This window comes from Schistocerca piceifrons, chromosome X, assembly GCF_021461385.2.
Source record: "Schistocerca piceifrons isolate TAMUIC-IGC-003096 chromosome X, iqSchPice1.1, whole genome shotgun sequence".
NCBI classification, from domain to species: domain Eukaryota; kingdom Metazoa; phylum Arthropoda; class Insecta; order Orthoptera; family Acrididae; genus Schistocerca; species Schistocerca piceifrons.
The window spans coordinates 712233110-712720696 of NC_060149.1; the positions used below are offsets into that span (position 1 = coordinate 712233110).

Below are 487587 nucleotides of genomic sequence, written 5' to 3' on the forward strand. Positions count from 1 at the left end.
TATTCGTATAAGAAGTTACATGGATTAGCGTCACACAGCTGCAATATTTCCTCTGCTGCTTCGGTTCATGCGGTTTTTTGAATGAGTCCGCGGAGTCTCAGAACTCAGCAGATTGCGACCCTTGTCATGTTAAAAATGTCGGCCAGGACGTTGAAAACTAATGCGTGACGAACTTCACTTTTTCCACTATCGCCTCGATTGTGATAGCTACCCTCTTAGCACGAAGACGTCCATTCATCTCGCCAATTCCGGTTGTTTACAGAGAGACGGTCTGATACTTCGTTCGGGAATTTGATTACTGATCAAATACGCTACTACAGCACGAACCTGGGGCGTTATATGCCTGGAGTCGTAAGCCATTTCTTGTACATATAATGGACAATCCTTGTTGATACACCAGTAAGTAGACCAATTTCATTTACGGTGAGGCCATTGGAAGGCCCAAACATGATATCTCCTGACTGAATTTTCACTCTGTAGCGAAGTGTGCAAAGATCTGAAACATTCTGGTTGATTGAAAATGTACGTCGAAGTGGAATTAGCACAATGGACTCGCATTCGGGCGTACGACGGTTAAAACCCGCGTCTGGCCATCCAGATTTGGGTTTTCGGTGATTTCTCTAAATCACTTAAGGCAAATGCCTACATGGCTCCTTTGCAAGGGCACAGCCGATTTCCCTCTCTGTCTTCCCTAATCCGAGCTTGTGCTCCGACTCTAATCACGTAGTTGTCGACGAGACGTTAAACGCTAATCTCCTCCTTCTCTTACTCCTCCTCAAGCGGTGATCGAACCTGGGGACTTTGCACTTGGAGGAAAAACATTAACTACATATATTTATATTGTCTTGCTTCACATGCCGCCATAAGAAAGAAATTTCTGAAGATCACGTCATTCAGTCTTGTTTGACGACAATGGAAACGTTTTCGCAACGTAGCCACTGCATTATACAGTGTAGTTACAAATAGTCCGGAAAGCTTGTAAACGTATTGCTGGCAGGTTGTGCTGAGAAATAAGTCTTAAGAAAAAAATTCGATACAGTGCAGCGTTTTCGAATTAATTAGCCTTTATGTTAGCTAGTCAGGCCGTGGCGCGCTTAAATTTAAGCAGCCCGTCAGAGATGGTGTCGCCAATCGTTTACTTCATTTGGTTTCCTATCGAACAAGACAGCGATGCAAAAACTGGGATGGTTGTAAAAATCGAACCCGAGCCAAAGTCTGGGCAGTCTCGTGCCTATCATCTACGCTATGAGAACAATTTTTGTACAACTCACACTAATTGTATCTAGTGGACCACTTTAATTTGCGCCCATAACGGCCTAATCGGCTAACTTCAATGCTAATTAACTCGAGAACGGGGCAATGCATCGCACTGTTTTCATATAAAAAATATTTCTCACCTCAGCTTACGCTACACCACCCTTACAAACTTTTCAGACAGTTTCTTACGACCCTGTATAATGGCACGCTGTTTGTATATACTCCTACCAACTCAGGATGGATTGTCACAGTATCGTTCCTCCTCAAATGCCTAAAGAGAATTACCGCATGACACTCTGAACAGAGTAAACTGGAAAGACCAATTCCCGAAATACCCGCTCGAAGAAGACACGATGCTCTTCCCGTAAGTAGGTGATCTACCCACGAAGAGGAAGTACTCAACTTTGTCTACTGTGTGCGCCATTTATTTCGCTCATCTAGCGGCGTGCTACGATAGCTTGTTGCTGAGATTGAAGTATTTTCCATGGTAGCAGACATATACACTCGACAGCAAAAAAAATGGGTCACGCCTGAATTCCAACGTGTAGGCTGCACCTGAATGTATGCAACCAACATAGCATATCTGTGTTTCACATCGTCGCAACCTTCCACAGTACAGCCATTGTAAGATACACAACGGGTACTGCTAGAGACTACCAGTGAACACCGGTATTTATGTCAGTCCGTCCGGATGTAAAGTAACAAAAAAAAAATAATGTTCAAATGTGTGTGAAATCTTATGGGACTTAACTGCTAAGGTAATCAGTCCCTAAGCTTACACACTACTTAACCTAAATTATCCTAAGGACAAATACACACCCATGCCTGAGGGAGGCCCGAATCTCTGCCGGAACCAGTCGCACAGTCCATGACTGCAGCGCCTCAGACCGCTCGGCTAATCCCGCGTGGCGTAAAGTAACACCACAATAGTACAGAAAGGATCAGACAGTCCTTAACGTTTCTAAACTAAACTTAATTACAATAAGTGACATTTCAAACGTTATCGGACAACTAATTTTGTCACATAAATCGTTCAGTAATACTTAGGTACAATTAAATATTTGAGACAGTATATGGATTTATAAAGTTGTATGGCAATTGGAAACAAGTTCTTTGCTGTCTAAAAGGTTTACCCAACACATGCTGAAGGTCGTTCAACGTTCAACGGGGAGTGGCTTCGCATCAACTTTATGTAATACTAATCAGTTAAAAGAAAACGTGATTAACGGCGGCAAGCACTCTACGGAAATCCCAACATTAACAGCGAATCACAAGTAATATCATTGTTCACATTACTCATCAACAGTTACTTGTACACAAAGTTGTACTTTAAATGACGTGACCAACGTCTTCGTTCTGGATCAGGATGCAAACCCAGAACGAAAAGCCATTGTTAACCAAGCAAAGCTTTGTGCCTTATCGAGACTCGATCACTAGGCATATAGAGACATCAAATATTGACGTTTGCACCAGTATCAGTTATCAATTCTCAACTTCAACGTAAATGACGATAATGTTTGTACGAAACCAGGAACCCTAACATGAGAATTACCTTCTTGGTAATTAACCTCGAAAGACGTTTATTGTTGCATTGTCAAGGAACAAAGGATGCAAATGTTTAAAATTGAAATGCCATCATGCAATGCTGGTGACAAGTATGCGAACCCAGCACATAATCGGATTGTAGAATAAGTACGTAAAATCAGAATGTAGATATCACAATTTGTCACCAGTTGCATTGCCTGACCAGGATTCGAACTCGGCGCCTACCACCGTCGTTGTCTAACCAGGAACAGACGAGAAATGTCCAATGTTGGTCCACCATTAGCGATATGTGCACACGTTTAACTAGAAATAAGACGACGAAAACGTCTATGCTGACTGAGAGTCGAACGCCGCACACATGGTTATGAAGACACGTTAATAATCAAATTCTTATTCAATAGTAGCTAGGAGTAGCATGTTTAGTTGCAAACCTTAAGGCCTTCCTCATTTCTAGTAACGTGTTGCCTAATATCTGCGATATCATGGTGTTAATTTACAAGTGGATTGACTGCCGTAAAGAGCAATGTTCTCTAGTATTCGTGTATCATTGAGATGTTAATGAAGTGCCTCAGCGGAAAGTAATTTCCGTCGTGCAGCACGTATTGTTTCAGAGACACTGAGTACATGTTATAAGTGCACAAAACGTGTATTACATACTACGGATATACTATTACTTGGAGAAGCTGCCGCCAAACCTGTTTACTTTTACATTCCGCTTAGTCGTCGTGGTTGAACACACGTTTTCTTAAGGCTACATCTAATGCAGAGCGCTTACAAGAAAGAATAGTTTCGTGCGTCATGCTATTGCCAGCTAGGTGAAATATTTTGTGGTAGCTATGTTTAAAATGAGTGTATTTTTGAACGTATTGTTCGTCAAATATTTGAATGAATCGTCAACCGTAGGTGTGCCTGCACATGTTATAGCATAATAGCTGTAGCTGCGTTAGTTTATACTGCAGACTTGGGTAGGTTAGGTGTAAGTTTTGATCCTTCAAGGGGTGATCGTGGCCTTGCGGCCCGGATCTGTACTAGCCGCGGCTCGCGAGCTGCGGACCAGCCAGGCTGGCCGAGGCGAGACGGAAGTGAGCGAGCTGGCGGTGGCATTGGTGGGCCAACAGCCCGGGACGAGGCAGCAGGGCTGCGCCGCATGCCTCTGCCTCTCTGTTTGACGTAAATATGTTTACCTCCTCTCCTGGCATCAGTATAAGAGCGGCAAGCAGAAATACAAATCAGGATGTCTGCCGTAATGGCTCACTGGGAGAGGTCTATTCAAGATAGAGTCGTCGTTCTCATTGAAGAAGGAGGATGTTCCATCAGAGAAGCTGGCAGACGGTATGGCGTTCCACATACCACTGCAACGAGATGATGGAGAATCTGCCTTGATAGAGGCACCACCAACAGGGCTCATGGCTCAGGCAGGAAGAGAGTGAGCTCACAACAGGAAGACAGGGACCTAGTGTCTAGGAGCAGAGAAATCCCTTTCTGAAGGCGAAGCAGTTGCGGCGGGAGACCAACTTTCCCAGGCTCCAGTGACATGATTCGCCGGAGGCTGAGGGACGCTGGACTGCATGCACGACGATCCGCACTGAAACAAGAGCTCAGCGAAGACAACGTTTTATACCGGCTAACATTTGCGGAGCTCCATCTGAGGGCGTCGTGGGACACCGTCATTCTCAATGATGAGAAGGTGTTTTCCACCAGTAACGACGGTCCACGAATCGTTTACAGGCCGCAAGGGACTCGCCATCGACGCCAATATGTAGCCACGACGAGAAGAAGTGGCCGGCTATCTGTTGCCTGCTGGGGTTGAATTTCTGCGAGAGGGGCGGGAATTCTTCACAGGATAGAAGGAAATCTGGACAGCGCGCAGTATGCCCACATACTGGAAAATATGATGCTTCCGTCAGTGCGAATGCTGTACGCAGAAGGTGACGTCACACTGCAAGAGGACCATTCTCCCATTCCCAAGTCTGCATTTGTTCAGCAGCGGCTCTCCACGATTGGCGTCAACGTCATGGACTGGCCGCCACTGGCGGCTGATATGAACCCCATGGAAAACACGTGGCCTGAGGTCGCCAGAACGTTAACAGAGAACTGGCCACGAAACCAACCAACTACTGCGGACGCTCTTTGGGACTGCGTCCTGGAAGCCTCGGAGGTAGTTGCTTCTTCAGGCTGTTACGTCCGACGGCTTATACATTCTATGCCAAGACGCATGATAGAAGTACAAAATAATGAAGGATTCTGGATAAAATATTAGAGTCCTTAAAATGTTTAGTTATGTCTTCTTTTTCGTCATTTTTCCTCACTGGGAGCTAGTGGAAGGTCGAGCGGCAACAGAAAAGATACAATACGGGTCAGTTTTCCTTTGAGTTGCCTTTTTAATTCAAGTGGGTTTCTTTTGAATATAGTTTGTTAAATATTCTATTTTGATTTCATTTATACTCCGTCTAGATACTTACAAACTAATCAGCGTAGATGGACTCTGTCGCAGTAGTTTTTGTTATTTCAAATACATCTCTATTTTCCCCTCCATCCATGAATACACCCTCCGTCCTCCACACAATACGCAAACGATTTCATATTGTGTTTACTCGTTGTTAATATCTCCTCTATTCTCTCTCACTCTCTCTCTCTCTCTCTCTCTCTCTCTGTCACTATCGGCGCAAGTGACCTTCTATTCCATTCCCCCAAAACGTTATAAACAAATCCAGCGGTTTCCATTGACGCTACATTTTCTCTTTTAATTGCTGCTGTCTTTACTCTCTATCATTCCTCTCAACACCTATGAAACCGTATTCTTTGATCTCCCCTTCCCTATAACTCATTCTTCGTTCTGAAAACAGTCCTTCCTTATCTGCCGGCCGGAGTGGCCGAGCGGTTAAAGGCGCTACAGTCTGGAACCGCACGACCGCTACGGTCGCAGGTTCGAATCCTGCCTCGGGCATGGATGTGTGTGATGTTCTTAGGTTAGTTAGGTTTAAGTAGTTCTAAGTTCTGGGGGACTTATGACCACAGCAGTTGAGTCCCATGGTGCTCAGGGCCTTCCTTATCTCTCGGTCCTAAGGTAAAACGAACTGTGGCACACATCTAAGTAAGCAATACTTCGCAAGCGTTTCACGCTTATATTTTGCGCTTCTGCACTTCCATCCATTCCCATATCCCGCTCTCCTTCCTGTTACCTGTCCCTTGGCATCTGCATCTACATGAAAATAAATGGCAGGCCGCGGTGGTCTAGCGGTTCTAGGCGCGCACTCCGGAACCGCGCGACTGCTGCGGTCGCAGGTTCGAATCCTGCCTCGGGCATGGATGTGTGTGATGTCCTTAGATTAGTTAGGTTTAAGTAGTTCTAGGTTCTAAGGGACTGATGATCTGAGAAGTTAAGTCCCATAGTGTTCAGAGGCTTTTTTTTTTCCTTCGTGACCAAGTGTGTGGGGGTTTGAATTCCATTCAACACAGAACTTTTCGTCGCCTGATGTCTAGCTAAACATGCGCACATCTCGCTACTGGTGCACCAACAATAGCTATTTATCGTCTGTTCCTGGCTAGAAAACGACGGCGCTACATGCTGGGTTCGAATCCCAGTCGGCAAAATCAGTTCTATCGTCATTTAAGGTTCCAACATCTCGCTATTGGTGAAAACATTTGACAATTTAACTTCTGATTTTACGTACTTCGTTAACAATCCGATTAGGTGCTGGGTTCGCATCCCTGTCACAAGCTTTACATGATAGCATTTCAATTTTAAACATGAGCATACCTTGTTCCTTATGAATGACACCATATTAAACGTCGTTGGGGGTAGTTCCCAGGAAGGTAACTGTTATGACAGGATTCCCAGTTCAGTACAAACATTTTCGTCATTTATTTTCAGGATCTGAATTGATAACTGATACTGGTGCAAACGTCTATACTTCACGTCTCTTTACGCCTAGCGATCGGGTCTCAATAAGGCACAAACAAAGCTTAGCTTAGTTAGCAATGGCTATAGGTGCTGGGTTTATCCAGAACGACGACGTTGGTCATGTCATTTAAAGTTCAAATTTGTGTACACGTAGCTGCTGATGTGTTACGAGAACAATGATATTACTGGTGATTCGCTGTTAATGTTGAGATTTCCGTAGAGTGCTTGTTGCCGTTAATTGCGTTTTTTTACTGGCTCGTCCAATATGCAGTTTCCAGAGCCACTCGCCGTTGAGCGATCTTCAGCACGTGGATGGAAAACCTTTTCGAGAGCGAAAAACTTTTTTCCAATTGCCGTACAGCTTTGTAAGTCCATATATTGTCTCAAGTATTTAATTTTGACTAAGGATTACTGTACGATATGTGTAAAATAATCCGTTTTCTCAGAACTTTTGGAATGTCACTTGTAGTTAAGGATAGTTTATGAGTGTTCATGAGTATGGCTAAGAACGTGTTTTCTAATATGTTTTGTATGACGATATTAGTTGACGCTTAGACTGGGTGCTATGAAGACCTTTGGTCTCTAGTATTCTCTTGCGGTACCTACGGTATGTAGTCAAACGACTGTACCCCAAGGTGTTTAGAGAACCTGCAACACAGTTATATTACGTTGGTTGTATTCGGCAGTGACTCACATTTTTTGCTGTCAAGTGTACCTGAAAACAGACAAAACATTAATTACGTATATTTATATTGTCCTGCTTCACATGCCGCCATAAGAAAGAAATTTCTGAAGATCACGTACTGGCCTGTGCCCCCCAGAGGCTGGGGTCATTTGTCACCACATACTGTATGATTTCCCCTCGGCCCATCTGCCGCAAGCGACGTTGCTCCCATAGCTATCGACCCAACAGCGCTGCAATTCCATAAGGCTCCACCAAGGCTAAAATGCTGGCGTTCGCGTGAAAAATACACAGACATGTTAGTTTACTTTGACTTTATCTGCCGGGAATAAAAGATTTCACGCAAATATCAAGAAGAAAAAACAAGAAATTGGAAATCAACAAGGCAACCATGAAGAAAAAAAATGAAATCGCTTACCCTCCCTCATTTGGCAATCACTGTAAGTTAAAGACCACTTCATCATGCATTGTGTGTTCGTCTAAATTCGTGTGTTACTACTGCATTTTTCTAATGGCATCTACTAGCCACACATTTGCTCATCATCTTTGGATTTTCTTTTTTTTCCGGTGGAAGTATACACCTAACATGTCACTGCATTCGTAAGATATAAAACATCTCGCTGAAAACAATGCCAGCCATGCTTTTGTTGCTGTAACATTAGAATACTGGTGAAAACGCGCTATTTCACGTTAAAAAGTGATTCTTTGACAAACAATGAAACAGAAAATATAAGATTATCACTCGGCATGGATTAGAGCGAAGAGTCGTCACTATCGCTCACGATGAAACCGGCAGACGACGAATCACCAGACGCTGTTGACGAAAACAACAGCGAGAAGTACTTCTACGAATTATTGTCAGTGAATGACTCAGATAAGATAAGTATATTGCACGTGATGTTTCTGTTCTTCTGCATGACATGTAATTCAGCGGCGTAGCCACGGCGCTTATCGCGTTATAAGCGCTTCACTTGCAGGAGTACTTGTGTGTTCTATTATTGCCTCCGCTCCCTATTGCTCGGGCGTAAACACGACGATGATGCATCCAGTGGCCGGGTCTTCAGTTCACTTTGCCGGGTAATACCTGCTGGATGACGTTTGCCGCGTGCCACTACAGCTTTGTTACAAAGGGCACCAGCTGCTCTCTGTTAATGCCCGGTTAAATAGGGAGTGGGCTGCCCTCGCGGACTGCGGAAGTCAAACAGACCTCATTGCATGCAGCACTGCGTTCCAATAGTTAAACGGCGCTTGTTCCGAGTGCTTCCGCCCAAGTGCAGTCCGAAGCTACGTTATACTGTGGCATATTGGCGACGTAGGACATGTCGCTGGTTTCGATGGCAGCTCTGATTGGAGGAATTCCATTGCCAACTGTATTTAGACGCATTGTCCAGCACAGAGGTGGCACACTGTGGAGATGTACTAGATGTGACTAACTACAGACAGGCTTGTGTTTGCCTTTACACATCATCATGAGGAAAAAAGTGTGTGACAGGTGAAGAGAACCAAGGTCTTGTACTCCACCTCAGAAGATGCATCGCAATGCGTAAAAGATGAGGATATTATGCGTAATTACACAACAGCAAAGGCTGCCATTCCCCTTCTCGTTTTTCATTCAGAAGTTCATGCATCAACGATAGGAATAATCATTGCCGGCGAAGATTAACACACTGTGGGCAATGAAAGTGACTGTTTAATAAGGCATTTCTCGTTCTGGTCACAACAGGTCCGTCCCTGTTTAGGGCATTATCCTCTAACTCTTGACTTCGTACCCCATCGATGAACCCCTCCCATCCTATTTGTTGTACGAAAGGCGTCGGTGATGCGACATGATGCATATTAAGAGAGTGCGCTTTTTGTATTCTAGCTAGTGACCCACCTCCACATCGCACGTGTAGCATTACACTATGTGATCAAAAGTATCCGGACACCCCTAAAAACATACGTTTCTCATATTAAGTGCATTGTCCTTACACCTACTGCCAGATACTCCATACCAGCGCGACCTCAGTAGTCATTAGACTTCGTGAGAGAGCAGAATGGGGCGCTCCGTGGAACTCATGGACTTCGAACGTGGTCAGGTGGTTGGTGGTCACATGTGTCATATGTCCGTACGCGAGATTTACACACTCCTAAACATCGCTAGGTCCATAAAAACATCACATCGCTAGGTCCACTGTTTCCGATGTGATAGTGAAGTGGAAACGTGAAGGGTCACGTGTAACACAAAAACGAACCGGCCGACCTCGTCTGTTGACTGACAGAGACCACCGACAGTTGAAGCGGGACGTAATGTGTCATACGCAAACGTCTATCTAGACCATCATACAGGAATTCCAAACTGCATCAGCATGGGCTGCAGGTAGTATGACAGTTAGGCTGGAGGTAGAAAACTTGGATTTCATGGTCGAAAAGCTGCTTATAAGCCAAACATCACGCCGGTAAATGCCAAACGACGCTTCGCTTAGTGTAAGGAGCGTAAACATTGGACGATTGAACAGTAGAAAACCGTTGTGTAGAGTGATGAATCACGGTACACATTGTGGCGATCCGATGGCATGGTGTGGGAATGGCGAATGCCCGCTGAACGTCATCTGCCAGCGTGTGTAGTGCCAATAGTAGAATTAGGATGCGGTGGTGCTATGGTGTGGTCGTGTTTTTCAAGGAGGGGGCTTGCACTCCGTGTTGTTATGCGTGACACTATCACAGCACAGGCCTACATTGATGGTTTAAGCACCTTCTTGCTTCCCACAGTTGAAGACCAATTTCGGGGATGGCGATTGCATCTTTCAATACTATCGAGCACCTGTTCATAATACACGGCCCGTGGTGGGGTGGTTACACGACAATAACATCCCTGTAATGGACTGGCGTGCAGAGTCCTGATCTGAATCCTACAGAACACCTTTGGGATGTTTTGGAACGGCGACTTGGTGCCAGGCCTCACCGACCGACATCGATACCTCTCCTCAGTGCAGCACTCCGTGAAGAATGCGCTGCCATTCTCCAAGAAACCTTCCAGCATCTGATTGAACGCATGCCTGCGAGAATGGAAGCTGTCATCAAGGCTAAGGGTAGGCCAACACCATATTGAATTCCAGCATTGCCGATGTAGGGCACCACGAACCTGTAAGTCATTTTCAGCCAGGTGTCCGGATACTTTTGATCACATAGTGTAAGTATCTACGGCCGGACGATATGTCTGGCGTAGCAGTAATAAATTACAAATCTTCCTCTTTATTATTGAACGTCGAATCGAAATTCCTGCAGTAGTTTCTGAGATAATACGTGTATGGAGGCGCCGAGGAGAACGAACATTAGTGTGTGGCATTGGTATCGTTATATAGGACCAGCATCAAAAGCGAAGATATTAAGTGCCTTTGGGTATACAACGCAACCACTTCTGGTTCGAAAAGGGAGCAATTTGGACAACATCCGCTGCGTTTCTGACATGTTAAGGTTGGTGACAGTGTCCTATCTTAGAGGGTCCCATGACGTTGTTTTTCAACAAGATAACACAAGACCATGTGTTGACCGTGTTACTCCGACATTCCTCGTTACGGAGGGTATTGTACTTGTAATGGGACGTGGGGCAACATATTGGTGTATGCAATGCCTTTTTTCAGTGGCGACGAAAGAGGTAAATTTCGTCACCATTACTGACAAGAAATTTTGTCGCAATTCATACGTAAACCGTCCAGTCGGTGACTAAAGCACTTACCTGCAGGCTTTTGTTATAATTCTAATATTTGTCATCGTCGTTGTTGGATTTGTCATGCTGCACTGTTCACTTAAATAAAAAACAAAATAAAATGTAACCCCCATACACTCCTTGTTCCAAACGTCCACACAAGCTTTCATATCCTGCTTCCCTGTCCAGTCACATTCTCCAAAGATACTGTTGTGAGTTCTTGACTCGGTGGGGTGGGAAGTATGATGAATGCTTAATTACTGTTGGCCTGGCAGCATTTTCACGGTATACGTCACCCAATGGAAAAATTCTGGTGGTGTGTCGCCGAGAGACTGATACGTCACCACTCGGCAGCCACTACGATTGATGAATTGAGGTAATTATCTGAAGTAGCATGGAATAACGTACCCATATCTGTCATCAGAGCTCAGTTCGACTCAATTCCCAGCCAGGTCAGAGCCATTATTTGTGCCAGACGTGACAGCTCTGTGTGCTAAATTTCACTACCTGTGTAGCCTCAGATCATTTACAGATGTAATCATCATGTATTCTTCTTGCTATCGTGGCCGTCCTGCTGTTGCGGGTAGAGCCATAGACTCCTGCCCTGGAAGCCCCGCGTTCGAGCCCAGATAAGGGCGGGAATATGTTCCCGTTCCTGTCCTTCCTGGACTGCCCGGGTCCACTCAGTATGCTACTAAACGAGTCCCGGGAGGCTTTCACCGGGGTAAGACGCAGCCAGGCGGGATACAATTTGAAGCGAGAGTCGTCCGACCAGGCAACATGTTTCCAGTCATCAAAATCTAATGTCGATGTTGACGGGCCCAGGGGAGGCGTAAAGCTTAGTGTCTTGCAGTCATAAAGGGCACACGAGTGGGCTTTTGGCTCTGAAAGCCAATCTCGATTATGTTTCGTTGAATGGTTCACACGCTGTCACTTGTTGATGGCCCAGCATTGAAATCTGCAGCAATTTGTGGAAGGATTGCAGGATTGCATTTCTGTCACGTTGATAGATTCTCTTCAGTCGTTGTTGGTCCCGTTCTTGCAGGATCTTCTTCCGGCCGCTGCGATATCAGAGATTTGTTGTTTTACCGGATTCCTTAATTCACGGTACACTCGTGAAATGGTCGAACCCGGTTCAAATGGTTCAAATGGCTCTGAGCACTATGGGACTTAACATCTGTGGTCATCAGTCCCCTAGAACTTAGAACTACTTAAACCTAACTAACCTAAGGACATCACACACATCCATGCCCGAGGCAGGATTCGAACCTGCGACCGTAGCAGTCGCGCGGTTCCGGACTGAGCGCTCCCGAACAGAAGCAACGACACGTGGTCGCCTGCTGCGACTTGATTGAAGTGCAAAACAGGGATAGTCATTTCTTGCAAAAATCATCACTCCTGACGCGAGTTTGCGTCATTAACGCGAACCTACCACAAAAAATTCACATGGGGAGCCGACTCTTTGACGACGTAACCGAAATTGAAGCCAATGTAACGCTAGTTGAACAACACCCGAAAGAAGGTCTTCTCTGACGATTCGTTAATACTCGTAGTTCTATGAACGTTCTGTGCGTTGTAATCAAGTTGCGGGAACCTATGTAGAACACCTGCAGCACAAAAACCACCATCTAAAGTTTTCTGTATTTTTTTATTAATCAAGTCTCGCAACATTTTTGACTGATGGGGTGTATATACTGCCCAGGCCGAGTGCGTGGCTGAGGGTACCCCCACTTTTATTTTATTCCACTCAGTCGTAAATCGACAACCCCTCATGCGTTTTCTTAATCTAAGGAATTTACAAAATACTAAAAAAGAAATTCAATTTCACCAAACTGTTGGACAGAATTAAAAAAAGGACAGCAACCCCAAGATCCTCGTACTAATGGTTATCCTTCTTTTTCTTGCGTCGACTCCGACAAACTGTGGACCACTTAAGACAGCTATTTTTGAGAAATTGTGCTTTCTATTAAGGATCTCCTTCTTGTCTTCCTAGTACTTTCTTATTCTCTCGCTCTATAGTTGCGTTCTTCCAGGGTGAATACTCTTCCACGTGTCTTCTCTTTTTCTTGAAAATCCTTGGTGTATTGTATTTTACTTCTGAGTTTTCATCTTCTTTGAATGTCTCCTTGAGTTATTTTCATCTCTCCTAAGTCTTTTTGGATATCTTTGATCCATGAATTTATAATCGTTTTGTTTCTGAATAATCGGAAGGTTCTTTTAGTTCATTTATTGTCATCCAGTCTTTTCACGTGTCCAATGAAATAGACTCGTCCGCTCCGGATTGTGTCTAATAGTAGCAGTAGTAGTAGTAGTAGTTGTTGTTGTTGTTGTGGTCGTCAGTCCTGAGACTGGTTTGATGCAGCTCTCCATGCTACTCTATCCTGAGCAAGCTTCTTCATCTCCCAGTACCTACTGCAGCCTACATCCTTCTGAATCTGCTTAGTGTATTCATCTCTTGGTCTCCCTCTGCGATTTTTACCCTCCACGCTGCCCTCCAGTACCAAATTGGTGATCCCTTGATGCCTCAGAACATGCCCTACCAACCGATCCCTTCTTCTAGTCAAGTTTGCCACAAGCTCCTCTTCTCCCCAAATCTATTCAATACCTCCTCATTAGTTATGTGATCTACCACCTAATCTTCAGCATTCTTCTGTAGCACCACATTTCGAAAGCTTCTATTCTCTTCTTGTCTAAACTATTTATCGTCCATGTTTCACTTCCATACATGGCTACACTCCATACGAATACTTTCAGAAATGACTTCCTGACACTTAAATCAATACTGGATGTTAACAAATTTCTCTTCTTCAGAAACGCTTTCCTTGCCATTGCCAGCCCACATTTTATATCCTCTCTACTTCGACCATCATCAGTTATTTTGCTCCCCAAATAGGAAAACTCCTGTACTACTTTAAGTATCTCATGTCCTAATCTAATTCCCTCAGCATCACCTGATTTAATTCGACTACATTCCATTATCCTCGTTTTGCTTTTGTTGATGTTCATCTTATACCCTCCTTTCAAGACACTGTCCATTCCGTTCAACTGCTCTTCCAAGTCCTTTGCTGTCTCTGACAGAATTACAATGTCATCGGCAAACCTCAAAGTTTTTATTTCTTCTCCATGGATTTTAATACCTACTCCGAACTTTTCTTTTGTTTCCTTTACTGCTTGCTCAATATACAGATTGAATAACATCGGGGAGAGGCTACAACCCAGTCTCACTCCTTTCCAAACCACTGCTTCACTTTCATGTCCCTCGACTCTTGTAACTGCCATCTGGTTTCTGTACAAATTGTAAATAGCTTTTCGCTCCCTGTATTTTACCCCTGCCACCTTCAGAATTTGAAAGAGAGTATTCCAGTCAACATTGTCAAAAGCCTTCTCTAAGTCTACAAATGCTAGAAACGTAGGTTTGCCTTTCCTTAATCTTTCTTCCAAGATAAGTCGTAGGGTCAGTATTGCCTCACGTGTTCCAACATTTCTGCGGAATCCAAACTGATCTTCCCCGAGGTCAGTTTCTACCTGATTTTCCATTCGTCTGTAAAGAATTCGCGTTAGTATTTTGCAGCTGTGACTTATGAAACTGATAGTTCGGTAATTTTCACATCTGTCAACACCTGCTCTCTTTGGGACTGGAATTACTATATTCTTCTTGAAGTCCGAGCGAATTTCGCCTGTCTCATACATCTTGCTCACCAGATGGTAGAGTTTTGTTAGGCCTGGCTCTCCAAAGGCTGTCAGTAGTTCTAATGGAATGTTGTCTACTCCCGGGGCCTTGTTTCTACTTAGGTCTTTCAGTGCTCTGTCAAACTCTTCACGCAGTATCATATCTCCCATTTCATCTTCATCTACCTCCTCTTCCATTTCCATAATATTGTCCTCAAGAATATCGCCCCTGTATAGACCCTCTATATACTCCTTCCACCTTTCTGCTTTCCCTTCTTTGCTTGGAACTGGGTTTCCATCTGAGCTCTTGATATTCATACAAGTGGTTCTCTTTTCTCCAAAGGTCTCTTTAATTTTCCTGTAGGCAGTATCTATCTTACCCCTCGTGAGATAAGCCTCTACATCCTTACATTTGTCCTCTAGCCATCCCTGCTTAGCGATTTTGCACTTCCTGTCGATGTCATTTTTGAGACGTTTGTATTCCTTTTTGCCTGTTTCACTTACTGCATTATTGTATTTTCTCCTTCCATCAATTAAATTCAGTATCTCTTCTGTTACCCAAGGATTTCTACTAGCCCTCATCTTTTTACCTACTTGATCCTCTGCTGCCTTCACTATTTCATTCCTCAAAGCTACCCATTCTTCTTCTACCGTATTTCTTTCCCCCATTCCTGTCAATTGTTCCCTTATGCTCTCCCTGAAACTCTGTACAACCTCTGGTTTAGTCAGTTTATCCAGGTCCCATCTCCTTAAATTCCCACCTTTTTGCAGTTTCTTCAGTTTTAATCTACAGTTCATAACCAATAGATTGTGGTCAGAGTCCACATCTGCCCCTGGAAATGTCTTACAATTTAAAATCTGGTTCCTAAATCTCTGTCTTACCATTATATAATCTATCTGAAACCTTTTAGTATCCCCAGGGTTCTTCCATGTGTACAACCTTCTTTCATGATTCTTGAACCAAGTGTTAGCTATGATTAAGTTATGCTCTGTGCAAAATTCTACCAGGCGGCTTCCTCTTTCATTTCTTAGCCCCAATCCATATTCACCTACTACGTTTCCTTCTCTTCCTTTTCCTACTGTCGAATTTCAGTCACCCATGACTATTAAATTTTCGTCTCCCTCCACTACCTGAATAATTTCTTTTATCTCATCATACATTTCATCAATTTCTTCATCATCTGCGGAGCTAGTTGGCATATAAACTTGTACTACTGTAGTAGGCGTGGGCTTCGTGTCTATCTTGGCCACAATAATGCGTTCACTATGCTGTTTGTAGTAGCTTACCTGCACTCCTATTTTTTTATTCATTATGAAACCTACTCCTGCATTACCCCTATTTGATTTTGTATTTATAACCCTGTATTCACCTGACCAAAAGTCTTGTTCCTCGTGCCACCGAACTTCACTAATTCCCACTATATCTAACTTTAACCTATCCATTTCCCTTTTTAAATTTTCTAACCTACCCGCCCCATTAAGGGATCTGACATTCCAGCCGGCCGCGGTGGTCTCGCGGTTCTAGGCGCTCAGTCCGGAACCGCGCGACTGCTACGGTCGCAGGTTCGAATCCTGCCTCGGGCGTGGATGTGTGTGATGTCCTTAGGTTCGTTAGGTTTAAGTAGTTCTAAGTTCTAGGGGACTGATGACCACAGATGTTAAGTCCCATAGTGCTCAGAGCCATTTTTTGACATTCCACGCTCCGACCCATTGAACGCCTGTTTTCTTTCTCTTGATAACGACGTCCTCCTGAGTTGTCCCCGCCCGGAGATCCGAATGGGGGACTATTTTCCCTCCGGAATATTTTACCCAAGAGGACGCCATCATCATTTAATCATACAGTAAAGCTGCATGCCCTCGGGAAAAATTACGGCTGTAGTTTCCCCTTGCTTTCAGCCGTTCGCAGTACCACAACAGCAAGGCCGTTTTGGTTAGTGGTGCAGGGCCAGATCAGTCAGTCATCCAGACTGTTGGCCCTGCAACTAGTGAAAAGGCTGCTGCCCCTCTTCAGGAACCACATGTTTGTCTGGCCTCTCAACAGATACCCCACCGTTGTGGCTATCTGTATCGTTGAGGCACGCAAGCCTCCCCACCAACGGCAAGGTCCATGGTTCATGGGGGGGGGGGGGGGGGGCCGGTGTCTAATAGTATGGGGAATTTTTTACTGAATTGTTGGTTGATTCTTAATGTGTATTTTCCATTATAGTCCATGTGGGGTACCAGAATTTTTCGAATGGTTTCTACTCCTTTCTTTCACTGGTTTTATGGGTGATTTGTAGTGCATAACTTTCGCGTTAATGGAGATTAATTTCTTTAGTCTAATATCCTTGGTGAGTTGTTAAGCCATCTCCATCTACTGGGATCTGGCATTGTTTGCTTCTTTGGTCAGTCCATTGGCTTGAAGAATGGTTATTCTTTAGATAAAATTTTGGGATTTTCGAGATGATTCTATCAGCAAGTCTCTCACGGAGATTGTGCCAGTGTACCTACATCACGAACAAAAAATATCAGCAGAATTCATAAATGTACATAACGTAAATTAAATAACAGAGGTAAGTTTTTAATCGGAGGTTATGAACATAGATTTACTATAAACAAATTAATACTTACCTTTATCTGCTTCAGTTAAGTGACACCATCCACTATCTTCCTCTTTTCGGTTTCTTCTTATTTCTTAACATACAGCTACACGTCAGCACAATACACTGAGGTGACAAAATTCATGGGATAGCAATAGACACACACGCAGATGGCGGGAGTATCGTGTACACAAGGCATGAAAGGGCAGTGGAGGTGATTCATTTGAAAAGGTTTCCGACGTGATTATGGTCACACGACGGAAATTATCAGACTTTGAACGCGGAATGGTAGTTGGAGCTAGATGCCTGGGACATTCGACTTCGGAAATCGTTAGAGATTCAATATTCCGAGATCCACAGTGTCAAGAGCGTACTGAGAATGCCAAATTTCAGGCATTGCCTATCACGGACAACGCCGTAGGCGAGTGGTTTCCTTAACGACCAAGAACAGTGGCGTTTGCGTAGAGAGTGCTAACAGACAAGCAACACTGCGTGAAAGAACAGCAGAAATCTGTGTGGGACGTATGACGAACGTGTACGTTAGGATAGTGCAGCGAAATTTATCGTCAATGGGCTACGGCAGCAGACGATGACGCGAGTGGCTTTGCTAACAGTAGGACATTGTCCGCAGCATCTCTCCTGAGCTCGTGACCATATCAGTTGGGTCCTAGACGACTAGAAAACAGTGGCCTGGTCAGATGAATCCCATTTCCTGCTGGTGAGAGTTGATGATTCGGTTGGAGTATGGCGCAGACGCCACGAAGTCATGGATCCAAGTTGTCAATAAGGCACTTTGCAAGCTAGTAGTGGCTCCATAATGGTGTGGGCAGTGTCTACATGGGATGCACTGGGTGCCCTGCTCCAACCGATCCGATCACTGATTGAAAATGTTTATGTTCGTTGACTTGGAGACCATTTACAGCCGTTCAACGATGGAATTTTTATGGGTGACAATGCGCCATGTTACTGGGTCACAGTTGGTAGCTTCTGGTATGAAGATCATTCTGAACAATTCGAGCGAAAGGTTTAGGCACCCAGATTGCTCGACATGAAGCCAATCGAATGTTTATGCGACATAATCGAGAGATCAGTTCATCCACAAAATCCTGCACCAACCCCACTTCCGCAATTATAGACGGCTATAGAGGCAACATGGCTCAATAATTCTGAAGGGGGCTTGTTGAGTCCATGCCTCGTCGTGTTGCTGGTCTAGGGCCAGCAAGAGGAGGTCCGACGCGGTATTAGGGGGCATCTCATGACTTTTGTCTCCGTACTGTATAAGCAACTACACTGATTACAACGTCCAATCGCCTTCCCTCCGCGGAGCTACCCAATGGCGAATATCCGTTGCTCCCAGAATGATCCGATGCAGAGCAGTGTGCGCATATCTGGTTCAAGGCGTTCGCCATATAGCCAGTATTCATCGACATCTCGATGATCACTCCACTTACTCGGCAGTTGGCGAGCACTTGATTGGAGCACCCCGACTGCCTCATTTCTGGCGTTGCCATAACGGCCGCTGTGGTCTCTGACGAACTATGGGCTGCGCTTGGGACCCTACAAAGAAATATTGCTCGAATAAAATGAACACTACTCATTCTGTCACACAATTACATGAGACAACTCAGTTTAGAGAAACCAAATTCGTCTCTGTAACATTATGGTGAATGTTGCAATGCGGACAAATGGTATGTAGACCCAAGTCGACCGTGAAGAATTTGCTCTATTTTACACTACTGGCCATTAAAATTGCTATACCAAGAAGTAATGCAGATGATAAACGGGTATTCATTGGACAAATATATTCTACTAGAACTGATAGGTGACTATTTTCACGCAATTTGGGTGCATAGATCCTGAGAAATCAGTACAGATGCAGCTGCCCATGCAGCTTCAACACGATACCACAGTTCATCAAGAGTAGTGACTGGAGTATTGTGACGAGCCAGTTGCTCGGCCACCATTGACCAGACGTTTTCAATTGGTGAGAGATCTGGAGAATGTGCTGGCCAGGGCAGCAGTCGAACATTTTCTGTATCCAGAAAGGCCCGTACAGAACTTGGAACATGCAGTCGTGCATTATCCTGCTGAAATGTTATGTTTCGCAGGGATCGAATGAAGGGTAGAGCCACGGGTCGTAACGCATCTGAAATGTAGCGTCCACTGTTCAAAGTGCCGTCAATGCGAACAACAGGTGACCGAGACGTGTAACCAATGGCACCCCATACCATCACGCCGGGTGATATGACAGCATGGTGATGACGAATACACGCTTCCAATGTGCGTTCACCGCGATGTCGCCAAACACGGATACGACCATCACGATGCTGTAAACAGAACCTGGATTTATCCGAAACATGACGTTTTGCCATTCGTGCACCCAGGTTCGTCGTTGAGTACACCATGACAGGCGCTCCTGTCTGTGATGCAGCGTCAAGGGTAACCGCAGCCATGGTCTCCGAGCTGATAGTCCATCCTGCTGAAAACGTCGTCGAACTGTTGGTGCAGATGGTTGTTGTCTTGTAAACGTCACCATCTGTTGGCTCAAGGATCGAGACGTGGCTGCACGTTCCGTTACAGCCATGCGGATAAGATGCCTGTCATCTCGACTGCTAGTGATACGAGGCCGTTGGGATCCAGCACGGCGTTCCGTATTACCCTCCTGAACCCACCGATTCCATATTCTGCTAACAGTCATTGGATCTCGCCCAACGCGAGCAGCAATGTCGCGATACGATAAACCGCAATCGCGATAGGCTACAATCCGACCTTTATCAAAGTCGGAAACGTGATGGTACGCATTTCTTCTCCTTACACGAGGCATCACAACAACGTTTCACCAGGCAACGCCGGTAAACTGCTGTTTGTGTATGAGAAAGCGGTTTGAAACTTTCCTTATGTCAGCACGTTGTAAGTGTCGCCATGGGATGCCAACCTTGTGTGAATGCTCTGAAAAGCTAATCATTTGCATATCATAGTATCTACTTCCTGTCGATTAAATTTCGTGTCCGTAGGACATCACCTTCGTGGTGTAGCAATTTTAATGGCCAGTAGTGTATTTTTAATTTCATCTCTGCCCGCCGCCCGTGGTGGCCGAGCGGCTCTAGGCGCTACTGTCTGGAACCGCGCGACCGCTACGTTCGCAGGTGCGAATCCTGCCTCGGGCATGGATGTGTGTGATGTCCTTAGGTTAGTTAGGTTTAAGTAGTTCTAAGTTATAGGGGACTGATGACCTCAGAAGTTAAGTTCCATAGTGCTCAGAGCCATTTGAACCATTTTCATATCTCCCCTTTTGCGTTTTGACGACGGCTAGCGTCCTGAGGTGAATTCTTATTTTACAGAACAGATGAAAATTGTCCTGTTTGATGAACCACGATGGAGGAGAAACTCTGTGCTGACGTTTCTGGAAAATCAGAAGGGATTGTGGCTAGGGACACGAGAGAAGTATCGACTCCTTTTCGTTTCGAGTACGTCCATGTCGGTAGCGACATCATCTTACTCTATACTTTTCAATTCATACTTTTACTCATATCAGTACTTTATAGCGTGTATCATTCCGTATTATCTTAGTACTGTCCACCTTCATAGCTGATTGGTCAGTCCGTTCCCAGTCGTCGTGGTGTGCTCTCGTGCTCTGCGACCTAGCATACGGATGGACCATGTTCATAGTGAGTGTGCACGTCGCTTGCTTTCATGGCATAGCTTTGTAATTGTAAGTACAGTGGAAAATGTCTTGTTCACAAAATTGTTGAGAGGAATAGTTCACGTCCATCTCCACTTTCCTGTTGGAACTGGCTGGTACTTGAATTAAAATGAATAATGAATTTTTCGCTGTTCAAATAATGTTATAAAAAGTGCATTCGTTATGTGTATCAATATTGAAGCTTGTGAAAGAATCCTACAAATTACGAACGGTACTGGTAAATTTAAGCAAGATGGTGGTTCATTTAAGGCCAGTGACCGCAGTGGTAACACCGAAGTTAAGCGCTGTCGGGCTTGGCCAGCATTTGGATGGGTGGCAACCCGTGTCTACTGAGCACTGTTGGCAAGCGCCGCTGATTGAAGAGTTACTCGACTGAGAAGTCGCGGCTCCGGGCACGAAAACTGATAACGGCCGGGAGAGCGGTGTGCTGATCACATGCACCTCCATACCTGCATCTGGTGACACCTATCGGCCCAGGATGACACGATGGTCGGTCGGTACCGTTGGGCCTTCCGAAGCCTGTTCCGACAGAGAGTAGTTTTAGACGGATGGTTCGTTAACTTCGGCTTCTATTACTTATGCTGGCTTAGGTTTAAGATCCATCAGAATTTAAATACATGAAACTGCAACCACTCATTGTTTGAGTAGATATTTACTATTCCATGAACCGGTTTTCTAACCTTTTCAGGTTCACCTTCAGATGGTTTTCTGGAAGTTACGTCACTATTTCTAGCACAATGCTAGGTGGTGCTGGCTCTGCGACAAGAAAATGGAACATACTTTACCGCCATGTGTATTGTTTATCTGTCGATATGGATACAAAATCTTATTTTTGTTCTTAATGCGACAGTATGGGTGGCTTTTTTCTGTTAGTGTCCATCTGTCTGCTTCCATTTAGATGGCCGGTTGGTACATCGCTTCACGCAGTTTCACACAATCTTTACGCATTTACACTGTGATAGCGAAACTTCGCCAGCATCCAGCATGTGCTATACACCCGTTGCTTGTTACAAAGATCTTGACAAAAAGATATGGCAAAGGCCTAATTTGCTCAGAGATGTTATTTGTTTTTTGTTTTCATGTATTTAATTCGATATATGGGCAAATACTTTAATCAGACTGGCGTTAACATGAGAGATCAAAATAAAATAAATAAATGAATGAATTACTAGAAGAACAAAGTTCTAGTTATGTGATGTCTTATTTCTATTCGTATATTAACGTATAATCTAGTCAATTTATGAGCAAATACTTTAATCAAGATTGGAATTATCATGAATTCCAAGGAATGAAATAATACAGAGTTATATTATTTGCAAGGAGATACGGCTGTTTGTATGACCATGAACCTTACATTTAAATTTAAAAGAGTAACAAAATTTTAAATTTAAATATAAAGTTAATGTTCATACAAACAGTTGCATCTCATTGCACCACCTAGGATACCTGGTCAGAGGAATGCTTCGTTGGTAAACTAAACCGAATCACGGTGGCTAGAGTGGATGTCCCGTCCTATCCTTTTATTTGTGGGCACAGAGCGTATGTAACATACGAAAATCAGCCCTGTACTTGTTCGGTCTGCAACTTCGGAGCGTTTGAGAGATTCTTATGATCGCAGAAGGCCTGTACAACTCCCTGGTGACACTGGCTTCTAGCAGATAAGCACGAATGTAGCCCCTTTGTCTAGGCGAAATGAAGTCACTGTTTGCAGTACCGTCAAGACAGTCATGTAGATCGGGTGGAAGAACAAATATTGCACTGAAAACAAATGAAGTGGAAATAGTGAGCACATCAGAGTCATGTGTACCACCAACTGACGAATTTGATATGGTCCAACAGAGCCCATAAAATTCGAATGAGTAGACGTAAACAGAACTGAAAGCGAGTAAGATGGAACAGACTGAAGAAACTCAGCTAAGCGTCGACGTGGACATGAGAGGTAACTCTGAACAAGAAATATGTGATTCGTCAATAACTATGGAAAAGGGCAAGGAAGTTATGGAAACTACGAGTGGGTTCAAAATGGTTCAAATGTCTCTGAGCACTATGAGACTGTAGTGCCTAGAACCGCTCGGCCACCCCGGCCGGCCTACGAGTGGGGAACAAATGATTAACAGACGAGTAAGTTACGAAGGAACTGGAGTGGCTGTCAGTCTACGGACTGCGAAATGAAGAAGCTCCCTGCGGATAGTGTTGCAGAAAACAACCGGAAAGGTCGGCCTCACCGCTCGCTAGCAGGGAAAGGGTCGGAAGCAGACAACAGCTACAGTCATCTCAGAAACAAGGAAAGCCCATGAGATAGGATACTGATACTCCATATTTTAGTAAAAAGAAACGTAAGGTTGAAAACAAAAATCGAGTAGATGTATCAGACGAAGTTGTGTACGCATAAGAGCATGATGGCGTGAGGCAAGTAAGTGGCATTCTGAAGTACGTATCCTGGGCAGATGAACCTCCAGACTCAGAGGGAGATTTTTAATTCTTCTTGTCTATCCATCCCAATCACGCTAGGATTTTACGGAGCAGAGTATGCCACTACCACAATACATGTGAATAAACCAACGAGAAAATTAAAAATATCTTTACTTGCTGATTTTCTTTATTGCTATGCTGTGAACGTTGGACTCATACAAGAAGTTTGTACAGAGGAAATCCATGTGACAGGCTATTAGCCTTTCTTGAATATCGCCAGAACTGATTTTCGTGGCACACGTGTACCAGTAAGAGAAGATATTTCATTTTCGGAAATAGAACAATTGGATTCAGACCGTGGAATATCTGGATTTCTTTTTGACACATTAGTAGTGAATATATTGTATCAGGTAACAAAACAGACAAAGCATTCTGTTTAAACGGAAGTAGAATCCACAGAAAATTACCGTAGGTGGTGATTTCAACTGCATATTAAATGTTATTGATCAATATCTAAATTTCAGTACTTCGGCAGGACTACAGACGCTCGTTGAAAGCCTTAGCTTTCAGAACACGATGAAACCAACAAATGCGGAAGTACCAACATACAAATACGTAACGAATACATCAGTGAGCAGGCTGGGTAGAGTATATATAACAGGGCCATTAACACAAATTTAGTTAATTCTGAAATAGCACTTTTTGCCTTCTTTGACCATTGTCAAATGGCATATATCAAGATGCAACCACAGCAAATCAAACTTGCGAGAGGAATATGGAGGCTTAATGTCAGTATCCTCTTGGACAGAGTATTAGAACACGAATTTCATGGCGTATGGTGGACCTGTACAAAGCAAGCGCAGATATGTCCTTACCCACTGGACTGGTGACTAAAACTGGCAAATCCAAGGATTATATAAATTTTAATACGCTTTTCAAACTGAAGAAGGAGAGAACAAGGAGACAACTTAACCTTCTACTACTCATGTCTCCGTTACTTACGTGGTAGACGTACGGACATAGAGTGGAATAGACATGGTATTAATAAAGTTAAGGCAAAAATTTTACGTACCAGATCGCAACTGCTTCAGGACTTGAAAGTGAGAGTCAAAGTCATCAATGAAGACAAGCGGTCTTGTACCATCTTCTAGACATGACAAAAGTAGGAGTCAACAAATAGTAAAGGAAATCCAAGCGGAGAAAAGCAATGTTGTGAAAGATCAGGAAGGCATTCTACAAGAAGTTCATAAATATTTTCAAAACCTCTATGGAGAAGGTATTACCGATGATACAGAAAGTCATGATCTTTAGAGACATACAACAGACAAGCTCGATGTACAAGGTAATCGATCATTACGCAGCCCTTTCATAGAGGAAGAAATTCTTGAATCGATAAGACAAATAGCAAAATGGATGTCATCAGGCTCAAATGGAATACCAGCTGAGTGTTATATGAAATTTTGGGAGATGATCAAGCAGCATATCACTAGTGTCATGATCTGTATTTGGACACACGTCTACATTTCGCGAGATTTTAAAGAAGCTCTAATCATGCTCCTTCCAAAAGAGATGCAGGTGAAACGTTTACCTAAGTTCAGGCCAATCTCTATGTTGAACTCTGACTAAAATCTTAAACAGAATATTGAAAATTAGATTTACACAGGTGATGAAGAAAATCATATCAGACAACCAGGCAAGCGCTGTTCGAGGTAAATCTATAGGAGGGGCCGTTACTGATTATAGAAACCTGATAGGGGCAACGTCAACAACAAAACCTAGTGCAGCCATATCATCAGTTGACGTCTTGAAAGAGTCTGACAGAATAAGTCACAAGTACCTTTACAGCGTAATGACATCAAAAGCATGTAGTCAAGAATTCGTTGAAGTTCAGTTCGGCAAGCTCAAGAATTGTGGTAAATGGGCAACTGAGGGATTTAATACGCACAAATCGATGCGTGAAGCAAGGATGTCTTTTATCCTTGATGGTGTTTGCAGTAGCGTTGGATCCTCTTTTGTTGCCGGTAGAATATCAACTTTTACCATTACATTGTGAATTCTGGATGTAAAGCTTATGATGACGATGTCGGAATAACAGTAGACACACATGTGCTGAAGTTAACATCCACAAGACCAACATTTTTATGTTAGGAAAGTGTGTACGATTAGCCAACAATCATGGATTTCAGGAGACAAAAATCCCTAAAATACTATGTATAGACATGTACACCAACCATCAAAAATGGCTGCACGTAACTGGAAAAAGATGTTGAACGTTGTTTGAAGGAAACTGAAAGAAAATACCTACAGAGGCCGTTCTATGTTCCAGACAGTAAATAATAAACACATAGTGGCTAAATTATAGTACATAACACAGATAATACAATCAACGAAACTAATCACATACTGGATCAAACCTGCAATAGCCCGGGTTTTTTTAGTGGCATAATATCTCCAAGGTAAAAATGTCGGCTTTAGCTCTACCGCACAGTGAAGGAGGATTGGAACTGTGGGATGCCTTACATTTGTATAAATCGCAAACGGGAGCAAAAGCGCTACCGATTGGTTTAACAGCTGGAATTCTGTAACAGATTCGACCACAAAGCCTTAGTCCACCGGTGAATGTATCTCACACCAGTCACGTCTTGGATTGGGTTAGGGTGTACTACCTATCATACAATTGCACACTAGACTGTATAAGACACAAGACTTCCATAAAATCAGCGGATGTATATATAGGGATGCTCCATAAATCCAACGTGAATTGAATGGATAGAAAATATACCAACAGAAGCTGGACAAAAATGTGGGCAAACGTATCCAACAAACATTTAAATATCCAAATGCAGTCAATGCCGTGTCGGGTATTAAATGAAACAATAGGAACAAATGAAAGGCTTAACTCAAGCATTGACAAACTATCAAATGTTCGAATTGTCAAGGAAAAAAATCTGGAGCACAGATTTCTGTGCATCAAATACCAGCAGATACGCCAATGGATAAAATTTAAACTTACTTTAGTGAGTAGAATAGACCAAAGACAAATACAGATAAGTGATGTTTCTAAACCAGAGAAGAGCCTCTATTCCCCAACAAAACAAAATGCTATACTGTGGACTTCCTTATTGAATGATAGTTATTTCCAGATTGAAGATATTATACTTTTTCCTTCCCACGTATTACTTTTTTCCATTTATTTATGTTTTTTCTTAAGACAAGAAGAAGCAATTTACATTCTTTATATGCTGAGTATTTATATGTAACTACAATTTTAAACTCTAACATTACGTGAAGAACCGAAAACGACGATGATAAGGTCAAAGAAGAACTTAGTTATGGGGCAAAAGTAAGAAGAAGGAATTCATTGTCGTGGCAGAAGCAGCCGACATCGAAGTAGGCGAAATTCCTGGGCGTAAGAAGGGGCTGTAGGAGAGGGTGGGGGTCCTATCGGAAAGTGGTCGACGCTGTAGAATGCAATTCGAGGGCCGCCAGCTTCGATTTTCATGCCATGCCACATGTTCCTTGCTCGTTTCTGTAGGCACTGTTATTAAAATAGCACTGATCCCTTTTTCCACTTTCTATAATAACGTAAATTTCAAACTAATGCAAATTTTACAAATAGGAATTACTCCTTTTTTAAAAAAGATTTTGCAAAAACGAGAAATTTTAGCTCTGCTGCTATTGTTAATTGATATTTCGGTTATCAGTAGAAAATAGAAAACACCTGTTATAACTGAGACCAAACAAATACCGAAAAATACCGGTTATTTAGAACTAAAATACAGGCATCGGTTTTAACTGGTCAGCTTTCCGTATCCCTACCCGTAAGTCGCCGAAGTGGCGTCAACTAACAAGATTTGCACCAGGCGACGAGAGGCCCTAGCCACGTGCAGAAAGAAAAAATCCTAGAATGATTCATTACACCTTTATTATTCACCCAAACTTTTGCACGTATGACTCAGTTCCAACACTTCCAAAAATTAAACTTAGGAGCACCTACAGGACGAGCGACAGAGTTACAGTACAAAAACATTTGCGACGCCTCGTCAAACTTGGGAACGTTTCGTTCGCAGTTCGTTCACTTTAAATCCCGTTGATTTCACGATTCGACATAGTGGTTGGGTTCAGTATTTCCGTTTGAAACAGTTTAAGCTCAATAATTCCTGAATCTTCCTGAATCCGTGGCAATAAAAAGACGTGAAACATTTTCCCCCCAGTTGTATTAGCTAGCCGATAAGTACCTGACATTATTCTAGCAATATCAGTGCCCTCTGAGCATTTATTTCATAAGGCAGACAGCATTTTGGTTATTTCATGTAACAGATTATCAGCGAAACGAATGGATAAAGAGTCTTCTAGTGACTGCTGTCTAGTGTGCTGCACCTTGGAACATTTTAAGAATTTCGCCTGTAATAGAGATTTAGAAAGTTCTTTTTTTGTTGTTGTTTTTTTTTTTAAACCTTTTGAGACTTAACTGCTAAGGTCATCAGTCCCTAAACTTACACACTACTTAACCTAAATTATCCTAAGGACAAACACACACACCCATGCCCGAGGGAGGACTCGAACCTCGTCCGGGACGAGCCGCACAGCCCAGGACTGCAGTGCCTGACCGCTCGGCTAATCCCACGCGGTTTTAGAGTATTTTCTTGTTACATTTTTAAATGATACCTTTCACTGTTTATGTGCTGCAGTCTTTTTCTCCGATCACAAAAAGTAATCCGGGAAAATCAGGTGTCTCCAAATGTGGAAAAAAAGATCCTAGGTACAGCATGGCTAGTGCCAAGGAATAAATATGCTATCAAAATTTTAAAGTGTTGCCATCGTGAAAATCTTGTCAATACTGTATTCAGTAGTCTATCCGCTACATTATTACTCTGCTACCCACCAGTAACCACCAAGTGATATCAAATTAAGTTGAAATATCATAGAAAAACACGATTACAAGTGAACTACTTTTAGAAATAGAAATGACTGGAGACTAGCACTCTCACGGCGTAAAGTCAAGCGCCGGCACGCCAGTCGGGAACGATAGAGAAGAGATGGCTGTGAGAAGACGTCAGCCAATCGCACGCTTCCCGACCCCTCTCCAGGACGACAACGCGCCAACAGCGGCCCCTATGTGAAGAGGACATAACCGCCGCAACCGACTGGCGACACCCCAATTGAGCAGCCGCTTCAAGACTAGCGACTTGGATAGAAGCGTCTACGCTCGTTACTTCACTTGTACACTCTATGTAACACATACTTGGAAATTGCTATACTGTAGAGATAGTTTATTTTGTATGTCGCCCTTTGCCTGCGACACATTTGAGTAATTGTCATAGTTAAGTATTGTCATTTACTTTTTTGTAATAAAACTCATTAATACGCCTTGTTTGAATTGTTTGTCTAACGAACCGAGTACGTAGGATTCATAGACTCCACATATTTGACGACGAGCATAGGCATAATACACACAAAATTTCTTTTTCAAGACAGGTAAAATTGCTAAGACATTAAAAAACTCAGTTTATTTGCTAAGATATTTCCCATTGTAGGAGATCTTCTTTCGTTTCTAGGCACCAAACAGCGTACGATCGACGAAGTATGGCTAACCGTCTACATGTTATATAACAAAATTGAAAAATGCGTGGAATTCCACTCACCATTAAGTTCTGTAAATGAAAAATTAAAATTATCTTCCAGATAACTTCAATAAATTACGCAGTACTTAAATGTACAAAAGTCAGTGTGTCTACGAGTGATGCACAAACACAAAGTTGTGTCTCACAATAACAATAAAAGTAGTAGGATATGTCGGAAACAGCTTATGGCGTGCTCTTTTGTGTATTCCCTCAAACGAATCTAAAATTGGTTACGTTATCATATGTACACTATCCCCATGGACCAACACCGTTCAAATGGTTCAAATGGCTCTGAGCACTATGCGACTTAACTTCTAAGGTCATCAGTCGCCTAGAACTTAGAACTAATTAAACCTAACCAACCTAAGGACATCACACACATCCATGCCCGAGGCAGGATTCGAACCTGCGACCGTAGCGGTCGCTCGGCTCCAGACTGTAGCGACCAACACCGTGCCCGACGGAGTAAGAATGGGAAGTTTAGGTAAGATTTAATTTATTTATGTTTCGAGACTGATCGGCTGTTTTTCTTCTCGTCTGTTGTGAAATTTCTATTCAAACACACAACGTTTTAAAATTTTAATCTTTAATGAAAATAAAATCAATGTAAATCAAAGTGAGACCTGGTAACTGTGGTGGTGAGGGAGACGCAATAATTCATGCTCGTGCTCACAAAATTAGACCTGGACAATGTGAGCTGTGTGAAGAGGAGCCAGTCGTCTTGGAACACAGCTTCACCATTGTTGTTTGGCGTTACTGCTAATGTCCTTGTGGCATCACAATGACTCTTAAAGAATTTCCCCCTTTTCGAGAGAAATAATTACTAAATCACAGCATCTAGCACTCTTAAGTGAAATAATGTTTAATTTTATTCTGCCGGCCGGTGCGGCCGTGCGGCTCTAGGCGCTTCAGTTTGGAACCGCGTGACCGCTACGGTCGCAGGTTCGAATCCTGCCTCGGACATGGATGTGTGTGATGTCCTTAGGTTAGTTAGGTTTAAGTAGTTCTAAGTTCTAGGGGACTGATGACCACAGATGTTAAGTCCCATAGTTCTCAGAGCCAAGCCAATTTTATTCTGACAAACATCTACTCGTATGTAATGAGACATGTATGAACTTTGTAACCATTACGAGGACAAAATATACCCAAAGATAACACTGATGAAATACTATAAAAGGATGTGTAATAATGTGGAAAGATCTCTTGTTATTGTCTCTTTTGCTCTTGGGTTCTGGTCTCTTTTGCTCACTTGCTGTTGTACACTATTGTCTCAGTTATCATTGTCGATACCAGTTTATCGCTATGCTGTTCGTTTTTTCTAAGTGTCGTAAAGCTGTTCCACATTAAGAAAAATATAAAAAAATTATTTTTGTGTGTAGACTCTCAGTAAAAAGCATAGTATAAGCATACCAATGGAAGAAAGTGAAACATTTAATTACGGAGACCTTTCGTTTGGTTCGCGTTCATTTTATGTGCCCTTTTATGCGTACTTACCATTTAATTGTTACACTTATTAGAACCTGCAGTCATATCTGTTTTTCGAAGGCCGATAATATTTCTGGATAATGATTTCCAAAGGGAAAGTGTTATCCTTGTCGCGGTCAAATAAATAAACTGCCAAACGAATCGTTCCCCAAGCAAACTGTGGGTCGTAGATAATTTCAGAAATCTCGCCAAGAAAGTGATAATGGTGGTAATTATTCTTGCCTGTCATACAAATTAATTACTATTAATCAAAAGGACGCAAATTTATTGTTTGTTCCCAGTCCTTTTTATAATGTCGCCGCCGAATATAGGTTTCACATAACTTCAAGTTTGTCTGTTATTGGATTTGATAGTTAAATTCAAATTTACTTCGAAATATAGGCGGTAACTTCATAGGCTCGCGAACGATGTCGGCTTTGTTGTCGGTAACAGACACAGTCAGCATGTGAATGGGCGTCCTTAACCGGCTAGAATGTTTTCTGCAACCAGTCAGGCGGCAGGCCCTAGGTAAGTAACTAAAATGCCGAATTCCTTGACATTTCTAAGACCTTTAGTGTTTCTGCTACGTCATTTTCCAAGAGATGGTCAAACATTCTGTAGATTAGTGCATGTAGAAATATAAACTGCTATAGCAAATTGTTCTTTGTAGGAGGTCATAAACTCGTTGACCTTCCCTTGGATCCTCATCGGGGCATTGCCAGAAATGTAAGATAACGACTTGAAGATCGTGATAAAGACTTTAACGAAAATCGCCGCAAGACGATATCGATGGGAGTGACGTAGACTGTGTGGTTCTCGTGCCAGCCGTTAATGGCCCCTGGAGGGCGATTTAACTTCTCGAGGGGCAGTTGAATTAAAACGTTCCAGAAAAACAGGAGGCAGGAAAACAGGAGGCATGAATTTCCGATATGTGTTTCCTTTTTCCATTGTTCTTTTAGCTACTAAGAGACAAAACTTCCAGTTAATGTAATTTCATATATGTGTGGAATCAGATCCCTTGAATAATGGCAGTTTCGAGAAGAATCGACGCGATTGACTATGGTGTGGAATAAAAGATTTTAGTTGTAATGAATACGAAATCTATAATGTAAACTGACCAGTCAGTATCTACATACAATGAAACATTGCTGCTAACTTACATTTGGTTCATAAATTGAAGTTACAAGGTAAAGTAAGATATGTTTGGCAAATATTTGACCAACGGCGCGAAAGGCTCTTCTGTGTAAAGGAAAATTCAGTATCTTCAAAATAAAACAAAGAAACTTTCCATTTGCAACTGAACTCATGGTTAGTATATATATCGAATCTTTAACCCATTTAAAATCCATTATAACTCGTGATATTTCAGTCCTATGTGTAATCCGTAGGTAGCAATTAGTATACAAGATGACAAGAATACAACTGATTTAGACAGTTGAGCGGATACACTATACATAAAACAAACATTATAGTGAAACAGTCAAAGAACGATTTAACAGCGTGGGCGCTCCATCAATATTCTGATAGGCCACGGTACCGCAATTGTGTCGACATAACTGTAGATGGCACACACATTCATTTTATTTTCTACTTATTGCAAATGCTATATTCAGACAATTGACATCTAGATATTTAGTATGATAAATGTCTCTCTGCCAAATTAACTTTCAAAGAGTGGCGCTAACGAATTGATCACTGCGTGAAAAGCTTCCCGCTTTGCGGCTAGTGACAAAATTTCGTATTGTTACGAACTGGTCCTAATGCTCAGTAGCTACGACATTAATTGTGCTTTTTTTCATTTTGTTTCAGGTAAGTCCACGTGACTACGTCCACTGTGTGGGTAAGTGAAGGTGTCAATTTAAAGTTTAGTATGGTTACTAAAACAAGAACGTCATCTTTGTGTGTGCGTGGAAGAGAAAATTATTCTGTATTTCTGCTGCCGGCCGGAGTGGCCAAGCGGTTCTAGGCGCTACAGTCTGGAGCTGCGCGACCGCTACGGTTGCAGGTTCGAATCCTGCCTCGGCCATCGATGTGTGTGATGTCCTTAGGTTAGTTAAGTTTAAGTAGTTCTAAGTTCCAGGGGATTGATGACCTCAGCAGCTAAGTCCCATAGCGCTCAGAGCCATTTGAACTATTTTTATATTATCTGCTCAAGTTTAGTTTAACGCTATCAGAACCAGTATTAGCGAACTACCTAGAAGGACCGCTACCGATCATTTGTACCGGTGAAGTTTTTCTTCTTTGTTTTTAATTTTAATTCTTAAGATGTTTCCGTACGGTGTCTTTGTAGGTCAGTAGTGCATAATGCTTATCATACAAATGTGTTAGGCATAAAAATTTTTATACTAATTATATTTAATTAAATAAAAAATTTCGAGGTAAAGAACACATTGCAAATACAATATCAATTTAAACTTAACTTACAAATGAAAATAAATATATAATTTCACAGTAATACTTTTATCTCTGACTTCTATCGAGTCAAAGCCCCAAACATGTCATAAACATATGTTGTTGTTGTGGTCCTCAGTCCAGAGACTGGTTTGATGCAGCTCTCCATGCTACTCTATCCTGCCCAGGCTTCTTCCTCTCCCAGTAACTACTGCAACCTACATCCTTCTGAATTTGCTCTTGGTCTCCCTCTACGATTTTTACCCTCCACGCTGCCCTCCAATACAAAACTGGTGATCCCTTGATGTCTCAGAACATATCCTACCAACCGATCCCTTCTTCTAGTCAAGTTGTGCCACAAACTCTGCTTTTCCCCAATTTTCTTTAGTACCTCCTCATTAGTTACATGATCTACCCATCTAATCGTCAGCATTCTTCTGTAGCACCACATTTCGAAAGCTTCTACTCTGTTGTGATCCAAACTATTTGTCGTCCATTTTTCACTTCCATACATCTCTACACTTCATACAAATACTTTCAAAAACGACTTCCTGACACTTAAATCTATACTGGATGTTAACAAATTTCTTTTCTTCAGAAACGCTTTCCATGGCATTGGCAGTCTACATTTTATATCCTCTCTACTTCGACCATCATCAGTTATTTTGCTCCCCACATAGCAAAACTCATCTACTACATTAAATGTCTCATTTCCTAATCTAATTCCCTCAACATCACCTGAATTCTACAACATTCCATTATCCTCGTTTTGCTTTTGTTGTTTATTTTAAATTCTTCTTTCAAGACACTGCCATTCCGTTCAACTGCTCTTCCAGGTCCTTTGCTGTCTCTGACAAAATTAAAATGTCATCGGCAAACCTTAAAGTTTTTATTTCTTCTCCATGGATTTTAATTCCTACTCCGAATTTTTCTTTTGTTTCCTGTGCTGCTTGCACAATATACAAATTGTCCAAAATCGTGGATAGGCTACAACCATGTCTCACTCCCTTCCCAACCACTGCTTCCCTTTCATGCCCTCGTCTCTTATAACTGCCATCTGGTTTCTGTACAAATTGTAAATAGCTTTTCGCTCCCTGTATTTTACCCCTGCCACCTTCAGAATTTGAAAGAGAGTATTCCAGTCAACATTGTCAAAAGCTTTCTCTAAGTCTACAAATGCTAGAAACGTAGGTTTTACTTTCCTGTCTTCTACGATAAGTCGTAGGGTTAGTATTGCCTCACGTATTCAAACATTTCTACGGAATCCAAACTGATCTTCCCAGAGGTCGGCTTCTACCAGTTTTTCCATTCATCTCTAAAGAATTCGCGTTAGTATTTTGCAGCCGTGACTTATTAAACTGATACTGCCGGCCGCGGTGGTCTAGCGGTTCTAGGCGCTCAGTCCCGAACCGCGCGACTGCTACGGTCGCAGGTTCGAATCCTGCCTCGGGCATGGATGTGTGTGATGTCCTTAAGTTAGTTAGGTTTAAGTAGTTCTAAGTTCTAGGGGACTGATGACCACAGATGTTAAGTCCCATAGTGCCCAGAGCCATTTGAACCATTTTTTTTTATTAAACTGATAGTTTGGTAATTTTCACATTTGTCAGTACCTGCTTTCTTTGTGATTGGAATTATTATATTCTTCTTGAAGTCTGAGGGTATTACGCCTGTCTCATACATTTTGCTCACCAGATGGTAGAAATTTATCAGGACTGGCTCTCCCAAGGCTGTCAGTAGTTCTAATGGAATGTTGTCTACTCCCGGGGCCTTGTTTCGACTCAGGTCTTTGAGTGTTCTGTCAAACTCTTCACGCAGTATCGTATCTCCCATTTCATCTTCATCTACATCCTCTTCCATTTCCATAATATTGTCTTCAAGTACATCGCTCTTGTATAGACCCTCTATATACTCCTTCCACCTTTCTGCTTTCCCTTCTTTGCTTAGAACTGGGTTTCCATATGAGCTCTTGATATTCATACAAGTGGTTCTCTTTTCTCCAAAGGTCTCTTTAATTTTCCTGTAGGCAGTACCTATCTTCCCCCTAGTGAGATAAGCATTTGTCCTCTAGCCATCCCTGCTTAGCGATTTTGCACTTCCTGTCGATGTCATTTTTGAGACGTTTGTATTCCTTTTTGTCTGCTTCATTTAATGCATTTTTATATTTTCTCCGTTCATCAATTAATGCAATATATCTTCTGTTACCCAAGGATTTCTAATAGCCCTCGTCTTTTTACCTACTTGATGCTCTGCTGCCTTCACTTATTTTCTCTCTCAAAGCTACCCATTCTTCTTCTACTGTATTTCCTTCCCCCATTCCTGTAAATCGTTCCCTAATGCTATCCCTGAAACACTCTACAACCTTTGGTTCTGTTAGTTTGTCCAGGTCCCATCTCCTCAAATTCCCACGTTTTTGCAGTTTCTTCAGTTTTAATCTACAGTTCATAACCAGTAGATGGTGGTCAGAGTCCACATACATTTAGTACGAAAAATAAAGAAAAATTAACACAAATTTCTGTAGCAATTACGAGAAAATAACATTTTTTTATGTCTGCAACGTACTTTTAATCAAAACCACCATCATTGTCAAGACTTCGCATACACGTACTGAACACTTCCAGCACATGGATCACATACGAATTTCTTGCACTACACACACTGATTTTTAGTTTTGTTCGAGCTTTAGCATCCTCCTATCTGGCAGATCTTCCGCACTGGTATCTTATGTATATCAGTGTTTGCAGTGAATGTAAGACTAGGTCCTTCCCTTGATCATATAGACACAGAGGAGAGATCTTCTGCTAATTTGAGAAAAAGGAAGTGTTCTCTGACTAAACGTTTCCCCTGTTGTCTCTTTGTAAAGGATCCAGGCGTTGATTCCAGCAAGGTTTAGGACGTTGAAAAACATGAGCATAGGTCATCTAAGGCAGCCAAATTCCACAGTGTACAGACGAGACATCTGGTCCAGAATATCAATTCCAAATTTAGTGGAATTGTAGAAGCTCACAGTTTCAGGGAGTTTCTTCTGATGTTTTTTTTTTCGTCCACTGCAGCTGAGTGGCACTTTGTGCTCAATAGAAGAAGATTTTTGCTTATAGGAAGTAATTGTTGTGTCTCCAGATTTGTATAAAATAGTATCGTACAAAGATCCGGCAATATACTTCGTTGATGGGGGTACTTCTCTTCGGGTTTTCTTCAGTGTACCCACCATGGTTGTGTTCTCCCACTTCAGCTGCTATGCAAGATATGTGAGTGTGAAGAAATTTTAACATATTAAATTTCTTCCTTTCGAAGTATAAGGTTGCATGAGACGTGTAACAACATGCCCTGCAACAGGTATGTTAGTGTGTCTTTCAGAAATTCAAACCAAATTTGTCGGGTTTATTACTCATGTATTGTACATAACGGCACCGAGCATTGTATGGATGTAACTGCTCACTTACGGTTATAAATGCACTTGGTTTACAGTTCTGGATACAGTTAGCTACAAATGAATTCCAGACCGGGGTAGCTGCTGCGAAGCCATCGGTCTTGAGTCTTCCGGCACGAGTGTGCTTGTCATCAAATCTTAAAAATCGCTGGACTTTTATAGACTTATTTCTTCCCATAGTGCGAGAAAAAAATACCGGCCCCCTCACTTGAGCCCACAGAAGTTTCAGGAGAAATTCTTTCCACGATACACTCTACGTGCATACATTATAGCTATGGCAGCTTCTAATTGGGCAATATGAAGTACCCATGTGTCATGCTGGAAAAGTTCTAGGGCTCTAATTTCTGTAAAGTGTTTCATGTTGTGTAGAATATTACCCTCTGCCAACGCTCGCAGTACACACAAGAAACTGCCTGGGGCTGTAAGTTTCCTATCGTTACACGTTGGCCCAGGAATTTTTACCAACACGTTGTGACTTCTTAATCTTCCAGGTGTATGCCCTGGTGCAATTCGAGTCCACACTGTTCCGTCGGCTGCACTTCCATCTTCGGATGCTGAGATGGATGCGACTTTTTCCGCCCCTCCCCCCCTCCCCCTCGGGTCCGAGTAGGAATTTGTGGTGTCACTGGAGTCGAACGTGTAAGCACTGGGTTATTTGTATGATGTACGTGTTCTGAATATTCCTCTTCCGACTCTGATGAGTCGTCTTGTTCTGTTTCGTGGGGATGATATTCCGTGTCATCTTTATAATCTTTGTCACCTTTATCATCCAACTCATCACATTCAGCAATATCTTCATCTTCGCCTTCAGAATCTTCTTCTGGTAAACTGTTCAGATAATTCAGTAATTCTTCATCCGAACGCAAACACTGGCGCGCCATAGCAATGAGGAGGAGCGCTAAACTTCTGCAGAGCACAACAGCGTATTTACAGAGAATAGCAGCTAAAGTATGTCGCTCTTGCTCAAAGTAAAGTAAAACGAAAAGAGAGAGAGGGAACGAGAATACAATAATGAAATAAAATAAGCTAATCGGATGAAAAAATCAATTGTGGCGTCTCACAAGTCAGAATGAGCGGCTGCGGTCCTTTAAGGCAAAAATGTTTATAATTCGTTCAGTTTTTGTAATAGACGTTTGTCTTTTTCAAAGATTATAAACCACCAAGGTGCATTATAAGTTATGAAAAATAAGACTCATAAGTTAAAACATACGCCATTTTTTTAAATGTTAAACAATGTTCGCTGGTCAGATTGCCCGGTATGGTCCTTCTAGTGTTAAAAGTCACATTTCTATACGGCGCGCACCTATCCTTCGAGTCACAGCGTCAGCTTTAAAGTGCTGCATTTCCGCTCTCTCAGAACGGCACTTTTGTTTCGTTTTAATTTGATCACAATAACATAGACCACTGAATAAACAAATGTGCAAATACCACTCTGGAAGGTAGGTCAGACTTTCCAGAACGATGTCATAACGAAAACTCGGTACCTACGAAGATTACGCCATGATAAATTGCAGACACAGTAAAAAATATGATGAAAATTGTCACATTTCTTTGTAGAATCGATTCTTTCTTTCTTTCGCGTGCGCCTTTGTCCCGCAGGTACGCAGGGTCAGCATGGTTAATCGGATTTGGCAATGTTAGATTTAGGGGTGGCCGCATGCTCTTCCTGCCGCCACCCCGTACCCCTCAGGACGGAATTAGTGTACCCCAACTGTCTGCGACTGGTGGAATCCATGGAATAATACGAAAGTGTTCAGATGTCTGCGAGGCATGTAACTGAGGCGGGACGTGGGGACCAGCCCGGTATTCACCTAGGGGATGTGGAAAACCACCTAAAAACCACATCCAGGCTGGCCGGCACACCGACCGCCGTCGTTAATCCGCTGGGCGGATTCGATCTGGGGCCGGCGCACCTAAGCGAGTCCACGAAGCAGCGCATTAGCGCTCTCGGCTAACGTGGTGGGTTTTCTTTGTAGAATCGATAGGGAGCTGTAAAGTTAGTTACGGTCATATACAGAGTGTTTCACAATTCATGTTACACACTTCTAGAGGCTATAGAGGGGACTCAGTGGAGCATGTTTTACATAGGAATCCATGTCGGAAACGTCATCCAACGACGGTACAAAGCGCGAAAAATAGAGACACCGGAGCCGGTAAATGTATGTTTATAAAGGGTGATTCCGTGATGATGTCACAAACCTTCAAGGATAATGGAGAACGAAAAATGTTTTTGAGTTTGAGGTAAGAATTCCTGGTTCGGAAACGAATGAATCGAAAGTTGCAAGTGAAGCTCATTCTGTTTTCTCTGACAGTGGAATACATGTGCCGGTACTGTTGTTGCTAAGAATGTAGTGTATGCAAATTTTACATGTGGTAGCATGAACCAAGACGAGGAAAAAAATGTCTTTTAAACGTAGGCTCTGAAATGCATACCTTAGGAGCTATTAGCACTTGTTAATCTTCGCTAGTGTGAAACACATCTACTCTATTGACGAAGTGCTCATAGCTCCTAATGTGTGCATTTTAGAGCCCATGTTTACTGGACATTTCTTCTTATTTTGGTCCATAATACCACTTCTGAAAGTTACCTACCCTACAGTCTTAGCAACAACAGAACCGGTACATGTATACCACTGGCAGACGTGTCAGGAGGATTTTCGTTTATAACCTTGGGACTCGTTCGGTTCCGGTACGGGGACCCTTACGTCAAACTGATACATTTATCCTTCCCCATCATTCTCGAAGATTTGTAACATCATCGCGGAATCACCCCTTATATACATACATTTACAGGCGACCATGCCTATAACACTGAAGCTCTGTAGCGTCGTTAGATGACACTTCCGAACATGGGCTCATCTGTAAAACGTGATCTAACAAGCCTCTCTGCAAACTCTAGAAATGCATGACTTGAATTGTGAAACAACCTGTACATGGAATGTTCCCGAATTCTCCCTGCACTCTTCTAGTTCGTTATCAGGCCTTTGGCCGGAAATTTGGGCCTTCCTAGCTATAGGTGCGGGCAACGGCCTTGCCGCAGTGGATACACCGGTTCCCGTCATATCACCGAAGTTAAGCGCTGTCGGGCATGGCCGGTACTTGGATGGGTGACCATCCGGGGCGCCATGTGCTGCTGCCTTTTCTCGGGGTGCACTCAGCCTCGTGAAGCCAATTCAGGAGCTACTCGACCGAATAGTAGCGGCTCCGGTCACAGAAAACAATGGTAACGACCGGGAGAGCGGTGTGCTGACCACACGCCCCTCCTATCCGCGTCCTCAAATAAGGATGACACGGCGGTTGAATGGTCCCGATGGGTCACTTGTGGCCTGAAGACGGAGTGAGTGCTAGCTATAGGTACAAATAGTAGTTACGTCAATCTCAGAATTAACGTTAATATCCTGATAAGTGTAACAGTTTATGTTTATAATTAAAGCGGCTCCCCACATCGGAGGTTCGAGTCCTCTGTCGGGTATGGGTGTGTGTGTGTGTGTGTGTGTGTGTGTGTGTGTGTGTGTGTGTGTGTTGTCCTTAGCGTAAGTTAGTTTAAGTTAGATTAAGTAGTGTGTAAGCTTAGGTACCGATTACCTCAGCAGTTTGGTCCCATAAGACCTTACCATAAATTTCCAAATTTCCAATTAAACTTGAATATGAAACTGTTCCATATTGTGAAAACTGTGCGCAGACAAAATAAAACATTACGAGGCACTTTCCCCAGCTGTGAGTTATAAACACACTCTGAGGAGCCAAACCATTATTACCACTCACATCGACGCCTGAATGACGCTTGGTGGCGTCGCAGTATGTGACGCCATAAGGAAAGTATACAATCGGAGCAGAGAAAAATGAGGAATTATCCTAACGATGATACGGGTTACAAATGGTCAAAGCCCCTGGCATAAGCGACTTGGACAAAGTGCATACTGTTATACTGCGGAGCCTGGGAACGAGAATCTCGAAAACGGGATAGCTGGTCGGCTCTTCGCGTGATACTATCGTGAGCATCTATGGTTTAAGGACGGGAAAACCACGATTAGGTGAAGTGGTGTTGAGTGTCGCACTACGGAACGTGAATTTCAGAGGGTTGTGGCAGATAAGATGACAGAGTGAAAAAGTTGTGAGGGCAGAAGTTTTTTGGAGCACATTGCTCAGCGCACGCTGTTGAACATGGGGTTCAGCAGCAGACGGCCCCTATACAGGGTGTTACAAAAATGTACGGCCAAACTTTCAGGAAACATTCCTCACACACAAATAAAGAAAATATGTTATGTGGACGTGTGTCCGGAAACGCTTAATTTCCATGTTAGAGCTCATTTTAGTTTCGTCAGTATGTACTGTACTTCCTCGATTCACCGCCAGTTGGCCCGATTGAAGGAAGGTAATGTTGACTTCGGTGCTTGTGTTGACATGCGACTCATTGCTCTACAGTACTAGCATCAAGCACATCAGTACGTAGCATCAACAGGTTAGTGTTCATCATGAACGTGGTTTTGCAGTCAGTGCAATGTTTACAAATGCGGAGTTGGCAGATGCCCATATGATGTATGGATTAGCACGGGGCAATAGCCATGGCGCGGTACGATTGTATCGAGACAGATTTCCAGAACGAAGGTGTCCCGACAGGAAGACGTTCGAAGCAATTGATCGGCGTCTTAGAGAGCACGGAACATTCCAGCCTATGACTCGCGACTGGGGAAGACCTAGAACGACGAGGACACCTGCAATGGACGAGGCAATTCTTCGTGCAGTTGACGATAATCCTAATGTCAGCGTCAGAGAAGTTGCTGCTGTCCAAGGTAGCGTTGACCACGTCACTGTATGGAGAGTGCTAAGGGAGAACCAGTTGTTTCCGTACCATGTACAGCGTGTGCAGGCACTATCAGCAGCTGATTGGCCTCCACGGGTACACTTCTGCGAATGGTTCATCCAACAATGTGTTAATCCTCATTTCAGTGCAAATGTTCTCTTTACGGATGAGGCTTCATTCCAACGTGATCAAATTGTAAATTTTCACAATCGACATATGTGGGCTGACGAGAATCCGCACGCAATTGTGCAATCACGTCATCAACACAGATTTTCTGTGAACGTTTGGGCAGGCATTGTTGGTGATGTCTTGATTGGGCCCCATGTCCTTCCACCTACGCTCATTGGAGCACGTTATCATGTTTTCATTCGGGATACTCTACCTGTGCTGCTAGAACATGTGCCTTTACAAGTACGACACAACATGTGGTTCATGCACGATGGAGCTCCTGCACATTTCAGCCGAAGTGTTCGTACGCTTCTCGACAACAGATTCGGTGACCGATGGATTGGTAGAAGCGGACCAATTCCATGGCCCCCACGCGCTCCTGACCTCAACCCTCTTGACTTTCATTTATGGGAGCATTTGAAAGCGACTGGTACTGGTACGGCCACGTAGGGCTGAAACAGGAACATCGGTGCAGATAGTCAACAAGGATCTGGACAAGGCGATCAGGGTTCAAATGGTTCTGAGAACTATGGGACTTAACATCTGGGTCATCAGTCCCCTAGAACTTAGAACTACTTAAACCTAACTAACCTAAGGACATCACACACATCCATGCCCGAGGCAGGATTCGAACCTGCGACCGTAGCCTAGAACCGCTCGGCCACACCGGCGATCAGGGCTTCACTTAAGCTCTTCGCAAGTATAGGCGCATTAAAGAAATACGGAGATATCCTCTTTCCGCACCGAGGTTGAAGAGCATGATTCGGAAGTTCGAATTAACTGATGATTCGATAATTAGTCCTGAAAGAGGACGGCGGTGAACTGCGCCACAAATTGTTGAAGAAATTATGTTGCTGCGGCTGAGAATGCTGGATGTATTGTGCGATCATCAAGCAGTGTACGAGCTGTGTCACTATCTGTGAACATTCCATGGTCAACATTTCGAAAAGTGTTGCTAATAACTGTGAAATGGTATCCGTGGTTGTCGTGCATGCAGACGTTTGCCTCAGTGAACAACATTTGTAACCTGGAACGCACATGTAGCATGTTATTAACAAACATGACCCCCTGTATTGGAAATGAAAATGTGTTTGTTTCAATGGTTTATTCGTTATTTCTCTTTCGCAAGTCATTACAAAGATTTCCACGAAGTTTTATTGCACTACAACCACTGGTTTTTTTCATAGGGTGCCTCGTAAGTACAGACAGTTTTATTATAACCACCGTGTATCTCGTTGTTAAAAGAACAGTTACGCGGTAGTTCTCAGTCCATCTCCATCGATGCCGCTCCGCCGACGTGTGAGCAGTATTTCATTACCTGAGCAAGTCTCGTCATTACTTTCCTTTGCTGCGTGCTCCTTGATTTGCATTCTCGTTATACCTTCGATAAAGTGCTCCTTGGGGCAGTAGAGCAATGTGGTGTTTCTAAGTAATTTGAATAATGTACGTGTGTGCGTGCGCACTCGACTTTATTGCTTCACTTAATTTCAGTGCACGTCAGCAAATACGAAATCCACTATTAGCGAAAATACAGTACACGAACTTCTCCTGAAAGTAGACAGACAAGTCCGGATCGCTTGTGCAACGGATGAATTATATAAGCATCCTCGTTGCGTGTGAGTTCATTTTACAAGCACGGAAACATCTCCCGGAAAGACTGTTATCCCCACGCCTCCTCCCGCCTTACTTCAACTGTCAGAAGACTTTAAGTGGAATGGAACAGGGGCGTCGTCGATTTATCGAGGGGCCACTTATTTTAACGGCGTCGGCAGCATTATATTATGACGAAAAGATACACCACAGTAACACAGTCAAACTTCTTCCCTAAGCCTCTGTGACTACAACGGAGCTCGCTTCAATACTGGAGAGAACAAAATATGCTCTTAACTTAGATGAAGACACAGGTATTGATCGGACAGAGTCGTGGTACAATCAGTTACATCAACAATTGCTTGGTGTACCAGATAATAGAAAGTATTACACAACTACACCGCCACTTTAAATGGGTTACCATGTTATGCGTGGAGGGGCTCTTTGTGTCACTGGAAATGATTTTGTCGACGCTGTCGCTATACTACACACTATGGCCCAAAGATGTATGACCGTGTTACTTACACAGACCTTCTGCAAGATGTGCAGCAGTATGTCAGAGCTTATGGAATAACAAGTGGCACCTGTCATACCGACACAGGGGAAAACTGCAGATATTTGAAACGTCCCCTTAGAAAAATTATTGAATTACTGTGCTGATAAATCTCTTACGTTATTTGATTTTCAAACAGCTGAGCAGAACTGAACGTACTCAGACATTTCGCTCTTTACCTATTCTGATCAACACTAAACTGACACACAATGTTTTTAGCACAACGCAATCTGACTTTCAATAATCCCTACAAAAGAATGGCCCTGACTAACATTAACCTATACCCTTCACAAATCACTTACTTCACAAAAATCTTCGTTACTCGAACTACTGTAATACAGCGAGCGCTACTACTGCCAGCTAAATAAAAGATTCAAACTACTGAAGGCACTAACTACTGATAGGCATAATTAGCAAATGAAAGATTTCGATCGAGAACAAACAATGTATTTACCTTAATAGTGTTCAAAAGTCATAATATATATAGCAGTTCATGACATCCATTCTTAAAAATGTACTGTTTCTGATGGACACACGTCCAGATCACCCGGTCTAAAAAATCCGCCATCTCACTTCCCCACATCCACCACTGCTGGCGGCTCACCTCCAACTGCCAACTGCCCAATACTACAATGGTGAATATTACAACAATGCTAACCAGCCACAGACTGCACACAGCACAGCCAGTGATTTTCATACAGAGCGCTACGTGGCGTTATCAATATAAAAACCTAAACAGCCTACTTACATATTGAGCAGTACGACCGTGAGGCTCGTTTGTGATTTATCACAGGAAGTTGGTCGTCAAATTGTTTCGTCTCCGCTTTAATTACGAAAGATTCAGTTACAGGACTGCATGGCTGCGGTTATATCCTGAAATATCTGCAGAAGTAAATAGTTTGCCGATAAATTCCTGTCCCACGCTGATATCCGATGCTATTTCTACGGTTATCCAGACTTATAATTGGTTTGTAGTCAGAGCGTAAAGGAAAGTGTCATTACTGCGAATTTCATCTCTTTGCATTATATGCAATCGATAATAATAATAATTATTGTTTGTCATTTATTAATTAAGGTTTCCTTCAGAGCTACATAGAAAGTCTTTATTAATTACTAGTTTCGAACATTTTCGTTCATACTAAACCATTACCTACATTAGGAGGTACAGTTTTATTAACAAAACAATAAATACAAAATGTTTGTATGCACATATTACATTTGTACAACAAATATTTTGTGATGCAATGCATTTGTAATATTTGACTGTGCATAAGAGATCTGTTTTCAAGTCAGATAACTATACGAAATATTATTTAACTATATTTTTGTTGTTTTGGTGCACTAGAAGTTCGATAGACGTCTTTAGTTAGTTAAATTTTGACAGGCGGCTTCAGTTGCTTATTAGGTGTTCATATGCTCTGTCTCTCCAGAAATCATGATGTTAATACTAAATACAAAGATACTGTATTTATAAAGGTTCCATCAGGTTAAGACTAAGAACATAGATACTGTATTGATAAAGCTTTCAGACATTGTCGCATTATTTTATAAATTACAGATAGGTATGGTCATCAGCTAACTGCTTGACACTCATAAATCATTTTTAAAAAGAGTTAAAAAATTAGTGTGCTTAAATTCGGACTGTTCGTTCATCAATTTATCAGGCTCCATAATCTTCTGTTTATATATTTCACATTCTTCACTTCATTCCCTTAGATACTACGCGTAAAATTTACATACTATTTTCAGTAGTGTCTTCTGTATGTTTTGTGCTTCGCAAATGATAGCGAAAAGTAGTCTTGTCTCTTGGGCTGATATTTCCCTTGAGCCAGTTATAAAATTCCGACCAGAGCATATTAACACACAATAAACAACTGAAGGCGTCTCTCAAATTTTGATGTATAAACAACTAAAGACGCATACCGAATTATGAATATACCAGAACAATCATAATACAGTCAGATAATATTTGTTAGATTAATATGACGTGACAACAAATCTATTATGCACAGTCAAACATTACAAATGCAGTTATGTCATAAAATATTTATTGAACTACTGTAATCTGTGCTCATAAAATGTTTGAAAATTATTTGTATGACTTAACATTTTGTATTTCATGTTTTGTTAACAACATTGTACCTCCTAATGTAGGTGATGGTTTGAGACTGAATGAATATGTTCGAAACTAGTAAGTAACACAAATATTTTATGCAATTCTGACAGAAATCTTAATCAATAAACTAAAAATATATTCAGGTCCTGATCCTGGAATGCAACTATATTGGCATGACTGCAGTGTCCTGGAGGAAGTCGATGCTGCAAGAGCTAAACGTGGAGTCTTCTTAGTTTTTCACACAATTTGGCACACTTTCTGTTACCGTCGTACGAGCCTTGTCTGCATAATAGCGTGATGATCCACCTACATCAGCGATTCTGCGTAGCATGGAATCGACAAGTCTGTGGTAGGTTTCTGGAAGTAGAAGTATGTGGCACCAGACGTCTACGGATAGCTCACGCAATTGCTGTTACCTCCGGGCTACTGACACGTGGACGCGGAGCTAGCGATCGATAGCATACCGGCTATGTTACATCGGGGTCAGATCAGGGGAATTCGGTACCAAAGACATCAAGATCGCTATCACGCTCCTCGAACCGCTGTAGCACGATTACGGTGTTGTGATAGGAATAGCTGTTATGCTGCAAGATGCTCTCGCCCCCGGGAAAGACATACCCGTGGTGGGATGCAGGTGTAGCTCACAGCTATCATGGTGTATCATATTACTACCACAAGGCCCTCAGGAGAATGTCCCCTACTGCCCCCATCGCCCTTCGTCCTTGGCGTGGTGCGTTCTTTCGAGCATCTGCTCGCCTGGATGCCTGCATGTAGTGATACGATCATCGACCTGGCGCAATAAGACATGCGATTCATCGGAATAGATGACACGATTCCGTTGATCCATGAGCCAGTGTCAATGATCCCGTGTCCACTCTAATAGTAAATCACGAATTCGTTGGTTCAGTATGGGAATACTCCGAATCCCATGTTCAACAATTTGCTCTGAGCAGTGTGTTTCGAAATATCCGTACTTGCACCGGCATTGTACTCTGTCATCAGATCTGCGACAGATCACCGTCTGTCCTACTTTACATGATCGCGAAGGCCTCCCACTTCCAAGTTTTGTGATGAGACGTGGACGTTCGAATCCTTGTCACCTACTCGTTGTTTCACAGTCCTTCAGTCACCTACCATAGATGCTCCCGGCAGTAGTCCGCGAACAGCCGACTAGGTTCGTCGTTTCCAAGATGTTAGTTCCAAGCCACAAAGTCGTAACTATGTACCGTCTGTTCTGGTAGCTTATGCCAGTGGATCTGCCCATTTGTGGCCCGTTTCATTGCTAGAACGGTTCCGCTATCATCTCTGCTCCGCTTATGTATTTTCTTCGCTCCTTCACGTGCCCGCAGCTCCGCCAGGTGGCACTGAATCTTGCGTTTGGCAATGGTCATAATCTGTAATCTCATCAACGTATCCCAGGTACACAATGCATTGCTTGCTACTTTCAATGATTTCGACACTTACTTGTAACTTACGGAAGTGAGCAAGAATTTTTCAGACAACGCTGCTTTAAAAAATGACAATGGTGTCCTCTGCCTTCTTAGTGAATGAAATGTAAGTTTCGAGGTCCGACTTCGGCAGACGAAAATTTAGGCCCGGAGCAATATAACGTTCAGAATTTGGGCTACAGAACGAGTTAAAATGGTTCACAAAATTTTAATATTCACTGGTGAAGATTGGCGGATTCATGTGAACACCGGGGGGTTGCGGATGCGAATTGTGTTTCACTTAGCTAGGTATCGCCTAGTACGGAGTGGCACACTTCTGTCTGGAGGTGAACACTGACCACATCATATTCGGTTGACCAACGCGATAGCGTGCTGCAACCGATATGCTGCAGTATCGATAGGTCCTAGCCAGGATGAACGAGTATGGTAGCATCTGCCTGGTTTTGTTTGTTAAATGACGGAGCCACTTAAAATAAATTTCATGTATTGTGGTGTATGGAATACAACTGGGCGCACCCGAGTCCGAAGGTCAATCAAGATATTCACGTAAGGTTTTAGATTTAAACTCGGAACAAAGTCCAATATAATCAGGAGGGAGAGGACATAGTGCACGTCGTGTCTTGCTGGCGGTCGGAACTAGGAAGAGTGTTCTAACTTGGATCGATGCTGCAGCAGCCCCAGGCAGCCAGAACGTGATTTCCCTCCCACACTCCTCGTAGTCTGTTCAGAAGTGTCACGTAGGGGTCAGACTGCGTGTTTAACGGGAAAAAGCAACCTCTGCTGAGGCGACAGTCCTACTCGTCATGTCGTCCACCATAAATCGTACTTGAACATTGCAGACGAAAGTTTAAGGTAAAAATTGTAGAAATAACTATAAATATTGGCAATATCCCCTAGACTGGCTAGGCGACTTTTTGTGGACGAAAACTAACAGGATGAACAAGCTACATGTAACAAATTATGCATTTATATGCACTACACGTACACAAGCAGAAGAATTAAAAGGCCTTTTTTTAAAAAAAACCTCGTCTTTTCCGTCATTGTGATGCTGAAGTTTCAATTCTAGTGGCATAGTGACCAAATGTAATATCGCATCCAGCTGTAGTGAAATGGTGCCAATAATTTGACCAAGGCCACAGAGAAGTGGCTGATGCTGACAGGAAAGGAAGGCCATTGACATCGACCACAGACGTAAATGTCCAGGAAATCGGGGAACTGATTCGCTGCAAACGCAGACTTTCAGACCGTGAGGAGGTTCACACAACATTTTTCGTTTCGAATGGCTGTGTGACCAAGGAGCGCATTTACATCGTCGGGGAACTGAACGATTGATAGAATGTTTCGACCTTTGTTTACACAGGCTTAATGAATGTGCTGAAATATAGTGTCTTGTATCTGTGTGACTTTAAAGTGTAGTGCAGCATTCAACAGAAGTTGGGCTGCCATAGTAATGTGTAACTTACCTTTTGAAGTCCCCTCGTACACGTACACAAGCAGAAGAATTAAAAGGCCTTTTTTTTAAAAAAGGCCTTTTTTTAAAAAAAACCTCGTCTTTTCCGTCATTGTGATGCTGAAGTTTCAATTCTAGTGGTATAGTGACCAAATGTAATATCGCATCCAGCTGTAGTGAAATGGTGCCAATAATTTGACCAAGGCCACAGAGAAGTGGCCGCGTTGGCCGAGTGGTTCTAGGCGCTCAGTCTGGAACCGTGCGACTGCTACGGTCGCAGGTGCGAATCCTGCCTTTGGCATGGATGTGTGTGATGTCCTGAGGTTAGTTAGGTTTAAGTTGTTCTACGTTCTATGGGACTGATGACCACAGATGTTAAGTCCCATAGTGTTCAGATCCATTGAACCACTTTTTTGAACTTGTCCGGCGAAAACCAATATCATTTCCTCCAGAGAGTGTATCAGCCGAAATGGATTTCTGCGTTCAAACCCAGGCTGCCCGAAAAATTTTCTCACCTCGATGCAAATATACATGCCCGGATGTCTGGCACCAGCCATCATATCGAAATCTCACCGTCTTGCTGCTGAGTCTTGCTTCTCTGACCAGGTGATGATATTTGATGGAAAAATGTTGAAAATGGCAGAAACACCAAGGATGCCAACGTGGACACCCTTCATTATATCTGGGCCTGGCTGAATAGATAATGTACGAAGGCCATCAGCATATAAAAGAAAATCGTATTCGAGGAGATTGCTTTAATTATCACCTCGGAAAAGTCAAGCTGCGACCATGAAATCTAGTGATGGTGTTATTGCTTCTTCATATTCACCCTCCTATGTGACACGTTTTTCCCAACGATGGATGGTTTGGCCGAGAACCTTACGTATAGAAGTCCTACATTTTGACTCTTTAGGAAACGTTCAACCTCGAAAATTAGCACGTCTTCATTTTGATATTGTCTGCAACGCAGTGGTTTCTTCATTCGAGGAAAGAGGAAGAAGCTCCTGAGCGACATATCAGGAGAACATGCGGGAATGATGCAAAATATAACAACGCTAATGATAGTAACTTGGCCAGGAGGTTTCAGTAGTATGCTCCTGTGATGGTTTGCTCCTTACGAGCATAATGCGTTAGCACCACAGCACGGCAGACCCGAAAAGACACTCAGCTTTACCTTGCTCGACAATGACTGGGCCTACGCCCCTTCCAGCGGTGGTTAACCCTCTCGTGCTTGCTTTACTCCTTTGCTCCTTCGCGGTCACAGTGATACGGTCAGCTCTCCCTACTGCGATTAGGCGGCTAACCAATAAATCTGAGTTAATCTGACACAGCTGCAACACTTCCGCTGCTATCTCGGGTCGGCGGGATTTTTGAATGGAAGAGAGCAGTCGTGAACTCTAGCGGGTAGTGACGTTTGTCATGTTCAAAATGCCGTACAAGATATTGAAAACTAATTCTTCACTGAGTTTCACTTTTACCATTATCGCCTCGACTGTGATACGCCTGTGTGGAGCACCATGGCCGCCATTTCTTTTGCGATTTCCGTTTCTTCTCAGACAGAAGGTCTACTCATTGTTCTTCGCCATTAAAATTTGTATATGTGCGATTTGGTGCAGCGTTGTTGCTGTATACTTTCACCAACTCGAGATGAATTGTTGCAACATTATTCTCTTTAAATGCAGAAAGTTAGTGCGCTATACTCCAATTCATAAATGAACTGCGACACTTTATTTTGATATCTATTACGGCTTGGTACGGTACTGTGTCCTGCGCATTTCAGCGCAGATTTTTTTAGATGGTAATAAAAATCTCATGCCTTGTACTGCACTACTGGCCATTAAAATTGCTACACCAAGAAGAAATGCAGGTGATGAACGGGTGCTCATTGGACAAATATATTGTACTAGAACTGACATGTGTTTACATTTTCACGCAATTTGGGTGCATAGATCCTGAGAAATCAGTACCCAAAACAACTACCTCTGTCCGTAATAACGGCCTTGATACGTCTGGGCATTGAGTCAAACAGAGCTTGGATGGCGTGTAAGCTTCAACACGATACCACAGTTCCTCGAGAGTAGTGACTGGCGTATTGTGACGAGCCAGTTGCTGGGCCACCATTGACCATATGTTTTCAATTGGTGAGAGATCTGGAGAATGTGCTGGTCAGGGCAGCAGTCGAACATTTTCTGTATCCATAAAGGCCCGTACAGGACCTGAAACATGCGGTCGTGCATTATCCTGCTGAAATGTAGGGTTTCGCAGGGATCGAATGAAGGGTAGAGCCACGGGTCGTAACACATCTAAATGTAACGTCCACTGTTCGAAGTGCCGTGAATGCGAACAAGACGTGACCGAGACGTGTAACCAATGGCACCCCATAACATCACGCCGGGTGATACGACAGTATGGCGATGACGAATACACGCTTCCAATGTGCGTTCACCGCGATGTCGCCAAACGCGAATGCGACCATCATGATGCTGTAAATAGAACCTGGAATCATCCGGAAAAATGACGTTTTGTCATTCGTGCACCCAGGTTCGTCGTTGAGTACACCATCGCAGGCGCTCTTGTATGTGATGCAGCGTCAAGGGTAACCGCAGCCATGGTCTCCGAGCTGATAGTACATGCTGCTGCAAACGTCGTCGAAATGTTCATGCAGATGGCTGTTGTCTTGCAAACGTCCCCGTCTGTTGACTCAGGGATGGAGACGTGGCTGCACGATTCGTTACAGCCATGCGGATAAGATGCCTGTCGTCTCGATTGCTAGTGATACGTGGCCGTTGGGATCCAGCGCGGCGTTTCGTATTACCCTCCTGAACCCACCGATTCCATATTCTGCTAACAGTCATTGGATCTCGACAAACGCGAGCAGCAATGTTGCGATACGTTAAACCGCAATCGCGATAGGCTACAATCCGACCTTTATCAAAGTCGGAAACGTGATGGTAGGCATTTATCCTCTTTACACGAGGCATCACAACAACGTTTCACCAGGTAACGCCGGTCAACTGCTGTTAGTGTATGAGAAATCAGTTGTCAGCATGTTGTAGGTGTCGCCACCGGCGCCAACCTTGTGTGAATGCTGTGAAAAGCTAATCATTTGCATATTACAGCATTTTCTTCCTGTCGGTTAAATTTCGCGTCCGTAGCACGTCATCTTCGTGGAGTAGCAATTTTAATGGGCAGTAATGTAGTTGAATTTGGTGTCTGTTTAAACTCTGAAGATTTGTAACTTGTAGGCTGTGCGCGTTGGCCAACATTCCATTACAGCAATGGGGCGCCAAGTTGAAAAACGCCGAGAAGCACTGAGTTAAGGGGCAGACGCACAGCATTAACATGCCAGCTGCTCAGGGGGTCGTGGCAAATACGTTCGATGAGCGAGGCCAGAGGCTCGTCGGCTGATTAAACACGAGCGCCAGCCAGTTCGCGTCCTCTTTGTCGCGCGCCGTACTAGTCTGCCGCTCGCGATCCTGCTCTGTTCGCTGGACTAGCTTCGGTTACGTTTTGGACTGGCTATACCTGACTTGGAACATCAGTTAAACAGAATGGACAGTGTCATGAAAAGACTTGATCAGGTGAATATCAACAATAGTAAATAACAGTTAATTGAAAAGTAGAGTATAATCACTTGTTGCAGTGGGAACTAGATTAGGAAAATCAGACACCAAAAGTCGTCGATGAATTTTACAATTTGAACAGAAAGATAACTGACCATGTCTCCTGTAGAGAGTATATAATATGTAGACTTTCAATGACAAGAAAACATTTCGGAACAAGAACTATAAATTTAAATGTTAAAAGTGATTTGCGAAGGTATATTATGGAGTGTAATCTTATACAAGTGTGAAACCTAGCTATAAACATTTAAGAAAAGAAGAGAATAGAAGCATTTGAATGTGGTGTTACAAACATATGCTGAAGATTTTTGAAGGCACATTTTGGAGTGTAACCTTGTACAAATGTGAAACGTGGACTATAAACAGTTCAGAGGAGAAGAGAATAGAAGCATTTGAATGTGATGTCACAGAAATATGCTGAAGATCACTTGAGTGTATCAGATAAGTAATGAAGAGGTACCATCGAACTGCTATCTGCCTCTGTAGCTGAGTGGCCAGCAAATCTGATTACCTTGCAGAGGATCCGGGTTCAGTTTCTAGTACTGCAGGATTTTTACTTGCCGTGAGAATTGGGACAGGGTCCATTCAGTCTCATGATGCCAACTGAGGAGTTACATGTTTGAGAATTAGAGGCTACAAGGTTTGGAGAGACGACAACGGCCGAGAGAGTGATATGCTGGCTCCATGCTCCTCCATACCGCATCCGCATGACGCTATATGGCAGTCGGCATTGTGTGGTTCTATACGTCTGATAGCACAGTTACGTACTGAATTGGTGAAGAAAGAAATTTATACACAACTTGACTAAAAGAAGATATTGGTTGACAGAATGCATTCTGCGACATCGACGACTCGCCAATGGAGGGAAGTGTGAAGGGTAAAAATTGTAGGAGGACGTAAAGCTAAACCATAGTATGGAGATTCAAATGGATTCAGTTTACAGTAGTCATGCAGAAATGAACGGGTTTGTCGAGGATAGACTTGAGTAGGGAGCCACATCAAACCACTATTCTAAGTGATGACCGCAACGACAACAACAAGAACAGTAATATAAGCAGCCCATGAGAACTTCGTCTCGTGAATTCGGATATGATTACCCTCTCAACTTGGACAAAGAAGTTGCCCGCACTTTCTATCTGGTGACATTCGGGCCCGGGATCTCCACCAGATCGCAATTTCGTTGCATCCAACATTAAGTTAGCAACGATATGTACTTTTATGTACCTAGTGGCACATGAAATCCGTTCTCCAAATTCACTAGATCTTAACCCAATATGATCTCCTTCAGATTATCTCGCTACGTAAGTATTCTTATAAATATTCGCTCCTCTCTGAAGGTGTATCGCAGAACTTTTGCGTCTGTGGAAAGGCTCCTACAAGAAAAAGGTGACTGGCATGTTGAAATGGAAGATGCCGGCGGTGTGTGGTACGCCGGAACACCCGATCTGGAAGAGAATGTGTTGCACGCGATTTGTGACAATCCTACCACCAATAGCGGGCGCGTTGCACGATCTCTGAACAAGCCAAACAGCTGTTTTCAGAATCTTACATGAGCAACAACGGCAACCATTTCGTCCATAGAAGATGCAGGTATTGCAGACAGCAGACATGCCATGTCCAGTGGTGTATACATGTTGGCTCTTACAGTAACGTGCAGAAAACCACAATTTCCAACCTTTCGTGTTGTTTACATAGGCCGCCATGCTTGCGAGAGAGGGGATGTCAAATATTATGAGTAGTCATGTACGGGATGACGAAAACCCATACGCAGTAGCTGAAGTCGCTGTGAATGTAAGGGGATGGCACTGTCAACGTCTATGTGACTAAACGTTAAGTACTTCGGTTAACTGAACGGAGTCGGGTATAAAGCATTCCGTTTATTATTAGTTGTAGTAGCAGCTTTATTCATCCGTGGATCTCTTTTTACAAGGACATTGTACATGTCAAATTATTTACAAGTTTAGACCCATTTATAATAAGCTAATTCGTATACGCATACATTTACAGATTTCTAGTTAGAGACAATCATTAGATCTACTCCTGGTATACAATACTTTTTTTTACAAATAGTACTGCCACACTGTTCACTCATATCTTACTATCAGTCACTGCACTCACTATACACACATTGTTCATAACACTTCACTCACTACACGCGCAAACAGATACACGCTGGTAATCTCTGGGCCATTTTCTGTACCACAACTTCCCATTTGCTATCCTGAAAAACTGAGTCAGCATCCCTCTATAATGAGTGAGATGTTCAGGTCAGAAAGAGGAAGAGGTGTTAATATTGCAGAATGCATAGCATGGGGGTAAGTTTTTCTAGAAAAAGAAAAAAAACGTAGTGTGAAGGAGTTATGTGGAATGTTGGATGTTTTACAATCATTATTATTACTTATTTGTATAACATTTTTTACCAAACCCCTACTCTGTTTTACCGAGTGAGGTGGCGCAGCACACTGGACTCGCATTCGGGAGAACGACGGTTCAATCCCGCGTCCGGCCATCCTGATTTAGGTTTTCCGTGCTTTCCCTATATCGCTCCAGGCAAATGCCGGGATGGTTCCTTTGAAAGGGCACGGCCGACTTCCTTCCCCGTCCTTTCCTAATCCGATGAGACCGATGACCTCGCTGTCTGGACTCCTCCCGCGCCGACCGGGTGGCCGAGCGGTTCTAGGCGCTATGGTCTGGAACCGCGCGACCGCTACGGTCGCAGGTTCGAATCCTGCCTCGGGCTTGAATGTGTGTGATATCCTTAGGTTAGTTAGGTTTAAGTAGTTCTAAGTTCTAGGGGACTGATGACCACAGCAGTCAAGTCCCATAGTGCTCAGAGCCATTTGCTCCTCCCCTAAACAACCCCAACTCTACTCTGTTTTATCTAAGTAATTTATTGTACAGTATTATTCCTTGGTAAAATGCTGTTTTGACTTTTATGTTTATATTTTCGTGGCCAATGTGAGTCTAGGTCTTGTTCCATGGTCATGGACAGAAATGTTGGTGCAGTAATTACCAGTGCTATTTTTGATGTGTACAACTAACTGGTAAATATATTCACACGGAGCAGTTAAAATCCCGTGTTTTGAACAGATCTTTATAATGAGCTCGACTACCATTTTTGGTTAAGATTATCATGGCTCTTTTCTGGAGTCTGAAAATTGTGTTCATGTTTTGTTCATTTGTCCCCCAAAAAGAATGCCATAGCTAAGAACTGAGTGTACATATGAATAGTATGTAACTAAAAGACACTGCATGTTACACACTGATGATAGGGTTCTAAGGGCATAACATGCTGATGAGATTCTGTTTGCAAGTACCTTTGTGTGTTCACACCACTTCAACTGAGAATCAATATTTATGTTGTGGATTGGCAAGACAGCCAACCCACTATGAGAGGAAGCCGAAAGGCACGCGTTTTAGCTCACGCAGGCTGGCGTGAGGTCTGGAACAGGTCAAGGAGATGAGACTAACAAAAAACGTACGTAGCTGCTGGAATACTTAACTTTAATCCGTAATTGGTGAACATCGCTCTTGACGGTACATGTTTTACAGCATCAATAGTAACTGGTAATGGCGCCTTGCTAGGTCGTAGCAAATGACGTAGCTGAAGGCTATGCTACCTATCGTCTCGGCAAATGAGAGCGCATTTTGTCAGTGAACCATCGCTAGCAAAGTCGGCTGTACAACTGGGCGAGTGCTAGGAAGTCTCTAGACCTGCCGTGTGGCGGCGCTCGGTCTGCAATCACTGATAGTGGCGACACGCGGGTCCGACGTATACTAACGGACCGCGGTCGATTTAAAGGCTACCACCTAGCAAGTGTGGTGTCTGGCGGTGACACCACATCACACAGTCTATAGACGTGCCATCTACATTTATTTTAACATTGTCATTTTCCCTCTTCAAACTGAAATTCATGGCATTAATTTTCTTTATGTACAATGTCACTTTATAGCTTACTGACCAATCGTAAACTTCCTTGAGAGCTTCATTTGCTTTTTCTGCAAGGAGTTGTCTTGTTTATTCAGTGATTATAATATTGCTGTCATCAGCGAAGTGAATTTTTTCATCGTGAGTAACAGTACTGGGAAAGGCATTGATGTATATCAGGAATAGTATTGGTCCTAATGTGCTACCTTGCAGAACCCATAAATTAATTTGTTTAGGCTCTGGTAAGTGTTTTACTAAATGTTTGGATCTATTTGAAGCGTGTGTTATCACTATTCTTTGTACCCTATCTGCTAGGTATGATTGAAAACAGTCATTAGCTACCCCTCTTATTCCTAATGCTTCTAATTTATTTAATAGAATCTTGTGGTCATCTGTATCAAAGGCCTTAGAAAGAGCCAAAAATATGCCTGTGACATAGTTATCTTTGTCAAGAGCATCAAGTACAACCTTTGTGAATTCTACTATGGCCGACTCCATATTTTTGCCACTTCGGAAACCAAACTGTGATTCGCTTATAAGATTGTATTTATTCAGGTAATTCATTAATCTGTATTTCATAATTGCTTCTATTATTTTTGGAGATGATGACAGCAGGGAAATGGGCCGGTAATTTTCTAAGTCTTCTGCATTACCTCTCTTAAGCAAAGGTACAACTCTTGCCTGTTTTAACTGCTCTGGAAATGTCCCTGATGTGAAGTATTCTTTAAGCGGCTTTGTATAATCTCTATGCATTGTTTCAGTACACACATTGGACTTTATCTAAGCCAACTGACGTTTTATTTTTTATTTTTTGAACAGTTTTATTTACTTCATTCTCTGTGGTTGGAAGTAACATCATTATATTTAGTGCAACATTATTGACAGGTGTTACATTTGTTTTCGGGAATTTTTGCTGTAGCTTCTCTGCAATACTTGAAAAATGCTCATTTACATAGTTTGCTAAGTGTTGTGGATCATTTATTACCTTATGCCCCTCCCTTTGCAGTATGTTATTCTGCATTTGTTTGCCTATATTTTCTTTAGGCAGGGGAACCTGTTGTCTGGATGTATCCTAAAAAAGACTTACTTTTCCTACCCATGACAACAGGTATTTGACCATGTGTGGCCCGAGATTCACCCCTTATACTTTCATCTTAGGAACCACATTTATGTACAGCTTGGACAGCAATGAATTGTTCGCGGTGGTCATTTTCCATGGCCAGTTCGGTAACCCAACGTGACTGCAATGAATGACTCACATCGATACTCATTTTTACCTGATTCCAGGACTGTCGCAGATGTATGTGTCGCCTACACACTGCCGTGAACATGATTGCTGGCATTTGAACAATTCCTGTAAGGAAACAGATCTGCATTTGTTACTTCCTGTATTTTACGCTGAGAAGACAGATTGAACACACTTTGATAAAAGTGTATGTGTTTCGTCTAGGTTTTGTTTTGTATTGCACGGTTTGTTGGTTGCTTTTTACTGTTGTGAGGTATTTTCGCAGTAACAAAGTAAGTTGGGGTAACAAGCCGAATAAATAATAATTTCATGATTGTTCTTCGACTATTAGCTGACGACGGGGTCCTTTATTGCACAATAATTATAAAATTTCCTTCAACCATCTCCGTAATTTTGAGGTGGAGATCGTATTCACTTTATCTGAGCTTCGTCCATCACGATTCCGATAATGACCATTCTGTCCCAAGTTTCATACATGCAAGGTCAAATTTGCTTCTGAATATTTATCTTTTAATTGACAGATATGTGTAAAATTATGGGTTTAACGCGTTGGTATCCACTGCAAAAATTCCAGGCATTAAAATTCGTTCACGAAAAAATGGCTTTAAGAACAGATAGAGAAGATGCGTTATCAGTCTAGACACGGATTCGTTTCATTAAGCGCGAGAGCGTGAGGGAGGTGCTCATCCAACTCCAGCAGAAATGTTACGCATCCCCGAGAGGTTAACAGTTAAAATTCTGCCAGCGTGGGTTCCAAGAAGAGTCACGTAAAATATTACATCAGCCTATATTCATACCGAGAGAAAGAAATTCGAACTCATACGGAAACCTACCGACAGTCGTTCTTCCTACTCATAATTCAAGATTTGAAAGGGAAAGGAGGAAATGATAGTCGTCCGTGGTGTGGTAACAGTACATCACTTTGTCTCGCGCACTACCATTATAAGAGCGTCTTCTGCATTGACAATTATTACTACAAGGCAGCTGTAACCAAGCACTCTCCAGCGCTAGACCGCTGCGTCAGGGCGTGATGAAAAGAATGCGTCCAAATTTTTTATTGTGTTATCGATATCAGCTGAGGTTGTACATGTCACGACTATTACTCGGCCGGCTTTTTCCACTTCGCTGACGCAAGTTGAAATCCTCTGCGCTAGAGGGCTCCGAATTGTAGCGTGTGACATGATTGTGTGTAACGTAACTATGTCGATGTGTACGAAACAGTGTGCTATAATAGAGTTCCCAATCGCAGAAAGCGCGCCTCCAGCTGAAAACCATAGAAGATAAAATCTGTGTCCGCTGATGATCTTATCGACTTCAGTAATAAGACAGGTAATGGAAGCTGGGTTCACCATTTTGATCCTGAAAGCACGAAAGCAACAATGGAACTCCGTCAAAAAGGCTCACCGGAACCAAAGAAGTTCAAGACCATGTCATCAGCAGTCAAAGTCATGCTCACAGTGTTGAAGGTGCGGTGCATTTGGAATTCATGTCTAAAGGCACCACCATAAAGTCTGAAAGGTACTGCAAGACCCTTAGATGCCGGCCGATGTGGCCGAGTGGTTCTAGGCGCTACAGTCTGGAATCGCGCGACCGCTACGGTCGCAGGTTCGAATCCTGCCTCGGGCATGGATGTGTGATGTCCTTAGGTTAGTTAGGTTTTAGTAGTTCTAAGTTCTAGGGGACTGATGACCTCAGATGTTAAGTCCCATAGTGCTCAGAGCCATTTGAACCATTTTTGAAGACCCTTAGAAAACTGAAAGCACGGATTGGAAGAGTTCGTCCACACATGGTGCAACCTCTTCTTCAACACGACAGTACCAGACCTCATACGAGCTCTGCGACATCTGCAACAATCAGACTCCTTGGGTTCACTGTCATCGTTCGACTTGGCCCCATCCGATTGTCATTTGTTTTAAAAAAACTTAAAGGACAACTTCGAGGACTTCAATCGCAGTCCCTCCTCTGGAAGAAGACGCACTAAAACCTTTTCCTCTTCTTTTGAAGCCTCCATTTCTCTGCTTTCAGCACGAACGGAGTGAAGTGGACGCTCGAAGCGTGCACGTGATTGTTCTGTTGACACGCGGTTGTCCACCCACGCCCTTCCAGTATCAAATTTGGGGCCTCGGCGCTCTTATAGGGACGAGACCTTCTTCCGTAGGCAAAGGCATTACTATCCCTTAAGCAGTGTTCATCTTGTAGCCTCCGCCTTGTTTCTTTTTGAATGACCCTATTATAAAGGGGACCGCGAAAAGAACACTTGTTTGACCCATTCTTAAATACAACTCGGGTATTTGGGATCCCCACCAAACTGGATTAAAGAAAGACGTCCAAGCAATTCAGAGACGTATCGCTAGATTTGCTACCGGTGGGCTCGTTCAACCCACGAGTATTGCGTAAATGCTCCGAAACTCAAATGAGAATCCCTAGAAAGAAGACGACGTTGTTTTCGCGAAACGCTATTGAGGAAGTTAAGAGATTCGACATTTGCGACAGACTGTAGTACTATTCTACTGTCACCAACGATCATCTCGCGTAAGAACTAAAAGGATAGGTAAAGTAAATGAGGGCTCATACGGGGACACACAGACAGTTGTTGTTACCTCCCTGCATTTGCGAGTGGTACACAAAAGGAAGTTACTAGCTGCGATACATGCACTGTATGGTGGTTTGTTGCGGATTTGGATGTTGATGTAGATAAATTTAAATCGGGCCGATGGGATCGGAATTTGAACTCTTCCCCTCCCGAATAGGACAGTAATCTGTACTACTGTTACTGAAAGCAGCGTATATCGCTTAAACTTAATAAGGCCACAAGGATCGCCAGAGCCCCAGTCAAATTCTTTACACTCCGTCTTCAGGCCACGAGTGGCCTACCGGGACCATCCGACCGCCGGGTCATCTCCCGTGGAGGATGCGGATAGGAGGGGCGTAGGGTCAGCACACCGCTCTCCCGGTCGTTATGATGGCATTCTTGACCGAAGCCGCTACTAATCGGTCGAGCAGCTCCTCAATTGGCATCACGAGGCTGAGTGCACCCCGAAAAATGGCAACAGCGCATGGCGGCCTGGATGGTCACCCATCCAAGTGCCGACCACGCCCGACAGTGCTTAACTTCGGTGATCTCACGGGAACCGGTGTATCCACTGCGGCAAGGTTGTTGCTAGTCAAACTCTTTACAGAATTTATAACTGAATCAGCTCCTTTTGTTGATCACAATTTACCGCAGATTCTTTGAGAAGAAGTGAGTTCCCCTTCACTGCAATGGTACTGTACAGGCTAGTCCCATTTATTAAGAAAAAAGGAAAGTAGAATTCATTAGAACAGCTGCCGTCCTGTATAGCTCTTATCTGACTTCAAGAACATCATGCACCACCTAGAACAAAATGATTTTCTCCGTCGAAATCAGCTTGTGTTCTGAAAATACTGACAGCGCAAAATTTAACTTGCACTCATCACACATGATGTACTAACTGCCACGAGTTGGGGAAACCAAGGTGGCCGTAGCCAGCGGCTCAGAGAGCGTGACTGTTCACTCGTTCCCGCAACAGGTGGTGGCGCACACGCGTAATGCGCGCCGAGCACGGGCAGTAGCGCGCCCTCGTGCGCGACGTCATGTCACATGGCGTGATCCCGCGGTCTCCGGAGTGGGATTAAGCTGCCCGCACCACGACAGTGCACCCTGCCCTCCTTCGCCACGTCATGTCTCGTGGCGTAATCCCGTGATCTCTGCAGTGGGATTAAGCTGCCCGCACCACGACAGCAAGCCAGTGTCGTATTCAGTCTACATGCTTGCAACATGCGCGTCGGTTGCGAGCTAGAACTACGTATGGCGTTAACGCTGGCTGGATTTCTCATAGCAGAATGACGGACTCAGACTTCATTCACGGACTTCAGATGTTTTACAGTGTTCATGCCTTGCGTAACTGTAACCCTCCAGAAGTTTGCGTTGTGCATTGAACTCTCAACCTCTACGGAACTTGTGACTAGTACCTTTGTTCAAATAAAGGGAACGACTGTATCGTTCCAACAGAGCTGATTCATTGTTTCATTCGAAAAGCATTTGATTCGATACGAAAAGAAATTTAAATTTCCACGGGATATCCAACCAGATTTGCGACTGGGTTCAAATGGCTCTGAGCACTATGGGACTTAACTTCTGAGGTCATCCGTCCCCTAGAACTTAGAACTACTTAAACCTAACTAACCTAAGGACATCACACACATCCATGCCCGAGGCAGGATTGGAACCTGCGACCGTAGCGGTCGCGCGGTTCCAGACTGTAGCGCCTAGAACCGCTCGGCCACTTCGGCCGGCTTGCGATTGCGTCGAACGTTTCCTGGCACGTAGGAGGCAACACGCTAACCTGAATGGAAAGCTATATGCAGACGCTGAAGTAATATCTGATCTGGTGTATAAAAGCAATATCGTGTCCGACCGCAGTAAAATAGTACCAACAATCTAACCAAAGACACGAAGATGTAGGTGATGCCGAGCGGGAAGTCCACATCTTGTACCATGCAATTCCCATCTTTTTGCCTAGGAGAAACAACGTCTGAGGCATAGAGTTTTACCAACGATGAGGACGATAACAAAGCTGTTTTCGAATGGCTCCGTGACGAAGGAGCCGATTTCTGCTGTCGAGAAACTGAGGAATTGGTAGAATGTTCAGAATGTTCCGGCTGTTGTTCACAGAGACTTCGTGACTACCTTGAAAAACAGACCGAAGGAAGATAACTTTCCCCAGGACATTATGAGGGCGTGCTGAAAAGTAATGCATCGGATTTTTTTGTGTGAGAAAGGTTTGTAAATAAAACAAACTTTATTAAGATTATACATGTTTATTCTTTGTCTGTAGACTGATTTCTCAACATAGTCACCCTGGCGATCAAAACATTTCTCCCAACGAGACCAATTTGTTGAGACCGTCATTGTAAAAAATGGTTCAAATGGCTCTGAGCACTATGGGACTTAGCTTCTGAGGTCATCAGTCCCTAGAACTAGCTTCTGAGGTCATCAGTCCCTAGAACTCCCTTAACTAACCTAAGGACATCACACACATCCATGCCCGAGGCAGGATTCGAACCTGTGCCCGCAGCGGTCGCGCGATTCCAGGCTGAAGCGCCGTCACTGTAGATTGTTTGACTTCGTTAACGGAGCCATAACGTCTGCGGGCACCACTTCGTCACTATCAAATTAAGGTGCTCGAAGGAGCTGTTGAAGTTTCGGGAACAGATGAAAACCAAATGGAGTCACGTCGGGACTGCATGAAGGATGATCGATTACAGTGAACCCAATGCTGGATTGTTATAGACGTTGCAGCGTTCCTGTGTGTTCAGGCACTGTCATGCTCAAAGAGTGGGTGCTCCATTTGTGTGTGAACTCTTCGGATTCTATTTACCAAACGTGCACATTTCGATTTTATATGATGTAAATTATTGCAATGCCAAAGTTGTGACCGTTTGTGGGTAATATAGCTCTCAAATCAATATCATTACACATTAAATTTCAATTTTTCGGGTGCATGCGTTTCACATTACGTGTTTCTCTAAATTGCAAGTTTTTGTTAACCATGTTGAAGCAAATTGAAATATTTGAGAACGAAAAAGGCTTTTGCATGCTGCACATAAAGATTTTTCTTCTTTTTTATTATTTAACTTGTGCACGTACACGCTTCCCGCCTTAGTTACAAGACTTCTTCAGTAGTTGTTCTGAAATATTGGCCGGTTTTTTCATTTGCCCATATGCGTTATCGTCTGCCCACATAGGTTATTGATTTTAAACATTCGACTGAAGTTTTTGTAATAAAATGGAAACGATCTTACAGATCAGCGTTTGATTCGTTATTTGTGAGCCAGACAGCTTTCCATATTTTTACATTTTACTATAGGAACTTCAGTGAACTGTTTTAAATCTATAACCTATGTGTTCGATCGATAACCTATATGTGCAAACGTAAAAAATCGCGTAATATTTCAGGACACCCACTCAAGATGCCTTGTAACTAAGGCGAAACACGTCTGGATGCACAATTTAAGTAAAAAAAAAGTCTTTCTGTGCAGCGCGCAAAAGGCGTTTTTCTTTCAATCTACTGCGCCGGCCGTTGTGGCCGAGCGGTTCTAGGCACTTCAGTCAGAAACCGCGTTGCTGCTACGGACGCAGTTTAGAATCCTGCCTCGGGCATGGATGTGTGTGATGTCCTTAGGTTAGTTAGGTTTATTAGTTCTACGTCTAGGGGACTGATGACCTCAGATGTTAAGTCCCATAGTGTTTAGAGACATTTGAACCATTTTTTAAAACTATTGCAATCTACACACAGTTGCTGCGAAAACGGCCATCACGAGAAACATGTCATGTTAAAGCAATATACTAAGCAGTTATTGCGAACTGTGAGCTTTCTGACAAAAAATCACAAATCACGTCGCACAATTGCGATGTTAGTCCACACTCATGCAGCATGATTAGCAGCCGCTTGGGAGGAACGCTGTCAGAAGTCTTCTGGAAATCTAGAAACACTGAAATCGCGTTAGATCCCCTGTCGATAGCACTGTTTACCGCGTGTGAATAAACATCTAGTTGTGTTCCACAAGAACGACGTGTTCCGAATCCGTGCTGGTTGTGTCAGTACGGCTATTTTTTCGAGATAATTCATGTCTGTACACAATATATGTTCTAAAATCCTGCTACAAATCGACGTCAGTGATATAGATCTACAGTTCACACTGAGTTCTATTTCCTTTCTTGTGTATCGGTATTGACCCGTGCAATGTTCTAGTCTTTAGACAGGGATCTTCCGTCTAGCGAGTTGTTGCACGGTATTGCTAAAGGTGGAGCTATTTCGTCAGCATACTCCGAAAGGAACCTAATTGGTATGCAGTCTGCACCGGACGAATTAGGTTGCTTAGCTACACAGAGATTTGTAGCTGTACACGATCGTCGCTTCTGGCGGCGAAACAGCAGAGAGGGATTTGACTGGGCGGCAGAAGAATAGAGACGGGCACAGCGAGCGCTAAGTGCTAAAGTAGACGATTAGCCAGTTAGGTAGAGTGGATCGTATTTACTGTTGCGGCCGTGGCGCGTTCCTGCGTCTTGCCGCCTGCGAGATTCACATTCTGCCAACCCAGTGAATACACTTACTTCGCAGGAACCCCGCACTTACTTACAAACACTGAACACATATACCGTCAACTGGGACAACTTGGCCACTTGGGACAACTTCGCCGATTTTTGGAAATGAGTATGTTTGGTGCTCTTCCAAATTTCTTAACTAACCTACAGACACCACTCTTTGCATTGCGTACCGAGGACATTTTTCAATGGCGCTTTCCATGTATTCATCATTGTATACGTTTCGAGGTCTTTATGGATAGTTTTGCTTCTGTCGTAGATTTTTTGTAGTCTGCAAAATGTCTCGACCTGCTCATTCATTCACATTTGAGTAAAAACTACTTGTTTTGTTGAGTTCTTCACCTTCTTTCTCCTTCTCCTGATCTTTTTCTTCCTCAGCGTTTGTCAAGCAATGTAGCGGGGTACGCTCTTGGACTGTCTCCATTTGACACTATCTTGCGCTTGGTCACTGTGGAGACACGGTATCTTTAGATCTATATGATTGGCGTTTGACAGCATTGCCTCAGTCTCTCATAGGTCATTTACCATCGGCTTGCAGGGATTAACCACATTTTACTATTTATTCTTGATCTGTTCGAAGTATGTGTCCATATTATCTTCCCAACGATAGGTGCCACTCCGTACCGCTTGCGGATTTCGTCAATGGTCACATGACCATGTCGTTTCAGATCAGACGTCCATCACAGAAAATAGTTCCCCTTCTTTCTTTTGTTATGGTCCAACATTCTGCACCGTACAAGGAAACTGAGCGGAGTGTAGAGTGATATATTTTCGAGTGATCTGTTGGCAGTGATTTTTGAGCCAAGATACTTTAAGATATTTCGCAGTTGTATACTGCCGATTTTGATGGTACTCGTATTATTTGCATCTGTTGACAGATATTCTGTCTTCTTTATATTGTGGCGTAGTCCAAACTGTTAAAGGTGTTTCTTCTGTGCTCGGACAAGATCGTTCTTGTCTTCAGGAGCCAGTAGGCTATGTAATTGTCTTTCAGAATCACTTTTAGATGTAAAAGTTGGGTTGCATTTTGGTTTAATAATAGTACTTGATAATATTGCAACAAGAAAGTTTGTGGAAACTGTTCAACTTTGCCATACTAGAATATTGTGATTTTTGAAACTTTTTCAGCACTTCTTCTCAGATCCTGCGGTTTTATTTTTGTTTTACATGTTAAAATACCTATTTACGTTAGAACCAAGATGGAAGGCCGCAGTATTAAAATTATGAAATAACTGTGCAGCTAACTGTGTCTGCATTGGTTAGTAAAGAAAGGAACAGGGAAAAAAAGAAAACAGCTCAAAGATATAACATTCCACTTAGAACCCCTGAAAATAAAGTAAAGTGATCCCATTCAAAGATACCAGGGCGCCTGGCTACGTTGAGCAATGATGAGCAAGAAGAGAACTTCAAACATATCTTTGTTGAGTCTATTAAGATAGAGAGTTGGAGGTTTCATATCTTCGATAACTGAGAGAGGGACCAGTTTTTACTCCCCACAAGTGCCTGTTGGAAATTTATACAATGTGCAAGACACTATGTACGTACTCCACCTTCCTTACAATTAAATCGTGAATAAGAAACCTTTCCTCATAAAAAGTCCACAATTTTCTTTGAATTGCGAAGTGCATGAGTTAAAGCTGTCTATTTTAATGTTTGTATGTATACATTTTACAAAGCTGTCCATTTTTCAAGGTAACTCTGCGATCGCTTTATTTTAACTCGTAAATATTTTTTCTTTTGTCAGGTTACCACAAACTGTGAAACTAGAGATCAAGAGTTGTAGTAATTTTAAAGCATCTTCATACGTTTAGTTTACCACAATTGTTGAAAGAAGGAAAAAGAATTAGCAAAGCTCTCCATGTTGAAGGTACTTCTTTGTAATATACCGTATTTACGGGTTTTAAACAATTCGCTTGTCGCCTTTTCCATAGAATAAAGCAATTAATTGGTTTTCATGTCGTAACACATTTTCCGATTTTTCATTATCTGGCTACAGATTAAAAATCGCATTTAAGGTGGGAGGGGAGGAGGGAGAGTCACCTATATAACAGAAATGATAACTTTTATTAAAGGTATTTATTTACGATTGTCATCTCTGTTATACTGCCATTCTCAAGAAATAGATCAGCAAGAAGAGCATCAACGCATGGTAATTACTTTTAACAGAGAATCATCCTCGTATCAACTACATTTACATATTTCGTGTCATATGCATAATAAGAAACTATGCCTTGCCAACTATAAAAAATAATTAAAATTTCCATTGAATTCATGTCAAAATTTCACTGTTATTTGTCACTGTGCATACACCAAGTGTGATATTTCACAGCTAAACCTCTGTGAACGTACTTTTATAAAGTTGTCGAGGAATCAGGTCTAATTATGCATATGACATGAAATATGTAGATATGGCTGACAGGACAGTTTGCCCTTAAGATGAATCAATATGCAGCATTGTGGAAGCAACTAAACAGAAAATAGTCTGATCTTTACAAAATTAGGCGTAGTTACTACGATAAAAAGTGTCAACAGACATAGCAGCTACTACCAAAGATGCTGTTAGTAACGAAAAGAATTGTTCCCACCCGTTAAAGATAATAAAAAAAGCGGCTCCCACAGAGAAATACAGCCCTCACGATCGTATACTACAAGCCCTTCGGCCACACAAGATCCTTTGCAATTCAAATGGGCCTCACGTGTCTACAACCCATCACGTAACACCAAATTTTTCAAGTTTCTATGCCAATGGTTCATTGTTGCCACACTTTTAGGTGCCTATGTGAACAGAATGGTTTTCGGCGTGTTTTATTCGGAAAACTTGTTTGTACGTATTACACCAATTCTGTGGGCGAGCTTATTGAAGTATATATTGAAAACGACTCTTGTAGGGCAGGAAAAATAAGGCTCACAGTGTAGATGACATTCTTTCAAAATTAGATGTTTGAGAGAACCGAATACTAAGAAACTCTTCCCCTTCGTAGATATGACATGTGAGGCAGGGAAAAAAGCCCTCAGAATACAAGAAGAACGTAATAATCTCAGTATCAAAGAATACAGGTACTGACAGGTATGAGTGTTATCAAACCACCACTTTAATAAGTCATGGTTGCAAAATATTGACAATTATTACTTACAGAAGAGTGGAATGACTGGTGAAAGCCGCCCTGGGAAGATCAGTTTGGATTTCTGAGAAATGCAGGAGCACAGCAAACAATACTGGTCTTACGATTTAGAAATAAAGAGATTCACATTTGTAATATTAATTGCCGGTTGGTAGGACATGTTCTGAGGCATCAAGGGATCACAAATTTAGCACTGGAGGGCAGCCTGGAGGGTAAAAGTCGTAGAGGGAGACCAAGAGATGACTACACTAAACAGATGCAGAAGGATGTAGGTACTGGGAGATGAAGAAGCTTGCACCGGGTAGAGTAGCATGGAGATCTACATCAAACCAGTCTCTGGACTGAAGACCACAACAACAATATTAATTGGTTCAAAGGAAACTTTCGATGATGTTAAGTGGAACACCATATTCGAAATTCTTAAATTATCAAGGATAAAACGCATGGGGCAAACTGTTGCCAACAGCTTTCGCAATAAACTTTTTGCAGTTACTGTATAACAGTCGAAGGACTATCAGGGGGGGCAGTATTGAGAAGCGAGTGAGACAAGTTTGCAGCCTACACTCTTGTTTGCAGTCAGTACATAAAGAAAGCAGTAAAGGAAAACAAGAAAGAATTTAGAAAAGGAATTAGAAGTGCAGGAACAATAAACAAAAACTACACAGTTTCCTGATGACATTGTAATTCTGTCAGAAGCGATATAGTGTTTGGAAGTTAAGATATACAAAACAGATAATCTCTTTAAAATAGGATATGAGATAAAAATCAGCCAGAGCAAAACAAAGGTAATGGAGTGTAATAGAGCTAAATCAGCTAAATTACACTGGGAAACGACAGACTGAAATTAATAAACAAGTTATACTATATGAGAGACGAAATAACTGATTCTGGCAGATGAAAAGTAGACATAAAATGCAAAGTGGAAAGGATGGAAAAAGAGTTTCTGAAAATGATAGATTTGTTAACATAGACTAAAAAGTCAAATGTTACGTTTGGTGTAGAAAACAGCCAAAATTACAAGATTCGTTGTTTTTATTTAACTGATGACTAGTTTCGGCTTACTTAATCCATTTTTAAATTGGGTTAAATAAAAAGGCTGAGTCTTCAAACTTTGGCTGTTTTATACACCAAACTGGTTAACACAAGTTGCTGGAAATGCCTAATTTCATTTCTGAAATTATTTGTCTGGACTTTAGGGAAATGTAGCGCTACGTACAATAGAAACATGGCACCGTTACTGAGCAATTTTGGTAAAGAGTCCACAGTCCTCTCTCTGTCGTACAGCGTGTATCAGGCTGTACTTAGGGACCGTTCCATCAACGAGTACAAAATGAACATGGCTGCAGTATACATGCTCATGGGCCGTCCACAATTCCCAGAAGGATACCATCTTCCGCTGCTACAAGATGAATAGGCATATTCTTAGGTTTTTTTCCTTTAAAGATTAGCCAAACAATTACGGAACAATGCCCGTTGTGAGGCTGAATACTTCCTGGTGACATTGCGGTTACGTGGCATGGTAAGGGAAGTACATAAGCGGAGCAGCGACGAATGTGGAATCATTCTAGCGACGATACGGACCGCAAATGGGGAAATCCACCGACATGTGTGTCTCTGACAAAGGGCAGGTTGTTATGGCCCGGTGCCTGGAAGGGAGCAATCTCGGGAACGGTGAATCTGGTCATTTGTTCGCGTGCTAGGTTTGTGAGCATCTATGGAAAGTGGCTAAAGGACGGCGAAAGCACGAACAGGTGACAAGATGCTCACAGAACATGTGAGTCGCAGTTTTGACCGTACTGCAAATCAGAATACAGGGAGATCTGTGGCATATCTGAAGACACAGTACAAGGCTGATGCAGGAATAAGTGTCTGCGAGCACACTGTTCAGTGAACATTGTTGAAAATGGGGCTCCACAGCAGAAGATCCTCACGCGTTCTCATGTTGACCCAGCGCCATCGTCAATCACGAGATTACGACGGGGATCAGTGGAGATTTGCCACCGTGCCGGATGAATCACATTTTTTGTTGCACCAGGTCGATGGCGTGCCCGATTGCGCTACCATCTAGGCGAACGGCTGTTGGACTTTCATAACACCTGTGATAGTAATCGAAGGCACCATGACGGCTGTGGAATACATGAACATTATTGTGGACCACTTACATCCCTTCGTGCTTGATGTCTTCTCCGACGCAGCGGCATCGTCCAGAGGAATAACTGTCCGTTTTACGAGTTCAGAATCGTGATACTGTGGTTTGAGGAGCATAACAGTGATCTCGTGTCGATGTCTTCGCCACAAAAATCGCTTGCTCTGAATCCAGTGGAGCCTATCTGGAACGCAATCGAGCACCTACTGAGCGCACACAAAGCTCCTGGCCGTAATTTGCAAGAATTTTGTGACTTTTCCGCAGACATCTGGCGCCACGTACCTATTGGAGGGGCTCTGAGCACTATGGGACTTAACTTTTAAGGTCATCAGTCCCCTAGAACTTAGAACTACTTAAACCTAACTAACCTAAGGACATCACACACATCCATGCCCGAGGCAGGATTCGAACCTGCGACCGTAGCGGCCACGCGGTTCCAGACTGTAGCGCCTTTAACCGCTTGGCCGCACCGGCCGGCACGTACCTATTGGAACTTGCTGAGGACTTGTAGGATCCATACCTCGCATAATCGTTTTAGTATACCGTTCAGAAGGTGTATAAACACGCTATTAACCAGACTGCGTAATCTCTTTACCCATCTGCAGGAGTAATTCAGTCACAGTCGTGATTTTATTTCAATTGACGATGGTTGGGCGCTCATCTTCAAGTGCTTTGACAGTCTACATCGATTATTTTTCCAGATTTAGTTTAATTCTGGTCTGTTTCCAGTGCTGGATTGGAAAAATACTTGATGTAGACTGTAAAATCATCTGAAGATGAGCTCCCAGTCCTCGAAATGCGTCGTGTACTGAAATAATATCACGATTGTGACTGAAGGTGATTGTTCTTTATTTTACGAAAATAATTTAGGACTGAATAAAAATATGTATTATGAATATTTTATAGCGTTATTTCTTAATTCGTTGGATAGCCGGATTACCCGCCTGGGTAGCTGCGGATGTTAGCAAACCGCTTCCGGGATTCGGGAAGGCGCGCCGTCACCGTATCGAATCCGCCCGAGGATTAACGACGAGGGCCGGTGTGCGGCTAGTCTGGATGTGGTTTTTAGGCGGTTTTCCACATCCCACTGAGTGAATACCGGGCAGGTGCCCATGTACCGCCCCAGTTACACAATTCGAAAACTTATAGAAAACGTTCGAACACTTTCACAAGTACGACAGTAGACACAGTCAGTTGGGGTGCACAAATTCCGACCGGCCGTCCCGGAGGGTAAAGGTGTGGCGACAGGAAGGGATGCAAAATTCGTTAATTAACATGCACACCTCGTGTAGAGGTGGGATAAAAACACATGTAAACGGAGAAGGAGGTGGTGAATATTGTGATTTGAATGAGATTAGGATGTCGAAACAGAAAGCTAGTATCCGTATTCAGAGCAAAAATGTTGAAATGCCTACTTTGTATATAATAATGAAGTATGCTCTAGTTTTACGTATCACTGCAATCTACGTTCAAAAATATATTGAACGGATAAATATCAAACGTTCGGGGTGCAGTAAGTTTTATTTCTGTCAAATTTTGTTCTTAGGACACGAAACGCTTTCAGACTCAACGAATTATATGAAAAAAAGTGACACTTCCAAGATGTTGCCCCCTCCTGGAAGAATTTCTATAGACGCCCCCGATCATGATTATGTATATGGTGCGCTCGTGGTTCACATACCAGAGAGGGGCGGGATACAACCTTATTCCCGCTCCCTCTAGCCTTCAGAGCTCGAGTATTTGACTTATTGGAGCCGAGACGATATCCACGACGGGACGATTCCTGACTGCTGACGACAACATTGCCAGCTCCTAATCGTGAAGAGCAAACTACTCCAGGCAGTAACTAAGATATAAAACCTTCTACAAAGCTAGCACGATCTATAACGAATCGGCCGTCCTTCCATGTTGCCACACTCAAGTATGGACGAACATTATGTAACGCACGTTCTCTCGTGTTCCGTCAGCACATTTTATACTCTTCGGATTCACATCCCATGAAGGAATCCAATCTCCACAACTCAGCAACAGCACCCGGTTCGTGAGTCCCATTCCCCTCATTAATTTCTTGCCGAACCAATAACTGCCAGGAAACTGCTTTAGGATTGTAACGCAATCGCCTTTTTAACTGTGAAGAAATCCATACTGCTGCAAAACGCGTCTTTAGGATTGTAACGCAAGCAACTTTTTAACTGTCAAGAAATCCATACTGCTCCAAAACGAGTATATGTGCCTCGTAGTTGCTTCGAGGGTGTCAAAATCTGTCGCTCCACAGAATCTATTCCCTGTCTTTCCTGGCGTCACACGGTCTGGGGTTCGGCTGAATTGGCTGTCTCCTCATTTCCCTTTAAAAATAAACACGCAATCTATATGTAAATTCGCGAGCTTGACATTTCCACCTTATCTCCTCTCCAAAATCTCGTGATCCATACGCTGTGGTCTTGTTGTCTTCAGGCCGAAGTCTGGACTGATGCCGTCCTCTACGATATTCTATCCTGTGCAATCCTCTTTAGCTTTAGTCTTGGCATCACTCTACTACTTTCCTACAACTGCATCTACACTCCGCAAGCCACCTTACGGTGTTTGGCGATGGGTATTTCTGGTGAAACTATCATTTCTTCTCTTTCCTCTTCCATTCACAAACAGCACATGGGAAAAGTGACTGTCGATAAAACTGCATATGACATCTAATTTGTCTAATTTTCTCGTCGTGCTCATTTCACGATACATAGAATGAGGGGCAGAGTCATGGTATAGCGATATGCAAATATACAGATGGAGGTAATATCGCGTACACGAGGTATAAAAGGGCAGAGTATTAGGGGAGTTGTCATTTGTACTCAGGTGGTTCATGTGAAAATATTTCTGCCGTGATTATGGCCGCACGACGCGAATTAACAGACTTTGAACGCGGAATGGTAATTGTAGCTACACGAAAGGGACATTCCATTTCGGAAATGCTTAGGGAATTCGATATTCCGAGATCCACAGTCCCAAGAGTGTTTCGAGAGTTCCAAATTTCAGGCATTACCTCTCACCACGGAAAACGCAGTGGCCGACGGCCTTCACTTAACGACTGAGAGCAGCGGCAATTGCGAAGAGTTATCAGTGCTAACAGACAAGCAACACTACGTGAAATAGTGGCATAAAACAATGTGGGACGTACGAGGAACGTATCCGTTGCGACAGTGCGGCGAAATTTGGCGTTAACGGGCTTTAGCAGCCGATGACCGTCGCGAACACCTTTGCTAACAGCACGACATCACCTTTCCGGCTCGTTACGTGCGAAAGGTGGAAAGATTCCTTGGTAGTAGTCTCCAGACACAACTATGAAGACACTATGTGCAATGTCAATCTGTGCATCAAAGGCTACACAGGATGCATCCTCATACGCAAAGAATGTTCAAATGTGTGTGAAATCTTATGGGACTTAACTGCTAAGGTCATCAGTCCCTAAGCTTACACACTACATAACCTAAATCATCCTAAGGACAAACACACACCCCCATGCCCGAGGGAGGACTCGAACCTCCGCCGGGACCAGCCGCACAGTCCATGACTGCAGCGCCTCAGACCGCTCGGTTAGTCCCGCGCTGCAACAGATAACTAAAATGTTCGGAAACTGATGCATACAAAAACAGGAATGGTTTTAGTACATTGTTCGTCGGAGGGGCGTATGACTCTCTTGATCCTCCCGTCGGATTCGCGTCTGCAAAGAAAAGCGGCACGTTTTGTCACAGGTTCTTTTAGTAATACCGTAAACGCCACTGAGATGCTAACCCAACTCCAATAGCCGAATTTGACCCTCTTCCACCTGAATAGTTGATGTATTGTTGTATACTGCACTACTGACATCAAATGCGACACCATTTCACTGCATTTGTCAATTTACTGGTTCTCATAATATTGCATGTACACTGTACGCAACTACTCCAATCTACAACGTTAATTTTTCTACAAACATCCATGCCTTTATACAGGGTGTTACAAAAAGGTACGGCCAAACTTTCAGGAAACATTCCTCACACACAAATAAAGAAAAGATGTTATGTGGACATGTGTCCTGAACGCTTTATTTCCAGGTTAGAGTTAATTTTATTTTCGTCAGTATGTACTGTACTTCCTCGATTCACCGCCAGTTGGCCCAATTGAAGGAAGGTAATGTTGACTTAGGTGCTTGTGTTGACATGCGACTCATTGCTCTACAGTACCAGCATCAAGCACATCAGTACGTAGCATCAACAGGTTAGTGTTCATCACGAACGTGGTTTTGCAGTCAGTGCAATGTTTACAAATGCGGGGTTGGAGATGCCCATTTGATGTATGGATTAACACGGGGCAATAGCCACGGCGCGGTACGATTGTATCGAGACGGATTTCCAGAACGAAGGTGTCCCGACAGGAAGACTTTCGAAGCAATTGATCGGCGTCTTAGAGAGCACGGAACATTCCAGGCTATGGCTCGCGACTGGGGAAGACCTAGAACGACGAGGACACCTGCAATGAACGAGGCAATTCTTCGTGAAGTTGACGATAACCCTAATGTCAGCGTCAGAGAAGTTGCTGCTGTCCAAGGTAGCGTTGACCACGTCACTGTATGGAGAGTGCTACGGGAGAACCAGTTGTTTCCGTACCATGTACAGCGTGTGCAGGCACTATCAGCAGCTGATTGGCCTCCACGGGTACACTTCTGCTAATGGTTCATCCAACAATATGTCAATCCTCATTTCAGTGCAAATGTTCTCTTTACGGATGAGGCTTCATTCCAACGTGATCAAATTGTAAATTTTCACAATCAACATGTGTGGGCTGACGAGAATCCGAACGTAGTTGTGCAATTATGTCATCAACACAGATTTTCTGTGAACGTTTGGGCAGGCATTGTTGGTGATGTCTTGATTGGGCCCCATGTTCTTCCACCTACGCTCAATGGAGCACGTTATCATGATTTCATTCGGGATACTCTACCTGTGCTGCTAGAACATGTGCCTTTACAAGTACGACACAACATGTGGTTCATGCACGATGCATGCACATTTCTGTCGAAGTGTTCGTACGCTTCTCAACAACAGATTCGGTGACCGATGGATTGGTAGAGGCGGACCAATTCCATGGCCTCCACACTCTCCTGACCTCAGTCCTCTTGACTTTCATTTATGGGGGCATTTGAAAGCTCTTGTCTACGCAACCCCGATACCAAATCTAGAGAATCTTCGTGCTCGTATAGTGGACAGTTGTGATACAATACGCCATTCTCCAGGGCTGCATCAGCGCATCAGGGATTCCATGCGACGGAGGGTGAATGCATGTATCCTCGCTAACGGAGGACATTTTGAACATTTCCTGTAACAAAGTGTTTGAAGTCACGCTGGTACGTTCTGTTGCTGTGTGTTTCCATTCCATGATTAATGTGATTTGAAGAGAAGTAATAAAATGAGCTCTAACATGGAAAGTAAGCGTTTCCGGACACATGTCCACATAACATATTTTCTTTCTTTGTGTGTGAGGAATGTTTCCTGAAAGTTTGGCCGTACCATTTTGTTACACCCTGTATGTACACAATACGTATTGTTATTAATAGTATCTGTTTCCTGTCTGCAGGAAAGGCACGTACGTACGCACTAACACAGCACAGAGACGACTTCCCTTGTACCGATTTTCACCCTCCTCCATCTGAATCTTTTTGTTGTATACTGTACTACTGACATCAAATGCGACACCATTTGACTGCATTTGTCAATATGCTGGCTCTCATAATATTGCTGTGCGCTGTACACAACTATTCCAATCGACAACGTTAATTTTTCTACAAACATCGATGCCTTCATATTGATTTGCACTACTGTAGGGTGTGACTTTTAATATACTGATAGGACGGCTCTGATAGCTTGTTGTGGGTTAGCATTCTCTGCTGAGGGAGGATGTTGGGCAGCTGAAGAAGGCCCGATGATGGTTACAATGACTTCTTTATTGAGGCTTGATTACAGTCATTAGCGGGAAATATGACGGCGTCTCCCCAGAGGCGACGGCCTCGGGCTGCAACGGCGTGTTACGCTGCTAGGTTGTTGGCACTGCGTCGTCAGGTTCCAATGTTTCCTGGCCGTAGTGGGTGTGGCTGCATCGGTCTCCTGGGCTCTGGGCGTAGTGATCTTCTGTTGATACGCCGGCAAGGGCAGAGATGGCTGGAACGTCACGTCGTACTCCCGGGTCGGCGGCAAAGTGCGGAGCTGCCCCATACACCCAGAGGCTTACGCGGCAAATGGTTCAAATGGCTCTGAGCACTATATGACTTAACATCTATGGTCATCAGTCCCCTAGAACTTAGAACTACTTAAACCTAACTAACCTAAGGACAGCACACAACACCCAGCCATCACGAGGCAGAGAAAATCCCTGACCCCGCCGGGAATCGAACCCGGGAACCCGGGCGTGGGAAGCGAGAACGCTACCGCACGACCACGAGATGCGGGCGCTTACGCGGCAAACAGCGGTTAGTGTCCCTGCTGAGGCAGGTGCTTTATCGGAGCGGCGCCTAGTAGCACAGACTAGACGTCTCATTACTAGCCTGCTGTTCGACGTTGACGGGCTGGTTCGAGCGTCCTTCAAAACTGCTTTTCCGTGCTGACTTCTGCTGTTTACCTCGATTGGTGTATCGCGCCGAATCGTCCAGGACGTGTCGGTAGTTCCGGCTCTCGTAATTGAAATGCGATATTCCTGCTGGCACGTGTCGGCGGCAAGTGCCCTCGCCAGCTGTGATCGATGTGGTGGTTCCCTGGTTTCGTCATGACTTTCTTCTGCTGGTTCCAAGTCTCTTTTTACGAGGAGCATTCAATATATAACGCAGATCTTTTTTTCCTCGGCCAATTCGGTTGAAAAAATTACGAAGTTGTTGTGGGACATCATGGAATATTCCCGCATCAGCTCGTATAGTTTCGTGAAGTTCCGATAGGGGGCGGCACTAAATGCAGCCTTCACAATGGCGCCTGCAACTGAGTTGTGTTCTAAACAAAGAGCTGTCATTGAATTCCTTTTGGCGGAAAACTAGAGCACCACAGATATTCATAGGCACTTGCAGAATATCCACGGAGACCTGTCAATAAACAAAAGCATGGTAAGTCGTTGGGCGAGATGTTTGTCATATCGCAACAAGGTCGTGCAAACCCCATCCGATCTCCCGCGTTCCTGCTGGTCGCACACAGCTGTGACTTCTTCAATTTTGGGACGTGCGGACACTGTCATCCGACTGCTATCTGTTTGGTCCGATGAAGGATACACTCCGTGGGAAACAGTACTTGGATGTTGGGAAGGTTATTGATGCAGCATGACGTTGACTTCGACGTCGACCATTAGAGTGGTACCATGCGGGTATATAGGTAGCGTAAGGCCGTAGAATTGAACGGAGATTATATTGAAAAATAGGGTGTTATAGCCAGATGGGTGGGGAATAATATGCTGTACTGGAATCCTGAATGAAACCAACATGCTTTCAGAAAGGCCCTCGTATAATTTCATCCATTTACAATACAAAGCCGGCCGGGATGGCCGAGCGGTTCTGGATGCTACAGTCTGGAGCCGAGCGACCGCTACGGTCGCAGGTTAGAATCCTGCCTCGGGCATGGAGGTGTGCGATGTCCTTAGGTTAGTTAGGTTTAATTAGTTCTAAGTTCTAGGCGACTGATGACCTCAGAAGTTGAGTCGCATAGTGCTCAGAGCCATTTGAACCATTTTGAACCATTTGAACAATACAAAGCTGCTACCTGTGGCAGCTAAAATGGCTGCAACCCGGAGGAATCTGGTCGAATAGATCTTGGATGACAGATGCGAGTACGTCGTTCGACGCTGCCTCAGCTTTGTGCCACAGTTCGTCAATCGCAGTGGCTGCCAGTCTCTCGACAACACCAGATGCTGCAGTGGATGCTGGCCATGGCAACAGTCAAACTCCTTACGTATAGAGTTAGGTCTGCACAGCACAGGCAACATCTAGCGTTATCTTGTTACAAGATTATCTTGTTGCAAGATAACGCCACAGAGACTTATAAGACAGGGAGCAGCCACCGGCGCTAACACGTTAGAAACATAGCGCCGGCTGTCCTGATTATATTCATTCTCCTGGGAGCCTCCATACACACATACATCCATCGCGACGCAGTAAGCAGAGATGAGACGTACCAAAAAAGATGACGTGATGCCACTCCTGTGTCCAGCGTTGCCATTGGCACCACCAATGTAAGTTTTCCTGCGTCAAAGAAAGTAGCAACAATGGGCATCCTGTTGACAGTCTACAGTGTTCCATCTGTGTTCACACTGTCCTTGTGAGTAGCTGTCTTGCTACAACTGAATGCATTTCCAAACACTGGGTATGTTTTGTGGCTGTTCGATCCTGAATGGCTGAGCGGATAATAAGGTGGAAATTTGTGGTAAGGTCTTACGGGACCAAAGTGCTCAAGTCATCGGTCCCTAAGCCTACACACTACTTAATATAACTTAATATAACGGACATCACACACACTCATACCCGAGAGAGGATTGGAACCTCCGACGGGGGAGCCGCATGGACCGTGACAAGGTGCCTCAGACGACCTCCTGCTGAAATTTAAGGATTCGCAGGGATCGAATGAAGGGTAGAGCCACGGGTCGTAACACATCTGAAATGTAACGTCCACTGTTCAAAGTGCCGTCAATGCGAACAAGAGGTGACAGAGACGTATAACCAATGAAACCCCATACCATCACGCTGGGTGATACGCCAGTATGGCGATGACGAATACACGCTTCCAATGTGCGTTCACCGCGATGTAGCCAAACACGGATGCTACCATCATGATGCTGTAAACAGAACCTGGATTCATCCGAAAAAATGACATTTTGCCATTCGTTCACCCAGGTTCGTCGTTGAGTGCAGGCGCTCCTGTCTGTGATGCAGCGTACAGGGTAACCCAGCCATGGTCTCTGAGCTGATAGTCCATGCTGCTACAAACGTCGACGAACTGTTCGTGCAGATGGTTGTTGTCTTGCAAACGTCCCCATCTGTTGACTTAGGGATCGAGACGTGGCTGCACGATCCGTTAAAGTCATGCGGATAAGATGCCTGTCATCTCGACTGCTAGTGATACGGGGCCGTTGGGATCCTGCACGACGTTCCGTGTTATCCTCCTGAACCCACCGATTCCATATTCTGCTAACAGTCGACCAACGCGAGCAGCAGTGTCGCGATACGATAAACCGCAATCGCGATAGGCTACAATCCGACCTTTATCAAAGTCGGAAACGTGATGGTACGCATTTATCCTCCTTACACGAGGCATCACAATAACGTTTCACCAGGGAACGCCGGTCAACTGCTGTTTGTGTATGAGAAATCGATTGGAAACTTTCCTCATGTCAGCACGTTGTAGGTGTCGGCACCGGCGCTAACCTCGTGTGAATGCTCTGAAAAGCTAATCATTTGCGTACCACAGCATCTTCTTCCTGTCGGTTAAATTTCGCATCTGTAGCACGTCATCTTCGTGGTGTAGCAATTTTAATGGCCGGTAGTGTAAATAATACATGTATAAAGTTTGGATGAAATCGATACAGTGGCTTAGGAGGAGATGTAAAGCATAAACACATACATACGTACATATACTTTAATAACATGTATGGATTACACCTTATGCATTTCTGCATTTCCCCATATTCAGAGGATCTATAGTGAAATAGGTATCCATGAGAAATATGCAATAACAACCACAATCGTACGTACATAAGCGAATGAAACTTAACGCTTACTCAAAGATATAATACACTGTTTTATAAATAACAAACAGCAGAATGTATCCGTCTAACACTTAGGTATACGCAGTATCTAGTCATTTTTAATATCATGATGCGTAAGAGCAAACGGATTAGAACGTACTCACGAAAACTATAAGAAAAGAGGACCGTCAGGTGGTACTCCATGCATGGCAGCTGTGATATGTAATATTTTGGAAATAAAAATGTTATTTGCTTTGCATCACCACACAACAGAGAATGACAAATTTTCATGCGTAAACCTTTTAATAACATAAATTAAAAAACATTGCCTAAAGCTAACTATGAAAATTTAGGTGCATATGTTCAGAACTAGATGGTGTAGACGTATATGGATCCTTGCACTGTCAGTGAATACAGAGTTTGGGAAGTTTAGCCAGTTACGTATCATATATATACACACATCAAAAAAAGTTTTGCATCACCTCGGTTCCGAGAGTTCCAGAACCTGTACAGAAAATTGGAATAGAGATCAACATAAACATCATTCCCACCCTTTCTATTGCTCATGAAAACCACACATTGCATGTTGTACCACCATGCAGCGAAACCCTCAGAGGTGGTGGTCCAGATTGCTTTAATGCCCAGTAGGACGTCCTCTTGCGTTGATGCATAACTGTATTCGTCGTGGCATACTATCCACAAGTTCATCAAGGCACTGTTGGTCCAGATTGTCCCTCTTCTCAACGGTGATTCGATGTTGATCCCCCAAAGTGGTTAGTGGATTACGTCGTCCATAAACAGCCCTTTTCAATCTATCCCAGGCATGTTCGATAGGGTTCATGTGTTGAGAACATGCTGGCCACTTTAGTCGAGCGATGTCGTTATCCTGAAGGAAGTCATTCACAAGATGTGCACGAGGGGGGCGCGAATTGTCGTCCATGAAGACGAATGCCTCGCCAATATGTTGCGGGCAGAACCGCACAATAACCCTGGGTTCGGTGTGAGGTGGCGGTGGGGTGAGTATACTGCTGTAGCTTGTTGTGCGGTTGTGAACCAGTGAGGACTACGGTGGGAACGAAACCTCTCCGTTATTTCTAGGTCCCCAGTTCAATACAGTACAATATAAGGCTATAACTGAGCATTGTCAGTAGATCTGTAGGTGCTATCCAGAAGTGTTATACGAATTTTTTTTATGAAGTTAAAAATATTTCTGGCGTGCTATACCATAGATGCGATATGGAATTTGCAATAACAAAATCTGTATGTGAATAAGTGCACACTTTATTATAACAAAGATGGTACAATAGAGCTATATCTGCACTGGTTAAAGCCATTAGCCGCACTACCTGTCAGTGATTGCTAGCGCATAGTATGAGGCGACTACCATAGATATTGTTTACTGTCGCAGAGCCGCCAACCTCCTGCTCCTCCTCCCCCCCCCCCCCCCCACCAAATGATTCAAATGGCTTTGAGCACTATGGGACTTAACATCTAAGGTCATCAGTCCCCTAGAACTTAGAACTACTCAAGCTTAACTAGCCTAAGGACATCACACACATCCATGTCCGAGGCAGGATTCGAACCTGCGACTGTAGCGGTCGCGTGGTTCCAGACTGAAGCACCTAGAACCGTTCGGCCACAACGGCCGCTCCCCGCCCACCCATCCCCCGCGGCAGTGTAGGCTACTGTGTGAGTAGGTGTGTGGAGTGTGGAAGACTATGAGACAACGTGGAAGTCGAGATGTCTTCAGGGCACCACGTGGAAGTGCCAGGCGTGTTGTTATCTCTGGCAGAATCGACACGGGGTAGTGGTGTTCGCCGCACGGCGTGCAGGTCCATGAAGAGACACCGGCGCATGACGGCCGCAGCTGAAGCGTATCTGCACGTTGGCGATGGAGGTTGGACGGGTTGCGGAGAGGTCATTGGGGGCGGACGGCACCAGTGATGGTGCGTAATCCTAAGTGGGCAGCTACGATATTGGGGAGACCATCGGTAGGGAAGTGGGTGGTGAGAGCAGCAGTATCGGAGTCGTGTGGTGTGTTAAAGGTATTCTATAGGTGATGGGTGATAGAGTCATCCCGGTGTGGTGGTCTGAATGCTGCCCCACGACTAGGAAGTCATTGTCGGTCAACTTCGTGTTAAGGTCTTTACGAAGAAAATCGTTAACGTTAAGGAGCAACTCGATAGCCAGGGATACGCCACTAGGACCGGTGAGTTGTCCAACGGAGTAGTGGAGGACGGTTGGAAGAGGTCTTCGATTGGTAATGCTTCTTGCAGAGTCTACGCAAGCTTAGGGCGACTGGCAGGCACCTTGTAACAATATGTCAAAGGTATGGTCGTCCCATCGAATTACCTTTGGGAATCCAAGTATGGGGGTTGAAAGGCTGGTCAGATTGTTTCATAGCGTTACACCACAAACTCGCAATCTTTTAGACCCTTTTGGAGTAATACCTCACGTGCACAGTGAGGAGGAGGTGAAGGTATGTGGAGGCGGGTGATGTGGTATTTTAATCGCGATCCCAACTCGGTCAAGTCGGGAGCTGTAGTCTGCAGTTGTTGGAACACACAGTCAGTAGGCAAGAAGAGCACTTCGTCGTACAGAATTTCAGCAACCGAATCTCCATGGTCGAGTTTATAGGTCGTATGCACACCGAGAAGTACCTACGGTACTGCCACAGGTCCACATTCCGCCGTGGCACATGGGAGCTGCCTTTAAGGTGCGATGCCACCGCTAAACGAGCCTGTTGTTCTGGACGGTACGCTGCCTTTCTAAATTGACACGTACCTCTCATGTTGCACAACTCTAGCAAAACGGCCGATTCAAACTGCCGACCTTGGTCAGTCATTGTGTACATGGGACAACCAAAGCGTGAAATCCATATGTCGATAAAGGCTTTCGCGGGGGATTCGACCCTAAAGTCCATAAGCAGTACAGCGTGTACCCATTCTAATGACGCAGTTTATCACCGACAAGTTGTACCGATAGCCGTCATAAACGGGTAGTGGGCCCACGACATCGACATAAAAGTGCAGAAAATGTCCTTCTGGGACTTCAAAGCGACCTAGGGGTGGTTGAGCGTTGCGTGAAACCTTCCGCCTTTGCACAGAAAGCATATATGAGTCCAGTGCTTACAGTTTTTCTTCACATTAGGACACACAAAACTGTCCGTCACCAGGAGCATACTCGGATGTACGAGGGTAATCCCAAAAGTAAGGTCTCCTATTTTTTAATAAGTACGGAACTCTGTTTGGGGGGCAGTTGGTCACACTTATGAAGAGTGCTTCACGGGCTGTGTGTAAACATGCGCACGCCGCGCTGAGGCGCTCAGTCTTGGCTTGGCTGCCGTTGAGAATGGAGCTCCCGTTGGATGTTACCCCCAAGTGCGAATTGCGTGCAGTTATTCGGTTTGTGAACGCAAAGGGCACTGCGCCGATTGAAATCCATCGCCAATTGACGGAAGTGTATGGTTAGTCGTGCATGCATGTCAAAAATGTTCGTAAGTGGTGTAGAGAGTTTGCAGCTGATCGGACCGAAATTCACGACGAACAAAGGAGCGAGAAACCATCAATTTCTGATGAGACAGTGTTGAGGGTTGAGCAAAGCATTCGTGAAGATCGGCGGATCACTCTCAATGATCTCTTCCCGTTGGTTCCTGAGGTTTCCCGAAGCACCGCTCACAGAATTTTAACGGAAACATTGAACTACCGGAAGGTGTTCGCAAGATAGGTGCCACGCATGCTGACTGAGGACCACATGCGGCAAATGGTTCGTGGTTCCCACGCATTTCTTCACCTCCTTGCAGCCGAACGGGACAACTTTCTGAACTCAATTGTCACGGATGACGAAACCTGGGCATACCATTTTACACCTGAGACCAAGCAACAATCACGCCAGTGGCGGCATCCTTCTTCGCAAAAGCTGCGGAATTTCACACAAACACAGTCTGCCGATAAAGTCAAGACAACCGTTTTTTGTGATCGGAAAGGGGTATTGTTGGTCGACTTTATGCCCACTGGGACCACAGTTAACGCTGACAAGTACTGTGAGACTCTGAAAAAACTCAAACGGGCAATTCTGAATCGGAGAAGAGGAATGTTGAGCGTACACATTCTCCATGACAACGCTCACCCACACGTGGCTCGGCAAACCGTTGCTCTCTTGCAACAGTTTCAGTGGAACATAATCACTCACCCACCCTACTGTCCTGAGTTGGTGCCCAGTGACTATCACCTGTTCTATGAGTTAAAAGAACATTTGGCCGGAAAGCGATTCAGCTCCGACGACGAGTTGAAAGAAGAGGTTTATAATTTTCTGAACAGCATGGCGGCGAGCTGGTATGACATTGGCATACAAAAACTGCCACCGCGTCTACAAAAATGCATCGACAGAAATGGTGATTATATCGAAAAATAGCTAAATGTTCAAGCTGTAAACTGATGTAAACTATTGTAGAAATAAACAGGTCTATGTACTTATAAAAAAATAGGAGACCTTACTTTTGGGATTACCCTCGTAAGTCAGAGTGTGGGAAGTTAAGTAACTGGCCGAAGAACATGTGGCAAAATAGTTGAGGGACAAGGAGGCGTGTCTGTTTTTGCGAGACGCCGCAGAGGATGAGACGAGTCGCACCCGGAATAGGCTGAAGTGCGACCCGGAGGTTCGTAGAGGAACTGCGAAGAAGAGCCTTTATCTTATTGTCTTGCTATTGCTCTTCCGTGAACTAGTCACAGTCGAAGTGGGATGATACGGCTTTGATGCACAGTAGGTAATATGCCACGACGTTTTCCGCGCCTTTTATATGACGGACGTCGGTGGTGAACTGTGCGACGTAATCTAAGTGCCAAAACAGTCGGGGCAGGTGTCCTCGGACCAGTTACGGATAGAGCCGGTGAGCAGTCGGTGTTCCATGTAAATAACTACAAGAGGGCACCCCTTGATGTCGTGCCATGAGTAACATATCGCCTCATAAATTGCTAGTAGCTCTCGATCATACGCTGACCACTTACATTGCCATTGCGAAGGCGAGAGCTTACGCAAGAGATAAGAGGGGCTGTTGAACCCCCCACCCCCACCCCCAACCTCATATTGCAGGACAGTTCCAATAGCAAAGTCACTCACGTTTGCCTCTATGACACGCCGAACATCCTGGAGGGGGAACACCAGAGCAACGGCTCAGATGAGACAGTCTTTGATATATCTGAAAGCGGATTGCATCTCCGAAGTCCATAGTGGTATACGTCTGCCAGTAATGTTCTAGTCAATGAGGGTCTGAGTGAGTGGTGCCTGAAGGGAAACAGCCCGCGGCAAGTGCTGGCAGTAAAAATTAACGTGCCTAAAAATCAGCGCAGTTCATGGTAGTCCTGCGGCGGCGGCTGATCTCTGTGCTCTGTGATCTAGGGTTAATGCCGGAGGCTTTCACTACGTTGCCAAGCAGATGGACTTCGTTTTGTCACAGTTGACATTTTTCTTCATTGATCACCACTCTGCCGTCAGACAGCATGTCGTAAACTCCTTTGAGATGCATATAATGGAGAACTTCAATAGGGCCAGGTTTGAATGGCGTTCTATAGTCCGTATGGCATAAAAATAAATTCAAACAAGCCAAAAAGTATGATAATAACCGTTTTGTGGATATCCTCCTACCGATATAGGGATTTGCAGCTATGCTTTCTTGCAGCCAATTACACTAAACACAGAGGAGTCCGCCACATAATGAGTCCTAGATGTTCAGGACTGGGTATCTGTCCAGCAAAGAACAAGCATTGAGAACTCTGTAATGACCATAAACCCTGACAGACGTGTCTTTTTTAAAACATAATTTGAGGCGTGAAACTAAGGAACTGCTAGAGTTCCACATGATGCCAGCCTGTAGGAGTTCCCCAGTCGCTGCCTTAGCGACCCTGAGTGGATCTAGCGGTAGTGTGAGCTGTTTGTCTGTCTGTGACGTACTGGAGGGCGAGGGGGGGGGGATAGCGTAGCGAGCTTTGATCTCATGAACCATACCATTATTAATGCTGCACTGCACAAACCAGTCTTGTGGGGAAGAGCACGATGGCATGTCAAGAGGAGACGAGCGAAAATTGCGGTACTGACCTTTGTGTCAGCAGTTGATGATGAAGCTGCAGGTGTATCCACAGATGACGAAAAAGCTTTAAGGTCGGATCGATGCAGAGAGTATGTCGGAATCGGGTGGAGGCGGTCGATGAAGCTCATCGAGACAGCGCTATGCCACGTGGAGTTCTTCCTCAGCTTCATGAATTCTATAAAGATGGCATTATTGTCGTGTTGCAGATGTATGTTCATCGCGTGCAAGTCGAAATAGAGTTCCTGCAGTTTCTGAATGCGATCGATGGCGTGAAGGTAGTCTTGAAGGTACCGGTGGCTGTCAGGCGTTCGGGTAAGGGGTGGAAACTGTTACGCAAAGTGGCCGGCTCCATTTAACTTACATTAGCAGTGTGAGTTAAAACGCCCCATACAAGAACCAAGCGGAAGGTTGGAAGGAAGTCTGCACCGGATACTGGCTAACATCCACAAATTTCCTCTACAATGTCCAGACGAAAACGTCGTCACAACCAAGGTCCAGCGGGCAAGTCTGAGGTCCATACACTCTGATTAACGAGTCGTTTGCTGCGCGAAACTGGATGGCTGCGCCTGTAGGCGTCGGTAATGCAGAAGAGGGCACCGAAGTATTGACTCAGAAGCCAGAATCGACAACTAAGTGTTAGCGGCTGATGCGGTCGGGAATGAAGAGCCTGTGAGGGCAAGGTTGGAGCGAGCCAGTGTCATCGTTCCAAGAGTCTAGGTGACTTAGATGACCAGCACGGATCGGTGTACATGCTCAACCTGTGCAAGTTTAGGAGTGACATGGCGGACGACTGTTGCGATCAGAAACATCGAATCGTATGTGGTGTCAGCAGAAGTGGTTCTCTACAGGCGCAGGCGTAGCATGGTTGGTGGGTAGATGGAGGTTTATTGTGATGGAACATAGGTCATCGCTCCGCCGATGGCGATGACGTCAGAGCTGAGTTCGGGCATGGTCGACTCGGCTGGTGGCAGGTCCGAGGTTGGTTGCGCTCCTGCTATGGTTGCAAGACACGTCCGACGCCATTGTTGTCTGTGTTATTAGTACATTGCATATGTTGAATGATTGAAAATATCCCGTCCACAAGTTTGAGTAGTGCGTCTAGCGGATTTTGTTCATGAGCAAACATGTCCAATTGAACTTCCAGGGAAAGCTGGACGACTCACAAAGTTCGTAACATGTGGCAGGGCATGAGATGCAAATCTCTTCGTGTGCGTAATCGTTCAATAATTGCGAAGCAATCCTGTCCTTTAAATCTCCAGCATAGATGACTCGGTGTAACTGTTCTGCAGGAGGGTGTGAGAGGCAGTGAAGGAGTGTTGTTTTAGCAGCCTCGTACTTTTGCGTGAGGCTGGGGCGAGGATGATATCTCTGATCTCATCCACGTTTTCGCCAAGTCACTAAGTAGTGTGATGAATTTTGTGCTGCCATTGATAACGTCACTCGAAGCGAAAATACTTTCCACAGCGGCGAACCACAGGCTTGGTTGATCTGAGAAGTAGCAGCTTACAATGAGTCCCCAGTCCAGTAGATTGCCACTGTGACATCCGTAGTTGAACAGCTGTACAGTTTAGCTTCATACATGGTGCGATTTGATGCGTAGTACGTGAGTCGGAAGGCAATAGAGCCGGCTGCATGAAGCCCATGGCGAATGAATTCGTATGCTGTTCAGATGTCACCTTGGTCAAAGTGAGTGAATAGGAATCCGACTAGTCGGATCGGTGTGGCTCTAAAGTAGCCTGGTTTGCATACATTGTGAAATCACGGAGTATGTTGTGCGACGCATTCCATTACCCAGCACCACTGATCACTGTCGGAGCAATATCTTGAAGAGTGTCACGATCACTTTTGACAATTTGTGGTGCGTGGAGGCTGTTATCCATAACACTGGGTATCGTGCCACGAGAACCGTTCCCAGGTCACGAACGTAGTGCTCTGCTATATATAGTATGTAGACTGTACAGTTACACAACCAAGATCTGAATAAGCACTCACTTTATTATAAAAAATACTTGCGTCTGCACTGCTTAAAGTCACTATCCGCACTGTCTGTCAGAGATCGCTTGCGCATGATCTGAGTCGACTGCAAGGGATGTTGTTTACTGTCGTGGAGTTTCCCCATGTCCCTTATTAATGAATTACCTCATAAGATATCATCAGCATAAAACGTGTTGTTAGGACTCTCTGTATGATTTTCGTGAAATGCTGCAGACCTATTCAAATTTTGTACAGAGACCTCTGGAACTATAGAATATCTGCGAAGAAATCTACAAGAAAATGTATATTTCTCGAACGTCAGATGCCAACTTCACAAGTACACTACTGGCCATTAAAATTGCTACACCAAGAAGAAATGCAGATGATAAACGGGTATTCATTGGACAAATATATTATACTAGATCTAACGTGTGATTACATTTTCACGCTATTTCGGTGCATAGATCCTGAGAAATCAGTACCCAGAACAACCACGTCTGGCCGTAATAACGGCCTTGGTACGCCTGGGCATTGAGTCAAACAGAGCTTGGATGGCGTGTACAGGTACAGCTGCCCATGCAGCTTCAACACGATATCACAGTTCATCAAGAGTAGTGACTGGCGTATTGTGACGAGCCAGTTGCTCGGCCACCATTGACCAGACGTTTTCAATTGGTGAGAGATCTGGAGAATGTGCTGGCCAGGGTAGCAGTCGAACATTTTCTATATTTAGAAAGGCCCGTACAGGACGTGCAACATGCGTTTGTGTATTATCCTGCTGAAATTTAGGGTTTCGCAGGGATCGAATGACGGGTAGAGCCACTGGTCGTAACACATCTGAAATGTAACGTCCACTGTTCAAAGTGCCGTCAATGCGAACAAGAGGTGACCAAGACGTGTAACCAATGGCACCCCACACCATCACGCCGGGTGATACGCCAGTATGGCGATGACGAATACGCGCTTCCAATGTGCGTTCACCGCAAAGACGCCAAACACGGATGCGACCATCATGATGCTGTGAACAGAACTTGGATACATCCGAAAAATTGACGTTTTGCCATTCGGGCACCCAGGTTCGTCGATGGGTACACCATCGCAGGCGCTCCTGTCTGTGATGCAGCGTCAAGGGTAATCGCAGCCATGGTCTCCGAGCTGATAGTCCATGCCGCTGCAAACGTCGTCGAACTGTTCGTGCAGATGGTTGTTGTCTTGCAAACGTCACCATCTGTTGACTCAGGGATCGAGACATGGCTGCACAATCCGTTACAGCCATGCGGATAAGATGCCTGTCATCTCGACTGCTAGTGATACGAGACCGTTGGGATCCAGCACGGCGTTCCGTATTACCCTCCTGAACCCACCGATTCCATATTCTGCTAACAGTCATTGGATCTCGCCCAACGCGAGCAGCAATGTCGCGATACGATAAACCGCAATAGCGATAGGCTACAATCCGAACTTTATCAAAGTCGGAAACGTGATGGTAGGCATTTATCCTCCTTACTCGAAGTATCACAACAACGTTTCACCAGGCAACGCCGGTCAACTGCTGTTTGTGTATGAGAAATTGGTTGGAAACTTTCCTCATGTCAGCAAGTTGTAGGCATCGCCACCGGCGCCAACCTTGTGTGAATGCTCTGAAAAGCTAATCATTTGCATATCACAGCATCTTTTTCCTGTCGGTTAAATTTCACGTCTGTAGCACGTCATCTTTGTGGTGTAGCAATTTTAATGACCCGTAGTGTAGTGAAAATGGGTACCTCAGTATTCTAGTTATATCATAAACTATTATCTGCAGATGAAAATATAGCCGGCCGCCGTGGTCTAGCGGTTCTAGGCGCTCAGTCCGGAACCGCGGGACTGCTACGGTCGCAGGTTCGAATCCTGCCTCGGGCATGGATGTGTGTGATGTCCTTAGGTTAGTTAGGTTTAAGTAGTTCTAAGTTCTAGGGGACTGATGACCACAGATGTTAAGTCCAAACGTGCTCAGAGCCATTTGAACCATTTTTGATGAAAATATCAGTCGGGTTTCCTGTTTAACTCTTGGGGAGCTATTCAGACTTCTGGTCGTAATCTATTTCGCGAATTTGGAAAATAATTTTTTTACAAGATTAAAATTTTGTCGAGAACTATTGTTATCTTCGAAAAATTCTGCAGAATTATCAGATTTTATATCATGAACAGTAGAGCTATAGCATGTCTATGGAGAGCTGAAAAATGTATATATCGCGAAAATCTGGTGACAACTTCAGCAGACTGATATGAGGATGGCGGCGCGTACGTGGGTGCAGCGGTGCAGTGCTGCGATAGCATTTGTTCGTGCTAAAGCGGGACTGTTGTGGTGCGGCTGCGAGGATGGCACACGTCAAAGGGTCTGAAATTTCAGCAGCACGTCGGTCACCGGCTGACATGCGGCCGACGGCGAGTAGGTGAGTACTGTGACGCAGTGCCGCGGCAACATACTGCAACAAGTGGTTTCCTGTGGCAGGCTCGCACTGTCAAACTAATAGCAAAAAATACTGTAGATCCATTTTTAACAGCGACATTGACTCTAATAACTCTGTAATTAATATAGATACGGAAAGAGGTTATACGTTATTTCGTGAGGACTGATTTCAAGAATTACGGTATCCGTAACGGTTCGGGAAATTTCTGAGGTGAGCAGCTTACCTAAGTCACTCTCTACATTTCGAACGCCAGTGACAGTGAATGGTGGAAGGCACAACGTACCGTTGTTATTTTCTTTCCACAATTTCACTTGCGTATTGAGCGAGAGATAATGACAGTCCATAGGTCTCCGTACGCGCTCTACTCTCTCTTATTCTCATGATCCCTACGCGAGAAAGATTTCGGTGGCAGTATGTAGGTCGCAAAATCTTCTTCGAATACAGGTTTCATAAATTTACCTGACTGGTTTTCCCGGAGGGTCAGGTCGTCTTTCTTACACGGATTCTGATCTAAGGTCGCTGAGCATTTCTGCTGCAGGGTTATTACGATTCTTGCAGTGCATGTCTTAATTCGTTCCATGGTTGCTTTAATACCTACTTGATAGCAACACAACTCGCTGGAATATTACCCTATAAATTTCAGAGTAAAGCGAAATGAAAATGTATTTGCAACAGAAGACTGAATTTTATTCTGAAATATACACAACAGTTACTGGAAACTACAGCCATGAGTAAAATATTAACTTTAGAAGTTGTTACACTACCCTCTTGTATGTAACTTCCTTTACAGATGCAGTGCGCTTCTTCAGCACTCCCTTTCAATCAATCCATTTTTTCCACTGACAGTCTGTAATACTGATTTTACCTTATCTTGCCAGTTCATATCATATCACTTTTCAGTATGAATCCTAAATATTTTTATAGTATGACGCGCCCAAGTTGTTCACCGCTTACTGGCTACTGCATTCTTTCCCTTGCTTATACGTACTATGTCACATTTATTCCTCATTCAAACAGAGTTGCCATTTGTCACAAGTGATAATTTTTTTCAATTATTTATGAAATTCCTTACGATCGCCTAACGACGGATTTTATTGTACACGACGGCATCGTCAGCTAAACATCTTATACTACTACCGATCCTATCTGGTAAATCGTTAATCTATATTGAAAATATCAGAGATACTGGATTGGATTGGATTGCTTGAGGGAAGAGACCATACAGCAAGGTCATCGGTCTCATCGGATTAGGGAAGGAAGTCGGCCGTGCCCTTTCAAAGGAACCATCCCGGCATTTGCCTGGAGCGATTTTGGGAAATCACGGAAAACCTAAATCAGGATGGCCGGACGCGGGATTGAACCGTCGTCCTCCCGAATGCGAGTCCAGTGTGCTAACCACTGCGCCACCTCGCTCGGTATATCAGAGATACTATTACGCTTCTTTGGTGCATACCCGATGTTATTTTCGTTTCCGTGGGACATTTGCCCTCCAGTGTAACGTACTGGGTTCTGTTAATGAAATTTTCCTCAACCAAATCACATATTTGGGAAAATAATTCGCATTATCGTATCTTGCTTAGTAGATGAAGATGTGGAACAGCGACATTAGCCTGTAATTGCACGAGATACTTTACCCCTTTTGTAAACAGTTTTGCGGGGTTATACGCCTTGCAAGAGTGTCTCGACAAAATGTGCTAGGTAAGGAACTAATGTAAGCCAACTGAAATACCGTCAGGGTCTGGTGCCATGTTCGCTTTACGTTCTTGTAACTGAACTTTACCGCCAATCGGCTTGGCTACTGTGACTTCTGTACATTAACAACAGCGTACGAGGTGCCGCTGAAATGTCTGTCGAACACGGGCGCTGCCCCAAGAAACAGTATGAGACACAGATACGCGGAAATATTACAACTATTGGAAAAGGTACAAACGTTATGTCCCAAACACTGATTTATTCAGTAACACAAATACTCACCTGTCAAGCGATCATTGTACAGAAAGTTGTACCCTTTGCTAGTGCCCCATTCAGAGGCTTAGTCCAGATCAGTGAGTACTACCGTCTCCATCCCGGAAGAGTCACTGCCCTATGACAATGTGATGCGTTCGTTGGTCTGCTGTACCGTTGGACTCGTCGGCGTGCGTGCCGATTCCTTCGGCGAACAGATCGATGCTCCACGGGAGATGACCTGCGATGGAACTGGTGAGCTCGTTGGAACTTGAACTGTCTATTAAGGGGTAACGACGGGGTGACTGTCGAGAAAACTCGAATTTTTTATTGAGGAATTTTAATGTACGTATATTGAAGAATTATTCCCCAAAATATTATGCGTGAACTCCAAAAAGTTTGAAGCCGAGCGTGCACGACTCGCCTCGGCGTTAGAGAACCGGTTCCGCACCCACGCTCCCTGTTTATACCGATTTCATTAAACCTGATTTGCTGGGGCGTTGTTCGGGCGGTTTTGCCCAAAACGTGAACGAAACTTTCAATAGTGTCATTTGGAGACACGCTCCAAAAATAACATCCAGTCGAAGCGAAATTGTCAACATTGTTTCAAATTTGGCCGTATGTCTACTCAGCGTAGGTCATACTGCATTAATGCACGTGGCAAATGCCATTGAAATCAATATCAGCGATGAAATGCGCCGATTGTGTAAAGATGAAGACGCCAACGGCGATGGGCTCAGCGACGAAAAGGGCTTTGAGGACGAAGATGAGAGCTTATCAGGTCAAAGTAGCAGAAAGCGGCCATCCACTAGCCAGGGCGATAGTAATTATGGACCAGGTATCAATGACATCCCGTAAGTTTCAAACTTTGCTCAATCTTTGTATGATTAATACCTGTCAAAATTTAAACGCGTTTTTCTGAAAACCATGTTTTTCGGTATGGTTGTAGTCGCCCACGCTACACTTTTCATCCGATTTTAGTGATTTTTGGTCTCCCTTGAATCAAATTGAATTCTCTTCAGTTTATCGTAGAATATTTTTTTATGTTGATATTTAGTATTTTTTTCGTACAAAATAGAGGGGTACAGAAACGGCCATTTTTTCAAAGAAATGTAACTTTGCCAAAACATTTTTTTGCCAGTCCCTACGTTTTCTTTTTTTCGCTTGCGCCATAGTCCCGCAGAGATCGCAGGGTCGGCGTGGTTACAACGTATTTGGCAATGTTAGTGTTGGGGATGGCCAGATGCCCTTCCTGCCGCCACCCCGTACCCCCCAGGGCGGAATCAGTGTACCCCAACCGTCTGCGTCTGGTGTAAATCGTGAAATAGTGCAGACGCGTTTCAAATGTCTGCAACGCGTGTAACTGAGGCGGAACGTGGGGACCAGCCCAGTATTCACCTAATGTGATGTGAAAAACCGCCTCAAAACCATATCCAGGCTGGCCGGCACACCGGCCCTCGTAGTTAATCCGCCGGGCGGATTCGATCAAGGTTTTGCCAGTCCCTACGATGACCTAAAATTACATCTCTAAGGAGCACGGTGATAGATTAATTTCACGTTTCAGATAACCACAACTGGAGTAACAGCGACAATCTGTGATCTACCACCTGTCAGAGTTGCCTCGGGAAAATCCCAATTACACAGTGAAAATTTTAATTTTTTTCAGTAAAAAAACACAAATAAAAACTTCAATGTATGCTTTATTCATTGCAGCAAACCGCATTTGGCTACTACATTCCAGTACGGAGAAATATCCCGAATCTGAGCATTATTTTCGTCTGTCACCCTGTCGTTCCCCTGAAGCGACTTATTTCCCGAATTGCGCAGTGATATGAATATGCGCCTTCGTTCCACCTGGCGATTAAACTGCCCCGTGCAACCTGCAGTGCTAGACGAAGTTCTTGTTGGCAGCGGTGTTCCGACAATGCGACACTGGTCACAAAATACACCCCCTTAGCGCCCCCCGCCCCCAATCCCCCTCACACTTTTCAGAAGGGAGTGATGCAGAGCATCTTCTTCTTCTGCTACTACTGCTGTGGGCTGATGAAACCCATCCCCACGGTGACATCCGTGTGCCGCGCGGGATTAGCCGAGCTGTCTCAGGCGCTGCAGTCATGGACTGTGCGGCTGGTCACGGCGGAGGTTCGAGTCCTCCCTCGGGCATGGGTGTGTGTGTTTGTCCTTAGGATAATTTAGGTTAAGTAGTGTGTAAGTTTAGGGACTGATGACCTTAAGTCCCATAAGATTTCACACACATTTGAACATATTTTTGACATCCGTGCTGCAGCTGGTGGCCTCAACCTTCATGGGTTCTGGTTGCTGTGGGACTTCAGCACTGGTTGAAGTCTGTAATTCTGTGATTCCTTCGTCCCCGTACATGGTTGACACGTTGACCCTATCTGAAACTAAAGTAGGCTTGTAACTTATGGAATAGATAGGTTGAGCATATTGCGCTGTAGCTGATCTGCATACTTACGGCAGATAACACCGTCACTTTACATAATGCTGTCTCCAGGTGCCGTAGTTTTCCCTATGTGCGACTCCGAATACATTATTTTATCCTCAATGTTGAATTTTTGTTTCCTTATTTCTCTTCGGCGGCTACTTCGTACTTATGAGGTATTGTTATGGAAATGGATTTTCATCTTCCTTCACATGGAGCATAGCGACTGGGGACCTCTCCTTGTGAGCACTGCTGCTTTAAAAAATTAGAAACATCGTCAGTGTGTCTTCTCTGTTTTATTCGTAGCAGAGTTTCCTCATTTGTATTCAAAAGTCCTGACGAAACGCTGAGCATCACCATTTTATTCAGAGTGGAATAATGCGCTACTAAGCGTTTTTAATATAAATCTGTTCATGTTCTCCAGGGACAAATAGTGTGCCATTGTTACAATGGCTGTAGTTAAACCTTTTCTTGAGTGTATCTTCTTCAGTACTGTATTTAAACTGCTTTTCCCACGTCTGCGCTTGTCATTATTACAACGTATCGAAATCTGGTTCAGCTATCTACTCCTAAGAATTGTCTGACGTAGTCCAAGATTCTGACACCTTGTACCATGGGAAATATAATTTGGTTGGGGGCAGCTTGATTTTTCCTGCATAGCCCTCATGTTTGCAACATGTGACCTTACCTAAACCTTTCCAGTGGCCGTATTACTTTCGAAATAATAAACATTTTACTAATTCTTTTTCCATCTGTCTCTTTTTCATATGACTGCCGCTTCTAGATACGGTTATAGTGCTTCCAGAGTGACTTTCCCTTTTAGTGAGTGGGGAATGATGGTGCAGTTTCCAGAAGTGCACCAATTCAGGGAGAATTAGTTTCGAGTAAATGCTTCACTTTAGATGGAACTTCATCTTATCTTATTGCTTCCACTGTTACTTTTGCATCCGAAGGTAGACCTGCTACTACCTTGTTTGATAGGGTACTGATCCGAAAACATACGTCTGGTGAAGTGTGTAATTTATATACATACTGTGCACTGAAATTTTGATTCGATACCGTTCACCAAATAATCGAGTTCTCCAACCTCCTCGCGCTCAAACGTGCGTCTAAACTATCTCTTTATAATTGCACAGACCTTGTGCCAAAAAAATCTTTATGCGATGGAACAGCAAACAAACTACAATAAATCCTGAAATAAAACACTGCAAATTACCTCTCCAAATAATCTTATAATCTAAACACAGATACACTTATTTCTTAATCTACTTTCCCCTTCTCTTCCATCTCTAGAGCACACATATCCTGTTCGATCCACCCCTCAATTTCGTACTCGTCCCAAAATAATTCATTAAATGCTTCTTTCGCTCCAGTTTCATTTTTCTCCCTTCTAGATCTCTAGCAGTCTTAAACTTCTCTCGAGTTCACAAATGAGGCAATAACGATCGTAGTGTTCTACCGTACCATTGCCAATCAGATACAATAAAACCACATTCCTCCTTAAGATACCATTCTGTCCAAATGTCACATTCTATATTAGAATCAAACTCACTGTATTCTCCCTTAAAATTATCGACATTAGTAGCTACAGCATCATTGTCATGAAATAAAGCGTTACTTTTTACTTCCACGTCATTACAAACACCTTCACAAACAGCACTTTCAACAGCCGCTGATACATCATACAACTCGCTACATAAAACCTCATTAACCTTCATCGACAAATCACCAATATAAGAACCGTTCATAGTTTCACCATCCTCTGCCGTTACATCACGTAAATTATAGCTACAGCGTCGTGCAATTTCAGAACCAACAGTACCATTAAATTCCGCTGCGTTTTGATTTGAACCCGAGTATAATACATTTTCCTCTCCTACACGCTCCTGCGCCACATTAATTTCAGATCGCACATCGAATTCAGATCCACATTCATTCTCAAACAAATATTCAAGACCCACAGATCCATCCAGACAGCTTCAACTTTTGTAACTTCTGCACATAAAACATCATTACTAACTTCCTTCAAAAATAAATCACCAATATCCGCCGATACACACACAAATCCATCAACAACGTACGAGACTAATGCTACGCAGCGCTTATTAACCTCCTTAACAACTTTCGCCATAACAATATCACCTGAAACATCATCAACTTCATCACTATAATCGTTACCGCTGGTTAGTACCTACTTAGAATTTTCTGTACCATCCAGCCTCCTTTTGGCACATAGACTCTTTCATTGTGTTAACATTCACACACTCTTTCACATTCATAAAACAAATCATTTAGCCCTAAATCGTCATCATCGCCTTTATCGTTATCTTTCATTATGTTATGTTTATGTACGATCTGATTTGAAAATTTACCTATTTGATTCTCATCTCTTACTAATTTCATGTCATAATTCTGACGCCTTTCTGCCAGTTTATTAACACCCATCACATTTCCGTTTACTCGCGTCCTATTCACCGCTGGTTTATTTTGTAATCTCCGGACCTGAGATGCGGCGAGACCTAGTTTCCCGAACTCCCATTACGCTGGTTCATTTCTCCAGGTGCCGGTCCTCAAATCGAAGTACTTGGTGTCGGTCCCTGTCAGGAAAGTATCCATTCCCATTACCCCTTTGAAATTAATCATTGGATGTGCTACTGTTACCATTTCCCTTATCAGAACTGTTGTTTGCGTTCCGTTGATAACTTCCCGGATGTCTTTCGTAGTAGTTACTCGGAATGTAGTTATGATTTCCACTCTGAAAACTATTTGTCTGCTTACTTGGCGGTTTAAATTTCACCGTCCGTTCTAATTTTTCTACAAAGTCCAAAAATTCGTCTATTGAGTTGTTAGGGCTGTGCACTAGATCCCACTGCAAATTTTCCGGTAACCGCCTTTTCAGCGTAATTTCAGTAAGCACCCCCAATGGACGTTTCACATGCATTAATCTCTCAAGTTCACGTTTACAAAATCCTCGCATCGACCTGTTCCCGTATTTAAATGTTGGCCCATTCAGAAACTCATTTTGGAGTCGCGTTTGCTTCGCTTCACTCCAGAACTTGTTCAGGAAACTGTTTTCAAATATTTCGTAGGTAGTGAACGTATCACTTTGTATATTTGCCCATGATTGTGTCCAGCTCTTTTCACGAATTTTATCTACGCCTCGTCGGACATTCCCCTTATAAAACCATCCCTGCATGATCCTAGAAAATTTACTGGGTCATATTTCCCGTCGTCTGCAAAACATTTGACCGATCCCGAGTTCATCCACGGAACACTGTACAGGTTTGATGTGCAGCTAAAAAATTCAGTTCACTTTTTATTTCATTGATTTGCTTTTTAACTTCACTATTTTCAATTTTAATGCCAGATTCTACTTGTTCCTTTATTTTATCTACTTCTTTCTCCCCTTTACCTATTCGAACGGATAAGTTGTTAATAACCTCTGTCGTCTCAGCCATTAGAGCATCTTGCCTACTCATACAATTTCTTATGTTGCCTCCCAGATCTGCCTGCAACTTCTCCACCTTATCACTGAAATTTTTCTCCTCTTGATCTACCTTAGAGTCAAGTAACCCAACTTCATTAGAAATTTTGCCCATTTCGTCCTGAATGGCTTTTAATTTTCCGTCTAGCATTTCCTCGATTCCACCTGCCATTTTACCTACTTCCTCTTTCACAACCGAAGCTATTTGGGATTGAGCGGAATCAGTTTCTAAATTTACGTAAACCATATCGGTTTTAACAGAGTCAATTTTTATATTTACGTCACCCATGTCGGTTTTAACAGAATCAGTTTTGGATACCAATCCTCTTATCATTTGCGTTAATTGCGACTTCATGTCTCCCCCAAATTCATCTCTCTAGCCTGATTTCGGACTATTTGTCCTACTAAATTCATCACCGATCACGCTCTCCCGCTCCGACTTCGGGCTAAGCGGCTCGCTAGTTTCGGACCCACACAAACTGGCCGACTGCTTAAGATTAGCGACGTGTATTATTGGCAATTGAGCTACAGAACCATACATAATCTCGCTATCAGCGCAGGTACTTAGCTTTGTCGTGCTGGATCCTTCTGCCATGATGTTGCTGCCGATGTTGCAGTTGAAACCGACGCTGAAAATCTCGTAGCCTCTGCTGTGGTACTGCAACCACCGCTGCACGATGAATCACCGTTGAAGATGCCGCTGCTGGCTGGAACCACGTACTTTCGATGCCGCCTCTTGTTCCGCGTTACTTTTTTATCACTCATAACCACTGCTAAAACTCGGTGGACACAACCGTTGCAAAATTCGTAGCTCAGAGCCCCCACGCAAACTGCCTATACTGCCACAGACTTGGAACCTGTGTCACAGAATGTCGTTAACTGTGAGAATTACAGTTATACACTCCTGGAAATTGAAATAAGAACACCGTGAATTCATTGTCCCAGGAAGGAGAAACTTTATTGACACATTCCTGGGGTCAGATACATCACATGATCACACTGACAGAACCACAGGCACATAGACACAGGCAACAGAGCATGCACAATGTCGGCACTAGTACAGTGTATATCCACCTTTCGCAGCAATGCAGGCTGCTATTCTCCCATGGAGACGATCGTAGATATGCTGGATGTAGTCCTGTGGAACGGCTTGCCATGCCATTTCCACCTGGCGCCTCAGTTGGACCAGCGTTCGTGCTGGACGTGCAGACCGCGTGAGATGACGCTTCATCCAGTCCCAAACATGCTCAATGGGGGACAGATCCGGAGATCTTGCTGGCCAGGGTAGTTGACTTACACCTTCTAGAGCACGTTGGGTGGCACGGGATACATGCGGACGTGCATTGTCCTGTTGGAACAGCAAGTTCCCTTGCCGGTCTAGGAATGGTAGAACGATGGGTTCGATGACGGTTTGGATGTACCGTGCACTATTCAGTGTCCCCTCGACGATCACCAGTGGTGTACGGCCAGTGTAGGAGATCGCTCCCCACACCATGATGCCGGGTGTTGGTCCTGTGTGCCTCGGTCGTATGCAGTCCTGATTGTGGCGCTCACCTGCACGGCGCCAAACACGCATACGACCATCATTGGCACCAAGGCAGAAGCGACTCTCATCGCTGAAGACGACACGTCTCCATTCCCTCCATTCACGCCTGTCGCGACACCACTGGAGGCGGGCTGCACGATGTTGGGGCGTGAGCGGAAGACGGCCTAACGGTGTGCGGGACCGTAGCCCAGCTTCATGGAGACGGTTGCGAATGGTCCTCGCCGATACCCCAGGAGCAACAGTGTCCCTAATTTGCTGGGAAGAGGCGGTGCGGTCCCCTACGGCACTGCGTAGGATCCTACGGTCTTGGCGTGCATCCGTGCGTCGCTGCGGTCCGGTCCCAGGTCGACGGGCACGTGCACCTTCCGCCGACCACTGGCGACAACATCGATGTACTGTGGAGACCTCACGCCCCACGTGTTGAGCAATTCGGCGGTACGTCCACCCGGCCTTCTGCATGCCCACTATACGCCCTCGTTCAAAGTCCGTCACCTGCACATACGGTTCACGTCCACGCTGTCGCGGCATGCTACCAGTGTTAAAGACTGCGATGGAGCTCCGTATGCCACGGCAAACTGGCTGACACTGACGGCGGCGGTGCACAAATGCTGCGCAGCTAGCGCCATTCGACGGCCAACACCGCGGCTCCTGGTGTGTCCGCCGTGCCATGCGTGTGATCATTGCTTGTACAGCCCTCTCGCAGTGTCCGGAGCAAGTATGGTGGGTCTGACACACCGGTGTCAATGTGTTCTTTTTTCCATTTCCAGGAGTGTAATTTCCCAACTATTAAAGAAACCTAATATTCACTCCTGAACAGATCTCACATTTAATTTTTGCAAGAGGTCCTGCCTATCGAAGTTCAGATGATGGTTTTGGAAACACTTTGCAGAACGCAAATTCAATTCTAAAACTTTCCATAGTTCATATACCGCAACTAACACTTTCCAAAAACCAGTCCTACTCCAACACTTTGCAAGTTTCTTATTCCTCAACTAACACTTGCCAAGTTCCTATCCCGGACGAGCCCCCAGTTGCGAGATAACATCCCAGAGATGTTCGGGCTCACATGAGGTTCCTCTTTGTCGAAATGTCTTGGCTCAAACTCGTCTGGGTGTTGAACCGCACGTGTCGCATTACACGCCATAAATTAGACACTTGTGACCCTTTGCTTAAATTGTCTGGCTAATGGCAAGTTTGCGAAATACAAAGTTAACATAACATATAATAACAGTAATAATAATATTGGGAACTAAATTAAGGAACCATAAATGATGTAGGCCAGACAGTTGCGATTTGGTTGGAATAAGCTTTATTCAGACAGCAAACTAATAGCGAAAGTATTCGTATTTGGAGTTACTGTTACACTCGAGCGCATATCCATTTGATACAGTTCGATCATTTACAATGTCATCGCGTCACAAGTCCAATACTCCACCTCGTTAACTACGCGAAATATTGGAGTTCACACCAGGCGCGCGGCTGCTCACTGCTCAGAGACAAAGTTCCGCGATACCACACAACACGAAATTTTCTAAGTCGTTTCATTTCCTAGCTACCTAAAGACTGACCGTCCACTTTCGCGTCTCCACCAGCACTGTCCTTCTGCCCGTCCCCGGCCTCGTTTCCCGCGCGCCGAATATCCTCGCTCAACTGACTAGGGCAGTTCCCTTCCCTGAAGACATCCATCTGATTGATTACAGCTTATTCTACATTATTTTACATTTTAACACATTTAAATATTCAAAGCTTGACCACTTTCACGTTCTAAATAAAGTAACAATAATAACCATTGTTAAATTCTTTTGCATAAAGCCAATACAGTTTCCTTCTTTACTTTTAATATCCCGGCCGGTAGCCTTGCACCAGTGTGCTCTTTGATAAGTAAATAAGGAACCAAAGTAACTATTATGCACTAAACCTTACAACAAATACTCTATTACCTAATGATTCAATAAGGTGTCATGCTGTCATCGTTCAGTGTGTTTTGTGTGGAGGAAATGATGATCTGTGCTTAACTGAAAATACTGAAAATTTAAATTTACTATATTTTTAGACAAAGTCACGTAGTTCATATTTACTACGTTTGTCATTTTAATGATGCTCTTCTATATGAAATATCGATCGTTAAGATCGACCAACGCGTTCAGACTTTAGCATTCTCGTATTTGCTACAAAGCTTGTTAATTTCACTTTAACAGTAAATCCTAAACTATTATAGATATGATCACTATTCAATTTTTATAGGGATCACCATGAAAATTTATGGAGGATGGCAGATTAAAATTACTCTGGCTTCATTCCCTTCATTACTACAGAATTAAATAGTTTCCATAAATGTTTCCCTTTATAGCCTATCTTAGGACCGCCATATTTAACACTGTTGCGTCTCCTCGGCCACAAACGCCTTCTACTGGGTTTACCTATGACGTAGCTTCTCGTCTGTCCCACTCGCACACTACAGCGCTTAGGCCTCAATAGACAATAGACGCCTGTGACTTGCCCCATCTCGTGGTGACTCCGTGCCCTTTGTCGCATCCGCCCCTGGACGACGGGGTTCGTTTTACAATTCCTGAAGGCCGACTCTTTCAGCCATATACTTAAATGAGAGCGAAATGCTCGTTAACTCACAACCTACGTTCGACTGGAACTGTTTCACGTTCTTCAGTAATGGAAGTTTTTCGATTTCTTTCGAGTTTCTTCTGATAAGTTATTACCTTCACCAGATAGTATGTGTCTACTTTAGGTTTTGTTGAAAGCAGGAGAATTTTTCCTTATTTAATTCAGAGACCGACTTTAAGAGTGCTTCAAACAAGTTCCCTACATGTTCTTCTCTCGTACTTTCTGATGCTATTATAACATTTAAATAATTTGCTGCAAGCGGAATCTTTCTGCTTAATTACACGAGGTATCAATGGTATAACGCCGGAGCAGTATTGATTCCGAAAGGTAGTCTTACATATTTATAGAGGCCAAGTGATGTGTTAATGGCCTTGATCTTCTGGCTTTCTTCGTCGAGTGGTATTTGAAGATAAGCGCTTTTAAACTATGTGTGAATAGTATCTCCCTCTATCTAACTTTGGCATTATGTCTTCTGCTCTCGTGATTAGGTATATATCGATTACGAGCTGTGCATTCACGGTTGATCTGACTTCATTCCACACTCCTATCTGCCCATTCGATTTTTCTGCTGGTTATGAAGAGTTTGGCCCCTTCGATTCTTCGTAACTGCTCGAATTAACCCATTCCTTACTAATATATTTAATTCCTGTTTGACCATCTTATGGATTGATAGGGTATTGGTCTACCATTCCAAAACTTCGATATTTCCTTTTTAACCTGGTAATTTTTTAATCTTTCTAGCGTGGCAATAAAAATTCCTGTGTATTTTGTACATAGTTCTTCAGAGTGTTATATCTCATCCGTTACTTTCATCTGTTTTACTAAATCATGGACTGTAAACCTGAGTTTTCCAAAGAGGTTGAGTCTCTTCACGTTTGTAGCGATTTCAGACTGTGTCACTAGTAGTGTTGATTATAATACTGTATTCTTAAGCTTCGCATTTACTGCACATTGTATTTTTATTTTAATTGGTTGTGCTATAACTTGATAGTGCACCTTTAAATTTGCTTAACTTAGGTGATCAAATAAATTTATGAGTTATAGTATTTATTATAGCTTTGAAAGAACCCATATCTATTTGGAATACTTGGAATTGTATCCTATTCACATATGTTGCTACATTTACAATTACTGCTTTAGCATTGTTCCACATTAATATGAATATCTTACTCCCGAATTCTTCATCCGCTCTTCCATTTTCTTTATTGTAGGTATTACACGTTAGTTTCCTATTTCGTACATGTAGATGCACTTGTTTATTATGCCCTTTCTTAGTAATGTTAAAACTTTTCGCTACTTTGTAATAGCATCTTTCGCTATGCAATGTAATAAATATTGGCGCATGATTTTACTTTCCTTTGATGGTTATTATCCGTATTTTAAATTGATCTTGTATTTCCGCCATTTTAGGGGTGTATTTGTATCCTACTAACTTTTCTTGTCTTTAAAATTTCTGAAGCCCTGAAACCCTATTTTGAAAACTTGCTTTTCTACATTTTCCATGGTTTTTCCCCCTCTCAGATACCTGAATTACACTTGAACACTCTTCTAGTATTGGATTATTTTACCTAATTAGGTCGTTTTTGAAAGTGGCGTCAGGGCATGCACTACCAGCGTCTCCGTCAGTGCCTTAGCTGCGTATGGTAAGTCACATGCAGGATTCTCACATTTAAATTTACAGCTTTTGGTTAGACCCTAGAGTGCAACGAACCATCCCTTCAAGTTTGATGTGGTTTCTTGTAAGTTCTTTTAAATGTGTGTCATGATACACAGTTGTGCTATACTATAAATTTCTGCGCCACCTTGACATAGCGAAAACGTACGTTGCGTTACTTCACCTGTCGTTGTATGTGCCGTAAAATGCTGCTCCATCCGTGCGATGTAATTTGTCTATTTTTCCTTCTTCTGACCAAACAGACAGCATACCAGCGGTATTCTCCTTACTTCGTCTTGTCCGCATCCCTTTTCGCCCAGCTTTTTCAGTGGCGTTTGCTACAAGTTACCGACAGACTGCAGTAGGTGTAGTACTTGCATTATAATGTCGAGTTGTTGCGACATCTGAAAATATACTCGACGCAGATTACTGTATTTTATTTTTTATTCTTGGAAAAAATTGATTAGACAGTTCACTTTTCGTACAGGCGTGGCGTACAAGTTTTAAACTTTGTACAACTAACTCATTTAAAATATTATGCTCTGTTACATATTCTCGATAGTGCTGCGTTGTGATCCACTGAGTCCTTGAGTTCTTCTCACAGAGTTTTCTGATTTGCTCGAAGTGCTTTGTATTACTCCGTATAACTTCGTCGCCAGAGAAACGAGACTGTTGCAATTTCACTTCGTTGCCAGCAGATGCAGCTGCTGTCACTTTTGTACCACGGCAACAACCCACAAGAGGCAGCTGAAATGATAGTGCGGACAGCGGCGCTACACCAAACAAAGAGTATCATGCTCTGCTACACATAAATATTGCAGCTAATGAAACAACTAGAAATGTCTATGTCCCAAACACTGATTTATTCAGTGACACGGATACTTAACTCTTGCGATCGATGTACAAACAGCCCTAGCGTTTTTCACTGTTCCGTTCAGAGATACGATCCAAGTCGTTGAATATGACCATCTTCTTCCCGACGTATACATTACTTCCGTGGTGATGTCTAGTGTTGTCATTGGGCTGGTGATATCTCATCAGACTCCTCACTGGCTTGCGTCGCGATTCCTTCAGCGTACAGTTCTATTCTCGTCGGTAGTTGAGATGGGCAAACTCGTTCATCCTTGGGAACTAGTTCACTGGTGACCGCTCTTTTTCCGGAACCGTTCATTTTTACTCGCTCACCGTTCATTTGTGCTTTGTATACGGTTCTTATGATAAACTGAAAATTATTAGCATAGGTGACTGAAGATGGAAGGTGCCAAAAGGGGCACTTGTCTCCGCCCTGGAGTACAGAGTTTTTATTCATAATAGAATTCTCACACACTTGTAATTTTTGTGATTCTGCAAAACCTCTCGTTTAGCGAACTATAGCGTTATGTGGCTGATCGCAGTGAAATAATGTTAAGGTGGCACTTGTAAATCCGGCCCCGAGTACAGTTGCTCGCCAATTACGCAGGATTTGTTGGCCGCTACGAGCATAGTAGATAAGCATGTAACAATTAGGCAGTGAAGAAATAACAAATAAGCTAATGCAAACAACAACTTCGAAAAAATAGATGGTGATTGGTAGGCGACAATGAGCAGTCTAGTACTCGGGGACGATTTTTCGTGCGCCACCCTGCACCACTGAAATGATATTGTAGAAGTTATAATATTCTCTTTACAAAATGTGACACCAGACACTCGATTATGGAACGCGGACTTCATTCGGTTGTAAGTCGGTCTGCCTTCCATAACAATGGACATGCTCTTTTACCTTGGCTCAAAAAAAGACGAAAAATGTCCACTCGTGTGTGCCATGCCGACTTCCTTTGCATGTGTAATAACAAAAAAATCTTGCCTTTTTAGAAGTATTTCTTCTGCTGTGAAGATAAACAAGTGGTGAAGTAAGCTGATATTCCGTTTTGTTACCTGAACAGTTGTGTTACATACCATGTAATTTTATGTAATTTACGTAAGTATAAAATACATTTTAATTACCAGTCATGGCTGCTGGATAGAATACGAAAAGAACCAGAAGTTCAAAGTTCAAAATAGGTCTGAAACAGATCTATAATGGGCGTTCGCAGCGAACGAAACGAACGTCTCTATCCTGAACTAACTATGAGCAGTTGGCATTGGAACTGCGACGAGTGGCCACGCGAAGAAGGACGAGTCCGGCCAAGCGAGACCGAGACAGATGGGAACGGGACCGAGGCTGGAACGAGACCGGCTGACGTGCCGTTTCTCGTTCCCGGAAACTATAAGTAGAAAGCCGCGACCGAGACCGACGGGAACGGGAACGAGGCTGGAACGAGAGCGGCCGACGTGCCGTTGCAGGATCGAGACCGACCGTTTCCCGTTCCCGGGAAATATACGCAGAAACCTACTACCGAAGTGAACTATGAAAGACTGCTCCTTAGAATTTGTTCATCGCTCGTTCCGTTCATTTTGATGAACAGTTCCTCTGAACCCGTTAGTTCACGAACGACCCATCTCTAGTCGGTAGGCGTGCCCGGTTGGAACTGCTGATTTCGACGGAAGTGTAACTTCCTGTTAAGCCGTGGAAAGCGGCTGATATCCTCGTTTGCGCTAGGACATATAACTGCGCACTACATGTTCCACGTGTCTGCTTACTTGCAACATAGTTCCTGTTATGCTGGCGACCAGTGTTGTAGGCCGCTCGCCTTGGTAGCCGTCTTTCTTCGCCTAGCAAGTAGGCTGCTGCGTGCAACCTGCATTGCTAGAGGGAAGGCTATCATGCAGTGAAATTGCTACCATGTGATTCACGATAATACGAGGCCTGTTAAGAAAGTAAGCTCCGATTGATTGCCAAATTGAAACCACAGTGAACATCAGAAATGTTTTACTTGTAACAATTAGCTACACCTTTCAGCTACGTCTCTACGTAGTCGCCGTTCTGACTTAGACTTTTGTCATAGCGTTGTACCAACTTTTCAATAGCCTCATCATAGAAGGCAGCCGCCAGTGCTTTCCGCCAATTCTCCACGCTGGCCTACACCTCGTTGTCTGTGTCAAAATGTTGTCTTCAAAGACAGCGGTTCATGTGACCAAAGATGAAACTCAGGGGGAGACAATTGCGGACTGTATTGTGGGTAATCTAACATTTCCATTTGAAAACGATGCAGGAGCATCTTCATTGCCCCTGCAGAATGCGGCTGAGAATTGTCGTGAAGACGAAACAGCACGACAGTTATGTAATGTTAGCTGCATAGCTTCAGGCGAAATTTCTCACCAGGCCCTCGTACTTGGCGGCAGACACTATTTTCTAGACATCTTTACGCACTCACTGCGAGCTCAGAAATGAGAAGAGCGACGTGATGCTAACTGGGGTTATACTAGAGACACTACCCAACATATCTGTGCAAAGCTTTATCGGATTTTCATAGTCGTTTCCATTTCGCGACCGATCGGAGCTTACTTTCTGAACGCCCCTCGTAACATGAATCTCAGTTGCATTTCAACACTGGAAGGTACCAATATCGATATCCCTCATTTCTGTGACGGTGCAGAGGTCATAGTGTGGTACGGCAGTATTGTGTTGTGGGAATTCATTTTTATATGTGAAATTTAATATTCCTTCTTTCTGTCTGCTGTCATTAGTTTCAACACTAGACGGATCCACGAGATACTGAGTGGTAGGCTTACAAGTTCATTGACTTTATGTATGACCAGAGCTCTCTATGATTTTCTATAAATCTGTCTCCAAGATGAGGCTGTTAAAACTATTATATTCCTCTCACATTGCTCTTCTTATGAATGCACGTGCTGCTATTAACTTTTCTCTGTTAATATTTCAACAGTCTCTTTGTAGGAAGAATATAGTAGTTTTTGCATAGGTTCTAAAATGCGTACATTAAGCTTTTGTTCATCTTCGTTACTGTGAGAAACACCTCTTTCTACTTAAAGCTCTATGCTTTCCACATTTTGAGTGATGGTAGTAGGGATCAAAAAAGAAGGAAAATGTCCAGTAAGCATTGGGTCTTAATAGCTGTTAGCACTTGTTTATCTTCACTGCTGTAAAACCCGCCTCCTATACTGAACAAGTGCCCATAGCTCTTAAGGCATGTACATAAGAACCCAGGTTTTCTGGACGTTTCCATCTTTTACCGGTGGAGTTCTGGTAGGCTATCTTTCCTTCCCATGGAGAATCGAACCAATCCTTCCATTATACATTAGACGCTCCTAGTATGACGTGGAAACGACTGCTTTCTACGAGAGACAGGAGCTGTGGCACTTTGCTGCTAATACTCCGGCAGTTATTACTGCTAATACTCCGGCAGTTAACAAGTAATATTTTGAAATTCTCGCTCCAGATGGAATAACATGCGGAATATCCTGCGGACTCTTTCTGACTGCCTTCCCAATTAACGCCTCCTTTTCATGTTTTTTGACAGATGATTGCAGTCTCTTTTCTAGAAAAGTTGTAGATAACATTCCATTCGCTGTGTTACGTCCATAACAACTTTAGTATACAATTTCAAAGACATTATTTCAGCTTTCTCTATCTAAAAATGTTATAAATGTGGGTATTCCCATATTATAACATACGTCATAGGGTCGGTATTGTTTCCCGTGTTTCTACACTTCCCCAAAACTCAAACAGATCATCTCCGAGATCGGCTTCTAACAATCGTTACGGATAATTCGTATTATTATTATTGTAAAACCTGTCACCACCTACCTTGTTGGTATTAAGATAGTTGCAGTATTGCTGAAGTCTGAGAGTATTTCGCCTGTCCTGCATAATCTACATACTAATTGAAACTTATCTGTCTACTGGTTCTCACAATGACCTGAATAAATCTGAGGGAAATCGTTTGCTCCAAGCGTCATGTTTTGACTTACATCTTTCAGTGCTTTGTAAAAGTCTTGTCGCAATATAATATTCTCTATCTCATGTTCATATGCTTTCTCCTCCCTGTCCATAATGTCCATAATATTATCTTCACTTACCTTTATTATATACATAACCCTTCTTGATATGCCTTTCACCTTACAGCTTCCCCTTTTTGCTAAGTACTGACGTGTCATTCGACCTCTTGGTGTTCCTATAGCTGCTCCTCAGAATTTCTATAAACGGAATCCGTTTTCCTACATTCATGCATGCTTTTACAGCTCTATATTTCTCGTGTATCCGCTCCTGCTTTTCAGTTTTACACTTCGTGTCAATATAATTTTTAGACGTTTACACTCCCTTCTACTTCATTTGCTGCATTCATATATTTTCTCCTTTTGAAAATTAAATTTCCTATCTCGTATGGTAACCAAAGATTTCTACTGGGGCTTGTCATTTTGCCTATTTTAATTTCTGATACCTTCAATACTTCGTCTTTCAAAGCTACGGATTCATCGTGTACTCTATCTTCCTTTTATTTCAGTCAGTCGTTGCCTAATGTTCTCTTTGGCACTCTCAATCATCTGTGGTTGTTTCAAATTACCTGGGTCTTATGTCCTTAATTTCCTGTATCTCTGCGATTTCTTTAGATTTAATGTTCATTTAGGCGCCCGGAAAATATTTTGCAGCTTAGATCACATTCCCAAAAGTCCTCCTTACCTTTACGTAATCCATTTGAAACTGTCTGGTGGCTTTCGATCTCTTTCACGTACTTAGCCTTATTTTATGATGCATAAACCAAGCTCTAACAATGAATGCACTGTGATCTGTACGAAATTCCCTAACCTCGTTCCCTTGAAGTTGTAATGTTTTTCATTTTATTAATTTTTCTCCTGTCGAGTGATGATTGGTACATCGACCGGATTTTGACCCTGGACGCAAATAAATACGACGTAATTCACACAGAATGGCGAATGGATCTATTAGGGTTCGATTACGCTCTTGGTGATAATCCATTGGAAACAATAACAATCGTAAGATAGTCAGGAGTAACCGTGAGGAGCGGCCAAAACTGCCACGATCGCATAGAATTTGTTGTAGGAAATACAGATACCAGGCTGAGATTTACTGGAAGAAACTAGAGGAAATGTAATTCAGCTACAAAAATTGTAGCTTGAACGATACTTACAAGACCGACACCTGGGTATTGCTCATTAGTGCCGGATGCTTACTTGGTTGGATTAATACAGGGCTTCACAACATACGTGCTCGTGGAGCAAGCTGTGAGCAGCAAGGCGCGAGCACGGAGCAGCGCGAGCACGCTACCCCCACTACCACCGGACCAGAGCGGAGAGTGGGGAGAGTGACGTGGGGCACACAACAGCTGCCGCCAGTCAATGTAAATCCGCGGCCACCTGCAGGGATATCACTCACGAATTATTACTGCGACAAATGAAACAAATAAAGGAGAATGTACACGTGCCACATAATTTTATTAGCTTAGTGTATGCCTCTACATTCGTATTAATTTGTGAACTGTTACACAATAAAAGGTGTCACTGAAGTGTGGGGTTCTCGGTTATCTTGTACTTTTTGCCCTTTACAATTGCGTCTATGTTCGGAGTAATTGTTCTTGTGCATTGTAGGCGCAGCGTGCAGTTTAAATTTCGATCAGACAATGCGTTTCTCAGGCGCGTCTTGTTACATTTCATTGCAGAGAACAGTTGTTCACAAACATACGTGGAACCGAACATTGATATTATTGTAGCCGCCAGTTTGTGCAAACGAGGAAATCTATCCTGAGGGAAGCCTCTGTAGAATTCCAAAATGTTTTTCTTGTTCTGAAATGTCTCTCTGTATTCTCTGTCACACTGCAGGTCAATAATTTCTAGTTGCAGCTCAGGACGAATCTCTTCAATATTCGCTGGATATGGAGAGGAGAACAGATCAAAATCACTGTCTAATGCTGTCAGATCTTGAAAGTGTTGATCAAATTCTTCCTTAAGGGCATGTGAATAACTTTCACAGTCTTTGTGAACATCTTGCATGGATGATAATGTAGGAAAATGAGCTAGATTTCCTGTTTCCAGCTGACTCACCCAAAGTGTCAATTTCATTTTAAAAGCTCGTATTCAATCTATGAAATGAGTAATTAGCAGATCTTTGCCTTGTAGTGAAATGTTCAAAGCATTCAGATGGCTAATTAAATCTGCTAAGAACGGGAGATCACATTTCCATGAAGGCTCTTTCAATTCAGGAACACGCATATCATTTATTTCCATGAACATATTTATCTCATCTAATAGGCAAAAAAATCCATTTAATAATTCGCCACGACTAAGCCAGCGGACCTCGCTGTAATAAGGCAGGCTGCCATACTGCCTTTCTACATACTCAAGAAAGCTTTTAAATTGCCTGTGTTGTAGCCCATGCTTCCTTATATAACTGGTTGTACGAAAAACAACACTCATCACATTTTTTAGAGTGCTACTCTTTGCACATAAGTTTTCCTGGTGGATCAGCCAGTGAACGCCCCTTGTTTCATTCGGCACGGTCAGTTTTTGCATTTTCTCCTTCAACAGCGCGACGAAACCTGATTTTTTCCCTGTCATCGCTGGTGCACCGTCTGTAGACACTGAAACTAAAGAATTCCACGACAATCATACATTTTCAACACTTTCTTCAACACTACTTAAAATATCACCTCCGGTTGTAGTGTTCTTCATGGCTACTACATCGAGGACCTCCACCCTCACCTGAAGATCTCTATTAACACCTCTAATAAATATGGTAAGCTGCGCTGTTCCTGTGATATCAACACTTTCGTCCAGAGCTAGAGAATACGCCATAAAATCTGTAAGGATATTTGCAAGCTGGCTCTGGACGTCGTCTGCCATGTCCTGTATGCGACGCATAATGATCATGCTAGATAATGGCACAATCCGAATCTGTTCAACTTGAGATGGACACAAATGTTCCGCAGCAACTACCAAACATTCTTTTATTAAATCGCCATCAGTGATGGGGAGCAGGGATTTTGCTAAAAGCAAAGCAATTTTGTAACTCATTCTGAGAGCTGCCTCAGTTGATTTTTCTTCGTCATCCAGATCTTCTTCGGATAGCTTCCTTTTAAGTTTAATAACTTCCTGTGCACGATCTAGTCCATCACATTTTCCACTTTCGTAGTCTTTCGCGTGGTACGACATATAATGTCGCTGCAAATTAAATTTCTTAAAAGAATTCAGCGTTTTGTGACATACTAAACATTTTGCAACACCATCTTTTTCTGTAAACAGATACAATTTCTCCCAATGGGGTTGAACTGCGAAAGCATGGTTGGGGTTACACAACGGCGACTTGACATGATTCTTAACCAGCGAAGTGACTGTTAGAGCTGATCGTAGTACTTTTAACGTTACACAGTCGGCGCGAATTCAATAGGCACGCTGCGGCCCTATCCAAACGTGCGCGCGCATTTCCCCTCCCTCCCTACTCCGCGACCTTGCACCTGCTCGCGAGCACGTGCCTGAGCAGACGCGAGTACTCGCGCTCAAAACCGGCCAGTTGTTAAGCCCTGGATTAATAGAAGAGTACGGGAATATCCAGTAGAGATAGTCACGGGATGGTGTAATAAGCGCGGGCCCTTTACGCAGAGTCTCAATCAAGTCCAGTGGCAGACGCTACAACAGAAGCGTTGTTTATCAAGGAGAGTTGTATTGTTGGCGTTCCGAGAGCGTGCGTTCCAAGAAGAGTCGGGCAGCATTTTACTTCCTCGCACACACGTCTCGTGAGATGACCATGACGAGACATTCAGAGAAATTCCATCTCAGCTCATATGGTGTTTTATTGACAGTCGCTCTTCCCATGCACTATTCAAGAATTGAACGGGAAAGGGAAGAAATGAGAACGGGACAAGAATTACCCTCATCCATGTACCGCAAAGTGCCTTACGGAGTGGAGTGTGGATTTAGATATAGATATGTAAGGGACAATCAACAAGTTTCCGTTCGAAGACCGTACAGTCCAGAATCGGTACGCCTGACAGGCAAATTCACAGTGAGGATTTGGGCAGTCATCCCACCGACCCACCCACTTTGTGAAGGATCATGTCCTGCTGCGTGAAGTAGTCTGCACCTGCCTGCTGTATTTCATCGTCCGACAGGAATCGTCGACGCTTCAAGGCATTTTTTAAGGGACCGAAGGCATGGTAATCGCTTGGGGAGAGATGAAAAAAATGGGTCAAGTGGTTCTGGGCACTATGGGACTTAACATCGGAGGTCGTCAGTCCCCTAGAACTTAGAACTAGTTAAACCCAACTAACCTAAGGACATCACACACATCCATGCCCGAAGTAAGATACGAACCTGCAACCGTTGCGGTCGCGCGGTTCCAGACTGAAGCGCCTAGAACCGCCGGCGGGGAGAGATCAGGGCTAAAGGACAGGTGCTCGAGTGTCTCCCACTTGATGAGGATGATGATGATATTTGGGTTGTGGGGTGCTCAACTGCTCTCCTACTTCAGTTGGCGTAACTTCCACCTTAAGACATTTGTGATAAGGGTTCAAAAAATGTTTCAAATGGCTCTGAGCACTATGGGACTTAACATGTGAAGTCATCAGTCCCCTAGAAGATAGAACTACTTAAACCTAACTAACCTAAGAACATCACACACATCCATGCCCGAGGCAGGATTCGAGCCTGCGACCGTAGCAGTCGCGCGGTTCAGGACTGAAGCGCCTAGAACCGCTCTGCCACCGCGGCAGGCTGCGATATGGCGATGTGCGTTATGAAGAAGCAGTAGCACCCATTCCAAACGGTAGTTTTCGACAAACATGTTACCAAAAAGACGTTCTTCATTGATGCCTACCAGTGTATTTACTTCGGCAGCAACGGGAAGAAAAACTCGTTGGACCTGTTTGGACGCATTTGGTAATAACTTCGTCATAGTTCACGTTGCCTCATTTATCGCACCCCCGTCGGAGAGACACGAATACCACACTGACCCGTTGGCTACAAGTTAGTGCTTATATACCCGCATCGGAATTGCGCTACGTTGCATATACGCTGCAGTAACACCCTTGAAGGGCGTCTTTTTGATCGCCCATTATAGAATGCCAGACAGCAAATACAATTAAAACTTTCGTCTCCATTATCGTACTGAATAAATTGTTTTATGGTTCATACGGTTTTTCACAGTTTTCAGCGTCTGCGTAGCTGGTAGGCATATATGCTGCCTGACAAAGAAAGTGAAGCACCAAGAAGGAGGAACTCTTATGGGGAAGAAAGCGTATGTGGTACTGTCCGAGTGATTACAAAATCGAGTCAAATTTACAACGTGTTTGGAAGTATGAGCCCACTAACCAGTGCGACGCTGGACCGCTTTGGATTGGTTGTAAGCATTGATTCGTTTGAGAAGGGTATCACAGAGCCGTTGTATCCTCTCCTGAGCCATCCTGGCCCACACCTGTTCAAACTGGTCCTTTACATCCTAGATACTGGAACGGAGATGGAGTTAACGGCCGAGCTGGTCCCACACATTTTCAGTCGGTGGTAGATCTGAGGATCTTGTGGCCGCGGTAGTACCTCAGCGTCACGCAGACAGATCGTAAAGACACTAGCGCCCTTCAAATGTCGATGCTACAAGATTCGACCAGCCAGCCTAATGGAGACCCACAACGCAGCCACTTTCAAACTCTGTCAGGTGCTGATAACGCCGTGTCACGCACAATTCGTGGCATCTCCGTATCATTCACAGTATTCACTCGACATCTGACTCCCTCCGTGTAGCTTATACACCCTACCAGGTCTGACAACAACACTAAACACGAACAACACTAATACACTATGGTGCCCATTCCATATGGCACAGAGAACTGCAACTCATATCATTCACACACCCGCCGATTGTGCGTACGTGTGCGAAGTGACATTGACGTTTGATCATGTGTTCTGGGTGCTTCACTTCTTTTTGTCAGGTAGTGTACCTGTGCTACTGTGGTGGTCTTGGCTTTGACCCTTTATTGGTTGTGATTATCGGTTCACTATGCTGTTCATGGCTGTTTATCCACATTCCTATTTCTTTCCAATTATTAGATCTTAGATTTTGTGTTGATAACCCTGTATTCACCTTACAGGAAATTCTGATCTTTCGGCCACTGTACATCATTATTTACAACTATATCATATATAACATACTCATTCCTTGTGTCAAGTTTTCTAAGCCACCGACCCGATTAAGGGATCTTAACATTCGACACTTAAACCCACAGATGACAACATCCAGGTGAGTTATCCGCATCCGATGATATGAGCGGAGGACTATTTGCTCTCCGGAATATTTTACCCAAGACCCTGATGTCAGCTTTAAACTACACAATAGAGCTGCATGTAGTCGGGAAATATAACTTCTACAGTTTTCCCTTGCTTTCAGCCATTGCCTGGAGTTATTCATATTCTTTATTCCATCCTGGTCTTTATCAAGAATATAACTCTATCTTTTGCTATACATAAATGACGAAGTTTTTGAAAAGATTTTGTGAACACTACAGGAAGGAAAAATGAGTTTATCACAACAACAAAAATGGCTCTGAACACTATGGGACTTAACATCTGAGGTCATCAGTCCCCTAGAACTTAGAACTACTTAAACCTAACAAACCTAAGGACATCACACACATCCATGCACGAGGCAGGATTCGAACCCGCGACCGTAGCAGCAGCGCGGTTCCGGACTGAAGCGCCTAGAACCACTCGGCCACCGCGCCGACATTTTTTTTTTTTTTCCCCCTTGTGGGGTCGTAGCGGCCGGCAGTTTATCACAACAGCTTACATTTCATGTACACAGACAAATCGCGGATCACTAAAAATATCACATTTAAGCGACGCAATACAATACTCGTGAAACTGCGAAAGAACAGAACAATTTTGTCAAATTGGTAGCAGCAGGCTTAATTGGCAGCGAGCATTGTGAAACGTCGCTCAGGTATCAAATGACGGCGTCCCGTCAGCGGGAATGTGCTACTGAACGGGACGAGTTGTCAATAACGCAGGAGAAAAGGGGCAGCTGACAGGGTCCATTCGATGCAACGAGGGTCTGTGGCTAATCGGCTGTGCTCCTCGTCTCCGTCTGTCGCTTTTAGCCACCACAGAAAATGGCAAAGCGAAATATCTTTGCCTGTTGTCACTGACTTTCTCACTGTCCCATAGCAATCACTTCACACTTGCCTCTATTTTTCTTTGCTCTTCTACGGAATACATTTTGTATCGGATATATCAGCGCAATTTTGTTTTTATCGCCTTTACATTCACGTCACACTTGCCTCTATATTTCTTTGCTCTTCTACGGAATACATTTTGTTTCGGGTATATCAGCGCAATTTTGTTTTTATCGCCTTTACCGTAATACTCACTTCTGTCATCCCATCCCTTAACACTTCAGTGCACTGGTTGCCTTTCTTACAGTTTCAGACAAGATTGAAAGCTCATCTACCGTTACCCATCCTCATTACTTGGAGCTTATCTTATACGACCACACATATTTCCATTAATTCTATCTCGAGGTTTTCATCTATCCCGTGTCTAAGCACGACTTTTACTTTGCTTTCTGACACGACTTTTTTAAAAATATCTTTCCTTGTTTTCTAACTTAACTGTTTCTCTTGACACCGATGTTAAAAACAGATTCTGCAGCATGGATACCTCCTTATTGGCTACTATTTTGTAGTGTCTGATTCTGATATTCTCTGAGAGATTGGGCTCAGATGTCTTTAGATTCTAGCCTCACTAAATATGTTTTATTGATTTCTGTGTTTAATCAATTAATTTGCATAAATTTAAAAACGACTTAAAATTGTTAATTTCATCAATTTTTCGATATTCTCTCCGAAGCGATTTAGATGAGGATCCATGTAATTGCTCATGATTTTTCTAAATTTTGTTCCGTAAGCATTTAAAGTGCAGGTTCTTGTTCCACATTTTTCAGGAGCTGTAGTTGCCCAAATGTTATCGCAAAATTTTCTGAATAATGACAAAATGATCAGCAAATGCCAAGCAACTTAGGCTTACTACATTGATTGTCGATGCTAGTCTGACCTCGTTATACAAGCATTTCCTTGTAAGTATCGTGTCCCTCATCTGCCATCGGTTCACCAGACGTCACTGGATTAATACGCGGTTGCCACGTATCTGGAAAATGGCGGACAGTGTTCCGGCCTATAAGAATGGTCGCACTAAGGACTTGCAGAACTATAGAAGCTGTCATTAATATTTTGTGAATCACTTTTTAATATAATTTCCTATCTGAGTTTAGTGGACACAAAAATGCCTAGAATGGGTGGAGAGATACTTGTCAAATAATAAACATCATTAAATCATTGAGGACGTCAGTAAACACTGTTATGAAAATAATTAATTGGAAACGTCGTAAAAGAATGAATCTTTAATTTCGGCCAGGTAAGAGCTTGATTGGAGCTACCTTGTGTAAATGCGGATTGTGTGGTAACATACGGCATGTTGTTCCACGTCCGCTCACTTGTTATTGTTCCGTGCTGTCGAGAGGTCACATTGGAGGGGGGTTGGGGGGGGGGGTTCAGGCAAAGGAGCAGCGAAACTGACAGCTGGGAGAGGAAAGACAATTACTCAGCCCCTCGCCTTCCTGTCTTATCTAACTGCCGAAAGGTCTGGTCGAGCATCGGTCGGAGATTGCTTGCAAATCGGTTCTACCGCGCATACGCGGCCGATACATAGCTTCAAATCGCTTGTGCTTTTCGCATATGCTTTTTGCTTCGTTTTTTGTTTACCCGTAGCGGTAACTGTAAACGCAAAACTTTTTTTTAAACCCATGATGGATTCCATCGTTCCGAAGCTAAAGTGTCTTTTTTAGGGTTTATTAATAATGATTTACACGCTAAAAAGATCCAGTGTTTTCATGCATTGGTGTCCTTCATGGTGTTGCAAATTTAACGGTCAGTAATAAATAATTGCGCATAGTTGGAAGTATTTGTTAAGTGACACCAAAGCGCAGATCCGATTCGCAGCATGAATGTTCAGCGATGTTAAATTAAAAACAAAATGACAAAAGACATGCAACAGTAAGGCAAGACATACCATAATTCCATATACAATCTATATACCATGAAGTCGGTATTCATGAAGCTAAAACCGTCTGCAACAGTACTATAACTGCACTACTGGCCATTAAAATTGCTACACAACGAAGATAACGTGCTACAGACGCGAAATTTAACCGACAGGAAGAAGAAGCTGTGATATGCAAATGATTAGCTTTTCAGAGCATTCACACAAGGCCGGCGCCGGTGGCGACACCTACAGCGTGCTGACATGAGGAAAGTTTTCAACCGATTTCTCATACACAAACAGCACTTGACCGGCGTTGCCTGGTGAAACGTTGTTGTGATACCTCGTGTAAGGAGGAGAAATGCGTACCATCACATTGCCGGCCGGTGTGGCCGTGCGGTTAAAGGCGCTTCAGTCTGGAACCGCGCGACCGCTACGGTCGCAGGTTCGAATCCTGCCTCGGGCATGGATGTGTTTGATGTCCTTAGGTTACTTAGGTTTAATTAGAAGTGAAGTCGCATAGTGCTCAGACCCATTTGAACCATTTTTACCATCACATTCCGACTTTGATAAAGGTCGGATTGTAGCCTATCTCGAGTGCGGTTTATCGTATCGCGACATTGCTGCTCGCGTTAGTCGAGATCCAATGACTGTTAGCAGAATATGGAACCGGTGGCTCTGGCTCTGAGCACTATGGGACTTGACTTCTAAGGTCATCAGTCCCCTAGAACTTAGAACTACGTAAACCTAACTAACCTAAGGACATCACACACATCCATGCCCGAGGCAGGATTCGAACCTGCGACCGTAGCGGTCACGCGGTTCCAGACTGTAGCGCCTAGAACCGCTCGGTCACCCCGTCCGGCTGGAATCGGTGGGTTCAGGAGGGTAATACGGTACGCCGTACTGGATCCCAACGGCCTCGTATCACTAGCAGTCGAGATGACAGGCATCTTATCCGCATGGCTGTCACGGATCGTGCAGCAACGTCTCGATCCCTGAGTCAACAAATGGGGACGTTTGCAAGACAACAACCGTCTGCACGAACAGTTCGACGACGTTTGCAGCAGCATGGACTATCAGCTCGGATACCACGGCTGCGGTTAGCATTGACGCTGCATCACAGACAGGAGCGCCTGCGATGGTGTACTCAACGACGAACCTGGGTGTACGAATGGCAAAACGTCATTTTTTTGGATGAATCCAGGTTCTGTTTACAGCATCACGATGGTCGCATCCGTGTTTGGTGACATTGCGGTGAACGGACATTGGAAGCGTGCATTCGTCATCTCCATACTGGCGTCTGACCCGGCGTGATGGTGTGGGGTGCCATTGGTTACACGTCTCCGTCACCTCTTGTTCGCATTGACGGCACTTTGAACAGTGGACGTTACATTTCAGATGTGTTGCGAGCCCTGGCTTTACCGTTCATTCGATCCTTGCGAAACTCTACATTTCAGCAGGATAATGCACGAACGCATGTTGCAGGTCCTGTAAGAGCCTTTCTGGATACAGAAAATGTTCGACAGCTGCCCTGGCCAGCACATTCTCCAGATCTCTCATCAACTGAAAACGTCTGGTCAATGGTGGCCGAGCAACTGGCTCGTCACAATACGCCAGTCTCTTGATGAACTGTGGTATCGTGTTGAAGCTGCATGGGCAGCTGTACCTGTACACGCCATCCAAGCTCTGTTTGACTCAATGCTCAGGCGTATCGAGGCCGTTATTATGGCCAGAGGGGTTTTTTCTGGATACTGATTTGTCAGGATCTATGCACCCAAATTGGGTGAAAATGTAATCACATGTCAGTTCTAGTATAATATATTTGTCCAATGAATACCCGTATATCATCTGCATTTCTTTCTGAGTAGCAATTTTAATGGCTAGTAACTGAAACAAACACCGAGTGAGGTGTCACAGTGGTTACCACACTGGACTCACGTTCAGAGGACGACGGTCGAAATGCCCGGCCGGCCATCCAGATTTAGGTTCTCCGTGATTTCGATACGTCGCTTACGGCAAATGTCGGGATGGTTCCTTTGAAAGGACGTGGCCTATTTCCTTCCTCCGACTTTGCTAATCCCAGCATGCATTCCGTCTGTAATGACCTCGTGGTCGACGGGACGTTAACAATACTCATCCTTCCTTCATGAAACACTTTTCTGTTTAAATGTTCTCAAGTATTCACCCCGGCAGCGTTGTCCACATGGTGCAATATTTCGGTAAGCTGTCTTTTTTTGCTATATTCAGGCGGTCCTGATACCTGTCTTCCACTGCGAGCCGTCTTATAAGGTGATGAGCCAAAGCACTGGAACATCCGACCACCGCGAGATTGATTGTTGTCTGGTGGCGTCACGCGCATTTGACGCCACAAGAAAAGTACGTAAATGGAGCAGAGACGAATCACTTCAGCGAAGAGTCAGTCCACAAATGAGGAAAGCGACTTCGACAAAGGGTAGTTAGTTATGGCTCAGCACCTGGGAGCCAGCATCTCGGGAACGCCAAGGCTGTTCAGCTATTTGCGTGAGACTGTCCTGAGTATCTAAGGACTACCGTTGAAGCTCGCGCTGATATCAGGAGTAGATGACAATAGGTGGCCAGGAGTTGCATGTCCGCAGAACGTGGAGGCTTGCCCACTCTGTAAACAAAAGTCGGCGATGTGTGACAAAAATGGGTCAAATGGCTCTGAGCACTATGGGACTTAACTTCTAAGGTCATCAGTCCCCTAGATCTTAGAACTACTTAAACCTAACTAACCTAAGGACATCACACACATGCATGCCCGAGGCAGGATTCAAACCTTCGACCTAGCGGCCACGCGGTTCCAGACAGGATCTGTGACAGATCAGATGATAGACAGCAATACTGGTGCAGGCAGGAGTATTTTAGATCACACCGATCATAGCACACCGTTGAATATTTCGTTTCGCAGCGGACTAGCCCTACCAGTTCCCACGTTAACCCAATGACATCGTCAACTACGAATTTGGTGGTCACGGCATCTGCCAGACTGAATCATGGATAAAAGTAAACGTTTCTCCTGGTCGGGTGACTCACGTTACTTGTTGCACCAGATCGATGGTAGAGACAGAATACGCAGTCATCCAGGAAAAGCCGGTGGTGAAAGTATTATGACACGGGGATCATTCACTTGGACTTCTTTGTGACCTGCGGCAGTAACCAAAGGCACCATTGTCGGTGTTGATTATGTTTACTTTATTGCGGACCATCTTCATTCTGTCATGTTTGACATCTTTCCCGAAAACAGTGACATCCTCCCGTGGGATAACTGTCGGTGTCACAATACCAAAATCGTGTTTTAGTGTTCAAAAATGGCTCTGAGCACTATGGGACTTAACATCTGAGGTCATCAGTCCCCCAGAACTTAGAACTACTTAAACCTAACTAACCTAAGGACATCACACACATCCATGCCCGAGGCAGGATTCGAACCTGCGACCGTAGCAGTCGCGCGGTTCCGGACTGAAGCGCCTAGAACCGCTTGGCCACCGCGGCCGGCCGTGTTGTAGTGGTCTGGGAAGCATTATAGTGAACTAAAGTTCATGTCCTGGTCACTAAATTCGCCCGATGTCAACCAAACTAAAGACATTTGGGATATTATCGGGCGCAGGCTCCGCACCTACAAACCAATGGCTCGTAATTTATGCAAACTTCATGACCTTTGTGTAGACATTTGGTGCCACATACACTATGTGATCAAAAGTATCCGGACACACACAGAAACATACGTTTCTGATATTAGGCGCATTGTGCTGCCACCTACTGCCAGGTACTCCATATCAGCGACCTCAGTTATCATTAGACATCGTGAGAGAGCAGAATGGGGCGCTCCGCGGAATCCACGGACTTCGAACGTGGTCAGGTGATTGGGTGTCACTTGTGTCATACGTCTGTACGCGAGATTTCCGCACTCCTAAACATCCCTAGCTCCACTCTTTCCGATGTGATAGTGAAGTGGAAACGTGAAGGGACACGTTCAGCACAAAAGCGTACAGGCCGGCCTCGTCTAATGACTGACAGAGACCACCGACAGTTGAAGAGGGTCGTAGTGTGTAATAGGCAGACATCTATTCAGACCTATTCTATCGCTTGCGCCTTGCTCCCGCATTGTACGCGGGGTTGGCGTGGTTAAATCGGATTTGGCATGTTAATAGGATGGGGTGGCCGGATGCCCTTCCTGCCGCAATCCTATGGCCGAACGTCTGCTCATAAGCCACACATCACGACGGTAAATGCCAAACGGCGCCTCGCTTGGTGTAAAGAGGGTAAACATTGGACGGTTGAACAGTGGAAAAACGTTTTGTGGAGTGACGAATCACGGTACACGATATAGCGATCCGATGGCAGGGTGTGGGTATGGCGGATGCTCGGTGAACGTCATTTGCCTGTGTGTGTAGTGCCAAGAGTAAAATTCAGAGACGGTGATGTTATAGTGTGGTCGTGTTTTTCGTGGAGAGTGTTATATCCACAGATTAACGTCCATGTGCGAACAAAAATTTTTATTTGGTGGAGCAAGGTCCATCCGCTTAATTTTACAACAAGATAACTTTCTTCGAAAACAAAAAGCTTCTTCTCCTACCAAAATTTTATAACAAGCCAAAGAATATGCCACCTTATTGAATAGAAACATTAGCCACTGAACTGAATTTACGTTCCTTTGTCGGGTTTTCTCTCGACGCTCTCCGGCGGATGCCGAGGAAGCAGACGGGCACAGATTCCGGAGTCGATGGCCGGCGTAGCGAAGACGTGGCACCTGGACGTTCCGGCTGCGTCCAAGTATCTTCCGGGCGGCAGTCCTCGGCGGGTCGAAAGACGCCTGCCCTTTCTTCCGGCTATTTAATACGACGGCTCCAGTCTTCCTCCGCTGATTCCGGAGTGATGATTGGCGGCCGTTGGCGATCCCTGACTGGTGGATGGTGATATCACAGTGTGACCATCCGCGCCGGGAAAAGGCACGTGCCCGTGCGTAGTTCGCGGCTGATGGAATGTTTGGCGGGAACGCCTCTAGCGCAGGCTGGCGGAACGAGCCGACACTAAATTTCAGGCGCCGCTTAGCTCTGCCGCGGTAGTCGACCGTTGCATTTGTGTGGCTGTGCGCCCCACGGAAGAGAGGGCCTGCACTCCTTGTTGTTTTGCGAGACACTATCACAGCATAGGCTTACGTTGATGTTTTAAGCACCTTCCGGATTCCCACTGTTGAAGAGCAATTCGGGGATGGCGATTGCATCTTTCAACACGATCGACCACCTCTTCATAAAGCACGACCTGTGGCGAATTGGTTACAAGACAAAACATCCCTGTAATGCACTGGCCTGCACAGAGTCCTGATCTGAATCGTGTACAACACCTGTGAGATGTTTTGGAAAGCCGACCCGTGACAGGGCTCACGGACTGACATCGATACCTCTCCTCAGTGCAGCACTCCGTGAAGAATGGGCTGCCATTCCGCAAGAAACCTTCCAGCACCTGACTGAACATGTGCGTACGAGGGTGGAAGCTGTCTTCAAGGCTAAGGGTGGGCCAACACCGTACTGAATTGCAGCATTAGCGATGGAGGGCGCCATGAAATTGTAAGTCATTTGCAGCCAGGTGTCCGGATACTTTTGATCTTATAGTGTACCTCCGGAAACCTGCCAAGGACTTGTCGAATCGACGTCAAGCAGAATAGCTGGTGTAGTGCGCCCAAAAATGGGTCATCAGCGTATGCCCATTTATCCTGCTGAAATTAATCATAATAATAATAATTATTATTATTAGTATTATTATTATTTCGTATGCTCCTGCTGCTGATCTCGGGCCAGCATAACCGAAACCCAGTTCTGCTTCTGAGGTGGAGGTCTCTTGATAGTGGTCGGGACACGAGCCGCGCTGTACCGCCACTGCTGTATTCGGGACGCTGTTGAAGAGGAAAAATTGCGCATACGTAGTGTGGTCTCAGCTCCTCAGTTGACATGAACTGAGTGGATCTTCCCACAGACTGTCGTGCTTTGAGCATACTCAGGTCTGGTCCACAATTCCACGTCGTGAACTGTTCATCATTCTTTGAAAACTGAGTCCCAGAATGTGTTGACGTGTTCTAACGATTTTGTGCTCTAATAATTCATGCTATGTCCTTTGGAGATGAATTTCGGCGTCAGCCTACTTTTTTGGTTTTTTTTTGTGTGATTCTTGTTCTCCATGAAGATTTCTTGCAACGTCCGAATGGTCTGAAGTACGTTAACTTTCCCGCGCTGTCCCGGCGTACGGCACGCTCCTAGTTTCCGGTGTTGTACTAAGTCGTTCTTAAGAGACCCCAACAAGGCTTTAGTCTTGGGCGGCAGGCTAAATACACACTTGACGTTTTATTTCCCAAATATTCTTCCAATTTTCGCTGATGTGTTACCGACGTAGTGGAAAAATGCAATGTTTGGCCTAGGCATCTTTTATTTTATCTCTGGCTCGATATAGCAATGACTGGTACTGTCCTTCTGAAAACCTGTCTTTAGGTGCAGAAAATCCGATGCTAAACTCTCTTGCTTGCAGTTTTTCGTTAGCCTTGTGAACTATTGTGCTGAAGACGACGCCTTCTACATTACTGGCCATTAAAATTGCTACACCACGAAGATGACGTGCTACAGACGCGAAATTTAACCGACAGGAAGAAGATGCTGTGATATACAAATGATTAGCTTCTCAGAGCATTCACACAAGGTTGGCGCCGGTGGGGGCACCTACAACGTGTTGACATGAGGAAAGTTTCCAACCGATTTCTCATACACAAACAGCAGTTGACCGGCGTTGCCTGGTGAAACGTTGTTGTGATGCCTCGTGTAAGGAGCAGAAATGTGTACCATCACGTTTCCGACGTTAATAAAGGTCGGATTGTAGCCTATCGCGACTGCGGTTTATCGTATCGCGACATTGCTGCTCGCGTTGGTCGATATCCAATCACTGTTAGCAGAATATGGAATAGGTGGGTTCAGGAGGGTAATACGGAACGCCATGCTGGATCCCAACGGCCTCGTATCACTAGCAGTCGAGATGATAGGCATCTTGTCCGCATGGCTCTAATGGATCGTGCAGCCACGTCTCGATCCCTGAGTCAACAGATGGTGACGTTTGCAAGAGAAAAACCACCTGCACGAACAGTTCGACGACGTTTTCAGCAGCATGTACTATCAGCTCGGAGACCATGTCTGCGGTGACCCTTGACGCTGCATCACAGACAGGAGCACCTGCGATGCTGTACTCAACGACGAACCCGGGTGCACGAATGGCAAAACGTCATTTTTTTAGGATGAATCCAGGTTCTGTTTACAGCATCATGATGGTCGCATCCGCGGTGAACGCACATTGGAAGAGTGTATTCGTCATCGCCATACTGGCGTATCACCCTGCGTGATGTTATGGGGTGCCATTGGTTACACGTCTCGGTCATCTCTTGTTCGCATTGACGTAACATTTCAGATGTGTTACGACCCGTGGCTCTACCCTTCATTCGATCCCTGCGAAACCCTACATTTCACCAGGATAATGCACGACCGCATGTTGCAGGTAATGTACGGGCCTTTCTGGATACAGAAAATGTTCAACTGCTGCCCTGGCCAGCACATTCTCCAGATCTCTCACCAATTGAAAACGTCTGGTCAATGGTGGCCGAACAACTGACTCGTCACAATACACCAGTCACTACTCTTGATGAACTGTGGTATCGTGTTGAAAATGCATGGGCAGCCGTACCTGTACACGCGATCCAAGCTCTGTTTAACTCAATGGCCAGGCGTATCAAGGCCGTTATTACGGCCGGAAGTGGTTGTTCTGGGTTCTGATTTCTCAGGATCTATGCACCCAAATTGCGTGAAAATGTAATCACATGTCAGTTCCGGTATTATATATTTGTCGAATGAAAACCCGTTTATCATCTGCATTTCTTCTGGGTGTAGCAATTTTAATGGCCAGTATTGTAGTTGTGATGAACATAAACGCTGGAGGCATGGAAATACGAGTCTTAATGGGTTGTTTTTACTATAAACGCTGCGTCACTGTGTGCCATTCGGTCTTCGCCTTACAAGAACATACAAGAACGCAAATTGCTTGTTCGCTTCTATCGTAAACCAGATGTTTTTTATGTGAACACGCTTGAAACATTGTTCAATGAAACAAGTGTTATTAACATTTCTTGACATACTCATCATGGTGACTGAAAAATTTCTCACAGAAAGAGACCAGTTTGTTGATACCGTCTTTGTAGAATGTAGAATGATTTTGTTGAAAAGCCACATCCTCAACTCTGGTTGCACCACTTCCACATTATGAAGGTGAGGTCTTATAAGTTTTTTTTGAGTTTTGGCACCAGATGAAAATTAGATTGGACCAAGTCGTGACTGTAGGGAGGATGATTGATGACAGCGAACCCAAGGCGTCGGATTGTTGGAAATGTCGCGGCGCTTGTGTGTGGTCGGTCATTGTCATGCTGAAGAAGAGGGTACTCTGTGTGTGGACGAACTCTTCGAATTCGTGATTTCCGTTTTCTTAGGCCTCGCTGTGCCTTCCAAAGCTCCACCTGGAGCGTAGGCTGCCCGTGTAACCTGCGCTGTTTGAGGTAAGGCAATATGGCAGTGCAGTTTCGACCACCCGATTAACGGTCACCCCCCATGGGAGTGATGCGGAACATCTTCATTTTCCCCGGCCGTGTGGCCGAGCGGTTCTAGGCGCTATAGTCTGGAACCATGCTACCGCTACGGTCGCAGGTTCGCCTTCCTGCCTCGGGCATGGATATGTGTGATGTCCTTAGGTGGGCTAGGTTTAAGTACTTCTAAGTTCTAGGGGACTGATGACCTCAGATGTTAAGTCCCATAGTGATCAGAGCCATTTGAACCATTTTTGAACCTCCTTCTCGTTCCACTGTCCTCATCTGAAATTAAAACAGACTGTAGCTTCTGAAACGGAAAGAGTTATAATTTCGCAGCTGTAGCTGGTTCACATGTTTACGACGGGTAACACTGCCTGCCAAAATATACCATAATTTTTTCCCTCGATGCATTTTAGAATTTATTATCTTTAATGTTGAAATTCCTTTTCCTAATTTTCTTCTCCCTTGCGGAGGTTATTTCGTACTTGTGAGATGTTGTTAGGGAAAGCAAAGTTCTATCGTCTCCCTCCTGAACATTTCGGCAAATGATATTTCCGTGTGGGATATGCTTCTGTAGGATATTAAAAGCTTTGTTAGTGCGTCTTCTTTATTGTATTAGTAGCTTAGTTTTCTCATATGCGCCTCAAAATTCGTGACACAACGATCAGCTACATCACTTCATTCAGGGTAGATTTGTACGTTGCGATGTTGTACTCGCTAGCCGCACAAAACTAAAATTCTGTGGGATAAACCTGTGTGCCATTGTCAGTTACAATTGCTGTTGGCAAAATGTCTGCTGGAAATATCTTTTTTCAGGACATTAGCAGTTTTTGTCCCTCTCTGCTGCTTATTCTTGCCGTGTACGGGAAGCTAATACAGAAATCTACGACTACGAGTTAATTTTTTTCTAAGAATGATCCAGAGTAGACCAAGTGGACTCTGATCCAAAGTTGAGATATGTTATGTCATGGAAAACATAATCTGAGTGAAGCACATTGATACTTACTGCATCACATACATTTAGCAGCATGTGTTATATTGCCTTCTCTAAACCATTCCACCTGAAGTTTTCTGCCATTTTATTGATGGTGGAGAATCCCCAAGGAAATCTGCACAAGAGTTTACATACTTCTGTTTTATTTCCGTGGGGACGACCACTCACTCTTCCCCTTCTGCTGTGTGTAGGAAGATGACTCCTTTAAACGGTGATAATAAATGTTGCAGATCCCAGAAGTGCATCAGTTCAGGGTGCATTAACAGTTTCGTAGACAATGACCACTCAGCCTTCATAAAATATTCCGTTTTTAATAGCATTTATTCTTTTCCTCCTGTTTCTGCTACTAATTTTGAGTGTAGTCTTAGCCCTATTCCGTCTTGAGTGACATCGAATCGATCTGAAAACATACTTCTGGTGAAGCGTCAAAATTCTCATTGGTGCCAGATGCTAAGCGTCATAGCATGTATGCGTTGCTGTGTTTTGAAGAAACATGCAATTCTATGTCATAATTGTAAGCGGATAGTATCAGTGACCATCTCTGAAACGATTATTGAATTTTCACCGGGCACTATGTTACAGAATGGAATAACGTCAGTAAAGAATTTCAGTTAGTTTATAGCAAAATTATGCGCCCATAAAAATTATTAAGGAATTCCTTTCCAACAAATGTGAGAACTGGAGCTTCTTTTTCTATCTGAGAGTAACACAGCTGCAATCAAAAATGGCTCTAAGCACTATGGGACTTAACATGTCAGGTCATCAGTCCCCTAGACTTAGAAATACTTAAAACAAACTAACCTAAGGACATCACACACATCCATGCCCGAGGTAGGATTCGAACCTGTGGCCGTAGCAGCAGTGCGGTTCCGGACTGAAGGGCCTAGAACCGCTCGGCCACAGCGGTCGGTCCAGCTGCGATCAGTGCAAACTCCTGGGGACGAAAGCAAGGAGTTTATCTGCATTTCCCACTTGTCCCGTTGACTATATATGAAGCATCGGCTACAACTACTAACTGCTTCTTTAGGTTGTAAGTCATTAAACATTTTGAATGTAATAGAGCACCCTTCTGTGTATCAAAAGCCGTTAGAAAATACTTCACCCAATTCCATTTTCTCCTTATCTTTGCAGAGTGGGTGGCGGTTCAGTTATTGTGGCTGTTGGAGAACGAATGTTCTATAACATCCAAGTTCGAACGCAACTGTTTACAATTTCTTCAAGTTTTCTAACAGTTCTTCTGCCATGATTCCTTGTTGTTGTTGTTGTTGTTGTTGTTGTGGTGTTGAGTCCAGAGACTGGTTTGATGCACCTCTCCATGTTACTCTATCCTGTGCAGGCTTCTTCATCTCCAAGTAACTACTGCAACCTACATCCTTCTGAATCTGCTTAGTGTATTCATCTCTTGGTCTCCTACGATTTTTACCCTTCACGCTTCCCTCCAATACTAAATTGGTGATCCCTTGATGCCTCAGAACATGTCATATCAACTGATCCCTTCGTCTAGTCAAGCTGTACCACAAACTCCTCTTCTCCCCAGTTCTGTTCAGTACCTCCTCAATAGTTACGTGACCTACCCATCTAACCTTCAGCATTCTTCTGTAGCACCAGATTCCGAAAGTTTCTATTCTCTTCTTGTCTAAGCTATTTATAGTCCATGTTTCACTTCCGTACATGGCTACACTGCCCGCATCTCGTGGTCGTGCGGTAGCGTTCTCGCTTCCTACACCCGGGTTCCCGGGTTCGATTCCCGGCGGGGTCAGGGATTTTCTCTGCCTCGTGATGGCTGGGTGTTGTGTGCTGTCCTTAGGTTAGTTAGGTTTAAGTAGTTCTAAGTTCTAGGGGACTGATGACCATAGATGTTAAGTCCTATAGTGCTCAGAGCCATTTGAACCATGGCTACACTCCATACAAATACTTTCAGAAAAGACTTTCTTACACTTAAATCTATACTCGATATTAACAAATTTCTCTTCTTCAGAAACGCTTTCCTTGGCATTGCCAGTCTACATTTTATATCCTCTGTACTTCGACCACCATCAGTCATTTTGCTTCCCAAATAGCAAAACTTATTTAATACTTTAAGTGTCTCATTACCTAATCTAATTCCCTCAGCATCACCTTATTTAATTTGACTACATTCCATCATTCTCGTTTTGCTTTTGTTGTTGTTCATCTTCGTGATTCCTTATACAACAATATCTTCTATATAATTTGCTGCTCCCAGAATGTTAGAAATTGCTCTAGATATGTTTGGTAGGAACATAAATTATTGCGACAGGTAATGAGTGAAATTTATAGAGGCCGTATGATCTGTTAATGACATTCGCTGTCTGACTTTTGGTCGATAGTAGCTGAAGACAAGAGTCTTTCAGATCAATCCGTGAATAGCACATTCTCTTGTCTAATTTTTGCATCATGTCTTCTGATTTGAGGACTGGGCACTTACCAGTTATGGACTGTGCGTTCAGGGTGGATTTGAAGTCGAGACAAAGGTTTATCTTCCCTTTCGATTTTACTATTGTTGGTAAGTGTGTGGCCCACGGACTGTTCATAACGTGTTCAATTATGCCATTCTTTTCTAACCTATATATTTTTGTTTGACCTTCTCACGCACTGCGTAGGGTATTGATCATGCTTTCAAACTTACGGTGTTGCGTCATATTTCAAAGACATGTTTACCTTGTAATCTTTTACTCATCCTAAAGTTTTACTAAAAAGTCCTCTGTTCTTTCTACACAGTTTTACGTATTCTTCCTTCTCATCCGGTACTTTTATCTGTTTTGCTGAATCATGGACTGTAAACTTGAGTTTTCCAAAGATTTTGAGTCTCATGATGTTTGTAGGCGTTTGGGACTCCGTCATTATCAGTGTTGTCTGTATTGCTGCATTCTTTTATTTAGCATTTACTGCGCGTTGTCTGTTACGTTAAGCGGTTGTTCACCAACATGTTAGCGTATCTTCAAACCTTCTTAACTCAGGAGATCCAAAAAATTATAAGCTGCACTATTTACTATTGTTTTAGATGAACCCACACGTACTGGAAATTTACTCCACTGACATTTATTTCTACGTCTACCAACAATGCTTTAGCATTACTCGGATACTACTGTGTATTCTCGAAATCTTATTTTGCTCTTTTACTTTCTTTTTAGTGTGTATGATACATAATTTTCATACGTTGTTTTTATAGACATATTTCTGTCACATGCGCTTTTTAACTACAATTGAAATATCCCACTTCTTTATGATAACATATTTACTTATCATGCGTGATGAAACATTTGGCACATCATTTTACTTTATTTTGTTTATAATTACTTGTATTTCTAGATGATCTTGTATTTCCACCGTTTTAGGTGTACTTTTGTACTCATGCTTACATTTATTCTATTTAAAATTTATGAAACGTTGAAATCATGTTTTTACAAGTCCGTATTCTGCATAATTTAGAGTCCTATTTCTTTCTTTACCTTTGCCTGAATTACGCTTGAAGTCTCCTCTGGTATTGGGTTATTTAACCTAATTGGGACGTTTCTGTTAGCACGTCCCTTACTAACGTATTCCCAAATGCCAGATTACACTCACTATTTTCGCATTTCGCATTTAAATGTAGTCTCTGGCTAGACACAGGAGCATAGCAATCCATTTCTTAAGAGTCTGATAATGTTTCTTCCATTCTCCGTGAAATTTGTGACGTTCTGCAGCTATGAAGACTTTACTTTCGAATTATTTTGACAGCTTTTCTTCAATCTGTGTCTGGCCTAATGCGCTTGAATCCTCGTACGAAAAATATTTTTGTGCCATATTATAAATTTCAGCTCCATCATCAGACAGCGAAAAGGCCCTTTGCGCTACCTCATCAGTTGTTCTGTGCGTTCTAAAATGCTGCTCCATCCGGCCGATGTAATTCGCCATTTTTGCTCCTTCTGATCAAACGGATGGAATGCCGGCGCAGTTCTCATTACTTCCTCTTGCCCATGTTCTTTTTCGCCAAGCATTTTCAGCAGCCTTTTCTGCGAGCTAGTGATACATCGCAGTAGGCGCAGTACCTGCGTCGTAATTCCGAGTTGCTGCGCCATCTGAAAATATGCTCAGTACAGATTACTGTTCTTTTACTTTTTGTTTCTGAAAAACAGGCTGGACAAATTTTGTTTCATTATATACAGCTTACTTAAAATTTTGTACTATATTACATTTTCTCGATACTGCGGCGTTCTGAACCACCGAGTCTTTCAGGTCTTTTCACAGATTTTTCTAATTGCTCTAAATCCACTGTTTTTGTTCGTATAACTACTTCGCCAGAGAAAGGTGACTGTTGTAACTTGACTTCCTCACTAATCGATGTGGTTACTGGGACGTCTATAGATTGACAACAGCCTACGAAATGTCTATCTGAACAGTGGAACTACTGCCAACGAATAGTATGAGGCACGCACTCTCATAAATTTAACTTCACATGTCTACTTCCAAAACCCTGATTTATTCAGTAAGACAAACACTCAACTTTCATGTGAGCGTTGTATAAATACAGCATCTGTAGCCTGTGCCAGTGCCCCGTTCAGAGACTAAGTACATATCGGTGAATACAAATATCTTTCTCCCAGCGTAGACACTGCTCCTTGGCGGCATTTAGTTCTGTCACTGGGTTACTGATTTCACATCGGACTTATCGTCGGCAAATGTGGCGATTCCATCGGCGAACAGGTCCCTGCTCCTTGGCAGGTGAGCTGCGATGGAACCGCTGAGCTCGAGGGGACTGGAACACTCCGTTAACCTCAGGATTGTGGCTTTTATGCGAGTTTCTACAGTAGTAGGAAACTGCATAGTGGTTGCTAACGTGCAATGAAGTACCTGTAATGCTGGTGGATTGTTTTATAGGTCGCTCGAGATGCTAGCAGTCTCACTTCACCTGCCGCTAAGGCTCCCCGTGCAACCTTCGTTGCTTCAGGGAAGTCTAGCCTGCAGTGGAGTTACCAACGAGCGACTAGCAATCACAACACTATTTCATTAGTTTATCCTAAAGGAAGGTAATTGGTATACAGTCTGGAAGACTGGCCTGAAGACTTCGTCTTGTTAAGTGACTGAAGCTGCTTCGTTACACCGATTACACCTACATCCCGTTATTTTCATTGGCAGCTGTTCTTGATTGTAAAGCTGAAACATTTATTGCATCTTCTTCGGTGATGGAATTTCGGAATACCGTGTTAATAACTCCGATTATAGAGCAACCATCGGGAATATTACCACTGCCATGACACAGTGAATGTACACTACTGGCCATTAAAATTGCTATACCAAGAAGAAATGCAGATGATAAACAGGTATTCATTGGACAAATATATTATACTAGAGCTGACATGTGATTACATTTTCACGCTATTTGGGTGCATAGATCCTGAGAAATCAGTACCCAGAAAAACCACCTCTGGCCGTAATAACGGCCTTGGTACGCCTGGGTATTGAGTCAAACAGAGCTTGAATGGCGTGTACAGGTACAGCTGCCATGCAGCTTCAACACGATACCACAGTTCATCAAGAGTAGTGACGAGATTATTGTGACGAGCCAATTGCTCGGTCACCATTGACCAGACGTTTTCAATTGGTGAGAGATGTGGAGAATGTGCTGGCCAGGGCAGCAGTTGAACATTTTCTGTATCCAGAAAGGCCCGTACAGGACCTCAAACATGCGGTCGTGCATTATCCTACTGAAATGTAGGGTTTCGCAGGGATCGAATGATGGGTAGAGCCACGGGTCGTAACACATCTGAAATGTTACGTCCACTGTTCAAATTGCCGTCAATGCGAATAAGAGGTGACCGAGACGTGTAACCAATGGCACCCCATACCATGACGCCGGGTGGTACGCCACTATGGCGATGACGAATACACGCTTCCAATGTGCGTTCACCGTGATGTCGCCAAACACGGATGCGACCATCATGATGCTGTAAACAGAACTTGGATTCATCCGAATAAATGACGTTTTGCCATTCGTGCACCCAGGTTCGCCGTTGAGTACACCATCGCAGGCGCTCATGTCTGTGATGCAGCGTCAAGGGTAACCGCAGCCATGGTCTCCGAGCTGATAGCCCATGCTGCTGCAAACGTCGTCGAACTGTTCGTGCAGGTCGTTGTTGTCTTGCAAACGTCCTCCTCTGTTGACTCAGGGATCGAGACGTGGCTGCACGATCCGTGACAGCCATGCGGATAAGATGCCTGTCATCTCGACTACTAGTGATACTAGGCCGTTGGGATCCAGCACGGCGTTCCGTTTTACCCTCCTGAACCCACCGATTCCATATTCTGCTAGCTGTCATTAGATCTTGACGAACGCGAGCAGCAATGTCGCGATACGATAAACCGCAATCGCGATAGGCTACAGTCCGACCTTTATCAAAGTCGGAAACATGATGGTACGCATTTCTCCTCCTTACACGAGGCATCACAACAACGTTTCACCAGGCAACGCCGGTCAACTGCTGTTTGTGTATGAGAAATCTGTTGGAAACGTCCCTCATGTCAGGACGTTGTTGGTGTCGCCACCGGCGCCAGCCTTCTGTGAAATCTTTGAAAAGCTAATCATTTGCATATCACAGCACCTTCTTCCTGTCGCTTAAATTTCGCGTCTGTAGCACGTTATCGCCGTGGAGTAGCAATTTTAATGGCCAGTAGTGTATTGACTATGTGTTGCGGCAGGAACTGTATACTTCAGTGTCACCACAGCAGGTATGGCCAAGAATCCTGCTCACAGGCCATGCCCTGGCCCGAATGCCATAGCGCTAAGCCTGGCTGACACGTTTGACGTAACACCAAGCCACGCTGTCTGAACACGAGGAGGGGAAGAGGACCAACCCTTCTACTTCTTTCAAGACCGCAGTGAATTCTTCAATCCTCACGTCATCTTTAATGGCAGTGAGCTTGGGGAACTGGACTGTGTGTCACAAAGTGTCCCTTCTACATACGATTTTTCTTTTTAAATGCATCCTCATAAAATCAGAAATATGTTGTTTCTCGCCTTGCAGTGTCTTACTGTGGGCAATGTGCAGTCAAGTCCAACAAAATACGAAATCTGCAGTTCATTCCGCATATTCTAATTTTCGTTCCTGCGCTTTATGTCCCGTCATAAATTCAATAATAGCGAGTTTTAAATCGAAAAATCGTCCCTGGCGAGCCCCTTTACTTAACTAACGTATTTTGCAGCAGTATATTAACTCTACATACTCTTAGTCCAGTTCGATCGAAAACTGTTGCAAATGATAGCGAAATAATGGGTGCGACGTCAGAAATTTTACTATTCGTACCACCAATTTCTATACGTACTCCATGTCAACAAATTTACCACAAAGTGCTTCTTCATGTACAGAAGAACGAATCCCGTCTGTCGATCGTTGTAATTTTTGCGCTTTCATTAGCAACTAAATCTTTAAATTCCTTTTCTATGTTATTGCAATGTCTTTTCGTAGTAATTTTGCAGTACCCGTTGCTTATGCGACTGCATAATAGATATCGAGAACTTTCATCCCTTTTGTCTGTCTTTCTCATTAATTTGTGAAGGCTTGTGACAATAGATTCCTAGACTGAATCTTGTTCTGAAAACGACCACTGGACATGCGAACGTCGTTCATACTACGTGAAAATAGCGAAGAGTTCAAACGGTTCAAATGGCTCTAAGCACTATGGGACTTAACATCTCAGGTCATCAGTCCCCTAGACTTAGAAAGTACTTAAACCTAACTAACCTAAGGACATTATACACATCCATGCCCAAGGTAGGATTCGAACCTACGACCGTAGCAGTCGCGCGGTTCCGGACTAAAGCGCCTAGAACCGCTCGGCCACCGCGCCCGGGTAGCGAAGAGTAAACAGCGCTGAAACGACGATTCTGCCGAATTAAAGAGAGTTGCGCCGTCAGAGAAATGCCACAGAGCAATACTAAATGAATGTGCTGTGCTGGGCACTTCTGAGAAGGACTGAGCAACGGCGAGACAAGCCAGTTCTTGGCACGCCCGCGGCCGCACACACCCTGTATGCGTGAAGTCTGGTACTCCGTGGCCGGCCCTAGCTCCAACAGCCACAAACACGCCACAACCGAATGAATTTAGTCTATCATTTCCGAACACCGTCAGATTCGCAGCAAGAACTACCACTGAACTTTTCTTTGACTTTAGCCTGCTTTCACTATTGCAACGATATCTGCTTCAGCGCTTTGTACGAGTGTTTGGAACTCTGGTTATTACCCAACAATGATACGACAGTTTACAACCAATCTTTTCTTGCTGTCACAGCGTCCTGTGTTTGACGTACCCCGTCTGACACTGTACCCCTGTTTTTACACTTTACCCTTAAGAAAATCGTCAAGTGCACTCCACACAGCCCGCACTACCCTTGTAGCTGCCCTCTCTCCGTAATCGATCCCTGATCTTGTAAGCAGATCCCGTCACGCCTCCACTCTATGATGTAAGTCAACAAATGTGTAGGCCGGCCGCAGTGGCCGTGCGGTTCTCGGCGCTTCAGTCCGGAACCCCGCGAGTGCACACAGGAATTCGTCCCTTCTTTGGTACACGTGCCCTAAGGGACTCTGTCACGCACCTAACATTGTAACTCCCAGCTAACAATAATAATATTCCACCCTCTGTCAATAGCCGGAACTTCACCTTTGCTTCTTCCATCTCTAGTTTTCTCGCTTCGTAAATAAGTAAATGACTCACATCCTTTGTTAAAAAAATCACTGTGCTTAGGACTCGTTTATCTTCTTCTTTTGCCCTTTCCCGTTTCTTCTATAGGTTCAGCACTATCACATTGGTCGTGGCAGTGTTAATTGTAGGTGCTGGCAGATGCATTTCTTGACACTATCACTCCCTCAGGGAAGGAGTCTGTGAACCCCATCTCCCTGAGTTTATACAAATTCCATGTACAAAAGTGAGAGCTTTTATAAATGTTTGCGTAGCCTGTATTTGAAGGGGGACATGGATACCAGCCCTGTATTTAACTAGTTGGATGTAGGAAACCACCTAAAAACTACATCGAAGCTGGCCCACTGCCCAGACTTCTATGTTAATCCACAAGGATTCAATCCGGAACAGGCTCTCCTCCTTTTTATCCCGCAAGCGACACTTTAATACGCTCGGCTATCCGGGCGCATGTTTTAGACTCGTTATATTCTGTTCCTATAACTTTTTCCATTCTGCCCAACTTTTACTTTCAGCTAAAACTGCTACTTCATCAGCGTACCTCAGCGTATATATACTTTTGCATGTATTGATGCACCTACTTCTAAGTGTATCCCACGTTTTGTGTGTCTTCTCTGTGTATACCTAACAATAGTTGGTTACAGTGCCCTTTGCCGAATCTGTGCCTCTTCTTCTGTAAGTGGACCACCAATAAAAATTGTCTCGTTTTTGTGAAGGTGCCATATTACTTGTCGGTGTTTGTGACCTATTCCCACTTTCTTCAGCACATCAAACATTTATTCACATCTTACGTTTTCAAGCACTTTATGTATATTTGCAGAAGCCATGTATGTTGTTAATTTCCTTTTCTATAAATAATTTCAAAGCTTATGTTCTTTCTCTGGTTCCTCGGTTTTTTGGGAAGTCATATTTGTTTTTCTGAGAGTGTGGCTTCAGGTTCTTTTGCATTTGGTTGAGGACGAAGGCGATTAGTATTTCAGTGTGTGCGAACTAAATGTTAATTTTCACATTTTAAGGCACTTGTGTTTTTAGGGACAGATTTGTTTGAAAATTCCTATGCAGTTTTCCCTTTTCGTATACGGTAGGCAAAATAAAAGTAGCTCGGACAATATTTACAATAAGACTGCCGAAGGATTGATCCTTGCTAATGAACATCACAGAAGATGCTTGAAATGATCACCGTTGATATCGATGCAGCAATGTGATCAATTTATGTAACTGCGAGACACGCGGAGAATTCTACCTGATCGATAGCAGCAGCCGGCCGGTGTGGCCAAGCGGTTCTAGGCGCTTCAGCCTGGAACCGCGCGATCGCTACGGTCGCAGGTTCGAATCCTGCCTCGGGCATGGATGTGTGTGATGTCCTTAGGTTAGTTAGATTTAAGTAGTTCTACGTTCTAGGATGCTGATGACCTCAGATGTTAAGTCCCATAGTGCTCAGAGCCATTTGAACCATTTGATAGCAGCAATAGCGTTTGCAGTGTTCTATGGAAGCCCATACACTGTGTGAGCATTACTAGAGTACACCTGCCTTTCTAATTAGCACCAGCAGTAAAAATTACAGGGAGAGAGATAAAGTGATCGAGATAGCCAGCGGGCTTCACTGTCTCTCCTTTTTGCACTTCTTTTCACCAAACACCTCGCGCATTCGTGATAAGATTGTCAAGGTGATGTGTGGTGTTGCCGCATCTTGCTTAAAATATCCGTACAGTTGATCATTTTCTATGAGTTGACCCATGTATGGATGACACATTTTACAGAGATACCGGTTATGATTAACAGTTTGGTCAAAGAATCGTATTACAGTGTGGACAACTGACACATTGCAGCAAACGTCGATCTTGAGATTATGTGGCGGATCCTCAAAGTATTAAAGAGGATTTTTTGGTGGATAATCACGTATGTTCTATGAGTTCACATACTCTGACAGGACGAACCAAGCCTCATCTGATCAAACGAATAACTGAGGATCCGAAAGTCGTCATTCCACTGTACTCAGAAAATTACTGGCAAAACTGAACACACTAAAGTTCGTTTGCGCTCTTTAAGTCATGAACAGTAGTGAATTTGAAAGGATAGTGATGCAGATACTTTTTGGTAATGATAATCTCCACTTGCACAGAAAAACGGCGTTGAAATATCTTCGTACTTTGATCCAGGCTTTACTTCATTAAAGCAATGTTTTCTGGTGTTCAGACTATTTTCATATAGTTATGGTTTTAATTCGCTACACCACCCATTTCGCGCCATTTCGCCACTACAAGTTCAGTGATCAACTCATGTGGAAATAGCTCCGCATAGGTTTTCCACGAATTGAATTTCGCGTAACATTCGACAAAGAACACGCGGTTTTTAATAGCCAGCACAATTTTGTCCTTCGCTTAATTGGCCACTAAACATGTATGCCCCTCTCACTCATTCGTACGTAATGACGCAGCGAAGTACTCAGTAAAGTGCTTGCGGCAAAGGCTCATGTACAGACATGTGACAGCAAATAATTGGTGCATCTAAGTGACAGTTTCCAGCATTTACTGTCGTGGTTAGTTCTCCTCTCATTTCCGCTTCAGCCTTATGAATATTTTCCGGGTTAGTTTTATTTTCCCACTCTGTATATTTTCACACACCAGTACATAATCGCTCATTCATTTCCTTTCGCCCCACTTTGAGAAACTCTGCAGTAATATATATACGCAGGGCCTTGTTACTTTCATTTTTTGTAGGGCTATATCTTATTCTTCTTTTAATATAAATTCGCCAGTACAGTCTGCATCGAATTTTGCTTCATTTTCAACGATGCTTTCAGAGAATTTTTCTCATTGCACAGTTACCCTCCGTATTTTACTCATCGTCTTACAATTTCCGTAATGAGCCGATATGGGAGATGTGCTTGACCACTCTGTCGAGAAGAAAATTTTCCAACCGACTCAGAAGAGCGTAGCTGGAGTAGCGAGCTCCAGTGGGAACCATCGGCTTTGAAGCGAGAGTCGGATGAAGGGGCCCTACGGGACGTCGAGATTTACTGTGGAAGCCGGTGAAAGTTAAAGAGTCCCTTGTGGGCTCGGAAGAGCGGTGTTAATCGGCAGCGGACACGGGGAGCTATAGTCAACCCGTGCTCAAGAAATACGTTCGAGATATTAATAGCTTCTTCCGTCTCTGCTTATAAAGAACAGTGTCACAAAACTCAACAGAAACACAAACTGTGACGGTTCTACAGTATTTACTTTTCATGTGAACTAGTCTCAAACTTAGAAAACTATCGTAAGGCAATAACGTAAAATTTTCATCACAGGCGAAACGAGATCCAACTTTTATCTTTGTACAAAAGAAATTTAAAGAGAATAGTTTTTCCAGAGATACTAATTCTGCAGTTTTGGTTTCTCAGAAAAGATTTACAATATTCTGGTGTTAGATTTTGGATGTAAACCGTTCCACTGACCATATGTGCAATTTTTTGCGAAGCAGCGGATGAGAGAAGTGTCTGAAAAATATGTGACTCTGTCTCACAGGTACTTGCGTGGCTGGCGACCTTGTTTCATTACTATAAGTGATAACGGAGCGGGAATCTGTCGAAACATCTAATAATCTAGCCCTCACTTCCTTCGTGGCAGTCTAATATGTACTTTCCTTTCCCCTTGACAGACAGCAGTCTTGTGCATACTGAAACAAACACCTATACTTTTATGTTCTTGTGAAATTAGATGGTCATTTGAAACTTCATGACAGGTAAATAGTTTGAGCCAGACCGGGACACGAACCCGGAAATGTGCCTTTAAAATTCAACACAAGCCAGGCACGACTCTAGGATCTGCGCTCATAGGACCTATTCCGCCAGTACTTCTCTTACACGGAGAAACTATAAAGTGAAAAAAATGGTTCAAATGGCTCTGAGCACTATGGGACTTAACATCTGTGGTCATCAGTCCCCTAGAACTTAGAACTACTTAAACCTAACTAACCTAAGGACATCACACATCCATGCCCGAGGCAGGATTCGAACCTGCGACCGTAGCAGTCGCGCGGTTCCGGACTGAGCGCCTAGAACCGCTAGACCACCGCAGCCGGCTATAAACTGAACATCTGCTTAACATTCGTACCTACAAATCAAGTACTGTTGAAATACAAGATGGTTCGGTGAGGTCAACTAGTGGTCTCGTTCTTGACATCTCAAATTTGGTAATTTTTTATGTTTATAGTAATTAGTAGAGTACTGTCGCCGATGTGTCTGCGTAAACAGGGGCGCTATTCGTAACAAATAGCATCAGGCACACATATACATAAATATTACAACTACTGAAATAATTACAAATGTCTATGTCCAAAACACTGATTCATTCCGTTACAAATATTCAATTTTCGTGTGATCGTTCTACATGTAGTTCTATGCTGGAGGCCGCTTGAATAATTAGCGGCCTTGCTCCGCCTGGTGAGTAGGCTGCCCGTTGCAACCTGCATTTCTGGACGGAAAGCTATTTTGCAGTGGAGTTGCGACCACAGGAACCGATGTCCTAGCAAAAAAAAAAAAATGGCTCTAAGCACTATGGCACTTAACGTCTGAGGTTATCAGTCCCGTAGACTACTTAAACCTAACTAACCTAAGGACATCACACCCATCCATGCCCGAGGCAGGATTCGAACCTGCGACAGTAGCAGCAGCACGGTTCCGCAATGAAGCGCCTAAAACCGCTCGGCCACGGCGGCCGGCTCGATGTCCTAACGATACAACCCTCGTATGAACAACAAACGCTCAGCATGGTCAGCAATTTTTCATCGGTGCAGTTCAATACACCAGATGTTGCGACGAGGCTGTAAATGGGCTGGGGCCAAAGAGATATACAGGCCCTGCAACGAACTTTTGACGTCACACCAGTAGGCTTATCCGTCACACTTCGGGAACACTCGGCTTCGTGCAGGGCCCACAGGAAATGAATATTTAATTGAAATGGTACTCACTACAGGTCTTAACTTTATCGTGTGACGTCGAGAACTTGCATGCATTTAAACGTGCAGTCAAGAATTATTAAACTCGTTCGAAGTAGTTACTCGTGCCCGCTAGAGACGGCTGCTGGAACTCCTAAAACCTGCAGTGTCACGTGTTGTGACGTACATGCCACGGCCTGTGTTTCTCGTGGGCCTCGGAATGTGCCCTTCTTATATATCAGTAATTTTGTTATTATTCTAGCGTGGACGATACAATGAGGCACTGAAAGACTTCACACTTTTGACCAATGGTTGTGCTAGCGTTTGGCTCGTGTAGACCTTATTTCAAATCTTACTGGACAGCTGTTTTGTCTGTCCTGTTAGTCATGCTCATGTGTTCATGTCGTTCGTATGTGCTGTGAATATACAGGGTCATTCAGCTAAGGAGTTCATCTCTGATATGTCCTAAACCATCTAGGATTCTTAATTTTGTTTTCACTGAAATGAATTGTGGAAGGGCCGAACTCAATTATGTATAGTTTCTTTTCACAGCTATATTAGGAGGGTTGCCCAGAAAGTAATGCACCGCATTTTTTTTCCTCAGCCGAATCAAATGCTACGAATGCGAAACGTTACGTATGTATTATTTGAAGTCTCCTGAGTGAGTGCGCCAAGTTTCCGTCACTTCCGACAGATAGCGTAGCTGCATGACAGTTTCAAAATGGCGTCTGTAGGTGATGTACTTACAAGCAACGTACCGTCGTTGAGTTTCTCACTGCAGAGAAAGAAACACTGGGGAATATTCACAAACGCTTGTGCGATGTCCATGGAGCATTTGCTGTTGACAGAGTACAGTCAGTCGCTGGGCACAGATGGTGAGGTCATCAGAGGGCAGTTCGGTGGGATTCCACGATTTGTAAAGGTCGGGGAGACCATACCAACACCGACTCAAAGGAAGGCCTCGGCGCTTGTTCGTGACGTCACGTCAGCTAGGCACGGCGAACGCCAGGTCTGTTGCAGGCAGAAACGCCTGGGCGTGCTTAGCACTATAAATCTCTTATTTTTGGACAAAATGTTTGGTATTGTTTTGGATCCTGCAGTTTTATTTACATGAAAGATTTTCTTACTATCGTAAAGCTACAAATGAATATCATAGTTCTGTATTACTGAATCCTGTCGAAACAAACGTAGATCAATATGAGAAGATGCTTTGCCCCATTGCAAGCTTCGGAAATTTCACATTCAAGTAACTATATTTACTTGATCCATTTTTTTATCGAAACTTACCCCAACCCCCTTACAATTAACTCGTTTCTTTTATTTATTTATTTATTTTCGTTTGACATCGTCACTGGAAATGTGAACTAATTTACATGTGTAAATGACCAACTGTTGCCAGTTATTAGATTACAGTCGTTTTCAACGAAAGCAATTCTAAACAGGAAACAAAATAGCTTCATACATCTAAAATACTGCTGAGCTTAAGCTTTTTTTAACATGCACATTACAAAAGATAAATATTCCCCTCTTGAAACTGAAAGGAGAAACTTTATAAAAAAAATTATTTGATAAAACAAGTATCTCTCTTTTGCCTCTTCTTCTGTCCCCCACCCTTCCCCCAACGAATACAATCGCAAGATATTTCATTAACATTCAGTACTCCTCACGCCATAGTCAACCAAGATACCTAAAGAAGAGCACCAATATGTTCACAGTTTCTTGTAAAAGCAGCTCAGTACAAACGTAACTTCCTCAGATTTACAAATAAGGTAAAGACGCACGAATTCTGTTGCTGCTGGACCATGAAGTTGTTTTTGTATGTCAATCCTTAAAACAGGTGGAAATTTAAGCTCAGGAGTACACTATTTCTTAAGAAGTGTAATGAATTGCACAGTTAATTGACTGCAGAAATCTCTCAGAACGATGTGTGTTGGTCAACTACCACCAATAATTTCACATTTTCCTTTGACAGAGAGGGAGACACCACAATTATGAGTATGCCTGCAACAGACCTGGCGTTCGCCGTGCCTAGCTGACGTGACGTCACCAACAAGCGCCGAGGCCTTCCTTTGAGTCGGTGTTGACCATACACGCCTGTCACACGTGACATGTTGCAGAGAGCTTACACTTGTTTGGGCCATTACAGGATGCCATTCGTGGAAGATTGGATTGGATTGGATTGTTTGGGGGAGGAGACCAGAGAGCGAGGTCATCGGTCTCATCAGATTAGGGAAGGACGGGGAAGGAAGCCGGCCGTGCCCTTTCAAAGGAACCATCCCGGCATTTGCCTGGAGTGGTTCAGGGAAATCACGGAAAACTTAAATCAGGATGGCCGGACGCAGGATTGAACCGTCGTCCTCCCGCATGCGAGTCCAGTGTGCTAGCCACTGCACCACCTCGCTCGGTATTCGTGGAAGACATTTTGAGGACGATGAGAAGGTGATTCACACAGTGAAGCACTGGCTCCGCTACCAGGACAAAGACTGGCACCGACAGGGCATACAGAACCCTGTTGCGCGCTGGAGGAAGGCCATCGAACGGGATGGAGATTATGTGGAAAAACAGGGTGTGTAGATAAAACACCATTCTTTCGTATGTGTAATTCTCATTATGTTCAATAAAGAATTGTTGAAGAAAAAAATGTTGTGCATTGCTTTTTGGGCAACCCTCCTAATTACAGAGACGTGGGTACCAACTTCACATTTTCAAATGTAGTTACAGTTGTTTCCGCTGCTAGCATCAACACTACGAAAGAGCAGAATTTAGCGGTGTTTCACTCTTCAATATTAGAAGTTTCAACGGAATTATAATATTTAGAACTAAGGATTTATCAGTTTTGAACATTAAAACGATTGCTGTCTTAAGCAGAAGTTCGTGTTGTTGCACGGAACTGTCGCGTCGTTATGATGCGACGCTGAAACATGACGCAGCTATAAGTTTGGTTGCAAACGCGGAATATTAGGAAAATGTTTACTTTAAAACTGATGGATGGCCGGACAGTGGTTTGAGTGTTGTCCTCCAGAATGCAAGCCTAGTGTGCTAACCATTGCGCCACCTCGCTCGGTAAAGATGATCCATCAATTAACTATACCAACAGAACTATTTCTATTTCCGTCAGAGCCGTGACCGAAAGGTGCAAGCTAAACATTGGAAGGATTTTTAAAACAAGGATGTGAAGTATAAAGACCATTAAATAAAATCGTCGCGTCAGGAGTTTCACGTCAAGATACACAGTTAAAAAGCACTCCGTCTTCAGGCCACGAGTGGCCTAGCGGGATCATCCGACCGCCGTGTCATCCTCCGAGGAGGATGCGGATAGGGTGGGGTCAGCACACCGCTCTCCCGATCGTTATGATGGTATTCTTGACTGAAGCCACTACTGTTCGGTCGAGTAGCTCCTCAATTGGCATCACGAGGCTAAGCGCACCCCTAAAAATGGCAACAGCGCATGGCGGCTAGATGGTCACCCATCCAAGTGCCGGCCACGCCCGACAGCGCTTAACTTCGGTGATCTCACGGGAACCGGTGTATCCACCGTGGAAAGGCCGTTTCCTTCAAGATACACAGTTGCATTGGAAATTTACATTGGCAACAAAAAAATAACCACTTTGTGGTGATAAACACTTCCTTACAATTATGTGTATATCATCACGTGCTCAAAATGATCATCATCTACAGTTAAAGACATCTGGATGGTGATGCGAGGACTTCTAGACACACGGAAGACAGTCCTTCGGTACCACTATATATGCTGTAACAATGCGAAGTTTTAAATCCTCTCAGGTCGTCGGAACGTGTGTACCGACTCGCTCTTTGACTTCATCCTCAAGGAAAGAAAGTCCAGTGGTACCAAATCACGAACGTGCAGGCCAGCAGACTACGGTTTCACTACTGATACAAGTATATTTCGGCTATGTCAGTTATATGATTGTTTTCACTCACTTTAGGGGTTTGAGTAATTTCACTTATATACTTTTTCACCCTTTTCCGTGGGGAGTCAGCTGGGTTGGGGATTTTCTCTGCCTGGGACTGGATGTTTGTGTTCATTTCATCACCATCATCATCATTTGTGACAGTGGTTAATTGGACTGTGTAAAAAAATTGGACTGTGTCAACATTGGGACTTTGTACAGGGGCTGATGAGCGCACAGTTGAGCGCCCCACAAACCAAAACATCATCATAGTCCGTGGGCGACTGTCGCTGTTGGAGGCTGCCAGGGTCAGGGTGATAGCCGGTGCGAGGAGGTCGCGCTGTGATCGGTCAGAGCGCAGTTCTGCTGGGAACTGCGCTAGCGGAGACCGGCCACCTCCTCCCGCCTTCTGCCAACCTGGCCCCGGCAGCAACAGGACGCTGACGTGGAGCATGTGCGAAACGGGTACGTTATTTTTTAAAAAAATGGTTTTTTAATGTGTAACACAACTTTTCAGTAAAGCGGAATGCAGACCGTCACAAAAATCTGTTAATGTTCCTTTCTTCTTCAAGTACCACTGAGAGAACTTCCTCCCTTTCTCATCTTTGTACCCCCAACCAAGCTTTTTTATATTAGTTACTTTTTGAACGGCTTCAACCGACAGAAAAACCAAAGACTGGTTTCACGTGAAAAGAAAGAATGAGTAACTCAGACAATACGCAAAACACCACAAAATTGTGTCGACCGTTTTCGTTCGGTTGCTCCCAGAGACTGGTTTCAAGTAAAAGAATGAGAGAATAAATGAATAATTTAACCGATACGTAAAGCTCCGTTTTCCTATAACCGATTGAATCAACTGTTTTCATTCTATTGCTCCCATCACTACCTCTGCGTGGTAGTCTAGCGCCTTAACAATAACAATTTTTTGTACATTCGCTGAATTATTCTTTTTGGACAACGGCTGTTGCCATAGCTTTGTGCGTACAACACGACTGTTTTCTTCGTGGTTTTTCGCCAAACTAACCAGAAAATTAATCAGCAAGCTGGAATGAAAGCTGCATTTCGTCTGTGCCACTTTATGCAAGTATCACAGTGATACGACACTGTTTCCTTCTCATCTGGCGCGACATTTTCTCTTATTTGGGTATGAAATCACAAATTTTAGCATGGTAACAGTCGGTCTCATGTCATGAATATTCTTATTACTCATAAACTAGTAATTGGGTTCTGAGGAGTGAAACGTCATAGATTTCGTCTCTTTTATAAATATGCTACAAGCAGTAATTTCTATAGTTCCATTTGAGAAAGCTAAGTTGATACCAACATCTCTGTAATTAAAACATCTATGAAAAGAGCCGTGTAGTTTATTCATTACTTAGGTGAAAACTGCATTACGATATATTAAACAGTTCAGGAAATATAGGGAGCCATCAAAAAGTTTCCGTTTGAGGGCGTTGCTGCAGCGTGTGTGCAACGTAGCGCGACTCTGCTGCCGGTATATAAACCTTAGAGAAATGGGAAAAGGACAGGCAGAAGAAGAAAAAGAAGAAGCAGAAGCTATGCCATGTCTCTGGTAGACTTTTCTGCTGCTCGTTCTTTTTCGTAACTTTCTCTTTCCGTCTGCTTACTTGTGATGAATGTTACTACGAAGTTTTAAAGTATATTATTTCACTGTTTCTGAAAACCTGTACTTAAAGAAATTTGAAGTTATGCTGTTTGCCTGCTGATCGCCGTTTTTACGAACCATATATACAGAAAAATCGACATTTTGTTGTTCGATTGTTACCAGACGTTACCCTTACAGCTGCAGCCTAAGCGTGTGTTCACAATGGCGACATCCAAAATGGATGTTAATGCCGAGTATCGCGAATTCGTGTCATAGTAACTAATAACTGGAAGGCTAACTGTTTTTGAATGCCTGTGCCGGAAGATGCTGATTCTTCATAAAATTACCAACGCATCTGACAAGTACTACATTCTCTTGAGTGTTTTCGGTACCTTAAAGCACCACGATTTTTTTTATTTCATCTTTCACCTAGAAGTTTATTCAGGCATTAAGGGTTTATATTTCCGGCGTGAACCGGCCGCAGGCGCAAGCTGCTGATGTACGATTCAGCTTTTTTAGTAAAAATATCAGACGTCTCGCTCTGCCTTTATCAGAAGTGCCACTGCACAATCGTTTTCTTTCCTTTTTTTAAAAAAAAAAAAAAAAGAAAAGTTCCTTCACATTTCAAAAACAGTGAGGGAAAATTACAAGTGTTATAATGATGTATGCAAAGTTACTTTACATCTTCATACAATAGGGAACTAAAACACCACACTTTTTACATTTTTTACTATTGTTCAAATGAAATTTGTGAAATTCAAATGAGAAAGCCCGTCAAAAAGTTGTTACACTTGGCGTTGGTTTCATCACAGTTCATTAATGGGTATATTAAGTTCAAGAGCTCGTCAGTGAAAACAGAACCAGGAGCCGAATGATATCATCTAAAGAATGTTCGCCTATTACTCTGTCTTACAAGACAAAGATCAGTCTGGGAGGTCGTCATTGGATTCAGTCGATGAACGATCGCCACTGCCAACTACCGCGTTATTAATAAAAAAGAAAAAAAACTAATGGGAAAAATATTAATATTTTGCAATTCGAAATGGACAAAGTACGATTGATGAAGACACAGCAAGATATTACCGAAGATCGCGACTCTAATTACGAGTACTTCCTGATGTGTGTGTCAGCTCTCGAATGTTCTGCAGCACGTACTGAAATATATTATGATTCATTATGTAATAGGGATCAAATTTTTCAGGGAAGTTTTTACTTCTTGATGTAAAGCAAAAAACTCTCCTAAATATCTGTCGGTACACATGGGATGAGTCCATAACCTCCTGTTTCTTCCGTGCTTGACGATTCACTGCACTGCCGAATCAATACGAATAAAGTAATGAAGTCATTGTTCTATACGTTAGCACAAACTGGCTGACGGTGAAAAACTGACGGCTGCACCTTAGTTATCTACGACTTCATTTGTCAGCTGTCGAAGAGTGGAGATTCCCTTCTCTGTGCAGCTCGTCCAGCCAGGGGGAGAAAAGAAACAAAACAGCAATGACGCGCACATCTGCATCGATCGACTGTAATTGGTTTACCCGCCCTGCAGTGTTCGAGGGTACGCTGATCCTGCCCATCATTCCTTTTGTTAACGGCCTCTAATTACCTAGATATCAACAAGACGTTAAATCCTAAACATGCCTCCTTCTTTCTTTTAAAATAGTAAAATCGAAGTCGGAACTCCTTAAGGACGGAGATGAGCTCCTTAGGGACCGAGATGCGATGTAATTATTTACAATTCTCACAGAGATAAGAAAGTGAAAATTTCATAACGGAACACCTTGTGCAGTAGTCAACTTAGATATAGAAACATGCATAAATGTTAGTCTATTTCTTGGCCTCTATCGTTTTTCATCTCCAACAAGAAAGCAATTAAGAAGAAAAGTAGAATGTCGCAAGCCTTTAATATAATCCATCCACAGCAAAGTCTCAGGTTAATTTATTCTTCTCTTCTAGTTCCAAATTCTTCTCTTCTTGTTCCTCAAGTAGTTGGATGATGTTGACAACAAATAATTGATCGCCTTTTATAATTTCAATTGTGGCTTATTGTAAAATCATAGCCAGAGTAATCGGTCGTCGCCGAGATAAAAATTCGTATATAATTGGGTTTTTATGGACATGGATAATTAAAAGAACACGAGAGACCGACGCTAGGCCTGCACTGATCGCTCATAATTCTTTTTTTTTTTTTCATCCTACAGTTTTCAACACTAGGCTAAAAGCGCAAGAACTCTGTAGGCTTGCGATCGCTGCATTAATGCCACTCAGTAACTTAAATTTACCTGTGAACGGGAACAGATATCAGTTTCCTTACCATTTCAAAGACTTCTTTGTACTTTTAGTTATACTTCATTTGCAATAAGGTATGGTCTAAAAGATATTTAACGCTAGGCTACCAGCTATCTAACTTTTTCACTAAAAGATTTGCAAATCAAGCGCACGTGTTTGACAAATATTGTCAGTTTACGGTGACTGTTACGATGTATGAAAGGTTAAATCATTTACTAAGAAGCTACGAACCTATACAACCATGTGTGCAAGAAACAGATTTTCTTAACCGCATACGTCCTTCAAAACAGATTGAGAAGAGTTACGGAACTAAAAAAAAAATCAGGTGAAACAAGAAGTAGGCGTTTTCTTTTTTCCCGAACAAATCAAAACTTTTAAGGGAAATGAGTTCATAAAACGTTGTGACGTAGTCTTATATACCGTCAAGAATTTTTACCACGTGAAAATCGGAAAAGTAGATTTCCGGTCTTTTTGCCGACCCGGCCTGGCGGCTTATCCCATTCAGGCCGCTCCCGGCGCATCCGTAACTCGCTTGGCGCTGATCCCAGCATCGGGAAGGGCACCCTAGCTGCAAGTTAAACGCGCCAGTAAGGCCCATTTCACAGTTGTCCCCCGGCCGACTATAAAGCACTGTGTACACGGCAGTGGTGATCTGAACCCCCACACTCATCCAACTATTTCAAAAAAGGTTCGAAAAATATTATTAATGTCAATTGTTCAAAACAACGCAACAACAGCGTCTATATTGGAACCAGAATTTGTTCATCTATGTTAAGCATGAATCTGAGAGCGAGTAGCACAGTTAAATATCTTATTGAACTACAGTAAATGTGTTGTTAACTTAGCCTGTTCTCGACAATAACTATAGAGTCTTCTCATTCACATTCGTGGAACATAGTCTTAGTGGATGATTCCTTTCTTAAACAGTTACAGGAGAAGTCTCCAAGTTTTCTACACCGAAGCGCCGAAGACACTGGTATCGGCATGCACACTCAAATTCAGAGATATGTAGGCCGCGAGGGATTAGCCGAGCGGTCTTGGGCGCTGCAGTCATGGACTGTGCGGCTGGTCCCGGCAGAGGTTCGAGTCCTCCCTCGGGCATGAGTGTGTGTGTGTGTTTGTCCTTAGGATAATTTAGGTTAAGTAGTGTGTAAGCTTAGGGACTGATGACCTTAGCAGTTAAGTCCCATCAGATTTCACACACATTTGAACATTTTTTGAAGAGATATGTAAACAGGCAGAATACAGCGCTGCGATCGGCAATGCCTATATAAGACAAGTGTCTGGCGCAGTTGTTAGAGCGGTTACTGCTGCTATAATGGCAGGTTATCGACATTTAAGCGAGTTTGAAAGTGATGTAACAGTCGGGGCACGAGCGATGGGACATAGCATCTCCGAGGTAGCGATGAAATGGGGATTTTCCCGTACTACCAATTCACGAATGTATCGTGAATATCAGGTATACGGTGAAACATCAGATCTCCGACATCACAGCGGCTGGAAAAAGATCCTGCAAGAACGGGACCAACGACGACTGAAGAAAATCGTTCAACGTGACAGAAGTGCAGACCTTCCGCAAATAGCTGCAGATTTCAATGCTGGGCCATCAACAAGTGCCGGCATGCGTACCATTTCAACCAGACATAATCGATATGGGCTTTTGGAGCCGAAGTCCCTTTCGTGTATCCTTGATGACAGCACGACACGACGCCTCGCCTGGGCCCATCAACACCGACATTGAACTGTTGATGACTGCAAACATGTTGGCTGGTCGGACGAGTCTCGTTTCAAATTGTATCGAGCGGATGAACATTTACGGATATGGAGACAACCTCATGAATCCATGGGGACTTCATGTCAGCAGGGACTGTTCAAGCTGGAGGAGGCTCTTTAATGGTGTGAGGCGTGTGCAGTTGAAGTGATATTGGAGCTATGACACGTCTAGATACGACTCCGACAGGTGGGCTGAAACCTAGGTAAAGGTTGGTTTCATTACCGCAATTGAGGCTGATAGTTTCTTATGTATTTACTCTAAGAATAATTTCAAAACTTTTCTAAACTTCTTCTGGCTTATACGCTTAACGTTAAATATTTAACACTTCAACTCAGTTGTAAAATAATCAGACGTTTGAAGCTGCTTTATACATTTGAGTTCCATTCTTTACCGAATCGGGCGTTTAAGGCGTTTCCTAGGGCGCTAAGTCACTATCCCACACGTTGCTATGCTAATGGCTCGGCAACTGTCCACTGCTGTGGACGGGCCCAGCAGTTCCACGGCTGACGTGTGGCGTTTGTACGGTACAGGCCGTGACGCGTAGATGTGAAAGCCGCCATTATGGTTCTCCGAATTGTAATGGAACTAGACAGTGCACCCCTTTTTCGTCTTATATTGGAGAATCCGATACAAATTGGTTCACAACAAGATCCAAGGGGATCGAAATTGCTATACTGCATTCACCAAAATTTTGATGTTACACCCAAACTGATTAAACGTTTTGTAAAGAGACATAAAGCCACAATCAAACATAAGATTAATTATTTGGTGAGAAACAATGACTTTTATATATTCGAAGTACTTCTGTCATATTCGCATTTGAAGTCGTGAATATTTAAAACTCTAATTATAGTCATACATATTTTTTCTATAATTATTCTGGAAGATAAATTAATATCTATCTGTATTCCTCCATGAAATATTACAAGAAGTAACTTTCTGGTTATATCGTTTATATCGAATGTATACACTTACCTTTGTTCTAAAATCGTTATATCTCTGCTCCTGTCAACGTGCAGTGGATGTAAAGTTTCGGCGCGACAGAGCTGTACTCGGAAATCTGCAGTTGTCAGTTTTATCAGCGAGGTGAAAGGACTGCGCTGTGTTGTACACTGAGGTGACAAAAGTCATGGGATACTTCCGAATATGGTGTCGGACATCCTTTCATCAGTAAAAGTGCAACAGATAGACGTGGCATGGATTCGACAACTCGTTGCAAGCCCCTGCAGAAGTATTGAGGCATGCTGTCTCTATAGCCATCCATTATTGCGAAAGTGCTGCTGGTGCAGGATTTTGTGCACGTACTGACCTCTCGATTATGTCTTATAAATGTTCGATGGGATTCATGTTGGGCAATCTGGGTGGCCAAATGATTCGCTCGAACTGTGCAGAATGTTCTTCAAACCAGTCGCAAACACTTGTGACCCGATGCCCTGTTTGGGAAAATGAAGTCCAGGAATGGCTACAAATGGTCTCCAAGTAGTCGAACATAACCACATCCAGTCGAACGGTTCAGTTGCACCACAGGATTCAGGCCATTCCATGTAACTACAGCCCACATCATTATGGAGCCACCACTAATTTGGTTGGTTGATGGTTCCCACATCATTATGGAGCCACCACTAATTTGGTTGGTTGATGGTTGGTTAGTTGATCGGGGCAGAGGACCAAACAGCGAGGTCATCGGTCCCCTCGGATTAGGGTAGGATGGAGAAGAAAGACGGCCGTGCCCTTTCAAATGAACCATCCTAGCATATGCCTGAAGCGATTTGGGGAAATCACGAAAAACCTACATGAGGATGGCCAGACGCGGGTTTGAACTGTCGTCCTCCCGAATGCGAGTCCAGTGCGCTAACCAGTGCTCCACCTCGCTCGGTTTTCTAACAGTAATATTTGTCTTGTATTGTATTGTATTGTATGGAACTGGGGACCTACAAACAACGGAGAGGCTTCGTCCCCGCCGTTGCCCGCAGTGGTACACAACCCCACAACAGGCTACAACAGTCCACTCACCCTACCGCCGCCCCACACCGAACCCAGGGTTATTGTGCGGTTCGGATCCCAGTGGATTCCCCCGGGAACGTCTCACACCAGACGAGTGTAACCCCAATGTTGCCTGTTAGAATAATTACGGTGTGTGCGTACGAGGAAACAGTGTTTGCGCAGCAATCACCGACATAGCGGAACTCAAGCGGAATAAGGGGAAGCAGCCCGCATTTGCAGAGGCAGATGGAAAACCGCCTTAAAAACCATCCACAGACTGGTCGGCACACCAGACCTCGACACTAATACGCTGGGCGGATTCGTGCCGGGGCTGGCACGCCTTCCCGCCCGTAACGCATTGCGTTAGACCGCACAGCTAACCGGGTGGGCCAATATTTGTCTTACTGTGTTAAGCTTTGAACAGAAGATTATACTTCTTAATGAGCACACTATGCCAACATTTTAAATTTTTAAATTCGGTCAATAATTACGTGAAATACTGAAACTATGTTGTTTTTCCCACTGGAAGACGTTAGAGTAGCAACCATGTCGCGAGTTCTGGAACAGTCACCTAGTAATATAGATTGCCGCCTTCACATCTTTGAAGCATGTCACAGGATGGAAGTCTTCGAGGCAGTAACGTGTTCATTCGCTCTAATGATATCAGCCTTCCTAACCGATTTCGTAACTTCCTCTCGTAGGTCTGAATATGGCTTGGGAAATATACATTGAGCTATCAATTTCTGTAACGTAAGAACCATCAGTTTTGTGAGACCAAACTGTAGAATATTACGGAGGATTAAAACAAAAAATGCATGGAGTGATGTATTCAAGAAATTAGCTGATCATTTCGAAAAAGGAGAGACAGATAAAAAGCTGAATGCGGTAAGCATGTCGTCCAGTGACTTAAATAATTATGTTTTATTGAACCATTTTCAAAAATGTGTGTACACTGAATGAAGTAATAGCAAACATTCGAAAAATTACATTTTACGAAAATGTCAGGATACAGACCCAATTGAAGTCAAAATGTAATCCATCGTTACACTATGTGATCAGAAGAATCCGGACACCCCCAAAACCATACGTTTCTAATATTAGATGTATTGTGCTGCCACCTACTGCCAGGTACGCCATATCAGCGAAATCCGTTGTCATTAGACATTGTGAGAGAGCAGAATGGGGCGCTCCGCAGAATTCACGGGCTTCGAAGGTGGTCAGGTGGTTGGGTGTCACTTGTGTCATACGTCTGTACGCAAGATTTTCACGCTCCTAAACATCGCTAGGTCCACTGTTTCCGATGTGATAGTGAAGCGGAGACTTGAAGGGACACGTACAGCACAAAAGTATACAGGCCGACCTCGTCTGTTGACTGACGATACCGCCGACAGTTGAAGAGGTTCGTAATGTGTAATAGGCAGCCATCTATCCAGACCATCACACAGGAATTCCAATCTGCATTAGAATCCGCTGCAAGTACTACGACAGTTAGACGGGAGGTGAGAAAACTTGGATTTCATGGTCGAGCGGCTGCTCACAAGCCACACATCATGCCGGTAAATACCAAACGACGATTAGGTTGGTGTAAGGAGCGTAAACATTTGGCAATTGGAGAGTGGGGAAACGTTATGTGGAGTGACGAATCACGGTACACAATGTGGCGATCGGATGGCAGGGTGTGGGTATGGCGAATCCCCAGTGAACGTCATCGCCAGCGTGTGTAGTAGCAACAGTAAAATTAAGAGGCGGTGGTATTATGGTGTGGTCGTGTTTGTCATGGAGGGGGCTTACAGGCCTTGTTGTTTTGCGTGGCACTATCACAGCACAGGCCTACGTTGATGTTTTAAGCACCATATTGCTTCCAACTGTTGAAGAACAATTCGGGAATGGCGATTGCGTCTTTCAAGACGATCGAGCACATGTTCATAATGCACGGCCTATGGCGGAGTGATTACACGACAGAAACATCCCTGTAATGGACTGGCCTGCACAAAGTCCTAACCTGAATCCTACAGAACGCCTTTGGGATATTTTGGAACGTCGACTTCGTGCCAGGCCTCACCGACCGACATCGATACCTCTCCTCAGTGCAGCACTCCGCGACGAATGGGCTACCATTCCCCAAGAAACCTTCCAGCACCTGATTGAACGTATGCCTGCGAGAGTGGAAGCTGTTGTCAAGGCTAAGGGTAGGCCAACACCATATTGAATTCCAGCATTGTCGATGGAGGGCGCCACGAACTTGTAATTCATTTTCAGTAACGTGTCTGGATACTTTTGATCACATAGTGTATATCCCTAACATTATTTTTTGAAAATGTTAACATTCTCATTCAGAAATAGTAGACGAAATTCTCACGATCTATTCGGAGCCCTGTAACTAGGAATATCCCGCATCAGTTCCGCTTTAAGTCCACTTTACTTCTTAGTTTTAAACGACAATAAATTAAAACTGATGCTACAATTACCACTTCATTGGGATTCTACTGAGAGACAGGGAAAGAATTAAACGAAGGGAGCTACCTTTCCGTGTCGTACACAACAGCCGCTGGATAAATGTGAAGCAACCATGGCAGCGTGCCGTGTAAACGGAGCCTTTTAGACGGCTCACAGACAAATGTGAAATGGGCCTAAAGCGATATGGCAGCGCCGCCGCTGCAGCAGAAACATACTGTTCGCGACGGCGGTCTGCACGTCTCGATACGTTCCACGGGAAGGAGACTCCAATGAGGAACAACAAACGCGGAGGAATACTTACTGCAATGTTTATTACATTGTACACTACCGGCCATTAAAATTACTACACCACGAAGATGACGCGCTACAGACGCGAAATTTAACCGACAGGAAAAAGATGCTGTGATATGCAAATGATTAGCTTTTCAGAGCATTCATACAAGGTTGGCGCCGGTGGCGACACCTACAACGTGCTGACATGAGGAAAGTTTCCAACCGATTTCTCATACACAAACAGCAGTTGACCGGCGATACCTGGTGAAACGTTGTTGTGATGCCTCGTGTAAGGAGGAGAAATCGTACCATCACGTTTCCGACTTCGATAACGGTCGGATTGTAGCTTATCGTGATTGCGGTTTATCGTATCTCGAAATTGCTGCTCGCGTTGGTCGAGATCCAATGACTGTTAGCAGAATATGGAATCGGTGGGTTCAGGAGGGTAATATGGAAAACGCCGTGCTGGATCCCAACGGTCTCGTATCACTAGCAGTCGAGATGAAAGGCATCATATCCGCATGGGTGTAACGGATCGTGCAGCCACGTCTCGATCCCTGAGTCAACAGATGGGGACGTTTGCACGACAACAACCATCTACAAAATGGTTCAAATGGCTCTGAGCACTATGGGACTTAACATCTGAGGTCATCAGTCCCCTAGAACTTAGAACTATTTAAACCTAACTAACCTAAACCCAGTGCGGCTCTCGCAGCCGAGCGAAGCAGACGTGCGGTGTGTGCTCCCCGCTGTCAGAGAGAGCCCGCGCGCCTTGTTTACTTTCTTCGGCCGACACTAACGTGACGCCGTAGCGCTACAAGACCATGGCAAACCAATACAGAAGATCAACCTTGAAATTCACATTTCGGAACGACTTTACCCGACCAAAGGCGCTCGAAGTCGAACGCTTTTTAAAAGAGGAAGCCAAGATCCCGGCTGCCGACATTGTCGGCATTCACTTTTCGATCGTCAGTAGCACGGTTTATGTAAAGCTCATAAACGAAACTACATGCGACAAGGTGCTTCGTGAAATGAAACAAGAACTCCGCTTCTGCCACGCAGATGGCAATGTTGGCAACGTCGAGGTCGGCCATGCCGCAATGGGACGGCGGACTATCCGCATATTCGAACTTCCATTTGAACTCCCGGCGGCAGAAGTTGTAGCGGCGCTCCGCCCCTACGGCACGGTACACGAACACGTGGCTGAAAAATGGACCCAGTTTAAGACGTATCCAGTACTCAATGGAGTACGCCAAGTGCGCATAGATCTCCAACGACACGTGCCATACTATCTACAGATAGGAGGATGCCGGGCCACAGTTATTTATGACGGCCAGCCGAAGACGTGTTCCGGATGCGGCAAAGAAGGACACCTTCGTTCCGAGTGCCTCCAGCGTCGGATCACACAACTCCCACCGAAGGACGTTGCACCACCAGCGGCGAAGACTGTTCTACCCGTGACTTAAACGCGGCGGCGCTCACGACATTCTCCACACAACAGACACGGCCGACCGCTTCAGCGGTACAAGAATCACTTTCCACGGACAAAAACCTGGATGATCCGCCGACCTGGCCAGTGGTGGAAAATAGTACTACGACTCTGGAGCTACCGAACGCGACAGACATTGACGCCGGCAAGATGGCAATTGATTCCCTTATTGTACCGACCGAAGCGTTTGTTCCGGCGGAGCGTGAGTCAGTGCCGTCTTCTGACAATGAAGGCCATGTACGGAAACAGCGATCACCGAAACGCCGAAAGCGCCGTCGTCGGACCGTGTCGGAACACAGCGGTTCGCATTCGGCCGGGGAAGAACAACTGACCCCTCAAGAAGCCAGCCGCGAAGCTGAGGCTGTTTCCACTGACTCCAACCTTGCAGAACAGACAGAAAAACATGCAGCTTTCGAACATCAGCCCATTGACAGAAACAGTGAGCAGCGGGAAGGTACCAGTGCAGGCAGCGAAGTCGCCCGGTCCCTTACTACCAAACATTCCGCGCCCGCTTCGTGGGCCGAGGACGTCGAGACACAAGATCCCGACCCGCGGCCAGCTGAGGCGCCGCCGGATCATGCGGCATAAGCAGCACAGGGAGGACCGCGTTTGGCGGGGGGTGACATCAATTCCGATGTTCGCTTCTCTCCAACTTCAACATGGATAACCTCGCCCAAAAAACGCGTTGCCAGGCTTCCCGCCTGGCGACAATGAATATCAACATGATCAGTTCTCCTGTCAAGATCCAACTTTTGAAAGAAACCATACGAGCCATGGCAGTTGACTTTGCTTTCCTACAAGAAGTGAAAACGACTGCACTCCCGCACTTTTACGGTTACGCCACACATGTGACGCCTGGTAGCCCTGCAGACACCGGAGTGGCAATATTAGTGCGTGAAGGTATTGAAGTTACCGACGTCACGTTTCTTCCCTCCGCGCGAGGAATAGCATTTACGGCACTCAACACCCGATTCATTAATGTTTACGCGCCGTCGGGTACCACAAGACGTCACGACCGCGCCAGATTCTACTCCACAGATGTCGCTCCCCTTTTCCTTGGACGATACGACCACAGGGTCTTCGCCGGCGATTTTAATTGCGTACTTCACCCCAAGGACCAAATCCCACATTACATGCCTTGTCCGGAACTGGGTGCGATGATCCAAGAACTTCACTTGTGCGACACGTGGGAAAAAGTCCACGGTAACCGCTCTGGCCACACTCATCTTACCAGTCATTCGGCCAGCCGACTTGACCGCATATACGTGTCACAAGATCTCACACAAGGTGTGGTGGACGCCGAATTATGGCCTCAAGCCCATTCCGATCACAGTGCCTATATCTGCACTATACACCTACGCCCCCAACAAGTCTGGCGCAGCAATGGCTTTTGGAAGCTCAACATAACTCATCTCCAGGACCTGGATTGCCGTCGGCAAGTTGCAGCAACGTGGACTGACTGTGAACGCCGCCACCCACGATACACCTCGACCCTGGAGTGGTGGCTCCTCTGTGCCAAACCAGCAATCCGTAGGACACTTATGCGATATGGCAAGGACGTGACTGCGTGGCATCGACAGACCCTCGATTTTTACTACGCGGCACTCAGGGACCTCGACGCCTTACCCCCTTCCCCGGAGAGACAACATGACCAAAGCAGAATCAAGGCTCACATACTATCATTGACGAAGCGTCGACTAGAAGGTGCAGTAGTCCGCTCGCGACGGCACGACCGAACGGTAGCAGAGGAACCCACTATGCACCACGTTGTGGTGGATAAGCGCCGACAACGTCAACATTTAATCACACAACTCAGGACACACGACGGTCGCTTATGTACGACCCAAGCAACCATAGTAAAGGCGGTGGAGGATCATTTTCGTCATCTTTACAAGGAAAGAACCGTCATTGACGAGGCCACTACTGAAGTGTTACAGCAGATAACACGTACTATCGACGAGGCTACCGTGAATGCACTAACAGAGGAAATCTCACTCAAAGAAGTCGAAGACGCCGTGGACAAAGGTGCGGCCAATAAATCTCCTGGACCTGATGGATTTCCCATCGAATTCTACCGGACTTTCCGTGACATCATGATGCCTCGCTGGGTTATAATGTTCCGCGAACTTATGTCTCCAGACTGTGTTGTGCCGCCAGCGTTTGTAGAAGGTCTCCTCATACCAGTACACAAGCCAGGTGGAGGGCTATCGATTAACGACTATCGGCTGCTTACAATGTTGAACGCCGATTACAAGATTTTCACCAGGATTATGGCGAGCCGTATTAAGACGACTTTGTCGATGATCCTCGCTCCAGAACAGACGTCGCAGGGGGGAGAAGCCAACATACACATGGCCACCGGTGACTGCAGGGACTTAATAGCGATCGCTTCCGCGTGCCGTCTGAGAGCGGCGATCGTCTCCGTCGATTTCAACCGCGCCTTTGATAGGGTGCACCAAAACTTCCTCCTACGAGTGATAGACTGTATGGGATTTCCCCCGGGCCTCATCGACACCCTACGGCGTCTTTGGACCGCAGCCAGCTCACACGTCCAGGTCAATGGAAGGACGGTAGGACCAGTACCCATTAAGAGGTCTCTACGACAGGGTTGTCCCCTTTCTACCTACCTTTATGCAATCGCACTCGAGCCACTCCTAGGGGGCCTTAACCACCGCCTATCTGGTATCACGCTGCGGGACGTCACCTTTCGCTATAGGACATACGCTGACGACCTGCTACTGCTGGTTCGTTCCAATGACGAAGTTCAAAGCGTACTAACCTGGATTGAGCGATACGGACAGGCCGCAGGCAGTCTTCTGAACATCAACAAGTCGGCGGCGTTGGACATTGGGCGTGGTCTCGGACCGGAAGCCCTCGCTCCCCTCCCACCAGTTTCTGATCTGCGATATTTGGGCATCACGTTCGAGAAAGATGTACGTAAAGCAGCAGCAGCAAACTACCGACGGTTATTACAGATCATACGCGCAATGGTGCGACAGAACCTGCTCCGGGACTTGAATCAGCTGCAACGTGTTGAATACCTGAACCTCCACGTAGCATCCAAACTCAACCACGTGGCACAGGTCCTCCCACTACCGCTGCAGATAGGTCGCCGGCTTCAGGCGGCCTCCAGTTACTACGTTTCCGCAGGTCATATCTTTAAACTACGATACGACACTCTTACCCTCCCAGTGCACAAAGGAGGGCTGGGATTGGTCAACGTCAGGGCGAGAGCAGCTGCCCTTTACATGAGCAACATGAGGAAACGATGGAAAAGTCAATATACCTCTCTCACGGGTCGTTTACTACAGGTTCTGATGCCAGCCTCTAACGTCCCGCCGGTGTCGGTTGCGCACGTCGCACCACAGCTCTCCCATGTGTCGACCTTCATTCTTGATTACAGCTATGTCAGCTTGAACCTCTCCGCCACACGTCCACCGAAGGCGAAAGATTTTTATACCAACCTTCTGCGGGCTGTTCACCATAACGTGGTGGAAAACAAGTACCCTACGGTTCACTGGCCAAGAGTGTGGAAAACGATACACCACCACTTTCTGTCATCCACGGTGCGTTCGAAGTGGTATCAGATCGCCAACAAAAAATATGCCACACGACAGCGACTTCACACTATTGGACTGGCAGACTCCCCTTATTGCCCAGATTGTCACCTTTTGGATACCGATGAACATCGTTTTACTTGCGCATCATCGTCCGGAGTTTGGCGACTAACACAGAAGATACTGGCTTGTTACCTCCGGGTCACACCTGATATGATTGACCCGCAGACCCTACTCTGTCCCGATGAAACTTACTTTCTGGCTGCAAAATATCATGCGCTTACATGGTTCAAGGGACTTACCGTCGCCTACATCTTTAGCGACGGAGAGAAAGAGCAGCTTGATTACTGGTGGTTCCTACAAAATGCTCACAATGCCCTCGAACGCACACCGAAATACCGTACGCTCTTCGCAAATTATTTACGCAGCGTTTTCGTTAACCCCCCACTCAGCTGGCGAGTGCCAGGCTGTGGTTAATATGCTGTGCCGCATCACACTAACGGCTCAACGTTCTGCCTTGTCAGCCATGCCCAAAGGAAGAGACAAGCTGCTGCACGGATACTGTTTTCCTTGAGGCACTAGCGAAGCAGAATGCCTCCGTTGCAGATGCCCTTCAAAGGCGCTATTGGAGATTTCAGATAACGATGGCAAGGCTCCAAGTGGAACCAGTTACATTATTGAAGAACCTTTTAGTTAGAATTACATCAGTGGTTTATATTTTTATTATTTTGATTAATCTTTTATGCCACCTTCGTTGTTGTAACACTTACTTGTAACACTTAGTTACTAGAATTCTCATTTGTACACGCTCCCTCAATGTAATCATATAAAAAAAAAGAAAAAGTGGCAACGAATAGCCCTAACCTTGATTCCCATACTTCCCCTGGTCTATAGGCAGCTCTCTGGGGTGGGTTTACTCAGGAGCCAACGCCTGAAGTGGATCAGATTTTTTTTGTTATAAGATGACAAGTGGCGGTGGCACTTAGGTTTTTCTTTATTTTTTTTATTTTTTATTTATTTATTTTTTTAGTTCCATTTTCCTAAGAAGCTTTTTAAGGGAAAAAAGTGGTCCAAAAAGGGGGTAGCGTCTAAAAAAAACAAAAAAAAGCGGTTCTAAGCGCAAAAAAATGAAAAAAAATTAAAAAAAGCGGTAATAGTCGCGCATTCTAAACTGATAGTCGCCTGCCCGCGTCCACCTATATGTATATTTTTTTTTACTACATTTCGGCCCTCGTATAAAGTTATGAGAAAAAAAAACCGTGGTCTAGGGGCAGTGTCTTTGATTCATAATCAAAACGTCCTCGGTCCCGGGTTCGATCCCCGCCACTGCCTAAATTTTGATAAATAATCAGCATTGGCGGCCGAAGACTTCCGGCATAAGAAGTCAGCCTCATTCTGCCAACGGTCTTGTCAAAGAGGGCGGAGGAGCGGATAGAGGTTCAGGGCACTCTCTTGTCCTAGGGGTGGGAATTTGCCCCTAAAGGCGGAAGAATCAGCAATGATCAACGACATGAGGATGCAGAAGGCAATGGAAACCACTGCATTAAAGACACGTAACGTGTATCCACAGGACATGTGGCCTGTAATTGAAGAAGTGTCATGATGATCTCTCCATTGGCAAAAGATTCCGGAATGGTCCCCCATTCGGATCTCCGGGAGGGGACTGCCAAGGGGGAGGTTACCATGAGAAAAAGATTGAACAATCTACGAAAGGATAACGTTCTACGAGTCGGGGCGTGGAATGTCAGAAGCTTGAACGTGGTAGGGAAACTAGAAAATCTGAAAAGGGAAATGCAAAGGCTCAATCTAGATATAGTAGGGGTCAGTGAAGTGAAGTGGAAGGAAGACAAGGATTTCTGGTCAGATGAGTATCGGATAATATCAACAGCAGCAGAAAATGGTATAACAGGTGTAGGATTCGTTATGAATAGGAAGGTAGGGCAGAGGGTGTGTTACTGTGAACAGTTCAGTGACCGGGTTGTTCTAATCAGAATCGACAGCAGACCAACACCGACAACGATAGTTCAGGTATACATGCCGACGTCGCAAGCTGAAGGTGAACAGATAGAGAAAGTGTATGAGGATATTGAAAGGGTAATGCAGTATGTAAAGGGGGACGAAAATCTAATAGTCATGGGCGACTGGAATGCAGTTGTAGGGGAAGGAGTAGAAGAAAAGGTTACAGGAGAATATGGGCTTGGGACAAGAAATGAAAGAGGAGAAAGACTAATTGAGTTCTGTAACAAGTTTCAGCTAGTAATATCGAATAAACGGTTCAAGAGTCACAAGAGGAGGAGGTATACTTGGAAAAGGCCGGGAGATACGGGAAGATTTCAATTAGATTACATCATGGTCAGACAGAGGTTCCGAAATCAGATACTGGATTGTAAGGCGTACCTAGGAGGAGATATAGACTCAGATCACAATATAGTAGTGATGAAGAGTAGGCTGAAGTTCAAGACATTAGTCAGGAAGAATCAATACGCAAAGAAGTGGGATACGGAAGTACTAAGGAATGACGAGATACGTTTGAAGTTCTCTAACGCTATAGATACAGCAATAAGGAATAGCGCAGTAGGCAGTACAGTTGAAGAGGAATGGACATCTCTAAAAAGGGCCATCACAGAAGTTGGGAAGGAAAACATAGGTACAAAGAAGGTAGCCGCGAAGAAACCATGGGTAACAGAAGAAATACTTCAGTTGATTGATGAAAGGAGAAAGTACAAACATGTTCCGGGAAAATCAGGAATACAGAAATACAAGTCGCTGAGGAATGAAATAAATAGGAAGTGCAGGGAAGCTAAGACGAAATGGCTGCAGGAAAAATGTGAAGACATCGAAAAAGATATGATTGTCGGAAGGACAGACTCGGCTTACAGGAAAGTCAAAACAACCTTTGGTGACATTAAAAGCAACGGTGGTAACATTAAGAGTGCAACGGGAATTCCACTGTTAAATGCAGAGGAGAGAGCAGATAGGTGGAAAGAGTACATTGAAAGCCTCTATGAGGGTGAAGATTTGTCTGATGTGATAGAAGAAGAAACAGGAGTCGATTTAGAAGAGATAGGGGATCCAGTATTAGAATCGGAATTTAAAAGTGCTTTGGAGGACTTACGGTCAAATAAGGCAGAAGGGATGGATAACATTCCATCAGAATTTCTAAAATCATTAGGGGAAGTGGCAACAAAACGACTATTCACGTTGGTGTGTAGAATATATGAGTCTGGCGATATACCATCTGACTTTCGGAAAAGCATCATCCACACAATTCCGAAGACGGCAAGAGCTGACAAGTGCGAGAATTATCGCACAATCAGCTTAACAGCTCATGCATCGAAGCTGCTTACAAGAATAATATACAGAAGAATGGAAAAGAAAATTGGGAATGCACTAGGTGACGATCAGTTTGGCTTTAGGAAAAGTAAAGGGACGAGAGAGGCAATTCTGACGTTACGGCTAATAATGGAAGCAAGGCTAAAGAAAAATCAAGACACTTTCATAGGATTTGTCGACCTGGAAAAAGTGTTCGACAATATAAAACGGTGCAAGCTGTTCGAGATTCTGAAAAAAGTAGGGGTAAGCTATAGGGAGAGACGGGTCATATACAATATGTACAACAACCAAGAGGGAATAATAAGAGTGGACGATCAAGAACGAAGTGCTCGTATTAAGAAGGGTGTAAGACAAGGCTGTAGCCTTTCGCCCATACTCTTCAATCTGTACATAGAGGAAGCAATGATGGAAATAAAAGAAAGGTTCAGGAGTGGAATTAAAATACAGGGTGAAAGGATATCAATGATACGATTCGCTGATGACATTGCTATCCTGAGTGAAAGTGAAGAAGAATTAAATGATCTGCTCAACGGAATGGACAGTCTAATGAGTACACAGTATGGTTTGAGAGTAAATCGGAGAAAGACGAAGGTAATGAGAAGTAGTAGAAATGAGAACAACGAGAAACTTAACATCAGGATTGATGGTCACGAAGTCAGTGAAGTTAAAGAATTCTGCTACCTAGGCAGTAAAATAACCAATGACGGACGGAGCAAGGAGGACATCAAAAGCAGACTCGCTATGGCAAAAAAGGCATTTCTGGCCCAGAGAAGTCTACTAATATCAAATACCGGCCTTAATTTGAGGAAGAAATTTCTGAGGATATACGTCCGGAGTACAGCATTGTATGGTGATGAAACATGGACTGTGGGAAAACCGGAACGGAAGAGAATCGAAGAATTTGAGATGTGGTGCTATAGACGAATGTTGAAAATTAGATGGACTGATAAGGTAAGGAATGAGGAGGTTCTACGCAGAATCAGAGAGGAAAGGAATATGTGGAAAACACTGATAAGGAGAAGGGACAGGATGATAGGACATCTGCTAAGACATGAGGGAATGACTTCCATGGTACTAGAGGGAGCTGTAGAGGGCAAAAACTGTAGAGGAAGACAGAGATTGGAATACGTCAAGCAAATAATTGAGGACGTAGGTTGCAAGTGCTACTCTGAGATGAAGAGGTTAGCACAGGAAAGGAATTCGTGGCGGGCCGCATCAAACCAGTCAGTAGACTGATGACCAAAAAAAAAAAACCTAAGGACATCACAAACATCCATGCCCGAGACAGGATTCGAGCCTGCGACCGTAGCGGTCGCGTGGTTCCAGGCCGAAGTGCCTAGAACCGCTCGGCCACACAAGCCGGCAATCATCTACACGAACAGTTCTACGACGTTTGCAGCAGCATGGACTATCAGTTCGGACACCATGGCTGCGGTTACCCTTGACGCTGCATCACTGACAAGAGCGCCTGCGATGGTGTACTCAACGACGGACCTAGGTGCATGAATGGCAAAACGTCATTTTTTTCGGATGAATCCAGGTTCTGTTTACAGCATCATGATGGTCGCATCCGTGTTTGGCGACATCACGGTGAACGCACATTGGAAGCGTGTATTTCTCATCACCATATTGGCGTATCACCCGGCGTGATGGTATGGGGTGCCATTGGTTACACGTCTCGGTCACCTCTTGTTCGCACTGACGGCACTTTGAACAGTGGACGTTACATTTCAGATGTGTTACGACCCGTGGCTCTACCCTTCATTCGATCCCTGCGAAACCCTACATTTCAGTAGGATAATGCACGACCGCATGTTGCAGGTCCTGTACGGGTCTTTCTGGATACAGAAAATGTTCGACTGCTGCCTTGGCCAGTACATTCTCCCGATCTCTCACCAACTGAAAACGTCTGGTCAATGGTTGCCGAGCAACTGTCTCTTCACAATACGCCAGTCACTGCTCTTGATGAACTGTGGTACCGTGTTGAAGCTGCATCGGCAGCTGTACCTGCACACGCCATCCGAGCTCTGTTTGACTCAATGTCCAGGCATATCAAGGCCGTTATTACGGCCAGATGTGGTTGTCCTGGGTACTGATTTCTCAGGATCTATGCACTGAAATTGCGTGAAAATGTAATCACATGTCAGTTCTAGTATAATTCATTTGTCCAATGAATACCCGTTTATCATCTGCATTTCTTCTTGGTGTAGCAATCTTAATGGCCAGTAGTGTAAAAATGTACTATGAACAGAGTATAAAGAAAAAAGTGTTCCTTTTTGAGAGTTCATTGAGGTTTTACTATTTCCGAGTTCTCGTTTGAAATTCCCAAGCTGGTATCATTTTCTAGATTTTTACACCAGTTTTCAGACAATATAAGATTCACCATTCTATTCGCCCTCTCAGGTTTACCTGAAAGACATTTTATTCGCATGAGATCGGACTTACAGTCTGTAATAAAAAAGAATTCCTGTACATTGGGTGTGAAGCACTTTGAATACGGAGTAAAAGTACCATTTCTTTTTTCTAGATGTTTGAGGTTTTAAAAGTGGATTCCATTACAATGGAAGTTTATGGAAATTTCCTAAAAGTGTTAACTGACGTGATTCCTTTTTGAAATTATGAAAGCTAAGCAACACTGAATGACGCACATACAGTAAAACGTTTATGCGTTGGCAGGTAGATGTCTGTTCGCTTTCTTATGCGAGGAAACGTGGCATCGGGATCCAGTATGCATCGCTCAGCTCATAAAACTTTCCGTGATCTGTATGACGATACAGTTCGAAACTAGGGCATTGTCCGCACGAGAAACGCGAACTGAGAAGTTTATTTGTGGATACGACCAACTTTCACCAGCTAGAAATGCACGTGCGGAGATGTCGCCGCAGCTGCTGATCGATATGCTCTTGTGGTAACACTAGGGAGTTTTCTTATCAGACGTTGAAGAGTGGCACACTGTTTAGCACACTGAACACACATTCGGGAGGACGACGGTTCAAATCCGTGTCCCCTTTCTGATTTAGGTTTTTCCTGATTTCCCTAAATCGCTTCAGGCTAATGCAGGGATGGTTCCTTTGAAAGATCACGGCCGAATTCCTTCCCTTTCCTTCCCTAAGCCGGTGCGACCGATGACTTCGCTGTTTGGTCCCCTCCCCCGAATGAACTAACCAACATATGAAACTGGAGGTCACTGATCACGATATTTGTACAACAGCCGAAATATTTGCCAGTTTACTTAGACACTAACGTGCTACAGTATTGTTTAAACGTGTATTGCAATGTATGAACTTCGCTAACTGGAGATAGATTTTATCTTAGTTCAGAAAATGAACCCAATTCAAGAATTCGCTACGTTGTCTAATTATAAACCTGGATAAAATAAACGAGGTTAAACGTTGATATAAATTTAACTCGAAAGACGCTGTCGACACAATCATCGGAATTAGACCTTAGAGTAGAAATATCTATGGAGTCAACACTAATATGTGCAGAACAGAATTTATGTCCCCAACGTACACTGACTCCAAACGCTACGTGACTATGGTGAGACGTAAAGTTTGTCCATGAGCGCTCTGTTTCATAGGCATCTTACCCGCCTCTGTAGCCCAGATCGCTACCGCACGCCTGTGTGGTGGCGTGCGACCCTGTGGTAGGTTGGGTCGAATCACTGCCAGTATTTGGACGCAAAAGGCAGGAGAGGTGCCCAGCTGAAGGTTGTGCAGAGATTGGGTACACTCTACCCATTACTTAACGAACGCTCAAACTTACAACCGGAGACAGGATTCACAATTTACAGTACATTTGTACGCCCAGTGAAGGAATATGGCTGTGCAGCATGGATTACAGTGCCGACGACACATCTTCACAGACTGCAGACACGTTAGAACAAGGCGTTGCGAAGGATATTTCACGGGTCCTACAATTTCCCAGCTAAATACCTGCATGAAGCGGCACACGAGGAGAAAGTCTCGGGTCGCTTGAAGACGATGGTTCAAATGGCTCTGAGCACTATGGGACTCAACTGCTGAGGTCATTAGTCCCCTAGAACTTAGAACTAGTTAAACCTAACTAACCTAAGGACATCACAAACATCCATGCCCGAGGCAGGATTCGAACCTGCGACCGTAGCGGTCTTGCGGTTCCAGACTGCAGCGCCTTTAACCGCACGGCCACTTCGGCCGGCCTCTTGAAGAAGACTGCTGCCTCTGTATACAGGAAAGCGTGGGATTGAGCGAATCCTTCAATCAGGGGCCTTGAAAACGTACATGCACCCCAATGTCGCTACAGAAGCCAATTAGACCTACTAGCCAAAAGAAGTAAGAACCTCAACTCATTTTCTCCCAGTGATGACACAATAATAAAGAGAATTCTTACGCAACTTCCCTAATCCTGAATATATTAGTAAACGCCTACCGGGTGATCAAAAAGTCAGTATAAATTTGAAAACTTAATAAACCACGGAATAATGTAGATAGAGAGGTAAAAATTGACACACATGCTTGGAATGACATGACGTTTTATTAGAACCACCCCATATTGCTAGACGCGTGAAAAATCTCTTGCGCGCGTCTTTGGTGATGATCGTGTGCTCAGCTGCCACTTTCGTCATGCTTGGCCTCCCAGGTCCCCAGACCTCAGTCCGTGCGATTCTTGGTTTTGGGGTTACCGGAAGTCGCAAGTGTATCGTGATCGACCGACATCTCTAGGGATGCTGAAAGACAACATCCGACGCCAATGCCTCACCATAACTCCGGACATGCTTTACAGTGCTGTTCACAACATTATTCCTCGACTACAGCTATTGTTGAGGAATGATGGTGGACATATAGAGCATTTCCTGTAAAGAACATCATCTTTGCTTTGTCTTACTTTGTTATGCTAATTATTGCTATTCTGATCTGCTGGACATTTTTTAACTTTTGTATTTTTTTTTGTTCTAATAAAACTCCATGTCATTCCAAGCATATGTGTCAATTTGTACTTCTCTATCTACATTATTCCGTGATTTATTCAGTTTTCAAATGTATACTGACTTTTTGATCACCCTGTACATTAAAAGCTAAACAGAGAAGAATTCAGTGTCGGTGTCACGGCTGAGGCTCTGACCAATAGCCAGATACAGTGATCAGCAGCGAGAGAGAGAGCTGCGCCACCTGTCGGAGATGAACCAACAGATTCGACGCACGCACAGAGGCTATCGGTCATGTGTGCTGTCGTCAGCCGTGCCAGCGTCCTCTGTCGCGAGCCGCCTGTCGATATACGTGTCCGCGCTGGCGTGTGCCCATGTTTAACATGTTAAAATCACAGCGGCCACGAACGGGAACTATAGGTCGTACAAGGGATGACGCTGCGAGGGCGACACTGATATTCGGATGACAACGGCGACGGTGGGCATACGCCTTATCGGACACGTATAACGGACAGGTGCTCTCGACAAATGTCGCTGAGGCGGCCGACAGCGGCGCGTAGTATGACTGACAGCCTTCGCGTGTGCGTCGAAGTTGTTAGTTCATTGACCGATAGGTGGCGTAGCTGACTCTCTAGATACTTACCAGTATATCTGCACTACTGGTCACCGAAGTAGGCGCGTTCGCATCTGCGCGGTTTCTTCTTAGGCTAGCATAAACGGAGGCTTCGGTAACAGCCTCAGCAGTTTATCGGTTCAAATGGCTCTGAGCACTATGGGACTTAACTGCTGAGGTCATCAGTCCCCTAGAACTTAGAACTGCTTAAACCTAACTAACCTAAGGACATCAAACACATCCATGCCCGAGGTAGGATTCGAACCTGCGACCGTAGCGGTCGCGCGGTTCCAGACTGTAGCGCCTAGAACCGCTCGGCCACCCCGGCCGGCAGCAGTTTATTCATCGCTCCTGAAGATGTCTGTCAGTTCCATCGAAGAAACATTTTTGAAATTTCACCACGACATGGGACGTCTCTCCCGAACACCATATCCACAACTACTCGGTCGGTCGGCCTTAGTGGCCGAGCGGTTCTAGGCGCTACAGTCTGGAACCGCGTGACCGCTACGGTCGCAGGTTCGAATCCTGCCTCGGGCATGGATGTGTGTGATGTACTTAGGTTAGTTAGGTTTAAGTAGTTCTAAGTTCTAGGGGACTGATGACCTCAGAAATTAAGTCCCATAGTGCTCAGAGCCATTTGGACCACTCGGTCGGGAAAGCCTCAGGAAATACATAATGATCACTGTCCATCGCGGGACTGATTGCCGCTGATGGCGTTGTGGGCATGTGAGGCACAGAGAAAGTACGTGATGTAAAAGCTGAGCAGAAACCAACGGGAAATCAGGGACATCTCAGACCATGTCATTCAGTTCTTTTTCTGTTAATTATTATCAGGATACAAAATGTACCAAATCTGAGTTCAAGAGCGTAGTCGGTAGGCGAAGAATTGCTGTTTTTTAGTAAACAATTATAAGGCCTAGAATGATGTATACAGTGCTCGTGCATGAATTAACAACACACCATTTTCGATAATAAAGTTCTTACCTTATTTGAAATCTGTTTCCCGAAAACTAATACAGATTAGACAAAAATCTACAAAGAAGCCATGGATTACTAAAAAAAAGAAGGTATCTTGTAAGACAAAAAGGGAAACTCTGTCCGTCCTTCAGCAACCGCTCTGATGTTGGTTCCGTAGTTCATTACAAGACATACTGCAAAATGCTGAAGATAATAATATGTACATTAAAGCAAATACATTAGGACAAAAAGATAGTTACATCAGGTAACAAAATAAAAACTCTATGGGATATAGTGAAGGACTAATCTGGAAGAACCATAGATGAAGAGGAGCAGATAGCATTAAGAGTAAATTATACATTGGTAGTAGGTTTGTGCAAAATTTTAATAAGCATTTCATAACAGTTGCTGAAAAGGTGAAGTAGTCAGTTCCAGCAGATGCTGCCACGGGACACCTTAGAGCAACCATTAGAAATTATTTCATTAATATGGATGTGACCCTTACTACAGTTAATTAAAGAGTGTTCTTCTCAGCTTAGTAACGTATTAAGTTATCTGTGTAACCAGTCGCTTATCAATGTAACACTGCCAAATTTGTTTCAAATTTCACTTTTGAGAACATTCTCGTAATTATTAGAAAACTGGATATACAGTCGACTTCGTAGCTACCTGACAACACATAATAATTTCTCTAAGTCACAATTCGTATTTCTAGAGGGTTCGGATACTGAGAAAGCTGTTTAAAAACACAACAAGAAAGAACTTATTTCATTAGATAATAAATTACAGGATACTGTTATATTAATTGATTTACCTCTTAAGTAAATTAGAATGTTACTCGTACAATGTAACAGGAAATTCTACAAGCTGTTTCAGATCGTAATTGTCTGTTAGGAAACAAAGGACGTTAATAGGGAAATGCCCTTATTAAGCTATCAGCTATCAAAAAAAATGGTTCAAATGGCTCTGAGCACTATGGGACTTAACATCCATGGTCATCAGTCCCCTAGAACTTAGAACTACTTAAACCTAACTAACCTAAGGACATCACACAACACCCAGCCATCACGAGGCAGAGAAAATCCCTGACCCCGCCGGGAATCGAACCCGGAAACCCGGGCGTGAACGCTACCGCACGACCACGAGCTGTGGGCTAGCAGGTATCATCTATATAGGAACGTGAGGTTGCATTTTAGAGTATTACTTTTTGTTGTGTATATCAATGGTCTTTCGTCCATAATATTGTTATACGTCAAGCTCGTTTGTTTTGCAGATAATACAAATATTAAAATAACTAGGAAATAAGATTAATGAAAGTTTCTTGAACATTAAAAAATTATTCCCAGCCATTTCTTTGCATTAAGCTATGCAGTTTCGAACCTGTAAGAGGTATACCCCAGTATAAGCCTAAAATATTCTAACTAGCAGATAGAAGAGGTTGACTGCGTTACATTCTTGGGGCTACAGCTTGACGATAAATCCAACTGGGAGGAGCGTACCACAGAACTGCTGAAATACCTAAACAAATCTTTATTTGCAATGCGGTTGTTGTCAGACATAGGCGGTGTAGCAATAAAAAAGCTAGCATATTTCATTTACTTTCATTCTACGTTGTCACACGGATCACTTTTTGGGACAGTTCTTCGAGCCAAAGTAAAGTTATTCGAGTCAAAAATAATGTAATACGAATTATGTATGGTGTGAAACCAAGAACTGCCGGCCGGAGTGGCCGTGCGGTTCTAGGCGCTACAGTCTGGAACCGAGCGACCGCTACGGTCGCAGGTTCGAATCCTGCCTCGGGCATGGATGTGTGTGATGTCCTTAGGTTAGTTAGGTTTTATTAGTTCTAAGTTCTAGGCGACTGATGACCTCAGAAGTTAAGTCGCATAGTGCTCAGAGCCACCCAATTCAAGAACTCCTTCAGACGTTTGTTCAAGAAACTAGGGGCACTAAGTACTGCTTTGCACTATATTTATTCTTGAATAAAATTTGTCAAAAATAATATAAAGCATTTTCAAACCAACAGCTTAGTTCCTGGAACCAGTATTAGAACTAAGAATAATCATTTAAAATCATTTAATTTGGTCCAGAAATTAGTGTTTTATTCACGAACACACATTTCCAATAACATGCCAGTAGCCAAAAAAAGTTTAACTATTAATAAATTTCTGTTTAAGAGTAACCTAAAGGATTTATTTGTTCCCAGCTCCTTCTACGCCAGTGAAAAATTTCTTAGTAATAATGACAGATGTGTACATACGACGCCGTGCTGAGAAGTAATATGTTCAAATGTGTGTGAAATCATATGGGACTTACCTGCTAAGGTCATCAGTCCCCAAGCTTACACACTACTTAACCTAAGTTATCCTAAGGACAAACACACACACCCCTGCCAGAGGGAGGACTCGAACCTCCAACGGGATTGAGAAGCAATACCCTCGAATTTTTTTATGTGAAAACACTTCAGTCTTTTTTAAATAAAACTATCGTTATTAACATCCTACATCTCCATTCTTAATGTCTACATGTTTACTGCCCTTTGCCGCTAAAGGGCTTCGAACTGTAGCGTGTAACGTGCCACATACACTGAAGCGCCAAAGAAAGGCATGCATATTTAAATAGAAGGCGGAATACGGCGCTGCGGTCGACAACGCCTATATAAGACAACAAGTGACTGGCACAGTTGTTAGATCGGTTACTGCTGCTACAATGGCAGCTTATCAAGATTCAATTGAGTTTGAGTGTGGTGTTTTAGTCGGCGCACGAGTGATGGGACACAGCTCCTCCGAGGTAACGAGGAAATGGGGTTTTTCCGTACGATCATAGCACGAGTGTACCGTGAATATAAGGAATCCTGTAAAACATCAAATCCCCGACATTTATGTGGCCGGAAAAACTGCAATAACGGCACTAATGACGACTGAAGATAATCGTTCAGCGTGACAGAAGTGCAACCGTTCCGCAAATTGCTGCAAATTTCAATGCTGGGCCATCAACAAGTGTTAGCGTGCGAACCATTCAAAGAACCATCATCGATATGGGCTTCGCAGCCGAAGGTGAACGCGTGTAACCTTGATGACTGCACGACACAAAGATTTACGCCACGTCTGGGCCCGTTAACACCGACATTGGACTGTTGATGACTGGAAACATGTTGCCTGGTCGGACGAGTCTCGTTTCAAATTGTATCGAGCGGATGGACGCGCACGGGTATGGAGATAACCTCATGAATTCTTGGACACTGCATGCCTGTGAAGATGGAGTTATATGGGACCCATGATACGTCTAGATCTAGATACGATTCTGAGAGGTAACACGTACGTAAGCATCTGTCTGATCACCTGCGTCCATTCATGTCCATTGTGCATTCCGCCGGACTTCGGCAATTCCAGCAGGACAAAGTGACACGCCACACGTCCAGAATTGCTAAGGGGTGGCTCCAGGAACACTCTTCTGAGTTTAAACACATCGGCTGGCCACCAAACACCCCAGACATAAACATTATTGAGCATATCTGGGATACTACGCAATGTACTGTTCAGAAGAGATTTCCACGCCCTCGTACTCATGGATTTGTGGACAGCCCTATAGGACTGATGATGTCATTTCCCTGCAGCACTACTTCATGGATATTCGGCTTGAAACGTAATCTTCATAGTGTTCTTCCTACAGGAGTTCGCCATGTTACTTCAGAGAACTTGTAGCAAGCGACTCGCGCTCGCAGTACATATACAAACTCGCGTACGCCACTACACCGGCGGGACGCTAAGCACACGTCGTCGCCGCTGCGTCGCTGACGGCCAACCGCCATTTCAAAGGAACCATCCCATCATTTGCCTATAGTGATTTAGGAATATCACGGATAACCCATGTCCGAATGGCCGGACGCGGGTCTGAACCGTCATCCTGCCGAATACGAGTCCATTGTGCCAACCACTGCTCCAACTCGATCGGTAGATCAGCGCAGCTTGGGACCCAGCCGTTACCAGGCTAAAGCTGGCGCGATGGACGCGGGAGGGAGGCGTATCCGTAGCTGGCGAGGAAGAGAGCCAGTGACTTCACAGGCCACAGCGCGGCTATATAACGGCGACACACCAGTCATTTACCATTTCACAACGGCCGTGGAAAGCTCGGTCGCATGCTCGTGGGATTTTACACTGAAGAAACAAATAAATTGGTACACCTGCCTAATATCGTGTAGCCCCCCCCCCCCAAAAAATCACGCAGAAGTGTCGCAACACGACGAAGCATGAACACGATTAATGTCTTAAGTAGTGCTGGAGGGAACTGACACCATGAATCCGTAAGAGTACGAGGGAGTGGAGATCTCTTCTGAACAGCATTTTGCAAGGCATCTCAGATATGCTCAAAAACGCCGGCCGGTGTGGCCCAGCGGTTCTAGGCGCTTCAGTCTGGATCTGCGCGACCACTACGGTCGCAGGTTCGAATCCTGCCACGGTCATGGATGTGTGTGATGTCCTTAGGTTAGTTAGGTTTAAGTAGTTCTAAGTTCTATGGGACTGATGACCTCAGATGTTAAGTCCCATAGTGCTCAGAGCCATCCATGCTCAATAATGTTCATGTCTGCAGAGTGTGGTGGCCAGCCGATTTGTTTAAACTCAGAAGAGTGTTTCTAGAGCCACCTGTAACAGTTCTGGACGTGTGGGATGTCACATTGTCCTGTTGGAACTACACAAATCCGCCGGAATGCGCAGTGGACATAAATAGATGCAGTTGATCAGACAGGGTGCATACGTACGTGTCACTTGGCAGAGTCGTATCTAGACGTATCAAGATCACTCCAACTGCACACACCCCACACCATTACAGAGCCTCCTACAGCTTTAACAGTCCTGTGCTGACAGGCAGGATCCATGGATTCATGAGGTTGTCTCCATACCCGTACACGTCCATCCGCTCTATACAATTTGAAACGAGACTCGTCCAACCAGGCAGCATGTTTCCAGTCATCAACAGCCCAATGCCGGTGTTGACGGGCCCAGGAGAAGCGTAAAGATTTATGTCGTGCAGTCAACACTGGTGCACGAGTGGGCCTTTGGCTCCGAAAGCCCATATCGATGATGTTTCGTTGAATGGTTTGTAAGCTAACACTTGTTGATGGCCCAGCGTTGAAATCTGCAGCAATTTGTGGAAAGGTTGCACTTCTGTCAAGTTGAACGATTCTCTTCAGTCGTCATTCGTCTCGTTCTTGTAGGGTTTCCTTTTTTTTCTTTTTCGGCCGCAGCGATATCGGAGATTTGATGCTTTACGGGATTCCTGATATTCACGGTTCACTCGTTAAATGGTCGTACGGGAAAATCCCCACTTCATCGCTACGTCGGAGATGGTGTGTCTCATCGCTCTTGTCCTGACGATAACAACCGTTCAAACTCACTTAAATCTTGACAACTTGCCTTTGTAACAGCAGTAACCGATCTAACAACGTGTTCGGTCAGAGAAATGGTTGGCCTCTGTAATAAAAAACTGAGTAAAAGGATCAACAAACGAACTTTAAAAAAAAGATGTGATGTGATGTGACGTCCGCAACGACCAAACCCAACGATCAACTACGAAAAAAAAGAGCGGTTCTAGCCGCTTCAGTCTGGAACCACCCGGCTGCTACGGTCGCAGGTTCGAATCCTGCCTAAGGCATGGACGTGTGTGATGTCCTTAGGTTAGTTAGGTTTAAGTAGTTCAAAGTCTAGGGGACTGATGACCTCATATGTTAAGTCGCATAGTGCTTAGAGACATTTGATCCATTTTTTTTAACCCGTCTAACAATTACGCCTGACACTCGTTTCTGATATAGGCGTTGCAAACCGCAGTGCCGTATTCTGCCTGTTTACATATCTCTGTATTTGAATACGAATGCCTATACCAGTTGCCTTGGCGCTTCAGTGTAACTACCTAACGCAGCTGGGAGCCCGAGAAGATTTTATTAATTCATATCGCCGTCGAGTATTGCATTCTTACAAATTCTATTTTCTCTTTCTTACCCTGCAAATGTCTACTACATGCCTCAAATCTTGTTCATATTAACTGATAGTTGTCTCCAAGAATTTTTGTAGGAGAAATAATAGCCTACATTTATTACTTACATTGCCATTACTTTTTTTAATATAGCCCCACAGACAAAAAACTATTTCGTACTTCAGCAGTGTGGGAGTAGTTTAGTCTCATATTCGCTCCATTTGTGTGTGTGTGTGTGTGTGTGTGTGTGTGTGTGTTTCAACAACCACAACTTCATTATCGTATACTTCTTTTCGTCTGTTTGCTCAAAATGAAATCCGTGCTTCTGGAGCGTAACTGCAGTAACTTAGGTGAGAACCGACGTCTGCAATAGACACTGACTTGATTTCATTTCGTGACGATATAATGTACGGCTATATTTTTATTTCCGCACTAGCTGTTAAATTAATGTTGCCTGGGAACTTATTTATACGGTCTTCAAGTAGGTAGTAAAAGGAATCAGATATGTGAGTGATCGAAGACTTCCTAAGTAATAGAACCCAGCACGTTGTCCTCGACGGCGAGTGATCATAAGAGACAAGTTTATCGTCAGGAGTGCCCCAGGTAAGTGTGATCGGACCGCTCCTATTCTCTAGACAGGGTAGTCAGAAACGGTCTGAAGAGCTTGTAAGAACCTTACAGTGAAGGTTGTGCTCAGAAATAATTTTTTGAAATAATTCGATACGTTGCACCGTTTCCGAGTTAATTAGCATTGAATTTAGCCAATCGGGCCATTGCGCGCGCGGAAATTCAAGCAGCCCGCCAAATACAATTAGTGTCACGGCCTGATTGGGTATCTTCAATGCTAATTAAATCCGAAACGGTGGATCATATCATATTTTTCTCTTTACCATTATTTCCCAGCACAGCCTACCCTGCAACACCCTTACAAGCCTTTCAGACTGTTTATGACCACCCTGTAAACATAAACGATCTGACGGACAAGTTGAACCTCAATTTACAGGTGTTTGCTGATAACGCTGTGGAGTACGGGAAGGTGTCGTTGAGTGAATGTAGGAGGATAGAAGGAGACTTAGATGGAGTTTCTAGTTGGTGTGATGAATGACAGCTTGCTCTAAATGTTGACTAATGCTGATGAGTAGGAAAAGCAATCCTGTAACGTTCTAATACGCCATTAGCAGTGTGCTGCTTGACACGCTCACATTGAATAAATATCTAGGCATAATGTTGCAAAGCGATACGAAATGGAATGAGTACGTCAGATTGCTAAGGGAATGCTCGACTTCGTTTTATTGGAAGAATGTTGGAAAAGTGTAGCTCATGTATGAAGTACTGAGGTCGTTTAGATCCTGCGTGGCGTTGAGTGTGAGTACTGGTTCAAATGGCTCTGAACACTATGGGTCTTAACATCTGAGGTTCAAATGGTTCAAATGGCTCAGAGTACTATGGGACTTAACATCTGAGGTCAGTCCCCTAGAACTTAGAACTACTTAAACCTAACTAACCTAAGGACATCACACACATCCATGCCCGAGGCAGGATTCGAACCTGCGACCGTAGCGGTCGCACGGAGTGTCAGTACTGCTTGAGTGTTTGGGATCCCCACCAAGTCGGATTAAAGGGAGACATCTAAGCAGTTGAGAGGTTAGCTGCTAGATTTGTTACCGGTAGATTCGATCAGCAAGCAAATATTACGGAGATGCTTCGTGAGCTGAAATGGGAATCCCTGATAGGAAGACGACGTTCTTATAGTAAGGTATTATTGCGGAAATATAGAGAACCAGCGTTTGAGGCACACTGCAGATCGATTCTACTGCCGCCAACGTACGTTTCGCGTAAGGACCACGATGATAAGATGATAGAAAATAGGGCTTGAATGGAGGCTTATCGACGGTCGTTTTTCCTGCGCTCTGTTTGAGAGTCGCACAGGAAAGAAAATGACTAGTAGCGGTAAGTGGTATTCTGCGCCGTGCACCACATGGCGGCGGCTTGTGGAGTATATATATATCTAGCGGTAGATATATAACCAGTGTAAACAGTAAGTAAATTTCGAAAAATGTTCAAATGTGTGTGAAATCTTAGGGGACTTAACTGCTAAGGTCATCAGTCCGTAAGCTTACACACTACTTAACCTAAATTATCCTAAGGACAAACACACACACCAATGCCCGAGGGAGGACTCGAACCTCCGCCGGGACCAGCCGCACAGTCCATGACTGCAGCGCCTGAGACCGCTCGGCTAATCCCGCGCGGCAGTAAGTAAATTTATTTCAATGTTTTAGGAAGTACACTATTGGCTGTATCCGAGAAATGTCAGAATGACATGATGTGTACTACACGTTTGGCTGTGCACATGATAAATATTTCAGAGCAACCACACACAATAGCTAGAAGTAATGCGATCTGCATTGTATATACAAGGAAACATTACGCAGCTGGGTTCTCATTCGCAAATCCTATTTGGACGTTGTTTGTTTATGACAAGATAGCATTAACAACACCAGACACAAGATCGGCACCTGATTTTGTTTACAGAGTCATGATGGATGTATCCGTGTGTGGAGGCACGGAGAGTAATCAGAATTGGCTTACCACTTGGTACACAGCATGTTCACCGCTGGCTCGCATAGTCAATAATTAGGACAGTAGCGATTACTCACTGTAAGACAAAAAAATGAAGCATTGCGAAGGAATCATCCGTACCGCACGGAAAATATTACAATTAAAGAAAAACTGGATGAGTTTCACAATTTGAGCAAGTCAGTAACGCGTTGGTCCGCCTCTTTCGCCATGTGAACAGTTATTTGGCTTGGCATTAATTGGTAGAAGTGCTAGACATCCTACTGACAGATATCGTGCCAAATTATGTCCAATTGGCGTGTAAGATCGTCAAAATCCCGAGATGGTTGGGGAGCCCTGCCCATAACGCTCCAAACATTCTTAGTTGGAGAAAGACGCGGGAAGTAAATATGGTCGAAAACAAGAAAATATTGTCTAGTAAATATTGACTCTAAAGCGCATACCTTAAGAGCTATGAGCGCTAGTTCAGCAGAAGAGATGTGTTTCACACTATAGAAGTTCTGATAGCTTTATAGGTATGCATTTACTCTTTTTGCGTCGAATAATGGCTTCTGTCATATACAGACCATTCCTCATGGGACACCAGTATCTTGTTCTAGCTTACGAATGAGCATGTATATACTTTCTAAGTATTATTACAGCCTGTTTATTGGCTAACAATACGAGCCTCTGAATACCAATCCATTCTGTGATAACCGCACGTCAGTAGCACTTTCATATCCGTAATATTTGCCGTGCAAGTTGTAGGTCATTAACCATTGGTAGTCAGGAGCTACTATCGTTAGCCAATAAACAGACTGTAATAATGCTTAGAAAGTGTATTTTTTGTGTAAACATTTACTTTTTGAATGGATCAGTGCCTGTTTACATTAACAAACCTAAAGTAGGGTAAATTAGAAAGTCAGTGGTGTTTGTTGCAGGATTCGAATGCGAGTCCTTTGCAAGATACGGTATTTTGAAAATTTCCACACCGAAAATTGGTTGTCCCAATCAACCTGAGTAGTTTCTACGTACGATGTTGTTATGTTTGCTTACAGTATGATTATGTGTTCCTTGGACGCAATACGATTTGTAAGTCAGTTACTGTGTGACAGTCCAAGCAGTAGATGGTGAGTGGACGACGGAATTTACCAATGCAGAAAAAGTCGGCATGCTAATGGTGTTTGGAGAGTGTAGGAAGAATGCAGTTCGTTCTTGCACGGTTTACGCGACAGGATATCCCAATAGGCGTTAATCATCTCGGCAGTTATTTATCAACCTCATCAACCATTTACCTGAAAGTGGTAGTGTAACACCTGGACAGCGTAATAGAAGGAAACAAGTGACGACAGGAGAGGGAGAAATTAATGTCCTTACCGCTGTTGCAGTTGATCCGCACGTTAACTGACACGCAATAGGACGAGGAAGGAGCATGAGTCAGGCAAGTGACCTACGCATTCTCCATCGACAAAGGTTCCCTCCCTGTCACACCTACTTCCATCAAGAGCTGCATAGAAACCTTGGATGGAGTGTAAACGCGTGTTGTGGAATAGTGAACCATGAGCTCACAGGCTCATTCCCATAGACGGAATACTGAACGCGCGCACGTTTCAGAACCTCCTAACGGACAATTTACCACGGATGCTGCTGCCGCGAGGGATTAGCCGAGCGGTCTAGGTTCAAATGGTTCAAATGGCTCTGAGCACTATGGGACTCAACTGCTATGGTCATCAGTCCCCTAGAACTGAGAACTACTTAAACCTAACTAACCTAAGGACATCACACACATACATGCCCGAGGCAGGATTCGAACATGCGACAGTAGCAGTCGCACGGTTCCGGACTGCGCGCCTAGAACCGCGAGACCACCTTCGGCCGGCGGCGGTCTAGGGGGCTGCAGTCATGGACTGTGCGGCTGATCCCGGAAGAGGTTCGAGTCCTCCCTCGGGCATGGGCGTGTGTGTTTATCTTTAGGATAATTTAGGTTAAATAGTGTGTAAGCTTAGGGACTGATGACCTTAGCAGTTAAGTCCCTTAACATTTCACACACATTTGAACATTTTTTGAACCACGGATGCTAGAAGACGTTCCTCTGCAGACTAGGAGGAACCTGAGGTACCAACATAATGACTGTCCAGCCCACAGTGCACGTGTCTTCACGAATTGTTTTCAAATCGTTGGATTGGACGCAGAGAACCTGTACCTTGGCTGACCCATTTCCTGGATTTGCGCCTGTAGACATTTTTCTGTGGGGAAAGACGCTGTGTGAAAGGACATACCAACTACACCTGATGATATGCAACGACGTATGGCTGCAACCTGCTTATGCATGTCCGCTTCAATCCTAGCACGTGTGGAGCAGTTGTTCTACACCAGACTAGAAGCGTGTATTACCGACGCTGGTGAACGTTTTAGACACAAGCTGTGATGGTCATTTGTCTCGTTACCGATCAGTAGCCACATAAATAGTGTATGCACTTGTGTTGTTCTTTAGTGTGTGCTACCTCAGGTATTGTACAAGTGTCGGTGCGGGAACTTTTCAAAATACAATATCTTGTAGACGACTCACACTAGGATCTTGCAATAAACACCACTGACATTCCGATTTGCCCTACTTTTAGTGTGTTAATATCAATACGTATCGTTCGAATTAAAAAAGGGTATGTTCGCACAAAAAATGCACGCTCTAAGTTTTCCTACAATCATTCGAGTGGGTAACAATACGAGCCCCTGACTACAAATACATTCGGTGAAAACCGCATATCAGTAGCGCTTTAGATTTCCGCAATATTTTCGGTGCAAGTTGTAGATGATTCACCCTGTATGTATACTGTGTGTGTGTTGTGTTGTGTTGTGTTGTGTTGTGTGTGGTGTCTGTTATGTCGGACATGCCTGACAGGATATAGGCATGACTGCCTTTATAACATCAGTGTGTATGCACAGTAGGTTCCGTGCCTATTGCGGGAATACAGGACTCCCTGCGAGCAAATAGGTGAATGGACTGTGGACGCTCTTGTGACAAGTTGAGAATTTGGGTTGGACGGGATATGTGTCCGGATGGCCGACGCGGTTAAGGCAACCACTGGCGTTCAGCGAGAGATCCGGGTTCGAGTCACAGTCCGACACAAATTTTCAACTTTCACATTCGAATTATTTCGATGCACGATTGCGGCTGGAGTCTGTTTCTCCTTTGAAATAAATAACATTAGACTTAACTGTAACCGCCCTCGCAAGAATCTATTATTACTGCGAAATCCGTCGCGGACAGAGTACAAACATACGTCGCCATATCGCGGGGCGACAGAACACTCAAGAATTTTACGAGATCGTGTTAACGATCGCGAGACTAAATTACAGTAAGGCTCTTCGTGGATCTAGTACCAACAGCTATCGATAGATCGCGGGACGCTCGAAAGTTTCAGACGAACGAACCATAGATTTCTTGACCTGTGACGACAGTTGCTCGAGTCATTCGAGACTTGATGAAGTGCAGCTCTAGGTATAGCCCAAAACCCCTCAGATACTGGTTTCCCAGAGAGGAAGTGCCGTGGACACAGAGGGGATAGCGGCCGCGTGCGCATGTCGCGAGACGTAAGTGCGAGCTGACCCAGTTTTTTCTGCGTCGGCTTTGCAATCCCGGTGCACAGATCAATATTCGTGTCGTGGCTCAGTGGGGCTTCGTGAGACTTGTGGTGGAATGCGCGCGCGACGGCTTCCCCGCGCCGCCTTCTGAACGTCATAATCGCCGCGCCAGCCTCACCGAACTCCACGTGCCATTGACCGTTCATAACTGTAAGACCGGCGCCTACACCTGTAGAGTGGTTAGGGACACACGGTGTACGATAAGTATTTGCACCCACCTTTTCTGTTGAGAGGAACGACTGTCTACATCCAGATTTACACGATTATTCAAAAATTATCACATAAGTGCTTCGTTGTCTGACCAAGACACCACTTTCGAGCTACAGAGGTTATCGTTAACATCCGGTCACTGCTCTCTTGGAGAACGTATCTTAAATTTCAATAGCAGTTTAACATTATAATGTCTCCAATATTCCATCAAACCGTAACTTCTTGAATATATGAATAACAAGCGTGAATAATGTTCCTATCGTAGCACAAAAAAGGCGAATACGTCCTGGGCAGAGTTAGGGATGTAAAAGAAGGGAACTAGCTTTTCCACTTGTTTGACAGCTTCAAAGACGTTTAAGTCAAAACATTTTGACATATTCGCGCTTTTATACATGTTAATATTAGTACCCACGTCATGTAGCATAATGAGTCGTGTGACGTCAAGTAACCTGATACATGATGTCATACGGTATGGAATGACATATATCATAGTGTCATCCAACATGTTATTTGTCATGTCGTGCGGTATGACACAACGTGAGGAGGCATGCATCCCCAGTCTGGGACACTTCCTATTATAGATGCACCACCACCGACCCCACTGTCGGATATTTGCTATTGTTGATGCATCCCATGCTCTAGAACCACATAAATTTGTGGGTTTTTGTTCTCACACCTCTCCCATACATGTAACAGGTGGTGGTCAAAGATAGTTGAGAAAGTAGTGTTAACTTGTAAAAAAAGCACGAATATGTCAAGATGTTTTGATTTAAATGTATCTGAAACTACAAGATAAGTCAAAAAGCTAGATTGCTTCTTTTACATCCCTAACTCTGCACAGGACATATTCGTATTTTGCGTTCGGGTTCCTCTACCGTAATTTTAAACTACATCACCATAAATTGGAAAACGACGTCGAATTTAGTTGACTCCCGACGACTGATGCGGGTCTACATTCTTACAAAATTTGAACCGATTGGCACAAGTCTCGAACGCAGGTGTAATGCGCAAAAAAAGAACTTACAAAAAAGTGGTTTTGCACGCAAAATCCGAATGAAGCTTGATTTTTGAAAGCGAGTTTTCAATTTTATCGCAATAATGCATTTTTCTATTTATTTTATTCACTTTAAATCGTTTCTGCGTATTCATTTCACGAAGAACTAATTTTACACGCTACATTTAACTCGACTTTAAACCATCTTATCTCGACAACAGCTATAGATTATTGGATAAAAAAAGATTGTTTTGACTTTAAACATTTATCTAGCTTCGTGCAAAGTTTGCACCGATTCGTATACGTTTGAAGTATAGAAGTGACGTGCTTGAAAAATCTCCCACAAAAACGAATTTTTGGCACTTAAAATCCAAACTGGCCAGATTTTTTCTAACCGGTTACAATTTATCTTAGGCTAAGGTCCAATACGCTGGTGGACCAAATTTGAACCACTACACCCGTTCGGTCACAGAGTTATTTAAAGGTGTCCGTTTTTGCAAGTAAAATTCTAAGGCGGATGTTTGTTCTTGCACGTAAAATCCGAAGGGTGCACATACAATTCGTGCCATTAGTTGAACATTAATTTCAGCCAAATTAAATTTTTTTGCAAAAGGAATTAATCTATTCGCACAAACTGCCTGGGCGCCAGCTCCGGTTCGTAGTTCAAACTTTGCTCAAAATACTATGACGTAGCTACAGTAAGACCGATGTTCGAATGGCTATACAGATGGCCGCTGGTTCGGGTTAAACTAAAATCTTTTTACCCCATATCCCTAGCTCAAGTGGAAACCGAGCACTAAGACCCCCCAAACCTCGATTCTGCCCGCGGCCTTTCCAGATATATTTTTTACAGAACTTCCGGGCTATTACGATCTGGAAATCAATACTTCGAAGGATATCTTTACCTCTTTGCAGCGGCTTTCAACCTGTCGCGATACTACTATTTTTACTATTTACTCAAGTCTAACTATTTCGGATTCTTGTTTTATCCTGTTTATCAGATCTTCTGTCAACGTTATTGTGTTACGCCTGAACGTTATTTCAAGTTCGTCCCGTAAAATCTCTGTAGGCGACTCAGGTGGTGTTTGAATAATTTTAGGACGGTTACGATGAGGCCACTTTTGTAGGCAATATGATGTGTACTCCAGATATTCATCTTGGAAACACATGAATGAAGACCCAAGCTCCCAACTGTCCTGCGTTCCTATCTAAATGTTTCCTCAGAATATTGAGATATCCCACATTCAGAATGAATTTTCACTCTGCAGCGGAGTGAGTGCTTATTTGAAACTGCCTGGTGGAACAAGACACTGCGTAGGTTTCGAACCTGGGACCTATGCATTTCGCAGGCAAGCGCTCTTCCGACTAAGCTATTCACGAACGACTCACGACCGTCTCACTGACCTATACTTCCGCCAGTACCTCTTCGCCTTCCTTCCAAACGTCATAGAAATTCTCCTGCACATCTTGTAGGATTATAACTCCTGGAAATAAGGATACTGCCGAGAAATGGGTTAGCCACAGCCTGTGTTATTATTTCATGAGTCGTGCTTGGATTGCTCAGTAGGTTGAGCACTTTCCTGTGCAAGGCGTAAGTCCTAGGTTAGAGTCCTCGTCCAGCACACAGATTTGATCTGCCAGGACGTTTCATTTGACTCTTTGTTTAACGTGCTGTCATTGAAAGATATCTCACCCACAACAGATCATGAAACAGTTCCATGACCGTGTTTTGGAACAGATTGCAAATATTTAGCCTGAAACCTGTCAGTTGGCTTTCCACACAACAGTTGCTCCGTCTGTCGAAAAGACGTTGAACTGGCTCTCAGCAACGAATGTAAAATCATTCCACCATCTCTCTGTGTCATGTGAAAATTATTAATTGTTTTCACAATACGATTATACGCATTTTACAGTAATTCAAAAACGCTGCGTTACTGAATAGCCATCTCTCTACTGATCCGGAGCATATTTTGTACACTTTGCACGTAATCACTCAGTTGATATTGAAAACAGTGCCTGACCGAACTCTAAGGACACCTTCTGTATGTCTCAACAGTGCCAGTCTCGAACAACACGCGGCAAAAATTAACACCTAAACGTTTCTGCGCGAACTCTGTTTTCTCTTGTTGTATCATGAATGTTGTTCTTCCATATGTAAGCTAGAGACAAAAAGTATTTTGACATTCGAAGGAGAAAATTATCGATTGAGGTTTTCCGAAAAAAATTTCGCTGCGATGAGAAACGCTTCTATTTCAGTGATTGCTATCACGACGCGCTTGTAATATCCGAGCCCCATTCTGCCCCATTTCATCGTAACACAAACTCAGTCGCCTTTGAATGTTTTCCCTGTCTTCCGGGACTCCTGTCTGATAAAGGTCCCATACCGTGGAGTAATTGTGTCGAAGAGGACAGACAATCGTAGAGTATGCGGTTTCTGTGGCTGATTTGTTACACTTTCTAAGCGCTCTGCCAATATAATGCAACCTTTGTTTCGCGTTCCCTACAGTCTTTTTTATACTATCGTTCCAGTTTAACCTGTTTCCATTAGTCATCTGCAGATATTTAGATGTATCGATAACCTCTCAGTTTGTATAATTTACCATGTAATGGAATTTCTGTAGAACTCTCTTTGTACACATGTAGAGGACATTTTAATGATCAGGGTCAATTGTCACTTGTTACGCCATTCGAGAATCGTGTGTAAATAATTTTGTAACCCATTCTGATTTTTGTTTAAGTTCACTAAACGGTAAACAGTGACATCGTCTACAGAGACCGTAAGAGGGCATCTTCGGTTGTCTCCTAAGTAATTTAAACAGACCAGCGAAGTACCTGTGACACGTCCTTGTGTAACACCAGATAAACTTCGGTTTTATTATTTGAATCCGTGTTAAAATGTGGGCTCAACGATTTTTCACATTTCAAAAGCTCTAGAAATTGTGCGTTTCGAAGGAGGAAGCCTTCACCGTCAGAATTACACTACAAGAATTTTCTGAAAGTGATAAAAATAAAAATATGCATAAAATATTACAATTTTTTTGTCATTTCCGTAGTGAACATGTCTTCCTAAAATGTGTTTCAACATGCTTCGCCCAGTGGGTAAAACGGAAAAAGAAAGGGGTGGTTGGTTTTAAATGTAGCTTCAACGGCATTTCACACCAACAACAGGTGACAATGTAAATTCAGGAATAATTTAAAATAGGAGACTGATAAATATGATAAATCTGGTACCTACAGACTTCAGTGCAATAGCTGTAATGTGAACTACATCGTTCAAACTGGTAGGCATTTCCAGGGACGATTTTCGGATTAACAACTTCGAAAAATCACTCAGGACATACATATCGCAGAAACTAGTTAACCTTTATTGCTAACTGGAGAAGACATCACAATTTAGCACATAAAGGATGATGGTAGGAAATTGGATTTACTGGAACAGTTAGCGCTTACGATACATTTTGGAATAAAGGAAAATACATTAAATGAGGATTAAAGGAAACACGAAGACATTTTTTAACAATTTTGTAGGTTTGTTGTAGTATAAACATTTGTGGTTAGCTACTGCATTGTCCAGGCGTTGCAAAGCGTGGCTCGCGAGCTATTCCTGTCCTGCAAAGCGCTCCCCTCTCCACGCCTACCCGCACGGTGCCGTCACGGCCAGACCGCAGCATACGATTGGCTTGTTTATCAGCAGTCGAAAGGTCGAAATGGGCAGAGTCCCTTTGATTGTCCCCTCAAAGCATAGGCTCTCGCTGTCCAACAGGCACCATTTGTGTTGTGTCTATGAATGCTGCATACTCCGTTCGCTAAACAAACAAACAAACAACTCGTATTAATGAGTTTTATTATAACAAGACAAATACTTAACTTTGATAGATGGGCCGCCAGCAAAGGGCGACGTACAATATAATCAGTCTTCTTCAGAACGGACAAACGCAAAGTCTGTGCTACATAGAGATTGCTAATGATAGGGGTTTCGATGCGTCGGCTTACGAAGTGGCTAACGTTGAAGCTGTTATAGAAGAGGGCTGCCACCAGCCAGGCGAGGCGCTTATGTCGTCTTCACCTAGGGTTCGCTGCTGTCGCTTTGTCGTCCTGGAGGGAGGTCCGGTCAGCGTGCGATTGACTGAAGAAGAAAAAAAAATGGTTCAAATGGCTCTAAGCACTATGGGGCTTAACTTCTAAGGTCATGAGTCCCCTAGAACTTAGAACTACTTAAACCTAACTAACCTAAGGACATCACACACAGCCATGCCCGAGGCAGGATTCGAAGCTGCGATCGTAGCGGTCACGCGGTTCCAGACTGTAGCGCCTAGAACCGCACGGCCACCCGGCCGGCGATTCACTGACCTCACAGCCGTCTCTTCACTGTCGTTCCCGACTGGCGTGCTGACGCTGACTTTACGCCATAACAGTTTGCTATCGGCAATTTAGTCAGGTTTACTCTCCTTAATATTGCGCCATCACTCAGGTTATCATTTTAGTTGTTACTGTGGCTATAATTCTGATTTCATTCTGGTTAGTACTGTGGTTATCTCTCTGTCATGGTTCTTAAGAATGTCGAAAAGAAAGAACGCTGAAAAAAATGCAAAGAAGGCTGAACAAGCAACTCTTACAGAAAAATGTTTAACTGCACTAATGCGGTGTGCTTAAAATTAGCGAACGATCAGTGATGGCGTGCTGTTGAAAGGATGTGCAAATAGATATGACAAAAGCATTTGGTTATGACAATGCCGCTGAACATTTACAAACAGCTAATTTGTAGTGGAACACTGTAGGAAGTCGAGTTCTTGAAAAGAATCAGTGCATAAAAATGAAACTAAACAATTTAATTGTAAACTGTCAGTGGAGTATACTAATCTGACAGATCTCGGTCAGCTGTTGGTTTTTATTTGTATAACAATCGATGACTTATTTTCGTAACTTCATATGTTTGCCTGTATCACTAACATTCTAAAATCTAAATATGTATAAGTTAATAAACAACAGAACTTAATGTTAAACGCCTGTATGTAAAGCTTTCTTTAGTTCTACTCACCATATTATCACTACCTAATGTACTTACTTAATTAAGTATTTATGGTACTGCTTTGGAGAGAAATAAAATGCTGAAAATAAAGAGTATTGAGAGAACCCTGTTTATTGTGCTGTATTGTAAAAGTGTGTATTCTTCAGTTTCTTACACATGTAGCGTTCATCATATAACTGCCTCACTCCCACACCTGCTCGGAATAGTGGTGTGAGTGGGGAAGACGGAGCGGCAGCAGGCCAGCTGTCATTGGGAGTGCAAATCTTGGCCAGGAACATTCTACATGAATAAAGATAGAAATGTGGAAAATATTTGGGAAATATTTTAAGATACGCATGGAAACTAAACATCTACATTGCCACCACCTGCTAACTGCCGTTTGACGTTTTTGACGACAGCGGTCTCCCTGATGCGTGTAGCGCTATCGGTCACTATTTCATTACCCAGTGTGCGCCGAGGCGTGGCGGCGATAAGATCGTAACAGCTGGTGTTTTGGGTTCTCCGTTTCAACAGGAACAGTTCAGTTACACCTGTGCGGCGTGATTTTGACAGTGAGCTGCCCCCACCGATGGATCGGCCGTAAGAGGGGGTAATGATCGCGAATTGCACCACGTATTGACCTCCAGGTTAGCATGAACTCATGGTATGTGATTTTCTTGTGTGGGCGTTCGTCAAAGCCGCCGACTACATGCCTCCCCGTCCAATAACTTCGGCCCACCCACCAGACTCCACCTTAACTTATGTCCTCCCACTATCCATCCGAACGCCTATCTTCATCTGCACCGTTTTCCTACATTAAAGAAGCCCATACTTTTCTACACACAACCATCAGCACTGTAAAACACATTCTATCCTCCCAAATCCTTTCATCCCACTGCAGATCCATCAGCTGTTAAATGAAAATGCAGCGCTGTTTCGTAAAAGAATGTCACCTTTCTGCGATGTGTTTTTGGATGTATGTAATTTTTAACTGTTAGTCCTTTGCTTTTAATGTAATAAAAAAGACATCAGTCTCACATAACAACCCCAACGAAATTAAGTCTTTTTAAGAGTTGTATCTTTTTAGTTTTTCAGTAATATTTGTTTCCCTCTTTTTTATATAATTTTTAAAGCTCTGGGCTGAAAAGCGGAATGTTGTACTGCTGATAACTCCCCCCCCCCTCCCCATATGGATCGAGAACGATGAAATTGCAATTAACTTTGGGGAAACTACTACGTAGCATAGCAACAGCAGTGAACATACTATCTCCATACACACAAGAAAAAGTATGGGACGAAATAGACTATCGTCAACACCAGGCATGTGTGGTGTCACCGCTAGGTGGTAGCCTTTAAATCGGCCGCGGTCCGTTAGTATACGTCGGACCCGCGTGTCGCCACTATCATTGATTGCAGACCGAGCGCCGCCACACGGCAGGTCTAGAGAGACTTCCTAGCACTCGCCCCAGTTGTACAACCGACTTTGCTAGCGATTGTTCACTGACAAAATACGCTCTCATTTGCCGAGACGATAGTTAGCATAGCCTTCAGCTACGTCATTTGCTACGACCTAGCAAGGCGCCATGTTCAGTTACTATTGATATTGTGAATAATGTACAGTCAAGAGCGACGATCACCAGTTATGGATTAAAGTTAAGTATTCCACCAGCTACGTCCGTTTTTCTAAATTCTAATTTCCTTGTCCTGTTCCAGACCTCACGCCAGCCTGCGTGAGCTAAAATGCGTGCCTTTCGGCTTCCTCTAATAATCACGGTGTTGGCTCTCCTGCCAACCCACAACAGAATGGACAACCTTTGTTGACCCGCGGGCTTGATTCACATACCTACTTAGGCTGCAGGCCGCCTTGTCAAGTGCCTCGACAGCAGCGTTCCTTCCGCATATTCCAAACAATAGCGTCCGTGGCAATACCTACGGGATAACTCATCGATATGAATGGCACCCGTCTCCCAACAAGCAACGCCAACAAATTATGGCTCAGAGCACTCGTTTCTGAGAGTACATTCATTTTATGTTGACCCCATATTCAAATGGTTAGATTTATTTACGCATCGTGAACACTGTTTCTTTACTTTCAATGTTTTACAATAGCCTCCTTAAGAACTTCCGTTGCAAAATTAAATACATCCTGTAATCTCCCTCCTCCTTCCTTCTTCCATCTATTGTCCACATTAAACAATGCCCAGTCCGAATAATTAACAAGCAAAGTCTTTTACTAAGATCAGAGAGGAGCGAAGATTACAATAAACTTTTAAGTTTACTTAGCTTGTCATGTTGAAATGGCTCCACTTCTTCTTGTATAGTGGTCTGATTCTTGACGCTGAAAATATAACATTAGGTCCTCCACGGTTGGTTTGAACTAAATAAATTGGAAAATTGTTGTTGCAGAATTTTGTACGTAAATATATTTTCAACCGATTTTCTCACATTTTAGTATATCATAGAGTATTTTGATTTTTCACATTAACAAAGCTGAAATTACATTGTTCTCACCTATTATACAAAAATACGTCCGATCACATCAGAGGCAAGCTTACGACTGCGGAAATAACCATATTCCAAATTGCTTACGATTTTTCTTAACAAATGAATTCCTACTAGTTTTCATTACATTATTAATTCCGATTGTTATTTCACCAATGAATCCAGAAATAAACATAGTAGACAGTACAGGATTGCGTAATTAATAATAGAAATTTTAAGTGTAGAAATAATTTCGTAATTTCAAATGTCTCTAAAAATAATTTTAACTATACTTTCAGAACTAGTACTAATCGATTATAACATCAAAACTAAAATATTTTATAAAGTAATTCCTTTTCATAAATTTTAGATTGGTTATAATATACTGTGTATCAAATTATATGGAAGTGTTCAGAAAAGCAACTGAGATAATATTAACCTGGCCAAAATTGGAAAAATAATATTGGTATCGAAAACTACTGTTGAGGAAAAGTAATGCTAGAGGAGAATGTCGCGTTACAGCCGTTAATAAATAATCAATTTTCTTGACAAAAATAAATGTAAACATCTGATGATAGGGTGTCAGGCATCTTGAAATTTCATTAGGATAAAAAGCCTATGAAAACAACTAATTGGAGTTAATTCATTATAAATTACCATTGATTTCAACAACTGGAGTCTTCTAATATGTCCCGTACGAAGTACAAAGCGAGCACCACGCTTTTTGTCTCAAAAATTTCTTCCGCGTGTCGGACGGAAAACAATCGCGGGCCCAACGACCCGTGGGACACCGGTTGCCCGTCCGCGGTTTAGATGTTTGTTGTGCATTCGGTTGAACGCTCATTAAAAATTTTGTGAAAGGTAAATGTAAAATTTTATACTAAAAGTGATCGTAAAACCACCCAAACATTGTATGTGCATGATTGAAAAAGATATACTTTTGTAAAGCGGAATCGTTAATTTAAAAATAAAATTTTGGTAGCCCTGTGCTTAATTCAAAATTCACTCCAAGTTTACAGCTTCATTTATACAGCAGACTAGCTGAGAAACCCGTTGTTGCCTCGGTATTTACGAGGGCCGTTCAATAAGTAACGCGATACATTTTCTTTCTGAAAGCAAGCTGGTTTTATTCAGGATTCTAATACACCATGTTTTTATCACTCTTTTGGCAACGAAGCCTTCTTTTGAAAATTATCTCCGTTCAGTGCGACTGCCTTACGGAATCTTACTAGTGGGCCCTGTATGCACACGTGATACCACTCTACTGGTCCAGTTCGGAGTCGACGTATTGTTGTATGAATAGACTCCCATCATCCAGGTACTGCTTCGCGCGGAGTGCATTCTTCATTGTGGCAAACAGATGGAATTCGGAAGGCTCGAGGCCTGGGCTGCAGTGGATGAAGAATAGCACTCCAATGAAGATTTATGAGCTCCTGTTGGGTTCGCAGACTTGTGTGAGGCTTTTTGCTGTCATGAAGAAGAAGAAGTTCGTTTGCATTGTCGTGGTGATGAACACGATGAGGTCGTGTCTTCAATTTCCTGGGGGTAGCACAATACACTTCCGAGTTGATTGTTGCACCATAAGGGACGACATCAGATAGAATAACCCTTTCACTGTCTCAGGAGACCGTCGCCAATTCTCCGTAGGCATTCTTCATGCGCCTATGAATATCGGTGATGCTATGGTTTTCCCACAAATTAAATTGAATGACAGCTCTCTGGTTGGAACAAACATCCGTTACAGACGTGGCTTTGAAGGCTACTTATGGCGCCGCTACCTATCTTAACTTCATGAAACTACAGGGGCTGAAGCAGGAATATTCCACGAGGTCCCACAAAAAATTCAGCATTATTTCAATCGAAACTGGCCGAGAAACGAATGTGTTACAGTACTTATTGAACTCCTCTCGTATTTACAGCTATGCCTGAGACTTCGTCCGAGTGGCCGGCCGAAGTGGCCGTGCGGTTAAAGGCGCTGCAGTCTGGAACCGCAAGACCGCTACGGTCGCAGGTTCGAATCCTGCCTCGGGCATGGATGTTTGTGATGTCCTTAGGTTAGTTAGGTTTAACTAGTTCTAAGTTCTGTTGAGTCCCATAGCGCTCAGAGCCATTTTTTTTCGTACGAGTGGAATTTATTTTTGACTCATAAAGCGTTTTTGTATACAATTTCTGAAGCAGTATGATTGAGGACATGAACGAAGAGCTTGTTTGCTTCACTGACAAGGGAGAGACCGTGAAGCAGCTGTAGAACACATTGAGAACCTCGGCCATTTTTTCTCTCGGTCAGAGTTACATCGCGCCTCGCTTTCAGGAGTAGTTTTCAGAGAGCGAGTTAAAGCCTGATGTTCACCAGCTGCAAGCAAGCCTAGCCTTACGATCTTCATTGGATTCTTGAGATCGAATAATATTCAGTCTTTTTAACCATTCTGGAGTACCAGAAAGAGTCGACCGTTCTCTATCTAGTTTTATTCTTAAACCAAACGAAACCAAAATGTAAAGAGTGAACACCCAAATCATGAAGGAAACTCAATAAATTCATTTTCTCTAGCAAATTATATAAATAAAACCTTCCGAAAGAAGCGAAACAGAGTCATTAAGTTTTCAATACAAAAAGCGAAATTAATATATTCATGTATCCTATCCAAATAAATTCGCTGTAGGTTTGTATTCATAAAGATAAGCTCGCGGAGCTTAATTCTGTAACTGAGGCAAACTTCCGAAAATACATCTGTCACCGAGTTACAAATAATAACAGCGCCATTTATTTGTTCTTTGGTGTATTACGAAAATAGCAATTTCGCTATTGGTTCTTTGCTATTCTATGCCGTGATGATTATACATTTGAACTACTAAGCTGATTAGACTATTGTAGGAAAAACTTTAAGTTACAGTTAAAAATCACAAAAAAAACATACATCCAAAAACACATCGCAGAAAGGTGACATTCTTTTACGAAACAGCGTTGCATTTTCACTTAACAGCTGATGGATCTGCACTGGGAGGAAAGGATTTGGGAGGAAAGAATGTGTTTTACAGTGCTGAGGGTTGTGCGTAGGAAAGTTTGGTCTTCGTTAAGGTAGGGAAACGGTGCAGATGAAGGTAGGCGTTCGGACGAATAGTGGGGAGACATAAGTTAAGGAAGTGTCCGGTGGGTGGGCCAAAGTTATTGGACGTGGATGCATGTAGACGGAGGCTTTGACGAACGCCCACACAAGAAAATCACATACCATGAGATCATACTACCCTGGAGGTCAATACGTGGTGCGATGCGAGATCGTTACGCCATCTTACGGCCGATCCATCGGTGTGGCAGCTCACTATCAAAATCACGCCGCACAGCTCTAACTGAACTGTACAGATTTTAATGAAATAAAGCATGTATGTTGCCCCAAGCCACTCGAAACTTATCTGTGAAAACCCTATGAAAATTCGTATAGTAGTTCTGGAGATTAGCATGTTCAAACAGACTGACACAACTGTACAACTGTTTGAGATAAAACTCTAAATTATATCTTTTTTTCCATTTTTAATCTTCAGTCCAGTTATCCTGTTGGGCCACTACATCCGCATTCCACCTTCAACGCACCTTCATACCTCTGCCACCGGAATTTCAACCAACTCCCACTTCCCAACTATGAAATCTGTTCCGAAATCCCAACCCTAGTCACTACGATCCACATCACACCTTCCTTCCGTTCTCCTCCCTCACATTTACCGACCTTGCTGATTATCGGTTGCTTAGTGCAGTTCCACAAGACCCCATTGTCATACTTGTCATTCCACATCCTCCGTAATCATGCCCAATTTAATACATCACCAGCATCACCAATACACATCATCATTCACATTATCACCAGCGATTTTATTTTAAATGTAATATGAAATCACCTACAAAATTTTTAAAATCTTCATTTTTGTCTCTCAGTGGTTTTTTAACCTTAATTCTGTCATCTTATTTTCTGTATAAGACGTAAATATTGTCCATCATTTTGTTTTTAAAAAATCATTACTTATTGTCATCCGATTTTATATATTTTAAACCACATTTACAGTTCGTGTAATCTTTGGCCGAAATGCGGTTTTTATTCGCTAACAGCCCACCTTATTTGTAGAGAACTGAAATAACAATAAAGAAATAATTTCCGTTTTCCGTTTCTGATGAAATGAAGCGTAAATGTTGACCCAAGCTACGCTGAAGTTACCTTTGAAAACCCCATGAAAATTCGTCTTGTAATTTTGAAGACTAGCTTGCTCAAACAGACAAACAGACAGACACGACGGTTTAAATGTTTATTATTAATATATATATAGTCTTGTGAAATTTTTGAAACACACTGGGTAATTAATTTCGTTCATTAGGTATTTAAATAATTACCGTCCTTGTTTCATCAAAATGCTTCCATCTGGTTTCAAATATTAAAAGCTAGTAAGTTTTCTGCATTTTATTCACGTGTATGAACATTGATTCATTAACACTTATATCTTCTGTAAGTTCCATCACGAAAGAGAGCCGTAGACGATGTATAAAGCACGAAATTAATTATTAACACGCTTGAACAGCCACCGCCGGCTGTTTGCTGCACTGGCTGATTAGTAGGTTGTAATCTGGCCGTTATACTCCTGCAGCACGAATCAGCTGTCAGGTAGTTTACCGAACAGTACTCGACACCATGCAGCGTATCGGAAATAGAGGTCTGCATCTGACATTTATGCTCGCTCATATTGCTCTGCGCAATTAGTTCTTCGAAAATCCGACAGATTTCAGTGCAGCCGATTTGGATGCGTGGAGCACATGCTTGCCACTTCACTCACCCTTGTTCGTCGGCCAGGTGCCTAGTTACACGATCGCCGCTCGTTTTCCATGGCGGGTGATTTTGAATCCAAATAAAGTGTGTAAGCGACGATAGATCCAAAATAATATGTCTTGAGAGTGAAGGGCTGTGTCTGCATTAGTTTTTGGCAAGGAGTTTCAGTATTAGCCGACTTTAAATTATAAAACGTGTTCGCAAATTGCGAATACGGTACTACAACAGCCATACAATTTACTGGAAACATATAAGAGTTTGTGCTGAACCGGGGATCGAACCCGTTTTGCTCCCTTGTCGCTAACGGTCGCCTTAACAATTTCGGCTTTCCGGCCACGCTTCCAGTACCGACTCAAATCTCCATACGTACCAATGTCTGCTTCATATAGTGCTCGCATAATTATATGATTCCTGCACAGGGAGATGCTTATTAATTTTTCTTGTCAGGTTGCTTTAGCTTTGACGTGAAAAACGTTAGTGCAGTGTCTGTATTTAACAGTGTCTGGTATAGTTCGATGCAATGTTCCTTCTGATATGTCTGCGTGTCCGAAGAAACATTGCATCGAAGTATACAGACACTGCACTAATGAATGATATAAATTACTTGGCAACTACATTTAAAGTCCAAATTTGTCGAGACAGGTACTATCTGTAGGCAACCACCACAGAACTCTTCCCTTCGTGGCAATAGGAAATAACTTTACAGACTTTATCTTCTACACAGCTCTTTTACTCACTCAGTCTTCAGGGCACGAGTGGCCTAACGGGACCATCCGAGCGCCGTGTCATCCTCAGTGGAGGATGCGGTTAGGAGGGGCGTGGGGTCAGCACACCTCTCTTCCCGTCGTTTTGATGGTATTTTTGACCGAAGCCGCTATTATTCGGTCAGGTAGCTCCTCAATTGGCATCACGAGGCTGAGTGCACCCCGAAAAATGGTAACAGCGCTTGGTGGCCTGGACGGTCACCCATCCAAGGGCCGACCACGCCGGACGGCGCTTAACTTCGGTGATCTCACGGGAACCGGTGTATCAAATGCGGCAAGGACGTTGCCACACATAACTCTTTTACAAATTCTGAAATTCATGTAATGTACATATCTCTAGTTGCCTCCTCCGGCCAGCATTTCTTTCTGGTGCTTTCATTGAACACTGTAAGGTAAGTGAAACTTAACAGCTCCAAAGTGCGTAGAAATTATGCCAGATTAGTGTGTGGTGAAGACTAACACTTGATTTCAGGAGATTGCGGTTATCGGTTCTCAATTTGGACAGATGGTCGTCCGGAACATTATTTCTCAACCTAAACACTGTCATGCAACACTGGAAGGAATTCGAAGAAATATTACTGAATATGATGTTTTGTTTTGAAAACTTCGTTTTGCGCATAACTCTGAGTCCTTTATGTTTGTTTTGTCTACTAAAATGTCTGACTTAAAAAACAAAATGAGAATAGAAACAAACAAGGAAAACAGGCGATAAAACGGTGTAAAAACTGTAAAATGGCCGAAAGTTGTGTAATTTAAAATATAAAAACACTGCGGTGACGATGCGGATGAAGACACACATGAAGTAGACAGGCACAATTAAAAAACACGGCAACAGACTGGTTTCTGTTCGCACTAGATAAAAAACACAACTAGCGACAGTATGGCGGCTGTTTGCAACACTGACAGGGGACGTACAACACTGAACACTCACTTATAACAGCACTATACAGGTGACACGGCGGCAGATGGGGGGGGGGGGGGGAGGACACGGACCTGTGAGGGGGAAACGGGGGTAGGAGAGGAAAAGAAAAAAAGGGGGAGCCGATGGAGGGAGGGGACATAGAAAAGTCTGGGCGGACGCGGAAGGAGTGGGAAAGTGAGGGGAGAAGAGAGCAGAAAGGAGTCGGGGAAGAGAAGGGAGGCAGAGAGATTCCACTTAATGTGGTTTTTTTTTCCTTTATTGTATTTTTAACACCTTATACAAGGTAGGCCGGCAGCGGCAATACTACGCTGCTCTTCGGCCACAGATAATACATTCAGTACAAGTGGAGACATCGAAAAACGAAACAATACGGTGGATAGACAACAGTAGACACACAAATTAAAATACATGAAGTCGTTCACAGGTGCAGCGTCAAAAATAAAAACGTTCAGCACTCGGACACTAACAGAGACGACAGAAATGACACTCGTGAACGAAGGAGCACAAACGACGAAACACTGAATCACTGACACGATGGCACACACAAACACTGGCGACGATCTAAGGCGCGCGAAAATTCACTGTACGTATACGAGTCCCGGGACCTGCCAAAAGCGGAAAGGGCGGTGGAGGAGGGAGAGGGGATGGTGTAGATGCCAGTGGCACTTAACTTAATGTGAGTTTTTTTGTTTTTCTTTTTTTTCCTTTATTGTTATTTTCAAACCTGTTAACAGGCAGGCCAGCAGCAGCATGCTACGCCGCTCTTTGGCCTCAGAGAACACACAAGATACAAATGAAGACAGCGAGAGAAAAAACATGGTGGACATAGAAACAGAGACAAACACTTTTTAAAATACATGGAGCCGTTCATGGGCGTAGAGTCCAAGATAAAATTTGTTCAGACACTTGGACAGAGACGAATATTGTCACACGTGAACGTAGGTGTACAAAAACGAAGAACACTGAACCACTGAAGCACAAAACGACGACACACACACAGAACACGAGGCGTTGATCTCCGGCGCGCGAATGTTCACTAACCGTGTACGAGTCCGGGGACCTGCCAAGAGAGGTGGAGGAGGGGGGGTGTGAGAGGGAGAGAGGAGAGCAGATGCCAAGGGCAGGGGAGACAGGGGGAAGGGAGGAAGAGGCAGTGGAAGCCCGGGGGAGGAGGGGAGGAGGGAGGGGACAGGGGAAAAGGAAAGAGAAGGGAAGGGAAGAGAAGAGAAGGGAGGGAGGGTGCCTAAAGGAAAGGACACAGGAAGTGGGAGGAGGATCAAAGTTGATAGGAGGGGTAGATGGAGGGGTGGAGGACATCATCAGGGAGGGGGAGCTGGCGGAAGCCACCTTGGGAGAGGGTAAGGAGGGTGGAGAGATGAAGACCAGGTGGGACGTGGGAATACAGGCGCGGCAGTGGGCGGGGGTGGGAGAGGATTGGTGAGACAAGCGGATGAGGAGGATCGAGTTTGCGGGAGGTGTTTATGTGAGAAAACAAACTGATATTATAGGTATCAGGTGGTTATGTCAGTTATGAGAATGTTTTCACTTAGTTTATGGGTTTGAGTAATTTCACTTGTGGTGTCACCGCCAGACACCACACTAGCTAGGTGGTAGCCTTTAAATCGGCCACGGTCCATTAGTATACGCCAGACCCGCGTGTCGCCACTGTCAGTAATTGCAGACCGAGCGCCACCACACGGCAGGTCTAGAGAGACGTCCTGACACTCGCCCCAGTTGTACAGCCGACTTTGCTAGCGAAGCTACACTGACTGATACGCTCTCATTTGCCGAGACGATAGTTAGCATAGCCTTCAGCTACGTCATTTGCTACGACCTAGCAAGGCGCCATAATCCTTTGCTATATATATTGTGGTTATGAAGCATGTACCATAACGAGAGATGTTCTACAATTGTGGATTAAAGTTAAGTATTACATCATCTACGTACTTTATTTGCAATTCTCAAGATATTGTCCTGTTCCAGACCTCACGCCAGTCAGCGTGTAATTAAACGCATGCATTTCGGCCTCCTCTAGAAACACAGTCTTGGCTCTTCTGCCAACACACATCACTTACATACTTTTCCACCCTTAAGCCGTCGGTACACGGACTGTGCTGTCGAACGTCAACGTTGAGCGTGCCGAGTTCTACGTGCTGCTGAACGCTCAGAAACGATGCGGCTCTTCCTTACGGTACGTGGCCACAACGTTGTGTAAGCGATCGTAACGCGCTCCAGTGGCAGTTATCGGCTGTATCTGACTCGCAAATCACGCTGTTTACGAAATGGACGGGCGTAAAATTCCTACACCAGCTCTATTAAAACGTACTTTCATCCCTTGTCCATATGCTAGTCAGGTTGTTTTGTATGTAGTATACCTAAATAAAAACTTCAACATCTGTGAAAATGTTATAAGACAAAAAGGAAAGTACCATTCAGCTCAATGAGGACATTAGCTTATATAAGTTCCGTTACAAATAGTGCGGTACACTCCTCTCCTCTCCCATCCCCGCCCCCTGCCACGCCTTCACTGTTGTGTCCCTCATACCCACCATTTCTACACCCTTCATCTCCTTTCCTAAGGTGGCTTCCATCAACTCCCGGATGATGCCCTCTCTCCCTCCATCCATGCCTCCTATCAACTCTAATCCCCACCCCCCTCCTTCCCTCCATCCTTTCCCTGGGCTCCCTCTCCCCCCCCCCCTTCCATCCTGTTTCCTCCCCACCAAACATCTCCCTACCTCCCTTCCCCCCAAGTCCTTTTGTATTCACCTCCTGTGCCTTCCCCACTCCCTGTCGCATCTGCCCAGCACCCCCCACCCCTCTTATGGGTCCTCATCCTCCATCGGCTCCTTTCCCCCCTCCCCCCTTCACTTTTCCTATCCTTCCCCCCCCTTTTTTTATTTTCCCATCATCTGTCCAGTTTCCCCCCACCTATTCTCGGCTGTGGTATGTCACATTTGCCAACTTTTTAGTGCAGTGTTCCAGTGAATGTTCAGTGTTATTCGTCTTTCTAGTGTTGCGAACAGAAACAATGCTGTCGCTTGGGGTGAATTTCATGTCCTTTGCGAACAGAAACCAGACTTTCACCGTGTTTTTTAATTTTCTGTCTATTATTTTACCTGTCTGCTTCGTATGTATGTTATTAGCATCGCCATCCCTTTGTTCTATGTTTTAAGTTCCACGCTTTTTTAGCCATGTTACTATTTAAGGCTCCGATTTTATCGCCTGTTTTTATTATTTATTCTCTTCATCGTTTCAAAACAAAGTGTGTAGGCTGAAGAGCGGCATACTAAGCTGCTGCCAGCCCGCCCCCTTCTGGGGGAATCGAAATTCAATAAAGAAGAAAAAGTGCGATACAAGTTTACAATACTTCTTCAGTAAGATAAACGTTATTTCATCATTCTCACTTTTTAGTAAAACCCTAAGGTCATTCTTACTTGATCACTGTTCCTACTCAGTAGCAGAATCTCTACATGTGAATTACAAAACTTAAAGAAAGGGCAAACTGTCTTCCTACAAGTAGCGCAAGGTATCCTTACTTAAATTAATAAGAAAGCGTCAGAAACCATAAAAAGCGAATGTTTGAAGAAAAAAGTTTTTGGGTGTAGGGGGACGCAAACTACTACCATCCCTACATCTATGTGATGAAACTGTGAGGCTATTCATTGCGCTACCGTGACATCGAGCACAGAGGAGGAGGATATTAGTGTCTAACGTCCCGTCGACAACGAGGTCATTACAGACGGAGCGCAGCTCGGGTGAGGGAAGGATGGGGAACCATCCCGGCATTTGCCTCAAGCGATTTAGGGAAATCACGGAAAACCTAAATCAGGATGGCCGGAGACGGGATTGAACCGTCGTCCTCCCGAATGCGAGTCCAGTGTGCTAACCACTGCGCCACCTCGCTCGGTCCGAGCACAGGAAGATGATATCTAGTTTGTTCCCATGTCCTGAAACCTTTAATTGTAGCTATATTACTTATTGAAATTGAATCATAATAGTTACAGTAATTCTCTTAGCACGAATATGACGTTTCATGTCATTTCATTACGACCGATCTTACTAAGAATATCTGACTTGCTCTGCACGTTCGGAAAGACTTCCCAACGTGCTATTCCATGCTATGACGTCAGAAACTCGGCACGCTCAACGTTGGACGGTTTTACCGTCGGGGTGCGTGCGTGGCGTCGCCGCCGCTGGTCGTCGTCCTGCTGCTGCCAGGGCGAGGCATGCAGCCGGCGCGAGGAGGTGGCGCAGTGGCCGTAGGGAGCGCAGTTCTGTTGGGAACTGCGCTAGCGGAGACCAGCTACCTCCTCCCGCTGTCTGCCTCCCTGGCCCTGGCACCGGCAGCAGCACGACGAACACAGGCGCGCAATATTAAAAATAGTTTTAAGAATCGAATACAGACAGCAGTAAAAATTTGGCCATGTCCCTCTTCTTCACGTACCCCTAAGAGATCGTCTACGCTTGCTTATTAGCTTTGTACTCACAACGAGTCTGTTCTATTAGTTACGCGTTAATTGCACCTGAAACAATTTAATGTGCAGCTGTCTGTTTGTCAGTTTTAATTGGTGAGAAGAAGAACTGGTCTTTCAGTACGTAATTAAATGAATATCTGTATTGCTTATTTTAACTTTGGTGCACACATCTATACGTCTTCAAGTGCACCTTAGGGGTGGGTGTACGTGTATCTGCTTTACTTCATATATGAAAATACTACAGACAGGTTTTTCTCAGAAGAATAACTGAACTACTAAACAGTTCAATGGCTTCAACTGACAGAAAAACTGAAGACTAGTTTCACTTGAAAAGGAAGAATGAGTAGCTCAGTCACTACACAAAACACCACCTGATTTTGTCGACTGCTTTCATTCTGTTGCTCCGAAACAGTGGTTTCACACCAAAGAATGATTGAATAATTCAATGTATACATAAAGCTCCGACGTCGACTGTTTTACAACCAACTGAATCAACTATTTTCATTCGATTCTTCCATTAATTACTACTCGTCGTTGCTCATTACATTTCTCCAACGAAATACCCTAACCAATATGAGACTCTAGACAGCCGCTGACTCGGACATCGGATTCTCGATAGTGAAATTTACCACTGTCCACTGGCTACCACACCGCAGTGTGGTAACCTTCACTCCTCGCTTTTGTCCACACTCTTGTAACGGATAAGACGGAAGGCAGCACGTCGCAACCACAGCCCCGTGACCCTCCTCGGTCCACAGGCGTGGCGTCAGCGAGGGGCAACTTGGACAGTTTGCCGCAAGCCAGGCATACTCTCTGCTAATTTGGTTCCGCGCTGCACCGTGTTGCTAACTTCCTCTCACTTTGGCGGCTACTTCCTTTCTCCGCTACTGACACTTCCATTCCCTGTGTGTCTACCTCTAGCTAACGTGGCAGAAGTTTCACTGGGTCAGAGAGGCTCCTAGTTGCCGCTGGCGCAGCAAGCAGATTTGTCTGCAATCGATAGCCGCTGCCACGGCTCAAAGTGAACGTGACATGTGTTGACTTTCTTTTGCAGAGTGCTGTTCCATTAACTCAGTAATGTATCTGAAAAAGCTACCACTGGTAGAACAGTTATTAGGCTTCCCCCCTTAAAAAAGTTGGTCCCAATGTTATTGTTTTCTTAATTAATTAGTTTCTAGTGTCTTAGAACAGTAACTCGAAAGGGTTATAAATTTACTCTTGGCTACGGTCGCAGGTTCGAATCCTGCTTCGGGCATGGATGTGTGTGATGTCCTTAGGTTACTTAGGTTTAAGTAGTTCTAAGTTCTGGGGGACTGATGACCACAGATGTTAAGTCCCATAGTGCTCAGAGCCATTTGAACCATTTTTTACTCTTGCTTACGTTTCATTATGAAAAGATTCGGTAGTTATGATGGTAAAAATTGTTGAAATTTCGCTTGCTTGAATCATCTCCGTTTTCACTAACGTAAACATGTAAACTCATGGCAGGACCAGCCATTGACTTGTAGTCGAGAACATTTTGTATTTGTTCCTTCAGGACTGCCGTCTTTTTAAATTAAATAGCTTTTTACAGTAGAATTTTCCTAAGTTATTGTTGTATTCGTTCCCGCCTCAGTTGTGAATGCTGGTACTGTTGTTAAGTGGATAATACAAAGTTATCTAAAAGATAACCAAAGTTAGTAGAGAAGCGTTAGTGAAAAGTGTCTTGAAAACACGCACTAGACGCGTCGGGAAATCATGATAGCATTTGCCATAGTCTGGGCAGAATTTAGAACCTTTTCAAAATTAAAGTCATCGTATTAATTCTTGAATCAGAAGCAGTTTCATTAAGGTAATAATAAGTAGTGTTAAAGTGTTGCTTTGCTAGACTATTGATATATGTATGTAGTAACTCAGTGTTGCAGCAAGGTCATGAAAGTTATCAGACGCGACTTGATACTCGGCTGATAACAGTTACCAATAAGCAATGAAGTTTAAGTAAAAGGGTTCGTTACACGTAGAGTACCTAGGAGTAACACCGTACAGTGATCTAGAGCGGAATCAGCAATGAAATCAGATTTTTGTCAAGAAACGAAGATACCTATGAATTTAAGGACGATCTGCTCGGTGTCAGATGAGGTCATTTTCGTGTCTCAAGTTACATGAGTAAAAACAATTATCCTCAGTGGGCAGACAGCTATCCAGATCTAGAGCGGACTTCACATACCTACAAGGTGTGGGCAAGATGTGCAATATAGTCGCACGCAGTTCGAAAATGCATGTCGGACCGCTGTGACTATCACCTCTGTTACAAAGTTGTTCAATCACGATGCTTGAAATGTAAAAATAACATTTAAAAAGAAATTTGACGCAATCTGGATATAGTATTTCAGCGAGCGCCAGAGATATGATCGTATGAAAATCGCCGCAAGTGTGTGATTCGTTAGATGAATTTTTGACTACCAGAAACGAAAGTACGGTTAAGTGTGCAAAAAGGAGGCCTGATAGGACCCCTAACGTTCTCAGTATACATAACACATTTATGAGAGATGATCAGCAACGTTATGTCAGGAAAGTGCAGTTGTTGGATAACAGCAGAGAGGTGCGGAAAGTCTTGGTCAAAATATCCACTTGGTGTAATGAGTAGCATCTGTCTGTAAACATAGACAAATGCAGGATAATTCATGTATTCAAGAGAAGGTATGCAGTTACAAAATTAGTAGTGAACATCTTGACCATTGCACACCGCTTAAGAATTTAAGGCTAATACTATAAAGCGATACGAAATGGGACGACACTCTAAAATCAGTATTAGAGAAGGCTAGTGGAAGGTTTAGATTTGTTGGAAGGGTCCTCTAAAGGGATTCGCATACGAGACGCTAGTGAGTCCAATTCCACAATATTGTTCCAGTGTTTGTAGGCATTATCAGGTATGCATGAAAACACATATAGAAACAAACCAGAGACACGCTGCTATGATTTTAACAGATGAGTGGAAACTATACGCACGCGTAATAGCTATGCACGGGGAACTTAAATGGGAAGAAAGATGACGTTTAAACTGTATTCAAAGATGAATGTATGACCATCATTCTGCCACCAAAGTTCAGCTCGCGCAGGGATCACAGGAAGAAGAAAGGAGAGAATAGGGTGCCTGCAGAGGCATACAGAAGTAATTTTTCCCTCTCTCAGGACGTGAATGGAATAGAAATGATAATGTCCAATATTGGTACTATGTACATTCCACTACGCAGCGTACAGAGCCTTGCGGAGTATTTGTGTAGATGTAGATGTGGAGATACCAGGGACGTCGACATAAGGTTATCCAACAGGGGGAAAAACATTAAACTGCTGACTTTTATGTAAATAATTCAGTGAACTCAAGGACGTGCTGGGTCCCCAAGAACATAATTTTAGAAAAAATAGACGTCAAAGTACTGCATTTAGAGTTTTGTTCCAGCGTTTGGTGTTCTTGTCAAGAAGGCATGTCAACAGACGAATACAGAGACGCGCTGATAGGGTTCGTAACAGGAAGGTGCAGCCCTGAAGGAAGTTTAACAAAGATGCTTGGGGAACTTAAATTGGAATCCTTCGAAGAAGGAGATTGTAGTTCTCGAAAAACCCTTTTAGGTATCCTGCTTTCGGCGAAGACTTGGTTCCACTTAAGTGTCCAGTGTTGCGTGTACCACTGTCGGCGTCTCTCTCTCTCTCTCTCTCTCTCTCTCTCTCTCTCTCTGTCTCCTGCCGCGTCAAAGGAAGCCACAGCAACGATCGCCGTGCTGACAGTTCGTGGTACTCCAGACGACATCACGCTGTCTTTGTGGATACTTGACTTCGCCGGCCGCTGTGGCCGTGCGGTTCTGGCGCTGCAGTCCGGAACCGCGGGACTGCTACGGTCGCAGGTTCGAATCCTGCCTCGGGCATGGGTGTGTGTGATGTCCTTAGGTTAGTTAGGTTTAAGTAGTTCTAAGTTCTAGGGGACTTATGACCTAAGATGTTGAGTCCCATAGTGCTCAGAGCCATTTGATCCATTTGATACTTGACTTCTTGTAAATAAGCGCATGTCCTATTCCAAGTACGGGACGCGGCTGTACGATTGTCGTATTAAAGTCCAACGCGAAAAGCAGTATCAAGGATCAATAAACTGCTTTTTCCATAGGCCATGAATTTCGACTCGTGCGGGGAGATGTTTTTCCTTTCTCACATGAGGCATGATACGATCTTCTCACAAAGAACGAACATTCATATCCGATTTCTGAACGAGAAAACCGTTGCGTAATCTTTTCTTGTATACGGAACCTAGATGGCGTGACTCCTTCCCACTTCGTGTGGTTTCGTTGAAAAGTTTATAATTTGCATCACGTCCATTTTACGCCTGTTGCATGCCGTCTTGGAGTTTTAATGGGCAATGGTGTACGGTATTACCGCTGTTGTGTATAAGCTATAACCTTGTCATCTAATTCGATTTAAACTTCTCAGAAACTTCTCCTCAGGAACAACGACGGAATTGTATGTAATCCTCCCTTCAGTTTCTTGCTGTAGTATACGGTGTAAACAAAGTGAGTAAATAACCTCAGTCGTAATTTGAAAACAGGAACATTGCGGTGGTAAGAAAGAACTGCTAATGGAAGACAGTTTACAGTCTCCCGTCGGGGTAACAAGGAGCACATTCCGGAGATGAGAAAAGTTCCTTCATTCATCACTTTCTCGTTACTGCACAGTCTCCAGAACTTTCTTCGAGGCAGGTAACTGGATATTCGTGCCTTCTTGCTAACATTCGGCGAACAAATCTGTGGACATTACGTCTGATCTCCCTGGATGTTCTCGGGCCAAGTAACTCTTGACATTAAGATTTTTCTCTTCTAGAGCTTCATTTTTGGCTGCAGACTCTAGTTCCTTAATAGTGCAGTAACTATACTTTACTTAAAAAAGTCTTTTTCAAACTGTTGAGCTTCATCTTTTGTCTTGATAGGGGCTTTACAAATAAAATATTACGAACTGGCCTACAAGTGCTTGTTCTGTAAGTGACACACTTACGACTTCAAACAGTAGAATATCATAATCGTATGTCAGCTTCGCAATTAATGTATGCAGCAAAAACATGTCTTTTATAACATGAAGCTTACGATATTGCTTTATCTACTGATTGACGGCTCCTTCCCATGATACTTGGCAACATTCTGTAAATGCCTTTCTGATAAAGTAGGCATCTATCACATTGTCACAATATCTTATTGAGCACTTAATTGGATCTAATATCATAAATGAAATACGGATGGCCTTAAAAGAGATTGTTGGACTTTAAGAAAATAATGAGAAATTCTGACACACAGTGTAGGAATACCACACCAAAATAACTGAAAAAAAAAATAAAAATAGAAAATAGCAGTAGAATCAGGACTTTTAAAAAAGATAACTTATGACTGACATTGAGACAGTACATCAAAATTAAACACGAGGTCTATAAACAAAATCAGCTAAACAGTTGAATTCATGGAATATAAACAAAAGCACGCACCTGAGACCTATTACAGAATGCGGGGTTCGCATTCCACATAAAGAAAAATACACAGGGTGTGACGAAAATCTACTGACAAACTTCATACATAACGTCTTGATGAACAAATTAATGATAAGATCGCATGCTCAGGAACTTCATCCAAGGACGTTACGAAGAGTAGAAGTTAAAGGGGGACACCCTTCCCATTAGGCCACCTCTTTGATTAAAACGTGGGTTCGTTCGGTAACCGTAATGCAACCAGAACTCCATATGTTGTATTCACCAAATAAAATTGGCGTCCAACATAAAGGAGACAGGAAGCAATTACTACAGAAACTAGTTGCTGTAGTGAGTTGGCCTGCCAAGCATGCAACAGTTAATCTGCTTCGTCAGAGGGTAAACTATAAATGAACAGAAATTTTAGGCAACACACGTCATGATACATTTAACAAAAACTAAAAGTAAACAGCGTCGGATCCGGTGTTGAGGGAGTTGAAGCGGGCCCGGTGGTCGAGTGGCCAAAACATTACCATATATGGTGCGGGACCGAGCACCAGTTACGTCACGAGCGACGGCGCGGCTATATAAGCACGGCAATGATAACCACATGACAGTCATCCACTTGACAATGACAGAGGAGAACTCCGCCGAAAGCTCGTGGGCAGTAAACCACTTGACGCGGCTTGAAACCAAAGAATGTTTTATTTAAGGTTTCCAACATATAACACGAGGAATACAATGCGCAGCAGAAGAATGGGAAGAGAAAACCTGACAGATGAAGCAAACTTGAGCAATCCTGAATGAGATTTTCACTCTGCAGCGGAGTGTGCGCTGATATGAAACTTCCTGGCAGATTAAAACTGTGTGCTGGGCCGAGATTCGAAATCGGGACCTTTGCCTTTCGCGGGCAATTGCTCTACCAAATGAGCCACCGAAGCACGACTCACGCCCCGCCCTCACAGCTTTACTTCTGCCAGTACCTCGTCTCCTACCTTCCAAACTTTACAGAAGCTCTCCTGCGTGAAGTACAATGAAACGAAGTTTGAGCCGCTGTAATGTGGGAGTAGCGATGATGTTGTGTTTCGTAGGGAGACAAGTTTCGTTTTCATATTGAAAGATCCCTGCAATGAGACACTGATTTAATAACAGCGTATAATCAGATTTTGCCGGCCGGAGTGGCCGAGCGGATCTAGGCGCTACAGTCTGGAACCGCGCGACCGCTACGGTCGCAGGTTCGAATCCCGCCTCGGGCATGGATGGGTGTGATGTCCTTAGGTTAGTTAGGTTTATGTAGTTTTAAGTTCTAGGGGACTGATGACCTCAGAAGTTAAGTCCCATAGTGCTCAGAGCCATTTCAACAATTTTAATCAGATTTTATTATGGATATTGACATTAGTACCTATTTGTGTACCATGAAGCAACAATATTTGGCATACATGAGCAGAGATAGAGCTTTCCATTCCTTGTAAAATCTGTTTCATTGTAAGTTGCTATTGAAAGGTCGGAGTGGCGGCGTCTCGGAAAAAGTACTTCCACTTCCACGCTTTCGTTCCAGGAAGTATTTCGCTGTAAATGGGCACTACTGGCCGAAAGACAGACACCAGAAATGGATGGTGATTCTTTGACAGCGCCAGCCACTCGTGCTGACGAAACATCAGAAAAATTACGGAACAAACGTCTGCCGAGGAGCACAAGTTAAAAGCCAGCAGACAGAATATCAACACGTGTCCATGGAAGGCCCAAGAGTATTGTGCTTATGACAACTCTTTAAACAGTAAGCAGGTTCAAGTGGCTGCAGGGTCTGCTATCTATGTAGAAACGAGACTTGCGCTAGCGTAGAGGGTTGAATGAAATCTGTCATGGAGACTGAAGGCTTAACAACTACAGAAATGCAAATAAAGAGTAATAAATTTTCGTTTATTGCTGACAGCTTTGCAAAGGCGTTTTCGCTTTTTCGGTATTGAGCGCGGTCACAACGTTGAAATGTGACGCGCTACCAAACTCCTTCCGCCACTGTGACAGCCCATTGGCGCTCAGGCGCGGGCTGTGTCGTATATCAGCTCAGTCGCTGTCCCTAACAATTTGATTGTAAATTGGTGTTGAAAGCGCCGAGTGGCAGTGCCGGCGGGAAAAGTACTTTCTCGGAGTCCAATTATATCCTGGCTCTCGTTTCGGGAAATATTTCGTCGCAAATGGGCACTGATAGCCAAAAAACGCGGCGCCTTCAGGCCGAAAGAAAAAAAAACCGTAAAATTCCGAGTAGCACACACGCTCTGGGCGTTCCGTACCAACTTAATTATAAAACAGATAGTATACGTTTCAATGAGCGGGTTTGCGAGTATCAAAATATGTACCCTAAAAATGGCAAAAAAGCACATTGGATCTATTCCTTACATGTATTTTGCGAAAACGAAGCGTGAAGTGCAATGAAACCAAGTTTGAGCCGCTGTAATGAGGGAGTAGCGATGATGTTGTGTTTCGCAGGGAGACCAGTTTCCTTTTCATATTGAAAGATCCCTGCAATGAGACACTGATTCAGTAACGGCGTGTAATCTGATTTTATGATGGATATTGATATTCGTACCTATTTGTGTACCGTGAGGCAACAATATTTGGCATACAGGAGCAGAGATAGAGATTTCCAATTTTTGTCAAAAATGTTTCATTCTAAATTGCCATTGAAAGTTCCGAGTAGCAGCGTCCCGGGAGAAGTATTTTCCCGCAGTCCAATTACATCCTCGCTCTCGTTCCGGGAAATATTTCGCTGTAAATCTGGACTGCTGACAAAAAAAAAGACACCAGAAATGTCGGGTGATTCTTTGGAAATCTTTTATCTGCACTGGCTTAGAAGCTTGAATTTTTAAAACCGATAAAGGACCGTAGATACTGGCGTTTGACATAAATTGCAGCTTGATACCTCTACCCGTTCCTGCGAAAAAGGGATTTTAACTGACGGACATAGAGACAGATGGACAACAAACACCTAAAAATATTTTCTTTTGTAGTATAATAAGAAATTAACAGTTTTCGGATTTTTTTCTTTACTTGCACTGTGAAACCTTGCTTCTTGCCAAATTCCATGATTGTAGGTCAACGGGAAGTAACTTACAAGGTTTTGATGAGTGAATTTGCGAGTATCAAAATGTGTGACATAAATAGCCGTATCTTTTGACTGCGTTGACTTCGAAGCTTACTTTTTTTACATCACCAAGGAACTGTAGACCTGTGTTTTTACATAAATTTCAACTACATATCCTTGTCAGTTTCTGAGGAGAAAAGCTTGTAACAGACAGACAGTCGGACATCATGTTTATCCTATTAGGTTTCCGTTTTTACCGATTGATGCATGGAACCATAAAAATGGCAAAAAGCGCAAATTGTATCTATTTCTTACATGTTTTTTGGGAAAACAAAGAACGAAGTACAATCAAATGAAGTTTGAGCTGTCGTAATGCGGAAGTAGCGATAATGTTGTGTTTCGGAGGGAGACTAGTTTCCTTTTGATATTGAAAGGTTTCTGCAATAAGAGACTGACTCAATATCGGTGTATAATCAGATTTTGTGGTGGACATTAACATTCGTACCTATTCGCGTACCATGAAGTAACTGTATTTGACACGCGTGAGCAGAGTTAGAACTTGAAATTTCTCGTAAAAGTGTTTAGTTTCTAGCACATGTTCTGGCTATCGTGTTGGTCAAAGATGTCACGTGAATTATGGGTCTGTAAGACAAACAACGGTTGCGCCGAGGATAATCTATGACTACAGGGGAAGCGCTTTATTTTGACCCACACCTTTACGGACCCTACACACACACGCACAAACCGACCGACCGACAAATTGCACTTATGTAGGCGTTTCGACCGGACGACTGACCGACGAACATTCCTTGTAGAAATGTCAGGCCGGTAGGTCCACCCCATAGCCGAAACTAGCCTCCCCCCCCCCCCCACCCCCTTCCACCGAACAAATTGTGTCGTGTATTGAGCTGTCGTGTCAACCCCACGACAAAAGTCCGTCTTTTGTCACTGCGCGGGGGAGTTAATGCTGTTCTAATATACATGACAGGGTGCGAGGCGGACGAAACTGTATAGACAGATTTTCCAAAGAAATTTGAAGACTTCAGATCTATGTGGCACATGTCATGCGAGGAGTGTAGCAATACAGATGGGAGGAATGAAGTACGTTTTTTCGTTTCTTAACGAATCCATAATGGTTTTATCTGGCACAGAAAAAGAATAAAAATTCGTCGACCTTCTGTATTTCTGTTCTACGTTTTGTTTCCGATACTAATAGGACATGAAAGCTATAATCCGAATATCGACATTCAGTGGACGTTAATTCGTAAAATATACTTTCTTCTTTGTTATGAGTGTTCAAAAAGTCCAGTCTATATCCAGTCCCTCTACTATGAAGGGTAAAGTGTGGGACTTCCTTTTTTCTTAGTTCTAACAATTGCTAAATGCTTCATTTCGTACGTAATTGTTCTTGTATGTATTGATGATGTTCGCCACCACCAAGTGTAGCCTTTATTCTTCGAATCTCAAATGAGTTTTTAAGCCTGCAAATCATTTTAATGCGACATACATAAATAAATGAATAACGTGTACATGAACGTCTTTTGTTTTACTTATTTTGTTTTACCGGGCTGTCCCCCCTCAGTCAACAAACCATCACGTTGCAAGTTTCACAGTCATTTTAGTTAATAATTGTGGGGATACAACAGCATTGAATTTGAGGTCCTCTAACTACTGACAGTGGCTACAAATCTTAATGCACACTGAAGCGCCAAAGAAACTGGTATAAGCATGCGTATTCAAATACAGAGATATGTAAACAGGCAGAATAGAGCGCTGCGTTCATCAACGCCTATATAAAACGGCAAGTGCCTGGCGCAATTGTTAGATCGGTTACTGCTGCTACAATGTCAAGTTATCAAGATTTAAGTGAGTTTGGACGTGGTGTTATAGTCGGCACATGAGCAATGGGACACAACATCTCCGAGGTAGCGATGAAGTGGGCATTTTCCCGTACGATTATTTCACGAGTGTACCGTGAATATCAGGAGTCCGGTAAAAAATCAAATATCTGACATCGATGCGGCTGGAAAAAGCTCCTGCAAGAACTGGACCAATGACGTCTGAAGAGAATCGTTCAACGTGACAGAAGTGCACTCCTTCCGCAAATTACTGCAGATTTCAATGCTGGGCCATCAGCGAGTGTTAGCGTGCGAACCATTCAACGAAACTTCATCGACATGGGCTTTCGAAGCCGAAGGCCCACTCGTGTACACTTGATGACTGCAAGTCACAAAGCTTTACGGCTCGCCTGGGCCCGTCGATACCGACAATTGACTGTTGATGACTGGAAACATGTTGCCTGGTCCGACGAGTCTCGTTTCTAATTGCATCGAGCTGATTGACGTGTACGGGTGCGGAGACAACCTCATGAATCCATTGATCCTGTATGTCAGCAGGTTTAGGCTCTGTAATGGTGTGGGGAGTGAGCAATTGGAGTGATATGGGACCCCTGATACGTCTAGATACAACTCTGACGGGTGACACGTATGTTAGCATCCTGTCTGATCACCTGCATCCACTCATGTCCATTGTGCATTCCGACGGACTTGGGCAATTGCAGCAGGACAATGCGACACCGTACACGCCCAGAATTACCACAGAGTGGCTCCAGGAACACTCTTCTGAGTTTAAACGATTCGGCTGGCCACCAAACTCCCCAGACATGAACATTATTGAGTATATCTGGGATGTCTTGCAACGTGCTGTTCAGAAGAGATCTCCACCCCCCTCGTACTAATGGATTTATGGACAGCTCTACAGTATTGATGGTGTCAGTACCCTGTAACACTACTTCAGACATTAGTCGAGTCCATGCCACGTCGTGTTGCGGCACTTCAGCATGCTCGCGGGGGCCCCACACGATATTAGACAGGTGTAGCAATTTCTCTGGATCTTCGGTGTAACTAACAGCCTCTTATCGCAGCTTACAGTCTCTTTCATAACTGTATTATTTTTCGTTAAGAATGGTGTGATGATGTTCACCAGCTCCGGAATGCTTGATTCATCCGTTCTTAGATAATTACGAAAATCATCGTCTTCCAGCTGCTAAGGTAATAGGACGAGGGTGAATTTCTTTCCTTTGTTTAGCGCCGGCCGCTGTGGCCGAGCGGTTCTAGGCGCTTCAGTCCGGAACCGCGCGACCGCTACGGTCGCAGTTTCGAATCGTGCCTCGGGCATGGATGAGTGTGATGTCCTTAGGTTAGTTAGGTTTAAGTAGTTCTAAGTTCTAGGGGACTGATGACCTCAGATGCTAAGTCCCATAGTGCTCAGAGCCATTGGAATCATTTGGAATGTAATTTATTTGCCTTTGTAAATCTGGAATTTGGCGTACCATTCGGAGTCAGAGTGTGTGTGTGTGTGTGTGTGTGTGTGTGTGTGTGTGTGTGTGTGTGTGTGTGAATTCCTGTGGATATTAAATACTTTCTTTTTGTTGTTCTTAAATACACTCCTGGAAATTGAAATAAGAACACCGTGAATTCATTGTCCCAGGAAGGGGAAACTTTATTGACACATTCCTGGGGTCAGATACATCACATGATCACACTGACAGAACCACAGGGCACATAGACACAGGCAACAGAGCGTGCACAATGTCGGCACTAGTACAGTGTATATCCACCTTTCGCAGTAATGCAGGCTGCTATTCTCCCATGGAGACGATCCTAGAGATGCTGGATGTAGTCCTGTGGAACGGCTTGCCTTGCCATTTCCACCTGGCGCCTCAGTTGGACCAGCGTTCGTGCTGGACGTGCAGACCGCGTGAGACGACGTTTCATCCAGTCCCAAACATGCTCAATGGGGGACAGATCCGGAGATCTTGCTGGCCAGGGTAGTTGACTTACACCTTCTAGAGCACGTTGGGTGGCACGGGATACATGCGGGCGTGCATTGTCCTGTTGGAACAGCAAGTTCCCTTGCCGGTCTAGGAATGGTAGAACGATGGGTTCGATGACGGTTTGGATGTACCGTGCACTATTCAGTGTCCCCTCGACGATCACCAGTGGTGTACGGCAAGTGTAGGAGATCGCTCCCCACACCATGATGCCGGGTGTTGGCCCTGTGTGCCTCGGTCGTATGCAGTCCTGATTGCGGCGCTCACCTGCACGGCGCCAAACACGCATACGACCATCATTGGCACCAAGGCAGAAGCGACTCTCATCGCTGAAGACGACACGTCTCCATTCGTCCCTCCATTCACGCCTGTCGCGACACCACTGGAGGCGGGCTGCACGATGTTGGGGCGTGAGCGGAAGACGGCCTAACGGTGTGCGGGACCGTAGCCCAGCTTCATGGTGACGGTTGCGAATGGTCCTCGCCGATACCCCAGGAGCAACAGTGTCCCTAATTTGCTGGGAAGTGGCGGTGCGGTCCCCTACGGCACTGCGTAGGATCCTACGGTCTTGGCGTGCATCCGTGCGTCGCTGCGGTCCGGTCCCAGGTCGACGGGCACGTGCACCTTCCGCCGACCACTGGCGACAACATCGATGTACTGTGGAGACCTCACGCCCCACGTGTTGAGCAGTTCGGCGGTACGTCCACCCGGCCTCCCGCATGCCCACTATACGCCCTCGCTCAAAGTCCGTCAACTGCACATACGGTTCACGTCCACGCTGTCGCGGCATGCTACCAGTGTTAAAGACTGCGATGGAGCTCCGTATGCCACGGCAAACTGGCTGACACTGACGGCGGCGGTGTACAAATGCTGCGCAGCTAGCGCCATTCGACGGCCAACACCGCGGTTCCTGGTGTGTCCGCTGTGCCGTGCGTGTGATCATTGCTTGTACAGCCCTCTCGCAGTGTCCGGAGCAAGTATGGTGGGTCTGACACACCGGTGTCAATGTGTTCTTCTTTCCATTTCCAGGAGTGTAGTAATACCAAGACATCTCCAGTATCCTTGAAAAAGTGATCTACGGATAATGAAGCTGCTTTACTACTGGTGATGATGAGCGTTTGGCGTCATTGGCCGGGAGGCCCCTCGCGGGGCAGGTCCGGCCGCCATATCGCAGGGCTTATTACATTCGGCGCCACATTGGGCGACCTGCACGCCGGATGGGGATGAAATGATGATGAACACAACACAACACCCAGTCCCTGAGCGGAGAAAATCTCCGACCCAGCCGGGAATCGAACCCGGGCCCAGAGGACGGCAATCCGTCACGCTGACCACTCAGCTACTGGGGCGGACACTACCGGTACTACTACTACTACTACTACTACTACTACTAAGTTCTTTCCTTAGCAGATTGTGGCTAATGATGCCTGTATCCATGTGGTTTTTACGAAAGAGGGAGGATTTCTCATACTGCGTGGTAATTTGTTGTTATATGAGTCAATCCCCATATGTTGTTATTTAATTAATTTCGGAAACTTATACCTTCGTGACGTACCCGTGTGTAGAGCAAGAGACTCATTCCAGAATGAGATTTTCACTCTGCAGCGGAGTGTGCGCTGATATGAAACTTCCTGGTAGATTAAAACTGTGTGCCCGACCGAGACTCGAACTCGGGACCTTTGCCTTTCGCGGGCAAGTGCTCTACCATCTGAGCTACCGAAGCACGACTCACGCCCGGTACTCACAGCTCTACTTGTGCCAGTATCTCGTCTCCTACCTTCCAAACTTTACAGAAGCTCTTCTGCGAACCTTGCAGAACTAGCAATCCTGAAAGAAAGGATATAGCGGAGACATGGCTTAGCCACAGCCTGGGGGATGTTTCCAGAATGAGATTTTCACTCTGCAGCGGAGTGTGCGCTGATATGAAACTGCCTGGCAGATTAAAACTGTGCGCCCGACCGAGACTCGAACTCGGGACCTTTGCCTTTTCTAAAATTATCTGTACCTTATATTTGTGCAATTTCTTCTGTTACTTGCCCCATTTCCGAATATATAAGTGAAAGTCGTCATCGCGAGTTTATTTCAAGCATGACATTTTCCTAGTTTCCGAATACTTTTTTCCTTGCATGTAGTATATGCGAAGTGTGATGAACATTTGGGATAAATGTAAAGACTAAATCTGGAGATTGAGACTAATGCCCACATATTTTCTCTGTCTTTAATTTTGTTAACCTGTATCGCACTCAGTATGTCTTGCACTTTTTGATCCACAACTTTGATGATTCTTGTTAAAAGGGTCATTTAGTTTTAATATTGAAACATTAATTTTACAGGAGAATCATAAACAGAATATTCAGATTAAGAGATGCAAAATCTTGGAAACCACTGAGTATGTGTAGGGAGAGAATAGTTTCCTAAGTGTCCATTCCAGCCGTTTATTATTAGACACACTGGGTTATGGAATTCCTCCGAAATAACAACAGAGTGGAGATTTATTTTCTCTTGACTTTGCAATCATTTCTTCCTACAGAGAAGTGTCGCCAGTGACGAGTTCTGAGTAACAACTACATTTATCTTATCGCTATCTAAAATTTTTGTTCTTCTGCCAAACCACAGAGGAGTTTGCACAGATTCACTTCACTAACAAACTAAAGGAGCTTTCACTTCCTGAGAACAGCCATTACTAAACCAGTAACTGCGATCATGGCCGATCTATAGACTATAGTCACCACGTATGTTATTGCAAGCTGACGTAATTTCTTCATTCGTCAACTACCAATGACACTTAAAATTACATTATTCCATTAAAAAATCTGTAGCTAGTTTTATCTCTACATGTGAAATTTTCTAATATTAATTGTATTGAAAAGTACTCAGCTGTTTTCCAAAACCTGTTCCGATATCTTGAATCATTTATGAAGTATGATGGAATTCAGTCTCTCGCTATTGTTACTCGCAAGTGCAGAAGTCAATGTGGCACATAAAATCCATATTCTCGAGATTGAAGACGGGTATAGAGTTCCTACCAAATCTAAAGAAAAATGCAATATGTTAGCTACATTTCATATTCATCGATGTATGACCTATCACGCAAACGTAAACTCACAGCGACCCCTAGTCTTTCACTGCAAACTACTCCAATCTTGTGCTGTGGGTTACATAATTTCAAAAAATCACAATAACATTATCGAGGCGAAATTAAGGAAGATTGAGCATTAACTTCCTCTCAACATGGAGGTCGTTAGAGACGGGGCACAAGCTCGGATTGTATCAGGGATGGGGAATGAAGTCGACCGTGCCCTTTCAAAGGAAACATCCTGGAATTTTCCTGGACCGATTTATGCAAATCACGGTAAACATAACTCTGGATGACTGGACGCAGATCTGAGCTGTCGTCCACCAGTCTAGCGTGCTTAACCACTGCGCCACCTCGCTCGGTGAAAAGATAGGCAGTCACCATATGGTGCTGTAAGTAACGAAAGAATCACATTTTTGTACTGAATAGTTTATGAAAAATGGTTTGAGAAAGACTTCAGAGCACCTGGCGTGCCCTTCTCTTCTCCCAGCGTAACCACCTGTAGCGCTGAACTGGACAAAGAGTATTTCGTTCATTCCTTCCAGGCGGGCGGCTGCTGTCCTCTGCGTGCTGCCCATTGGTGCTTTAAAGCACAAAACAATGTGCATGCTGAAGTGAACGGAAGAATTTACGTAAGGCTAGACGCGTCACAGAGCACTTGTCAGTAGACTCAACTGTAAACACGAAGACAAAACTGCCTTGGCGTCGAGTTATAAAAGGAAATCACAATTCTTGCGACCATAGCGGTCGCTGCATTCTATAAAGTGACAGCGAGCATCACGAAAAGAAGGAAACGGTCGTTATCCGTGAACAAATGGACAAGCAGTTGTAGTAGACGGGAAGCTTGACGTTTCTTCTAAAATAACATCTTGTAACGCACGCATACACAATACAAAAGTAATTGACAATGAGGAATAATAACTATCGATTCCTACGGGACTTTACGCAACAGAAATTAATGAACCTGGACAGTATGGTGCGAGAAGCGATTACTTCTTCCCAGAAGTTATCGGCTAATCTAAAATTCGATGCTACTGGTGCTGCTGGTGGTGGCCTTTCAAGAAACTATACTTTTGGTACGTTGACATCCTCACTGTCAGCACCACTTCTCATCAAGGTCTCAATGACTGACAGTTCTGTGGAACCTGACTACAAAAATGACGTAGCTGTGTGCTAGTGTTTTTACTGGTTGTGGAGCCGCGGGGAGTGGCCGCGCTGTTTAGGGCGCCATGTCACGGATTGCGCGGCCCGTCCCGCCGGAGGTTCGAGTACTCCCCCGGGCATGGGCATGTGTGTTGTTCGTAGCATAAGTTAGTTTAAGTTAGTACCTTGGTGATTCACCCATATCTGAACATTTTTTTTTTTTTTGTACTGGTTGTTCTGTATGGAGTATCATAGCTTCTAGACTGGCTAGCCACGGACTTCCCACTAAAATGACTAACCCAAAACATGTGCAGTTAACTGATCAAACATTTTATTAGAGGATGGCTACTAGCCAAGACGACGTAATACGCGAAAAAAGAAATTAATTAACAGCCGTTGTAGAAAACCTGAACTTCTTTGAAGATCTGAATGACAGGATCCCTTACCAAGAAATGGTGCGCATAATCAGTAAGAAATAAAGAAACGACTGGCCGACACAATAGGTCTGGATCAAGATCTCAGAACAAGTGCATTATGTCCAGCTGCGTGTTTTAGTAACTGAAATAGAAGCAGACGATTTTTAATGATTACATGCATGTTCTTAAATAGTGTCGATTCCCAGTCCACCTGTTCCAATTCGAATTTAAATAATCCTCATTATGTGAATTTAAAAATTTTCCCGGCGGATTGACTGCTCAAACAAATTTCGGGTTTGCAGCCGGTCAGCGTTCAATACTTCCCACGATATTTCAATTGGGCACCTGCCAGTCATCTTCAGGTGAGCCGTCGCAGACTGGCGGAAACGTCCTCCGTTCCGCAATAAATAGCGTACTGCAACTATTCTGCGCATGGGTCGAAAACTTGATAGATGAACCACACTGTCAGCCGGCAGCGCCCTCGCTGGTGGAATAGCGGAACTCAGTCGCCCTCTGCGTTGCTGTTTGTCACGGCCGTCGAGCCACTCTGTCGTCTTTGATTTGAGCAAATCGTGGAGATGATGGGATTCCATGCACTGTCTAGCTGGTAGCCGAAATACGACTAGCGGAAAATCTGTTAAACCGGACAGCGGCTACCAGCTGGACAGTGCATGGAATCCCATCATCTCCACGATTTGCTCAAATCGAAGACGACAGAGTGCCTCGACGGCTGTGACAAACAGCAACGCAGAGGGCGACTGAGTTCCGCTATTCCACCAGCGAAGGCGCTGCCGGTGGGCAGTGTGGTTCATCTATCAAGTTTTCGACGCATGCGCAGAATAGTTACAGTACGCTATATTTTGCAGAACGGAGGACGTTTTCGCCAGTCTGCGACGGCTCACCTGAAGATGACTGGCAGGTGCCCAGTTGAAATATCGTGGGAAGTATTGAACGCCGACCGGCTGCAAACCCGAAATTTGTCTGAACAATCCTCATTATGCGATTTATTCAATGAAGAGGACTTGAAAAATCTACAATTTCATTACACCAGGTACAAGATACAACAAAAGTCTTTTATGTGATATTGGTAAAGACAGAGGTTTCTCTTCCAACATCGGCTGCAGTCTTACTGTCAACCCAGAATAATGGTATAAGGCAATTCCGTGATCAGGCCCAGAGGACCACACGGCGCCGACCCATCGCCCTGTCATCCTCTGCTACATAGGGTCATACGGGTGCGGTATGAGGTCGCATGGGATCAGCACGCCACTCTCCCGGCAACTGTCGGCTTTCCAAACCACGGAGCCGCTACTTCTCATTCAAATAGTTTCTTAATTAGACGAGAGGACCTCGTTCCAGAAATCCCGCCAAGGAAAAATGCCTGGGCTGCCAGGAATTGAACCCGGATCCTCCGCATGGCAGTGACTCTCGCTGACTAATCAATTACGGAGACGGACTCAAAAGAATGGAGCAGTATTAAATATGATGAGCCACTTGAATCCAAAGGCTGGACAAAAACATGGAAACATGGCGAGAAATGCATGCTTGAACATACACTACTGGCCATTAAAATTCCTACACCACGAAGATGACGTGCTACAGACGCGAAATTTAGCCGACAGGAAGAAGATGCTGTGATATGCAAATGATTAGCTTTTCAGAGCATTCACACAAGGTTGGCGCCACTGACGACACCTACAACGTGCTGACATGAGGAAAGTTTCCAACCGATTTCTCATACACAAACAGCAGTTGACCGGCGTTGCCTGGTAAAACGTTGTTGTGATGCTTCACGTAAGGAGGAGAAATGCGTACCATCACGTTGCCGACTTTGATAAAGGTCGGATTGTAGCCTATCGCGATTGCGGTTTATCGTATCGCGACGTTGCTGCTCGCGTTGGTCAAGATCCAATGACTATTAGCAGAATATGGAATCGGTGGATAAAGGAGGGTAATAAGGAATGCCGTGCTGGATCCCAACGGCCTCGTATCACTGGCAGTCGAGATGACAGGCAACTTGTCCGCATGGCTCTAATGGATCGTGCAGCCACGTCTCGACCCCAGAGTCAACAGAGGAAGACGTTTGCAAGACAACAACCACCTGCACGAACAGTTCGACGACGTTTGCAGCACCATGGAATATCAGCTCGGAGACCACGGCTCCAGTTACCCTTGACGCTGCATCACAGACAGGAGCGCCTGCGATGGTGTACTCAACGACGAACCTGGGTGCAGGAATGGCAAAACGTCATGTTTCGGATGAACCAGGTTCTGTTTACAGCATCATGATGGACGCATCCGTGTTTGGCGTCATCGCGGTGAACGCACATTGGAAGCGTGTATTCGTCAACGCCATACTGGCATATCACCCGGCGTGATGGTATGGGATGCCGTTGGTTACACGTCTCGGTCACCTCTTGTTCGCATTGACGGCACTTTGAACAGTGGACGTTACATTTCAGATGTGTTACGACCCGTGGCTCTACCCTTCATTCGATCCCTGCGAAACCCTACGTTTCAGCAGGATAATGCACGACCATATGTTGCACGTCCTGTACGGGCCTTTCTGGATACAGAAAATGTTCGACTGCTGCCCTGGCCAGCACATTCTCCAGATTCTCACCAATTGAATACGTCTGGTCAATGGTGGCCGAGCAACTGGCTCGTCACAATACGCCAGTCACTACTATTGACGAACTGTGGTATCGTGTTGAAGCTGCATGGGCAGCTGTACCTGTACACGCCATCCAAGCTCTGTTTGACTCAATGCCCAGGCGTATCAAGGCCGTTATTACGGCCAGAGGTGGTTGTTCTGGGTACTGATTTCTCAGGATCTATGCACCCAAATTGCGTGAAAATGTAATCACATGTCCGTTTTAGTATATTTGTCCAATGAATACCCGTTTGTCATCTGCATTTCTTGTTGGTGTAGCAATTTTAATTACCAGTAGTGTAAATGCAGATGGTGGCCGAGCCTAGGCATTGCGCTGTTTACCACGAACGGCACCTCTGCGATGTCCTTAATACGTTGAAAGTGCCAATTGTGGTTAAATAGTGTTTTGTGCAGTTGTGAGTGCAGTACGTGCGAGATAAGAGAATTCGAGCGTGGGCAACTTGTTGGTGCTCGTATGGTGGGTGCTTGCGTCACTAAGGTAACTGAAAAATTCGGTGTTTCAATAGTAACCGTTTGGAAAATTTACACCGCATATAGAGAAAACGGAAGTACGTAATCCGCTAAATCACAACGCTGAGGAAATTGTGTGTTGAATGATCGTGACAACTGGTCATTGAAGAGGATTTTGACGAATAGTAAGAGGACAATAGCTCCAAAGATCACTGCAGAATTGAATGTCGCACTCGTAAACCCTGTCAGCATCAATGCAACACGAAGGGAGCTCAATAAGCAGGGAATTGCAGCAGAAGGTCATCATTGACGCAAATGCCCGTAACAGGAAACAGGTGCCGAAACAATAAAACTTGCACTATTGCGCAATGGAAAAGTGACATCTGGGCGGGAGAGTCCTGTTTCATACTGTTTCCAAATTCTGACAGAGTTTACGTCCCAACCGTAAAACATGGCGGGGGTTCTGTGGTGGTTTGGGCAGCCATATCGTGGTAAGGAATGAGCCCCGTGTTACACTGCAAGGTCGCATTACGGCCGAGGAATGTGTGGAGAATTTGGTTAATGAGGCCCATCCCATGGTACTATGTTTGTTTCCGGATGGTGATATTGTGCTCAAAGACAACTCGCGTAGTCCAGGACTTGTTTTGTGAGAACGAAGATGAACTGTCGCCTTTCTCCTGGTCACCTCAGTCACCAGATTTTTATATTACTGAGCGTTCGTGGTTTCCTTTGGAAAGATGGGTGCATGGTGGCTATGCACCTCTATCATCATTACCCGAACTTGCCGCTGTTTTGCAGACAAAAAAATGGTTCAAATGGCTCTAAGCACTATGGCATTTAACATCTGAGGTCATCAGCCCCATAGACCTAGAACTACTTAAACCTAACTAAGCGAAGGACATCACACACATCCATGCCCGAGGCAGGATTCGAACCTGCGACCGTAGCAGCAGCGCGGTTCCGGATTGAAGCGCCAAGAACCGCTCGGTCACAGTGGCCGGCGTGTTGCAGACAGGTTGGTATAATTTGATCTCAAAAACCATACTGGACCTGTGCTTATTCATTCAGCTAGGACTGAAAGATGTTTTTAATGTAAATGGTTTCCTCCACTGTATTAGGCATAGTAATGTGTTGTGTTTGTAGTGTTTCCATATTTTTGGCCATCCCCTGTATGTATGACGCAACTAAATGGAGATATTTTGCACATGAAGTGTAGATACTTTTTATGATGCTATATAATTTTCTTTCTTTTCTTTAAATTTATTATGTAATTGCTTTATGCATAGTTTCTACCGGTGTCATGTTTCACTTATTTATTCAAACCTTATTTTTTTATTAGAATAAAAATAAATGACGTGCATAGTAAAACGCTTGAAGAATGGTATTATGAAAATGTAATGCATGGTTGTATGGCGATGACCAAATGCCAGTACAAAAGCAAAGAAGGAAGAGAACAAACGAAAGCACACGCGAGGGCAAGCTGTCTCGGAAAATTTTAGTGATAAACTATCCTTGGTAAATCAGCTTGCTAATGAAGTCTCTGGGCGAAATACTGGTCACATTCTTAAGAGTTCAAATGGTTCAAATGGCTCTGAGCACTATGGGACTTAACTTCTGAGGTCATCAGTCCCCTAGAACTTAGAACTACTTAAACCTAACTAACCTAAGGACATCACACACATCCATGCCCGAAGCAGGATTCGAACTTGAGACCGTGGCGGTCGTGCGGTTCCAGACTGCAGCGCCTAGAACCGCTCGGCCACCCCGACCGGCCCTTAAGAGTCCACTGATTCCTATGGAGCTATTGTGTTTGAACGTACCTATAGCCAACTCGTGAGTAAAGTTGCCCAGTTTATTAGTATATCAATGCGGAATGTCCAAAGTGTCTTTAAGACAACCCGTGGAGGCTAGCAACAGTAGCAATACCTGCTAGTCTCTACCGGCTGCTTTGATACTACATTGACCTGATACCAATACGGCGGAAGTACGCTCATTACACGGGATTTTAAGTTTCACTTCATTGGTTTTATACAGCTGGTGTCTACCGATTCTTATAATATATCCTACGGGGTGTGATCCAGCCTGGTTCATTCAACAGTCAGGCTTTGTACTTTCTGACAAGCATCTTTTCGATGTACTCAGTTTTATTGTGACAGCCCACCATTGTGGTTTGAATCTTAAGGTGGATACCGTCCCGAAAACTGGAACTCCATAATCGTCTATCTACATTATGAAAATATTAGCTGCGAATAAAGCATATTCATACAGCTATGCGGTTTTTGGAAACACCTCATCATTCTTTACTTTTTAATTGTATAATTGTTATGATGATTTAAATGGTTATCGAATGCTGAGTGTTGTTATTGATATTCACAATGTCTCTGAGCTGTGGTTGCCCTCCTCAGAAAGTTGCTTCTACACCATCAATGGTTTTAAGCCAAGTGGATAGTCTTTCATTTTTAATCTTCCCAGGTTAAGTAAATTAATAAATAAGTAATAGAACGCCATAATACATAAAGGCCATTAAGTTATAAGTAAATAGAATTCAGTTTTTAACCTGATGACAATCGAAAATGGAAAACTCATACACTTCAGAAAGTGTCTTAGTTGCGCTACAAGTGCAGTATGCACGATTTAAAAAAAAATGGTTCAAATGGCTCTGAGCACTATGGGACTCAACTTCTGAGGTCATTAGTGCCCTAGAACTTAGAACTAGTTAAACCTAACTAACCTAAGGACATCACACACATCCATGCCCGAGGCAGGATTCGAACCTGCGACTGTAGCGGTCTCGCGGTTCCAGACTGCAGCGCCGAGAACCGCACGGCCACTTCGGCCGGCTGCACGATTTCATCTGTATGTGATGAAGAAATAAAGATGTCAACAATCTGTACTTATTTCCATACGCTAATGATTTACACATTCATATTACGAGAAAGACGGGTTACCTCATTCCAGATGCGACTCTCCGTGGGCTCAATGGGATGCAATTCTACAGGTACATACGCTATCAAGAATGTACTGCAATTCGTATCCGTATTGGAGTCTTTGTGTTCTATTTCCTTCGCGTAGGAAACAAACGGGAGGAACTGTGATAAAGATCGACTCGATCATCGGCGTTTCTTAGTCCAGTGAAAATCCCGAAAGAACTGGTTTTCAAGTGCAGTTGCAGGAGTAGAAATAAAAATGTGTTCATTAATGTTAACGTTACATATCCTGTATACTGAGTCGTCCCACATCATTTCGATAAAAGAATCTTTAAAATGATCTATGAAACATGTAACTAACTGCATAACTAACGAATCAGTTTTCTTGGTGTATTATTTTTTCATCTTGATCTGCTGATTTTTTAAGTGTTGTCACATGTTTTACAAACGGGTTTTACTGTTTCTTTTCGGATTGTGTTACGTTTTTATTCTACAACTTTTATCTATTTCATCCATACTCATCTCAATACTAGAACGGCTATCAAAGATCTCGGCATTATTTACATAGGTTCCTGCAGTCATAGACAAAGCATCGTCATTAAGTTTAAAGTTGAGTGTGTGTAGCAAGCATGTGAAAGCAAGACGCTTGTCGTGTTGTGTTGCAGCTTCCGACTGTCTGCGGTACATGATGAACGGCACTACGCTGATCAAACTGCGGCCAAACGGAAGGCAGTACCACCGATACTTCACTCTCTCTGAAGACCTTACATACATTACCTGGGAACCAACAAACAAGAAAATCGTCAAAGCACGATGTAAGTACACTACTTCCGTGAGTAAATATTCCACAATTACTGTGATAGCCTACTAAATGCATCCTTATTGAAATAAATGTTTTAATATCCAAGATTTATCTGTTTAACTGCTGAAAATTAGCGTAGAGTTTTAACATGCTAATAACCGAATACAAATATATTCCTCTCTAGTAAGCCTCTTCTAAAATTAAGTAACTATCAAGTTATTTGATGGTAGAAAAATCCAATATTTAGTTATAAGGATACATTTTAACTGCTTCTTGCCTAAAAAAATTCAGTCAACCGATAACGTGTTTTCGTAATGTACGAAAGATTGAAAATATATCTAGATGACTGATTATTTCTCTCATCTCTTTCTCCATATTCAGTAATGTTCACCGATGTGGTGAGGGCTAGGTGATTTTTTTTTATTTTATATATATATTTTTTTTTTTGTACACGTTGTTATCACTGACCCCTCGTCTTACGATTAAGAGGCAAGTAATTATATTCTCTACATTCCAAATTTTGCTTCAATGCTACATTCAATGTATAATATAAGACAACAAGTGTTTCATATTAAACAACAATATTAAACAAATTGAAAGAAATCCCTCTGTCTTTATCACATTGAAATGGTAGTCAGCAAACTCTTAATTTCACAAGACTGATGATCACGCAGTTATCTACGTTTATGTTTATAGCTACACTGAACCACTGCCAAATGACCCTGCGTGGATTGGCAGCTTACGAGCCTCTGCAGGCCCATATAGGTTCCTACGTAGAAGGTGATGTCGGTGTACTACTCATTTAACACTTGCATTCAAATATACCATATAATTCTCGAATTTAAGAGCAGTATCCTCAAAACGCATCTTATAATATTTTCCTTAAAATAATTGTAATTTGAATCGCTACAGTCATTACAGTTACTGATTCACTACAGACCAAGGTAATAGAGCTATGCAACTGTGTAGTCTAACTGAACAGATTATAGCAGTACTTAATCTACTTATAATCAATATAACATTACGACTCTTCGTCATTTCTGTCCCAACTTAGAATCTCCGATGAGCTTTCCTCCTCATTGTATCCTTCTCAGACTCCTTCCGAGCTACAACAGCTGTTGTTTTAACCATACGCTCAGATCCCTTTTGATCCATTTGGTTACCAGGTATACTGCCCAGTGTTGCTGCTTCGATATCCCTTTGTTCCATTTTACAAAATTAATACTACAGTGCTCCTGATATTCCATTGGTAGAAGAGTTAAACAGCTTCCATCCATTGGCATCTTGACCAGTTCCCCCCAGGTTCTTGTCATTCAGTCGACTCCACATTTTTATTTGGTGTAACTTACATGGTACTGGAACTAGCTGTTTTTTAACCCAAAGTATAATGAAAAACTAAGCCGCTCTGCGAAAATATCTTGAAAGTGATACTCTCCAGGGTTATGTGGCTATGCGTTCTTTTCTCGATCAGTCACTACTGCTGTCCAGGATTTCGACACCGAAAGATCGATAAACGTTTTTCTCCACTTCATTCTTACCCGATTTGTCCCATCTCATCTTACCGTGCGGGCTGTTTGGTGCCGCCGTGCAGTAGCACTACTCAGTCGCTCCTATAAAGCTGGTCGTTCTTCTTGTTTTTCTGTCACTGTTATGACATTGTTAAACCGAATATAGCACTAGACTAGTTCTGGACCTCTCTACCGAAATGACGATAAATAATTCTACTTTAAACAAGAAAAAATTGTCTGTAACAAGAAATACTCTGACGTTTGCCGGTAACAGCGGGCGTCGCATTGGTACACTTCCCCCAAATTTTATTTATTTCAAGAATTATAATGGTCACTTAAATTTGCGGCCATCGGACGATTAAAAAAGAGTTAATTACAGTAGAAACGCGGGTTGCTTTTGAACTGAAGCATGCGGATAAATCGTCCAGTGCACTATATCCTAGACTATATTGAATTAAATTTAACGATTGTTCTGAAATGATAAAATCCTCTCAATTTAAACACAGGTTTATTTCAGCCAGAGAAAGTTTATGGACCCTAACCTGTCTCTCTCAGTTCAAAATAATTCATTCTGCATCGCCACGTAAGTCAGTTTCTTTCGTGTAGTTCGCATTAAGGATATTTCAGTTGTTTGGTTACTTCGCGTCGACTGCAGTAAGACTTGCACTTGGCGGCCGAATCCGAATGGGATCTCCCGACGAACAATGCCATACGATCATTTCATTTCATTCGAAATTGTTTATGACCTCTTCAGATAAACAAATGTTATACGTGGTCTCCTGTAAATAAATTAGTTTACCATGTGCTACTAATGGCTGACATACACATATCAAGCCGTCATCTTCAAGCTGCTCATAACTCACGATACTTTACAGTTAGCTTCACAAAATTAGTTTCTTTAAATATACAGTTTCTATCACGACTAAAATAATTCTTTTCAGCACTTACAGACTATTTCTACAAATTTATCCACCCTTGACAACTAGCCACCGACTGACTCACTCCAACGTCTAGACGGCATGTGCAGTCTGTCTGGGAGTCCCCGACTGTTGGCTTGAAAATGTAGCGTCCAGGACATTCTAGCAGATGAGATATATTGCAGCAACCGGAAATTAGCAACTAATATCGATCTTTGTCGGCAATGGTTCCCTTACAGCATGAAACAAGTGATGAGTATATTTGATTGGGCTTAACTGCAGCTAAACATTGTACATTTGCCGAAATACTAGGGATATGTATCTATGACTTTTTGTAATGTTTCGCACGGTCTGATGAACTGCTGTATAACATAGCACAAAACACAGAAGTTATATATACACACGGAGAAAGCTGAAAGACCGACCATAGCTGATGCAGAGCTTTTCATTCAGGTAACAGTACTCAAATCTTGCCAGATTACCTGCATAACTGGTCTAAAATTTGAGAGATTTGTTGCTACAATGGAACCGGAGGGATAGTTTATTTTTAGGTTATTTAGATCGGTAAAAACGGAACGCTTACAGAATAATTTTTTTGTCCGTCTGTCTGTCTATCCGACTGTTCAGACTCATTTTAGTTAGGAACGGATAAAGGTATAACGTTGGAATTTAAGTCCAGTACTAAGGTCTACTGTTCTTTGGCGGTGTAAAAAAAAATTGAGCCTATAGGATACTTCCAGCTGTTATAGAATCATGAAATTTTACAAGAAGCAAGGTTTTGCAATAAAAATAAAGGAAAAATTCGAAAATTTTAAACTGTAATTATATCACATGAATTTTCTCCCATTTGTTGTCCGACTGTTCGTCTGTTAAGACCCATTTTCCTCAGGAACGGGCAGAGCTATCAAATTGAAATTTATTTCAAATACTAGGGTCGACAGTCTCGTGGTGGGGTAATTTAAGCTTTTAAACCAATGGAATAAAAAATATGGCCATGTAAGTCATATTTTGACACTCGCATATTCACTCATCGTAACCTATAGATGAACTACAGTCGGACACTAAAGTCTACACACACCCTAAAAATAACATTTGAAGTCAAAGTCAATCAAGAAAATATTATGTATTCACTTTCTGTGACATAAACAGACATGTTAGGAACTGAAAAACAACATATATACTGTATAATTAATAATAATTCCACATACTGACATCTTGAGCATACAAATGAAACAGCGGTCAGGTACGAAAATAAACATAAACTGTGAGGTTCTTCACTTTCAGGCCCAATTTAGTATTTTGTATTGCCACCTTCTGCTTCGATCAAATGTCAAGGCATAGATTCCACACTATTTTTTGTGTACGCAGGTGTAAAGTTATTCCACTCTTTTACTAGGGCAACTTTTAAATCATCTTCGCTTTTGATGTGTTTTTTTATCCTTCGCTGTAGTTCTCCCCAAAGATGTTCAATTGGGTTAACGTCTACTGACTGGGGAGGCGAATGCAACTGTTTTGGTACATTGTGAAGTAGCCATTTTTTTACGACAATGGCCGTATGCTTGAGGTCATTGTTTTGCTGGAAAACCCAGTCTGTTCTTAGTCCCAGTTTCTCCGCAGATTCCTTCAGATTCTTCTTTAAGATGGTGAGATACTTCCATTTATCCATAATACATTCAATAAATACTAAATTCCCAACTGCAACTCCAGACTTGCCCCACACAAGAATATTTCCACAACCATACTTCACTGATGGGACAATATTTCTCTTCTTCCAACTTTCATTCCTTTTTCGCCACACCTCTTGCTGTCCATCGCACTGGAAGATGTTAAACTTACTCTCATCCGTGAAAAGTACTGTACTACAAAATGTGGAATCTTTATTTCGGTGCAGAGTTGCAAATTCTAGGTGCTTCTACATCTACATCTACATTTATACTCCGCAAGCCACCCAACGGTGTGTGGCGGAGGGCACTTTACGTGCCACTGTCATTACCTCCCTTTCCTGTTCCAGTCGCGTATGGTTCGCGGGAAGAACGACTGTCTGAAAGCCTCCGTGCGCGCTCTAATCTCTCTAATTTTACATTCGTGATCTCCTCGGGAGGTATAAGTAGGGGGAAGCAATATATTCGATACCTCATCCAGGAACGCACCCTCTCGAAACTTGGCGAGCAAGCTACACCGCGACGCAGAGCGGCTCTCTTGCAGAGTCTGCCACTTGAGTTTGTTAAACATCTCCGTAACGCTATCACGCTTACCAAATAACCCTGTGACGAAACGCGCCGCTCTTCTTTGGATCTTCTCTATCTCCTCAGTCAACCCGATCTGGTACGGATCCCACACTGATGAGCAATACTCAAGTATAGGTCGAACGAGTGTTCTGTAAGCCACCTCCTTTGTTGATGGACCACATTTTCTAAGGACTCTCCCAATGAATCTCAACCTGGTACCCGCCTTACCAACAATTAATTTTATATGATCATTCCACTTCAAATCATTCCGCACGCATACTCCCAGATATTTTACAGAAGTAACTGCTACCAGTGTTTGTTCCGTTATCATATAATCATACAATAAAGGATCCTTCTTTCTATGTATTCGCAATACATTACATTTGTCTATGTTAAGGGTCAGTTGCCACTCCCTGCACCAAGTGCCTATCCGCTGCAGATCTTCCTGCATTTCGCTGCAATTTTCTAATGCTGCAACTTCTCTGTATACTACAGCATCATCCGCGAAAAGCCGCATGGAACTTTTACCCTGCTTATGAACGATTTCTTCCTCGCTGTTCCACTTTCAAATCCATGATTGTGCAGCAGTCTTCGTACTGTTATGGGATGATTATTTGCACTAGTATTTGCGACATGTAATGCCAACTCCGTAGCTGTAATTCTGGGACCCGCATTCACTTTTCTAATGATGTGTCGGCGCTCCCTGTTAGATAATTTTAGTGGTCGTCCTCATCTAGCTTTGTTTTCTACACTTACTCTATCCCTGTAATTTCGTATTATGGTTTGGACACTTGCATGGCTGCTTCTGACAATTTCTCCAATTTTCCGCAGTGGAAAGCCCTCCACTGGTATTTCGGTTCTTTTTGAATCCATGTTACGCGATCGAATAATGTATTGCAATACACGTGTTATATCAACAAACTACACCGCTTGCACTGTGTTCACTGCAAGATCTCTCTTGCAACTAACGACAGACGCGAAGTGTATGTTAACTTCTGTACCGCTGTAAACAAACACTGTTGCATATATCACGCTTGCCGTACACGATACCGGTCTGAAGACCTTGGGTTATGTTATTGTGGATGTGGACGCAGGCACAGAGTTACACGTCTCTGTGCATCCAGGCTGTACGCAACATGCTACAAAATGGGGGTGTATGTAGACTTTAGTGGCCGGCCGCGGTGGTCGTGCGGTTCTAGGCGCTCCAGTCCGGAGCCGCGCTGCTGCTACGGTCGCAGGTTCGAATCCTGCCTCGGGCATGGATGTGTGTGATGTCCTTAGGTTAGTTAGGTTTAATTAGTTCTAAGTTCTAGGGGACTGATGACCACAGCAGTTGAGTCCCATAGTGCTCAGAGCCATTTGTATGTAGACTTCAGTGTCCGACTGTATCTGTACACATGGATCGTTTTCGCATTTGCGAGTATTGACAACCGTCAGCTGTATAATGGAATGACGACAGTGAAAATTTGTGCCGGACTGGTACTCGAACCCGGATTCCCAGCTCATTGCGAGCTGACACCTTACTTTTTTTTTTTTCTTACCATTAGGCTATTCGAGCACGGCTCATGGCCAATGACAGATGGACGTTGGTGCGCACGACACTGAAGCAATCGTCGAATGGATCCAGGCTGGAGGAGAGAGCGTTATTGTCTGGGGAATGATTTTGTGGCTTTCCCTGGGTGATCTTGCCATTTTGAAATTACAATGGATCAACACAAGTATGCATCTATCCTTGCCAATCGTGTCCGCCCCTAAATGTAGTTTTCCTCAGCACGATGGCGTCTAATAGCTGGTCAGTCCAATGTGTCACACAGCTCGCAGTGTACGTGCGTGGTTCGAAGAGAGCCAGAATGAGTTTACCGTGCTCCGCTGGCCCCCAACTCCACGGATTTCGACCCAGTAGGAATGTGTGGGACCACCTCGATCAGGCTGTTGGCACCATGGATGCTCAACCTAAATACCTAGCGCAAATAAGCACGGCGCTGGAGTCGGCATGGCTCCACATCCCCGTCAGCACCTTCCAGAGTTTCAGTGTTTCTCTCCTGCACGTCAGCGCTGCAACAGGTGGTTATTCAGGCTTTTGATAGGTGGAGTGGGCCGTTTACTTCAGCCGTGAAAATTAACGCTTCTTCGATAGGCGAAACAGACTCTTTCTTTTTAATACCTGTATAGGTACAATTGACAGAGCTATCGTATTTGGTCCCGTCGGTACCATTCACGCAGAACTTGGCCGCTGTTGGACACGGCACACATGATGAGAATGGTTTACACTGTCCCCGACTCCGATGGAACTAACACATGGTAACGTACCTTAACACCCGCCGAATCGACGTAAGTCAGCCAGTCTCGAACCTTAGCCAAAAAAAGTTTCGTACTGAAGATACTGAGGGCTAACTGAATCTCCACAAGCAAACAGACAATTTTTCCACCTTAAATCCCAACCGGATAACGTCTGATACCAGTATTTGAAGTTGCCATCAGTATTAGTATTTTGCTGACGTAGATTTCACCTTTCTTCAAGAAGCCACCAATACAGTCTGGCAGCCGCGACAGTCTACTACGCAGTTACCAATATTGGACCCGACGTAGGCACTATCAAGATGTTCAAGCAAGGATTCACATGTACCCTGCAGATCCTTCTCTCCTCCGGGAGTGGCATAGCCACTCGGTTGCACTACCTGCACACTGATAAATATTTATTCTTCCTCGGAAACGAATTGCAGAGTGGAGCGGCGTGACTTCTACAACGGCCATATGACTCAGCTTTCAACATCTGTGCGTGCACCGGTAATTCTGGTTGGAGATTTCAATTGTGTGATATCTGAAGACGATCAAACCTCATTCTATAATTATTCGATTTAACTTCGTACATTAGCAGCGGAAATGGCCCTCGAAGGTGTTTGACACTGATTGATACCGATTACCTTTGCCTATACACACGAGTACCTCTTAGCGACTTCAGCCAACTCTCTTGACAGCTTCTATGCACAAAGAGAGCTCCTGCAAGTATCGTGGACTGTGAGATGTTGTCTGTCAGTTATTCACATCATACTGCTTTCCACCTACTGGTACGACACTTGCCTGAGGACTCTGACACCTCGACTGAAGCCTCCTAGCACACGCAGACTTCGAAGAGCTAGTCGAGCAAACTGGGTCATCGGTCTTGGATGCGCGACCAAAATTTCAGTCAGGCGTCCTTTGGTGCACCAGACACGCTAACGCGAAACTGAGAAACTGCTTAGAAACCGGTGCAGCTAATCAAGACAGATTGTATGAGACGACTGGCGCAGCGGATAGAATATTCTGAACTCATGCGTTCTATCCAAAATATAACTGCAATCAGACGGATTAAAACAAGGATCACGGGTATAGTACGTCAAATTTCCGCAGGTTTTGAAGTTCGTGCCTGGAACTATGCTGACCGTACGTGTACTCCCCCTCATCCATTCACCACGTGATTAAGAGTGACAGCGGGCCAGCTTTCATTTAGTCACCACTGTACGCGATGACATGGGCAGGCAACACAATATACAGGCTGTTATGAAAGCTTTCATTACGGAGCACAACATCGCTCTGTATTCTAAAGGAATCATAGACCTTACACACATCGAAGTATGGCTAGGAGCATCTCATCAATTCACAAAAATCACCGACGAACAAAATAGAACCATACACAGAGGAATTGCTCTCAACTTGAAAACTGGCACAATGGCGCGGATCTCTAGGCGGGGAGGGACTACCTCTAGAGCTTTATGTACGCTACTGGCTCCTCATCAGCGACTTCTTCGCAGAAACCATTAACGAACGGCTTCGCGATATCATAGTACTGATTCCGGAAACGACGAAAGCTGAGACCGTGAAAGTTCTGCGGCCGATTACTTAGTTAAATTCCGACTTCAAATTGCTGAAGCGCGCTCTTAATAACAGAGTGAGAAGTACTTTATCGTGTCCGGAATCGCACCAACACAGCGGCATTGACGAGCGATCAGAGATGACCAGTCTAGCTCATTAAACAGGGTGTTACAAAAAGGTATGGCCAAACTTTCAGGAAACATTCCTCACACAAAGAAAGAAAATATGTTATGTGGGCATGTGTCCGGAAACGCTTACTTTCCATGTTAGAGCTCATTTTATAACTTCTCTTTAAATCACATTAATCATGGAATGGAAACACACAGCAACAGAACGTACCAGCGTGACTTCAAACACTTTTATACAAGATATGTTCAAAATGTCCTCCGTTAGCGAATATACATGCATCCACCCTCCGTCGCATGGAATCCCTGATGCGCTGATGCAGCCCTGGAGAATGGAGTATTGTACCACAGCCGTCCACAATACGAGCACGAAGAGTCTCTACATTTGGTACTAGGGTTGCGTAGACAAGAGCTTTCAAATGCCCCCATAAATGAAAGTCAAGAGGGTTGAGGTCAGGAGAGCGTGGAGGCCATGGAATGGGTCCGCGTCTACCAATCCATCGGTCACCGAATCTGTTGTTGAGAAGCGTACGAACACTTCGACTGAAATGTGCAAGAGCTCCATCGTGCATGAACCACATGTTGTGTCGTACTTGTTTAGGCACATGGTCTAGCAGCACAGGTAGAGTATCTCGTATGAAATCATGATAACGTGCTCCATTGAGCGTAGGTGGAAGAACGAAACTAAAATGAGCTGTAACATGGAAATTAAGCGTTTCCGGACCCATGTCTGCATAACATCTTTTCTTTATTTGTGCGTGAGGAATGTTTCCTGAGAGTATGGCCGTACCTTTTTGTAACACTTTGTAGATATTTCATATAAATGTCCTGGCAATCGAACACAGCTGCCATCGCATTTCTAGACGTAAAAAGAGCATATGGCGGAATAGATTATGTTTACCTATTGCACATAATGGCTATTTTCGGTTTCAACTCCTCCTTGACTGACCTCATCGCCTCATGTATCAGCCACGATTTCTCGAGATTAAAAATCTCTTTTCAAAGAAAACTTCGACAGGGTTGCTGTTTATCCGTTAGTTTGTTCGCAGCCGTTCAAATGGTTCAAATGGCTCGGAGCACTATGGGACTTAACATCTATGGTCATCAGTCCCCTAGAACTTAGAACTACTTAAACCTAACTAACCTAAGGACATCACACACATCCATGCCCGAGGCAGGATTCGAACCTGCGACCGCAGCAGTCGCGCGGTTCCGGACTGAGCGCCTAGAACCGCTCGGCCACCGTGGCCGGCTTCGCAGCCGTCATAGAACCCTTGATACGACATCTCCACCACACTCTATTGGGCACCAATCTACAACGAGTTGACAGAAGTCATGGGACAGTGATATGCACATACACTGATGGCAACAGCTCCGCGTACACAACACATAAAAGGGCAGTATATTGGTGGAGCTCTCATTTGCGCTCAGGCGATTCATGTGAAAAGGTTTCATACGTGATTATGGCCGGACGACGGAAATTAACAGAGTTTAAATGCAGAATGTTTGTTAGAGATAGAAGCATGGAATATTCCATTTCGGAAATCGTTAGAGAACTCAATATTCCGAGTCCACAGCGTCAATAGTGTGCCGAGAGCTCCAAATTTCATCGGCTTTTATACAGATTCGTCAGTGCTAACAGACACGCAACACTGCGTGAAATAACCGCAGGAACTAATATGGGACATCATACGTATCAGTTAGAACATTGTGCCGAAATTTGGTGTTATTGGGCTATGGCAGCAGACGATCGGCGCCAGTGCTAACAGAACGACATCGCCTGCAGCGCCTGTCCTGGCCTCGTGACCATACATCGAGTGGAACCCAGACGACTGGAAAACCGTGGCCTGGTCAGATGACTACCGATTTCATTCGGCAAGAGCTGATGGCAGCGTTCGTGTGTGGCGCAGACCCGCCAAAGCCATGAACCCAAGTTGTCAACAATGCAGAGTGCAAGCTGGTACCGGGCGACTGCTACGGTCGCAGGTTCGAATCCTGCCTGGGGCATGGATGTGTGTGATGTCCTTAGGTTAGTTAGGTTTCTAAGTTCTAGGCGACTGATGACCTCAGATGTTAAGTCCCATAGTGCTCAGAGCCATTTGAACCATTTGCAAGCTGGTGGTGGCGCCATAATGGTGTAGGCTGCCTATAGGAATGGAATGGGCCCTCTAGATGTTCCGCTACTTGGAGACCACTTGCAGCCATTCGTAGATGTCATGTTATTAAACAATTATGGAATTTTAATGGATGACAGTGTGCCATGACACGGACGACAGTTGTTCGCGACTGTTTTGAACAACATTCTGGATATTTCTCGCGAATGGTTTGGCCACCCATATCGCCCGACATTAATCCGATCGAACGTTCATGGGACATAATCGAGAGGTTAGTTCTTGCACAAAATCCTGCGCCGGCAATACTTTAGCAATTATGAACGGCTATAGAGACAGCATGGTTGTATATTTCTGTAGGGAACTTGGAGGTTTCCCATAGGGCCTCAAAAACGTTGTCCGAGCCTAAGGACGTGATGTCACCTTGATATACCACGATGACAAACACACACAGCTCGCCCAACAGATTCTAGATAATTAACAGCAGTACAGGCGTACATTCATGAATATACAAAATGTGCAGTCTTACTAAGAGGTCAGCGTCCACACTAACTACAACACCGATGGTTGCCAAGAGTTGACGTCTGGAACCATCTGGGGACGTTCATTACTGCCAGCCCAAACGATATGATAAGGTTCAACTGCCGGCCGGAGTGGCCGTGCCGTTCTAGGCGCTACAGTCTGGAACCGAGCGACCGCTACGGTCGCAGGTTCGAATCCTGCCTCGGGCATGGATGTGTGTGATGTCCTTAGGTTAGTTAGGTTTAATTAGTTCTAAGTTCTAGGCGACTGATGACCTCAGAAGTTAAGTCCCAGAGTGCTAAAAAAAAAGGTTCAACTGGCGCATTAAAGTACAAAACATAAAAGCCATCTCACGTAGGCAAACCATGAGGTACCACTGTCGCCTCCAAAAAGTGTTCTTCGTGAAGCAGTACAGTCGTACGCGACTGCAGCGTATAGCAACAGCGCTGCCCATGCCTAACGCGAACTCACAGCAAGCCCTGACCTCAACATCTTGGTACGTATGGTAATACAATGTTCACAGTATCTTTCAAAGTCTTGCCACATCTAGAAAGTTAGGAAGACTTGGACTTAAAAAATTAGGAGTCCACTCTAGGGCGATTGTTCTCAGAAGATCGCGCAAAATCAACATTAATGCGAACGACAGCATAACTAAACACTTCTGTGCATCCTTCCACCAGGAAATCGATCCACTGGTGCCTCCAGACGTCGCTGCTAATGTTGTACCAGAATACTTTGTCATCTACTCAAACTCCTGAACCCACTGGGCGAGGGAGTACTTCGAAGCTCCTCGCCATTCATTTGCAATGCTTTGTTTATCACTCTTACTACACACTCCCAAGCAACCAAGTTCCTACAGCTCAGTTTTACCAGGCTGTGGAACAACGTATTCCATCTACTGATATCTGCCTTCATACAAGCAACGTGGTATGAAGCGGTCGCTAACACCGTGTTTACGCGTGAGAAGTTAAATTGAGTCGATCTTGCACACAGCCCGCTCTGTAGCCATTGTCAAATTCCCCATACTATCGGACATCTCTTCTTGCGTCGGTACCAAAACGTCATTTGGTGTTGGATGAGAAAAAACTGTCTCTCATCACCAGGTAGGCGCCTCGCACAATCGCATTACGTTTGTTAGAATCGGACTGGAGATTTTTCCCGCCAGTCAAATTTTACTGCAAGCATGGCTGGCTGGGCACTTCGCGTACTATGCCCTACAGACAGAAAATTCCGATCTTGAAGACCTCAGGGTCCATCTTGAAATTCAACATAGGTATTGGTTCAAATGGTTCAAATGGCTCTGAGCACTATGGGACTTAACATCTGAGGTCATCAGTCCCCTAGAACTTAGAACTACTTAAACCTAACTAACCTAAGGACATCACACACATCCATGCCCGAGGCAGGATTCGAACCTGCGACCGTAGCAGTCGCGCGGTTCCGGACTGAGTGCCTAGAACCGCTAGACCACCGCGGCCGGCAACATAGGTATTGAAAGAAACGTCTGCGAACGATATACAGACCTGCTTCATCGGCATTGTAACGTCGATACATTAACCTAAGACTAAACTACTCCCATCACAATCCCTCGACCCGTACCCCTGTTTTATGTAATCTACAGAAGAGAGTTAGGGACTTTCACGTTCTGTGTTACAATGCGTTCCGTTGCAGTATCCTTTTGGTCTGTGAGAGAAACCAGAGATTCAAGCAGCAATTGGAGTGCTACGCATATTCAAGAATTCAAGTTATTAAAATATTTAAATGCTATTATATTTCACTTTAAGAGGAGATTAACAACTTCAAACCACATGTACGAGGACTTCCGCTGAGACTGATGCAAACCCATCGGTTCGGATGACGTATGTACTTTCCAGCAACCTATATGGAATAACAATGAAAAATATAGAATCGTGGAAGAAGCCAACACCGATGAAGGCGATTTTGATGAGAGATGGATGGGCTCTAAGGGGCCTATGGGAGCAAGAAATTTGGCTTAAGGTAAAGGTACCAGGTTCGATTCTCGGTCCGGTACACAATTCTAATCTGGCGGGAAATTTCAGATCAGTGAACACAGCGCTGAGGGGTTAAAATTCGTTATGGATACAATGCCCCAGACTGTGGCTAAGACATATCTCCGCAATATTTTGTCTTCCAGGAGTGCTAGTCTCGTAAGGTATGTAGGAGAACTGTTGTTAAGTCTGGAAACTAGGAAATGAGGTACTGACAGAAAAAAAGTTGTGAGGGCGGGCTGTGAGCGGTGCTTAGATGGCTCAGTCTGTGGAGCAGTTGTCTGTGAAAGGCAAAGGTCCTAGTTTCGAGAACTGGTATGACACACGATTTCAGTTTGCCAGGAAGTTTCAGAATTCGAATTACAACATTTGTGGAAAGGTTTCAGAAATATCTGGTAGTGACGATAAGCAACAACCAGACCACGTGAAATCAATAGTGGGGATACTTAGATATGTTTGGTACGAGTCGCGTTCTTGTAATGAGTTTCTGTTTCTTGCTTAGCGTTGAAAATGGCTCCATAGGTGGTGGTGTTGATTTATGGTTCCAGTATCTGTTGTTGTACCGCCTCGCTGTAAAATTGTAAATTATATTTGCAAGATCATGCTTCCGTTGTTTCGAATTACAGTACATGCTGCTGAAAATACTAATGGCGAAACACTCTTACCCTGAAGCTTGCATTTATTATTGTTTTGTTCTGTCTCCGGCAGTGTTAGTTGTTCTGGCAGCGTTACTTGTACGTTAACGGTTTTACACAGCAGTAGGGATACCTTTTCTGAGGAAGAGTTGTCCGATACACACCTCGTGTAAGGTTTCCCTAAATGAAATTGAAGGACGGCACAACGACTGAGGTGTTGCATTAAACATTCTTCTGCATCTGAAGTTTGTTGCTTTACTCTCTATTTTGTGTTTTACGTTTTGGGGACTTCATATTACAGGCTTTTTCACTGTTACGAAGGCATTTTCTCACAAGCAAAGGTAATTGGAGTCATAAGCGCAGTAAACTATAAATACGTTGTTACTCTAACGAGCCACCGGAGACCACGGCTACCTGACACCGAAATACTCAGAAAATATCCCTGAACAGTCTCTGAATTTTGTCGGTGGAATTCGTTTTCACCGTTTATAAATGTGAACTGCTGTATCACACGTTAAGAAAAGGCTGTAAGACTTCAATTAGCATAGTGGATGTTAATAAAATTAACTGTTTAATTTGCTTTCTTTCATAAACTGGCCGAGCGGTTCTAGGCGCTTCAGTCTGGAACCGCGCGACCGCTACGGTCGCAGATTCGAAACCTGCCTCGGACATGGCTGTGTGTGATGTCCTTAGGTTAGTTAGGTTTAAGTAGTTCTAAGTTCTAGGGGACTGATGACCACAGAAGTTAAGTCGCATAGTGCTCAGAGCCATTTCTTTCATAAACAGCTTCAGGTTTGGAAAAATAAAGACCAATGGCACATGGACGAAATAAATCTAGTCAAGCATCCAAGTATAGCGCCAGCTCCCTGCGGGGCGTTTGTGGCGTCGGCTGTGGAGGTGGGTGAAGGGATCTCTCTCGTTCTAGACAACAAATCGTTCTCATTCATGAAACAAAAATGATTGCTGGGAAACGTTTTCCTTTTTTTAATGCTTTATATGTGAGCTTCATTTTCGTAAGTTAATCCGTTTATTATACTTCGATGGAATTCGCAATGTCACGCAATTATTGTTTGTGCAACAGTGTGCCCATAAATAAAATGTCCGGAAATGATGCGTACAGGGCACAGCAGGTAGCTTTAATTTTTTTTTCACAGCGTTATTGGATTTTCTGTGCTGAATTAATTGATGGTGAAACGAGCCTCGCTCGGCTATCTGCACGCTGTCACCCAAATATACAGATTTTCCAGTTGGTAGAAACACTGTAACACACGGTACGTCATTGTGCATTCCTTTCGTTTTGAAGTTTTGTGTTCCGTTCAGTGGTGGATATGGGAGTGTGTGTGTGAGGTGTGGGGTTTTCAGGACCCCCTCCCCTCAATCCCTCAAAACAACATTTTAATTAAAAAACGTTTATGTTTTTATATACACGGTTCCCTCCTAAGAGTCGTCAGACGCAATTTCTCTGGTGTTGCGGCAGATATTTGTAGTTCCCCTTTCGAAACGTTTAGTTTGAGTCAGTGGGAACCAAATTCTCTCATCACGTACTTCATGGGATGCCCTGTGTCAACGGAAAACATCGTTTCGTTAGCCCTTTATAAATAACACTATTTTTGAAGTGAATCTTACTTACCCATTGGACAGAGTGGTCACAAATTACACTACTGGCCATTAAAATTGCTACACCACGAAGATGACGTGCTACAGACGCGAAATTTAACCAACAGGAAGAAGATGCTGTGATATGCAAATGATTAGCTTTTCAGAGCTTTCACACAAGGTTGGCGCCGGTGGCGACACCTACAACGTGCTGACATGAGGAAAGTTTACAACCGATTTCTCATACACAAACAGCACTTGACCGCCGTTTCCTGGTGAAACGTTGTTGTGATGCCTCGTGTAAGGAGGAGAAATACGTACCATCACGTTTCCGACTTTGATAAAGGTCGGATTGTAGCCTATCGCGAATGCGGTTATCATATCGCGACATTGCCGCTCGCGTTGGTCGAGATCCAATGACTGTTAGCAGAATATGGAATGGTGGGTTCAGGATGGTAATATGGAACGCCGTGCTGGATCCCAACGGCCTCGTATCACTAGCATTCAAGATGACAGGCATCTTATCCGCATGGCTGTAACGGATCGTACAGCCACGTCTCGATCCCTGAGTCAACAGATGGGGACGTTTGCAAGACAACAACCATCTGTACGAACTGTTCGACGACGTTTGCAGCAGCGTGGACTATCAGCTCGGAGACCGTGGCTGCGGTTACGCTTGACACTGCATCACAGACAGGAGCGCCTGCAATGCTGTACTCATCGACGAACCTGGGTGCACGAATGGCAAAACGTCATTTTTTCGGATGAATCCAAGTTTTGTTTACAGCATCATGATGGTCACATCCGTGTTTGGCGACATCGCGGTGAACGCACATTGGAAGCGTGTACTCGTTATCGCCATACTGGCGTATCACCCGGCGTGATGGCATGGGGTGCCATTGGTTACACGTCTCGGTCACCTCTTGTTCGCATTGACGGCACTTTGAACAGTGGACCTTACATTACAGATGTGTTACGACACGTGGCTCTACCCTTCATTCGATCCCTGCGAAACCTTACATTTCAGCAGGATAATGCACGACCGCATGTTGCAGGTCCTGTACCGGCCTTTCTGGATACAGAAAATGTTCGACTGCTGTCGTGGGCAGCACATTCTCCAGCTCTCTCACCACTTGAAAACGTCTGGTCAATGGTGGCCGAGCAACTGGCTCTTCACAATACGCCAGTCACTACTCTTGATGAACTGCGGTATTGTGTTTTAGCTGCATGGGCAGCTGTATCTGTACACGCCATCTAAGCTCTGTTTGACTCAATTCCCAGGCGTATCAAGGCCGTTATTACGGCCAGAGGTGGTCGTTCTGGGTGCTGATTTCTCAGGATCCATGCACCCAAACTGCGTGAAAATGTAATCACATGTCAGTTCTAGTATAATATATTTGTCCAATGAATACCCGTTTATCATCTGCATTTCTTCTTCGTGTAGCAGTTTTAATGGCCAGTAGTGTACGTTACACACTGCCACGTTATACGTTACAATGTGTTTCGGAGCATACCATTCAGCTGACGTTATTGAATATGCAGCTCTGCAGCAAACGTCTCCTACATATTCCCATGTTGACCAAATGACATCGTCAGTTACCATTGGAATGGGCACGGGATTGTTGAGATTGAACCACTGATCGACGGAAACGTCGCCTGGTCGGATCAGTCACGTTTCTGTGAACGCCAGGTATGTCGTGTCGGAATACGCGTTTATTATCCAGATGCAGGACTTCTCAAAACCTGCACCATGCCAAGGGCACAGATCGTTTTATGGTAGGCACCATGGCAGCTATGGACTTCGTGAACATTATTACCGATCACCCACACAATTGCCGTCTTCCCCGAGGGTGATGGCATAATTCAGCAGGATAACTGTTAATGCCACTAGACTATAATTGTGCTACAGTGGTTTGGGGAGCAGGATAGTGAAGTTACATCGATGTCTTGGCCACCAAAGATGCCAGATCAAATCGATGGGACACACCGGCGCTAGCTCCATGCTAACAACAGGCCCGTAACTTACGGAATTTGTGGGAGCTGTATGTGGACATCTGGTGAAATGTATCTGCAGAAACCACCAAGGACTTGCTAATCCGTGCCAAGAACCATCGCTGCCGTACTGCGTGCCAAAAGTAGAAAAACATGCAGTTATTCAGATGGTCACAGTATTTTGGCTTATCAGTATATGTGCAGTGGGTAACTCGTTGGCACCTGTCTTCTGGTATGATCATCTCATAATAAGAAAGGTAATCTGTTTAGTAAAATTTATTAGAGGCAGGCACCCGATTCGCGGTGTATAGATAACTCATTCTCACATATAAACTATTCCTAACACTGATCTTCCACTACTGTCATCGATATATATTTGCATGTCAAATCAGAGGTGGTGTGATATCTTTCAGACCTATGCGCTCAACGCTCACTAAATACCGGGCGTTCAAGAAGTCAATATAAATTTGAAAACTGAATAAATCACGGAATAATGTAGATAGAGAGGTACAAAGTGACACACATGTTTGGAATGACATGGGGTTTTATTAGAACAAAAAAAAATACAAAAGTTCAAAAAATGTCCGACAGATGGTGCTTCATCTGATCAGAATAGAAATAATTAGCTTAACAAAGTAAGACAAAGCAAAAATGATGTTCTTTACAGGAAATGCTCAATATGTCCACCATCATTCCTCAACAATTGCTGTAGTCGAGGAATAATGTTGTGAACAGCACTGTAAAGCACGTCCGGAGTTATGGTGAGGCATTGGCGTCGGATGTTGTCTTTCAGCATCCCTAGAGGTGTCGGTCGATCACGATACACTTGCGACTTCAGGTAACCCCAAAGCCAATAATCGCACGGACTGAGATCTGGGGACCTGGGAGGCCAAGCATGACGAAAGTGGCAGCTGAGCACACGGTCATCACCAAACGACGCGCACAAGAGATCTTTCACGCGCCATCTGTCGGACATTTTTTTTTTGCTTGTAATAAAACCCCATGTCATTCCAAGGATGTGTGTTAATTTTTCCCTCTCTATCTACATTATTCCGTGGCTTATTAAGTTTTCAAATTTATACTGACCTTTTGAGCACCCTGTAAATGAAAGCGAAAAACAAAATCCAGTAAAACGATACAAACCAGGTGCTACCGCTGAATAACTCTGGCGTGCCAATTTTAATTCCAACATTTTCTTAAGCTTCTGTGGCATTTTCGCCGTTTTCCAGGTTACCGGATTAGCACAACGCTAGCGATTGTTTTGCAATATATCAGAGTCACTGTAATTAGAACTCGTCGTAAAATACGTAAATATTAAGTGCTTTATTCCTCGGTTCTCGTATGCGGCCGTTGCCTGGAACTGTAATTATTTGTTGGTAAAATATTACAATTTGGTACAAAAAAAAGTCTGTGAAATTTTATGGGACTTAACTGCTAAGGTCATCAGCCCCTAAGCTTACTCACTACTTAACCTAAATCATCCTAAGGAGAAACACACACACCCATGCCCGAGGGAGGACTCGAACCTCCGCCGGGACCAGTCGCACAGTCCATGACTGCAGCGCCTTAGACTGCTCGGCTAATCCTGCGCGGCACAATTTGGTACACAAACGGCAAGCAGTCTCCATCGGATAACAACTCGTACCAGAGACTTTCGCCCCAAGCTCGGCCACCTCTCCGTGGTACACGACTACCTGCTGACGCCTGAAGGAAATCTGTCATCACTCCGCACTACAGTGCTTTACTAGCCATGTTTCGATTGGAAGTGGCGTGCAGTTGCTTCCTCCGACCTTTGAATTAACTCTCCCAGTCAGCTTTAGGGGGACCTGCAGCATAACATTAACTCCTAACCACCGTGCAACATGGTATTTTACACATTAACAAACATTCACAAAGATGAAAGTAGTGATAATTTACAAATAAGATTTTTAATAATAACCAAGGATCGAACCCACGGCCTTAGGATAAATAATCTTTTACTTCAGCATTATTATTTTTTCTTTTCTTTCTCCACTGAGCCATAAGCCACTTGCGTCCTTTTTTAGTTGTGGAGTGCTTTTTTTGTTTGTTTGTGGGAAACGGCCGCTCTTAGCTTTTTCGCTGCAGCCGAGCTTGCGGACTGCGATAAGAAATCGTTAGAAAACACATCACAATCTAATTTTGGTTGAAACAATGTCAGCAATACAAATGAAATACCTGACGTGCTATAATGGAAACTCCCACAAGCAGTCCGGTATCCACACACACCATTAAATATCGTCTCAATCTCAAACAGGTAGGTTTCTGGTATGTATAATTTGTGCAAGCGAATTGCAGACCTGCTTGTTTTCGTGCGACAGTTTTGCGCAGACTACTATGACAATATTGCACTCAACTTTCGCGTAAATTTATTTTTGTTTTACGAAATATAATCCTTTTAGAGATTAATCACTATAGGCAGTTACAGGAAGGTTCTGTAAGGAGATACCAGGCAGCAAGGTACTGCTTCGTGCATAAATGAGTTGCATTTATGTAATCAACGTTCATCTAAATTCAAACTGAAACTTTATTCTGTAACTTCTCGACAGCAGTACGACTCAACACACACGTATGTCAAGAAAATTTCGAGACACTATTAATAAAAAATAGAGAAAAGTTAAGACGGTGGTTTTAACGATTCACGTGTTCTACATGGTCTCCACTCCACTTCAGTACAGCCCACAGAACGACCATGCTATCAGAAAAGTCAATGTGTGGGATGTTGTTCAACTCGCAAGTCAATTGCCTTGCATGTTGAGTATGTCGTCAAAGCGTTGACCTTTTACGTGAATTTCTTCACTTTGTCGTTTTGTGGTAGGTTAGTACTGGTAATACCAAGTCTCGTCACCGGTGATGATCTTTTTCAGGAAAAAATTGTTCGCGGTTTGCGTTTCGGTCAAGTATCGGCATGTGTCCACGCATCATTGTTCTTTTTGGTAGTCAAGGTGTACGGGACTAACTTTGCACACACTTTTCTATTCTTTAAAACTTTGCAGAGAATGTATTGAACACTTGATTTAGGGACATCGATCCTTTGCAGTTCGTGACACAACGACTTCGACTACCTAAAACTACCTGCTCACTACTGACTTGTCGAATCCACATCATTTCTCACAGTTGTGTGTTAATTAGTTCAAATGGATCAAATGGCTCTGAGCACTATGGGACTTAACATCTGTGGTCATCAGTCCCCCAGAACTTAGAACTACTTAAACCTAACTAACCTAAGGACATCACACACATCTATGCCCGAGGCAGGATTCGAACCTGCGACCGTAGTAGTCGCGCGTTTGGGGACTGAGCGCCTAGAACCGCTAAACCACTGCGTCAGGCTGTTAATTAGTGTGACGAAGGGTAAAATCATTAGTTACAGTTACCATCTGTGACTTACATTTATGAAGGAAACGTATTGATATTCTCGTCAATGTAATCAATGACACTATCCCTATCATTGGCAATTGAAGAGAGTGTGAGACTGTATTAACATGTTGCTGTGGTAAGGACAGTTCCATCAGTGTGAAGCGATAAAGAGGAACTTCATATTAGCTATGGTCATCTAATGTAACATAGCATCGGATGTGAGAGGGTGATGATAAGGGTTGAAACCTATCCTTAACAAATCAAATTCTTCCCTGTGCCAAAGTCTTTGTTTCCATTGCCTCTAAAGGCTGTAGTAGCTATACCACTCGATAACTTTTTTACAATGCAGCATCTGGCGTATCTCATGCGTTAAATAAGTAGTGCTTATTATCACCATCAGTATGAGGTGTGACTATCACAGGCACGAATACATTGTTGTATTCGTTGTGGCACTGAAGAAAACATCCTCATAATGTCATGCTGAGCAGTTTGTTGACATACCTAAACATATGCTGTGCCATTTCATAAAGATTGTTAGCTGGAGTTAGGAAAATATACAAATCTCCATCGCTTCCCAGATATGTTTTGTGGGTGACAAATCTTACAGAGGAGTGAGACTTAACTGAAGTGACACACACACTTTGAATAACAGCTATTTATTACGAGATTGAAAATAAAGACAACTTCTCTGAATGAACATCTACGCAGCTTGAGAACAGCAATGTCTTGAGGAACATGGAAGATCAATAACAACACATTTCTGACGGAATTGCAGCGACGGACGTGGTTCACAGAGAGGGTGAGGCGACACCTTGGCGGGCAGCGGCAGACGTCTCTCCTCCCCTTACCGGCCAAACACTGGTGGGGAAAATTTCTTACACTCCAGTATTCGAGCCAGCTACTTCTGAGTCAGACTCTAAACTCACAGGTGTTAATTCTCCACGTTTATGGCAGTTGATTTGGACTAGAGCTGTGTCTTCAGCCTCAGCTCTAATGTATAAATAGCTGTTTTCTTGGGCTTATCTTCATTCTGGTTTGACGGTTGATAATGGATTTATCACGAACATGTCTAGGGTTTAATAAATTAAGTATTGATTTAGATGTGATTTTAAGATGATGTCGTTCATGAAAGATATTTCTTTGCCGAAGAAAACGTTTTGAACCCATTACAAATGTTGTGATAGCCATACGTGCATATCTTAAAAATGGGACTTCAGTCGTTAAATGGATTCAAAGGAGAAAAGATCGATCAAGTACATTGACCTGAACGAACACTGCACGGAAATATTTATTAGGTACTGAGCTGACTGCAGTCTTCTGCTGACAAACCTGGAATTTTTCAATTCCCACCCCTATTGCATGTGGGTGGGACGTCCAGTCTATACCTCCATCCTTATGTTTCACAAAGGAATCTGACGAGTGGGTTCAGCGGTTGCTACATCTACATCTGCATGATTACTGTGCAGTTCACAGTGGATTGCCTCGCAGAGGGTTCATCGAACCATCTTTAAGCTTCTTCTCTACTGTTCCACTCTCGAAAAAGTCTGCCTGAACGATAACTGGGTGTAGTGATGCCCTGACGTTTCCACTTCGCATTAACATCGACACAAGTGGACATGTAAAAGCTGTCTGACGTAAGGGCCAAGATTACGTTTCGTTAACGCCCGGTCAGATGCGGCCAGTCCGAATGGGCAGCAACTGCAGCATGTGCTGCACGCTGTGGCAGGGCCCCAGTGTGACAGCGCCTGAGCGTCCCACGAAAACACTGTTGCTCGCCTCTATTAGTTGCCAAGTTCTGATTTTCTACAAAGAACGCGGCCAGCAAGTGTGAGAAATTTCGAAATAAACCAAAACATTCGTTGATTTGGTGCGTGGAACCGCACCCAATATGGAGTCAAAAAATCTAGTGAAGATGGCTTTGTGGAAGGAAATAGGCGCAAGTCTGAATCAAGTAGGTATTATTTTTATGTATACAGGAAGTCCCAGGAGGAATGGTCAGTATTCAGTGATATGATAGGAACGATCATTCGAAGCAAAAGAGTCGTAAAAATTTGCTCTAAAATGCATACTTCAAGACCTTCTTTATCTTCGATTGAGTGAAGCAAATCTCTTCTACTGGAGGCTCTTTGCTTTCCATAAACTGAGAGATGGTAGTATGGCCCAAAACAAGAAAAAAACATCCGGTAGACATGGGCTCTAAGATCGATACCTTACGAGCTATGACCATTTCTTCATCTTCGCTACTGTGAAATACATCTCATCTACTGAACAAGGGAATGAATCTCTCAAAGTTTGTCGGTGGAGTTCTAGTTCACCTCATTTGTCCTATGGGACATGACTTTTGAATCATCCATATCAATGAATACATACTTGTACGATCTATACCCCACATGAATATTGTGGTGTAAGGCATAATATACAGGGTGTTACAAAAAGGTACGGCCAAACTTTCAGGAAACATTCCTCACACACAAAAAAAGAAAATATGTTATGTGGACATGTGTCCGGAAACGCTTACTTTCCATGTTAGAGCTCATTTTATTACTTCTCTTCAAATCACATTAATCATGGAATGGAAACACACAGCAACAGAACGTACCAGCGTGACTTCAAACACTTTGTTAGAGGAAATGTTCAAAATGTCCTCCGTTAGCGAGGATACATGCAGCCGCCCTCGCATGGAATCCCTGATGCGCTGATGCAGCCCTGGAGAATGGCGTATTGTATCACAGCCGTCCACAATACGAGCACGAAGAGTCTCTACATTTGGTACCAGGGTTGCGTAGACAAGAGCTTTCAAATGCCCCCATAAATGAAAGTCAAGAGGGTTGAGGTCAGGAGAGCGTGGAGGCCATGGAATTGGTCCGCCTCTACCAATCCATCGGTCACCGAATCTGTTGTTGAGAAGCGCACGAACACTTCGACTGAAATGTGCAGGAGCGCCACCGTGCATGAACCACATGTTGTGTCGTACTTGTTTAGGCACATGTTCTAGCAGCACAGATACAGTATCCCGTATGAAATCATGATAACGTGCTCCATTGAGCGTAGGTGGAAGAACATGGGGCCCAATAAAGACATCACCAACAATGCCTGCCCAAACGTTCACAGAAAATCTGTGTTGATGACGTGATTGCACAATTGCTTGCGGATTCTCGTCAGCCCACACATGTTGATTGTGAAAATTTACAATCTGATCACGTTGGAATGAAGCGTCATCCGTAAAGAGAACATTTGCACTGAAATGAGGATTGACACATTGTTGGATGAACCATTCGCGGAAGTGTACCCGTGGAGGCCCATCAGCTGCTGATAGTGCCTGCACACGCTGTACATGGTACGGAAACAACTGGTTCTCCCGTAGGACTCTGCATACAGTGACGTGGTCAACGTTACCTTGTACAGCAGCAACTTCTCTGTCGCTGACATTAGGGTTATCGTCAACTGCACGAAGAATTGCCTCGTCCATTGCAGGTGTCCTCGTCGTTCTAGGTCTTCCCCAGTCGCGAGTCATAGGCTGGAATGTTCCGTGCTCCCTAAGACGCCGATCAATTGCTTCGAACGTCTTCCTGTCGGGACACCTTCGTTCTGGAAATCTGTCTCGATACAAACGTACCGCGCCACGGCTATTGCCCCGTGCTAATCCATACTGTACATCAAATGGGCATCTGCCAACTCCGCATTTGTAAACATTGCACTGACTGCAAAATCACGTTCGTGATGAACACTAACCTGTTGATGCTACCTACTGATGTGCTTGATGCTAGTACTGTAGAGCAATGAGTCGCATGTCAACACAAGCACCGACGTCAACATTACCTTCCTTCGATTGGGCCAACTGGCGGTGAATCGAGGAAGTACAGTACATACTGACGAAACTAAAATGAGCTCTAACATGGAAATTAAGCGTTTCCGGACACATGTCCACATAACATCTTTTCTTTATTTGTGTGTTGGGAATGTTTCCTGAAAGTTTGGCCGTACCTTTTTGTAACACCCTGTATACAGGGCGTTTCACTGAATGTGTTTGCCTCTATTAGTTACTAAGTAATAGGCGACGGGAATATTTATTGCAGTAGGTCACCATAAGAAAAGTTACACTGTCTGCGGTGCAATGAACATAGCTTATTGTGTTATTATCCAAAGAGTTACAGCAAAAAGATACAATTTTTCAAATGGAACAGTAGTAGTTTCTATCATGCACTGGAATCAGTAACACCGGCTGTGTATACATCAATTTAAATTCCATTCCTATCACTTTTAGTTTGGGAGCTACAACCCTTCAAAGTTTCAGGGGCAGATACCACACACACTGCGCATAACACAATGCGCCTTCTAAATGTGGTGCGGCCGAGTTGTAACGTCGCCGGTGTCACGGAGCAAGAAGCTTCCTCGATGCGCTGTTAGACTGCCGACTGTCGCCGCACACGGCCGTATACCCGACAGTTCGAGCCACACAAACAAACGGGGCTCAATATACCACAGTTACTGACATCGGATGAAGATGGCGTACATTAACAATGAGTACGTTGACATGTTGCTGATGCTCGGCGAGTGCCGACACGATACCACTGAAGCAGCCATGGCGTACGCCGTGAGATATCCTAGGCGAAAAGCTCCGGCAGCCATTACGTTCTTACGTGCCGAACAACGACTTCGGGAAACAGGCAGCTTGGTAATGCACCGCAGTAACAGACAAAGAACTGCAAGAAGTGAGGAGACGGAGGTGTTTGTTTTAGCTGCAGTACACCACGATCCTCATGTCAGCTTACGAACCGTTGCTGCAGTCGCTGGTGTCAGTGTCACATCTGTGCAGCGTATAGTACACGGTCACTGGTTTCACCCGTACCGCCTGTCACTGACCCAGGAGCTGCATGGGAACGATTTCCGTGCGAGAGCTACATTCTGTGAATGGGCCATGCGTAATTTCACGTTGGAGTCTTTACAAGGTGTTATGTTCTCTGATGAGTCCACGTTCACAAATTATGATACAGTGAATCTCCATAACGTGCACTACTGGGCCGCAGACAATCCTCGGTGGGTACGACCTGTCGACCGTCAACGTAGGTGGTCTATTAATGTACGGTGTAGAATCCTTGGGGATGAAATCATCGGTCCACACTACTACTCAGGTACACTGACAGCTGATTTCTATAGCGCGTTTATAGTCGACAGTTTGGGTGGTCTCCTTGACTCTACACACGAGAGTCCATATGTGGATGCAGCACGATGGTCACCGAGCCCATTATGCGCGTGCTGTTGTGGATAAACTAAACAACAGGTTTGCAGGAAGGTGGTTGGGGTGCCATGGTCCTCATTCATGGCCCGCAAGGTCGCCCGATTTAACACCATTAGATTTCTTTTTGTGAGAATATCTTAAGGATCGTGTTTATGTCACTGAGCCCACATCCCCAGATGATCTAAAACGGCGAATCGAGGACGCATGTTGCTCCGAGACACCGGCGATGTTACACCTCGTCCGCTGATCCTTTAGAAGGCGCATTGCATTGGGCACTCAGGAAATGGACACACATCTGAACATCTCATTTAAATAAACTTCCCACGGCCAGAACATCCATCACCTACCACACAGCCATGTATTATATACAGCGTGTGGTATCTGCCCCTGAGACTTTGAAGGGTTGTAGCTCCCAAACTAAAAGTGATAGGAATGGAATTTAAATTGATATATACACAGCTGGTGTTACTGATTCCGGTGCATGATAGAAACTACTATTGTTCCATTTAAAAATTGTATCTTTTTGTTGTAGCTCTTTGGATAATAACACATTAAACTATGTTCATAGCTCCGCAGACAGTGTAACGTTTCTTATGGTGACCTACCGCAATAAATATTTCCGTCGCCTATTATTTCGTAACTTACAGTGGCAAACACAGTTAGTGAAACACCCTGTATATAAAGAACGCTTGCATGAGCTTGGAGGCAATAACTCAGAAGGAGCGAGGAGAACAATCATCAATAAAATCCTTGAATTTCTATCTATTTTCCCTTCATATGTATTGACTAGATGATTTACGATGCACACCTGCAGTTACGAAAGATATTCAGTTCAAGCAGCTTGTATAAAGCTACGCATTATTCATAAAACTTACAAATACGTATATCAGAATGTACGGTGTTCACACGACCACAGTTCTCTGCAAAGATTCCTATATGATACAACCACTCGCTTTGAGTAAGTACAGGGTGTTTCAAAAATGACCGGTATATTTGAAACGGCAATAAAAACTAAACGAGCAGCGATAGAAATACACCGTTTGTTGCAATATGCTTGGGACAACAGTACATTTTCAGGCAGACAAACTTTCGAAATTACAGTAGTTACAATTTTCAACAACAGATGGCGCTGCGGTCTGGGAAACTCTATAGTACAATATTTTCAGCATATCCACCATGCGTAGCAATAATATGGCGTAGTCTCTGAATGAAATTACCCGAAACCTTTGACAACGTGTCTGGCGGAATGGCTTCACATGCAGATGAGATGTACTGCTTCAGCTGTTCAATTGTTTCTGGATTCTGGCGGTACACCTGGTCTTTCACGTGTCCCCACAGAAAGAAGTCTCAGGGGTTCATGTCTGGCGAATAGGGAGGCCAATCCACGCCGCCTCCTGTATGTTTCGGATAGCCCAAAGCAATCACACGATCATCGAAATATTCATTCAGGAAATTAAAGACGTCGGCCGTGCGATGTGGCCGGGCACCATCTTGCATAAACCACGAGGTGTTCGCAGTGTCGTCTAAGGCAGTTTGTACCGCCACAAATTCACGAAGAATGTCCAGATAGCGTGATGCAGTAATCGTTTCGGATCTGAAAAATGGGCCAATGATTCCTTTGGAAGAAATGGCGGCCCAGACCAGCACTTTTTGAGGATGCAGGGACGATGGGACTACAACATGGGGCTTTTCGGTTCCCCATATGCGCCAGTTCTGTTTATTGACGAAGCCGTCCAGGTAAAAATAAGCTTCGTCAGTAAACCAAATGCTGCCCACATGCATATCGCCGTCATCAATCCTGTGCACTATATCGTTAGCGAATGTCTCTCGTGCAGCAATGGTAGCGGCGCTGAGGGGTTGCCGCGTTTGAATTTTGTATGGATAGAGGTGTAAACTCTGGCGCATGAGACGATACGTGGACGTTGGCGTCATTTGGACCGCAGCTGCAACACGGCGAACGGAAACCCGAGGCCGCTGTTGGATCACCTGCTGCACTAGCTGCCCGTTGCCCTCTGTGGTTGCCGTACGCGGTCGCCCTACCTTTCCAGCACGTTCATCCGTCACGTTCCCAGTCCGTTGAAATTTTTCAAACAGATCCTTTATTGTATCGCTTTTCCGTCCTTTGGTTACATTAAACCTCCGTTGAAAACTTCGTCTTGTTGCAACAACACTGTGTTCTAGGCGGTGGAATTCCAACACCAGAAAAATCCTCTGTTCTAAGGAATAAACCATGTTGTCTACAGCACACGTGCACGTTGTGAACAGCACACGCTTACAGCAGAAAGACGACGTACAGAATGGCGCACCCACAGACTGCGTTGTCTTCTATATCTTTCACATCACTTGCAGCGCCATCTGTTGTTGAAAATTGTAACTACTGTAATTTCGAAAGTTTGTCCGCCTGAAAATGTACTGTTGTCCCAAGCATATTGCAACAGACGGTGTATTTCTATCGCTGCTCGTTTAGTTTTTATTGCCGTTTCAAATATACCGGTCATTTTTGAAACACCCTGTAGTTTGTCATTATCGAAACTCCATAGCAGCTAACTGACTCGCAACTCACGCCTTTGCGCAACTGGATCGTTGTGTTCTGTCTGTACTCTGACCACGGCCTAATGCGATGGGCAACAGCGCGTTCTGATCGCACAGGCAGCCTGTTTTCTGACAGCTATTAGGCTGTGCAACAAGGCGAGCCCTAAGCGAATGGGGAAACTACTAGGTGGTTAGATGCCCAAGAGGCGCTTATCAGGACTGCACACATAGCTTCAAGTGCTAAAACCAAATTAGCAACGTCTGCAACGAATACTGTATACCTCGTGGCAGCAAACTGAGAAAATACTCTCACCGTGGTAGAAGTTAACCGATACTCTAAGTCAGGGTGCTGCACGGTTGCCCCACTGTGCATGGATTACCGCGAGTGCCCTTCAGTTCGGCCTCAGACAGATGCAGATAATATATTGCGCCCGTCAGGTGACGCCATTTCACGCGTTCTCTGCGTGTCAGCTGTTTGACTACCACCGTCCACTGCTGCTAACATATGGTTATAATCGACTGGAACATTTAATATTGCAGGCTGTGAACGAGGGAAGATCTGAAGAACGCTATAACGATGATGAATTTTCAGTTAGTAGTGCCACGTTTAATTATCAGTTACCTCCGAAAAAATGGCCAGGATTAAAATTAGCTTAAGAGACAAACTGGCAGCGATGGTGGTTTGGGTAAACTAAAGTGCTAAGAAACGTCAACACGTGAGTCTTGTTCAAAATTTGGATATAATGATGACGTTAAACGCACGTCTTTTTGAACTTTTTCTAAAGGCTGGCAAGAGACATTTAATTTCAGCGATACCCTCTTGCGCGATAAGACGTTAAGTAGTGCTAACAGTATAGATGCAAAAGAATTTATAGCTTCTCATAACTGGATTAATAGCTTGCGAGAACTCACAAAAAATGCGTCATGAAAAGTAGTAAACTTTCTACCGAAAATCAGGTCGGGAAATGAAGTGGTTCAAACTGAACAGACCGATGATTTTATTACCAACTCAGAGTCTAATATCGCTAATTTTAGTGAACCTCGTACTTACAATACATATTTTATTTTTTGCTGCTGCTGATATAGAATGGCAGAAATCGCTGAATCAGCACGGTCGTCGTTTGTGTAGACATGTTGTCGTTCTTTCCTTGGAGAACATTTCCGGGGATGCACCAGCTTGGAGGTGGTCTAGCTGTCGCAAAAATATCGATGCACTGTTGACCTGGCCATAGCGGTGCAAAGTAAATATCTTGAAGGGCCAAGGACCCTGACTGAAGTTTGAACTTTTTATATCAACGATAAGGTCACCAATAAACAGGTGAAGGTGTTATTTAATCAACACAGAGTGCAACACAACTTCCGCACTAAATATTCGGACATTACGCTGGATAGGACCTTAAACTATAAGGAAAATCTTGAAAATATTGGTCAGGAGTGAAGAACACTCAAAGAAAATCTTTAAAATGTAGGTTAGAAGCCAAGAACACGGAATAATGTTGTTAGAAAATAGGCTGGCAGTTTTTGGGATGCAGATACTTCTACACTGCGAACGGCAGCATCCTCAGTAGTCTTCGCCACTGATAATACTGTACTACGGTCTGAAAAGGAAGTCACTAATACCAACAAGGCATTCGTGCAGCTCCAGAAAACCGTGCGTATAATCAACGGCACAAACAGGTCCGCTGCGATGCTCAGGCTCTCCACAATCAGTAACATAGCTACAACGAAACAAAGACGACAGGAGCAGGTATTAAAGAATGGAAAAAGGATACTGGTGATATACCACGCAAAAAGTTTACCTATTCAAGATATGCTAATGAATTTACCAGATACACGCTTGAAATCTCTGAAGCCAAGTGGAACAACAGCTATTTGTGAGAACAGAACACCCTTAATCTAATAGATACGTGGAAAAAGGAACGTGAGAACTCAGTTAGTAAGCCTTATCACATAACCGATCCCTCAAAAGCACTGCATGGGTTCAACTTCCCAAGAAAAGATTGTATTAGACTCAAAATCGTATCCGAAGCGGCCACACAAGATTCAAGGCCGTGCTTTATAGATTAGGACTTGTGGACAACGCAAGTTGGAGCTCCTAAGAAGATTCTAGACCACACCACAAGATTGTGGCCTATTAGAAAATATGATAGATTAGCCGAGGACTTTGAAAAACCTCATACTACGAAGTGAATACAACATCTGGACAACGATGTATACTTAGCAACTAGTTCTGCATTCTGAATATCTTAATTCTGTGTATTTGTTATGTGATGCTTATGTCCTTTATGTTCTCTTATTTGTTTTTACATTTGTATTCTTGTTTATTATTGTATCTATATTTGTGTATGTACTGCTACAATGTGTCATACAATAGGTTAATAAATGAATAAACAATACATTTCAGTCCATTTTTGAAAAGGAAATGCGAACTAAAGGGACGCCTTCTATCTCAGGGGAAAAATATACATAGGCGACCATGCTCTACGCCTGCACTCACACATTCATAAACAATAATGCTTGTAACCAATCTAGACGGTTCATTATTATCTGCGCAGTATGTTTGTCTTCAAGAATCGATCGGACCTTTTGAATCATGCGCCAAAATTTAATGTTATGTACAGACGATATTGTAGCAGACTTATCGAAGTCTGGAAAATGTGAAATGAAAAGATTATACCTTTCACGCTCCTCTTCCGTTTTGTGGGAACAACTCTCGATTCTTGGTCAGATCATAAAAGATCTGAATCGTTGATTCCCACATCCCTAACCCACACTGGCAAGGGAGTAAAGGTGCTTCAAATTAAACTTGGTACGGCGGACGCACTGATCGTTAAAGACTTTTTTCCGTCAGAGGAAGGGCATTTAAAGGAAATTAGAAGAGGAAATTGTTATGGAGAGAGCATTGCAGTTTTAAGTCCACCAAAATAACTATTTCATTAGCACACTATCAGTTTTCCCCTCCTCGGCCTCATAATTTGATTAAATATTCGTGGGAATCCTCAGAATATACCGAAATCTGGCCGGATTCATTTATAACTCTGGCCAGGCTCTGTCTAACAACAACGTCTGTCTGTGTCTCTCAAAGATGTGAAATTTCATCCTTAGTTGTATGTTCGTGCGGCATAAAAATATGAATTTGGAAAATTGCAGCAGTATTTAACTTTTTTGTAATAGTTACAAAAAATAATGTTAATGTTGATGTGCTGGAAAAATTGTATTTATTTGTGTATTTTTCATACCTATTTGAAAGGTACTTTTATGAATAAAATATGACTTGCATTTGTCTGCGGATGTTCAATTATATTACGATAAGCGATTCAGTGCTTGTCTCGCTAGTCAACAGCTGGGGTGACAAGAGAACGTCGCATCGTGTAGCGCGAGAATTCAGATATGTGCACCTCACAATTTCAAGCGCGGAAACCATGCGAAAAATATCATATTGCGCAACTGTTTTTCAGTAACGTCCACATCATTTTGGCAGTTTGAATTTAGCATGTACATTTTAACGGACGTCAACTGTTAGTGGCAAAAAAGCAGTCCAGGATTCGACATGACAAATGTGACTATTCCGCTGTAAGCAAACATCACAATTTCCAGCACCATGTCACTGAGGGTTCAGTGGCCCGTCTGAGTATGCAGAGTTCTTATTTTGTTTTTTTAATTTCCACCAGTGTCATTTGTGACTCATACAGTTTTAAATCACTGCATATTTAGTTTCAAACAGTATCAAGTTAATTCGTGTTTTGATAATCTGTGCTTCTAATGTCAAAAAGACATGGCATCTGTTGTAAACACGGTAAAACTGAAATAGTGACGTGGTATTTGCAACAAGTTGCTATATTTTACCCTCTTTTTCTTCGAAACTACTTCCTCGGGGCGGTTCAGGACTGTGCAGTGCACTGGTACAGACTGTCTTCCCTTCCAGTTCTGTTGAAATCACTCATGTTAGTGTAGGTTGCGGTTTCTTTTGAGAACATTCGTGTATCAGTGGATTAGATCTCATGAATGAATATATGAAAATAGTTTTGCTCTTTGTCCCATGTAACACGCAGTAGCAGAGTGATGTATCAAGCGTAGACATTATTCGCAATTCTACGGCTAAAAGAGACTTCTAAGCAGGCAGGGCTGCACGAACTTGTAAGCGGCTATAATTTTGCTCTATTCGAATTTACTCAGTTCCTTATGGCAATCGTTCTAACAGAAAATAACGTACCAGGTGGTTATAATTAATGTGCAGTTATTCACAGAGGCCCAGTGTGGTCGGTATTATCGTATAGTAGCGAAATTTGGTAGACTTTCAAATGCGTTAATGATGAATAAAATTATGCTGAAAAAAAATTTGTTCCAATTTTGGCCACTAGGTGCAAATGTGGCCCTGTGACTGCAAGAAAGAAGTACAGAAATATTTCCCTATGTAATGAACGAGACGTGGGCAGAAAAGGTCAAACTAGTGAGAAAGGTATAATATTGATTTTGTTATTAACCGCCGCTTACACAGTTCAATATGTGCACCTGAGACGTTGATGTGCAAGAGTTGGTGACGAAAATTGGAACTAATTTTTTACCAGCGTACATCGGTTCTGCATTAACATATTAGCATATATACCAAGTTTCGCTGCCGTACGATAATTAAAGGCCACACTGGACCTGCGTGAGTAGTTGTATTTTAATTATAACCACCCAGTACAAGTCTCATTTTAGTGTTCTGAGCACGCAGTTGTGGCCCTCGAAGATACAGCGCGACGTCATACACAGCACAGCGCATTCGGTGAAGTGCTGTAGACTTCTTGTGACACATTACCGTGTGACTCAAGTTCACTCCACAACAAGAGTTTTGTACTACTTTAACGACCGCCTGATCTTCGTTTTCTGTACATGACCCTCTGTTCTCTTTTTAAAATTCTGTACCGGGGTTCTAAGTTTCTGGATATAAGTCTTCGTCTTGTTAACGGAATTTTTGCTGTTACTTCAAACATAATCATCTCCAGTTGTATCTCTGAAACTGAATTACATTTCAAAATTGGTGCAAACTTTTCATTCCTTTTCTTATATTTACGTGCCTCTAAACAGTATGTTTTATCTACATGGGGTCTAACGGCAGGAAGCCAATCCTGAGAGGATAAGAAGCAAAACAATTATGCGTACAAATGGCCGGAAATGCGTTCCAACGGAGGTACACTCACTTTAAGGTGGAAATACAAGATCTTTGACAGTGTAGGTTTTAGTGATTGAAAGCACACGTAAGAACACACCAAGCCTGTGGGAATGTTCTGTCTGTACCAGTGTTTCAGCTCCATACACAAGAGGCAAATGAACTGAAGCACCATCATGCAGCGGCCACATTATCCTTCGTACCACGAAAGGCACAGCTCACGCGCGGGTAGTGTAGATATGCCTCTATTGTGAGGCGTTGTGGATGGATGACTGGTCCCACGAAGCGATCGCTAATAATCCCTGCGCACGCACTGTGGCTGAACCGATACTGCCAGCTCGCTGCCACCATACCTTGAGGAATCTCCGTAGCCCAGAAGTGGATATTGTGAAGGTTGATGAAACCGCCCCACGTAAATGTAGCTTCATTCGTGAATAGGCTGGATGACAGAAATCCCAGAACCGTGTTGGCATGTGCGACGAACCAGCAACAAAACCGTGACTGCGGAGTCGAGCCTGTTGGTAATAGGATATGCACGCTTTGTAAGTGATACGGATAGTGGCAGTTGTCGTGGAGAAAGTCCCACACGTTCGTCTGGCTTACCCAACGCTGGCGGACCACGTACATGGTGATCATACCTGGGTCAATGTCAAAAGATCTTTTACCTCCACCTTCAAGAAGGTGTTCATCCCTTGTAATGCATTTAAGATCGTATGTCCATATGACCCTTTTTGCCCCCTATCCTCCCAGGGATGGTTTCTTGTAGTCCCCCCCCCCCCCCCCCCTGCCATTCCATCATTTAGCAAAATCACCGTGCATAGTATAACTGTTGTATTATTTGGCTAACTGTAACCAACGGCTGGACGAGTTGACAAGACAGCCAATTCTACTTCGGAATATTTGAAGATGGTTCCTTGAGAGGAATGACTTGAGCATTTTTAAGGTTAGCCATTTATTTTTGCTTGTGTGTGTCCAGCCCAGAGTATCTGACTGAACGTTTGTATGTTCTTCCGAACAGCCTGCGGAGTCCTTGCATTCTGTGACGTCATGGGCATGGTGAACTGCGTCGCAGAGGAATTTTGGGGATACAAGGACAAAGCGGGATCAGGTTAAGTTGCAGCCTGCTCAGTGTCTCAGTGTCTGCTATGATCCTGCTTGTTTGGCATGTTCACGTGCAGCCGACCGCGATGCCGCTTTTGGTATGCCTTACCGTACCGCGCGTCCATTCTCTGCCTTTTAGGATATATTCAGTGCGACTTTGATGCGCGAGTTCCGCTGGAGTACGATTTCCACCAACTTCACCATTACTTGTGTCTTCCCTTTTGCATGACAACGGACGTTGTACAGCACGTAAAATTTGCTAACACGATCTCTTATTATTTTCACACAAAGCATGAAATTTGTTTTAATATGGCCACACGACACATGTTTCTCATTAACTCACGCGCTACACACCACTGAACGATCCACACGTGCATTTCTAATTCCACAACAAACTTTCCTCACCATTTTGTTAACCACTTATCTTTCGTTACTTCTCTCTTGAACTGCTTCTTTCACTTTCCGTTCTTTCATTTTCCATTCTGTCCGCCCCCGGTAGCTGAGTGGTCAGCGCGACAGAATGTCAATCCTAAGGGCCCGGGTTCGAATCCTGGCTGGGTCGGAGATTTTCTCCGCTCAGGGACTGAGTGTTGTGTTGTCCTCATCATCATCATTTCAACCCCATCGACGATCAAGTCGCCGAAGTTCAAAATGGTTCAAATGGCTCTGAGCACTATGCGACTTAACTTCTGAGGTCATCAGTCGTCTAGAACTTAGAACTAATTAAACCTAACTAACCTAAGGTCATCACACACATCCATGCCCGAGGTAGGATTCGAACCTGCGACCGTAGCAGTCGCTTGGTTCCAGACTGTAGCGCCTAGAACCGCACGGCCACTCCGGCCGGCAGTCGCCGAAGTGGCGTGAACTCGAAAGACTTGCACCCGGAGAACGGTCTACCCGACGGGACGCCCGAGTCACACGACATTTTTTTTTAATTTTCCATTCTTCATCCTAATGATTTCTTCATAATTGTCTTCTGTGACGTTGACGTCGTAAATAACTCTTCGACAAACGTTTTCTTTGGTTAGGATAAGCGTTGCAATAACTTTGAAATTGATAAAGATGATGTGCCCTATGACACTCTACGGGACCGTTTGATGCTTATTCGAATGACGGCCTTCGAAAGAGAAATAAACACCTCGTTTATTTACATTTTGACTGTGATGAAACTTATTCCATCTGTTGTCCCCTAATTGTGAAAATATCTAAATATAGGAACTTTAGTTCCATTCATTTCTTTCTATATCTGTTAACTAAGCTGTATACCCCTAATTGCTACCATTATCTTTGGTTGCATTACTACCTTTCCTTGTCTTTGGGCCTCATCGCTCCTAACCATCAACACATCTTTAAATTTCGACATAAGTCGACACGTCTACCATAAAACGCTTATAAGATTGTTAACGGCACAGCCTCCGATTTTCTTTGGAAAAAATCAGAACATTACTGGGAGCAATTTACAACTTGTTTTCGAAATGGATACTCCAGACCATGAAAAAGCAATATCGAGTAAACATTATTATATATGTACTAAGCCGGCCGCGGTGGCCAAGCGGTTCTAGGCGCTTCAGTCGGGAACCGCGCGACTGCTACGGTCGCAGGTTCGAATCCTGCCACTGGCATGGATGTATGTGATGTCCTTAGGTTAGTTAGGTTTAACTAGTTCTAAGTTCTAGGGGACTGATGACCTCAGATGTTAAGTCCCATAGTGTTCAGAGCCATTTGAACCATTTTTTTTATGTACTAAGATGGGAACAGATACCATCTTAGTATATATATAGTTGAGGCTCACCGGCCACTTGACCATCTTCTTCTTCTGTGCGAATGCACAAACAGTGCCCGAACTCTTACGGGAATCGGCAACGCTCCGCGAGTAATGAGTATAATGGGCGGGGGCATTACGAATGTAGTGCGGGACAATACGTTGAGAATGTGGATTTCGCGGGAAGCGTGCCAGAGATAAATCCCTGCAGTCGCGCTCTCCTCTGTGTCCTCGGTGGCTCAGATGGATAGAGCGTCTGCCATGTAAGCAGGAGATCCCCGGTTCGAGTCCCGGTCGGGGCACACATTTTCATCTGTCCCCGTTGACGTATGTCAACGCCTGTAAGCAGCTAAGGGCGTTCATTTCATTGTAAAACATTATTATTCAAGCCAATGCATCGCACAGTTCAACAAACATTATGATTTTGCAGTGATATACACACACTGTATCGCTTTGTAACTATGTACGTAATAATAACTTTTCAGTGTCTGTATTAAATCCAACTAACATCAACACCTCCACCATCAGCTGTTATCGTATGTGCTGCATGAACAGAAAAATACAAAGGAGAAAGAAGTAACCTGACGATTGCTTGGAATGTTATAATGTATAGCAAGTCGAACATGTATTTTACGGGACTGTGAAATTGATCTATATATTGCACCTTGCAGTTGTTTCCGCAAAATGTAACCATTTGTAATGCGTTATCCTTCTACCACATTACCTCTTCACTTGCATGGTATGCATGTTTGTCTGTATGACTGTTATCTTATGTCTGCAAGAGTAATGCTAAAATAAAACGGTGCTAATTATCCTACCTTTGATGTGAAGTATGCAGTATGGCGAGTATGGTTCCCTTTTTCTAGTAATTAAGTATTCTATAACTGCGCGAGTTGTACGTAATAAAGACGGGACGTAAGCTCAGTGGGAAAAAAAATCTGTAGCCCTATGTATCGACGGCAGTTGCTGAGAAGACTGCGTGGGAAAGAAATGTGTATCTGAAAAATGACGCAATCTAGCGCACATAGTACGTGTCGCTGTAGCAACATTATTCTTAATCCTATTGTATCAACATAGTGTGATTCGCTTGTTAACAAACAAGTCTTAACTTGCCATACCTTTTCAGCAAACTGTTACTTCAGGAAGAATAGCGGCCAAATTATTCATTTTATGTTATCAATAATTACTGCGTAAGTATTGTGTCTCTTGGCATGCAACTGCTAAAATGCAAGTTTTTGTCAAGGAACACGTTTCGTATTATTTAGTTAAAACGTAGTCAATACACTGACAGAAAAAAATCGCAACAACAGCATAAAATGAGCGACATAAACGAAAGTTGCTACGCATGTTTCCACATCTGAAAGATGATGTCTAATCCAGTTTCGCACCAGTCGCTGTTATTGCCACTATGAGGATGCAAATTAGGTTCGCTTTAAATATACGCTTTTGTTTAGCAAAAGTGACAAAATGCAGATTTCAGAGTACCTGACGGCTCAACACAAAAGTTTTGTCTCAAGTACAGATAGTGTTGAGGATCAGCGGACAAAGTTCAAAACCATCGTACAATATGCGTTAGATGAGTATGTGCCAAGCAAGATCGTAAGACATGGAAAAGAGCCACCGTGGTACAACAACCGCGTTAGAAAACTGCTGCGGAAGCAAAGGGAACTTCACAACACACGTAAACAAAGCCAAAGCCTTGCAGACAAACAAAAATCACGCGAAGCGAAATGTAGTGTGAGGAGGGCTATGCGAGAGGCGTTCAATGAATTCGAAAGTAAAGTTCTATGTACTGACTTGGCAGAAAATCCTAAGAAATTTTGGTCTTATGTCAAAGCGGTAGGTGGATCAAAACAAAATGTCCAGACACTCTGTGACCAAAATGGTACTGAAACAGAGGATGACAGACTAAAGGCCGAAATACTAAATGTCTTTTTCCAAAGCTGTTTCACAGCGGAAGACTGCACTGTAGTTCCTTCTCTAGATTGTCGCACAGATGACAAAATGGTAGATATCGAAACAGACGACAGGGGGACAGAGAAACAATTAAAGTCGCTCAGAAGAGGAAAGGCCGCTGGACTTGATGGGATACCAGTTCGAATATACACAGAGTACGGGAAGAAACTTGCCCCCCTTCTTGCAGCGGTGTACCGTAGGTCTCTAGAAGAGCGTAGCGTTCCAAAGAATTGGAAAAGAGCACAGGTCATCCCTGTTTTCAAGAAGGGACGTCGAACAGATGTGCAGAACTATAGACTCATATCTCTAACGTCGATCAGACGTAGAATTTTGGAACACGTATTATGTTCGAGTATAATGACTTTTCTGGAGACTATCAGACCAATTGTGTGATTGGATTGAAGAGTTCCTAGATAACAGAACGCAGCATGTCATTCTTAATGGAGAGAAGTCTTCCGAAGTAAGAGTGATTTCAGGTGTGCCGCAGGGGAGTGTCGTAGGACCGTTGCTATTCACAATATACATAAATGACCTTGTGGATGACATCGGAAGTTCACTGAGGCTTTTTGCGGATGATGCTGTGGAATATCGAGAGGTTGTAACAATGAAAAATTGTACTGAAATGCAGGAGGATCTGCAGCGAATTGACGCAGGGAATGGCAATTGAATCTCAATGTAGACAAGTGTAATGTGCTGCGAATACATAGAAAGAAAGATCCCTTATCATTTAGCTACAATAAAGCAGGTCAGCAACTGGAAGCAGTTAATTCCATAAATTATCTGGGAGTACGCATTAGGAATGATTTAAAATGGAATGATCATATAAAGTTGATCGTCGGTAAAGCAGACGCCAGACTGAGATTCATTCGAAGAATCCTAAGGAAATGCAATCCGAAAACAAAGGAAGTAGGTTACAGTACGCTTGTTCGCCCACTGCTTGAATACTGATCAGCAGTGTGGGATCCGTACCAGATAGGGCTGATAGAAGAGATAGAGAAGATCCAACAGAGAGCAGCGCGCTTCGTAACAGGATCATTTAGTAATCGCGAAAGCGTTACGGAGATGATAGATAAACTCCAGTGGAAGACTCTGCAGGAGAGACGCTCAGTAGCTCGGTACGGGCTTTTGTTGAAGTTTCGAGAACATACCTACACCGAGCAGTCAAGCAGTATATTACTCCCTCCTACGTATATCTCGCGAAGAGACCATGAGGATAAAATCAGAGAGATTAGAGCCCACACAGAGGCATACCGACAATCCTTCTTTCCACGAACAATACGAGACTGGAATAGACGGTAGAACCGATAGAGGGACTCAAAGTACCCTCCGCCACACACCGTCAGGTGGCTTGCGGAGTATGGATGTAGATGTATAACGGTCGTGACGGTAGCAGCCTTTGAGATTGGAAGTGGTGATTTGATGTTAGTCAAGAATGCCTTTAAGGCGACAAAGACGCCTTTGTCAACACCACACAGAGTTTGAACGGGATCGTGTAATCGGGCTACCAGACGCTGGATGTTCCTTCTGCAATATTGCTGAAAGACTTGACAGGAATGTAGCCACTGTTCATGACTGCTGGTACGGGTGGTCACGGGAATGAGCAGTCACATGAAGACCGAGTTCCGGACGGTCACGTGACACTACCGACAGGGAAGGCCATCGTGTTCAGCTCATGACTCTAGCATACGTAGCAGCAATTCGGGCAGCAGTTGGCACCATAGTGGCACGACAAACTGTTACTTCTAGGACAGATCCGATCCAGACGCCCTGTAGCGTGCCTTCCACCGACCCCAAACTGCGCTATTTGCGACTTCAGTGCTGTCAAGAGAGAGCTCGTTGAAGGGCAGGGTGGGGTTTGTCGTGTTTTTTTATGAAATTAGGTTCTGCATCGGTGCCAGCGATGGCCGTGTGTTGGTTAGGAGGAGGCCAGTTTAGGGCCTGCAACCAACCTATCTGCGTGCTAGACACACTGGAGTTATGGTCTGCGGTGCGACTTCGTGTGACACCAGGAACACTCTCGTGGTTATCCCCCTGACTGCAAATGTGTATGCCAGTCTGGTGATTTGACCTGTTGTGCAGCCATTCATGAACAGCGTTCCAGAGGGTGTTTTCCAACAGGATAACGCTCGCCCACATACTGCTGTTGTAACCCAACATGCTCTACTGAGTTTCGACATGTTACCTTGTTCTGCTGGATCACCAGATCTGTCTCCAGTCGAGCACATGTGGGATGTCATCGGACCACAACTATGGCATCATCCACAAACAGCATTAACCGCCCTGTATTGACCCACCAAGTGCAACAGGCATCGAACTCCATCCCACAAACTGATATCCACACCTCTACAGCACAATGCATGTGCGTATGCATGTTTCCATTCAATACTTTGGCAGTTACACCGGTTACTAATGTACCATCATTTCGCATCTGCAATGGCTTATCTCACACGTACACTAATTTGTGATCTTACAGTGCTAATCACTTAAATGCCGGGTGATCAAAAAGTCAGTATAAATTTGAAAACCTAATAAACCACGGAATAATGTAGATACAGAGGTAAAAATTGACACACATGCTTCGAATGACATGGGGTTTTATTAGCAGCAAAAAAAATAAAAAAAAAAAAAATACACAAAATGTCCGACAGATGGCGCGTGAAAGATCTCTTGCGCGCGTCGTTTGGTGATGACCGTGTGCTCAGCTGCCACTTTCGTCATGCTTGGCCTCCAAGGTCCCCAGACCTCAGTCAGTGCGATTATTGGCTTTGGGGTTACCTGAAGTCGCAAGTGTATCAAAATGGCTCTGAGCACTATGCGACTTAACTTCTGAGGTCATCAGTCGCCTAGAACTTAGAACTAATTAAACCTAACTAACCTAAGGACATCACACACATCCATGCCCGAGGCAGGATTCGAACCTGCGACCGTAGCTGTCCCGCGGTTCCGGACTGAGCGCCTAGAACCGCTAGACCACCGCGGCCGGCGCAAGTGTATCGTGATCGACCGACATCTCTAGGGACGCTGAAAGACAACATCCGACGCCAATGCCTCATCATAACTCCGTACATGCTTTACAGTGGTGTTCACAACATTATTCCTCGACTACAGCTATTGCTGAGGAATGATGGTGGACATATGAGCATTTCCTGTAAAGAGCATCATTTTTGCTTTGTCTTACTTTCTTATGCTAATTATTGCTATTCTGATCAGATGAAGGGCCAACTGTCGGACATTTTTTGAACTTTTGTATTTTTTTTTTTTTTTGGTTCTAATAAAACCCCATGTCATTCCAAGCACGTGTGCCAATTTGTACCTTTCTACCCACATTATTCCGTGATTTATTCAGTTTGCAAATTTATACTGACTTTTTGATCATCCTGCATGTTACCTAGATGATTTAATTAACCCAACTTAATTACTTTTTGTTGTTGCGATTCTTTTCCCGTCAGTGCAGTAGGATTTTCTCGCCTGTTTCTTGCCTACGATACCGATTTGATGTTTGCATGCTATTTCACAAGAAATTTAACCTTTGTCACTGACGCTTTAAATACGAAGAGACCTAGAAAGAAGGTAAAATTTCTGCAGCCAACACATCCCTTCGTAAGCAAGAAACAGAAGACAGACATAACTAGAAAAGATAATGCACTAATGAAGGAAAATTGGACAGCTTAAACGGTAACTATCGAACACAACACAATAATTTAGTCACCTAGTACGGTACAGTTGTCGTACAGCCAATACCACTGACCATAGGCAGCTGATGGGCGGAGATGAGCGAGGGGAAGAAATTTTTCTTGTTCCCCACCTTAGGTCTCCCAGGCATTCATCTAATCTGCCTACTGTAGGCATAACCTCTTCCGCTCTTGATGGTGACGGTTTTATCAGCTGTTTACTACAAGAAATGGCGAGTATGTGACCATAATTAAACCTGATACGTCTGGATCTTTTGTTGTAGAAGACTGCAAATGACAGGGAAGTCCAATATTAAGCTAAAATTTTGAGGCAATACAGGAAATTTTCCAAAACCGAACCCACATTTTCAAGAAAAGACTTTCTTTAAAGGGTGTTCAGTGTTATTTCTCTCTGCCAACTGTGCAGTCATTCTTCACAAGTCTCTGCGATTGTGCCCAAATAAAGAAGCTCGCAGACCAAGACAGTACTAAAGCAGCTTTCCTTCAAAATCTTTACCCAAAATTTTAGCCTGCCTCTCTCTGTTTCTGCTGCTTCCTCGGGTGTATCGTACTTCATGTTATCAACCTCATAGGTGGAAATAATTCATAAGCCAAGATCGCTTAAATATTGTTTACTGGATAACCGGTTTCAACACACTAAAGGTGCCATCATCGGATCTGAATGTAGATTAACATTTATAAACCATCTGGATATAACGATACATGAGGCAGACCAGCTGACATAAAATCATTGTCACAAACATTGCCCCACTACGCACTATGTGTTCACTGCAAAACCTCATAGGTGTTGTTTCTTGGATATTAATCTGTTTAATGGTCTTTTTCCAATTCATTTTCTAATTCTGAATTGCATAAACAGCTTTAGTCCTTTTCGACAGACTCCACTTTCTTTGAACAATGTTCCCCTTATCCTCTTGGAACCTGCAAGAAAATTCAAAGGGATTAAAGGCGTGTACTAATACAGACAGACTATAAACAACAAAAAGTAAGGTGTCCGGTTTAAGCTACTGGAAGAGGCCCAGTTTCCGCGAGTATAGTCTACATTTTATCAACCCAGTAAGTTTTTACCCAGACATCTAAACGGAACGGTTTCATCATAAACATTAACCGTAAACCTTAACACTGGACTCGTATTCGGGAGGACGACGGTTCAATCCCGTCTCCGGCCATCATGATTTAGGTTTTCCGTGATTTCCCTAAATCGCTTCAGGCAAATGCCGGGATGGTTCCTTTGAAAGGGCACGGCCGATTTCCTTCCCCATCCTTCCCTCACCCGAGCTGCGCTCCGTCTCTAATGACCTCGTTGTCGACGGGACGTTAAACACTAATCTCCTCCTCCTCCTCCCGTAAACCTTACTATTGAAGAACACATATAGGTTGAAAGGTTTACCTCCCAATACCTGGGACAAATAACGGAAAACGTACCACACCTAAACACTTTTTCCATTGTCAAAACATGTAACTGTGAACTGAGAAGTCACAAGTGAAGCGAGCGACGTGTGCACTCTGGTACAGAGTGGTAGAAGCCTAAGCTACTATTTACGGTTTTTCAAGAGAATGCGGAACCATGAGACCAGAATGTCCGATTTGGTGGAGGAGGGGGGAGGGGAATGAGTCCAGTTAAGCGCACTTTTCGCTATTAATTAGCATTTCTCTTAATATAATTTGCTATGGCCAGTATTCGAAAGAAATAAAAAGGTGCTAAAAGTGAAACAGCTTCGGTTTTCATACCAATCAATTAATTTGCTTAACTATCCATGGTCATATTTAGTCTCTGAGTGTTTATTTCATTCAGTCAGGGTGGCTCTTGTCGTATGGTAGAGGTTCTTTTCGCGCTAGTTCTGTCAATTCTTCCTACATCGCGTCAACTAATTGAGGACGAATCCGTTTCGCCAAGCAGGAGACAGAACCTGCCACTGTCACAAGTCCCGTAGAGTTGGGTACACAGCACAGCAGTTGACAGGCATGGCAGAAAGCTGCCTCTTCACCTGCCCCTCCTTGTCTGCTGCGCTGCCTCCAAAACGTTTACGTCACTCGTGTCACGAAGATGATCCACTGGTAGGCTGTTCCACTCGCGTGCCCGACTGCAGGCAGCAGGGCGCCCGCTGGCTCAGGTGGGAAGGTGTGGTTGGGCAAACAGCCTGTGCGAGAGTTCTGCTCTGGCCGGCACACGTAGGTATGGTTGGACAGATAGTTCCCTTATATGCACAACGCATGAAATAGAGCGCCTGGCGGGTAGTCTATACAAGCAGCGCCTTCTCGCGAGAGAGCTCACGGGTACGCACGAGTAAGAGCGCCTAGCGGGTAGCCTATACTAGCTGCGCCTGTTCGCGAGAGAGCTGAGGGGCACCCAGTAGCGTCCGTGCCCTATGGGGCAGCTTTGGAGCTACCCTGCGGAACTGACATTCTGTTTTGGTGGTTGATCAGTTGTCGGGGAGTCTGATCACATCTGGCATATGTTTGCTGTTAAGATTCTTTTGAATTATGCAGATAGCATGAAGTCACCATTTGACTTTTGGAAAACATTGGAGGTAGAGAAGCACAAGTCAGAGCGAATTCTTCTGTATCTTACTAGACAGGAGTGCAGCAGGTAGCCATTTAGCAGGCCCGAACTCGAGTCATCAGTTTTGAGCTAAAGGAAGAATATGCTCTGGCAAATGTCAACATATTTTAGAGAATAATGTACTTCTTGTACCTTTGGCAAAAGTTTGGAATAAGCTACTTTCTCCAGTATGATTATTTTCCAATAAACACATCTGTGATAGAGAAAACTTCTGTTTTAACTGTAGTATCGTAACTATTTGTGGCCAGTGTTCCTGGGCGTCTACTTAAATTTTTCGCTTGTTCACTTCTGAGGTAAGTAATGTTCCATACTAGAGATATTACCATGTTGCGAGACTTTTATGTACAGAAATAAAGGTGAAAGTCGCTTGAATATGTTGCATGATGTTTGTAAGCACCTGTAATACATTTATAGCCTCTTTCTCGGAAGTATATCATTCCAGATTTTAGCATCATTGTATTTAAATTTTCGAGATTTTATATATATATATATATATATATATATATATATATATATATATATATATATATATATATAGTCGAAGTAAATTAGTTGCCGGCCAGAATGGCCGTGCGGTTCTAGGCGCTACAGTCTGGAGCCGGGCGACCGCTACGGTCGCAGGTTCGAATCCTGCCTCGGACATGGATGTGTGTGATGTCCTTAGGTTAGTTAGGTTTAATTAGTTCTAAGTTCCAGGTGACTGATGACCTCAGAAGTTAAGTCGCATAGTGATCAGAGCCATTTGAACCATTTTTAAATTAGTTCATCAAAATAAAAATATTGTGCAATATTTGGTTGTAGCTAAATATTAAAAAATATCGTCCACATGATTTCTTTTCTACCTACAGGTTCTTTACTGAGACTTCATTTTTGAATGTTGTAGCAGTTGCCGTCTGACCTCTCACTCCCTGCCTCTCTGATCTATCTTCTCTCTTCCTGCAGGGCAATTTGTCATTGGCTCCGACTCAGTCTTCCAAGGCACTGAATTTTCTGGCATATCGTCGTTGTCATTGGTGTGCTCATTTTACTATTTCACTCAGTAAATGTGCACTGCACAACCATCCGTCCCAGCCTTCGCACAGAGTGACGAAATTTCCAACCTTGTGAGCAGAAAAGTCATCTCGCAGCAGCTGGCTTTTGACGTGGGAATGCCGGTCTTGTTCTCATACTGTTTAATGTTGCAGTAATTCGCACAGTGGTCTCTGAGTTCCTTAGTGGCTACCATGTTGAATTTTCTCGTGAATACCACTATGAATTACATCATGTGTTTATTAGCATTCCTGATTTATCAGGAAGACAGTTATCAAACATGTAACCCATATTTTGTAGCGCGAATGCCTGTAAGCATTCGCTCCCGTGTTACCAACCATTCGGGTCGCGGCTGTGGCTCTCTGCTGTCAGTCAGTTTCTAAATGAGACAATGCTTTCATAGCAAAGCAAGGACTTCACTTAAACTGTACTTGTCTGGCTATGTCTCCCTATGTCCATGTGTGACTTAAGTGCGTCCCTTTTGCTCTGAGTTCATGATGACGAAGTATTACATTGCTCCTTCACAAGAATTTTAAGTTGTTGGTATAGAAGATTGACAGTCATCGTAATGTGGCTCATCTATGATAACTAGGTCCGTTACAGACAATTCCTGTTCGTAAAATAATATTCTCTCGCTAGCTTATTTTCAGTTGCAATCAGAGGGGTTCGAGCCCGCTCAACAATTAACGCAAATAATGCCTTGCGTCCTTACTAACCCTGATTTGGCACACACAAAAAAACTCATGGATCAGCAACATGTAAATGACAAATCAAGTACATAAATCACATTGCACTGAATCATCAAGTCACAAGCCAAACAGGACAAATAAAAATGGTTCAAATGGCTCTGAGCACTATGGGACTTAACATCTGTGGTCATCAGTCCCCTAGAACTTAGAACTACTTAAACCTAACTAACCTAAGGATATCACACATATTATGCCCGAGGCAGGATTCGAACCTGCGACCGTAGCAGTCGCGCGGTTCCGGATTGCGCGCCTAGAACCGCTGGACCACCGCGGCCGGCAGGACAAATAAACCCAAGACATAGAATTAACACATGTGGAATTTTTTGTGGAAAGAATAGACATCAAACAGCAACAATAATTATCAAAGAAATATAAAGACATAAAGTGAGTGCGAACCTAAAAATTGGTCACTCAACTCGGCGAATATTCATGACATACCTCATTACATTAAAACAGGCCAGATAGATAGAATGGGATCGATAACTCAGTATCATAAACAATAGTGTTCAAAGTTCCTCCTCAATGGGTTTGATTCCCACAATAGCAATATATGCAAGAAAAGTCAGTGCTTTCTGTCGTACCTCACCACCTATGAACATCAGATGCAAGGTGCCCATTTCTCATATATGGAAGCCTCCCATACCTTCATTGAGTATTATTATGTCACATGTGCTAACTGCACGAATAGACTGAAATGAAAATAAGAAAAAAAATTGTTTGTACATAACTCCGTGTGCTTAAGCTATTATAACCTTCGCTTTACTTCCAACATGCAAACTAATCTTAATGTGCCTAAATCTATGTCTCATTTTCCATTTTACAAGAACACTACTTCTCTGAAAGCCACATGGTGCCGCTGGCCCGTCCTCGTAAATTGCAGCATGGAGTTTCCAAGATTTTTATGCGTGAGTGACATTCACAACCGTGTGAGCATCACCCAGCTGTACTCTTCACACAAAAACACACAACAAAACATCGGCACATCATATTAAATTTTCGCATAAGCAAAAGAAATAATATGAATTAGGATGAGCTACAGGAAGCCGTAGGCTGACTAATGTGGGTGGACCCTCTCAGCCTCACGCTACATGGCGAGTCAGCGCCCAAACCAATAATACGTAAACATTCGCTAGACATCTCACCCCTTCACATCTATACCAATATATTACAGTCCTCAGACATAGAAATTACTATTAAGCACGATAAATACATACTAATTACTGTGACATGCTACATTCACAATACTCAGTGCTTATAATCTTCGCCGGCCGCAGTGGCCGAGCGGTTCTAGGCGCTTCATTCTGGAACCGCGCGACCACTACGGTCGCAGGTTCGAATTCTGCCTCGGGCATGGATGTGTGTGATGTCCTTAGGTTAGTTAGGTTTAAGTAGTTCTAAGTTCTAGGGAACTGATGACCTCAGATGTTAAGTCCCATAGTGCTCAGAACCATTTGAACCATTTTTATAATCTTCACAATTAACCACCAGCATTCAAATGAGGTATCCGCGCACGAAAAAGCTTGTGTTTCTTTGACAGTCATCTACGTTTAGGAATTCGGTCTTTGAGGTAGCAGCAGCATTGTCTCCTACTACTGGTGTGTGGCTGTATTCTATAGTTCAGTGGTGGACCTCAAACTGTCTCTTTCCTACATTGCAATTTCCGTCACATTCTGCACTCCATATGACAATCTGTATTACTTTGGGTGTTTCATCTACAACCTTCTGAGTCGTTTACACGCGCTTATCTTCGGTTTCTTCAGCTGGTGGAATGATTGTGTCCTCATGTCAAGTACTAGTGCAGCTGTTTCATCGATGCTCCACCCGTAGCGGCTTTCAGCTCGTCCGCAGGAAGGTGCAAGTAGTGTAGGCAATCCACCAGCGGGCCCAGTTGTATGCCTTCTGCATACGCTAGACCTGCATGGCCACCAGTGGCCTCATGAGCTCGGCCAGTGGAGTACGATGGCGTCCCTTTGGCCTGGCTGCAAGACTGCCCGTACGTCAGCTGTTTGCCCATCACTGCCCACCTGTGCCCGTGTCTGCCTTGCTGCTCCATGGCGGGTACTCAGGCTGGAACAGCCTGTGCTAGTGTGTTCATCTTGGCGCGTGGCTGCTATATTGGCATGGGCGGCATGAGATGTCACGGAAGCATACTCATTAACGGCAGCTGGCCCTCTTAATCCTATAGCAATGCTCCCTAATGCACAAACAGTCGCACCGTATCTGTTAGATTCCTCTCCATCTGCAAGGTGCGTGGAACAATCATCACGACCCTCAAAAAGTAAACTGACTTCATCTGGGACCCCTGTTACATCTAATAAATTACTTTTTAGCTCCCGTCGTCCATCTATAAAAATTTATTCCTTTCATGGTACAAAATTAAACGCACCTTAAGTGCCCTTTGCAATCCATGGGATCTGTCTGATCTTTAAACAAATTAGCCACAGTTTTTTGTGGTCCACTCGAGGGCTACGGCTCTGCCCGAGAGTAAATCGTTGGCTATTGTATAATCTAGAACGAATCCGTTGACAACACTAGTATTGACCTGAAAATTGTTAGACAAGTTTTACCACACACTTCCTTATCACCCAAATGGAGGGGGTCTCTGAGGTCCCTTTAATGTTTGCAGAGTTTTAGCTCGGTTTCTAGCCCCCAAGTCGCATCTGGCTCTCCTGCCTCATCTGAGCGTCTACTTACACGGTTTTGCATTCTTTTATTTTATGTCGGGTGTATATGACACCATGGTAGCAAACTTTTCTGCGATAGCAGGATTGCCCGGTTTTATGTTCGTTCATTTTTTCTTGGTGTTTCTTAATATCGAAAGTCTGTGTTCTAACTCTTTACACCGTCCATGAGAGTGCCTAATACTTCTCCACTCAACCTCGAACATCGTTCAACTGGCTTGTCGTCGTCCATGTCTACCCAATTCCCAGACCTCATTTGTGTGGAACCCACGAACACCAAACAAATATGCTCGACATAATGAAGTGACAGAAACAACACAACACTGATCTCAATGCTGGTAGCAGCACACAGAAAAAAGCAGACATAAAACAGAAAACCAACACAGCAACAAACCACACGTTCGAATCAAACTAATACAGCAACAAACTACACATTCCAATCGTAAGTACAGAGCTATATCATAATTTACGGGAGCTGCAGTGGCGAGAGACACGAAATACACTAACTCACATTGGACACCAAAATGTGGTGAAATAGAATTCATTGAGGGACTGATATGCAAATGGCCCCACGCTGGGAGCCAAATTTTATAAATTAATTAAAAAAATGATAAATACGTGGCAACATTAGCATTTATGAATATTATTATTCAAAGAAAAACAATACAGATTCATTGCCTGACAAAAAAGTGAAGCATCAGTAGGGGAGGAGGAAATGAAATGAAACTCCGTGGGTGGAGAGCGCATGCCACGTTAATTGAGTGATTAAAAAATCGAGTCAAATTACAAAGGACTTGGCAGTATGACTCTAATTAATAGTATGACATTTCACTTCCTCTTGGCTCGATTCTTGCACTGGTTCGGTTATGAAAGCTTTCATAAGGCCGTTGTGTCTTCTCCTGAGGCAATCTGGCCCACAACTGTTATATCTTGTTTTAAACCACCTTGATACGGACTCTAGGATTGAGTTGATGTCCAAGCTGGACTCACACATGTTCTCTCGGTAACGGATCTGTGGAACTTTATGGCCGCGTTAGGACCTCAGCATCACGTAGGCAGTTGAAAGAGACGTGTACCATGTGTGGAAGAGCGTTGTCCCGTTGGAAAATGGCAACACAATGCTAGCGCATGACCGGCCGCGGTGGCCGAGCGGTTCTAGGCGCTTCATGCCAGAACCGCGCGACTGCTACGGTCGCCGGTTCGAATCCTGCCTCGGGCATGGATGTATGTGATGTCCTTAGGTTAGTTAGGTTTAAGTAGTTCTATGTTCTAGGGGACTGATGACCTCAGATGTTAAGTCCCATAGTGCTCAGAGCCGTTTGAACCATTTGAACTAGCGCATGGTAACACGAGAAAACGCAGGAAGTCCGTAACGTACCGCTGTGTCATCAGGTTTCCCTCAATCATTACGGGCCGCGACCTTCAGTCATACTTGATGGCTTTCCAGTCACGGCCACACTCCAAATATACAATTGTTTGTTCGGTGGTGTTAACGGAATGTTAGGCTCTGGATGGTAATCCCGTTGTCTGTTTGTTGCTAGTCTCCAACCACAGGTGCGAGATGACACAGAACATTGCAAGATTTCCATTACTTACGATTGCTTGGTGCACTAAGTGACGATATTCCCTTGTGCAGTTCTGACGTGGTCGACCGGAACTTAGGGAATCTGGCCTCTCGTTACCATGCAGTCCCACATACTGTCACATTCAAATGTCCAACAAATCTGGATACTGCACGATTCGACCAGTCGGCCAAACGGAGACCCACAATGAAGCCCCTTTCAGACTGTGTTAGTTGCTGATAACACTGTCTCATATGAGTATGTGGCATCTTAATGTCATTAACAGAGATCTCTGAACATCTGAAGCCGTCTCTATGCACGCTAAACACGAACATCACAAATGAACTCTGGTGGCCGTTCTATCAGTCACTGAGAATCGCAGCTGTAATCAGTCACACACCTGCCGATGGGGTCTACAGTTATTAAGTTAAACTGACATCCGTCTGCGTCTGCTGGTTGTTGTTGTTGTTGTTGTTGTTGTCGTTGTCGTTGTGGTCTTCAGTCCTGAGACTGGTTTCATGCAGCTCTCCATGCTACTCTATCCTGTGCAAGCTTCTTCATCTCCCAGTACTTACTGCAACCTACATCCTTCTGAATCTGCTTAGTGTATTCATCTCTTGGTCTCCCTCTACGATTTTTACCATCCACGCTGCCCTCCAATACTAAATTGGTGATCCCTTGATGCCTCAGAACATGTCCTACCGACTGGTCCCTTCTTCTTGTCAAGTTGTGCCACAAACTCCTCTTCTCCCCAATTCTGTTCAATACCTCCTCATTAGTTATGTGATCTACCCATCTAATCTTCAGCATTCTTCGGTACCACCACATTTCGAAAGCTTCTATTCTCTTCTTGTCCAAACTATTTATCGTCCATGTTTCACTTCCATAGATGGCTACACTCTATACAAATACTTTCAGAAACGACCTCCTGACACTTAAATCTATACTCGATGTTAACAAATTTCTCTTCTTCAGAAACACCTTCCTTGCCATTGCCAGTCTACATTTTACACTCCTGGAAATGGAAAAAAGAACACATTGACACCGGTGTGTCAGACCCACCATACTTGCTCCGGACACTGCGAGAGGGCTGTACAAGCAATGATCACACGCACGGCACAGCGGACACACCAGGAACCGCGGTGTTGGCCGTCGAATGGCGCTAGCTGCGCAGCATTTGTGCACCGCCGCCGTCAGTGTCAGCCAGTTTGCCGTGGAATACGGAGCTCCATCGCAGTCTTTAACACTGGTAGCATGCCGCGACAGCGTGGACGTGAACCGTATGTGCAGTTGACGGACTTTGAGCGAGGGCGTATAGTGGGCATGCGGGAGGCCGGGTGGACGTACCGCCGAATTGCTCAACACGTTGGGCGTGAGGTCTCCACAGTACATCGATGTTGTCGCCAGTGGTCGGCGGAAGGTGCACGTGCCCGTCGACCTGGGACCGGACCGCAGCGACGCACGGATGCACGCCAAGACCGTAGGATCCAACGCAGTGCCGTAGGGGACCGCACCGCCACTTCCCAGCAAATTAGGGACACTGTTGCTCCTGGGGTATCGGCGAGGACCATTCGCAACCGTCTCCATGAAGCTGGGCTACGGTCCCGCACACCGTTAGGCCGTCTTCCGCTCACGCCCCAACATCGTGCAGCCCGCCTCCAGTGGTGTCGCGACAGGCGTGAATGGAGGGACGAATGGAGACGTGTCGTCTTCAGCGATGAGAGTCGCTTCTGCCTTGGTGCCAATGATGGTCGTATGCGTGTTTGGCGCCGTGCAGGTGAGCGCCACAATCAGGACTGCATACGACCGAGGCACACAGGGCCAACACCCGGCATCATGGTGCGGGGAGCGATCTCCTACACTGGCCGTACACCACTGGTGATCGTCGAGGGGACACTGAATAGTGCACGGTACATCCAAACCGTCATCGAACCCATCGTTCTACCATTCCTAGACCGGCAAGGGAACTTGCTGTTCCAACAGGACAATGCACGTCCGCATGTATCCCGTGCCACCCAACGTGCTCTAGAAGGTGTAAGTCAACTACCCTGGCCAGCAAGATCTCCGGATCTGTCCCCCATTGAGCATGTTTGGGACTGGATGAAGCGTCGTTTCACGCGATCTGCACGTCCAGCACGAACGCTGGTCCAACTGAGGCGCCAGATGGAAATGGCATGGCAAGCCGTTCCACAGGACTACATCCAGCATCTCTACGATCGTCTCCATGGGAGAATAGCAGCCTGCATTGCTGCGAAAGGTGGATATACACTGTACTAGTGCCGACATTGTGCATGCTCTGTTGCCTGTGTCTACGTGCCTGTGGTTCTGTCAGTGTGATCATGTGATGTATCTGACCCCAGGAATGTGTCAATAAAGTTTCCCCTTAATTTAAATGCTATTTATAATACCCATAGGCATATACATTAATATATATATTTTTTTAAATTCTGACACATACAATGTTAAATATGATAATCAACAGCAGTCAGTTATATTTCTCTGAAGAACTGACCCTGTGCAAAACATTTAGCTTGTTTGATACATAATCAAAAAATTTCAAACAACTGAAGTTTTTAAAATTATACTTCACAAAAACAATACCTTTGATCGAATCAGCAGATAATCTGTTCCTTTCATCTGTCCACTGTGCTCTTATTAGTGAAAATACTCTTTCAACATTAGCATTATGTGCAGGAATAGCAAAAAAATACTGAATTATTTCAAGAGTTCAGGATGGCAGTTCTCATGCTTGCTACCACTAAAATATCTAACCTACTTCTCATTACAGGACAATTTCTCAAGTCCAGAGCTATTTGCTGCAAAAACTGGTTCACATTGCATATCTCATCACAACACTTGACATCATCTATTACAGTGCCTTTATCACTCAAGAACTGTACACACTTTTGTAAATCATCCATGCATACTTTATCATTTGAATTTAACCACCTAACACAGCTGACTTCTGAGAAGGACACATACAATTTATCTAAATAGCTCAGACATTCGCCATACAACGAAACAGCCTCCTGCTCAAAATTGTCAGCTCCTTTATCAAGGCCCTCCACCCTAGCACTTATGAAGACCTTTTTCGTTTATAGTGACATGAAATTACTCTCTAATCTATTCTTAAGAAGACAACACACGTTATCTAAAATTGCGATCATCTCAACAATGGATGTTTGTTCACTTTCAAGTTGTTGTATCCCACGGTGGAACACATACATTAATGAATGTAAGTGACATAAATAAGCCTTACTCAAACTGTTTTCAAAGAAAATCTTGAGAACTTTAGGAGCATTGGATATAGACAAAAAGTAAGATTTTAAATCCTCATACATTTCAGTTATTCTGTCAAGTGCAGGGAACAGAGATAACCATCTGGTTTTACTGTGACTAAGAAGCTGTTTGTAACTAATTTCTACAAACTCAAAATAATGCTTGAGTTCCTCAGTTCTTACTGTATATGTAGAGAAGTAAGTGTACAGCTTGAAAACAATACACTCTAAATCTACACTTAAAATATCCGACCCATACTGAATGGCATAGTTAAGAATGTGAGCTGGGCAACCCACTCCAGCTAAATTTTCATTAATATAGGACTTTAGTTTAGTGAATACATTTTTGCCCTCTGGTCGACTTATACCACCAAAATTTGTGTTCGTATTGTCAGCACCAAATGCTACACATTTCTTTTCTATTCTTACCCCTATTTAAGTGTGATGATAGTGTTTCTACACTTTCATTTGATGTAGTTTTAATTGCGATTACCATTGCCGGCATAACGCCAGCTCTAAGGTCAAAATATTAAAATAGCGAAAACTTTCTGGGAACCATGATTATTGTTGTCGGTACTAACCCCAAAAAAAGAAATTGCTTCTAGACGTTGTATCGCCAAGTCAACAGAAAGTGGTGCAAGAACTTTGTTAATAATCATTTCGGCCTTCGTTCTTGCGCACGAAACTTTCTTCTCAGTTTGAGAATCGCTGCATAGTTTTGCGTTTAGTTCCGGCGTGCAGTCCATTGATTTGTATGATGCGTGGTGATTGACAACGTGAAACCTAAGCGTTGCCTTTGCAGCGCTAACACGATTTGCTGAGTGTTGTGGGCTGAGTAAAGAAACCTTTAATATCCGAAGTACCGACAGAATTTTGAGATGTTTTATGTTTCTTGGAAGACAGGTGTACTTCCAAATCTTGTACACCAACAAGAGAAACTTTTCCGTCTTAATATAGTGATAGTATACCAAAATTGGCAATTATAAATTAAAACTCCTTAAATAATCGCTATAGCAATATGCCGATCAAAGCCAGACGAAACATAGAAAATAAACTATTTGATAACCTTACCTTTGTGTGCAACAGAAACATATGTTCCTGGAGGACAAATAAGGCATTGTGCTTCGTATTCGCTTCTTCCTGCCTTGAAACACTTATACATCAACGACAATGGGTCTCTGAATTTGCATTTTCGTTTCGGCATTTCGGCTTGTAAAAAAAGCACTGTGAATTAACTGTTGACTTTCCACAATCTTAATCTTCGATAACCAAACTGCAAATGGAAGAGAGAGAAAATCAAGTCATTCGCTCTTCACATCTGTATTATGATTCGTTGTCTCAATTTCCCGTCATTCAAATGGTTCAAATGGCTCTGAGCACTATGGGACTTAACATCTTAGGTCATCAGTCCCCTATAACTTAGAACTACTTAAACCTAACTAACCTAAGGACATCACACACATCCATGCCCGAGGCAGGATTCGAACCTGCGACCGTAGCAGTCCCGCGGTTCCGGACTGCAGCGCCTAGAACCGCAAGACCACCGCGGCCGGCTTCCCGTCATTCATCGCACCGTTACCAACATCTGCACAGCACACAGACACCGCCAACAGCGAAGTCCATTTTAACCCAGAGTTCAAATGCTGTGTAGCCACGCTCATTGTTCTTTGTTACTATGGAATTTATATGCTGTATCACTGTAGCTGTGTTGCCATAGCGACTTGCAATTGCGGCTAACAACCAATTATTCGTTTCTATTTTCACAGCTGCGAGTTCATTTATAACTATCACTGTTTGTGTCTGAAATGTAGGACATTAGAGACTTTTCAAAAATTCCCCTCGTAAGCCGGACAAACGGTTAAAATGTAGGGCATTTCCGGGAATTTCCGGACGTGTGGTAACCCTGTCTATTGGGTGCTTCACTTTTTTGTCAGACAGAGATACGACTTAGTAATTGAGCAAATAGGAAGAGGGAGGGGACATAAAGCACTTCGTCTCACCACTTAACTGAATGAGTTTTATAGGACATATTGGGCGTCTGATAGGTTTTGGTGCAATGTGTCGATTTCCTCTCTTGATGTCTGGCGGCTCGTTGGAATGCAACAATCTTCATCTCCCGTGTTCCGCAGCTCGCCAACAGAGATTCAGGCCAGACCAACTCCTGCCTTCTTCCGCTGGTTGAAAACCGGTCTAACCGCTCCATGTAGAGGCCTCCCGCCGGGAGAGGCGGTGTTACTATCATCGCGCCTGGCGTCTATTCTCTGCAGTGATTAGCTCTCAGAGGCGGTGTCACTTTTGTATTTGGAGGCTGAAATGAAATAAGGTATATACAGTCGGATGCTGAAAGACTGAAACATCAGACCATAAGGAAGTCCATCACTCATGGAATGGAAAATGGATATGCCACAAAGTCAATATACCCTTTGAAATGAATGCAGGGATCCGACTCGATGTAGTCAACAATAGACTGACATGCCTCCATGACGCAAAATTAGAACGGTTTGTGCAAAGCTTCTTCTAAGGCATCTCTGGGTCTTACTCTAGATGATCGACGATTTCCTGTGTCGCATCTCTCTCCCAGAGGCTGCCTCTCCTCAGCAGTTTTGTTCGTCGTACCTCACTCCCCCCCCCCCCCCCCCCCCCCCACCCAGGACGCTAGATTTTCTATCGTGTCGCGTTTCTCATTGGTAAGCTGGGTTTTCAGTCTCGCCCAATCAATGATCGTCACTGCGCTGCCATCCCTTCTAGTCTCTTTACAGGGTGGTGAAATTTCCGACCGAGTGATTCTAAAAGCCTTCAGCGGAGGTTGGCTTGTGATATGAGAACTGTCATGTTCATCTCACGCTCTTCGATGTTGCAGCATAGCTGTAGTGGGCTGCGTCCTTCCAAGCGGCTTCCATGCTGAATTTTCCTCGAGAACACCGCTAGATATTACTTCAAGTATTTATCTGCATGCCTGATCAGTCAGAACCCAGAAACCAACCCATGTATTTCTAACAGAAATGGCTTTAACCAACCGCTCAAGTGTCCCCAGGCAGTCTTTAAATCAGACAACCTAATCAGAGCAAAGCTAGAGCTTTAGTTAAACTGTACTTGTCTTGCTTTCAGGAAAGTCAACCTATGTGCTTATGTGGAACTCTTTAGCTTTGAGCGCCCGGTGGCATAGTATTACAATAGGCAGTAAGAGCTCTAAATATAATGTTTCAAACTATTACCTATAATTTCACTTTGCTGACTGCCAAAAAGACAATTATTGGTAATTTTGCAAAAATTACAATAATTGCATTATTACATGTGAAATACTAAAATAAAAGTTGCTCATTTGTCGAAATCGATGCTTCTTTCAGATATAAACGAGAAGAATGTAACTGTTACTGTGTAATGGCAGTAAATCAGCTTTATTCCACCAATCACGCGACTTACTGTTAGGATTTGGTTTCAAACCTCAACACATGCGAAATGGAGCTGCGCACGTTTTATATGTATCTGTCGTCTAACAAGGGAACCTCCCCATCGCACCCCCTTCAGATTTAGTTATAACTTGGCACACTGGATAGGCCTTGAAAAACTGAGATCAATCGAGAAAACAGGAAGAAGATATGTGGAACTATGAAAAAATAAGGAGAGTCTGAACTCAGGAGCGCCGTGGTTCCGTGGTTAGCGTGAGCAACTGCGGAACGAGAGGTCCAGAGTTCAAGACTTCCCTCGAGTGAAAAGTTTATTTTTTTGTTTTCAGTGGTACAGTACAACATTCAGCAGGAAGGTGGGGCTAGCGTGAGTAATGTTACAAAGCCGTTTCTGGGACAAATGATTAATACAAAACGGCGACTGGGTTTTCCCCACCCACCTATAACGTCACACCCCCTCGACCCCCGGAAACTGGCGGGAAATTTTGAGGGTAGAAGTTCAACTGGGCTACCTCCACCAACCTAACCTCCCCATCCCCTCCACCCTAACCCCCCCCTCCCCACACCTCCTATGACATCAGCCCTGTAAATGGCAGGAAAAGGTAAATTGGGTTAACATAACTCGTGGAAATGGGAGGAAACAGTAATTCTGTGCTGGAGAGGAAGGCAGAATTTTTTATTTACTTTTTTATAGCTCAATTGGACTACCTCCAGTAAGGTAACTCTTATGTTTTCATCACTTTTTTGGGAGTGATTATCACATCCACAAGAAAACCTAAATTGGGCAAGGTAGAAGAATCTTTTTACCCATTCGCCAAGTGTACAAGTTAGGTGGGTCGACAACATATTCCTATCATGTGACGCACATGCCGCCACCAGTGTCGTATAGAATATATCAGATGTGTTTTCCTTTGGAGGAATCGGTTGACCTATGACCTTGCGATCAAATGTTTTCGGTTCCCATTGGAGAGGCACGTCCTTTCGTCTACTAATCGCATGGTTTTGCGGTGCGGTCGCAAAACACAGACACTAAACTTAATACAGTGAACAGACACGTGATTGAACGAATGGACAGATCATAACTTTGCGAAAATAAAGAATGTAAACTTTTCACTCGAAGGAAGACTTGAACCAAGGAATTCTCGTTTCGCAGCTGCTCACGCTAACCACGGGACCACCGCGCTCCTGCGTTCACATTATCCTTGATATTGCCTATGTTGCGCATGGACTACTCAGTTTGTATATTTTGCTTATTTTTTCATAGTTCCACACAACTTCTTCCTGTTTTCTCGATTGATCTGTGTTCAGTTTTTCAAGGCCTATCCAGTGTGGCAACTTATGACTAAATCTGATGGGGGTGCGATGGGGAGGTTCCCTTGTAAGATATGGATACACTCATCGCATCACCTATGTGGGGCTATGCGGCTGCTTTGGGATATCTCGTTCGCTGTCTCGTGTGCAGGCGGTAACTTGTACTGATCAACTGAGCTATAATGCCGCCGAGAAATTGGAAAATTTTCTAAGTCTAGAATATGACGACAAAATTAGCGCGTACGTTGGAGAACAGGCGCCATGTAACTGAAAGACAAGCTCGGTGTAAGAATAAAACCTGACATGTATAAATAACTCGTATCGCAATAATATTACGTAAAAACAAACAAAGTAAAAAAAAGGACATTGTTTACCTGTTGAGCCGACTTATAAATCAATCTGTACTGTTTTTGTTCACATCTCTCAGCATCGCTCACTTACAGATAGGTCACTACCGCAGCAGTCGCGTTTCGCCGCCTGAAGGACTTGGCGCTGTCGGTCGTTTATTTAGCGCACGTAGGTTTCGGCCCCAGTTATTACCAAGAACTCGGCCGTCATCATCATCAACATGAGCTTTCTGCTATGTTAGCAGGTCCTTTACATCTCCATTGCTTCCCTCTTAATTCTGCTGTTTGTGGTGCCATCCAGCAAATCGTCCAAGACCTGAAGTCTCTTCTTACCTCATCTCCTCTTCCCCTACACATACTCTTCTACGACAGTTTTCATAAACCCCACAGTTTTTTCTTCATATACGTTCTAACCAGTTTTTTTCCTTCTTTTTATAACTGCTCCCTCACACCTTTCAGCGCCTCCTCTATTTCATAATATACATCTATCCAACGCATGTTGTGCTTTCTCCACCACATTCACATCTCAAAGGGGTCCAGGTTTCTTAATCTTTCTTCGCCATCGTCCGCTTTTCACCGTCTTGGTGCCCACTTACACGTTCCTTAAAGCGAACACCAAAACACGGGATGACGACAAAGGGAGGGAAGCCATAAAGTGCACATCAATACTGGAAGTACAGACAGGAATCTACGTCACGGCGTCGAGTGTTAACCGGATATCAGCAATTCTTTCTTTCTCTGCGGCTGCTAGATTATGGTATGGGAGTGAACGACACGATAATAAAACAGTCATTATGGATGTAAAGGAATTACGAGATGAGTGGAGGAGACGCTTGAGACTTATTCAAAAATTACTTCTTTTAGATGACGAAACTCGTTCCGAAATTACTTCATGCTAAGAGAGGATAATTACCGATTGGTACTGGACTATGTGCAACAGAAATTAAGGAAGCAGAACACTGTGACGAGAAAATCAATTACTCCATCCGAGAAGGAATCGGCTAGTCTGAGGTTCCGTACCACTAGCGAACTGTCTTTCAAAAAAGCTGTGCTTTTGTTATGTAAACATTCTTACTGCCAGCATCACTTCTCTTTGAGGTCTCAATCACATGTCTTTCTCGGCAGTTTTTTTTTTTTGATGTAGAGTTTTTATTTTCTTTTTAATTTCTTTCACTCTTTGTCTCTTTTAACCAGCATGTTCTACTAATGCTGTGACACTTCTGTTCTTTACTTCCGATGTAAAACAAACAATATCGTTCCCATAAAACACTCACGTTTTCTTTGAATCAGGTTGCCATAAACCGTCGTTTTTATCGAACTTAATCAGCACGATGCGAGAGTTGTACAACGCAAAGCTGCAGCCGTCTTCGCCGCTTGAAAACACACACGTTAACGTACACTTCGAATTCCGTCGGAAGTATTCGTGTAAACTGTATATGCAAGCATGCACAGTTACAGACATCCATAGCAAGGTATACGGTAGACTTTGCTGTGGTACAGTACAACATTCAGCAGGAAGGTGGGGCTAGCGTGAGTAATGTTACAAAGCCGTTTCTGGGACAAATGATTAATGCAAAATGGCGACTGGGTTTTCCCCACCCACCTATAACGTCACACCCCCTCGACCCCCGGAAACTGGCGGGAAATTTTGAGGGTAGAAGTTCAACTGGGCTACCTCCACCAACCTAACCTCCCCATCCCCTCCACCCTAAAGGCCCTCCCCCCCCCCCCCACACCTCCTATGACATCAGCCCTGTAAATGACAGGGAAAGGTAAACTGGGTTAACATAACCTCCAGTAAGGTAACTCGGAGATGTGTATATTCGCCTTGACGTTCAGGAACCGATTTAGTTAGGTTGCACTACATCCACCAGATGGAGCTGTTGACCTCCCCCTCCTCCTCCACCCCTCTCCTCTACTACTCGCCCAACTTCCTCCACTCCTGCTCTTGTGCAGAAGCTTCAGTTTGTGCTGAGCTCTTGGACAAAAGTCTCTGGGATATTTTCAATGTAAGAGATACTGCTGGTGTCAGACAAGTAGAAGTTTAACAGCTATGTCACCTGTAATCATGCAGCTGAGACCTGTATCCATAGCCCACTGCATATGGGTTGGAAGGCGAAGATAGTAGTGGACTGTAAAAAGGAGAACAATAGAGTGTAAGCACAGACAGAAAATCGGAACAATTAGAGATTTCAAATTTCATGACATATTACAAAACCCACAATAGATCATGAAAAAACACAGACACACAACGGATGCTTAAAACTTCTACTAGAATTCGAAGCATTGTCCTACAGATGAGAAAAAGTCTAGAATTTTCGGAGAATTTTTGATGTCCTACAAATGATAGTCTGGAAATGCTCTAAAGCCACAATGGCGGGTGGAGGACAGAATTCTACCTGTCTGAAACAGAGGAGAATTTTTGATGTCCTACAAATGATGGTCTGGAAATGCTCTAAAGCCTCTGCCTGCACTTTTCTCTGAAGCTTCAAACAAAGAAAACATCACGTGACTCTCTGACGTCATGGAAATTCCTGTGAATCATGATTGGCTCTTACTGAATTTACCCACCAAAATGCTGCTGTTGGTGTGGGAGCACAGTCCGCCACTTTCTAAAGACGGAAAAATAACGAGAATTTCAGCGGAAAACTATTTTTGTACAGACAAAAAAAATCCAGCAGTGACATTGCACTGACAGTTAAACCCTGCAAAAGTGGTCTAGAAATCATGAAATATGCAAATTATTACCAAAGACACTTAGTAAGTTACATTATTTTGCTATGAATGCTTGAATCTTTCGGCGTGAAACCTATCTCCAACGCGGCTTTATCACCATGCCATATCGCTATGTCGCTATAGTAAACACAATTCGTATCCTGCACCGTACAAAATCATCAGCTCTGCATCCTGCTTGTACCTATCAACCGAGAGGCACGTCTATGAATACCACGAAGTCAAACAAATCGCAAAAACAGAAGCATATTTGCCATATGTAATCGCAGCAACTAGAAACTTATCGCGTCTGCGAAGTTTTTTGTGTAAGAATTCGAAAATAGAAGAAACTGGTAGTTCCACTCGTATTTTTTTAACGAATACAGATGTCAATGATATAACAGATTCCAGACCATCTTTGTACTTTCCAAAGTCAGCTAAAGTTTTTAATACCCATAATCTGGTGTCTTTCTCATACCTAGAGAATCAACAAATGTATCTTCCACCGGTGTTTCACCATCTAGATGAAAGCAACACATCATAATCGACGTGCTCTCAACCAAATAAAGATGGAAAATGTGTAGAATGACAGTATACCTCACAGTCTAACAAGAGGTTTCTGGAACTCTCAGACCTATCAGACGAAGAGAGATAGTGTCTCGTAACAACTTGCCTCACTACAGCACCAACAAAGATGTATGACGTCATTGATCACACCATCCCACAGTCAAATTAAAAGCTTCGCTTTCCAGTCTGCAGATATCACCCATAGATGGTCAAAAGATTTAAGAACAGGACACGTTTAGTGTATCTCGGAAAAACTGGCTACGCTGGAACAATAACAAGCTCCGCGACTTTTTGCCATTAACGAAGAACTGAACGATCAACAACGCGGAAGTGGTCCTCGACTAAGTAAAATCAGGCACATGTAGGAAACACATCCGGTAGGTCAAAGCCATTCTTTGAAACTTACCAGTGCTGGTACCTTGGTACCTATACCTGCTGGAAACTTTTATGGTCTGTCGTTCATAGGATTTAGTACTCTAACCTCCCCTTTGTCAAAACTATCAGATGGTTCAAATGGCTCTAAGCACCATGGGACTTAACATCTGACGTCATCAGTCCCCTAGACTTAGAACTACTTAAACCTAACTAACCTAAGGACATCACACACATCCATGCCCATGGCAGGATTCGAACCTGCGACCGTAGCAGCAGCGTCAAAACTATCAAGTCAAGCCTCCAATAATACAGCTATTTCCACAGAATTCTCCTTTTAATGCTCAAACCTTTCTCAGCACCTACAGCAGAGAGGGAGACGTAATAATGTCTTCTAGAATATCTCACAAACCAAAAGCATTCTGGATTCAAACACATTCCCGAGGACTGAGGGGAAATGCTTTCTGACAAACCTAAACTTGCCTGCTTGTGAATAATACCTAATACCTGTACATCTCACCAACCATTCCCAAATATATATTCCACCTCGTATTCGTAGCGACTAACAAAAAACATGTTTTCACATTACTAAAGCATCGTGGAAACCATGTATAACACCATGTCATGGATTGTATGTTATTTCTATAGCTTGGACCTGCCTGATGTGTTTCCTACATGAGTCTGATTTTACGTAGTCGAGGACCACTTCCAGAATGTGCTGGCACGTCCAGAATGCTTGAAAGCACACCGCTGTTGATCGTTCAGTTCTTCATTAATAGCAAAAAGGCACGGAATTCGTTATTGTTCCAGGGTAGCCATTCTTTCCGAGATACACTAAACGTGTCCTGTTCTTAAATATTTTGTCCATCTATGACTGATATCTGCAGACTGGAAAGGGAAGCCTCTTGTTTGACTGTGGGATGGTGTGATCAATGACGTCATACATCTTTGTTGGTGTTGTAGTGATGCAAGTTGTTACAAGACACTCTCTCTCTCTTCATCTGGTAGGTCCGAGAGTTCCAGAAACCTCTTGTTAGACTGTGAGGTATACTGCCATTCTACACATTTCCCATCTTTATTTGGTTGAGAGAACATGATTATGATGTGTTGTTTGCAATTAGATGGTGAAACACCGGTGGAAGACATATTTTCTGATTCTCTAGGTATGAGAAACACACCATATTATGGATATTAAGAACCTTAGCTGACTTTGGGAAGTACAAGGATGGTCTGGAATCTGTTATATTATTGACATCGGTATTCGTTTAAAAAATACGATTGGAACTACTATTGTTCAAGACCGGTGACAACTTCTGTTAACTCTCGTCCATTTGTACGCGTGAGGCTGAGTGCATATTTGTGTTTAGATCTTGCAGAATGGAGACGTCTCTCTTGTGGAATCACAATAGTGCAATGCATGCGTTCTCAGCCGGCAGTTTAGGCCACCCACGTCAGCTGCCGCCAAGGTCTCGCCCCGGGCAGCGCCGCATGTCTTCACTGTGCAGTCTTTGCGCATGATCTGTACGGGTGTTTAGGGAGTAGGGAGGATATTTGAGCGAACTCCGTTGTCAAATTCATGTGGACTAGATTATACAGCGTTTTTCGAGAACGGTATTGTGAACACCTCTCGTGCAACACTAAATCCATTGAATGACAGACCATGAAAGTTCCTAGTGGGTATAAGTATGAAGGTATCAGTAGTGATAAGCGTCAAAGAGTACCTTTGACCCAGCTAACACACAAGATGAAGGGATGGACAGAAACTGTTCTGGAAAACCTTAACATGAAATAACACTCGTGTGACATGTAAAACTAAACCTGACAAATGGAAATATGCAAATGAGACCACATTTCAGTGCTAAAAGTTTCGAGCAGGTAAAGGTATGACGGAGGAATAGAGGTATCGCACTGAGAAGCATCAAAGAATGTCTTTCAGCAGCCTAATGTTTTACCGACATGAGCCTGATTTTATTTAGCCGAGAACCACTCCCAGACGGTGCCGGCACATCCAGAACGTTTGAAAGCACACCGTTGTTGACCGTTCTGTTCTTCATCTGTAGCGAATAGTCATGGAGTTCGCTATTGTTGCTGAGGGGGGGCAGTCTTTCCAAAAAAATACATTTAACGTCTGCAGGAAGCGTCTTGTTGGTAAGTCTTGTGTCCATGTGTTACTATTATCTGCAGACTGGAAACAGGAAACAGAAGCCTCTCATTCGACTGTGAGGTGGTGTGATGGGTGACGCCACACTTTTTTGTCGGTGAGGTGAGCCATTACAAGTCTCTCACTCGTCATTCAATAGGTCCGAGAGTTCTAGAAGCCGCTTGTACGTCTGTGAGGTACAGTACACGTTTCCCGTCTTTATTTGGTTGAGGGAACATCGATTTTGATGTGTTGTTTGCATCGAGATGGTGAAACACCGGTGGAAGACACATTTGCTGGTTCTCTATGCGTGAGAACACATGTGATTTTGAGTGTTAAAACCTTAGTTTATTAGTTTATTAGTACAAGGATGATATGGAATCTGTTATATCATATTCGTTAAAAAAAGTACAAGTAGAACTACCAGTTTCCTCTATTTTCGAGTTCTGACGTAAAAATCTTCACAAATGAAATATGTTACTACTCGTAGTTACTCAAAGGTTTACAGCACATCCCACCAAAACGTTTTGGCTCTCCAAAGATATAATTTCCACTCTTCATCTTCAGAATTATACTGCACAAACGATCGGTAGCATACGGCTATGCGGTTGATATCGAGAACAGTCGCGTAAATGGTATGAGATTCCATCAAACTATGTAAACATACATCAAATCCTGGAAATTTTCATAAGCTACCCGATGATCTCAGGATAAGAGTGTCGCAAATATCATCATTTTTGGTGTGTAAAATCGAATATTTCACCTGATAACGGTTTCGAGATTGGTAAATTAATTCGCGATTGACAAACCATTTCAGATCGGCAGAGCTCAGAAAGTAAATATTCTTGTAATTCCAGAATCTGGAGATGGTCGCAACTCTTGCAGAAACCACAGCCGCAAGCAGACCTGGCCGGAATCAGTACTTTCAGTGGACGCTTTCGTCCTAGAGGAACCAGCCCAGCCTTTGTAACCAGTACAGAGAGCGGCCACTGACCACAGAGGGTGCCTCGAACACGCATCAATCCAGCGGGTGTAGGGGGCAGTTGCCTACTGACCGTTGGCCGCAGTGGATTATTGACTGACCTCGTCTAGCACTACGACTATATACGGCGCGTGTGCTTTTGTTTTGCCGTTCTTTATATCTTGGCGGCGTATGTAGGAGTGCCTACGGTCGATAGCTACATGCAGGATGCAGAAGTGATCACTTTTTACGCTTCAGAATACGAATTGTGGTGCTACAGCGATGTAGCGATGTAGCATGGTGGTACAACCGTTTGTGGTGGTATAGCCTGGTTAGAGATCGGTTTCACACCGAAAAATTCAAGCTTTCCTCCACAGTAGCAGAATTGTGTATCTGACTAAGTGTGTTTGGTAATACTTTCTGTATGTCATGATCTGTAGACCACTTTTTGAGGATTTAACTGTTAGTGCACTATGACCCCTATATATTTTTCTTCTATCTATACAAAAATATTTCTCCACTGCAATGCTAGTAATTTGTCCATGTGTATAAAGTGGTGCACAGTGCTTCAACCCCAGCAGCAGCTTTTTGGCAGATATATTCAGTAACAACCAATCACGTTCCATCCATTACCAGGAAGACCCATGACGACAGAGTGTCACAAGATATCATTTGTCTCGAAAGACTGGTTCCAACAAGATAGGGGCACCTATGGAAATTCTGTGACGTCAGAGAGTCACGTGATGTCTTCTTTGTTCAATTGCTCAGAGACAAGTCCAGGTGGACCAGCCTCCTCTGGTTCAGACAGGTGAGATGCTGTCCTCCACCCACAATTGTGGTCTTCGATCTTCTCCAGACAAGCAGTTATAGGATATCGAAAGTTCACCGAAAATTCTAGCCATTTTTCACGTCTGCAGGACAGTGCTTCAAATTCTAAGAGAGCCTTTTAGACTTCCAATCTACTGTTTTTTTTTCACGACCAGTTTTGGGTTTTGAAATATGACATGAAGTTTTAGATATGTAATTGTTCTAATTTAAGCTGTCTGCGCGTACACCCTATTCATCTTCTTATGCTGCACTATTATCTTCACCTTGCAACCCACATGCAGGGAGCTATGGACACAGTCTTTAGCTGCATGATTACAGGTGATACAGCCAGTAAACTCCTACTTGACTGACATCAAAAGTATCGCTTCCATTGAACACATCACAAAGACTTATGTCATCCTAGCAAAGAGCTCAGCACAGACTGAAGCTGCTGCGCAAGTGGAGGAATGGGGGAAGTGGGGTGAGTAGTGTGGGAGGGTGTGGAGGAAGAGGGGAGAGGCTAACAGCGCCATTTGGTGGATGTAGTGTGAACTAGCTCAGCTGGTCCCTCCATGTCGAGGCTAACGTACACAACTCTTGAGTTAGGTTACTGGGTTACTGGAGGTAGCCCATTTGAGCTATAAATAAGTAAATAAAATATCCTGCCTTCCTCTCCAGCACAGAATTACCGTTTCCTACCATTTACAAGTGTTAGGTTAACCCAATTGACCTTTTCCTGTCATTTTGAGGGTGACATCATAGGATGTGTGGGAGCTGGGGACAGCAGGAAGGGGGGAAGGGGAGGCTAGCTTGGTGGAGGTAGCCGAATCGACCCTTTCCCTCCTAAATTTCCCACCATTTTCAGAGGTGAAAGTGGATGTAACATCGTAGGGGGGTGGGGAAAACCTGGCAGCCATTTTGAATCAATTATTTGTCCCAGAAACGGCCTTGTTCCTTTACTAGCGTGTTTAGGCAGTCAGCGAATTCTCATGAGCCGATGTTGTGCACTAAAAGCAATGTGTAAACAGGCACCTAGAAAAGGACAGTCCTCACAGACACTTTATCAGACTCTTCCACAACCTGTGTCAATATTGCTCAAGAAACACACTCTTACAACATGCCTCTTTCACCACTGCTACTCTACTACCTGTCGCATTTTATTCTGCTTCCTAGGTATTTAAGCTGCTGTACACGTTTCAGTAATTATCAATTCAGCGTTATCTTTCTCCTCTGCCTAATTGCATTGAATTTGTTATCTATGTATTGATTTTAGGTCATATATGTTTCCATTTGTTTCAGTGACATTCGCTGTATCCCACAACACTTTTATCCATTGTTGGAAGGAACATTTCGTCTACTAACCTCAAACATCATACACTCATTTCTATAGTTTTTACTCCTTTTTCATCTGATGAGCATTGCTCAGTCATGCTCACTAAGTTCAGATAACTAAGAGTAAGAGGAGGACTCTGGTTTTGCCATACTCGTTTTCCTAATTCAGACTGTCTCACTATAACTTACGGTTTTTGATGTAACTGGGTTTATAAGTTGCCTGTTTTTCAGTCCACTCTTTTTCCTCATTGTAGTTACCCAAAGGTGCAGTTTTATATCTATAAAACACATTTATAAATTCCTTTCATTCTCAGTTAAACCTCTTTCCAAAAATTCGCAAAATGTGTCTGTACGCCACTTGCGGAAGACAGAGGTCTAACACCACAGATTAATCCCCTGCGTAATACAATCTCCTCTTTATATTTAAAATACTCTTCCGTAGCTCAGTTTCGTTTAGGAAAAGCTATTTCCAAAATCCGGAAAAAGATAAACGACTGTGGCAACTGACAAATAATTCAGCAGTTGGATTCATTACTTCGTACTACATACACACGTAACTCATAAATGTTAGTGTATTGAAAATACCTGCAGAAATGAGAGAAGATTTCCTCAATTTTTTACCACATTTCTGCGTAGACCAATTTTACAAGCATTTACCACCAATAATATTTCTAACGCGACGTTGTTACCGATTAAACTTAAAAGTATCCTCTGGTGCTCGACTCTAGACTATTATTTGTACAGATTCCGTGTTTGAATTGTTCAAATGGTTATACAAGCATCCTGGAGCAGTTCCCGATGTTGACATTATGTTTCTTATTTGCAGTGGACGTAGACAGTATCCGAGAAATACGTCACGGCCGCTCCACTGATGTTCAGCTTGACAGGACCTTACACGACCCATTCACTGAAGACTGCGCCTTTTCCATTATGTACGGTGACAACTTCGAGTCTATAGACTTCCTAGCTTCCTCGGCAGTGGAAGCAAACATCTGGGTGGTGGGACTCACCGCCTTGATGGGATTATTAAAAGGTCAGTACTCAATTTCCTTCTCATTCTGTCTTCTATATAAATATTAATAGAGTAACAGAATGAATGGTGAAGCATATATTTAACAGGACTTATCGCTTGATTCCTGCAAATATTCTCTCTCTTAATTAATAAAAACGCAGCACATTCCATTCTGGGCCCCGAATGGCACAACACCAATGATAAAGTTGAAGTATGAGCGGGAGTTTGTAAAGAATGCAGAATCTTGCAACTTATTTGGTGTACATACTGATGAGAATTTATACTGGAAAAAAAACACACACACACACATTTCGGAGCTTATCAAACAACTCAGTTCAGCTACACTTCCACTACATGTTTTTGCTTGCCTTATATATACAGGGTGAGTCACCTAACATTACCGCTGGATATATTTCGTAAACCACATCAAATACTGACGAATCGTTTCCACAGACCGAACGTGAGGAGAGGGGCTAGTGTAATTGGTTAATACAAACCATTGAAAAAATGCACGGAAGTATGGTTTTTAACACAAACGTACGTTTTTTTAAATGGAATCCCGTTAGTTTTGTTAGCACATCTGAACATATAAACAAATACGTAATCAGAGCCGTTTGTTGCATTGTAAAATGTTAATTACATCAGGAGATATTGTAACCTAAAGTTGACGCTTGAGTACAACTCCTCCGCTGTTCGATCGTGTGTATCGGAGAGCACCAGATTACGTAGGGATCCAAAGGGAACGGTGATGGACCTTAGGTACAGAAGTGACTGGAACAGCACATTACGTCCACATGCTAAAACTTTTTTATTGGTCTTTTTCACTGACGCACATGTACATTACCATGAGGGGTGAGGTACACGTACACACGTGGTTTCCGTTTTCAATTACGGAGTGGAATAGAGTGTGTCCCGACATGTCAGGCCAATAGATGTTCAATGTGGTGCCCACCATTTGCTGCACACAATTGCAATCTCTGGTGTAATGAATGTCGTACACGCCGCAGTACATCTGGTGTAATGTCGCCGCAGGCTACCACAATACGTTGTTTCATATCCTCTGGGGTTGTAGGCACATCACGGTACACATTCTCCTTTAACGTACCCCACAGAAAGAAGTCCAGAGGTGTAAGATCAGGAGAACGGGCTGGCCAATTTATGCGTCCTCCACGTCCTATGAAACGCCCGTCGAACATCCTGTCAATGGTCAGCCTAGTGTTAATTGCGGAATGTGCAGGTGCACCATCATGCTGATACCACATACGTCGACACGTTTCCAGTGGGACATTTTCGAGCAACGTTGGCAGATCATTCTGTAGAAACGCGATGTATGTTGCAGCTGTTTGGGCCCATGCAATGAAGTGAGGACCAATGAGGTGGTCGCCAATGATTCCGCACCATACATTTACAGTCCACGGTCGCTGTCGCTCTACCTGTCTGAGCCAGCGAGGATTGTCCACGGACCAGTAATGCATGTTCCGTAGATTCACTGTCCCGTGGTTTGTGAAACCCGCTTCATCGGTAAACAGGTAGAACTGCAACGCATTCTCTGTTAATGCCCATTGACAGAATTGCACTCGATGATTAAAGTCATCACCATGTAATTGCTGATGTAGCGACCATAAAACGGGTGAAAGCGGTGACGATGCAGTATGCGCATGACACTACTTCAACTCAGTCCACCGGCTCTCGCAATGTCCCGTGTACTCATGTGTGGGTTCATGGCAACAGCAGCTAACACACCAACTGCACCCGCTTCTCCTGTGACGCGCCTGTTACGGACCCGTTTGCGTGCTACGACCATACCTGTTGCATGCAGTTGGCGGTAGATGTTTTGCAATGTGCGGCACGTTGGATGCTCTCTGTCCGGGTACCGTTCTGCATACTCCGTGCAGGCTTCAGCTGCATTTCGTCGACACTCGCCATAGATGAGTATCATCTCCGCCTTTTCAGAGGTCGAATACACCATGGTCACAGTTCCTACAACACTACACTGTCACAGACGTCTGGTAACACGGTGTACTACAGTTGGTCTGCGTGCGGAGACGAATGCAGAATAACAATAGCAGCAAGCGCTACATGCGTACACTGCGACAGCTAGACCAAACCACAACAGTGCACTACAGCCACACTCGTAAACACGGTCGTCATCGTAAACATGTCCCTGCAGATGCTGCTCGCCGACCGTGGCCCGTGCTTGTTACAACACGCAACTGAACGTCGGAGGTTTCAAGCGTCAACTTTAGGTTACAATATCTCCGGATGTAATTAACATTTTACAATGCAACAAACGGCACTGATGACTTATTTGTTTATATGTTCAGATGTGCTAACAAAACTAATGGGGTTCCATTTAAAAAAACGTAGGTTTGTGTTAAAAAACATACTTCCGTGCATTTTTGTATGGTTTGTATTAAACAATTACACTAGCCCCTCTCCTCACGTTCGGTCTGTGGAATCGGTTCGTCAGTATTTGATGTGGTTTACGAAATATATCCAGCGGTAACGCTAGGTGACTCACCCTATATATATATATATATATATATATATATGAGAAAGATAACATAGTTTGCTTCTTTCAATCGGTAATTTCATAGGAAGTCCTCTCTGAAGGTATTTGCGCGTAGTGTAGCCTTGTATGGAGTTTATGGAGTTGCAACATGGATGATAAACTGGTGAGAGAAGAAGAGAATAGAAGCTATTAAACTGTAATGCTAAACAAGATTTCTAAAGAGGTGGGTAGATCGAATAACTAATGAAAAGGTTGTTGTTGTTGTGGTCTTCACTCCTGAGACTGGTTTGATGCAGCTCTCCATGCTACTCTATCCTGTGCAAGCTTTTTCATCTCCCAGTACTTACTGCAACCCACATCCTTCTGAATCTGCTTAGTGTATTCATCTCTTGGTCTCCCTCTACGATTTTTACCCTCCACGCTGCCCTCCAATACTAAATTGGTGATCCCTTGATGCCTCAGAACATGTCCTACCAACCGATCCCTTCTTCTGGTCAGGTTGTGCCACAAACTTCTCTTCTCCCCAATCCTATTCAATACTTCCTCATTAGTTATGTGATCTACCCATCTAATCTTCAGCATTCTTCTGTAGCACCACATTTCGAAAGCTTCTATTCTCTTCTTGTCCAAACTATTTATCGTCCATGTTCCACTTCCATACATGGCTACACTCCATACGAATACTTTCAGAAATGACTTCCTGACACTTAAATCAATACTGGATGTTAACAAATTTCTCTTCTTCAGAAACGTTTTCCTTGCCATTGCCAGCCTACATTTTATATCCTCTCTACTTCGACCATCATCAGTTATTTTGCTCCCCAAACAGCAAAACTCCTTTACTACTTTAAGTGCCTCATTTCCTAATCTAATTCCCTCAGCATCACCCGACTTAATTAGACTACATTCCATTATCCTTGTTTTGCTTTTGTTGATGTTCATCTTATATCCTCCTTTCAAGACACTGTCCATTCCATTCAACTGCTCTTCCAAGTCCTTTGCTGTCTCTGACAGAATTACAATGTCATCGGCGAACCTCAAAGTTTTTATTTCTTCTCCATGAATTTTAATACCTACCCCGAATTTTTCTTTTGTTTCCTTTACTGCTTGCTCAATATACAGATTGAACAACATCGGGGAGAGGCTACAACCCTGTCTTACTCCCTTCCCAACCACTGCTTCCCTTTCATGTCCCTCGACTCTTATAACTGCCATCTGGTTTCTGTACAAATTGTAAATAGCCTTTCGCTCCCTGTATTTTACCCCTGCCACCTTTAGAATTTGAAAGAGAGTATTCCAGTCAACATTGTCAAAAGCTTTCTCTAAGTCTACAAATGCTAGAAACGTAGATTTGCCTTTCCTTAATCTTTCTTCTAAGATAAGTCGTAAGGTCAGTATTGCCTCACGTGTTCCAGTGTTTCTACGGAATCCAAACTGATCTTCCCCGAGGTTGGCTTCTACTAGTTTTTCCATTCGTCTGTAAAGAATTCGTGTTAGTATTTTGCAGCTGTGACTTATTAAGCTGATAGTTCGGTAATTTTCACATCTGTCAACACCTGCTTTCTTTGGGATTGGAATTATTATATTCTTCTTGAAGTCTGAGGGTATTTCGCCTGTTACATACATCTTGCTCACCAGATGGTAGAGTTTTGTCACGACTGGCTCTCCCACGGCCGTCAGTAGTTCCAATGGAATATTGTCTACTCCGGGGGCCTTGTTTCGACTCAGGTCTTTCAGTGCTCTGTCAAACTCTTCACGCAGTATCATATCTCCCATTTCATCTTCAACTAAATCCTCTTCCATTTCCATAATATTGTCCTCAAGTACATCGCCCTTGTATAGACCCTCTATATACTCCTTCCACCTTTCTGCTTTCCCTTCTTTGCTTAGAACTGGGTTTCCATCTGAGCTCTTGATATTCATACAAGTCGTTCTCTTATCTCCAAAGGTCTCTTTAATTTTCCTGTAGGCGGTATCTATCTTACCCCTAGTGAGACAGGCGTCTACATCCTTACAATTGTCCTCTAGCCATCCCTGCTTAGCCATTTTGCACTTCCTGTCAATCTCATTTTGAGACGTTTGTATTCCTTTTTGCCTGTTTCACTTACTGCATTTTTATATTTTCTCCAATCATCAATTAAATTCAATATTTCTTCTGTTACCCAAGGATTTCTACTAGCCCTCGTCTTTTCACCTACTTGATCCTCTGCTGCCTTCACTACTTCATCCCTCAAAGCTACCCATTCTTCTTCTACTGTATTTATTTGCCCCATTCCTGTCAATTGCTCCCTTATGCTCTCCTTGAATCTCTGTACAACCTCTGGTTCTTTTAGTTTATCCAGGTCCCATCTCCTTAAATTCCCACCTTTTTGCAGTTTCTTCAGTTTTAATCTACAGGTCATAACCAATAGATTGTGGTCAGAGTCCACATCTGCCCCTGGAAATGTCTTACAATTTAAAACCTGGTTCCTAAATCTCTGTCTTACCATTATATAATCTATCTGATACCTTTTAGTATCTCCAGGGATCTTCCATGTATACAACCTTCTTTCATGATTCTTAAACCAAGTGTTAGTTATGATTATGTTGTGCTCTGTGCAAAATTCTACCAGGCGGCTTCCTCTTTCATTTCTGTCCCCCAATCCATATTCACCTACTATGTTTCCTTCTCTCCCTTTTCCTACACTCGAATTCCAGTCACCCATGACTATTAAATTTTCGTCTCCCTTCACAATCTGAATAATTTCTTTTATTTCATCATACATTTCCTCAATTTCTTCGTCATCTGCAGAGCTAGTTGGCATATAAACTTGTACTACTGTAGTAGGTGTGGGCTTCGTATCTATCTTGGCCACAATAATGCGTTCACTATGCGGTTTGTAGTAGCTTACCCGCATTCCTATTTTCCTATTCATTATTAAACCTACTCCTGCATTACCCCTATTTGATTTTGTGTTTATAACCCTGTAGTCACCTGACCAGAAGTCTTGTTCCTCCTGCCACCGAACTTCACTAATTCCCACTATATCTAACTTCAACCTATCCATTTCCCTTTTTAAATTTTCTAACCTACCTGCCCGATTAAGGGATCTGACATTCCACGCTCCGATCCGTAGAACGCCAGTTTTCTTTCTCCTGATAACGACATCCTCTTGAGTAGTCCCCGCCCGGAGATCCGAATGGGGGACTATTTTACCTCCGGAATATTTTACCCAAGAGGACGCCATCATCATGTAATCATACAGTAAAGCTGCATGCCCTCGGGAAAAATTACGGCTGTAGTTTCCCCTTGCTTTCAGCCGTTCGCAGTACCAGCACAGTAAGGCCGTTTTGGTTATTGTTACAAGGCCAGATCAGTCAATCATCCAGACTGTTGCCCTTGCAACTAATGAAAAGGCTGCTGCCCCTCTTCAGGAACCACACGTTTGTCTGGCCTCTCAACAGATACCCCTCCGTTATGGTTGCACCTGCGGTACGGCTATCTGTATCGCTGAGGCACGCAAGCCTCCCCACCAACGGCAAGGTCATTGGTTCATGGGGTGGAGGGGGGGGGGGGGAATGAAAAGGTATTAAATCGAATTCTGAAAAGAAAATTACGGCACAAGCTTACTAAAAGAAGGGATCGGCTGACGGAACACATCTCGAGGCGATTTTTAAAAGAAGATGCACATTTTATTGCTATTTTATAATTCTGTTGCACTTTTTCACAATATACATGTTATAAGGGTTTCGTGACTATCTCGAATTTTTAAGACAACACATATTACTTATCAATTTTTAATAAACACGCGTAATATACGTGGCTTTAAATGGATGTAATAACTGTCCCCACCAACGTTGTTTACAGTTTCAGGCGATTCGTTAAATTTTTATCGATTTTACCCTCCCAGTATTACAAAATACAAACTTAAATGAGGAACTTTAAATGTATAACAACTATTATCGTAGTTCATACCCTGCGAGCACACTAGTATATGGCACTATTTACATTTTTTAGGCGATGGTTGAAATTTTGTCGATTTTCTCCGCAAAAAGCCACGTCCTTTTTTTCCACGTAAGACACACCACACCGAGAAACACACACTATCCCTACATTTCGCTTAAAACGAACTTACCACCTGCACTTTTAATGTGTGACGTAACTATCAGCTCCTATAACACTATATGGATACACTGGATTTGTAAAAATTACGACTGGGACGCTTCTACAGAGAGAGATATATGTTCCACTCGTGAAGCCTGCACTAGACCAGTGGAGCATTATGTTTCCGCGGCCGCCTACTGTATCTAACCGTCAGTACAGTTCACAACTGCCACCACTGCTTTGCATTTTACTATTTCCGTGGGTGAACTGCCAGGACAGTATGCAAATAATTAGACAGTCTATAACACAAATACTGCTCAGTGCAGTGCTCCCTTAGAAACATGCAAAACAATAAATTTCCATACTCCACACAGTGATACCTATCGTACTGCAGAAAACGAGGGGTGGCACACCACCCTGTCACTTTAACAACATTTTCAGTCAGATTAATGTTCATATTTTAGGTCATGATCTCGGTGTTCCCCAGCACTACTTTTGGTATGTGTGGTTTATGGCTTTATACGTGAGGGAATTGTGGGCAGAATGTTGTAACTGCATGTGTAACCTGTAGAGAACTTGTACCCAAGGGGCTGTAGTGGAGGTGACGGAGGACAGGGAGAGAGATGAATTTGGGGCCATAAATGCTGAGTGCATGGAGCAGGCTGCGTGATTGACTCTGGGAAGCAGCGCTCAGTGGTTTGTACCTGCAGAGGGACTTCTGGCTGAAGCCATCTCCTCCTGCCACTTAGTGTCGGACAGAAGGGTGCCAGATCCCAAAATCTGAGCCAGGCGGCATTCCATCGCGAAGGCAGCTAGTTGGCAGAAAGTTGGTGCAGGAAGCCATTTAAGAGAGACTGCTATAAACTGAGCTTTTGTGCAACTGGTGGGAAGGTCATAAAACTTGGTGCATTGTCATGTTAGAAGCTAGGATGATACGGACAGACTAGCTGGTGTAGGTGGTTAGTGGATGCAAGACTGTAACAGCCCCCCCCCCCCCCCCCCACCGACGCGAGAAACTCGAGCAGAAAATACACTTCTTTCACGGGCACGACTGTCGACTGTTTGGGAAGTTTAACTGTTTCTTTCAGAAATTGGAAATGGTCAGCCCGGAAAGACTAGATCTCTCTTTAAATGAGGAACTGTGGTCCCATCTAGGTAAATGTTTTTTGCCAAAATTTGGCCATCCTTAAAGTGAGAACGACGCCTTCCTAGTCTAAAATCTTCTTCTTTCTGACAAGGGAGATTCAGAGTTGCTCATTATCTCCTTTCAAGAAATGCAGACTGGAGGCTTGCTTCCCCACCATGGGCATGGGAATTCTAGTGTTTTGTCTGGATTGGCTATCAGGCCAACAGAACCGTCAAGAGGGAAGATTCAATGAGTAGAGGATAGTTAGATTGGTTTCTGCTATGTGGGGGGGGGGGGGGTGGTTTCGTTTTTGCTAATTCGGCTCCTGTACCGAGTCTTGGTGGAAAGTGGTTGTGTTTCTTTCCCTTCTTCTGGTCCTCCACTGCTGGAGAATTCCAGGTCTTTCACAAGTGGGTGAGTCTTGTGGTCAGTATCTTGTGGTGGACCAAGAGCCAGTGGCAATTTTCAACTCCGCTGACAGCAGAACTGCACATCATCTCGAACATATCATGTGTTACGAGGGTGAACTTACTCGTCCTGAGTCAGCCATCAGACGTTTGACGATTACAGCACACACAATCGTGCCTGTGTGTGTCAAACTGATTTGGCCAGACCAGCGAATGGGTGCACCTCACACCGAAATCTGCTGAGATTTGAGGCTCTGATACGGAAATTTCCCGCATTGTGATAATCACACCAGAGTGCGTAGTTTGCAAATTTTCGTGGACGTGTCAGAACGTTACAGCTGGCGCATCACACGGCTCCATCTCACAGCGCGCCGTTTTCTGCTGTCGCCTGTATGGAGGTGAAAGGGTAAAATACTGCTGCACTAGCGTAGGGTTGTTAAATAATATTCACAGCTCCCTGTCCTTAGTTTTTGCATACTTGATGGTAGTTGATTCCATTTGAAATGGGCCTCACGCGGGATTCATGTAAACGAAGTCAGATTGCCTTGTAAAAGGAAGCAAATCAGAGGACAAGTTTCATAGCTTCCACTCCATTGTATGCTGTGCCAATCAACACTATTCCTTTTCCGATTTGTGTTTGTCTCTTTCGTGTAAGACTTACCAGCTAATTGTAGTTACAAAAGGATTAATAAAACATGTCATTATTTTGTAAACTTAAATACGCCACTGATCTCATTCATATACCCCCAGCTCTTCACTCTTTTTTTTTATTGTGGTGGTACATGGGTACAGTAGCAAATTAAGATTCAATTTTATTAAATTAATTAATTCGATTATAAATCTGAGTTCTGAAGGTGACCACAGGCACAGGGAATAAAAGTGTCACGAGTAAATTCACTAATTCATGTATAAAATTTAGCTTTGTAGCTCACGATTTGAAGGTTATCGAGAAGATAACGTTTATCATCACTCAGTCAGATACTTATGATTAAAGCAAGCAACGGCTTGCAAACCCACTTTGTATTCACCCGAATTGCCTGCATAGGACTGGTCACCTTGTCACCAGTAGCCTACCCACCACTTCACTGTCCGCTCGTCCTCCAGAAGCCACGCTCCTCTGTTCAACTTATCGGTCAAGCCTCTGTGAGATACTACCACACTTATCACGATTAAAAATTTTGCTTTAGCCACTTCTCCCCCCCCCCCAATCCCTTCGTATTTAAAACAGACCGTACGCACGTACTTGCGTCCATCTTGAAAGCCTGTATGCATCTGCAGCGGTATGTGACTAGTGAAATTGTAAACGATGTTTTTCAGAAAATCATTAAGTGGTTCTCTGCAAATGGGCTCTCATTAAACTTTGACAAAACACAGTATATACAGTTCCACACAGTAAATTGAATGACACCATTAATAAATATAGACTTCGATCAGAAATAGGTAGCTAAGGTACAATATTCAAAATTTCTATGTGTATGCGTTGAACTGGAAAAAACACACTGAGGATCTGCTGAAACGTTTGAGTTCAGCTACTTATGCTATTAGGGTCACTGCAAATTTTGGCGAAATACATCTCAGTAAATTAGCTTACCATGCCTATTTTCATTCTCTGCTTTCGTATGGCATCATATTCTGGGGTAACTCTTCATTGAGTAAAAGAGAGTTCATTGCACAAAAACGTGTAATCAGAATAATTGCTGGAGCTCATCCAAGATCATCCTGCAGACACTTATTTAAAGAGCTAGGGATCTTCACTGTAGCCTCACAATATATATATTCACTTATGAAATTTGTTATTAACAGTCCGAACGAATTCAAAAGTAATAGCAGTGTATATGGCTACAACACTAGGAGAAAGGATGATCTTCGCTACTCAAGGTTAAATCTAACTTTGGCTCAGAAGGAGGTAAATTATGCTGCCACAAAAGTCTTTGGTCACTTATCTAATAGCATCAAAAGTCTGACAGATAGCAATATAGCATTTAAAAGGATATTAAAAGAATTTCTTAATGGCAACTCTTTCTACTCATTAGATGAATTTTTGGATATAGTAACTGGGTAATTTCCCCATCCCCCACAAAAAAATTGTCATGTAATATTTTGTTTAATGTAATAACTTTTATAAACACCTTTTATTAACCTGACACGTTCCACATCATTACGAAGTATCGTATTCCTGATCTATGGAACAAGTACTAATCTAATCTAATGTCTAATCTACGAAAATTCACGTTCAGTTACGGCTTGACAGTTCTAGTGTTTTTTCCGTCTTTCCTACCGAATGACTGCCGATGAATATACTAATTAAATTCCAAATCCGGCAGATGGCAGTACCCTCATTTTAAGGTTCACTATCGCAGCGATCAGATATACAGTTTGTCACTCCAAGGAGTCGTCAAGCATGCTTGTCTTTCGTCTGCAACTAGAACTTTTCGTGAATTGCGCAAGGAGAGAATCTCTTGGGTTGGTTGGGTTGTTTTGGGAAGGAGACCAGACAGCGAGGTCATCGTTCTCATCGGATTAGGGAAGGACGGGGAAGGAAGTCGGCCGTGCCCTTTCAAAGGAACCATCCCGGCATTTGCTGGGAGCGATTTAGGGAAATCACGGAAAACCTAAATGAGGATGGCCGGACGTGGGATTGAACCGTCGTCCTCCCGAATGCGAGTCCAGCGTCTAACCACTGCGCCACCTCGCTCGGTGAGAGAATCTCTGTCTGCCGGTCAGAAAGTTTTTTGTGTTGTATAGTAATTCCATAACCGTATCCACTGGATTTTATCTGAGTCCACAACATAAATTTACTCTACCTATAGAGATGTCACTCCATCTACTTATATACAGACAAAACACACTGAAGAATGTGTACTATCCACACAGTCTTCTCAATCAATCACGGTGTCTCTAACGCCTTATTTACTGGACTGCAACTTAGCAGAGGATTGATAATAATAATTGTCTGAGTAACCCAATTACATTCCATCACTGACCAGTTGAAAGAAAATACTAAATTTCAAGTCAGCTCTATGTTCGTGACGTTTAAAATTTTCTTCCAAAAGTAATCGAAAAAAGCTTTGAGACCTATGTCTGTTTACCTTGATGCTACAAGCTGCTTCGGCCTATTTGTCCGACGCCAATATTTATTACATTACATTTATTACATTATCATTATTTAACGGACGTTAAATATAATACAAATACGAGAGGAGCTGCTTTCGATGCTGGTACATGCATTTACTCCTTTTTTTGGTCATACATATCGGAAAGAACAGACCCACACATGTCACAGAGGAGTCGTGCCCGTCACTGTATGATTTCCATATAATTTAAAGTGCCTACAAACATGTTGTTGGTTTGATCAGTCTATTGCGTGATTGCAAATAGAGAGAAAAAATAACTGTGGTAATCAGAAACTGATACACCTCATCTATACATCACCGAATTGCATCGCACACAGATTCCTCTTGTTCTGTTCAGCCGTCCAGAAGGTTCATTTCCGTAGGTTCTTACGTCGTATCTGTGATATCTAACAGGGAAACCCATGATAGCGAGGTCGCAATTTCAAGCTTTAGTAAGGCTCATTTGAAAGTGTTGTGTTAAAAATTATAGCAGGAAAAGTATTAGCGGCTGATGACTCACTATGTGTATCAGGAGGGCGACAGAAAGTGAGTGTCCGGGAGGTACAGAGCTCAACCTTCTATGGGATTTATGTATTACGCCTCACAAAATGGACATCGTCGATATTAAAAAATGTTCAAAACAAACTATTAGCTTGTAAAATGAACACCGAATGAAAAGTGGCGCACCAAAGTGACCGCCGGCCGGAGTGGCCGAGCGGTTCTAGGCGCTGCAGTCTGGAACCGTGCGACCGCTACGGTCACAGGTTCGAATCCTGCCTCGGGCATGGATGTGTGTGATGTCCTTAGGTTGGTTAGGTTTAACCAGTTCTAAGTTCTAGGGGACTGATGACCTCAGAAGTTAGGTCCCATAGTGCTCAGAGCCATTTGAACCAACCAAAGTTATCATAAAAGTTCTCACCATCAGGATCGAAGGCGAAATCCTTTGGAGCTACAAACGGCGCAGGACGATCAGCTAGGTATCCACTCTTAAAGAATGCATGTAGAATTATTTTGTTGTAACGGGGAAATAAGAACTGATGGAATGTGATGGCATGCAACTGAAGGCGGAACAGTCTGTCGTGGAGCTGATCGTGTAACTGGCTACCCTTTAAGGCACGTAAAGAGCAAACATCCAGAGGCTGAATTTTTCCAATGGTTGCAGGTGGTGTGAATTGCAATGTGGCCGAGGGTTTCTAGGCGCTTCAGTCCGGAACCGCGCTGCTGCTACGGTCGCAGGTTCGAATCCTGCCTCGGGCTTAGGTTAGTTATGTCTAAGTAGTTCTAAGTGTAGGGGATTGATGAGCTCAGATGTTAAGTCCCATAGTGCTTAAAACCATTCGAACCATTAGAATTGCAATGTCACATACATTTCAGGAGGAAAAGTTTGCACACTTCTGACATCGTCAACGTGGGGGGCAACCTGTAGCATTGTGAACACTGAAAAAAGTTTGAACGCTAAAATCATTTATTCATATAGATGACCGGACTCGACAATTCTCTGTTGCCATCGTCAGCTATGATTACTTCATTACAAGCCGACTTCTAGTATAGCTCCAGATACCAACATGGACATACACTGTACAGCACCACTTCTGTGCTGAAGGAGGTGATTATGTAACGATGTAAACATAGATCCGAGTATGGCAACAGAGAATTGTCGAAATCGGTCATCTGCATGAATAAATTATTTTAGTGATCTTGTTGAAAAATTTTGGGTGTTCATGGCTCAAAAATGGCTCTGAGCACTATGGGACTTAACTTCTGAGGTCATCAGTCCCCTAGAACTTAAACTACTTAAACCTAACTGACATAAGTACATCACACACATCCATGGCCAAGGCAGGATTCGAACCTGCGACCGTAGCGGTCGCGCAGTGCCAGACTGTAACGCCTACACCGCTCGGCCAGTCCGGCCGGCTGGTGTTCATGGATAGTTTGCTGTAAATGAGTATGATTTTTGTATGCAGACCCGGAATCGAGGAAAAGCAAGTTATTTTGATCAGACGCTGGCCAAAAACAGTGCTTATACTCTAGATCTAGTACTCCTACGCCCATTTCGCCACTCATGCTTGTTATGACGAAATGTTCCCCACTGCCCTTGCAAGATCACGCACACGAAAAAAGAATCGTAGGGGCAGAGAACTTCCAACTTCTCACAGCACAATAAATAACTTACCAGAAAATTTATCATCCAGATTAAGATGCCACATAATTGTATACAAATGAGTTAAGGCATTGATGTTAGTTGATCTTAATACAACTCTCTTGGTACGTCTGTTTTCCAGGGTTGCCTTCAAATGCATTTCCTCTTCAAATCCATATTGGTCGGAGTTGGAAACAAATTCCTTATTGAAAGATGGCATAAGTTTGTTTATCTCATCTACAGGTATTCGGGCGGATTCTGCAGTTTGCTGTGCATCGTCAAGTTGACGCTTTACTTGAAATTTCATTATCTCAGGTCCGCCAAATCTGTAACACTGTTTGAAGTTATGCAGCCATACACATTTTTCCTTGAAATCACTGTAATACTTGTCGAGCCCAATTTGATTCAATAACGTAGTAGGCCACTGTCGTGCACACCCTGTAGATTAAAACGTGCAAACAGCATTTTCTGTAACAGCTGCGCCTTGTCCTTCCTTCAATACCCGTAGCTTTTCTTAAGCAATACACGGTTATACTGCTGCGGACTTATTCGAAACCTGTTCATAACTGTCTTTTCTTACTACGGTGCGGATGATTTTCCATGTACGTAATTATGTTTAGTGTCCTCTCCTTGGAAAACTATTGTCCTTCATTACGTTTCACTGGAGACGTGATTTGTGGCTCCCTGTCCGATAAGGAAGGTAAACTACATGGCTCGACAACTCTTTCAGCATCACTTCCACTTCTTAAGCACGTATCGTGGTCATTGTCGGCACGGTCGAGCGTATACGACACCACACTTTCCACTGACTCTTCTTGCATCTGCGACTTCTTTCTCACTCTGCGGAATTCCTTGGGTTCCTTTGTAACGAAATGTGCACTTGGGCAACTGATGTATATACAATGCAATATTTGCTTTGCTTATCGTTGCCATTGCTCCGCTTTGTACCAACAGCACTAGCGCTGTAACACTGTTGTGAGTTTCTCTTCGACTAAGTAGTTCAACTATGCTCCGTAGCCTCATATTGTGCTCACTACTGGATATTTCCAGCCCCGCCCTTTTTGGCCATTAGCAGCCAATATTATTGCATGGCAGACAATATGTGGGGCGTTCAATGCCGTAAACATCATTGGGCTTTTACGACCTAGCACTCAAGTGATTCCTTGTAATTGCTTGATATGTAATTGCTTGATACTTGTCTATCTCTTCTTCCATTCTGCACTATTTGATCACTGAAATATGGTTCTGTGATATTTTACCAGACTGGTTTCTGGGATTACAATCAGCATTGTGGTTGCTCCTTAATGCTCACTTGGATGGGGAGGCTTTGCGGTCGGCCAGAGCCACAGAGTTTTTCCCACACCCACCAAGGTATATTTTCTAGTCTCTGCTCAGCTGGAGCAGTCTTGCGTTGAGGTAGGTTTTAAGGCACCACTTATTATCCTCACGGTTTAATTCATTTGCTCGTCTTAGTTTTTTATGTATGCACTTTTTAAACCACACGACAGCACAATATCCGTAGTCGAATAGACCATAGCAGTTGCTGGAACGTGAAGGGTTTTTCCTCGATCCTGTCATGTTGTCCCAACAAATTGCCTGGCTTACCTGGCTGGAGTGGCGGCACCGTCGTGTTTACGCTCAAGAAGCCAGGAGGAGCGCAATAACAGCGTACACGCCAGGCGCAGCCCTGTAACGTGCCACTAGTTTGTATCCTCCGGTGTTTGAAGTGAGAAATAATTACAGTATATCGCATCTTGGCTGCTCACGATACTTTGCTGGCAATATTCGTAAAACTAGTTCCCCCGGTGATGTTGCTGTTTTCCACAACTGTGTCTGTTGCTTCGTCGTCTACTATTTCAGTTGCGGACAATAATGCCGAATCTTGGTTCGAATCTATGCCGACTGATTTTATTATGCTTCATTTTCCTCTTCTGTGAAAGTATCTCTCCTCCAGTAGTCGTTAAAGACTTTTTGGTGTTATAAACGGCCTTTCTAGTCACCTAAGTTCCTAGTAGTAAAGGCTAATATCGCAGGCCTAGCAGAAAACCGACCGCCCAGTTTAGTTATTACCGTTTTAGGCTAGTAGTGCCGAGATCCTTGTTTTGATTCCTAATGTTCATCTCAATTTTTTCCTTTATTGGAAAGCCCACTCAGTCGTGTGACGCCAACGGAAAAATTGCTTTAATAAAAGAGCAACGAAATTGACGATGAACACGCCGAAGAGTGTTACCTCGAAAAGGCTAGCATCAGGATAGGTAAGACACGCCACTCATTTACTATTAACACATGCAAACACCGTTATTTTTTCGGGTTAGAGAGTGAGATGCTACACATATTACGACTACAGATCCTGTTCGTTTCAAAATTACCGACCAGTTTAATAGCATCTAGATCTAAGTGTATGATTGGAATTATTTTCTTGCACACTTTTCTCAATGAAATGAAGAGGAAAAGGTTGTTGCTTCTTAATGAATGCCACTACATATTTTTAAATTTTTCTCTCCATTCCTACACAACAGTCCCAAGTTCTCCTGTTTTGGTGATAGAGAAGAAGTTAACATGATATGAAACTCTGCATTCACAGCAATGAAAAGGTGGTTGGCCCTGTTGTGGTACGATACTCTCCACATAATGTACTGTAGTGTGTACGACTCCAAGTTTAACGTAAGTAAATCACTGGCTGCTTTAACTCGGGTGCTTCTTTTTTCAAATCAGCACAAAATGATTTGTTGATTCTGGAACCTTTCAAAAACAAATATAATAGATGGAACATTTTTGCTGAGCGTTTCTTTGCTACCCTGGAAAACCAGTTCTGAACGATAAAATCTATGATGTTTTCGCAAAGATGACATTGCCTTAGTGTGTTCATAAAATGACTTGTACCTATGTCATCAATGAAATATTTTTTGTGTGAATCTGACTAATTCACCGTTGGGGCAGGTACTTGAATCTTGCTCCAATCGCCCTCGTGTCCCTTCTTCTATAATTTCAACACCATTTTCCTCCATAACGTTTGCCTGGCTTGCACATTCGTCGACTTCTCTGTCGGTAATATCACAACTTTCTCGCTTTCATTGCCAGAAAACTAACGACGTTGACAGCACGTTTTCGCTACATACATGTAAGTACATACATACATACAGTAATACTTGTTCCTTAGATCATGAATACGACATTTCGTAATGATGTGGAACGTGTCACTTTAACATAAATTTTCTTCACACAAAATAATAATTTTTTTCTTTACAGTTTTTACTTGATATCTAAAAATTCATCTGTTGAGTAGAAGGAGTTGTCATTCAGAAATTCTTTTAATTTGCTTTTAAATGTTCGTTGGCTATCCGTCAGACTTTTAATCCTATTTGGCAAATGACTAAAGATTTTTGTGGCAGCAATTCACCCCTTTCTGTGCCAGAGTGAGACATAATCCAGAGTAGTGAAGATCATCCTTTCTTCTAGTATTGTAGCTATGCACTTCACTGTTATTTTTGAACTGGGGTGGGTTACTAATAACAGATTTCATAAGTGAATATATGTATTGCGAAGGTACTGTGAATATCACGAGTTCCTTAAATAAATGTCTGCAAGATGATCTTGGGTGGGCTCCAGCTATTATTCTGATTACACGCTTTTGTGCAATGAATACTTTCTCTCTTAGTGACGCATTGCCTCAAAATATGATGCAATATAATAGCAGTGGATGAAAATAGGCATAGTAGACTAATTTTGTGATATGTTTATCACCAAAATTTGCAATAACCTTAATGGCATAAGTAGCTGAACCTAACCATTTCAGATCATCTATGTGTTTCGTCCAATTCAATTTCTCATCAATGCACATACCCCGAAATTTTGAATATTCTGCCTCAGCAACAGACTTCTGTTCATACTCTACATTTATCAATGGTGTTATACCACTTACTGTACAGAATTGTATAAACTTTCCGCGAAGTCAATTTCCGCAGTTCCTTTCCATGTACCCACTACGAGGTAACAATGGCAGGAACTTGAGTTTATCTCGTCACGTGATCTATTTAGTTGCTACTTCGGCCGAGTTATCAATTTGCGTCGCCGAGTAGTGTGTAAATCAGTTGTTTAGGGCAGAAGTCGCGTCGTACTCGCTTCTCATCGAATACCACGTTTACATGTTTATACAGTTGTTTAGATTAAAGACACATCTCAGTCTTAGAGGCGTTAGGGAGTATTCTCAACTTTTTGTAATATATGTAGAGTAATATATGTAGAGTATACACAAGTGGTCTGTTCACATTTGCATTCCTTCCCCGAGTGATTTACTTTGAGTTATAATGACTGCATGTTGCTGTATACACTGAGGTGACAAAAGACATGGGATAACGATATGCACATATGCAGGTCTAATTCTACATCTGCATCTACATAAACACTCCGTACTCCACCATACAGTGCGTGGCGGAGGTTACCTCGTACCACAACTAGCATCTTCTCTCCCTGTTCCACTCCCAAACAGAACGATGGTAAAATGACTGCCTATATGACTCTGTACGAGCCCTAATCTCTCTTATCTTATCTTTGTGGGCTTTTCGCGAAATATAAGTTGGCGGCAGTAAAATTGTACTGCAGTCAGCCTCAAATGCTGGTTCTTTAAATTTCCTCAGTAGCGATTCACGAAAATAACGCCTCCTTTCCTCCAAAGACTCCCACCCGAGTTCCTGAAGCATTTCCGTAACACTCGCGTGATCATCAAACCTACCAGTAACAAATCTAGCAGCCCGCCTCTGAATTGCTTCTATGTCCTCCCTCAATTCGACCTGATAGGGATCCCAAACGCTCGAGCAGTACTCAAAAATAGGTCGTATTAGTGTTTTATAAGCGGTTTCTTTACAGATGAACCACATCTTCCCGAAATTCTACCAATGAACCGAAGACGACTATCCGCCTTCCCCACAACTGCCATTACATGATTGTCCCGCTTCATACCGCTCTGCAATGTTACGCAGAAATATTTAATCGACGTGACTGTGTCAAGCGCTACACTACTAATGGAGTATTCAAACATTACAGGATTCTTTTTCCTATTCATCTGCATTAATTTACATTTATCTATATTTAGAGTTAGCTACCATTCTTTACACCAATCACAAATCCTGTCCAAGTCACCTTGTATCCTCTTACAGTCACTCAACGATGACACCTTCCCGTACACCACAGCATCATCAGCAAACAGCCGCACATTGCTATCCACCCTATCCAAAAGATCATTTATGTAGATAGAAAACGACAGCAGACCTACCACACTTCCCTGGGGCACTCCAGATGATACCCTCACCTCCGATGAACACTCACCATCGAGGACAACGTACTGGGTTCTATTACTTAAGAAGTCTTCCAGCCACTCACATACTTGGGAACCAATCCCATATGCGTGATGATCAAACCACCAGGTGGTGGTGGTATCGCGTAAACAAGTTACAAAAGGGCAGTGCATTAATGGAGCTGTTGTCATTTGTACTCAGGTGATTCATGAGAAAAGGTTTCCGTTGTGATTATGGCCGCACAACGGAAACTGACAGTCTTTGAACGCGGAATGGTAGTTGGAATATAGACGCATGGTACATTCCATTTCGAAAATCGTTAGACAAGTCAGTATTCCGAAATCCACAGATTCAAGAGTGTGTCAAGAATACCAAATTTCGGTCTTTGCCTCTCACCACGGACAACGCAGTGGCCGTTGGCATTCAGTTAACGGCCGAAGGCAGCGGCGTTTGTGTAGATTTGTCAGTGCTAACAGACAGGTAACACTGCCTCAAATAACAGCAGAAATCAATGTGGAACATACGACAAAAGTATCTGTTAGGATAGTGCGACGACGGTTCAATTCCGCGTCCGGCCATCCTGATTTAGGTTTTCCGTGATTTCCCTAAATCGCTCCAGGCAAATGCTGGGGTAGTTCCTTTGAAAGGGCACGGACGACTTCCTTCCCCATCCTTTCCTAATCCGACGAGACCGATGACCTCACTGTCTGGTCTCCTCCCCTCAAACAACCAAACCCAACAGTGCGACGAAATTTGGCACGAATGGGCTATGGCAGCAGACGACCGACGCAAGTGCAATTTCCTAACAACACGACATCGCCTGCAGCGCCGCTTCGGGGCTAGTCATCATATCGGTTGAAGAGTAAACGACTGGAAAACAGCGACCTGATGAGATGAGTCCCGATATCAGTTGGTAAGATCTGATGGTAGGTTTCGAGTGAGGCGTGGACCACACGAAGCCATAAGGTACTGTGCAAGCTAGTAGTGGCTCCATAATAGAGTCGGTTGTGTTTACACGGAATGAACTGTTCCTCTGATCCAGCTAAACCGATCACTGATTGGAAATTGTTATGTTCGGCTACTTAGAAACCATTTGCAGTCAGACAACGATGGAATTTTTACAGATCTACATCTACATATACATCGATACTCTGCAAGCCACCTGACGGTGTGTGGCGGAGGGTACTTTGAGTACTTCTATCGGTTCTCCCTTCTGTTCGTCTCGTATTGTTCGTGGAAAGAAGGATTGTCGGTATGCCTCTGTGTGGGCTCTAATCTCTCTGATTTTATCCTCATGGTCTCTTCGCGAGATATACGTAGGAGGGAGCAATATACTTCTTGACTCGTCGGTGAAGGTATGTTCTCGAAACTTCAACAAAAGCCCGTACCGAGCTACTGAGCGTCTCTGCTGCTGGAGTTTATCTATCATCTCTGTAACGCTTTCGCGATTACTAATGATCCTGTTACGAAGCGCGCTGCTCTCCGTTGTATCTTCTCTATCTCTTCTATCAGCCCTATCTGGTACGGATCCCACACTGGTGACCAATATTCAAGTAGTGGTCGAACAAGTGTACTGTAACCTACTTCCTTTGTTTTCGGATTGCATTTCCTTAGGATTCTTCCAGTGAATTGCAGTCTGGCATCTGCTTTACCGACGATCAACTTTATATGATAATTCCATTTTAAATCACTCCTAATGCGTACTCCCAGATAATTTATGGAATTAACTGCTTCCAGTTGCTGACCTGCTATATTGTAGCTAAATGATAAAGGATCTTTCTTTCTATGTATTCGCAGCACATTACACTTGTCTACATTGAGATTCAATTGCCATTCCCTGCACCATGCGTCAATTCGTTGCAGATCCTCCTGCATTTCAGTACAATTTTCCATTGTTACAACCTCTCGATATACCACAGCATCATCTGCAAAAAGCCTCAGTGAACTTCCGATTTTATCCACAAGGTCATCTATGTATATTGTGAATAGCAACGGTCCTACGTCACTCCCCTGCGGCACACCTGAAATCACTCTTACTTCGGAAGACTTTTCTCCATTGAGAATGACATGCTGCGTTCTGCTATCTAGGAACTCTTCAGTCCAATCCCACAATTGGTCTGATAGTCCATATGATCTTACTTTGTTCATTAAACGACTGTGGGGAACTGTATCGAACGTCTTGCGGAAGTCAAGAAACACGGCATCTACCTGTGAACCCGTGTCAATGGCCCTCTGAGTGTCGTGGACGAAGAGCGCAAGCTGGTTTTCACACGACCGTCTTTTTCGAAACCCATGCTGATTCCTACAGAGTAGATTTCTAGTCTCCAGAAAAGTCATTACACTCGAACATAATACGTGTTCCAAAACTCTACAACTGACGACGTTAGAGATATAGGTCTATAGTTCTGCACAACTGTTCGACGTCCCTTCTTGAAAACAAGGATGACCAGTGCCCTTTCCACTCCTTTGGAACGCTATGCTTTTCTAGAGACCTACAGTACACCGCTGCAAGAAGGGGGCAAGTTCCTCCGCGTACTCTGTGTAAAATCGAACTGGTATCCCATTAGGTCCTGCGACCTTTCCTCTTTTGAGCAATTTAATTGTTTCTCTATACCTCTGTAGTCTATTTCAATATCTACCATTTTGTCATCTGTGCGACAATCTAGAGATGGAACTACAGTGCAGTCTTTCTCTGTGAAACAGCTTTGGAAAAAGGCAATGCACCATGTCAGCAGGCCACAATTGTTCGCGATTGGTTTGAAGAATATTTTCAACTGTTCGAGGGAATGATTTAGCCACTCAGATCGCCCGACATGAACCCCATCGAATATTTATTGGAAATATTCGAGATGTCAGTTCGGGCACAACATCCTGCACCGGCAATACTTTCCCAATTGTGGACGGCTATAGAGGCAGCATGGCTCAATGTTTCTGCAGGTGACTATCAACGACTCGTTGAGTTCATGCCACGTCGAGCTGCTGCGCTAGGCCGTTCAAAAGGGGGTCCGACACGATATTAGGAGGTATCCGATAACTTTTGGCGCCTCATTGTAAATATTACATAGGAATGGCGCAAGTCTGTTTTTTATTTATTTTGACTTGCTAGTGGTGAACCGAAATGTGGCTTTGATTTATCGATTTATTAACATGTTTTAATCAGATCTGTAGATTTTCTGCTAGATATGTATGGTCTTCAAGTCAAAATGTGTCACACGTTGCAGTAAGGTCCACAAGTGCGACATATGTCTTAAAGGCCTTTCTTGAAATCCTCCCTCTGTCGAGCGAGGTTGATGCTAGCACATGCTGACCGCAGCTTTTGTTTCGTCGGAAACCGGCGTGAAAGGGTGGAACAGTTGTTTCAACAGCTTCAGTCCTGCTGTAGGTTCAATCCCTCGTGGTGTCATCCTGATCTAGGTTTTCCGTGATTTCTCTAAGTCGCTCCAGGCAAATTTCGGGTACGATGACCTCGCTGTCTGGTCTCCTCCCCCAAACAACCCAACCCCCTGTTGTAGGTACTGCGCTGTAATAATGTATAGCACTTGCTTTACAGTGCTACTGGACGATAGTCGGCTACATCATCAGGAACTTTTCCGATTTTTAAGACTGCTAAAATGTTACCAATTTTGAAGCAATTGGAACATCTCCTGAATTTAGTATATCCGAGTAAAAGATTGTCAACCATGTTATTGATTTTTTTTCTCCAGGTGTCTTATAAAGCCAGGAAAAACTTCATCAGTCCCGGCTGATTTCCTAGTTGTTGAAACTTCCTGGCAGATTAAAACTGTGTGCCGGACCGAGGCTCGAACTCGGGACCTTTGCCTTTCGCGGGCAAGTGCTCTACCAACTGAGCTACCCAAGCACGACTCACGCCCCGTCCTCACAGCTTTACTTCTACTGTGAGGACGGGACGTGAGTCGTGCTCGGATAGCTCAGTTGGTAAAGCACTTGCCCGCCAAAGGCAAAGGTCCCCAGTTCGAGTCTCGGTCCGGCGCACAGTTTTAATCTGCCAGGAAGTTTCATATCAGCGCACACTCCACTGCAGAGTGAAAATCTCTTCCTGGTTGTTATTAAGTTTATAGACGCCTTGACTTCGTATTCCCGAAGGGGGATGTAGGGTGAAGAGTCGTTTCCATATTCTTGTTCAATTTTCTGCAGTTTCCTTTACTTCTTTCTGAAGAGTTTGCTCTTGTGGAACATTTTGCGCTAGTTGTTTAATAAGTTGTGCTGTTCGAGTAGATGTAATTTTTAATTGTTCCATCACAGCTGTTGTTGCTTTCCCCTTGAATGAGTGAAGCAGTTACGGAAGTAAGTATTTCCCATTGTATTTTCTGTTGTTTATTAACGGAGTTTGGTATTTGATTCCCTATTTCCGGGTTTGGGTTATTTTTAAGTGCAAACAGCCTCCAAGTTGGTGCAATGGACTATTGCAGACAGGCGCCCAAAAGCGATAGTACTCTCCATGACATTCCTCACGACCAACTGTACTTCCTGAGAAAGAGGAGGAAATTAAATCCTTATGACTACTCATCGTATTTACCGAAACAACCTATGCCACACACACACACACACACACACACACACACACACATACACACACTTATCTTCCTGCACTGATAAGAGCTGTCCAAGTGTATTTATCCCTATGTAATTCGGAATTGACCACTAGCTGTCACTAGAGGCGGATTTGCCAGTATAAAAGGAGGCGGGGAGTATGGTGTTGCCAGTAGATGTAACAGCAGAATTGGTCAGTCAGTAGAGCTCAGTGACTTCGGACATTAACTAGTCATTCAACGTCACCTGAGTAACAAATGCATCAGCAACATTCCTGATGTGACCTATCTAGGGATAACTACCGAAGAACGAGCTACCAGATAGACAAATAACCACGAACACTTTATTAACGATATTAAAAAACTCTTCCCGTTACATAACGTGGGCACCAGTTAATTAAGTCACTGAACACAACAAGACTTCTAGGATCATTGTGTATAAACACTTGAAATTCTGAATATTAATAATTCTTAGAGAAAAACTGTCGCAGTGGATCGAACAGTGCGTTCCGTGTCCTGAAGGATCACTGTGGCGTAGGGCTGGTGCCTTGCGATCCAGCCACACGCCACACTACATGGTGTTGCGGGTTGCCGCCATGTCCAGGCGCTTGCAACGCAACTGCAGCCCATCCTGCCTGCGGCAGCCGCTTAATATTGAGGGCGCCACATCCACCGGACACAGCAGGCGGTAGCTCGTGTTCGCAAGCCACGCGACGCCAGACTAATTCCCGGTATTCTTCCTCCAGGCGGCCGTTATAGGACACCGCCCAGCAGCTCGCCAGCCACTGCGAATTCCGGTCCCGACCTCGTCGTCTCGACTCGTCAGAGCGCTGCGCTCACCCGTGCAACCAGAGAAATTGCCAGTGCTGCGTAGACAGACTTTGTCTACGGCACTGTTCCTCTATAGTGACTGACAGTGTACTCTGTTAGTACATTCAACACTTGTTACCGTATTTGTGATATACCATTAGTTCAAGACGGTCTTTACATTGCTTTACTCCGAACCTTTCTGTTACTTACGTTATTGTGTACTCTCTCTGTAGTAAGTTGTTCTATTGTTCTTGGGTACCAGGACACCTTTTTCTGCTCGTGAATGTGTCACCCACAGCGGCATAATATAGTAATTACAAATGTCTATGTCCGAACACTGATTTTTTTCAGTAACACTAAGCCTCTGTTTCCATACAAGCGTTGTACAAATACTCCAAGTTTATGGTACGGAGTCTAAGTCCAAATCAGTGAATACGACTGCCTTCTCCCTGGCGTCGGAGCTGCTCCTTGGCCACGTCTTGCATTGTCACTGGCTGCTGATTCCCCGTCGGTCTCGTCGTAGGCGCGCGTGGCGATTCCTTAAGCGAACAGGTCGATGTTCCTCTTCACATGAGCTCGATAGAACGATAGACGTGTTAAACCGCGAATCGAGGCTCATATTGCGGTTTGTGCTGTGATATGAAACAGTGCACTACTTGTTCCACATAACTGATGACGTGTAAAATAAATCCCGCTATGCTGGCATCTTCTGTAGCAGACAGCAATCTGTCTGGCTAATGTGTTTCCCCGGACAACGTGCCTTAGTAGCCTACAGAGGGGCAGCTACGACGCGAATACCGGTCACAACAAAATCATTATAATGTTATAATTTTACGTATGAATTAGCTATTATTTTCTTGATTGGAATATACTGAAAAGTAGCGATATCTGCGTGAATATTGGTTTGTGCGAAAAGAGGTCAACAAGGTTTTAGATTTCTTTCTTAATTAGCTGTAAGTTGTTTGATTTTAAAAGTCACCCTACGTGTAAAGCGGACGGAAAGCACCGTAAAACTTTCCCGCTGGGGATTCCCGTAATTACTTTCAAATTAAACTGTATCGCCTCGTTAAGTATTTCTGAATCCAGTCCTAAAGCTGGCCCCATGTTCGATAAGCTTGTATTCTAGACTCTATCCAACTGGTGGATCTGTATTAAAAGCGTTCTGGAACTCGTGGAACCCGAACATCTGCCTGAGTTCTTTTAACTTTTAGATCTCATGGAAGACAGATAGACAACAGCGACATAGGCCTATACTTACGTACAGTACATCTGACCGATGACCGTTTTTGAACTAGGGAGTTACCTGCACATTTTTGCTAATATTTGTAATGCTAGTTTGCTCTAGTGATCTAGGATAAACTGCTGCTGAAAGGTGAGAAAGTTCATTCGCAAAACCTATACACGTATCGTATCATGCCCAGCTGATTCTCCTCTGTCGAGAGATTTTTGTCACTTTTATATTCCGTTAATACACACATCGCCAGATAAAAGAAAAACACGTTTCCAGAACGGGAAGAGGAAACAAAATGATATTTCAGTAGTTTTGAAGGTATGTGATGTGATTTAAGTGATTGCAAAGTCGAGCCAAATTTACGAAGAACTTGGTAGTATAAGCCATCTTATCAGTATGATGTTACATCTCCCTGTCCCTCCTATTGCGTGACAGATCTGGCGGTTTTGCTGGCCATGGAAGTACTTCGGCATCACACAGACAGTTAACAGAGACACGTGCCAAGAGTAGACCAGCATTATCCTTTTGAGCAATGGCATGACAGGAAACATTTGAGGACGCAGGATGTCCGGTAGAGTTCCTTCAATCAGTACCAGCCGGGACGTGAACTCACAGCCGATTGATCTCCACACCATGTTAATAGGAGTAACACAGCTGTGTCTCTCGAACACGCTGGATGAATGTGACTTCTCCGCTCGTTGTCGTCATACTTGCCGACGGTGGTCATCTGGGATAGTGCGGAATAACGATTCATGTTTGAACACAATGAGACGCCATTCACTAACAATCCATGTTTCCTAGTAGCAGCTCCCTCCAAACGCAGCCGTTTGTTTTGTGTTAACAGCAGCCTAAGTATGGGACTTTAATTCCCTAGTCTGACGGCTCTCAGTCTTCAATCAATGGTGCAGAGGGACACAGAATGTTGCGGGGAGTCTTTTAGTTGTTCCTGGATGGCGGGCACAGATGTGAATGGTTATGATTTGTTTTGCACACAGTATTGCTATTCTCTCCACGCGGTCGACAGGAATCTTGATGACGAGTATGCCTGCCGTCACACTCACATGCAGTCCAATACTGGGATGCTGTCACATCCGAATGCCCCACAGATCTGGATATTTCAATATTCGACCATGCGGCCAAATGGAGAACCACAATGAGGCCCCTTTCAAAGTGTGTCAAGTTCTGAGAACTCTGTCCTACGTTAGTACGCAGCATCCTCGTGTCCTTCAGTTGTCACTCAATATGTAACGATGTTTATGACCCTTATATAACCTACGACGCCTCTGAACAACACTAAACTCGAACAATACTAATGCACTGGTGGCCACTCTATCTGTGACAGAGATTTGCAACTCTGATCATCTACATATCCACCGATGATGTGTACGAGTACGAAGTAAAACGGACAACCGACCATGAACCGTGATACAATTCTCGAATATAGAATTCAGTATTTCGACCTTCTGTCACTTTTCGTTTCAGTACGTTTGATCTGTTTACTAACTTTACGTAAGACCAAAGTTTGTTAACGATTTTTCTCAGACCGCCTGCCGAAACTTTACATTCAAAATAATCGAACAATAGTTTTAATACAGAGTAATTTCACCAAATGACATTACAGTTAGAAATATCTATAAACATACCCTGATTTCATTAAAATAATAGATGTTTGTTTAGTTCCATTTGTAACAGAACAAAGCATTTACGAAACCCCACTCGCAATTTATGCTGCTACTACAGTTAAATTCGTAACCCGTTAGTTCCGACGAATTTTCCAGACAAGCACTGTACTCTTTTCAGAATATTGTACATGTACTCAACACGGACCCGAAATCAAATCTTCAACAACGCTAGGTATTTAGTACTTCACTTCTTGTTCAGTTTAAACAACCTCACCTTCAGTCATACACTATCTGATCAAAAGTATTCCGACACCTATCAGTAACATTAATATGGAGTTTATCCAACCTTCGTCTGTATGACAGCTTGAACTATGCTGGAGACACTTTCAGTGAGTTGTCTAAATGTCTGTGCAGGATTGGCAGCCCATTTTTCCTCAAGAATGTCAACCAGAGAAGGTAGTGATGTTGGATGCTGTGGTCAAGAGCGAAGTCGAAGTTCTGACTCAACCGAGAGGAGTTCCCTTAGGTTGAGGTGGGATCTTTGGGCAGGTCAGTCCATTTCAGGAATGTTAATGTCCACAAACCATTGCCTCGCAGATACTGCTTTGTGACTGTTTGCATTGCGACGCTGAAACAATTAATCGTCGTCCCTGAACTGTTTCTCTACTGCATGAAGTACACAGTACAGTAAAATGTGTTGATATCCTTCTCCGTATAGTGTAACACCACCTTCTCCGTACTTTATTTTTGGCACTACCCATGATGACAGGTATACGTCCACACAGAATGCTGTGGCCGGTAAATGCGCCGACGGTAGGGCATGTGTTGGGAGAGCGGTAATGGGGGGGGGGGGGGGGCGGTTATGTGCAGGCGTTGTAGGGGAAATTCCAATGGCTGGAGGAGAAGTGCCGTTCTAAACTGAAACCTATGCTCACATTTTTTGTAAATATCTTGTATGGTGACCATTCAAGAAGATCTACTGTCATCTGTGATTTGGTTAGTATCTACACAGGGTTCCGCCGAAAACGCAGCGACTTGTTTTCGCTTCGGAGTGGCAAATTTTCAGTAAAATCTACACATTTCTCTGGATGCCGTGCTAAAATTTGCTTTTGCCAAAACACAGCGGAGTTTACCTAGTCTCACTTCAGTAACACGTTGTGCAGACACAGTTGCGAGAGAATTCTGAAACAGTGGTTTATTAAGTAAGGAACTGAAGAAAAGTGAGGTCAGTACCTTACGAAAAAGTACATCCTCGTTACAAAAAAAGTTTAATGTCATCACTTACGTTGTTCCAAAACTCAAAGCATTTCTCGACTCACCAGATATTGATGGCCCTTAAAAATTGCATTCTTTCATCAGAAAGGTCTGTAGATGGTGGAATAACACAGTAGGTAATGAAGTTTTACATAATAACGATATGGCATTTAGCGTAACTCCACCTACGTACTTTGCTGTTAGCACTAAACATGATGACGGGGCCGGCCGGTGTGGCCGAGCAGTTCTAGGCGCTTCAGTCTGGAACCGCGCGACCGCTACGGTCGCAGGTTCGAATCCTGCCTCGGGCAAGGATGTGTGATGTCCTTAGGTTAGTTCGGTTTAAGTAGTTCTAAGTTATAGGGAACTGATCACCTCAGATGTTAAGTCCCACAGTGCTCAGAGCCATTTGAACCATGATGACAGGTATAAGTCGGTGCAGAATGCCGCGGCGGGTAGCTGCGCAGACGGCATGGCAAGCGTGGGGAGAACCGTAGTAGTGGTGGTTACAGGCAGGCGTTGTAGGGGAAATGCGGAGCGCTGATAACGTGTTGTGCAGACACAACTGCGAGAGAATTCTGCAACAGTAGTTTATTAAGTGAGGAAATAAGGAAAAGTAAGGTCAGAAGCTTATGAAAAAGCAAGTCCTCAGCCGGTTAAAGCCGCTACAGTCTGGAACCGCACGACCGCTACGGTCGCAGGTTCGAATCCTGCTTCGGGCATGGGTGTGTGTGATGTCCTTAGGTTAGTTAGGTTTACGTAGTTCTAAGTTCTAGGGGACTTATGACCACAGCAGTTGAGTCCCATAGTGCTCAGAGCCATTAGCAAGTCCTCACCCAGCGCATTGGACGAAAACTGGTCACTGGGCATCGGCCACCGTGTCCTGTGCGGACTTATAACGCTCTGCATGCATTCGCCAAACTCAAACATTTCCATTGGATTGCCGCAGCGTACAGAGTGATTCATCACAGCCGGCCGCGGTGGCCGAGCGGTTCTAGGCGCTCCAGTCCGGAACCGCGCGACTGCTACGGTCGCAGGTTCGAATCCTGCCTCGGGCATGGATGTGTGATGTCCTTAGGTTAGTTACGTTTAAGTAGTTCTAAGTTCTAGGGGGACTGATGACCTTAGATGTTAAGTCCCATAGAGCTCAGAGCCATTTGAACCATTCTTTTGATTCATCACACCAAATCATTTGTTTCCTGTCATAATCTGTCCAATAGCGTGTTATCATCTGCCAAAATCACATTTCGATATCTCAGACCGTTCATGAAATGTGGGGAATATTGTGCATATTTCACTCTGGCTCTATCGCTTGCGTAGCGCGATCGGAAATGAGATTGCTACGTCAGATCAATTTTCCCAAGATTTGTGGCAGATAACTCTACCCAAGATAAAGAAAAATCCAATATGTTAGCTAAATTTCATGCGAAATAACATACACTACTGGCCATTAAAATTGCTACACCAAGAAGAAATGCAGATGATAAACGGGTATTCATTGGACAAATATATTATACTAGAAGTGATATGTGATTAAATTTTCACACAATTTGGGTGCATAGATCCTGAGAATTCAGTACCCAGAACAACCACCTCTGGCCGTAATAACTGCCTTGATAAGCCTGGGTATTGAGTCAAACAGAACTTCGATGGCGTGTACAGGTACAGCTGCCCATGCAGCTTCAACACGATACTACAGTTCATCAAGAGTAGTGACTGGCGTATTGTGACGAGCCAGTTGCTCGGCCACCATTCACAAGACTTTTCAGTTGGTGAGAGATCTGGAGAATGTGCTGGCCAGGGCCGCAGTCAAACATTTTCTGTGTCCATAAAGGCCCGTACAGGACCTGCAACATGGAGTCGTGCATTATCCTGCTGAAATGTAGGGTTTTGCAGGGATCGAATGAAAGGTAGAGCCACGGGTCGTAACACATCTGAAATGTAACGTCCACTGTTCAAAGTGCCGTCAATGCTAACAAGAGGTGAACGAGACATGTAACCAACGGCACTCCATACCATCAAACCAGGTGATAACGCCAGTATGGCGATGACAAATACACGCATCCAATGTGCGTTCACCGCGATTTCGCCAAACACGGATGCGACCATCATGATGCTGTAAACAGAACCTGGATTCATCCGAAAAAATGACATTTTGCCGTTCGTGCACCCAGGTTCGTCGTTGAGTACACTATCGCAGGCGCTCCTATCTGTGATGCAGCGTCAAGGGTAACCGCAGTCATGGTCTCTGAGCTGATGGTCCATGCTGCTGCGAACGTCGTCGAACTGTTCGTGCAGATGGTTGTTGTCCTGCAAACGTCCCCATCTGTTGACTCAGGGATCGAGACGTTGCTGCACGATCCGTTACAGCCATGCGGATAAGATGCTTGTCACCTTGACTGCTAGTGATATGAGGCCGTAGAGATCCAGCACGGCGTTCCGTATTACCCTCCTGAACCCACCGATTCCATATTCTGCTGACAGTCATTGGATCTCTATCAACGCGAGCAGCAATGTCGTGATACGATAAACCGCAATCGCGATAGGCTACACGACCTTTATCAAAGTCAGAAATGTGATGGTACGCATTTCTCCTCCTTACACAAGGCATCAGAACAACGTTTCACCAGGCAACGCGGGTCAACTGCTGTTTGTGTATGAGAAATCGGTTGGAAAGGTGGGGCAAGAGTGAGAGGGGAGGGTGTAGATGCCAGTGGCAGAGGAGATGGAAGGGGGGGGGAAGAAGGTAGGGGAGTAGGGGAAAGCCAGGGGAGAGGAGGGAGGGAGGAAAGGAGGAGGGAGAGGAGGGAGAGAAGGGAGAGGAGGGAGAGAGGGTGCCTTTGGGAAAAGACACAGGAGGTGGAAGGGGAGGATTAAAGTTGGTAGGAGGGATAGATGGAGGGGACGAGGGCATCATCAGGGAGGGGGAGTTGGCGGAAGCCACCTTGGGCGAGGATATGCAGAGTGGAGAGGTGGAGAGCAGGTGGGACGTGGGAATACCGGCGCAGCAGCTGACGCAGGTGGGTGAGGATGGGAGCAACGAGTGGGTGAGGGGGATCAAGTTCATGGGAGGTGTAGAGGATCCATATCTGTTTGAGGAAATGGAGGAGGTGCAGGAATGGAATGAGGTCAAACAGGATCTGTGTGGGGGAGGGGAGGCAGATGCGATTGGCGAGGTGGAGTGCATGGCGTTCTAGGATTTGAAGGGATTTGTAAAACGTAGAAGGGGCGGAGATCCAGATGGGATGGGCGTAGCAGAGGATAGGGCGGATGAGGGATTTATAGGTGTGGAGGATGGTGGAGGGGTCCAGATCCCACGTGCGGCCAGAGAGGAGCTTGAGGAGATGGAGTTGGGAGCATGCCTTGGCATGGATTGTCCAGAGATGGGGGTCCAGGAGAGGAGACTGTCAAGGATGACGCCAAGGTATTTAAGGGTGGGGGTGAGGGTTATAGGATGGCCATAAATGGTGATATAGAAGTCGAGGAGACGGAAGGAAGGGGTGGTTTCCTGGCTGGCTGGCTGAGCGAGAGGCTGGCCCTTAAATACTCTATCAAGGGCGCTGCTGTTGGCCGCTGGAACCACATGTTCCACTGCGGCACCCTCACACTAAATGCAGGCCAGAGGCGCACGCTGCCACAGCTTACGGCGCGATGGTGCAGAGACCTCTAGGTGTCTTCGACGTCCGTACCTTCTGGTGGGAATTCAAATTCCGCGGCGCGCAATATCAGATCCCTCCCCCATGAAACTTGCGCATAGGGGCAGAAACGCCCCGGACAGTGCCGAGGTGGGGGGCAGTGGGAAGAGGAGCTGGGCTCATCAACCGCTATTGGCGGGGAGGAAGGGACGCCCGAGGTACCCATGACAGGCAATCCAGAGTCCAGGGCAGGGGAGGGAGCCGCTGATCCACCCAGAGGTGGAGAGAGCCGGCGGCAGGCCCGAGGGGGGACAGCAACTGATGGCAGAGACAGTGACTCGAGGACCACGTCCACACCTAAAGGAGGTAGGGAAAGATGCCCCGACACGAGTCCCGTGGTGGCATGTGGGTGGAGCTGATTATGGTGGCGGCGATCCAACCCTTTCGACATCTGTACCGACGTCACACGCCGCCCATGGGCCGTGACGACCGTGGCGGGTGTCCAACTCGTGGGCCGACATGGCTGTGCTATGGGCATACCACTGTGAGGGCCAGGAGTGGGGAGGGGGGAGAGGAGGACGGCATCAGCAAATGGAACAGGGTCTGTGGCTGTCGCCCATGAAGGAGCTCTGCTGGACTGCATCTGTCGATTGGTGTAGTGCAATAGGCGCTCAAAAACAGGGTGAGGGCCAACGTGGTTGGAGATGTGTCGACCGCCTTAGTCAACTGGTGTTTAAGAGTGCAGACAAGCCTCTCCACCACGCCATTGGACGAAGGGTGGAAAGGGAGGCTACGGATATGTTTGATACCGTTGGCCTGACAAAAGTCATGGAAGGAGGATGCCGTGAATTGGGGACCATTATCAGAGACCAATGTGTGTGGCAGGTCCTCAATGGCGAGAACCTGGGCCAGGGCCATGAGTGTAGCCTCTGTGGTGGTGGATACCATGTGGACAACATATGGGTATTTGGAGTAAGCATCAACGATAAGTAACCACATGGACCCCAAAAACTGGCCCACAAAATTGATATGGATGCAATCCCAGGGCCAGTGAGGCACAGGCCAGGGTGCAAACGACTGAGGGGGTTGCCTGGTGATGCACACAGACAGTGCACCCATGGACCAGGCGCTCAATATCGCCATCGATGCCTGGCCAATACATGTGCCAGCAAGCCAAAAGTTTCATACAGGACATACTCCAGTGCATGGTGTAACAAACTGAGCACCCAAAGCCACAATTCCAGAGAGTGAACACCCGATGGTCATCTGACTCCATGGCCAACAAAAGGACATCATCGACCACGGAGAGCCTGTAGGACAGGTGGCGCCAGGGGCTCAAATCGGACTGCGTTCAACAAGTAATAGGACCGCCACCTGTGGACCATGTAGTTGAGAACCTGCCACAAGAGAGGGTCACAGCTGGTAGCCGCAGCAATGTGAGCAGCCATAAGAGGCAGACCATTCAGCGCATCCCGGCAGGCGGAATCAGTATGAAAGCAGAGGACCTCCTGTTGGTCAAAGGCAGTATCAGAGCCTGCTGGGAGATGGGACAAAGCGTCCACGTTAGCATGGTGGGCTGTGGGCTTATACTGGATGGTGTAAGCATAGTTACGTAAAAACAGTGCCCAGCGCTGGAGACGTTGAGCTGTCTGCTCTGGAAGGTGAGAGTGGGGTCCGAAAAGTGTAACCAAGGGTTTATGGTCCATCAGGAGGGTGAACGTTGACCCAATGAGATAGATGTGAAATTTTTGGACAGCGAACACAATCGCCAGAGCCTTCTTTTCAATCTGGGAGTAGTTCCGTTGTGCTGGGGTCAACGTCTTAGAGGCATAAGCGATGGCCATCCAGGTGCACAAGGATGGCCCCATTGCCGTATGCCAATGCATCAGACGCCACAACCAAGGGGCGGTCCGGAGATAAGGGAGTAAGGCAAGGGGTGGACTTCAGCATCGCCTTTAAACAGAGGAAAGCCTGGTCACAGGCAGGAGTCCAATCAAAAGGTACCCCTTTGCGATGCAAGGGATTGAGGGGTTGAGCAATGGAGGCAGCCTGGGGCAAGAACTTTAAGTAATAAGTAACCTTGCCCAAAAGCCTCTGGAGTTACGATAAGTCTGTGGGAAGAGGAACGGCCTTAGTGGCCGCAACATTACGACCTGAATGGCGAATGCCATCTTTGCTAAGCCAGTGGACTAAGTATTCCACTTCTGGTTGAAAAAACAACATTTGTCCAGCCGACAGTGTAAACCAGCAGACTGCAGAGCGTGAAATAAGGCGCCAAGATTTTGTAAATATTCCTGGGGGGAACGCCCAGTGACCAAGATGTCATCCAGATAATTCACACAGGCAGGGATAGGCTGTGTAAACTGCTCCAGGAATCGCTGGAAAATGGCCGGCGCCGAAGAGACACCTAAGGGAAGGTGCTTGTACTTATACAGTCCGTGCTGATAACCATGACGTTCTGAGATTCAGCATCCAAGGGCAAGTGGTGGTATGCCTCAGCCAGGTCGATCTTTGAAAAATACTCTCCCCTGACAAGTTTGGCAAGAAGGTCTTCCTGTCGGGGAATGGGGTAAGTGTCAACAAGGGACTGAGCATTGACTGTAGCGCTGAAGTCCCACAAAGCCAAAGGGACCCATTGGGTTTCGTATGACCACCAGTGGTGTCGCCCATGCACTGTAAGTTACAGGCTCCAGCACGCCAGCGGCCTGGAGCCTCCTTTTCAATCTGGGAGCGTGCTGGATCCGATCAAGTTCCTGCTGGACCGCTGGCCGTAAGACCACTGGAAGGGGCCAGGCCCGGAAAAAGCGAGGCCGTGCATCCGGCCGTAGGGCGATGTGTGCCCGAAAGCCGGAAGCACATCTGAGATCCGTTGCAAACAACGACGCAAAAGCGGAGCACAGATCGTCCAAGTCCTGAAACGACCTTAACTTCCTCGGAAATTGAAAAGTCAAACAGTTGATACTTATCCAGGCCAAAAGTATTCGAAGCCGACGGATGGTCGACGACAAAGAGGATAAGGAGCTGGGGAACACACTTGTACGTCGCCTGGACGACGAACTGCCCACGAAGAGGAATGGAACCGCCTCTGTAGACGACCAAACGGCGAGAGGGAGGTGACAACGCGGGAGAGCCCATCCGGGTATATGTCGCTATATTAATCAGGGAGACGGTGGCCCCAGTGTCCACCTGAAAACTGACATCGTCACTGAAAATGCGGAGCGTGAGGAAAAGCTTCTGCAGTGACGGGTCATCCTGCAGAGCATGGACTGTATCTTGAGGCCCATGAGGGGCAGGACTGGAGCGAGTCGAGCGACTACGACAAACCGATCGGACGTGGCCCTCCTTGTTACAAAGTGTGCACGTTTTCCAGTGGTGGGGACAATCAGCCCGCGAATGGGCAGTAAAGCACTGTGGGTAAGATGGAAGTAGGCCGCGCGATCGGCGACGAGGGTCGACCGAAGGTGCCGATGTCATAGAGACGTCGTACAACGAGGAGTCCCGACGGCGCTGGCCTCTGTCGGCCAGGCCACGGTGACGTCGTGAGGGCGGAACCCACCGTGACGCCGCGATCGCCGCCACCTGCGGTCGCGCCATAAGATACTCCTTAGCTGCTTGAGCAATTTCAAAGGAGTGGGCGAAGCAGAGAATCTCTTCCAAGGTGGGATTGTCGAGTTTCAACGCCACAGTACCGACTTCAGGATGTGAGCCAGCTGAACCACCACATCCCGGATCAGGGAGTCCGCATACGAAGCCTTACACTGCTGATTGGTGCACGTAAAATCGCATCGATGGCTGAGACCCTGCAAATCCATGACCCAGGAACGATACGATTGACTAGGCTGTTTATGGTACTGGTGGAACTCCGGCCGTGAGGCGACCACATTATAGCGTTGGGAATAATAGTTTGTCAGCAAAAGGCATATCTTCTGCAAAGAGAGAGCCACAGGATCGGACAACGGTGCCAACTTGAGGTGAAGAAAGAACATGTCTGAGGAGGCCCATGACAAAAACAACGACCGCTGCAAGACGTCGTCCGTGACTTGAAAAGCCGTGAAATGTTGTTCCAGCCGATGTAAGTAGGTTTACCAGTCCTCTTTAGCGTCATTAAAGGGTAGAAACGACGTCGGAGGTGGGAAAGCATCGGACACCCGAGGACTCTGAAGCTGTTGTGGCAACGCGTCCTGGGCATCGACTTTGTCTGATAGCAACTGCAGCGACTTTTGTAAGATGTCTAATTGGAGCTGCTGCTGCTGCTGCTGCTGCTTGAGCTGCTGCTGTTGCTACAGGAAACAGATCAACTTCGCCTCCAGACAAACAACGACCACCATTTACCTCGTCGCCAAAATGTTGTGAGTTTCGATTCCCCCAGAAAGGGGCGGGCTGGCACAGCTTAGTATGCCGCTCTTCAGCCTACAGAATTTTTTGTAAAAAGATGAAGATAATAAACAATAAAAACAGGCGATAAAATCGGAGACTTAAGTGGTAACATGGCGGAAAAAATCGTGGAACTTGAAACAGAGAAACAAAGGGGTGATGATGCTAATAAAATACATTTGAAGCAGACAGGTAAAATAATAGACAGACATTTAAAAAACATGGCGACAGTCTGGTTTCTGTTCGCAAGAGACATAAAATTCTCACCCAGCGACAGCATAATTTCTGTTCGCAACACTTTGGAAAGACGAACAACACTGAACATTCACTTGAACACTGCACTAAAAGGTTGGCAAATATGACATACCACAGCCGAGGGCAGGTGGGGGGAACTTGGACAGATGATGGGAAAATAAAAAGGGGGAAAGGAGAGGAAAAATGAAAGGGGGGAAGAGGGGAAAGGAGCAGATGAAGGACAAAGACCTATAAGATGGGGGGGGGGGGGAGGGTGCTGGGCAGACATGACACAGAGTGGGGAAAGGCAGAAGAGGGGAATACAAAAGGACTCGGGGGGAGGGGAAGGGAGGTAGGGAGAGGGTATGGGGGGAGAAAACAGGATGCAAGGGGGGAAGAGGGAGCCCAGGGAAAGGACAGAGGAAAGGAGGGGGGGGGGGTGAGGATCAGAGTTGATAGGAGTAATAAATGGAGGGAAAGAGGGCATCATCCAGGATGGGGAGTTCATGGAAGCCACCTTGGGAAAGGAGATGGAGGGTGTAGAGATGGAGGGTAGGGGGGACACAACAGTGAAGGCGTGGCAGGGGGTGGGGACAGGAGAGGAGAGGAGCAACAAGGGGGTGAGGGGGATCAAGACGGTGGGAGGTGTAGAGTATGCCGAGATGTTCGAGGAATAGGAGCAGATGGGGGAAAGGAATGAGGTCATAGAGGATCCACGTGGGGGACGGGAGGTGTATACAGAAGGCGAGGCAGAGTTTATGAGGCTCAAGGATCTGGAGGGACTTGTAGAAATTGGGGGGGGGGCAGATATCCAGGCAGGACTGGCATAACAGAGGATGGGATGGATTACGGATTTTTAGGTGTGGAGGATGGTAGGGGGGTGCAACCCCCATGTCTGGCCAGCGAGGAGATTGAGGAGTCGGAGGCGGTTGTGGGCTTTGGATTGGATGGAACGGAGATGAGGGATCCAGGTGAGGTGACAGTCAATGGTGAGGCCAAGGTAGGTGAGGGTGGGGGAGAGGCGGACAGGATGGGCACAGATGGTAAGGGAGAAATCTAGGAGCCGGAAGGAGCAAGTGGTACAACCTACGATGAGTGCCTGGGTCTTGGAAGGATTGATTTTCAGGAGCCACTGGTTACACCATGCAGCAAAAAGGTCAAGGTCATTCTAGAGAAGGCATTGGGATCATTGGTCATTGGAGGGTAGGAGCGAGGGCAAGGAATGTGGTGTTATTGGCATACTGCAAGAGGTATACTGGAGGGGGGGGGGGGGGTTGGGGCATATCTGCGTGTACTGGAGGTAGAGGAGAGGGGACAGGACAGAGCCCTGGGTCACACCTGCAGAGGGGTAGAAGGTGTGGGTATTGGCATTATGGATGGTAACATAAGAGGGGCAGCAGGAGAGGAAGGAGGCCATCAAACGGATGTAGCTGACAGGAAGGGCGTAGATCTGGAGTTTAAACAGGAGACCGGGATGCCAGACACGGTCGTAGGCCTTTTCGAGGTCGAGGGAGACAAAAATGGTGGAGTGACAGGAGTTAAGCTGGAGGGAGAGGAGATGAGTGAGGTGTACGAGTTGGTCATCAGCAGAGAAGGAAGGTCGAAAGCCACATTGGGTCGAGGGAGGAGGTGGTTTCGGTGGAGGTGGTGATGGATGCACCGGATAAGAATGGATTCCAAGAGCTTGCTGAACACTGATGTGAGACATACAGGACGATAGGAAGAGGCATCAGATGGAGGCTTGTTGGGTTTGGAGAACATCAGGATATGGGAGGTTTTCCACAGGTCGGGGTAGAAGCCAGTGGCAAGGACGACGTTGTAGAGGGTGGCAAGGACTGAAAGGAAGGAAGGAGGGAGGGTAGTGTTTGAGATGGCGGTGGGTAACGTGGTCGTGGCCGGGAGTAGTGTTGCTTTTAGTGCAGAGTCTCAGGCTAATGTCCTGTGTAGTGATGGAAGTGTTAAGTTCAGATGGTGGTGTGTGGCCCAAGTACTGGAAGCTAGGAGCAAGGGGAGGAACAGAGGTATTCGTATGGCCAATGACGTCAGGGAAGAGGGAATAATCAAATTGGGGATCATCTGGTATGGAAAAAACATCAAAGAGGTGAGAGGCAGAGTGGTTGGCCTTACTGAGGTTGTCAGGAAAGGGTAGGTCATCAAGGAGGAGAGGGTACTGGGGGGTGAGGTGGCTTCCAGTAAGGCGGTGGAAAGTAGACCAATACTTGGAAGAGTTTATTGGGAGCGTGGTGTTGAGTTGTGTACATGTCTGGCGCCAGGCACGGCGTTTCTTCACAGTAAGTAGGTTGCGGATGTGTCGTTGTGATTGCCGGTGGCGGGTAAGTGTGTCCCAGTCACGAGTGTGGAGAAAAGAGCGGTAGAGACAGCGGGACTCTCGAAGGAGAAAGACGGCCTGTGGAGGCAGGGCAGGGTGGTGAGGGTGGATGGCTTTGGTGGGGATATGGGTGGCGACGGCGTCAGACAAGGTCCGGTGCAGGAAAGCAGCAGTGCGAGAGATGTCATCAGTAGATTGGAGGGTAAGGTCGTGGCCTTCAACCTGGGTGTGAATGGAGTCCCGATAGGCATCCCAGTTGGCACGGGAGTGATCATGGACGAGGTTAGGAGGGATGTCGGGGCAAGGAGTGGGGCGGGGATGGCGACCACTAGAGATAGTCAGGAGAATGAGAGCATGGTCACTGCCAATGAGGTCAATGACATCTGTGGTGATGCACCCAAGGAGGTTGGGAGAGGCAAGGACCACATCGGGAGTGGTGTTGGATTCGGGTCAGGTGTTCTGGAGGAGGGGAACCAGGTCTCCCTGGACGGTGGTGATAAACTGATGCCACCGATGGAGGTCAGCAGGATCATGGCTGTGGATATTGAGGTCGGCGGCAATCATGTAGGTGGAGAAGGTGCGGTCTAGAACTTAGAACTACTTAAACCTAACTAACCTAAGGACATCACACACATCCATGCCCGAGGCAGGATTCGAACCTGTGACTGGAAGCAACTTAAATGACTTAATAAAAGCAAGTCTTCTGGTCCGGACTGTATACCAATTAGGTTCCTTTCGGAGTATGCTGATGCATTAGCTCCATACTTAACAATCATATACAACCGTCAGCTCGACGAAAGATCCGTACCCAAAGACTGGATAGTTGCACAGGTCACACCAATATTTAAGAAAGGTAGTAGGAGTAATCCACTAAATTACAGGCCCATATCGTTAACGTCGATATGCAGCAGGGTTTTAGAACATATATTGTGTTCGAACATTATGAATTACCTCGAAGAAAACGGTCTATTGACAGACAGTCAACATGGGTTTAGAAAACATCGTTCCTGTGAAACACAACTAGCTCATTATTCACATGAATTGCTGAGGTCTATTGACAAGGGATGTGAGATCGATTCCGTATTTCTGGATTTCCGGAAGGCTTTTGACACTGTACCACACAAGCCACTCGTAGTGAAATTGCGTGCTTATGGAATATCGTCTCAGTTATGTGACTGGATTCGTGATTTTCTGTCAGAGAGGTCACAGTTCGTAGTAACTGACGGAAAGTCCTCGAGTAAAACAGAAGTGATTTCTGGCGTTCCCACAGGGAGCGTTATAATCTCTTTGGTGTTCCTTATCCATGTAAACGATTTTGGAGACAATCTGAGCAGCCGTCTTCGGTTGTTTGCAGGTGACGCTGTCGTTTATCGACTAATAAAGTCATCAGAAGATCAAAACAAACTGCAAAACGATTTAGAAAAGGTATCTGAATGGTGCGAAAAGTGGCAGTTGTTCCTAAATAACGAAAAGTGTGTGGTCATCCACATGAGTGCTAAAAGGAACTCGTTAAACTTCGGTTATACGATAAATTAGCATAATCTAAAAACCGTAAATTCAACTAAATACTTAGGTATTACAATTACGAACAACTGAAATTGGAAGGAACACATAGAAAATGTTGTTGGGAAGGCTAACCAAAGACTGCGTTTCATTGGCAGGACACTTAGAAAATGTAACAGACATACTAAGGAGACTGCCTACACTACCCTTGTCCGTCCTCATTTAGAATACTGCTGCGCGGTGTGGGATCCTTACCAGATAGGACTGACGGAGTACATCGAAAAATTTCAAAGAAAGGCAGCACGTTTTGTATTATCGCAAAACATGGGAGAGTGTCTCACAGACATGATACAGGATTTTGGCTGGGCATCATTAAAAAAAAGGCGTTTTCGGTTGCGACGGAATCTTCTCACGAAGTTCCAATCACGAGCTTTCTCCTCCAAATGCGAAAATATTTTGTTGAAACCGACCTACATAGGGAGGAACGATCATCACAGTGAAATAAGGGAAATCAGAGCTCGTACGGAAAGATATAGGTTTTCATTCTTTCCACGCGCTATACGAGATTAGAATAATAGAGAATTGTGAAGGTAGTTCGATGAACCCTCTGTCAGGCACCTGAATGTGATTTGCAGAGTATCCATGTAGATGTAGATGTATAACATGGGTTTGGATTTCTGAGAACTGTAAGAAGAATAGAGGTAATACTGATCATACAGTTTATCTTAGATGATAGATTGAAGAAAGTGAACCTTCATTTATATCATTTTTAGATTTAAAGATAGCTTTCGGCGATGCTGATTGCATACAGTCTTTGAAATTTTTAAAGTGGTAAGGATAGGAACGGGGAACGCTATTTATAAGAGTCAACTGATGAGAAAATTAAAGATTTACTAAGAGAGGAGTGAGACAGTGTTGTTGACTATCTGCCATGCTATTCTAGCAGTGAAGGAATACAAAGAAAAATACAGAAAGAGAACTGTAGTTCAGGGAACAGAAACAAAAATTTTAAGGTTTGCTGATGACATTGAAATTCTGTCAGAGACAGCAAAGCGTTGGAAGATCAGTTGATCAGAATGGATAATGCCTTGAAAAGGAGTTACGAGGTTAATATCAGCAAAAGGAAATAAAGAGTAATGGATGTAATAAAATTAAATCAGACATTAAATAATGAGAAATTTAAAGCAGGAGATTGAAATATTACGTGTACTATTGTATCGTTGTTTATTGCTGCTAGTACCTAGCAAGGTTACACGCTGCTTCGGTCATTCCTTAATGCACTGTCCGTTGATGACACTGATTAATTTATTTTCCATCGACCGACGTATAAAGTAGTAGGGCACTCTGTCATTTCATGTAACGGTCGGCACTTTTCACTGAAGTTGCAGTATTGCCCTTCCTCACTGTGCGGCTTCTGTCTCGTGGTTCCGTGACTTGTTGCGCATTTGAAACTATGTACGAGAGACACTTTGGTTGAACAAGCGAGTATCCTACCATACCTAGTACAGAACTCTTCATGTATCATACTTTTAGTGTTGCGTCTAGTGCTGAAGGCAGTTCAATATCTACACTACTGGCCATTAAATTTGCTACACCACGAAGATGACGTGCTACAGACGCGAAATTTAACCGACAGAAATAAGATGCTATGATATGCAAATTATTAGCTTTCCAGAGCATTCACACAAGGTTGGCGCCACTGGCGACACTTACAACGTGCTGACATGAGGAAAGTTTCCAACCGATTTCTCATACACAAACTTCAGTTGACCGGCGTTGCCTGGTGAAACGTTGTTGTGATGCCTCGTGTAAGGAGGAGAAATGCGTACCATTACGTTTCCGACTTTGATAAAGGTTGGATTGTAGCCTATCGCGATTGCGGTTTATCGTATCGCAACATTGCTGCTCGCGTTGGTCGAGATCCAATAACTGTTAGCAGAATGGGGAATCTGAGGGTTCAAGAGGGTGATACGGAACGCCGTGGATCCCAACGGCCTCGTATCACTAGCAGTCGCGATGACAGGCATCTTATCAGCATGGCTGTAACGGATCGTGCAGCCACGTCTCGATCCCTGTGTCAACAGATGGGGACGTTTGCAATACAACAACCATCTGCACGAACAGTTCGACGTAGTTTGCAGCAGCATGGACTATCAGCTCGGAGACCATGGCTGCGGTTACCCTTGACGCTGCGTCACAGACAGGAGCGCCTGCGATGGTGTACTCAACGACGAACCTGGGTGCACGAATGGCAAAATGTCATTTTTTTGGATGAATCCAGGTTGTGTTTAGATCATCATGATGGTCGCATCCGTGTTTGGCGACATCGCGGTGAAAGCACATTGGAAGCGTGTATTCGTCATCGCCATACTGGCGTATCACCCGGCATCATGGTATGGGGTGCCATTGGTTACACGTTCGGTCACCTTTTGTTCGCATTGACGGCCCTTTTAACAGTGGACGTTACATTTCAGATGTATTACGACCCGTGGCTCTACGCTTCATTCGATCCCTGCGAAGCCCTACATTTCAGCAGGATAATGCACGACCGCATGTTGCAGGTCCTGTACGGGCCTTTCTGGATACAGAAAATGTTCGACTGCTGCCCTGGCCAGCACATTCTCCAGATCTCTCACCAATTGAAAACGTCTGGTCAATGGTGGCCAAGCAACTGGCTCGTCACAATACGCCAGTCACTACTCTTGATGAACTGTGGTATCGTGTTGAAGCTGCATGGGCAGTTGTACCGGTACACGCCATGCAAGCTCTGTTTGAATCAATGCCCAGGCGTATCAAGGCCGTTATTACGGCCAGAGGTGGTTGTTCTGGGTACTGCTTTCTCAGGATCTATGCACCGAAATTGCGTGAAAATGTAATCACATGTCAGTTCTAGTATAATATATTTGTCCAATGAATACCCGTTTATCATATGCATTTCTTCCTCGTGTAGCAATTTGAATGGCCAGTAGTGTATATTCGCAACATACACGGAGCTGGTGTCATTACGTTACCAATAACATACCGTATCTCTCGATTGAGTTTGGGTACACATATATCACAGACTGAGCCAACGGCTTTTGCGCAGTGGTAACACCGGTTCCCGTCAGATCACCGCAGTTAAGCGCTGTCGGGCTGGGCTAGCACTTGGATTGGTGACCATTCGGTCTGCCGAGCGCTGTTGGCAAGCGGGGTGCACTTAGCCCTTGTGAGGCAAACTGAGGAGCTACTTGATTGAGAAGCAGCGGCTGCGGTCTCGTAAACCGACAAACGGCCGGAAGAGCGGTGTGCTGACCACGTGCCCCTCCATATCCGCATCCAGTGACGCCTATGGGTGCCCGGTCCTTCCAAGGTCTGTTCGGACAGAGTTTAGTTTTTTTTAGTTTTATATTACAGACTGACTAAAGTTGAACAATTCAGTTAATACATGCCCTACTTGTGGAGGCTCCAACTATACTATATTCCATCGTACGTCTGATTCTTCTGGAGGCCACCGCTCCACTGCACTAATATTTGTATTGTTATAACTTCGTGCATCCTCGTAAACTGTCGTGGGTGATCGGTTGCACAACAGATCCCTACTTATTATTAGTAAATTGTGTTTCTTATAAATTTTTATATAACTGTAGCGTCTTTTTTCATGATTACTGAGACTGTCCCTGTCTTTTTGGGTTTCTAAATTGTGTACGCCTTTAACTAGGGTCGTATTCCTGTAACTAGCTGATCTGGGACTGAGGCTGCTCCGTACGTTATGATCAGCGCTTGATTCTCAATGTACATTTCCACGGGGGTCATCTGTTACTCCAGCCACTGCTGCCTGCCGCGCTACACTGAAATTGGTAGGGCATCCTGTGACCAATTTCAGATGACTCGCATGGTTGCGCTGAAGACGACTTGAACTAGTACAATAACGTTCAATAAAAATGCTCAGAAAGAGACGTATCGTTTCTGATGGAAACATCACGAGCTAAGTTTTGCTATTTGGGCAGCAAAACAGCTGATGATGGGCTTAGTACAAAGGATGTGTCTGGTAACAACAAGAAAAGCCTTTTTACAGACGGGAAACGGGGACGATAAACAGTACAGATAAGGAAAGAACGAAACTTTTGCACTAAGTTCCTATAGAAGAGAGCTAAAGATTAGATGAGTAGACAGATAATGACGAGTTCCTGAACTGAACCCGATAGAAACGAGATATATGGTACAACTTGACCTAAAGTTGGTGATCGGTTGATATGTCACATCCTCGGGAATTTGGAGGTAGTCACTTTGGCGGAGATTGAGGTGTGAGGGACTTAACTGTAGAGGGAGACCAAGGCTTGAATACAGTAAGCATATCCAAGCGGCTGTAGGCTACAGTTGTCACCCAGAACTGAAGAGTCTTTGAACGGGATAGCCTAGTACGGAGAGAGACCTGCATCAATTCTCTCTTGAAACTGAAAACCATAATTTAGTAACGCACTATCAAAGTGTGAGGTTGCCACGAGTCTGTTTTTGAGAAAGCAGTGAGTGGTCTATGGAAAAAAAAACTGAACACAAATTCGGAAGGACAGACATAGAGTAATACAGTACGCGAAATCCTAGAATCCACAGCGTGCGCAAGAAAACCACACGGTGTGGACGCGAAACCAAACAAGTCTGGATAACCAACTCCGATGCTTCCATCTCGATCACGACGTCAGGGTCCGGCTAGGATACAAAATACAACAGGCTACTAAATTTTTGTGAAGTACATAATTTTATATTTTGGGAATTGAAACAAGTCGCCAGCCTTTTTTACATCTGTATAATCTTATCTATTTTCAACTGAATATTTGTGTAGCTTTTTTTACAAATAATACTTCATTATAGACAACTGCATTATTTGCAAAAATTCTGAGGTTTCTATTAATGTTGCGTACCAGGACAGTAATATATACAATGAAGAACAAAGGCCTGTGGGCCACTTCGGAAGTAATGCAAACATCTGTCGACGGCTCTCCGTGTAAGGTCACACAGTACGTCCTCCCTACCAAAAAATCGAGTGACAAATTTCATTTGATACCCCACGTCATCCTGCTTTCGTTAATGCGTTGCGACGGTATTCACTCGAATGCTTTTCGTAAGAAAAGAAATTCTGCATCAGAGTGACTCTCTTCATCCATGGCTTAACTGAAGCGAGCACGTACACGCTTGGTGTAGAGAAACCTAAATGAAGAAGGATTAGAAAGCTATATGGTAGCTAGTGTTCCCAAACGCGATACTCGTGAGTACACCGACGGAGACGGCGGAAGAAGGCTGTGCTGCGTTCGTCTTAGGGGATAAAAGTGTGATTGCTTTAGTTCGAAGCGAAAGGTACCTCAGCGCTTGAGCAAAGAAGCGGAGATTGCTTATTTCTTCGTGCCAACAGAAGACAACTCTTCGTGATTCGTGCCAACAGAAAACTATTCTTGGTGCCCGATAGGCCAAACTACACTGATGGAAATGGAAGGTGTTACACTATAAGTCGCTAATCCGATACTTATTAAACTTTTTAGAGACCTTCATAAAATGATGGGCATCAAAAGATTAAACTTTCATTCCGTTCGAAAGTGATGTTCGCCATCAACATCAGTATGAAATGCGATCATCACAGCCGCGGTTACTCTCTTGTGTTCCTCATGGCATGGAAGCAAACAGTCTCCGAACGTAAACTTGAGAAATGTCTGCTCAAGCCCGAAACACATGATGTCGTTTCATGAAGATTTCTTGCCGGCGGATGGCACGAACGTACAGAGTGACCCAAAAGTCCGTTAGCATTTGAAAATTCAGAATTTCAGGGAATAATGAGGGTAGAAAGGAGAAAACTGATATGCGTGCCTGACATGACATGGGGTTTTATTGAAACCTAAAAGAGTGCACAAAATGACAGATACAGCAGCTTCATGTGACAGAAAAGCAATAATTAGCATTACATCTGATTTTTAGCAAAGACGATGTTCTTTATAACAAATGCTCATCATGTCGGTCGTCATTCGTCAACAGTCGGGACGATGCGATTCGTGACAACGGCGTGCCTCTCACCCGTCAAGCTAAATGTTTGAAAAGCAGCGCTCCGCTGTCCAGCGTCACCAGTTGGCCACTCTTAGCACTCGTTTTTGGTTTCAAGAAAACCTCACGTCACTAGAGGCATGTCTGTCACATTTTACCTCTGTAGTTACATTATTCCGTGAATGAGTGCATTTTCAAATATTTACAGCCTTTGGGTCACACTTTATATTTCTTCCCATCACATCCCAGACAGGCTTCATTGGTGACAAATCAGGAGACCGGATAGGGCAGTCAGGGATCCGTACATTACTAAAGGCGCTTGTGGTGTGAAGTACAGTGTGAGACCTTGCATTATCCTGCTGCAATATTTCATTTGATTCTCTGGTGCTGAAGAGTATAACAACAAGATTTAACAGTCTTCCCACATACTGGCGACCACTCAACCTTCCTGCAACAGTTGCCAAATCTGTCCTGTTACTTTATCTAATAGCTCCCCACACCTTGATTCTAAGCAACCGAGAGGTACAACTCTCGAGAATAGCTGCTTCCTGTGACCTTACACCAGGAAAAATTGGCAACGATCTGCGGATCACAAACAGAAGCTAGAATCACCACTGAGTAGCACACGATATCCCAGTTGATTCTGGCACTACGTCGTGTATGTCTTTATTATCAGTGGTGCGGTTTCTGTGGTAAATAAGCCAGCCACTGTGGTCGACCGCTTCTAGGCGCTTCAGTCCGGAACCACGCGGCTGCTACGGTCGCAGGTTCGAATCCTGCCTCGGGCATGAATGTGTGTGATGTCCTTAGGTTAGTTAGGTTTAAGTAGTTCTAAGTCTAGGGGACTGATGACCTCAGATGTTAAGTCCCATAATGCTTAGAGCCATTTGTGGTAAATAACGATTGGCAACTCGACATTCTAACCCAAATTCCAGTAATTTGTTCCTTGTGTTCGTGGTGACACACTGCCTGTAACATCAGTTTGGATTTCAGGTGTTGTCCATCGATTAGTCTGAATCAATCGACTCGTGGTGCAGACCTACTGGAAGGACCCGTTCCTCCTCTCCTTGCCACACTGTTGTCTCTAACTAATCTCGTTTCCACTCGTTCTGCACTCAATGCACAACGGCCAACTGTTGTTTGGTGTTCCCATGTCCGTGCCGGCCGCTGTGGCCGAGCGGTCCTGGGCGCTTCAGTCCAGAACCGCGCAACTGCTACGGTCGCAGGCTCGAATCCTACCTCGGGCATGGATGTGTGTGATGTCCTTTAGTTAGGTTTAAGTAGTTCTAAGTTCTAGGGGACTGATGACCTCAGATGTTAAGTACCATAGTGCTCGGAGCCATTTGAACTATTTTGAACCCATGTCCGTCATGTCAATGATTCAGCCTTTCTCGTAGCGATATACACCTGAAAAGTCTGTGATTTTAGACGCACACAATAGCGATTATAAATTCATAAATTTTTCGTATCTACTAATGGCATTTTCTCTGTTCTGAAAATTATGGAAGTAAGGTTAGATAAGGAGGCTGTTTTAATAAACATATGCCACAGGCATGGAAATACCGGAGTATCGATTAACTTACGGGAATGCTGCCGGGTGACGTCTTCGACAACCACCGATACTTCGATAAATGTACCCCCTGTCATTTTCAAGACACAAATACAGCGAGAGAGCGCTGTGTAAGGAAATTTGCAAATACTAGCGCCACCATACAACCAAAGACGACCAACGTCAGAAGTTATCGACAGCATACATTAATAACCAATGAGTGAGCTGCCATTAGCTATGTACCTCTTTTGTTTGACCAGAAAGACAGCTGGATTCCGCGGAGAATTTAAGCAAAACCCTAAACCTCTAATTACAGGTTCACATGTTAATTTCAACCCCTACTTTGTTGTTGTTGTGGTCTTCAGTCCTGAGACTGGTTTGATGCAGCTCTCCATGCTACTCTATCCTGTGCAAGCTTCTTCATCTCCCAGTACCTTCCGCAACCTATATCCTTCTGAATCTGCTTAGTGTATTCATCTCTTGGTCTCCCTCCACGATTTTTACCGTCCACGCTGCCCTCCAATACTAAATTGGTGATCCCTTGATGCCTCAGAACATGTCCTACCAACCGATCCCTTCTTCTAGTCAAGTTGTGCCACAAACTTCTCTTCTCCCCAATCCTATTCAGTACTTCCTCATTAGTTATGTGATCTACCCATCTAATCTTCAGCATTCTTCTGTAGCACCACATTTCGAAAGCTTCTATTCTCTTCTTGTCCAAACTATCTATCGTCCATGTTTCACTTCCATACATGGCTACACTCCATAGAAATACTTCCAGAAATGACTTCCTGACTCTTAAATCTATACTCGATGTTAACAAATTGCTCTTCTTCAGAAACGCTTTCCTTGCCATTGCCAGGCTACGTTTTATATACTCTCTACTTCGACCATCATCAGTTATTTTGCTCCCCAAATAGCAAAACTCCTTTACTACTTTAAGTGTCTCATTTCCTAATCTAATTCCCTCAGCATCAACCGACTTAATTCGACTACATTCCTTGATCCTCGTTTTGCTTTTGTTGATGTTCATCTTATATCCTCCTTTCAAGACACCATCCATTCCATTCAACTGCTCTTCCAAGTCCTTTGCTGTCTCTGACAGAGTTACAATGTCAACTACCTTAATAATACATTATCCCAGTACCTGAAGGTGCATATCAGAGTATCCGTGTCGTTATATTCCATTGGATGACTGACTGCAGTGTTCTGCAAGACATTTGCTCGGCTGTGCTAGCCTTGTATGACACTTACGCTCAATATAAAGGTCCTCCCTGGTCCTGATGGTTCGACCAATATTCGACATGACACAACTGCAAGGAATACAGTAGTCACCCGCCTTGCTCAAACCAATATCATCCTTTAGACTAAACTAAAACTAAACTCCGTCCGAACAAGTCTCTGAAGGTCCAGCGGCACCGACCGACCGCCGTGTCGCCGTCACTAATAGGCTTCACTGGATGCAGATATGGCAGATATGGGAGGGGGGGGGGGGGCATGTGTTCAGCCCACCCCTCTCCCGTCAGTTTTCGTGGCGGATCCGCTGCTTCTCAGTCAAGTAACTCCTCAACTTGCCTCACAAGGACTGAGTGTACCCCGCCTACCAACAGCATACAACAGACGCAGACGGTCACCCATCCAAGTGCTGGCGCATAACTTCAGCGATCTGACGGGAACCGGTGTTGCCACAGCGGCAACGCCGCTGGCAAGATCATCCTTTACGGATCTTAAAATGTTCCTAGTCTTGCGTGGAGGTCGAAAACGCATTTCAGATTATATTTCCGCCTAATACGGTCAATCCTGTTGGAAATGCTTCCTGCGTGAGGTAATAATGCCGTAGACCTTGGTGGAACCTCTGTATTATCATCTCTCACCCGATTCACGGTTGGTCAATACAGTTACTCGTGTGTGATCAATCTTTCACTCCATTCTGACGGAAGGTGACTTTTATGTGGACTAGCTCAGATGACAAACTTTCAGAGTCTGAGAAGACGTGGAGCCTGTGAACCAAGTTACAAAGTACCGCTACAAGGCCTGCCGCGGTGGCAGAGCGGTTCTAGGCGCTTCAGTCCCGAACCGCGCTGCTGCAACTGTCGCAGATTCGAATTCTACCTCGGGCATGGATGTGTGTGATGTCCTTAGGGTAGTAAGGTTTTAGCTCTACGTTTTGGGGGACTGATGACCTCAGATAGTGCTCAGAGCTATTTTAACCATTTGAACCGCTGCAAGCTGAGTCGAATTGTGACAACTATCAGCCTGTAGGAACATTTAAGTATGAGCTGGTGTCCCATAAAAGGCATGTCCCAACGTACCATCAGCCTTCCTCCTGATGGACACAACAATGAACGAAAGGCGGCCATACTTTTCCATCTCCACCGTGAAGCGAATATTCGGATGAATTGAATTAAAATGCCCTAGGCCGTTTAAATTCTCACTCCTATCAGACCAAACAACAAATGTATCTTCCAAAGATCTGGAAAATTACGTATGTTTTAACCCCTTCCACTCCAAGGCACGTTCCTCAAAATCTTCCTTAAACAAATTGGCACTAATAGGTTACAACGGGCTCTCCATCGCAACTCCATTTGTACGTTCGTAGTTTTGGACATTGAATAAAAAGTAAGTGGCAATCAACACTTGTGGAAATAGTTTCATTAAGTCAACACCGAACCTAACGTCAATTAGCAGTTACAAATCAGGCCGATGAAACTGACTGAACAGAGGGGCCACATCAAAACTTACTAAAATATAAGAGTCATTGAACTGCTTCCCCTCCAATCGACGTAAGAAATTCTCTGAAATCCTAATGTGATGCACACACTGACCTACTAGTGGGTTCAACGGAGTAGCAAAGTGTTTTATTACATTATACGTCGGTGCAATAATATTATTGGCAATAGATCTAAGAAGAACCCATTCCTTGTGGATCTTCGACCCTTGATCGTCTGTGCGTAAGGTAAACATTTCTCTAGCACGAATAAAGCTGCGTCGTCAAAATCGTTCTCCGTGAGACTGACCACTGAACATCTAGATGAAGTGGCGGACTCTGAACCATGAAAACATTCACACTTCACCGAATGGCGGTGAGTTACAGATTGAAATTCCCTGTCCGACTGCGACTAAGAAGCACCGTCCAGACATCACAAGAAAATGCCGTAGTTATTGAAGCAAGCATTAAATGAAGAGGAAATAACTTATTGGAAACAAAAGCCAGCTTTCGGCGAATATAATGGAATCTTTCACGAACAAGCGTGTTGTTTGATGCGATTAGTGGCAAGAGAAGAGTCCCTGAAGAAAAATTCTTTATTGCGGGAGACTACCAAGAGTCTCAATTATTACTATGCTGTCCCCCGTAGACTGCAAGGCCTTCCCAAGATCCACAAGTAAGGAGTTCCTCTTAAGTCTATTGTAAGTAAAATTGTGCTCCGTCATACTATGTAGCAAAACACCTTGCTGTTCTGTTGAGCTCACTAGTAGGTCAGTGTGTGCATCACATTAAGAACTCAGGAGATTTCTTACGTCGATTGGCGGGACAGCATTTGAATGACACTGATATATTAGTGAATTTTTATGTCATCTCACTTTTCACTCTCGTTCCTCTTACTTCTTCGTTAAAGTTGATTGATTTAAGGTTGGATTAGCAAACTATCACGACATGTGTTGACCTCCACTTAATTTTTATTCCATAACCAGTACTGTGAACAGACTGAGCTGTCATGGGGAGCCCATTGTCATCTCTTATTGCCAATTTGTTTACGGAATATTTCGAGGAACGTTCCTTGGACTCAGCGGCGCTGAAAACCTCCAAGTGTTTTTTTGATATCTAGACAATACTTTCGTTGTTCGGCCTCGAGGAAGTGAGAATTTAAACGGCTTTTTTAGAACATCTGAATTCAGTCCACTCAAATATTCGCTTCACAATGGAAGTGGAAACGGATGGCTGCCTTGCCTTCCTCGATGCGTTGATCGTGTGTAAGATTGATGGTATATGCCTTTTATAGGAGGCCCACTCACACTGGTTTGTACCTACAGGCTGAGATTGGGGCCCTTTCAGGATCAGTTTAAGATGATGTTAGTCTGCGAATGGCGGGTTTCTATCGTATTCCTTGCAGTTGTGGCACTATATTGATCAGATCATTAGTACCTTGGAGGACCGCTGTATTGAGCATAAGCGTCACACACGCTTAGAACAGCCGAGCAAATCTGCTATTCCAGATCAACTGGTCATCCTATGGAATATAACAACATGGAGATTCTGGCATGCACTCCTGTCTTTTCTGATAGCGTTATTCGGGAAGCAGTCGAAATTAAATAGGCAAGTGACCCAACAAACAGATGGAACCGTTTGCTTAAATTCTAAGTGGAATCCTGCTCTAAATCAACAGAGGGGCAGAGTTAATTAGTGATGGGGGCAGCTAAATGAAAACATTCGTTTCTGTTGGTTGTTGGAAAAAAATCAACTGATTTGCTTGTACTTTTAGGTATCGGTTGAATTCTTCATTTATTGTTTTGACTGAAACCAGTCTACGGGAGCAAACGAATGAAAACAGTCGATCATTCCGTTGGATTACCATACATTCTTTCGAGTGAAAGCAGTCTGTGGGAGGCACTGATGGAAACAACTGAATCAGTCGCTTGTAGTTTTACGTATTGGTTGTTCACTCATTTCTTTTGAGTCAAACCATTCTGTGCTATCAACCGAACGTCAACAATGGACCCTGCCCATTGTAGTTTTGAGTATTGACTTAATTGTATTATTCATTCCTTCTTTGCAGGTGAAACCAGTCTGCAGTTTTTCTGTCAGTCGAGCAACAGGCATTCGTTCTTTCAATTGAAACCATTTTTCACTGTGTTTTAGTTAACTGAGCTATTCATTAATTCTTCTGAGTGAAACCTATCTGTAGTATTTTCATTAGCTGAACTAAAGCAGTGGTACACTATGTGATCAAAAGTATCCGGACACCTGGTTGAAAATGACTTACAAGTTCGTGGCGCCCTCCATCGGTAATGCTGGAGTTCATCTACATCTACATCTACATCCATACTCCGCAAGCCACCTGTCGGTGTGTGGCGGAGAGTACCCTGAGTACCTCTATCGGTTCTCCCTTCTATTCCAGTCTCGTGTTGTTCGTGGAAAGAAGGATTGTCGGTATGCCTCTGTGTGGGCTCTAATCTCTCTGATTTTATTCTCATGGTCTCTTCGTGAGATATACGTAGGAGGGAGCAATATTCTGCTTGACTCTTCAGTGAAGGTATGTTCTCGAAACTTTAACAAAAGCCCGTACCGAGCTACTGTGCATCTCTCCTGCGGAGTCCTCCACTGGAGTTTGTCTATCATCTCTGTAACGCTCTCGCGATTACTAAATGATCCTGTAACGAAGCGCGCCGCCCTCCGCTGGATCTTTTCTATGTCTTCTATCAACCCTATCTGGTACGGATCCCACACTGTTGAGCAGTATTCAAGCAGTGGGCGAACAAGCGTACTGTAACCTACTTCCTTTGTTTTCGGATTGCATTTCCTTAGGATTCTTCCAATGAATCTCAGTCTGGCATCTGCTTTACCGACGATCAACTTTATATGATAATTCCATTTTAAATCACTCCTAATGCGTACTCCCAGATAATTTATGGAATTAACTGCTTCCAGTTGCTGACCTGCTATTTTGTAGCTAAATGATAAGGGATCTATCTTTCTATGTATTCGCAGCACATTACACTTGTCTACATTGAGATTCAATTGCCATTACCTGCACCATGCGTCAATTCGCCGCAGATCCTCCTGCATTTCAGTACACTTTTCCATTGTTACAACCTCTCGATACACCACAGCATCATCTGCAAAAAGCCTCAGTGAACTTTCGATGCCATCCACAAGCTTATTTATGTATACTGTGAATAGCGACGGTCCTATGACACTCCCCTGGGGCACACCTGAAATCACTCTTACTTCGGAAGACTTCTCTCCATTGAGAATGACATGCTGCATTCTGTTACCTAGGAACTCTTCAATCCAATCACACAATTGGTCTAATAGTCCATATGATCTTACTTCGTTCATTAAACGACTGTGGGGAACTGTATCGAACGCCTTGCGGAAGTCAAGAAACACGGCATCTACCTGTGAACCCGTGTCTATGGCCCTCTGAGTGTCGTGGACGAATAGCGCGAGCTGGGTTTCACACGACCGTCTTTTTCGAAACCAATGCTGATTCCTACAGAGTAGATTTCTAGTTTCCAGAAAAGTCATTATACTCGAACATAATACGTGTTCCAAAATTCTACAACTGATCGGCGTTAGAGATATAGGTCTATAGTTCTGCACGTCTGTTCGACGTCCCTTCTTGAAAACGGGGATGACCTGTGCGCTTTTCCAATCCTTTGCAACGCTACGCTCTTCTAGAGACCTACGGTACACCGCTACAAGAAGGGGGGCAAGTTCCTTCACGTACTCTGTGTAAAATCGAACTGGTATCCCATCAGGTCCAGCGGCCTTTCCTCTTTTGAGCGATTTTAATTGTTTCTCTATCCCTATGTCGTCTATTTCGATATCTACCATTTTGTCATCTGTGCGACATTCTAGAGAAGGAACTACAGTGCAGTCTTCCTGTGTGAAACAGCTTTGGAAAAAGACATTTAGTATTTCGACCTTTAGTCTGTCATCCTCTGTTTCAGTACCATTTTGGTCACAGAGTGTCTGGACATTTTGTTTTTATCCACCTACCGCTTTGACATAAGACCGAAATTTCTTAGGATTTTCTGCCGAGTCAGTACATAGAACTTTACTTTCGAATTCATTGAACGCCTCTCGCATAGCCCTCCTCACACTACATTTCGCTTCGCGTAATTTTTGTTTGTCTGCAAGGCTTTGGCTATGTTTATGTTTGCTGTGAAGTTCCCTTTGCTTCCGCAGCAGTTTTCTAACTCGGTTATTGTACCACGGTGGCTCTTTTCCATCTCTTACGATCTTGCTTGGCACATACTCATCTAACGCATATTGTACGATGGTTTTGAACTTTGTCCACTGATCCTCAACACTATCTGTACTTGAGACAAAACTTTTGTGTTGAGCCGTCAGGTACTCTGTAATCTGCTTTTTGTCAGTTTTGCTAAACACAAAAATCTTCCTGTTCTGCGTTAACTGTTTCAAATAGTTCGGGTCTGTTTGTCACCAGAAGGTCTAATATATTATCGCCACGAGTCGGTTCTCTGTTTAAGTGCTCAAGGTAGTTTTCAGATAAAGCACTTAAAAAATTTCACTGGATTCTTTGTCCCTGCCACCCGTTATGAACGTTTGAGTCTCCCAGTCTATATCCGGCAAATTAAAATCTCCACCCAGAACTATAACATGGTGGGGAAATTTACTCGAAATATTTTCCAAATTATCCTTCAGGTGCTCAGCCACAACAGCTGCTGAGCCAGGGGGCCTATAGAGACATCCAATTACCATGTCTGAGCCTGCTTTAACCGTGACCTTGACCCAAATTGTTTCACATTTCGGATCTCCGTCAATTTCCTTCGATACTATTGCACTTCTTATCGCTATAAACACGCCTCCCGCTTCACTGTCCAGCCTGTCTCTGCGGTATACATTCCAATCTGAGTTTAGGATTTCATTACTGTTTACGTCTGGTTTCAGCCAACTTTCTGTCCCTAGTACTATATGGGCATTGTGACCGTTTATTAATGAGAGCAGTTCTGGGACCTTTCTATAGACGCTCCTGCAGTTTACTATTAGCACAATAATATTGTTATTCCCTGTTGCATTTTGCCTACTCGTACCTTGCCGCGTCTCAGGAGGCGTCTTGTCGGGCCTAGGGAGGGAATTCTCTAACCTAAAAGACCCCCATGTGCACTCCACACGTACTCCGCTACCCTTGTAGCCGTTTCCGGCGTGTAGTGCACGCCTGACCTATTCAGGGGGACCCTACATTTCTCCACCCAATAGCGGAGGTCGAGAAATTTGCACCCCAGATCTCCGCAGAATCGTCTGAGCCTCTGGGGTAAGCCTTCCACTCGGCCCCAAATCAGAGGACCGCGATCGGTTCTGGGAACTATACTACAAATAGTTACCTCTGATTCCACCCCGCGAGCGAGGCTATCCGCCTTCACCAATTCCGCCAACCGCCTGTACGAACTGAGGATGACCTCTGGACCCAGACGGCAGGAGTCATTGGTGCCGACATGAGCAACAATTTGCAGTCGGGTGCACCCAGTGCTCTCTATCGCCGCCGGCAGGGCCACCTCCACATCTCGGATGAAACCCCCGGCAAGCAGACAGAGTGAACACTGGCCTTCTTCCCCGACCTTTCCGCTATTTCCCTAAGGGCTCCATCACCCGCCTAACGTTGGAGCTCCCAATAACTAATAAACCCCTCCCCCCGTGTGCCTGCTCGGACCTTGCTGAAGGAGCGGCCACATGTCCACTCACAGGCAGAGCGGGCGATGCCACACGGCCAGCCTCCACGTTTACCCTCCGCCTCGTGCGCCGCGAACGCCGCTGAACCCGCCACTCCCCTTGGGGAGAGGGTGGCCCAACCGCGCCCAGTACCCGCGAAGATGTCTCGGCAGCAGGGACAGTGGGTGAAGCATGTAACACCTGGGGTGTACCATGCGACGCACCAGACTCCCCACTGCCGCTACACTCCGAGGCAGCAGCCTGAAGACGGCTGACCGCGGCCATCAACACGTTCAGCTGTTCGCGGACAGTGGCCAGCTCCTTCTGCGTCCGTACACAGCAGTCACACATCCTATCCATCCTGTTGTTGTTGTTGTGGTCTTCAGTCCTGAGACTGGTTTGATGCAGCTCTCCATGCTAATCTATCCTGTGCAAGCTCCTTCGTCTCCCAGTACCTACTGCAACATACATCCTTCTGAATCTGCTTATTGTATTCATCTCTTGGTCTCCCTCTACGATTTTTACCGTCCACGCTGCCCTCCAATACTAAATTGGTGATCCCTCGATGTCTCAGAACATGTCCTACGAACCGATCCCTTCTTCTAGTCAAGTTGTGCCACAAACTTCTCTTCCCCCCAATCCTATTCAATACCTCCTCATTAGTTACGTGATCTACCCACCTAATCTTAAACATTCTTCTGTAGCACCACATTTCGAAAGCTTCTATTCATTTCTTGTCCAAACTATTTATTGTCCACGTTTCACCTCCATACACGGCTGCACTCCATACAAATACTTTCAGAAACGACTTCCTGACACTTAAATCTGTGTCGATGTTAACAAATTTCTCTTCTTCTGAAACGCTTTCCTTGCCATTGCCAGTCTACATTTTATATCCTCTCTACTTCGACCATCATCAGTTATTTTGCTCCCCAAATAGCAAAACTCCATTACCACTTTAAGCGTCTCTTTTCCTAATCTAATTCCCTCAGCATCACCCGACTTAATTCGACTACATTCCATTATCCTCGTTGTGCTTTTGTTGATGTTCATCTTATATCCTCCTTTCAAGACACTGTCCATTCCGTTCAACTGCTCTTCCAAGTCCTTTGCTGTCTCTGACAGAATTACAATGTCATCGGCGATCCTCAAAGTTTTTATTTCTTCTCCATGGATTTTAATTCCTATTCCGAATTTTTCTTTTGTTTCCTTCACTGCTTGCCCAATATACAGATTGAATAACATCGGGGAGAGGCTACAACCCTGTCTCACTCCCTTCCTAACCACTGCTTCCCTTTGATGTCCCTCGATTCTTATAACTGCCCTGTACAAATTGTAAATAGCCTTCCGCTCCCTGTATTTTACCCCTGCCACCTTTAGAATTTGAAAGAGAGTATTCCAGTCAACATTGTCAAAAGCTTTCTCTAAGTCTACAAATGCTAGAAACGTAGGTTGCCCTTTCCTTAATCTTTCTTCTAAGGTTAGTCGTAAGGTCAGTATTGCCTCACGTGTTCCAACATTTCTACGGAATCCAAACTGATCTTCCCCGAGGTCGGCTTCTACCAGTTTTTCTATTCGTCTGTAAATAATTCGTGTTAGTATTTTTCAGCTGTGACTTATTAAACTGATAGTTCGGTAATTTTCACATCTGTCAACACCTGCTTTCTTTGGGATTGGAATTATTATATTCTTCTTGAAGTCTGAGGGTATTTCGCCTGTCTTGTACATCTTGCTCACCAGATTGTAGAGTTTTGTCAGGACTGGCTCTTCCAAGGCCGTCAGTAGTTGTAATGGAATGTTGTCTACTCCCGGGGCCATGTTTCGACTAAGGTCTTTCAGTGCTCTGTCAAACTCTTCACGCAGTATGGTATCTCCCATTTTATCTTCATCTACATCCTCTTCCATTTCCATAATATTGTCCTCAAGTACATCGCCCTTGTATAGACCCTCTATATACTCCTTCCACCTTTCTGCTTTCCCCTCTTTGCTTAGAACTGGGTTTCCATCTGAGCTCTTGATATTCATACAAGTGGTTCTCTTTTCTCCAAAGGTCTCTTTAATTTTCCTATAGGCTGTATCTATCTTACCCCTAGTGAGATACCGAGCGAGGTGGCGCAGTGGTTAGCACACTGGACTCGCATTCGGGAGGACGACGGTTCAATCCCGCGTCCGGCCATCCTGATTTAGGTTTTCCGTGATTTCCCTAAATCGCTTCAGGCAAATGCCGGGATGGTTCCTTAGAAAGGCCACGGCCGATTTCCTTCCCCATCCTTCCCTAATCCGAGCTTGTGCTCCGTCTCTAATGACTTCGTTGTCGCCGGGACGTTAAACAGTAATATCCTCCTCCTCCTCCTAGTGAGATAAGCCTCTACATCCTTACATTTGTCCTCTAGCTATGCCTGCTTAGCCATTTTGCACTTCCTGTCGATGTCATTTTTGAGACGTTTGTATTCCTTTTTGCCTGCTTCATTTACTGCATTTTTATATTTTCTCCTTTCATCAATTAAATTCAATATTTCTTCTGTTACCCGATTTCTACTAGCCCTCGTCTTTTTACCTACTTGATCCTCTGCTGCCTTCACTACTTCATCCCTCAGAGCTACCCATTCGTCTTCTACTGTATTTCTTTCCCCCATTCCTGTCAATTGTTCCCTTATGCTGTCTCTGAAACTCTGTACAACCTCTGGTTTAGTCAATTTATCCAGGTGCCATCTCCTTAAATCCCCACCTTTTTGCAATTTCTTCAGTTTTAATCTACAGTTCATAACCAATAGATTGTGGTCAGAGTCCACATCTGCCCCTGGAAATGTCCTAAAATTTAAAACCTGATTCCTAAATCTCTGTCTTACCATTATATAATCTATCTGATACCTTTTGGTATCTCCAGGCTTCTTCCATGTATACAACCTTCTTTTATGATTCTTGAACCAAGTGTTAGCTATGATTAAGTTATGCTCTGTGCAAAATTCTACCAGGCGGCTTCCTCTTTCATTTCTTAGCCCCAATCCATATTCACCTACTACGTTTCCTTCTCTTCCTTTTCCTACTGTCGGATTCCAGTCACCCATGACTATTAAATTTTCGTCTCCCTTTACGACCTGAATAATTTCTGCTATCTCATCATACATTTCTTCAATTTCTTCTTCATCTGCAGAGCTAGTTGGCATATAAACTTGTACTACTGTAATAGGCATGGGCTTCGTGTCTATCTTGGCCACTATAATACGTTCACTATGCTGTTTGTAGTAGCTTACCCGCACTCCTACTTTTTATTCATTATTAAACCTACTCCTGCATTACCCCTATTTGATTTTGTATTTATAACCCTGTATTCACCTGACCAGAAGTCTTGTTCCTCCTGCCACCGAACTTCACTAATTCCCACTATATCTAACTTTAACCTATCGATTTCCCTTTTTAAATTTTCTAACCTACCTGCCCGATTAAGGGATCTGACATTCCACGCTCCGATCCGTAGAATGCCAGTTTCCTTTCTCCTGATAACGACGTCCTCTTGAGTAGTCCCCGCCCGGAGATCCGAATGGGGGACTATTTTACCTCCCGAATATTTTACCCAAGAGGACGCCATCATCATTTAACCATACAGTAAAGCTACATGCCCTCGGGAAAAATTACGGCTGTAGTTTTCCCTTGCTTTCAGCCGTTCGCAGTACCACAACAGCAAGGCCGTTTTGGTTAGTGTTACAAGGCCAAATCAGTGAATCATCCAGACTGATGCCTCTGCGACTATTGAAAAGGCTGCTGCCCCTTTTCAGGAACCACACGTTTGTCTGGTCTCTCAACAGATACCCCTCCGTTGTGGTTGCATCTACGGTACGGCTATCTGTATCGTTGAGGCACGCAAGCCTCCCCACCAACGGCAAGGTCCGTGGTTCATGGGGGGAGGCTATCCATCCTAAGAAATCAATTTACTGTAGAGTTTTAATCAACTTTTAACTAGACTGCTAATTCACTAAAGGCGGCTGATTGTTGACTAAACTGTGGTTGCTAGCCACTTCTTGTAGAAAACAATGAAAATAGCACTACCTGTCTCTGGACTGAATTGAAAACAAACACTAGCACTACTGACACTTTGGCTGACTAAATGGTCTCTCTCTGACTGTATTCAAAACAAACACGAAATCTATGGAACACTATTACTAGCACTCGACAATTAAAGCTTCCTAAAAGCAAAAACACACGGAAGGAGAAGTGACAAGTAAGAAAGATACAGTTAATACTTAAATTAAGGTAGCTCACTGCACTGCAGACGTGAAGCAGACGGCAGTTACGAAGACACTCATTGTGGTGTTGGCCCACTCTTAGCCTTGATGACAGATTCCACTCTCGCAGGCATACGTTCAATGAGGTGTTGGAAGGTTTCTTGCGGAATGGCAGCCCATTCTTCACGGAGTGCTGCACTGAGGAGAGGTATCGATGTCGATCGGTGAGGCCTGGCACGAAGTCGGCTTTGGTTCAAATGGCTCTGAGCACTATGGGACTTAACGTCTATGGTCATCAGTCCCCTAGAACTTAGAACTACTTAAACCTAACTAACCTAAGGACATCACACAACACCCAGTCGTCACGAGGCAGAGAAAGTCCCTTACCCCGCCGGGAATCGAACCCGGGAACCCGGGCGTGGGAAGCAAGAACGCTACCGCACGACCACGAGCTGCAGACGAAGTCGGCTTTCCAAAACATCCCAAAGGTGTTCTACAGGATTCGGGTCAGGACTCTGTGCAGGGCAGTCTATTACAGGGATGTTATTGTCGTGTAACCACTCAGCCACAGGCTGTCTATTATGAACAGGAGCTCGATCGTGTTGAAAGATGCAATCGCCATCCCCGAATTGCTCTTCAACAGTGGGAAGCAAGAAGGTGCTGAAAACATCAACGTAGGCCTGTGCTGTGATAGTGCCACGCAAAACAACAAGGGGTGCAAGCCCCTGCCGTGAAAAACACGATCACACCATAACACCACCACCTCCGACTTTTACTGTTGGCACTACACACGCTGGTAGATGACGTTCACCGGGCATTCGCCATACCCACATTCTGCCATCGGATCGCCACATTGTGTACCGTGATTCGTCACTGTACACAACGTTTTTCCACTGTTCACTCGTCCAATTTTTACTCTCCTTACACCAAGCGAGGCGTCGTTTGGCATTTATCGGCGTGATGTGTGGCTTATGAGTAGCCGCTCGACCATGAAATCTACGTTTTCTCACCTCCCGCCTAACTGTCATAGTGCTTGCAGTGGATCCTGATGTAGTTTAGAATTCCTGTGTGAAAGTCTGGATAGATGTCTGCCCATATAGAGAGGCTATCGAGATTGATAAACACCGTAATAATTTTAACAGGAAAGACGGAGGTGTTATACTGGATAAAATTTGCATGTCAACGTTGCACCGCAAGCGTGACAATCGATTACTCTCAATCGAGAATGTTGGCATTACCAGAGACAATCTGATAGCCGACTCCACATGATGGAGAGTGGCGGCCTCTGTACTGCCTACATAATCAGCGCTTCCTCGAGTTCTCTTCGCAGATCGCCACATTACCTCGGAGGATGTCTCCCGCAGGCGGAGACGAAACGTCAGGGTAGAGTTTTATACATCGACCACGGTCTATCAGCCAGGAAGTTTTAAGTGAAGCATATGCTATTATTTGTTGCAGGTGTTTGGCAACCGATTCTTTCACTTGCCAAGCAATTTGGGATGATTTGCACGCTTTCTACATACCTTAATCCAAAGGAGACAGTGTAAAGTCAATTGTAGGTTTTGGAGAAGTGGCTGTTTATGAATCGTGTGGAGCGCATATATGGCAAGCATGTGCGAATAAAGACTCCACATCGGTCAGAGCATATTTAGAAATTATGAGCTGTTTCTTTTTTTTTCAGTTTATTGACTTGCATGCTGTAGCTGATCCAAGCTACAGTTTTCTGCTATACGGCTAGGGCCATATGGGCAAAGGAGCAACGGGGTTATTTTCTCGCATTCTAAGAAACTTTAAGAGGAAGCGCTTGTTGTTGAACGTCGCTGCGTTTTTCGTGTAACAAACATCATGACACCTTACGTTCTCTTGCCTGATGAAGGCTATTCGCTAAGTATTTAACCAGATGAGACCAATACTAGTGTCTTAACGTGGACCAGAGAGAACAGTTTTCAACAAGCGTCTTTTTAAGGTTTGCCAACTGATAGAATGTGTGCTTGGAATAATGGCTACTAAATAGAGATGGCTGTAAAGGAATACTGAAATTGGAAAGCCTTATAATATTGACATTATATTCAAATGTATAAAATGTGATTCTTATTAACGTTTAAAAAACCCCGAAGCGACTTAGATGCGCTGAGACAAGTAATGTAATGTGGGGCCGAAGATGTCGGGATATACGGCAAAAGTGGATGAGGAATGTTGAACACGTTATGTCACCAGGTGACGAATCTCGAAGCACGGGCTGCCGTTGTGCATGGTATGAAGGGATGATTGAGCGATGCCATATTTGCCTACGAACAAACGGTGCAAATTTCGAACACCTTTTGTAAATGTGATCTGCTGCAAACGTAAAAGTTACAAAATTATTTTCCTCTCTGTAACCAAAACAAACTGTTCTTATTTTGTGGAAAACGTAGGTCATGTACTAATAACGATGCTTTTGACACAATACGGTAAGTTTTTCAAAAAAATGTTCAAATGTGTGTGAAATCTTATGGGACTTAACTGCTAAGGTCATCAGTCCCTAAGCTTACACACTACTTAACCTAAATTAGCCTAAGGACAAACACACACACACACACACACACACACACACACACACACACACACACACACACACATGCCCGAGGGAGGACTCGAACCTCCGCCGGGATCTGCCGCACAGTCCATGACTGCAGCGCCTCGGACCGCTCGGCTAATCCCGCGCGGTGGTAAGTTTTTGTTGGGCTGTACTTTGCAATAAACCAGCTGAGACCGGGAGACCAGTACATAAAATAATAAATCTTACCTCAACGTAAACACACAATTCTTAACCAAATGAAAAAAAGTACTGCCAACCAGATGCAAAACTCGAACCGTGAGCCCCACGCGCTAAAGTCGCGCACGTGGACCCGGAGCCACGCCCACGTGAATACGTGACTAGGGTTGAGTTGATCAGGTTTGACAGACCAATAGGCTCAACCGCTGCCCTTGTGGCGAGGTACATCATGTGGTGACGCCACATGACAGCATTTTTCATTCACTTTTGGTGTATTTCCCGACATCTGTGGCCCCATCTGCCTTAGTTGTGTGAGCGTCATCTAAGTCGCTTCGGAGATTTTTTTAACGTTAATAAGACTCGTCCTGTATGCTTATTATATAGCATAGTAGTTGACAAGGAAGCGGCTGCATTCACTTGCTAGCTAATACAGTCGACAAAAAGATACACTTCTGTCGGCGAAAACTGTGGTGTCAGAGTAGCGTATTCCATCCAACACAAAAGAATGACATTTTCTTGAGTAGGGAAGTGCACTAATGAAATCGGTTTGAGTACTTTACGGAATACTAGTTATGTAGGGTAGACGTAAAGTTGAAGGTGTGGTCTGAATTTTGTTTTTAAATAAAGTTAACAGATTTTTTTAAACGAGTCTTATTGAATGATGTTGTACGTCACGTATGTCTGGACTAGTTTCTGGCAAAAATTTGTAACGCAATCAGTAAATCTGGTGGCACAGTATTATATGTTGTGCTAAATTATGCTTAGCTTTTCCAATTACCTTCCACCTCTTGTGCTCTGAAGCTTTTAACCATACTTTCTTCGGTTCGTTGTAGTGGTGAAGCCTCGGGTCGTACATATCGTACACTGGCCTATTCTCATTCACAAAACATAACAAACTTCTCGAAGTCTATAATTCGTAATTAAGTAACGAACTCACAGAAACTCACGCAACCAGCAACAGGCGGTCGCATGCACCGACGACGTCCGACTACGTCCGAGAAATCAGATTTCTCTGGGATCCATCCGTCAGCCTGCCGTATGCGTTCTACTTGGTCGTGTACAATGGACGAGGGCCAGTCCTGCTACATGTTTTGGTATAGCTTGTGTGGCCGTATATGGCCGTCCAGCTTGTCGGACGAACGGTTTTCCGGCAGACGCTCAGGTGGTGGTGGTTAGTGTTTAACGTCCCGTCGACAACGAGGTCATTAGAGACGGAGCGCAAGCTCGGGTTAGGGAAGGATTGGGAAGGAAATCGGCCGTGCCCTTTCAAAAAAAGAACCATCTCGGCATTCGCCGGAAACGATTTAGGGAAATCACGGAAAACCTAAATCAGGATGGCCGGAGACGGGATTGAACCGTCGTCCTCCCGAATGCGAGTCCAGTGTGCTAACCACTGCGCCACCTCGCTCGGTAGACGCCCAGGCTTACAAGTTACGTCTCCTACGCTGCCGCCCCGGGTAGCAGAAGCAACAGAAGTGGCGCGAGTCAGCCGCTTGCTGCAGCCGTCTGTATTAAGACTGGCTGCGCTCCGCTGTGCACGACAAGCACGCATATTGCCGGAGGGAGTGAGTGAGTGGGAAGAGTGGTGGGTGTAGTCAAAGTGTAGTAGTAAGCAGCCTTCCTCGTATATCACGCACCTCTCAATGAATCTGTTGGCATTTACAGCTTGAGCAGTGTCCAGTAGCAGTCAGCTGGAGTCCCTCAATGTGAAGCACGTAAAATGACGTTTCCCGTAACAGACTAATTAATATAGTTTGCATTAACTGCTCCTTGTTACCTGTCTCTAAAAATGTTGGCAACTATAGTCACGGTGCATATACAGTGAAGCGCCAAAGAAACTGCTTTTGGCATGTGTATTCAAATACAGAGATATGAAAACAGGGAGAATACGGTGCTGCGGTCGGCAACGCCTATATAAGACAACAGGTGCCTGGCGCAGTTGTTAGATCGGTTACTGCTGCTACAGTGGCAGGTTATCAAGATTTAGGTGAGTTTGAACGTGGTGTTATAGTCGGCGCACGAGCGATAGGACACAGCATCTCTGAGGTAGGGATGAAGTGGGATTTTCCCGTACGACTATTTCACGAGTGTACCGTGAATTTCAGGAATTCGGTAAAACATTAAATCTCCGACATCGCTGCGGCCGGAAAAGTATCCTGCAAGAAAGGGACTATCGACGACTGAAGAGAAACGTTCAACATGACGGAAGTGCAACCCTTTCTCAAATTGCTGTAGATTTCAGTGCTGCACCTTCCAGAAATGTCAGCATGCGAACCATTCAACGAAACATTATCGATATGGGCTTTCGGAGCCAATGGCCCACTCGTGTACCATTGATGACTGCACAAAAAAGCTTTACGCCTCACCTGGGACCCTCAAAACTGACATTGAACTGTTGATGACTGGAAACATGTTGCCTGATCGGACGAGTGTCGTTTCAAATTGTATCTGGTGGATGGTCGTGTACAGGTATGGTGACAACCTCATGAATCCATGGACACTGCATGTGAGCAGGGACATGTCCAAGCAGGTGGAGGATCTTTAATGTTGTGGGATGTGTGCAAATGGTTCAAATGGCTCTGAGCACTATGGGACTTAACTTCTAAGGTCATCAGTCCCCTAGAACTTAGAACTGCTTAAACCTAACTAACCTAAGGACATCACACACATCCATGCCCGAGGCAGGATTCGAACCTGCGACCGTAGCGATCGCGCGGTTCCAGACTGTAGCGCCTAGAACCGCTCGGCCACTCCGGCCGGAGGACGTGTGCAGTACGAGTGATATGGGACCCGTGATACATCTATATACGACTCTGACACATGACACGTATGTAAGCATCCAGTCTGATCACCTGCATCCATTCATGTCCATTGCACATTCCGACGGACTTGGGCAATTCCAGCAGGACAATGCTACACCCCACACGTCCAGAATTTCTACGGAGTGCCTCGAGGAACACTCTTCTGAGTTTAAACGCTTCCGCTAGCCACCAAACTCCCCAGAAGTGAACATTATTGATGATACGTGGTATACTTTGCAACTTGATGTTCAGAAGACATCTCCACCCCCTCGTACGCTTACGGATTTGTGGAAAGCCCTTCAGGATTCATGGTGTCAGGTCCCTCCAGCATTACTTCGGGCATTAGTGGAGTCCATGCGACTTCGTGTTGCGGCACCTCTGCGTGCTCGCGACGGTCCTACACGATAATAGACAGGTGTACCAGTTTCTTTGGCTCTTCAGTGTGCCGGCCGGGGTGGCCGAGCGGTTCTAGGCGCTACAGTCTGGAACCGCGCGACTGCTACGGTCGCAGGATCGAATCCTTCCTGGGCATGGATGTGTGTGATCTCCTTTGGTTGGTTAGGTTTAAGTAGTTCTAGGTGTTGATGACCTCAGAAGTTAAGTCCCATAGTGCGCAGAGCCATTTGAATCATCTTCAGTTTATAACAACTATAATGGCAGAAGAAGTATGGCTTTGGCTCTGAGCACTATGGGACTTAACAACTATGGTCATCAGTCCCCTAGAACTTAGAACTACTTAAACCTAACTAACCTAAGGACAGCACACAACACCCAGTCATCACGAGGCAGAGAAAATCCCTGACCCCGCCGGGAATCGAACCCGGGAACCCGGGCGTGGGAAGCGAGAACGCTACCGCACGACTACGAGCTGCGGACACCTGAAGAAGTATGTAAGTGAAATCACTCAAACACAGAAACAGAGTGAAAACATTCATATAACTGGCTCAATCGTCAGAGACTTGAATCAGTCGGTTGTTTCATAGAAGTGAAAAACCACTCGCACCAGAAGAGTGAGTGAAAAACGCTCATATAGTTGGCGTAGCCAGAGACACTAGTTTCATTCTTCTGAGAAAAACAAACGAAAGAAAAAAACACTAGACTGACTAGTGGGTTTTTGAAATGTTATATTAACCACGAGTTACTAATTTTCACTACTAATAACTCCTGAAATTGGGTATATTTTGTTGTGTGGTGGCACTAGTGTTTTACTGTGTGTGTGTGTGTGTGTGTGTGTGTGTGTGTGTGTGTGTGTGTGTGTGTGTGTGTGGTGTGTACGTATTATCAGTGTTTGCAAGTGTAAGGCAAGTTGTTCTTGCTTTAACATGTTCTAGATCCGTCGGTGTAGTTGAGACAATGGAAAACAAACTTACGAGTTTCATCCAAAAAGTAAACCTCGTTAAGCTATGAATCCACTGGGGTTGTTTAGTAAATGTTACTTGAAAATCATCCATCCACATTTCAGTTTACATCAGTAATTACAAAAATTAAACTTGACTCATGTACGAAGACATTTTTGGAGACAAAATAACTGCTCTGTAAGAATCAGCGTGCTTTCCACAAGTGCTGATGTAAAAACTACATTGATAATCCACGAAGTCCGTAAGACAGTACATAGCCGAGCTCAAAGTTATGTATTTTTTCCTTCATTTTCAGACATCTTTCGACACAGTCCCGCAACTTAGGCTAATCAACAAATTACCTGCACACGTAATATAATAGCAGATACGCAATTGGGTTGAATGCTTCCTGCTGAAACTCTTCTTAATCGAGTGGAATCCTCAGTGTCCACCGTACCTCAAAGAACTGTGATAGCCCCGCGGTACACATACTACCAGAACATGTATTAGTGGACATTAATATGGGGTGTGCCCACCCTTCTACTTTATGATGGCTAGAGTTCTACAACATCGACGACCACGAATGTTTAATTTCAGGGCTCCAAAAATATGGAAATCGCATGGGAAGGATCTCGGCTATAAGGAAGATGTGTAAGGGCTTTCTAGCGAAAATTCATCAGCGTACTCGAAACAACCCTCGCAACATAGTGGGTGGGCATTACTCTTCAACAGAATTATGCCGTCCTTCAACATTCCTGGGCGTTCGGGCTTGATGGCACGCCTGACGTACCACTGAGAATGAATCGTGGGGCGTTGTTCCAGAAAGTCAATGAGCAGCGGAGATAGAGGTCATCATTACTTCCTGTTGTTTAAACTACGCTGAGATGCCCTTACACGTCCTCCACACATTCCGGATATCTCCCCGCACGATTTTTGTATTTTTGGAACGCAGAAGAAAGACGTCCGTGGCCGTCGATTTGCTTCGGACGAAGAGATCATACCTGTATACAATCATGGCCACGAGGGAAACCGCAAACATTATTCCATAAAGCCACTGAGCGCCTTGTTTCACAGTACGAAAAAAATGGTTCAAATGGCTCTGTGGACTATGGGACTTAACTTCTGAAGTCATCAGTCCCCTAGACCTAAGAACTACTTAAACCTAACTAACCTAAGGACATCACACACATCCATGCCCGAGGCAGGATTCGAACCTGCGACCGTAGCGGTCGCGCGGTTCCAGACTGTAGCGCCTAGATCCGCTCGGCCACCCTGGCCGGCTCCACAGTACGATACATGGATTAACAGTTATGGCGAATAGTCTTGAAATACACTAATGTTCCGGAGAAACAGAACACCTTGAACGACTAGATATAGGACGTTCACATTGACAGCACATGTACACTAGTATGTGCTGCAGAAATGATTAGCATTTGAACCATGGCAGCCCCCGGGTTCAAGGTTAACATCGACATCGCGGCGCAACACCACTTACCGGTAAAATATGTCTGCCGCTCTTGTTGTCGCTATAAACCGGAGGTAATGGATCAGTGTGACTTCAGCAGACGCGCAGGATGCCTTACAGACGTATGCGCGAACCGTCAAATCAGTGGATTTGAAAGAGGACGCATTATTGGCGTGAGAGAATGTGATACATCCACCCGGGAAATTGTTGCTCTTGAAGGACGAAGTGTTTCGGCAGTGCAAGGGGTGAATGCAGAATGGGTCACGGAAGGCCACAAAAGACGACAAGATGGGTCAGGTCACACCACCCAGACCAACCCTGAGAAAGGCGTTGCAAAACACATCTGCGTCCTTCTCGGCTCTGGTGCAACAGTGGAACAATGTAACCCATCGTACACCATCAGGGGTGACAGTCCGTCGCCGTTGATTACGGTATGGGTAACGCTCACGTCCTCCACTTCTCTGCCTGCCTTTGACGAACGTGCAGAAACATTCTAGACGGCAATGGTATATGGAACGACGTCACTGAGAACAGGAATGGCATCAGTTAGCGTTTTCGGATGAATCCAGGTTCTGTTTGTTTGAACATGATGGCCGCATTTTGGTTCGCCACAGACATGGGGAGCGGCATCACAGTAACTGCATTCGCACAAGACGTACAACGCGAGCTCAAGAATCTGTCGTGTGGAGTGCTATTGGGTACGACCTCAGATCAGGGTTTGCGCTTGTCCAGGGCACTGCGACCAGTGCGACCTACGTGAATGACATGCCACACCCCAGATGCTATTTTTCTGCAAGCCAGTGCATGACCACATGTTGCTGCACGAACACGTGCCTTCTTGGTATCACAAAGTGTCAGACTTTTGCCCTGTTTGCCAGGGACGAGACTTTTTGCCAATAGGAAATGTGAGAGATAGGATGAAACGACGGATTCAGTGATGTGACCCAATGTCAAACACCACAGATGTACTTTGGTACCAGGTGAATGCAGCATGGATGGCCATACCACAGGACACCATTCTCCCCTTACACGCGTCGATGCCAATGACGCATAGATCGAGTTATCGGGGCCCATGCGGACCCTGTGCCTACTAGGTAACAGGAGACATGCTGCACTGAGGTGACTGAAATGCTGATCTCTTCTGTAGAACATACTAACATGCATGTCCTGTTAATATGAACGTCCTATCTCTAGTCGTTCAAGGTGATCCGGACGGAAGTGTAACAAATAGTTTACTTACATATTTTCCACCTGTATCGTTTTCACTTGATTTCCTCTTATAAAATAATTGAATAAAACTCAAGATATCACGGGGCCCGACTCATCTGTGTGTCAGTTTCGTAAAGACCATCTATTGCATAATTACTGCAACAGCAGATTCTGTCACGAAAAAGTAGATGCACCACTAAATAGCTGCAGACATGGTGCACCAATAGACATGCCAGACTCAAAGCCCGCTTTCCATATGTCTGAAAAAATACATCCACATCTACACTATTACACTGCGACTCACAATTAAGTGCCTGACAGAGGGTTCATCGAACCACCTCCAAGCTATTTTTCTGTAGGTCCATTCTCGAACAGCGTGCAGGAAAGATGATCGCTTAAATCTCTCCGTGCGAGCTGTGATTACTCTCATTTCTTTATGATGATCATTTCTCCCTATGTAGGTGGGCACCAACGAAATATTTTGATATCCTTGGCAATGTGATCTCTATTTCACGATAATACAAAACGAGCTGCCCTTCTTGGAGCTTTACCGGTGTCCTCCCTCAGTCTTATCTCACGTGGTTTACACACTATGCAGTAAAAGTCCAGAAGAGGACGGACAAACGTAGTGCAGGCAGTCTACTTAGTAAGCTTGTTGCACTTTCTAAATTTTCTGCCAGTAAACTGCAGTCTTTGTCCCCCCCAAGCCACATACACACATAACATTATCTATGTGACGTTCAAATTTAAGTTATTCGTAATTGTAATCCCTGAGTATTCATTTGAATTTACAGCCTGTAGATCTGCGTTATGTATAGTGTAACCGAAATTCAGCGGATTCCTTTCCGTACTGACTGCCTACACACTTTCCATTGTTAGTCAATGGCCACTTTTCGCACCGTGCAGATACCTTGTCTAAATTATTTTGCAATTGGTTTTGATCATATGGTGACCTTGCAAGACGATAAATGACAGCATCATCTGCAAACAATCAAACAGGCCCGCTCTGATTGTCTGCTAAATTGTTGATATAGATCAGGAGCAGCAGAAGCCCTGTTAGACTTCCTTAGGAAACATCAGATATTATTTCCGTTTTACTTGATGAATTTCCATCAATTACTACGAACTGTAACTTTTCTAACAGGAAATCACGAATCCATTCGCAGAACTGAGACGATACACCGATAGTTAGGGCAACTTACCGCCTAAATGCGGTAACTTTTTCAGCACGTTCTTCAAGATACTCCCATGCATCAAAGACAAATCGTCCACCCTAGAACGCATATCCGGTTTCACATACATCAAACTTTTATGCCCACCAACGTCAGGTCACAATGATATGACACTGTCACTGACAAAATGGTTAAGCGAAAGAACTATTTTGAGTCAGAATACCACAGGACCCATATTGTATAAAGTGTGCTTTACAAGACATCCTTTAATACCGTTTCATATACGCTGATCAAAACAAAACGATGTCATGGGTCCGTAATGGACTGGCCCATACCACCAGCAAAAAAATGGGTCAAATGGCTCTGAGCACTATGGGACTTAACAGCTGTGGTCATCAGTCCCCTAGAACTTAGAACTACTTAAACCTAACTAACCTAAGGATATCACACACATCCATGCCCGAGGCAGGATTCGAACCTGCGACCGTAGCAGTCGCACGGTTCCGGACTGCGCGCCTAGAACCGCGAGACCACCGCGGCCGGCATACCACCAGCATGGCACCATCAATAATATTACTGGAAACTTTGGAAAGTAAATTGCGATCGGACTGATGCATCTATCCGGCTGAAAAGCGGAACAGCTATGTGTAGTGCGTGGCTCACTGTTTTTTACGATTACAGGACTTCAGTACTACATAAAACGGACGTTAGAGACTATTTTGCAATATTGCTAATTAAAAACAAGTTTCAATAGAAATACAAGGGATTTTTCTGAAATTTTCTAGAAACCTCTCTCAGTAAAGTAAATTGACTTTCCCATACAAGTAATTTTTATTATTCGAGAAGAGTCACACTTTTTTCCTCAAGAAAAGATTTAGCGATGTTCACGAGGAGTCTTTGCGCTTTCTGACTTTTTCAAGATGCTTGTTTTTGAAGAAGAGTTTCTATGTTTTTTTTTTCTCTGAAGAAGAAATTTCTTTCTTTATTATCGACTTTCAGAAAAATAATTTGTTATAAATTTTTCCCACATGATGACGTTCATTAGTTTTCCAGTACGTGTTTTATTTATATTTTGTTTCTAAGAAGAGTTTATTTTATTCTTTAACACAAAGGTTTCTTTTGTGTGAAGCTTATCTTTTACGAGGAGGAGAATATAGGATCATTTCGTTCTTGATACTTGTTGTTTCTGGAAAGCCTACAACTGCGTCATTCTTGATTCAAATAACGAAAAACTTCACCTGGTACGTAGTTTTACATGCTTAGCACAACGTGTTTCATTTTAAAGTGAATTTGTTTACATAAATATTTTTGTGAAGTTTGCTTGTGTGAAAGAGGGGCTGAAAATCACACATAAAACATTACAAAAAATATTGTAGACAGATGCAGGTCAACTGAGAATTAATTCCCGAAACGCGTTGTGCTAAGCATAAAAAATACGTAAATGGTGCAGTTTTTCATTATTTAGATGACGATAATGAAGTTTTCTGAAGAGCTACTAAATCGGTCTGGAAGACGTTTCACGACAAATTCCGCAAGGAAAATATGAAAAAAAAGTCACGGGTTGTGCACCGGCGTAACGACTGGCTTTAACGTTTTGGCAAACTAGGCAGCCGGTTTTAGTGCCGCTACCGACGGGGCGTCCTTTTTGGGGGAATGATTCAACATTTTGAGTTCGCTGTCCGTTCACGTTGTTGACGCTATTGTCTCTCCACCTATATAGCAAAATAAAAATTACACAGCCATTTATTTAAGAGATAACTACGCTACGCTCAAGGGTGACTCACTGAGGTCTACAGCGCCCTAAAAGCGTCTACTGACTGGCTGCTACGACAGAGGATATTTTGCTGCTCCGCGCACCATTAACAATGAGAGGACAGACCATGAGCGTCCCAAGAAATTTATCCAAGACAAGGGAAAACATTAAAATTTTCCTATTTTCTTAACGGGTTCTATGGACTTCAGAATGTGTCGTGCCCCCAAGAACTAAATTTTGCAAGAAATATGCAAAACGTATCGCGTCTTAAAAGATATTCACGTATCCACTACATTTTAAGGTATATTGTTGTGATATCCGAAAGGAAAACGCATCATTAACATAAACTAAGTACATCTGTTTATGTTATTAATATGCTTATGGGTGATATATTCCTGAATTAACTATCGGAAATTACCTACTCATATGACAAAGTGCAGCGTATCCTACGAGCTAGAAAAAAAAATATTTTTATTGATATAACATTAATGTCAGGTTGAATCTCGTAACAAACAATGTACAGTAGAAAAAATAAAGTCAAAATTGAAGAGAAAATCCTACTGAAAATGGATACAAATAATCATCAAAAGTGGAGAAACAGAAAATAAGCTTTCAAAAATACTTATTCAACTCTCCCCCTTTGCTTTCACAGTATCACGTGTGATCATTTTAATGTCAAAATTACATTGCACTCATAACTACAAATTTTTAATGTCGACTGGCGTAATAAAAGAAGCACAAATCTGTTTTAGAAACTATATTTTCCAGCTGTATGTTTCAAAAGTGAACCAGAGGAAATCGTTTGACTAAGATGACTAAAGGAAATTCCCGAAAGCTGCATTCCAGTGGGACAGTAGAATGGACTCTTTAAGAGCCTGTGACGAAATCAACACCGTCTTCCACTCAGCAGATTGCATGTAATCGCGCTGCAGTGCTAACAGGGACGTAGAACTCGTAATTCTAACACTGCATGTTGCGCTGTGTTCAACCCTAGAGAAATCTAGAAGCTGCTACTTAATGGAGAGGACATTTTAATTACTGTGAAACTTTACACCTTTTTTCATTATTATCTAGTGTATAAGATCCTATTGTCTCTTTTCGATTGATGCATATGGGTTCATAGATAAAGCATAGAGAAATGTAACTACCGCATAGCGTGATCGTGTTTTGCTATAACTTCTGCTGTGGAAAGCTGAACATAGTGACATAAAGCTGTTACGGGCCTCGTTGTCCGCGGACAAGTTGTAACTTCTTGTTGTGATTAATCTGTCCAACAGAGGAAGCGAGTATCCTTTTTGTAACTGCGCGTAGGTTTAACGTTTTCAGTACATTACAGATATGGTTGAGCGGGAGAAAGATTTCTGCGAGTGACAGCGACCAAGCTGCCAAAGGGGACTCGTTGGAAGGTTTGGCTAAAATGGGTCAAATGGCTCTGAGCACTATGGGACTTAACATCTGTGGTCATCAGTCCCCTAGAACTTAGAACTACTTAAACCTAACTAACCTAAGGACATCACACACATCCATGCCCGAGGCAGGATTCGAACCTGCGACCGGAGCGGTCACGCGGTTCCAGACTGAAGCGCCTAGACCGCACGGCCACACCGGCCGGCTTGGAAGGTTTGAACAAGATCAAACTTAAACAAAGGTGGCCAAGTGGTTAAATGTTCATCCATATGGCAACGGTTTCCAATCACAATTTCATGGGCATGACTGTCTACTTAATTTACATATTCCTTTTAGAGAAGTTGTACGGAACTGAAATCAAGTCTGTATCCACGCGTGAAAACTTATCGGATAACAGCCGAATGTTGGCAGCAGAAAATGAAGCCGTCACACACAGGTGTGGAAGATTGTCACGCACTTCACAGCAAAGAAGGCGGAGTACGGCTCAAAATTTTCCGATACATTGAACAACTATAAACTGAAGATGAATACAAACACGACTAAAATAACCGTGATAGATATATCGGACTGCAAGTAAAGACAAATATTAAGATGGGAAATACAGTACTAATGCTAGTAAATAAATTCTGTTACTTCGGAAGTAGAATAAATGATGGCATCAACGGTATAATGGATGTTAAAAGCAGAATAGTAATGACCCAATAAGCCTTCAGAAATAAGACAAAGTTACTGACAAACAGTCATCTTAGTTTGTTCATCCAAGACTTTTATTTGGAGTATTTTAAGCAATGGTTGTTGTGATGAGTGGATTCTGGGGAAACAGAAAAAGAAAAAACAGTACCAATAGTTACGTGGATGAAGAGAAGAGCCACAAAACGTTCTGAACTGAAATAGAATCCAGTGAACAAATCCAAAAAGATACTGAAGAGAAAAAATGGAAATGTCGTGTGGCTAGGGCCTCCCGTCGGGTGGACCGTGCGCCTGGTGCAGGTCTTTCGATTTGACGCCACTTCGGCGACCTGCGCGTCGATAGGGATGAAATGATGATGATTAGGACAACACAACACCCAGTCCCTGAGCGGAGAAAATCTCCGACCCAGCCGGGAATCGAACCCGGGCCCTTGGGATTGACAGTCTGTCACGCTGACCATTCAGCTACCGGGGCGGACATACTGAAAAGAAAAAATATTGATTAAAATTGTACATAAAAGAACAAATAAATTAACAGGAATCCTAATGCGACATAACAGCTTAAAAAAATTCACCTTTGAAGGAAATATCTTGCGAAAAAAATTGAGGGACACGCCAAGAACATCCAATGAGTGCCATTGAAAAGGTATTTCAAATGGATTCCGTATTTCTGGATTTCCGGAAGGCTTTTGACACTGTGGCTCAGAAGCGACTTGTGTTGAAATTGCGTGCTTATGGAATATCGCCTCAGTTATGTGATGGATTCGTTATTTCCTGTCAGAGAGGTCACAGTTCATTGTAATTGACGGCAAGTTATCGAGTGAAACGCCAGTGATTTCTGGCGTTCCCAAAGGTAGTGTTATAGGCACTTTGCTGTTCCTTATCTATTTGGGATACAATATGAGCAGCCCTCATACGTTGTTTGCAGATGACGCTGTCGTTTATCGACTAGTATTGTTATCAGAAGATGAAAACAAATTGCAAAATGAATTAGAAAAGATATCTGTATGGTGAGAAAATTGGAAATTGGCCCTAAATAACGAAAATTGTGAGGTCATCCACATGAGTGCTGAAAAGAATCCGCTAAACTTCAGTTACACGATAAATCAGTAAAATCTAAAGGCCATAAATTCAACTAAATACCTAGGAATTAACAGTTACGAGCAACTTAAATTGGAAGGAATACATGGAAAATGTTGTGGGAAGGCTAACCAAAGACTGCGTTTTATTGGTAGGACACATAAAAAATTGAACAGAGCTACTAAAGAGACTGCCTACACTATGCTTGTCAATTATCTTTTACAATACTGTTGCGCGTTGTGGGATCCTTACCAGATAGGATTAACGGAGTACATTGAAAAAGTTCAAAGAAGGGCAGCACGTTTTGTATTATCGCGAAATATAGGAGAGAGTGTCGCTGAAATGATACAGGATTTGGGGTGGAGATTATTAAAACAAAGGCGTTTTTCGTTGCGGCGGAATCTTCTCACGAAATTTAAGTCACCAAGTTTCTTCTCCGAATGCGAAAATAATTTGTTGACGCTGTCCTACATAGGGCGAAACGATTACCATGATAAAATAAATGAAGTCAGAGCTCTTTTAGCTCGCTATACGAGATTGTAATAATGGAGAATTGTGAAGGTGGTTCGATGAACCCTCTGCAAAGCACTTAAATGTGATCTGCAGAGTATCCATGTAGATGTAGATGTAGACGTTTACAAAGTGTTATCAGTCGAATGAAGTGCAGAAACTACAACAAAATGGTAAAGATTAAGAGATAAAAAGAAGAATGGCTATATCGTCAAGGCGTCACCTTTAGTGTGTGATGACGATGATGGTAAATTGATGCAAAGGCTATGTGAGTGTTATGATTAAACGGTATGTACAGAATTCATGTATTTTTCAAACAAGAAATAGTATCATCACAACAGAACGAGCAGACGTAATTCAGCATTAAACGAACTAAGCACTTCTTTCAAAAAGTGTAGGCCAGAAACAACACTAGAGGAAATTAAAAAGAAAATGAAAACTCTGTGTTCTCAATACATTCGCTATAGGTATGATATTAAATCTTGAAAGAAATCGATGATGTTCAAATACATTTCTGTGGCAGACTATGTTTTCCAGGTACAAGTTTCACACGCAGGACTAATGTGATTAATATCTAGGTAAGATCGATGTGAAGACTCCCCTCTCCTTCCATCCACTCATTCATTTTTTCCACTATAATGATGTTCTTCTTTCCGTGTTCTTCACTGCCACAGCATATAATGTTGTTATAAGAACAAGTATGATAATATTCCATTAACATTCATTCCCATGATTCCATACTAGTAGGAGAGAAATCAGCTCTTGAGAGCAAATTTGACCTTTGATTTTCACCTTTGCTGAACTCGAGCTGTGGATTCCAGGAGTGACATCATTGCGGCTCTTCCACTTTTCCTGAACATTGATCCCTTTACCACCCTTTCCTCCCTACCTTTCCATATACACTTTTCCTTGTTTCACAAAACACCTACATTCTCCTTCGCCATACAAGTACATCTACCCCTCCTGTCCCCTTTGGGATGTGAGGCTGTCAAATGTTTCAACTTCTTCTTCTCCGCACACAGACAAACACAGAAGATAACATTACATCAGCAAAATGAGTCAAGTCCCAACACACAGAGTACATAAAAGAATGCAAGACATCTACTTAAGTTGGAAATCAATGCGCAGAGCCGGCTGTTACGGTGTAAACACCGCCAAGCAGAACTCTCGTGCGAGACTCCGTCATTATATGCGGCAAGACAGGCCTACGCTACTGCGATAAAATCTCATTTCCTATTCAACGTAGATACAGGGTCAGCTATGAATTTTATACGCGGAACTACGGTGTAAGCTGGCTCCTGACGCATCACATGGGACTTTGGAAAACTATTTCAAATCAGTGTACTTTTCCAAAAAACTTGTTCAAATGGCTCTAAGCACTATCGGACCTAACATCTGAGGTCATCAGTCCCCTAGAACTTAGAACTACTTAAGCCTAACTAACCTAAGGACATCACACACATCCATGTCCGAGGCAAGATTCGAACCTGCGACCGTAGCGGTTGCGCGGTTCCAGACTGAAGCGCCTAGAACCGCTAGGCCACAACGGCCGGCGTACTTTTCCAGATTTATATAGCAACAACTAGAGTTTCGGCACGCAGTTTTCCATTTAAACCCTCCCCGTCGCTGCTGACTAGTCAAAGCTGAAACAAATGGTTCAAATGGCTCTGAGCACTATGGGACTTAACATGTGAGGTCATCAGTCCCCTATAACTTAGAACTACTTAAATCTAACTAACCTAAGGACATCACACACATCCATGCCCGAGGCAAGGCAAGATTCGAACCTGCGACCGTAGCGGTCTCGCGGTTCCAGACTGACGCGCCTAGAACCGCTTGGCCACACCGGCCGGCAAAGCTGAAACAGAAACGTCGGTCTTTCATATTTCATAATGGTAAATAGCCCTATTCAAAAAATGGTTCTAAGCACTATGGGACTTAACAAATAACCCTATTCACGAAAAAAAGAATCTTCTGTATTACCTTCCTTGGATCTGAAAGAAATATCTGGCCTGTCTTTATCGGGACTTAACAAATAGCCTTGTTCATGAAAAAAAGAATCTTCTGTATTACCTTCCTTGGATCTGAAAAAAATATCTGGCCTGTCGTTATCGGGAAACACCTAAACGCTTCTTAATGGTAAAATACCTGCTGTCGGGCAAATGTGTAGATAGACACTACTGGAAATCGTGATTGGACGGAGTACACTTTCAATAAACTGAACGTTTCATTAGGAATGACTGACGAAATGCAACCCACGAAACAAATACTTTTCTTAACGAAATGTAGTTTTACACTTTACTTGAGCACGTGCTCAGATTGTTAACGATCGATTGCCAAGCACATTGTAGTCCCTTTCGAGAGACGCATGAACAGATTACAGTAAATAGGATGACATACCGCTATGGCAATGCGATGGAGAATATCATTTGGCGTAGTTTTCCGCTTCATGACACACTGCATCTTTCAGTGCTCCTCATAGAAAGAAATCAAGAGGAGTCAAATCAGGGGACCTGATCGGCCATTGTACTGCAGTGTTCCGTCCTATCCAGGTGTCGGGAAACTTTTCATTCGGTATATGCGCTGTAATAAGGGAAGAGTGAGTTGGGCAGCCGTCGTGATGAACAATTATCCAGTGGTATATGTCCTAGAGGAACAGGTCAATTGTTCGTAAGCAAGTGTGCATACGTATTTTCATTTAGTACACCTGGGGTAAAGTAAGGTTCAACAATGGAATTTTCTATGATGGCGCACCACACGTTTACGCTTCACGGTCGTTGTTGTTGTGCCTGGCCAAGCCAGCATGTATTTCCAGATGCGCAATAGTGCGTATTACGTAAATATACGACGTTCGAAATCACGTCATCCAAGTACCTCATGCAGTGAAAGATGATGAGGGTGGAATTTATGTCGATGCAGTAAGAGAATGATACTTATCTGGCTGATGCGAGATTGCTGGGCAGTACGCCTTGTGTCACCATGCGGACTCATATGTATTGTATTTATAACAGCTTCTTCATATCCTCTGTCAGTTGAAGTCCTCACCCTCGCCGTCTTTTGAAGCTGAAGATATTTGTTTGCACTTGTGACCTAGTAATTCATGCAACTTCCTGGCACGACGATCAGCGACGGTCAGGATAGACATCTTCATACCGCCTCACCACTTCGACAGCATTTCTTTGAAATTCGCCGTATAAAAGGAGATTGTCTAATTATTCCTCATTTACCTACATGTCAGCATGCAAATTATGTTGAAGCAGAGATGACCTGCCGATAGACAACACAGTTCCTGCTAGTTCCGCTACGGTCGCAGGTTCGAATCCTGCCTCGGGCATGGATGTGTGTGATGTCCTTAGGTTAGTTAAGTTTAATTAGTTCAAAGTTCTAGGCGACTCATGGCCTCAGAAGTTAGGTCGCATAGTGCTCAGAGCTATTTGAACCATTTGAACCTGCTAGTTCTGGAGTGCAGGCAAGTAAACAGTAGGAATACTTGATACAACGATGTAGCCTGGCATGAGCGTGTTTACAACGAAATAGCCGATTCCAGCCAACTTGCCTTTCAGTTTTAGAGTATTTCTCGGATTCTTTTGTGAAGAGTTTCGACCTAAAAATTAACAGTTATTATATCTTTGTACTCATCTTTCTAGTGCTTTGTGATGCCGTTACAAAACGTATCATTCCATTAGAAAGTCATACTTGCTTCAGTATCTCGATCGAAACAAGACTTAAGAAAATTTATCACATAACAGATGTACGCACCCCTTAGCATACTACCATTTTCCGAAAACCTCGTTTCGGTATCTGGAACTGTTCACAAATAAAAGGAGTGTGAGGTGTTACCTGACTCATACCGTACATCAGGGTGTCCCACGAGGAATGGTAGGTATTCAGGGATATGACAAGAACGCTCATTTGAAGCAAAAAATTTCATGTGACATTTGACCTGTTCCGAATGATTTCCAATACTGAACGCATTTAATGTCACTTTTGTACGTTTCCCTTGAATAATTCGAAAATCGCAGCCTCCAAGAAAATGTATCGCAGTACAAAATTAAACGACATTAAATTCCCTACACAAAAAAACTCCTAGTCATTTTTTTCTCTAGAACTGATGGCTTGTGCGAATAGAGCGAGAGAATATTGAAAATCTCGCGAGATACGCATGCGCTGTAGCTTAGATAGTTACTGCGGGCCAATATGAGGTAGTTTTCCCACCTGATAGACCACAAGTGTCGTATATCAAACTGTTCGTGTAGACTTCATCCACACTACTATTGTATGTTATAAATACTGACGATGTACTACGTATTATAGAAAATAAATAACAGTGTATATGAAATGTGTCCTGTCTCGGAAACCATTCGCAATACAGCATATGACCATTGAAGTTTTTTGTTTCAAATCATCGTTCCTATCGTATATTTGAATATTGATCTTTCCCACTTCGACACCATAAATATGTATGATGAATTACCTAAAACTTGCAACGCAAATATTGCGGAAATGGAAATTGCTACTAATGTGCGATTTTACAGATGGATCGATTGTTAGGAGCTCGTAATATTAGCCAGTCAACATATTGTAATAATACTTAGAAAGTGTATGTTTTTGCAGACATAGACATTTTTAAAGGAAGAACGCTTATTGTCATCATAAAACTAAAAGTGTAAATTAGAACATCAGTGGTGTTTGTTGCAGGCAATTACTGCTAATCGTTTACAAGATATCGTATTTTCAAACATTTCCACACCTTCAATTGTTTGTGCCATTCAGCCTGCGTAGTTGCTAGGTACGATGTTGTTATGTTTGCTTACAGTGTGCTTGTGTGTTCCTTGAGTGCACTCCGACTTGCTAGTCAGAGTGTAACAGCCCAAGGAGTAGGTCGTGACTGGACGTTGGGATATACCAATGCATAAAAAAGCAGACATGCTCATGGTGTATGGAGGTCGTACCAAGAATGCATTCTGTTCTTGTTCGGTACATGCAGCAAGATATCCAAATAGACGTCAATCATCTAGGTAGATATTATTAGCCTTTTCAACCAGTCACGTGAAAGTGGCATTGTAACAGAAGGACACAAGTGACGACAGAAGAGGGGGAAATTAACGTTATTGGTGCTGTTGCAGTTGATCGGCACGTTAGCTCCCGCGCAGTCGCACGAGGAAGTGGCACGAGTCAGGAAGAGCCCTACGCATTCTCCATCGACGTAGGTTCAAACCCTGTCACACATCTCTCCATCAAGAGCTGCATGGGAGCGATTATGAAAATCGTGTTAACTTCTGTACATGAGCATTAAGACAAGATACTCCAGATGTATCACGTATCTTGTTCAGTGATGAAGCCACATTTACCAATCATCGCCAGGTAAACCGCCGAAACATGCACTATCTATCTGTTGACAATGCCCGTTAGCTACGTCAGGTGGAACATCAGCGTCCACGGAGTGTAAACGTATGCTGTAGGATAGTGAACCGACATGACACAGGACACGCACAAGTATCGTAACCTCCTAGCAGAGCATCCTCCACTGATGCTAGGAGGGGTTCTGCAAACTAGGAGGAACCTGTGGTATCAACATGACGGCTGTCCAGCCCATAATGCACAAAGTATTGCAGCATGTCTTCACGAATTGTTTCCAAATCGTTTGATTGGAAGCAGATGACCTGTACCTTGGCCTGTCGTTTCCCCGGATTTCACGCCTGTAGACTTTTTTATGAGCCAAAAACTGTAAGACGGTGTCTACAAGAACATATCAACTACATCCGATGATATACAACGACGTATTACTGCAGCTTGCTCGGGCTTTTCCACTCAAATGCTATCAGGTGCGCAGCAGTCGTTCTGTACTAGACTGGAAGCGTGAATAGCCACTACCGGTGGTCCTTATTAACACAACCTGTGATGGTCAGTTGTCTCATTACTGGACAGAATCCACATGACTAGTTTATGCACTTGTGTCGTTCTTTAGTGTGTGTTCCCACAGGTATTGAACAAGTGTCAGTCTGGGAACTTTTAAAAATACGATATTTCGAAAACGACTAGCACTAGACTCCTGTAACAAACATCACTGACATCTTCATTTGCCCTATTTTTAGTTTGTTAATGTTAATAGGCAGTGTTTCATCAAATACCTGTATGTTTTCACAAAAAATAAACTTTCTAAGTATTATTACTGTCTGTTTATTGGTTAACAACACAAGCCCCTGAACACCAATCCACTCTGTGAAAACCGCACATCAATAGCACTTTCCGGTTCGAATGGCTCTGAGCACTATGGGACTTAACTTCTGAGGTCATCAGTCCCCTAGAACTTAGAACTACTTAAACTTAACTAACCTAAGGACGACACACACATCCATGCCCGAGGCAGGATTCGAACCTGCGACCGTAGCGGTCGAGCGGTTCCAGACTGTAGCGCCTAGAGCCGCTCGGCCACTCCGGCCGGCAATAGCACTTTCCGTTTTCGCAATGTTTGCAGTGCAAGTTTTAGGCGATACACTCTGTATATAAAGCGTCTCCCTCTTAAGAGTAGTCTGCTCATTTCCTATGGTGTTTTGGAATATTTTTGGAATTTAATTTTTGCGATGAGTATATGGAGGTGACCTCAACAATTACTGGTCGTTGGAAGTTTCAATCGATCCCAACGTCAATGGTAAGAGTCAGTTTTTTCCCGGTTTCAAACAAAATAATTTTTAAAGCGGAATTTTCCGTACCCATTCGATAGAGTGATCCCAAATTAGACTAATCTGATATTCGTTTTATCAGAACGTATTAACAGGAGCATTAAAACAGGAAGAGTATCCAGTACCCCAGCAGGGAATGAGTAACGCTGCTGCCAATAAGGCGACTACACCATTCGTTTGTTATATATTTTTACAAACACGAGTGATTTATTTTCAGTTATCTGTGTAGTTACTAATTTATTTTTCTAATTTCTTGCTTACTAGGCACCACAGTTTATTTTAATAATAGCGTAGCCCACAATTCCGCCGTTGTTATCGACGCTTGTATCGACGCTCGTATCGTACAAGCTTTGTTTCTTTTGGTTATTGTAGCTCAGTGTCGGTTCGACTGTCAGTGAGAGAGCACCTCGGGTTCCTGCTGCTAAGAACCCGAGTTTGTTACACATTTTTACGAACTTCAAAAATTCAAATTTCAAATTTGTGTGAAATCTTATGGGACTTAACTGCTAAGGTCATCAGTCCCTAAGCTTACACACTACGTAACCTAAATTACTCTAAGGACAAACACACACACAACCATGCCCGAGGAAGGACTCGCACCTCCGCCGGGACCAGCCGCACAGTCCATGACTGCAGCACCTCAGACCGCTCGGAGAACTTCAAACAGGAGCGACTTCAGCAATGGATAGGAACTGTGATTTCTGTGTGCAGATACGAACTGAGTTGGTGACCCTTCGCTCACAGCTCCAGGAGGTATTGGCTTCTTTTACACAGCTTGAGGCTGCTGCCAAGGGATGCGGGGTTGGACGCGGGAATGCGAGAGACGACGAGCACGTCCCACATGTTCCCCGGTTGCTCCACTGCTGTGGCCACCGCGAGTACTGCCTGCACTGAGGTTGACTCCTCACCTGTGGTCAAGTGGGAGATCATTCGAAAGTCTGGCAGGCAGAGAAAGATTTTCTGAGGGGCCGAACGTAGAGCCTCCCAGGTTTGTTTGACGAACAGGTTTCGGGCGTTATCTGTGGCTCATGAAGTCTCTAAGCAAGATGCAGTCGTCCACCCTGTTCCAGAAGAAGCTTCTTGGCTCGAAAGGTCTGGGCATACACAGAGGGTGGGTTTGCTGGTAGTTGGGAGCTCCAACGTTAGGCGTGTAATGGGGTGTTTAGAAAGATGGCTGCCAAGGAGGGGAAGGAAGCCAGCGTGCACTCCGTGTGCATACCGGGGGGAGTCATTCCGGATGTGGAAAGAGTGCTTTCGGATACCATGAAGAGTACAGGGTTCAGCCAAACGCAGGTGATGGCTCATGTCGGTACCAATGATGTGTGTCGCTTTGGGTCGGAGGAGATTGTCTCTGGTTTCGGGCGGCTAGCGGAAATGGTAGGTTTCCGGGTTCCGCTTAATAGGTCAGGAGTCCATTACACCCAGGAAGCGGCTACGCGGGTAGCGGGGGATTTGTGTATGGGACTGGGCAGTTTTTTAGGTTGGAGGGTCCCAGCAAACCACAGAAAGGGAGTCCGTCTAAAATGGGGCAGGTAAAACACAGAAGGTAGTTGTAGAAACGATCGGTATCGTAGTTGTAAATCGTCGTAGCTGTGTTGGGAAAGAACCAGAGCTCCAGTCCCTAATAGAAAGCACTGAAGCTCGAATATTTGTACGTACGGATAGCTGGTTAAAACCGGAAATAAGTTAAGCCGATTTTTTTTCAAACGATCTAACAGTTTTCAGAAAGGCTAGATTAAATACAGATGTTGGTGGAGTATTTATTGCTGTCAGAAGTAGTTTACCTTGTAGTGAAACTGAAGTAGACGGTTCCTGCGAAATAGTATGGGCAGAGGGTATACTTGACATTCGGAATAAACTTTTAATTGGATCGTTTTACCGACCCCAGACTGAGAAGATATAGTTGCTGAACAGTTCAAAGTAAACTTGAGTCTCATTTCAGGTAGGTACACCACTCATACAATTATAGTCGGTGGTGACTCCAACGTTCCCTTGATATTCTGGAAAAATTATACGTTTAAAGCCGGCGGCAGGCATAAAACGTCATCCGAAATTGTACTGAATGCTTTCTCAGAAAATTATTTTGAACAGTTAGCTCACGAGCCCACTCGAAGCGTAAATGGTTGCGAAAGCATACGTGACCTCTTCGCAACAAATAATCCTGGACAAATTGTGTGTACCGTGACGAATACAGGGATTAGCGACCACGAGGCAGTTGCTGCTAGGCTGTATACCGTAACACTTACAACCATCAAAAAGAAACTCAAAAGTATATCTATTTAAAGAAGCTGATGAAAATGCTCTTAACACCTTTTTGAAAGACAGTCTCCACTCCTACCGATCTGATCATGTAAGCGTAGGAAAGATGCGGAGTCATTTCAGAGAGATAGTATCGACGGCAATTGAGAGATACATACCACATAAATTAATAAGTGATGGCACTGATCCCCCATGGTACACAAAAGCAGTTAGAGCGCTATTGCAGAAGCAACGAAAAAGCATGCCAAATTTAAAATAACGCAAAATCCGCAAGATTGGCAAAGTTTTGCAGAAGTTCGAAATATAGCGCGTACTTCAATGGGAGATGCTTTTAATAATTCCCACAACGAAACTCTGTTTCGGAATCTGGCAGAAAGCCCAAAGAGATTCTGGTCATACATAAAGCACACCAGTGGCAAGACACAATCAATACCTTCACTGCGCGATAACAAAGGTGAATTCACTGATGACAGTGCCGCTAAAACGGAGTTGTATTCCGGCAAATATTTGCCATTTTGTTTTTCAATGTGTAGCGGGAGTCAGCCCAAACGAATATTGCTCGCCACGTCTTTCATGCGGGGCCCGAAAACGTCGATGTATCTCCCGTTACAAACCAAATTGTTTTTAAAGGGAATTTTACGTGCCCATTCGATAGAGCGGTTCGAAATTAGTCTTGTGCGATATTCCTTTTACCGATATGTAATAATAGGAACAATAAAACGCGAGGAATAACCAGAATTCCAGCAGCAACTACTGGAATATCGCACAAGACTAATTTAGGACCGCTCTATCGAATGGACACGCAAAAATTCCGCTTTTAAAAATAATGTTGTATGTAACGGGAAACAAACCGAAGTTTCCCGTCGACTCTGGGCCTCGCATATGTCTGCTTTTGTTGATTAATTCCATTTCACTATTTCTTTATCGGCAAAAGCGAACAAGAGAAGGCCGGCCGCGGTGGCCGAGCGGTTCTAGGCACTTCAGTCCGGAACCGCGCGACTGCTACGGCCGCTGGTTCGAATCCTGCCTCGGACATGGATGTGTGCGACGTCCTTAGGTTAGTTAGGTTTAAGTAGTTCTAAGTTCTAGGGGACTGATGACCTCAGATGCTAAGTCCCATAGTGCTCAGAGCCATTTGAGCCATTCGAACAAGAGAAGACAACAACAATTGTTACATCTTCTGAAGCTTCTCATTCATAGATGGAACGCATAAAAATGATAAAACCACTCTATTTTAAGAAAACATTCTTTCTTATTTTCGTGTGCATAATTGGCTCAGTGAGAAAGATCGAAGAACTTTATTTTTTAGCTGTTTCAAGTAGATGTATGTGTCACATACATTTGTTTAATTAACGAAATATTAAGAAAAGGGAACTCAGCATTACTGTCTCACAAGATCTTAAAAGACAGCTTAGCGGAACAGACACGCATGAAGCCTTCTGCAATTACATGTTCCCTAGATAATGATGTTTGGTTTGTGGGGTGCTCAATTTCGCGGTTATCAGCACCCGTACAAATTCCCAATCTTTACTCATTCCAATCTCTCCACTTTCATGAATGATGATGAAATGATTAGGACACCACAAACACCCAGTCCCCGGGCGGAGAATATCCTCAACCCGGCAGGGACTCGAACCAGGTTCCCTAGAGAACTATATCTGAGAAGATAACACTACCGTAGTCTAAAACAGCGAGCAACCACAACTGCCCTCTTCTCACATGTCGAAGAAGATAAGCGATATATTCAATACGATATTGCAGTCTTTGTGTTATTCTGAATTACGATAAAAAATTCCTTTGGACATGCGTGCGTGACGCACGATTGACGACGTGTGGAACTTTCGGTCTGGTCGTGGTTCACACACGAACAGCCTAGTGGTAAGGCTAGCGCTCGCAATAAGTGGGAAATCAGGTTTCAAGTCCCGGTCCGACACAAATTTACATTGTCTTAGTTCCAGTCTACAGCAAATGATTGTCAATATTTGCAATTGTGAATACATTTAATGTAAGCGATATATTTGTTTACTTTTCAAGGAACGTACGCTCACTGAATTTTAACAGCAGACCATACCGTGATACAGAACACGCCTCTCTTACAGTGTCTGCCGCTCAGCATCTCCGTGACGGTTTCGCGATTACTAAATGAACCTTTAACGAAATGAGCTACTCTTCTTTAACTTTTCTCTATTTCTTCTATCATTCCTATCAGATGCCGATACCAGACTGACGAGAGTATCCAAGTATTGGTCGAAGAAATATTTTGTAAGCTAGTTCCATTATTTATGGACTACGTTCCCTAAGGATTCTTTCAGTGACTCTGTCTGGCATCTGTCTTACTCGTGATTAATGCTATTTAATCCTGTCGCTTCAAATCAATCCGTACGCATACTCCTTGATATTTTATTGAAGTAACTGCTTCCAGTGATTATTCTTGGAATCGTGTAGTTTTGCAATAAATATTATTTCTTTCTATGTATTCGAAGAGCGTTACATTTGCTTATGTTGAGGGTAAATTGCCACTCTCCAAAAGCATCGATCATCTGCAGGTGTTCCTGCCTTTCTCTAAAATTTTTTAATTTTTATTTTGAAGCTTTACATGTTGTTGTGATCTTCTGTCCGCAGACTTATTGATTCATCTATCCATGCCAATCAATTCTGTGCAACTTTCTCCATCCCTGTACGACGGTTGCAGCTTACGTCCACTTGAACCTACCTTCTGTAATCAAACGTTCATCGCCCTCTATAAATTTTACACCGGCTGCTTTCAAACTTTCTTGATGCCTCAGAACGTGTCCAGTCAACCACTGATTTCTTGTAGTTATGGTGAGCTGCACATTTCTATCCTCTGCGATTCGATTCGATACGTCTTAATTAGTTATCCGATCTACCCATAAAATCTTCACCATTCTTCTACAGAACCACAATACATTTTATATCCTCTCTACTTCGGCTATAATTTATTTTTCTGCCCATAACCAGAACATCTCTACTAATTTTAGTGTCTCATTTTCTAATATCACTCCCTCAGCATTAAATGATTTAGTTCGAATACATTACATTACCCTCTTACTTTTCTTGATGTTTACCTTTATGTTGCGTCTTTATTCTAAGAAGAAACTTGAACAATAAGCTACATTTAAAATAAAGAGTAAAATTTTTCCACATCTAATTTTAAAAACAATCCTTATGTCCAGCGTGTGCTTAATATTGTGTAGTGGGTGTTAAAAGACGTGCGCAATGGAGCACACATACAACTTCATGGGAAGCAACGTTCTGTTCACTGCTGGGTACATGGTGGATATTTGTCAGATATTTCGAAAGCGTAATAAAGTCTACTGTTCGTGTGACGAAACAGTCGTCCGTCAGAAAGTCAGAAGTGCCCTTGAACAGCAATTTCCCTGATGAACATTGGCATTCAGAAAATGCAGTTTTAATTTACTGGTGTGCAGGTGGGGGCGGTTAGGGGATGGGTGGGCTTACGGGGAACGTCAGTCACGAGTAACAGAAGAGCGACCCACTGCTGTTTGATTTGATACTTTTGGTTTCGGCATTTCAAAAGCCACAACCAAAGTTTTCTGTCCACTGTAAAAGTATATCAGTTTTCCTCTGTAATGAACTTCTCCTTCATCTGCGTGTGTGTGTCGCACTGGTTCCTTCGTAACTCGGGCTTTTCGTGTCCTCAAAATATGACACTTGTCAACTGAGACAGATGACTAATGAGTGTAGTGCATTACAATAAGAGAATTAGATTTATCGACCAAATTGTACGTCCACCTATCTGAAACAGCGATTAAAGAAACGAAAGTTTCACACTAACGTCATGCCAACATCTAAAATATTACATTAACTGTTTTACATGGGTCATACAGAGAAGAGTCTTTGGGATTTGCAAAGAAGTCAGGATGTGTGTTTTATTCAAGCGCAGTTCAGTGAAATAACCCCTCACGCTCCGTAGACTTTGCCGCGGTGAGGTGGCTTGCGTGCCTCATCCATACAGATAGGTGTACCGTACGAAGTAAGCGAGAAAAGTAATGAAACAACAAATAACAGGAATGCCCTTTTGAGGATAAAAATTGTGTGAGGGACGCGGCCGTGTGACATGGGGCGTCGTCATGATGCAACATCCTTTTGTCTGCAATGTCTTGTCTCATTCGATTCACCCTTTACTTGAACCTTTCAAGGTCATCTTTGTGTATCACTTGGCTGATAGTTTTTCCTGGAGGAACAAATTCTTTTTGCACGATACCCGTACTGTCAAAAAAAATTCCACATGGTTTTTCGCTTTGAGTTTTCCAGTCGAGCATTTTTCGGTCGAGGAGATGTCTCAATGTTTCACACCTCACATTGCCGTTTCCTCTCGGTATAGTACTCAAAAATCCAGGATTTATCACCTGTAATCAGACGACTAAACCATTTGTGGTCTTTAGCAATCCTCAGGAGATCAGCAACTCACGTGTTTTTCAGTTGTCCTTCTGCCCGGTCGTGAGTTTTCCGGCACCATTTTGGCACAAATATTTCACGTGTGCATAACGTCGGTCAAAATTTGATGTACGGTGAATATGTTTAACAGATCACCCATCATTCTTATTGTTAAACGTCGGTCTGTTGTCATATGAGCACTCATACGTTCGACGTTTTCGTCGGTTTTTGAAACTGACAGTCTCACTGAGCCAGGTTCACCTTTAACGTGCTCTCGGCCTTCCAAAAAGATTTATGCTCGTGAAAAACTTGTAAACTTGTGCTCTTGATACAGAATGTTCCCCATAGGCCTGTTTCAACTTTTCAAAGGTCACACTCGCGGATTCCTTACATTTAGCACAAAACTTGATGACATAACGTTGCTCTAATTTCCGCTGTCCCCTTTTCGTAACACACAACAAAAACACAACTTGACTGATGGCGCTCTCAAAAATCACGTGATGGCTATACGGTAGTCAAACTCGGTCTGGCACCTGGAAGGGGAGAACACATTAAAATGCCGGAAGCGGCCGCCATCTTGGATTGTGAGCGCGTTACTTCCTGCCGCGCCCAGTTTGGCGGCGCTTATCAGTAGAATTTCCGTAGTACACAAGTACACTACTGGCCATTAAAATTGCTACACCAAGAAGAAATGCAGATGATAAACGGGCATTCATTGGACTAATATATTATACTAGAACTGACATGTGATTACATTTTCACGCAATTTGGGTGCAAAGATCCTGAGAAATCAGTACCCAGAACAACCACCTCTGGCCGTAGTAACGGCCTTGATACGCCTAGGCATTGAGTCAAACAGAGCTTGGATGGCGTATACAGGTACAGCTGCCCATGCAGCTTCAACACGATACCACAGTTCATCAACAGTAGTGACTGGCGTATTGTGAAGAGCCAGATGCTCGGCCACCATTGACCAGACGTTTTAAGTTGGTGAGAGATCTGGAGAATGTGCTGGCCAGGGTAGCAGTCGAACATTTTCTGTTTCCAGAAAGGCCCGTACAGGATCTGCAACATGTGGTCGTGCATTATCCTGCTGAAATGTAGAGTTTCGCAGGGATCGAATGAAGGGTAGAGCCACGGGTCGTAACACTTCTGAAATGTAACGTCCACTGTTCAAAGTGCCGCCAATGTGAACAAGAGGTGACCGAGACGTGTAACCAATGGCACCCCATACCATGATGCCGGGTGATACGCCAGTATGGCGATGACGAATATACGCTTCCAATGTGTGTTCACCGAGATGTCGCCAAACGCGGATGTGACCATCATGATACTGTAAACATAACCTGCATTCATCGAAAAAATGACGTTTTCCCATTCGTGCACCCAGGTTCGTCGTTGAGTACACCATCGCAGGCGCTCCTGTCTGTGATGCAGCGTCAAGGATAACCGCAGCCGCGGTCTCCGAGCTGATAGTCCATGCTGCTGCAAACGTCGTCCAACTGTTGGTGCAGATGGTTGTTGTCTTGCAAACGCCCCCATCTGTTGAGTCAGCGATCGAGATGTGGCTGCACGATCCGTTGCAGCCATGCGGATAAGATGCCTGTCATCTCGACTGCTAGTGATACGAGGCCGTTGGGATCCAGCATGGCGTTCCATATTACCCTCCTGAACCCACCGATTCCATATTCTGCTAACAGTTATTGGATCTCGATCAACGCTAGCATCAATGTCGTGATACGATAAACCGCAATCGCGATAGGCTACAATCTGTCCTTTATCAAAGACGGAAACGTGATTGTACGCATTTCTCCTCCTTACATGAGGCGTCACAATAACGTTTCACCAGGCAACGCTTGTCAACTGCTGTTTGTGTATGAGAATTCGGTTGGAAACGTTCCTCATGTCAGCAAGTTGTAGATGTCGCCACCGGCGCCAACCTTGTGTGAATGCTCTAAAAGCTAATCATTTGCATATAACAGCATCTTCTTCCTGTCGGTTAAATTTCGCGTCTGTAGCACGTCATCTTCGTGGTGTAGTAATTTTAATGGCCAGTAGTGTAGAACAACACAGCGTTGCCAGATATCTCGCAGTGTTTTCAGTCTCATTATTTTTGTCACACATCTTGTATATGTAAACACAGTGGAGGAGTATCGGTAAAGAGGCGAGGCTAACACATTATTCAGGAAGTGGGGCAGCATTCTGTTTAGTATTTGCATGGGCAACATCCTGTTCTGAGCTCATAACAACAGCCATTATGGCCTCGCTATAAGTACTGCGAACGGCTCAAAGCAAGAGGAGATTGCTCTGGTTACATATCCGGGGAATATTCAGCTCTGCTTTATAATTTACTAATTATGGTATCCTCTTGGATAAAATATCCCATAAGCAGAGTAATCCTTCATTCGGATTTGTGGGCGAGGACATCTCAGGAGGATGTTTTCAGGATAAATCAAATTAATTTACGTTAATCTGTGGTAATTAGGTCAGAAAATGAGCCACTAAAAGAAGTAGATGAGTTAAGTTATTTAGGCAGAACAGTAAGTGACGATGACTGAAAAAAAAATGCAATGTGTCATTAGCAAGCAAGTAATTTCTGAACAACAGAAATTTGTTAACATGGAACATAAATTTCAGTGTTAGGAAGTATTTTCTATAGGTATTTGCCTGGTTTATAGCCTTGCACGGAAGTGAAAAGTAGACGATAAACATTTCGGACAAGAAGAGAATAGAAGGTTTTGAAATTAGGTGCTATATGACAATGCTGAAGATTAGATGGGTAGATCGGATTTGGATTACTAAAGACGAGGTACTGAGTCGAATTGGGGAGGAAAGTAATATATGGCATAGTGTGACGGAACGACTCGATCTGTTCATAGGACACATACTAAGGCATCAGACAATCGTGAATAAGTTTATGGAGGGAACTTAGGGGAATAAAAAATGTAGTTGGAGACCGAGGCTTGCCCACAGGAGGCGTGTTCAGGCTGATATATGTTGCAGTAGTTATGTGCAAAGACAAAGAGGAATGCACAGGATAGACCAGCGCAGGGAGCCACATTAAACCGGTATTTGTACTGAAGACCACACCATGAATAACACAGTGAAATGACGTTAACACTTTGAAATATTATTGTGTTATTGTGCTACTTGTAATTACCTTGCAATGAAGTAGATAGAACTGGGTAACAAAAAGTTCTTTAATTCCTTCATGATGTCCAATACATTAGTCATAATAAGATGATGGATGATGAAGTCCCATACTCCATACCAGAGTGTAGGGAACGATGCGGGAGACCCGCACCGGCAAGGTCCTAGTGGAGGCGATTTGCCATTGCCTTCCTCCGACCGTAGTGGGGATGGATGAGGATGATGAAGACGACATAACACCCAATCATCTCGAGGCAGGTGAAAATCCCTGACTCGCCAGGAATCGAACCCGGGACCCCGTGTTCGGGAAGCGAGAACGCTAACGCCAGACCTCGAGCTGTAGACCATAATGAGACAAATGGATAAAACATTAGTCACACCCTTAAAAAAGGATACAATAATACTTTGAATGACGCTCTGAATTCCTCGTGACATTCAGCGGAGTATTGTTGTGCTGAAATAAGGCGTGTGGAGCGACCAGCACGATGGCCTTTATCTTCAGCATCAGTGCGCGGTGCAGAACTGTATTCTTCCCGGTAGAATCTAATACATATGTGGTTTCCACAGTGAGTTAAGTCAAACTGGAGTATGGTTTGGCACTGAGCCCACTGGCGACATCGTCCACGTGATTCTTAAGTGTATGGCTTCTGAAGGATTGAATTGAGGCAATGACAAGTCCAGACGTTTTGAGGAACGTGCATTACATTTAGCTCCATTTCATCAATTTTCATTTTTGTCGACAAGTTTATAGTCTAGGCACATGTCACCAAAGCGCTGGATCGGTTTCTTGCTCACAGTAACAGCAGGTACTCTAACATCTGCTTCACTGTCAAGACAGAGACAAGGAGCAATTACCCATTTAGACGTTTTGGTACAACGAATGTTAGATGGAGGGGCTGACCACACTAGACCACAAGTCGACGAACGCTGTTTGTATATCAGTGCGCAGAGTTTCCATTTGCCTGTCCAGAAGAAATTCCACAACTTTAGAAATCACGTGGATTTGGGGATGACAACTTGTCGAGCCATGATCGGAGCCCATTTTCATCCTGAAACGAAGTTCATTGAAGGTTGTTCAAATGGGGCAAAAGGTAAATATCTGAGGGCACAAGATCTCGTGAATAAGGTGGGTGCGCATTGACTTCCCAACTCGACGTCTGTATAGTGATTTTTGTCAGCCTAGCAGAATGCGGGAGGACTTTATCGTGATGTAGCATCACTTCACGCAGTCTTCCTCATCGTCGTTCTTTGCGTCTGCGAGACATCTCAGTTGTTGATAATAAATGTCATCAGTCATCGGGGAAGCAATTTGTAGTACACCACACCGTCGCTGTTCCACCGGGTGCGTATCATTATCTTTTGTGGATGCGCACTGGTCTTTCTGTGGGGAGTTGCTGCTTTGTTTGGGCCCAACTATTCCTTTCTGTTCCTTATGTTAGCATAAAGCCACCATTGCTCGTCACCAGTAACAATACAGGGTAGGAATTATCAGTGTTGTTCACGAGGCAATTGATGACGAGCACACAGAGATTCACGTATAGCCACCAGCTGATTTTTGTGATTTTGGCTTAGAGAATGTGATCCCATACGACAGATTTTTGAACTTTCCACATTGGATGTAAATGTCGCACTATGGTGGAACGCAGCGGTCACATCTGCCAATCGAGTATGCTGACATGGATCATTACGTATTAATACATTTAAACGATCTTCATCAAACTCCAAAGGTCTTCTTGAACGTGGAGAGTCACTAATGACAAAATGGTCCTCCTTAATAAGAGAAAACCATTTTGTTACCGTGCTGTGTCCAGTGGCATTACCGACATACAAGGCACAAATTATACTGGCTACCTTTGCTGCTGTCACTCCTCTACTGAATTCAGACAGAAAAATATATCGGAAATGTTCCGGTTTCTCTACTTGGCACTCCATTCCCTAGCGTCCACAGTTCCACCCACATTCTCCAAATCTCCAAATGAAAAATGACGATATGGGACATCAAACAGCAACTATGACTACAAAAAATGACAATCGTTAAACAAACCCATAGCAACCGGAATTGAAACATACGAAACAAAAACGGTACGAACTTACGCAGCAACCTAATTAAAAAATTCAAATGTCTCTGAGCACTATGGGACTTAACATCTTACGTCATCAGTCCCCTAGAACTTAGAACTACTTAAACCTAACTAGCCTAAGGATATCATACACATCCATGCCCGAGGCAGGATTCGAACCTGCGACCGTAGCAGTCCCGCGGTTCCGGCTGAAGCGCCCAGAACCGCACGGCCACCGCAGCCGGCACCAACCCAGTACGTGGATATAACTACACTGAGGTGACAAAAGCCATCGGGTACTTCCTAATGTCATGTCGGACCTCCTTTTTCCCGGCGTAGAGCAGCAAGACGAGATGACAGTGATTTCACAAGTCGTTGGAAGCCCAATGCAGAAGTACTGAGCCTTGCTGCCGTGTCCATAACTGCTAAAGTGTTGCCGGGGCAGGATTTTGTGCACAGATGACCTCTCGATTCAGTCCCATAAATGTTCTATGGGATTCTTGTCGGGCGATCTGAGTGGCGAAATCATTCTCCCTATTTGTCCAGCATGTTCTTCAAACCTGTCACTAACAACTGTGGTCCGGTGACATGGCTCATTGTCGTCCATAAAAATTGCGTCATTGTTTGGCAACATGAAATCCTTGAGTGGCTTCAAATGGTCTCCAGGTAACTGACCATAACCATTTCCAGTCAATGATCGTTTCAGTTGGACCAAAGGACCCAGTCCATTCTATGTAAACACAGCCCATACCATTATGGAGACACCACCAACTTGCACAGTGCCCTTTTGACAACTTGGGTCCATGGCTTCATGGTATGAGTGTCACACTCGAAATCTACGATCACCTCTTACCAACAGAAATCGGGACTAATCTGACCAGGCCACGGTTTCCCAGTAATGGTTCAAATGGCTCTGAGCACTATGGGACTTACCAGCTGTGGTCATCAGTCCCCTAGAACTTAGAACTACTGAAACCTAACTAACCTAAGGACATCGCGCGGTTCCGGACTGGGCGCCTAGAAGCGCTCGGCCACCGCGGCCGGCTTGCCCAGTAATCTACAGTACAACCGATATGGACACGAGGCGCTGCAGGCGAAAGGCGCTGCATGTGAGAGTCAACGAGGCGATGTGCTGTTCAGCAAAAGCACTCGCTTCCGACGTCCTCTGACATAGCCCATTAACGCCTGATTTCGTCACACTGTCCTAACGGATACTTTCATCCTGCGCGTTTCATCCCCACATTGATTTCTACTTTTATTTTACGCTGTGTTACTTGTCTGTTAGCACTGACAACTCTACTCAAACGCTATTGCACTCGGTCGTTAAGTGAAGGTTGTCGGTCACTGTGTTTCCGTGGTGAGAGGTAACGCCCGAAATTTGGTATTCTTGTCACACTATCGACATATCTTCTGGTAAACCTTCCGGGATGTAAGGTCGTGGTCCATGAAACTCTTCAGCTCCTAACGTTTCGTCCAGAGCTGCGCTGGACATCTTCAGAGGGGTGTTTCTCCTCCGGTGAGTCTTGCCGACTGACGGGTCGGACGTCTGAGAGCGACTTATGTATCGTAGAAATTGGGCGTGATCAGAGTTACACGTGATATGCAGAGATAATCTTTGTCAGAGATAAAACTTAACTATCGATCGTAATCTCGTCACGGATAAAACTGTCTAGCAATTCTGTAGTGCTACTGTCCAAATATCACTAAGTTTCTAGCACTACAGAATTGCTAGACAGTTTTATCCGTGACGAGATTACTATCGATAGTTGAGTTTTATCTCTGACAAAGATTATCTCTGCATATCACGTGTAACTCTGGTCACGCCCACATTCTACGATATATAAGTCGCTCTCAGACGTCCGACCCGTCAGTTGGCAAGACTCACACGAGGAGAAACACCCCTCTGAAGATGTCCAGCGCAGCTCTGGACGAAACGTTAGGAGCTGAAGAGTTTCATGGACCACGACCTTACATCCCGGAAGGTTTACCAGAAGATATGTCATCCGGTCGTGAAAGCTTTCATACTATGACACTATCGACACTCTGGATCTCGGAATATTGAATTCCCTAACGATTTCCGAAATGGGTTGTCCCATGCGTATAGCTCCAACTACGATTCCGCGTACAAAGTCTGTTGATTTCCGTCGTGCGGCCATAATCATTTTGGACATCTTTCCGCATGAATCATCTGAATAAAAATGACCGACCCCAGTGCAGATAGGGGCAGCTATGAGCGATGGTGGTGGACGTGAGGTATGAGCTCAGGAGGCTCCAGAGAAATGCCGCTGCTAATGTAGCGAGTTCTTCATTGCCGCATCTGCGCTGAATGATACACCGGGCCTATGACCGGCTGGCCGCCCCATTGTGCTAGGCTGCTGCCTGCTGCACGCACCGCGATGCTGACGCGGCTATGCTACCGAGCGCCTGCGGCCTGGTTAATAACAGAGGGATGGTCTGACATGCTGGTTTGATCAAACTTTCCAACGACGATCTGTATCGAAAATAAAGGGACACGTGTTTCAGCATATTGCTAGACACTCCCTAATTTTTGAAAAAAATCAGGGTCGAAGTTGATGGCAGAAAATCTTATTTTCAGTGCCATGCGTCAAAAGATCGTCTGTAAACAGACACCTTTTATTTATGTGATATGGGGTCCAAATTTAATTACGTTCGCGTTATTAAGGTTTTTTGTGTATTGATACTGCATCTTGGGTACCGGTCATTCGACGTGTCTAGCAGAGCGAGGTCAGCGGCTTTAGACTACTAATCTGCTGATGTGTGTTACATTCTTGATCGTGTCATTTTTTTCATTTTATATTTTTTCGGCGCATCTGATAATATTCTGATATTCGGACTACTTTTTGCATTCTTTGAAGTAAAGCACTGGGAGGTGTAGTTAATAATCAAATAAGTATACATTATAATGTACTGACAGTTATTTTCATCGTGATGCACCTAAAATATATTGTTACGTAATCGTAACTGATAGTCTATTCGTGGGCGTTCTTGCAATCAGTGGGATGAAACTTAGCATAGAAATAGGCAAAACATGAATATTTCTCAACTAAGTAGAACACCCGAACGAAATCTAGCCGCATTAACATGTTTCCGGTACATTGTTCGTGGAAAAAATTCTGATTAACGTCACTAAACACAGATCTGTCAGATATCAGTTCGGATGCGTACCAGGCGTTTAAAAGCATATCTTGAAAGATAGACGTGGACAACGGGTTATGGACCCAAGCATGAATGTTGATAGCATTCATCCTGTTTTGTAATTCTCTGCTCTGCTGTGATTTCGCATGATTCTGAAGTCGTACAATGAAATTCTTTACCTGTCACGAAAAAGTAAAAGTCACCCAGTTGACAAAGAGAGGTACAATACGGTGGTGTCACTTTCACAGTGCAGGTCGTTCGAGCATCATAAAAGTCCAATCTAGCGCTTCACGTAATACGACGAAAATAAGTGCCAATACGTTATAATATATACTTATTTGATCGTTAATCACACCTGATGTTTTACTTTTAAAAAATGAAAAAATGTTCCGATTATCAGAATATTATCATCAGGTACACCGCAAAAAATATCGAAAAAAAATGTCTCGACCAAGAATCGAACACGGGCCAGCATGTTGGTAGTTTAACAATTTTTACCGATTTTTTTTTTTTTTCATTTTGTTCGGTATTGTTCGTTGCGTTTGGTCTCGGCGGACGTCACAAGACATCCGTTCAAGTTGATCGTTGATTCAAAAAATGTTCAAATGTGTGTGAAATCTTATGGGACTTAACTGCTAAGGTCATCAGTCCCAAAGCTCACACACTACTTAACCTAAATTATCCTAAGGACAAACACACACACCCATGCCCGAGGGAGGACTCGAGCCTCCGCCGGGACCAGCCGCACAGATCGTTGATTCCTTTACTCAGTTTTTTTTTTTATTACAGAGGGCGAGCAGCCCTCTGACCGAACACGCTGAGCTACCGTGTCGGCAAAAATGTAAATGTCGTGTGACTAGGGCTTCCCGTCGGGTAGACCGTTCGCCGGGTGCAAGTCTTTCGATTTGACGCCACTTAGGCCACTTGCGCGTCGATGGGGATGAAATGGTGATGATTAGGACAACCCAACTCCCAGTACCTGAGCGGAGAAAATCTCCGATCCAGCCGGGAATCGAACCAGGGCCCTTAGGATTGACAGACTCTATCCACTGCACCAACTGTACAGCATGTCGTTCGGCCACCGAAATCGTTCTGCATGACGGGTACTCATGCTATAGCATGAAACACCAAAACCCTTAATAACTCGATTGTTATTAACTATGGACCCCTTACTATACTAACAAAAATGGTTTTAGACGACGTATAGCATTGTATATATGATTTTCCGTTATTAACGTTGACCTCGAATTTTTTTTTCAAAAACGAGGGAGTGTCTAGCAAAAAGCCGAAACACATGTCTCTTTAATTTCAATATAGAACGTCGTATCAAAACGTGAATACAATCGATAACGATATGTCAGACCCTTCCATTATATGTCAGCTGCGCGGTCCCTGCGCCAGCATTGGACGCCGTTGTACGGCCACGGGCGACGTTTGGCTGCATCACGGCGGTGGGTGCCCAGCACGGTTAGATGTCCGTCCGGCGAGGGCAGATGACGGCTGGTGTGCACGGGTTGTGACCTGCTGACTCCTGGGCAGAGGCAGTCTGGGATTGTTGCTCTGCCATGGCCTCGAACCAGTAACTTCCACTGAGTGCGCCGGGTAGCCGCGCGGTCTTAGGCGCCTTGCCACCATTCGCACTGCTCCCCCCCGTCGGAGGTCCTCCCTCGGGCATGGGTGTGTGTTGTCCTTAACGTAAGTTACTTTAAGTTAGATTAAGTAGTGTATAAGCCTAGGGACCGATGACCTCAGCAATTTGGTCCCATAGGAATTTACCACTAGCACCTCTACTAGGAGGTCCATGTAGCTTGTCCGGCCCAGCGGCATCGTCTTTATAGGGCTGTGATACTAAGAACAATTTTATTACTGTAATGTGCAGCCTTATAGTCGGCAGCGGCTCGCTTGTTGTGCATATACGCCATTAAAAGTGACGTCTCCTGAAACACCACTGCCACTGTCAGTGCGGAAATCTGCCTTGCCCCTTGCTGCGCGAGCCTGAGCAGTACCATTGAGTTCACTGTTCCAGCAAGCTAACATGCCTCCCACCACTGGTCTGGTCTTGCTGAATTATTAGAGTGACAGTATCCCGCGCTCGCCTGCCGCCAACGCTGCTGCAACACACCGCTCAGGCTAACACTACTACGCCCGTATATGGCCGGGATGCAACAAGTGACGTGATTCCTTCTGTGGAACATATCAGCTTTCATCTGCTTGCATATAGGCAGAGATTAAACAATTAATTTGCTTATAAATCATTAATTCTTGATAAATTTCATCTGTACTGAATTTACACCAGTAGTCAAGGACAATTTGTGTTTCGCACATGTGTGTTGAACTGACAAATAATTGTTAATTTCATACGATCTGGGACAATCAGTAATTAATGTGAGCTACTACGTAGGACATATCAGTCTCATTCCTGGTCTACATCTTCTGAGGATTCTACCAATGAATATTTGTTTGCCATCTATCTTACCAGGGATCTGTTAAACACTGAAGTGACTAAAGTCATGGCATAGCGATACGCATATATACAAATGGTGGTAGTATCGTGTACACAAGGTATAAACGGTTTCCGATGTGATTATTACCACACGACGGGAAATAACAGACTCTGAGCGCGGAATGATAGTTGGAGTTAGACGCATGGGATTTTCCATTTTGGAAATGGTTAGGGAATTCAATATTCCGAGATCCACTGTGTTAAATGTATGTTGAGAACAACACATTTCAGGCACTACATCTCACTAGGGACAACGCAGTGGCTGTCGGCCTTCACTTAACAACAGGGAGCAGCAGTGTTTGTGTAGATTTGTCAGTGCTAACAAACAAGCAACACTGCGTGAAATAACCGGAGAAATCAGTGTAGACGTTCGACGGAAGTATCCATTAGGACAGTGCGGCGAAATTTGGCGTTAATGGGCTATGGTAGCAGACGACCGAAGCGAATGCCTTTGTTAACAGCACGACATCGCCTGCAGAGCCTCTCTTGGGGGCCGAAACCATATCGGTCGGAGTGGCCGTGCGGTTCTAGGCGCTACAGTCTGGAACCGCGAGACCGCTACGTACGCAGGTTCGAATCCTGCCTCTGGCATGGATGTGTGTGATGTCCTTAGGTTAGTTAGGTTTAAGTAGTTCTAAGTTCTAGAGGACTGATGACCTCAGAAGTTGAGTACCATAGTGCTCAGAGCCCTTTTTTGGGGCCCTAGACGACTGGAAAACTCCGGCCTGGTCAGATGAGTACCGATTTCAGTTGGTAAGAGCTAATGGTATGGTTCGAGTCCGGCCCAGATCCCACGGAGCTAAGAACCCAGTTTGTCAACATGGCACTGTGCAGGATGGGGGTGGCTCCATAATGGTCTGGGCTGTGTTTACGTTCAATGGTCTGGGTCCTGTGGTTCAAATGGCTCTGAGCACTATGGGACTTAACATCTGTGGTCATCAGTCCCCTAGAACTTAGAACTACTTAAACCTAACTAACCTAAGGGCAGCACAAACATCCATGCCCGAGGCAGGATTCGAACCTGCGACCGTAGCAGTCGCGCGGTTCCGGACTGCGCGCCTAGAACCGCTAGACCACCGCGGCCGGCTGGGTCCTGTGGTCCAGCTGAACGAAATGAGACCATTTGCATCCGTTCATGGACTTCATGTGCTCAAACAACTATGTAATGTTTGTGATTTACAATGTACTATGTCACTGGCCCACAATTGTTCATGATTGGCTCGAAGAACATTCTGGACAGTTCGAGTCTGTGGTTTGGCTACCCAGATTGCCCGACATGAATCCCACCGAACATTTATGGGACATAATCGACAGGTCATTTCGTGCATGAAATCCTGCACAGGCAAGACTTTCGCAATTACGGACGGCTATAGGGGCTGTATGGCTCAATATTTCTGCAGGGGACTTCGAACGACTTGTTGAGTCCATGCCACGTCGAGTTGCTGCACTATGGCGGGCAAAAGGAGGTCCGACACGATATTACGAGGTATCCCATGACTTTTGTCACCCCAGCGTATGTCGTTGTCGAACTTTAAATCACTCTGTACGCACACTCCCACATCAGTAATGTACGTGACTGCTTCCAGTGATTGTTTTGCAATCATGCGATCATATAGTAATGGGTCTCTTTGACTTTTTCAGCCCATCCACAATGCGCTACATTCGTTTATGATAAGGGTCTACTGCCTGTCCGTGCACCAAGCGTTGGTACTCTGCATATCTTCCTGCATTTCAGTGTAATGTTCTAGCAATGTTACTTCTCTATTTATAACAACTTCGTCCACGAAAAGCCTCATGGAACTTTTTCGCTATTCACTTGTTCATCGGTGTATAAGTTGTGAAAATTAATGGTGCTGTAACATAGTCTTGGCGTACACCACATCTGAATTTTTCTCTCTCTTATGAATATTATGCTGTTTTCTCTTTGCTGGGAGCTCTTCAGTCCAATCACAAAGCTGGTCTGATATTCCTTACGCTCATATTTTATTCGTTAGGCGACAGAGCGGAACTGTATCGAACGCCTTCCGGAAGTCAGGGAACGACAGAATCAACCTGGGCGCCGGTCTTTGCCACCTTCTAGGTCTCCGGGAAGAACACAGCCAGCTAGGATTCACACGTCGTTGTTCAAAAAATGGTCCAAATGGCTCTGAGCACTATTGGACTTAACATCTGGGGTCATCAGTCCCCTAGACCTAGAACTACTTAAACTTAACTAAGCTAAGGACATTACACACATCCATGCCCGAGGCAGGATTAGAACCTGCGACCGTAGCAGCAGCGCGGTTCCTGACTGAAGCGCCTAGAACCGCTCGGCCACAGCGATCGGCCACACGTCGTTGTACCTACGGTACATGCCTGCTAGAAGAGTAGCAGTTTCTTGGTCATACACTTCCTAGGATCGTATAGGTATCCCATCAGGTCCAGTCGCCATTCCTGTGCCGAGCGATTTCAGTTGATTTTCTGTCACTTATTTCGATATTTGTGATTCTGACGTTTATGAGATAGTTTAAAAGGAGGAATCACAATACGAGCTTCCTCAGTGAAACAGTTTTCGAAAAAGTAATTTAGTATTAGGCTTTCTCTCTTTCATCATACGTTAATGCTCCTACGAAAGCGGTGGCGCATTAGCGCATTCTTTGAAGCACTCTCTGGTAGCATGACATAATGACGACGTACGCCGACTAGACAGAAGCTATGAAAGGCCACCAGAGCATCATCAGCAACAGCAGCTAGAACAGTCAGTTCCTCCTGAAAAAGACGATGGTGGTGATCGTAGAAAACTTGACGTTGTACCCAAATGTGACGCTGCAAAAAAATACGCAAAGCCGCCATATTTTCGAGAGAAACAGATCCACTGATCCACTACAGCTCCGTTGTTCATGCGTCGAGTCAACACAGACAGCAGCTGTGTGAGCTGTTGTGGAGGTTCGAGTCCTCCCTTGGGCATGGGTGTGTGTGTGTGTGTGTGTGTGTGTGTGTGTGTTTGTCCTTAGGATAATTTAGGTTAAGTAGTGTGTAAGCTTAGGGACTGATGACCTTAGCAGTTAAGTCCCATAAGATTTCACACACATTTGAACATTTTGAGCTGTTGTGGCATATTCCGCAGCTGTTGGTTGCCGCCCTGGCAGCGCCGAGCAGAACCGCTCGATTATAAAGCCAGCCAGCGCATCCGGTTAAAGCCGGGCCGAAGCAAACTGATTCAGTTAACTGGCGAGTGCACCTATATCCACATCTACATCTACATCACTACTCTGGAATTCGATCTTAAGTGTTTGGTGGAGGCTTTGTTGATCCACTTTTACACTATTTCTCGACCGAACTTTCGAATACCAGGTAGGAAAAAGGATCACCTAAATATTTTGTTGCGAGCTCTGATTTCTCTTATTTTATCACGCTGTCCGTTACTCTCTTTGTAGGTGAGAATCAACGATATATTTTTGCATTCGAAGGAGAAAGCTGGAAATTGAAATTTCTTTAAGAGACCTCACAGGAAAGGAAAACTTCTTTGTTTTAATGATTGCCACCCCATTTCACGTATCATACCTATGACATCTTCTCCACTATTTTGCGATAATACGAAACGAGCTGTCCTTATTTGAACTTTTTCGATGCAATCCGCCAATACTTACTGGTAATGATCCCATAATGCGCCGCAGTACAGACAGCTGTAGTGTCTGCTGTCTCTTTAATAGAGCTTCCAGCTGGTGCCTAAAAGCCTGTCATCAATCCTAATCTCGCTGGTCTCCAAGCCAATACGAACTATGTTCCTGTTTGTTTAAAATGAGTGATGATCAATATTAATTCCTGCGCAGGATGCCCATCGACATGGAGTGACAAGATACGTGAAGCGAGACGTAGCAGATACATAGCACTGAGGTGGTGTGCGTGTGACTCGATGCCAACAGAAGTGATTTGGCGTTAGTGACGTGGTACTGTGTCTTCATTGTTGCGTAGAACCTTACTGGCATACTAATGTGAATCAACGATGAGTTTTTAAGTAGTTTAAAGAATTTTATATGTATCCTGCTATCCTTTAATTTTTTCCGAGAACACACTGCCAGACGAAGAGTTATGGCTGAAACATAGACTCTACCGTACAGTACTGGTAACTTCGTGGAAAGCACATCGGAGTTAAAGCTTTCGATAAATTTGGATCAACATTTTATAATAACAATCTATAGACTTGTTAGCTGTTTCTTGTGCAAGCAGAATGCATATGGCATATTTTTAGCCTTTCATGTTGGGAAGTACGCCCGCAACAGTGATGGGAGGGAACTGAAAGAACGTTCTTTCTGTAATGCTCTGTATGGAGGCGCGCTCCCACTTCAGGAATCTATACATCTTCCAAAAGAAGACAGGAAATTTCCTTACTGTTTTGATTTAGATGAAGCCTTTCGTATCATGAAACACATAATGAGAAAATAACTTTATAGACAATCAACTTATGAAAGGCACAGGTTTAATCATGGACTGTACTGCCGAAGAAAGTCTGTAAGATGTTCTTTTAGTTTGTTAGCATCCATGATATCTGGTTGCTGGATATTTCAATAAATTGTGACATGAAAATCGATGTGACAGTTCCAGCTATTAGTCTGTTTCATCGCTTTATATGGATTCATGATGTTGTACATTCTAACTCATCTGTGCAGCACAATGCAGACCTCCCTATTAACGATTCACATCAAAAACTAGAAAACCAACAGCGACCTACAAAGAATGCTATGAAGTAGAAAACTCGGCAAGGTAGTTTCTTCCATAGTTCAATCGGAGAGTTGCCTTTACAAAACAGAGTACGTATGTAACTAAATAACGAAATTATCTGATATTATATTAGATCCAGCAATTCAGTAAGGAAATTTGCAGGCATGTTTTACAGAAAACCACTTTACATAATGGTGTTAGGTTTTATATCTTCATTCTCCAAAAAAATTAAATTAATTTCAATTAATTCATCCATACATGATATTTTGACAACATTTTTAATCTCGCCATAACTAAACAAATCGTCTTTGAGGCAAAAATTATCTAGCTCGGACGGCAGGTTGATCACACGAACATTCCTGTATTCAAAGTCAGAACTGAATCATCTCTGTGACGGAAAGGAATCTGGAAACTATGTTCATGCAGTAATTTTTTTACTTTTAAGGGATTCACAAATTTAACAAAGGAAATAAAGGTCGATGTCAAAATACGCCGTGTTAACCTGATCCGAAGTTAAATCAAAAGTATCTACCAACCAGTTGTGGATTTCCAGATAACTGGGCTGCACATGACGTATCGACATATCACAAGAAAAACCTTAATGTAGCTTTACGTGCAATAGACCTGGACGCCATATAAACAAAAGAAGCGGACAACGCGGCTATCGAGAGCATACAAAAACGAATCCGACATAGGGAATACACTCACAGAGCACAAAAGTCAAACAAATATCGAACTTCCAATACTCGTAGCGCTGTGACGGAACGGAAGTAAACAACGTCCTATCCGTACGGTGTACCAAGCGGAACTGCCACTACACCACCACGACTAGTATCAAAATATTTGGCGTATATCGCCGTACCTTTTTATTCAACTGGTGTAGAAGCTTAAATTATATTCAGCGTCAAGGGACCGTAGGCCTTAGTACCTGACAAAGATTTCAACTTGCTATCTCTACCAGTTCTTGAAAATAAGTGTCATAATAATCGAACAGAGAAAGAGAGAAAGGATCTAACAATGTGATCCTGTAAGGGTTCCGTTTTTACCGACTGTGATTCAGAACCTAAAAATTGGAACATTTTCTGCACATACTGACTTAATAGTGTGTGCAGAAGTATCTTTTCTTATACAACTGTCTGGTTGTCGATAAAATCGGTGGAGGTTCGAGTCCTCCCTCGGGCATGGGTGTAAATATTTGTCCTTAGGATAATTTAGGTTAAGTAGTGTGTAAGCTTAGGAACTGATGACCTTAGCAGTTAAGTCCCGTAAGGTTTCACACATTTGAACATTTTTTGGGATAAAATCGGAATATCGACGTTTTCATTAAAAGTGATTCCGCCAAAGTGTATGCCGTCAGCCCTGAGACGTATACGGCGAAAGATGGGGAACTACATTCGCCTGTTACAAAAGTACTATATGTTCATAGAACAGCAGACGGAAATCACAAGTAGAAGTGATGAAGTTAATAAAATATACGTCTGTGTCCGTAATTAATTGCAGGCTCCAGCTTTCGATAAAATGCTTTGATAAGCTTGGTCTGCTGCGAAATTAACGTGAACGATGTTGCTCTTTCTTATGATATTCCCATCACAGAATATGACAGTGGAATATATGCCTTCGTACGTTGCTGGTGGTGCTTCAGTTTTTTATGCTTTTAACGTCTTATGATAGCTATCACCCCGCCGAATACATTGGTTCTCTTGTAGCATAAAAGCAAAAATTGATTTACAGAATTTATAAGTTTTTCATTTTCATTTACCGTTAGTTACATCAAGTTATATAGGATTTGTGGTGATGAAAACTAATTTTAATAACATTTCAAATGCCAATTTATTTTGTTAATATTTTCATTGTATATCTCGATATAACAAGGAAATTGATGTCATTCCGCTCACATATTTTTTTTCTTTTTGTTGTCTAGGAAGTATCATAAGACTCGATTTGAACACAGAGCGCCAAAATTCGAACCTGTGCTGTTAGCAATTACGCCACCAACGCGTTTGGTATAACACCATGTGTGAGCACTGATGCAGTAGCGCCAAACCTTGGTCACTTTCTTAGAAACCATTTCGTGATTGCCTCTAAAACAAAATAAGAGTGAATTTATTTTCGGCCTTCTTTCACCAAACAAAGTTTCGACTGTGTCAGAGAGCGACCTATTGCAGCTCCTTCTTGTAAGATATACTTTCAGAAAATAGCTGATGTTACTCCATGCTCGCACATGGATATATCCTCAACAGAAAGATAGCTCGGCCAATCCCTACAAGCCCCCAAAACGTCGGCCTTCAGAGACTATTATACTGGCGGAATTAATCACCACCCCCAGCATCCCTCGCGTCCGGACATCCAGATTTAGGTTTTCCGTGATTTCTCTAAATTGATGGAGGAAAATGTCGGGATGGTTCCTTCGAAAGGGCACGGCCACCTTCCTTCAACATCCTTCCTTAATCCAAGCTTGCACTCCGTCTCTGATGACCTCGTTGTCAACGGGACGTTAAACAATAATCTACACCTCCTCCCTGCATCCCTCAGGCTATTGCGATATGATTAGGCTTGTTAAAGTAAGATTAAACGGTAATGACTTCGTGGAAACTGACATGCTTCAGTTCCTGCAATTTGAGGACTTTTTTGCCGGCCGCAGTGGCCGAGTGGTTCTAGGCGCCTCAGTCTGGAACAGCGCGACCGCTACGGTCGCAGGTTCGAATCCTACCTCGGGCATGGATTTGTGTGATGTTATGAGGTTAGTGAGGTTCAAATGGTTCAAATGGCTCTGAGCACTATGGGACTTAACTGATGAGGTCGTCAGTCCCCTAGAACTTAGAACTACTTAAACCTAACTAACCTAAGGACATCACACACATCCATGCCCGAGGCAGGATTCGAACCTGCGACCGTAGTGGTCGCGCGGTTCCAGACTGTAGCGCCTAGAACCACTCGGCAACACCGGCCGGAGGTTAGTTAGGTGTAAGTGGTTCTAAGTTCTAGGGGACTGATGACCTCAGATGTTAAGTCCCACAGTGCTCAGACCCATTTGAACCATTTGTGGACTTTTTTTATTCTCTTTCTTGACACTCTTCCTAAAACTACGAGGGACGTTTACTCATATTGTTGTCGCCAATTTCGATAGAAAAAAATGCTGAATTTGTTGTATTATGTATTACTGTATTGTGTATTTGAACTGGGGACCTAGAAACGATGGAGAGGCTTCATCCCGAAGTAGCCCTCAGTGGTTCACAACTCCACAACAGGCGACAGCAGTCCACCCACCCCACCGCCGCCCAGCGCCGAACCCAGGATTAGACAATTTGGTGTACTTTACTTTATTAAAAAAAACTCTTTTTCACAACGTTATCGTGATAAGCTGTAACTCGTTTGTATTAGTACAGTGTATACTAAGTAGTGTTGATCCGTTAGTTTATTGAACACAGAAAATAAACATAAGAGGCAAATAAATCAGCAGCAGTATATTCTCAGACATTATCAAAAACAGGCAGACAGTGTTCGTATAGTTATACGACTTACTGTCTACGGACAGGATCTTGGTAGCATTTCGTCTCCTTGCATGTTAACAGACAGTAAAACTGTACAGTTCAGCATAGCAATGAAGCGAGGGGTCAAGCGAAATCTGTCACCAGCTGTACATGTTTCGAGTGGCCTTTCGACTTGATGGCGGCGCATCCGACCAGGGGGACACGTTTTTACTGGTAAGCGGTCCAATTTGGATGATTACGCGCCACATCAATCGTAATTGACGTCGTCGTTAGAACAACATGGGAACACGTAGGGGTTGTCTACTGCGGTGCGCCACATTCAACAGCATGCACTGGACAGTGTGCTCCGAAATGCTTGTGCCTGCACCAGCAATGTACTCTTGTCATCAGATCTACCACAGACCGTCGCGTATCCAGCCTTACAGGGTGGACAGTCATCTGACCTCCAAGTTTTGCGACGAAGCGTAGATGTTCAACACGTTGTCGCCTACTCGTGGATTTTCATATATACTCACGATAGTAGAACACAAACTGTCGACCAGCTTCGCCGTTTCCCATGTGCTCGTTCCCAGGTACCTACTCGTAACTGTCTGCCTTTTGTCAAGGTCGTTTCTGTCAATGACTTTCCGCATTCGGGCCCGTATCGTCATAGGATGATTTGCATTTCGTCTCGGGTCTGCGTAAACACTTTCTCCATCTCATCACTTACCTGAAACGCCGACAGGCGGCATTCATTCTGGCGGTGAACAGTCGTTATAATGTTCTGGCTGATCCCTGTATAATGTCTTCAGTATAAACTAGTTATAAGCTAGCATGAACCACACCAAAAGACTTTATCCTGATTGTGCTGTTATGAGCCGGAAAGTAGAGTTGTTGGATCATAAGGAACTTTAGATAAACCTGCATAAAATTTCCATTTCGTGCTTCTTAAATTATGGATAAATATGTAGCCGCTCACTGTAGCCGAGCAGTTCTAGGCGCTTCAGTCTGGAACTGCGCGACCGCTACGGTCGCAGGTTCGAATCCTGCCTCGGGCATGGATGTGTGTGATGTCCTTAGGTTAGTTAGGTTTAAGTAGTTCTAAGTTCTAGGGGACTGATGACCTTAGAAGTTAAGTCTCATAGTGCTCAGAGCCATTTGAACCATTTGATAAATCTGCACTGCTTTATAAACACAAGACGTCGTTTAACATTACCGATTTACTTCATATTTTGACACGACACTCTATTGAACATTCGGATGTAAGTAGGATATACACTCCTGGAAATGGAAAAAAGAACACATTGACACCGGTGTGTCAGACCCACCATACTTGCTCCGGACACTGCGAGAGGGCTGTACAAGCAATGATCACACGCACGGCACAGCGGACACACCAGGAACCGCGGTGTTGGCCGTCGAATGGCGCTAGCTGCGCAGCATTTGTGCACCGCCGCCGTCAGTGTCAGCCAGTTTGCCGTGGCATACGGAGCTCCATCGCAGTCTTTAACACTGGTAGCATGCCGCGACAGCGTGGACGTGAACCGTATGTGCAGTTGACGGACTTTGAGCGAGGGCGTATAGTGGGCATGCGGGAGGCCGGGTGGACGTACCGCCGAATTGCTCAACACGTGGGGCGTGAGGTCTCCACTGTACATCGATGTTGTCGCCAGTGGTCGGCGGAAGGTGCACGTGCCCGTCGACCTGGGACCGGACCACAGCGACGCACGGATGCACGCCAAGACCGTAGGATCCTACGCAGTGCCGTAGGGGACCGCACCGCCACTTCCCAGCAAATTAGGGACACTGTTGCTCCTGGGGTATCGGCGAGGACCATTCGCAACCGTCTCCATGAAGCTGGGCTACGGTCCCGCACACCGTTAGGCCGTCTTCCGCTCACGCCCCAACATCGTGCAGCCCGCCTCCAGTGGTGTCGCGACAGGCGTGAATGGAGGGACGAATGGAGACGTGTCGTCTTCAGCGATGAGAGTCGCTTCTGCCTTGGTGCCAATGATGGTCGTATGCGTGTTTGGAGCCGTGCAGGTGAGCGCCACAATCAGGACTGCATACGACCGAGGCACACAGGGCCAACACCCGGCATCATGGTGTGGGGAGCGATCTCCTACACTGGCCGTACACCACTGGTGATCGTCGAGGGAACACTGAATAGTGCACGGTACATTCAAACCGTCATCGAACCCATCGTTCTACCATTCCTAGACCGGCAAGGGAACTTGCTGTTCCAACAGGACAATGCACGTCCGCATGTATCCCGTGCCACCCAACGTGCTCTAGAAGGTGTAAGTCAACTACCCTGGCCAGCAAGATCTCCGGATCTGTCCCCCATTGAGCATGTTTGGGACTGGATGAAGCGTCGTTTCACGCGATCTGCACGTCCAGCACGAACGCTGGTCCAACTGAGGCGCCAGATGGAAATGGCATGGCAAGCCGTTCCACAGGACTACATCCAGCATCTCTACGATCGTCTCCGTGGGAGAATAGCAGCCTGCATTGCTGCGAAAGGTGGATATACACTGTACTAGTGCCGACATTGTGCATGCTCTGTTGCCTGTGTCTATGTGCATGTGGTTCTGTCAGTGTGATCATGTGATGTATCTGACCCCAGGAATGTGTCAATAAAGTTTCCCCTTCCTGGGACAATGAATTCACGGTGTTCTTATTTCAATTCCCAGGAGTGTATATTCGGCAACGCCATATCTATGGAGCAGTTGTTAGATCGGCTACTGCTGCTACAATAGCAGCTTAACAAGATTTTAGTGAGTTTGAACGTGGTGTTAGAGTCGACGCAAGAGCGATGGGACACAGCATTTCCGACGTAGCGATGAAATGGGGATTTTCCGTTACGACCATTTCACGAGTGTACGGTGAATATCAGGAAGCCCGTAAAACGTCAAATCTCCGACATCGCTGCAGCCGGAAAAAGATCCTGAAAGAACGGGACAAACGACGACTGAAGAGAACCTTTCAACGAGAAACAAATACAGCCCATCTGCAAATTGCTGCAGATTTCAATGCTGGGCATTAACAAGTGGCAGCGTGCGAACCGTTCAACGAAAAATCACCGATATGGGCTTGAGGAGAAGAAGTCCCACTTGTGTACCCCTCATGATTGCGCGACACAAAGCGTTGCGCCTCGCCTGGGCCCGTCAAAAACATATTGAATTCTCGATGACTGGAAACATGTTGCCTGTTCGGACGAGTCTCGTTTCAAATTGTATCGATCTGATGGACGTGTACGGGTTTCGAGCCACTCTCGTATCTGTGAACCTATTCCATACGCCCATACTTTCTTTAACAGCTTTCAATGGAGCACCGTGTCAAACGCTTTCCGGAAATCTAGAAGAAGAAGGCGTATGACGAAGGTCGAAATCAGTAATCCGAATAAACGTAAGAAGTGACACAAACTGCGACTGGCTTTCTCCATTATAATAAAAGTGGTCACTGTTCCCTCACATGCTATATATTTAATAATGAAATACAAAGTGACTGTTTTTGGATGAATGTTGTTATGTAAAACATTATTTACAAGTAATGTGCTGCCTCTACAAAATCTCCAAGTGTGTAAGAGGAAAACCATACCGAACGGGGTAGCGCAGTGGTTAGGACACTGGACTCGCATTCGGGAGGACGACGGTTCAGACCCGCGTCCGGCCACCCTGATTTAGGTTCTCCGTGATTTCCCTACATCGCTTCAGGCAAATGCTGGTATGGTTTATTTGAAAGGGCCGGCGGACATTCTTCCCTACCCTTGACATAACCCAAGCTTAGCTCTGTCTCTAATGACCTTGATATCGACAGGACGTTAAACCAAGTCTTCCTTCCTTCTTATTCACTGAATTCCTTCTCGCCCACGTTACAGTTCCGTGCAAGACAAAGACCTTTAGGAAATATTCCTAACACTTAAATTTATATTGGGTGTTAGCAAAAATGGTTCAAATGGCTCTGAGAACTATGGGACTTAACATCTGAGGTCATCAGTCCCGTAGAACTTAGAAATACTTAAACCTCAATAACCTAAGGACATTACACACATCGATGCCCGAGGCAGGATTCGAACCTGCGACCGTAGCGGTCGCGCGATTCCAGGCTGAAGCGCCTAGAACCGCTCGGCCACAGTGGCCGTCAGGTGTTAACAAGTTACTATTATTCAGACCTATTCTTGCTGTTGATTATCTGCATTTTATACGCACTCTACTTTGGCCATCATCAGTTCTTTTGCTGCCCAAACAGCAAAACACATCTACTGCTTCTGTTTTCTCATTTTCTAATCTAATTCTCTCAGCATTGCCTGATTTAATTCGACTGCATTCCGTTATTCTTGTTTTACTTTTGTTGGTGTTCATTTTACAATCTTTTTGAAGGTACTGTCGATTCCATTCAGTTGCTCTTGTAAGTTCTTTGATGTCTCTCACAGTATCACAGCGTCATCGGAAAACTTCAAAGTTTGTATTTATTCTTCATGAACATTAATTCCCTTATCAAATTTGTCTTCGATTTCATTTTGTTCTCGCTCAGTGCTCAGACTGAATAACATATCGAATAGGCTACATCTCTCTTACTTCCTTCTCAACAACTGCTTCCCTTTCATGTCATACAACTCTTATAACTACATTCTGGTTTCTGTATAATTTGTAAATAACCTTTCGCTCCCTGCATTTTATCCCTGATACCATTAAAATTTCGAAGAGTGAAGTCCGGTCAGCATTGACAAAGGTTTCTGTAAGTCTACGAGGACGTGCTGAAAAGTAATGCCTCCAAATATTTTACGTGAGAACTCTTACAGGCTTTTAAATAAAGCAAAAGTTATTAACATTCTAAATATTTACTCTTCATGACTACATTTTTCTTTCTCAACATAGTCACCCGCCGTGCGGGATTAGCCGAGCGGTCTCAGGTGCTGCAGTCATGGACTGTGCGGCTGGTCCCGGCGGAGGTTCGAGTCCTCCCTCGGGCATGAGTGTGTGTGTTTGTCCTTAGGATAATTTAGGTTAAGTAGCGTGTAAGCTTAGGGACAGATAACCTTAGCAGTTAAGTCCCATAGGATTTCACACACATTTGAACATTTGAACATAGTCACCCTGGCGGCGAACAGATTTCTCCCAACGAGAGACCAGTTCGTTGATACCGTTACTGAACAATGCTTGACTTGGTTGACGGGGCCACAAATTAATCTCTGGTTGCACTGCCTGATGACTATCAAAATGAGGTCCTCTAAGCTGTTTCTTTAAGTTTGGAAACAGAATAAATTCGGATTGGCCTATCAGGAGGATAGCGATGATAGTGAAACCAAGGCGTTGCGTTGTTGCAGATGTTCAAAAATGGTTCAAATGGCTCTGAGTACTATGGGACTTAACTGCTGAGGTCTTCAGTCCCCTAGAACTTAGAACTACTTAAACTTAACTAACCTAAGGACATCATACACATCCATGCCCGAGGCAGGATTCGAACCTGTGACCGTAGCGGTCGCGCGATTCCAGACTGTAGCGCCTAGAACCGCTCGACACTCCGGCCGACTGTAGCCTATGTCTCAGCGCTCGTATGTGGTCAGGCATGATCATGCTGAAAGAGAGCGTGCTCCATATGTGGACGATCACTTCGAATTCGTGCTTTCAGCTTTCGGAGGGTCTATCACCCTCCTAAATTATTACGTTACACATCGTCACGTTACATGTTACAGTTCGGAGCCCGCCAGCGGCAGAGGGTTGCAACTTGCATCAGCGAAGCGGGAAAGTCGACCGAGTAATATGTATGATATGTAATACCGTAATCGATATTGACAACAGAATAAAAACATTCAGAGGTATTACACTGCTGGCCATTAAAAGTGCTACACCAAGAAGAAATGCAGATGATAAACGGGTATTCATTGGACTAATATATTATACTAGAACTGAAATGTGATTACATTTTCACGCAATTTCGGTGCATAGATCCTGAGAAATCAGTACCCAGAACAACCACCTCTGGCCCTAATAACGGCCTCGATACGCCTGGGGATTGAGTCACACAGAGCTTCGATGGCGTCTACAGGTACAGCTGCCCATGCAGCCTCAACACGATACCACAGTTCATCAAGAGTAGTGATTGGCGTATTGTGACGAGCCAATTACTTGGCCACCATTGACCAGACGTTTTCAATTGGTGAGAGATCTGTAGAATGTGCCGGCCAGGGCAGCAGTCAAACATTTTCTGTATCCAGAGAGACCCGTACAGGACATGCAACATACGGTCGTGCATTATCCTGCTGAAATATAGGGTTTCGCAGGGATCGAATAAAAGGGTAGAGCCACGGGTCGTAACGCATCTGAAGTGTAACATCCACTGTTCAAAGTGCCGTCAATGCGAACAAGAGGTGACCGAGACGTGTAACCAATGGCACCCCATACCATCACGCCGGGTGATGGCGATGACGAATACACGCTTGCAATGTGCGCTCACCGCTATGTCGCCAAACACGGATGCGACCATCATGATGCTGAAAACAGAACCTGGATTCATCCGAAAAAATGACGTTTTGCCTTTCGTGCACCCAGGTTCGTCGTTGAGTACCCTATCGCAGGCGCTCCTGTCTGTGATGCAGCGCCAAGAGTAACCGCAGCTATGGCCTCCGAGCTGATAGTCCATGCTGCTGCAAACGTCGTCGAACTGTTCGTGCAGATGGTTGTTGTCTTGCAAATGTCCCCATCTGTTGACTCAGGGATCGAGACGTGGCTGCACGATCCGTTGCAGCCATGCGGATAAGGTGCCTGTCATCTCGGCTGCTAGTGATACGAGGCTGTTGGGATCCAGCACGGCGATCCGTATTACCCTCCTGAACTCATCGATTCCATGTTCTGCTAACAGTCGTTGAATCTCGACCAACGCGAGCAGCAATGTCGCGATACGATAAACCGCAATCGCGATAGGCTACAATCCGACCTTTATCAAAGTCGGAAACGTGATGGTACGCATTTCTCCTCCTTACACGAGGCATCACAACAAGGTTTCACCAGGCAACGCCGGTGAACTGCTGTTTGTGTATGAGATATCGTTTGGAAACTTTCCTCATGTCAGCACGTTGTAGGTGTCGCCACAGGCGCCAAACTTGTGTGGATGCTTTGAAAAGCTAATCATTTGAATATCACAGCATCTTCTTCCTGTCGGTTAAATTTCACGTCTGTAGCGCGTCATCTTCGTGGTGTAGCAATTTTAATGGCCAGTAGTGTACTTTTCAGGATGCCCCGTACTTCGAAAGTCAATGAGCTCTTCTCTCATTACTCTCCTTATGCTTATTTCCGTTTAGCGTTTGTTTGTCACCTAGGTTTTGACTCCTCTTAAATTGTCTACGCAGCAGTTTTCCAACACGGTTATTACACCACGGTGCGTCTTTCCTATTCCTTAAGACCTTGCTCGGAACATACTTGTCCAAGGCATACTCGACGATGATTCTGATTTTTTCCCATTCGTGCTCCAAGTCGGCACTGTGTGGAGAATGTTCGATGACAGTGAAGCTAAGGCGTCGAATTGTTGTAGATGTCCTAGCGCTCTTGGGTGGCTGGCATTGTCAGGCTGAACGAGAGGATACATTGTATGTAGACGAACTCTTAAAATTCGAAACTCAATTGCAGCACGCTGTTCCTCACGCACCTACATCGTTACATTACACACCGTCATGTTACATGCTGCATTTCAGAGCTCTCTAGCGAGAGAGGTCTGCAAATATTCGGACATGAGGAATAGAAATGGAATATTAATAACGTTTGTTTTATTTAAGAAGCATGAAGAGTTTCCACAAAAAAATTCGAAAGTATTATTTTTCAGCAGGCCCTCGTACAAATGCTATAAACGTTGCTCTAACTTTCTTCAACTCATTTTTTAACATAAGTCATAAGATAAATAGTGCCTTGCCTGCTCTTACATTTCTATGGAATGGCTCTGAGCACTATGGGACTTAACATCTATGGTCATCAGTCCCCTAGAACTTACAACTACTTAAACCTAACCAACCTAAGGAGATCACACAACCCCCAGTCATCACGAGGCAGAGAAAATCCCTGACCCCGCCGGGAATCGAACTTGAAACCCGGGCGTGTGAAGCGAGAACGCTACCGCACGACCACGAGTCGCGGACTGTCATTTCTATGGAGCCCAAACTGATCTTCTCATAGGGCGCCTTCCATCAGACCTTCGATTCTTTTTTTTTAATAATTCGTGCCAGGGTATTGCAACCATTACTTACTGAACTGATAGTTCGGTCGTATTGACACGTGTCAACACCTGCCTTCTTTGAAACTGAATTATTACTTTATTCTTGCAGTCTGAGGGATTTCGCCCGTCTCATATCTTGCACACGAGCTGGAACAGCTATCTTTTAATTCCTGCCTCTCCAAAAGATCTCATTATTTCTGAGAGGATGTCTTCTACTGTTTATTACACCAAATGGAAATTTTCCTTACGTGCGTCCAAGGAAGATACGATGATGGAGTATAGCATTGTCAGCGAATAACCTTATAGTTTTTATAATCCCATCCGACGAATCGTTGATGTGTAGAAGGACATCAGGGGCTCTATTACGTCTCTTGGTACACACTAGATTTTACGCTCGTTTCTGTTGAACCTTCCCCGTCCAGTAAACACTCTGGGTTCTCTTAGTAAGAAACTTATCGAATCAGTCACATATTTGTGAAGCTCGTCTGTTCGATCACATCTTGTGTCATTCGACGGTTAGAGAAGGGGTCTAACGCCTCACGGAAACCTAGAATGACAGAACTAACCTGTTCACAGACGTGAGTGATGGTACGACTCAAATTTTTAACGTACCAAGAATCATTAAGCGTAGGTCCATTATGTCATTCATTATCTATGTTGGTCAAGGAAACCCACGAAACCGGGTGCAGGTTTCCGCACTGCTCTAAAATACCAGTTACGCTTAGGCTACAAAAGTATAAAATCCAGGTGCGTAGGAACTTCAAGTTTGTGGTAAGGCACGTTCCATACATCTTGACTTCCATTTACTTCGTTGTACTTATTATCTACCTACAGGTGCCTCGTGGTTAGAAGTCGTCACAGCAGTCGATATCGCTGAATTCAGGTAGCGCTTGCGTGTCGAGTTTGAAATAAACGCCACCAGTTGCAGAACCCTTGCTTCACACGCCTTTGGAACGACTAAGGTGCACGCAATATTATGGCCCTAGTAAATAAACCTCAGTTTTCTCAAAATAAGTTTCGATTCACGCCATTGCGTGCAGAGTGGATGCCTAAGCTTTAAAAAAGGAGAGCACTGCAGGTAGAGAAAAACAATTATAGTACAAGATATATTTAATAAGGGAAATATATTACTCGGGCAGCACCAAAGCAACCCTTTCCAATTTTGTTTCCAGTACAGTTTACGGTATCTCCAGTGACAGGTGACTTTCTATACAGGTGAAAATCACAAAAAAACAAATCTGGCGATCTTCGAGGCAAAGAGATTTTATTGCCTCTGATAAGTGACCTCTCCTTGCTCAACACATAATGAACTCACGTTGTAGATAGCTTTAAGACTGTAGATATTGAATCAGTGAAATAAATGAGCCGTATTACTTGGCACTGTTTCCCCGTCAGTAGACAGAATTATTCTTGCTTGGCAATCTTCTGCCCGCTGACAAGGGAGAAATGGTTCAAATGGCTCTGAGCACTATGGGACTAACTTCTGAGGTCATCAGTCCCCTAGAACTTAGAACTACTTAAACCTAATTAACCCAAGGGCATCACACACATCCATGCCCGAAGCGGGATTCGAACCTGCGACCGTAGCGGACAAGGGAGACATCAAACCTGTACTCTTACTGAAAGTGTTTCGCAAATGTTTCAATTGCTAGGAAAATAACAAAGAATGAAGGGGAAATAGGGCGAGGTTGAGGGGGGGAGCGGCACCGACCAGTAACAGACAGAAAATTTCAAATAAACTAATATATAAGGTGCGATCAAAAAGTTTCCGTTCGAAGACCGTGAAGTCCAGAATCAATATGCCAATCAGGCAAAATCACAGTGACCATTAAGACAATTATCCCACCGACGCACCAGCTTCAAGATACCCGTTTTGTAAAATACTATGTCGTATTGCGTGAATTAGTCCGTAACTGCTTGCTGCACATCCTCGTCGGACAAGACTCTTCGACGTTTCAAAGCCTATTTTAGGGGACCAAAGGTGCGATAATCACAGGGGCAGACATAAAGAGTATAGTGCATATGCTCGAGTGTCTACCACTTTACTTCGTGTTGTGCGTCACGACATTTGCGGCATGTGAACGCACAACGTTATGAAGCTGCAGAACCCTTTGTCGCACCATTCGAAAGCGGTGGTTTTCGACTGACATACTGCCCCATACACATTCTTTATTCTCTGATGAATGTCTACCGGTGTTTGTCCTTCGGCAACCAAGACAAGAATAACAGCTCATTGTTCCCGTTTGGAAGCTTTTGGTAATAACGTCGCCATAGTTCACGTTTCCACATTTACTACACGCACGTCGGAAAGACATGAATGCCACGCTAACCCTTGCCTACATGTCGGTGCTTATATAAATGCATCGGAGACGCGCTACCTTGCATATACGATGCAGCAACGCATTCAATCGGAAAATTTTTAATCTCCCCGTATATGTTGTCTGTTAAAATACACGGTGAGCACAAAGTCTTGCCCTGATTATAAAATTTATAATAGAATAACCGGTTGACATAATAAGTTACATTTGATGCCGTTACATAGCTTAGCGCTACTAGTTTTTTTTTAAGACCACTTACGTTAGTAAAGCTCAACGTGTGCTCCCTTGGTAGCTCGGAGAATGTCGAGGCGGTATTCTAGTTCCCGCCAGGTGTTTCGTAACATGTGTTCTGTCACAGAACCCACAGCAGCTTGTATCCTAACCTTCAGTTCGTCGACGTCAGCAACTGGTGTGATGAAGACTCTGTCCTTGATATAGTCCCAGAAAAAAAGTCAAGAGGCGTAATGTGTGGAGAGCGGAGAGGCCAGGGTGTTGGACCGTTCCTTCCAATCCACCGATCCGAACATTACTCCCCTCTCCAGACATTACGCAGCTTGACTTTTTTTTCTGGGGCTATATCAAGGACAGACGTCGACGAACTGAAGGCTAGGACACAAGCTGCTGTGGGTACTGTGGCAGAACACATGTTACGAAACACCTAGCGGGAACTGGAATACCGCCTCGACATTCTCCGGGCTACCAAGGAAGCACACGTTGAGGTTTACTAACGTAAGTGGTCTTAAAAAAAACTAGTAACACTAACCTACGTAACGGTATCAAATGTAAATTATTATATCAAACGATTATTCTCTAATACATTTTTATAGCCGACCGTGGTGGCCGTGCGGTTCTAGGCGCTGCAGTCCGGAACCGCGGGACTTCTACAGTCGCAGGTTCGAATCCTGCCTCGGGCATGGATGTGTGTGATGTCCTTAGGTTAGTTAGGTTTAAGTAGTTCTAAGTTCTAGGGGACTGATGACCTAAGATGTTAAGTCCCATAGTGCTCAGAGCCATTTGAACCATTTTTGAACATTTTTATAATCAGGGCAAGACTTTGTGCTCACTCTGTATAATAACTGCAAGGTAGCCGTGGTACATTACTGGAACCAGATCAACCCACAATTCTGCAGTACTAGGCACACAGCCGTCTTGCTGCAGGAGATGAAAAATACGTTTAAGACCATTAAAAACCAAAGGAAACCTCGTCCAGTTCCTAGACACAGGTATTTAGAGAACTCAAATGAATTCTTGTAGGTGAATATTACGAAAGAAAATGGTTAGCACTGCGGAGTTACGCATACGAACGCATAGAAACTGGCATCACGAAAAAACTTAGCGTTTGACACAGGGCTCCTACAAAACGGGTGGAAGCCAAGACTTGTATAGAAAGATGGCGGCAACGCCCGCATTACTATCATTAACGAAGTGATACCGACGAAGTACAACAACGGAACGGAAGTTGGAGAACTTCTACATGTGGTTTTGTAATCTCGGAAGCAGCAGAGAAGTGTGCCTCCTCCGAGTGTAAAAGGTTCATGTTGGTAGTGAAGACAGTTCCATCTGCTTTCTGCCGGCGGGGCGGCTCGTCGTCCTGGCTTTTGGGTAACCTGTTGTGACACAGGGTCAAAGAACGCCGACGAAAGTAGTGCTCCTCTGCAACGGCGTACCGGCACGCAGAATTTGATGGTAACGGCTCCTAACTTCAGATTCTCACCGTCCAATGAAAATTAATGTACCCTAGCATTCGATGGTCTTCTACTTAGGCAAGCCATCAGCGGTTTACAATGGCCAGGGAAAATTGATTTTAATGCATAAATTGGACAATTCATTTTCTAAACCTTTAATTAGTAAAGCAATATGGCCATCATTACTGTCGCTCACATAAAAATTACATATACAGTATGAATTCGAGATTGGGAACATGGTTATTATTTAATTAAACTCTCTTTCTTTACAAGGGACTAGACTGAACAGCTGCTGAGGCTCCTCCACGCGTTTGCAGTGTCCCTGTTAAAGTTGACAAACTACATCAATATCCCGCAAGCCACCTGGCGGTGTACGGTGAGTGGTACTTCTGGTACCATCAATTAATCCCCCCTTGGCAAATGGCACATGGGAAGGATTATTGTGGGAAACTCTCTATATTATCTCTCGAATTTCATCGTTGTGCTCATCTGGCGTGACGCATGGAGAATAAGTGCGAAAATTCGCAATTGATTCTAAACAACGAAAAGTGTGAGGTCATCTACAGGAGTGCTAAAAGGAATCCGTTAAACTTCGATTACACGATAAATCAGTGAAATCTAAAGGCCGTAAATTCAATTCAATACCTAGGTATTACAGTTAAGAACAACTTAAATTGGAAGGAACTCAGAAAATGTTGTGGGGAAGGCTAACCAATGACTGTGTTTTATTCGCAGGACACTTAGAAAATTTAACAGATCTACTAAGGAGACTGCCCATACTGCGCGTTATGGGATCCTTAAGAGATAGGACTGACGGAGTACATCGAAAAAGTTCAAACAAGGGCAGCCCGATTAGTATTATTGCGAAATAGGGGAGATAGTGTCACAGAAATGATACAGGATTTTGGGTGGTCACCATTAAAACAGAGGCGTTCTTCGCTGCGGCGGAAACTTCTCACGAAATTTCAATCACCAACTTTCTCCTCCGGATACGAAAATATTTCGTTGGCGCCGACCTACATAGGGAGAACGATCAACATAATAAAATAAAGGAAATCACAACTCCCACGAAAAGATATAGGTGTTCGTTTCTTCCGCGCTCTGTACGAGACTGGAATAATAGAGAGTTATACATATTTGACAATGCTGGTGCTGATTCCGCATTTAACATTTGACGATGCCACTATGGCTGCAGCACATTAGGACTTTGTTTTTATGAAACAGATCTGATGCTGGTCATTAAAGACCGAAACCGGTAATCTGTCAACAAATAGTTTGTGACCATAGACGTAAATTAAAGGAAACTTATTAGTTATTGTGAAGGTCGTTCGATAAAACCTCTGCCAGGCACTTAAATGTGATTTTCGGATTATTCATGTAAATGTAGATGTACACACATCAAAAAAAGTTTTCCATGACCTCGTTTCCGAGAGCTCCAGGACCTGTACAGAGAATTGGAATAGAGATCAGCATACACATCATTCCCGCCCTTTTTATTGCTCATGAAAACTACACATTGCATGTTGTACCACCACACAGTGAGACCTTCAGAGGTGGTGGTCCAGATTGCTGTACACACCGGTACCTCTAATACCAACTAGCACCTCCTCTAGCATTGATGCATGCCTGTAGTTGTCGTGGCATTCTATCCACAAGTCCATCAAGGCACTGTTGGTCGAGATTGTACCACTCCTCAACGGCTGTTCGGCCGTTTCCTCAGAGTGGTTAGGGGGTCACGTCGTCCATAAACAGCCATTTTCGATAGGGTTCATGTCTGGAGAACATACTGGCCACTCTAGTCGAGCGATGCTGTTATCCTGAAGTAAGTCATTCACAAGATGTGCATGTTGGGGGGGGGGGGGGGGGGAGGCTAATTGTCGTCCACGAAGACGAATGCCTCGCCAATATGCTGCCGATATGGTTGCACTATCGGCCTGAGGATGGCATTCAAGTATCGTACAGCCGTTACGGCGCCTTCCACGACCACCAGCGACGTACGTCGGCCGCACATAATGCCATCCCAAAACAGCAGGGAACCTCCACCTTGCTGCACTAGCTGTACAGTGTGTCTAAGGCGTTCAGCCTGACCGGGTTGCCTCCAAACACGTCTCCGACGATTGTCTGATTGAAGGCATATCGACACTCTTCGGTGAAGAGAACGTGTTGCCAATTCTGAGCGGTCCATTCGGCATGTTGTTGGGCCCATCTGTGCCGCGCTGCAGGGTGTCTTGGCTGCAAAGTTGGACCTCGCCATACGTCGGGAGTGAAGTTGCGCATCATGCAGCATATTTCGCATAGTTTGAGTCGTAACACGATGTCCTGTGGCTGCATGATAAGCATTATTCAACATAGTGGCGTTGCTGTCAGGGTTCCTCCGAACCATAATTCGTAGATAGCGGTCATCCACTGCAATAATAGCCCTTGGGCGGCCTGAACGAGGCATATCATCGACAATTCTTGACTCTCTGTATCTCCTCCGTGTCCGAGCAACGTCGATTTGGTTCACTCCGAGACGCCTGGACACTTCCCTTCCTGGTACAAAGTAACAATGCGGATGCGATCGAACCGCCGTATTGACCGTCTAGGCATGGTTGAACTACAGACAACACGAGCCGTGTACCTCTTTCCTGGTGGAATGACTGGAACTGATCGTCTGTGGGACCCCCTTCGTCTAATAGGCGCTGCTCATGCATGGTTGTTTACATCTTTGGGCGAGTTTAGTGACATCTCTGAACAGTCAAAGGTACTGTGCCCGTGATACAATATCCACAGTCAACGTCTATCTTCAGCAGTTCTGGGAACCGAGGTGATGCAAAACTATTATTGATGTGTGTATTTATATGTATAGGGAATATGACTTTTTTCATGTTTAATTTAAAACATTAATAATAAAAAGATGAAGGAGGGTGGTTGCGTAAGTATGGGGCACTGGAGAGTAGCATCGATGGGATAGGACTGAATGTTGGGAAGTAAGAAGAGGGGAGTAGATGAGGGTATCGATGAGACTAAAATTAGAAAGGGAAAAGTGTGGTAGGGAAAGAAGAAGAGAATGGGAAAAAGGGGTTAAGGAAATATAGGAACACAAGACAATCATAGACGACACAAGGCTGCGGCACAATTAAGCACGCCTACGCTCGCCCAACGACGAACAATATAATCATAATAAATTAATAAAACATCTTCCGTCAGACTTAATAGTTAGTGAAATACAATTCTTACAAACCACACGTCGTCGAACAACACAACAGTGTTGCACAGTGGTGCCTCCAGTCTTAATTCAGGCTCTCCAGATTCGATACAGAAAAGCACATGAGGCCAGTGAATGGTCTGCTCGTATGACGTGCTAAACTTATTTTCTCGTCAGTGAACATTATTCATATTAAACCACTGAGATACGTAATCAGTCAGATTTTATCCAGAAGTCACGATATCTCAACTTAACAGCTAATACAAGACACTTGAGAGACAGATATTTCAGGTAGTCGGATTGGCTAAACACACATCGCTGGCTAATCACGGACCACATGCCACAGTTGAACCACCGATAGTGGAGTTAGGAGCATAACCGATTCCCAGCAGAACCACTTACAACTGAGAGCTGACGAACGTAGCCATACATGATACACCAGGGATACATACACCATTTAAACACAACAAATCCAGACTGACCACTGCTTGTCGGTCCCTGCAGCAGGAAACAAACATTCGACTGATTCTGATGGAACATAACCATGGCTAGCCATTACTTTCGCATTTCAATTAATTTAGGTGCTAGATGGGGAGGATATCCATGCAGCATTCGTATAGCAAAAGATGTGTCGGATCGAGGTTTTGCAGGTGTGGAGGACAGTGAAGGGGTGCAATACCCAAGTTCGGCCAGTTGGTAATTTTACTAGTTTGCTGAGAACAAATTGCCGAACAGAGGAGATGGTTCAAATGGCTCTAAGCACTATGGCACTTAACATCTGAGGTCATCAGTCCCATAGACTTATAACTACTGAAACCTAACCAACCTAAGGAAATCACACACATCCATGCCCGTGGCAGGATTCGAACCTGCGACAGTAGCAGCAGCGCGGTTCCGGACTGAAGCGCCTAGAACAGCTCGGCCACAGAGACCGGCTGACAGCGGAGGGAAAAATTCAAAAGTCATTTCAGATTCCAGGTGTGAACTGCATAGCATCTAACTCTGCGCTGGCCGCCCGGAGTGGCCGAGCGGTTCTAGGCGCTTCAGTCCGGAACCGCGCTGCTGCTACGGTCGCAGGTTCGAATCCTGCCTCGGGCATGGATGTGTGTGATGTCCTTAGGTTAGTTAGGTTTAAGTAGTTCTAAGTTCTAGGGGACTGATGACCTCAGCAGTTGTCCCATAGTGCTCAGAGCCATTTGATTTGAACTTAGTGCTGTTTTTGTTGCGGATGACTGAACTCACTAGACGAAACTTGCAACGACTATTACAGAAACCGAACACAGGACATCAATCGGATTGTTCAAATCGGATCTCAATGTACAGCTGACAATATCAAGCATAGGGAATAAACCTTCAAGGATGGAAACTCAGACATTTCGAACAAATGGCAAACGTAAATATTCCACTAGGAACGGCACATCACGCTGGAAACCTCACAAAGTGATCAAAACCGATTTCAGTTGTAGTGATGCCTGAGCTGCCACCAACACACATGCTCACTTGTGAAAATCATGAGACCGACAAATGTCAACGACCATCCCTGCTTGCTGTTAGCACTAAAGATAAACACAACACTTATTCCTAATCACTAATCACGCGCCATTTGCTAAACCACTCACAACAGAGCCAATGCATTTGATACCGCACGCGTCATGGTTGACAAGGGACACAAAGACAATACACAGATCGCGAACCCATAGAGACATCAGCTTGCCGGTCGCTACATAACCAACTCTTACAATAGTTAGCAGACACTGCGAGTCCAACTCGATGCTTCATTCGGCAAAGAGAGTAACCACGATTAAAGACTTGAACAAAACAGTTAAAACACTTCAGCTATTTAGAAGAATACTAAACAGGACACAACTCCATTGTATTGCTCATAAGGAGCAACACCAAAATACATCACTGCACGCTTCGGCAATACCACGAGGAAAACTTAACCGCAACTGCAACACGCGGCACTTACTTCGCACTATAGCACGTCCCGAAAGAAGACGTTTCCTCCTTGGCCGCTGCATGCGCCAGCTCACGAAAACAGCCGCCGGGGTGCGTCACACTGAAAGACAGCGGCGCGCACAGAAAGTAGGGGGGAAAGTAGAGGGTTATTGCAGTCAAGTTTGTGGGTGGTGTAGGTTGTTTGGAGGCCTTCAGTGTCAGTGAGGACTGAGGGTGTTTCCGTCATTAGGCAAGAGGGCAAAGGACGGAAAAAATTTAATCCAAATTCAGACAGCGAAAAAATCGAGCAAATGTGGAGAAAAAACGAAAAAGAGGAAAAATTAAAATACTGAATTGTTTTCAAAAGCATTCGGAAGAATAACTTAATAAGTCTTTACTTCCGTTGACGAATGGGAATGCCGAAAAGGATTATATTTATTCCTTATTCTAAAAATGTCTCGGTTAAAACAGAAACGACATAATACAACGATTATCCAGATAGCCTAGTTTGATTCTTCCAAATATCTCCCATCAGTTCATTATTTCTAAATTAAAGGAAATATTCGTTCGCACCAAAAAGTAGTTCCCCCTATATTAGTCCATTTTCTTGCAATTAAATAAAGTAAGTAATCGATGCCAAATTTAGTTGCACTGGTATAATCATTTTGGTTCTAGCTTAAAATGTTCAAAACATTCTCCTTATTTCAATTATTTTGGAAAATTTAAAAAAATTGACAAAAAAATAAGAAATTAAGGATATTCGTTGTCATCAATCAGTTTTAAAGGACTTCGGGACAAAGCATGAAAACTGAGGGGTGTCCCCAAAAAATTAGGACATCTGGTTACATTAGTTTAATGACTGAACGTATAATAAGAGATATGCAACGTAGTGCCGTTAGATGTTGGTGGTAGCGGGGGGGGGGGGGGGGGGGGGGGGGGAAGGGTCGGGGTAATGGAGAGACCGATGGGCCGGCCGGGGTGACCGAGCGGTTCTAGGCGCTACAGTGTGGAACCGTGCGACCGCTACGGTAGCAGGTTCGAATCCTGGCTCGGGCATGGATGTGTTAGGTTTAAGTAGTTCTAAGTTCTAGGGGACTGATGACCTCAAAAGTTAAGTCCCATAGTTCTCAGAGCCATTTGAACCATTTTTGAGAGACCGATGGTAGTGGAAAAGACGAGACGTCATTTTTCAGCTCTCGCCTAGGGCGGCAAAACCCAAGCCTTGGTGAGAACAAGGGGGAATTTAATGAGTTGGTAAAGGTTCCTTTTGGCAAAAGGTAAATGGATGCGGAAAGCGAGACAAAGTGCATAGAGTTGAAGGATGTGAAGAGACTTACAGTACTTAGGTGCTAGATGGTGAGGATATCCATGCAGCATTCGTATAGCAAAAGATTTGTCGGATCGAGGTTTTGCAGGTGTGGAGGACAGTGAAGGGGTGCAATACCCAAGTTGGGCCAGTTAGTAGTTTTACTAGTTTGCTGAGAACTAATTGCCGAACAGTGCTCGAACGCAGGCCTAAATCCTGTCGCAGTTCACGGATTCAGCGCGAGCTGCCGGCGGACACGTGCCATGTAGGAATATAGTGGACGGGATCGCAGCGCCATGGTCGCGGAAGCGCGCTCTGCTGACAGCGGACTTCGCGCGTCTCGTGGCGGCTGCCGGAGACTTTGTGATGAGCAAACTAGCGTTTTGTTGTTGTTGTCGTCGTCGTCGTCGTCGTGGTTGTTCGAGACATTTATTAATCGACCACAATTTTATTGCACTTCAGCGTGAGGGCGCTTCGGTCGCCTGATCGTGAGTCTGCGCGTAATCGGGGTTGCGTGGAGAAGGAACGACGGTAGAATTACAGTTATGCAACGTAAACTGCTCTGACCGTGGTGATTACAGTCATCATCTGCTGCAGCTGTTTGAATGGAATGTGTTCCAGTTTCATTCGCTGTGTAAGTTTCCTTAACACTGTCACTGTCTTGTGCTGCATATTCATCTTCACTCCCTATAACAACATTGATTATATTGTCTATTGCTTCTTCCATTAACCCATGTCCGCTTCATTGTTCATTTTCATTTCCTTTTACACGTTCGCAATCTTTTAACCCATCATGTTCGGTAAACTTAAAGACTCTTTGTTTTTAGGATAGTTGAATTACACGATAACTCAGTCTAATCTAAAAGCCGTAAATTCAACTAAATACCTAGGTTTTACAATTACGAAAAACTTATATTGGAAAGAACAGTTAGAAAATGTTGTGGGGAAGGCTAACCAGAGGCTGCATTTTATTGGCAGGACACTTAGAAAATGTAACAGAGCTACTAAGGAGGCATACACTACGCTTGTCCGTCCTCTTTTAAAATACTGCTGCGTGATGTGGGATTCAAATGGTTCAAATGGCTCTGGGCACTATGTGACTTAACTTCTGAGGTCATCAGTCGCCTAGAACTTAGAACTAATGAAACCTAAGTAACCTAAGGACATCACACACACCCATGCCCGAGGCAGGATTCGAACCTGCGACCGTAGCGGTCGCTCGGTTCAAGACTGTAGCGCCTAGAACCGCACGGCCACTCCGGCCGGCCGATGTGGGATTCTTACCAGATAGGACTGACGGAGTACATCGAAAAAATCAAAGAAGGGCAGCATGTTTTGCATTATCGCGAAATATGGGAGAAAGTGTCACAGAAATGATACGAGATTGGGCTGTAAATCATTAAAAGAAAAGCGTTTTTCGTTGCTACGGAATCTTCTCACAAAATTCCAATCACCAGCTTTCTCCTCCGAATGCGAAAATATTTTGTTGACACTGACCTACATAGGCGGAACGATGACCATGATAAAATAAGGGAAATCATAGCTCGTATGGAAAGATATAGGTGTTCATTCTTTCCGCACGCTATACGAGATTGAAATAATAGAGAATTGTGAAGGTGGTTCGATTAACCCTCTGCCAGGCACTTGAATGTGATTTGCAGAGTATCCATGTTGATGTAGATGTAGATGTAGAAGAAAAGATGTGATTTATTCATCATTCTAAAAATGTTTGAGTTAAAACAGAAACTAAATAACACAACGATTATTCAGATGGTCTACTTTTATGCTTCCACATGTCTCCCATCAGTATAACGCAATTTCTAAATTGCAGGAAAAATTCATTCGCACCAGAAAATAGTTTCACACATCTATTAGCCAATTTTCTTGCAATTAAATAAAATAAGTAATAGATGACAAATCTGGTTGTACTGGTGCATTCACCTTTGTTTCTTTGTATTCCAAGTTACCTCCAAAGGGTCAAATTGCAGTGGTATGGTGGGAACCTTAGAACAGTATATCTCTCACGTTTTGAAACTGTATCTGTTTTAAAAACCATGCTTTGTCTTATTACAAATTTGTAAAAGCTCATTTATCATTAAAATCGGTTCAAAACTGGTTTTGTTCTGAATGAGCATTAAATTCTACCCATTTAGTAAGTCGCAGTAGTGGGGGCTTTGTCTGTTACGGTGCGTTATCAAGAACAACGTTACTACCAATTGGGATCTTAGGAATCAGTTTCTCTTCTAGCCATTTCTAATAGTTATCCACATTCATATCATTATGATAATTGTGGGATTTAGATTTCGTATCACAAACTAACTCTGCTATCTTATGGAACCCATTGCTTGTCCAGCGTCAACAATAATAGCTCTTTGGCCTGCACTGCTATTGGTCATTAAACCTGGAACATCTTCATGCGGCCAGAACTTTTTCATTGTATGATGTGTACGAACCCAGTGAATACCACTAGTTTATTCGGTCTCTTCTCGTTACTCTAAATGATCCCAAGTACTCGTATTCCGCATTCTTAGTAATAACGTCGGAACGTTCTGTTTGGATGGTTCTTATTTTGATGCTGTAATTTACCGTCTAGTAAGGTCATCCGAAGACCAGTATCAGTTGCAAAGCGATTTAGAAAGATTTCTGTATGGTGTGGCAGGTGGCAGTTGACGCTAAACAACGAAAAGTGTGACGTGATCTACATGAGTTCCAAAAGAAATCCGTTGGAATTCGATTACTCGATAAATAGTACAATTCTCAAGGCTGTCAATTCAACTAAGTACCTGGGTGTTAAAATTACGAACAACTTCAGTTGGAAAGACTACATAGATAATATTGTGGGGAAGCGAGCCAAAGGTTGCGTTTCATTGGCAGGACACTTAGAAGATGCAACAAGTCCACTAAAGAGACAGCTTACACTACACTCGTTCGTCCTCTGTTAGAATATTGCTGCGCGGTGTGGGATCCTTACCAGGTGGGATTGCCGGAGGACACCGAAAGGGTGCAAAAAAGAGCAGCTCGTTTTGTATTATCACGTAATAGGGGAGAGAGTGTGGCAGATATGATACGCGAATTGGGATGGAAGTCATTAAAGCAAAGACGTTTTTCTTCGCGGCGAGATCTATTTACGAAATTTCAGTCACCAACTTTCTCTTCCGAATGCGAAAATATTTTGTTGAGCCCAACCTACATAGGTAGGAATGATCATCAAAATAAAATAAGAGAAATCAGAGCTCGAACAGAAAGGTTTAGGTGTTCGTTTTTCCCGCGCGCTGTTCGGGAGTGGAATGGTAGAGAGATAATATGATTGTGGTTCGATGAACCCTCTGCCAAGCACTTAAATGTGAATTGCAGAGTAATCATGTACATGTAGATGTACGTTTTTTGGAACTAAACCCATATCTTCGAATATTTTCAGAAGTATTTATCTACTCCTCTGAAAATTTATCTCAGTTTATCAAGATATAGGCGGCTTTTTCAACGTTTGGATTTCCTCCTTCTATTCAACTATTCCAAAAATTTTCTTCGTTTAAGTGCTTTATCGAAATCATATAGAGAAATAATTTTTTAGAACGCCTTTATTTTAGAGGAGTTTTAACTTTTCGCCCGATTTCTCCCGCTTTCTTAAAGTCTTCCAGAATGTAGTTCACTGTTCTGTTTTCTCCCCTACCATGCTTGCGGCCCCCAAAATTGATTTCCATAAAAGTATTATTATCAGATTCTACTTTCTTCCTTCCTGGCAAAGTTGTACGACTTTCAATATAAGCTCATTTTCACCCGAATGTGTCCACTTTTGCGACATTTTCATCTGTTTTCCATTCTCATGGGTGTGTATGATTATAGATAACATCGCACTGCACTATTGACGATATTTCACGAAGATACGCTGAACTGTTCCCTAATGTAATCACAACTGACCCCAAAGCATTGACAGTGCGATGCGTTTTCCTTATCCACCACTGCATTTGTTTGCTGTAACGTCACTGCGTGTTTCCGAAAACGGCTACGGGAGGTGAAGTGCAGTAATATCGTGGTTGGCTAGTACCAACATGCGGGAAGAGCGCGGATCGTGGTTTGACTAGCAATTGGTTGTGCCTGTTGTAAGAGGAACATATCAGTTAGAACCAGCAGAGCCACCAGATGGCGGGAATGCTGATTTTTATGTTTCGCCTACCTTTACAGATCGTCCACTCCATTTTCTATTGGATTAAGATCTGGTGATTAAGCGTGTCAGGCGAGGTACGATGGGGCGTAAGTTGCTCCCCAAGAATGTTTCAGCAAATATCCTAATTCACGTTCACGGCAACTTGAATGAGTGGGTCCAAGTTGCGGTGCATGAAACACTCCCAGTACACTTCAAACCCACCTATGGCCCGAACTAACATGTAGGTTAAACATCTCTTTCTGGTGCGCTCGATGCCTTGGATCATTTGAAAAGAGGGGATTTAACGAATGATAAGACCACACCACCCATTTCCAATCAGTTACTGTCTTTTTTGGCACATTGAAGACGTGTAGCTTTATGAGCAGTTGTCAGAAATGCCTTTTTGCAAGTTATCCGACTCCAAACGTCCACTGCATGCAGTTCCGTTCGCAATTTTCACACGGAAACTGGATGAGATGGATCTGCAGTTACTAACAGCAGCAATTCCTGTTGACTTTCGAAACGACTGCCGTTGAAAAAGCGTACGCTCCTTTCCGGTCCCATTCAGTTAGCATCCTCTACATCTACATTTACATTTATACTCCGCAAGCCACCCAACGGTGTGTGGCGGAGGGCACTTTACGTTCCACTGTCATTACCTCCCTTTCCTGTTCCAGTCGCGTATGGTTCTCGGGAAGAACGACTGCCGGAAAGCCTACGTGCGCGCTCGAATCTCTCTAATTTTACATTCGTGATCTCGTCGGGAGGTATAAGTAGGGAGAAGCAATATATTCGATACCTCATCCAGAAACGCACCCTCTCGAAACCTGGACAGCAAGCTACACAACGATGCAGAGCGCCTCTCTTGCAGAGTCTGCCACTTGAGTTTGCTAAACATCACCGTAACGCTATCACGCTTACCAAATAACCCTGTGACGAAACGCGCCGCTCTTTTTTGGATCTTCTCTACCTCCTCTGTCAACCCGACCTGGTACAGATCCCACACTGATGAGCAATACTCAAGTATAGGTCGAACGAGTGTTTTGTAAGCCACCTCCTTTGTTGATGGACTACATTTTCTAAGGACTCTCCCAATGAATCTCAACTTGGCACCCGCCTTACCAACAATTAATTTTATATGATCATTACACTTCAAATCGTTCCGTACGCATACTTCCACATATTTTACAGTAGTGACTGCTACCAGTGTTTGTTCCGCTATCATATAATCATACAATATATGTATTCGCAATACACTATGTATTGTTAAGGGTCAGTTTCCACTCCCTGCACCAAGTGCCTATCCGCTGAAGATCTTCCTGCATTTCGCTGCAATTTTCTAATGCTGCAACTCTCTGTATACTACAGCATCATCTGCGAAAACCGCATGGAACTTCCGACACTATCTACTAGGTCACATATATATATATTGTGAAAAGCAATGGTCCCATAACACTCCCCTGTGACACACCAGAGGTTACTATAACGTCTGTAGACGTCTCTCCATTGAGAACAACATGCTGTGTTCTGTTTGTTAAAAACTCTTCAATCCAGCCACACAGCTGGTCTGATATTCCGTAGGCTCTTACTTTGTTTATCAGGCGACAGAGCGGAACTCTATCGAACGCCTTCCAGAAGTCAAGGAAAATGGCATCTACCTGGGAGCCTGTGTCTAATATTTTCTGGGTCTCATGAACAAATAAAGCAAGTTGGGTCTCACACGATCGCTGTTTCCGGAATCCTTGTTGATTCCTACAGAGTAGATTCTGGGTTTCCAGAAATGACATGATACGCGAACAGAAAACATGTTCTAAAATTTTACAACAGATCGATGTCAGAGACATAGGCCTATAGTTTTGCGCATCTGCTCGACGACCCTTCTTGAAAACTGGAACTACCTGTGCTCTTTTCCAATCATTTGGAACCTTCCGTTCCTCTAAAGACTTGCGGTACACGGCTGTTAGAAGGGGGGCAAGTTCTTTCGCGTACTCTGTGTAGTTTGATGACTGCTATTTTTACGCAGTGTTATATGTGTGTGAGTGGTACACCACGTCTCGTAGTCACGCTGAACAGTGAGAGCTGATACACCAACAAATCTGGTTTCTTCATTCGCGATGTACTTAACGTAAAGCTTCAGACATAAAAACCTGTTTCAGCCATTCTGTCATGTCTCCACGTCGACCCATCTTAATCTGCTGGTTTTATACATTCGACTGGTAAACACACATCACTTCAGTGTCTTGACATAGTTCATCAGTTTAGGGTCAGATGTCTGCCTCGTACTAGTTCCACACCATCTCCAATGCGACCAGTGTGCTCTTTTAAGGAGACTCAACGGCCTGGTGCAAGTCTCCCTGTTGCACACCAGTTCGGCCACTTTCGTGTTCATAACCTACCCTGGTAACCCTACCGGGGAAACGACACCACCAGTTTTACGTGGAACCCGAACCACTTCTTCCTTGCGTATCTTATAATCAGTTGGGGGGGGGGGGGGGGCGTGAAGGCTAGGTTTAAAGGCAGTTAAAGGCAGTTTGAAGCATTCCGTGGTCCGACCGGGATTCGATACAATCTTTCGGTTTCCAGGCAACCGCTTTACCATCAGACTACCGGGCACGGCATTTTTATGGTTGTGATTAACGTTTTGTCCGGTGAGCTTAGATTTTCAGCGAACAAATGAGCGGGCTTCGTCTATTACGGGTTAATGTGTTCACATCTGGTTCTTCCGCTCGTAATAGCTCCATTGTACGAACTGTTTCTGATACGTACTCCCAAAGTAATAAAGTATATACAGGGTATCTTTCCTAAGAAAATTTTTAAAATTGCTCTGAACACTATGGGACTTAACATCTGAGGTCATCAGTCCCCTAGAACTTAGAACTACTTAAACCTAACTAACCTAAGGACATCACACATATCCATGTCCGAGGCAGGATTCGAACCTGCGACTGTAGCGGTCGCGCGGTTCCAGACTGAAGCGCCTAGAACGGCTCGGCCACACCGGCCGGCTATCTTTCCTAAGAGTTGTCAGGCTCATTTTCTGGTGTATCTGCAGATATTTGCTATTTTTTGCGACGTGTTGCTGAGTCAGCCCAAACAAATAATGTTCATCACGGTTTCGTGCGATGCCCAGTGTCGACAGAAATGTCGGTTTGTTTCCTGTTACAAACAAAATTATTTTTAAATCTGAATATTACGTACATATTCGACAGACCTGTCCCAATATAGTCTAGAGCGATATTCGTTTTATCGATATGTATTAACTCGAAGAGTAACCAGTACTCTAGCAGTGACAGCACAGTGCGAGGAGGGATATAAACAGGGTACCCTTTTCGTTCTCCATGTCTTATCGAACGTAATATCTTGAGAGGATATTAGAATGGGTAGTAACCTCTGGACAGAAACTGACAGTAAATGATTTGGGCAGAAGTAAGGAATTTCTTATCGCCTGACCTCAGTGACACACACAACAAAACCAAAGCTTAGCGATTGTGGCAGATATCAATGTATAGTTGACGATCGCAACATATTGTTGAAACGCGTCTTACCAAACTCACTGGACTCGCATTCGGGAGGACGACGGTTCAATCCCGCGTCCGGCCATCCTGATTTAGGTTTTCCGTGATTTCCCTAAATCTCTCCAGGCAAATGCCGGGATGGTTCCTTTGAAAGGGCACGGCCGACTTCCTTCCCCATCCTTCCCTAATCCGATGAGACCGATGACCTCGCTGTTTGGTCTCTTCCCCCAAACAACCAACCAACCAACCAACCTTGCAAACTATAGATGTTGACAGTTACCTGATTGTATCAAGACTACGCAAGCGGCTTGCGTCCTAGTTGGTGTACGCCTACAAGGGAGATAGTGTTGCTCAAAGCGCTGAAAGTAAATAGAAACGACTTTAAAAAACGGAAATATGTCTGTTCTATCGCTCACCAAGGTCATTTACTTGAAGAACGCTGCATTGGTGTACAATATATATTTTAATCTTATAGAATCTGAGGACTGCACAAGAATAAGTCATTGAAGAAACAATTCTATGTATTGTAATGCAAAGAGGGTATAACCGACTAGGGTGTCGTCAGGAGAGCTTCAGGGAGGAGTGGCATAAGCGCTCTTGTTCTTCGAGGTGGTGGTTCAAATCCTCCTCCGGCCATCCAGATTTAGGTTTTCCGGGATGGTTACTTCGAAAGGACACGGCTGATTTTCTAACTCATCCTTGAAACAATCAGAGTTTGTGTTCCGTCGCTAATCACCTGGTGTCGACAGGACATTAAACCCTAATCTTCCTCCTTTTTCGCTTTTGTTCTCTGTTGGCTCTGAGCACTATGGGACTTAACTGCTGTGGTCATCAGTCCCCTAGAACTTAGAACTACTTAAACCTAACTAACCTAAGGACATCACACACATCTATGCCCGAGGCAGGATCCGAACCTGCGACCGTAGCGGTCACGCGGTTCCAGACTGAAGCGCCTTTAACCGTACGGCCACATCGGCCGGCTGCTCTCTGTATACGTAAACGATCTGACGAATAGAATGAGCAGTAATACGGGTCTTTTTTCTCTGATGAAACTTTAGTGTACGGGAAAATGTCTCAGTGACTATACGAGGATGCAGGATGACCTAGATAGTATTTCTACTTCATTAGTTGAATGGCAACAGGTTGGATTAAGACTGTAGCCTTCTTTGAACGCATAAAATATAGATAATTTTCGTATTTTTTCTGATGAATTAAAAAAGATGCTAAATCTGCTAATATAGTTTTATTCCTTATATTTCCGTCTGTAAGAGAGCATTTTTGTGTGCACGTTGGACGCCCTGTGTAGCCGCTGCATCAAGTGGAAGGACCCCTTGCATCCGGAAAAATGTTTATTAGTGAGAATACCCCAAGCCCTTCTGTGCGACCTCCAACAAACTAATTTTGTACAAGTCATTTAAAATATACTTTCTATCAGCATGCTCAAGATAATTGATGATATTAAATTCTACCAAAATGCGACGTGTTGAAACACATATCATTGTCATTGCCTACAAAATCGAGACAAAAGATGCACCGAAAATAGGATTTTGAAGTTACCGCAAAACGGCTAAGTACATTGATAGAGAATTCAGTTTAGATCGCCGACATCAAATTCCGATCAAAAGCGTATCTACAGTTCTAAAGCTGTGTTACCCGCCAATTTGGAAAAATTCGATTTCAAGATAAACGCGTTTGAAGTTTTGGGTTACATTTCTTGTAGTTAAGGTAAACATACCTCTAACCAATGTTCCTTTGACCATACAGCAATCCTCCCTTATCCGAAAGGAGTTCCCCTCCCATCTTGTTCGTGGCCACGGTGATCCTGGAGGCCTCTTTGGCAGTTTCTGTCATCCTCTGCTCTGCTCGTTCGGATATGCTTTCCGACCATTTTTCTGCACACGTGGTAACTGGCTCGTCCGATCTCAAGTTCGAGCACGTTCATGATTTCCATAATGGCTGTTAGGCCATCGTTTAAATTACATATTGCCACTCTGGTCGCGATATCCACTATTCTTTCCTCGCTGTGAATGGTTTTCGGAGACACTTTTTCACAAATCGCCTCATAACTCTATAACGGAAATTCTGGCGAATTCGGAATGAACACGACATCCCAGGAAACATCTTACGCAAGATAAATCTGTTTTATCAAATTTTCATAAGAGATTTACCATCTCAAGAGCAGATATTGAAGCAATTCACAGACGTGCTGCTAGATTTGTTACCGTCAGATTCGATCAACACGTTAGTGTTACGGAAAAGCTCGGTAATACTCAAGTGGGAATCCCTGAAAGGAAGAAGACGTTCTCTTCGCGAAAAGTTATTGAGTAAGCTTAGAGAACTGGTATTTGCGACAGACTGTGGAACGGTCCTACAGCCACCATATACATTTCTCGTAAGGATAGCGAAGAAAAGGCAGGATACATTAGGGATCGTACGGAAGCAAATACATAGTCGTTTTTTCCATGTTGCTTTTGCGAGTGGAGCACGAAAGGAATGATTAGCAATGAAAGAAGGTAACCCTTGCCATGCACCGCACGGTAGCTTGGGGATTACGTCTGTAGATGAAGTAGGTGAGGGCCTCACGCTTTTTATTGCTATAGTCGATCGCCACTTTTCGCATCATGGAGTAACCTGCCTTAATGATTTGTCAATTCGTTTCGGTCACCTGATGACTTCAATAGACGCAGTTTATTTATTTATTCATTTATTTACTTAAACTGTCAATGTTAGTGCCATCAGCCCCTCTCTTACATTTATTCAGCAATCCTACATACACCACGGAAAAAGTTGTAACACCAAAAATAATTAATGTAGAATAATAAAATTTCAGGAATACATTTGTCTAAGTAACACATTTAAGAAATTAATGTTGCAAAATCACAGGTTAATGTAAGTGCGAGATAAGCCATTGAAAATATGAAATGCTGGTACATTAATAACCAGTGTAACCGCCAGAATGTTGAATGCAAACAGGCAAACGTGCATAAATTGTGTAGTACGGGTGCTGGACGTCAGTTTGTGGGATGTAGTTCCATGCCTTTTGCACTTGGTCGGTCAATACCGGGGCGGTTAATGCTGTTTATGGATAACGTTGGAATTGTCGTCCGATGATGTTCCACATGTGCTCGATTGCAGACAGATTTGGTAATCGACACTCTGTAGAGCATGTTGGGTCACAACAGCGGTATGTAGGCGAGCGTTATCCTGTTGGAAAATACCCCCTGGAAATGCTGTTCATGAAGGGCAGCACAACAGCACAACGAACAAATTTGCAGTCAGGAGGCGTGGGATAGCCATGAGTGTGCCCCTGCTGTCATACGAAATTGCACCGGAGACTGTAGTTCTAGGTATACGAGGTACGACAATAAAGTAATGAGACTGATGTGAAAAAATGTTGATTACCGTTTTAGTTAAGTTTAGTGTTGTCTCCTTCAAAGTAGTTCCCTTCTGATTGCACACATTTTTTCCAGCGCTTCTGCCATTGATGGTAACATTTCTGGATCTTATCTCCTGTAATATCCTCCAAGACCCTCGTCACATCTTTTGGGACATCTTGTGTTGTTTGAAAATGGTGTCCCTTGGCCGCCGTTTTAACTCTTGGAAATAGAAAAAAGTCGCACGGAGCGATATCTGGTGAATAAGGTGGCTGTGGTAGTACTGAAATTTGTTTTGAGGTTAAAAATTGCTGTACTGACAGAGTAGTATGGGATGGCGCATTACCATGATCTAATTATTAGCAATTTTAGCACGTACACGAAGAACTCTTTTACGAAGTCTTTCTAAAATTTCTTTGAAGTAATATTGGCTAACTGTTTGTCCAGGGGCATCCACTCTTGATGAACAATTCCCTTGGAATCAAAGAAGCACACAAGCATGCATTTCACTTTTGACTTTGACATGCGAGATTTTTTTGGTCTGGGTGATCCCTTTGAGCACCATTGCGAACTTTGGCGTTTGGGTTTTGTCTCTGGATCGTACTGAGAAAACCAGCTTTCATCACCTGTGATTACGGCTCGACAATTCTGGATTGATATCCGTCTGCTCTAACAGATCGGCTGCCACATTTTTCGGTGTTTCTCGCTGTTGTGGTGGGAGACTTTTGGGGACCACTTTTGCACAAATCTTTCTCATACCAAGATCTTCCGTTATTATTAGACGAACCATTTCTCGATTGATGTTCAGTTCTTCTGCAATCATTTTCATGGATAATCTTCGATCAGATTGTACCAGTTCACGCACAATTGCTAAGTTGACATCCGTCCTTGAGGTTGATGGTCGTCCACTGGGATCTTCATCTTCAACATTCGTTCTGCCTTCACTAAACATTTTATGCCAACGAAAAACCTGAGCTCTTGACATAACCCCCTCTCCAAAAGCCTTCTGAAGCTTACCGTAAGTTGTCGTCTCGTTTGCACCCAATTTAACGCAAAAAGAAATGGTATACCGTTGCGCAGTATTATGCGGTTCCATTTCCGTGACGAGAGACACAACACATGTTACCTTATTACAGCACAACTCACGACTGAGCAGTTGCATCGATGTGTCACTTATAGACCAAGGTCAAGGAATTGTGCATGCGCAAGCCTGCAGGGTTGCCGCATCTTGCAAAGAAAATCAGTCTCATTACTTTATTGTCGCACCTCGTAGCATACAGACAGGTTGGTTGCAGACCTTGAAATGGCCTCCCTCTAACCAACATCCGCCTACCAATGGTACTGGGAGCAGAACCAGCTTTCATCAGAAAATACACAACAGACCTCCACCTCCGCTACTTTAAGCTCTCGCTTGACACCATGTAACTCGCCAAACGGCGGTGGTTTGCAGTCAGTGGAATGCACACTACAGGGCATCTGACTTGGAGCTGTACTTGAAGTATACGATTTGTAAAGTTCGTTGTGTCACTATGGTGGCAACTGCTGCTCATATTGTTGCTGCACATGCAGTACAATGCGCCAGAGTCATACGACGAACACAGTGGTCTCCCCAGCCCGGGAATCTTGAGACCGTTCACTTGTGTAACGTGCCACAGCAATGCCTCTGCGACGTGGTTACCGTCGTCGCTGGCGGCGCAGTGTACCTGTGTATCGCAGTTTGAAGGCTATTGATATTGACTTGGCTGGACAGTTTAATAAACAGCAATTGATTGGAGGTCCAAATGTTTTTCGTGGACTCCATCTGAACTTTACGTGTGACGTACGAGCAGTGTTTGGAGGTAGTACCTGGCTGACACTTGCTGTTGTATGGGGGAATCAAGCAGATTATGGTGGCCTTGAAGCATTTCCAGATGCTAACATTTTGGCTTGGAAGACATGGAGTATAGCTGAGACTACAGGACTCTTGGCTAAACAGCCTTATGGTACTCTTGTTCCAAGCATGTCATTTGTTTTGACTACGAGAAGGAAAAAGAAGTTAAATGCTCATGAGTACCTCTTTTTATGGGCGAATGTCGGCAATGGCAATTGTAAAATAATGATCAACGGTGATTGTATGATTTATTATAGACAATAAAGTATGCTCTGTCCTTTCCTTATCTCTTTTCCTTATCTCCTTCCCTTTTTTATTAAAAAAATCTATTCACTTTTTGTTTTGGTGGCCGTGCCGCTCTTGGTCATGCCAGAAGTCATATACAGTGGCTGCATTCCTGGCAAGCCGTTTTGCAGTACCGCAAAAGTAGCCCGATTACATGACGTCTTTCAAACTCAGTGAGATATTGGCAGTGGCGCCTTTGTCGCTTTCAAGACATTCTTGACTAACATCAGCTCGGCCCGCTCGGTTGGCCGTGCGGTCTAACGCACGGCCTACCGGCGGGAAGGAGCCGCCGGCCGATTTGTGTCGAGGTCCGGTGAACCGGCCAGTCTGTGGATGGTTTTTAGGCGGTTTTCCATCTGCCTCGGCGAATGCGGGCTGGTTCCCCTTATCCCGCCTCAGTTACACTATGTCGGCGATTGCTGCGCAAACAAGTTCTCCACGTACGCGTACACCACCATTACTCTACCACGCAAACATAGGGGCTACACTTGTCTGGTGTGAGACGTTCCCTGCGGGGGTCCACCGGGGGCCGAACCGCACAATAACCCTGGGTTCAGTGTGGGGCAGCGGAGGGGTGAAGTGGACTGCGGTAGTCGTCGTGGGGCTGTGGACGACTGCGGCTGCGGCGGGGACACTTATACCTAGTGTACAGCATTATAAATCATTTAGTAATTACTGTACTGTAGAAAGAGAAAAAATTAAGTACAGAGTAAAGTCGTTCATGAACACAACAATAGAGATAATTGTAAGGGAGGTAGTTAGGCAGCTATGAACCATTAGCGCTAGCAGAAATGGACATGAGACAAGCCGTGGGGAGAGTGGGGGAGGGGGAGAGGGGGTTGAGAGAGATAGAGGAATAGAGAGAGAGAGAAAGAGAGAGAGAGCGAGAGAGAGAGAGAGGGAAAAGAAGGTGATGTGACTGCCTGAAAAATGAAAAGAACAGGAAGCATAAACGGGGGATGATGGAAGTATTTGTTTCCCTGTTTGCCAGCGGAGAAAATTGGCCATACGCGCTAATTTCCGGGGAACCGTCGTAAGGAGGACAGGAAGTTGTGTTACAGCTTCTTCCTAAAAGCAATAAGCAGAGGGAAGAGGACGGTAAACGACGAACGATGCTGTCACCAGCAAACAATCTAAGAGGACTGCTCAGAATGTCGTTTAAATCGTTTCTATAGATTAAGAACAGTACAAGGCATATTATCTTGTGGAACCCTAGATATAATTAGATAAATTCGTCGCATACTATGAACTGTTATTTTTCTGACGGCGAGTCACGAGTCGTCGTAAAGCTAAGAAGATATTCCACAGGCACTCAATCTGATTAGAAGGCCAGGGACGTTCTTCGTTCGATTCTAAAAAATTAAGATAATGCTGAAATGACTACCTAAAGTAAGTGGGTAGTAGAGATCAGAAACGGAGCGAGAGTCTCAGAGTAGTGCTTGCAACATACGTCCTCAATTATGTGCTTCATGTATTCCAATCTCTGTCTTCCTCTACAGTTTTTGCCCTCTGCAGCTCCGTCTACCACCATGTAAGTCATTCCCTGATGTCTTAAATGAAGTCCTACACTGAAACCCAAAGAAACATGTACACCTGCCTAATATCGTGTAGGGCCCCCGCCAGCACGCAGAAGTGCCGCAAAACGACGTGGCATGGACTCCACTAATGTCTGAAGCAGTTCTAGATGGACTGACACCATGAATTCTGCAGGGTTATCCATAAATCCGTAAGAGTACTTCGGGGTGGAGATCTCTTCTGAACAGCACGTTGCAAGGCTTCTCAGATATGCTCAATAATGTTCATGTCTGGGAAGTTTGGTGGCCAGCGGAAGAGTTTAAACTCACAAGAGTGTTCCTGGCGCCACTCTCTAGTAATTCTTGACGTGTGGGGTGTCGCATTGTCCTGCTGGAATTGCCCAAGCCCGTCGGAATGCACAATGGACATGGATGGATGCAGGTAATCAGACAGGATGCTTGCGTACGTGTCATACGTCAAAGTCGTATCTAGACGTGTCTGGGGTCCCATGTCACTCCAACTTCACACGCCCCACACCATTACAAAGCCTCCACCAGCTTGAACAGTCCGTTGCTTACATGTAGGGTCCATGGATTCGTGAGGTTGTCTCCATACCCGTATACGTCCTTCCGCTCGATACAATTTATAACGAGACTCGTCCGACCAGATGTTTCCAGTCATCAACAGTCCAATGTCGGTGTTGACGGGTCCAGACGAGGAATGAAGCTTTGTGTCGTGCAGTCATCAAGGATTCACGAGTGGGCCTTCCGCTCCGAAAGCCCAGCACCCAAAGAAGTACACCACTAAAAATGTGTTCTATTAGGGGAAGAGTGATATCAGGAATAAGTTTCACTCTGTAGTCCACGTTTCAAACGAAAACCATTTGGAAGCACGCTGACACTTGTTGATGGCCCAGCATTGGAATCTGCAGCAATTTACGGATGGGGTTACACTTCTGTCACGTTGAACGATTCTCTTCAGTCGTCATTGGTCCCGTTCTTGCAGGATCCTTTTCCGGCCGCACCGATGCCGGATATTTTATGTTGCACCGGATTCCTGATACAGTACACTCTTAAAATGTTCGTACAAAATCCCCACTTCATCGCTACCACAGAGATGTGTCCCATCACCCGTGCGCCAACTATAACACTAGTTTGAAATTCACTTAAATATTGATAACTTGCCATTGTAGCAGCAGTAACCAAGCTAACAACTGCGCCAGACGCTGGTTGTCTTATATAGGCGTTGCCGATCAAAGCGCTGTATTCTGGCTGTTTACATATCTGTGTATTTGAATACGCATGCCTAAGCTAGTTTCTTTGGCGCTTCAGTGTATCATCCTGTGTCTTCTCCTTGTTAGTGTTTTCCATATATTCCAAATGGTTCATATGGCGCTGAGCACTATGGGACTTAACAATTGAGGTCATGTCCGCTAGAACTTAGAACTACTTAACCCTGACCAACCTAAGAACATCACACACATCCATGCCCGAGGCAGGTTTCGAACCTGCGACCGTAGAAGTAGCGCGGTTCCGGACTGAAGCACCTAGAACCTCTCGGCCACCTCGGCCGGCCCATATATTCCTTTCCACTCCGATTCTGCGCAGAACCTCCTCATTCCTTACCTTATCAGTCCATCTAATTTCTAACATTCGCCTGTAGCACCACATCTTAAAATAAATGAATAGTAATTTGTAATTTAATGGCGGAAATTTCTTTCGAAACGGTTGCGTATGTAACGGCAATATCGCGGGTCTGCGTTTGTATTTGCGAACTCGTGTCCTCGCTCTTCTTTCTTGAGCGAGTCGAGCCCACTTGTATACGGTAACAGATTCAGGTGGTAAGTGGGCAGCAGCAGAGACGATTCGAGCCTACAAGCACACCGCACACGGAGACGGCGACTTCGGACATGACGTCACATGACTCACTGGTGAGGTTAAAGCACGTATGTGGAGTTCATTTCTGATCTCTAGCGGGCGGATGACATTAGAAAACATGCAATAGCAACGTGGATGCGTAAAGCAGAAGATCGTAGCCCTTGGTGCAGTCTGGAGAAGCCTTCATACAGCGAATGACAATTATGACGACGAAGCGAAAGTAGGAGAATCAGAGACAGTTTGAAACACCTGTGCTTAGATAAATTCTGTTTTAAAAAAAGAGTGTAGATGGTAGTCTAATTTTCAGTAGCCTAGATAGCATCAGTCTTTATTGTTAACAGTCGGTTTCAAAAGTAGTAGCTGTCAGCTTCTGGTCTGTATCATAAAGCATATCTATGGACTATATGACTATACGCCTTATCGTGATTTATGAAAAAACATCTGAGATAAAATGTTTTGTTTGACATTAGAACTACGGAAATAGAAACTTTGCATTTATATACCTTCAGAAAATTTTTGTAATAAATTTTGTTCCAGTGTAAGTTAGTATGGCTCTGAGCACTATGGGACTTAACATCTGAGGTCATCAGTCCCACAGAACTTAGAACTACTTAAACCTAACTAACCTAAGGACATCACACACATCCACGCCCGAGGCAGGATTCGAACCTGCGACCGTAGCGGTCACGCGGTTCCAGACTGAAGTGTAAGTTAATATTTCATGCCATGTTGTCATTATGGTGCATAAAAAGCAGCACATTATATACAGGTCTGTCAAAAATAAAACCATTTACGGTTGTGCACACGGGCATGTTTGCATACGTAGCATTGACAGAGGCTTGTTAATTTTTAAAACGCACGATATCCAGTAAAATGCACATTCGTACATCTGTTTATGTTTGCCTGACATGTTACATACATTGTCGAACCACCATAGTAGAAGTATGAGAAAATATGAGAAAATTCGGTCTAGTGAAGTGTATAGTGTTTTGCTCTTACCGAAAAAAAAATGCTTGGCAGGGCTACGGAATTTAACGCAGAGAAGTGATGCGAAATGTGAAGCACAGAATAGTCCGCAACTGTCTTCCTGGGCAATGCTGCGGAGATAAAAATTCCTTTTGTCGGCGAGGTTGGAACTGGCAGGCCATACTATTCGCGCCAATGCGTTTTGCCCCTTCTTGTGGTTTGCGGTTGAGGAGGTGAATAGATCCGGAAGCAGGTAAAACTACGTGGCACAAAATACATTCCAGTTCAGAGCATGAATCTCGTTCGTTGAAAATAAATACCGCGGCAGCGAAATTCTGCTGTCCATATTTTTATGGAAGGAGCGAGGAAACACAAAACCAAGTGCCAGCATTCCACTAGTTGCGAGTGTAACGATGCTACACCGAGCTCTTCATAAACGTGTTTGTCACTGTACACCGACGGCAACAAATGCGCGCTTGATTATATTTGACCAGGTAATAAAAACTAAACATTCTGGTCGTCCCGGTTGTGAATGCATTGTACAAACAGAAATCTTGGACCTGTATACAACAGGGTCTCCCAGGAGGAATAACAGCCGGCCGCGGTGGCCGTGCGGCTCTGGCGCTGCGGTCCGGAACCGCGGGACTGCTACGGTCGCAGGTTCGAATCCTGCCTCGGCCATGGATGTGTGTGATTTCCTTAGGTTAGTTAGGTTTAAGTAGTTCTAAGTCTAGGGGACTGATGACCTCAGATGTTAAGTCCCATAGTGCTTAGAGCCATTTGAACCATTTGCAGTAGAACACATTCAGTTGGTAGAACGTAGTCGTTCAACAAGCACACGCAGGATTTCTGCATGTATCAATTATCCTCACTCGATGATATGGCTGACTTTGCTCATGCACGACGTCTGTCCTTATCATTTATAGCTGATTCAACACGTTGGAGCAAAAGGTGAAAGTAGACAATTGGAATTTTGCCGTTGACTAATTGTAAGTCACCGAATGGTCTCATTAATAATGTTTGCCGGTGAAACCACTTTTACTAATGACGCTGTTGATAGCACTCTTAGCTCGCATCGGTGGTTCGACAAAAACCCACAGACTTTTGTTGAGAGACATTTTCAAGAACGCATCTTTGTAAATGTTTAGAGTGTTATGATACATAATCAGTTGAGTGGACCTGTTGTGCTGCCAACGATAAAAGTATAGTAAACACACCCAACAAACAAGAATTAGCTGAGGAAATTGTAAATAATGTATTCCAGAAAATTATTAAGTAATTCTCTGCAAATAGGCTCGCACTAAATTCTGAGAGAACACAGTATATACAGTTCTATACAGTAAATGGCATAACAGTGATAAATATAGATTTTGAACCGAAGTCTGTTGCTAAGGCATATTTAAAATTTCTGGGTGTGAGCATTGATGAGAAATTGAATTGGAAGAAATACGTTGATGAACTGTTGATACTATTATGCTATTAGGGTTATCGCTAATTTTGGTGATAAACACATCCAGATTCAAAAATAATAGCAAAGTGGATAACTACAGCACTAGAAGAAAGGATGATCTTCACTATTTTGGGCTAAATCTAACTACATGAGATAGAAAGGGGTGAATTATGCTGCCAAAAAAGTCTTTAGTCATTTACCAAATAGCATGAAAAGTCTGACATATAGCCAACTTGCATTTAAAAACAAATTAAAAGAATTTCTGAATGACAACTCCTTCTACTCAACAGATGATTTTTTAGATATGAAGTAGTAATTGTAAAAAAAAAAAAAAAAAAAAAAAAAAAACACCTAAAAGAAGATAACGTCCAAAGAAAATTTATGTTAAACTGACATGTTCCGCATCATTACGAAATGTCGTATTCATGATGTATGGAACAAACATTAATGTAATGCAATGTCTTGTATGGTCTCGGAATCTATACTTTCTTGAGAACGAGTTTCCAGAATTATTGGAACAGGTTTCTTAGGCTACATAGATGGATATGTTCTTCCAGCATGTCGGGTTCCCTGCGCATTCTAGTCACCAGGAGGCACATCTTCTAAACCCTGCCTTCTTCAGAAGATGGATCGAAGAAAATGGTCATGTTTCTTGTCCTCCATGATCCGCAGATCTTACCTCAGTAGATTTTTGCCTATGGGGATGGTTGAAAGGTGGAGCTTACAAAGAAAAAGTAAACACAAAAGATACTTTGATCGTTCGCACTATTTGTGCTGCGCTCGTACAGTAGCGCTAAGAAGACCTCAGAAGCGCTACACTGGTGTTGTCAAGAGAATTTGAAAGTGTATTGACGTCAGAGGTCGAACTTATGAAAATAAACATCGAAATTAATCATTTGCAATGTAGCATTCGATCGTATTTCTGTGCTACATATAGCTCATAACGCGTTTCGAGAGACAACGCTCTCATCATCAGGCAGTAAAATCTTAACTCATGAGATAAATAAACTAAAGCGTCTTCCAAGACTATTTTGGCCTACCTAAACAAAAAAAAGAAAATTGAAACACATTGGACTATGAGTCCTCTTCATCCATTATAATCGTCGACTTCTGCCAGTTGCCGTCCATCTCACACCGCACACGCAGCAGGCCGGGTCCTGTGGATCCCCTGTGGACTTCGTCGAACTTTTTTACTATTTCTTCCATACATCAATCAGAACCGATAACAAAATACGAAGTATCGCCTACGTTACGTCTATAATAAACAGTTTTACCCATAATGGCATGTTAAGGCTTTAAAACTTTATCTTTTAGGTTATTGATGAAAATGTCACCCATAGTCCCTGAAATGCTTGCCCACACAGTTGAACCATTGTTTTGAATTCAGGATGACGATTGTCCGTCATATCTGTTCGTCTAGTGGTTCTTTTCCCCAGAAAGAACAATAAAATAGGAGGAAACCGTAAATGACACATAGGTTGAGTCAGTCCTAGCAGCGCGCTGACATGACTTACTAGGTACTGAATAGCCCTAGATCTTCTCAAGTCATAAACACACAGTTTTTCAAGAGGAATAATATATGTTTGAGAAGGTGGTTGTGCAGACCAATTCGAGGGAAACGTTCCATGTAAGGCTCAGGAACTACATCATGCAGTACGCAGCTGTAAATATTTTTATTTTGATCTTCGATTTTAATCACTCTTTGAGCTTCAGTTGACGATCTGTACTAAATGAGAGCAACCCCCTATAGAGAAAGTGTGATACAAATCGATAATAAAATAAAAATAGGTACACCAATGTATTGCATGATATGGTTTATGAAAGTTGTTCAATACCACCCACTAAAAATATTTCATTTCATATAACATTAGTGTAGGACATAAAGAAAATTAATGCTCCAAAACTAGCTGCAGTAATGTAATACAGTTGGTAAATATTTTAAACGATAGGCGTGTTTCAGCTTGTTGTCATTATCAAGTGACCTATGAAAAAAAACATAGTTACGATTATCTGTACGTAAATCGTGGCTCTTCGATGTTTACAGTAGCTTTGGTACTTACGTCTAGTTGGAAATGAAGATCACACTGCATCTATAGTAGAATTTTTCTGTCATATGTTTGTAAGCATATTACCTATAGTAGCTACGAAATGTAAAAATACGTTTTTTTCAGATATTTTGACATTTCAGTTTTGACTGTTCTTTACTACGATGCTATATGTTTACATAGTATATACAACTTACCAGAGATGATGATACAATTGGAGGTTCTTATGTTTCTTTAAATTTTATCTATGGCCTGTGTAAAACTGTTTACCATAACATTATTTCTTATCGTCTTCTATTGACATATTTCAAGAGAGTAATTATGTTTAAAGTCTGTGTCTCCATTCACAATTCTACATTAATATATAGATTTTAAATGTAAATACCATCTAGAAAACTTTATTGACATAACAAATACGAAAAGAAATATTCATGTGGTAAACAAAACGTACACAGTCCACAGATAAAATTTAAAGCAAAATAAGAACAACGAATTGTAAAATCATCTCTGGTGAGCTGTCTATGCTTTATAAACATACAGCATCGTAGTAAAGAACTGTCAAAATCTGTCAAAATATCTGACAAAAACGTATTTTTACGTTTCTTAACTAAAAAAGTAATATGCTTACAAAGATATGACAGAAAAAATGTGATATAGATGAAATATGGTGGTTACTTCGAACTAGATGTAAGTATCAGTGCAATTGTGAACATTAAACAGCTACGATTTACGTATGTTATTTACGCAGGTCACTTGATAACGGCAATAAGCCGAAACTGGCCACAAGTGTAAAATATTTATAAAAGTTTATTACTTAACTGCAGCTAATTTTGGATTATTCATTTTCATTATGTCTTATACCGACGTATACTATGCTGGGGCCTAACGGAACGTAAAATATTGACTATAGTGCCATATAACATTGTTCAGTGTTGGTTACAGAGAGAGATTTCTGCAGGTTAGAGATAAGTTTTCGTTTCTCACATTGTTATTCCATTTGCTATGGATTTATTTATCGATTGTCATGTTTTTATTTTTTTAAGTTCAAGTTGCAAAGTTGTGCTTGAGTTTACGTAACTGAATCTTTAAACTGTGATTATCAGATTGTCATTTGATGGCCAATTCTACTGAATCGAACATACCATATTTATTTATTATTATGTCGATATACTTGAGTATGGGTTTTGTTATGGATACGCTGTTGTTGCTTGCAGAGAATACTGCAGTCGATTTCCTAACCGCACAGTACCACACTCAACAGTGATTATCGTGTTTTCACTGAATATCATCTAAATGGTATTAACAAGTCGAACTTTATGTATATGTATCCATGCAACGGCCGGTTCGTGACGTCATCAGACCGCTGCCAAAGATCGCGGAATCGCTCCGAAGTATGCTACACTATGTGATCAAAAGTATCCGGACACCACCAAAAACATACGTTTTTCATATTAGGTGCATTGTGCCGCCGCCTACTACCAGGTACTCCATATCAGGACCTCAGTAGTCATTAGACATCGTGAGAGAGCAGAATGGGGCGCTCTGCGGAACTCACGGACTTCAAACGTGGTCAGGTGATTGGGTGTAACTTGTGTCATACGTCTGTACACGAGATTTCAACAATCCTAAACATCCCTAGGTCAACTGTTTACGATGTGACAGTGAAGTGGAAACGTGAAAGCATACTTGGAGCACAAAAGCGTACAGGCTGACCTTGTCTGTTGACTGACAGAGACCACCAATAGTTGAAGAGGGTCGTAATGTTAAATAAGCAGACATCTATCCAGACCATCACACAGGAATTCCAAACTGCATCAGGATCCACTGCAAGTACTACGATAGTTAGGCGGGAGGTGAGAAAACATGGATTTCATGGTCGAGCTGCTGCTCATAAGCCACACATCACGCCGGTAAATGCCAAACGACGTCTCGCTTGATGTAAGGAGCGTAAACAGCGGACGATTGAACAGTGGAAAATCGTTGTGTGGAGTGACGAATCACGGTACACAATGTGGCGATCCGATGGCAGGGTGCGGGGATGGCGAACGTCCGGTGAACGTCATCTGTCAGCGTGTGTAGTGTCAACAGTAAAATTCGGAAGCGGTGGTGTTATGGTGTGGTCGTGTTTTTCATGGAGGGGGCTTGCATCCCTTGTTGTTTTGCGGGGCACTATCACAGCACAGGTCTACATTGATGTTTAAAGCACCTTCTTGCTTCCCACTGTTGAAGAGCAATTCGGGAATGGCGATTGCACCTTTCAACACGGTCGAGCACCTGTTTTTTCTTTTTTTAATTTGTGGTAAGGCCTTAGGGGACCAAACTGCTGAAGTCATCTGTCATTAAGCCTATACACTATTTAATCTAACTGAAACTAACTTACGCTATGGACAACACGAACACCCACGCTCTAGGGAGGACTCGAACCTCCGACGGGGGGAGCCGCACGAACCGTGACATACCTGTTCATAATGCACGGCCCGTAACGGAGTGGTTACACAACAACAACATCCCTGTAATGGACTGACCCGCACAGAGTCCTGACCTGAATCCTATGCAACACCTTTGGTATGTTTTGGAACGCCGACTTGGTTCCAGACCTCATCGGCCGACATTGATACCTCTCCTCAGTGCAGCACTTCGTGAAGAATGGGCTGACATTCCCCAAGAAACCTTCCAGTACCTGATAGAACGTTTGCCTGCGACAGTGGAACCTTTCATCAAGGCTAAGGGTGGGTCAACACCCTAGCGAATTCCAGCATTATCGATGGAGAGGGCCACGAACTTGTAAGTCTTTTTCAGCCAGGTGTCCGGATACTTTTGATCACAGAGTGTATGTAGATTGTAGACTGAAAGAGTTGGCATTGTTTTTTATTTAGCACTAAGGACCGCAACTTTTTAAACCTTCTCCTTTACTGTTGAAATTATTTTTGTGCTTTTGAATTTCTATGGCCTCTCTCCTCATCTGGCGTAGTAATTCTTAGTTGTTACAAAAATCACAATGTCAGAGAAACGGAACTGGTGATTTCCCGGCCCTAGCACGCGATCTGCTACTGCTGAATTATCTGTCTTGTGTTCCTTGAGGCGGGTGTTAATGCTGGTTTTTTTGTAATTCCTTTGTACATTTGGTCGGAAGTGTATGGAATTTTATACAGGGTGTTTCACAATTCATGTTACACACTCCTAGGGGTAAAGAGGTGTGTTAGATCAGGTTTTACATAGGAACCCTGTAGTATCGTTGGATGACGTTTCCAGAAATGGGTTCCTTTATAAAACTTGTCTTATTATGTTCCCTCTACAACCTCAAGAAGTATGTAACATGAATTGTGAGCAACCTTGTATACCCTGCTGTGGCAAGCAGTAGGCGTAGGCCCTTTGCAGTGTTCATACATTCCCACACCTTTCTTGTTGGTTTAAACACCGTATCAGTAACGTGTTTTCCGAGTACTTTGCTGATGCGATCTATGATCGCTTTTACGAATGGAAGGATAACTTTTCCTTTAGTCATTCCTTTTTCATTACAAACTCTAGACCTTGCATGTCTGTAGATTTTATCCCCTGAAGCTCCTTCAGGTTTTCTGATTATCTGTACATCTAATAATGTAATGACATATAAACTGTTCGGTTTGCAGGGCTATTTTTAGGTCTGTAACAGCTTTCTGTGTCGTGTAGCTTCTGTAATGTCTCCAGCAGTAGACTACGAGACGGTTGGCAGAGATTATGCATTGGACCACGGCCTCATTCTCATAAATCAAATCTCAGCAGTATCGCAAATACCGGCGCTAAAATCCTACATTGTACGATTAATATATTACGATACTGCAGTGCGTGTGATATTCTGAATTCTGTATGCATCTCCAAAGGAACTTCGCATCGTAACCAGAATAACACAGGCACCGCAGTATCGTATTTATCCGCCGACACCGGGCAAGCGACTTTCAGGTAAAATGCCTCACATGTACGAGAAAACACATAATGAATGTGTTGTGTCTCGGCAAGACAGCCTAGACACAATGAGAGGAAGCCGAAAGGCACGCGCTTAAACTCACGCAGGCTGGCGTGAGGTCTGAAACAGGATACGTAATGAATGCTATAAAGAACAGTACGTAGCTTCTGGAATACTTAACTTTAATCCACATTTGTAGAACATCGCTCTTGATGATACATTAATAGAATCTCAATATCAATTGAATACGGCGCCTTGCTAGGTCGTAGCAAATGTAGCTGAAGGCTATGCTAATTATCGTCTCGGCAAATGAGAGCGTAGTTGTCAGTGAACCGTTCCTTGCAAAGTCGGCTGTACAACTGGGGCGAGTGCTAGTACGTCTCTCTAGACCTGCCGTGTGGTGGCGCTCGGTCTGCAATTACTGACAGTGGCGACACGCGGGTCCGGCGTATACTAATGGACCGCGGCCGATTTAAAGGCTACCACCTAGCAAGTGTGGTGTCTTGCGGTGACACCACAGAATGTGCGAATACAGATTGAAGACAAATGGTTGATGACATATGAAAGTTTGAGTCTGGTCATGAGTCGTGCACGGATAACCAAATGGTAAGGCTATCGCTCACGATAAGCAGGGAATCTGTGTTCGAGGCCCGGTCCGTGTGACGTATATATATATATATATATATATATATATATATATATATATATATATATATATATATATATATATATATATTCGATGCCTTTAGTGTCACGTCTTTCAGTGTCACACAAATTTTTATTTTTAAAGGGGATCACTTAAGACTATTTCCATGGGTCCGCCCCTCAAATTTCTCCCTCATATCACAAAATTGTTGTCTGATGTAGTACAAACTGAAAAAATAAATTCCCTTTAAAGCACAGTTTCGTATATAATTTATATTCAAAACCTTACACCTGTGTCACAGAACAAATTCTACATCGAGAATACTTTACACAAGTTTAAGGGAAGAAATGCTTCCGATAATTATTAGCAAAATGAGAAAAATGCAAAAGTTAAATGCCAGAATGAGCACTTCTCAATTGGGAGTAAATCAAAACAATAAGAATGGCTGAGAGAGAGCACAATAACATGAGCCATAAACGAATAAGAGCTAAGCAACTAAGCAAATAACAGAATAGGCAAAAATGAGATGCCTACAAAATGAGAACTGGCCGAACTCCGTCGGCACTTATATACGGTTGCGCTCGTGGCGGCACCTCGCGGCCCATACGTAACACGCGCGCCTGCGACCGCAATGCACTCTTAGCGCTCGCGGCGGCGTCTAGCGGCCCGTACGCAAGTTGTGCGATTACTGTCGCAGGTCGACCCTTAATCTATGATGTTACATCCGACACAAATTTCCATTGTCGTCATTCCATTCTACAGCTGATGGTTTTCCATATTCGCAATTGTTAATACATTTAATGAATTAATATTTTGTCCGATTTGCTTACAAATTATGTTGTTCAACAATGTGGCATGGCGTTATGTGGGGGAATCACGCGCAAATGTGCCCTGCCACGGCTTTCGATTTGTTTATGCCCCTCCATTTAGTAGCCTGTGCTTGTTGCAGACCCGTTGGAGGAGAAAGAGAAGATGCGAGAACGCTGGCTGCAGAAGAGCTTCGAGGTGGCTGTAGCGACTGTCCCGGAGTCTGAGGACGGCACATTGGACCAGCAGCAGGTGGTGACCCTGGTGCAGAGAGTCTCGGGCCGCACCTTCAGCAGCGACCATATCCTGCAGAAACTTGCCGTAAGTCCGCCATCTGCAACACAGCAGCCGCACTAAAACTCAATGCCGGGTTCCCACCTACAGCTACGAGAGGCAGTCCTCAGATGCGGTTCATCCTTATAGCACGTCATGCACTGAGGTAATAAAACTCATGGGACAGTTGATAGTATCGTGCCGGACTTCCTTTCGCCCGGCTTAGTGCAGCGACTCGACGACACATGCAGAAATATTGAGCCATGCTGCTTCCATAGCCGTCCGTAATTTGAAAATGTTGCCTCTGTAGGATTTTGTGCACTAACTGATCTCTCGACTATGAGGCCAAATAATTCTCCCGAATTGTCCAGAACGTTCTTCAAACCAGTTGCGAAAAATTGTGACCCGGTGACAGTTCTACATCTGCATCTACATGATTACTCTGCAATTCACATTAAAGTGCTTGGCAGAGGGTTCATCGAACCACAATCATACTATCTCTCTACCATTCCACTCCCGAACAGCGCGCGGGAAAAACGAACACCTAAACCTTTGTGTTCGAGCTCTTGTTTCCCTTATTTTATTTTGATGATTAATCCTACCTATGTATGTTGGGCTCAACAAAATATTTTCGCATTCGGAAAAGAAAGTTACTGACTGAAATTTCGTAAATAGATCTCGCCGCGACGAAAAACGTCTTTGCTTTAATGACTTCCATCCCAACTCGCGTATTATATCTGCCACACTCTCTCCCCTACTACGTGATAATACAAAACGAGCTGCCCTTTTTTGCACCCTTTCGATGTCCTCCGTCACTCCCACCTGGTAAGGATCCCCCACCGCGCAGCAATATTCTAACAGAGGACGAACGAGTGTAGTGTAAGCTGTCTCTTTAATGGACTTGTTGCATCTTCTAAGTGTCCTGCCAATGAAACGCAACCTTTGGCTCGCCTTCCCCACAATATTATCTATGTGGTCTTTCCATCGGAAGTTGTTCGTAATTTTAACACCCAGGTACTTAGTTGAATTGACAGCCTTGAGAATTGTACTATTTATCGAGTAATCGAATTCCAACGGATTTCTTTTGGAACTCATGTGGATCACGTCACACGTTTTGTTATTTAGCGTCAGCTGCCACCTGCCACACTATACAGCAATCTTTTCTAAATCGCTTTGCAACTGATACTGGTCTTCGGATGACCTTACTAGACAGTAAATTACAGCATCATCTGCGAACAACCTAAGAGAACTGCTCAGATTGTCACCCAGGTCATTTATATAGATCAGGAACAGCAGAGGTCCCAGGACGCTTCACTGCGGAACAGCTGATATCACTTCAGTTTTACTCGACGATTTGCCGTCTATTACTACGAACTGCGACCTTCCTGACAGGAAATCACGAATCCAGTCGCACAACTGAGACGATACCCCATAGGCCCGCAGCTTGAGTAGAAGTCGCTTGTGAGGAACGGTGTCAAAAGCTTTCCGGAAATCTAGAAATACGGAATCAACTTGAGATCCCCTGTCGATAGCGGCCATTACTTCGTGCGAATAAACAGCTAGCTGCGTTGCACAAGAACGATGTTTTCTGGAACCATGCTGATTACGTATCAATAGATCGTTCCCTTCGAGGTGATTCATAATGTTTGAATACAGTATATGCTCCAAAACCCTACTGCAAACCGACGTCAATGATATAGGTCTGTAGTTCGATGGATTACTCCTACTACCCTTCTTAAACGCTGGTGCGACCTGCGCAACTTTCCAATCTGTAGGTACAGATCTATCGGTGAGCGAACGGTTGTATATGATTGCTAAGTAGGGAGCTATTGTATCAGCGTAATCTGAAAGGAACCTAATCGGTATACAATCTGGACCTGAAGACTTGCCCGTATCAAGCGATTTGAGTTGCTTCGCAACCCCTAAGGTATCTACTTCTAAGAAACTCATGCTAGTAGCTGTTCGTGTTTCATTGTTGTTAGGAATATGAAGTACATGAATGGCTGCAAATGGTCTCCAAGTAGCCGAACATAATCATTGTCAGTCAATGATGGTTCAGTTGCACCAGAGGACTAAGTCCATTCCACGAAAGCACAGCCCACACCGTTATAGAGTCACCACCTGCTTTCACAGCGCGTTGTTGACAACTTGTATCATGGCTTAGTAGGCTCTGCACCACATTCGAACGCTATCATCAGCTTGCACCAACTGAAAACCAGGCCATGCTTTTCCAGTCGTCTAGGCTCCAATCCGTCACGGTTACGAGCCCGGGAGAGGCGTTGCAGGCGATGGCGTGCTGTCAGCAAAGGGACTCTGCTGCCATAGGGTTGTCTGCTGCCATACACCATTAATGCCACATTTCGCCGCATTGTCCTAAGCGATAAGTTCGTCGTACGTTCCACATTGATTTCTGCAGTTATTTAACGTGTTGTTGCTTCTCTGTTAGCACTGACAACTCTACGCCAACGCCGCTGTTCTTGGTCATTAAGTGAATAACGTCGGCCACTTCATTGTCCGTTGCCAGAGGTAATGCCTCAAATTTGGCATTCTCGGCACTGTGGATCTCGAAATATTGAATTCCGGAATTTAATGTCCCATGCAACTAGCTCAAACAATCATTCGTCGTTCAAAGTCTGTTAACTTCAGTCTTGCATATTATGGCATAATATGGCATATGCATATATTGCATATTATGGCATAATTATATCGGAAACCTTTTCACATAAGTCACCGGAGTGCAAGTGGCATCTTCGCCAATCCACTACAATTTTATACCTTGTAAACCCAATACTAACGCCATCTGTATTGGTGTGTATTGCTATCTCATGACTTTCGTCACCTCAGTGTAAACGAATATGACTTGGGTGAGAAAAGCCTGCATCCTTTCTTTAGCACATATGCTTGTATTTAGGTCCTTATGTACAATGACCGACACACGTCGAGAGAATTTGGCTGAAAATATGACAGTTAAATTAAAATTCACATTATGATTGGGCCGCTAGGATTGTGAGCCCTCCTAACAGACGCGTGATTACATACATTAAAGTTTATTGCATGTACATAACTAACGCTTTTGGAAAATTACTAGCACAGCATCACAAAGGTAACCACGTCTCATATGTTGCTGAGCCTAACACAGTAGTCGTGAAACTGCGGCCCGCGGGTGGAATGCGGCCCGCATTAAGTGCTCGTGCCGCCTGTGGTTCTCCGCCGCATATCGTTATAACACTTAATTTTGAAAATCACTTTTCTAACGCGTATATCTCGTAATAAGTCTATCAGCAAACATCTCCCAACTGTAACGGAAAAATAAATTTGTGTTAAGTTTTGTGGGCAGAAACGATTTCCAGCTACGCTACCAAGACAACATACTTCTCCGCCTTCCATGAAACCAACGTTATGCACACCTTTATTAAGCAATCCTGCCAAGAACTCCTTACATTTTATTAGTTTTTAAACATGCCTGTGTCGCGCGGGATTAGCCGAGCGGTCTTAGGCGCTGCAGTCATGGACTGTGCGGCTGGTCCCGGTGGAGGTTCGAGTCCTCCCTCGGGCATGGGTGTGTGTGTTTGTCCTTAGGATAATTTAGGTTAAGTAGTGTGTAAGCTTGGGGACTAATGACCTTAGCAGTTAAGTCCCATAATATTTCACACACATAAGATTTCACACACAAACATGTCTGTCTTGGTAAAGCCTGCCTGGTAGTCGCTTTGAATTACGAAGGCGTGCGGAAAAGTAATGTCTTCGAATTTTTTATTGTGTTCTGTTGAGGTGTTACATGTGACGCATATTACTTGGACGATCTTACTGCTTCACTGACGCAAGTTGCAACCGTCTGCCTCTAGAGGGCTCCGAATTGTAGAGTGCAACGTAAACATGTCGATACGTGAGAAATAGCGTGCTGGAATTGAACTTTCAACACAGGAAAACATTTTCCACACGTGGAGGATCCTCTCTTTCAGCATGACAATTCCAGGACACACTCTAGCGCTGCGATATCTGCAACAATCCGACGCCTTGAGTTCACTTTCATCGATCATCCTCCATGCAGTATCGCCTTGAGCCCATCCGATATTCATCTGTATCGAAAACTTAAAGAACACGTTCGAGGATTTCACACTGACAGAGATTAAGCGGTGCAAGTAGAGGTGACGTTGTGGCTCCATCAACAAAGTCAACCATATTCTACAGTGATGATATAAACAAATAGGGTTCTCGTTTTGCCGGCCGGGGTGGCCGAGCGGTTCTAGGCGCTACGGTCGCAGGTTCGAATCGTGCCTCGGGCATGGATGTGTGTGATGTCCATAGGTTATTTAGGTTTAAGTAGTTCAAAGTTCTAGGGGACTAATGACCTCAGAAGTTAAGTCCCATAGTGCTCAGAGCCATTTGAACCATTTTTGTCTCGTTGTGAGAATTGTGTTAGGCACCTGGGTGATTAGTTAAGAAATAAATATGTAGTTATGAACAATGAAGATGTAAGATGTTAATAAAGTTTATTTTCCTTAAAAAGATTCAGCAGTTTCCACACAAAAAATTCGGAGGCATTACTTTCCAGCCCGCCCCCGCACATCGAGTGTTCTAGAAAGGGAGCAAATCTTTTTTGTCCTTTGTGTCTATTTTAGTGGTTTGAGTGAAGTGTTTAATTTAGCTCAAAGATAAATGAAGTGAGCATTTTTTTACAGTTTTTATAACTGGACCAAAATACCAATACCGAGTCTTAATTCCCCTCTCTGTTGTTCATTTCTTCATTTCTACTGACGATTTTAATTAACAAGAAAAACCCAATTCTTGTATTTGCGTGTAGTTGTCGCCTGTTCGTATGGGAGACGGAGGATCAAGGCAGCGACGATGCGTGGTTGTGAAACTTAAATAATAGAGTGTGACATGTAATTTTTCATAGTCGTTGGCTGCTGTATGAAGTAATTAACGTTGGCGCGCTAATGGCGCTATCGTACAGAGCATTGCAGCTACACCACAATCATTTCCTCGTTTTTCCCATTCCTTTTCATTCCACAATGTGGTTATCGGACTAGTACTGCCTGATATCGGTACAGTTTCGGAAGGTCGTTTCTCTCTGACGCGAGAGCAGGAAAACTAGCTTCATCTTTTTAAAATTGGAATTAGTGCAAAAAAAGTGGGGGTAACAGACTGTTCTTGTCTGTCATTGCGGAAGTTAATACAACGGCAATCTATACTTCGTAATAAGACTTAGCAGAGGACCGCACTGATGGCACTTAGTAAATTATTTGCTGCCGGAAAATTGACAATTATCGTCGATGGAAAGGAAACGAAATGGGGAAACCAAACACCAACAATCAAGAACAATACCTAGTTGTCTGATGATTTCATTACAATTTTTATATTCCAGAATGAGATTTTGACTCTGCAGCGGAGTGTGCGCTGATATGAAACTTCCTGGCAGATTAAAACTGTGTGCCCGACCGATACTCGAACTCGGGACCTTTGCCTTTCGCGGGCAAGTGCTCTACCATCTGAGCTACCGAAGCATGACTCACGCCCGGTACTCACAGCTTTACTTCTGCCAGTACCCGCGAAAGGCAAAGGTCCCGAGTTCGAGTCTCGGTCGGGCACACAGTTTTAATCTGCCAGGAAGTTTCAATTTTTATATTGCCTGTGTTACGAATGTTGATTATAGTTCAGCTACTACCTCCAATGTCGACACCATAAAGGCTTTAGGAATTAATAAACATATTTTACAGCTATACACGTTACTGCTGACTTTGCTAAATTGAGATTTGCTTTGTAAGACTATTTATATACTCTGAGCAATTAAAGTTTTCTCAGAAAAATCAAACGACTAGCCAAGATGGTAAAAAAATCATCGTTGCCTAAAGACTGCGAGCGAAAGAAGACCTGACAACTGACTGCATTATTACCTCAAGAAGATTCAGCCGGTAGGGTATTGAAGGCGGTGGCTAAAGCCTGGGATCAGCACTTCTAGTTACTGCTACTGGTTCAGAACACGAAGGGCTCGTGTCCAGCACTGTGCTATCTTTTGATGTAACGACAGCTCCTCTGTCTATCTCCACCTTCAGTGATGAAATCACGTCCGCAGAACGTGATCTGAGATACAAGAGACCACGAGAGAGAATCAGATCAGATTCTTCCATTAATAACTTCGCTCCTGGAGTCACCCCCTCCACCGTGTTCTTATCCCAACAAAATTGCGGAGTCGTAAGAGATGCCACCCGCTTCTTTCTGTGGGGGCAGTGGTGGTGTGTCTGCTTTCCGAGGTGATAGACACCGAAAAGCTAGATCGTGCATCAGCGAAGGCGTATTTGTTACGAGGCTTCACATCATTTCTAACGGAAACTGCCAGGAGATTCCTCCGATCAACAATCATTTCGGGCGCGCCCTGGAGTGTCCAAGAAGGATAAACCTTTGATTAATTTAATGTGGGATTATAAGTGCCCCGAAATTCTAATTATTTCAGTTGATCGCGAAATGAGAATATTAGTTTTCATCACTTGTTAATTAAATAAGCAGCAATATACTGGAGATCTGGTTTGCATTCATTCCTCAGTCACTGGCTGCAACCTTTGTTTGCTGTTAGTACTCCGGTCTCCATATTTCTCTGTGTTACGGTTCAGCATTGAAATTTTGTCATGATTAACGCTGTACTGTTTTTTCCTTTCCACTTCATCACTTATGGAGGAATTATCACAGGTTCTGTTAATTGGGTTTACATTTTGTGTCATTTCTTACATGCGAAGCCACTGTATGGTGCTTGGACCTAAAATAACTGGTTGAGGTGGCTACTTTTGGGTAGCCGACGAGAGGTGCGAAAAAGAGATCACTAGTATCTAGCTAAAGAACTAACCGCAAAGGCTGAAGTGAAGATTAGATTAAATTCGTTACGCGAAAAACGTCGATTCCCTGTCCTTCGAGCATTGTCTTTATCAAATAAGCTATCACGTCACCATATTTGATGCTCGTAGCCATGCACTGCCAACATTACCTTGCAAAATACGGGGGTGCTCAATAAGCAATGCAACACTATTTTTTGTTGGCCGGTTTCGGTTGAAAAATGCATAATTTCTTGTGACAGAGCTTAGAACATTCCCGCTTCAGTTCCTATAATTTCATGAAGCTCCGATAGACTGCGGTACTACAAGTAACCTTCAAACTGGCGTCTGTAGCAGAGGCGCGTTCCAAGCAGAAAGCTGTCACTGAGTTTCTTCTGGCGGAAAACAGAGCATCGCAGATATTCATAGGAGCTTGCAGTACGTCTACGGAGACCTGGTAGTGGACAAAAGCACCGTGAGTCGTTGGGCGAGGTGTCTGTTATCATCGCAATAAGGTCGCACAATCCTGCCCGATGCCCTGTGTGCCAGCCAGCCGCACACAGCTGTGACTCCTGCAATGTTGGAACGTGCGGACACTCTCATTCGACCAATCACAATCCAACACCTCGTTACTCAACTGTACGTCTCTGTTAGAAGTGCTGACACACTTGTCCACCAGTTGCAGTTCACAAAGGTACGGTATGTGCCCGTTGGCCTTTTCACCGATTAACTTAAAAAAAACTTTGTGTTGCGCCTTACCGCAGGTCTTGACATGGGGGAAGCCTCGTCAGAGAGGTCCACCGCATGAGCGTCTAGGGAAGTGATTACAGTGGTGGTTTCCCATTGCCTTCCACTGATGATGATGAAATGATAATGAGGACAGCACAACACCTACTTCCTGAGCGGAGTAAAACCCCGACCCAGCAGGGAATCGAACCCGGGCCCCTTGGCGTGACAGATCCCCGCGCTGACCACTCAGCTATCGGGATGGACTCTACCTAGCAGAAGACCATAACGGGCAACGAAGGACAATCTGTGCGGAATTGCTTGCGCCTTACGAGGTCAATCGAGACAATTTTTTTCCAACATCGTCACAGATAACGAAACATAGGTCCATCACTGCGAATCGGAAACAAAACGGCATTCAATGGAGTGGCACCACAGCACCTCTCCTCCGAAGGAAAAGTTCAAAGCTGTTCCCACAACCGCTAAAGTCATGGCGACGGTCTTCTGGGACTCTGAAGGAATTATCCTGTTTGAAGTCCCCGCTCATGGTGCAACTATCAACTCTGAAGTGTGCTGTACTATCCTCAGGAAACTGAGGAAACGACTTCACTGGGTTCATCACCACAAAATTGCTAACGAATGTCTCCTTTTCCGTGACAATGCAAGTCCTCAAACGAGTTTGCGTGCCCGAGAGGAACTCACAAAACGTTACTGGACTGTTCCTCCTCCTCCACCCAACAGCCCCGATCTCGCACCTCCCGACTTCCATCTGTTTGGCCCGATGACGGATGCACTCCGCCGGAAGCAGTACGTGGATGATGGGGAGGTCATTGATGCAGAAAGGCGTAGGCTCCGAAGTCGACGAGTAGAATGGCACCATGCCAGCATAGGTTCCTCCCAGTAAAGGGGCATAAGGCCGTCATATTAAATGGAGATTATGTTGAAAAGTAGGGTTTTGTAGCCAAAAGAGTAGGGAACATATGATATATTGCAATCCTGAGTTGCATTACTTACTGAATGCCGCTCGTAAATATGAAACAATGGTGACGTATCTGTACGATTCAGGACAGGATATGCTGCAATGAACATTTATTGCAACTGCATGCAGCACAGGGACTTACCCTAGCTGCCTTCGTTGAGCTCCAAGCACATGCAACTCGAGGGTTCAACTTGCCATTCGTTGTTCAAATTCAAATGGTTCAAATGGCGCTGAGCACTATGGGACTTAACATCTGAGGTCATCAGTCCCCTAGAACTTAGAACTACATAAACCTAACTAACCTAAGGACATCACACACATCCATGCCCGAGGCAGGATTCGAACCTGCAACCGAAGAAGTCGCGCGGTTCCGGACTGAACGGCCTAGAACCGCTCGGCCACAGCGGCCGGCGCCATTCGTTGCTCCCCGTATTTTTCAAACTCCACAGAGAGCTCCACTTACCCCACTCCACGCGGTTGCTGACATAATAGGTTTCTAATTGCACGGAAATGCTTCTCCCCCAGAGGGCAGACGCTTCACTGTTCAAATTTCGTCGAATGGATTTGAACGCTCCCTAATGGTGCCACCCTGTACTCTAATACCAGAACTATGTGACGTTAAACTCCAAAGGGGTGTAATCACGTTCAATGGGGATTCAGCGCCGCGATGTCCTTAAAAAGGGGTTTAAACGTCCAGGGGTTGCCAGCGATAGCCAAATTTGTCAAGAACGGCGTCCTGTTATTCATCGCGCTGCAAACTGTCTTTTTCGAGCGCGAAATGTATCAAAATGAAAGTCTCTAGGGTGGGGAGTTCATGTAGGCCCTTTCTGCCAACTCCTGAGGCCTTTTCGTGTGGGTTCTGAGAGGTGGTGTGTTCCAAATATTTTCCTCTGCTACCCATAAGAAACCAGAGTGATTTAAACGCTAGGCGTAACAGTTCTAAATTCAATTACAGAGGCGCCAAACGAAAGGGTCAGTTATCAGGAAGACGGGATGTAAAGACTTTCCAAACGCATGATGCGTCCACAGAGACGTTGGGCAGAATTCTGGTGAAATTTGGTGCCAATGTGACATCATTAACGCACATTACAGATCGCATGAACTTCTGAGCTCTATCCTTTCATTTGCATGTGTCGACACCTTGCTCTCTGAAGTGTTGCCGAGCTCAAGGATGACGTTGCAAGGAGCCACGCTTTTGCACCGTTACAAAGGAATTTTGTAGGCACCTTTGAGGCAAACTGCCAACTTCTGTATTGCAATGGGAGGCAATTAGGGGTTTCAAAGAAGTGATCCTTTGTCTTGTGCAGCGCAGATACCCCTCCCAGGGTACCGAACACCATGACCCCACACGCATCGTCTTGTTTCAGCCCTTATCAATATCCACGTCTCTACTTAGCGTGTAGTGGCGCGTACTTCTATGTACCACTGCCACGAGATGTACGCAAGAGGTAGCAATAGATTAGTTGACTCTTCTAGTAAAGAACACTCACTGAATTCTAACAGTAAATAACATTGTGATATACGACTCCTGTCTTGCGCCGTCTGCCACGAGAGATGGATGAGCAACATCTTGAAACTTTCGCGCTCATTAACTGATCTGTTACCGGTACTATTCAGTCCCTATTTGTTCGATACTGTATCCAAAGTTCATAACACCTAGCAAGATTTCAAGCTGCATCTGTCTTCTTTGGGCAACGGCCTTGCCGCGGTGGATACACGGGTCCCCGTGAGATCACCAAAGTTAAGCGCTGTCGGGCGTGGTCGGCACTTGGTTGGGTGACAATACAGGCCGCTATGCGCTGTTGCCATTTTTCGGGGTGCACTCAGCCTCGTGATGCCAATTGAGGAGCTACTCGACGGAATAGTAGCGGCTTCGGTCAAGAATACCATCTTACGACCGGGAGAGCGGTGTGCTGACCCCAGCCCCTCCTATCAGCATCCTCCACCGAAGATGACACGGCGGTCGGATGGTCCTGGTATGCCACTCGTGCCGTGAAGACAGAATGCTAATCTGTCTTCTTTGACGTACTGCCCATTGACGACGCTGATTCATGCACCATCGACCGACATACGAGTATGAAACAATAGGATAGTCTATATTACTTCGTGTACCTCTCGACATTTTCTACTGAAGCTGCAGCCTTGTACTGTTTCGTGTTACCCACCGTGTGGGGACTGTGTCTTGGTTCCTTGACCTGTTGCGAGTTTCAAACAGTACACGAGAATGATTTGGTTGAATGAATCGGTATTCTACCACAAGTAGTACTGGGCGTTCCTGTTCTACAAATCATTTTCATTTAGCCCTGCGTCTACTGCTGAAGGCAGCTCACTATCTACCAATAACAAAAAGATACACGTAAAAGCGCCATTACGTCTCCAAACTAATATACATCTCCTGACTTTAGTGCGCGAATACTACGAGGGGCGTCTAATAAGTAAGTTACCCTATTTCATATGTTAAAAAAATTACACAAAATTTATCATACTAAAATAATTTTATTGACATTATACAATGCTGCTTCTTTTCCTTTTCTGCGCGGCTCACCCCCATAGGAGGTTCGAGTCCTCCTTCGGGCATGGATGTGTGTGAAACTTCCTGGTAGATTAAAACTGTGTGCCGGACCGAGACTCGAACTCGGGACCTTTGCCTTTCGCGGGCAAGTGCTCTACCAACTGAGCTACCCAAGCACGACTCACGCCCCGTCCTCACAGCTTTACTTCTGCCAGTACCTCGTCTCCTACCTTCCAAACTTAAGCTGTGAGGACAGGGCGTGAGTCGTGCTTGGGTAGCTCAGATGGTCGCTAAATCGTTTGGATGTCTTACGACGTCCGCCCCGAGCAGATGCAACGAACGAAACCGAACAAAATGAGATTAAAAAAAAAAAAAAGTTGGTAGAGCACTTGCCCGCGAAAGGCAAAGGTCCCGAGTTCGAGTCTCGGTCCGGCACACAGTTTTAATCTGCCAGGAAGTTTCATATCAGCGCACACTCCGCTGCAGAGTGAAAATCTCATTATGGATGTGTGTGGTTGTCCTTAGCGTAAGTTAGTTCACTTAGTGTGTAAGCCTAGGGACCAATGACCTCAGCACTTTGGTCCCATAGAACCTTACCACAAATTTATTTTTTTTTCCTTTTCTACATAGTCGCCATGATTTTCCAAGCATTTCCTGTAACGTGACGTCAGTCTTTCGGAACCAGTGTTGTACCTCGTCGGATTCTGTGCTCGTAACCAGCTGTTCACTGTTGATGGGACTTCATCGGTGTTAAAGTGCTTACCTTGGAGGGGAACATGTGAAAATCGCTTCGGGGCAAGATCTGGTGAATATGGAGGATGCCGCAACAGTTGTCAATTGAATCTTCCGAGCTCCTCATGGGTCATTCGAGCTGAATGAGTTCGAGCATTGTCACGAAGGAAGAGAACTTTCCGAGGCAAAAGTTCAGTACGTTTTCTTTTGACGGCAGCTTGTGGATTCCTTAAGGCATTACGGTACCTCCCTGTACGGATTTTGGTGTGGTGAAGTGGATAGTGAACGAGGAACACCCCCTCACTGTCCCAAAAGATGGTTGCCATAACTTTCCGTGCCGATGTGTGACCTTTGCCTTTTTGGGACTCTTTAGTCAGGTTTGTGGTGTCACCGCCGGACACCACGCTTGCTAGGTGGTAGCCTTTAAATCGGCCGCGGTCCGTTAGTATACGTCGGACCCGTGTGTCGCCACTATCAGTGATTGCAGATCGAGCGCCGCTACACGGCAGGTCTAGAGAGACTTCCTAGCACTCGCCCCAGTTGTACAGCCGACTTTGCTAGCGATGGTTCACTGACAAATTACGCTCTCATTTGCCGAGACGATAGTTAGCATAGCCTTCAGCTACGTCATTTGCTACGACCTAGCAAGGCGCCATTACCAGCTACTATTGATGCTGTAAAACATGTACCGCCAAGGGCGATGCTCACCATTTATGGATTAAAGTTAAGTATTCCAGCAGCTACGTACGTTTTTTGTTAGTCTCATTTCCTTGACCTGTTCCAGGCCTCACGCCAGCCTGCATGAGCTAAAACGCGTGCCTTTCGGCTTCCTCTTATAGTGGATTGGCTCTCTTGCCAATCCACAACAAGGTTTCTTCCACATCATGCTCTGACGTTTTGTCTCTGGAATCGAATTATGGTTCAAATCAAATGGCTCTGAGCACTATGGGACTTAACATCTGAGGTCATCAGCCCCCTAGAACTTAGAACTACTTAAACCAAACCAACCTAAGGACATCACACACATCCATGCCCGAGGCAGGATTCGAACCTGCGACTGTAGCGACAGAACCGGGATTCACCCGAAAAAATGACGTTTTGCCATTGGTGCACCCAGGTTCATCGTTGAGTACACCATCGCAGGCGCTCCTTTCTGTGATGCAGCGTCAAGGGTAACCGCAGCCATGGTCTCCGAGCTGATAGTCCACACTGCTGCAAACGTCGTCGAACTGTTCGTGCAGATGGTTGTTGTCATGCAAACGTCCCAATCTGCTGAATCAGGGATCGAGACGTAGCTGCACGATCCGTTACAGCCATCCGGATAAGATGCCTGTCATCTCGACTGCTAGTGATACAAGGCCGTTGGGATCCAGCTCGACGTTCCGTATTACCGTCCTGAACCAACTATTTCCATATTCTGCTAACATTCTTTGGATCTCGACCAACGCGAGCAGCAATGTCGTGATACGATAAACCGCAATCGCGATAGGCTACAATCCGACCTTTATCAAAGTCGAAAACATGGTGGTACGCATTTCTCCTCCTTACACGTGGCATCACAACAACGTTTCACCGGGCAACGCCGGTCAACTGCTGTTTGTGTATGAGAAATCGGTTGGAAACTTTCCTCATGTCAGCACGTTGTAGGTGTCGCCACCGGCGCCAACCTTCTATGGATGCTCTGAAAAACTAATCATTTGCATATCACAGCGTCTTCTTCCTGTCGGTAAAATATCGCGTCTGTAGCACGTCATCTTGTTGGTGTAGCAACTTTAATGGCCAGTAGTGTACTTAAAATAAACTGTAAGATTTGATGCGGCATTCCTAGCTCTCTGTAAAGATGCTATCTACACTTTTAGAGCTAAAAAGTTTGAAAAACACAGCCCTCAGTCGCGAACACAATTTGTGACCTAGGTTTCGGTGTCACAAGGGACACCTTCTTCGGACAAAATGAAAACTAAATATTACAGCATAACGTACCAAAAAATACGAAAGCTGCGGTCATACCTGACAGCCTCAGATAGTCAGAATTAAAATAAAATGCAACAGAGGTGCAAGCCACTATGGGCTGCCATGTATCCTCTGCTACAGTCAACACAAAACTGAAACATCATGTGACTTGTGCGCCACGTTAACTTCAAAACAATACCGCCATCTGGTGGCTAACTGGTAAAACATGCTATTTTTTGTTCAAATGGCTCTCAGCACTATGATACTTAACATCTGACGTCATGAGTCCCCTAGAACGTAGAACTACTTAAACCTAACGAACCTAAGGACATCACATACATCCATGCCCGAGGCAGGATCCGAACCTGCGACCGTAGCGGTCGTGCCGTTCCAGACTGAAGCACCCAGAACCGCTCGGTCACACCAGCCTGCCAAGCTATTTTGTAAACATTTCTCGTAACTGCAGATACGGAAATGAACAAACACCTGAACGGTGTACACGAAGCAATTACAATAGCGGGATACTGCATGATTTAAAATACAACTAATGAATGACTGGCTGTAGCATAAAAATTCCAGAATAAATGCATAAAGAAGACATACGAAACAATCCATTAAATGACATTACTGCTTGCTGTAATAGATACGTTATAAAAACCAAAAATGTTTTTAATTTACATATAGGAGACGTAAAAAATCCCTTGTGACACTGAATCCTAGGTCACAGATTAATTGTGTTCGCGACTGAGGGCCGTGGTTTTCAAAATTTTGTATTATACAACAGTCGCTGATTGACAGCCATGTTAAAAACCTTTACTTTTAGAGCTGTTGGTAGAATTGGTGAAATTATCTGCAGTGTGGACGGTGTACATTCAAAGAGTGAACTCGTCTTCCTCCACTCATTTTGCCGCGAGTGACGTCAGACGACGTAGAGGGTATCGTTTTTGCTTTATGTACTGCAAGTAAACCAGTCGAATAGTGATGTGCACAGCCGAAAGTTAAAGGCTCTCAGCTAGATGTGAGATGCCTGTGCGACCGCCGACGTGCCAGCAGCCACGCTGCAGCTTAAATTTAACAAGGCTTTCAGCGAGCAACGACATGTGACGTGCCAGGAACGAGCAGGGATGCGACAACACGAGCGTACCCTTTGGAGCTCCATTCATACAGGAGCTACTGAGAAGCGGTTCTCGGTGGCGCTTCCGCTGGCGAAGCATTGGCATAAATGGGCGCCATTTATGGCGGAACGTTGGTTCCAATAGCGGGATTCTCAGATAAGCACTGCTTCACCGTGACGAAGTCGAGTGAGCGGCCGTCGTCCCTTACACTAGGGACAAATTTGGGCGCGTATAATACGTGTGCAGTGACACGATATTACAGCGTGATGCGCGCATCGCGCACGTACCCGCAGGCCCTGCGCATTTGGAGATGCATACACGTTCTTTGCCCGGGCCAGATGGGGACGCGCTTCGCCGACAAAATCGTGGCAAGTACCCTGAAATCTTTCTCAACGATTTTACAGAAACTACTGGGTAAAAAAAAGTTTTCACGTTACTTGTAGCCTTATATGTCACCTTCATCGTGAAATATCTGTCATGTCGCTAATTGTCATACTTGTGACATTCACATTTCATTAAGACACTGAGAGAAATTCCAGAAGTTCGCAATCAAAAATAGGGGTCGCTATGATTTTGCGTTTGGTGCATATTACACCATATGTTTCTCCGAATGAAATTTAGCTAACATGTTGAATTTTTCTTTAGACTTGAGAGTAGGTCTCTGTCTCCGATCTCGAGGAAATGAATCCTATGTAGCGCATTCACTCCCGATCTCACACTCGCCAGTGTAATGGTACTTGAATTACGTAACCATTGCGGCACCTCACCTCAACCTCTCGATACTAGCAATATTCTACTGTGTTTCTGTAAAATAGTTAACACATTCTGTGACTACATTCAGATTTGATTTCATTAATGTAGAGGTACTTTGATACATCGATATGTTTATATTGCAATGATATTATTCTTATGTGTATTCTTTCTTTTGTCACTATGATCTTCGACGTACTTGTAACTCTGATTTTTGGGCGCGTAAGCGGATATTAGAGAGTCAAGTCTTGGTCGTCATGTTGAAAAGACGCAAATTGTAGTCAGTTTGTGAAACGTGAACTTTAACAGTGAGGAAGACATTTTCAAGTATGTTATATTTTGTGAAGTGATGTTGCAACAAAAGTAATAAAAAAGAAGTGTAACTTAAATTCGGAGTGCTGATTACTTTTTTACATCACCATTGTCCTAACTTGCAAAAGTTTAATCTTCAAGAATGGTTTATGAAACACATCTATAAAACTTTAGAATATCGAAGAATAACACCTAGGCCTCTTTGAATCCGAGCTTGGAATCATCACTACCTAGATTTTCGACGATTTTGCCATGAGTTCACAATGAGACCAGCGTGGGAAATACGAAAAGATGAGTGCCTAGTTTATCCATTATTTCAAGAAGTGACTTTATTAACTGTGCTCTAATGACACCTGCCACATAATATAACTTTGTTGTTGCCCGAAAATGCAATATTTAGCAACGTGAGCAACAATTCAATCATAATTAATTTTTGGCCTTTGTTGTGGTAGGGTTGTTAGACCAGAACGAAATATTCATAACATCCATCTCCTAAACCGGTATAGATGTCTCAACCAGATTTTGATGAATGATAGCGTATAAGGAGGAGAATATTTTACTAAATAGTTAACATACAGAACTCTCTTATCTACGGCGACAAAGCAGAAGCTGCAGTTCTTTATGTTTTTCAGTCCACTGGGGAATTTTTTTAAGAGTCATCGACGGTTAGTGAAACGAGAATTTCTTAGTATGAAAATAAACATCTCTCTTTTGTCAATCCAAACCGACACAGTGAAGGTTTCTGTAAGCTACTGACCTCTCTGGTTGCCAGTTGCTTGGTTAATGAGACACACTGTTTCAGGATTCTGTTGCAATAGCTACTGCAAGTTGGGTTTGCGCAAATTATACCGTGTTTTAGCAAAAGAAGTACAATTAAACCTGTCAACAAGGGCTATGTAGCCGTTACTCATAAATGATAATGCTTCTTCAAATGAGAAAAGGTCAACAATTCACCAAAAATACATTATCAGTAATGTTACAGTTTTGGAGGAATCCCCAAAACGCATCGTATTTTTAATAGCGAACGACTGGAATAGAAGCTTACCGAAGGATTTTCTTCCTGTTCTTAATTTGAGGAATATTAAAATAATGACGAGTGTGCATCTCAGGTGGAGTGATGCACACGTGCCAGACGCCGGTTGCTCACCCCCGACTTGCGAAACTGACGCTGTGTGATTCGCAAATAGAAAAGTAAATAATTGATACACTGGACAACCAGTTGGCTAGTGAACTGTCAGCAGCTGAGAAGTAATGTGTGCGACAGTAATGTCGAAACTAGCCAGATATGCCTTGTGAGGGGAAGAGTTCATGTCGTTCATAAAACATTGTCGTAAATGTAGGCCAGCCTCTGTCAGCAATACATTTCAGCAAATTAAATATATCAAATAACGACACTCGTTCAGGATACTCATACTTCCGGAATAATACTAACCACGTTCTTAATTTGTGCAGCCTGTTGTATAATTAGTTTATTGATGTTCATTCCGAGTGTACAACCACTAAAATGCTTTTACTTGTCACTATGTGTCAATTAAAACATTCTCATTCGTGAGGGTTTCCCGACTGTCTCTAGCTTACAGTGAAATGCGTTGTCCGCGTGAATGTAGTATATAATGTAACTAATTATGTGTATATATTCAAGTATGGTAACAACAGTGAATCTTATATACTCCAGATCTTGGGCGCTTGTTAGCAGGAGCACACAGGGGATAAACATGTGGGAATAGCTGCCTTTCTAATTATTGAAACTTATCATGCAGATGTGCCAGCATAATAGGCAGCGCGTACTCTACCTTGTTTCACTATATATTTAAAATTCTCTGCCTTGTTTCTTGATCATATGATTTTATGACATTACTTACTATTTCACTACCCTCACAATAAATCGTCTTTCCCTTTTTGCGATGTGAAGACATTGCGGAGACAGAAAATACATCAATAGTTTCAAATGGCTCTGAGCACTATGGGACTCAACATCTGTGGTCATCCGTCCCCTAGAACTTAGAACTACTTAAACCTAACTAACCTAGGGACATCACACACATCCATGCCCGAGGCAGGATTCGAACCTGCGACCGTAGCGGTCACGTGATTCCAGACTGACGCGCCTAGAACCGCACGGCCACACCGGCCGGCCAATACATCGAAAGGCCAAAGAAATTTGCACACGTGCCTAGTATCGTGTAGGGCCCCCGGGAGTACGCAGAAGTGCTGCAACACGATGTGGCATGGACTCGACTAATGTCTGAAGTAGTGCTGGTGGGAATTGACACCATGAATCCTGCAGGGCTGTCCATAAATCTGTAAGAGTACGAGGAAGTGGAGATCTCTTCTGAACAGCACGTTGCAAGACATCCCAGACCATACGTGCTCAATAATGTTGATGTCTGGAGAGTTTGGCGGCCAAAGGAAGTGTTTAAGCTCATAAGAGTTTTCCTGGAGCCACTCTGTAGTAATTCTGGACATAGGAGGGGGGGGGGGGGTGTCGCTTTGGAATTGTCTAAGTCTGTCGGAATGCAAAATGGACATGAATGGATGCAGGTTGCAGGTGATCAGACAGGGCGCTTACGTACGTGTCACCTGTCAAAGTCCTATCTAGACGTATCAGGGGTCCCATATCACTCCAACTGCACACGCCCCACACCATTACAGAGCCTCCACCACCTTTAATAGTCCCCTGCTGACATGCAGAGTCCACAGGATCATGAAATTATCTCCATATCCATACACATCCATCCGCTCGATACAATTTGAAACGAGACTCGTCCGACCAGACAACATGTTCCCAGTCATAAACAGTCCAATGTCGGTGTTGAAGGACTCAGGCGAGACGTGAAGCTTTGTGTCGTGCAGTCAGCAAGGGTACACGTGTGAGTCTTCGGCTCCGCAAGCCCATATCGATGATGTTTCGTTAAAACAACAGCTGATTCCTCAAACTGGGGGGCTATCAAGTACGGGGTCCCACAGGGTTCGGTCTTAGGTCCTTTACTCTTCTTGATATACATTAATGACTTACCATTCCACATTGATGAAGATGCAAAGTTAGTTCTTTTTGCTGATGATACAAGTATAGTAATAACATCCAAAAACCAAGAACAAAGTGATGTAATTGTAAACTATGTTTTTCAAAAAATTATTAAGTGGTTCTCAGCAAACGGACTCTCTTTAAATTTTGATAAAACACAGTATATACAGTTCCGTCCAGTAAATGGCACAACTCCAGTAATAAATATAGACTTTGAACAGAAGTCTGTAGCTAAGGTAGAATTTTCAAAATTTTTAGGTGTGTCCATTGATGAGAGGTTAAACTGGAAGCAACACATTGATGGTCTGCTGAAACGTCTGAGTTCAGATACGTATGCTATTATGGTTATTGCAAATTTTGGTGATAAGAATCTCAGTAAATTAGCTTACTATGCCTACTTTCATTCACTGCTTTCGTGTGGCATCATATTCTGGGGTAATTCATCGTTGAGTAGAAAAGCATTCATTGCTCAAAAACGTGTAATCAGAATAATTGCTGGAGCCCACCCACGGTCATCCTGCAGACACCTATTTAAGGATCTAGGGATCCTCACAGTAACCTCACAGTATATATATTCACTTATGAAATTTTTTGTTAATAATCCAACCCAGTTCAAAAGTAATAGCAGTGTGCATAGCTATAACACCAGGAGAAAGGATGATCTTCACTATGCAGGGTTAAATCTGACTTTGGCACAGAAAGGGGTAAATTATGCTGCCACAAAAGTCTTTGGTGACCTACCAAACAGCATCAAAAGCCTGACAGATAGCCAACTAACATTTAAAAATAAATTAAAAGAATTTCTAGATGACAACTCCTTCTACTCATTGGCTGAATTTTTAAATATAAATTAAGGGAAAAAACTTAAACGTTAGTGTCATGCAATATTTTGTGTAATGTAATATCTTGTACAGACATCTTTTATTAACCTGACACGTTCCACATCATTACGAAGTGTCGTATTCATGATCTATGGAACAAGTATAATCCAATCTCTAATCTGAATGGTTCGCACGCTGACACTTGTTGATGGCCCAGCACTGAAATCTGCAAAAATTTGAGGAAGGGTTACACATCTGTCAGTTGAACGATTCCCTTCAGTCGTCGTTGGTCCCGTTCTTGCAGGATTTTTTTCCAACCGCAGCAATGTCGGAAATTTGCTGTTTTACCGGAATCCTGATATTCACGGTTCACTCGTGAAATGGTCGCATGGGAAAATCCCAATTTCATGGCTACCTCAAAGAAGTTGTGTCCCATCGTTCGTGCGCCGACTAACACCACGTTCAAACCCACTGAAATCTTGATAATATGCCATTGTAGCAGCAGTAACCGACCTAACAACTGCGCCAGACACATGTTGTCTTACATAGGCGTTGCCGACCTCAGCGCCGTATTCTACCTGTTTACATGCCTCTGTATATGAATACGCATGCCTATACCAGTTTCTTTGGTGCTTCAGTCTATAATCCCAATGACTAATGGCTCACCAGTAACTGAATTAACCATTGTTCCTGACAAAAGAAGAACAATAACGAAGCATAATAACGAAACTATACAGATATAAGTAACTGAAAAATATAATGCACTAAAGAAAAATGATCGAGAGCTTTAATAGCGAAAACGAAACGTTACTCAGTGACAATAAGGTTCAGCAGTAAGGTAATATTTTTTGGAAGGCCGATACTACCATCGCTCATATGCGTGGTGCCGAAGGGAGAATATGGGACGACCGATTTCACCCACTCCACCTTACCTACGCATAGTGCTATGCACGGTGTCGAATGGGGCATATGGCAGGTCTGCTTTGCCACTCCCCGTCTCAGCTCTCCCATAGTGGCATGCACAGCGAGAAACTGTGCCACAACCACAACGCCACGCGACCTGCTGCAGGCGCGTGTCGCGTCACCATCGCGTCGCCATCGCGTCGCGCCCGATTTTGCGCTGATCCACTTGAACCTGTTAATGTTACAAAGATTTGCGCTGCCCTGCGCTGCACCACACGCTCTACGCGCACCTCTGTTTCAGATGCGCATACCGCGTCGGTGATACACAGGGCAGCGCGCATTTATTTAACTTAAAATGAGCAAGTGGGACAGCACAAATTGGCACGCGACGCGTTGGTACGGGATGCGACGGTGATGCGACACGCGCTTGCGCCTTGTCACTTGACGTTGTCGTTATGGCACTGTTTCCCGCGCCACGAGCCACTATGGGAGAGCTGAGACGGGGAGTGGCAAAGCAGAACTGCCATATGCCCCATTCGACACCGTGCATGTGGGCAGTGGTAGTATTTGCCAACAGAAAAACATTGCCTTACTGCTCAACTTCATTCTCACTTGAGTAGTATTTCCGTTTTTCGGTTACACGATAAATCAGTCTAATCTAAAAGCCTTAAATTCAACTAAATTCCTAGGTATTACAATTACGAACAACTTAAATTGGAAGTAACACGTAGAAAGTGTCGAGGGGAAGGCTAACCAAAGACTGCGTTTTATTGGCAGGATACTTAGAAAATGTAACAGATCTACTAAGGGGACTGCCTGCACTATGCTTGTCAGTCCTCTTTTAGAATACTGCTGCGGAGTGTGGGATCCATACCAGATGGGACTGACGGTATACATCGAAAAAGTTCAAAGAAGGGCAGCACGTTTTGTGTTATCGCGAAATATGGGAGAGATTGTCACAGAAATTATACAGGATTTGGGCTGGACATAATTAAAAGAAAGGCGTTTTTCGTTGCGACGGAATCTTCTCACCAAATTCCTCCGAATGCGAAAATATTTTGTTGACATCGACCTACATAGGGAGGAACGATAACCACGATAAAATAAGGGAAAGCAGATCTCGTACGGAAAGATATGAATGTTCGTTCTCTCCGCGCGCTATACGAGATTGGAATAATAGAGAATTGTGAAGGTGGTTCGATGAACCCTCTGCCAGGCACTTAAATGTGATTTGCAGAGCATCCATGTAGATGTAGATGAAGCTCTTGGTTTTTTTCATTAACACGTTGCAGTTTTCGATTACTTTTATCTGCATAGTTATGCTTTTTTGTTTCGTTGTTGTTTTTATTAATCAAGAACAGTGCAAAGTTTAATGACTGGTGAGCCATTAACCTCTGGGATTATATCTTCTACCTCCCGAATGTCTTGACATTGCAAGACGAGATAAACGTTTCATCGTAAAGGTAATAGAATCGTAAGGAATATTATAAAATTATGTGATCAAGAAGCAAGGCAGGAAATTTTAAATACGGTACAGTGAAACAAAGTCGTCTATGCCCTGCCTATTATACTGGCGTAACTGTACGATGTTACAAGAAGTCGAAAAGTGGGAATTTCCACAGGTGTATCCAAATTGTGCTCCTTGTAAACAGCATCCTACATCTGAAGTATATAAGATTCACTGTGATTATTTGGATATGGATGTAATAAGAGATTATATATACTACATGCACGCGGACATCACATTTCGCTGTAAGCTAGAAACAGTCGAGAAACCCCCATGAACGACTATGTTTTAATTAGCAAGTAGTGTCAAAAAATATCATTCTTGTAGTTGTATACACGGAATCAGCACCAATAAACTAATTATACAACAGGTTGCACAAATTAAGACTGTGGTTAGTATTATTTCGAAAGTATGAGTATCCTGAAAGTGTGTATTATTTGATATATTTAATTTGCTGAAATGTATTGCTGACCAAGTCAGGCCTACATTTATAACAATATTTTTAAATGACATGATTCCCCTCACAAGAAACAGCTGGCTATCTTCGACAATCCTGTCACTCACATTACTTCTCTGTTGCTGACAATGAGCTAACCATTGGCATGTGCAGTGGATCAACTGCTTACCTTTCTCAGTAATAACTCTTTTATGTGCGTATCTAACAGCGTCATTTTGGCAAGACATAGGTGAGTAACCAGCGCCTTGCATGTGCCATGTGTGGATCACTCCACCTCAATGGAACACTAATCGTTACTTTAATATCGCTCAGATGAAAAACAGAAGAAAATCCTTCAGTAAGTTTCCATTCCAGTCGTTCACTATTAAAAATACGATGGGTTTTGAGAATTCCTCCAGAACTGTAACATAATTGATAATTTATTTTTGTGTGAAGAAGCGTCATCATTGAGAGTAACGGCTACGTTTCCCTTGTTGACAGGTTTGATTGCGCTTCTTTTGATAAACGACACTATAATTTGCACAAACCCATCTTGTAGTAACTATTGCAACAGAATCCTGAAACAGTGTGTCTCATTAAACAAGTGACTGGAGACCAGAGAGGTCAATATCTTACAGAAAACTTCACTGTGTCGGTTTTTAGTGATATAAGACAAGAAATTTCATGTTTACTTTCATACACATAAATTCTCTTTTTACTAGCTGTCGATGACTCTTACTCTACTGAAGTGAAAAATTAAAAAGTACAGCTTGTGCTACATCGGCGTAGATAAGACCGTTCCATGAGTTAACTATCTGGTAAAATAGTCTTCTCCTTGCGTGCCGTCATTTGCCAAAATCTCATTTCGATATCTTGAATGGTTTAGGAGAAATTGGAGATGTTATGTATATTTCAATCTTGTGGACGTGTGATCGGAAGTAAAAGCACTGCATAAAATCCATTACCTTCTCTCAAGTCTAAAGACAGATTCATTAGCTAAATTTCATACGCAACCTCATATGGTGTAATATGCACCAAACACAAAATCACAGTGATCCCTATTTTTACTGCAAACTTTTTGAATTTTGTTAATTGTCTATTTAAACGCGAATATCAGAATAAACATGATGATTAGCGAGATCTTGATCACTTCATCATAAACGTGGTACGTAAAGCTACAACAAAAACAAAAATCCAATTGTTCTAGCACGTAGAGTCTGTAAAATTGTTTGAGAAAGATTACAAGGTGTGTGCGTCAGTTCTGTCAGTACAGCGTGTCGCCAACTGGCGCCGGCAAAGAATGTCTCCGCATCTCAGTAGGCTAAGTGCACACTGAGACGCGTATAGCACTTGTAACGTGATACGATTTTACTGCGCAACGTGCATGTTCCACACATGTCGTGCAGACCTGTACATATTGAGACACGTATGAAGAGTGTGCTCTTCAGTCAGGGTAACGTGCACGTACCACATGCCAGTTGCTGACCTATTTCTTGTCGAACTGAAAATGTGTAATTCGCAAATAAGAGTTATTACCGTTAGACTTGACTTCCGAAACGGATTCCGATACTAATACTGAAGACAAAGTGTCGCTTTATTCATTAAAAAATGTTGTTGTTGTTGTGGTCTTCAGTCCTGAGACTGGTTTGATGCAGCTGTCCATGCTAATCTATCCAGTGCAAGCTCCTTCATCTCCCAGTACCTACTGCAACCTACATCCTTCTGAATCTGCTTAGTGTATTCATCTCTTCGTCTCCCTCTACGGCTTTTACCCTCCACGCTGCCCTCCAATGCTAAATTTGTGATCCCTTGATGCCTCAGGACATGTCCTACCAACCGATCCCTTCTTCTAGTCAAGTTGTGCCACAAACTTCTCTTCTCCCCAATCCTATTCAATACCTCCTCATTAGTTATGTGATCTACCCACCTAATCTTCAACATTCTTCTGTAGCACCACGTTTCGAAAGCTTCTATTCTCTTCTTGTCCAAACTATTTATTGTCCACGTTTCACTTCCATACATGTCTACACTCCATACAAATACTTTCAGAAACGACTTTCTGACACTTAAATCTATACTCGATGTTAACAAATTTCTCTTCTTCAGAAACGCTTTCCTTGCCATTGCCAGTCTACATTTTATATCCTCTCTACTTCGACCATCATCAGTTATTTTGCTCCCCAAATAGCAAAACTCCTTTACTACTTTAAGTGTCTCACTTCCCTCAGCATCACCCGACTTAATTCGACTACATTCCATGATCCTCGTTTTGCTTTTGTTGATGTTCAACTTATATCCTCCTTTCAAGACACTGTCCATTCCGTTCAACAGCTCTTCCAAGTCCTTTGCTGTCTCTGACAGAATTACAAGGTCATCGGCGAACCTCAAAGTTTTTATTTCTTCTCGAATAAAAAATTCAAATCATCAAAGAAGTATATTTTGTTATAATGGAAAAGATGTGGACAGTTTCAGACTGCCGGCCGCGGTGGCAGTGCGGTTCTAGGCACTTCAGTCCGGAACAGCGTGACTGCTACGGTCGCAGGTTCGAATCCTGCCTCGGGCATGGATGTGTGTGATGTCCTTCGGTTAGTTAGGTTTAAGTAGTTCTAAGTTCTAGGGGACTGATGACCTCAGATGTTGAGTCCCATAGTGCTCAGAGCCATTTCAACCATTTTGAGTTTCACACTATGACTTAGGTCAGTTTCAAACTATGACTAAGATCAGTTTCAAACTATCACTAAGTTGAGTGATGCTGATCTTACAAATTACTTCAAAATGACTAGAAGGCAGTTTTCTGAAGTGCATGGAATCATATAACACACCATTGACTCAAATGGCTGCAATGCACAGGAGCCGATTGCAACTGAACAAAAACTGTCAGTAATTTTGAGATAAGTGATGATCACTGTCAGCCATTTTCTTTTTTAAGGAATTATAAAAGTGTTGCACCCATGTATCTAAGTATTTTATTTTCGAACCCGCCCCCCCTCTCCCCCGATGCAAAAGGTATCATTAAGATCTCTGCATTTCGTACTGTCTCTATTAACTTTTCTTTTTCAAAAACTGGTTCAAATGGCTCTGAGCACTATGGGACTTAACAGCTGTGGTCATCAGTCCCCTAGAACTTAGAACTACTTAAATCTAACTAACCTAGGGACATCACACACATCCATGCCCGAGGCAGGATTCGAACCTACGACCGTAGCAGCCGCGCGGTTCCGGACTGCGCGTCTAGAACCGCGAGACCACCGCGGCCGGCTTTTCTTTTTCCATTGTAAAAAGTAAATTATTCATCGACTGCACAACATGATAATACACTCGACAGGAATGCAAAAGCTAGCCATGTGGGGCTTGGGGGGTGCGGGGGGGGGGGGGGGGGGAGTTCATGTCATTCGAAAAAAATTGTCATGAATGTGGGTCGGCTTTTGTAAGCAATACATTTCCACAAATTAAATAAAACAAGTAACAACACTCTTTCAGGATACTCTTACTTACAAAATAATATTGACCAATTCTTCATTTGTGTAGCCTGTTGTATAATTAGTTTATTAATGCTGGTAGTATGTATGCAACCACTGAAATGCTTTGTCTCGTCACGATGACCCAATTACAACATTGCTATTAGTGAGGGCTTCTTGACTGTTTCTAGCTTGCAGTAGAAATGTGATATTCATATGTACCTAGTATAATGTCTCTTATTACATCCATGTCCAAGTAATGACAGTGAAAATTACGTACTTCAGGTAGTGGATGCTTTTTTCCAGAAGCATAAATGTGTCGCACCTTTGGAAATTACCCATTTTCGACTTTTTGTAACAGATCGTAGAAATACGCAAGCATAACAGGCAGGAAATACCGGGTAATCAAAAAGTCAGTATAAATTTGAAAACTTAATAAACCACGGAATAAAGTAGATAGAGATGTAAAAATTGACACACATGCTTGGAATGACATGAGGTTTTATTAGAACCGAAAAAAAAACTAAGTTCACAAAATGTCCGACAGATGGCGCCGTTTGGTGGTGATATTGTGCTCAGCCGCCACTTTCGTCATGCTTGGCCTCCCAGGTCCCCAGATCTCAGTCCGTGCGATTATTAGCTTTGGGGTTACCTGAAGTCGTAAGTGTATCGTGATCGACCGACATCTCTGGGGATGCTGAAAGACAACATCCGACGGCAATGCCTCACCATAACTCCGGACATGCTTTACAGTGCTGCTCACAACATAATTTCTCGACTACAGCTATTGTTGAGGAATGATAGTGGACACATTGAGCATTTCCTGTAAAGAACATCATCTTTGCTTTGTCTTACTTTGTTATGCTAATTATTGCTATTCTGATCAAATTAAGCGCCATCTAAAAATGGTTCAAATGGCTCTGAGCACTATGGGACTTAACTTCTGAGGTCATCAGTCCCCTAGAACTTAAAACTACTTAAACGTAACTAACCTAAGGACATCAGACACATCCATGCCCGAGGCAGGATTCGAACCTGCGACCGTAGCGGTCGCGCGGTTCCAGACTGTAGCGCCTAGAACCGCTCGGCCACCCCGGCCGGCAAGCGCCATCTGTCGGACATTTTTTGAACTTTTTGTATTTCTTTGGTTCTAATAAAACCCCATGTCATTCCAAGCATGTGCGTCAATTTGTATCTCTCTATCTACATTATTCCGTGATTTATTCAGTTTTCAAATTTATACTGCCTTTTTGATCACCCGGTAGATAACCGTGTTTTAGATCACATGATTTTGTAAGATTCCTTACTTCCTTATTCACTACCCTCGTCTGTCCTTTCGTGCTATCTGAAAACTTTGTGGAGGCAGAAAATATAATCCCAGTGGCTTAGGGCTCACCAGTTATTGAACTGTGCATTGTTCTTGACAAAAGAAGAAACCAAAAAAAACCATACTGGTGTAATAACTAAAAATATAGTGTACTAACGAAAAACGATGGATCGCTTGAATTGCGAAAAACGAAACACAACTCAATGACAATAAAATTCAGTATACAGTAAGGCTATATTTTTCGGATGTCCAATACTACCACTGCCCATATTTGCAGTGTCGAAGAGCGCATATAGCAGGACTGCTTCCCCCTCCCCGCCTCACCCCTTCCGTAGTGCTCTTGTGACACGCGATGCGAGAAGCTGTGCAATAACCATAACACTGCGCGACGTGGCGCAGCCTCCTGTCGTGTCCCCATCGTGTCGCGTCCCAATCTGCGTGGCCCCATTTGAATCTGTGAAGCTAGAAAACTGCGCGCTGTCCTGCGCCGCGCCAACGCACTATACGCGTCTCTACTTGCTCCTAGCGTTATCTCTCACTATCCACGCGTGTCGCCATAACTCGCTCCCAAGCGGGCTAACACTCGCCGAGTGCAACCTGACCATTGGCGTCATTCGATGTGATATGATGGCCGGGGAGGGGGGGGGGAGATCTCTGTTTTTTCACTCAAGCTGGTCGTCAGTTGGCGTCACGAGTCTGAGAGCATCCCGTTTCTGTCCTTTCACTGAGGAAAAATCCCTGGCAGCGCCAGAAATCTAACCTGGATCCTCTGCACAGCTGACAGACGCACTGACCACTGAGCTACGGGGACTTCTTAAGTAATAGAACCCAGTACGTTGTCCTCGATGGTGAGTGTTCATCGGAGGTGAGGGTATCATGTGGAGTGCCCCAGGGAAGTGTGGTAGGTCCGCTGTTGTTTTGTATCTACATAAATGATCTTTTGGATAGGGTGGATAGCAATGTGCGGCTGTTTGCTGATGATGCTGTGGTATCGTCGTTGAGTGACTGTAGCAGGATACAAGATGACTTGGACAGGATTTGTGATTGGTGTAAAGAATGGCAGCTAACTCTAAATATAGATAAATGTAAATTAATGCATATGAATAGGAAAAAGAACCCTGTAATGTTTGACTGCTCCATTAGTAGTGTAGCGCTTGACACAGTCACGTCGATTAAATATTTGGGCGTAACATTGCAGAGCGATATGAAGTGGGACAAGCATGTAACGGCAGTTGTGGGGAAGGCGGATAGTCGTCTTCGGTTCATTGGTAGAATTTTGGGAAGATGTGGTTCATCTGTAAAGGAGACCGCTTATAAAACACTAATACGACCTATTCTTGAGTACTGCTCGAGCGTTTGGGATCCCTATCAGGTCGGATTGAGGGAGGACATAAAAGCAATTCAGAGGCGGGCTGCTAGATTTGTTACTGGTAGGTTTGATCATCACGCGAGTGTTAGGGAAATGCTTCAGGAACTCGGGTGGGAGTCTCCAGAGGAAAGGAGGCGTTCTTTTCGTGAATCACTACTGAGGAAATTTAGAGAACCAGCATTTGAGGCTGACTGCAGTACAATTTTACTGCCGCCAACTTACATTTCGCGGAAAGCCCACAAAGATAAGATAAGAGAGATTAGGGCTCGTGCAGAGGCATATAGGCAGTCATTTTTCCCTCTTTCTGTTTGGGAGAGGAACAGGGAGAGAAGATGCTAGTTGTGGTACGAGGTACCCTCCGCCACGCACCGTATAGTGGATTGCGGAGTATGTATGTAGATGGAGATGTAGACTATCCACTCTTCACCCTTAAGCTAGCATTTTCTTCCCTTCAGCGTTAGTTGCACGCTGGCAGCAATATGGATGGGTTTACTGATGGAGAATCGGCTGACAGACACCACGTGTATGGATACACGCAATGCAGCTGTAAGGTGGCTCAGTTACGCTGTTCTCGCAGCACAGGCAACCACATCTCAGTACTTTTCCATCATTTGAAGGTTGTTGCATTACTCTGTGTGTGTGATTTCTGTTACACTGGATGTGTCTTCGCTAGTGGCAGTGGACATTTAAATTCCACTTGAAATTGCTGTGACTAAAGTCCAAAGTATTTAATATTATTAAGCGATCTGTCTGTCCTCAGGAATGATTCGCCACAGGCACACATGCGTTACGGAATGGAAATTCTTTTGACATCTGAAATGATCCACACGAAATGCAACGTAGTCACGAAACATAACGAGTCTACAAAACCGCTGTTACCTAGAGACACTCGAAGTAAACCTACCTTCCGTAATCAGAAAATAATTTATTAATTCTCAGAAACCGTGATATTTGAATTAACTGCTCATAGCAGAACTGGCTCCAAATTGAAATATCAATCGAGTCAGAGATCGAGAATATTTCTGTAATTACATTTGCATAAGGCGACAGTGCAAACGTCATGGTTATTCAGTACTACCATCTTCGCAAGTTGTAGTTCATTTAATTAAAGCAGTGAAAGGAACGAAGCAGAAGTAAAGAAAAGACATTTTCCCGTAACCTCAGGGTTTATTATTTTGTCTAGAAAGCAAAAGAATTCTCCATAGAACAATCAGATTAATGTTAAATGACTCAAGTTGTGCTCTCGGGACATAGACCTACTTCATAACTTGGGTATGAAAAAAAATAAAAAATGAAATAATATGCAAAATCTTTTGATGAATAAGATCACCTTGCTAAACCCGATCACAAATTAGAAATAGCACGTAAACAAAACGGGATTTGCGCCGCACTAATCACAACTGCGACTTTCACTCAGGTACTCATTCGAAAACATTGCCTAAGCACCACATTTTTCTGTTTTAGTTCGGCAGGTTGTGAAATAAAGAAACACATTACCTTGTGTTGCAGAATGGACGAACAGAGTGGAGATGTATATGCTTGTTATCACCACTTAGTCAATATAAGCCCATTCCTGCTTTCACGCAGGGCTCCCTCCTTCTTAGAATCGGACCATCAGACATTGTTAACAACTAATTCTCACGAAACTTCAGTATGTTGTAGAGAGTCCTGTCCTGAATACCCGGCTAGCGGCTATTCAACCGACGGCTCCTAGTTTCTGTTCCGAGAAAATCCATTATGAAGCTTCCTAAGTACTTGCTACACCTGTAATGTTCGTCATGTTTCAAGCAAGCGAATGTAGCGCAGTGGTTAAGGTTCCCCACTACCACGTTGGCACTATTGTTTCCAAACTTGCCTCAGTACGCCTTTATCAGTTTCATCGTACGGAACATCATTAAACAGTATATGTCATGGAAAATTTCTCATACGGTGTCATTTTCGCCGTAGCAATTTCATTAATCAATCAATCATTACATGAAACATTCTTGAAACGTGTTCTACATTTGTTACAGAATAGATTGCAGAACCGTCTTACTCGCTATCGCTTATCGCTTGTTGTCATCATCATCATCATCATCATCATCAGCCAATTCAATCATTAGATGATGTGGCCTCTTCGAGTCGTGGATTCAGGTAGGCTTTCAGAAGTCTTCCCCAAGTGGGACGGTCTTGGGCAGTTCTCTGCCAGGTGTTACCAGCGATCTTCTTGATGTCTTTGTCCCATCTGTCTGGTGGTCTTCCTCTAGGCCTCCGGTGCTCTCTCGGACTCCACTCCAGTACTAGCTTCGTCCATCTGTTGTCTTTTCTTCTTGCGACGTGGCCAGCCCACTGCCATTTCAAGGAACCTACTCCCTCTAAGATGTCGTTAACCTTCGTCACAGACCGGATGTCATCTGCCCTTTTCCTGTCCTTTCTTGTATAGCCCAGCATTGATCTCTCCATGGCTCTCTGTGCTGTCCTAAGTTTCCCTTTTGTAAATGAGTTCAGTGTCCATGTCTCGCAGCCATACGTCATCACAAGAAGAATGCATTGATCAAATACTGCTTTCTTCAGAATTACTGGCATTTTTGATCTGAATACTTTTGAATTCTTCCCAAATGCTTGCCAGCCAAGCTTGATGCGTCGATAGATTTCTGGCCTTATGTCTCCCTTCATATTTATAATCTGGCCAAGGTAGGCATATTCACTGACCTCTTCTAGTAGACTGTCCTTGACTTTCACATCTCCAGCTGGGACCCATTTGTTGGATATTACTTTTGCAGTTCGCCAATCCGTTCTGAAGCAAGCGTGGCGATTATGCTTCTCACCTTCGAGTTATGTTATCGCTTGTTGTATTTGATCAGAATTCCGAATGGTGTTTGTTCTAGAAGTAACATATTCGTATCATACCAAGCCCTGCAGCCACGTGCGTTTTTAGAAACGATGCCACAAAACACATTTCGTTCATTTCGTTTAAATTGAGGAAGATTGTTCTTTCTTCGACGCGAACAATGCGTACTTGATCATTCCTGTGAAAGCTGGTGCACTAAATTGTTGAAAAATTGAAGAATGTATATTTTACGGGATTTTCTCTCAAAGCGATTTCTCTACTAGTCTTTAGCAAGTCGGGAGCATTTTAAATTTTTTTCGTGGAAATTTTAACCTGCCTGTAGAAATAAACCTCACCATGTTGGATAATCCGCACCGCCAGCCTGGTAGCCGTGAACCTCAGCCACTGTGCTATGCTCCCTCGGTCGAAATATGGCGGACGTTACGAGTAGGTACGCATAAAACTTCAACATCGATTTTCTCGGAAACTAGGTGCCGTCGTATGAAAAGCCGCCAGTCCGATACTCGAGACAGGCCCCTCTACCATGTCAAAGACTCATCAAAATCGGTGACTAATTGATATAATGGTGTCCTTGTCAGTGTATATTCATGCAGCCACGCTCGTTAGCACACCGTATCACACACGAGCACAACCCACCTTCACTTCAGAGCAGCACAAACGGGACAGACAAATTTTTTTTCGTCCAAAGCGGCAAGCCACCTGTGGCGACCTAACCCTCGCTTGACGTGTGGCCGAAGCCACTCTCGGTTCATAGACAGACAGATACATTCGCGCAGCCGAAGCAACCGTGAGTATGCGGAAGCACAGTCTAACGTAACGAAATGGTTCAAATGGCTCTGAGCACTATGGGACTTAACTTATGAGGTCATCAGCCCCTAGAACTTAGAACTACTTAAACCTAACTAACCTAAGGACATCACACACCTCCATGCCCGACGCAGGATTCGAACCTGCGACCGTAGCGGTCATGCGGTTCCAGACTGTAACGCCTAGAACCGCTCGACCACCCGGCCGGCTCTAACTTAACGGTCGTGACGTTCTGTTTGCCGGCCGCTGTGGTCGAGCGGTACTAGGCGCTTAAGTCCGGAACTGCGCGACTGCTACGGTCACAGGTTCGAATCCTGCCTGGGGCATGGATGTGTGTGATGTCCTTAGGTTAGTTAGGTTTAATTAGTTTTATGTCTAGGGGACTGAAGACCTCAGATGTTAAGTCCCATAGTGTTTCGAGCCATTTGAACCATTTTTGACATTTCGTCTCGTTCTTGATACCTACTGCGATAGCAATGCCACAAGAGGTCAGCAATCAACACTTCTGAATACGATCTCGGATGAGTGCGATTACTATCATTTATAATGATTTGTGACATAGTTTTTACAATAGGGAGTGTATGTAGTACCATAAAAATTCACAATAACTAAAAAATAACACTATATTCGTCATTGTTTAGTTTCCTAAGGACTCTGGGTGGTGCAAAACAGTCCGTTGAGAACGGTTGATCTATTATTCTCTTGTAACAAAAAAAAAAAAAAAAAAAAAAAAATGGTTCAAATGGCTCTGAGCACTATGGGACTTAACATCTATGGTCATCAGTCCCCTAGAACTTAGAACTACTTAAACCTAACTAATCTAAGGACAGCACACAACACCCAGTCATCACGAGGCAGAGAAAATCCCTGACCCCGCCGGGAATCGAACCCGGGAACCCGGGCGCGGGAAGCGAGAACGCTACCGCACGACCACGAGCTGCAGACTCTCTTGTAACGATCGGTTATTTAGTGAACAATGTTTTCTTTTAATAACAAAAAATTTCTAGTAAAGACCAGAAGTCCAGACCTTTTGCAGAAAGTCGTCGTATACCTATCCAAGAAAGCGGAGTATTGTTCGCTACATCGTACGCCAACTCAGTTAATGTGGACCGTAGCAAACCTATATTAAATATACATTGAAGAACCAAAGAAACTGGTACCCCTGTCTAATATCGTGCAGGGCCCACGAGAGTACGCAGAAGTGCCGCAACACGATGAGGCATGGACTCGACTAATCTCCGAAGTAGTGCTGGAGGGTAATGACACCACGAATCCTGCAGGGCTGTCCATAAATCAGTAAGAGTACGAGAGGGTGGAGATCTCTTCTGAACAGCACGTTGCAAGGCATCCCAGATATGCTCAATAATGTTCATGTCCGAGGAGTTTAGTGGCCAGCAGAAGTGTTTAATCTCAGGAGGGTGTTCCTGGAGCCACTCTCTAGCAATTCTGAACGTGTGGAGTGTCGCATTCTACTGCTGGAATTGCCTGAATCCGTCGGAATGCAAAATGAACATGAATGGATGCAGGTGGTCATACAGGATGCTTACGTACATGTCAACTCTGAGTCGTATCTAGACGTATCAGTGGTCTCACATCACTCCAAATGCACACGCCCCGTACCGTTACAGAGCCTCCAACATCTTGAACAGTCCCTTGCTGACATGCAGGGTCCGTGGATTCATAAGGTTGTCTCCAAACCTGTACACGGCCATCAGATCGATACAATTTGAGCGAGACTCGTTCGACCAGGCAGCATGTTTCCATTCATCAACAACCCATTGTCAGTGCTGACGGGCCCAGACTAGACGTAAAAGTATGTGTCGTGCAGTCATCAAGGGGACACGAGTGTGTCTTGCGCTCCGAAAGCCCATACCGATTATGTTCCGTTGAATGGTTCGCACGCTAACGGTTTTTGATGGCAAAGCATTTAAATCTGTAGCAATTTGAGGAAGGATTACACTTCTGTCAAGTTGAACGATTCTCTTCATTTCCTCGTTGGTCCCGTTCTTGCAGGATCTTTTTCCGGCCGCAGCGATATCGGAGATATCATGTTTCACCGGATTCCTGATATTAATGGTACACTCGTGAAATGGTCGTACGGGAAAATCCCCACTTCATCGCTACCTCGGAGATGCTGTATCCCATCGCTCGTGCGCCGAATATAACACCACTTTCGAACTCACTTAAATCTTGATAACCTGCCATGTAGCAGCAGTAACCGATCTAACAATTGCGCCAGACACGTGTTGTCTCATATAGACGTTGCCGACCGCAGCGCCGTATTCTGCCTGTTTAGATATCTCTGTATTTGAATACGCATGCCTATAACAGTTTCTTTAGCACTTCAAAATAATACCAAGATCATTTAACGGACCAAATAAGCCACCATACCTGCAGCTTAAGGGGAAACGATGTGGACGTGATAATAAATCGTCAAAAGCAACGAAACTGTTCACCTACAAAGCCGAAACCAATTCCTCAATTTTTGCTAAATATGAGCCACAAACGGCAAGAATCTTCTGAACACACTCGCTTTTGAAGAAAAAGTAATTACATTTACAAAAATATTAGTGCATTAGGAAGTCGAGTAAGAACGGGCGATTATTAGATTCCATTAAAATTTTTTTAGGTGTGAAGTAAAGCGTTTATGATGATAACAACAGAAAACATCAGAAATATAAGCTTCTTAGGAATGAAAAATGTATTTATATTCTCTTGCTCTCAGTGGAGAAAGCTGCAAATATGTACATATTCGAAAGTATATTTTCTTCATGAATAAGGTTTAGCTTTTGGTACTGAACCAGTGTGATTAACCTGTTTTTATATGTGTTTCACAACCATTCGTGTTTCTGGGTTATTTACTAGCCCATGGAACGCAAAAATATAACAACTATTTCGTAAATTAAGTAGAAAATAATTAAAAACAAGCACTAACTTTAATACTCACGTGCCATCTGCTTCATCACCTCTTGGAGCGCTACCGTCGCTAGTGTGTGTCGTGATTGTATACTTTCAGAAAACATTCCTCACACACAAATAAAGAAAAGATGTTAAGTGGACATGTGTCCGGAAACGCTTAATTTCCAAGTTAGAGCTCATTTTAGTTTCGTCAGTATGTACTGTATTTCCTCGATTCAGCACCAGTTGGCCCAATTGAGGGAAGGTAATGTTGACTTCGGTGCTTGTGTTGACATGCGACTCATTGCTCTACAGTACTAGCATCAAGCACATCAGTACGTAGCATCAACAGGTTAGCGTTCATCACGAACGTGGTTTTGCAGTCAGTTCAATGTTTACAAATGCGGGGTTGGCAGATGCCCATTTGATGTATGGATTAGCACGGGGCAATAGCCATGGCGCGGTACGATTGTATCGAGACAGATTTCCAGAACGAAGGTGTCCCGACAGGAAGACGTTCGAAGCAATTGATCGGCGTCTTAGGGAGCACGGAACATTCCAGCCTATGACTCGCGACTGGGGAAGACCTAGAACGACGAGGACACTTGCAATGGACGAGGCAATTCTTCGTGCAGTTGACGATAACCCTAATGTCAGCGTCAGAGAAGTTGCTGCTGTACAAGGTAACGTTGACCACGTCACTATATGGAGAGTGCTACGGGAGAACCAGTTGTTTCCGTACCATGTACAGCGTGTGCAGGCACTATCAGCCTCCACGGGTACACTTCTGTGAATGGTTCATCCAACAAAGTGTCAATCCTCATTTCAGTGCAAATACTCTCTTTACGGATGAGGCTTCATTCCAATGTGATCAAATTGTTAATTTTCACAATCAAAATGTGTGGGCTGGCGAGAATCCGCACACAATTGTTAAAAATGGCTCGGAGCACTATGGGACTTAACATCTGTGGTCATCAGTCCCCTAGAACTTAGAACTACTTAAACCTAACTAACCTAAGGACATCACACACATCCATGCCCGAGGCAGGATTCGAACCTGCGACCGTAGCAGTCGCGGCACGAAATTGTGCAATCACGTCATCACCACAGATTAGCTGTGAACGTTTGGGCAGGCATTGTTGGTGATGTCTTCATTGGGCCCCATTTTCTTCCACCTACGCTCAATGGAGCACGTTACCATGATTTCATACAGGATACTCTACCTGTGCTGCTAGAACATGTGCCTTTACAAGTACGACACAACATGTGGTTCATGCACGATGGAGCACCTGCACATTTCAGTGGAAGTGTTCGTACGCTTCGCAACAACAGATTCGGTGACCGATGGATTCGTAGAGGCGGACCAATTCCATGGCCTCCACGCTCTCCTGACCTCAACCCTCTTGACTTTCATTTATGGGGGCATTTGAAAGCTCTTGTCTACGCAACCCCGGTACCAAATGTAGAGACTCTTCGTGCTCATATTGTGGACGGCTGTGATACAATACGCCATTCTCCAGGGCTGCATCAGCGCATCAGGGATTCCATGCGACGGAGGGCGGATGCATGTATCCTCGCTAACGGAGGACATTTTGAACATTTCCTGTAACGAAGTGTTTGAAGTCACGCTGGTACGTTCTGTTGCTGTGTGATTAATGTGACTTGAAGAGAAGTAATAAAATGAGCTCTAACTTGGAAAGTAAGCGTTTCCGGACACATGTCCACATAACATATTTTCTTTCTTTGTGTGTGAGGAATGTTTCCTGAAAGTTTGGCCGTACCTTTTTGTAACACCCTGTATATTTGACTGTGGTGGAAGTCGATGAGTGCGCCACAGATATAACACCAAAGATTTCTCATGAGACAAAGGTATGTAGAAACAAAGTATATGGAAGATGACCGATCATAAGGGACATCTCTCATGTGTTAAGTGTTGAAAATATTATTTATTAGCTATTACAGGCATTTTTCACTGATATGAGGGTAATTCCACAAAAACAAAAGTAACTAGGGTAGTCAACCGAATAAATCAAGCTTACTTATTACTCTGTAACGAGCCGTCGGAGACTACAGGTACCTTATACCGAAACACTCAGGAAATATTCCTAAACACCTTCCGAAGTTTTATCTGTGGAGTTCAGGTTCACACCGTACATGTAGCTTGTGGTGTTGTCACAGTCAATGATTCAATGTTACACCACATGAATAAAAATTTTGGCTGATTTTTTTTTCTTCATACATTTCTATGTTGCTTTTCTGACGTTGTTTAATGACATCCTTAATATTTTCTGTTTGATATTTACAATGCACTTAATGATCGCTGTATTTCTTTCTGTATTTTCAGGAATATGACTACGTGAACAACCCTGGAAAGAGGGGACAACTTGACTGCAGAGGATTCGTTGAAATATATAAGGAAATTACAGCCAGACCGGATATTTACGCTCTCATGTACAAGTATGTGGTTGATATACATGTTTTAGATTTAAATTAAGTGCATTTATTTTGTTCTTTATTTTGGCTTTTCGTTTCATGACCATATTACCACCCATAATTTACAAACACGTATTAACAATAGTCATTTCTGAGTGTCTTTTCGTACAACAATATACACACATGAATAACAATATTACTATAATTACAGAGGAAAAATAATCAAATTCATTTACAAAATAAGCAGTAATATTTGATAAACTTGTACTAAAATTAGTTGCGTGTACGCACTACAATGAGTATGCCTATTTCATTTTGGTTGTTGTAGTCACGTGTACAGGCTGCGTTTTTCTCGTTTCGGTTGTTCTCCGTCATGAAGTTGACACCTCGGTATCTCGCATTCTCACGTGGTCTCGCACTGTAGGTCTTCTCCAGCTCAGAGGAACACTCTTGAAACCTTCACAGTGCCTGGTTAAATGGACACTCCTGCTCTTAGAGAACTTTGTACAGAAGTTTATAAACTCGGATGCCTATCGTCACGAATAGAGTGGCAATGCAGTAGCGGACTTATGGGCTTTTGTACCCCATAGATCTCAGTGATTTTAGTATACCATCTACCATGGCTTTCTTTTCGATACACTCCAAGATAATGTGTTACAGATCTTCGTTTCTGCGTGAACAAAGAGGTGCGTCGATCTCTCCTAGTCGAGATAGATGTTTTGCAAACCACCCATGAATAAATTTCTTACGTGCTGTGGTTGTATAAAATTCTCTTGATACCGTTTACTTGGTATACCAATGAGCTCTCAGGGTGTATTTC

General features: G+C 44.0%; 1 protein-coding gene and 2 pseudogenes across 1 annotated transcript; 2 read left to right on the top strand and 1 right to left on the bottom strand.

Annotated features, from left to right (window-relative positions):
• Positions 1–39366: 39366 nt before the first annotated feature.
• Positions 39367–39484, top strand: LOC124723532 (annotated as a pseudogene).
• Positions 39485–60315: 20831 nt separating this feature from the next.
• On the bottom strand, positions 60316–60433 carry LOC124723964 (annotated as a pseudogene).
• Positions 60434–225550: 165117 nt separating this feature from the next.
• On the top strand, positions 225551–486828 carry LOC124722663 (inactive phospholipase C-like protein 1). Its single transcript, XM_047247808.1, has 4 exons — positions 225551–225618; positions 294560–294766; positions 448941–449119; positions 486679–486828. Exons 2-4 carry the CDS (start codon positions 294664–294666, stop codon positions 486826–486828), a joined length of 432 nt encoding a protein of 143 aa, XP_047103764.1. The 5' UTR covers positions 225551–225618; positions 294560–294663.
• Positions 486829–487587: the final 759 nt, after the last annotated feature.

Coding starts and splice junctions, on each gene's coding strand:
- LOC124722663 (XM_047247808.1), top strand. CDS start 294,664: ATGTACGGTGACAACTTCGAGTCTATAGACTTCCTAGCTTCCTCGGCA. Junction 294,767..448,940: donor CTTGATGGGATTATTAAAAG/GTCAGTACTCAA, acceptor TGCTTGTTGCAG/ACCCGTTGGAGGAGAAAGAG. Junction 449,120..486,678: donor ATATCCTGCAGAAACTTGCC/GTAAGTCCGCCA, acceptor CTGTATTTTCAG/GAATATGACTACGTGAACAA.